The sequence below is a fragment of the Molothrus aeneus genome, chromosome 6 (genome assembly GCF_037042795.1).
Source record: "Molothrus aeneus isolate 106 chromosome 6, BPBGC_Maene_1.0, whole genome shotgun sequence".
Taxonomy (NCBI): domain Eukaryota; kingdom Metazoa; phylum Chordata; class Aves; order Passeriformes; family Icteridae; genus Molothrus; species Molothrus aeneus.
The window spans coordinates 29562070-29984835 of NC_089651.1; the positions used below are offsets into that span (position 1 = coordinate 29562070).

The following is a 422766-nucleotide window of genomic DNA, read 5'->3' on the forward strand; positions in this document are numbered from 1 at the left end:
TTCCCTGTGATGGCAGAGGACAGAAGCAGCCTCTCAGGCCAATGGTGCCTTCAGCAGCAGCTGGCACTAACTGAACCCATGGCTTTTGTGTAGGCTTGAGAGCCAGGAACACATCCTGATCACAGCACAGCCAGTGATGCTTTTAGTGGCCTTGAGCAAGTCATACATTCTCTAAGTCTGTAAGGTGAGTAAACAGTTCTGTGGTTTGCAGTCATGTTGTGAATACTTCAAAAGTGCTTTGAAGACAGAGAAAGCTGAGCAGCTGTAATACACATTGATATTCCCACTGTTTAGATTGCTACCTGTTCTCCTAACATTCTGAACAGTGAGCCCAGCTATTTGTAACTCTTACATCATTTCCAAGTGAATTACTGGAGTAAGTACTTACTGTACTATTGCTTTGTAATCAAGCCACTGAGTGGGCTTATCATTCTCTTAAAAAAAGGAAGTGAACATTTCACAGTGTTTTGGGCTGTGGACACTCCTGTGCTTGGCCATTGGTTCCTCCCAACTGATGAGATGGTGAGGTGAATTAGGAACGCACATGTGGCCTACACTTCTTCAGTACCATGTATGTTGTTCAGAGGCTTTTATTATTAGGTCACTTAAATTAACCTAAACAAAAGACAGGTTTTTCTTAAGTTCAGAGTTAAGTATGGCCCCACATATAGAAAGAACAGCACTTGCTTTTAAAGTCAGTCTTTGAAGAGATGAAAGAAGAAGAATGTTCAATCTCTGCTTCACCAGATTTTTGAAAACCAATGTCATCATTCCTTCAAGTCTTTGGGGAGGTTTCATTTGTCCTTTCTATAGATTTGATGTATTTCTTGAAGTCTCACCAGTAGTGCTGGGTAAAGCAGCATCATGTAAAGTATCTTTCAAGGCAGTGTTCCTCACTCGTATGGGCTGCAGGGCAGGATTGGTTCCTTCCCAAACTAAATTAGTTTGATCCTTTCGATCTGAAACACACAATAAAGACAAGACACCTCAATCACAATATTTCTGAATGAGATTGCAAAGTTGCCATTTCCTCCAGCAAACAACCACTTGGAAACCCATTTAATACACAAAAGAAATCAAGGTAATAAGTTCACTATGAACTAATGGTACAGATCTGTTGAAAATGGATTGACGTGCATGTAATGATCCTCTTTTTTCTGCCTGTCTGGTTGTCCTTCTAGTTACCAGTGTAACTAGATCACTCTCCTTCTCATTCTGGCTGGCAAACTTTCTGATGTGCTGTAGAGCCAAACTTTAGACTGGTCAAGGCCCCTTTACCATTCTTTGCCAGAGCTCTCCAAAGGCCAGCATGTACTTGCTGAGAATACTGTACTTGCTAGGGTACTTGCAACACCCTAATTTTCCAATAAAACTGATTTTTCGTAGCCAGTACCTATGAACAGAGAATGGTATGTGCAGGAAGATGGACATTCTCTACTACAGCTCATGTTTGACAGTTCAAACACATTTTCTAGAGTTAAAGAGAGCACATCTAATAGCAATATGTTTTCTAACTAACAGCAAATTGCCTTGGATTCAGAGAGAATATTATGGCTCCACTTTACATGCTTTATTAATACCTAGGCTGAGATCAGAGCCTGCTCCCAACCAGTATAATCTACTCCTCTTCTAGTCTTAGACCTCTGTCATTGACAGACTGTAAAGTGCTTTGGGATGAACCAGTCTCTTTGTAAAGAAAGGATATTATATGACTGTGATTAGACATTTTATGTAGAAAACAGGCTGTTGTTTGTGAGAGGAAATATTTAAAACCAAAATGAAAGCCTTCCTGAGCAACCTGCAAGGTGACGAACATAAACTGAAGAAACACACACAGTTAGCAGGACCAAAATATCCAAGCTACCAAGCATCAGTCAGATCATGTCATGTCCTCAGGTTTGCTGCTATTAACTGTGTTGTAGGGCATCTCAGGCCTATTCAAATGTGTATTTCTCTTCCAGTCTCTGCAGCTGACCCACTGAGACAAACTCCATCATAGCACAGAGAGCCCTCAGGTGCCTGAAGGACTCTGCAGAACAGCCAGCTCCTACCTGGGATGATTCCTACTGTGCTGTACCAAAGCTTGAAGAAAGTCAATAAACCTGAAAGGAGGAAAGTAAAAGGCAGGATATTTCACAGTAAGAAGCCATGATTAACAGAGGTGATATTGTAGAAAAAACACAAGGCTTATTACACAGGTTGTCAAAGTAAGCTGTGTCTCAGTTTTCCTCTTGCTCTTTAGCCCTATTTTTTTAACTATACCAAAAAGCAACTACACTAGAAAAGAGCTGCTCCTATAGCTGTCCTGGTATAACCATACTGACAATGATGATAACTCTCATTTCCCATATTCCTCAAGGGAAATATGCTACACTGACAAAAGCACCTCTAAGACTGTTTAAAACAGCTTTGGTATTTACTACAAGACACCTAAAGCCCTACCCAACTGTACTTAATGTTAATATAAAGCTGGCTTGACAACCCCAAAAATGTATAGGGAGTCCTTCTGTGAATTTACTGGGAGAGAATAAGTGAAGTTTTCTATACTCCATCTAGCTTTGGGAGACGGCTGACAGGAAATGTATCTGAGAACCGATTTCAATAAAAAGATAGGAAAGAATAAGAAAACTATTCTTTCCAAAGAAACAGATCATAGTGAGCCTGTGAGAAGTCTATATTCTCATCCTATTCAAACAAACAAACAAACAAATAAATCCCCAAGCCCTACTCTCTAAGCAAGGGAACAGAAAATACTACCTGTCTTCAAGGACAATCCAGGCATTCCATAGTCATGATATACTAGGCTTATGAACATTGTCATTCTTAGTGCATAGAAGATAACAAAAAATAGTTTTGTGGTGTCATATTAGCCAACTACATTTCTGAGCTTTAGATAGCCCAGTAAATGTGCATTTTCAATATGCTGTATCTTTTTGCTTACTTGTTTGTTTCTGTTAAACCATGATGTTTAAAACAAATCACAGGAATCTTGGAAGTCTGTTTAACACCACTGCATTTGAACAGTATCACTCAGGAATTCCAGGCCAAATGAGTCTCAGGTTTTGTAAAGTGGATGACCATAGTTTTTAACTACAAGAGTACCATAGCTTTTTTCTAGTTTTCAGTAAGGTCTATTTTCTACCAAACAGAGTTCGTATAGGAAGGTATGTATGATACCACCCATCCATAATCACAAATTATAAAACATAACACAGTTTTGTTTTGTTTTTTTTTTGGAATAACTGCTGGTTACTAACAGGTGCTGAACAGTTCCCATTGATTTTGTTTGGAATAGCAATACCCAGTTGTATCTGCACCTGAAGCAGGCCTATGTGCTACATAAAACTGCTTAGATTTCTACACAGGCTCTGATTTGATCTTTTGTTATCTTCTCCAAGTGATTCAACTTGGAGAAGTGGCCTGATTATATCATTATAAGCAAGGACATGTAACTCTTTCATGGGGCTAGAAGCCATTGCAAAGTTATTTGTACTGAACATATGCAAATCAGCTTCAGTTTGAGGTAGTCTGGGGAAGTCTGGGGGGATTTCCCTGCTTTATGTAATCATTGTTGCTTCTTAGCTTCCTCTATTCACATAGCCAGGAGACATAGGCTTGACACTGCTTGGTAGTTTCTCAAACTCAATTTGAAAGCAAATGTCATGTGCTCAGTAACCTACAGCAGTCCTATGGCTTTCAGTAAATCCTCAGCTGCTGCTGCAGTCACATCTGGAATGAAGGAGGCCTGAAGGAGCAGTAGGGGAATAATGCTACAGACTTCATTTGCTGGCATACTTTGACAATGGTCAGCAGCCAGGAGGATCTGTGTGCTATCCCTCAGCTCTAACTCAGGCCTAGCCAGAGCCCAGATTTCTCAATCCTCAATCCACACAGAGTGAGGCACCTTATATGTGGTGAGTGCTGTCAGCTCACTCTGCAGACTGCGGGGCACTTACGAGGCCCCTGCACACCAGGCTGCAAGCACACAGAACTGGCTGCCCTCACCTCCCCATGTGGAGGTGAGGAACAACACTCACCTTACACCATCTGCTCAGGTGTCTCCAGGCCCACCAAAGATATTCACTGAAATTACAGGCTGGACAGGTAGAAATTTCAAGGCAAGTAAGAGAAACCCTCTATGTCTTAGCAACCCACAGAGAGTTCTGACACCCAGGTAAGCCTGCTCAGGGCTCTGCTGCGTATCACTCCCCACAATGTCTATCATGCTGTACACATTGTGGTGTTATGATTCCAAACTGGAAGATTTATAATTCAGCAACTATTGAGATTCTGAGAAACACACTTACTGAAAACCACTAAGCTAAGGGAAATAGGACAGGTGAAGTAAGCCTGGTGGCACTGTGGAGGAAGGAAATCTCCCTGCAGTGTGCTGATAAGAGAGTGCTTCATATATACAGTGTTCAATCTGGACAATCTGCAACTGGGAAAACACAGGCTAGCTGAAGGAAATTCAACTCTGGGCCCTAGGGACTGAATTGGTCTGTTAAAATGCTTTGTTGGTTTTATTTATCACTGCTTAATTAGGATGCTTGACCAACACACTGGAAAGATAGTAACTGTTAAATATTCAACAAGCTGACCTTTCAGTTACAATATTGCAATTCTGAATAAAGTTCATGGAAAGTTTGTCCTTCCTAGGTACTCCAACAAAGCCAAAGGGAACTAGATTGCGCCAAAAAAATAAAAAAGTAAGAAAAAAGTAGGGCAGTACTGTGGAGACCTGCTTAAAAATCCAAGTCTTGCTATGGGCTCATTGAATGATCTCAGACAAGTTGTTTCCTGCCCTGTGCTTCAATTTTTTCCATCTGTAAAAAGAGTACAACAATGTTGATCTTCCTTGTAAATCGCTGAGATGAATGGCTAAAAAAGCAGTAATATATTATTAATTACTTATTATTTCTGAGGAAGAAAAAGCAAAGAGAAGAAGTCATCAATCTTTCAGGGTTTTCTCAATCCTCAAAAAAAAAAAGCACAACAGAATGTGAATTTCACACAACAGAAACTTTTGGCAAATTACCTTTAAGAAGAAATAGTGGGTACACAATTAAAAGAAAGTTTAAAGTGAGCAGACACTCAGGAAAACACTCCAGATGGTGAAATGAGTTAGGCTGCAGAGCAGGCTCTCACAGGAAGAGATGAAACCCCCATTGTTTGAGACATGTGAAACTGAATTCCTCAAAGCGCTGGTATATACAATACAAGGAATCATTCTACACTGTCTCAAAGCACAGTGGCACTGTGATGACTTGAGAGAACTGCACCTTCCATTTCTTCAATTTTAAGAGAGAAATGACTCTGACTATGGAGAGCTGCAGACTCCTTTATCAATATAGTATCTGAGGAACATCTTCTGAGGAGTAACTACACTGTGTTTTTGCAGGAGATGGATTCATTAACCCTTAACAGATCTTTCACATTCCTAATTCTGATGTCTGAACTTTGTATGTTGAAGAGGGGAAAGAAAGCCCCCCATTCTCTGGGAATTAGTGTGCATCGTACTATTTATTTCCTTTATTACAATCTAAAGAGAAACTGAGTGGCTTGATTTTTACAGGCAGTGGTTTGCAGAAGAAATACCATTATTTTAATGGGAACCAAATGAACAATCATTACATAAATGGCATTATGAGACACGGAACTAATGCTGAAATGTTAAATGCTTGGGTGAAAATCATCATGATGGGAACTGACAGCAGCGTGCTGGAAATTGGGGTCTCTCCACACTCAAGATACTTCTGCAAACATTCCCCAGTGCTGTTAATGCTAGTTCAGCTCCTCTGGAGGTAGCTCTGGAGGGCATCTGACTTCTATTGTTACTGGCTTAAAATCTTAAGGCCATCTCTGAAATTCAAATTCAGAGCTTTGGGCCAGTTTTATTGATAGAACTTGGTTAACTGCTTGGAGCGGGTAGAGCAAGAAAACTTTTTAAAAGGAGCTGGAATTAGAGTTTTAAAATCTTCATTTCCTCTTGGTCTCATACCTGCTGGTAGACAAAAACATGCTGTGAATTGATTCAGTTGGCAGATGAGCACTAGTGATCCTGTTTTACTCTATTCACTTGGGCAGGACAGCCATGGAGTGCTCCTGATCCATTCTCAGCTCCTTGGGCAGGAGAGCTGGTGCCAGGAGCAGCAGGAGGTGCAGCCCAGCATGCCTTGCCTGCTGCCTCCACCATGGAGGGCTGGCACTGCCTGCGCTTCCTCCACCCCGTTCCTGGCCAGAGACTCAGCAATTTCCTCAGGAATGAATCACGAACAAAAAACCAAACAACAGCTATTTAAGAAGGTTTCGTCTCCCTCTGGAACTGTCCCGAGCAGTATCATATTCCTGACAGTTTATTCTTCAAGAATTTAGTCATCTAAGGTTACAGTGACTCATGTGATGAACCTTCTGCCCATTTCCTGGAAAGAGTCTTGCACGGTTCTCTACACCTTGTGCCATTTTCCTTCAGGGTCTCAGTTCTCACTTCATTTTCATATAGTTCAGCTTTTCTTCAATTTTGGGGTGGAGGAAGAAAGCAAAAATTTCTTGAGTGTACTCAAATTTACAATGTAACCAGAAAGCAGTGTGGTGAAAGAAACATCTGGAAAATAAAGATGGATACTGAACCAGAGAATCTCTTTTGGAAGTAGTTGCCTCTTGGGCTGAAATCTGGTTAGAAGGAGCTGCTCTATAAAGTGCTGTGTGGTCCAATATGATCATGAATTTACCAGGGCTGTACCCTGTAAAATATTTGAGGGCTCTCTCAGATCATTGCTTGGGTAGGTGTGACTCACCCAGGGCAAATGCCACTGATGACAAGCACCCTGACACAAAATATTGAATGAATTGTGCTGGATGGGTACCAAAGTAACCATTTTACATACTTGGGCCAATCTGAAAGAAACTTCTGTGCAGAAAACAACTGCTTCCTTTCCCTAATGGAAGTTCAAAAGCTGCTCACAAAGAGCTTGAAGGATACTTCAGCAAACTCTGATCTAAGTGGGGTTGTGCTATGCCTACAGCAGACAGCTGCCTGGACATCAGCGATGCCCAGACCATCCCTTATAACCCATACAGAAGTGATACAGCTGCATGTTTATATTACAGCTAAAGCAGGGAGTGGGGGTTTAGTGTTCCTGATAAAATATCCAGAAACATGTGAGAGTCTGAGCACATCAACTTAATTTCCAAAGTGTGAAACAGCTCAACAGCAGTGCCAGTGCACAGGACAGATCAACTCCTTCTACACCTAAGGGGACAGAGAAAGCATTCTGACTTACACTAACTTGCAGCAGAGATAGTTAAGGAATTTGCAGATCTGTCTGACAGGCCCAACATGTCCAGTGTTCTTACAGGATGATTTCAGTGGTCAGTTATACCAGTGTAGCTGGCACGTGTACTGGTGTGTGTGTGTACGTATATGTATGATTGTGTGTATATATATACACACACACACTTCAGTACATATACACTGACATGCATCAGAAGTCTGTTCCCTCTAAAGGGATATAGTGCCAGGCCAAAGTTGGCCTGACATTCTTCTTTTTTTTTAAAAAAGTAAACTTCTACAAGCCCTGATTCCAACAGAAATGTTTCCATGATTTATTTTAAGAAGAGAACATTCCCCTGCAGTGCTCACCGCAACCCAAACATTGCAGCACTGTTCAAGAGCATGAGAATCAGAGAGGAAACTTAAGAATCTATTTTCACTGCTTCAGAAGAGAAATAAAAAGAGCAAACAAACAGGAAAAGCAGTGAAAAATAAATTTTATTTTAGTGGTGGCTGTAGTGTTATCTGCAATATAGCTAAGGAGAGTAGACTTGAAGCATGCAGGCATTTCTATTGATTTCTGCAAGACATGACTAAATGTGTGATGGGCACTTGTGGGAGCCATCTACATTGTAAAAAAGAGATTTTTTTTTCTTGGGTTCACCCTTCCTTCTCCTCACACCTTACCTTTCACATCTGAGAAACTGAACAGTAGACTAGAAGAAATTGCCTCACTGTTTTCAAATTTAGAAAATAATTCAAAGCATGGGCAAGCTATGCAGAGAACAAATTCCTCATTGGTGGGAGAGCACTTAGATCTTGAAAGTAATGGGAAGAGTCCTTCCTCTAAATATCTGGAGCCCTCTATTGTACAGAAAGAGGCACCAGCCCTCAGTGCTACTGTTTGTTTCTTTGCTCAAATTTGCAACAACCAGCAAGACTTAGAAGGAAAAGAAGGGGCATATGTTAAGAGAAAGAACAAATGAGCAAACACAAGTTCCTGGCATAACTACTGGCTGCAAGCACACATGCCTGCAGACATGCACACACAGCACACAGTGCCTCAGTCTGAAAGATCTGTGTACTGAAGACAGAGAAAAAAGTGAGTGAAGCCTGCTCAAAAGGAACCATAAAGACTGATCTTGTGGCAGATTAGTGATTTCACCAGAAAGTTTTTGGAAGCCGTAAACAGGAAATGGTTAAGTAAAAGCAGGTGGAGCATGCTGATTGCAGGAAAAACGCAGGAAATTGCTGAGTGTCTGAATGGATGCAAAAAACCTGCTCTTTTGCTCAGATCTTGGCACTCACTGTAGGCCCATCCCACCTTCTCCTGGTCCTCCCGCTCTACCTTTATCTTCCCAAGCTACAGTCTCAAAGGCTGCAAACAACTTTTGCTTGAGTAATCTGCTCTTCTTGAAATTTGAAACCAGTTCAGGAGAGTTGGGAGGTTCTGCTTGGAAGGCAAGAAACAAGAAGGACTCACCTAGTTCAACAAGAATGAGTCAGAAGTACCCAGCAGTACCCACTGCCTGCCAGGAGTTTCAGGTCTGAGGAGCCTGAACAGCATCTCTGGCTACTGCCCCAAGTGCTGAATTCCCAAGTGTATTTAGTAGAAGAGTCAATCAGAGAAACATTACTCCTCTGGCCCCTTCCATTCAAGAGGGCTCCCAAAGCCCTAAGCTGTAGGGATCATTCTCCATCTCCATTGAATCACAGTCCCTTCTGGGAGAGAGCACTGCAGCTGTTTAATAGCTCACAGCAACAGCACACAAGCAGATGGAAAAGAAAGTGAAATATGCAAGAGGCATTTTTTCCACTTTCCTTCTAACCTTTCCTCTCTCCTCCTCGTCCACAGCCATTTGTGCCAATTCCAGACTACTCCACATGTGTCACCAGCCTGCAGAGGCTTGGCTCTGGAGATAGGGGTCTGCTTGCCAATTGCAGCCTTCCCAGTGCTTTCAGACCCAAGGGTCAAGTTCCTGCTGCCACACTCTCATCCCTGGCTGTGCTGCCAGATGTGCTGCAGGATGAAGTGCAGACATGCTGGTAAGAAACAATTCTGCTTTCTTCTAGAAGAGAAGGATGCTGATATAAAATTGCTTAACATACACAAGACAGTCTTGCCTTCAAAGTATACTAAAAGTCACTTTAATGCTGTGAGAAAAGTGAAGAAGTACATGGATTAGTTTGAATCATTTTGACCTTGTCTACATCTTAAGTATTGGATGGTAAAGCTCTGTTGGCAAACTCTCACTTAGATATTTCTCCTCCTCTCCTACACATACATTAAAAAAAAAAAAAATGTTTCTTCTTATATTCTGAGCAAAGAATGGCAAATGAGCAACCACGGAGTTACAACTGCACAAACAAAAAGATTTTTCTGGCAGAGAAATCTTGCAAGAAAATCCTGCTCTTTTTTGACATTGTTATTTTGGCAAAATTTACAGGTGTTACTGGGAGTTCAAGCTTTTACTGCCTTTTCTGTATCTTTTAAAACAGAGAGTTATTCTACACAACCTAACACTTTCAAAGTTCAAACTATTAAATCCTAGTCTAGACAGGACCTTTGGGAGTAAGGTTTAAACTCACCCTGAGCAATCTCCCATATCCCACACTTCTGCCCAGGCCAAACCTTGCTGGGAATGTCCTCAGAACAGTTGTGATCAGAGACCAGCACTCCATACTGCTGCCCCCATGGGAGGAAAGAGGTGGCACTGCCAAGGAAAAGTTGGTATGACACCTTCTGCAAGTGCCACCACACTTGTTTAGGTTGCCATGGGACAGAAGTGGACAGAGACGATGTGTGCTATCAGCTTCAGGTCAACTTCAGGTAGTTAAACCTGGACACTGACTTCCAGGAGAAAAGAGTCTGTGATTCATACAAATCTAAGAAAGGGAGAGAAAATAATTGGAATGGGCCGAAAAAAATATAAACAGGTACCTCTTTCCTGCTCTTTTCACAGTTTCAGCTTTCCTGCATCCTTACTCACATTTTTTTGCACTTAAGTTGTTGAGAAAATTAGCAGGAATGCGGTTCCTGGTATAATTACAGTTTGCTGAGAAAATCACAGCCCACAGCAGTGATTCCTTTAGTGCTAGAGACAGATGTTGCTGAAGTTTAATCACAGGCTTCCCACTAACCAGCCCTGAGTCTAATCTGTCATCAGCTGAGAGGCCGCTGGCTCCCACCATGTGTGTGAACCCCAGCTGCTGAGCTGGATCCTCTCCCCTCATGCAGAGCCAGGCAGTGCCAGAAGGAGGGCATGTTTCCATTCACTCCCTGCCCTCAGTTACAGAGATACCACAACTTCAATGTGCTGCTTATCTCTCCTCCAGGCCTAGTATCAAAGCCTTGCTGGAAAGGGCTCAAGTGGTTGTTTTCAACTTACAGTGTGTGGTGACTGCAATTCAAAAATACAATTTGAGATAAGTTGAAGGAGAGGCTTAGTAAGAATGGCCTGTAGCTAATTTGTCCTTCCAAAATGTGTGGTATTTTCTGCCTCCTAAGAGGACAAGGCTGCGCTCAGTGATGGGTCACATAACCCGTTAATAACAACAAGACCCAAAAGTGGATGAGTGCTGATGAGTGCAGAAATAGGAGGAAGAGAGCAAAGCAGAACTGGGCATATTGAAAAAGGTCAGGAAAGGGCATACATGCAAGAGGGGATTGAACAAATCTCTCCTACGTGTTACAGGCAGATGACATTGCCACTAAATGTTTTGTATCTGACATCCAAAGAGCACTGGGCCACTAAGAGCACCCGGCCATATCTTTGAGCTTCTATATTGAGGTGAAAGAATCTCAAAAATCAACAGATCCCATCAGTTCAGAAGTGCCCCTGTGCAGGCAAAACTCACTGTGGTACTGGATTAACATCTATAGATTGGATTCTGGTCGTGGAAGGAAACTGGCTGAAGGAGTCTATTTCAAAGGCACATTACTGCAGCATACAGAACCAGAGAGAACTGGGAAAGTCCTTAGGCTGGTAAGGACTTCCAGCATCTGTAAAGTTAACAAGTGCCCTGAAGTAACAGCGGAGATGGTAGGTGGGGAGGCATAGATTAAACAACTGTGTTTTGCATAAGGAGCTCTTAAGCAAGGCATAGGGGAACTGAGTTGGTCATCATTTCTGGTCAGAAGCAAAAGCATATTAAACAAGCTGACTTTCTGAAACAGCCTGTGGCCAACTCAATTTCTTTGTGTTTAGCTTTTTCTGAATCTGCACACGGTAGCTGGGCACACACTATAATAATTCTCACCAGATCTCTGCAGTAAAGGTGTGCAGGGCAGCACCTCAGCCACTGACAGATCGAGGGAAACAAAGTGTAGCATGATGTGTCAGAGAGGGGGAAGAAGTGACTCATATGGGAAGAAAAACAAAGCAAAGATGAACATGGAGCATAAGAGAAGTGGCAGACTGTTGGCTGTAAATCAGTTTTCTTGCACTCAGAAGGGTGGGTATTATGGTGAGAGAAGCTGTACTTGACAGTAATGGAAGTTCAAGGAAGTTTGATTAAGATTAAATGTCAGTGACATGCCAACTCAGAAAAGAGGCCTTAAGACTAAAATCAAAGACCGGAAGTGACTAAGTAGGTCAGAAGCTGTGGGTAGTGAGCTGCACAGATTAAGTGGGACTTGGAGCAACTGAGTTAGCTCTGCTGAGTGATAACAACACAATGTCACCAAGTTTAACAGATCTGACTCTGAGATCACCTTCAAGGCCTTGATAGCAAATCAGAGATTGCTGAGTCCTAGCTGTATCTACATCAGAGCAAATGCTGTATCTGTTTTAACAAGAGATCTGTTTTACAGTCACTTTTTGACCCTGCCAAGCTTCCTGTAAATAGAGTGCTGTTTTGTCTGTACGGGATTTCTTCTTGAGGAGCTGGGAAAAATGAACTGACTAATAGAAACCGTGAGACCAAGAAGGGCTGCTACTGCAGGTTGAAAAGACAGATGCAATGGAGAAACTTCTTTCAACTCCTCAATTCAGCAAGTCTTTGATTCGAGAGCTTTGTTCTCATCCAGGGCAGCCAGAAGAGAACAGTCACCTTGTATTTTTGTACCTGATGAGAAAACTCCAGATTGTGTGTGTGCATTGGGAAAATTCAATGTGTGTCTATTCCAACTTCAAAGAGGCTTTCAGTGCTCTTTGAGATGTAGGGTGTGAGGAAGGGTGAGAACTGCTAATGCTAGCCCCATCCTCATTAAATCTTTGCCCTCTCTGGAGCAAGCATGCAAGTGGAGAGAATAGATGATATGCATGAGCAACTGAGCATCTGTGATCTCATGACCTTTGACTGTTGTATTATGGGAAATGTATTCTCTGGTTGCTATGCTTTTCTAATTCATTTGTATTTTCCTTCAGTGACTCCCTTGTATTTTCTTTGGTGCTCCTGCGTAACGGTTTCAAGGAACCACAGATATCTCCAAGTTAAGCATGCATACAATGGCTTTAATTAAATGTTTGTGGGTATCCCACAGTAAAGCAGGGGAAAGGGAAAGCAAACAGTTCTGTACTTACTTGTACCTATCCCTTCTGAGCCCTGCCTTGGGTGGAAGCATCAGCACTATTGCCATTAAAGCCTATTTCTAAGCTATTGTGAAGTGAAGGGCATCAGGTCCTGCTGCTCTGCATGCAAGCACTTCAGGCATTTCACTCTCATAAAAAAGCTACAGGTCACCTGTGAAAGGTACAATGCTAAGATATTTTACACTAGGCTAAAGGAAATAAAAAATAAACTAAGGGAGGCACTTCTTTGCTCCACTTACAAAAATTGAAGACTAAGATTAAAAATATCCTTAACCATTCCTTAAAATACACTAAGATGCTATTGGAAGAGTAGCATAAAAGCAAAGATTTTGGTCTTCTTTGATATTCTGATATTAATATTTTCTGTTCTCTGTGCCATTAGCACAATCTCACTCTTGACGCCACCCTCTAGAATGAAATAATTATAATTATTGTTATTGTTATTATTTTATATGGGAATCTTCACTTCTTTTATAAGCAGTTAGCTACATTTTTCTTATGTATAGAAGAAATCTGTGAAGAAATTTATTTCCATTTCAGGCATTTAAAATAAATATACATGAGGCAAATGAAATTTGGAAGGGAAACTTTCATCACGCAAAGATGGAGGAATACGAGAAATAAGAGACGGGATACAAAGGTTATTGGTTAGTTCTTTGAGTCAAATACAACCGAATTCACAGCACATTAAGTGTTTAGAGGAAGAATCTTTCTCTCGTATGATATGGAATAGTCAGCAGTATCTGCAAAGATAACTAAGAGGTCTAACACTAACAATTATTGCTAATATTTAGCACTAGTATAAAGTACTAGTCTGGAGCTTTTCAATGACTGACGTCACTATTAGTTCACAGTTGATACAAACTAATGTAAAACTGCTTTAACAGAGCTGTACATATTTTATTGCAAATCCATCCACCCTTTTTAGTGGCTCTCGGAGACAACATACATCAGAAAATTCAAGAATAATTGCAAGGGTAGAGAGAAAAAATAAAGACCAGTTTGATGGAGAATAAAGAACCCATGCTTCTAACACTGATTTTGGTTATTTCCCCACACTGAGACCAAAGGCATTGCCAGTTTTTGCAGTCTGACATGCTGGATTTGGGCAGAAGTTGAGCAGAGCAGGGGCTGGGTTAGGTTTGCTGGAGCTAGAGCAGGAGTGACTTTTTAGGAGGGAACAGAAAGCACGGGTTGTTTCCCTCACGTAGCAAGGCACAAACAACAACAGGGTTATCTGAGAAGATTGAGAACTGCTGACATTAGAAACAGGAACTGGCATCTGCAAAGTTGAGTAGGAGTGGGATGAAAGCAGTCTGACAAAGCAAAGGAGGAAATGAGAAGGCCAGGGAAGATCTAAAATTGTGAGCAGCTAACAAATGCTGACAAATACTTGTTTCCTCAAGGGTATGATCCTGAGCACATTCAGGCCAACTTGAAGATTCCTACCAGGATTTTTGAGTTACTCTAAGTGAAGATTTCTACTCTTTGCCTCTCTCTTTAGCTGTAGTCTGTTTCCACTGCATCTTCAGAAAACGCCTCTCAAAAATACACCTAATTTTGATGACGGCTGACAGTAAAAAAGGTTTATTCTGAAAGTTGTGTGAAGAAAGATCTACACTTCCCCCTCCTTCACTTCTGCCATGTCAGTCTGATGCCCGTATTCCAGTCTGTCAGTTTGGATGGCCAGTGACCTATAGCAAGGATGCAGGGCAGTGGTGCACAGAAGGAACACAGCCTGGCCTTTTTTGGGTTTCCATTCTGATAATGGAGGGGTTTGATTTTTGTTGTTTGGTATTCTGAATTATTTACTCAAGCTGTCCTGAGCACTCTACTTACTCTATGTAAAACAAGACCTGGCAGATTCTCAGGTTTATTAGCTCCACTGCTCCATCAGCTTAATTTTTATTCATTGCCTTAGACTTTTCTGTATGCCACATATTTTTTGCTTAGTACTGTTTATATCCCACCTGTCAGTCTTCACTGTTGCTTCTCTGTTTCCTACTACATCACAGCTGTGAAACTCTCACATCAAAACCCAAGTTGCTCTTTTGTTTTCCATCCTATCAGGTACTCCAAGGACTACTTCTGCCCTTCTCCTCTAGTAGTAACAGCTTATCTACATCACCAAGGCTAAGGCCAGGAAAATCGATGCCTGATTTTCTCCCAGGGCTGAATTTTTATGGACAGTAATTAGTTACTGTTTTCACCACACAGGTCCCAAAAATACCCACACTAATTAAGGTCCATAGGGATATTGGTGCAGTAATCTTGGGCAATCATAAGTACATTTAGGCTTCTCTAGTTCTTCAGGTTTCATTTCCTTTTAGAATGTTGTATCTACGTTAATTCACCAAATATGTTAAAAACTTGAAGTTAAAGGCCAAAGTTCAGTGCAATCCTTCTGCTCTGTTACCTAAGCAGTGCAGTTTACTGACAAATGCTCCCCCAAGTTATTTGTGATAAGGAGAGGGAATTGAAAGAGAAGAAAATAGTGACTGGTGATTTCTTTACAAATTCTTTTTATTAGCTTGTTCTAAAAGTAGTTTGGTTCCCCTCAACACACAGAAAAATTCCTATTCCTGACATGAAAGCAGTTGCAAATGATTTAGCAGAGCTTTCTGTACACTATGAATGCAGTGCTCACACTACCTGTCACCCCATCAACACTCCAAACAGACTGAGAAAGAAGAAGAAAGGTTGCAAAATGAGTATAAATACTCTGCATGGAGCCAGTAAGGCAGCAAAGTCACAATGGTGAAAAGGAGAATGTCAAAAGTTAATCCCAGGTGTAATACCTCAGAAGTCAGATGCACGTTGTGAGAGGTGCTATTCAGTTAATATTTATGTTTTGTTTTCACTCTGTGAACTTTAAGGCAGACCTTAGCCAGTGAAAGCTGAATTCTCTGTAGATGCTTTGCACTACTCTTGTTTTGTTTCCAAGTTTCCTATTCAATAGCACATTTTTTCCCTTGTTTTCAAATGCTTGCTGGAGTCTTAAGACATTTTAAACCTAACAATAAAACACCTGCATTTTATTAAGACTTGAGACTTAAGTTCCACCTCCCTCAGTTTTACTGAAATGTTTCCATTAGACAGGTTAACCCTTTCCTAGTCAGTTTTGCTGTCAAAATGAAGCTACGTGTCTGCTACATACAGCCAAATTCCACACTCCTATACTGTATTTGGAGGAAAAGAAAACCAGCCCTGAGACACACCCAGAGAGCTCCATCCTGTGCTGACTGGCAAAAGGTGCAGAACCACAGCTGCAGAGGCACAACAGCCCTGGAATGACATGTCTGCTGGTAAAACTTAAAACTGAAATGTTCTTACCAACCATTTTTGTTTCAAGAAATTTTTGAATTGTGTCATAGAAACTTCATTCAGCTAAATGGGAGAACTTACTATTGTCTGTATCCCTTCCCTTTTGTCATTCCAATGTCTTAAATGAGAAACAGAGCAGCACTCTACAGTGATTTTTGTGCCTGTATGTCCAATAATGTTATTATTCCTATATTCAATTAGAAAAATGGCAGCACGTGAAGTAATTGCCCAAATTCATGCAGCAGTTTAGCAAAAGAGCTGATAAATTCAATTGTCAATGCACTAAACAACTGTGTTGTTACCCAATTAATTTAATTTTCTGATAAGCAGTTATTTCTAAGTCCACACACATCACAAAGCACTGCAGTGCAAAGAGCAACAGCTGCTGGCTATTTTACCAAATATGATTAGTTCTCTGAAGGCAGGAGAGAGAGTAACTTAATGCAACTAGACAGGGACTGAGGATCTGTACATCACAAGTTCTGATTCCATTTCTGTTGCTATTTACGTGTTTATGGGCATGTAACTTAAGTTCTTTATGACTCAGCTTCCCATCTATGCAAGAGGGAGAGTGATTCTTCACAGCCAGCAGGTGAATCAAGAGGTCATAGACTTCTGAGATGATTCTGAGTCAGTCATTCATCTTAGGGCTTAAGTGGCACACCTATACAAGGCTAATTGGACTAATATGCATCAGACCTGCAGATGGAGATCACAGATTCAGAGGTTTGGAGATACTCAAATACCATGGCTATACAGCCATACAAATTCCTAGGATAACCAGGTAAGTAAAGAGAAAATTAGTTGCTACCCTGTATATTTACCAGTATATTTAATTGGTGGTTATTATTTACACTGTCTGAGGTATTAGATACTGTTCTGATTTATACCAATACATCTCTGCAATACTGATACAGGAAATATTATCACATACCCTGGCAGTCATAAAGAAAAAAGTACAAAGTTTGTGCTGACCTTGTAAACAAATAATTTCCACTCATTCATACCTACCAGTACATGATTTCAACTCTGTGTAGGTATCAGTAATCATTGGAAATGGCCTTTATCCCCATGGCAGAGATAGTTGTAGGACATAAGCCTATTGCTATTGCATATAATGTCATATGATGTGGGGATCCAGCAGACTGGCACACGCAGCAGTGAAAGTCATGTGGTGTGAGAGTAGCAAACAGCCCCTACACCCTCATGCCAGCTCTGACCACAGACCAGGAGTGCACACTTGTGTTCCCACTGAGGAGCACACCTTGCCTTGCCTGCTATTAGGGAAGACAAAGGCTGAGCATAATTTATAAAGATAATCTAGCACGGAATTTTTCACATTTGAGATATGACCCATAAGATTTTTACTTTTCCATTCAGTGTAAACATGCATAAATAATCATTCTGAATTGATTTTAAATGTAAACAGCCTTTCAAAGTCTCTTTTTAACCAAATTGGTGTAAATCTCACATTTGTTTGAGTTTACACCCTTTAACTAGCATTAGGAAGCTGTGATTTATATTGCTGTGTAAATCACATCTGCTCATAAGCTGTGGTTTGAAAACATTGCACATCTGGGGTATCAAATGTGTGCAAATTAGAGAATTATATGACATTACCAGGCACTTGCATGCAAATGTAAGCAATGTAAGCTTCATTTTTTGTGTAGCATTTGAAGTCATGTTATTACATAGTGTAAACTACAATCATCTACTCTCTACTTAGACAGCAATCCAAACAGAGATTCGTAATCCCTTTGCAATCATGTTCACAGAGCCATATACTCAGGTACCCTGTCAAGAATGTAAGTTACAAACTGTTATGTGCCCTGAAGCATGCTTATGGCCCTTCTTTATAGGTGGCCTGGTCACCATACTCATTACTTTTGAATAAATTAAGAGCAGGTTTTCATATTTTGTAGTTGTGCTTGTTGATAAAAGAATCAGCAATCTGAGAAAACAGAGGTTTTCCAGCTTTACTTCCATCATGTATCTGTGACTTCTTTTAGAAGTCAGTACCAGATTGATCACAGCCAGCACTTTCTAATCCAGGATCTGGAGGCAGGGGTGGGGAGCTGGTATAATCAATCTCTTTCAACACTGTGAAGGGGGTTGTCCCCTGTGCTGTATTTTTCTTCCTCTGAGTATCTCAAAAGACAGCATCAGCAAGACTTTCCTCCTTCTATTTCATAGAATTGCTCCTATTTTCACGTCTTTTTATGTAAGTACTTTTAAAATTTAGTAATAGCAATGTTCTGCTTTAAATGACAAGTTGATTTCTTTTCAGTCTTGACTGCATTTTTCTTTAGACAAATACTTGTACAGAATTTTCATCAGAGGACCTAACATTACTTATAAGCACCATTAATGAAGCCCAACAAAACAATTATGCAAAAGCTGTTATCGTCTTTATGTTTCATAGTAAATTATAGATAAATGAATACATGACTCAGTCAAGGTCGTACTGTGAATCAATGATAGCAGTTGGAAATGTAGCCCAGGAACTTTGACATCCACACTTCTGCTGAAACTACGTGCCCTGAAAACACCAGGACTCTCTCAGACCCATTGTGCCCTACCAACATTTCTCTCATATCACTGAAGCCTTTTTAGGCTATGAAAATCTAAGAAAAGGAAAAAAAGAATGGAAATCAGTGTCTGATAGTACATTGTTCTCCCCTCTGAAACTAAAAGACTTTTTCTTGGTTTATTTTTTTCTTGCAGTAGATATTGGCAGGCTGAAAGTTGAAATGAAATAGGAAAAAATAACAAGCATATTTTGAGTGATTACTCAACTGAGGTCCTTTGTGACAGGAAATGCAGCTGCGTGACTAATGGGCCTGACTTTCTCTTGGCTTCCTTCCCCCTTCAAAGATCTTGTTTATTGCCCTGGCCAATTTTTTTTTTTAATTGCTAGAAGCTAGAATTTTCCAGGAAAAAAAAAAATCCTTGCAAGGGGCAAAGGCAGTAAATCTTAAAAAGATCAAGGGCTGCAGAGCTCTCCCTCATCTACTCCTTTTAGCCTTCCAGGCTCTTGAGTCACGTCATATCTTCCCCGTTCTGCTCTGAACATGTGTCTAGCAGATCTTTCTGCTTTGCTGAGGGGAGGGAGTATGTGAATCACATTTATAGCATTTAACCCTGGAATTCATAAAGGAAGGACTAATTCCATTAAGGAAACCAGGGGCCTCCTTAGCCTTTTGCATGTTGTCTTTTTTATTATTTTTCCTCGCTCTCTCCTTAGCAGTTGTGTGCCCATACCCCACAATGACATGGCTGTTATGTGTGAGCTATTGAGACTTGACACAGCACAGCCCCATTAGTAAGGGGCCATGGAGTTTTAAATGCTGTTTGCATTTGGCCTGCTTTGTAAGTCTGCTTTGTTGAGTTTTCTGGGTAACAGCAGATAGGCCAGGACCTGAACCTCCCCTGAACTGGAAGAGGAACTGTGCATCCAAGCTCCATGGCAGGTCCTTAACCCTATAACTCAGTGCAAAGAAGCCCTGAGTTCCCTCTCAGTACTGGAGGGTGTTGGTTGGATAGAGTGTCTATGGGAGCAGGGTCCTGCCATCCTTTGGAGATGCCCAGCCTGAAGAGCAGTGGTGCTGAGCCCTGTGTGGGGGCACAGTGGGCTGACTGAGCTCTCTGAGCTGTGAAGTGCTCCCACAGTCTCGATAAAGCCAACATGGCAATTAGTGGCCTGAGGGTGGGCACTGGGGCAGGAGCAGCTGCAGTGCCAGCACCAGCCCTGCCACAGAGGCAACAGGTACAGCTTCAGACTAGTAGTGGTGGGTTTAGTCCTGCAAGGAGGTTAAAACTCAACCAGACAGGTAAACAATAGCCTCAAAGAACATGATCTACAAGAAATGGGAGCCATTCTTTAGACTTCTCTTAAGAACCATTTCTTTGGAAAGCTGGAGTATCAAGTCACTGAAGGAGAGTTTGAAGGCTACTCTGTAATCTGCAATGCTGGCAAGGTTTCCTGTGCCTGTAGCAGAGGCTAAAAAAGGAGGTGTATATTCATTACCATAAACTGCACAGAGGAACCATCAGAATATGGGTATGCTAAAAAAAGAGATGGAACCTTTGCTTATGAACAGACCTAAAAGAATTGAATACATGTGTACAGAGAGATCATTTTCCACTACCTAGAAGAGGAAAAATCTCTGGGGAAGTAGCTGATGCCAAATATTTTCCTATGCTTCATGTGTCAGCAGGGTCTGGCAGAATCCCTTAAAAAACAGAGCATGCATTTTGTGCAAATTGAGAATCACAATTCTAGTGATTTAGATTGCTTCACCAAACTAGAGACATTTCTCCAAAAATACAGCAGATGTTTGATGATATACCAAGTTTTCAGCACTTAAACAGATCAGATAATGTTAAGATCAGCAGAAAAAATCTAACAATAACACAGTAAAAATCAGATCTTCAGATCTGTCCTGAAAAAAAACTTCAACTGGGTTAGACAGAAAAAAAGTTAATTTCTCACAACTGCTCTAAAATCCTGGCCAAGCTATACAGCAAAGTTACAGAGGAGCTAGACTGGGTGCAGAAGTGGTGGTCACCAGGATTGCTGGAATGGGAGATGTGTGTGTAATCTGGCTGCATGACCTGAGAACACCGAGGCACTGCTGCAAAAATACTGGCAGCAGACATTGACTACAAAGTTTAACAATTCCAGAGACTGAAGGATAATGGGGAAGCAGCCCTGAGGTATCTTAAAACTACAGGAGACAGAGCCATCCCCAAAAATGAACTAGCCTAATCCTCTTGCAGCTATATGGTCAAAACTGGAGATCACTAATTTCTGTGCAATGAATGCTAACAAAAGCTGAGTGTCAGTACATTCTGATAAAAAAAGAGAAGGATTTGGCACTTGTTCGTGAATGTAAAAAGTTTCCTGTCCTCTCTTTTTGTCTTTTATGAGAAGACTGTTTTAGAAAACTGACCATAACCCACTTACTGCAATTGCCAAAATGGCCTGGCAAAGCCCCCTCTCCTCATGCATACATGGATTTATTTGCTTCAGTTATAAATTTATGATTTACAGATTGGGAGGGATTTGGTAGGTTCAAAACTAATCCCTTGAGCATTTGATGAAAAAACAATGATGCAAAGTCCAGAGGTAGACTTTGTATGTGATGATTTGCTTAAAAATTTTTGCTTGTGATGGTGATAAGACCCAGTGAAAGCATATGAGCCTATCACTGAGAATATTCTCAGCTTTGTTGCTGACTTTGGGTGGAGTATGACTACTGTATCCTGGCTAGGAAAAATTATATAACCTCTCTTGATGCTTATTTTTACTTCCCTGAGGTAATCTTACTACAAGGTAGTACAACTAAACAGGCAGCACAGTATATCAAGCTTATCACTACACATCCTGTACCTGCTAAGGTAAACTAGATCTGACAGTGTAGCAGGAATAAGTGTGAGATATCTTCAGCAGAATAAGATTTAGCTCTACCACTCTAGTTCTATTACTCTTAATCAATGAGCTAGTAGGAAGTAGTGCCAAAAAAAATTTGTTACTTCGCAAAAGAATGTGGAATTAGGCTGTGATCTGATTTTGGGTCTATTATATCAACGTGTCAAGGTGGAACATATGAAGTCAGTCAACCACTGACATTTTGCTTGACAAAAAAACCCCGAAACAAAAATGCATACTATTTTCACTCCTGCAGTCTTTCAATTCCCTGACACCCTCAAGGGTGTCATCAAAATGATGGAGGTCTTGAAGAAGAGTAAAGTAACAGCCAAGGCACAAAAAACTTAGAATAACGTAACTTGCCTCCCTGAGGACTGTAGCTATGCTATTCCAGTATCAGAGACGTAAGAACAACTGCCCAGCCCTCAGGATTCACCGAGCACAGTCTATGTGAAGTTGGTTGTAACTACTTGCAGTTGCATATCAGCACAACTTGTCTGGATTTTGTCTTGGAAAATTCAGTGACTTTAGGACTTATGACACTAACAACTGCCCCTTCCAGTCTGAGAATCTGACTGAGGTGCTACAAAGTTCTTGTTTTATTATGAACAGCTGGATGAAACCAGATGCGTAATAAAGCAAATTCTTCATAGCCAGCCTAAGCACTGGATGTGCAATGACAACTGCATTTCAGCCCAGAGGTCGCTGCATTTGAGCCATAGGGAAATAATCAATTTATAAACAAACTTCTCAAGCACTTTGAGATGAAAACACTACACAGAATCAATTTAATTCACTCTTCTTATGTGACAAACTCATGTTATTCATGTTATTGTTTTCCTGGTTTTGCTACGCCAATCACACTGCAATTCCAAATGTCATCACTCTGTGCTGGAACAGCAGTCTGACACATTCAAAAAAACTTGCAGAATAAAAAAACTTGTGATGGAAATTGCTCCCGTGTGTGCAGCCTGCGCATACTCAGAAAGTGTTCATGTTCCATTTCTTTGTCTAGTTAACAAGAGGTATATGAGTATGGTTTTGAATTCCAAGCGCACTTTACCCACTAGGAGCCTGTCTTAGGCACTGTGTTCTGGAGCATGACAGTTGCCTTGCATTCAGGCTCCTGGCTGCCTTCATTTTCTGCTCTGATGCTCTCCTGACCCTGGAAAATCTCATCTCATCAGCAGAAACAACCAAACTGTATCTCAACAGTTTCAAATTATGAGACAGTTTGTAGATTTTCTCTCCCCTTTTGTTGAATCCTGCAAAAACAACTAAAAGGAGTGTGTTACCCAGGCGATCAAAAGGACTGGACTGCCTTTGACCTGGGGAGTATTACTGAAACTGGACGTCAGATGAAGTCTAAATTAGGCATCTGCTAACTACCGTAGCTTCACCCAAAATGTAACTTGTTACACAATGGCCACATGGCCTCCTGTGCCTTTGTTTCTTCACCTGTTACATGCAAACAGAAACACTCAGTGGTGTAGCAAGGAGTATTTAGAGTTCATTTGGCATTCCTGAAGACTTTGGAGATTCTTAGACAGTGCATACGAACGGAAGCCAGGTGATACTGTATCTTTCTCTTGGTGACACCCCCATGCTGTTGATAACGTGCTCTCACATTCCTGAGTTAAGCTTGCTTGAGGGATTTGATTTCACTTGGGCTTAAAATCTTTGTTTGATTCCTCAGAGAGGATGCTGGAATACACGGTAAAGCACAGCAAATCTCACATGTCCAGAAACTTCATTCTCAAACCCCTGCTAACCACTTCCACCTGACCTTCCCCACCTTTTTGAATATACTCAGCCAAGGATAGTGAGAACAATTTAATGCATGCATGGTTTGCACACCTTGCAACCCTGTGCATTTTGAAGGTCAGACAGAGCATTCTCTGCCACAGCAAACGATTTTGTGTAGATGAGAAGATTTGCTTTATACAAAAAACCCACTACTATATGCCTATGTGTGCAGAATTTCTAGCTCTTGATAGTGAAGCATAGTTACAAGTCTGGATACACATTTTGCTTCAGGAACTGAGTTCTATGTCTGTGTGCTTTCAAGAGGTCTTGTAAGTACAACATCATCTTTGTTTTTCCATCTTTAAAACTGGGATTATAATATTCTCCTATAATAGAGGGGGTTAGAAATGTTCATTTCTAGAACTTTTAACAAATGTTAAATATCAGTTGTTTTGATCCTATTCCATTACAAAGAAGCCCTGCAATTCTTCCATCCTCTCCTGTTAAAAAGATTGTCTTCTCTTTCAGCCTTTAAATTATTTAATTAAATTGTACAGGCTAGTTGTATGAGCCAACCTCTTTTATATAACTCCTTTTTGTTGTAACAGAGTGGAGGAAGATGTGCATTTAGGCAGCAAGTAACTATTTTGTGAGTAAAAGTGAGGGACATGCTGACAAAAGGTTTCCATAAATAACTCTTTCCCCTCTGTGCTCTCGTGGCAGCTCTGTCTGTGATAGCTCCTCTTTGACAGTGTGTCTAGCACAGAACAACTCACAATCAAAAAGTATCAGCAGGTGTGAAAAGCACACCCACACAAGTGTCAGGTCCTCAAGCATAATCCATGTAGCTGTTGAATTTCCCACTTTGCAGCAATGATTCAGCTTGGTGACGGCAATGTGAATGCTAGGAGAAGAATGACAGTGATATCAATATTTACAACAGCAGCTCATTAACAATGACATTAATGAGCATTTGCATTGAGGTGGCATGCTTCAGGTCTAGTCAGTGGTTTTCCATAAGGATCTCAGTGCTGGAGCACCTCCTACACAGGGCAGAGAACTGGGGGCTGGAGGTTGGGGCTATTCCTTATGGAGTGGGGGCTCACAATGAGGGCAATGTACACCCAGCAGTGCCCAGGAGCTGAGGGCAGCTGGGGAGCCCCACTGGCTGCTGTACAAGCACTGGGGTCACAGCTTGCCTGGAGGCATGGGCTTGTCCTGCCAGCGCTGTCCTTCATCTGTCCCCCTGAAAGTCACGCTCAGCCACACATTACAGCACAGCTCGGAGAGACAGCGGCTCCCTTCAACACATGCTCACACATAGCTAATGCAACTGGAATTATTGCAGCAGTTTGGGAAAGGGAAAATCTATAATGCCAGGCTGGATAAAACATTTAGACACTGTTAGCTTGATGTGGGCAGAACTCCTGCCAGATGAAGCATTTGCACCTGGAAATCCACGAGGCAGAGGCCTGGCACTGGAGCATCTGTGTTGCCCCCAGTGAGGCAGCAGCTCACTCACACGTACTCCGACTCCCAGGAGGCTGGGGCCCAGGGCTCCTCAAGGAGGTCAGTTTTTATATAGTAAAGCAAACAGTTGAGCTAATCAAGAAATTTTTTTTCTTTTCTTTTCTGAGGCTCTTGGCATCCAGCCCTGTTACTTGCAATCTTTAATTTGTACTGTGGCTTCCTTTTCCCTGCTGCCTTCTCACTCAGTCCAATTTTCCCACACACTTATTTCCTAACTCTACCTCTATCAAGGTCTTCATTTAGTTTGGACCCAAATTTATCTGAATCCTACACAAAGTTGATGTTACCTCCTCATTTATTCCTTCAAATGACTGTCACCAGAAATTCATAAGCCTGAAAAGTTTATGAAAAAAAAAAAAAGCTATTTTCTGTGTTGTTACTTATAAAGTAACTTTATTCATAGATAGATTCATTGATAGAAATTAATTGTGGATCAATTTAGGCCTTCTTTTTGGTTATACAGCTGCCTGAGTCTTAAAATTGGGGTTTTTAAAGTATCTGTGTATGTCTGTTGTACGGGTGGGTTGAAATTTACATACGCACCTCACACACTGGCCATGAAAAAGTCTCTTATCATAGAGCTTCCACTATAAGGGAGCAGATTCTGATGAAACAAAGTCACATTTTGGCAGATTCTCCCTCCCACTTCCATAATACTATGAAAAGAATGAAAGAGAGAAATGCATTTTTTTCTGTTTAGCACAGCAACACGGTCCAGAACATGTGTCATTTGTGTAGAGAAACTGCTGAAGGTGACATCAGTGCAAATAAACATCTCAAGTAAAACCATAGCAAAATCCCAGTAAAAATATACAGCCATCTAGTTCTTGATTGTCAACATGGCAGAAGCTAGCTTGCTCAACAGCTGATGAGAGATGTAGAAACATGAATAAGTGGCCCACCTGATCACTAGGTTCTACCTCATTTAATCACCTTTATATGGTCTTTTCTGAAAAGCTGCACAGAACCCAAGGTGTTCCTTCAGTCTGCACACACTCTAGGAGCTGCAAAGAGCACCATGTTGTAACAAATGCACAGCCTCCACCACACATTAGATCCAGCTGATCTCATATCATTTGAGGTAAATACTTCTCCTTCCCCCTGTGGTCATTTTCAAACCCATTTCTACAGACCTCCTCTGCCTCTGGAGCCCAAGTTGGCAGGACAGTACTTTCCAAGTCATGATGCAAGCTGCAAACAGCTGACAAAGCCCAATGCACATTCCCCATATTTTCACCGTAATTGTTCCTCTCAGCCACTTCCACACCAGCACAGAAGGGTTTTTAATGAATTGCAGTGAAGAAGAAGCTAAAACCACTGTGAGACACTGAACTAGCAGGCAGTGGATGGGCTGTGTGTCCATCTTCTCAAGGCAGTGGATCACAGGCCAGGGCCAGCAGACAGGACACAACAGCCATCATTACTCATTGGCATCCCCAATGAAGTAATGATGAAGTCCCCTAGGCTGAGCAGAGCGATAGATTAGAAAGCAGATGCTGCCAAGTTGTGCACTGTGCACAGTCTGTGAGGCAGTTTGCTCAATGCTTCTCATTAATTTCAGAATCCACTACTGAAGAAAACGCTTTATAAGGTGGGACATGTTTTAAAAGAACAGTTGGTGCAGATTTAACTTGTATAAAGCTGCACAGTTCTATTAAATACCAAGGGGTGTTGCTGATTTATACCAGCTGAGAAGCTGGCCAATATGCTTTTGAAGCCATCAACTCTCCCACTAGTAATTGCCAGTAGAAACACTGGGAAATACAAGAAGAAATGAAAAAATGGAGCACATTTATGTGAAAAACCTTCGATGCAAAACAAATGTCTGCTCACTGCACAAAAGCTGAAATAATACCGTTGTTATTGGAACTGTGCTACAATAAAACAAGCTGGATGAGTCAACCAGCAGTGCATCTAATCTCCACTGGCTGCCTTTCTGGTCTCCAAGCTCTTCATCTATTTTTATCTCTGCTTTCTTCAATACGATTTTTGGTTTGCAAGCAATAAATCTGCAGCTCTTGGGTCCCCTGTGTACACTCTTTTTCGGCAGGCCACTCAGCATTTAGGATTTTACCCAGACCATTTCAGTTATAAGAGCACAGAACATGGAGGCTACAATTCAGATTCAAAAGATACCACGGTGAGCACAGCAGAGGCATGGGGCATCACAAAAGTTTTCTGCATTGAAGGAAGCACGCACCAAGCAGGGCCATCTGAGAAGTTTTGGGATGGACTTGCTTCCACACTTGATAAAACACACAGACTGGGGCAGTGCTTTATTCAAGCTCCACGACGCAGCATAGGGCACATGGAGAGCACGAGATATGCCCAATGCAACAGCCAGGGGAAGAGTTAACAACACTAAAATAGGGGAAGAGTTAACAACACTAAAATAGCACTGGCAATCAGTGTTTGCTGCTGAGCCTATACAAAGAAAATGTCATTCCCTCTTTTTCCACGGATGGGTGAAACTTTTAGTGAAGCCATTTGCACTTGGTCTACCTTAGGACCCTATACATTACCTATTACAGAGTGTAGTGTTTGGAAGCTGAGAAAAGGATTACCCTGATTTCAAAATCATTGGGCAGGTGATGGGAACTGTGTTCATGAAGTGAGACTACTGTTTTTTGTTGGTTGGGTGTGGTAGCCCTTTGTTGAGAAAAGTGTAGGTGAAATTTTGGAATCGAAATATTCCTGTTTCATTTTTCTTTGGCAACCACATTATGATCCTGGAAAGAGAGCAATTATTTTTCTAATTTTTCTCTGTTCTCTTTAATGGTTTCATTACAAAGACATACAGCTAGTCACCTTGAGCTCATACATGCTGGGAAACATCTGTTAATTGAATATTAAGATAGCCAGAGTGTTATAATGGATAGAAACTACTGGGATATGATGGTAGCCCAAAGCCTTCCCTTTCATTCCAAGAGTACGTGCTTCAGGGAGCAAGGGAGAAGAGTATATGAATTTAATTTCAGACATTCACGTTTTAGGTGGCCCCGAGGGATGTACCCATTTCCTATATAAGGTTTGGTCTGTTTGCAATTAAGCTCTCTTCTTTGCATATTTCCGGAGAGATTAAAAATAGCAATATCAGCTTATTCTTGGACTTCTGGAAATAAACACAGCCATTGCTTCCAGGACTTTTAAAGCACTGATCAGACTCATAGATCTTGAAGACCAAATTTGTCTGTGATTTTTTTTATGCTGGATAAACGAGCAATTCCAAAGATAAGAGAAAAGGTAGGAGCACATTTCTAGAACTGGAGACCTTTTAAAACAACTTGACTTTTGCAGCCTTAATTTTTAAACAAAGCTTAATGTTGATGAAGAGTTAAGTTGAATACTCTTTTTACAGAAAGCTCAAGACTGGTTCAAACCTCTCCCACCATTCTCACAACCAATAGATCAAATCCAGAGCTGAGAGGCTTGTTCAGCTCCAATTACAGTTTTCCTCTTATTCTTTTTCTGTTGGGATTACCATCATCAATCCATTTAATCCAAAATGTAAAGCTGTTTTTTGTGATGCAGTCATCCATTTTCAAGGACCTTTACAGAAACAACTCATTTATAATGGTGCCTAAATTGCTATCAGATGGGATTGATTCCCATACATCCCTAACAGCCTGAGGTTGGACACATGATAGTGATTCTGCAACTGATAATTTCTTCCCTGCTGTTTAGGCTTCTCATTTGCAGAAATTACCTGGAACAGGGGCCATTTTCCAAAGAAGTGCCTGACCACCATGTTGCAAATTTAAGTCTCCTGGTAGTGTTTTTGTTTATCTTTTGCAGACTGCTTAGAAGCCAGTGGCCCCTGATGGAACCATGGACAATGGGATTAAAATCACAGATATAGTGGTTTTAACAGTAGTTATTCACACCCTTGTGTGCTGACAACAAAACAAGGATTCAACCAAATTCAACCAAAATTATTTGTTATGTTTCCTTAAGTCCAGAAAACACTTAGGACTACATTCAACTCAGTAGTGGAAATAACTCCCACTGTCTTTCTAGGAATATGTTAATTTCTTCTTGATTTTAACTTTACAACCAGACTGAATTAAAGACTCAGATCAGCATTGAACTCTTAATCTTGAAAATTCAAGCATGCCATACATGCACCTAATAATCATAATCTCTAATTCTAGTTGTGTTTGAGCTTCCTTATCCAAATAATCTGATTACTTCCCTACAATCGAATTTTTAGTGACTTTTAGTGCTTCTTACATTGTGAACACACAAGGGTGAAAACCAGTGAGAAAGTCTGTGATTCTGCAACAGTAAAATCTGACCTAAACTGTGGTTGCATCAACTCTGTCTCTGATAGCTCTTGATTACAGTCCTTCATCTCCTTTCTTGTGCTCCACTGGTGCTCATCCAGCCTTGCAAAAAATTGGTCCAGGGGATGTGAAAACTTACCTTTTTGCAGTGTTAACTTTCATCCAGTTTAGCTCCCTGAACTATGCTATTCTAGGGTCAGATACAAACTATTGCTTGTATTGAGGAAACACTGCAGCATGGCTGGGCAATAACAGCCCTGATTTAGGTTAGCTGGAATGGATGCGGAATTGTACTTTAACTACTCTGTGGGCAGCATTGTTGAAAACATATGAAGCAACTTAACAAAAAGCTGCTTGCAGCAGTTCATTAAAGATTTGATTTCCAAAGCAGAATTTCCAGATCAGTAGTCAGTACAAGTCATTGCGAAATTCAGGGGATATTTACAGAGCATCAGGTAAGGGTCTGACTGATGAAAGACTTGACAGTCTGACAGGGTAAATTGCATGGAGATTCTGGTGGATATTTAGGCCTAGAAACAAGGACTAGGCACCAGTAGATTCAGGAGAGTGTGTGGAATGGGTACCAGCTGATAGAGCACAAGGACTGGACAAACAAGTATAGTGCAGCCTGGGACTAGGGTACATGAGTAGCAAAGCTGAGAACTCCAGATTGTAAGAGCAAGACTAGCTAAGGCTGAGCCAAACTGGTAGAACTACATTGAGGATGCTGCACAGAGCCTGTCCACGCAATGCCTGGCTCTTACATGCTGTCTAGGCCCTCATTTTCCAAGTGCTGCATTGTCCCAACAAAAATGAAGAATGATATTGAAATTGATGATTCAGGAGGGAAAGAAGATTACAGCACAAAATAGCCATGTGAACAAGGAACACATTTACTGTTGAGTAGTACATACTTTGGAAAAATCCACACGGCCTTAGTAGAGGGAAGGAAATAGACATAGTTAAGCAAGATACTAATGAAGTGGCCCACTCCACCAGGCTGCACTTTGTTCCTCTGCTGTGCAGTGGCACGGGAAGGACTGGTGGCCCATTCCATGCCTCCTGTGATGGCAGAAGGGCTCTTCCCTACCACACTCGAGTTCTAGGGCTCTACAAAGAGCAGCACTCAATACCACAATCCTTACAGACACAAGCAGCCTTGAAGAATTCAACAGGACTATTCATGAGAATTGATTATAAGGGGTCATGTTGCAAAATGAGCCCCTTATTTTGGTAAAGAGAAGCACAGCAATAAGTCCTATTGCTGTTCTAGCAACATAAACACTATACCTGAGGACCTAATAAAGGTTCTGCTGTGTGACAAGAGTCCCAAACAGACCTTACAAAATAATATGGACTTCTGCAAAAGCAGGACAAAATGTGTAAAGTTTTAAAAAAATATTCTTCAAAATGAAAGCCCTCTTGATTCACTTTGGCTCCCAGTAGCATTAAGGACATAAGATTTTTTTGGTACCATGGCCTGTAAAGAGTCAAATCTCAGCTCCTAAATGTGCTTCTGCATATTTCCAGGACATTTATGGTGGGAAAAAAACATTCCAAACAACAGAATAACCTTCTGTCCATCAAGCAAGATTTCACAACAATTACAGTACCAGGCGCAGAGAACTCTGCCTGTCTGGCCCACAGCCACACCGCGGGCGGCAAACTTTCTAACTCTCACAAACTAATTAGGCTCAGGTCAGGTATGTGACTGAGAGAAATCCAGGGAGAGTGGAGGGTGAAGCAGGAAGCAGTGCTGATGATTCAACCAGGGATCATCTTGAGAACAATTTTAAAGTTGTTTCTTCAGAAATATGTTTTGGACATGAAAGGAAAGTGATTTTATTTCTAAGAGTACTTAGAAAAGGGAAAACTTTCTGGTACAAAAATGAAAGTGAGGACTCTTTTAGTAAGTAAAGAAGCAATGTATAAATTAGTCAAAAATTTTATAGTGACAGTTTATGGTGTCTAATAGTGGAGTGGGACAGGTGACAAGAAGGCAAAACCACTTTCAGTTGCTATTATCAGCTCTCAAGATGACTTCTTTCTAGTAAGAAACTAGAGCTGCAAAGGAAATAATTTTGAAATTCCAGCAAAGCTTTCTCCACACATAAAGACAGCACAGGAGTGACTCCAATATCTCCACATGCAATCAGATGAATGAAAAAGACTCACTGCTGGGTTTTGTATTAGATTCTGCAAATCTTTAGTAGTAGACATAACCTAGGGCTATGGAGGTCTGCTTTGTGCCATTCTACACTGTGAGGAGGGGCTGACATTTAACACCTTTCTCCCAAAGCCATAAAAATACTATCTAAAGTTCACAGCAGCTACAAGCAATATGAGTACTGTTCCATCCAAACCCTGTATCTGGCTCCTCAAAAAGGCTGCTGCCAAGTTAAAGCAGTGCAATGCCAAAGTACTCTCATATTCCCTATTTCTTAACATCTTAAAATCACAGCTTTGTGGGAATTCCCTAGGTCAAGTGTAGGGCATTATGTTTACAGCAGAGTGACTAGAGAAGAGTCTGTGGTCAGTGTTATACAGGTCATCCTTGGTTCTGTAGAGTGTCTTTTCAATAATGTAATCCTACTATCAGTAGATGCAAAAAATGTCCAAGTAAACAACCTTCTATCTGGATAGTGCTTATCAGCTTTCAGGCCCAGTTTTTAGCTGTCTGTGCCTGTTTGCTGCATGACACGTAGCTGTAATGACTGGTGAAAGCAGCAACAGAAGCAACACGGCAGAGCTGTGGTGGTGAGAGATGGATGTGAACTTCAGAGGATCAGGTATGTCTTACTCCACGTGTGGATCTTTCAGATATGTCAGTATAAGCATGGAGGATCTTCTACTACTGTGTTTGCATTGAGCATCAGAAAGAACCCTTTCACTGGGTGAGCAGTACAGTGCTGGAATGGGTTACCCAGAGAAGTTGTGCAATCCCTATCCTTGCATGGTTTCATGACTTGGCTAGACAAAATCACAGCTGACCTGTTAAGTGCTGGCAACAGTTCTGCTTTTATCAGGATGTTGGAATAGAAACCTCCAGAAGTCCCTCCTTAACCTACATTTCTATGATGCTATATCTCTGGATCCCAGAGCTGAGCTGACAAACCATGTTTTGAAAGGACTTGTAGGGTGAGATGCCATGGCTGGTAACATCTACCAAGCTGGAGCGGTTGGAATGGTTTATGTGGAACAAACCAAGTGTCTGAGTGGAGGCCTCCCACACCTACATGTAAAGCCTCCTCTTGAGCAGAGACTGAATGGCAGAGATATTGTGAAATACTGCTTATGAGGTGGCAGTAATTACAGAATGGTGATGCTGCTCAATTTCCTTATGCAATCAAGGCTTCAGCCAAGAAAAGTTGTTAGTCTCCTGCAGCATTCTTGCGCTACTCTTTTCCAGCAGTGGTGAGAGGGCAGTTGTGTTCATGTTTGTTCACTGGCATGCTGAGGTGTTGCTCAAGGAGGGTAGGTTTATGGCTGAGTTACAGGCTGGCATCTACCTCAACTTTTATTTCCTGCTTTCAAGACAATTATATTTAGCTGCTTCTGACACTAAAGAGACCAGAAGAATTTGTACTCTTCCACTACCCAGGAAGACAGATCCCAGACTGGACTGGCTGCAGGAACATGCTAGAGTCATAGAAAAGCTGATAATTCAGGGTGGACATTTCTATGCAGGCTGGCAGACGTAGTAGAAATATGCACAGAACAGACAAAATCCTTTCTGCAAAAACACCGTTTGCACAGTTCTGCCACACTTCATTCATCCATAGCTCTTTGCTGGTTTGTTCCTGGCACACACATTTTCTTCCCCCCAGTTCAGAACCAGCTCACCCACTGCTACAATACACTTATCTCTGCCATCCCTTTAATCCCTCTGATAATCTCTGTACATTCCCCGCTTTTAGCACAGAGATGATGGAACCCAAGAAGTGCATATACTAGTTGGACATAGGGAGAACCAGGAGTATGCTGGCCCCAGGTGACAACTTCTCCATCAGCAAATACAAGTTGAGATATCTCTGAACAAATTATGTTCTTTAAAAACTGCCAGGAGAAGAGCTGAACTCACAGTGAACAAATGGAGCTTGATCTAAGAATCACAGCATATCACCTGGAGCTACCAATGTGCTAAAGAAATTATTTTCCTTGAAAAAAGCCCTAACCACAGTTTATGTCAGTGTGACATGTACTGATGTTGACTTCCAAATGACTACAAATAATATTTCAGAGATTATTTTCTCTTGTATATTAGCTTGAACAAATATTGAGCAGCTGAGAAAGAGTCTGAATCTTAATACGAGACCTTACACAAGCACAGAAAAATACTTAAAGAATGAGATAATTTTGAAAAATGCTGTGATGTTTTTAACAGGGGCTGTTTCTCAGGAACTTTGGTTGATACAATCCTAACACCAGGACTACCAGTGAGTTCTGGGACCTTCATGAAACATGAACGAACTTCATCACCCTTTAAGCTGGCAGGATGCTTGAGAGTATTTAGAACAGTAGATCTTGGGATCTGGTATACACAATAATTATATTTATCTCCAATATGTTTGATAGTCATAAACATATTAATCTCACTTTTCTTGATAGAAAAACTTAAATATATTTAGGAGGTCCAAACAATGAAACTATGACAGCAGTTAAATCATAGCCACACAAAACAGCAGGATGTATGCTGAAAAGGCTTCTTCAGTCCAAGTCAAGAGAGAGTAAAAGCTTTTTACAACCTACAAATACAAATAAAGATCTTTATCTACTTCTTAATAATGACATAGGGATAAACTCTGTTCACTCTTGCATATATATATGTAAGAAACCTTCTCTCCATACAGCTCCTATGCAAGGGCCTAGCTTCAGTTACAGTCTTTTACATCCCTGTTCTGCTTCCTCCAAAATTGTCCATTCCATATTAATGCCTGCCTGCCTGCCAAATCACATTAATTCCATAGCTGTATCCCTGTCATAAGCCATTAGTTCCACAATCTTGCTACACATAATACATACATTCCACATTCTTTTCCTTAATATGCAAATCTTTCCAACCATGGTCTCCTTTGTTTTGGTGCCTCTCAACCCACCAGAATATGCAGGAGGGCTCACAAACTGATCCTTTGGGATATACTCAAACACAACCAATATGTTATTTGTGATTCATGTGTAACAACAGGAGAGGTTTTGAGGTTCCCTCCCAAGCCTTCAATTCCTTAACTATTGCCCAGATTCCTGATGCCTTTCATCTGCACCATGTGGTTTGCACTGGTAATTATGAATTTCCTTTCAAGGCTGCTAAGATCTAAATTTGTTTGCAGTAAGAAAGTTTTACAATGGCTCAAAGTAGTATTTTGAGTCAACAATGAGGCTTAGGTGAACAGCCACATTACTATCACCATCTCCTGCTGTCAGAATCTCCTCAGGACCTTACAGGACTCATGGCTGTGCATTGTATTCAATCAGTTAGAAATACTTGTTTTAGGAAGAGTATCTCCTTGTTTTCATGTAAGTTGTCAGTCCTAACAAATCTTGCCTTTATTTTGTCCAAATTGATTGCTGTCAAAATCTGCAGCAGGAACCTACTAAACAGTCATCTGAACATTTTAATTGGTCAAAAATATGGCAGAATAGATAGAGTGACATTGTGCCCCAACAAAATTCAGGATGTTTCACTTGCCTCAACAAATTCTCTTATATGATAAGGATGTGGTATTCAAGACCTATATTTTGTTTCATTGACACAGCTGTAGTAAATAGAGCTGGCAAAGTGCATGATAAAACTGTGAAGTTCTGGACACTATTAACAGTACAATTTAAGCCTTGGGGTGTGAAGCCAGATTTTGCCATTCATTCAGTATAATGTACGACACAATTCTTCCCACAATTTTTCCTATTCTCCCAATTGCATTGGCTGGCACCATCTTTTTCTGAGCAGGGAGATGGCTGAGGAACAGCTGGGAACTTGGTCTTACCAGTCAGATTTATCACTATTCTTAATATGCACTGCAATGGTGACGTGTGCTTTACATATGCTTAGACTGCATGGCTGAAAGCTCATGTTATATCAAGCTGTGGATGATTTTACAGCTGGCTCTGCTGCTTGAGCAGTGGGAGCAGCTCTTGTGCATTTCTGAAAGGCAAACTACAGCCAAGTGGCTGGAGTTATAATTCTCCAGCCTGATCTCTCCCATCCCAACTATCGTGACTCCCTCGTGCCCCGACATTCTTTGCTGCTTTGTTTATGCTGCAGAAAACATCTGTGAGGGTATACGGCCAAGGTGAAAGATCTTGGCAAACAGTTATTTTTCATAGCTCAGCTTAAAGGGAAAACATGAAGACTGCCCCTCCTTCTCAGAGAAGAGGAAGGGTGGGGTTGAAAAATGAGATCCGACTGCAGCCAGGCCAAACAGCAGACTTGCTGTCCCACTAGCCCCTTTAAAGGAAATGAGAATTGTTTTTTCAGTAGAATGAACTATGCTGCGGAAGAGGAAAGGTTTAACTGAAATAAACTGGATTAACTTTTAGAGTAACCAATTAGATAAACATATCAGGAAAACCTTCAAAATGTTGGGATGTGTTAGGCTAAGCATAATATTTCCAGAAAATGCATAAATCATACTTCAGAGGTCGTTTAAAACCAGGCTGACACAACAATAAAAATCTGTAGTAGAGAACACCCCTACACTACTAGGAGATGGACTCAATTTCACTGCAGATCTTTTTCAATGTTTAACTTCTATGACTCCTTATAGAATTGGGGCCCTGTAAAGGGAAGGAGAAAAAACATTGGCTTATTACCTTTGTTGATTAACAGATCAATTTTCTCAAGCATTAAGGTACTTTATAGACCTACAAAGTATAAACTGTAGGTAGAGAATTGCAGATTTCCCTGACAAGGTGTAGTTTATCACTGACATTCTGCAGTGGAGCAGAGATGACAGCACATGCCACTTGCATCTGCCTTTCTCAGGCTGGCTTTGGAAGATCGGGAAGGAGAGATGAAAATTCTTGCTGGGAAGTGAAGGACTTGCCGGATGACAAGGACATTACAGATTTGTTTTAAGGATCTGTAAACAGGCAGGCACCATTTCATTTCTCCCTGAATTGCAGCCACTTCTAGGTGAAACAGCAAAACTGATTACAAAACCCAGGGACGCTTAGGATAGGAGGTGAGGGATGGTGCACCATTGCTGAAGAGGAAATTGGAACAAAAAGTCAGGAATCATTCAGAAGCACTGTGCTGCAATGATAAAAGAAAAGGTCTGCCTCTGGAACTTAAGGCCTGCTCTGTCCCCAGTCACACTCAGGACATTCCCCTCTCTCGCCATGAAGTCGGTCACTGCTCACATACCAGGAAGCTCAGCTACTGCCAGATGCACCCACTGGGACATAGCAGCTACACAACCTCTGGGATAGAAACAAACAAAGCTCTCTCAGAGCTTGGAGCAGAAAGAGGAGACAGGCTGATCCATCGGGATCCATCTATGATCTGTCAGGAGCAGTTGCACAGCTGACCAGCGAGAGAGGGCACTGCTGGTGGGGACATGCAGCCATGCAAGCAACCACTGCCTCCTCCACCCACCTCTCCCCTCTGTCTGTCCCTCATCCAGATCTACATAGGCTCCAAATTAATTTTACTACCTGGAATGCTGTTAACACAGTCAAATTATGAAAGAAAACCTCATCGTGAGAGAAGGCAAAAATCAGCTCCCTTCTCTGTCTCACAGCTGTCCCCTCCTCCTCACCATGTGTTCCTGAAACCTGGGGCTGTTCCAAGCACTAAATGCACTGGAAAGCGTATCCTTGGGCCAGCTGTGATCTGATCATGGCACATTGGCTGCGGGTGAATCAGAAACCAACTGATAGGCCCAGGAACAATGCAGCCCCTTGTTAGGCTCTGAGAACAGCCACTGCCTTCAGCCTCTTCCTGCCAGTCTTCAGCAGAGCAGGATGCCAGGACAGCTTCTGTAACATGTCCTGCATGATCCTTTCCCACCAACCCTGTGCTGAACTGCAGCTATTTTCTGGTTTGAACGGCACGCTCCTTGTGTTGTGAGAGACTCTGGGTGGGGACTGGTGCAGCCTCTTTGGAAGTGGGTGCACAGCAAGTGTCAGGTTGACACTAATATTTATGTGCAAGCTGCCACGGGGCAGCCCCAGCAGCAGCACCTGGGACTGTGGTTCCTCTGGAATCCCAAGGGCTGGAAACCTCCAGGGCAGCTGCTTCTCATCGCCCTCATAGAGTACTCACTGGATTGCAGAGATCCCAGGAACCAGATTTTATCTGGCCTCACAACTTTGCTGATGTTTTGTAGGCTTTGTATGTTTATGACACTAAGTAAGCATTATGGAAATGAAGCAATGGCGCAGAGCCAGAGCCCTCTGTTTTTCCCAGCCCTTCTCACAGCTAGGCTGTTGCAATTCTCAGGAGCAGATGCTGTAGGACGGGGGTTAGTGGTGGGACAGGGCTCAGGCAATATTCTGAGGGGGAACAGAGTGCTGTCTGGAGGGAGACTAAGCCATGGCCAACACAGATTTGAGGCAGTTTACACAAGATTGCAGAGAAATTTAACCCTGGTGCATTAACAAGTCTCACATCTAATAGTTCTTTGCATTTGTATTGAATTACTGTGCCAAAGCACCAACCAGGATTGCCCAATGTTGGCGGTACAGCCCCATCTTCAGGGTAAGTATGCTTTGCCAATCAATTCCCTCTGCAATTTTGATTAGACATAATAATTTCATTGCATCCTGCCCTAAACACTTGCCATGTTGTACCACAGCTGCATTTCAATAGCGCACAAAGGATCCAAATACATTGGTTCTAGCAAATTTCAGTGTAAATATGGATCTGAAATTGGGATCCTTCCAATTAAAAAATACTGCACTGGTGCAATACATTACTAATTGTTGATAAATGAAAACTATAGATTTGTTCTGTGTCTTTTGCTTTATAACTGCTTTATAAGCTAGGAATACTACATACCCTATATGGGAACTACTTACCATAACCAAAACAGTCACTTGCCCGGTGGGAAGCTCTTATGAGCCTACCAGCACCAGCTCACAAAAGAAATAGAGCAGAAAGTTAATTTTCCTGAAAACTAGTGTTGACTTGGATAGCTGTAATAAGTTTCTAATCACATCCAAACTGATTCTACAGCTGTGGCTCAAATTTGTATATACTTTCCCACTCTGCTCACTTTTGCTGTGAAACTGCATTTTGGGCCAAAACACCCCTGAATCTGGTCCTGATATTCCAGTGTACTACAGCTGCACCAGAAGTGAAATTTGCCTGGCTAGATCAGACATAAATAATTGAAATGCACAGTAAGATGTGTACAGAGATTAAATCTTTTAAGAAATATGTAAGTCAGCAAGAACCATATCTTGTGCCATCACAACAATGAATATGGGGTACAGCAACTGAATATAAAGCCAGCAAAAATTTAATGTGAGTAAACTTTACTAAACCTAAATCTGTATTCTACAAAGAAAACAATCAGAATTTTCTTGATATGTTGAACTCAATAAATTTGCTTTGAATAGATGTCTGTGAGTGTGACAGAGAGAGAATTAGTCTGGAATGCTATAAGGATGTCAGCCAAGCTCCCAGCATCTGGAAAGCAGAAAGTAGAACTATATTTAGTGCACAATGACTTGCAATAATCTGGGGAGGGAGCAGAGAGGAACAAGAAAGAACAAGAGAAAAGAAAAAAACTTAAGATGGCAGTTTTGGACAATTAAATTAATTATAAAGAAAAAAGAACAATGAGGCTGGGAGACGGATAAATGAAACCCTGGGGTACATGTTATTATAAGAGCTTCTACAAGCAGAAATGTTGTATAGAGTTAGCAGACATATTTATAAACATGCTATAGATAATGCATACTTCAGTATAAATACCACCTCTAAGAATTTCTGGCACAGAACAGTTAGGGCACTGACCTCTGCTGTACATTCATTTCCTTTATGTGGCTGAAATGGCCTAAATATATTCCTTAGTTAGGCATGGGAAACTTTTTCCATATGGTAACTGCATCTGCAAGAGTACTCCACAGTGTAACTGTACTCGGTTATGAATGGGTTCTGACCTCTCTGCAAAGCATGTAGAGGTTACTGTGTGCTCCCCTACACCTACTTGTGAGCAGAACAAGCACCAAGCAAAAGGCAACCTTTCACTGCTGCAGTACATTCAAAATAAAAATGGTGTAACACTTCCTAAGTTCCTTATTGCTCTAACAAAAACAAGGTACTGAACAGTCACATTCCCCTTCTATCACTTAGTTTTTGTTTTATCCTTCACTTGACTTAAACATTCCATTCACTAATGCTTCAGTGTCACTCATTTCCTGGCATTTTCTCAGACCTGAGATGCCAGGATTCCAGAGCCTCCACCTTCAGCACTTTAAAGGACATCTCAAAAAATAAACATAAACTATAAATAAACGTAAATAAAGTTAAAACTGAGGCACACATCTCAGGCACGGTGATGCTGTTTAAAGGACAACTAAGATGAAAGAAAACAGTATTACTGACAAAACAGTAAAAAGATTATTATATTCATAAACAAAGAAGTTTTTTCTGGTGTTTAAACTAATCTAGTTTACAGCTTCTAGGAAGCAATGCGCTGCCAAAAGATGATGTGTGGCTAAGAGAGGGACACCAAAAGTGTTGAGCAGAAAAGAGAGCAGAAAGTGTTACCTGTGCACAGGTAGCAATTTCCTAAGCTTGGTGAAAGACAGCAAGAGATCTGGGGCCTGTGAGCTGGGAGGAGAAGCTGGGTCTTGCCTGCAGTGCCAGGCAATGAGCAGAATATTGCCTTTGAAGCACAGACCAGAGCAACAGACGTGTTGAGAAGAAGCAAGGAGTGCTTCTGTGATTTGTCTGCTTTAGCTATCAGTCTGTACTTCACTTGTATTTACAAATAACAGCCAAAAAAAGAGAAAAGGACCTCTTTCTGTAGCGGGCAGTTTAGGAGAAAGTAAAAAACCAGCAGCCATTTTCCATCTGGCTTCAAGATCAGTTAACATTTGTAGGGACCTGTATAGCCTCTTATTTGTAAACTTCAAGTTGTGTCTCTCTCTAAATTAATGCTCTCATGTGCCTTGTGTACAGGTTACAGGCTGCTTTTGAGATGTAGTCTTGCTGGCTCTCCATGTATTAGACAGCTGTATTACTTATATGTCCTACTGTGCTGTCCCTAAGGATGAAAGGAGAGACCTTGTTCCTCTTTGTACTAAACAGGTAGTTTCCAGATAGACTCTGCTAATTAATACACCAGCATTTGTGATACATGTGCATATGAACTGGAGCTAGACCAAACCTACCAGAGAAACTGTAGAGCTGTAACTGAGGTACCTATTCTGCAGTGTCTCACATGCAGTTCACCAGTCATACAATATACATGCATAATTTAAAACAATGAACAATTTTTCAACACACTACAAGGGATTACACCAGCACTGTATCTCTTTTTAGACCCACAGATATCCAGCAACAGAAAGGATGGGCAGTAGGTACCTTTACTACCTTGGCAGCAGAGTGGAAACAGAGCAATATAAGAGACTCACAAATCAAGGAGAGAAGGATGCCAAATAAAAGGAGGTAAGGATTGAGATAACTACAGAGAACCTGTAGCAATGCCCATAATACTGTCTGCAAGGGCAATGTCAGACACAGTAATGTAAATGATTGTATGGTCCTTCAGCTGATATAGGAACTGGGGAAATAAGGACACTTAACTGGACACTGGAGACACTGGAGCACAGCTCTGTGATGGAATCTGACTTGTCCTACTGGGTGAGATCATAGTGCCTAAGGAAAAAGACAAGAAAGCACTGCTGCTCTCATCAGACATGGCATGGAGCTTTTTCTCACACTCCCCTCAAGCAGGCCACTCACACATGTCCTGTTTTCAAGGAAAAACATATGTTTGAAATACTATAAATGAAAGCTGCTAAAGAAAACTGCTATTACGAATGAGTAGATTTTGATATTTGATTTTTGATTGTTTTACATTCTTTGGGATCTGAGATCCCATTTGAACCAGAACTGCTGTCTGCAAACACTCTGCTGAAGTCAGCATAAGATGAGGATTTACTGTAATCACTACAGCACTGGGCAGTGAGCTAGGCTCATTCCTGAACAGTTTCCTAAGAGATGTTAACAGCCTCAGCTGGGTGCTCTTTGTAGTTCTGGCAGAGGTCAGCTCTGTCTCTAAGCACAAATCAAAAAAGTAAATCTAGTCTAAACAATTCTCTGTACTGTTCCAGAAGCAATTAAAGGCACTTTGCTTTGTGTATTTTCCCCAGGTGTGAGCAGACACTTCCCACAGACAGTTTGCAAAGCAAAAGCTCAAAAAGCATAAACTCTTTGCAGAGGAAAAGGCAAAAAACCCCTCCTGCTTTACCCTCCAGTTCAGTAAGTCTGAACTGGACAAAACAGTGCAGGATTAGATTATGCAGGCACTGCCTATGACCTGTACTTGGAGAAAAGTAATGGCAAAACAACTCCAGTTCAACTCTTCTAACTCCATCAGGCTCTTTAGCAAGGTTAATACCAATAGATTAGGTATTCACTTCTTAATTTGGTATTCTTAAACTAGGAATGAAAATGTAATGTGGTCTGTCAGCATGTCACTGTCATTCATGACAGAGATACTGGCACTCATAAAGCTAAAAACATCACTCATCCATGAGTTTTATAAAATCAGCAATGATGTGAAAAATGTAGAAACAAGTGAGTAGAAGGTAAACTTTCACACATTTTAAATTACTAATTATAAATATTTTAATTATTATAAAATCATGCACTTTGTTAAAGTGCATTTGGCTGTTTCTTTGTTCAGGATTCTAAAAAAAATGGAACAATAAATAAATTACTAATAAGTATTCATATAACACTAGGTAGACTCACTATACCTAAAAACTCCCACTGGTTTTGCTAAAAGGCAGGATCAGCAGTCCTAGGAATTCAACACATTGTCTACAAATCTCCTGTGTATTATCACGGGCATATTGTTAGTTTTTCAAAACAGAAATCTACCCCAGCATCATGATAGAAGGGATGAAACATGAGTAGTTCATGGAGTCAATATTTTTACATTTGTTCTGTTATATTCCTTTTTTAAAAATCATAATTGACACATTCATGCATGGTGTACCTCTCCAGCCTTGATGCAACTCCCTCCACAGCTTTTATTCATGGCTGTGGCAGTGAATAAAAGAAACAAACTAATTTAGGGGTAGTTTGATTAGACAAAAACCATCTAAAGCCCTGATGTTCCCAGATGTGGCTCACATCATGATCACACAGATAGATGAATGATCACAGCTTACACAGCAAAGTGCACAGGCAGACGAGCAGGCAAGGCAGCAGTTACTGTAATGGTAAAGCACCATGGAAATGTAACCTGACATCCTGGCCTTAGCCTGTGGCTACAAACTTCATCCCCACTTATCCTGGCATAAGCACCTTCTAACTGCAGAACATTCCCTGAAACCAACTCCCAAAGCATGCATTTATGGTACTGACAGTGACTGGCAGAAAGCAGGAGTGGGGTGCCCTTACTCTGGCATAGCTAACACTGTCTGCAGGACAGGAAGCAAACCCGTTGGTTTGTATTGTTAGGGGATGCCAGTAGCATGTGCTGGCACCAGATGGGATTTTGCTGCAGCCTTACAGATTTCTGCTTCTGGTTTGTGAGCAGTGCCAAACACTGCTTGTCCCAGTCTGCCCTTGAATGGAAACCTTTTCACCAGTGGCTCATCTCCACCCATTGCTAATTTTCACCAGCAGCAGCCAGAGGGTTTCCTAATATGCAGAAGATGCAGATGCATAAAAAAAGGACAGTACTTTTATACTTGCAGAGATAGCATATTTTTTTACTGTTATTTCATGCTGCTGATCACCACCAGCCTGAAAGAGTCCAGCTTCATGAAGGGAAAGACAACAACTGGCAGCAGAAAGGAGAAACACCTGTTGTTGTTTCAAGAGGTTTGCATGAATCACTTCACCTTCTCAGTAAATTCTAAAATAAAAATCTGTCTCAGTGGTTTTGCATCGGAAGAAGCAAGACATAGCTAGGGGCCTGGACTTGGTGAGGCTGCAGAGGAGGTTATATATAACTGTAGGTTATATGCAGAGAGCTGAAGATACCAATCTAGAATTTTAAAAAGCAAACTAAAACAAATTGCTTTTAAAAAGCAAACCAAAACTTTTTCCCCCTATCTGTGTCCCCTAGAACATCTAGAACATCAGGTAACTCCCACCTCCATTGTCAGGCAGGTGATTTTTCCATTTATCATTAGATTACCTTTATTTAGCATGGGAAACTAAGTGCACCCATTAAGTTTTATGCAAACAATCTGCTCTGGGCTGTCTGGAACTTGAAAGAAAGGTGTCACTCTGGGTGATATAAAAGGAATTTCTGGCACATGAATTCAGACAGCATTCAGATTCTATAAAACAATCCATGCTGCAGCCCAAATTCGACCCTGTGGATTATACCAGTGAAGAAGAGGGTCCCTAGACTTCAATGATAGCATAATGTCAGATTCTGGATCTATGTGGAACTGGCATGAGATCTGTAATAACAGAAATTATTCAATTGCTTTTACTACAGTAAAAATGGCTTCTCCACTCTCTCTGATTGTGGGTTAGAAGAGAAACTAGGGCACACAAAGACAAGCTATTTGCAGACATTTGCCCCTGAGGTGACAAGCCCCAAAGTATTAATCCAGCAGAAGACAAAGCATACTTAGATTTATTTCAAATTGTTTTCTTACATACAATTACAAGGGAGGGAATGAGCAGCTGTCTGTTCTCATCAACGAAACCCTAAGTGGGAAGAGTTCTTTAATGGCTAGCTGACTGTCCTAAGGCCATTTTATACTTTCACATGGCTTAATAGACCAGAGAATTAGAATTGCTGGGTTTTATTCAGGCAACAAATACTAAGTATTTTGGCTTCATTAACAGTATCCTTTTGAAGTTGTGAAAAGATGTTTATGTACTTATGTACTGATTTCTGTCCAGAATCCCAGCTGAAATGAAAGTCATGAAGGATTATGTTAGTCTTCAGCTGCTATCATAAAATCATTGCAGAACACTGTTTAATTAAGCCCAATTTTCAATTGCATTTTAAAACACATCCTGACCTCGCCTCTCTTCACTAAACTTGAGGTGATACAGCAGTTCTATGTGGGATTACCAAAATTATCCAAATATGTGCAGGCCAGACTCAAGGTGCTTTGGTTATGAGATTCAGGACCAAAAGCACAGGCAGGAGCTACTCCTTTGTTGTGAAATAGCAGGAGCGGAGCTGTGAGGAGGAAGTTTGCAGTGTACCTGGGATGTTACGGCTGCCTGGAGCTGGCACTCCCAGTGTTTCACTTTTCTGCCCACCAGACATGTCTAAATATCTTGAGAAAACAAGAAACAAAACAATAGGTGACTGTAGTGTGAGTTATAAAAGTGTGGCTTCCCTGTTGGAACCTGACTGCTGCTCTTAAACTGCCCCAGCTGTGCTTTCACAGTCCAGGATGTCAGCGCAACTTCTTCATTGAATCACTGCCTTGTGCTCCCTCTCAGGCCATCTACAGCACCCTTTTATAGACTGTATTGTAAGACTGGGCCAGGTTTCTGAGCCAGAAGGTCAGCACTACTGCCTCTGTACTCCAGAAAGATAGTTTTGCTATGATACTATACCAGCAAAAAAACCCAACAAATCAACCCAAGATGAAATGCATGTGTTTTGTTCCTAGCAGGAGCAGGTAGAGCAGACATTAGAACTACTCACTGACACATCCTGAGGGACTCTCTGGTAGAGCAAAAAGTTTTCTAAATATACGACAGACTGTGTGCCTCTACAAGCTGATTCAGAGGCAAGGGCCAAATTAGGCTTGGCTGAAACTACATGGATTTCAGGCAGCTCCCCTAAAATTAATGTGTCCCTACAACAAGTGCAGTTTGTCTTTCTCTACCAGGAGCCCTCATCTGTCTAAGTCATTCCAAGCTAATAATGGACTTCACTTACTCTGTGTTTTGATTTTTTGAGAAGAAGAAAAGAGATACCATGCAACCATCTTAAGTAGTTCTCTTTTGTAACTGCAGTCAATTCTTAAAATGCTGGTATGCTGTCCTCTTGCCAACTAAAACAGCACAATCTTTCCTTCCCTCCTCTTGTTTCCAGTGACAGAAGAGAAAATCATAAGCCAGGTCTTCTCTAGACTGTGTCTCAGTAGGTGTCAGCTATCTGAAAAGGCATGCTCTTCCCTTCGTGTCAGTGCAGCGTTCCCCTGGTTTCTACTCATCTTGGCTTTGGAATAGAAGAGTACTTTTCATCAGGTTCAAATCTACTTAAAAACAGATACAAAAGGAAAAAGAAAATATATATTCTTTGCTGATTTATCTATGAGTACTGGAGAGCAGTTGTATCACTGATGTTTTGGAGAAGGATCAGATACCTTCATGGTCAAACAGAACCATCCAACATATGGCAGTAGATGAAGGCTGCTTTTTGCCTCCCATATTCACTCTGAATCCTTCTAAATCACCCCTGCCAACACAATACAACCCTTGAAGATCATTAACAATCCTCAGAAGAGCAAATTCTCACTTATGTATATAATAGGTTAGGTTGCACCAAACAGGTATGAAGAGTTCCCTGGGGGAAGACACCTGCAGAGTCTGTTCCTTGACCTTCAGCTCCACTGCTCCTACAGATGAATGATGTTTGATTCAGCACTGCATTAGCAGTGCATATGCAAAGTATGTCTGAATAAAACATCAGCTCTTCTGAAAAAGATCAGTCTTATAGTTTCATTTGTCAGATGATGCTTCCTTCCAATTTTGATCAAATGGAAAGTACTCCTGGTTAAAATAAAAAATGATGGAATACATTCCCCAAGTGTATTTTCTTAATGAAAATACATATCTTGGAGAGCAAAACATTTAAACACATATTGTTGTTGGAAGCATTTTTTCTTGTAAACATTAAACATTGTAAACAAACATTAAAAACACATTAAAATACTCTATTAATGAGCTGAAGTCCCCTTAGCAGGGTCTGGAGCACACTGTATGTAACTCACATGTCACTGGTAAAACTCTTATTTTTTCTGACTGCAGTGTATATTTCAGGTAAATGTAAACAGAATCAGTGTAAAATTTACATCTAAATTTCTCTCTGATTTCCCAAACAAACAGAGACAGGACTTCCCAAGGGAATATACACATATGGACTTCCCCACAAGCACAAGAAGATATTTAAAGATTCTTTAAAGAGAAATAAAAAGGAAGAAGCAGATGAGGAATTTCTAGTCTATGTCAGGTAAAATGTTTGCATGCTACGGAAGGAAAAAGTATGCTATTGATCCCAGTATAGTAGCTTTCCTCACATCCTTCAAGCTCATCTGCTCAGTGTTTCAGACGCTCCTGCTATCCTTGGAGATACAGGGGCTGACTTTCCAGCAAAGTGGAGAAAAGCCACTTGAAATCTTTTTCTTCCTGACTGCAGTACAGTCATACTGTCAAAGAAAACAAATCTTCACACAGTACATCTCCCAAGCATATATTTTACACTGGAAAGAAGTAAAGGATCTTTTAACTTTAAATAGTGCAGTGGAATTTTTCTTCTGCAGGCTCTTTGTTGGGATGTACTTTGTTGGAGCACTGAGGTGCTATTTCATTACATGTACATATTAGGATATTTTAATTCATTTGCTCTTCTTCCAATCCACAGCTCATTTTCAACCAGTTCAGAAAAGATCTGCTCTTGGTATTCGGAGAAAAGACAAGAGAGAGCTTGTGAGCTGTGCTCACATTATACAATGATTGACTTAAGTGGGAACTCATGGGACTGAAGGATTTGGCCCAAATATGCAGTAGCTCACAAGAAAATCCAAGATGTTAGGTGCCAGAAGATTTGGAATGCGAGATGTGTAGTTACTAGAGCATCTGCCAGTGTGGCAGGTAAAGTCTGAAAGCAAAGAGGAGGTGGTAGTTTGGAAGGAAGCAGATGACACTGCATTATCAGTACAGTACTAGACAGTCACAGCTGGATTTCATCAGGATTACACCTTCCTATGAATGGCAACAAGAAGTTGTTTACAGACACAGCCAAATCAGAGAGGGAAGTAAAACCCATATGATATCCAACCTGCCTGAGAGTAAATGGGACCTGTACTCTTGCTGTGGGAAAGCAGAGTCCTCACTAGGAGTAAAAAGAGAACTTCTACATGTAGTGATAACCCCTTGCTCAGCTCAAATCACCTTGAGTCCAGAATCCCTCTTGACCTTCCTGGTTGCTCTGGCTCTGCATTCATTTCTGAACTCCTTACTCTTGAGTTAAGGCCCCAATGTATTTTGTGAGTGAGCACATATATTTAATCTCTCCCAAATGTTCCATCTCAAAGTAATGGCATAATACCTGGCTCATTCTTTCAGCTCCACCAAACAATAACTGCCAGGAAAACAGCTTAATTCAGCCATTCCTAAAGAAATACAGTTAAGTCTTTAACACACAGCCTTCTTTTTACTTGGGCTGCTGCTTTTTTGGTGCAGTTCTTTGTAGATTCCCTTGGTTAACGCCAGCTGAATTCCTCCTCCAGATAGCAACTTGCTTCTTGTAGAAACAAATATATTTACATTTGGAGAATTTTACAGCTGGAGCATTTCCTAATTCCATCCACTTCTGACATTACCTTTTTTCCTGACAGCCTGCACAGGCACCACCTGAAGGCAAGATGTCTTAGCTTTGTCTCTCAAAAATTCGACTTTCTGTGATCTCTTCCAGTCAATGTTAAAGTTGGAAAAGCCAAATAACTCTCTCTCTGTGCTAAATTGGTGGAAATTTCCATACAAGCACACTTAAAATGGACTTAGAAACCAAAGGACAGTAAATGACAGTTTGTACCTCCCTGCTAGATGTGCTAGAGCACCGCTATGGAAACAGCTCAGTGGGCACTATGTACATGCAAGGGCTTTGAAGCAGGGGGCTCAGGAGAAGCAGTTAGTGACCCATAAAGATGTGGAAAGAGGGAGGAAAAGGTCGGAAAAATCCTGAAAATAAAGAATCTAGTGCACAAAGGAAAAGATTTCTCTAGTGCCAATCCCTCTTGGACCTTTTGCTCATTCAGCTGTGGTGAACTGACCAAGACCCAGTGGATGGCTACGTGCTGCCCAAGGACTGTCTCTGCAATGTGACAGCAAAGAGGCCACAACAAGGAAAAAAAGCAGAAATATCTTGGAAGTATCATAAAAGGCTAACTAATTTGCTCTCATATACAGAGTTTCCACCAGACTCTGGGGGAACATTTAAAAAGCCCAATGGTATTTCCTCCGTCTTTAAAAGGGACCTGTACACTGTTCATAGTCCCTGATACAGACTTAAAAGGGAGACACTCACTGTCTGGTCACTCACTGCCCAATGGAACAGGGTCTTTTTTGTGAACTTTCCTGGGGCACTGTATGGCACTCCTGTATGTGACAGGAGATAGCATGCAACATGAGAGCCAACAGTTTACTGAATAAGACTGGACCGTACAACAAGTGGATTCAATTTCTGACTCTGGTACAGACTTTTATAAGAGAAGATTTCACCAAGAGACCCCTTCAATGCTTTCATATATTCCTTCTGAGTAAGATTACAATAACACCCTCTCACCATATAATAACACTTTACCATAGAGATACTCATTCCTATTTGTACTCAATCCTGTACTAGGGAAGCAAACATGGCAAATACAAGAATGTTTGCATCTGCACAGCCTAAGCAGACATCACAAGCCCCCTGAAGAATTCTGATATGCAATCCATTACACAATTATACAATTGCTTTAGTGGCAAATAATTGCCTTGCAAGCCTTCTGCAGAGTTGTAAACCTTACTTTCAGTGATCTCAGCTTTTGTAGATTTTAAGTGATTAAGCAAAAGTGTTACAATGCACCTTCAAGTGGCCATTAACAAATAAGTTTTGCTTTAGAAAGGGTTTCTTACTGAGTCGAACATGTAATATTTGCATGTGAAATGAAGAAATTTTAATTAAAACAGGTTTGTTTATTTTAGAACACACTAGAGCCATCCACTGCACAGCTGAGTTTCCAGCACACCAGTACTGGATGCCAAGCTAAAACATCACCTTTCTAACTAAAATGTAAGTAAAAATCTTAGGAAAAAGCATCCTTACAAAGCATGAGGAGATGAAGCCCTGGCTTAATACATCATCTAATGTAAGAGGCTGTGATGTGTGCTGCAGTGTTAACATCCTTCCAGGGAAGTTCTTTAATTCCAAATCAAGAAGGAACATCACCATCTCTTGAGTCATCAGCATTACTTCCTGCCTTTCTGTGTGCATGTTCATAGGAAATCTTTCATCTAATGTTTTTCAAAGCCAAATCCCACTTGGCTAGCAAGCTCAGGCAAGATCCAGCCAAAAACAGTATAGGCACAACAAGTTTCAACAAAAATATTTGTTGCAAGAACACTCTTTGATTCATTTGCTCTTCCTTGGCTGAACCTTGACTACACCCATCCTGATGCACATTTGTGGAGTGCCGTTGCCATGTCAGAGGATCCAAGTTCAATTTCTGCATACCCTAGTGATTTCTTCTGGCTTTGAACACTATCCAGGTGGCTGCACAAGGGGCTGCAGAAATTACAGGGAGATGGCAGAGTTGGTGAGAATATTTGCCTGAGAAGCAAAGAAAGGGGAGATACCCACATTCTACCAGCCTGTCCCCATCCAATCTGCCCACAATATGCTGTTGTAAAGAGTTTGCAGTGAAGCTGGGGATCTGGCACTAACATAGTGTGGAATAGTCATCAGATATTTAAAACAGAACTGAGAGAACAAAGAAGGGCTTTGTAACGCAAGGCAGCACTGAAAACCCTGAACCTCTGCCAGCCGGCTTGCATGGAGTGTTTGCTAATGCACACAGTGGAGTGCATTCCTCGCATTTGATTACATGACAGTTTTATATACCAGGTATATGCAGAGAGTTTTTCTTAACTCTTTAAGTCCCTCCTCATTTATGAATCCTAAAGGGACTCATAGAGCTTTCACTTCTGCTGTCTTGTACATGCATACAACTTCAGCCATGAAAGGCTGAGTATGTGCTGTGGGCAACTGCTTGTCAATGTGTAAGCACACTTATTTCTGTTGCTATAAACAATAGAAGTTATTAAGCATGAAAGAATTAGAAAACTCATTCTTGCCTTACTCATCCTATAGTCTTCTGCATCTCCCTTGATTTAAGCAGTGAATATAAAGAGGCTTGTTTAAAGGATCCATTGCCTCTCCCTGCTGTAAAATGGAGGATGCAGAGACTGCTATTAAAGCTCCCCCTTGTTAGACCAGGGAGAAGGGAGCCAGGAACACATGGCTGGCTACATCCTACCATATACCATATTACATGGAGTCTACCATAAAATGAGGATCACTGTATGTGCTCTACTTGGTGAAGTTCTTGGAGAGCTATGGCTAAAATGTGTTGCCTGTAACTAGGCAATGTTCCATGCATTCAGGCATAAGAACCTCTAATTCGTATGACATGAGGAATACAGATAGAGTAAAGGACCAAGACCTAAACTGCAGGGCTTGGATGCTTAGTGCTAAGTGGTTGAGAAGGGCAAAGTATTCTTACTTTTCTGTTCTGCTAATGCACAAAGTAAATTTTTTAGACATAATTTTAATAATACACAATTGTATTTTCAGAAGATCTGCTGTGGTGTCTTTCATAAACTTTAAGCTGTAGAACTATTAAGTTATAAAGTTAGAAGGTTAACATCTGTTAATTAAGTTAAAAGAAAAAGAGAGGCACTGGAAGGGATATTTGTGGTTAAACACCCATACTGTTGCCTGTATTTTAATGTTAGTAGCTCATAAACCAACATCTAATTAAACCCATTTAACCAGAAATTATTTTTTCTGCTTAGTCACCCAGGGAAACAATCAAGAGACGAAAGTTAAAGCATCTTGACCAATATTTGGGTGTCAGATTTATTACTCATGAAATTTCTACTCCCATACTCCAACTACTTAAAAGAGCAGAATTTGCCTTGTAGGTAGAGAGGAAGTGCTTGGTGTCTGGAATTAGATGGGCAGAGAGAAAGGAAGGCAAAAGAAGGTGAAGGTTATTGCAATGGTGGGGAAAGTGTACAATGACAGATAAGGCTGGGGCAAGATGAGGGAGAATTAGGCCAGAATAAAGGCAAACTAAGCTACTGACCTAAATCTCCTTAAGTCATTTAAAGGTTCTTATCATAGTGGGAATGATTCCAAAATAGATCCCAAAACAGATGGGTGTAAATAAAGGACTGAGGAGAACAGTGATGGGGGTACTACATTTTGTACTCATGAGCAGACAGACTCTTGCTGGAATATTTATATGTGCTTGAATTTGTAAAGAAAAGGGAGAATAATTTCCCAAATCAAAAATTGCATGATTAGATGCCACAAGCACAGAGACAGGAAATATATCCTGTTTCCAAACTATAGGCATTTTCACTGAAGAGTGACAGTAAAATTGCCACATTGGCAGAACTAACGTACAAAAGAAAAGCACTTTTCGAAATTTCCACTTATACACTGATAGGTCTTTAAAACTATTATTAGCAGTGAGATCCTTCTTAGGACAGTAGTCGAAAATGTTACATTTTTAGGGGTAAAAGAGAACTGGAAGCATCACGGAGGTTCTTACGGGAAAGTCAAGGTTTCATAAAGTGTACTGGAGATGATACATTCAGACAAATAGCTGCATCCTATTTCTGAAACAGGACTGTTTCTGTGTTATTCATAATTACTTTTTCCTACTGTTAGATTGTGCAACTTGGAAATAATGTGACACTTCTGAAAGAGAAATATTTTTTAATATGGAAATCTATTTTTTACTACCAGGAAAAAGGTGGAAAGTACTCAGATAACAGCATTTCTCAGTAATCTTTAGCTGTAATGATCACAAAATTCTGCTGCCTCTCTTTAACATTTAGCTGCATGTGAATGTAAAAGACCAAGACTCATCTCACATTCCTTCTCCTCCCAAAGGGTCATGATACACTAACACATTTCTGCAACCACAGAGGCCCACATGGCTCAGTTATCTTTCCCATACCATAAGACATGTATAAATGTGTGAGAGACGGCACCCTTGGATGCCAGGAGAGCATTTATGAACCTAGCTACATATTGCCTTCACTTTACAACAGATAGCACCGTATCCCAGGCATCTGAATTCCTCAGCTCAGAAAAAAAATGAGCCAAAGAAAAACCCTGCTGCTTAGTCAACAACAGAAAAACAGAGGTGATGCTGCCAGAAGAGGTGAAATTTGGCCACACCAACAATTATCACCCTGTGTTCAAAGAACAGACTTCTGTCACAGTGGCACAGGGCATCAAGATCTCCTGATGTAGGATATGGAAACAGCCATGATAGTCAAAAAAAGCTGGTCTACACAGTGACTTAAGGAATGTGGCCCTGTTCTTGTTAAGGTTGTGGACGTGTCAGATGTACAACGCTGAGGACCGGAATCACAGTGTGATGTGCACTTTTATGGCCTCAAGCTTCACTTTCAGTAGTGAAGCTTGCATTTGGGATGGTTTGAAGTTTGCATTTGGGATGATTTGAAGAGTTTTGATTTCACTTGCTATGCAGCATCTTGGTTCACAAGCCACCTCTCTTGGGACAAGTGACCTGTTCAGTTTAAGGCCTTCAGATATTTTCAGGGAGATAATTACAAGAAATTTGACATGTAAAGGGGATGAATCTTCAAAACTTCCTCAGGAGAAGAGCTAACAGTGGCCATAAATTTCAGTAGCTTCAGCAAACTCCTTTGCAACCCTCTACACTGCTTTTTAAACAATAATAATGTGGAAAACATAGAACTGTACCGTTATCACAAAGGAGAAACCAGAAATTCAAATGAAAAATCAAGCAGATTATTAAAACAGTGTGTTTTATATTGAGTCCAGAAAGAGAGACAGAACAGAGAAAAATCACCCTTGTGTTACATAATGTTACTTTATCAAGTTCACAGAGTATTAATACAGGAATATAATGATTTCTCAAACATATTCTACAGTTAAATATTAAATCTCAAGACCCATCCTGTGCATGGCTGCAATTAACATATACAGCCCTCCTATATAATAGCCTTGCTGTAACATCACATGTGGCTTACACAACACTGAATCCTGCCAAAACATCCCTGGTTATGCATCAATAAAGTCACGAATGCACAGCTCTGGGAATGGTGTTGGTTATGTTCTACATGAGAATCAGTAGAGGGAACAAATAACACTGTGGCTTTTTGAGTTCTACGAAATAATGGAAATGGCATCTTTCTTTCCTCCTCTCAGTGGAGTAATGGAACAGTAGATAAACTGTGGAAAACCACAGCTAAATATTTAAAACCCACAAGGAAAAAATCCTTTGAACAAATCAAGCTATTTCACTTACAGACTGGGAAGAAAAGAAAGACAGAAGTTTTGTTATTGCTATTTCTATTTTTAAATACATATGAGATGCTCAAATACTATTTTGATAGGGGCTACATAAGCACCAAAAGAAAGAAGGACAGGATTTTTTTCCATGATGTTCTTATATGTTTATAGTGGTGATCCAAACTTCAGCCTTTAGCAGCACCTTTTCCAATCAAGACATCTGGAAATGTCTCAAAACCATTTCAAAACTCAATGGAAATACTGCAATATAAAACATGACCTTCAGGCCATCTGGAGCTATGATGGGCATTTGGAATTTTCAGGGATTTCCTCCAAAATGATGACGTTCAATATCTGCTCCTTGCCCATCGTCACACAGTTGATGTTTTTCATTTAAAGAATGCTCAAAGGCTGACAAAAAAAGTTACTTAGAAGTTTTGAAGCATGTTTGAATTCACTAAGTAATTATATTTTTTAATATTATGTACCTCATTTTTTCCAATTTGAGAAGATTTTACTGTTAAAAGACATTTACTTATCTAAGAAGATTATTAAGAAGCTAATGAGTACTTTAAAAATATTTAAAGAAGACACGAGAAAAATTGTGATTTGAAACAAAAATAAAAAGGACAATGAGAAGCATTCAGGGAAGGAATTGAAGGTTATCTCTACATAACAGGACAGAAACTGGCAACATAGTATATACACAAAACCTGAATCCTATTCTTCATTATGCTTTGAAGTAAAACCCCCACAGGTGCAGTGCATCTATAGTGAGAATGAGTACTTTAGTGTCTCTGTTGATTTCATGATGATCAAACCAATTGCATAAGAAATTTAGTGTCCCTCTCCTAAGAGGAAAAAAATGTATTTCTCAGAGTTCCCAGGAGTTAACATGATAATCTAAATCACACAAAAAAAAAGGTATTTAAAAAAACCCTGAGAAAGAAGTAAAGATAATCAAGTCAGACATAAATGAAGAAAAATTCCCTCAGTTCAGTGCCTGTGAGGACTAGACAGGTTGTCTTCATGCCTCAATGACAAGTCTATTAACCACTGAGCGTATACTCAGGTTTGCAGCTGAAAAATCACAACATCTTTCCTAAACATTAATTCATTTACATTTCACAGTCCACCAATAAGATTTAACCAGTACATTCTCCAGAAAAGCTTGCATTCCTGACTACCCCCAGTCACACCTCACTACAAATGCCTCAGTGGTGAGGCAAGACAATTGAAGTCTTCATCTGTTTTGGATCCAACCTACTGTCTAGAACATAAGTTAAATTTCTGTAAAACACAAAGAAGAGGAATCTAAAAAAACAAAAAAAACAAACTAAGGATAGGATATTATTAAGGTACTTGCTCCTGCATCTGAAAGCGGCTTTGCTCAGAAATTAAATTTGAGACAGTTCCACTACTTTGCATTTAAATATCTTTCACTGTAAGGTCTTTTTTACTTACTTAGCTAACTGAGCTTTTAAACAACACTGTGGATTGTATCACTGATCCTGTTTCATGCCCAGATATGTTCAGACAGAATGTACAATGAGTTAGCTGATTTTTTGGGGTTTATATAAAAAACCACAGAGATATGCTGGGATGAGGATTCAGGAGCCCTGCCTCCCACCCTGGCACCACTGTGTGCACCACTAGCCAGCCACCATTCAGGGCTCAGTGCTAGCTTAGCTTGTCTGGCCCTGTAATAATGAAAGGAAGAAAGGATTTTTCACTAGGAATTTGGAGTATTTTCTCATTATAACCAACCAGCATGACCAGAAAAAAGACTCCTGATGCAATCTGTAGGCCTAGTTCTCACTCCCCCGCTGGCAGAGCCTGAAAGACTGCTGGGGTCACAAGCCCACTCCTCCGGGAGTGGGGAGGGAGAATGGGCTAAAACCAGATCCTGTCCGTCAGGTCTTGTATCCTGCCTTCAGCACTGCCCAGAGCTTCACGATTCAGGGAAAAGCAAACAAACAAACAAAAAATCCCCCCTGCTTCCCCCTTCCAGCACCCGTGGCCTGTGGTGCAGTAACCAAGGAAGCAGCTCGTCCCATTGCTGGCAGCCAGCCCTTCAAGAGATGAGGACTGGGCAAGGATAAATTCCAGCTAAAATCCCAACTCCAGTCTTGCTCTTCAGACAAAAACTAGAAAATAGGGCAGGATGGGCAGAATTTGGTATTGTAAGGGCCCTCATGGCTGAAAACAAGGGCAGCTGAGCAAGCTCTTGGGGGGAAATAGTGGCCTGGGGGAGGTCAGTGCACAGAGGGATAACCATGCTTCTCCAATGGCACTTCAGCAGTGTGCCCAGGGTGCTGATTTCTGCCCACCACAAAAGCAAGTCATTGGAGGGGGATTTTCTTCTTTCCTCTCTCAGAGTCACCCTCAGAGACACTACAGCAGCACTGAGGGGCCTTGTCCTGGAGAAGGCACAGCAGGAGTAATCCCACAGGTCGAGAGGCAAGGGCAGAGGCTGGAGGGCAGGGAAGGTCAGCACTAGGCAGGCACGATGCGGAGCTGCCGAGGCAGGCAGAAGGTCTGTTCCTGGCTCCTCCAAGCCCGGCTGCCAGAAACTTAAGATGCACTTTGGGAGACGCAGGGACAAGGCCCATGGTAACCTGCAGCAACAGACAGCTGATGGCGTCTGTCCTGGGAGCGGGAGCAGGGGGAGGGAAGGGCTCCGCACTTTGTCCCCGCTGCTGTGACCGTGTTGTTCTGCTTGCAACAGCCTCAATGTGCTCATGGTTTCTTATGCAATGAGAATGAGTGCCCAGAGAGGCAGAGGAGGTGCCAGCTGACGCAGTGCAAGGGAGGTGAGAACGCTGTCAAGGTTTTGCTCCCCGCAAAGCGTGGGTGCACCTTTTCCAATACAGATGAAAGAAACAATGCAATGCCACAACACAAATTTGCACCACGCCATGGGAAGTCCTCAGCTATGTGCTCTGCTATGGACTTCCTTGGGTTAACACCTCTTTCACACATAGTCACAAGTCAGAGTGAATCTTCTGCTGTTGGTGGTGTCACAGCCCTGTACAACAGTAACAAGAGACAACCAGACCCACTGTGTGACTCCAGGTCTCAAGTCTTGCTGTTCTTGTACAGGGATAAAGACCACCATGCTTGTCCATCCACTGAGGCTGAAGGTGCACTTCTCACTCCTGAGGCTTGTTGTAACCCTGAGAAGGTGCTGGGGGAACTAGTGGGGTCCGAGTGGTTTGTACCACCACATACACAAACCAAGGCCTCAGACAGAAATAATCTATATAATGCTTCCAACTCCAGTCCAACATGTGGAACTTTCTCCTCTCTGTCACTAGATTTTCACTTTCCTTTTCACTGAAACACAAATAACTGGAATTTAATTTTCCCTCATGGAATTTTCTGATTACATGAGGTTGTGCAGGATAAGCACCTACTAGATCCATTCTCCCTCTCCTCTGCCACCTATTCCTTCCATCAGGCCCATTCTTTGGCCTTGTCATCACCCTATCATACAATCTGCTTTTCACAATCTTGGGAGACTTTGGTCACAGTGAGACTTGAGGCCTTCCTAACAGCTTCTACACAAGCCCATCATTGCTAGTAAGTGAGCACAAGACAGTGGAGGCAGGCAGCATTTTTGCTGAAAGCCATGTTGGATCTGCCTACTAAGAGAGGCCAGGCAGACAATAACACAAGCTTCTTGTACCAGATCATGCAGTAGTCTGTTTCCTGCAAAAGTCAACTCATTCAGAAGAAAGCAAAATAATTTAGTGTACCTAGCCAGGTGCAAAGCAGAGTGGACAGAAATATGTCTCTCTTTCATTCCCTGACAGGGCAGCCAAAGAAACATTGTTACATTGAGATTTTTTTTCTGCCTGCTTTTACCCCCCATATGATTTCATTTATCTTACCATGGTTTCTGGCTAGTAGCAGAAACAAGAAATTAATTTAAATATGTTTGAATCTGGAACCAAACTTTCTTAGAAAACAGGAATGTTTTGGTTTGTGTGTGTTTTGATTTAACCCATTATTTTGCTGCATTAATCCAATTAGAAATCTGAATGCACCTGACACAAAAGTTAAAGCTCTGAATCTGTTGCTTCATCTTGAGCAGAAACAAAATAAAAATAAGGATAGGGGAATTAAAAAGGAAATTGACAGAACACTTTCCCAATGGCAACTGATAAATTTCACAAAAATGTGCTACCTGCAGATACAGAATATCACCTTTCCACTTGAGATACTACAGGTCCTGGTTATCAGAGTGCTGATTTTCAGGGTGCTAAGCTGGGACTTAACAACTTCATTCCAAATACTGCCAAGCACACTGGGATTTTCCCTTATAATTTTTATCATCCAAAGAGAGAGAAATTCTCTTTCTTCCTGAAATAAACTCATTGCCTCTGGTAAGGAAGGCCAAAGAAGCAAGCTGGCTGTAGAGGATTCAGAGGCTGCACAGACTGAAAGGAAAAACCATAAAGCACTATCTTTTCCTCCAAACGGGCACAGGCACTGCTTTTTTTGGGCATGGGTGACTTAGGATATGAAGCTCTTTGTTGGCACATATTTAATCACCATGTTTTTTACTAACTTCTCTGCATGACAAGTTTTTTTTGTTGAAATGAGGTCACTATGTTTTACCTTTTCCTCCCATGGTAGGACTGTTTGCTGTGTCAATTTGCGCAGCTTAGAAAAATATATGCACATCCTCTGAGCTGCATCCTGGCACTGTAAAGCAAAGCAAGTTTTGGTTTCCTTCACTTGGCAGTAGTGGAAGCTGGGAGCCTTTGGGTGCACAGATTGCCCTCCACTGTGCATGCACCTCTCCCCGGTCACAGGGGATATTGGGCAACTTTGGCCTTGAAAGTACAGGGTAATGAGGTGCCTCGCCAGGACCAACCTCTCAGGAGCCATCCCACACTGGGGAGTAAGAGGGAACCTGGCTTGTCTCTCCTGTGCAATTTCAGGGAGAGGCTCTGGCCCTCTGCCTCTTAGCAGCACCACATGACAATCCACTGCCCTTGTCATTTCTGTCATTCCTGCCACCCTCCATGGAGGAGTTTTGCACAGGTGCTCCAAGCTGCACTTATTGACCTCCTCTATCTTTCCAGTTGTCCTCATCCTCTGCACAAGTAACTCGACCCTTTCAACAGCAGTTCAAGTAAAACTAAGAATTTCAGGAGAGGGTGGACACTGTTGATATGCACCCAGCCCAAAACATATCTGCCAAAGTCTAGAGCCATGAGCCAGCTGGCCTGGGCAGGGTGGAGAGGGAAGGAGTCCTGGGCAGTCCAGTCCACTGCCCAAATTTGATTCAGGAAAAAAGCCTTTAATGTGACAACACACACAGGACAGCACTTCCCAGTTCTACGCAACCAAAGTCCCTGGACAGCTTTGATCAGTATGCTGTCTGGAATGTGTAAGGTTCAGTATATAATGACTTCAGTCACTCAGCCTCCCAAGTCAGCCCTGGAAGAAAGGAGCAAACAAATACAGCCATTTTCTCCTTTCCCCAGTTTGAACTTGCAACAATTTATGGCCTTCCCCAAAGATGGGCTGCTCTCTTGTCCCTGACCTTTGCTGTAAACTCCAGCATTGTCATTACCTCCATCAGAGCCTTCTGAGTTGGTCCTATTGCCCTATGAGCCTGGCACTGGCTAAGGACACACCAGACAGCACCCTGTTTACATGCAGGCTCTGTTTACATGGCAGAGACCCAACAACTCATCAACCTCCTTAGAAGCCATGAGAAGATATGGGAAGCAAGCAGAACAATGTTTGTTCTGACCCTTAACCACTCCGGCTCCACAACAGCAACATGGTGAAGACATTTGATAAAAAAGTAGATTTCAATTAAGTAACTCTTGTCCTTGCCAAACACTAATCTCAGTCCCTTTGGAAGGCTCTCTCTGGAGTCCATAGACTTACCCAGACAAGTAGGGTGTTCCACAGCTGAGCACTCTCTGTGCCTTGTCCTTGTGCTCTCCAGTCCCTTGCTTTTTGGGAATTAGAGCCTGGGGAGGTCAGAAGCCCCAGTCACATCAAATGAAGCTTTAGGGCAGACAGCCCTAAATTATTAATGCCTTTAAATACTAAGTGTACTCGGGAACCAATTCAGCCTCCAGCACACAGGCTGTGCACCAACATGGCTCCAAAGGGGTCACAGGAAAAAACCTCACTAAGGATTGTGAAGCAGCAGTTCTGTTTGCATTGACACATTTGTCTCTCCCTTGGACAGAGGATACACACAGTCATGAATCACCCTATTTGTATGCATTGTCCGCTCTTCTCTTGCTAATTTCAGCCACTCCTTGTCCCTGGGAGACACACAGCAGTCCTAACCAAAGTTCCATTTTATTTACATCCAAGAAGGTAGTCTTGCAAGCTGCAAGATGGCCTTTCAGTTATATGGCAAGAGAATCATACCTCCACATCTACAATTTTTCTTGATTCTGTCACTGGAAAGATTGCAATTCACTAATGTATCTCTGCCATGCACAATTTGGTATTTCTCTTTAATCACATCCTTTAAAACTAACTTTATTGACAATTTACTTCTGTAAACTTCCATTTTGTTTTTGATTTAGTTTAATCCCTCTATGACATCCTACCTCTGGCTCCTCACTACTACCACAACTAGCCTGCAGATAAAAACTCTGACTTGGATGTCGTGTTTATTAACAGATTGCTGTTTTCACGCAGATTTAATTTTCAAGAGGAACTGAGGCTGATTTTTGCTCCTGTTTCAACATTTGGCAAATGCATGAGATTCCACATGTTGTAGGAAACAGGAAGAAAGCTTCAACTGTTTAGAATGTACATGCACAAACAACACAATCAAAGTACATGCTCCTCCTGTTTACCTCCTCCACACCTCAATATTTCTGTTCTCTTTCTCTGCCCTTCTGGGAATGTATCTCTTTCACTTCTGCTCGTCTCTCTCCCACACCCACAGGCATACACTGATTTGTTATTGCTAGGTCACTTGTGATTAATGCTCTGGATACACTAGTTTATTGCAGGGTTGTCCTGGCTTCATAGGTTGTTTGCTGTTTTGTTATTATAGTGCTGAAGCCTCATTCTTGCAGTTTGCTGCCTTTCACACACACACCACCACAACATATTTAGTTTGAAATGGCCAACACAAAAATTTACTCGGGGTTTGCAAACACTTTGAAAGGGAATAAGCGAAAAGGGGGTTACAGGTCCTGGAAATGCAGCCTCCCTGCCCTACCTGACTTCTCTGAATGTTTGCCATTTTTTCTGTGGTACTGGAATAAAAAGCTTCAAGTGCCACAAAAGCTGCATGACTGTTTGCTTTGCTTGGCTGCAGAAACTCAGGCACAGCATATTCATCTGGGAAGCTGCTAGTTGGGGCTGGGGGAAATCGCTGGTCCCCTTTGGCTATAGAGACTTTGAAATAGCTTTAACAAGTTGCATTTGGCTTTCTGAGTGACAGGCAACACAAACAACTGAAAACCTCTAAAAATTATTATGGACGTATTTACTTAACAAATACAAGAGCAAGCCCCTCCTCCTGAAACGTGTTTCAGCCCCTTCCAAAAAACGGGGGATTTCAAAAGCAAAGCTCACAGCAGACAGAATTTCCGTTCTATTTTGAAAAGTTCTGTGTATACCTACTGCATTCCTCTTCTTCCTCCTCCCACCAAAAAAAAAAAAAAAAAAGTCAAACTTCTGGGCATAGCTTAAAAGCCACAAAACCTCCTCCATGTGTGTATTCTCCAGCTCCACTGCAGATACTTGGAATTACATAAAACTGGGCAGTTAGTGATTCTGGCACCTGAAAAATGACAAAGTTCAGGGTCTGAGGAGGGCGTGGGCCAAGCTGAAGTTTTCCAGAGAGCTGTACCAGATGGAGCAGAGAAAAAAATGCTTCTCTTTCGGCTCAGGAAGGAGAGTTAAAAGCTCTGAACCTTAAACAAATTTCAGGGAATTTCTCCATTCCCTGTGATCACTGATATTGGTAGTGCTGGTTATCAAGGATGATTTGGACCTTAAAAAGCAATGAATGCCTTTGTGCACGTGGCAATGCAATGCCTTTTACAGTGACACAGCAGAGAATGATGTGCTCCAGTTACCCCCCAGACCTGTGTGAGCCTTCTCCCTTATGAACCAGCATGTTTCCATTTCCAACTGGATGGCTGATGCATAAAGATGAAATTGAAGTGCATCACGTAATAAACTGGACTAGCTACCAAATGTGCTCCAAGTCAGCACACGTACACTAGAATATGGTTTTGTGTTAGAACATCTATTTGCTGGGATGATGGTAAATTTAACTGTTATATTTAAATTATAATAACTCCTCAGATTTGAACTTAAAACTATCCAGGTAGGAAGAGTCACACTTCTTATCTAAGTGCTAAATAGTGTGTTAGTTAGCACATGTTGTAAGATGTTGGAATTTTTCAGTGTAAGTAGTCCCAACTGTGTTTTAAAACACCCTGGCTACTCGGGTTTAATTTTCTACCTCCGGACAGGGTTTAAAAACATGCTTTCAACTGTGACCAGCTGTGATCACACTAAGGGCAAAATAGCCTTTAACCATGTGTTAGTCAACAAAGAGTGGGATATTGTGTCCAGCTCACTGCATACACTGCAAGAAAGACATTTGCAAGCTGAAGTGAAGTCCAGTGAGGGGACCCTAAAATGGTTAGGGGCTGGCATATAAGAAAGGCTGGGAGAGCTCAAATTCTTCAGCCTAGAGAGGGCTAAGGCAGGAGAAAGAAACTTAAGAAAACAAAGTATTTGAATTTTATAATTTTAAGGAAAATGCTGCTTAACAAGCAAAATTTAGATGCTTTTCAGAAGATAATTTGTCCACTAGGAATTGGAATAACTCACTTCACATGGAATGGAAACCAGTCATTTGATTTTTGATTCTTTTTTCTTATATGGAAACCAGCCCAAATGACTTGGAGAGGAGACCATGTATATAACACATTACCAAGTACTACAAGGAACTGATTCATATAGTATTAACAATGGAAATTTGTTTTAAAGACTGAATTTTCTGCTTGGTGTCATCAGTTCTCAGTGAAATAGACATGGCAAGGTCGAATTTTATTACCTATTAACTATGAACACAAAGGACAAACTTCTCCAACTCAGCAGGGAATCAGTCAGCTAACTAAATAAAGTAACTACTTATGTACAATGTGGTCTTGGTAAAGTCACTCCAAAGCTTACCACTGGAGATTATGGTTCTGCAGCAGTTGAAATTAAAATAACAGTTGGCTTATGTGGTACAGCTCTGGGTATGCATTCCCATTCCTCCCTTACACCCAACACTACACCTTTTACCAAGCTGTTTCCCTGATCTAGGTCAACATAAAGCTCACCTAACAAAAATTAACATGGTCTTAGGTACCAAACAGGATCATAATAATAGCTAAAGCTACAGGCAAGAAACAATATTTAATTTCAATTTCCCATTTCATTTTAGACAGCTACAATTTTCCTCAGATTTGGGAGTTGTGGGGATTGTGAAGTTTTGGAAGATTCAATAAAGTGATTGTTCTTATATGCAAAATAAAACTTCAACATGCTTTCTCTGTTACTGCCAGTTCACATTCCTTAGGAAGAAGTTGAAGTGAAATTTTATGAAATTCAGTGAATCTTTGCTGGAAGATGTTTTCCTTATAATGAAAATATAGGCATGTCATAACAATACTTTGAATGGAATACAGAAAGCATTTCAGCTATTTTTATAGTCTTAGAGAACATTATGTAATTTGTTACTTAGATGCCATTAAGCTAAAAAAAGAAGAAGGAAAAAAAAAAGACATACCAAATAAAAAATATTAAAAACTCCTCTTTCCCCCCTCTTGTAGGATCCGGGGCTCTGACCCTGCTAAGACCTTCAGTCTGGCAAGTAACTATTGCAAGTTCCAGCCGCACCAAAGCTTTCGCCCTCTATGCTGGAGTCCCTTTGCAGACTACAGTGATCCGTACAAGCCAATTTTTTTGCTCTCTGTCTGGGATCTGGCAATGGCCCCCTGCAACTTAACCGCTCTCCCCACCAGCCTTTTCTCCAGGCTGTGTGTTGACCTGGCAAATGCTTCTAGCTGTAAGGAGATGAAAAGAAGGTAAGGAAAAAATGGGAAAAAAAGTGCAAGCCCTGCAGATGAAAGTCTGAGGCAGTGTTTTCCTTTCCAAAGTGCTGCTACATTCCCATAAGCTTGTGGTTTCCTGCATTCTGTTAGAGGGCTTTTTTTCTTTTTCCTTTTTTTTAAATCCTTCTGGTGATATCTGAAGAGGGAAAATGTCCAGCACTAACAGGAGGCCTTTTGTTCTATTCGTTTCTAAGTGGACTTTAACCCAGTTACTAGAGACTGAGTCACTGTAGAAACAAACAAAATAAAAGCTCTCTGTTTTGTCCCTCTGGACAGGTCAGGGACATGTTAAATTCTGTTCTCCCTTTCCTACTTTTTGGAAGCAGTACCAGACCTGGCATTGCATTGCAAAAATAATGAACATAGCTTATGGCTGTTCTTTTTTATATGTCCTGGCAACCCCTACAGAGCTGATATTCCAATAAAGCTAGCATTTCATTAACAAAATAAACACACAAAGGGCATATCTTTGGGTAATAAGATGAAATTAAACAAGAGAAAGGCTGGTTACCAGGAACTGGTAAGATATGAGTAAATATGACACATATAGGTGCATATCTGAGCTATTTTGGCACCTTGTCAGATCTCAAATTTTTAATGAATCACAGCAAATAACTGCTTGTTTCTGAATATGACTGTGAGATTCACTCACTTTAAGGCTGAGTTTTAGGCTGAATCTGAGGGCTGAATTTCAGTCATTTGTTGCAGTTCTGATTGCTATGACAAGTTATATCCTGTCCCCATACATCAATTTTAGGGTAAATCATTATCTGTTTAGATTCCAACCACCTAAATTAAAATATCTAAAAGAAAAGCATCCTGTGGCTTACTGATCTCTGGAGGCTCTGGAAAATCTTTGCACAAGAGGATTGCTCCTCCTCTTTTCCCCTTCTCTCATCAGCCCAGCTTTCCCTGAATTTTTTTTTTTAACTCTTTAGTGTCCCCTTATTTATGAGCTCTCAGCTCTGGCAAAACACCTGCCTGTTGTGGCTGGCAAGTGCAGAAGCTGCCCATAAGCTTGCTTTCACCCCTCTTTTGTGCCCTTGCTATAGCTGGTTACACAGTTGCTCATCTAAAACTACTGTTTTTTTCCAACAGCCCTCTTCCTGGTCCAGTTTGGTTTTAAGGTAGGGAAGTTTTATACTGGGAAGAAGTTAGTAGGAGGAAGAAATACTAGCAGGAAGTACTTAGTAGCAGTAGAAATATGTTTTTCAGATGGGCAGTGGGTTGTCATGCAAAGCTAGGACAGAGAGAAACTGCAGCACTTAAGAGAGAGGATTTTGTACAAGAACATGACCATGCAGTGCTGCATGGAGAACCAAACACAGGTAAAACCAAGACTGTTCTGGGCCATGGGTGTGAGTCAGTAGTTTCATATGTGGCTGGTATTGTAGTGGGCATGGGAGGACAGGGAGCACAAGGCCAAAGGACTGTACTGATGCCAGAGCTGGGGTGCAGAGTCGGGACTGAGCTCAGTACTGTGCCAGGCCTCCTGCTGCTCCCTTTTCCCTCCTCTATTTCCCAGCAAAACTGTCATCTTACAGTCACAGCACTCTACCTGGCACAAATGGCATCTGTTCCCATACCTGCTCAGATCTGTGTGGAAATACTGCCCTAGGTGCTGAGGTTTGCTGGAGATGTACTTTGGTCATGTCTCCTTCTCCCGGTTTAATTTCTTGTGCCAGTTTTGATGTTCCTCAACTCTGAAACACTCCAGAAATGGTTGGTGAACCTCTTATGCTGTGCCAGAAGAGAGCTTCTTTTAGCTTTTCACTCTTATTAAAAGAGTAAAATGCAAAGCAAATGAAAATTGAATTATGAACTGTTACACTATTGACTTCTTAACACGCTGCATTCTGTCTGCAGGAACCTGGAAATCTACACAAGCAAGAGCCCACAAAAGCTCCATGATCATGGTGCTACTTAGTATCATTATTCTTACCTAACTTATCCTTAAATATATTTTGAAACAGCCATAAGAGACCAGAATATGGTCCAGGTTTAGCACAAATTGGGAGTGTAGGTTGCTGCATTACTCCTTCCTTGTTAGAGTACCAGCAAGGGAAAAACAGACAGACTCTTCCTTTACTTTTTTTTCTTCCTCCTACACTATCAGCATTTCACTGGGATGGTCCTCACATCACTTGGGCTGATAGAAAAAATGCAAAAGAAATTCCATCCCAACTAGAGATCTGGATGGGTTTCAGAGCTTGTCAAGAGCAAGTAAAGTAGCAAAACATTCTGAAGTTCACATAGCAGATTCTTTGGAACAGTTTCCAGGCAAATTTATGTTCATTTCTTGGCTGAATACTACTTGAAACAGAACTTAAAATGGTGAACATGGGGAGAAATTTGTGATCAGCAGAAGTAAAACATCTGTTTTATCAGAGACAACTGAACTCCAGATGTTGTCAAAATCACATAATTCTAGAACTGCCAGTCTCTTTGTGGGTTGCTCTGAGAAAGGTCATGTCACTGAACTCTTGGTGACTGAATGGCTTTTGTCCTGGAAAATTCACTCCCAGATGTGCACGGCATGCTGGAGTTTGATGCAATTTGCTTTGTTAACTTAGGCAGAGGGAAGAAAGATATCACAAGGAGATACCCTACTTTATGAGAGTAAGCTGGTCTCAAAGATCCTGCATGACTTGTGCTTGTTTTCCTTCCCATTGAAACCTGTTGGACATGCTCACGGCCATGGGATGTTGCTTCAAGCTGTCAGTAAGATAATCAAATACTTCTACCTTAGCCTGTTTGGTTCACAGGAATGGTACTCTTGAATATAGGTCCAGGTTAGAAATCAGAGTAAATGCTGACACTGTCTTTATGTTTCTCTGGAGGACATCATGCTGAGAGAACTACTGACCTAGGTTGGTGTTAGAACATTATTCCATGCAGGCAAATAGCATAGACAGATGGAAAACATTTGAATCTCTTTTCAGTACAGAGTTCTTTCCCAGTTCTGGGCAGGAACAATGGGGCTCCTCAGCTGTTCTTTTGCCTCTTAAACTCTGAGTCCGATGCCAGTAAAATGCTGACCATCAATGTTAGAAGCACTGTAATGCTCTCATCACGTGTCATCTGTTTCCCTTCTCTGTTTCACACATAGAGGCTGTAGGCTGTGTTTGTGCATGTGACAGAGGGAGGAGAAATAATGACACATGATGCAGGGGTTACACTGAGACTGTGAATCTGCTTCAGAACACTCGGCGGGGCATGAACGAGTGCAGAGGGTTTGTATGACATGGAGGCACACGACTATGCACACCACCAGGCAGCTCTGTGAAGATACCAGAGGAGCTGATTTTCTTTGTAAGAGCTGTTCTCCCTGCCATATTTTTATTTTTTTGGTCACAACTCTGCTATTACTTTTGCAACATGATAAGATTCTCAGTGAAACCTCTTTTATAGTGTCAAGATACTATAGATACTAGAAAAGCCTAAGAATTTTCTGATGTAGAGACAAAATGCACAGCAGTGACATGCAGCACATTATATATAAATTGATCAGAAAATGTGTTCAAGCAATAGAAGAATATAACTTGCATCCATCTGTCATTCAAGATGGGATGCACAAAAGAGTCTGTCACTTAATTCAGTAGGGTGATCAGTGGGTCTGCCTGGGAACCTACTTATTTACAAAAGGACACATTATGGCTTTAGAGCTTGTTGGAGTGAAGCAGGCTTAAATGTGAGTGTGCATATGAATTGTTCCATTTTATAACTTGTAAATTCCTCTTTCTGATGTTCGCCACCCTCCAGTGACCTTTTGCTCAGAAATTAACCTAATCCTCAGAGAAACTGAGCTTCCCTGATTCATCACTATCACAACAGCTGTTTTCTACCTATTTGTCCTGAGCACAAAACTTTAGTTACCCTTTTATTTTTATAACTACTGAAGTCAGTTTATGATAAGCTTTACCAGTTGCTTACAGCAGGTTACACTGCTTACATTTAGTAGCTAGTACAGTCAGGTATGAGGTCTAAAAAGATTTTGCATCAACAAACAAAATAATAAAAAAGTGCACAAAGCAATTTGAGCTGAAGACTGAATTTCTGCTAAGACCTTTGACAGTAAATTCTTTGGTTTCCAGCTAATGAGACAGACTTTCAGCTTCTTGCTGGCTTTATTCTCGCGTGATCTGAAGGCATTTGGATAGTGCATTTTAAACCAATTGGTTGTTTTCTCAGAGTCCACACAGAGGTCGGGGAGAAAGGAGAGTATCTTTCTTGCTAATGTTAGCCAGACAATAGCAGCTTAACTGTAAAGCCCCCTAAAAGAGAATAAGCCTATTGTGTCCCCAGTGTGTTTCCCACATTTCAAAGGCCACTAAGTAGCACCAGCATCTTTGCCTCTGGGTTACTGAGAAGACAGACTCCTATACTTATTAAATGATGTCTTTCCCTAATGATTTGAAACAAAAAAGGCACGTACATACAAAACCAGAAATGTACACATTTAAGGCTTCTCCTGCCATAAGGTCAAACACATGAAAAGACACAAAAAAGAGTTTGGCCCCAAGATATCAGAGTAGATCCACTTGCCCATCTCTCCCACACTGGCCCTTACTCTGTTTTTTGCTGCGAGAGCCCCCGATTCCTGCACAATTAAGCACGGCACCAATGGCATTTCTGCTGCTGCTCCTTCCACTTGGCTTCACTGCTGAGAAAGGAGCTTGTTCAGCAGGGAGGCGGGCACTGCTGCCTGAATAGTCTCTGAAACATTCATTATCTCCTGCCTAATTACATGGCCGGCATAGTGGTGGTGTTGTGGGAACATTGCATCACATTAATCAGCAAGGGGATGTGCCAAGATGAAAGGGTCCCCTTGTGTCTGCTCTCTGCTGTGGAAAATGGGCAGGAGGGTGGGGGAAGGAGCAGAGTATTTATCAAGTGGCAAGTAGGGAAGGCACAGCGGGTGCACCCCAGCTTGGCCTGGCCAGGCCGCCATCTTCCCAGGTCAGTGCTTTTGTGGCAAATACACCTTTTGTGTTCATGCATGTTGATGGATCGATAGCTCCAGAGGCTAAAATCCTTCACCACAGCACAAGTATGAGCAAGAACTGTAAGGCAACACACCATTTAGTTGCACCAAGAGGGAGTGGGAGCTGGTCCTCCATAGCCTGTCCTGCCCTTAGCCCACTCTGATTAGAAATAGGATCACCTATTTGAACAGGCTCAGATCCAGCTGTAACAAGGCTTCACAGAAAGTCACTGTCCCTCAAAACACTCTCCAAACACATTTATCTCCAACAGTCTCCAAGTCAAATGTTAAATAGTAGCTGTGATGGGGCTCCTGAATTAAAGTCAAGCTGGTACACAAAAGCAAAAATTTCATTTCCCAAAGCCTGCTGGTGAGAACCCCAGTTCACCCACATAGTATAAAATTTAAATGGACTCTTGAAATCTGAGAAGAGATCTCATTTCCTCCTATCTTTGTCCCACTTGCAGGACATTTGAAAGGCTTTGTAAGGCTTTGCATAGATGCTCCTCTGTGTGTTGGGGCTGGGGGAAGGGTTGAGGCATCCACACTGTGGTTGTTTGGCACCCTGCAAAATACCGGGTCAGACTAGAATACAAAATGACAGTCCTTGGCTGAGCTGCTCATTGCTGTGAGATGGAATAGCAGCGCTCTAGAGAGAATGAGGAAAGGTGATGGAAAAATGAAGACATTACAAATGCAGTTCTTTACATTCGTTAACCTCTCCCATTCATTTTTGATTCGATCACTTCACATCAACCCTCTTTAAATCCTCCAAGGACAGGCAGCAGCTCATGCTCTACGCTCTTCCCATTTGGCTTCCTGCAGGCCTTCTGCCCATCACAGCTTTTCTGCACTTGAACTGTGCTTCAGGTTGAATCCAACTGCTTGGAATGGAAGCGTCTTGCCACCAAACCCCATTGTTTTTGTAATGCATCTGGCTTATTAATGCAGGCTATTAAAGCCACTTTGGAAGCAGATTTACTGAGACACAGATAAGTTTATCTGCCACAAAGTAGGTGTGAATGCCAGTTACTCCTGCAGTGACGGTTGCCAAGTCCTCCCACTGGTATCCCATGCTGTTTTGGCGACAACTGAGGCAGCCTGCTTATCTGTGCGCCACCTGTTGTGCTGGAGTCACCCTGACCCAGTGCCACCTTTCTATTCAAATACCGTTGCCTAGTCAGGTGGTGTTCTTGGGTTTCAGCACACAGAGGGCATCGCTTATGTAATGCCGGACAGGCCTATACTAACAGATTTGACTTCATTGCCCTCTGGTGAGAGGAGTACATACAACAGGGGCCTATCTTTTTTTTTTTGTTAGGGAGAACAAATGGGACCTGCCTTGGTTACAAGTGACAATCAACTAAGGAAGGGAAAACTTCCAGTTATCTTGTCACGTATAACATAAACTGAGTTTATGGAGCAGGAGGGAATAATTAATATAGCTCAGCTCCAGGTATCATCTCTCTGTCTGTGGCTTTTAATGATTACAGCATTACTCTGATTTCCCTCTGCTTCCCGATCCTTGAGCACAAGAAAAATTACTATCCACTGTCATACTTTAAATCCAGCATGGAGACTGCATGATCAAGGAGCTCACTTAGTCCCAATGCCACAATTCCTGTTTCACTCTGGTTTCAGTGCTGGAGAGCCTCAGTAGCTAAGAGCATCTCAGCATAGTTTTCACATTTGCCAGGTTTGAACAGAATCCCTCCTCTGCCATTTGGACACAACATCTTTTAAACAAATTAAATTAGTGTATGTGCACTTTCTAGATCCTCTCTGGTGTTAAGTCTTTGTTTGACCACCCTGCTTTGAACACAAGAGTCTTGTGTTAATTAATCTTTCCCTTAAGTTAATTAACTTAATCTTTTCCTCAAGTCACCAGGACAGTTGTGCTCTAGCCATCTCCTTCCCAACTGAGACACAGAAATTCTGTAAGATGGAGAACATTTTTCCAGGCCCACACTTATTAAAGATTGATAAAAACCATGGGACTGGAATTCCAGCCTCAAGACAAAGCACAGTTTTATCCCCAGTGGTATTAAGACTACTATCTGAACAACAACTAGCTGTCCTTTCATCTTACATTTGCCTGACAAAAGTGAGATACTAAACTTTGATCACTGCAATGTATCTTGGGCTAAAACTGGCCAGTTTACATTGGAGGAAAAAAGCTTGAGAGATAACATAGTGAAAAACTCTGGTCTCTAATCCAACAGACAGATAAAAAGACAGAAGCAGGGGGAAGAAATCCTATGACATGATACAAGGAAGATAATGACAGAGAAATGTGTCAGACTTTATAATTACTGTAAATGAGGTTAATCTAAGGGCAACTAATCCTGTGGGAGAATATGGTGGCTTTGTGATCAAGTCCTTTTCTGAAATACAAGAGTTTTCTGCAGTCCTCAATCCTAATGCCTCTCCCCTTCTGGGACACCCACTGTCCCCCAGCACAGAAGCATCTCCTTTTCTCATGGAGCCACCCAGCAGTGTGCAGTTGTCATGCCTACCCACAAAGGCAGTGGTTTACTGGCAACTTGCACCCCAAGCAAGCAACAGGTTTGCCTCCTGCTTGCATTAGCTCCTGACTGCAAAGGCACGAGCTTGTGTGTGCACTGCAGTTTGATTTGAAATCTGCTTTGTGTTTTACCACCACTGCCAGTTATTCCAGGACTTGAGTCAAACCACTGGGAAGACCAAATGCAGATGCAGCAGATGAAGAGTTCTAGAAGAGACCTAGAACAAAAGCCAGTTCAGTTTCCATCTCCTCCTGTTTTTCATGTTCCCCACTCACTGCCATATTTATGGTGGCTACGCAGGACATTCCTACAGCAACACTGTGCAAATCAGTGTTCCTACCAGTTTTGGGAATGTAACTTTGAAACCACTCTTTTTTCTAGAACAGAAAGGTGATGGTACAAAACAACCATGGGAATTGCTTGTTTCGACACAAAACTTCATTGCTTCTGAAGAGGAAAATTAACATCACAAACATTCCCCCTTCCAGCAGAGAGAAGAAAAATGGGGCAATTGGCTGCTCCACACAAAGCTGTCCAGCCCTGAAATGGAAGTCTGTCCAAAGGCCTATAGGCCGCTGGGGCACATCTGCAAAGCCCACAACAAATTCCAACCACAGTTAAGTTCTGTTTCACAGTTTCACCCCCACTCTTCATGTGACAGCTTTCTTTACAATCCCACAGTACCTCTTTCTCACCTGGAAATATAATCTCTGGCTGTTTTTTTTCTTGTCTTGGTCTCTGGTTTCCAATGGACTGTTAACTGAGAACTCTTTTCTCCCTTGTATCTATGTTCCTGTTAACCCTGCTTTACATATTCTATGACAAAAAGTAAAATCAAACTTCAACTGCATGAAAAAAGGACTCAAGCAATTTGATGGTTACTGCATCATTTGTGCCTCTCACTGGTGCCAAAGGTGATTGGAATTTTAATAATTCAATAATAGATATGTGAGTTTATTTGATTCAGTATTTGGCTGTACCATGTTTCTAAAATACTCTGCAGCTTAAAAATTTAAAGATCACATGATATGCTTCTTTAGGGGAAATGAAACAACTTTTAAAGTATGATGCTCATTGCAGGTATAATTATAAATTTTTAACACTTTGCTGCAAGTTCCATTTAAAGGAAGCTTTTATCCAACAGCTCTGTGCTGATTTTTAAGTAATTCCCCTCCCTCCACATGCCCACACTAACACCAACAGGGCTTACAAGGAAATCCCAACAGTCAGACTGTTATTCAGTGTATTTCTGCATTTCTAAGGCTCATCGACCTTTCTTTTGTCAGATAAAAGCTTCCCATCTCTTTAAGCCCTTCATTCTTGCAATAGTCCCACAGAAAAGTTGACATCCTTGGCAAGGAGAGTGAAAAGCAGACTGTCCGCCCTTGCCAATAGGCCAGGCTGGAGTTGTTTTAGCCTGTTTAATTCTCTCCCCTATTTATATGCTAATGTTCTGGTATCAGCAGAAAGTATAAACAGTGTTGTTTACAGCTCCCTATAGTCTGTGAGCACCAAGCTGCCAGGAGAATACTGTGTACTGGGCAAAGAGATATATTTATTGAAATTAAAATGGCCACTTCTAAGAGCATGAGAAACAAAACTGTAAAAATGCAGTGTCAGCCAACAATATAACATACAAAACAGGACTGGCAAAAAGCCATTATCCAGGGAGTCAGCCATAGGCTCTGGGGAGCTAAGAGTTTTCATATTTAACAGGAAGAGATCTGGGGAGACCTTCAGCACAGAGACCTCTGAGAAAAGAGAGCATCAAGTTCCTTGGCAAGGCAGCTTACATGCTCCATTTGCTATTATTGCAGATTTTTGTTAGTGGATAGTGTTAGCTCAAAGCTTGGCTCATAAGTCTCCTGGATCCTGAAGTGAATTAAACTCCTAAGGAAAACAGCATGGTCTAAACGAGCAGGCACAGGAATTCTTGAGTTGATCTTGTCTCTTCAGTTTGTGGTGATTCTTCACTAGTAGAGCACTAGATCTTAACAGTAACAGCAAAACCAGGCAGCAGTAAGGTTGTATAAAAAGATGTTTGTGCAATGTCAAGCTTTCTGAACATTAGGGCACAGAGCTAATGTCTTCTTTACATTAGTCAACAAAATGTTGACAATTGCAATGGCACTCCCCGTTCAAATCCAGGGAATCCCTGTTCCCATTAACAATGCTTTATCTTTCATTAAATAAATATTTTAATGCTTTAAAAAAATCCTTGTTTACCATAATGCCTGCTGTATGCAATTCTCACACAAATGCAATTACTGGATGTTATAAATGATCAAATCGGAAACCAAATTTATAAGAAAATTTAGCAATGATTTATTAGATCGTTAACAAAATAGAAGTTCGAGAAAAACCACCACAGCCAAGGCAGCGTCAACCCTGCGTATCCGACCGACAAAGTGTCAGCGTGCTCCATGCAGCGAGCTTATATACAGTTTATTCTGCCTGAGGCAGAAATGACCGAATGTTCCTTTGTGTCCCTTCACATGTAGAACTGGGGCCATACATGTGCAGGAATAGACAGAAGTGAGTCCAGATGTCTAGATGGTTGTCTGAACGCTTCGGAAGAGCCTGCATTCACATGTAGCAGGGTGGAGCCCAGTGCTTGAGTATGGTAGATGCAATCTTCCCAGGTGCAGGTCCTTGTGAGTGGCCCTGACATTCCAGGGAATTCAGCAATCATGGCGGGAAGGTTTCATTCATACGTTAACCAGCTTGATATTATCTACACGTGGTCTGGGAACTAACTGAATAAAAATAAGACTCTGCTCCCAGCCGGGTGGTCAAAGACATAGCTTGGATTCTACAATATTTTATACATAAATAGCATGAATTATCTCTACCATATACTACACTGGAAAAAGATGCCAAACTGGTTGACCTCACAATCCTTATTGTATGGTTTTCTATTGGAAGTCAGAAAAAGATGGGGCAATTTAACTCTTATTCTCCTCCTGTATATGTTTCAGTTCTCACCACATGACATTCAGCACTCTACTTTCAGGAGGAACAATGCAGGGTACTTCAGTGAGGGCTTGTGTGAGCCCAGGCCACATGGGCCAGCTGGGGCACATCCAGTGTGTGCACTGACAGCACTGCACTCTGCTCTCTTCTGAGTGGGACTCCAGGGGCTGACAACCAGTCCTGCTTGTCTCCGTGATCCAAAGCCACATCACATCCACCAATACCACTGACTCTCTTGCTGGACAGTCTCAGACAAGGTACCAAGACAGGACTGAGTCTTTTTTTAGCACTCACAGTCCGACAAAACCAGTGCAGAGGCACCTAGGTAGGACAACATGTGACTGCTTGGCTGATACTCGAGCAGTATACATATACTGCAAATAATAGGAAGTCCTCTACTCAATAACTTTATATCAGCACCACTAGATTGCTGAAAGGGTAAAATGCAAAGAGAACAACTTGCAATGGCATTGTGCCTTGTCAGAGCAGCACAATCACAGAAAGAGTTTGAGGTGGTGAACAATGAGAGTATTACACTGGAAAAGATGTGCTTTTCTTCCAGTGGGAATTCAGTTGCTAAGTGCATCAAGAGGATTTACAGCAACTCTTTGCTGTAATAACTAAACATAGGCCTGCATGAAAATCCCACATTTGGCTGTGGCACACTGGCTAAACTACTCTGTCTCTTTCTAGTTGTGTGTTCCCAAAGAAGGAAACAGTTCATTTCTGCTACTATAGTACATCTGAAATTAAGTAGTAGTCTGCCAAATTTTCCAACGCAGAAAATTTCTCTGTCTTCTGAGTTGAAGTAATCTCCATGTGGTCTTGCATATATTACTTACATCACCCTTAATCTTAATCTAGACAGTCTTGAGCTTTGAAGTTTTGCCGTCCAATGGTAAAGGGTTAAGATTACCCAGACTGCATCAGGTGCCCTGCACACATTACACTGTGTATTTTGCAGGATTACAAGTACTTATCAACAGTGCAAATAAACCAGCTCAATGCTTTTATTCTACTCAAGACTGTCTGACATGTGTTCATTTCTAATAACTGGCAGCTAAACTGCTAAACCAGGTAGGGAAGATTGAGGGCTTGTTGGAGCCATTTCAAGCTCCAGCAGCAGTTTCTAAATTACTTATTATTAGTTACTGTTCACTAAGTACTGGCAGTAAGAGACAAATACAGCCAGCAAGGGGTTAACTTTTAAGTAAAAGGCATATTGATTAAAACCACAGTATGAACTGTGAGAGACATCTTAAATCTGAAGCCATGAGTTAGGATTGTAGTGTTTGTATTTTTGGCATTTGTGTCTGAAAGATAAGGAAAAGGCACATACGTGTTTTTAAGAGTAGTTGGGTGTTTTGGTCAAAGAGAAGGCTGACACATTTAAAACTAGGTAGAGGGAACTATAGATGTACTTCTTAGAGATACATCTACAGAAGTAATAATAAAGAAGAGGCTAGAATGTAGTCTTACATAATTCATTGCTGCTTGGACAAGGGCCAGGAGGGAAGAATGGAAAAAACAGTCCATAAAGATGCCAGTAGTTTCTAAGCAGAAACATCTGTTGAGGTCTTAAAAACGGTCAGGCCTGCAGCAAGCTCAGCAACAGGAAAGTCTGCAGTTGATCACTCCTACCCTCGTCAGTCCCATGAGCTCCCACCCCTGGGACTGGATCGGAGCTTGGAAGATAGCTGACACCATGAATCAAACACGGCTCCTTTCTTAAAGGGGAAAAGGGGAGGAACAGAGAACCAGGATGGGCATCTGGGGAAAACAAATTATTATTTGGAATGGAAGTATTCAGGAAGAGTTACAAAAGAGTAAGGGAACATGCAAAGGGAGACCCATAGGCTTATGCACTCTGTCCCATGGGGTGCTCATACACTGAATTTCCATTGCTCTGTCCAGTCTAATTTTAAATGTCTCAAGCAAAAGGCCTTGCTTCCCTTGGGAGGCTATTGCAAAATCTCACAAATCATCTTTGCCTTTTACATGATTGCCTCTTCCTTTGCAATAGTTCATTTAACTTTGTTTTCTCTTGATATTTAACAGTACCCCTAGACATACCAGTTCCAAACAGCAATTTCTACTTCCAGAAAGCATTTGTCCCCCGTCGCTGTCTTCTCTCAAGAAAGAAGTTATCTTAAAAACATCTCTGGAGATTGTATTTTGTTCATCTCTGGAGGATCTGCATCTGCCAACAGGAAGGGAGCATGGTTCTGCTGGATCTTACAAGGATCAATCATTGGGAGCCTCAACAGCTATATTACAGGAGATGTATACATTGGCAAAAGTTCTTATAAAAAGTAGGGTTTGGAGCATTCTCTTTTCCATCTCTAATAATTTCAGGTGCCAATTTTGACTAATTGCCCATGTTAAAACTTCTTACAGAATGTGAACATTTATTGACCCAGAAGGCCAAATTTCAATCAATGACTAAAAAAGTTTTAACTAGTGTTCCTTAGGTGGAGGTTCTGTTTTTGCTGCAAATGCAAAACTCCAGCAGCCTGCCATTTCCATGGGAGTGGGCAGTAACCAAGCAGTGAATTTCTGAGTTTGCAAAGGATTCTACTTTAGAGTTAGCGGTGGCTGAAATACCATGCAACCTATACTTCATAACTCAAAAAAGGTTAGTGTTTGAGTGCTTGGTACTTTGGAAGTATTTACCCTGCACTTTTGAAAATCTAAGCAAAATTATTTTTCCCCATTAAACTAATTACTAACATTTTCCTCGAATAGTTGTTCTATACAAATTTAGACTGATGGATCAACATATGGCCTACACAGGAAGTCTTGCTGTGAAATTACTCATGCAGTCCTCAACCAGCACCTCCATAACAATAACAGAAGTGAGCAGAGTAGTGGTTTAAGTGTTCAGGTGGTCAAAAACAAACTCTGCAGTTCTCAGTATTCATCAGTTTTCAGATTTTGACCTGCTCTAGACCTGCACTCCAAAATACTGCAGTGTGATTTTCTTCCTGGTGCAGAAGTTCCCAAGTTCTCACCACTGAACATCAAAGAAAGCATGCTGCTCAAGGAATCTCTTCCAGCCTACCTGGAACAGCTTTGAACAAGAAACTGTGGTGCTGTCTAAAGCTCCAAGGATCCATTTATCAGTTTGTAAGATATTCTCCACCTTCATACTTCCTTTCTAGCTATATCCATAAAGATTGTATCGGGGAGGACTTTGTGACAGTGAACTTGCTCATGTTTCTAGTTGTGAAGTCAGCTGGATAACTTAGTGTTAATGGTGGGACAAACAACGTTGCTAGAAGCAGTGGTATTACACAGTTTTTCATGTCATGCAGCTCAAAATTACTGATCAAAAGTCCTTATCAGCAGGTCAGCTTTCCTTTCAGGTGTGGAGCAAAGTTGTCACACTGCATGTGAGGCACTGGATCACTTCAAAGACTGAGAAACAAAAAGGCTTAGAAAGCATCTTGCATCCCACTATTGCTCCTGCAGATTTCTAGCCAGTCTCAACCAGCTGCCTACATGCAATCTGGTCTCTTGAAGCCCCAATTCCCTGCAGGTCCTCTGGCAGCACACAAGAAGGGACTGGTCTCCAACAATGCGGGAGTAACGGGAACTTTTAACTCAATGTTAAGCCTCTTAAAAAATGAGCTGAGGTTCCTCTGAGATTTTATTAAATCTGCCAGCCTGTGAAATACTGCCCATTGGATCAAAGACACAATACACCCTTTCTTAGCTTGTGTTGAGCTCTTCATGGATCTCCAAAGGGCAGTAGGGCTGTAATGTCTCGTTAGGTCAGTCATTAAATACAAGGAACTGAAAAATTCACCAGAGACCAAGAGTTAGGATGGGACTCTGCCATCCCTTCAGGAGCACAACATCTGACCCTTTTAATTCATTTTCCCTCCCTTCTTCCCCAGTACACTGGGAACTACTCACTGTTGATGATGTATAAAACCCTGCCACGACAACTACTAAAAAGGGCAGCTCCATGCTGGCATTGATCCTGCCTTCATCTCACTGCATTCTTTGTCTAAGAGAACAGAGGCAGGATTAGAAGGCGGTTTAGAGTGCAACCAGGCAGTAAGATTAATAACTGCTCTTAGTTTCATTCATGATCAATTGAGTGTATGTGAATCTGCAGAGGACCTTCTCCAAACAATCAGTAGGGATGGTGGTGGCAGTCATAGAACCAGAAATCCAAAGCAAATTTCAGTGACACAGCATTTCTTTAGTGAAAAATTATATGTTTTGCTGTCTCTTGATCAGCAAATACTGCTCTGCTTGTGTAGGTCTGCTAGTACTCACCCCCAAATCCATTATGCACACTGTCTTACTCCCCAGAAAGTCCACTGACTCCAGTGGGCACACAGACAAGTCTGTGAGGGAAAGTTTGCTATCAGGAGTGCTTTCAGCCACACATTTGAAATGTCAGCTACTCTTTAAACAAATCAAACACCTTGAAGCCTAAAGGATAAAATGTTTGACCTAATTTATCCCAACTTATCTCCCACAAGTTATACAGATAAATCACATGGTCTGGCTCCTTTTTCTTGAAGGGTTAGCACTTTCTTTATGTGAGTTCTTGCATGTGTGAATACAAGATATGGCATGCACAGAGGTCAGAGAGGTGACCATCAAATGCGGTCCCTAATGACCAGCATGTTGGTAAGACCTGACTGGTCAAAATTCATAACTGCTAGTGCAAAAGCAAAAATTGCAGTCACATATGAATGAAAGGTGGCCATCTTTTACATTTATTATGCAATTCTGGTAACATTACTAAGGAAAGTATTTTTGTAGCACTTTGGTCACTTGCTAAGACATGCAGTATATGGAGTGACTCCAGATAATGAGTGCATGCATGGCTTTGGGACACCACTCTGGTGGGAGCAAAGCCCTGTGGGTTTGATTTCAGAGTACAGAACATCTGATGTTTTTTTTTTTCCCAGAGATGCCCCTATTTTCAATCTGTACATCACTTTTTAATCTAGAAAATATCAAAACAGAGAGGACCAAGCTACACAAAGGAGTGCCTATATCCACAACTGAAATGGAGCTGGGGGCAGCAGTTAGCCACATGGACAGCACTGCACAACAGCTTAGGAAAAAACATGACAAATAAGTTTGCCTTTCTAATGGCCAACAATGCTTTGCAGGCATGTCTGTACAGACCTGGAATGCTTGGAGCCAGCTTTCAAAAATGTGGTAGTGTCTAGGCATTTTGCTTTGCCTGACAAAGGAAAGGAAGGAGGGCACATGGTACATGGTAGTTTTGCCCTTACTAGACTCCCTAACACAACCTATATGTCCTGCAGGGCCAAAATTCTTACTTCAAATAACAGAATGTTACCTGAAAGGTCATCCCACAGTATGCACACAGCAGCTGGCTGCATTCCCAAGCATTTAGAAATTTGCCATCCTTATTTAATTGAAACAGTAGGAGAATTTATGGAAGCCGAAATTAATCCCCCTAACTGATAACTGAAAGATTAACTTCTGGAAGGAATGCCTTGAGATTTTCAGAGACCACATATGATCAGGACATTGGCTTAATATATCAACTATCCACACTGTACTGACTAAAACAGGGTTGTTGGTAGAAAAAAAGAAGAAAATGAAAAGGAAAGAAAAATAGGCCACTGCCATCTGAAATATGGTATGGTATGGTCACTGCAGCAGCCCCATAAAATCTGTCTGCCCAAGGAATTTCTTATTGATTAACACTTCGTACTGGCATCAGTGAGAAAGAGTTCAGGCAAAGTAAAGCTGCTCCAGCATGTTTTAAAACAAAGCAAAACAAAAAAAAATCCCACATTCCTCCCCAAAGGCTCTTGTTTTCACTAGGCCAAGTGCCACCGACTTCTGCAGACCTCAATCAAGATCATTAACTGTCAAACTTGGACTATATGGGACCACCATATGACACTTGTATTCACTCTGTACAGTAATTTTAAATTTTGTTTCCAATTCATGCTAACCTCTTACTTCCCCAGAAGCATTCATGAAACATAAACACTGGCTTTGAAGGAAGAGTTTACATCCAATGTGATAAACTGGAGCAGGGGGTGAGTGAATCTCAAAATGAGCAGTGCAGTGAGGCTCTGCTTCTGCAGGTCCCCCTGTCCAATCTACAGGTCCAAGATAGCTCTTGGGCTTTGTAAGTTTGTAACTTTGAAATGTTGCTTTTTCATGACAGAACTGTATTACTCCATTGAATTATTTAGAATTAGATCTTGATAAATGATGCCTCTTTGACAGTTTTAGCCTAGAATTGAGCATGGAAACATCCTTGTTTGCTCATATGAAAGGACTTAGGAATGAGGCACACAAGCCACAGCAGTAAGGAGAACGTGGAGCAAGCAGTAAACATCAGTCTTCAATGCTGTCATACCAACATTAAACTCACTTAAAAAAACAGTTGAGAGAGACAGATGGTAAGATATCTAAGAATGCTGATACTTCTGAGAAGGGGAGCAAGACATGGGTCATTTGTAAAAATAGCAGAAACCCTGTCTGTAACTTCAGCAACGTTCAATTTCTGTGTTTAAAAGAGTCCTCTGAGGCTGCAGCTTTCACGCACATACCCCAGCTTTCACAGGGAGCATGGGAAAATAAGCTCATTGTGTCAGAAGGCCTTGAAAGGGAAAGGAGGTTTGCAGCAGGATGGGAGGAGGGGAAGAGCCAGAGCACAGCTTGAAAACGCATGGAGAGAAATCGAAAACAAACATGTACCTACCCCCAGCATGCACACGCACACACATGCAAGCTAAACTCTGACTGAACTCTGAAATCGGAGACCAAGCTGCTTTGGAAGCCGCTGCTAACTTTTCTACTTCTCTCTTTTTTTTTTTTGTTTGCTTCATTTTTGGGTTTTCTTTGGTTTGGGGGTGGAGTTTTGTTTTTCACTTTTCTAAGGAGGAAAAGAAAATCATCAAACTGTGTGTATGTGTGTGTGTGTGACCTGGGTAGCTCAGGAAGAGCCAGTTGTCAAAAGCCCCCTCCAGCATCTATCTTTCTTGTTCCTGGTGAGGATTTTATAAATATTTGTGAGGTTGCATGGGGTGGGGGGGATAGCTGGGGGGAGTGGAGGCTGCAGGAAGGAGGCTAGATAACTTTTGGGCCCACACGGCACAGAAGTTTTGAAAGCCTGCTTTTCATTAGCATTGCCTAGCAACCAACTCATCTGCTGCAAATCTCATCACACCCCTGCAAAGCATCCACGGCATGCTAATCTTCTCATTTAATAGAAAAGCTGCTGTAATCTTTCTTCCTTTTCCTTTCTAAAAAAACAGACTATAATAAAAATAATAACGTTAAAAAAAATTCTGTCCCTGTTCCTCCTGCTGCCCTGCACATCCCCCCCCCCCCCCCCCCCCACCCCACCCCAGTGCTTTTGTTGATCCAACACTTTGCCGAGTTCCCATGGATGACCTACATGTGTGTGTTCTGGCTGATAAGTCCCAGCTGCAAAGGCAAGCTTGGGTCGGTTTTTGCTTTCTGTGTTGTGTGTGCTGGAAAGGGAGGGCAGCGAGGGGGAGGATTTTTCTGGCTGGGATCTGAGAGAGGAAGCAGGCAGGCAAGGCTACAGCACTCAGAGTCCAAACGGGTCCAAATGGCTTAAATGAAATCTCTGGCTTCAGATACTGTAACCGGAGCCTCCCCAGCAGACAGGGAAGAACTGGTTTGTTCTGGTGTGTGCGTGCACAAATCCAAGTTCTCCCCATATCCGCAGAAGAGCGAGTCTTGCTTTGTTGCTGATGAATTCCATGTCCAGCCAGCTGCAAACAAGCCGTGCTCTGGAATCTCCCTGGGCTTTGCCTGTCCTTTCACTCTGAAAATATCGTGCCTAAGGGTAGGGGAAGTGGTTTGGACAAAATAAGACTTGACCTGAGCATCTGCCCAGAACTGAAACCAAACGTCTGTCTCCCTGAATTTTTGGCTTTTCACAAAGCTCAGATAATTTCTCTTGCCACCTGCCCATCTTCAAGCATGTCTGTGCTTTATGGTTCCACACAGAAACACTAATTTATCATGAAACAGACCATGATGCATGCAGCCTCTGAGCTGCTGAGAAGCAGGAACCTGAAAACCTGCAGACAAGCACATTCTCAAATATCCAGCCCCATTTTTACAGACACTGAGCAAGATGTGTGCCACCTTTCTCTTTGCACTTTCCTCCTTTCCCTCTTTCCAGTCTCTGTATTTCATCTACCTTATTTGTACTTCTAAATGCTCCTGAGGAAGTCTTGTCCTCCCCACTCAAAAAGTAGTCAACTCCTCCAGAGTGCAACCCTGGGGCCATTTCACATTCTGCTTAACAATCTATCCTCTTTCCTGGTCCTCTAACTGTGAACCTTGAACATAATATACCTCACTTCTACCCCCATGTGATGACTGAGAGCAGACTCCTTCACAAAAATGTTTCCTCTTCTCCTCTACAGCATACTGCTGGAAGCGTTCCCACTAGAGAGGTGTTATAAAGATGAATGCAAGATCACAAGGCCCTAAAGCAAGTTAAGTCACTCTGGCCAATAATGTTATCATACCTAAGGAAATGACAATGTGGCCATTGTGTAATGGATCAGGCAGAGATAAGATACTACGAATTTCTTAAGAAACCCATGCTAAAACTAGAGCAACACGAGGCCTGGAAAGCAGTAAATCTTATGTAAAGTTGGAAAGGATACCACGATTGTGGAAGATACTTCAATGTCACCCTGCTTTGCATTTTTAAGCAACACATGGTGAACAATAATTTTCAGGCCTACTCTTGCAAAGTCCTAAAGGATGGACGGGCCCAGCGTACCTGAAGGAATGGCTGTAAGGCCAGTGGTCAGGACAGCAAGAAAGTTCAAGCAATCTCAGCTTCAAATTCTGGCAACCATTCCAAAGTTTCATAGAGCAGAGTGCCCACAAGCCGATGAAATGAGACTGTTCATGAAACATTTACTGCACTTGACTGGGAAGAATTGCCAGCTTTTGAAAAACACATCCACCTCCTCTCTCCTATCTTATAAACAACTCCAGTGCTACCAGCTTCAGCACTCTGTGCTGCAAGCACTTCCAGAGTCATCAATCAGGTTAAAACCCTTTCCCCGATGCACACACTGGGCTTGAAACCATTATGGGCTGGCTCTGCTCCCACAGCCAGCTGGAGACAGAGATGCTTCAAATGCATTCAACGGGAAAGGAAATAAAACTCCCACATTTGCTGGCTTTTAATTAAAAAAAATCTCAAGCCTCATTGGTTCTCAGGAAAACATAGAGTTGGGTCGTGTTAAAAGTGATAGTATGGAAATAAAATTAGTATTTTAACAAATTTCATTCCCTGTGTTAGTAAGACCTTTAACAAAAAGGCTGTTCACCATAAAAAATATGGTGAACTTTTTGGTCACTGGAAGGCAGGTACTTTGGACTCAAAAGAAGATTACTAAAAGAAGCTATGAATTGCCTCCTTTTTGGGGTTTATACCTATCTCTTCACAGACCTGCATTTCATTGAAATCAATTCTAGGCCATTCCAGGCATAGTGAGCTCTGTTAGGCTGGATAAGAAGTAACAGATAGCAAAGCAATAGCACCAGATGGCAGAAGGAAGCAAGTGAGGAACTGAATGCCACTTACCCACATGGCAGATCATTTGCTGTGAATTACCACCACTGTTATGATGGAAAAAGATAGATTCTTGTGAGTGGAAAATGAACTGGAGTGAACTGGAATGGAGACAAGATTCCCTGGTTCGTGTGCAAATGCTGATTATAATAATTTTTCTGTAGTGTCCCAGAGAGTAGAAATTAAATATGTGACAAGTCTCACATAGGCCTCTCTTGTCCTTGGTAAACTTATACACACATTTCAAATACCCTAGCCTAACTAGCATTCTCATTATCAGAATGAGCTGAGAAGCCAAAAATTGAATGAACATCCTTTAGGTCCCCAGATGATGAGGAAGGACTTAAAGGTTGGGGTTTTTTGATCAACCTAAAGGTAAAGAAACATAATTTCTGTTTGTTAACAAGCCTCTCACTGAATTCAAGTCTATGTATCTATGATACTCACAGCCCCTGCTGGAGAAAAAATTCTTAATCAAAGAGCAGCAGCAAGTTATCTGGAATGATCCACTCTTGGGAAAGACTCAGGCCTAAGCAAATAGTAGATAAGCATCAACCTTTTTTTTAAATTTCCTTTTAAAAAAATTAGCAAGCTGTAACAGCTTTTTTCTAAGATATACTCTTGTTTTAGAGCAGTCATGTTCTTACAGCATTAATAAAATGACAGCTCCCAATGAACAGTGCATAGAAGACTTACAGTATTGGACAAGGCTGAGACATGCTGGCTTTTCATGGTGTTCTGCAGTTCAAAGTGAGGAAAGTTTGTCACTTTGGCAGAATATAAGCTGAGGGAAAGAAAAATGTGTGAAGGCCGTTAAATAAGGTTACACAGGTGCTGCTACTTCAGACTGTGGAAAAAAATAAATTATAATACATGTGAAAGAAAATAGTCTCTCTAACATTTGAGTCTTCTTACTGCAGGGTTAAAACCACAAGTCTGCTTTAGGAGTGCTGCCCTCCTTTAACTCGCCAAACATCACACTGACATTCTTTAGTGACTTGTGGTTTGGAGAGACAGCCATACGTAAAACTGAGATCTACACACTTCTTAGAACTAGAAACTATTTAAGTATGTTCTATGTTCTGTTAAACTTTGAGATGCAATCAAGCCAAAGACAATTTTACATGCTAATAGAATTCCATCTCATGATAAATGTTATAGTCTCTTAAAACAATTTTATCATTTAGGCCACTCCTTACCCCTCACAAATCAAGAGAGTTTCCAGTTTTGGGGAGGAAATGAGAAAGGCTTAAATGCTGTCAATGTCAAAACAGAGCATTTTCAGAACAGCCAGAGTTTTGAAACAAGTTCTGTGATAGCTAGAAATAGGTCAAACTCAAAATACATTCACAAGAACTCCAAAAGTTTAAAGAAACTTAGGAAAAGAACGTAAAAAAGACGTCCTTACCATGAACTCATTTGTGCTGAAGAAATAGATAAAATGTTACCACAGAGATCATGTAAAGTTAAGTTGATATTTAGATAGAATTCTTGCCTTGAAGTTCAGCAAAAGTGCCCCTTGCTCTGGACAGAACTACTGAATTGCTTTCTTCAGAGCATTGATAAATGAAATGCCCTAATGTTTTCACAGAATAGACATCAATGTTTGGATTTTTTGCCATAGATATCATTTTGCTCCAAAATTTACTGAGTTTCAGTTGTATTAGACATCAAATCCTAGAGCGAAAATATAATGGTTTAGTGTTGTCGAACACGTATTAATTTAAAATGTCAAATTGTATTCCATTAGAGAAAAATGCTGGTATTTCTAGGGTTCAGGTAGCTTTAGACCTAAGGTGTATACTATTAACTGCATGCACAAATGGGAACCACACTGTTCTTTCTAAAGGTAAGAGGGAAATGAAGCAAATATCTTGTCAGCCAATTGCTATGAAACAGTGAAATACAGCAAGATTCAAAAACCTGAGTATATATTTAAGGTCTGGAGAGTTCTTTTAAGCTATACCTTCCTTCATGGATCTCCTCTGATGCCACACCAATTTTAAACCTCATTGTGGCTGTTACTTCCACAGTCTTCTGCTTCAACAGATTCCCAGCTCATCACTGCCATGATCTACTGCTCGCTGCTTTCCATTCAGGTTCCTTCAAGATGCCCAGATGTGTACTGTGAAACTGGGGACACATCTTAATATCCTGTGTCCTAATACTGCCTTACAGTGACACAACAACTCTTAAAGGTTAGAAAAAGGAATTTCAAAAGAAAATGGACTCATGCCTAGAATATGACCATTTGGGGTAGATTTTAATGTGAAAATAAAACCCCTTCCCTTTTTTTCTCCTAATATCCCATTTATCCATCAATAATGTACAATTCATGGCCAAAAATGGAGGCTATAGATCTTCCTAGAAAAGAAAAATTAGTTTAATCACTTGTAAAACAACCATTTTCTTCATAACAATACAAACTTTTGGAAGAAGCTTTCTATCAAAATCACTCAGAAACAAGTCCCTTATATTAGCCTTCTTGGCACAAATGTTATGGTAAATTGTAATTAGATGAAATTTTTATAAAGGAAGGTCTAAGACAACTGCAACAATCCCAGGGTGACTAGCTCTGCCTGCCCATCAACAATAAGGTGACAGCAATTCCAAATGTCTACATGACCAAACACATTCAAAAGTGAGCTTAAACTCCTTAACAGATCACTTAGGATACATTGATACACCCAGATGCTTCCTGCTCCCTAGATAACAGGGGCAATTCCATGCCTATCTCTGCATTAGTCTTAACCCGTGTACTTCCTTTGGAAGTCACTGCCTGGGCTTTCATGTGTCTGCAACTTCCTTGTAGATGCTTTCTGGTATTGCAGGTATAGTGGTGCATGCTTCTGTGCTCACAAACACATCCTTATCACCCTCCTTTGCCAGAGATTACTCAATAGGTACATAGTGAAATAGAAAACATAGTGAAAACAAACCAGGATTGCACGATCAAAGTTTTTTATTCTGTTCTTCCTGCAAATTAGTGTTGTTCAAAAATAAAAAGCCCAAAGAATGATGGGATCTAACTAAAACAAACGTGAGGGATGAGCACCAGCACAAGCTTCCCACTGTCTGATGCTGCATGGTCACTCAGACAGAGGAAGACTAAGGACAGGAACAATGTATTGCCTCTGACCATTCACTCTGGGACTTCTCTGCTAATATCAGTGACAAAGGTCTCAGGTGGTTTCCCCTAGTTAACCTCATGTTGGACCCCTGATCTTTATCAGAAAGGAGAGATGAGAAGACGGAATATAGGTCTAGGTCCCATCCTGGATGTGTTGCTGCTCTGCAGGTCCTGTATGTCAACATGGAGCAAGGATCCCTTAGGGAGGGAATCAAGGTGATCAATTGCTGTCTGCTGGGAGGGAAAAGAAGCAGACTATAGCAATGAGAATTCTATCCCCTGCTCTTGCTAGAGACTTCTTCTGAAAGGCAAATGCACTCAAACTGTTAGTTTACTGTTAGAGACAAAGTAAGCCCAATCTTACAGAGCAAAATATTTGACCTGAGTCTGGAGACTCACACTGTCCTACTGAAACTGAACTTTTCATGATGTTAAAAAGCCTATTTAGCAATTAATGTAGGACTCTCTTTTCAGTGGTTTTAAGAATTCATACTAGTACATTTTTATGGAAGGTCCTGGCATGAAGAATTGCATTTGTAAGTCAGGTGTGAAACACAGGCCACCAAATTCAGAAACTGGAAACAGCACTAGCCAGTGCTGTCTTATGTAACAGGAAAGCTTAGAGGAACTGATGAACGATTATCTAAAGATGCCATTCCATGGCACCTTCAACCAGTCTCAGCTGAGTGGCCTAAAAAAATCCCCCTGGATTGTTTTTCAGCTAGTTTAAGCCAGTTTGTACAAGTATTCAGGTCAGGAAAGCACCAGAGCCAGAGCAAGAGAAAGAGAGGAAGCTGGGAGCTGAATGAGTAGAAGCACAGCAGACTGAGCAGTTTAAACTGCTATGGAGCTAAACCATGGAACTCTGTTCCACTTTTCAGTCGCTGCTGAATGTAGCACATGAGCTCCTACATGTTCATTCTTAATGCTAAAGCACTTTTTCAGATATTTATAAAAGACCTTCTCTGATTATCACAGAGTTAACTGGACCCTGCAGCACTTCCACTGAAGGCAGTGGAAAGAAAACAGGCTGCTTTCAGTCAACAATGGCAAACCAAGCGAGGAGTGAAACTGAAAAGCAGCTGTGCAAAGATATTCTACAATTAGAATTACAGACAGTAAAGAAACCCTGAAGAGAAATGGCAAGTGAAGCCCCTTTGGATTTTGAACTGAAACCTGCTCTCTTGAATATTCTACACTGCTAACTGGAAAATGGGAACGATTTACAGTCGTACAGTACAGACAAATCTCCTGATGTCTGACAGCTTGAATGCAGCAGGTAGAAGTGGCACAGTAACGGATAGAAGTCAATGCTCCTTCACTCGTAAATTAAATCAGCTGTGAAGTCTTTAGTAAAGGGTAAAGTGTGAATAAGCTGGTTGAAGGGACCCCTAGCTTGTGTGGAAATTAGCTGATGGGGAGATGCTCACTCTGTGTACAGCTGTCCTAGTCTGAGAGACTGCTGCCCTCCAGCTGCCTCTATCTGCCACCCTGCTCAGGGCTGCCATCTCCCAGCAGAGCCACTGGTGTGAGCACCTCCAGGCAGGGTTTGTCACATCAATTTAAATGAGTGGTTTGAGCCAGTACACCTTTACCCTACACCCCAAAACTTACTGGGGAGCGTACACACAAGCCCTGTCCATGGCTGATCAGTTGGCAGTGGCCAAGAGAGGACTGTGGTAAGTAACTGATCTCAGCAACGCCTTCCAGCTGCGTCCGGAGGAAGGGGGCTGTCCATGGGTTTTGACTTCACTCTTGTTTACATAGGGAAATTACACTGCTTTAAGTAAATGCACAGTTTATATCCAATTTACCTAAACTATTGCAAACCCTTGTGTAAGCACTTAGTGAAATGCAGCTTAAATAGAGGAGGAACCTGGGTGTGGTACAAGTTCCAGTAAACCTATTAAACTTATTTAAATTAAACCAGTGGGAACTCCATGTGTTAACAAATCTTTTGCAACTCCATAAGGGCAAATTCTCCCATTATGTCAATATCCATGCAGGAGTAAACATGTAAGCAGTCAGACTAAATCACTTCAGAATTTGGCTCTGCACTCAGTCCAGATGAGGTTTTAGATTGTAACCAATCCCAAGCACCAAATCACAGCATGTCTTGTATTCCTTTACTATCACTCTCAGGGCAAACACATTACCTGAAATGCTGGGAATATGAAATTTTCCATTCTCATGATCCCTGTACCTGTTTTCCTCAGGCTCAGGCTTTGTAAAGAAATGAGAAAGAGCCATGGTCTCCCAATACATCAAAGACTAGAGGCCTTGTAAATCTTAATATCCTGCCTGCTCCAAAGAATGCAGCAGAGCTGGGTTTGGTTATGGGGGAGGAGAAAGGAAGTGCTCATAGGCCTGAATGCAACCAGCACATACAGTAGGTCTAATTCTTGTCCTATCAGCCTTGACGCAATGTGTCCTTTTCCTTCAGCTATTTTAGATAAACAGGAAAGGAAAAGAAAAAAAAAATCAGTGTTGGAAAAAATACAAGTCAGTTTAGAAAGAAAACGCTATTGTCAAATGTTCTAATGGCAATTTCAAACAATAGTGAGTACAGTATGTCATATGAAAAACAGGGCTATTGCTATGATAGTCAATCATACCAGAAACAGAAAAATAGACTTAAAAAAAAATGGTGCTACAGTAAGAATAGCTACTGATTTGGATCATTAAGCATTTCAGCTTATGAGTAACAAAGCCTGAAAAGTGGTAATATTCTTACACCCATTTTTCTGACAGGGCAGGCCCTTTACAGACAGTTAAAGTGGTTTGTTGTGGTTTGCAAATAATCCCTGAGTGTACCTAGGCTACTGCCTAGCAAAACCATGAATAGCACTACCATCCTCTAACCATTAAACTGTTCCAAGAAGTATTCTTTCACTAATGCCTTAGTACACAAAAACAGGTGAAAACTGGTTACACAGTAGTAATCTGTTTTGGCACTCAATACTACTTCCAGAAGCCAAGTCAACTTTCTGGTATAAATGTGGGACCATTAATACCTCTGAAAGGGCTCAGTCTAGAACTGAAGACTATACAACATACTTGCACAATAATTTTTGTACCTCTGGTGCAGAAATCCCTAATGAAAATAGACATAGGTTATGACAACAGAGCCTTTCACTTGGTAAATTTTGTATTTATAAATTTTGTTTATAAAGACATTGGACCTACTAAGCAAAATCATTGCAGATGGGCACAGCTTCATGTCAATCAGTGTAAACTCAGTGACATGATGAAAAAATTTAATTCAATCAGTTTAATCTGTTATCAGCGGGTTTTTATCATTTGCATCATGGACATGAGGGGAACTGATGAGGCACATTCATCTATTCAGTTAATTTAACAGATCTCTTATACCATGCACTATGATGCACTTGCCACCATTACAGCACATGGGAATACAGAAATTTGGAAACTGGTTATCTTCAAACATTTTGCACATGCTAACTAATTATTCCATGCATTTTCACAAAGCAGTTCAATAGTGCTAATTACTAGCTGGAACTGCTCACCAGTGTTAGCCATTTTCCCTCAACAAGTCCAGACCTGAGCAAACATTAGAACTGAGCTCCTAGTTTCCAACACCTTCTACCCATTAGACTGTGCTGCTTACTCACATTCTGAAGGAGTTGGCTGGGAGAAAGAATTGATGGCTATTTTAATCTCAGTTACCCATAAAAAACCCTTTTATTCAGTGAATGGGCTGTGTGGAATGGGCTTCTATCACGGTTCTTAGAGAATGTCTGTTCATAACACACCCTGGTTAAAATTGCTCTTAGAGAGTCTCTAGAAGTGTTATGGATGACTGGCTAATGCTGACAATACTCTCCTTTGACCCCATTCTAGTTCTTCTGTGGAAGGGACTGTTACATACTATTAAAGCTAAAAGAAGAAAGATGCTCTGAATGACATTTCTGGAGGATGCAGAGTTGCTGATGCAGGGCATGCCCTGGTCAGGCAGCATGGTCCCAGCTCTCCCCTCATTCGGTTCCTGCACTCCTTGTGATGCTGTACATGACTCAGTCATGCTCTGCCACTGCCTGGGGTTGTTTAGTTCATCCATCTGTTCAAAAGTCAGGAGTCAATCAACACTTTCACCTTCTTCATGCTCTACTATAATACAACTTTGGCTGGAATTCCTGACTCTCCCCATATATCAGGGCATGATAGTTGACTTTTTCTACTTTCTGCCTCCTATTGACATTTTCTCTTGTACTTCTTGCTCTGCTTCTTCTTTCTTTTCTTTCTTTCCTTAAACCCAGTTGACAAGACTGCCTTTTTAGGCTGTACCCTTTGACTGCAGGAGTAGTGAACTGCATTCCTAAGAAGCAGCCTCAAGCCCTAAAATGCAGGTTGAGTAAGTTAGCACTTCTGTGAACCAAGTATTCTCTTTTTATAATATTTTGAAAAGAGAACTTGTTCACAAAAGAACAAAACACCAGAAAGGTTTATAACTCCTAACAGAAACCATCTGCTTGAACATAAAGCTGAAGAAAGTATTGGTATTTTCAATTCAGGCTCAGGAGAGCTGGGAAAAAGAACACTCGTCTCCAGGCTGTTACTCAGACTTGTCTTTCTGTTAATGAAACAGTATTTGCAAGACAAATGTTACCATATTCCTAAAAAAACAAACAAAAAAATACTTTCAGAAAACCCCAGCATACTCTTTTATGAAGCTGAACATTTCCCTGTCACACTCCAGAGAAAAAGAACATGCTGCAGCTCCACACGAAATACTGCATATGCCGTTATAAATCAGAGGGAAGAGAAACAAAGAGCTTAATCTGTAGCTATTCTTTATTATGAATTTTTAACTGAAGTTAAAATTAAAATATCCAGCACTGATGTTCTACAAAACAAAAACCCAAAAAAACTCAAGCCTGTGAATTTTGACCATTATGGGAATTTTTGCTTCTCCCCTCTTGAAAATAACATGACCCATGGCCTATTTTTCAAGCCAGATTTCAATCCTCTCTAGCCAGCTGTCAGGAAACCACAGAAGGTGCTTGAAAGAGCACAAAAATGGCTGGTTCTAATCTGAAGGGAAAAAAAAAAGTTGAGGAACAAGGCAGCTACTTGTGGCAGAATGTTATTTTTTCTTCAGTCTCTGCCTGCATATTTTCCCAACATGTGTACTCTGTTACCCCATCACTTCCATCTTTTCCTTGGGTAAATATCTCTGCTTTGGAATAAAAGAAGGCCCAGGGGTGCCACTTGCAAGGACTGCACTCGCCTTGATATGTTGTTTTTGAACTGAACACATACAACGGACACATTTCAAACTTGGACCTTTGCCATCATACATGTTGCTTTTAGTTTAACCTTCTCAGATGATGGGGGGAGGCTGGGGGTAAGGAAGAGGCTGTGAGCAGGGTCACACACTCTTTCCTTTACCAGATGTGGGATCTCATGGGAGCCAGGGGTAATAGCCCACACAAACCTCTCTAAGCACACAACATAATGGAGAGAGAGAGAAATGCAAACTGACCCTCTCCAAGTGCCAATTCTTTGCAAAATCAAATACAGTGGGTGACTAGGCCAGATTTTGCCATCCAGCTGTTTAGATAACAAAAGGGTAGTGTGATTAATAATTTATTTTTAAAAAGAAATATCTGTGTACAAGTTCTATGTGAGTAAGAGAATCACCTAAAATGAGATTTCTCCCCATTTTCACCCTGTAAACTGCATGCCCTATTAAATGACTGTGTTTCATGTATGTGATTTAACATGACATTTAGAACCCAACAGATGGACTGAACTAGATTAGAATCTGTTCTGGAGAAGAATTAGATAAGAATTGGGACCTAGGATATTCTGGATTAAACCAGCTCAAAGACTACCCTACACTCAAATACTAACCCAGTTAAGGACACTGGGAAAGACACTTTTCACCACCATTCTCATGCATCAAATGACAACAGGCAGGGCAAGGACAAGAGCTGACAATGGGCTCACTCTGTTACATGTCAGGTAAGTCATGCCAGGTTACTTCCAAGGGGCATGTGAATGAAGCCTGAAGCCCTGAAAGCTGCCACGTGTACTAAGCAACTTGGAGATGGGAAGAGCTGCCAGTGGGGATGAGGGTAGTGCTGAAGCAAAGCTCATTTGGGAACAAAATAAAGTATTGAGTAGTTCCTGGAGGTGCTAGGAAGGTCAGAAAGAGTTAAGAATTCTCTGCCCTACACAGTATTGAGTCCAGCTCTGCAAAGTATTCTTGAATATGTATTTTACATGCATGTACTCATTTAATTTGATAATACACCCAACTTAATTTGGTCACAAACCTGCAACAGGTCACCTGAAGAATCATGCTTAAATGTTTGGTCTGTACAAATCCTCTCTCCCTCCCTGATCTCTCTGATTATCCTAATCTGATCCTGTCTTCATCTTCCAAAAATAATACATCTAGTAAGGTCTTACTTCCCCATCATTACATTGTAACTTCTTTCCCAGAACTTCCCTTTTTAATGAACTCTTTTCTCCTTGATGTCTCTTACATACTTCACCAAACCAATGCGTAATTTCCCTCCCTCCTTACTCACTTACCATGGGGCTATCCTGTCTTCAGCTCTGCAGCTCTGAGGCGTAACCAACCGCTCATACAGAGCACAGATAAATCAGAAACCTTATGGCTGCACACATGGGTACCTTCCCCCTTCTCCTGGCAAGTCCCACTCAAAGAACCATTTCTCTCTCTAAACCAGCAAGTAATTTGCCAGCATGCAAATGAAAAGATTGGGCAGATGATATTTAATTTTGTATTTACATCTTAGGGGTGTGCTTTCATAGCCTTCATATTAGATATCTGTAACTTTGATAGCCACTACAAATCCTTGAAAACTACGTGGGCACATGGTAATTCTCATGTCACACATCCTTTTCCAAAAAGTGCACCTTGTCTAGAGTACAAGCAGTAACACATAATCAAGTGAGAAGGTGTTGTAAGAGAAATGCTATAAATGGGCATACACTGGAGCAATCGCTAGAATGTGATATGTGTACGGAGATTGAGCCAGTCTCTTGAACAGTCCGGAGATGAGAGGAATTAAAATCATCTTTATAATTTGCTTTTTAAAATGTAGTGTGATTTAGTGGACATATTATAAATCTAGTTTTTGTGTATCAAAACAGAAGTAAAAATAGAAAACCCAGTCACTGTTCAGTTGTTTGAGAAATCATTGTTTTTCTTGCTGCTCTGTCAAAAAAATACAGCAATCAAAATAGTCTGTAACTGGGAATCTATCAGGCTCTACAACATTTTACAGCCCAGAACCTTGGAAGTCCAAAATGGCTCCACAACAAACAATATTTTCCAGAAGTTGTGGATTTTTTTATGTATACCCAACCTATCTGTAAAAACTCCAAGAGAGTTTATCAATACAATAAACTTAAAATTTCTTTAGCTTCTTTACTGACCAAATGAACTAACTACATAATTTAAGTTTGTGTCAGGTTCTCATCTGCTAACGTGCGAACAACTGTGGAGCAAAACACAGCAGTACCTGTAGGAGCCAAGCAGTGTTACACAGTGGCAAAAAACATATGAAGAAATCTACTAACTTTACAGGAGAATTTAGGTAAAGGAACATTAAATACTCTTTGGCATGGAAGGGCTAATGGGGTTTTCACCTGCAATGTATGTGCCATGTTGCCAGTGATATAGAAGCCAGCTGTGTGCTGTGACAAATGGCTTTTCTCAGTCCAGTGAAGCAGAAGTCTTCTGTCCCACTGCATACTCTTGGGAAAAGAAAGTAGTTGCTATGGAAAGGTGCAGAAAGCTGCCCAGAGCATGGGCAATTCAATCAGTATATCTGGCACAGCTAGCATCCTCTGGCACACACTGGACAGCTTATCAGGTGAAATGACAGCAGGCCTGAAACTCCATTTCAGATGCTGGGCTGCTCAGCCCAGACGTGGGGTAGCAGTCCTCACCAGGCTAACTCTGCAGTGGAAAACAATCTAAAAGGATATGTAAGAAGTGAAAAGGTGTAAGAACTGCCAAATCACTAAACCTCGTAACATGATACTAGCAATGGTATGTGCAAGAAAATAGAGCAACACTACAGACATAAAAAAAAGTGTTGTCATGACCTGGTAACTTCAGATAAAATTCTGCTGCTGGGTGCCCTGTAAAGAAAGAGGGGGCTCAGACACGCAACTCTTCACTAGCTCCTTTCTCACTTTTACAGTTTTGACTTGAGTAACATCACCCTGTGAAGTGGCAGAACTCTAGAGCCACCTAATGAAACTCTGAAATCCACCGCTGCTTAATGGGGGGCCAAGATTTCAAGACGTTAATGGTAAAATAATTCCCAGTAGGTCTCCTAAGAAAATCTTAATGTGTCTGTACTGAGTGGTATTTTCACACTGTTCCCTTCCTCTCTCCTTTGCCTGAATAAAGAGCTCAGAGGAGGAAAAAAAATACCTATGAATACCGATGCGCAGGGAGCCCTCGTAAATTCACTTCCCGTCAGTCCAACAAATGAGCTCCCCCTGGGAAGTCATGAGAGAGGGCCTTCTCACAACAGCTTGATTATCAAAAGTTTGTTCTCTCATGAAATACTCTAAGCTCACAGGGACAAGTATTGTAATAATATGAAAGTATCATAATAGCTTGAGCAGTGTAAATTACTTTTGTAACCTGGGACATGTGGGGCACATTTCCGGCAGGTTGGTTCCCAGTGATGCTGTTTGCCTCTCGGTATCACTGGAGAATTACCCCAAGCATGAAAGATTCATGTGCTGTAAAAATTCTATTTCAGAATAGAAATGCAATTCTCCATATATCAGATTTCAGGCAGTCACTGCATCCATCATAATTTTAGCAAGCTGGCTTTATCACTCCTTGTTCTCCTCAGAAATATAATGCATATTACCTGCTACACTCCTATGCAGCATTTCAAAAATTTTTTACAGATAAGCTGCTCATTGATTTTGTTCTTCAAGTCTAGAGTACTTGAGTACTGATGGCATTTCTGTCAGTTTCCAGATTTGCCTTTCACAGTTCTATGTCTTGGATCTTTTCCATTTTTGCAGTTTTCAGATCCATCCATGTTTTGCAGCTATCTGGGTGTGAAGGCATCCTACATAATAATCTGAGGATAATAATCCCCTGCTTTTGCACTGCTGTACACAAAGATACCCTCACCTTTATCCTTCTCCTAACCCTAAAAAAGAGACTGCTTTTACAACCATGTTTCATTTCAGTTGTATCCGTAAAACCCCAAAGCCTGAGAAACCAGAACAAACTAGAATAAATCAAGCAGTGCTCTTACCACTTAGACCCGCCCTGCAACCCTTTCCAATCAGGGAATCTAAAATTACCATATTTACAGCATCTGCAGCAGAGCCAAGTACAAAACAAGATGAATAGCTGTGACGCACAAGGCAGAGTGTGGAAGTATGCAGCTGGGCCTGCAAACAATATAGGCACTCGGAGCTGGAGTCCATCTAATGCTTTTCACAGAGCAGAGTGACTAAAAGGGGAAGGAGGGGGAGGGAGGAGAAGAGAAATTCCAGGAAGATGAGTGAAAACACAGCAGAAATCCCAGGCTGCTTCACTAATGGGTAATTGAAATGACTCACAAAAGATCTAGTAGGGAATTCAATTAATTAGGGACGTGACTGGGCAGAGAGGAGGAGGGAAAGAAAAGAATGCTGGTGATACAAGAAAATCACTCCTCTCCATTCACTTAGGAAAGGCCTGGAAGAAAACCTCAAGGAAAGAAAAAGCCAAGTTTTTCAAGACAGGGTCTCTACCCCTTCTTATGCACAGAAAATGACAAATAAGCACACTCCTATTGCTTGTCCTCCTTCCCCCAGACTCCTAATGAAAAGGAAGAAAAAAGAATAAAATTTGATATATTAAATACATCAAGGTAAGAAGAAACTATGAGGACAAGACAGAGGGACGATGCAGAATAGATCAATTGCAGTGCTGCTAATAGCACTCCCCTTGTCATAACGCCACTTCTTATTCCATGTGACAATGAGGGGAGGGAGATAGGAAGCAGTAGCAAGATGAGTGAATTAAAAATAGGTGGGGATGTTTGAAGGAAAAAATATAATGCAGGAAAGGGAGAGTAGTAGGAAGAGGGGCATGCAAGAGGACTGGAATTGACAAGAGCAGGAGAGAAAAATAGAAAAAGAGTGGATGGAGGCAAGGTGAAGGGAAATGGCAAAGGTCGCAGGTGAGAGAAGCATCAGGGGGAAAACCTGAAAAGGAGGAGAAGAGCAGATGTAGGAATGGTCAGGGAAAGAATGATAAGTTTCATAATCAGTCAGCAGTTAGGACTTGCTGTGATAGGTACTCAAGAACATCCATGTTGATGCAGAGACCATTTACTGACAAATACTGCTTCTGACCAAACCTCAGAGACTAAATTTACACTAGTGCTAGTTTAGAAATCTTCAAGAAAGTGTGATCTAAACTTTCCAGGCCCACAACTGGTCATTCCTGGTAGTGGAACAACAGGGAGAGATACAATGAGCAGGGGCAAGTGCTCATTCATGGGATGGAAAGTGGGATCTGCAGTCTTTCATAATAAAGTTACCACAGCTTGAAACATAGCTCTTGTTAATTCTGACTCGGAGCTGTTATTGCCAGGCTGGCTGTTCAATAGCTTTACAAAGGAAACTCAGGGTCATTGTTTACCTTCGTGAATCATGAAGAGAGCTAACAAAAAGTACTTCTTATGCCCTATCGGGTTCAGCACTGAATGCCCTCTGAAGGCTTAGATATGCTCTCACGCTCAAGGATCAAGATACTATCGCTGTGAAAGGTTGGCAAAGTTTGCAATATGCTGCATGTTTGGGCAATTAGCTGAGGATTTCTGTTCCCAGGGCTGTCAATCTGACATCTTAGCAAGAAAACATATAAATCAAACCATATACCTCTGCCAGTGAACTGACCATTAACGTCAGCTTCACTATCAAATAACCTTCAGAAAAGCAAAAGATTTTTCATAAGCTTTTTATTTTCTGTGAGAGAGAAAAGAAGATACAACACTGGCCAAGAAAACACTTTCTAGGCAGTTAAGACATACTGAACCAGAAGGAAAAATATACTATTTTGAAAACAAGAACCAGTATGAATGATATTAGTATCTTTATACCACTGTAAATACACTAATGTCTAGACACAGAGTTTGTACTACTGCAACTAAATCCAGGCTTTCACAATGTTTTAAGTTACATTAATGCAAAAATGACTATGCAGAAATTCCCAGCTGATTCTGAATTGACCTTCCAACATGACACTAAGGAGTATTATGCTGCTGCAGGAATCGTCTTTCAGAAGAGGTATAAAGTGGAAATATTCCAGTGGGCTGATCTAAAAAAATAACCCCTAGAAATTTTGCAAAGACATAATTGTTGGTGTTCTGGACAAATGTAAACATACTTCAACCAGCTGGGCTGGCATTTCTATGGAAAAGGACTACAAACTGCGGGCATGCAGTGACTAGGTGTCTATGCAACAATGTGATTGCTATACAAGAATTACAATACAGTTATAAAATGTCAGTAAAGTCAGTCAGCCCCAAAAACAAATTCAGGCTGGGCAGCCAGAGCACTACTTGACACAGTACTTTTTCCGGCTTCAAAGCTGCATTCTTTCCAATTCTGTAACATGTCTGATGAAACAGAGCAATGTGCTCTGAAGGTCCTCAGTTTATAACCAGAGCACCTTCAAAATTTATCAGAGCCTCGATTTCACTGCCAATATAATTTTGTCTTTTTACTGTCTTCATCAAGTTAAATTCATGAGAACTGCAGGCTTGGTCAACACATATCTCAAAGCTATCTAGATTCTGTTAAGCCAGACTGACACATTTTGTCCAGACCCTCCTCTCCTTCTCTTCAAAACACTCAATAGAAAATAAAAAAATCCCCTCTTTTGTACAGAATTAAAATAATTAAAATAAATTATTTTTATCTCTCTAATTAAGTATCATCCTGTACTTAATCATTTGACAGCACCAAAGAATGATTTTTCTGTATTCCACAATGTCATCCCTCCTCCCTGAATCTATTCAAAGCCTCTTGTACATATTTAATCACTCCTAGCCAGGCCTAGCTAATGAAATGCAGGGCCTTGCCCTGACCTGACCTTGCTATTTCTATTTTGGCTCAGCACATCCTCTGCTAGTCGGGTAAAAAAAAAAAGAAGTTGTTTCTTTCTCTTGGTCTTAAGGGTCCTGTTACTGGCAGGGGGTATGGTCAAGGACACTGCTGAAAACAGAACAAATGACTGTGAACACTGCTTTGCAAAACTACTGCAAATCAAAAATGGACCACAGCAACATAATGTGTGAAGTTTTTTTTCCGTCTTTTTCTTTGGTTGGCAAACACTGGTGGGCACTGTTCATCTACTGGGAATAGCTTATGACTAGATAACACTGTAAGAAAAATGGACTGCTCAAATTGTTTGCAGCAGTCATAAAGCACTGTAATTTGTTTTGGGCACTTACTGCAACTAAATATGTTGTTCTTGGTTTTCCCTCTTTGTCCTTCCTATTTGCCAATATGGCAATTAAAAAATATTTTTTTCATTTCTGAGAGTTTGTAAAGAAGTGTGATCCTATTTATGAGCACTTAGGAATCCTGGATGTTAAGTTATCCCTTTTGTCACATGATGTTGGTTGCAGGAATTTATCAACATGCTAACAGAAGTCAGAAATGTATCCAGTGTAAAACAGGACAACATTTACATGTGATCCATTGTGGAATTTTTAAGCTGCTCTTTGTTTTCAAGTGGTTTGCGAATTTGTTGACCATTAGTTTTGGTGCTCAGTTTGACACGGGGAGTCGCTGGATGAACCATAAACCATATTTGAAGTCAGCAAGGGCAAGGGCCATAGCTTTATTCTTTGTGAGTACATACTGCCTTATGTTGTGGAGCTTTGGATGCTGAATAGGGGTCACAGATGCTATCAAAAAACAACCAGTAACAGCATAAGGACCTTCAGGTACTGGACTGTCAGAAAAATCAGGCTGAGCGGTTCAATCCACCATTGTTCCTCAATTACCTCTCAAGTGAGGCATGCCAGAGAAAATGGTGCTGAATAGGATGAAAATGCCTTAACTAGCTGCCCCAAACTAATGCCCTACATCCCATGGAGTACTGGGAGCCTTAAAAGCTGCCTAAGGACCACGGGTGCAGACCATATTTCTAACGGCCAAAGTCAGTTTAACACATCCCTATTAGTCCTTCTGCATGTGCTGGAACAAACCTAAGAAGAGTTAGACTGGCACTTAAAAGCCCAGTCTTTTCTCAGCTCAACTAAAAACAAACACATTCAAGTTGCAACCTTCAGATGAATAGAAGCAGTAGGACATTAGACATTGCTTGAAGGAAGAAATGAGAAAATCATGTTTGCAATCACTAACATCAAACAATACAGTTGTGTCATTTTCCTTCTAATACTGTTTATCAGGTTGTTTTTTAGTCTGGTTTTCTACACAGACAACACTTTTGCAGTCACACTCTGTACACCACTAGCTTTTATCCCAGAACGTTTTTAACGAAGTCTGACAAAGGATAGGCGTTCTCAAACATAAGTGAGATTACAGAAATTCAGTGAAAAGTGATGAACGAGTAGAAGAGAGAGTGCCTGTAAATATCCCTGGTTGGCTTATTAAGTTACCCATTACTGGATTCCATGAAATCCACAAAGAGGACTTCTGAGTACCGACCACAGGGAAGACTTGTAGATACAGTCAACAAACCACAAGGTATAGATCTGTACCAAGCCACATTTTATTAGCTTTTCCTACACTCATACGTTTGCCACAGTTTACAAAAAGCCAAAGTTGCTTATTTCATAGGAAAAAGAGGAAACATACAGCTTTGTTGGGATTCTGCTATTAGTCTTTTTGATTACTGCAATGCAGCACCTGTATCTGTCCTGAAACAAGTAGCTTTACTTCATTGTGCCACATGGTTTGATACTGGAGCCAAATTGCTCTGACTGTGAATGGTTAACAGAAGACATGGCCCTGTCTCTCTTTCCATGTCCTCCATCTCTCTTTCACCCAGCCTTACCTGATTCCCTTGCACTAGTGCCCATTTTAGTCCACAAGAATCAGTTCAGGCAGCAAAGGTGGCAAAAGGCTAACCCACAAGTACAAAGCAAACGGATTACCTAGCTCCCATAGACAACTCTCTGAGGGGTTTGATGAGTACCAGAAGTGATACAGAAGTTCGCCTTGGTTTGGACATCTGTTGATGACCAGGAGATGAGAGATCAGCATTACTACAACCTGAAGCCTGGCTGTGGTCTTAGGTGGGTGGTCACAGTCAAACATTTGTATCTGGTGACCCTCACTCAGAATTGTTCCCTTAGGAAGACACACCACTCAGAGCCACTCCGAGTGAGAAACAAACCTCTGTGAAACTGAAGGCAGAGGCAGCATTCAGGCACTTTTCTTCCCTCTTCAAGCCAGATTCTGACCCACCTTGAGCCCCAGCCCCACTGCAGTTGTACAAGACAGAGCCAAACACCGTTGTGTAGAGAGCGAGCACATTCACAGTGACTGTGTGCGTCTTTGGTTTCTTCGTGTTACAGTCTTCTGCAGGCATTTTGTTGTAATTTTATACTACAGACATCAAGAGCATTGAGGGCTCCCTTGCTTATGCTGATCCTGATGGCTGGCAGAGCTGGAGAATGCTACCTTGGGGTGCTCCTTCCCTCGGAGATCTGGCGGGATGTTGCAGTTAAGCCACATCCCCACAGCTTAAACCACAGAATGTAAAAACAGCTGTGAAATCCAACTGTCTGAGCTGCCTTGGTGTTTGGCTGGCCTCTGTGGGGCCAAATTTTTTTTGACTCAAAGTAAAAATATGATTTAGCATAATTCACGAGACTAGGCAAAAACATTTTTGGGAGGTTTGTTCCAACCTACTTGTAACAAACAAATTTGGGCAACCACCTATACATGCCAGAAAAAATGTTTATCCAGCTTAGCTAAAATGGAGCAAAATAGATTTGCTGGCAGAATGGACAAAGCTTTAGGCTTTTTTTAATGTCCCTTCCTAATTTCAGTTTTCCATTCCCCACCCTTTGGAGTTTCTTAAATGATTCTTTCTCCTCAATGGCTCTTCAGTTTGGGCACTGTCCTTTAATTTTTTCAGCGTTATGATTATTTTCTTTCCTTTTAGCTTTCTTTTGCATTTGTTTTCTTTCTGTCCTTTCTCATGGAAACATATTAAAAAAACCTCCTATCTCTAACCTTTTCTTTGACAAACTATTTTTCCCTGGCCAAAGATATATTCTTTGATATCCCTTGATTAAACTTCCAATGTATTAAATGATTGGGAAATAGGAATCTTAACAGTTGCCTAAGACCACTATTCCAAAGAAGAGAAGGAATTTTTTGCTTACATGTGTAAATAATGCAGGTATTTATATATAGATATATATATTTTAATACTCTTGCCAGTTCCTCAGAAACTAGCACAGAGAAGATATGTGTAAGGAAAAATGGACTAAAGGAGGACTTTTGAGCAAGATAAATTCAGAAAGAGGGGAAATTAGACAAATTCAATGGCTTAATATGGAAAATTAGAGTCTATGATTTCCAGGCACACCGGTCTTCTTTCTGAAACTACAAACGTCATATATTTCCCATGGAATGGACCTCAAAACTCCTATTATTTTTAGCATTAACTGCTTGAACCATTTATAAGATGGCTCACAGTCCCAAAAATCAACAGGAAAATTCTCAGCATTCCAGTTAGAACTGTCTTAAATTTTATTTGAATTTTTTAAATTGAAAGTCAGACTGAATCTCCCACTGTTCACAGCAAGTACCAGATAGTTTTGTGTGCATTCCCAAGGCTACTCAGACTAACCTATAAAGGCCTGAGTGTTTTCTGCTGGATATGTTTCCTAAAATTTGTCTCACTGTCTCCAGAGACTTGAAATCACAGTGGTAACCAGTTATCTTGGGGATGACAAGAAGCAATTCTGCACGGGCAGTTATTCAAGAGAGCCTCCCCAGTGGATTCTTCTGAGAGTTCCTATCTTCATGTTTCAGTAAGAGCCTCCAACTACTGCTTCAGACTCACTTTTTGGAATATATGAGCACTTGAAATTAGTTCATGCTAAACTTTTCAAGAGCTGACTTTATCCTTTTTTAATTGAAAGCATCTCACTAAAAAATGATTGCCCATGATGAGAATGCAAAAGACTTGGGATGGATATGACAAGCAACACTGAGTGTTCAAATGATACTTAAAATCTCAAAATACAACGCTGCACAGAAAAAAGAGAAACTCTCCTTAGGCAGCCTTTAAGAATACTTCCCAGTCCCATCAGGACTGGCTCCTGAATACAAAATATGTGCACACACCGTGCTTGTAACCTGTCAGTGTTTATGATTACTCACCACAGGCTTAGAAAACACAATGAAAAGCCAAACAACCTTTTCATTCTCTACAACCTTTTCATTCTCATGATCAATTGATCAACAGTTCAAGGAAGAAGACTTGGTTTCATTCTGATTTTTAGGAGTCCCACTGGAATCACTGACAGCATCCTCAGCAATGGCAACGGTATTGTTGGACATGTATCCATAGCGGCTCTTGGCAGGTTCAGACAAGAAACAGGAAGACTGATATCACTTTGTTGCTGCATGTTACTGTGAGATCCAAGTCCTTGCTGGGTCAGAAATCACATGGTGTATTAAGGGCTTAAGATTAATTATGGAGATTTAGACTCTTGTTTTGACCATAAGCCATGAATGGAAATAGGCTCCAAAAAAAAAAAAGTTTGATGATTCTGGGTCATGGAGTAATAGAACTTCTTAGTCAAGGAAAAAACAATTAATTAATTTCAGTGGTAGATGTACTTTTAGCATCCTTGTCAAGTAAGTGGCATCATTACCCTGTTTTGGGAATCTGACAAAAAAGGACAATATCAGGTATTTTATATTAGAGGAGAATCTTTGCAGGGGTCTCTGTAATTCCATTCATGTTGACAACTTCTACATTAATAAGCAGGGATAATCTGGCCCATTAAAGAATGGAATGATATAACTCTCTTAGGTTGGTTAGCAGTCCTTCTTTCCTCTTTCTGATGTAGCCCAGATCTTAATGTAAACTGACTGTCAGGTGAGAACTCTGGCATCCATTACCAATACCTGAAAACTTCAACATGTTTTCATCTCTGTATAGCCAATACAAACATTTTTTTTTCCACTGGGGATAAAAAGTAGTAAATACAAAAGTAATATCCAAACCAATCCCCAGCCTTCAGAAAACTACACAACATGCAGATGACCTCCTATACTCAGGTAATATCTTCTAGTTGCTAGATGAGGAGAGATTTCATATGTAGGGATGTCATTTTAACATCAAATACATTCCAATTCCCTTATCTAATCTAACAAGCCATTTAACAGTTTATCTATCAGAACAAGTCTTTGAATCAGTTTTGTGCCATGGGAGTAAAAAATGCCTAACATTTAAATAACCATCTTTTTTCACAAAGGTGAACTTGATCGGTAATAAAGATTGTTTCCAATCAATGATCTTCAAAAGATCTTTTCCATTTCTTTCCAGATGACTATACAAAACATCACAGTACATAAAATCCCTTGGTCTAATCCACTGCCACTTCTTTTCCTCTTTGTCATTATTTCTTAAGCTTTATGAAGTACATTCGTAAATGTTTTGTGCCTAGAGAAGGCATGCTCTTGCTTTCATATGGAAACTGTAAGCACTGTCATCCCTCCACTGCCAGAAGACACACATGCACACAGCTGGCACATTCTTCTAATCACAAAAGCAAAGAGAAAAAATCCCAGCTGCAATATTAATCGCAAATATATTCTGGTTCGTGTCTGGTTACACTCAGGTGAACACTGATAAGTCATGTGTGAGGTTCTCATGCATAGCTCTGGCACTGCAACACCAATCCTAACGTGCCTCCAGGCTCTTTAACATTGCCATACAGCTCAGTCCTGAATGGCTTCTTGCTGATACACTTCTCTTCCAGTGGAGATTTATTAGAGTTGGCCATAGTTGGTCTTTGCTTTTTATAGAAAAATAAATATATGGGCTTCATCTTCCCTCAGAATCTGATACTTCAGATAGGCTGGTAGGCCAAATTCTGTAGCAACGCTTCCTCCAAATGACAATTTTCAGACATCATTCCTGAATGTTTACAGAGTACATGATGAAAAAGTCTGTCCTAGTTAAGCTTATTCATGTGTCTTTCCAAATGCTTAACAACTGTTCCAACAATGTATATAAAAAATCAAATTAAAGGACCATGTTAAAAAACGCTGTCTATATCGTGCAAATGTGTCCCATATTGAAGTAGAGAGCTCTATAAGCATCATCTAGGCCATCTTAGGTCATACATAACCTGCATGATCTTTGGCTGATCTGTATTGCATTTGTAATGGGAAAATTGCTGTGGAAGGAACCCTGGTGCCATTTTTCAAGAGCAGACAAGGTTTGCCCTAAATGCAATAATGCTGAGGCAAATTCCATTGCTTTCCGTTCCAGCAATCTTAGTACAGCAGTTCTTCACTACCTGCTACACTCAGTGTTTATGGAAAGTCTCTGAACACGTTGAGGAAGGAGATGTGCCACCTTCCCCCAGCACCTGTCTCCGAGTGCGCGGCATTCCTGGTCCAGAATCCAGCCCTGGGACTGGCAGGCCATGGCGTTCCCAGCAGGGGTCACAGCTCACTCACTCACTGTGTGCCTGCTCACATAAAGCTGCTGAGCTCCTGAGAACACTGAGAGAATGGTGTGGAATCTTTGCACCGCCACCAAAGCATCAGATCTTCAGAATGCAATGTGATATGCAAAACCACTGCTTAACATAAACAGTGGGGATGGAAAAGCATTGCCAGATATATTGAAATATGAAATGCTAACTTTCCTAGCTTGGGAAAATTCATTCATCACTACAAAGGCATTGCTTTGTAGCATGGTTCAACAGCAGAGAAGGATGCCTATAGAATTATCTATAGGTAGTAGGAATTTTACAGGTTTTTTTGTATAAAAAAGTAATTTTTTAAACATATCAGGTTCAAGTCTAATGTGCAACCTATGAATGTCTAATCAGTTTTGCTTTCTTCCTCTTCTCACTTTCAAATTCTGGTCTCCTGGACAACCACACAGCAACAGAAGAAATTTCCAGTCGTTCAGGCCATTTTTGCAATTACTTAAGTTGGTTTAAATGACATTATGGTAACATTATCACATATAACAGTCAGCTGCAGGGAAAAAGCTTTGGCCTAAATGATCAATACTCTTTCAAAAGGAATGATGGAGATTGCTGCTTTTAAATGTCATCACTATACAGACCTGTTTTAACTTTCTCCTCCCTGGCCTGAGAGGGACTACATGAGATAAAGGGGCAGGGCTCAGCAGAGCTGTGCTGTGAGATCTCATACTTCCTCTAGGGTAATTAGGCTGCATCATGTCCTCTAACTCAGTACCTGTGTTCAGAGCTTACAAGGGAAATGCACAAAGCAAGAAACAGACAGCAGTGGGAATGCTATGCTATGCAACTTTTACAATACACATTAATGATTTTAAAGGAAGCAGCTGCCTTTCCACAAGCCACCATGGGCCAAAATAAGCTGCCCATCCCAATGTGAGCAACCAAAGTCAGGCACTTTGCCTCTGTTCCAGGCCCCTGTAACATGAGCAGTCTAAGAGGGGATGGGGCACCACGCTGGATGCTGCACTCAAAATGCCTGTCCTCTCCTTCTGGCACAGAGAGTACCACTGTTCCTTTTTAAAAATCCCCTACTCTTAGCAAGGTTTGTTTTTCTAACTAGTTCCCAGAAATCTCTTGGGCGTTCCAAGCCCAGAAAAGTAATTACTGCATTACTTTGGCCACAGACATAATATCAACCTTGTTAGACTTGGCCTGTGGAGAGAGCCAAACACCTGCTGCTGCAACATTTATTTGATAAGCTTCATGGTTCACTAACATAAACCTGATCCTGCTGACCTGCAGGAGGATGAAAAGGAGTCAGGGGGAAAGGGTGGAGCAGGTAGGCAATCTCACGGCCCTCTGGCCCAGCAGCTTACAGCCCTCTCCTCTCAGCAAGCTCTCATTTCTCTTTGCTTTCTTGTTTCCTGGTGAGAGCTTCAGAGAATTGGTTTTCCCCCTGCAGTTATGCAGGCAGATGTGGATAGGGCTAGGATTCCCATGCCTTATGACGGATTAACTGACAAGTGTGGGATCAATACGGGAATTGTTCTAGCTCTGGCTGCATCTGTAGGCTTCCAAAGCAGACAGAATAGCTGCACACACTCTCCTTGGCATGGTGGTGTGTGCACTGAAAGGCTGGCTTAATACCAAAGTCCACTAGTTATCAGCAAGGAGAGAGGGAAAGAAGGGCTGCAAATCAGGCAAATCAGTAGATAAAAGGTTGGGGAGGAAATCTGATACAGAAATAGAAAATTGATTTTTATTCTTCAAATGACATAGTTGTCTAGTCTAGTATAAAAAAAAAGAAAAAAAAAGAAATGGGAGTGGGGAGGGAAATAAATAAGGTTTTATCCCAAACAGAACCATCTCTTCCAGCTGATAGTGCCAAGCAATATCTGAGGAAAAAAACACATGCCAGAGTACTTAGCAGGAAGAAGAAAATAACCTTCCCAATTAAGGTGCTCAATATCAGGAAAGAAACTTATTCTCGTCTGCTTCTCAGTCTCATCTTTTTCTAGGCAGAGGAAGTACAAAACAGACAATCTAGAACCAGAAAAGGACATTTCCATGTATTTGCTAGCTGTCACTTACAGGGAAATGTTTGACCTCAGGACAGTATGTTTTCTAGCGAAATTTGTTTATCATTCTTTACCTGAATGACACCTCTGTCAGTGTATGTTGATAGTTTATCTTGGAGATATACAGTGTGATTCACCCTCTTGGGAGACAGTGGGAAGCAGATGAATCACTGTGGATTACATCAGAGCCAGACCAAACTTTTACATGAAACTTGGCAAAAATCTGAAGACTAATCCTCTGAACAAACATGAAGTTGTCTACATGACCATCCTCTATCTTATTTCACCTTCTTCTACTGGCTCAGAACTTCAGGAAATTTATTTCCTGATGGATAAAAAAACCTGCAAAAATTCAAGTTATATGTCACAAGACGTTTTCTGGATAGATCCAACCCAAATCAAAGCAAAAACTTCAAAAGAAAATTTCTTTTGTGGAACCTCAAGCACAGTTTTACAGTTATGTGAAATTCAGGAAACGAATGATAAACAAGGTTTTGGACTAGCATCAATATTCTACTTTTGTATTCACCCTTCAGAGGGTGAAGGTACAGGACATACAGCATCAAAGTAAAATGCTAAGTAGACCCAGAAAACCAGCATGACTGGATTCTCAAAGCTCTACTCAAAACAGTCAACTGTTCTCCAATTTCTGCTTTTATTGACTAGACTCTTTCTCTCTGAACAGTATGAGAAAGATGTTTTACAACTAGTAATTCAGGAAAATAAACAAATAACCTGATACTATTGGAATACTTTTGTGGAAAGCGCTGCACGAAGGAAGACAGAAAGTGTAAGGGAATTTGACCTACACTGGGAAGTCGATATTGCTTGGAAGTCTGAGTGTACCAAAGATCTACAAAGTAAGCGCTGCCCAGCATGAAAATCTTGAAAGCAATGTACAATATACCCAGTTAATGGAAAATGCACCAGACTAAGCCGTCTTAGTTTTGTTAAAAGCTGATGATGACCAAAGCAAATAACTTCATTTTTCCTCCACCATTATGCTTTAGGCTGTATGGCAATGTTCCCCAGCACTCTAAAAGGAAAATGAAAGAGCTCCAAATGCATTGTTCACCTACAGGCACAACTGATAAGGAAGAACTCATGGCCTGTTCTTCAATAGCTGCTAGAGAAACTAGCAGCAAAACTCCGAAGCCAAGAATAATTTTATTTCTTGGAGCTCTCTAAACAATAAAGCCATCTCATTTCAGAAACTATTAAAAAGCAACTCAGGCAAAGTATGGCAATAACTATAAATATCCTCCAAATGGAATTTCTGTAAAACCCCTATCATATTACAGGATGCATATGTATATTATTCTGCCTTTTATTCTTAAGTGCAATTTCAGACTGTGAGCACATGTACACCTTTATAGCAGCTTCTGCCCATAACTTCCTCAGATTACCACAGATATCCCCAAAGAATATCTTTTCATGGTAAAATACTGGCAGACTGTTACACTAGTAGGAATAGTTTTAAGGAAAGTTGAACAGTTTGACAGCAGCCAGGGTGAACTACTCCTGGTTATCTGAGAAGTGGAAACCAAGGAGCTTGACCTGACACATCAGCAGAGTACTCTGAAACCACACTAAGTTTGGAGCACAGAGGGCAGATGAGAAACACCGACAGCCACACAGCTCACACAGAGCATCCCCAAGAAAGCTCTTGCTTTCTTGCTCTATGCTTACAATGAACACTGCGGCCAAAAGGAACCAAAATCATTCAGCAACTTCTTAAAATAAACCTTCCCAGTGGGCCCTTCTTCCTGTCCTGTAGCAGCCACCAGAGCAGAGGAGTGAAACTTGGTCTGAGTCACATAAGTGACGTGTGCTGCTCTGCACAAGAGCTCTGGGTACCTGGGCATGTGTGGCTGCCCACGCGCTTGTGCTGCCAGCTACAGGACCATGAGAAGAACATGAAAGCAGGATGTCTCTCTCTCTTTCTCCATTTTCTTCCTCTATGCAGAAAACTTTATGCAGTTGAAAACTAAAAAAAAAAATTGAGATTTTTCCTCTCTACAGGTAAAATGTGAGCAAATATTGCAGGCCCTTAACAGGACACAGGTGACTAGAGCTCAGTCTGGTAATAACACATCACTTCTGCTGTGCCAGATCCCTAGGAACCTCCAGGATCAACACCTTACCAACTACACCATTTTGTACGACAGCAAAGGATCTAATTGGACAGAGTCAGAGTAGAATATCAAGATAAAACCTTTTTCCTGGTAACTGAATATTGTACTCTCAATTTTTTTCTCTCTTTCTCAAAAGTGCATTTCTAGCTTTACAGTTGTGATGACAACTTTTATGTTCAGAACCAAGAGTAAGTAATATAAGTAGGTCAAGTCTGCAAACACACTAAAATAGGTTTCTCAAAATTATGTCATAGCATGATGCCTTGAAATGACTGAACCCCATCCTTCTCATAAGTTTTTTGTTTGAACTATCTGGTTTCTTCAGGCTGGAATCAATGAAAGAAAAAGACTGTCTTTTTATTATGTCTTGGGTTAAAACCCATTGAAACTGGTTGCTCTAGCACTGCATTTCCTTTCAAGCTAAATAAAGCTACAGTTAAATACTGCTTTGTTTAGTAATTACTAAAAACAAAAGACTACAAAAAAGACACAGGCTGTGCAGGGTCTGGATCTCACAAGACAAAGGGAATCATGGGAACAGATGCCACAAATGTGGAGATTAGGGCAATGAGAAATGCAGCTCTGCTTCTAAAAGTGCTGGGGATGAATATGGTATCTTTGTCAACAGAGGAAGCATATCCTAGCATGTGAAGCTTACAGTAAGCCAATGTTACTCACACAATTTTTACTGTATTGAACTACTATAATTGTTTCTTTGGTAATTTGCTAGCTGTGGAATAGCAAAAGCATAAAACTGTTTATTTTACTTTTTGTTTTTGTTGGGGGGTGTGTGTATGTGTGTTTGTGTGTAAAGAATACCAAAAACAGGTTTCTTCTTACAAAGGTAATCCAAAATCATCCAAAACTAAGTTTACTCTCTCAGAATACTATTAGGTTACTTTAAGCCATAAAATAAATCTCTGGCCTAGATGGTTAATTACTTCCAGTTATTTCTGAATAAAGTTTTAACGACTTCTGTTGGAGTCATCCATATCTAACAGGTTGGGGTGAGGGGAGAAAGTGATCTGTCTGAGCATTAGACAAATAACAGACTAACTGACAGAATAAAAGCAGAAGAACAAAACAAAGTAACCAAAAAGGACAGCAAACCAATTTGCTTCCAGCAGCATTTGAGGAAGGCCAAGGGAAAAAGTGAAACACCTAACAGTATCCAAAAGCCTTCAGGTCACTTTATTTCAGCTATATCATGCCTTAAGTTTTGGTAAGAAGAAATACAGGCAGGAAATTCTAAGAAGATTTCCAGTACATCAACTGAAACTTGATTTATCCTTAAAAAACCCAGTCTAATTTCTGAAAGCTTTGCAGCAGCTCTGGCCAGTTTTCAGAGCACTGTGGCACACAGGAGGTGAACTGGGTGCTGATGGAAGAGGTACAGCATGTGCTTGGGAGAAGGAAGAATCCCATGGAAAGACCATGTCCTGCTCAACATAGTTTGCAGATGACCTGTTATAAATGTGAGAATATATTTTTCAAGCAAAGTAAAAGGGATTCTCTCTATATTTAAACCTTTGCTTGAACTGACTCATAAAGCAGGAAAGCCATGAAAATGCAGAATTCACTTTGGAAAAACTTGCCCAGATAAGGATATATAAGGCTTCCTGGACAACTACACAATAACTGGATTATATGTATACAGAATGAAACACTGTAGAAATGGAGTGTCCTTCACATAACGCTGAACATTTCAGCATCTCTGTAAATTAGAAGATTGAAAACAGGACATGGTGAAATTCTTTTGTCCATTATTACACAAAACCAGCAAGAATTAGCAGTTGAAGCCAGATATCCCCAGATCTTAATCTTAAAACTGTATTTGCTTTGATGTTACTCATTCCTAGGACACATTAATAGAGCAGTGAACAACTGGTGCTGGTTGTCATGGCTTATTAGGCAGTGATAGATTTGGGCCATGCTTTTACTCATTTCCCATAACAAATATTTGCACATGGGACTGAAGCACTGAGAAGCCATACATGCACAGCTATTGTCTCAAGTCAACCCTTCCTTCCAAGGCCCAGTTCCACTCCCTCCATTAATCTCGCTATTTGCCTTCTAGTTTTGTTTAGATTACAAGTTATTGTCACTAAATACATGAAAACTGTAACCAAAGACAGTCTGGGCCTAACATAATTAATCAAGTAATTTCCAGCTAATGGTTTACTGTTTGCTTCACTTCTCCACCCACTGTCTGGCTTTTTTAGGGCAAAGACATAACTTCTTGCATGTTGCTAGAGGACTAAACACAGTAATGGGACTAAGAATGCAATAAAAAAGATTTAATGTCAGAGGGGATGAATAGAATCAATGAGTATTTTCCCTTTAGCAGAGAACAGTACATTGCTACTTCAGTGGCAAAGGCTCCTATGCCCAGAAGAAGCTCAGAACTGCCTTCTGTGAGTGCCAGGCCAGTGGAAGCACTTTTGGCCTGACTTGCATGTGTCTGCAATTCTGATTCTTCAATGAGACAATTCACTGTCTGTTTCTGGGGACAGAATGAATGGAGGAGTTAGATCAATTATCTGAGAGTCTTCAGGATACACTCTGACAGATGATGAAAGGACTCTAATATGTAATTGAAATACCCTGTACCAAAATACTCACATTAAACTTTGGCTGATTACACACAGGTCTGAGCTATCTCGGACCTTCAGAACAGGAATTGAGTCGTTTATCAGTGAAAGCCAAACTTCTAAAAAGCTGGCTGCCCACTACAGAGCCTTTGTGTTGGGTAAATTAGCTTCAGGAAGAGAATCAAAATGAATTAAAACCACATGGAGATCCTCTCCCTTTACCCCCCTTTTCCCCTTTCCTCTTGCTATATGAATCCCCTCACCAGGAGACAGAGGCCAGTTCAGTATAATTTAGTCCAGTGTTTTTGTTTCCTAAAGTCTCAGTCTTGGGCTGAGTCCATTAATAGGCTGCAGCTGATTTTAATCTAGATGAACTCAAGACTTCTCTCTTCTTTGGTTTAAAAAAGATTACAAATTGTGTGTTATATAAATAGAGGGAAAAGGGAAAAAAAACCAGAATAAGTAAAAAAATCTGCTCTCCATTAGCTGACCTGCTGAACAAGACTGTGATTCAAATAAAGATGAGAAATGAGAGATGTGGGGAGAAAAATACACAACTAAAAGCTCTAGTGATACTGCACCCAGACACAGTGGTAAGAGGAGATGCAGTAATGTCTGATAGCTACCATTACCATTGTAACAGCACAGAAGAGATATTAATGGGACTCCAAAAGCAACAAACCAGATGCCTCAAAGACTGTTCCGATAGTTTGCAGCAACTCCTCCCTATTAAACATAAAATCACTTTGATTAGCAATTATGACCTCTTTGTATCTCAAGTCTCTCTGCTAGCTAGGGTGGAATAAGTTGGTCTCAGACCAGCTCCTTGTAGATACTTTAGAGTGTGAAAGAATGCCATGATACTCACATGGACTGATTCAAGTGGGGTTTCAAATAGAGGTGCTGACACTAGAGAGAGTTGTCTCATATCGGTGCTGACAATTTTGGGTGGGAAGGGGCTGGGCTTTTTTTTTTTTTTTAATGCCAGCTTGAATGCTCTGTCTGACTAATGCCACTCTGGAACTCTACACACTGGATGGCTCAAGACTGCATGAATCCATGATTTTTAAAAGAATTGCTATAGGCTACAAATACGACACTCATTTTATTGGTGCTCAATCTCAGTGCTGATGTGTTCAAAGTCTCCATTTAGAAGACTCTCATGAACAGCTCATAGACAACTGCTCCATTTGAAAATGGCCACTGCAGCTGAGCAGCAAAGCCAAATATCAAGGCACAATGAACAGCACTGGAGTAGAATGTAACTACTCAGAGTACCCTACAGACAGGTGGCTCCTGGTGGAGAGCAACAGGATGGCTACCATTTGGAAAAACAAGAGTTACAGAACTCTCTGTAACAGGCTTCTATTATTTAACTTCTGTTATATAAAAAACTGCATTCATTCCATAAGAAAAAGCAAATGTTTCTTATAGCCTATGAGCAAGTGAGCTGTACTTGCAAAAAAAAGGTCCCAAAGAAGCTGGAGTCTCAATGTCATTATGATAACTTAACAATCTCAAAATAGCATTTGATTCCACAGGTTCCATTTCAGAAGTCCAGAAATGTTTTTCTCTGCTTGTTAATGCTCTCCTTTTTGGGTATTGCACACATCTGTTTAACACAAAGAGAGTTTACAAAGAGAGTATAAAGTAAAAATCACAGTTTTGCCATAAGAGGGAAACAAAACAGAAGTAGTAAAAGTGTTAGTAAATCAATAATTAATAGTAAATATGCAGAGAAATAGATATCCAGGTGACACCAGTAAGGGGAATCACATACTTCTATCAGATTTACCTGAATACAACCCCTACTAATAAGTTTTAATTGCAATGATTAACATGCCTGGATTAAACCCAGTAATATTTCATTCCTTGCTAATGGGGCAAATGTAACTTGGAAGGAGTCTGTATGCAATCACTGGAGGTTTTATTTGTATAACTTTTCTGGAGGTTGACTATGACTATATTTGATAGCATGTGGGTGGCTGTGGGACAGGCAGACAGCTGGGTGAAAAACTATGACAAAAGAAATCTTGTCCCATTTCCTGCCTCTGCTTCATTCACTAATGAGCACTGCTCTGGGTCATTCTCAAGATTTCTTCATCTGTTGTTGTCTGGTCTGCAAAGGGGCACCCCGGCAGTGGAGCTGTTGTCAGCTTGTCTTGAGAGTTTATTCTGCTGCCTCTCACCCTTGCAGCTGTGTGGGATTTTAAGTGCCTGGCTGTAAACAACTCCATAATTTGTGCTTCTTTTTGGATGACTTGAAGGCCAGTCTAAGGCCAGATGTGTTTGCTGGTGTAATCTGTTTCTCATTTATTCTGATAAATGCATATCTCAACAACTAATAATAAAGTGAAATCAGGATTTATCTTTAGTTGTCTCCTTCAGTTTGATTTCTATTGGAAAGAAAATGTTAATAAAACATAGCTAAGTCCTCAGTCTCTCTTTTCTTCCTGGAGTTCTTGAAATGTTCACTGAACATATCCCTACAAATAAACAACCAGGCTGGTGAATCTGATGCCATTAGATTCCTGCTGAAGCAACCAATATCCCTTTTGCTAGCTTGTGGAAACAAAACTATCTTGCTTCTTTAAAAAACAGAGAAGCAAACTAACACGGTGTCATCTATTTTCACTAACAGGGTGTCATCTATTCTTGTTTCTTTTGTCAGACCAGTTCACTTGATTTCATCCCAGTAACAGATTTACTCTTTTTAACAGGATTGTTTTGTAAAAGGCTTCTACTTGTGCACAGGTAGGATTCAACCTTCTCCTACAGCAAACTGTTCTGTTACCAAGTCTAGTCCATTGATGAGGAAATTTATTAGAGGATGCATGTAAGGACTGCACCTCTCTCCTCATGTCTAGGATTCAGTAAGGCTCTATGCAAGGAAAAGGAAGAAGTCACACCAAATTTCATTGTATCAAAGTGCTGTCTTTTAATTTGTGTTCTAAAATGGTATTGCATTACCCTTCCCCTTCCAAACAGGTATAAAGGTGAGGCAGTAGGAAGGGGAACCCTAGCCCCTAATGCTAGGCAGCAAAGGCAGCCTTGGGCTAAGGCAGGTTCCAAGGAAAAAGCTGTGGAGGAAGCCACATTGTGGCAGTTTTGGGTTCCCCTCGGGATGCCTTTTGGAGCTGCAGTGTGCCTGGAGCTCTGGGCTTTGTGGTTTTCAAAACCCTAACCCTAGGTGTAACCCTAGGCAGTAAAGGCAGCCTTGGGCTAAGGCTGGTTCCAAGGAAAAAACTGTGGAGGAAGCCATGCAACAGCTTAGCCTATCCCCGGCCACTAATGACCTGCAAGACATGTATTGTAGTGCAATTTATATAGTGCAATTTATATATATAGTGCAAATATATAGTGCAATTTAGCAGTTGCACTGCTGCAGTGCAACACAGAACTCTTCTGGTCATGATCCTCCTCTTCTTTCCAGTTAGATCATGGCCTTATCCCCTGCCATCCCTCATATCTATTATAATGGGACCCTTACTCTTAATTAAAACCACTGCTTAAGTGTGTCAAAGATATTGCTCCAACAGAAAGCAATTCCATCAGGCATGGCTTTGATAGAAGGCTTCCAATCCTCTTGTATCTGCTACATGGGTTTTACATCCTCTGCACGTTGAAATTATTAGATATGGATGGTCATAAAAACAGTTTATGTAAAGAAAGTCATAGGGTTGTCCTTTACCCAGGAAGACTTTCAGATAAATGCTCTAGTTTCATCCCAAAGGAGATTTTGCCAACCCCTCTAGCTCTAAGAGGGAGAGGAAACACTTTCCACAGTGCTAGGCAGTTCTAATTATAGATGCACCAAACCAGCACTTACTTTTATTGAAGATAATTGTTCCCTGACAATACTCAGAGGCTCATCTATTGTCTTCAGCCACACTAATGAATGTTAGTTACTCACTCAGCATTGCTAGTTCTGTTCAGAAAAGGGTTCACAAAAAACCTAAGTAAATTCTATTTCTTCCATGCCTCTTCAGATTTATTTTAACACCCAAGTACAAAAACTGTAACTGTATACATAAGCCACCATGACTGGCCTAACTGAAGACAACTGTTTAAACTGGCAAAGACACAATTTATTCTATTAAAACCACTCATGATGATATGTGAGAAGGAAAGAAGTCCTTTTAGCTTTTAAGAAACAAATAATTTCTAGGGATAGTAATTAGGAAAACAAACACAAAACATTTGTATTTGTAAACTGAGTATACTTGCTGTGGCCCGACTAAAATGTGCTAAATATAATCTTGGAATTTTTTTCTTCAAAAAACCTCCACACTTCAAGATGCTAGTAACATAAGAAAACTAAGAACAGGCAGAATTATTCCCCCACTGGCCCATCTGGATTTTCAGCATTTTACTGAGCTTTCCTATCTATTACGTGAAATAAAAACAAACCTGTTTTCAGAAGGCTACTTTGGTGAGTGGTTTGAATTAATTTCATTTCTTAATTTAATTTCTCAGGACATTCAGAGCTTTTTTTCTATTTTCTGTGTTGAACTTAGTGGGTTTTCAGAGCCACAATAACAACAATGCAATATGGTATCTATTTCTTCCTGTATCTAGCATGGTTTTACACACAAACCAATCATACCTCAAATATCTAATTTGAGGCCCTCATTCTCCTGCCTTTAATGGTATATAGTTGACTTACTATGACACCTTAAAGAACATTTCTTACACTTGACCCTCTCAGTAGTTTCATGGGATTCTCCCTATTCTCTTTGCATTCTTACCAGATGCTTTTTTCACTATGACAAATCACCAAGCCCCTCAGATCACTTACATTAAACAAAAGAAGGCTATTTTATCTAGGTAATGTTCTTTCTCTGTCTACAGTAATGTTGGTAGAACTTGCACAAAACATACTGTTGTGAGAAGAATTAGATTTCAGATTTATGGAAACCGACTCTAACATAAATGTGTGGAAGTGTCATTTTGTACATCAATGCAAGGATACACCTTGAATGGGAGACAAAGCTGATATATATTTGTGGGCTGCTTTTATTGTCTGTCCAGAAATTTCAAAGCATCATACATAAGGAGTGAACTCTGGATATCAGAATCAAAATATGCACCTACATTTTTCAAACATCCCAGCACCACAGCATTGCCTCTAATGGGATGCAAATCTGTTTCTCCAGTGTCTCTTGGAATGCAGAGGTAGTACATGGACCAGACAAAGACAGAGTAGAACTAACACACAGCAAGCTAATCAGAATTTCATGATTGCAGGGATATCTTTAAATTGTAACCTGAGGTTAGCTGATGACACAGTCATTGCCTGAATCATCTGAAAATCTGAAACAATGGCTCTGAGCATGGTAAACTTTATCACTAATCTGACGGTGTGTCATCCTCCTGACTTGAAAGATGGGGAGAGGGACGGCAGGAATTCTGCCACTTCAGCAGACAAATCTATGGGCAGAGCAGGAACAGAAAAGTACAGTAAACATCTGACTCAGTCTCTAGCAGACACATTCAGCAACATGACTGAACTTTACTCTCAGGACACTGGGTGCCTGTCACATTCAATAAGGAAATGGCATCTCTTACTGCTCCTGTGGTGAGCAACAAGGCAGAGGAAGAATCACATGGCAGAGAAGCAGCAAAGCAGAAGTACCGGGGTTCAAACCCAAGTTTTAAAAACCTCACGTGATCTAAATAAATACTAGCACTGCCATACCTGATTTGGGGCCGTCACGAAAGGGAAGCCTAGAGAAACAGAGTGTCCGCCCTTAACCTCCTGAACTATCAATTTTCCTCATCTAATACTGCAGAAAGGTTATGCTGCAGTGCCCTGCGCTTCCTCGCATTTAAAGTTAGGGTAGCCAAGGGCAACAAAGACTCCTTCCTCTCCAGCTTGATAGCAGAGCTCTTCCTTCCTTTTGTTCACATGAAGAACAAACACTGAGTTGAACAATAACAGTGGATGCTTCATTATGATGCTCTCTTGGGCACCCAGCCCTGGTTAGCATTATCTTACCCCTTGGTTTTGTTTTAAAGGAAACTGTGAATGGTCTTTTCAATTGCTGGTGTTTCAAGATCAACATTACCTCTACTTCCTCTGTTTTCAAGTTTCCTTATTTTACCAACAATACGTGGCACTATGAAAAAAAAAAAAAAATAAAGACACCCAAGGAACTGAGAAAGCTTCCAGTCTGAGGCAAGCAGTAACAGAAGGCCACTTAAACAAGCTTTCCCTGTAAATTAATGCCACACTGTTGGCTGCAGCCTTCAGTGAGCCAGCTTTCTTACCCCTTCAGCCTGAAGAGGCCTTGAATTTGCAAATTCAGTTTATGTATTAAGATTTCATGTACCCTTAAATGATAGAGCCATGTCCTTTCTGAGCCCAGGCAGCCGGGACCAGCTTGAGAGAGACCTTATTCCCTTTGAGCTCAAATGTGACAGTGGAATTTAGTTCATTCTACATCAGAGTAATCAGGGCTTGCTCTGACTTTTATACGTCACTTACAAACCTTTCCTAGGGCACAACAAATGTGGTAGTACATGACCAGACAAAGCCAGAGTAGAACTAACACACAGCAAATGAAAATCGAACTGTGACTCAGGTGGCTGCCCATCTTTGGTACTGCTAGCCAAATTGGACCACTTGGATAAAAAAACCTGTTTCTCGAGGAAAGCAAAGTATCCTGGATGAATAAAAGTTCATCTAAGTTCTGTTGAACTTGAATAAAGTTCTATCTGGTGTTACTCAGCTGGAAGGACTGCAGGGATGAAGCAAGGCAACAGAATTGTACGGGAAGGAAGGCTGAAAGGCAAAGAAGAAACAACATACCTTTGAGCTCTGGTGTGCTCTGTGTGAGGCCCTGCCTCTGTATCCAACATGAAGGTGGCCAGGATCACATAACAGAAATATCAAAGTTATGCTTTCACCATCCTGATTTAGTGCTTTTGGCTTTTACTACTGCATTCAAATACATTGGCTTGATTTTCAAAGGTAATGAGCACCTCCAGGTCCCACTGCCTTTGGTGACAGCTGCAGCTCTAAAAATCAGTTTAAGATAGTTTGCATATTGAGAAGAACTGAAGGAAAATAAAAGGCCTATTGTGTATATATGAAGAGTTAAAACACTACTGATTGGTGGTCTGTGAGTCCCTTCCCTTTTCAAATGAATTTCACTTCATGTTTTATTTGGTTTTCCTGTTGATGCATCCTGCACCCTCCAGTGCTAAGCTGGTGGGATCCCACATACTTTTCCTGGCATGTGGTGTTTAAAATAAGAGACCTCAGCAATCGGATATCCTCAGCATTTCCAGCTATTGAACAAAATCATGAGTGCTGTGATCCAATTTCAGAGCAGAAGAGGAAAGATATAGAGTAATATTCTCCCTGTGCTGGTATGGGGCAGACAAAAGAAAACTAAGCAAACAGGATGTTCTGCTCCTCTGTGGACTTCAGCAAATGCCACAGCAGACAGGATATGGTCTAGCTCACAGCTAGGACTCACAGCTGCAGTGTATGTGCCTGGCTGCCCAATACCTTGTTTGGGTAATTCACTCACAGCACAAATGTAGCATGAAGGAAAGTAAAAGATGTGGTGTGCATTTCCCACCTGTCGTGTCTCAAGGCTACAGTCCTTCATCAAGCATATGCAGTCTAAAGGAGGAATGTGGTATTTATATATGCTATTAAGAAATTATCTCATCCCATCCCTAAATTCACTCAGAACATCTTCACCAGTGCAACACTTGGTGCTCACCTTTGGATTTCAGCCTGCTTATTCACTGAACAGCAAGGCATATCTCAGCTGAGGTCTCCACAACAGCACACAGCACTCAGTTCAAACTACTCAGGCTCTAATATTCCCCAGCATTTTCTAGAAACATCACTCCTCACATCTCAGCTAATGTTTCTGTAGTTGAAAAACTAGGACATTTACATGAAAATGAGATTCAGTGGACAATAAAGTAAAATCTTTTCAACAACATCTTTTGTTGAACTGTTAATTGCAGCATCATTTGCCTTTGCTTCCTCTTCACCCCTGCAGGCTTGTGCTGCCTTGCCTATGTGCTGAGCCCTAAGGCAGACCCTCTAAGGTTACTCAGGTGGCAAACCAAGGCACAGCCTGGGCTGGAACACCACACTCTAGCAAAATGCTGGCTAACCTTGTTGCTTCTTTTATCTCTATAATGCTTATTTAACTCTATCTGGCCCTGAAATTTAATCTCAGAAGTTTTTCAGGGGTCTTCATGGAACTGAATGACAAATGACCAGGTTTGGTTTTATTACAACATAAACATGAGAAGCAGTGCTAAAGTTCAAAGGAACATTGCAGAAAATACTTTACAGTAACAGCCCAACATTAGGAATTTTAGGGAACGACTGTAATGAGAAAAAGCATTTGAAGTAAACCACTGTTTGCTGAGAGGGTTTATCACATGTGCCTGTTTCTAAGAAAGTGCTATATATTCCTATTCCATGTTATCAAGATAGATTTAAGATTATATGAGAAGATAATTTAAATCTGTGACAGGGCAAGTCAACACATCAGATGCAGAGATACATGAAGTTGTTCAGGGTGTGTTAATTCTCAAAACATAGAGGAAGTTTCAAAGAAAAACAGCACTGGGGTCAAAGCAGTGGAAGCCCTATTTGTTAAGTGTTATCCCTGTGCTAGTAAGCCTCTCCTCAGGCAAAGTTTCCTAGTTTTGATGAAGTGCTATTCAAGTGTGCTTGCTCACTCAGAATTGCACTCTGGAGACTTCCAGAGTTTAGACTGCGCGTAACTTTTGGATCTCCTCAGCAGAGGCAACAATAAAGTGTCCAATTTCTCTTTGGAAAACAGGCTGTACACTTCGGGATTTTACAAGACTTTAGTAATACATAAATTCCTATAGCTAAATAAAAGTTGCGTGTATTACCAAGGGTAAGTATTTTGGGTCATAGTCCTCTCTTTATTGCTAACTATATTTTCATAAGATCAAATGACACAGTGATGGCTTCACCAAACATGTTAGTGGTGAAGCCAGTACAGACATAACCTTTGAGGATAGCAAAAGAAATTTAGTTGTGCCTACATGAGAGAAGAAAAAATCACTGAGACTTAAATGTCTTTTACCTTCATAAGCTGCACACAAAAGCATGAGCCTTTACTCTGGCTGGAAAACAAGTTTTTGAACAGACATTTATTTAGCTTCCTATTCATGAATGTGTTCGCTTAAGAACATTAAGTCCATTTTAGGTACATTTGACCTTATTTTACAAATCTGTAGCTTGAAATATGTGACATCTACATTAAATCCAGGCAATTACTAGTAAAGTCTTAGTCTTCCTTGACAATGTTCAATTCCCAGAACAATATATTGTCACAAATCACAGACACTACCTCTAATCAACAAACAATTACACTCCTTATGTTAAAAGCCTTTTGGAAAAAAGGCCATTTGCTTTAGCACTATGCTGAAAACCCAGGGGAGCAGCCCACTTTGATCAGGAATTCATTACAGAGAGCCTGGTAAGGAGAAGATTTCTCTGAAGTGAGATCATTTTGTCCCAGGAAGCCTATGCCAGCCTTGAAAAGAGGGGAACAGACTTACACTCTTCAGTTAATTGTTTTAACAACACTGGATTAAAAGAAATTAGTTTTGATTAACACTTGTATAAATGAGAACAGATTTGGCACACTGCTTGCACTAAAACTTTTTTTTGTGTTACATTTAGTAGAACTTCAGACAAATTAAATGCTGGCACTCCAGTTGCAATGTAGTAAAGCACTTAGGAACATGTTTGGCTTTAAGTGCAAGACAGCAGTATCTTCAGTATCTTTACATGAACCTTTAGAAATAAGCAGGTAATTCAAAACATTGTGCTAAACTGGATTTATCCAGCATAATATCCTCACACAAGTTAAGCTCACAGGAACAAACATGGCCAGAAACTCTATCAATCTACTGCCTATGTACTATGCCACTATGTGAAAGGTCATGTTTGCAGAGAGAAACATTTAATTTTATTGAAATTACAGTTTATTTGGTTTCTACTGGCTCTAAACCCAAGATGCCTCTAGTCTTCCTTCACCATTAAAATGTTTTCCTTCCATTTCTCATCATAAACATTTTTAGTTGGTTTTGCATCTGTGCTCTGTTTCTTTGTCCTCCTTCATTTGACAGCCATGGAGTTTGGCAACTCCAGCAAGGCTTTGGCAGTGCTGCTGCAGAGCAGTAGAGCAATTCTCACAAACCCATCTAATGACGACACCCTCACCCAAGCAAACAGGTTTAGTAACCCACTCCTCAAAATGCCATGAATTGCCTGAACAAAAGGACATTTTCATTGATGTCAGCTATATCTGTGTGGGTGACGTTGCTGGCATTGGGATGATGGCAGTCTTATTTTTTCTCATTCCTTAGTCCCAGGATGGACTTAACCTACGAATTGATAGTGCTTCTTTGCTCTCATTATTACAAACCTGTTAGAAATAGCATGAGACTTTCAGCGTCCTGTGGGGAATACAGCAAAAACGGTTCCACCCCACAGAGATCCTAACAATGATCAGTTCATCTTTATCCCTCCAATAGGCCTGGAAATCACCAGTGGCACTGCAAATCTTTTACCATCTCAATAGCAATGCACAACTCTATTCCCATTAATCTGTCTTCCACCCATTCACACATCAAGAACAACCCTGCTTCATTTTACAGATTATATCCATGTTGCTCCAGACAAAGGTCACTTTATAGTTACAGTTCTTCAATTGAATAAAAGCTTTTGATGCAGTAAATCATTGTCTTTCACTGTTCAAACCCACACAATACAATACAAATAATGCTGCCCTTTCTTTCAGAATTCCTTTTCTACCTCACTACTTGTTTCTTTACAAAATAAAATGAGGCACTTTTCACTTGCTTCAGCCATAGAAATTAGTTCTAGCACTTTGGAGACAGTTTGCCATGCTGCACTACAAACCCAGACCCTATGCTATTTAGAGATCAAAATGAGCCTCTTTCATTACCTTAGTGACAAATGAAACATAATGTACCAAGGTTTCCCTAGATTTAGCTGTTACTAGATCTTTTCCCTACCGCGAAACTTAAGACACTCTCTTCCAAGTGCCACATTCTTTTGTTTCTACATACAATAAGTTACCTGCCTCAATAGGACATTACATGTAAGGTGAGCACATTTGTGTTCAGACAGGTTGCGTGCAGTGAAAAAGAGGGCAGCAGAAAGGGTGGATTAATAAACTAATTATTCAGTCCTGTGGCAAAAACCCTTAAACTCTTCCCTTTAGCAATACAAGGTATTTGGGAGCCAGTCAGCAGGAGACACGAAATTTTGAGGTTAAATTTATAGACAGTTATACCTTTCAAAAAGGAAGAGTAAAACATAGCAAGAGAAATCATTATGCCAAGTACACTCATGAAAAATGGCAACCATTTAACAGCAACACTGCTTTTTGTAGCACTGAAGGTCCTTACAAGAACTGAAGCCAAAAGCTGAAGGCAGACAAATTCTAATCTGAACTACAGAACAAGGGTTTTGCATCAAGGTAGCTAAAACTTGAAAATACCATCAATGAAAACTAGGAACTCACATTTCTTTATGTCTGCAAGTAATAGTGATTACTTTTCTAGAAGAAATTATTCAGTGCAACAAAGTTATCAGGTACCTGAAGGAAACATGTATCATATATGGGAGGTCAGTTTGGATGAACTGATAATTCTATCCATCTTTAAACCCTATGAAACTGAAAATATATCATTACTCAAAAGCACATACTAGCTCACTAATAGCATTTGCCTAATGTTTTCAGTGCTTCTGAGTTTTTCCATGAAGTGCAATGGTAATCACTTAGTTAAAGCATTGAGTCCCAACAGACTCTTCAGCTGGCAAAGAGCCACCGTGTCCCCGACTCCTTTCACAGCAGCCTCCTCTTGGTAACAGAAGGCATTTGCTTAAGTGAGATGGAATGAGATTTCCACAAACAGCTGAGCTGTTGGTAGGTAACAGCTAGGCTTGTTGCCTACTTGTATTTATACCCCAGAACACTGCTCCTTCTAAAGCTAGACTTGGATGATCATCCACAGCATACAGCTTCAAATCAGTTTCATTCAGCCTTTTTCACATATGTGTGCACAAAGCTAAGCAGCACCTTCTAGTTCAGCTGGCCTAACCCAGGATGCACTTCATTCAATTTCAATGAAACTGCAATTAGGCAAGAGCAGCTAAAAATTTCTTCTGTCATACCAGAACAGAATTACCAGCTAGCAATTTCCAATCAAAACAGAAATTATATCATAGCCAAGGAGAAAAATAATCTTACAACTTGCACTCCTAATCAAGTAGATCTGGAGCTCTTTTAATTTTATTCTTCTTTTTAACGGTATTACTTCACTCACTGCAACTGGTTGAAACAGGGAAGTTGCTGTTCAACTGGTATTGAAACAGGGAAGCGACAGCAAGTTCCTAGAACAGCAAACACAAGCTGACAGTAAAACTTCCTATATTTTGCAGTGCTTGATCCAGGTTTCTGCCTTTTTGTCTAAGATCTCTACAAAATAAAAATTGGCTGTCAGACTGGATTCTGCACTCACAACTCAGGTTCATCAAAGTATGACACTGGCAGAACATAACATGACACTGCATTGCAACATAAAGGCAACTGAGGGTACTTTTGGGGTTCCAGTCCACTCCTGCTATAGCACAGAGCAATTTGAAGCAATGAAGGGAGGAGGCTGAAGACTTTTCTTTGCTAATTTTCTGACTGTCCAATCTTGCCTTTTAATCATCACATTTCATTTCTCTAGTCTGAAAGTGGAAATAAAAGAGTGAGTGCATAAATGGATTCTCTTCATCCCTGAATGTTTCAGGTTTATAAAAGCAAAGAAGTTTTCTCCAAGGGACCCTTGGGCAGCCTGGAGATCTCCTCTGAGAATAAAAGAGAAGCAGTTCTGCCTTCACAAGGGTCTCCTCCAAAAATTTCTGTGCTTGCACTGAGGCCATGAGATGCAAAGGTACCAGGGAAACAGAGCAGCAATTTACGTTGACAAAGAGGATTTTGATACACTCCTCCAAATGGGGCAGCATTACCATCTTAATAGCCTTTTGCTCTCAGCCCTCTTCCTGAGGACGCTGGAGATTTTTGCAAATGGAGAACAGTTCCGCTTCCCATTTTAACTGCAACAATAGCAGAAGGGCTCCTTAAACTGCATCAAATAGCAGTCTGTGAAATCCCTAACTAGCCACACTGCCTCTCCTGCCGTTTTATTATCCTCCAGCCCACAGAACAAAGCAGGGGGGAGCTCCTCCTATTTTTTTTAGCCTATTCCACACATCCTAATCCCTCAGAGGTGGCAATGGAAATTGCTTGTGGAACTGTTAAATCACACTTTCACTTTGTCTTTCATTCCCCATTCACCCTCGCTAATCAGGGAGCTTCCAGCTACATTTTCCGATATCAATTTGTTTATGGCCTATTGGTTAATGGTCCCAGGATGGGACCCCCTGAGTAAAAAGAAAGAATCCTGGGCACTTCAGCCAGCTGCTGCTTCTCACCAGTTCCCACATCTACCCACTTGTTCCCATCAGGCACCCTCAATGTGCTCACCTCCTGACACCAAGGGAATCAAAGTACAAAGCCTGCATGGCAGAGTTGCCTTTGGGAGCGGGCTGGGGCACAGATCCCACTGGTTAATGCTCTGTGGCGTCCCTCCAGCAGCCACAGGCTGGCCCGTGGCTAGGTGCCTGACTGGCATCTTACCTTGCATCCAGCTTCCCTTTGCAAAGAAGCACCAAGCACAACTCTCAGAAAAACTCTAGCATGTTTTGAACAAGGCAGCCTGGTGCCACTTTCTGCGTCTTATCCAAACCAGACATTTCCTGGTGATTTGCTCACTTCCTGTTTCCACAGATATAATGATCACTGAAATGTGGGATGAGGCCATGCAATATTTACTTTTACAAATTTGTGAGATGGTTCATGTGTAAGTCCTTACAAGTCTCTGTAAAAGAGTCTGGGGCGCATTATTAGGGGAACCATACCCTTCTTTGCTACCCATCTTGGAGAAAAATATCTAAAATAGAAACATAATTATGTAGTCAGAAAGTAATAAAAGGCTCACACAGAGAAGATATTCTTGTTGCCTTTCAAAATGCACACAGAATGCCTGATATGAATACATCAATTACTTAAAGAAATCCAAACTGGTGTTTTATCTGTTTGTAGAAAAATGGCAAATGATGTTTTAAATGTACTGCCCAGAAACACAAGGGTGTAGGGAAAAGAGCAATTGCCACACTTTTAATGCAGTGCTGTTCTCCTATCAGAGTGCTCTTCCATCATGATGTGTAACCAGGCCTATTTGTTCTTTAAAGGTATGGTTCAGCCCTGGGAAAGCTATACTCATGGCTCACAGAAAAGAGCTGAAAAAATTAAGATTGACTCTGTACAAATTCTCTCTGTTTCTGAAATAGGAAAACTTTCTTTCCCAAAGTTTCATTACATTAGTGCCTGAGGACAGAGCAGGAAATTGTCTGCCTTTTAAAATAATGACCAGAAACATCTATGTAACTCAAGATATCCAAGACAGAAAAGTAGCTTATCATCTGCCCTATACTGAAACAAAACACATCAAGACCAACTCTTGCAAGTACTCTCCATTTAAACTAATAAAAATTGTTTCTAGTTCCTGTAGACTTTTAGAATTACTGGTACCAAATAAAGCAGATCAAGTGCCCAAAATGCTATCTAAACATACACTGAAAATAGTATCCAAAGGCTTAGGAAATGCTGAATAGACACCTCCCCCCTCATTACAATTACATAGCTGTATCAAATGGAAGCAAAAATGCACCATAAAACATTTTAATTTCGTTTGTTTTCTGACATTTTGCATTACCTGAGATGTAAGCATATAGAGTCACTAGGAAATATAAATATGTCATTAGTCTGGTACAGCCTGTTTGAATGTGAGAAATGTGCAATCAGAACTGTTCATATCCCTTAAAATGCCCATAGTGCCTCATGAGATCAGTGATTCTCCATCACTGGAAACTGAGAACCAGCTATACTCACTTGTCTTATTGCCCTGGCTGCATATCATAGTGTCCTCCCTGTACAGAAAGTGACAGGCACTGATAGTTTTATTCAGTCTGTTAAACTGATGCAGTGATAAGGAGCCAGGCTGCATATCAAAAGACATCAACTCAACAAAATTGATCTATGAAGGTTTGTCAAAAAGTAAGGATGTTTGTTGGGATAAATGGGAAAAGAAGGGAAGAGTTGTACTTCTCTCTTTGCTGTGTCTAGAAGTACATGATTCAGGACACAGCCACAAGGAATCCTAGTTCCCTGTCAGCATGGTATTAATATCCAGCTTTTCAGCATAACACTTCATATCCTAGAGAACCTGAGGATAATTTAAGACCATTGGGCATTAGCATTACAATGATCACAAAAATAGAAAACAAATATTAATTTTCTTACTGATGCCAAACCATTTGCTAAAGAAAAAACATTCATTAACACAGGCTATTAATGATAGATAGGTGTGTTTCTCCTGAAGAAACCTATTCCATCGGGCCCCATGTTACCCAAACCATTCCACTTTACCTTGGAGAAAAACAAGGAGCCCTGGTTAATAATTTCAGGGCCCATTTCTAGATCCATGGAAAAATGCAAGAACCAATTTAGGGTAATCAAGAAAAAACAGTGAATTCAGCAGAACATCCCCTTGTTAACCAAAATGCTTAAATGTGTGGGGTTTTAATTTGGTATAAAGAGCACAAATTTCAAAAATAGTTGTTATCTACATTCAGTCTGCTTAAAATACTAATTGAAAAGGCAAAACAACCAATGCTCTGGTCTTACCCTGAAGAATCAAGCCTGATTTCTCAATGGTGTAGAAAAAAGTGGAGAATGGAGCAACAGGGGATTTAGCAACCAGGAGCTGCAAAGCAAATACATGATGTAAGTATGCATCTTTATAACATACTGATGAAAGCTCAAATCTCCAAAAGCATCTCACCAGATTTAACTTCCAGAAGTAGTAAAGCACACTTCAGATATAACATGTAGTTATTGATCCAGCCCAATCACTTCTAAGTAGTTGAGATTTTCTCATACCCATATATAGATCATGCTGCAATTTTAAAAGGATTTGCAGGTCCTTAAACGCCTTTAAAAATGCCATTACAGCAGTACCTTTTGCTTGTCTTACTGGCATCCTGTTAAGCTTAACCATTCCTGCTGTTCAGGCTTTTGCACTCAAAGACAATTTTGAACAAAACTGCTATTGCCATATACAGGGAATTTTTAATTGCCATTAGCCATTCCACAGATATGCCCCCTTGGCTTCTCCAAGAACTCCACCCACTGTCTTTACCCTGCCCCTGGAAGCAGCATGTCCACTCATGTGTCATCACACTGGGGATGGTAACATGCCATTGCACGTATCTGGATGTCCTCTTCTGCAAAAAGGGTAATGACCATGTCAAGCTTTATTCAAGGATCTTGTCCTTGAAATATCAAAATAGGAAACGGAATTCCCTCAGGGTGGGTGTACAGTGCAATTAAATTTAGCTTGGTACTAGGGTGACACCAGAAATAAACCAAGATCCCTGGCTCCACTATGGTAGGATTGTCCTCTATGGAAGACGAGCCTGCAGCAGAACTGCAGAGACAGAAATGGGCAGAGTAGGGAATGTGGGACCTGCAGGTGGCAAACTCACATAAATGTGCCCAAGCTCTATTGCTTGCCTGTTTGATTTTTGCTCATTGACAAGGACTGTTCCTTCACAGCTTACCTAAAATAACCCTCATGCCGTCACCAGCATGAAAGTGGCATTTTTACAACATTAAACCAGGATATGATACTGTGAATACTTTGTGAATAATCCGAGTAGGAAACCTGCTGTAGTAGCACTTTCCCCTCTTCCATATTAATTACCATTCTCTCTGGGATTATCTTCTGGAGAAAAGGGCAGCAAGTCACATCCCACATGCCTGATGCACTCTAACAAAACCTGTATTCTCTTGCCTGTCATTATTACAGAATCACAGAATAAGCTGAGCTGGAAGGGATGCACAAGGTTCATCAAATCCAACTCCTCGCTCTGCACAGGACCATGAGTCACACCATGTACGTGAAGGCATTTTCCTAAACGCCTCTTGAACAGGTTTGACGCTGTGACCACAGCCCTGGGGAGCCTGTTCCAGTGCCCAAACACCCTCTGCATGAAGAGCATTATTCCAATAGCTAACCTAAAACTCCCCTGACACAACTTCAGGCCATTTCCTCAGGTCCTGTCACTGGTTACCACAGAGACAGCAGGAGGAAGACTGCCAGGAAGAAAGTAGAGTGAAGAGGAGTTGCCTCCAGGTGCTTCACACACTCCCTCAGCTCTGAAAATGCAAGGGAGAGGATGGGGTAGAAAAAACAGTGCAAACACTCAGGTAGAGTCTTCCACAACAGTTGGCTGTTTAATTGGAAAGGCCTGAAGTGAACAGTTACAATTCTGACATCTAAGGTCAAATTGTTGGCATTCCATGCACTACTATGCACATAAGTACTAACCTAAGTATGTATGTGCACTAGGCACAGTTATACATGCACATGGATAGACATTCAAATAACTCTATGTACATTCTGTTATTGCATTTTTATTCAGTTACAGTATATGCATAGCTATGTATAGCAATGAAAAACTATAATAAATCACTTCCTTTCAGCAGCACATCACAGGGCCCCTCTGAAAGGTGGCTGCTGCACAGCTACATCTGAGGCTCCAAATTAGCTTCCTTTCCAGTGAAATGGAAACAGCTCAGAATATTCAAAGGTATTGCTTTATTTTGAATGTTTGCCCACTGAGAAAAAGAGCCTTTTAAGTACAATTGCACATTTCACAAGCAGAAAGAGTACAGAGAATTCATTTTTATAACATCAAACTATAGTATTTAACATAACATTAAAAAAAAAGTAAATATGTATTTAGACTTGTTTTTCAAGCAAAATCAAAAAACTGTAAAAGTTCATTGCAAATTATCCTCTAGCAGAGCAGTCAACAGAGAGTAGGTTCTTATATGTATACAACGAACTTATAAAGCATGGAAGAAAATACATATCAAAAAAAGAAAATTATGTTTGGAAGGCCAGGAAATGGAAGTATAAATCAAGGATTACCAAAAATCAGCTGATGTTGACTCTGGAAAGATTATTAACAATAGCCAAAAGTAAATAAAAGTTGCATTTATAATGAAATTACATTGGGATAGTAATTATATATATTTCTAGATATCAGTGAAAAAAAAATTCTCAAGTAGGACAGTACTAAAAAAGAAGAAAAGGCAGGTAATGTGAATTTATCCATATCACATCGATACAGGAATAACAACTGAGTGGAATGAAAGTTCCAGGAATTTAGCATGTTCAGCAGAAGTAGATAATCTCTATCAGGAAACTATTCTAAGAAACAGCATGTGAATTCAGGCCTGATAGCTAGTATTTGTCACTTTCCTATCAACTTGAAGATGATACAACATAACTGAGAAGCAGCAAACTTAGTACCAATAAAAGAAGAGGAAAAAAATATAAGCTAGTGAGTTGATGCCTGCAACCTGATAGTACTATGCAGGGCTTCACAAGATATTTTGAAGTGAGGAACAACACAACTTGGACGCAGGACTCAAATGCATAATAAGGAAATTTGCTGATGATACTAAATTGTGAAGAGCTGTTGACTCACTCAGAGACAGGAAGGTCCTGCAGAGAAACCTTGAAAATTTAGGGGACTGGGCAATCACCAAGTTTAACAATGGGAAGTGCTGGGTTCTGCACCCAGGATGGGGAAACACTGGATATAAGGACAGACTGGGGAATGAGAGTCTGGAGAGCAGTGCCACAGAAAGGGACCTGGGGGTCCTGGTCTGTGGCAAGCTGAACAGAGGCAGCAGTGCCCTGGCAGCCAGGAGGGCCACCTGTGTCCTGGGGGGCATCAGGCACAGCATCACAGCCAGGCAAGGGAGGGGACTGTCCTCTCTGCTCTGAGCTGGGGCAGTGCTGGGGGCAGTTTTGGGTGCCACAGTCTAAGAAGCATACAAAGGTATAAGAGAGTGTCCAAAGGAGGGCTACAACGATTGTGAAGCATCTTAGGCAAATACGTATGAGGAGCAGCTGAGGTCACTTGGTCTGTTCAGCCTGGAGAAGAGGAGACTGAGGGGGGACTTCATTGCAGCCTACAACTTCCTCATGAGGGGAAGAGGAGGGGCAGGCACCAATCTCTTTGCTCTGGTGACCAGTGACAGGATGGAATGGCTGAAGTTATGTCAGAAGAGGTTTAGGTCGGATATCATAAAAAAATTCTTCACCTGGAGGGAGGCTGGGCATTGGAAGAGGCTCCCCAGGGAAGTGGTCCCAGCACCAGCCTGACAGAGCATTTGGGCAACACTCCCAGGCACATGGTGTGATCCTTGGGCTGTCCTGTGCAGGGCCAGGAGCTGGACTCTGTGATCCTTACAAGTTCCTTCCAACTCAGAATATTCTATGATTCCATGAACTAAAGTCTTGGAAAACGGGGTAAAAGAAAACATGGCTGTCATGCCAGACATAGATGACATCCTTTTTCAAAGAAGGATATCATCTATGTCTGGCATGACATAGATGACATGCCAGACATAGATGACATGCTTACTTTAGAAGCCTGATATAAATTTGAACTCATCTCTTCAGATCTCTGTAAAGCTTTTAACACTGCTAAATGGGAACTGGTAATGAAAAAAACAAGGATAAGACAGAAGCTGTAAGACAAAGGTGGAAACAGCTATTGGAAAGAAGACACTTCCTGGGTGTACCTGAGATATTAGTATCTCACTTAGATTGACCCATAAGGTGATGTAGTCAAGACAGTGACAGACCCAGTTGTATGGGGCACCACCACATATACCTGGTAAAACCAGGGACACCTGTGTGTTTCTGCACAAGATACCAGCAAGGTTTAATCTGGGAGACTGTGTACCCTACAGGTGACTTATGAACCCAGACTGCAAGAGAGGGGCTATATGCTGCTGAGGAGACTGGAGTGCTCACCTGAGACAGCACTAGAAAAACATTAGCTCAGTGATTCTGGCAAAAATGAAGGCTGACAGTGTCTGTGTGTGTAAGTGAATGGGAAAAGGGGAAATGAGAGAATGAAGCAGGAAGAAAGAGAAGAGCTTCTCAAACTGACAACACTGGCAGAAGAACAGATTTGCAGCCATAAAGACATTTTGGCTGGAAATTTAAAAGATCATAACTACCAATAAAATGAGACTCTGGAAGAGCCTTCAACTCAAAGAAGAAAAGCTAAAAAGTTAATCTTTGCTTTTAGGATTCAGATTAAAATATTTATGAAAGGGATATGAAGCAGTGCCTTGGGAGCACTTCATGACCTCTTAAGTCTCTTCAACTCCTATGGGCTTCCTACAGCATCAAAGCCCTGCCAACCCATGTTTTATGCTGATAGAACTGACAGAGTTGGAACAATGCATGCTAACAATGACCTTTGATGGCTGACATGCAACTAAGGATTTTGTGGTGAATAAACCAAGAAAAAGTTGATAGTTTTCAAATACAGAATCTGTAATTTAAAGGCTTCTCATCTAAATCTTCTAGTGAGCATCTGCTTCTCTCCATAAGATTCCTAACAGCCACCTGAGGATGTGGAGAATACATGGGATCTTCCAGAATTCAGAAGTAGGCAGCACAGGCAGACCAGGAATTTATAAAACTCACATATATTCAAGTATATGTCTTGTTTCAATTCTCAATCACTCCTGCCTGAAAACTGGGGAGAGTACAGAGAGATGTATTATCTGAACCTGGATCTGAATTCAGAATTATTTCATAACAAGCTGAAACACAGATCTCTTTCCACAATCTTACTTTATAAAACTTAAGATCATGAACCAAAATTTTCAGTCCAACATAGAAGATTTCCTTGGTTCCTTTTTTACTTCAGGAAAATAAAGGAAAATAGAACTCCACTAATATTCCTGATGTATGTAAAGCAATTTATTGCACTCTTTCCTAGCCAGGTAAGTGAAAGACACACTTTAGTGCTTCAGTGATAAGCACTATTTAATCATTAAATCACAATTTATTAATGGAATTTGATTCCAATTAATTTTGGAATCAAAACCAAATCCAGGCCCCACCATTTTTTTTCCTATTAACACTTCAGTGCAGTTGAAGTTGCACCAAAAGTAGTACACATTTTGAGATAAGTAAACAGTAATGGTTAGTAATAGGCTAAAGAAATTAACAGGCATTTTGATTACAAAAATAATTTTTTAAACAGTGAAATTAATAGAAAACAGACATAAAAAATGATGAAACAATACTGAGTCTTTCTAATTCATCCTATGATACTTCCGAAATGCTCTCCATGAGCTGCCCATGAGCTTCTGGAATGGAATGTAAAATCCATCAGCAGTTATTATGCTGCTGTCCCTCTAAAGTGCAAATGATGGAGATCAATGAGGGAAGTAAAAATGAAGGCTATTTCAAGTTTTGCCAAGTCCAACCTCTATAAAATGGTCAAATCGTAGTTTCCTTTCTTTTCTTTCTAGCATCACATTTCCCTGTCAAGAGGTTTGTAATAAATATTTATTATTTGACAACAATGTAGAATAAATATTAAATGACTGAAAAATCATTTCTGCCATAAGGCATGCTAAGAGCACAAAGGTACTATGTAAGAGGAAATATATCACCTTGATGAAAAGTGAATAGAAATTGGATAGATGCCATTAGATTAGATAAAGGAAGATAAATGTGAGACAAGCAGAGCAGTTGAAAGAGAATTGATGATGACAGCAGAACTATTGTACATTAATGTTTGCTTTAGTTAGGGAAAGCATTTTTAATAATACATTTTATTATTTATAAGCTTTATGGAAGAGATGAATCAAAGAATTGATTGCAGAAGCCCAGCAGAAAACAGTAATTATTGGAACAACGCCTCCTGTCAATAGCAAGGGAAGTGATGAATTGGAAAAGGTATTGGATGAACTTTCAGAAGGCTTCTGACAACCAGAAATCAAGGCAATGTTCTGCCAAAAAAAAGAGTAAAGATGATGAAGGGGACAGAGTCTTATATCAAATTAGTTATCAAAATGCCAGGATGATAAACAACCAAACAGTGAAATAACAACATGATTTTGACTGAGCTATCAGCTCTCATGTGACTGAAAAATTATGCTTTTATAATGGAAAACTACTGATTTTAACAAAATGAATGGACCAAGATATTTCAATGAAATACTTCAGAAAATCATCTGTATTAACATTAAATGCATCATTTCCATTTAGACTGGAAAGACAACTACTTTTGTTCCTATTTTTTTTATGGAAACTATTACAAGAAATTGGTTTTTAGCAATGACTGAGGAACACAAATAAAACAATTTGAAACCTCCTTTAAAGTATGTCAGTTTCTTATCAATGGACAGATTCTTCTCTTTTTATTTTATTCTATGTCAAGCTTTTTCTTACACTGTCTTTTCTCCTTGACTCATATTATTCTTGTCTATTGTACTGACAAAATGCATATAATGTGCACTAGGGACTGAATGAAAAGCAAATCCACATTTACAGTCAATAAATATTTTAGAATTCAGGTCTACTGACTGAATACCAGAGACCTGTGAAAGGAGTCTGGCTCTCATGACTCTTGTGGCCCTTACAGAAACAATGCTGGCTCACTGGGACATTTTGCTAATTCATGTTGCTGTGCAATTGCAGTGAACAAGCTTTGCTAAGAGCTGGTGCATTTCGGGAGAACTCTTCGCTAACACCACATTCAGTTGAAAGAGCATGAGAATTGAGAAGGAAGCCTACACCACTGACAGGGTCACTGAGCAGTGAGAATACTATCTCTCAAGGTCTCAAGGTTTGATTAGACTCATGTACTAATAAAATCAGTGCTAAGCTAAACAAATCTTTCCCATGATTGTGCCAAATTGACTGGGTGGACAATCTTCACGCCAGAATTTCCCCTCTTATTGTAGATCAGAAGGGCTGTTTTTTCAGCTGCAATAGAGCCCAGGAAAAAGCCAGGAAGGAAAACAACAAAGTTGATTTTGCATCAGATATCCCAGCAGACCTCATAACGGTTTTTTCTGCCCTCCCTTCTGCTACTTCTCAGGCCCAGTGTGCCGGAATTTGATATATTCTAGAAATGAAAGCAGCAGTCCTTATTCTGCAGATCATTTAGTTTTGAGTGGGAGCTGCAACTCAGTTCCCAGGGCCAGCTCTGTTTCTCAGTCCCACAGCTCACACTGCCTCCAGCCCACTGGAAAGGTACCCAAGGAGAGAACCAAGAGTTCCCTAAAGGGCACCAACACTGTGGTGGCATTAAGTCTTCACAGAGTTGTTCCCCACTCCCTCTTTACACTGAAGCATCCCTTTAGGGCAGTGGGATGGCTTTTTACAACACAAGAGAAAAAATGGTTGTGTTTCCTACCAAGTTTCCTTACTAAACACCAATGCTCATGGACCTCGGAGCTCTCTGAGGCTTCAGTCTCACCACGGGTTTTGATTTGACTGGGGAGATAACTGCCCCTTGCTGCAGAAACAGAGAGTGACCCTAACACCTTTCTAGTATTATGGTGGAAAAAAAGTAGATTCAGTCACCTGCAATCATTTACTAAGCTCACGAGATACACCTATAAACAAACAACTGATCTCTGATAGCAAATGATTCTTCGGACAACAACATTTTGTGCTTATATGGTGCCTAATCTACAGACTTTAAAAAGGCCTTAGAAGGGTGGGGAAAAAATTACCCTGTTATGCACTTGGGTAAATTGAAGCTCATAAATTAAATACAGTCCTAAAGATTTTACAGCTGATATCAGTACCAAAATCTGAATAACGTCATTAAATCCTATTGCCTTCATAAGCAAATCACTGTAGAGTTTGACTTTATCAGGACCTCATGTTTTCCTACAGAAACAATTATCCCCTGCTTTGTATCTTCCTTCAAACCCCACCACCAGGAAAGGCTCTCCATGCACAAATTTTCCTCTTTCAAGCAGAAGAAAGCTCAGCCACTCCAGCTGTACTGTGTGCACCCATACACTTGTCAGTAAGAAAGGCTACAGGCTGGGCATTTATTGGGAATAAGGAGGTAAACCAGGCAGGCTGAGGAAAAAGAGATATATGCCATCATTCTTCAGTCCTCCCAAATACACATGTACTCTCCCTGTTAAAAAAAAAAAAAAGAAAAAAGAAAGGGTGGATTGAAACAGGGCATGCTTAAGATGTCCTGAGCACTAGAGAGGGAACTATGAGAAGTGGGGCTACAAACATGCCCCAGTGCTGGGAGTACATGGGGATGTGGAGTCCCTACTGCTTTCATAAATGCAAAAAAAAAAGAAAAAAAAGAAGGAAAAGAAAGAAAAATAAAAAATAAAAATTTAAAAACCAATTATCATTTGGATTAAAATTATTTCTTAGGAAACTGTAATTTAATTTGTGCCATACATAGCACCTGAGAGATGTGGTTCTCTGAAGTCCAGCTGTTTGAAAAAGCTTTCATCAAGGCTAGGTTAAAGGGCCACAACTCAATAAAATTCTTTATAGAGCAGTTTAAATGGATTGCATCTCCTCTTTCCCCACAAGAAAATCCCACCTAGAGGAAACTGTTTAGGAGCGAGTTTCCTTTTTAGTACTTTATGGAAAAGCAACAATGGCAGCTAGAGATGGTTTATGAGAGGCATTCCAGAAACCCAAACCAATTAGTGGAGAAAAGTAGGCAAGCAGAGTTTGTGTACATCCTAAAAATGTCCATTAGCACACATCTGGAAAAAACAGCAGAGTGAATGGGCTCAAAAGGCAACTGACCATCCTGCTGTCGTCTCAATCCCTCAAAATGCAGCAGCACATCTATTTATTTTCTTTTAATTCAAGGCATACAAATTTTATATATTAAGAACATTGCTAAGAGTGCAAAGCCAAGAATTCCCTGTTTAACATCTTGAGAAAAAATGAGGGAGGGAGAAATGCAGATGCACTTAAGACATTTTTACAGGGAAAACAGCAACCATAGGTGCTGATTTGAGTAAGAAAATTAATGAAGAGAAAGTCTTCAAAAGCTCAAGGGCAAACGTGTAATGGGTTCAGCATGGGAGAAATAATTCAAAGAAATCTCTATCTTGAAATATCAGCATTGCAGTTATATTAACAAATGTAAATTACTATCAAGGAGATCAAACTTTCTCAGCCAAATTTCAACAGATTACCTTTAATTATAAGAGTGTAGCTAGTGCTAGTATGAAGCAGAGCTTTTGAAATATTTAAAATAAATCTCTAGAAATTATGAAGTTATGTAAGAATAGCCAAATTTCAGATAAATCACTTCTTGTCTTTTTGTTTCATCCTAGCAATAATTTCTAGGATACGATCATATATTCTTTTTTGTAAGCCTAGGCAGACCACCTTTCTCTCAGTGCTCCACTCTCAGAAGATGTCAATGAATAAAAATTCTACACCTCTGTATTTCTTATTGAAATTATTTGGGCTGCTTACATACCTAAGTTCTAGCTTAAATTTATGTTAAGCATATGTTCCTAACTCAACTACTAATAGTTTTATTATTTATGTTAGACATTAATCTTAAAGAAGTACCAGGAATCCTGGGACATCATGGTCTTGCCCATGGTAACACAAATATGTGATAACTTGAAACAAAAGAGAGGATTACTTATCCAGTGTGAAGACTAGAAATGCAAGTGAAAAATAAGCATTTTATGGTACCTTTTACTTGCCTCTTCTGAATCAGCAGAATCTCAGGCAGACCTGGCTTGGTAATGTTCTGGCTGTACATTCTATTATCCTAAGAGTACATGACAGTAGCCCGTGACTGTGCTTGCACTTTGTGCAACCACAAATTCTTCCCCAAGCACAGGTCAATTGAGTTGCTTAGGTGGCAGAGAGGTGGACAGATGGTTGAAAAGCTGACCTACAGAGACACCATGCAAAGAAGCTGAGGTGCTGAGATTGTACTTTTCAACACCAGACAGGACATTCAGGAGGTCGTACTAGTGTCTGAGCTCCAAACCCTCAACGTCTTAGTGATGGCAGCAGATACTCTCAGTGGCTGTGGACAAAACAGGACATTTTACAACAGAAAGAAAGCTCTCAGAGCAGTTTGTTAGTGTAGTTCTTCCTATAGTAATGAAAAACAGTCACAGGCAATGACTCCAATAAAAATAAACCATCATTGCATGCACATGTGGCTGGGCTTACTCCCACAGGAGACATTCAATACTTGCAAAGGAAAGAAATGGAAAGAAAACAAACAAAAGAAGGAGATAGAAATGAAAACCAAGAATCTTTTAAGAATAGAGGAGAAACAGAGAGGACAAGTCTAGGAAATAGGACACTGCAAATCTCAAGCCTGCTATACCTGGCTGGCTTCAGGTGTTCCTTATAAAAAGCAATATATGTACAAAGCACTTATTCACAGTGCACAATGTCAGGAACTGCAAATCAGGATTCATGAGTATTCTTCCTGACTTTGCCACTGCTTTTTGAGCAACTATGTGAAAATCATATATGGACATAAGACATCTGTAGCAACTTTACTGCACTAATTTTCTGCCAGGTAGGCACAGCTCCAGACGTACCCTACATTCCTGTACCCAGAGGCTACAATCCAGAAGGCTCAATAAGCAACAGTTCTGCTGTCTCTTTTCAGTGGGGTCCCCTCCTCCCCCTCTCATAAAACCAGAACAAAGGCATGTGTTTTGGCTGAGCCTGTCCAGGCAGTTGCTAGCAATGGATGACCAGTCTGCAAATTGTTTCAGCTCTTGTGGTGTGCCAAACATTGGATTTCAAGTGAGAGAGGTCAGCATGAAATATGTAGTGCCATTTAGGCATGGTTTTAGCATCAGGCACTATAATGAGGAGCTCTGAGTATCCTTGGACTGAGTAAACATAACTTCAGTGGAAGAAAACCACTGTACCAAAACCTCAAATGAGTATCAAAGACAAACACAGACAACAAAACCAAAAATTTCCAAGGTGAACTGCCCTGATGTGCTCCAGAGCAACCACTGTCCTGAATGCAATAGGCCAAATCTAACAAAATGCTGCTTTTCCTTAGCTGTCCTTTCCCAGACTGCCAGCACATTCCTGAGCCCTTATACCCAGAGAGCCTTTTCTTGCCTGATGTACCTAACAATACCTTCAGTGGCAGGGAACTGCATTACCCAGGCAAACAGCAAGTTTTAATTGGAAAAGAAAATGAAATCCCAAATGTGTATTCAAATGGTGTCTGAACTGCAGCAGCACAGCCAGGGAACTGCACAAAACCAGGCTGCCTCCAGTTTATTTGCTGAAGTCAGACTTCTGGTGAAACTTCCACTGGGTGAAATACAGGGAGGGTATGCAGGGTAGTCAGCTTCCTTCAGCTCATGAAACACCAGATTCTGCAAAATTCCTCTCCCCAGAAGCATTTTCTGTCTCCCTGCCACATGCCTTGTTCCCTAGTTTGTAAAATGGATTTTGTCACCTTTTCTGTTTCTGAGTGTCTCCTAATTTTCCCAGTGGAGAGTCCTCTATAGGCCAAGGAAACTTCACAAGAACTTGGCCATAATGATTGCCTATGCTATAATATTTCTGAGGCTCAAAGCCCTGATAATTGTCCAGTATGAAGGCTTGTAGCTTTTACTAAGCAGGAAAGCAGCCAGCCAGCAAGAGTGTCCTGCTTACCACAGTAAAACAATGCCAAGAAAAGGGATCTGAGGGTGGTGCTGTGGCTGGATAAAGTAGTTGGGCAACATAAACACAGACTCCTATGGGAATTCTCTTATGTGGCAACTTGTGGTCACTCACAAGATTTACAGAACACCAGGAGTGAGAAGAACAGAAAATAGTTTATGTAGCTTTTCAGAGCCTTGTGTACTGTTCCATTTCACTCCAGTTCTGCAAGTAAGGAAAAAGCTGACGGATCCAATACTTATTTACAACACATACTGGAACAGTGCTTTATCCCAGAGATCTTGTGTCCCAAATTGTGGAGGACTCCTAAGGGAATACCAGGACAATAGCACCAGGGCAGCTCTTTTCAGAATGCATGGCTGCTTCCACCCAGCCTGCAGCCATGGCTGGAAGCTCTGGGGCCAGCGGGGAGCACAGCTTGGAAGCCCAGGAGCTGCATGTTCACACAGAGATGCCACTGGCTCCTCTGCCCATGCCACTGCACAGAGCAAATCACTTGGTTTAATTCAGCAGCACAACATGAGGAATGTACATTAAGTGTGTAATGAGCATATAAATTGCCATCATGATTTATCACTTTTATTATTCTTTAAATATCTATAATAATTTTAGCAACATGCTTATCTTCTACAGATAAAAAGTATCTGCTGTAAATTGAACTTCAATGCCTGTTTCTAATGTGTCTGAAATCTTTATTTAAACATTCCTTCTTTAACTTTCTTTTGGTTTTCTAAATGATGAAAAACACCAACATTATTATTTATAAATTGAAAGAAAATGAATCCATTACAAAATAGCTTCAGAAGCGGGCTCTTCCTATTCTCCACTCATAGGCTTTGAACATCAATAAAAACAAGTGTCCTTCCTCGAGGTAAAGGCATAATCCTAAAATCCCAGACCTGGGCCAAAAAGCTTGGGATTCAACCAAGTAAAAGTCCTAGATCAAAGCATAAATATTTTTTACCCACACTAGTGGCTGCAAAATGCCTTTGACATGAAACAAACAAAAGCCCTTTCCAACTCTTTTGTGTGCTCACTTAGTTCCATTCCTAAAAGCAAAGTCCCTGGAGACAAGCTAATGCAATACTGCTAATTTCACGTGTGAGACACAGCAATTTGATGTTATGCAAAGCCTCAGCAGAGTGTATTTTAGAGCCCACTGGGCATCACACAACAAGGACAAGAAAAAAAGTCATACTAACAGACCTGTGAGCTAATATATACAGATGCAATATGTGTGCTTTTGGAGTTCTGTCACGTTCTACCGATCTTAGAAAAAAGGTGACAGAGTTAATTTAAAATTTAATTTCAATCTTTCTACAAGACTCAGATTTTCTCCAGCAAGAATGTTATTGGGAGAGAATTTACTAATGAATTGGAAATCATTGGCCTTATAAGCATCGTCTATATTGCTGAATGTACAATTGCTGAACAAAATTCTTGAAAAACTTTTCTCTAACAAACATGAACTGTTCTAGAAGGCTTTGTTTACATTTCTACAGGGCAGTGGATATCCAAGAAGCCCATCAGTCAAAGGCAAACATTCTTGTTCCAGTGCATGGCACAGATGCACTAAAGACTGGTCAGCCCTTTAAGACCTCAAATATGGCTTTATAACTCATCCGCTCTGAAATTTTTGATGACAACAATTTTTGATGCCATAAACAATGATCAGTAAGTTAAAAATATCTTTTTATGTTTGGAGAAGAAACAGAAGCAAAGATCATGTGTAATGATCATTCTTTTCACAGAATTACTGGGAGCAGCATTTATAGCTCTTCAATATTCTCTTGCATGGGGATTATGCTTAAGAAATTCAGACTTTAGGGATCCTAACTACATGTGAACTTTAGAAAAGTTTAGTTATATTCAAAGGACAAAAATATAGCCATCACTAAGAAAATGCAAAACTGTAGGGGGGGAAAAAAAACCCCTCAACCTCTTCTTTCCTGCAGTGGGACCCATATGGCAACCTTTAGTACATGTCTTACAGTGAGCTGTTTACCTTTCTTTCATATATTTAATACCAATTAAGTATATCTGGTATTATCTTAGTAAGATTAGTAAGAAACTCTTTGATTTTTTGTGCTTCTTTACACTTCTCTTTTTTCAGCTTGCTCAGTTATTTCAAATGAGATGTCCATTATAAGATCACAAGCAAGAAGCAAGGCAAAAACATATGAAAAAAGGAGAAAAAAGTAGTTTCCTCTTGTTTCTGATATGAAATGTACCATGACCAGTTGTAAATATTAACACAATTTAAGAGAGGATTAGGTGATTTTTTTATCTGTAGCTTGAGATGACTCTGGGTACAGAGTTTTGTATTACTGTTTGATAGATAAATAAAGACTGATGCTAAAAGAAACAAGTTCAGTGATGTACACTGAAGAACAAACATATCACTTGGACCAGAACCACCAATGTGCTGAAATAAATGTCAGTTCTGGCTCAGGCATGATAAGGTTTTATTGGCTCAGACTCCAAACCAAACCTTCCTGACCATTGTCAGCTCTGCACAAGGCCAGCTCAAGTGTCCTGAAGTCCATAACTTCCACTTCAACGCCGTGCAGTATGTAAACACCCTGAACTGCAGAAGATATCTGCACAGACAAATTAAACCAAATGGCAGAAAAAAATTTGACTGATTGTTCACTCAGGACTAGTGCAAGAACTTCTGCCAGAGATTCCAGACTCACCGGTAGGAAATGACTGATAAGAGAGACCATGAACCATCACTGTTACGCAAATGTGAAAGGGCCTTGCAAACCCAAGATAAATCTAATGAGCTCTTTCCAGTGCAGAACTTCAGCAGTGACTCACACACCACACTGCAACCTAAGTTTATCACTTTCTTTGATGGGACAGGGGGATTTATTGATAAGTGACCTCACTAGTCATTTCCAAGTTGGTGTTGCTCCAATATGAGTACTCAAGGAAGAAGTAATTCATTAACTGAGCTGTGCTTTATAATACTTCTAACCAGTGTTGGAAAAGTTGAAGCTACCCATCAATCACAGTCTGTCAGAAACACTGAACTTCAACACTGATTGAGGAATTTATGGCTTTCTGTTAATATGCAGCCAAAGGACATATCTCTCCTGAATCAAAGTATCTGTGAGAGCTGGAAGCAGGATGGCTCAGGTAGCTATTTATAATGCCTTTTACCTTTTAGTCCCAAGTATCTTCCGGTGTTTCCACCATATGGGTAAAATACACTACCACCCGCTGCACACTTCCTTTCCATTCCTGATTGAGCAGATGTCCCAAAATCCCATGGTATTTTTCCAACAATTACAACAATCAGTCCAAAGGAAGGTAATATTTTGAAAATTATCTATTTTATTACCTTCTTCTTGCATTAGGACGGGTAGGTATGATAAAGTTGGCAAGGCAGCTCCCATTAAGTCTGCAACACTGGAGATAACCAGAACCCCCTGTGTTTTAAAGTGCAGTCCATCTCAGGCAGCGGTATGTCAAAATGGGTTTTACTCCTTCAAGTGGGTCAGTAGCCTGCATTTGGTTCCTAAGCAGTTAAGGTTTTATTCTTTTTCAGACTGTTTTTACATCACAGCTAAAGGCACAGGAATTATAGAGATCAAAGATTAAAAGGTCTACGTAGAGCAAACTCCTCTAGATTAATTGAACCTACCCAAGGTAGATATACTGATAAAACTGAGCTGAAAACCCCATTGTTCTCTCTGCAGTAGATTTAAAAATCACTCACTGGCTGCCATTCTCCTGTGTTGTCAATCTAGAACAGTTCAACGACTTTAGATTCCTAAAACAAGCATAAAATTCAAGTTCAGAGTACAGTATCCTAGATATACAAACTCCTGACATGATTCTCCCTTAATATGCTTAGAGAATCATAAAAATTGCAATGCTGAAGATGAGAATCATGTCTGATCCCTACCTTTTCACACACGATGCCGTGCACTTTGCCCACTGAAGTCAATATATCAAAGCTTGTCTGGTTTTAAAGCTTTACCTAAGGTCTACTTTTTTTACCAGTGAGAGCTCAATAAATATATTAAATAAATAAATAAATAAATATATGTCAATAAATATATTCTCTCTAGCACAGACCTTGGCTGGGAAGAAAGTAGATGGAGAAGAAAGCAGAAAGAAGCTTCAACAAACATTTCCAGGCCATATACAGTATTCCAGAGATGTCCCCTGTGCCTTTCCACAAGGATACAAACACTTTTGCCTGATACAAACACCTTGTTTAATCTATTCTAGGATAACCCACACCCTTTTCTTGGTTACATTACAGTGTTGAATTAGTCTTTCTGTGCTAAACTAAACCACTCCAGTACATTAGCTTCACTTTGACCTTGTCTGCTCCTTAAGTAACACAGAAACTCATTTGTAATGCCCAATATTATTTTGCAAATTATTTCTATTAGCAATCTTATATTCCACTATATTTTCATTACTTGAGATTGTCCAGTTCACTCACAATGATTTTTTGATATTTTTCACTATTAAGAATGTCTTTAAGTATAGCATATTACAAGAAAGACTCAGCAGAACTTTTCTGAATAAATAACGCTTAAAGTTGAGTTAGGCGTTGCTTCCCTCTGTTTTCAAATTTAAAAAGAAAAAAAAATTAAAAAAGCAAAAAGGAGAATCTGGTAGAAGATAGGAGGCAATGGGATTTGCCACGTCATTCCAAGGATAAACAGCTTTGGTCTTTAACACTCTTTAGGAGTGATGACATTTCAGTTATTGATGAGAGAATCTGCCCTAGGTTAATTCTTCTCTGTTTTGAGGAAAAAACTCACACAGAAGTCAAATCAAAATCAGGAAAGTGATTCTGTATAAACAGGATGGGAATTTGTATCCATTCCCTCTGTGCAAAGGGACTTAAGCTTACAAACAGAACATTCTTCAGACAATTCAGACCAGAGCCTAAAAGTCCCATCTGGTTCCTTCTCTCTCCCATTTTTATGCTGTTTTACTTAACTGTAAGTACACTGTTTGTAAAGGGTGTTGGATTAATAGCATCAGAGACAGAAGCTCTCTTTTGTGTTCAGAACAGATTTTGTTACAGTAATCTTACTCCTCCCATCCTGACCTTTAAGTGGCTCCCAATAAAGAACAGAAGGTATAGCCCCAATTTCTGAAAATTTCTATCTGATTAACATGAAGGTGCACAGTTATCAGTTAGACCAAGGCAAAAGGCCATATCCTCAGTTACAGAACTGAGAAAATAGGTAAAAATTAAAACAACAGCATCTCTGTGACTAAGTAGGTCTCATCAATGGAAACAATTCTATTTTCTATGATGGGTTTGAAAGAGGGGAAAAAAAGGTATTGATAATACTAGAAATTTTGCATTAAACACTACTGGAGATAAGAGGCCAGACAAGCATTTTAATAATCTAAAAATTTAGGTGCTGGCTACTGTCTTCGTTGGGTACTTGCAGTTTAGAACACTTTTGATGTCTGCAAAGGGGAGAGACAGAGGAATGTGAGTGACTTCTAGAGCTGAGGCTTAGAAAAATCACCTCTGGTATCAACAGAAACTGGAAACAAGGAATTAGAGAAAAATTCTGCCATAAAGCTCCAGTCACAGTCCCAGTTTCATTAACCTTTGCTTATGAAGAAAAGTTTATGGCATGCTGAGGAGAGAGATTCAAGACTGAACTCAGTGACCACACTGAACACCAGTTCAGCAGGCGAGTTAATCCACTGAGCAAGCTCGACCAGGAAGCAGGAGTACCTTCACTATACAGTACCAGGAGATACAAAGACTTGCAAGTGCCTGAAACAAAGGCAATAAATGTTAAGCAAGATCAAGCTTATTGGCACTCAATGGCAGTGAAGAGGTTCCAGCTCTGCTCCCAGCTGCAAAAGCTCAGTCAGTTATGATTCAGTTTCCTTGGTTATGAGCACCTGGCAAGGGCACTGCAGAGATTGGTCTGCAAATGCTTTTGCACAGTAATTTGAAAATATGACATAATAGGAGATGGTTAACTTGGAACTGTGTAGGTTAGCAGCAACCAAGAAGCAGCCTCTTCTGAGAGTGGGCTGGTCTGTCAGTCAAAGATACCCACCAGAAAGAGCCCACCTCTGCCACCAGCCTCAGCAGGAAGACCTCAGTGTAACTTAATGACTGAGTTTGCCTCTCTGCCTCAGAGATGTCCCTGCTTCTCTGTTTAGGATGCTTTGAACTACAGGTGAGTGAGTTTGAAGCTTGTACAGCTCTGACAGCAGAATAATCCTCATTAAGAAAACTTGCAGTAGTTATTAAAGAAATAACAGAGAAGAGAACAAGATTAACTATTTCAAGGTTTCTTCTGGTCTTTTCTATTTGATATAGAGCCTTTTGATTTCTATTTAGATTCCTAGATAATAAATTGATTAGTGTTTTATAAGCACCTGAGTAAGTGAATTCTTGTTCAAGAATGATGGAAACATTTCTCTCTGAAAGTGTCCTGTTAAACAGGAGAGGGCCATACATCCAGAACCCAGACCCATTTAACGCAGACAGGGCTCCGGTGATGGCTAGATTGTGTGACCACTCCCCAGAAGTTCATTAAGAAGGAGGGTTGCTGCAAAGAGAGACATGAACAAACACTCAGGTCAGCCAAGTAAGTCACCTGGTGAGTCTGAGCTCCAAACACTTGCTAATGAACCCTCGCTGTTTTTCTGGCATCCTTTCATCTGGCACTTTGCTGGATTAAGTCAGTATCGTGCTATGTTGATAACCATCTGTTTATGCTACAGTTGTGCCTTGTGTCCAGTTTCATACTGTTCTCATGCTGTTCAAGATTATACTGCTGCTTATGCTTGTATTTGATCTATGGATAAGCAAAACACTTCTGTCATAAGGGTTATCAGTCAACAGCACTTTAATCAGAAAAAACCCCATAAGCTTATTTATGTATTTTTAAGGATGTGGTTTGTAAACATGCATGTAAACTTAAAGCCATAACAATATTGTGTCCTGATTCAAAATATTCAATTAACAGTTGACGCACAAGTCTCTGAAGTAAACTGTGCATCCTAGGAAAAAAAAATTTCTTTATATAGAAGGGTTTGCAGAATTTGAATATGTGCTTCTGCAGTCTTTTCACAGCTATTTTTTCAAAAGAAACAGAAGGAAGAGCTGTAAAAATTATTCTCACCACCTGAAAAAAAATCTACTTTTCTGTAAAATTTCCTATTATTTTTTTCCTTGCATGACTCCACACTATCACTTTTACCCTAAAAAGAAGTATAAAAAAATCTCTTTGTGTTTTTACAGAATTGACTTTCCATATGATAAGCATATTATATAAGAAGACGGCTCAGAACAGATACACACTTTACAACACTTCCAAGAGCCATCTCCTGGTGAAGTTATAGCCCAATATTTGTACATTTTTAAAGAAATGCTTTAATAACATGATAAAAAATGTAAGGTAAATAATTGCAAATCTCATAAATGTAAAACATAATCCTGACTCCCCTTTGCTCTTTTCCAGCCCTTCCCCTCACGCAGCAAGTAACCAGGGTTACTTCACCACAGTCACTTTGGAATGCTTATTCAGGGCTTAGTCATATGATAGTAAGCAGAGCAAGATGAAACAGCTGGTCTGTAACCAAGGACACAACAAAAGTTATGTCTGGCATTAGTCTGAACGAGATAAGGGGGTTTTGTTCTGTTTTGTTTTATTGAGAATGAGTCACCATACACTTATGCATTTGAAACACTTTACCTGCACACTTTACCATTTTACCAGGAAAATTCCTGCCCAACAGCTCACTTAGCACAGCTTGAAAGCTTCAGCCCATATCTCAATCCTAAAACCAGTTTTTCTCCAGATATTCAGCCCCTGATCTGGAAGACATGGATGGGGAGCAGAATGAAGACCCCATAACCCAAGGGGTAATGCCCAGTGACCTGCTTTGCCACCTAGACACACACAGAGGTCTCCAGGGCCAGGTGGGATCCACCCAAGGGTCCCGAGGGAGCTGTTGGAAGAGCTCACTGAGCCACTGCCCATCTGCTGTCACCTGCAGCCCTGGTCACCCAGGGAGGTCCCAGGTGACGGGAACCTGGCAAAGGGGGCACCATCTACAAGGGCCAGAGGGGGACCTGGGAAATACAGGCCTGTCATACTGACCTTGGTGCTGGGGCAGCTCATGGAGCAGACCATCCTGAGCACCATCACACAACACATGCAGGACAACCAGGGAACCAGGCCCAGACAGCATGGGTTTGTGAAAGGCAGGTCCTGCTTGACCAACCTGATCTCTTTCTATGACAAGTGACCTGCTCAGTGGATGAAGTCATATCTGTGGATGTCACTACCTAGACTTTAGCAGAGCTTTTGATGCAGTTCCCCACATGGAGCATTCTCATGGAGAAATTGGCTTGTCATGGTACAGGTGGGTGTACTGGTTGCTAGGTGAAACACAACACTGTCTGGCTGGCCAGGCCCAGAGAGTGGCAGTGCATGGTGCTACATCCAGTTGGTGACCAGCCACCAGTGGTGCTCCCCAGGGCTGTATTAGGGCCAGACCTATTTAATGTCTTCATCAATTGTCTGGACAAGAGGATAAAGTGCACCACCAATCAATTTGCAGGCAACAGCAAGTTGGGCAGGTGTGACAGTGTTCACAGGGGTTTTCAGGATGAGGGAAGAGACATAGATCTGACTCCATATTTCAGAAGGCTTGATTTATTATTTTATGATATATATATTCCATTATAACTATAGTAAAAGAAATAGAAGGAAAGGTTTCCTCTCAGAAGGCTAGCTAAGCTAAGAATAGAATGGAACGAATAACAAAGGTCTGTGGCTCGGACAGAGAGTCCAAACTAACTGGGCTGTGGTTGGCCATTAATTGTAAGCATCCAAGATGGGCCAATCACAGATGCACCTGTTGCATTCCACAGCCACAGATAACCATTGTTTACATTTTGTTCCTGGAGCCTCTCAGCTTCTCAGGAAGAAAAAATCCTAAGAAAGGATTTTTACAAAAAGATGTCTGCGACAGGCAGGAGTGTTGATCTACTGGAGGGTAGGAATGCTCTGCGGAGGGACCTGGACAGGCTGGATTTATGGGACAGTTATATGGCATTCAATAAGGTGAAGTGCTGGGTTCTGCACTTGCATCACAACAACCCCAGGCAATGCTACAAGGCTGGGGGAAGAGTGGCTGGGGGTGTTGGTTGACAACTAGCTGAACATGATCCAGCAGTCCTGGTGGCCAAGAAGGCCAGTGGCATCCTGGACTGCATCAGGAACTGTGTGGCCAGCAGGACCAGGGCAGTGATCGTCCCCCTGTACTCGGCACTGGTAAGGCTACACCACAAATCCTGTGTCCTGTTCTGGGCTCCTCCCTACAAGAAGGACATTGAGGTGCTGGACCAGGTACGGAGAAGGGCAACAGGGCTGGTGAAGGGTCTGGAGCTGATGAGGGGCGTGTGAAGGAGCTGGACTTGTTCAGCCTGGAGAAAAGAGGATTCAGAGCTCATTGCTCTCTACAACTCCTGAAAGGAGGTTGTAGGTGGATGGAAGTCGGTCTCTTCTCCCAGGTAACGTGACAGAACAAGAGGAAGTGGCCTCAGGTTGTGCCAAGGGAGGCTTAGATTGGGTATTGGAAAAAATGTTTTCACAGAAAGAGTTGTCAAGCATGGGGACAGGCTGCTCAGGGAAGTGATGGAGTTTCCATCCCTGAAGGTATTTAAAAGACACGTAGATGTGGCACTTGGGGACATGGTATAGTCATGGACTTGGCAGTGCTGGGTTAATGGTTGAACTCCATGATCTTAAAGATTCCAACCTGTATGATTCTGTGATTCTAAATGCTCTTTCTTGAAAATACCACAGGAAAGCACTGGGTTGCTATAACGCTTCTATATGCATTTTTCCTCTGAGAATTTCAAAACATGTTACAGAGATTAACACAATACTACAAGTCTCACGAATCCCTTGAAAATTATAAAATAAACCAGGCCCATAGAAGCTGCCATACCAGATCTGGGCACTGTCTCATTTAATCCAGCATCCTGCCTCCAACTGACAAGAACAAAATGTTAAATATAGCATGGCAATGTATTTAACCCTACCAAAGACAGCTGAGAACACATGAAAAACAGTAACCTTAAAGCCTGCTGACTCCAGTTCAGGAAGGAAGGATAATTATATACATAGGGGTAACTGAGGAGTCTGATAGTTTCTAGCGCAGCCCCGTTGGTTTTGGCCCAAACTCAGAGTCTGCATGTTTATGTATGCATTTCAGGAAAATAAATGTCATGGTTAGCTACTTTAAAGAGTGCTTAGGGAGAACAAAGTATCAGGATCCATAAAGATAATTCCCTTCATGAAGGTATTTGTGTGAAACAATTAACTTTTCCCATGTTCTCACATGTTCTTATGCCACTGTACTGCTGTTGAAGCTATGCAGCTCAGTCCCACCTCAGTAGCTAAAAGACTCCTGCTGTTGTCCATGCTTGTGGGTTTTGGTGACATAAATGAATTTAAATGCAGACTGGAAATTTCTTTTGGCCCTCCCCCAGTGGTGCTGCTTCTGTCCTGGAGGAAACAAAAACCAGAACCCTGGCTTCTAGAAGGAAGCAAAAGAGCAAAGTTCATCTGTTTGTTCAGAAAGCTGTTCCTCTCCTAGCAATAAAGCAAACCTAACTAATTTTCAGGCAGGCAGGACATCCCAGAAATTTCATTACTTTGCTGAACTGGCTGCTGTCTTATTAATGCTCACCAGACATAGGAAGGGTGGGGTGGAAAAAGGGATAGTTGGCTGGAAAATATCTACTGGACAAACAAAATAAATTTTTTACTTAATAGATAAAAAAATCCCAACCAAGTGGGAATTCTATGTTCAGTTTCCTAAGGTTTGTTACATACTTGCTCTGCCACCTGCTGCCCTGGCATTCCCCAAGGTTTCAGGAACAGGGACTGTGTCCATGAGTTTTCCCAGAAACAAATACTGCATGACTAAGAACAAGCATCTAGCAGCCCAGTGGGCTGTCCAGGAGATACCACAGCTCTGGAAAACAGCTTGCTTGAATCCTCCTGAACAATCACAGTATCACTCTGTGTTTTGAAGGACACCACCCTTGGCCCAGTGCTTCTCAAGAGGTGCTTTTTCTCTTGATGGGTGGCATTCTGCAGCAAGGATTGGCACGCTAGCTCTACTACCTTGGAAGTCAGATGTAATGAGGGAAAGTCTCTCAGACTGTCACCACCGCTCCAGCTCCTCCAGGGAAAGAAAGAGAGAATGTAGATGCAGAAAGAGAACGTTCTGGAGATCAAGTGACTGACTAAAGGATGAATTTTATCTTTTGAAAAAATGAATTGGATCCACTGTGGAAGGAAAAGGGACATGTATGTGTGGTGGAAGCAAGGTCAGATGACAGGGGAAGAATACAGAAATGCTATTGGCCATGGTAGGGGGAAAATTTGTGTGGTCAAAGGTCAATTGGAGATTAAGCAGACCAGAATTGTGGGGGAAAATACAAAGAGTTTTTTTCAAGTACATTAATGGCAAAAGGCAGCATAGAAATAACATCATCCCATTACAGGATGAGGATTGACAACCTCCCAAACAAGGACACAGACAAGGTACAGGTGTTTAAATGCATTCTTTGCCTCCATCTTCAACATGGATGATGAGCCATAAGGGCCTCTATTCCTGAGCCAGAGGACCATGACTGCGATCATTCCCAGCTGACCCTGAAATTGTGTGGGATCTGCTGCTTCAGCTGGATCCCTACAAATCTATGGGGCCTGATGGTACTCATTTGAGGAGCTAGCTGATGTCATCACAAAGCCTATCTCAATGATTTTCAGCAGTCTTGGGAATCCTGAGAGGTCCCACCTGAGAGGAAGTTGGCAAACATTATCCTGATTTTCAAGAAGGCCAAGAAGGAAGACCTCAGAAACTACAGGCCTGGCAATCTCAATTCAGTGCCTGGTAAAATAATGGAAAAGATTATTCTGGGAAGTGCTGAAAGACACCTGGAAGACAATGCAGTCATTGATCACAGCCAGCATGGCTCCATAAGGGGAAAGTCCTGCTTGTTGAACCTGATTTCCTTCTACAACAGGGTATCCTACCTAAAAAACCTAGGAAAGCCAGCAGATGTAATCCTCTTCGACTTCTGCAAAGCTTTCAGTATCCTTTTGGACAAATTGTCCAGGCCACAGATGGATAAATACATCACACACTGGGTGAGCAGCTGGCTGTAGTGAGCTGCAGTGAGTGGAGTGACATCAGAGTAGGGACCAGTCACTAGTGGGGTTCTGCAGGGCTCCATCCTCAGCCCTGTGTTCTTCAACATCTTCATTAATGACTGGGACACAGGATTCAAAGGGATACTACGTGAGTTTGCCAATGGCACTAAATTGTGAGGAGCTGTTGAGTCCCTCAGAAGCACGGAGGCCCTGCAGAGACACCTCATCAAATTAGAGATGGGCAATCACCAGCTATATGAAGTTTCTATGATTCTATGGAAACACAGCTCATTCCTTATACAGTATTGATTCTGTAAGGTTACAAATGTGGAAAAGCAGGAAGTGCTGCTTTTCACCCTAATCTCCAGACCAACTGTGTGCATTCAGTAATTCCTTGGGGCAAAATTTCACTTTAAAACCAAGATAATTGCAAGGTTTTTGTTTTGGTTTTTTTTTTGGTTTTTTTTTTGTTTTGTTTGTTTGTTTTGTTGGTTTTGTTTGTTTTTTGTTTGATTGTTGGTTTTTTGTGGTTTTTTTTTTAAGTATGAGAATTTGTAAATGTGATTGCTGACTTGGTAATTTTTGAATCTTCCTGTTAAGCTTCCTTAAAAAGTGCTGGCTTTCAAAGCACTGATATCTAATACCTCCTGGCAGAACCACTTCATGATGACTGAAATGGCATCTCAAGAACTGAGGCACCTTTATTCACAGTTCATTTCTGAAAGTGGGTTTAAAGCAATTATAAAGGAGCATATGTGTGTAAAATGATAGTAATTTGATCAATACAGTGCTGCCATAGGTAGGGTAACTCCAGATGCCTTCCTCTAACTGGAAACTGCAAGTCTAGCTGAAATATTTCTATGAGTTTCAGAAACAAGAATTGATCTGGAAAAAGGACACAGATATCAGCAACAGGAAAATACCTACAGGACATCATGGACATATCCCATTTCAGTCACGGACTTCACAGGCACATCACTATTTATATCACACTTCTGTTTCAAATTACTTTGGTTTTAATAATATATATTAACATTTACTTTAGGATTTTTTTTTTCACTGTAGCTTTAGTTCCTTTGCTTAATTAAAACAGAATGAGCACATAGCTTCACTTGTAAGCAAGGTGGTGTACCTGATAAATCCAGTAAGGAAGAGAGGAAAACTCTATTAAGCAGACCATAATTTCAAAGGCTTAAACAATTTTTCATACATTTGTGATCTATTCCTTCTCAAAAAAAAAAATCAGGAAAAACTACATGTAATATTTGAATGTTCTTTAGGAAAGCTGTCTCCCTTTTTCCACTACCAGAGGAATGTTCTTAATCTGTTTTAGCTGACTTTGTGCATCATGAAGTAGCACAGAGCCCAGTTTCTGCCCTTTACCCTCTGCCAACTCCACCTCTCATGTAACTCTGAAGTGATCCAGGAAATTTATGAACAGCTTTGTGTTTTGCAAACTTACTATTTCTGTAGAAAAGGAGAACTCATTACAGACCAGAATATGAAACAGTACATAAGAAAATTTCTAAGACCAGCAGCAGTAAGAGTATATTTCTATGCATAGCCTTCAGAAGTGAGTACAGAAGATGCCTTTTCTACCTGCATTTGACACACTTAACCTTCTACTTCAAAGTCCAGAGGACTACTGCTTCGAAGTAGTCAAAGTGGCCATGACTACTGAAGAAACAGGAGTGCTATCATTACAATTTTACTTCTAATAAATAATTCTCTAATTAAACCAGATGGCTTCCTCTCCTCTGGCTCTAAAGACTGCAATTTAAAACTGAGAAACTCTGTGTTGTGACAGTAAACCCAGGAGCACCAACCTGAACACACATGGGTAGTAATGGTATAGGAGTAAGATGGTACAAATATCACGTAGCAATTTTTCTGACAGCTCTCTACTTTAACTGGCAGGAAATCAATAACATTAAGACTGAGGGTCACAGCCTTTGGAAAGAGTTACATCAATGCAAAAACAGAACAGACAAAGCCAAAAGAGATTATAACCACAGATATCCCAAGGGACAGATGAAATCATGCATTATGATGTTTTTAAAAACAAAAAAAAAGTCATTCCCTCAATCATACCCCAAATGTCTGGTCTCTCAGTTTCTCAGTTTTTTAAATTTAGAGGTGAAGATTGCAGTGAAAGATGCTGCTACATTTCACTTAAAGGCATAAAGTCTCTCAGTGAAAAGGGTGACTATTCTCCTACTTGCAGGCATACTTCTGGGAAATTGGTACCATACTTACTGCTCAAAGTTAAGCTTGCTGGTGCAGGCAGCAAGCTTCTACTCATAAACAGCAGTCATAGAAAAGAGAGTGCTCTGTGTCCTAACAGTCACAGCTGAAATTGGGCACAAAGAGTGGACAGATGACAGCAAAGCAATCATGGCAGTGAAATGACTAGGTTCCTCCTGTCCTAAAATTCCTGTGCAAGAAAGCACTTTAAGGATTACCTTTCATCTCCATGATGTAGATGCTTTAAAGGCTCAAGAAACTTGTACATCTGTACCAACTGTGACTCATAAAGGCCCATCCTAATACATGGAGGCACTGGAATGCTGGTCATCCCTTAAAAACAAAGGACACTGACCGACCTCCACCCCAAATAAGCGACTGGGCTCTCGACTGCCAAGTTCTGGTTATGTAGCATTACCAGAGAGGCTGAAGGACACAGCCCATGTGACCAAGCACTGCTGGTGTAGCTTTATTTAAATTCTCTTTGCTGTTAAGTTCTCACCTGTCTTGTTGGCAAGTCATGGTACTGTAGTATGAGCCTGGTGTTGACGTTGTGACTCCATGTGTTGCCAAGGGCTGCTGTCACATAACCAGAATCCCTCTTCCCACTCACAGAAGATCCTGAAGATAAACATGATAAAAACTGTATCAGGACTGTGGCACAGAAAACAGCATTGAAACTTCATCAGACATCTCAGATTATTCCCTAAGCTAGGTAATTACCAATAGCACTTAAGAGATAGCACTGTTGCATTAATTTCCTAACTTTCTGATGTTTTTATACAACTGTAGTGTGTGTTCTCCGTCAACGATAAGCGCCAAGAATTAGGGAGATGTTGCTGATGTAACTGTACCCCCCTGCACCCCTGTTCAGAGCTGGAAGCCACCATTCCACACCACCAAGAAGCAATTCATGCATCCCTGCTTGTGGGCTCCTCACTGCAAAGGGCCCAGACCTTCTAGAAGTAGCTAATGTTGGCATAAAACAACCACAAAATTCACACCCAAACTTCCCTCGAGTCATGTATCTGTTATTATGTAACAGAAGTAGTAACATATTGCTGTTGCAATCCTGAGCCAGGCATTTAAATGGTTAAATGTCTGGAACCTGCTGCTATTATGCTATGGAGATATCGCTCCTCAGCAATTCCAAATTCTGCATTCCTTCAGGCCTAAAAACCTGTCCCAAAGTGAACAGAAATGTGTAAGGTTTGTGGCAGGACAAGCTAATTGCTGTAATTTATTTTATTTTCTTATACAGGAGAAAGCACACTGTACCATACTGTGTCAGCCCCTCTCTGAAGAGGGCAAATCCTCTTCTGTGAACTTATTAAAATTTATGACTTTGGTGCAAAGCAGTCAGCAAACCTGGAGAAAATTTACAGCAAAGACTTTTTGCATGGTGAAAGGGAATGCCTCACTGGAAAGGTTTCCATTTTATAAGGGATCCTCCTGTGAACTGATGCATGAGGCAGATATAGAGGTACAAGAAGTGAAGCAAACAGGAGGAAGCAGTGCCAGCTTTGCAAAGAAGTTCAAGGACAGTGACAACATGTGCTGCATTCCTTCTTCTTGCTCTAAACACAAAAAGATAGTAAATGTCTCAGAGGAAGGAAAGAGGATATGTTAAGAAAACAGATTTATGTTGATACATGGCCTTAAAAAAACTTTGGACTTATCTTTTCTGTTATTTCAACCACTACTTAGACATTATTGAACTGGACAAAGGAAGTGGATAAATAACACTGCTCAGTGAGAGTAATTTTTTTTCCAGCGTGCATTGCCTTCCAAACCATGATGTTTTCATCCTTAGAGATGGGAGTATCACACCAACATTGGCCCAAGAAGAAAACAGGCTTATAAGACTGGTCTCTGCTCAGAGGTCCCCGAACTCTCCAAGCTGAACCACGGCAGAGTGGTGTGGAGTGCTTATCCATGCTGTGGGGTAGATGCTTCCACAGCACCTACAATGTGCAGTCAGCTGATAAGCAGCAGTTCCAGTGTCTCCAGTGGGCTTAAAGTCAGTTCTTACTCCAGTCACTGCTGGCATCATGGTTTCTGTTCAGGACACAGGTGATACAGGGAGTGCAGGGATTAGGGAAAGTAAGAAAACAGAGCTGACATACAGATGAGAGAAAGGTGACATCTCAGTATATGCATGCAGTAAGGGAGTGGGTGTCCAGAAGCACAGAAATGGGATCCTAGCAAGGGGAAGCGAAGGCGAATGTTAGAAGGCTGGAAGATGTCTGAACAACTCCCTGCTTTCTGTATCAGGTCCAGCTCTAGTAAAATGGGTGATTTCAATTCCTGTAAACACTCCTCCTTCCTCACACACACAAAAAATAGCATGAAACTAATCTTCAAAGCAGTCAGGCCAAGGACTGTATGAGATGCCTGTTCCACTGTCTCCTGAGAAAGTGAACTTTTCAGAGCACTAGCAGACACCAGCAGACACCGTATCTGTTCTGGACTGCAAACACAGAGGAGGAACTGGCTGCTTCACTCTCACTGAACAGCTGTCACAAGTGAAAATAAAGCTGCTTGAGGTCTGAGTCAAATGCAAAGTAAATGCCTCTCCACAACCAGGGGAAAAACAAAGAAGAAAGGGTGATTCTTCAACTGTGGCCTGCAGTGCTGCTTCCAAGCAGAAGAGGCTTGCACTGGGCTCCAATGGCCAGGAAGGAATTGTCTGTAGAACTGGGCCACAACACTTGGCCCTACTTATACATGAGAACTAGATTAATTTTGTTTGCCTATCAATGCAATCAAAACAAACTTTCTATAAGTAACTTCCCTGTCACTGAGAGAAATGACCCATTTAGGCAGTATGGGGAAAGTGGTTTTATTTCACCTTCCATTTTTCACTGGAGGGAACAGAAGGATTAAATCTATTCAGCTCAATAGTGCTTCTGGAACTATTCTATTATGCCCAACCAGCACATTGCAAATACAGAGCTGGTCTCAAAGACCTTCTTGTCCTCTGCCTATAACGTGGTACATTTTAGAGACTAAATCCTCATGTAACCAAGTCCCAGTTGTTGCAAGTATGTTGGAAGGCGATTTAGTCATAAAGGCACTTCAGTTCCATTAGTTTCTTATCAGAGGAAAATTTGGATAACTAGACCAGTATCTTGAATCAAATGAAACAAATGTCCTAAAACAGTCTTTTTTAATGCAAGAAGTCTGTGCAGGCAAAATGTGACCACAGTCTTGATTAAAAAACCCCAACATGTTCCTTGTTGGTATAACTGCACAGAACAATTAGTTCCACCTTGTCCACATTCTCACATATTGATTTCTTTTTCTTCCCAGATGGACGTATCATTGCCTGGCAGGTTCATCCCCAACACTGGGCCTTTTGCAATGTCTATCAATTGGTAATTTGAAAATATTTTCTCCTCAAATGTTAAAAATGGATTGATGAACTAAATGACAGTGAAATAACAAAATAGTGAAGAAACAAGTTCCCAAATCTTTCAAATCTTAACATCAAACCATCCTGATAAAAGCCTGGCCAATCAAAAAGAAGGAAAAAAATCTCTCTGAAAGCACAAAGAAAATACTTATAAAGAATTAAACTACTGAGCTCAACAAAAACAGCATTCCATGCAATAAGAATGAAAGTACTTTGCCTCTCACTCAGGCTGTGCAGCTTTCCGGTTCACTGGCAGAGCTCAAAGACCACTACTTGTCACCTGCATTGCATTTATTTTTGTCTGTATTTTTGGTGCAGATCTCTAACAATGTGACCAGAAGAAAAAGAAGAAAAAATCCCCTTCAACCCCTAATCTATTTTTCCATCGTCACCTCTTCAGAAAGTACAAGTATAAAAATACGCAATGGTGGAAAAACCCATCTCACAATAAAAAACAACCCACAGGACAAACTCATCTGTGAAGTAACTAACCACAGCACTCTTCAATCTCCCACTGATGCCTTCTGCCCTTTTCAGCCTTTCTGAAGTTGAAAGGTGATTCTGATTCTCTTACCCTACAGTGGTGACTGTCTCACTCTCTGCACTGCTCAGCTAAGGTATGTCTCAAAGCACACTACTGACTTCATACAGCCTTTTATTATTTAGGACACATGGCAGGAAAAACAGTTGCTGCTGTAAGAAATCAAGCTTGGCCACAACACTAGCCATGGGAAAATGCTAACTTTTAAAATGCTTATGCTCTCCCTTTTATTATGAGAGGGAATCTGGCAGTTTTACTTCTAAAACATCCTAGTTCTAAATCTTTACAAACTACACTCTGTCCCCCTCCCCCAGATTATTCTATATTACTTCAAATTTCAATTAAGTAGAAATATTTTATCTGGAAGTTGGAGTTGTTCAGTAATCAGTGACATGTAATTTAGTTTTCCTTTTTTTTCATAGCACAGTCATCAAAATATACTTAGCAAACAAAGCAATTAAGTGTAAACACCTACTAATCCCCAGTTTAGAAAAAACCCAAATGTGTTATGTGCTGACTTGAGATTACACTAAACAGGCTGCTCAATTCAGCCATCGTCATCATCACGAGACCAAAAACCGCCACTTATAGACTCCAGGTGCAAAGTTCTGATGGAGTCAGCAGTGAATGCAATAGAAAGGGAATGAGCTCACTTCTCATTTTGGAGAACAGAATTCATTTATCTCATATGCTCCAAACAGGTGAGTTTTCACACTTTTTTGTTTATCATATTTATGTCTTTATGTGTACACACACTCTGGGTCTGGGTGATTTTAATGGTTAATGATGGTTAATCTGATATTAGATCAAGAATAAGGTCCTTTTTGCTGTTTTTTTTCCCAGTCATTCATTATTTCCATTGCAACAATGCCTAGAGCTCTCATCTTCAAGATGCAAACCACTAGACAAATAGAGAACAAAAAGATTGCTCCTGACCTAAAGATCTTCTTATCATGAGAATTGCAGGTTACAAGTCTCTTAGCTGCTGATGATTATTCCCTACTTACAAAGAATCTTCCCTAAGGGATGAGGGAAAATGTACTAAAATATGTGAAAGGCCAGAATAACTGTGTATAAATAAGGACTTTGAGTATTCTTCATGAAACATTAGAAGCTTTTTCAAATAAGTAATGTTGACGTTTATTCTACCCCCAAAAAATCAGCAGGGACCTTCATACAGCTCAAAATTTAGGAAGGGTCCATCAGAGAACTGGAGAGATGTTGGTTTACTTTTAATCCCACACCAGCATGCCTACTGTTACCAGTATGGTTTGCACCAGAAGATCTCATTCCTTCATTGAACTCATTGGTGAGCTCATGTCAATTCTCTTCTGAGTTGAGAAAGAGAGACACACATATGCTAGAACTAAGACTCCTGCCTGATAACCTAAAAAAGGAATTGACATTAAGAAATAAAAAATCCAGCTGGTCTGATTTCTTGCCAGACAACCTACCAGCCATGAGCAAAACAATCAGGTCTCAGGAGGTCTGTGGAGGTGGGAAGACAGCTGGTGGTTTACAGCACCTGAAACAGGGCCCAAATCAGGGAATTGTGGAATTGAGAGCCTTGGGAACAGATATTTCTTTTTACTGGTGAAAATGTTCTGCCTCTGTTGCTTGACACCACATCAAAAAGTGGTGAGTTTCCACCTCTCTCTCATTGCTGCAGTGCTACTGCAAATGACAGAACAAGCAGTGATTTGCTAGGAGGGATGGTGGAGCACAAGTAGAAGAAAGCAGTTAAGTCAATTTCTTTCTGTAACCAAGGATAATTTTTTTACCCCGCAGCTAAACCTCCTTCCCCTAACAGCAGTCTTTGAGAAATTCCTTCATTTTCTAAAATATAAAATTATGCTATAATTTACACTACTCTCTCAGTATCCAGAGATCTTTCCCACATTGCTCATCATTAAAACTTAAAGCAGCTTTTTTTTTTGAACCTCTCCTATGCAGTCACTTCTTCCTGTCCCTCCAAGACTAGCCAATAAAATCACAAACCATTGAACTAAGGGAAGGAAAAAAAAAACCCAAACAACCCAGACTGGCATTTTGCCTGCCTGCACATATAAAAGATACATAGGTTGAAAAACAAAGCTTGCCCAATCATGGCATCTGGCAATGCTGGGGCCCTGTGATCAAGAAAATGCTTTTAATTATCACCTCACCAATCGTGCTACAAGTTATTGCTGTAATTTTTTTGCTTAAGTTCCCTTAGGGAATTAAACAGATCATGATATTAATCAGAAGGTATGTAGGAGGGAGGGGGCAGAATGCTAGAATTACATGTATGTAGGTCCCTTAAGGCTTGAATAAAGAAATGAGATTTAGAATCCCACTGTCAGAGCAACTGAAGCCTTGCATGCTGCAAGCCTCAACCCTCTGACCTACACAGCCATGGCATTATCATATCTGATTTTCCCAGGATGGTTCATCTCAGCTGCTAAACTTCATCACTCTCTGCTAGTGTTTACCCATCATCTGGATTTTCCACTTCCCAACTTTCCAGACTAGAATTGAATAAGCCTGCTGTCACACTCACCCCTCTGTAACAGCCTGAAGCCTAGATGGCTGAATCCCAGAAAGGCAGAACAAAAGCTAATACAGCTGGGGGAGGAGAGTGAGATACAGCTCTGAAACTGCAGTGAGTTTCAGAATGCAGCTCACAGCAGTATGGTTGTGTTAAGATGCCATGGTCTGAGAGGCAGATTATTCTCACAGTCAACATTTTTTTCCCCATAAAATATGTCTTGGTAAAGAAACATTGTCATGGCAATTTAGCTCTCATACCCAGGAAACTGTCAGAGTGCAGGCAAAAGCAGCAGCACTCCGGTCTGCAAATGAACCTTAAATTCAGAGTCAGGGTGCAGCAGGGCGATGGGAGTAGGAGTGGGAGTCCAGTTTCTGTTGCAACACGAGTTCTCCAGCAAAGTGGCCAATAAAAGCACCAATTAGCACTAATTTACCCAGGGTGTTTCTGACACGGCTGCCCATCTCCCCATCTCCCGAGGAGTGAGCTGATACTGTGTGCCCACATGGCAGACAGAAAAGGACAGTGGGTGTATACAAGCTAGTTTTCAATAGCACTGACCCCTTCCTTGGTGAATATATTCTGCTAAGAAGCCACAGGGAGCATTGTGCTGCTACAGCCGGGTCACTGCCAGCACCTGAGTTGGCTCAATGAACACCAGTGCTGACAGTCAGCCTACACTGGGGTGGATTTTTGCAATATACTCAGCATAAAATGTCAAAATTAATAACAATTTCTGATCACAGCCTAGTAACATGGCTTTGAACTAGTGAATAAAGTATATGTCCTTTTTACTCCTGAGCGCAGGAGAATTTTAGCAGTATCTTTTACTTTTAGTAGTATCTTTCCAAATAATTTACAAATTTAATGACAGCTTCTCTATACAGCGAGTTGAAACATGCAATAACTAAAACTCCACAGTGGGGCTGTAAACCACAAGGACTATGTTTAAAAAGCAGTATTAAATAGTACTTCAGGTTAAGATTGGAATTCAAACTGAGCAAACTGCTTTACTTTGCATGATGACCAGCATAATTTCTTTGAAAATTTAGCTCCAGCATTCTTAACTCTGGTCCCATACATTAGAGTTGCAAGAATTCCCTCTAGGTGTAAATAAAAACAACAATCTTAGAGCTGTAAAGCTTGGATCATAAGCCAGAGCTATCAAAACTGAAATTCCAGAAGGAAGCAATCCTCCTTCAGCCTGCAACACGGAAACAGAGGTCAGCCAAACATTTGGGGGCTAGAGATGACTGTTTGCAAATTACAGCTGTTCACATCTGGAGTTCAGATTTGGCCAAATGTTTAATACTGTCAATCACAAAAGCTGAACTGGAAGAATGTTTTGGTTGTATGACTAAGAACGTAAAAGTTAGAAAATATTAAATGCAAAAAACCTCTATGTGCAATTTCAACTCTGCCTTTCAAACACAACAATGGGTTCAATTATTTCTCACAATGGGTATCATCACGGTAGACTGTGGCATTTCTTAACTGGTATTTAACCACAAGTCTGCACTTGCCAATATAGACTTTTCTGGCTGTATCTATTGCTCAGCACAGAGTGGTTCCTGACACAAGATGAAGGATGCAACCTCCTCTCTGACAAAGTTATCTTCTGGGCTGGCCCATCAAACCTTACATATAGACCTAGCAGATGCATCTGAGTACTCAGAGCACCTTCAAAACACAACTTGGAGTAGCTTCTGAACATAAATTAATTGGGCATCTTTAATTTTTTAAAATTGCACAGCCAATATACCCATGGATAGAAAATGTGATCCCTCTTACTGTAAGATGTATGACAAAACATTTTAGTACATGCAGACACCACAGGGCTCACTGTTCAGACTCATCTCCAAAGCTGAAAATACATATATATTTATGTATTTAGACACAGACACACACACACACACACAGCGGCAGTATGAAACATGCAGGATGTTAAAATGACTGATGATTACAGGAGTCTGGCTTCACTGCCAGGAGTTTCCCAGCTAGTCAGTCCCTCTCTGCACAGCACAGTCACCCATCCTGAAGCAGAGGAGGTGCAGGTTTTTTTTCTTCATCTCACTCTCAAAAAGGAATGACTTAGTTTATCTGAATTAAGCAAGTAAATTCAATTTTGGACAACAACCAAGACTGGAAAATTTCATCCTGATAAGCTTTTCTGACTGATGACAGAGGGTTAGAAGGGAAACAGTTATACACCCTTAACTATAGGAGGTTCCTTCCGCTCCTGCTGTAATGCAAAATATTCAAAGATGTGCCAAATTTTCACGGTAGCCTGCATCAGGCAGCGACAAGACACCAAAGTGCTCTGCGGAGATTAATGCATAAATCCAAAATGATCTTTTGACTGCAGTGACTCTTCTCTCCTGAGATGTATTACACTTTTTAAAGTCAGTGAAAAATAAAAAAATTGCAAAATATCACTTTTACTCCTTGGACTAAAAAATGGTTGAATCCTCCAGAGGCCAGTCAGGGCCAGAAACAATTTTTTTTCCCAGATTTGGGGGGGCAGGAGGAGGGCAAAGGGAAAGGGAGAGAGCAAAGAGTGGTTAGTTTCAAATAGCAACATTGTCCAAAAGGGTGAAAGGGAACAGATGGCCATGGAGAATGCAGCCTCAAAGCCCTAAAGAAAAGGGCTATTTTGACAGATCTCTCTGTTTCCTATTCAAGCATGAACACTCTGGCATGGAGAGTTAAGACGATACAAGGAACAACCTCTGTTCCCAGCAACTGACTATGGGCAACTGGCCTCTGAAGCGCTCTGAGAAAAACAACACGAGACGGACAGACAAACAGATATGGCAGCAAGCCCAGATCCCAGCCACCAGGAAAGGGAAAAAAATCCAACCAAAAACAAAAACCAAAAAAACCCCCAAACATCAGAAAGGCTAGAAACAGCTGCTTTTTCCTGGCTCCAGAGCAGAGCATTAGAAAGAGCCTGTCCAGCCTTTCTCATCTTCCTTTTTGGTAAAAACTTCTCAAAGAGGTCACCCTCAAGCTGTTGGTCTTTGCCCTAAGGGGAGGTGAAAAAGAGGACAGGCCAGAGCTCAAGTCTGGCTCAATGAAACCTGCTTCCTTTAATCACAAAGACCTCCCTCCAGCAAACTATGAAGAACTCTAAACATAAAAATACATCATTAATGCTGGATTTTTGCATGCAAAAAGGCTGAGAAATTAAAAATTGTGGCTCTCAGAGTATCTGTAATCTGTTTGCATAGAATACAGAAGAAAAGCCATTATATGTGAGGGCAGGGAAAATTGTATCTGCTGTGGGAAACACTGCTAATGTGTGTCCTGGCTTTTCTATTAATCTTATCAAAAGAGTGCACCAACAGCTGTTTCATTCGCCAGCTCTGGATATGTGCTATCACACAGAGATTTCAGTTTTGAAGGACAGCTTCACACCTACACCCAAAATTTAAAGAGGAACATGAGCCATTAACTGTAACCAGACACCACTGTTTCCAAAGTCCATAGAAGAAGGGACGAATCTCAGTTTGTGATTTTCTCTCATATTTCCTGTATTATTTTCATGCTCAAGGCAGAGCTTGAGGCACTGCCTGTTTCCCAGCCAGAGCTTGCCTATGGGCAGAACACTGAGTGATACCTTCCTTTTTCACTGGAGTGGGGACCAGAGCAACAGCAGTTTCACCCTACAGTTGCAAGGAGGGAAAGAGGGGGTATATGGTATAAATATTAACTATCTTCACAATCCTTCCCTGAGGCAGGGAAGTGGCTATCATCTCAATTTTAATATCCTCCTTTTTAAAAATCATTGAAGGAAAAAGATAGTAATGGACTGTGGGTGTTCACATGCCAGAACTCCAAATGAAGAAATGCAAATGCTACATACTGATCCTATCTGTGCCTTTGTTCCCTCATCTGTGAAATAACATTTGTTTACTTTAGTCAGTAAGTAGTAAAAGTGTAGAAAAATAGACAGCAGGAACAAACCACCTTAACATCCTTAGCAAGCCAATCATTATTAAAGCCATAATTTTCTACAATATAAATAAATATTTTGTGAGGTTATGTTGGTTTCACAAAGGATAGCCAATGCAGTCATTACTAGTTGTAATCATTAATTAGTAACTAAATAGATAGGATCTGACTAGTGGAAGTAGTCACACAATAAATAAAATACCTTATTTTAGTTTAAATCAGATAAATTCTGTTTCTTTTCTTCTTAACCATGAGCTTCCTAAGACTGAGTAACTGCTCCAGGCTACACTTATTAAGGGAAACTCAAATGTGGATTATTGGCTTAGTATTAAGAAATATTTAACTTGTGGATTCAACTTTCTTCCCCATGTTTCCTTGAGTAAAGCCAGACTAGTCCCCCATGGTTTGCATTCTGCTTTACTTTCAATATATGAGTCCTTCTGTTCACTGCACAAGTAACCAATAATGCTCACAAACAATTCTGTCCTTCCACAAACCTTCACGTTGCAGGACAGGTGGTCCCTCGGTATATTCCCACACATTCCAAATATTTTAAGGGTTCCACATCTGTTGTCTAAAACATTTTTAGTTCCCTGCAAGAACAGTAGGAGATGAAAACAAGAACTTATATATAACATAGCAACTGACCTTGTATACCACATGAGCTCTCTGTCATTTCAACAAGATTATAAATTTCAAAAAAGAGCTCAATCTTAATTCGTTATACTATACAGCTATCTTGCAGAGAAGATAACTTGAGAATTAATTTATGACAGCTGTAATAGCCCAGACAATAAAACTGAATCTAGAGATGACCTTTTTTCCCCCCAACAAGAATCTGTTGATCTACAGGGGATTTTTAAAAATTAAACAGTTAAGGTGAATCACACATTTTCTCACTACACAAACCCCTCTATCTACTTAAAAAATTCATGAAAACATCTCCCATGTACGTATAAGCAATCTTGGTGGGAGTTTTATAGGAGTTTAGTGTTGGCCTACTGCAGGTATGGAAATACTAGATGCTTTTTTTTTCCCCCTACAAGAATGAATCTAATCAATGTACTATAAAAATGTATGGCTGCAAGTATTCCTTTTCACTTAACAGAACCACTGGTCAAGATTTGAAGTGAGGAAATTCAAAGCACAAATTGCATCTTAACCAACAGGCTACTCATAGAAGGCAGAAAATAACTGCCTGGGCTGTGCTTGGGAGAGGTGGCAAGGGCTGGAATTTCTGCTCTTGCTCAAAGTGCTGTGAAATGGCAGCAGCACCAGCAGCTGGGAACCTGGTCTGCATCTTGGGCAGAAGCTGGCACATCTGGCTGAACGAGCACTGCAGCTCCACTGGGCACCAGCTTGTTACAGACTGTAACAGGAGACTGGCCCCTGCTGCATGGCCAATGTCATTTCCAACAAGGTAGTGACATTCCTTCAAGTACTTTGCCAGCACAAACCACACCCATCAGTTAGGAAAGCTAATATCTCATCATAGGAGATATTAGCAGTACAAATATGATCTCCACAACCATGCAACAGAAACAAGTGCACAGTCTTTTGTTGCTGCTGTTTTATTTCTTTCAATTAAAAAGAAACCTTCTAGCCTGAGCTACACTGAAATGTTATAGGAGATCCCTGTGTGACAGACCCCCAGGCATGCCTCAGGGCAAAGGATGCCACTGTGCAACCACGTTCAAATACTAGAACATCTACAGGGTAGGTGTCTAAGAACTTCCCATGGAGCCAGGACTGAAACTTAGGAATTTAACCAAACTTGCCCCAGTTAGTTTTGGAAGAGATAAAATGATGCTGGGTATGAATAAGGGTATAGACACCCTCACCAAAACCACAACTGGATATTTAGTAACTGGATCAGAACCACGAAGAGGAGGATTTTAGGGGTTTTTGTAAAAACAAGAAACTCAGACTCACTTATCATAAACTCCACACAGGCTCCGACATGCTCTTACCACAGCAAGAGCTGGAAAGACAAGATAAAAGGAAGAGGGACAACCATGCTGAGGATCATCACTGGGTACTACAGCAGAAGCCAGAGAGATGAGAACTGTGGGAGGTCCACTTAACTTCTAAATCCTACCTTTTGAAAAACATTTTTGAACAGAGATGTTTGTAGGGGGATACAGTATGGGTAAATGAAGGTGGCATAGAATGTAATCTTATTCCCCCAACAACTTGCAGCTGGACCAATTAATAAAGATTAGGAGCAGGCCTGATCTTAACAGGCCACACCTGTAGCCAATAAGAACAAGTGGTATAAAAGAGTGGATTGTGGGGGGATCAGAGCTAGATTACCACAAGGACCAGGAAGAGTCAGTCAGCTTAGAGGAGCTGCCTTCGAGAAACATCAAGAAGGTACGAAGCTCTGGCGACACGGAATCCTTGCACTATAATGATAATAGAACTCTTGCCATATAAGACAACAGATGTTAGCATGCTTAACTCTGCAAAACAAGAGGCTGCCAATGGCTGAAAGACCACTGAGAAATTAGAGTAAACTTGCATTTAAAAGGTGCTGTGTTCATGTAAACGAACGACGATAACAAAGATTTGCAGGAAGTCACACCATCCTAGCCTGGAAATAAACAGTCCTATTAGACACATAAAAATAGTACCATATGCCATGTGATAAAAACAATACCCTGGATTTTTCCTTTCACCAAAGAATGGCTACTTGGCAGATGACTATGCCAGTAGCACACTGCAAGGACTGTTCCCTAAGTTGTGACACATTTCTATCCTTTCTATACTACTGTTGCTCTGAACTTCTGAATTAGGGGTGACTTGCTAAGCTGCGCATCCAGTGATATGAGGCATGTGTCTGTTTTCCAGCATAATCTAATTGCCAGAAAGTAAGGCAGCTTCAGTCATTGACCAATTAGGTAATTCCAGGCATTTCTACTTCATACCCTTAATCCATCCTCTCCAAAAAGCAGCACTGTGATTTCACTATACGTCCTGGAATTAATGAAGCCAACTGACTTCTGCTTCTAGAAAACAACAGTGTGGGCAAATTCATTCTGCCTGATGTGACAAAAGAGATGTACAATGGGAAGACCATCTATTCCACATAGCAAAACCAAGTAACTGCTGTTTTACCCTCTGTTCTGGAGCTGCCTATCCTATCTTAGGCACAAACTCCATGATTTGATTACATTACACTTTGAAACAATTCAAATTTCTTCACACTTAGGCTAGGAGTATGTAAAACAAGTAACTTGAGTGCTGTGATGGAATACAATCCCTGGGGAATGCCACATGTGTTTCTCAAGCAGAACTTGTACCACGAAGCCTTTGAATTTGAAAAGTAAATGAACAAGAACAATAATTAAAATGCAAATGAACAAGAACTGTAATTAAAAAGTAGAATAATTATGAGATGAACTTCGTTACTAAGTAATGACATGATTAAAGATAATATACATGTTATACATAAGAAAGGACTAAATACAGACTAAGTAGTGTGTTAGTGAATGTGGTTAAACAACTTGACCTTGTGAAGTCAACTTTGAATGTTGCCCTTACATAAGCTGTCATGGACTGGTTGTCCATTTTGTGACCATTTTGATTCATCTTGGGTGTAGCCCTGGTTTGGCTCTTATGCTGCCCAAGGTGTATCCATTGAGGCCTTTTAATAAATACCTACTTTATTCTTTAATTCCATCTAGCCTCTCTTCTAGGTCAGCCTTCACAAGGCATCAACAGGGTTTGGGGAAGTGAAAAAATCTATTTATTATCTGCACATTTTCAAGACAGGAGAAAAGGACAAAAGCATATGTAGAATTGCTCTTTGAGGATGCTGCATGACAAAATACAACCAGCTTGCCATCAAGGCACAGGAAACCTGTCATAGTGAACTGTGACACTGGATTTTCTTAGAAGAAGGCAGGCATTCTTTTCTGAAGTCCAGTGCCCACAGCCATCTTATAGATGCTGGATGGATGCAAGTTAGTGACAGTTTAGGGAGCCTAGTTTGCTATCACTCAACAAATGACATGTAGAGTGTGCTCTACATATTCACTTGCCAAATACATTACATATTCAATAATTATAATAAGATACTTCATTTAATTATCATGCTATAATCATGATAAAAAGAAAACTGTTTAGAAGGTAGTAGTTAGGAAAGTGCCTTGTGGATACTGTTGATCATCACAACACTCTATAACTTCATCTACTGTCAAAGGGGGTGCACATGATGTGAGGCATATTGCATGTCACTATCTACTTAGGCAAAGGTTTCAGCCAGAAATAAGTAATGTCTAGATATTTGGTACCTACTGGAGCCATTCTTGAAACTCTTATATGTTGGTTCTAACAAATGTGCCTTAGTTCTTCCAGCAAAGTAATTCCTGGAAGAGGTTTACGATTGCTCAAACTAGGTAAGCAAACTAGACTGTTCTTCCCTAACTTCTAACTTTTGTTTTTCAGTAAGGAAAACTAATCCTCGAAATAATTTGTAAAAAAATCCTGCATGAAAATGAATCATATGAAATTAAACAAGTGGTTCTGTAAAAGAGTAATAGGATTTCCATGATTTATTTTGGAACAACATACGGGTATAAATGTTGCTCTTGCTAGTATCAACTTAGGTAAAATAAAGTTTATAGGATGTGGTCAGTTCAAAACTGCTCTCCTACTATCATCATGTAGATCTGAAGTCAGTCAACAATATCAAGCTACTTTGGAAACAGAAGGATTTGATAAGAGGTTCACCTTTATTATATACATATCTCCAACTTCGTTGTTAAAATGACAGCTTATGCACAAAAGTCAGAAAATGGAAGTGTTCTCCTGTAGTTGCTCACTTTAAAAACGTGCAGTGCTTGGATTCAAAGCCTTGTTACTAACTGCTGACTTGTATTACAGCTTTCTAATTTCCCCCTCTGGATAGGCACATGCACTCGGCTGCTTCTGCAGGCAGTAGGATTTGCAAGAATACCTTTGGTGGCAAATTTGGGCCTAATTTTATACCTGTAGTTTCCAGCCTTTGCTGGTGAACAGAAATGTATCAACAGCTTGCAGCCATGGCTAGCCTACATTCATGCCCACTGAATCAAATTAACAGCTTGCATATTCTACACTCCAATGCTGACTATGCCAGCAATATTTCCTAACCAGAGCTAGTAAAAAAAATAACCCTAAACCCTGATATTTAAAATCAATCTGTTAAAGAATAAATGCTTTCTGAAAACTTGTACATGCCAATAAATCTTCTGATGTAGACACAGGCCATGCTGATAGCTGATACCTGCCAAGCAGATTTCCTGCTGAACTTTGCTGCTGTCCAGCCCGCTCTCTGGCAGCCTGCCCAAACAACAGCTTTGGACCAAGGAACTAGGACTTCCAAGGAAACAGTTTAGCCAGTGTAAGAATAGGGGAAGGCATCCACATTCACAACTTTTTCAAAAAATATGTTGCAACTCTGAGTAGACACTTAAATACTTGCCTTTCCAATTAAAAGTATTTTCTGAAAACTCAGGAATTTTTGCACAACAAGGAATATCATTTACCAGCCACTCCTATTACAAAGAACAACAGTCTTAATCCTTTACTGGAAAGCAGATCAACTGCCTTTCAATTGCCTTTCCCTTTTCCCTCCCTTCACTCCACTATGAAATTTTCATTCTTACCTGGAGTCGTACTGCAATCTAGGTGACCTGGCCAGTCTCCTACTCTAAGACTACTACTGCTCTCCTACTCTACTCCTACTCCAACATCTGGTCATTGCTGGCTGGGACAGTGCTCAAACACTGTTCAGACTATAACCAAATGACTTTCAAGAAGGAAGAGGCAATTTGCAAGACCAATTTACATTATCAAAGGTCTGACAGAAATTGGGCAACAGGGATTCATCTCTGATAAATTATCAACCCTTACCTTTAGTTATATGCAGACATAATGTACCCCTAGAGTACCTGAGAAAGAACTGGTAATTACTACTGATCAACTGGTACCTACTTCCATGATACTTAACCCTGAATGTGGACTTATTTTGTACATGATATATGGGGGCAGCTATGGCTCAAACACATTTGCTGCTATTCAAAGGTCACAGTGGCAGAAATAGCATAAAGCTTGGAAAGATATGCCCAAATTCATAGATACTAATAAACTTTACCACTTTTCCTGGTATGTCCCTAGTCAACGTTAATATAATCCTTCTTTTAAAGGCAAGCCCTGCCAAAGAAAAACAAATTACTTGGCTAGGCTTGCATGATCAGGTTTCTGAATTTAGCCAAGACATGTTATATCCTATCTCTTGTAAGAAGTGCCACAGGAATTTCAGTAAGTTCAAACAGTAAAAATAACAGACTTGTGCTTCATGTGAAATATAGTGTTTCAGCAAAAAGAGTGCCTCTTTATGTCACTCCAGGTGACTGTCTCAATGCTAATCTAGCAGAAAATAGGATGCTTACTGAACAACCAGCATTCTTATTCTCTGCCCAACAAAAGCTGATCGTGATCGTTTCAGCCCTGTCCTACTTTATTTACAAGACCCAGCAAGATAAGAGCTAGAGGCAGCACAGTCATTTGTCAGTTAACACTCACAGCTGACTACAGCAAGAACTCATTCATGAAAAATTGAAATTAGTCATTCTCGATTGGCTTCTCTAGCCTTTCTCTTTAGATGCAGTGACTTATTTAAGCAATAATCATGGCAACTCTGGTGAAATTACAGAAGGTACAGAAACAATTTTCAAACACCAGTAACATTTAACTATATTGATATGCTCTTCAGAGGCATTACTGTGGGGCTAAACCTACAACGATAATTTTTTTTTTGCTTTGAGTTCATTAGTGGCAGTCTCTTCACAGAATGAAGACTGGAACTGAAAGCCATAGTCAGCGCCAGGAGGCTGCTGTCAGTGCAACACACCCCAGCTTTAGTTTTCCCCTTAACAACCAACATAGAGCAGTAGTGATGAGTTTGGCTAACAGAGCTGGGTGGTACCTTGTCAGCTCAAACAGAGACAGAAGAGTAAATAAGGCAGCGTAAAGGAATTTGCCACACCATATGTGTCTTGTCATATCCAAGGCAAAATGCATGTAGTATATGAATCAATTTGGAATATAATATTAAAAACTAAGATATGTATTGGCTGCAAAACACCCAAATTGTTTCTCATTCTAGCCGTTATCCTGTCTGAGCTTTTTCCCCTAGAGAAAAACACCCATGGAAAAAAGAAAGAAAACAAAGAGGCAGAGTGTTTGAAGCACTACCCTCGTGCTCTTGGGCCATCATTTCATTGCCTACAACTTCAAGCTCACCACCTTCAGGAACAGGCAAGGAGAAATGAACTCAGGTTCACTTACTGCACAGAACTCTGCAGTGAAATACATATGCAGAAACTTACCCATTCTCTTGTAAAACTGAGTGTTTTCCTAGCCAAACACAGCAACATATCAAACTCAGAACACATCAAACAGTGCTAATATTTATATCAGTGTTGATAATGACTTCAGAATGGAAGAATTCAGCTCCTTTCCATCCTAAATTTGGTGTTGGTTTTAAAACCATGTACATAAATTAGGTTATATTTTTCAATGGAAAATACCAAGTCTTGTTTGCTCCCACAACACAGCACTGGTATTTCCATTAGTGTTCTTGAATCTTAGTAATTATTTTCTAAAAACAATCAGCCAAAAAACTATGTTTCTCTGTAAATGTGTTCATGTTTTACTGCTTTAAACATTAAGGTTTTTTCCAAATCAATGTTTTTCACAGCTCCATCTTGAATCTCATCTGTAAGCAGATAAATATTTCAGATTTTATGTACTCTGACTCAAACTTTATTTAAGAAAAAGAATGATAAACATAAAGCAAATCTGACCATATTTGCTGGAACAGTCAGTCCATGCATAAAGCTCCTTTACACTCTCTATAGCACACAAGTCACTTCTTTTAATTGCTGTACTTGAGGCTGTAATTCAATACCTGCATAGCAGCTCCACAACTACTGTTTAGCAGCTTGGGCTAAGAAGTGAATCAAATTGTATTCAACAACTCATACCTACCAACCAGGAGAAACACAGAATATATATATATATATATATATGTGCAGAATAATGCAATGACCTCTCTCCCAAAGGTGACTCATTACATTGAGTACCTATCCTAAAAGTTAGGAAAAACTTTGTTATAGCAAGACATTTATACCAATACAGAGTGATTATTAGACATCTGCTATAACAGTCAGAAAGTTGAAGGGTTTGGGGGGGTGAGTTAGGTTTGGTTTGTTCTTTCTGGATTTTTCTTTAGTTTGACTTTTTTCAATTTTTTTTTATTAAGTGTGTAACTACAATGCAGGCACTTGTCCTACATTGCTGCTGTTTCTGGATTTCTCTTTTAAAGTCACACATGCAAAACCATCCTGGAAAACCTAAACCAAAGTTCTTTCGAAAAGTAGTTTCATCCAAATAGAACCATACCAAATAAAGCCATAAAATCAGAGACTGTTCTAAGTACACTGTAATGAGCCCTCAGATTAACTGAGTTTTCAATTAATTTTAAACACAAATAAATTCTGTGTACCTTTTGGATTTTCTGGCAACCACATCACACAGTCTTGGCTATTACCCATAAGGGAGTTCTGCCACACAGAATTGATGGAATTAACATGCTGCTTTTCTTTTGCTAGCATGAGTTCTTAAATTATTTTAAAGGTTTTTGTATCTCAGTTCTGCTTTCCATATTAAAGCTGGAGTATCTAGCAGCATGGCTCAATGAGGAGGACATGCACCATTTCAGCATTGGCTCAGAAGAATGCATTGCTTGGGATGCACAAGTTCTCCATTTGAGCAAACCCCAAAATAAGTAACACTGAAATAAATATTTATCAACTCAGCTATAACTATTTCCCTTTCATACTGGACAGTACAGGACTATAGACAGAATGGTAATCACTTGACTCTTCATTCTTTTTATATTCTCATTTAATTGATTAAAATCACATCAAGCACACATGTGTGGGACTTGTGAAGTCCCGCCTGCTCCAGTACAGTAAGGAAATCTGGTGCATGTGTTAACCTTCCCAGCAGAACATTACATCCCACTCTCTCTGCAAGATAAAGATTTATATTTCTTTCAAAAATTATGATTTAGATTCTTAAGTAGCTGATTCCCTGAAGTAAAGAAACTACAGTCTCCAGGGATCTGAAGCATGACTCTGAATTTTCTGACATTTGTAGCAGTATCTTTCCTTTTTCCCCCCCCCGCTTCTGCATTTCTCCCACTCCCACCCAGGACAAGTCTACTTTTTTATAGCTTCAGTGAGATTGCACAACAAAGTAACACTTCTCAGCATCTACTTGTGCCCTCTACTTTGTCCTGTTAAACTCCTAATAAATTGTCTTCACTATTATGCAACAGCACAAGTTCTCTATGACATGGAAAGTAATAATGTGGTGGATGCTCCCCTTAAAAGATTTTATCAGTGATGCAGTTTCCTAGCACAAAACTGCTTCACACATCTTGGGGGGGGGGAAGAGGGGGAGGGTGGGGTGCAAGGGGAGATAAATTGTCTGAGGTCAGCACCAAACCTTGCCTCATCTCCCAAGGGTGATGAATCACGCACCCTGCTCAGAATAAACACGTCCTCATCGAAGGGGACTGTTGGATGGATTAAATGGAAAACACCCTAAGAGGAGAATTTTGTTTGTCTGTAGATGCCACTCCAATGCATAAAGAGAAAAGAGAAATTAAGTTGCTGTCCCAAGCGTATCTCAGGCTGTCTCACTAAAAGCACGTTCGTTTTTCCCCCTTTGCAATCCAGTTTTGAAAGTATTCAGATTACCATTTACTTTGCACTGTGAACATCTCATTGCTCTCCAAGGTATTAGCTAATAGCCAGTTACTACCTAGGAATGAGTATTTTGCACAATAATCCTCTTACTTCACTTTTGGATGGCTTAAGGAAGAAGATACGCCAGTGGGAAGGGAAGGGAGGACAGAGAACAAAAATCAGAGTGGGGAGCCAAAACTGAAACAGGGTCAGTGGCAGGAAATGGAGCAGGGTGGGGATGGCTGAGCCTGTGACAGCAGGCAATGGTTAACTGGCTGGAGCTGGGAGAGCATCATGAGAAGCAGACAGGGCAGCAATGAACATACTGCACTCCAGGTCAGGTGAGGCAGCCATGGGAAAGAGTTTCTAGTGCTAGTAAAACAGTGTATTTTAAATATGTGAAAATTTGACTCAGATTGAATAAGAGTATTGCAAGAAATGAACCAAGTACTGATCTACAAGGTATCACAGCTCTTCCCTGTCATCTGCTCAAAGTCCAGAGGTCTCTCAGGTGAGACTGCATAACTTATAGACAGCTCTAAGCAACTTCAATGGTTTCCTTATGCTAGCAAGTCAACTGAAAAGCACAATAGGTACAGACTCCACAGGACTCTCTTTCAAGGCTCCTTGAACCTACACAGAACAAAGATATGTTTATGTACTGCACCTGTACTCCTAGAACCACACTAATTTTTAAAAAGTTTCTGATAGTTTTTTATTACACTGTGTTGATCGTATTCTGTAAAATCCATTGTGGAGGTTTTTGTAGTCTTCCTTTATCAGCTCAGAATTCTTTACGAGGATATTTTCATGCTTTATAAGGGCTGTGGAGATGCACTGGAAACATTGTCTCTAAACACCTCTTCATATTCTCAGAAATACCTCTTCATACTCACAGGAGATCCTCAAGTGTTAAGACTTTTCCCCACTTCTCCTTAAAAGCAAACAATAACCTGTCTTCTCATACAGAATGCACAAGACTTGCTGGGTCTTTGCATTGAAAAATAGATAGTATAGCCACAGCAATTTGAAATGCTTATTAGCTGAGCTCTGTAAGTCCAGCCAGTAATGAATTTAAAATAATTGTGGTTTCTTGCCCTTTTTTCCCCACTTCTCTTTACTTCTGTTAGAGAGGCATGTGTTTTGTGTTTACAGGCAGTTTAATTAATTCACAGTTTAATTAATTCCAAAGCTAGTGAAATAACTAGATCCTTGCCGTGGCAGCATCACTCAATGAAGCGACTGTATTTCCATCATATGTAAACAAGTGCATTTAGTGTTGTTCTTCTGCTCAGGCAAGCAAAAAGCTTAGGTGACATATTCCAAAAGACAATACCTGTTGCAGGAAGTTATGCAGCAGCAGTTAAGCAGAAGAAAGGGACATATCTACAGTTAGCATGGTGAAATTAGACAAGTTACAATTCCATTACTGTGGCATCTTCCTTGTGAGTCCAGAGAAGATGAAAATATGAATGTTTGAAGAACTCAGAAAAATGTTATTTGTCTTAAGAGATACCACCTCTTCTCCAGATCAAAAATTCAACTGTTGCACATCATCTACCAAAACTGATGACATACAAACACATTTATCCTTAATGCTGCATGCTAATTTCATGTATCCATCAGTCTTCTGCACCTGTCTGAGAGTACCTAATGACGGACACTCATTTTTGTGAGACAGCAGGAAGACACACTTTTTCCAAAGACTGTCCATTTCTTCCTTTACAACGAAATTTAACCTGTATTTTCCCCTAGAATTCCCAGTATCTCAGAGACCAAACTGTGTATTACTGTGGAGTGTCTGCCTTTTGCCAAAGTAATGCATTGGACACTAAAATCAACTAAACATTGTTCTGGAGGCAATTTAACACTTGCTCTATCTCATGTATTTGAAAGTGGTTGCAAAAAAGTGGTTCATTTTCATCTGGATAGTGATAGAAAAGGGGTTTGCATACTGACCCCTCAGCTGTCCAGCTTATAAATGCCAAGTAATCTCTAAAAGTCCAGTTGCCTGGCTTGAAATCATCTGACTTACTGTTTCATCTCACATTTTTGAGAAATTGGTTTCAAACTTTGCTCAAAATTGTTCAGAATCAGATTCAGTGAAAGTATAAGATGTAGTATAAGATACTTGTTGTGGAGAAAAGCACGTAGTAGTGCGTAGCTGAAATCTGAGTCTGTCAGTTTTGCACAACTGTTTCTTGATGTACTTCAACGTCTTTCCCAGGCTATGCTGTGTTAAACAGACAGCCTGAGTAAGCTAAGGAAAGAGAGGCCAGGTCTCAAGGTTAAGCAGAAGTTCACACCAGGACCATTACAACATCCAGGGATGCTGGGGGGAAACATGAAGCTGAATGATGTTAAGTAGTCAAGAACCACAACAGCCAAACAGACAAGTGAAAAAAAGAACTTTCTTTCAGCCTTGGCTGAAGTAACACTGTACATGAAACACACAAAGTCTTAACAGACCTGGACTACCAAAGCCATTTCCTAAAATAAGCCTGCCCTGAATTTGAACAGGGCCTCACAGACAGTCCTTTGAATAAACTGTAGCAAGAAGCTGTCCGGGCTAAGCAAAGCGATGGCGAGTAGGAAAAACTTCATGACCAGCATGAACCTACCCTCCTAGTCCAAGAACACAAGGCTTAAACAAGGGACAACCAGTGGAGCATAAACTTTTTGCTGCACAGAAGGCAGCTAAAAAATTCCTGTTTCATGTAGCAGAAAAGTTCTCCAGACTGAGGAGTGTGATTTTAAAGGATCAGGCAGAAGACATAGTATCTCAGACTAGAAGGACCACTGCTCCAAACCCCAGCTCCTTAAAATTTCATCATATTGTTTGTTCCCTATTCTTTTCTATTCATTATAGCAGGAAAATAGAGAAGAAAAAGGCCTCAAATTGCCCCTCTGCTTGCAGATTCTGTGATGTCCATGGCTTTGCCAGGGGGGTTGTTCTCACAGAGCTCTTGTGACATGCTCCCAAGTCAGCAGCCATGCCCAAGCACAGCAGCAGGCAGTGCTTGTGTTCAGCATAGGGGAGCTAAAGACAGCTGCCCCCTCCTTTCCTTGCTTGCTGAGTTTGGTCTTTCTGACAACTGATGTTGACCAGATGGGCCCTAGATTTTAAAAGCTATGTGAAAAGAAGAAGGGATGTCTCCTGATGTGCTTGCACTGAACAGAAAACACACCTCAGGATGTCACATGCCAAGAGTTGTCCATTCAAAAAACAAAACAAAAAATCCTGGTTGCTTTATATCAGTGGAAGCTGCAGAGTAGCTCACACTGGAACTGTGCACGCACACAAACACACAACAGGCCTCACAGTGCAAACCAAGGGGCTTATTAGAGATGAAAGAAGGCCTCACATCATCCCTTGTAAGGGACCATTGTCTCCCTTTCTGCTACAGTGGTCTGTGAAGCTGTGGGAAACAAATGACCTCCGAGCCACGGCGCTGTGTGCAACTGCAAAAGAAAAGGAAGGGGGAGAGGGTGGGGGTTCCATGGGAGGGCCAGCATCCTCACTCTCCAGTCTTTCAACAACATCCCCACCATGCCATCCCAGTGTACAGCATGGAGGTGTTTCACATGCCTCCACGCAGCTCCTACTGCAGCCCAGTCAGCAATAAAATGAAATCTCAGCAGAGAGAGCAAGACACCCTTCCCCACCCAGCACAAGGGGTTTTCCATCTGCCTGCCTGGTTGGTTACTCCAGCTTAATGGTTGAAGGTATGCTTCAGACCTTCTGCTTTTCATTTGTTATTTTTCATACCATTAGTAAGGAACAAAAAAAATCCTGCTTCACTTAGAGAAAGGGTAGATAGGACAGGAACAAACAAAAGAGAAAAAAAAAACCAAGTAAATGAAGCACTGGGAAAAAGGGATAGAAAATATTAATGTAGAAGACGAATTTCTACAGCTAATGCTTATCCCATGTACTTTACTGAGTTTTTGGTTATGAGAGATGCTGGGAGATGCAAAGGTGAGTTATACAGTACAGAAGCACATGCACTCCCCATACTACTCTGTATACAAACCACATTCATTTATTCTTTCTGGTCTCTTCATTTTTTGCTTGCTCCTCATAATCTCCCTTCCAGTTATTTGATCAGTCTTTAGTCTTTTACGCCTGAACAGAACACCATCCTCTGTTATATTCAACTCTGTTCCAAAGAACAAGACTATTATTTTTGATCAGGCTAAATTCTACCAAGATGTGAAGTCCAGCACCTTTGGAAAGTCCATTGGTCCAGGAATCTAAGTTTCTCCTAACTCAGTTTTCCACTCAGCATCTGATTCAAGCTTTCTGCCTTGATATTTGGATATCAGTCAACACTACAGGAGTAATCATTGCTCTGCAGAACCAAAAGTCAGACCAGGCTGCCAGAGTTAGAGGATGCTCCTGGCTGCACCATGGAGGAAACTATCTGTTGGAGAAAGAGAGAATAGCATGGATATAACTCTGTTCAGAACTATAGACAACATTCAACTTAGCTTTTACTGAATTTCTTCAAAACCTCTAACCACTACACCAGAAAGTTCCTGCAGTAAACCACCTTTGAAATAACCATCTTCTTTACAGGCTGAAAAAGAGTATTATCACTAACCTTATTTCTGTATTTAAAGATTTAGGAGATGCTCAGACACTTGGGTAGTGCATGGAGAAAACTGCATACACAAGGGGTTTCTTTCATAGACAACTCTAAAATACATGATATTTGTAATTAAAAAGTATACAGCTGCTTTACTAACAGCAACACACTTAAAAAATATTAATGTACTTTTCTGTGAAAAATTCTCTTTGGCTATTTTGTTTAATACAACTCAAGCTGAAGACAGGCTTTTAAGCCCAGCACTACACTGTCTGACTTGCAAAGGCATTCAGGAAATACTCAGGGCTAAACAAAACTGTTCTTGATTATTTTAAATTCATAAAACCAGCTCTGTATAAGGTTCTGAATCCCTTTTTAGTTAATAGAAATACCCCTACAGCTGGAACCCGGACTACAGCTCTAGCCACCTCTCTTTCCAATGTCAACAAAATTTTCCGCTTCTGTCACAAGATTTTGACAGTTCTTACAACATCAATGAATCAAGTCTTGTGGTCTCTTTAGAAAAGCTGCATTATCCACAGTGGACATAAAAGAGGAATCAGCAGAAAGACAACTTTGGGGTAGTTACAACCCACAGGTTACACTGCAGAGGGAAAAACAGAGATGGGAGAGAAGTGCTGCCCTTTTAGCAGGCCAACAGCTATACACATTCAAACCACAAAACTTGAATTAAAAGTAGTAAAATGTATCCAGGACACAGAGTCATGTAACAAGGAAAGTGAAAAGCTGGAAGAGTCCTCAACAGCCCTAGCTCACAATCCATCAGGGGAGAGCAGAATCCACAGAGCAGCACAGATTTGTACTGACATTTGTTATTCCCCAGAACAGGATTATGCACTGTACAATGTAATTTTGTAAAAACACCCACTTTCAAACTTTGCTTAAGTCCTTCAGGAAGTTGATGGTAAAGCCATACAGAAGCCAGGTCTCCAGATGTCTAGTCCTGCAACTTCAGAATACTTCCGAAAAAACTTGTGTACATTTGAAAGCAATGTCTATACATAATAAATGCATAAGTGTCACTACATACATGGACTCTATCTGAGAGTTAGGAACCTAACCACAGTACAGAGGTATGAGTTAGCAGCTGAGAAATGGGAAGTTAAACCTCTGTAATAAAAATGGGCTTTACATACTGCTTTTCATGTTCCCTATTCTTGGCAAACAACAATTAGACAAATGGTTTTCACTATCCATTCAGAATGAAAGGAAAAAAAATCAAATCAACAGAAAGTAGTGAACTAGTAAACAGGATTAAACACAGTCTTTAGTAGTCTCAGATAGGGAATTGTCTAATGCTTTCTATTTATCTTGCTGATGGTCATTTCAATAAGCACCTACACAAAACAAAGTTAATTAAAATGATTATGCAATCTATGGAATAATATTTGCTAAGCACAGTAGCTACACAATGACATGGGAAAGACAGTCCACAACCTTCAGATTAACTAGTGCCAAAGAACACTAAAACAGATTAAATATAAATATTGAAACCCAGGAGACCACATCCCTGAGTACAGTTATGCACTACTTATGTACTCTGCAGGTAGAAAAACATGATCATAAAAATCAACAAAACCAGTCTAAGGAGAATCATTTAAGTGAAGTGGGGCCAGCATAAGGTCCCCAATAATGTCTTCCTCTTTCCCCAGCCCAAAGCAAACAAAGTCATGACAAAATGGAAAATAGGCAGTGTTGACTGATTCTGTAAGATTTTTCTTTTTAATTGTATTTTCAAGTCTCCTAAAACAGACTAAGTCGATGGATCAGCTTGCACCAAAAATAATCAGGGCAGAGTGAAGGTGAGCTAAATACATACACATTATATCCAACAATTACTAACATGCATCTCAATAATTTCCCAAAGAAAATATCCCCAGATAGCTATTAGGTTGTTTAAAATTCTGTCCTACAGCAGAAGCACCAATCTGGCTCTCATTTTTGTGTTCCAGGAAACAGCTGTTTGTGTTTACAGTTACCAGCAAACAATTCAGCTTTTTAATCAAACAAGAGCTGCTTGGGTGCCTTTGCCCATGGCTATGGGAATCAAATCACTCTGGAAAACAGATCTTTTACAACATTACGAAGAGGCCCTCAGCGGATGTAGGGGATTTGAGAGGCATACTTTTGGAGGAAACCAGATTTATAGTTTGCAGCATTCTCCATCCTGGGTCAATGTACTGAGCTCAGTAACAAACTTTAAACTCAAAATGGCCCAGGGGTCAGTTTTCTTTATTCTTGTCTCTCCAAATTACGTTCTGTCTCATGTGCCAACATCCTCTACACTGCATATGCAGAAACATAATAAAATATTAGTTCAACTCTACTATAAAACAAAGTTGGGCAATCCAGAGAGGATGATGTAGTTTTTCTAGCAATAGACTACATTTTTCCAGTATGAACACTTGTATGATAGCACTTTCTTAGAGGTTGAAGAGAACATATGAGCTCCCCTCCATATTTCACTTCAGCTTTGTAGCAACTTTTCCCTAATGTTGGCCTGCTTGGAGCTGTTCCTCACAACTACAAGGCATGTACATATGCAGTACATGCAATTGTTAGTTAGTCACAAAACAAGACCAGTTCCTCATTTCTCTAGAAGTGAGTTAAACACAAACATATCAGTGGTGTGCCTCATAAGGAGCCAAAATGAAATGTATGCTGACCAAGATTTCTGTTTCTTGCACTGCTGTGTATATCAGCCTTTGAAGGAGAAGCAGGTGAGTTTAAATGCTGCAGCTCTAGACTTGGAAAGGCAAAAAAGGTGTATCTTAGTGAGAAGCAACTACCAAGTTCCTCCTCCTGATCACTGCCTAGCAGCATGCTCACCCTCTTGTATTTTGTAACAGAAACCTCTGAGCCAGCTCAGCTTCTTTTCTTCACAGAAAGAAATACTTATGATACACTGTGCAATCTTCGCCATTCCTGTCCACAAAGCTTCCCTAAAAATGGCTATGTAATCTATGAAAACAGAATTCTGTTTCTCCTCTTCTAGAAAAAGCCAGACTTTCAAGGATCTAATACATGAGAAAAACCCACTAGAAGTGATACAGCATCAGGCACTGGAGGCTTTAGTTGACTTGAAAGGAGCACAGCCTTTTCTCTTGAAGCCAGGTAACACGAGGTAGTTTAGTTAATGAAGTCTTCCTCATTCCACCAGGAATTCAGGGGCAAAATTGAAGACTTATGTCTTTAAAAAATTTAGATAGTCTCAGAGGCACTTTGCTAAACAAAACACTAGTGAAGGCCACAAAGGGAACGTAAACAAATTCACACTGGTCTACAGACTGATGGAGGGAGGACATCAATGCAACAAACAAACAAATTGTATGACCAGGAGCAGCTGGGTGCCAGACTCAAAGATTCCCTATGATTGTTGCACTAACAGGAATAGAGATTCTCCATGTTCTGTCATTGCAAGTGGTGCTGCAGATATTAAGAATCACTAAAACTTTGTTCCCCACAAGGTTACTAGATCACTGCTAAAAGACTCAGCAAGTGGCAACCTGGAGACATTGTGTTTTCATTTGATATGGCATCTGCTTCCTCTGGGATTCCCTAGCCAAGGTACTGCATAATCCTTTACAATAAAGCAACACTGTTCAGGCAATTCCCAAGACAGCAGCTAAAGGAAAAAATAATAACCCTTAGCAAAAAAATACACAAACAACTATCTACAATATAAAAGAAAATCCACTTTGATACAAACTAAACAGGAAACTGAAGTGTCTTGAGTTTAAATGAGGGGAAGTTGCAAATGAGTTCTGGCTCTCTAGAGAACAAAAGCATTTCAACCTGATGGCCACTAACAGCAAAATATCTTTTTTATTCTATCTCCTCAAAACCTCAAGTCCATGATCCTATCGAGTGAGCATGACAGAAGATTAATTCCCTCTTCATTACCTTCTTGGGTCTTTTGCCTTGAACACGAGTTCAAAATTGCACACAGCACCCTTATACAACAAGCAGTCCCTGGGTTTCATAACCTAGGTTATCCTTCCCAGGCAAATGCAGTTTATTACATGGAGGAACGCCAAAAGCTAAGTGTGTAAGTTTATACAGACATACCACACTATTTGTATTGGATTGATTAAAAACCCAGCAAATGAAAACAATAAAGAAAAGAATCTAAGAACAGAGCATTCTTTATATATTTGTAATTTTGGTTTCTAAATAGACACACTTTCACAAGTTGAATATGTAATTATTTTCAAAAGTTACAAATGAGCAGCAATGAGTAAGACAATTGGATAAAACATTCCAGCTGAACTTTATGTGCAACTTAGATTTAATTTCAAATACCTGCCTTTCATGAAGTTTTCAAATTTCTCTTACAGGAAAACATCACAGTGATACTGATGTCTATATTTTGTATAACTCAACTCATAAAGGTGCAATATACAACTTAAATAATTAAAATAACCCCTCTTCTGTTGAAGTGAATGTTGTAATTGTTATTGATGTAGAATGAGGAATGCACAACAACACTTCCTGATCAGGTCCCAGTACATTCAACACTGAATTTTGCTGCCTGCAGCTGCCCCAGCTAGAGCCACACTAACTTTGTGAGCAGCTCCCTCTTTCTCCTGTGGACATTCAGGTGAAAGTTAGGTCAGAGTCCTCCAAGGTGAAAGAGAACCCCACACCAAACCCAAATGTGTAGTAAAAAAGGAGCATTTAGTAAAGAACCCACAGCCATATCTGTCAGTTAAAAATCAGTTCCCTATTATCAGCGGTAATCCCCAACTTAGCACTGATTGGAAATTGGTAGATTTCTTTTACCCTATCATTCTGACAAAAAAGCTTCCCATGCACATAAAACCCTTCATGTGTATAACCCCCTCCTTCCATACTGTACTTCATCTACAGAATACAGGACCAGATTTTACATGCTCTACTCACAGGTAATCTCTCTGAATGAATCAAGAAACTTCTGACCTCTAGTTGGGAAAGTTGAAACTGAAGCACCTTAAAACCAGTGCAAACTCATAAAACTTCCATTATTATTCAAGTACTGATTATTCATAATAAGCTAAAACTGCTGGTCAGAGAGAGAGGAAGGAACAGGTAAAGATGAAAGATGAATGCACTGATTCTTGGCTCCCAGACACAAAACTCATCAAGCTATGGTCTGAAGTGATGAAAAAATGGTAATTCATAGCTAAAATAAGCCAGTGTTATACTGTTACATGATCATTCTCTTGCCCAAACATGGAAGAAAGAAAAATTTCAGATTAGTGATGTGCCTCCAGCTTTCAGTGCTATCTGTGGCCACTTCTCAAGAGCAGTGTACAGCTTGTCCTCTGCTTAGGGCTATTCTTGAAGCTGTAATTATGCAAAAGAACTCGATGCTAGGTCTGGAATTACAAAACCCACAACCCATGTTTTCTCCAAGGCTGTCCAGCACAAGAGCCTAACTTAGAAACCTCAACCTACATTGGCTATCATCACACTTGAACTTTAAAAAGAGCCTCCATAAAGTGAAGTCAGAGGCACCTCTGCGCATCATTGATCATCAGCACACTGATATTGGCTACATTCTAAAATTCTGCCAGTTCTGGCTCCAACATGGAACTGCTTGTATTTCCTTATTCTGGTAATATCAGCATGCAATTTGTTGGACAGATTCTGTAATCCACAGATGAAGGTACTTGTAGGTTTTGATTTTATCCAGCATTAACAGCCCCTAATAGCCTAGTTCAGCATAGACATAACAAATGGAAATGGCTTTAAATTATCCTTCCCTTGAGATGTAATTTCATAAGAGAACAAACTCTATATGCACAAAGAGAGATTTCCAATGTAAACATGTGGTGGAAGCGAAAAGCTTCAGTTAGATTTAGGGCAAAGCAAGGGATTAAATTTCAAAGACACCCATTTCTTTCCAGTTCACAATATATATATTCTTTTCTGCTGACTTTTCTGCCCTTTGAGCTCAAAAGATCATGTCTATTAAAGAAATCACTTTTTAACTTTTTGAGACCTTACTGAGCTTTGTCTCCTTTTTCCCCTCACACAACAACTCTGGCTGGAATAGAGAATCTACAGTTGTTATAAGGGGTAAATCATAAGCAGAACCAGAATCATTATCAGCATCTGTCTGTAAGCATTTTAAATTATCCTTTTTTCAGAAGTTGGGCTCTAGAATTTTAACTAACTTATTAGCTAAATTGAATTTCTTAAACCATGAGGAAAAAAGGAAGAGGTGTGTAATAACTCCAGTATTGAAGATTCTTCAGGTTTTTTTCTTTCTCAGGATTAATGTAATATAAGCCCTAGTTTTATGTTTGATAAGATGCCAAGCAGAGTCAGATAGAAAAGTGCTTTACAGAGAGAAATCCAGTGCTAATGCTAGAAAAAACTGTATTTATGAACATAGTATTTTTTCCCCTCTGACCTCTTATTCCTCTGACAAAAATACCTATGAAGACATTATATGCTAACCATTACTATTTGAAAGTTTGACCTCATCACCTCTCATAAAAACACAAGGCCAGATTTCCATGCAACAGAAAACTTCCAGTCATTTTGCACCGGTATTGACTTATTTCAAAACTTTAGATCCCTAAAGGTTAGTTACTTTTGTTGGTTTGTCTTTTCTTCAAAGACACTTTTTAGACATTGCTAACATTCAGTGCTGAAAGAGCACCCTAAAAGAATGCACTCATTATCTATTTGAAGATAATGCTGTGGTGTTTTTTGTGATTGGACACACTGAATCTGTTACAATCATAGAGAACAAAGTTTCTTTCCATCATCTGAGATCTGTGGTTTCAGACAATTGTGTTTAAATAGAAAAATCCATATTTAAATAGTCCCTGCAATTAACAAATTTAAGGATACAAAATTAAACAAAAAGCAGGGGGGGAAAAAGGATGAAAATGGCAAATCTGGGCAGAACAGAGGGGTGTTTATACAAGCCAGCATTTGTATGCAAGCTTTACACACTGTAAAGTGGCAGCAGGGTCATTATTACCAACGTTTACAATCCAAGAGAACAAAAGAACCCCCTGCATGTACAATGGACTAATTTTGTTAGTGACAAAGGTTTGTATGGGATGCAGCTTTTTACCTCTCTTAGTTGAAGAGTTTTGTACTGATGTAATTCTAGCTTTGTCATTAGTCCTGATACTGCACAGGGTAGTAAAAACAGACCTAATCATAGCAGAATGTTCCTTTAGAAGTTTTATTTTGATTGGCCGATCATTTAATATTATTTCTTTTTTAAAGAGAAGGCTTCATACAATAAGGGAAATTATCTGCTCTCCTTGTATTCCTTAGGGTACACAAGTCACTCCTTCAGCAAAATTTTTACCACATAAAATTTACTACCCACCACAACCTTGATTTTTTACTGTGTTGTGTTGTTGTGTTCTAGGAGGACACTGTTCCTGATATTTAATCCATAGAAACAAATTTCAAAGTTACCTTTTTTTTTTTTTTTTTTTGAGAACCAGGGCCTAGGAAGTTTTTTATGATCTCAACAAAGTTAAATGTCTTTAATGCTAGAATTGCAAATATCACAAGAGGCAAGATGTGAAGTGTATGATGTGTTCAGCTAAAGAATTGATAATGCCTGAAATTTCCTAATTGACAACACTTATGCATGCAAATTTTTTTACATATATTCTCTCAGAATTATGACTAGTGTCTCCATCTTCAAATCCCATCCTGGACAAATGCACCTGAAGCTACTGGTGCTTAGCTTTTGGCTCTAAAGGCCATTTTGGGGTTTTTTGTGGTTTAGTTGGGTGTTTAGTTGTTGTTGTTTTAAATCAATGAGTGGTTGACCACAGACTGCTCTGCAATTTCCCAAAGTATTTCACTATTACATGGAAAAAGATTTGATAATCATAATAACTCCAAAAAAAAAACCCAAAACCAAAAACATAAAAGGAATGACCATTCATCCAAATTGCCCCAACAGATCAATTGGAAAAGACTTCTTTTGCAGACTTCTGTGTGGTTATCAATTAATCTATCTACATGTATATACACATGCACAGGCACGTAGATATCTATCTCTTCTATTATATACGAAACCAGCTTTGTGTTTATTTAGGAGAGGTTGGTGGAAGGTGAAAGTCACAGCTGGTTCAGACACTCATCTTCTGAAGAATACATATATTCTGAAAGGAAACTACATATTAGAATTTGATACTCCTGTCTTTTGAAGAAGCCTAGCTTGAGCAAGTATGGAAATGGGATTTTAAATATTTTTAGATCAGCCAAAGCAGCTAAATAAAAGGGCTTTACAAATTCAAGCTGAGAGTCTCCTTCAATTTTACTGAATAACTTCCCTAATTTTTTTTTTCATTCTTCAACAGCCCCAGAACAAAGAATCATATTTGGAGAAACTATCTCTACTAAGCATTTTCTCTGAAAGAATATTAATATATCATTCTATGCTGCATGGCTTTATCCACTGCAACTTCACCTCCTTGACTTCCTGAAAAGATCCCTCAGATCAAAGATGATGATTAATTTCTATATGGAATTGTTTACAGCAGGATCAGGTATAAACAAAGGTGAAATAATAATAATAGAACCACACAGCACTTGCATTGCAATCTGTAACCCAGTCAAGCTAGTAATTGAGCATTTTAAACTATCCTTACAGACATGGAGGAGACCACTGCATGCATTGGGAAATAATTCAGCAATTTCAGTAACAATTGTGAAGATGAGCGTGGAGTGCAGCAACCAAATAGAACAGAAAGATCCATTATCCTTTAAGTTGGAACTCAGTCAAAAGGAAGTTGAAACCACCACTTCACCATGAGATACTCAGGAGAGACAGTTATTTCTGAGGAAGTGAAGTTGCACAAAAGTTCTGACAGATAGCAGGAAGCCAATAGAAAAATGAGATGCTAATTCACAGTAAGACACAAGTGACAACCTCCGTTTGCTGACTCTCCTGCTTTCTTGCCAGATGTAGCAAGAACATGCCATTTGCAAGACAGATAATGTTTTTCTGAATGCACAAAAATCACAAAGCAAGGTCACTTTTAATCTAAATCCCATTTCCAAACAGAGGGCTTGGGAATGTTGGGAAAGAAGTGCTGAGAAAGAAGTACCCAGTTCCTCCTGAGTGGACAGAGGAGAACTCCTAAATCTCTTCTCATTTGTGACCCTTCAATTCCTCCTACTGAGTAGGCTTGATCTGGAGTATGAAGTATAAGTATGAAGTACTTATTGGGAAAAGAAACTTATTGGGAAAAGAAAAAAGAACAACCTACAGTACCATAAGGCTTGATAAATAAGAAACTTGCCTCCCCCAAAGTCTTCATTCACAGAACATTTTAAAGGTTACAATATCGTAGCTGGTATTCAATTTAGATCCAGCAAGTAAAAAAAACTCAAGCAGAAAGCAGGTCTTATACAAGTCAGAATGTTTAAGCACTTGTGCAGAGACTATAAAGACTAAGTTGTCCTTTCTCAGTAAACTGTTTGAAGCAGCTTCAAAAATTTCCAGTCCCTTTTAGTACCTTCCATTAGGCATCATCTCATTAAGCTAAACACATGAAATTTGGTCACCCAAAGGAAAGACAAATCCAGAGGGTCTCTCCTGTGGTTTATTCTTGCCATATTTTAATTTATGGACTTCAGGGCTTCATTGGAAATTTTCTCTTCTGTAAATAGACTTAGCTAAAGTTTTTATGAGCCATGGATTGCCAAGTGAGATCCTGAGTACTTCTTCAGCTAAAAAACCAGGATTCAAGGCTCATTCTGTTACTTTCAATGGTTCCATGGTAAAAACATTTCTTGTCCTAAATTGACATAATATGGGAGAACACACTGATTTCTGTCAGATACCTCCAAATTCCATCAAATGTCTTCATCAAGAAACCAACCTAACGTTCTACTTTCAAACAACCAGAACCAAGTCCTAAATGGATACTTCAAAGAATTGGCCAATTTGTGAAATGTATCACAACACATTCATCTATAGGTATAAAGCAGAGTTTACCTGTTCTGAGAGAAGTTGGAACATTTGGGTTGCGTTCTTTCACTAGAAGGCCTTCACCTAGACCTAATGCTCTCAACCTTAAACTGGGAAAGTACAGTCTTTTGAGTACATACTGCTCAAGTTGCTTCCACTTTACAGTGTAGTTTACTCTACAGTCCACTGAGAGAACTTGGCCTACATAGGCATTTTTATAAACCAACATTCCTGGCATCAACATATCTTCAAACTATCCTCTGCCCATAACATAGTGAAGTAACTGGATATTACTTTACTATGTTAAAAACTAATCTCTTTTTTTTTCTTTTTTTTTTTCTCCTGAATATCAACTTCCAGGCTTCCAACCCAGTCCTGGTGTTCCTAGGCTGCCAGCTGACCATACTAGGGCACTGGGGACTCACACACTGGTAAATATTTCAAGAGCCATGGCTACAACAGCTGTTTTCATCATCACTGCTTATATTGTCAAGATATTTACAGTGACAATAATTTCTGCAAAGAAAAAAATCTTGAGTCATCTGTAGGGAAACCCAGACTATGCATTCTTTGTCCTCCTGCTGCTCTAACTGATCAGGTTCTTGAGACTGATGAGGGATGCTGGGCCATGCTCACTATTCACAAAATATCTCCTGACATATTTTAACATAGTTCTGTAATATGTAATGTGAGAGAAAAGAATAAAATCCCACTTTATATAAGTGGCTAATCTCACTGGGACCAGTTTCTGCACTGGATCATCACTTTTCACAGCAATAATCTACATCTGCCTATAGAGAAAACTACACAGAAGCAGACAGCAAAGGTAAACTCATTAATAGCTGTGGAAGTCATTGATGGCCTCAGTACAATTTAGAAATCCCACTTGGTTAGAGGCAGGTATTATTTTGGACATACTTTTAATGCCTATAGATCACAAATTAACAGCTTTTATAATGACAGTGACAGCAATCAACCACTTGAATATTCCCCTTAAAACAGAGCACACATCTACATATCTTGCAAACCTTACCACACATCTTGCAGATCTGACCTGTGGTTTTCATCTGAGCCCTCTGCATCCAGCACACTGGCAAACATACAGAGCTTCCTGAGCCATCCAGCATCTCAGTGAATCATTGTTTGTTTTGTAAATATTACTGGCCACAGCTCAAAGGAACTTTTCTATGCTTTTGATCTCCACTACAAATGCAAAGGACTGAGAAGCATGTGGCCAGGAAAAGCTGCATCCATCAAGAGGCTATGAAAACTTCTGCCTGGAGAGTCAGTAAAAAAGGAAGGTAAGCTCTTCCACAACAACTATTTATACAAAAGTACTACTTTATATATTCATAAACTGTAATTTTCATCCATCCATCCATCCTTTCTCAGAAACCCAGAAATTCCATGAGTGCATGTTTCAAAAGAACACATGGTTTGTGCCCCTCACCAAGCTCACATGTCACTACATGCAGAAACTAACATTATACACAGATGCTATCAGTGAGAAAGAATAAGTTACTTCTTAGGCATAATGCCTAGAAAATTGAAAGAAAAGTTTTCCATGAAAATATTCTATAAAAACTTCTAGAAAAACATATAAATACTGTTAGTGAAGTGCAAAGTTATAAGTATCCACTTTACTACATGCCTTAGGATGATTTCAGATCTTCATTTCTTCCACAGATGCATTTCTTTGCCAGGTTCTGACAAAACTGTTCAGAAACTGAATGATTACACTGCAAAATAATGTTATACCTTCATCTATAAAACATAGAAAATAAACTGCATTCAGCTGGTCTTTCATTTTCCAGTCTCATTTTCCCTTCCCCTTTCATGGCTGCACACAGAGCCAGCAGAGTTTCCTGTGAGCATCCACCCTTGTCTAAACCTCAAGAAGATGGGTTGAGGACTCTTTCTATACAGATGTTCCATGTGGTCTTAAATCTATCAATAACTTGCATATCAGCTTCAAGCTTCACAGGTGAGCTGCTCCAAAGTTGTCACCCACAGTGTTAAGAAGCTGTACCTTTCTAAGGCTGAAGTTTTACCACTTGTTACAGTCACTGCACACTCATACACATTTGCCAACCCAGGCTAGAAAACTGAACTGCCAAATAACAATTCCAAGTGTAACTACCACTGTAGTCTCACATTGTCACCAGACTGCTAAAGCCTTTTATGGAGAAGACTTCTCCAACATGGACTGGTTTTTGTGGTCTCCCACAGTATCTCCATACCCTGCCTAAACTCTGAGAATCAAAACTGAACACAAATTCCAGCAGAATTCTACCAGTCTTGGGTACAGAAACAAAGAGCATTCCTCCTTTCTATTTGGAAATCCTGTTAAAGCATATCAGGATCCCATCAAGGGGCTCTTGGACAGAGGTGATTAAAAAGACAGTTTCTGCTGAGGAAGTTTCAACTACTTTCCCACCCTGGGATAATCTCTGGATCATGGTTTAAGGCTGTTTCTTATGCTGTATGCACAAACTTGCATTTTTCCCTTGATTCACATTGCCTTTACTTGGCTACAGTAGAACTACACAGGATGATAGCTAATCTTGAAAAAGGAGCTAAAAACCAGACAAGGAGAGAAACTGAATAACCCATTAAATCCTAAACATGTCCTATAAAAGTTGTGTGCTAGTATGCTGTGAGTTAAAAAGGGGAAAGTCTTCTGTCCCATTGTCCAGCTTGGAAATTTCCTGGGAAACCATCACATTGAGGAATGGATCTGGCACCATTCCACAGAATTAAATTCAAAACTGAAAATTAATCTTCAAAATATTTACTAGTTGTTGCTGGTATTCAGAAGGAAAGTGTCCTTTCATTCTAGCATCCCAGCATTCTTGTATGCACTATTACTTCAAATAATTTGGACATTTTGGGGAGCATGGACACTTATGTTGTTAATCAGTTTCAGTCATATGCATTTACAGTTGTCTTCAGTACAGATTGAAACTTTTAGGGCAACAGATTGTATCTTGAAATGAAAACAGTCAAGAGGAGTGTAATACATGGACCTACCCTGTTCCCCTAGGGTCCATCAGATATTTATCTGTAAAGCCCAAGGGCCAAAGGCCAAACTTTAAGAACTATGTTACATTATCTTTTATTTGTTTCATTTTGCAACATTTGTTGCACAAGTATGAAAGTATAAACAGAATGATACTTCCTTATCAGTGACCTGTCTCCTCCAAGATTTATCCAGCAGCCAGAAGTAGGTTCCCCAGCACCATCACTGACTGACTTCACAGATACTGGATTACCCTATCAGTAGGCCTTCTGGGAGAACAGTCTGGACAGGGAGCAAAAGCCTTTGCTTACATACACATTGCTTCTTCACTAACAAGGAAATAACTAATGTAAGTATCAAGATTGCTTGCTACAAACACACCCATGCACACACACACACACATATGCATCATACACAGGGCCTTAAGCCTAGAACCACAGAGAACCTGCTGGTGGAAACTGTTAGTAAGAGATGCTCAGAAAATCAGGTCTATCTGCCAGCTTATGGCTGCAACTTCTCCAAGCTTTTTGTGCCCAAGTGCTTAAAGTTCAAAAAACTGTGGTTTACTGACTTTAGACTGTAGTTACTTAGAATTTCTGACTCAGTCTTTGGCTGAGTGAAGTACAGGTCTACATGGAGTGAAATACAGGTCTTACTGTTGGGTCATTAGTTTGGCCTAAGTCAACAAACTGACAGGCTGTAGAAGAAATCTTTCACTTTTAGGTCCCTGGTTTGCATCCAATACAATAGCCAGTAGTAGCTGAATGTCATAACCATCATGTTTACTGTCTGTTGCAAATTAATTTGCCAACTTACCAGTTTCACTGCATGCTGCAGGATCTACATTGTCAATGACCTTCACAACAACTTTAGACATTCAGCAAAGGACTAAATGAGAGCCTGAGCTTCCATGCTGAGTGATGGAATGTGGAGCCTCCAGAACAAAGCTGAAATACACTGATAAGCCAGTAGAACAGCTTGTGTCACCACTGCTTGGGTTCAACAGTCCCAGGACCAGAGGAAAGAGACTATGGTTTGCAGAGAGCTCAGTTTAGTGCCTTACAGTAATACTAAAATCTATTAAAAAGTACAGTCTGGTTTTAGCAAATATTTTCCTAACTACAGATGTAAGTAGAAGGCACAGCTGTTTCTGTCAATACTCTGAAAGCACCAAAACTCTTCATCTAACCTATATTAGGTACTAGGAAAACGTTAATGTTGACCATGAGGTGTGATTTAAAAGAGTCTCTTTAAACACACCTTGGTTACATCTAGTTAGTTACAGTAAGTTCAGCGCTGATGTTACGCCCAGTTACTTTTTCAAGGAATGTCAACATTTGAGGGCTGTAACTTACTGGCAGTTTAGTGTTATCCTGGGATTAATATGAGAAGAAGGAAGTGGGCTGTGAGTTACAAGGGGATGTGTACTGCAAGAAATTTGGCAGGCCAGAGTTCTCATTAAGCCAGAATTAGGGATGTCCTAGGTCTGTATGTATGCTATTAATCACTATCTGGGGCTTACTAACACAAGTAGTTTTTCCATTAAAAAATTCATTTTTCAAGACGAAAAGAATTATCCTATCTGCAGAGTTGAGATTTGGGGAAAAAAACCCCCAAAATTTCTTCAAGTTCTCGTAAATACATTCTAAACTCAGACAGAAGGCTTCAGAAGAGAAAATATTTTTCTACTCCTGCCTTCAAGCAGCACTATTCCATCTCAAAATTTATTATGTATTTACTAACCTGAGTTGACAGAAAAGATAATCTTCAAACCATCAGCACATTTAATAGCAGCATAGTAAATAGATTTATAACTAGGAACTAGCTATTAGGAGAATTAAGATCCCTGTCTTTTGAAGGAATCCCAGTTAATAGATCCAGTACATATCGGAGATTCATCAAAATGTGTAACCTTGTGTATAAATTGATAAATAGGTATAACAAACATAGTACAACAAAGAAGAGCATATATAGAAAATTACAGTAATAAAGAAAAGTACAGAACAGACTAAAATGCAGCATCATAAGCTTCAAGAATATTTCCGGCTGGAAGGGACCTCAGGCCTCTCATCCCACCTCCAGTATCTGGGACAGCTACCTCAGACCAGCTCACTCAGGCCTTTACCCATCCAGATTTTGAAAACCACTGATGAAACTGCTCTATGCAGTCTGTAGTGTTCAGAGTGTAAAGGGAAAGAAAAAAACAGGCAGTCCAGAAAATGCAGAAGGAAACACAAAAGAACCTCAAAGTGACTGTCACAGAAAGGAAAAAAAGGGTAAGGGAAGAAAGTACAGTTATTTCAAAAATAAGAAAACAAGTACAGGAAAACATTTTTAGTACTTTAATTTATCCAGAAGCCTAATGTGAAGGGTCTGATTCTTTAATCATTGATTTAATAAAATAAAACAACAATCCAAAACAAAACAGAAAATCTTTATGCCCTTTAAGCCACCTCAGCATAGACTCCAGAACCTGAGATACCTCAAATCACCAGCTGCTTTCAAACAGGTAGGCTGCAGCAATCCTGCTGAGCTGTGTTTGACACATATCTGCCAAAACTTTGAGGATAAACAATGAATGACACTATTTTGTATGTTGAACTTTGTAGTTCCATCAGCTACAAAGCTGATTGCGAGCCCTCCAACTAAACACATCCACTACATGGTTCTTTTAATGTTTCCCATGTCAAGGAACTGGGAAATTGCAGGAAAGCATGGCAGGGCCATTTTTAGGGCTGGTGAATTGAGAGATTTAGATAAACATTTTAAGTTTTGTTTCCTTACCTATTTGTTCTGTTATCACAATTCTGACCGCAGAACCTTCAAGCACAGGACAGCTTTAATGTTCTTGGAAAGGGGGAAGAGGAAGAATGCTTGCTATCAACTCTGCTGCCACTACATGGTCAAGCCAGATGAAGACAAAAATGGAAGAATAAAATTATCACCATTTGGTTTATTAACTGATAGTAACAAGGCACACAGGGCTATTACAGCTCAGAAACTGAAGGCAAAAGGCCCTGGCTGGAAGAGTTTATACTGATCACAATCAGTCCAGGCATCACAGGATTCTATGAGACTAAAAGGTAAAAAATATTTTCTCTTCAGACCCTGCTACCTTTTCTTACTGACATGACTTGCTATCACTAAGTCTTGATGTCTTGATTTAATGTTTGAAAGACCTGTGTGTTGTCAACCAGAGTGTGACTGCCTCAAAAATTGAATCAATATGGAACTGTGTCCCTGGAGATGGAGAGGAGACTGGAAAGGCAGCAGAGGCAGCCAATGAGGCAAATAAGAGGCCTTCTCCTGAGGTTAACTATGAGGGAGTGCATGTCATGTAATGTTTTGATGACCACCATGCTCGCTCCACAACAGACAGTACAGTGAGATAACATTAAAATCTAAAACGTCCTCTTGTTAAGGTTCAGACAATGGTACCAAAGGTAGCAAGATTATTTTAGCATTCAAAATAAGTAATCAGGTGATGACAGGAAGCCACATCTGAGCATCTGAACTAAGAACACCCCAGAGACCTTCAAGTGCCCATGACGCAGTCTTTTCCAACTGAGTGTAAATAGGACATGTCACTTCACCCAACACCCTGGACCACAATGTTTTGAAGGTAGCAAAGGAGGAAACCACACTGCAAAGAGGAAGCAACAAAACCAGTTTTAAAAAGCTTGCAGGCTTAAACCGACTGTATCATAACCAGAAACAGCTATTAAATTCTGAAGTAATAACACATATTAGCAATTAAACTGCTGGAACTGGACAGCAATTTCTCAAACATTTTCAATGGCACCATTGAGTATAGGAACTGTTCATGACTATATGCAAGGCAACCACTGGCAAGGTATTGTTTATCAGAGCAATGAGAATATGGCACACCACTACCACAGGTACCTGTGGAAAATGCAAGACAAACACCACATAATTTCATATGGAACTAACAAGTGGGGCCAACCAGGAAACAGTTTTATTTTTGTTTTATTCTTCTACTGATTTAGCAAAAGTAAAACATTGCAAAACAACATATTTTTAATTTGAAGCATGCAAGAATGGTGAGAGAGAGAAAAAAAGGAAACATCCAGACAATAACCCAGATGTTCTTTTCTGTAACATGTCTCTAGTTACGATCAAGGACCTCAGCCTTGTCTTCTTTTTGGGTTCAAGATTTTTATTTACCAGCAAAAACACATTTCCACAGAACATGCTACTTCTGATAAAACACATTTTTGTTTTCATTCATATCACAGTTGTCACAAAAATTTTCAGCACAACCAAAATAAGTACTTTATCATGTTGAGAAAATCCACTGTTTTACAGACATGGAAAGCAATCATTACTTATTTGTTTAAAATGCTTTTGACTCAAAATTATGCTGCTTTTGACTCAAAATTATGCTATACCAAAATGCAGGTGACCTTCTATCACCTTAAAAAAAACCTCCAAATCCTGGGCTCAAGCTATAATAAAGTCAAAGTTGCTCTATATTGCATGGGCACATATTACATACCAATGAACTTGCCTTCAATTACTATTCAGCCTACAGGACACAAATACCATGTTAAAACAAGGGAGGAAAACAAAGTATCCCTAAGGAAAATCCACAGCTCATTCAAATAAGTTTTCCAAGTCCTTTGCACTGTCATTATGGCACTAAGGTGATATAATCTCCTTTCACCCATAGGATCTTCTCGTCCAGGCACTTCATTTTAACAGAAGGCAGTGTAGATATCTCAGGATATATCTACACTGTGTGTGGTAAATGCTAGAAAGATTATGCTGTGCTGACCTCTGCCTCTGTGACTCATCTGCTGCTGGAACCCTCTGGATCCCAACAGCTCATTTTGTGCTAGCTCACATGACCATCACAGCGCTGACTAAGAAGCAGATGCACCCTCAGGAAAAGCAGAACTGGACAGTTTTGGATGGTAAGCCAAGACAAGGAATTGGCCAAAAGCCATTAAGGACTTGACATGCTGATTCCATGCTGCTCAGAGTTACCTCATACTAACCTGGAGGAAAATAATGTCACCCACCAGCTTTTGCTTGTTTGTATGATTTTGGTGCACAGTCGAAAGAACAAACTAAAGGCTCTATGAGGTTTTTGGCATTTTTAGCTGAACCCATTGTGAACTTTTCCTCTTGAGATTCAGATTCGGTCACTGACAGGCACTTTATTAGCTTGAAGGCACTAAAGTTTGTCCTAAACTTCATTCCTACCAAACATTAACAAGAAAAGATTTACAGACTTCTAAAGCTCAAAAAACCCCTGCAGGCCCATTTTCTTAGTCACTCAACCTTCAGTGGGTAGCAGTTTTCAGTGAGTAGCATAACTCTCAAACATGACAGGCCTAGTTTCAAGTCTTAAAACATCAACATTATCAGTCTGAAGTTAAAACAGAGGGGGCAGCAAGGAAAAAGTAAGTTGGGTGGTATTTATGAAAAATCATTCAGCAGCAGATGCTGATGATGACTGAACCCAGGAATTTGGTACTTAAAGGCAAAAGTTTACTGCCACTGAGATGTGACTGTAGGCCAAAGGGAGACAAAATGTCATATTTCATAGCATAAACAACAGTAAATGAAAGACATAGCAAGTCAGGCTTCAGCACAAATGAAGCTGTCAAATCCCATCAGCTAGGATTTGAACTGTTACCTTGCTGAAATGCCTACTGTTGTTTCTTGTGATCAAGTATTACCTGAGCTCAGTAACCACAAGTCAGACTACAGGCATTAACAGCTTATTATTAAACCTTCCTACTGATCTTTGGAAGTGGTCTGTATTGCCTGACTCACACAAAAACACACAAGAGAAAACACTTCATATTTTTGTTTAAGAAGCAAATCCCCATTAGCGAATAACTTGGCACAGCAGTGTCAGACAACCAAAAGAGTTGGTGTGGATCCCCCTCTAACTACCCCGTGAATGCATCATTGTTCTGTTCCAAACTTGCCTGCTCTGATTCCCTGTGAGAATGTCCCTATTCTGGCTGCAGCCTGATGACCTGCAATTGGCTTAGATTCTTCTGCCTTCGGGATAGCTTTGAGCACTCCCAGACAGCATGGTGCTAGCTAGCACCAAAATCGCTGGTTTAATTTCTTATAAAAGTTCTCTAGTTGATGCACATCAAAACCACCCCACATAATGAACAACCATGCAGTAAGCAAAGATCAATGAGGACTTGTTTCGAAATCTCAGTGAAAAGCCCGCTGCAGATGCAGACTGGAAGAAAGTTGAGGTACAAAATGAATCTTACTGGAGGAGTTGGTTGAAAATGGGAGTTTTCATGCTTTCAGTTTACTTGAAAAAATATAGGACCTCCCACACAGTATACATTCCCAGAACATCTTAGACCCAAAATCTTCAAACACTTGACATAGAATTCTGTATTCAGATTGCTTATAATAAATTTTAATTATACACCATCCTGCATAATTTACAGTTCTTCATTAGACCCAAATTACAAAATCCAGCCTTCTGTTTTGCTAAGCAAAATGAATAAACAATGAAATTCGACAAGTCAAAAATATAGTATTTAAAAAAAAATAAAATTGAAAGATAAGCAAGGGAAGAAAAAACTGAACGGAATCAGATATTCTAACAACTCTAGAATTTATTTATTTTGCGTGCAAGACATCAAGTTTTTTTCCCCATTCCTTCAAAGCTACAGAAGCATAGCTGTTGAAGCCTGAAATTGTAGTTCCATACCCTTTTGCTTTCAAATTAAACAAATGATCTCAGTTTTTGGAGCAGTTTTTGACTCCAGGGAAACTATGCCATTAAGAGAGTGCCAGAAACACATCTAATTGATGCATGTCCCAAGAACAGCTCAAAAGAGGGTAGACACACCACATATAGATTTCAAGGAAATTACTGAAAAGCCACAGAGCTTCAACAGAATGTGATATGTGAAACATAGCATATGAAAGACTCACTATCAAAAGGGTAAATTCAGTTCAGGAGATATTAATCTGATTACCTAAGAGGTATTATGAATTGGATATGCTCCTTTGTGCACCAAATCCAACCTAGACAGATGGAAGAGACTTTTATGCTCCATTTTCTGATGTGTAATTAGTGTTTAAGGGACGATCAAGTTACAGAGGCCAAGTTTCAAACAATTTTTTTTTACAGTACATGTACAGTGACCAGTAACAACAGATTTTTTGACCATTTCCTTGAGTGGCTTACACAGTCCACAACTTGACTTTGCTGTTCTCATTTTCAGTATCATGCTTTGTCTGCACCCACCTGACAGAAAATCAGTCCAGCAACATCCTTAAACAAATCACTTCACATAGAGCTCTGAAACTAGACTTGTGCAGACTGAATTCTGGGCTAATTTTATGCAATGCAGGTTTTAATCCAAATGATAGGCAGTTTTAATATTTTTCTGCACCATAACCTCCTCTTTCCTTCTTGCCATCATTGGCAATTTTCAGGATCTGTTGACAAAACTGTAAGTAAAAATAAATCACCTGTTGCAGGCTCCTCCCCTTGTTGGATTTACGGAACAATGCCACTGTCAAACTTCCATGCCTATAAATTAACAAGTCACTGGCCCTGAACTATCAGATAGCTATTAAAATGTTACTGTTTTCCATTATGGTAATGAATGCTTTCAAAAGAACAAATTTGAAATCTATTTTTGATTTTGTTTATAAACTCCATTTAAAATTGCGTCAGAAGGCGGCGTAAAAATCAGTTGTCTAATTAGGACATCTGTAACATGTCATTTTATGCTAAAAAGTCTGTCTGCATGGCTTATCAAGCCCTTAGCCTTGCAAGCTACACCAGCCATCACACAAGGCTACCTTCTGTTTATTTCTCCATCAGCATCCTACATCCATAAGATTGTGCTCATATACACAGGTATATGAATAACAGAATTAGTTTTACAAAATAGAGGGGAAGGCTTAGCCCATCTCCACTAATACTGCCCTATATAGCTTTTAATTACTTTTAACAAAACATTTAAATATTTCAGCAGGGAGAGACGGACATCAATCCCTTCGTTAAGGCAAGGAGCACTCAGGGAGAATGGTTTTGGAAAGGGTGGCTTGTGGCAGAAGTGGCAGCTGGTACCCATCCAGCAGCCGTGGCCGCGCCACGAGGGCGCCGGGGCTCACTGCCAGCCAACTGACAGGGAAGCAAGAGGGAGAGGCCAGTTCATGGAGAAAGACTGCGGCAGCGTGGGAGGACTATGACCTTTTGATCCCTGAGATGTTCCTGATGTACCAAAGTGACATGTCAGCTCTAATAAGCTGCACTCTCAGACTAGTGGCAGGGGCCTACAAATTACTGTGAGATCTGAAGGCATTTGTTGTGATGATCTTGGCCTGGATGGGGCATATCAGTGCTCGCCCAGCAGGGCTATCTGATAGTCTGCCCCAACAATTCCCAACGCCAGGGTTGTAACCTCCAGCAGGGTCACAGCCACACAGAGTGGGGTCGCAAGCCTGACAGAGATGTGATTGTTTGTGTTAGTCTTTGGGGTCGCAAGCTTGGCTGGGGTGAGTTCACCACCAAAAACAGAAGCACAAACCCAAACCATTTGGGAACAGCTGGCCTAACAGATTTTGTGCTCAAAAACAACTTCCGGATATTCAGCTAAAACATGCCCAAACTTCTGCCTTGCATATCCATGTGCCAGCCTGAAACAAGGACTCCCCTGCCAGGTATCAGACTGGCTCAAATTAGTCCCTAAGAATCATGGCTGCATACCCAGTAGTAACATCTGGTTTGCTTTCTTTGTGACAAATTTTCCATTGTTAACAGTGCAGCTATTCATACTTGAGACATTGTCTTTTCTACCCTTCCTGGTGCTAGTTAGGCATCAGCTCATGCAGGAATATTCTGTAGGTTGCCTGAGGGACTGGAGCAACAGCAGGACATTTTAGGACAGCAGAAATTAGTAAAAACATAGTTTTCCTTTAAGCTCTGGGCATTTTCTCTTTCTACCATTTCTTTACCCATCTTCCTGTACTGCACGGTGACCACTTGGGTTGCTCTCCTCTGAAGGCTTCTTTTTTATTTTTTAATGTAACTGATACTATGAGAAGACTAGTAGAATCCAGACTAGATTAATCTTGTTCATGTGAAGCATACAAAATCTGCTCATGCTCTCTATTTTAATTAAATCAAGAAATAATGCACCAACCATATACTGTCTTTTATTGTTGCGTTGTTTGGGTTTCAATGTAATATTTTAGTAGCAGACTGTCACTGGGAATTTCATTCATATGACAGAGCACCCAGCTTCAACCTCCAAAAGAGGCTAACAGGTTTTAAACTTCCATCATTTAAGACAATAAATTATTATTGCAATAATAAAGCAGGAAATAGACACAAATTAAGCAGAAACACCAATGTGCTCTTTTTACGATTAAGGGGAATCATCAATCATAGAAACCGCCTGAGATTAACAAGGAGCCACTTTTTTCAAACATCCTGCAGTAAACCCAGAGGAAACCCAGCTGGAACTGCTACTAGAATATAGGCATGAAACTCTAAAATTATCCTCTGTCCCCTCACCCTCACCTTCCCTTTTGGTGTAGCATTTGCACCTTGGATCACTCTTAACTGCTTCAAGTTCTGCAGGTGAGCCATATGTTTCATGTAATGCCAAATGTAATTCCCATAGTGATGTTTTCCTGTGTATCAAAATCCTTCTAGTCCCTTTCAGCTCCATCAGAAGAAAGATCCAATGATGGCACTATAAAACTCCAGAAGAAATGGGACTGAATGCTACAGATTGCTGAATATTTTGTCCCCAGCTTCTGTTCAGATTTAAGGATAACCCACAGTGAGTTAAAACAGAATTTAATTGGTCATTGTGCATGGGGGCAAGTGGTATTTAGTTTTTCTTACCCTTGAATTAATTTTTTACAATGTAATTTGAAGGATAAGGTCAACCAACACTGAGGTGCAACGTGTAGGGCCACAGAAGGAATTCGAACCAAGCCAGGCCTTATGTTTCTGACTTAAACCACTGATTTGCAGGACCACAGTAAAAAGTTCTGTATTCACCCACACTGAAATATGAATTAATCTTACTTTTAAACATTTTATGGCATAAGGAAATGATCAACTGTAAATTCTTACAGTACTTTACACCTACATGCCATCAACTGAAATTCAGTGACTGACCCATGCATGATCTCAAGCTTAATGCAGTTACAGGAACACAGGAGTAAGCTGAGGTGTGCACAAGGATTTATTCAGTGCTTTGCACTGGAAGGTGTAGTACATACCCAGTTGCACTTTTTCTCAGTGGAGGTAAGATACATAGCAGCTGAGAGGCAGCAACTTCTAACCACTCAACTATGACTGTGATCACTTCTCAGTTATTGTGCTTCTCATTATATAGATGAATGATTTCCAGCAAACGTACCTGAAGGGTTTTTGGATTACAAATTGTTGATTAATGATTCTAAGTCTCATCACGTCTTCAGAAAGATACCACAATAAAGCAGTAAAACTTTGTACGATCTCATTGTGGCAATTAGGATGTTTTCAACCTTTCTGTAGTCTAGATCAAGTAATTATGCATATGTCATTTAAGCTGGAACTTCCATAGACACATACAGTCTCTGTGACACTGTTTTACTGAGAGATTTATCTTTTGATTTAAAAGCCGTTAAAATTTGGCTGGATGTTATTATGTCACTACTTCCCACTTGGTGAAATATAGCATCAAAATTAGTACAGGCGAACATGGCAACCGTTATCGTGAAATCTAACTGCTCCACACCACCACAACCCTGCCTCCTGCAGAAACAAGCAGGGTATCATTTCCCCTAATGGTTAATATCATTCCTTCCAGGCCCTGCAATGATGGTGCACTTCCTTGTGCCGCTCTGTACAACCAGAGGGACTCTTTTCCTTCCACTAAAGCACAAGAGTGCAAACTCCACTACTGTTAAGAGCACACACTTACAAGAAATGTGAATACAGAGCAAACACAAGAATGAAATCCTATTTTGAGAAGGCTTGTTTTCCCTACTACATGTATTAATGAGTTCTATCAAGGTTGCTCCTCTTTTTGGTGCCCCCTGTTTACCTATCCTGAAGTGGATGCACTACATTGGCTTCCAGCAGGTTAAGGAACGTGAGCTCCTCACCTTCGAGAGTACATACAGCTAACAATGTTTTTAATGAAAACTGAAGTAGTGACTCAAAGACAGAACAGACTGAGGGAATGAAAAAGCTTGCCGCAGAATTGTTAGCTGGTGAAGAGTATTACAGAGTCTCTGCTGGTACAGATTCTTAAAATGCAGCTGAGACATGAAATCCAGCAACAAAATAAAGAATTAAAAAGAAACAACTCCAGCTGTTTCATTATTGAGCTCACATGCACTAGAACCAGTGACTTAAGCAACTCTATCACCTCTGACACTGAAGTCAGAGATGCCCAAGGCTCAGACCTGGAGGCAAAATCCTGTGGCTCACTGAGCTCTCTGGCCCCATCATGTAAGAGTTCCTGATATGGGCCCTAAATGCCAATCAAACCTTCAGGTGAGAATAGCAATTAATATCAAAGCAAACACAGATGCAAATCTCACTATGCTTCCCTGTATCATCAAGACTGTAGCAAAATCATGCAGCAAAAGCTACACTGTAGCACTTCCTTATCTCCATAAACCAAGAAGAGAACTGTATTAGAGAATCACAAAATCACAGAAGGGGTAAGGCTGCAAGGGACCACAGTGGGTCATCTGGTCCAACCTCCCTACTCAAGCAGAGTCATGCTAGAGCACACTGCAGAGGATTGCATCCAGATGCTTCTTAAATATCTCCAGCGAGGGAGACTCCATAATATCTCTGGGCAATTTGTTCCAGTGCATGCTCACTCACACAGTAAAGTTTTTCCTCATGTTCACGTGCAACTTTCTATGAATCAGTTTTTGCCCATTGTCTCTTGTCCTACTGCTTGACACCACCAAAAAGAGTCTGAGTGCATCCTCTTGGTACTCTCCCTTCAGGTGTTCATATACACTGATATGATCCCATCTTTACAGGAATGTGCTTTAATTTTTAGGGTTCACACCCACACACTAGTCTCAGTTGGGAAATTTACTCTTCAGTATGCATAGACATGGCCTAATTTACAGAGCATTCAGCTAAAATACTAAAGGCCAAAAACATGCCAAACTCCTATAATATTTTCCAATGCATTTAAATACATATCATTCTGGAGAACTTCACCAGGACATGAAGTATTCTGCATTAGCTTTAAAACTACACAAAGGAAGTATTTCAGAAACTTATTTAACAGCGACTTGATTCATAAACTCATGGTTCCTGAAAAACAGGGATGAATATACTTTTTTATTTTAATTAAGTCATCTATGGGTCCAACCCTAACCATTAAGTATATACATAAATCAACAAATAAACAAATCTAAACCAACCAACAGCCTCTGATCTCTGGGGGCTGCTCAGTTCACTTGATAATTCTTCAGTTTTTTCACTCCATTTGGCACCAGGACTGACAAAAGGAGATTTGAAGGGAGCGAAGTAATAAACTATAGAACTGATCTTACTGAGGTGAAGAGAAGGACAATTCATTATTTTCCCCATAGAAATATTGATATATTAAGGAAAATAATAATACTTGAAATATTAAGGAAAAAAAGTTGCAGAAGAAAAAGAAAGCCCCAAAAGGTATATAAAAAAAGGTAAACTGAGTCTGGAAGAATAAAACCATTTAACCAAAATATGTTAAGAGATCAAGGGCAAAGCAAGGAAGAGAAGCTGAAGATTCCAGCTTCAAACCTTCCACTTCTAAGTAAAAGTAGGAAAATCCTGTGGGTGGGAGATGTTATGGTAGCTTAGTGTTCTCCAGTTTCTACAACACAAAAGCCTACTTCTGCTGAACAGCTTAAAAGAATTCAAGATCAGAGCAACCAAGATGAAAAGGTCAGACTAAACTCATTGCTCACATTGTGCACTAAAAATATACAATGCTATGACAAACCACTTGATGAACACAAATGGCAGAAGACTGAACACTGGCCTCCCCAGATCTAGTGCAAGTTTACAGACAATTTTAAACACAAAATAATTCTGACTTTTTCAAACAAATATTTGAAAGTACTAGCTGAGACTGAAGAAGCCCAAGACAGCATTCCTTTTTTTTTTGCTTGACACTTTGTGCAGGGTGGGAGGAGGATACTGTTCTTGCTCATACCAACACACCCCTGAATTTTTTCCACAAAAGATGGAGTTTGGCTTTGATGTCTGCCAGAGGAAGTTAGAGCTTGCAGCTGGCAAATACATTAATAGCATAGGCACTGGTGGATTAGAAGGAACCTCAAGCAGGTCATCTTGTCTTATCTCTTTGCAGCACACAAATGAAACACAAATTCCCCCATCCACCTAGTGCTAAAATACACAGGCTTAGAATTAGTTTCTAAAGACTCATTATATTAGGTAAAATTTAGTCATGTGAACTTCACAAAAATAGCAAAAATAGCACAGTCACAGACAACTTGTTTTAAAAGACCTATCGCCAGTCATACAAAATATTTCTACCATTCATGAAGCCTAATGCAGCTTGAACCTTTTTTTTAATAAGATATTACTTTAATTGGGTAAGATCTATTTTTTATATTTAAATGATAAATCATTAGTTCTTAGGCTACTCCTGGGCTTGTCTGACCATCCCAGCCATGTAAAATAACTTTAGGCTTCTCCAAGTTGTCTTTGACTAAAGAACTAAACAGAGGCTATTCCACAAAGCAAGAATGGAAGTGAAACAGCAACATCCACCATCATCCTCCAGACTATCCCCACTGGTGACAGAGTTTGAGAGATGGCTATGTAAAAATAGTAGAGTAAAAACTGAGTTTGGTTCCTAGGGAAGAAGTGACAGAAGAGACATCCTCAGATGTCTGAGGATTTAAGAGCTAGAGAAAAATATTATTGCTCCTAACTCCTTCAGTTGATAATCTGACAACTATGTAAAGGCCAAATGAATGCAAGGACTCAGACTATAAGTAGAGAAACTTTGGCATTGTATTTATCACTTTATTTGTGGCAAACTATAATTTATTTTTTTTTGGCTATCTGGAAGCAGAAGTATGCACAGGTCTGGGAATTTAGCTGGACATAACCATTTCCTATAAGAAATACCAACAAACAGTTCATGAATTCTTACACTGCTACATAAGTAATGGGATTTTACAGCCAGCACTGCTTTTATAAATCCATTAAAGTTCTCATAAAAATCTAACGTATTTTTAGGACACAAGTTTTCATGCACTAGATTACAGCTTTACAGATGACAAACTCTGAGCCTGAAACAGCTTGACAATGTCCTTTCAGCCTGCTCATCAGATTAACTTTCTGTCACACATCAGATGAACAGCTTCCTTGGTTTCTTGCCTAATCTAACACATAACCCAAGCAATTCCCAAGCACGATCAGAAGCAAAAAAAGAGGACACTATAACATTCCACTTCTTCCTAATAGCACATTTAGTTTGAAATTTTCATCTAAGAAAGATTACCCTTTTAGCAAACCATTTATAGTGAAGGGACTCTGATTTCAGATAGGATTAAAACATATTAGACATATACAAACCAAGCAGTCTGAGTTGCTTACAGGACTAATAATGTGTTATGGGTCCTTTCACATCTAGGTCACTGGTTCAAATTCAGCTTTAGTTGGTGATGAGTGACATGGAACAATGAGGTAAGAACCCAGTCACAAATCTGGCCTCTTATCCTTGACTCTGCAACATATACTCTGTGCACTTGGGCTACTCACCTAACTACTCTTTCCTGTAAATTCTACAACTGTAAAAGAACAGTAAGTATTATTACTATCTTACTAACTCTAGAAGACAAATTAATTTAGGATTCTGAAAGTACAAAAAATTATCAGAAGTTTATTGCTACTTTCAGGCTGTTCAAGACCTAACATCCAAATACATTAAGTGGGAACTTTCTCAGGACAGCTCAACACCATGATGTTAAAAAAACCCACCAAAACACACTGGCCACACCTATGTCTTTTGATAGGAAGGCAAACATGGAAATCATATGTTGAATGAGCCTGAAATTTCACAGATAGACAGTAGGGGTTAAAAGGGATGAAAATGGAAATCCAGAAGCACCATTTTACAAACAGTAAAGATATAGGGAGAAAAGCCTGTGGCATGGAGATGCACTGTGTTCTTCCATTACACAACACAGGAAGTAAATGCCATATCAATGTTAATCAAGAAAGGAGGGAAAGAAGAGAAAGAAAGGAGTTTATCAGCCCTATATCCCTTGATAAAACTTGAATTTCCAAAGGAGCCTGCACTGTTGATGTCTGTACTATTCTTGTCCTGTGGCAAAACAAACATGTCCATTTTCAACAAGCATGATGCTGACACATTTTGCTACTTCAGATCCTTAATTAAAAATAAGGAATGAGAACGACAAAGGAATAAAACACAGAGCACCAATATATTTTAACTCATTCTTAAGCTAAAAGGTGAAAAGCAGTGGTGGTAGTTTAGGCATAACATGATAGATTCATGAAAAACCTGTAACTGCTAGAAAAATTATTATGCCATCTCTTGACTAGCCCTGATTCTAGAATATTCTGGAACTATGGCTCATACACAGCACCGAGAATCTTTTATATGTGCTGGGAAATTCAGAAACATTTCAACTATTCCGTGTGTTTTTCCTCAGTATCTTCAAATATTTTAGCCACAGGACAAAAATATGTTTTACTGAAAACATATTTTTTTATTATTCCCACATCAGAGTCAGCTGTGCTTTCTTTCCAGAGGAAGCTCATCCACAGCAATTCTAAAGGGCAAGGAGAAGCACGAGCACTGTGATCAAGACAATTTAATAAGACAAGGCACAACAACTTTGTGCCAAGAAGGAAATTATAAAGGTGAAAAATTATGCCTTTATCTTCCAAATCTAGTTACCAAATTTCAAATCTTTCTGCCAGAGGTAGGGAGCAGTATTTGAGACATGTACTTCAGAGATACTTTGGCAATGGGTGGAACCAATAAAAGCCACAAGCACAATTCTAAAGCTATTTAATGGGCCGTGATTTTCCAGACTCCTATTGACAAAATTATGAAGTAAGCTTATAAATCGGTGTTAAGGCATTGCACTGAAGTTACTTGCTACTCCCTGACATTCCGTTTAAATCTACCTTCAACCTCTTTCCCTTGTCCACTGAAATGAGTTGCAGAAATAATGTCAGTTTTAACCACTGCTTAGTTATTTTTGCCACTGACCTGTACTTGTGTAAGTAAGACACATAAGACAACGGGGTGTGATGAACCAGAACACAGAGAAGCTGATCAGAACCATCAGAAAGTGCAGCAAGGAGACAAAGAGGGGAAATACCCATGTTATGTGAAGTGGAAAGTCTACATGCAATTATCATGCCTTTGCAAGAAGAGCGTTGCTGTGCATCATACATTTGGATCTATGCATGAACTGAATGCTAAATTTTTCTCCATCTGCCCCTCACAAGGGTACTCTGACTATTCTTTGCAAGTGGGGAAAACCAAAATTAAAATATTACTTTGTAAACCTTGATTCAGAATTATCTTTTCTTTTTAGCACGCTACGTCCTCACTATTACTCAAAAAAGTGCTTTTCTCTAATTCTGCTCAGAAAACAAGCACGAAGATGTGAAGTAATATATGGCTTCACAAAAATCCCCATATTACATTCACACAACAGAGAGATGCAGTCTGAGGCAGTGTACTTGAAAACCAAACAAGTGTAATTCAAGGAACAGGACTGAGGATCTGCTTTCCTTCCTTTGTGAGCAGTTGTTTTTCCTTGGAATCTATGATAACCATTAGATAATATGAAATTTGCAGACCAGCCTGTGTATTTCCTCTTGTAGCAGCTTTAGAAGACTGACAAAATAATGCTTTAAATGCATGTGAGTGACAGTACAATGCTGAGAAACTGACATGGCTCAAAAATACATTCACAGCCTTTAGAAAGTATCTGATCCTTTTTAGCAACTCTACATGCTTTCTTTTTAATTATAAATGGATTTTCAGAGAAACTGGAAAATAATTTTGTTTCAAGACTGTGTTAGGTTAGACTTGATAAATTGACTCACTTAGCCCCCTATATTTCAACAGAAGACTGCAAGTTACAGCGTGGATTTGTGGCCGTGTAGAGTTTCAGTTCTGATAGAAGGGATTCCTTACCTTCAGACAGGGACACATCATCAGCTGGAGACACCAGGTCTGCCCGGAGCCCAGGGCCACTGCTCAGCGCTGTGGTAATCTGATTCGTCAAGATAACCTGCAAACAGACAAGGAGAGGGGGATGGGAAATGAATTGTTATAGCTACTGGAAGGTAGAGAGAAGCCCAGGACTGGAATCCTCCAGGCATAGCATCGAGATGACCCTCTATATTCTGATCTTTAGCAAATTTAACACTCAGAACGTTTTGAACTACCTGCAGAAACTGAAAGAGTCAATTGCAAAAAGTGGAGGAAAAGGGATATTGTTAAAGAGATTAAATACTGAACAACAGTATGTTGATACATACAGGCACCTTAAATGAAACTACTGCTCTGAAGAGCTTCATCTTTTGCTCATATTCCATGAACATTTTGATGCTCCTTACAAAAACCCACCATTTTCTTCATAGTCAAATAGAAAATCTATTTTCCAAGTAATTTCCGCACAATTTACATACTTTCTTCCTTTGGCTGAAACACAGTGCCATGGAGGAAGGTGTGGTAGGGGTACACTCCCATTGATCTGAAGCACAAAAGCACTAAATGTTACAAGGCTATCTTTACAAAAGGGGATTTTTTTTAGTGCTTTTCAGGATCACAAGATTCTGATAAACAAAACTATAGTGCCCACTGTGCTCTCCTCTGACAGCATGAGCAATAGTCATTCCTACAAGAGATGAACAATTTCTTGCACCTTTGAATGCATACTGGTTTTTAGCAACAGAAAACATTAAGCAAACGGTGCAAACACCACAGAGAGAAGAACATAGCTACAGCCACAGTTCTCTTGCAATGCTTTGGATCTCTAAGCAGTTGCACTTTTTGCAATAACAGTTGGTCTCCACTTTGCTGACTGACAAACTTCAAAAATTATTTTTTTTTTAAAGAACCAAAATGATTCTTCTCCTTGCACTGAGAGCAGACAAACTCCAAACTCTCTTACAAATTAATGGCCTGTCTTCAGATGTATTTGACACAGGAGAAAGGCAGAAAGGAATCCTACACAATACTTGGTTGAATGTAGCTTCACTGGAATTTACTGGAATAAATTAACAGATTGCCATTGCTAAAAGGAAGAAGAATTTCTCTGCCATTCCCTCCACTACTTGTCCCTCCCTCTGATCATGGCTTCTTCCTGCTTTGTAACTCTTTCAGCAGTAAGATACGACACACTGTCCCCTTTCTTTTCCCGTTGTGAGACCCCACACAAGCTGTGTCAGACCAACGAGCTGTGACTGCAGTGGTGGTGCTGCAGGGTATTGTGTCCTCTTCAGGCAGCATGACACAAGGTGCCAGCAGTGTGATGGAGAACGTGACCTTTACAGGACTCTACCTCCCTGCTCATGCCAGCCCACCCAGCTCTGTAATGCAAACAGGCATGATGGTGCCTGAGAGCTTTATGGATTGTATCAACAGCACTAAATTGAGCATGTAAGTAAATCTTCGCTTACCCAACAGGAGTTCAAGACCTTCAGAACTCCATAGTGATGCCCCTCATGCTCATCTGCTATTGACTACAAACTCTGAACGAACTTGAGCTAGCTGTGATCACTCTGCACAGCTTAGCCACAAAGGATCCACCTTAATCCCAAAGGATGCACCTTTTGGGACTGGGCATTTATGATCACTGCAGTGAACATGAACATGGTAGAAAACAGCCTTGCTTGGTCCTACACCTTGGCTAAGGTACCACTTGCAATAGTCCTAACAGCAAACACACGAGAAACACATTACACCCCTCTGCTGTTTTCCCCAGAGCTGCTGTGTGCACCTACAAGCACCCAAAAGCAGACAGCAAAGGGTCTGGTACACATACCTCCTTGCTGCCACTGATGGCTGACTTGTTCAGAAGAATACATGTTAGGATAATTCAATTCATTAACAAAGGGGGAAAAAAAAGTCACTTTTCCTTTTTTTTTGCTAGGATACTTATCTTCCATTTTAGTGAGCTAGTTCATCCTTGTGATAGGATGTGCATCAAAACCAGTTCAAGGCAAATGAAAGGAGTAGGCAGCCAGGAGTCAGTAGGGATAAGAAAGGATGTGAGACCTTTCCTTCTTGAAACCATTCTCACTTTGTTTCCACTGTGTCACAAAAGCCATAGACTCACATATCCATAGTACCCAGTGCTAGAAAATGTGCTGAAACAGAGCACACTAACAAACTTATACTCACACGTACTGGTGAGGTATGAAGTTTTCATTGGCACACTTTGCAATGATCACATAAATAACAAGTATCAAGCTCTCTAAGTGATTCAGTCACCTCAGACTCGTGCCAAGATAATCATTGTGCTGTGCCATCACGTATTTTATTATTTATGCATCACATTTTAAAGAAATGTTACCATGATTAAGGAACGTTTTTAATAGAAAAAAATACCTAAGTACACTATATTTCATATTGCTTTCCTTCAAAGGAAACTAACTTTGAAGGCTTCCAAAAAATCAAAAGAAAAATGAACAAGAAGAATAATGCAACTGGTTTTTTTTTTATCTTCCAGATTCCTCCTTAACCAGGAACTCCACAGCACTACTAGCTGTTAAGACTGAAAGTCTTCTTCACCTTTTATGTTTAACTCAAGCAATGCTTCTGAACCTAGACTTCAATTTCTGATGTGTCCTTCAGTAATTATTCAGTACTAATATCCTAGATTCCCTGCTATACTGTTTAAAAAAGTCATTTTAGAAAAGCAGAGTCCTACCCAAGTAAATGTTCCTCTCTGACTTGCTCTGAGGATGGAAATTAAGCATATTCTGAGTTCTATGACTTCACTGACAGTTACACATTTGCTTAAATATATATCTAAATACTATCTTGAATAAGCACACTTCCTCTGAGATGAAGCCATATGCATAATGCTTATTTTGGAATTAATGGAAAATTATTCCCCATTTCTCCAAGCCTGCAGAACAACACAGACGCAGTTCTCCCATAAGACAAGTCCAGCCACAAGACAAGGCTGTAGCTAAGCACTAGATTTGGCATCAAATTCCCTGTCACACTTCTGCAGCCTCAATTACTGCAAAATTCTTTCATCGGGTACAGGTATTCCTATTATCATATATATATATATATATATATATATATATATATATATATGTATATGTATGTATTTTCATTTATCTTTGTGCAGCTCCCTTAATACAGTTTGAACCTCACTTTGAGAGTGTGCAGAGTACTCCAAACTCTCACTAAATCAAACATGCTGTGGGTCACTAACAAAAGGAAAGAGCTGGTCCTTTGCTACAGTTATAAAAAGAAAGCCACTCAGATTCAGCAAGCTCCTCAGAATAGATACATCTATCTTCAAAACTTCAACCATATGCCATTACTGGAAAGTGCTAAGTTTTAGTTTTCCATGAGTAAAACTTTGGTCATGAATACTTTGGCAGTTAAAGTGCCATTCAAACAAGACCATACATTTTCAGCAGTCACCAGTCCTTACAGGCATTCAACCTGAAGCCTTCAGTACTGGTATCACATGACCCCAGTGGCACATTTAAAAACTTGATTAATTTTTCCCCAAATTCTCCTTCATGAACCTGAAAGACATGCTTACATTCCATTCTGCCATCCTTTGAAATGGTTTGACGTATTCAGAGAGCTGCAAATAGGTGTTTGAGGGAATGGTTAAACTTGTGGGTGATACGGAGAGAACACCCAGAAAGACAAAGGAGATCTGGTGCCAAACAGCTCTGTGAGTTCTGGTGAGGAATCACATTTGTGCATGGACAGCATCAGCTGAGTCTCACACATTGCTTCATACATGGGTGCACAGGACATCATGCTGGTTCTTATGTTAATGATGCTGTTTCTTACAAACCACCAAAAAGAAGGACTGGGTTGGTCTGATAGGTGCCACACTTGAGAGGAACTACCTGCTAAAAACTATCTGCTTGGAAACAAGCTGGGCTTCCTAGAGAGTCCAAGCAGACTTACTAGAGAGCGCTTTGCATTGAACTAGCAATAGCACTTCAACTCTTCATTGTAGATCTGCCATTAATTTAACCTGTTTAGCACAGGAGACATGCCAGATCCTCAGACTAAGTAGGTAAGGAAAATTTGCCTCTGTTGGGGTCCCTTTGGACAAATACTGGACAGCTTACCAGCCAAGCACAGCTTCCTTTCAAGAGGTTCAAAGCCAGTCATATGTTTATTAACTTCCAGCAGAACACTCAACAGTGAGAATATTGCTACATGGTATTTTGATGTTATCATACTGAAATACACAGTATTTTAAAAGATATTATATTTAAAAACACCTAGTATTTTAAGAGGAGCTCCTATTTCCAATATCAACGAAAGAGACAAAATATTGCCACTAAGACTTGCAAAAAGCCATCATACCTCTACATACACAACTGTGTCCTTACATGTGCAGCAGGTAAGGAAGCTTTGCTATTGCTTTTCTGTTCCTACTTCGTAATGAACAAAGGGTGTAGGTCTTATTTAGTCAGCAACTGTGCCTGAATGAAAAACACTCTCCACTGCTAAAAGAGGGAAAAAAAGAGTCAGCTAGACAGCTCAGTAACACTAGAAACATGCTTCAGTGCAGTCTCCCATGGAGTTCAACAAACCACTGCCTTTAACTTTCAGCCCATTCCCTTGCCATAGGTTAAGAGAGCTATTTAACAAGTGAAAATTTACAGTCCTCAGCCTTCCAATTCTGACAGAATTACCAACTCTTTGGAAATTCACTCGGATTCAGATTTCAAAATCCTTTCTGGGAAAAAATCTACTACTTAAAATACCACACAAATGATGGACTACACAATTTCCCAATCTTTTACTTCAATTCTTACTGCAGCATAGCTATCTCAGATTGTAAAATAACCCCATATAACAATTAGAAGTGTCATGACAGCAAGAAGTATTAGAAAACCCAGAGATAAACACAATAAGACAGCAGGAACACTTTTTCAACTTCCTAATTTTAGACATGTTAGAAAAACCCAACTTCCTCCTCTGATTACTTTCTCACTTTTTATAGGAGCCAATACCTGGAAAAAAATGGACACAAGGATTTCTCAAGGAAAACAGCACTCGGGTTCCAGATAGATCATTGTTACTTCTAAGATTTAATCTAAAAGTCAACAACAGTGTTAATGTCCCATTGAAATCTTCATATGTTGTTGTGAAAACAGAGCCACCATCCACTGATGTGATTTCAGTAGATGCTAGTTTTTTTGGAAGCATATTAGAAAAGTAAAAAAAAACTTACTTTTTGTGCCTAAACTCACAACTTTCCCATTTATTTGGAATAGCAAAGTTCCTGCATATGCAGAAAATCCCTGCAGGTCCTGGGAGAGAGTTGGCCTAAGAACTTCACAACAGAAGAATAAGCAAACTATATTTTGTTTGGTTATTTATACAGTACAATTTTTCAAGTACTCCTCCTGCCCATCCTAGACCACACTGAAATTACAAAACCTGACTTTGTCATCCTTGTAAATCCAGTTGAGTAAATAAGCTGTTTTCTGTAAACTTGTGGTCTCAGCCTCCTTGTTAGTTTATTGCAAAATTAAAGGGAGCTCAGAACAGAACTATCAATCAGTAACCAGTAAAGGTAGAAAGTCTTCTGGAATGTACCAAAAGGCAAAAAACCACACTATTTCATGAAATGGCTGTTTGTTAAAAGAACGAAGCAGAAATCCCTGTTTCGCATGCAACACTATTTAGGAAAGTTCTTATTAAAGGCTTCCTATTGAGCTGGGAGAGCAAGCACAAGAACACTTGCAATAATCTCACATTACTCCACCCTTATTAGCCTATGAATTTTGTGGTTTTCACTGTGCCCAAGAAACGTCACTAGAGAGCACCAAGTACGAGTGACGAGTCACTGGGGCTGGGATGATGACCCTGCATGCTGGAGGAGAAGGAAAGGAAGTTTTACTGATCCCCAGCCAATCTGTCTTCCCATCCCTGAGAAGGCACCTCCCTCCCTTTCTCTGAAGGGCACAGCTTTGCATGAGGTATTCAAGTAATGGCTCAAAACAATAAAGGACACTGCACCAAGCAATACCACAAAGTCAGATGGAGCTGACAGCAAGCCTGAAAACAGCAAAAGGGAACAGTGAGAAAAATAGGGTGAAAAATCATGATTCAAACAACTGTGAGAGCAACAGCCTTCTCCTTGAAAACCTGTTAAAGATCCTCAAGACTGCCGTCAGTTGGCTCAAGGAAGAATCCAAAATTACCACTATCTGTGACAGTAACAGGGTACTTGCGGACTTAATCTAAGCTACTGAATTAGCTTTTTCTTCAACTTCTGTTTCTTTGGGGAGATTTTCTTCAGCCTCAATGTCCGTTTGACACAAAAGCCATCAAAAGTTGTGCAAGACCTCAGCAGAACTTCGACTTAACACTCACAATGAATAAAACATGCTTAAAACTCAGCTCTTTTGGTGAAATCACAGAGTTACAAACAGAAAAAAGAAAGGTCTGAATGCAATACCGAGAGTTCCTAACCAAAACACGAGTTTTCAAGAGAGAATGTCAAGTGCCCACAGCTACAGCAGCACTTGAAGCCAGTTACTGCTCCACACAGCCTCACCTCACAGGAAACTGGCTTTTAGTGAGAAAAGCCTCTACACAGTCAGACAGCTCCGGGCTCCAGGACCAAATTAAATATTTATATCACAACTATAAAAATGACAAGAGATTAAATATATATATATCTTCATTCTTAGAAAATGCAAAATATTTTGGCTCACACAAACCAAATACAAAAGAAAACCCAACAGTTTATCATCTCAAATCCAAGCAGATCACCACACCCACCCAATACTTATCCCACTAAGTGTCTTGTATTCCTGAGCTGAGCAGCCACCAGCCCCAGCAGCTCAGGTTTCTGTGGGAAGAATATCAATAATGTCAAATACTGTATAAAGCCCAGACATCACAAATAAAAAACCTTCTAATACATGAAATTCCCATATGCAAAGTCAAACACCACTCCTGGTGTTTAATCAAGGCCTAACTAGGATACTCAAAAGTATTGTTACAAGTTTTACTAAAATGGTTGTAGCCCAAAGCTGCTTCACTGCAGGCATGAGCAATACACAAATGCCCACATTTAACAACTGTTGCTAATCCAAATCAGCTGAAAGATGAAGTACCCATACAGCCATCTTGCCTATAACATGACAGAGGAACAGGCTGGTAACAGGCTGGAGGGAAGCAGGCAGATATTTTCAGACACAGCATAGCAGCTACCCTGACTGAAGGCAAAGCCAAGAGCTGTTAGAATTCACATCTCAACCAATGTTACCAGAATTTGGCATAATTCCCTGAATAACAGATATATACACATAAACCACTGGAAGCCTATTGAGAACCACTTCCTAATCCCACATGCAATGTACACTCCTACAAGTGCTGGCCTTGCCTCAGAGGAATTTCAACTGCACCTATTTTCATCAGAATCCAAGGGGAAAAAAAATAAAAGCAATTGAACAGCACAGAAACAAGAAAGCATAATTCTCTGGAAGGCTCACTTACACCTTTTAAAAGGTTAGAGATCTGTTTATCAGGACACATTGTTAGTTAGCTGCAACCTTATTAGAGCTCTTAGGAGAGAGAGAACTTGCAGCTCTTGTTTTGCCAAGGTATCACTACCCAAACTTCTCCTCTTTCATCCCTCAGTGAGACAATTCATAGCAGCAGAGATGATTTTATAGTTACTGGATTTCATGGGGTATAAATAGGACTTGGAAGAAGCCAAGGTATCTTTCAGACACTTGTCACTGTATTTACATCACACTTATTCTGCTTTGCATAGGAAAAGTACAAAGTTATGCAATTCTATTCCATAAGCCTTTTGAAGAAGTGTCTATTCACATCTCTGCCAGCTGCTTAAAAAGCATCACAATGAATTAAAACTTCCACCAGAAAAAAAAAAAAGAAACAAAGCAAAACAAAAGCATGTTGTTCTCAGGCAGCTACAGGCCTTCAAGTTGAAATAGCTACCACCCAGCAACAGCCTGAGGTCTTTAGCCTTTCCTACTCTGTGAACGAGGAATGCAGCCAACACAAACGTAATGCTCAAAATCTCCACCAGAGCACCCTTGTGCTGTGCTGCCCAGGAGAGGGGCTTGTGTGCCTGCCCCGGAGAAGGGCTTGTGTGCCTGCAAGGCCTTCACATCCAGCAGCCTGCACAGACCTGTTTGCAGAGATGTGCATCCCCCAAGAGGGATGGCCACCCGCCTTCATGTCCCGGCAGGGGCCCAGAGCTCCCTGCTCAGTTTCCAGCTGATCTTCCTCTCCTCCACCCTCCCCTCCAGCCCCTGCTTAATGATGGCTTTCTGAATTGAGCTTTCTCATGTGTCTAGCTAGAGATGGCAGTAAGAGACTGCTCTGACACTGGCTGAGAAAACACAAAGTACCTCTCAAGAAATCACTGTAATCCACAGGCAAGTTTTACATTCAAACCTGCTGCACTCTAAAAGCACCACTGCTTAAAAGGGAGTTTTCTGATGAATGCCAAATTGTCTTGCAACAGAATAAATAAAATTATGAACTCACAGTTCACTCTTAGACTCTTTGCTGTTCTCTGCAACAGCACTTTTGGTTGGTTGAATTTGTTCAGTTTTGAAGGATGGGGAAGAAACTGGGTTGCCTGGAACACCAGCAAAGTCGTACAGAATTTCAGTTCTGCACTGGCATGTTCCAGATTGAGAGCAGAGACATCTCCTACACTTTCATAAGACTGCAAGGAAGTAAAAATTTATGCTCACTGTTTTCCCAAAGAAAAACCTAGTTAGGTTTATTGGCACTTGTCATTGGCAGAAGAAAACAGACTGAAGGCTCTTTCCTTTCACTTGCTGTGTTCAGACCTTCTGCCATGCATCTATCCTCCTTCATCCAGTACTTCAAATTTACCTAGACCTACACAAATTCTTTGACATTAAACCTCACTATCTTCTGGTGGAATAAATGTATTGTTGCCCCTATTGTATAGACAGATGCACAGACACTAAGCAAACTGACGAAAGGTAGCATGAATGTTTACTACCATTCCTAAACCCTAATTTTAAGAACAGAGTTAAAAGTTGGAAAAGGTCATACTCCCCCAAGCACTCTAGAACATCTCAGACTATCTAGTAGGTAGCTAGCAAATTATATATTTATAATTCTTTCCATATTTGGGGTTTATTTTAATTAGTTTTTTTTATACCTGTCTATACTTAGCTTAGCTTACTCCTAACAACTCAATAGGAATATGAAGTAACTGGAAAAGTACCTATTATTCATTACTAAACTAATGAAATACTCCTAACAAGGTCTACTTAGGGCTCATGGCCCATTTCAAGTTGATAATTAGCACACCAGCATTTTAATTTCATTTTATGTTTTGACAAGCCCATCAGAAAGACCATTTATACCAACATACACATGCAGGTCTTGAGAGATATAGCATATAAAGCACAACTTCATGTCATTAATTCCATTAATTCCTCAGATCCTTTCCAATTAGTTCCTTCAAGCCTTCAAGGCAGGGCTCACAGGAGACTCACTGAATCTTGGATACAAACTGAAACAGCTCAATGGCCTACTGTAATTTACAGCTTTGCTGAACAGTTTTAAAAACACTTTCCCTAGCTCCACCTTATTCCACAACATGACTCTATGCCAACATTCTTAAAAGGAGGACAGTGTTAGTTTAGACCTCTGCTTGATATCTTGTGGAAGCAGCAGGAAGTACTTCCAGGATGTGCTAGAATATTTGTTTCCCTTGTCCATTCATTAAACTTTACGTGCAGGTAACTACTACCGCAATCACATGGCTTATTTTTTTTAATACACAACATACTTTATCAGTACCACAGAAACAGAGCAAATCTTTTCTAGCCTATGGTTATGTTAGAGAACACAGAATGTTTTACACCACACCTTTTGGAAAACTTCTCTTACTGTGCTATGGCCTTTCACTGAACACATTTCAAGACCCAGGATTTTTATACTTGTCTAATGGCTATGCTTAGATAATCATGTAGGCTTTATTTCAGTGTATGTAATGGTCAGTAGGTTTGAAGTACAGAGTAACAGGGAATTTGGATACATAACTCCATCCTCCCATTTGCCCAAGCTATTTGACAGGTCTGTAGAGTATTAAGGCAGTAACTGATACTGCACAGAAGCCTGACAATCAATATATTGATAATTTTTACAAAACAAACTAGACACTGACTGTCGCAGCATACACACAGTACATGCTGCAGTCCAGAGGGCCACAATACACAGAGTATCACATACACAGAGTGTCACCATACAACTGCAGAAAGCTTCAACCCACACACAGTAAGAGCATACCACAGCAGAAGGTTTCAGGTGCCTGCTCATACACAGCAACATCACATCACTTCAGAAGGCTGCAAGCATCAGCCCCTCTTGTTCTTTAGCCCAGCCTTTTACACCCCTCATGTTGGTGCATTGGACCTGTGTGCCCTTTACTGATGGTGCAGTACACCTGGGCACTCTGTGTCTTACTACCTCCAGTGCTGCTCACCTGGCCCACACAGCTGTAGCCCATTGGGGATGAGGCTCAGCCACAGCCCCACTCCCAGATACCACAAACTGTGTGCCTACAGCTGACACCAGCATTTAGTGCAGCTGATTTAGTGAATGCTGTGCTCCTGCTGATATTAAAGTTCAGTTATCAACCTCTATGGCTGTAATGGCTCTAAAAAAGTGAAGTCAAAGAAGAAATAAAATACCCAGATGCTGAAACAAACAGCCTCTCAAGTTGCTATCAGTTTCCCTTCCTTCTGAGTCAGTGCTCAGAAAGGTATGAAAGAACAGGTGAGAATGAATTACATGTATTAAAAGTTGTAGATATGTATTAACATTTCATTTTAGACATTTTCATAGACTGAATTGCATTTACACCTTTAGAGCCTAACCTACAGTTTAGCCAATAATCTTTCTCTGCCAGAAATATTTGTAGTATTACAAAATTATCAGTAGCCCCAGCCTCCCTTAAAATACAACAATACAAATCACATCAGTCTGAGTACTGGGTAGTACTTTTCTTCTGTACCAGTGACTATTTTCATAATCAAAATATTTTAGTCCAAGTGGACTGAAAGTCAAAGTTTTACCACCTAGCTTTTTGAGCTTTCTAATATATCAACATACCTCTAAAATGCAGTGCAATATTTTTATGCAAAAGAAGATTACTTGGGTATATTTCATCAGTCTCCTAAACCTGCAGACTTAGACAGTTAAGAGCATTAACCTTTGACATTTTTCCTCTTATAATATTCAATCTAAACTAAGATATTCTGAAGAAAATCTAAAAAAATAAATAAATGCAACCTATACAAAAGGCACAGTGGTGGACTGTGTTACAAAGTTTAATTAGCACCCTTTGAAGACTGCTATAGCATTTTAGGAAGCCTTGTTACACAGTAGTAAGATTATCCTAGGTGCTTCTTCCACAAAAACACATTCAAAAAAAAAGCTAGTAGTTATAGATAAATGAGACAGGAAGAAAACATGCCCAAACACGTACATGTATAATTGTTTTCCAAACATGTCAGATCTGGTATCACTTAGAGGAAAGAAGAGGAGAGGGGACATAAATCATCCAAGTTTCTTCTCGTCAATATTCGGGGGGAAAAATAAAATTTTGTGGCATAAAACATTCTGGAATTTCAGTGGCATTGTCTTTGCCTCTGTAACCTATTTTTTTTCTAAATCTTTTCACTAGGAAATATAGTTAGTCTGTATTTCTCCAATAAAATTGCCCTTTTTATCACATTTTAAATTTCTATTGAGCTACCCAACTTACTTGGAGTGTATTTTCTTGGAAGCATGAATAATTAGAAACCTTTTTGACAGTTAGGACTCAAGATGGAAAATGAACTCTGAAAAATGCAAGGAATCATTTTTGTGCTGCGACTGCAGCATGACACACACCCTCTTTGGCTTGCTAATCACTGAGTATAGGTCTGCTGCTTCCAGTGGAAATGACACTGGGTCTACCAGTATCACTGTTTTGTTTTGTTGGCACCTCACTTTTTATGTAAATATTTGTAAACACTTAATAAAACAAACCCAAATATCTTTATTCAGCTATTTGGGTACTTTAGAATATTTACAGCTGTTACTAGAACAACAGAAATTTTAGTTAATGTCAGGTGAATATAAACAGGCTGTGGCACCTTCAGTGATCTTAAACTCTCAGAAAACCTTGGGAATGGTACAGGATTTCAGCTTTTGCACAAACTGAAATTATCTGTTCTTTAGGAATAAACTTAAGTAGGTAATTTTTGCACCTCATTCAAACAACCCAAGTGCAACAAAAATTTGCTGTCCATCCTACAAACTACACATACAGGCATCAGAGAAAAGCAGCTGGTGCTTTCTGGACAGCCAACTGAAATTTCGCAGCAGCTCTAGATGAATTGTTCACTGCAGCTAGGAATTTTTAAATATAATTTTTTCAACTTGTTCATAAAATTCACAGGCTCATGCATTTTCCTTGGACTCCATAGGAACTGCTTCATCTAAAGCCTTTCTTAAAAAAACCACATCAGAGTCTCCATTGTAGAGTTGCACAAAAAATTGCAAAGATAGTAATGCTAAAAATTAATTACATTTAATTTAGAGAAGGACTTAAGGACTTAATTTAATTTAGAGAAGGACTTAAGAGGAGCAAATTTTGCTTTAGTCAATAGATTCTGTTGCCCCAGTAGGTTTTCTGCAGCCCCATGACTGGAACAGCTTCTTCCAGTGAGGAGTGAGATACTTGGACAAACACATAGGAAACCTGGCCTAGATTAGAAATGCATTTCTGGATAGGACTGAAGTGTATGAGCAAACATAGTGGGAAATCAGGAACAAAAAGACCAACAAGATGTTTGCAGTCAGGCAGGAAGTGCATCTTCAGATGCACTGGATGTGGGTCCTGAGGTAGCAGCTACAGATGCTGAGACACTGGGATTGGTACTGACAGCAGAATAGTAGGTCAGTGACTTTCTCAGGAAAGGATAGGATGTACTTGCAGATTCTCTAAAACAAAGATTCAAGTAATTCAATGCAAGATACTTGAACTTGAAAGCAAGGTGCAGTACCAGAGCAGAGCGTGTGACAGATTAAATCTAATTGCTCAATTATATCTGAATCTCAGTGAAAATTTTTTCATGTTTAGCTGGATACTAATTTACAAAATACCTAGTGTGGTGTGGAGATGTATAGCTTCTGGGACAGAAGGGCATTTATGGCATACACCCCTTCAGTTACGCTGTCTGATTCCTGCCATCATCCAAATGTATCAACAAGGAAATTGTTTTCAGTAGTAGTGCTACCAATTCAATAAAGTTATTTTTTCATTGGCTATTCCTTAAGTCTAATTAAAGATATCTATAGCTTGTTTTGCAGTAAATTTCTCCTCAAAAAGTTACTTATTGTTTTCTATTTAAAACAATCCCTATCTGCTGTTACCAAGCCTTAAAATTCCCTGCATGAAAGGAACATCAAGTAATGGATAGATTATACTCCAGCTCCCTCTTAGACTGATCTCCTCCTCCAGAACATTAGATACCCACTGTAGAAAGTAGCCTGACGAGGTAAATTCTCATTTTGAATTTTATTAATATTACTCAGGGTTTTTTCCAGACTATGTAAGATTTATTGCAAGTCTAGTTTTATTGATCCTGAAGGAGTTACACCAAAGTGAAACACGATCAGAGATTTGTCTCTGTCCAGCTTCATCCTTTTGTGCATAAATACATTCACAGAGAAACAATCAGTTCAGACTTTTTCTCTTCTTATTAACTCTTCACCTCGATTAATATTCAAGCGAGAACAGGAGGGAGCAGAAGTCCAATCGCATGTTCTCTAATCCTGGTTCTGAGGCTAAGTAGCTGCAACTGCTTACAGATACAATAAATTCTTTGTGCCCTGTTTTCAAAGCAGGCCTAATGCCTACCCCATAAGAGTATTGTGGGATTCAGTATTTTGTTTTCCTAATGCTTTGAACTCACTGCATGAAGTGTGATTAAATCACAGTGCAGCACCACAAACCACCCTGTGTTCCCAGGGTCTTCCAATGTATAGCTGGGCAACCTCTAAATACAATTTAGCAGTAATAGTTGACCTCTGTAGGTTCTATGCATGGTCTTGTAACAAAAAGTCTTAAAACTTCCCTCCAGAAAACCCACTGGCTTTTTTGTTTTCCTTTCGGCATTTTTGGCTGGGTGGGGGGAGGAGTTGATGTGGTTTTTTAAAATCCTTTGCCTCTGCTTGAGTTGTGAGTGAAAGCATCACTGGTTTGCACTGCAAGTTTGGGAAGGATAAATCTGAAAAATTCCTCATGGCTCAACTTCTGGTATGTTGTACAACATTCTGTAAAGTATTAGCACTGTATTTAAAACAGACGGAAAGTAACAAATAGATGCCAGATTATTATTTAGATGTTAGCTATGATCTGTGTTCTTGGAAACAAGTTTTGGTCTCTCTTGAGCTTACTGAGGGTGTTTTAAAGAGCTGTTTAATAGAGCAGGGAGTACTGAATAGTTCCAGAACAGTAAAGACAACAAAATAACAGCAATGCAGAATAGCTTCAAATCAGCCCTGTACAAATTTATTTTCTGAACGGGATATCTCAGATCATCCCTGTGCCAGTAAAAGGCAAATAAATAGTTATTTTTTAGGGTGTTACAAGATCAACAAGTACAGAGTTTGGACTACTTTTAAAACATGAGGCTCAATAAGAAGCTGTATATATCAGAGTAAGCAGCAAAAAAAAAAAAAATTCTGTTCCTCTCTGCGAAAGCACAGAATAAAACACACACACAGAAAAAGATCATGTCAGTGCTGAAATAAAATACTCCACCTCAGATGTAAAAGCTGACTTTTTAACAGATTGGAAAAAACATCAGTGATTACCTAAATTTCAGTCCAAACTCAATCTCAACAGCCAAGAAAGAATTGTTGCTGAGGAAACTGCAGCCTGCAACAGCTCACCGAGAGCTGTGTCCACACTGAAGTTTCCGAGAGAAAGGGGAAGAGGCACAAAAAATTAAAGAGAAGGTATGATTTACAGAAAACAAATAAAAACTTCCTCCAGGAATGAACACTTCCTGGAATACCAGCAGCAAATATAAATGGGAGAAACAGGATTGGCACACCTAGAACGTGGTGGGACACAGAGTCTTGAAAATTGCTGCTTTGGACATAAAGTGCCTGCTTTGAGTTTCACACACTTCAAAGAATGAGGCCATAAATAGAAAAGCCATTCTCACCAAGCAAGAAAGCCGCCCACTCTGCAGTACAGACTGAGAACTGCTCTTGCAATGAGCATCACAAGAAACACTCACCATTCATTTTGCCACAGTTTCTATCCTGATTACAAATAGCAAGAGCCAGCCTCAAGAATAAATGCAGACCCACTGCAAACCAACACATCTAAATGCTTCTCAAGTTGATAAAAATGACCAATGCCTAAATGGGTCACAGTAGCCCAAATTCCACAGATTACTACTAAACTACAAGCTCTGTGAAACATTTTTCTGAAATTCTGTGTGGATAGCATCAGATTTAGGTGATTAAAGGATAATCTAGATACAGATAGTTGCCAACTCACCTTGCCAATGTGCAAGGTGGGGTGGGGGGGACCAGAAAACCAGGAAGACATTTCATACAAATGAACAAGGTCAAACAATGCCTGTTCTTCATTTTCCTTAAAACTTGAAGTACTTCGAGGATAGAAAGGAAGAGTTAATAATGCATTGTATAGGACTGTATTCTTATTTGCATTCTGGTTTGTGCCATTAGCAAATTCTCTCCATTCTTAGAGATTAAAAGTTTTTCATAAGCTCCCATAACATTAAAACAGCTACTGTAACAGGAGTGCATGAAACACCTCAGATAACCATTACTGTGGGATTCATAGTGAAATCTTGAGAACTCATAACACAAAGTAGAAAAAAGCTAACTAACAGCTCTGTCTGAACTACAAATCTAGTTTAGTAAGAAGTCTAGCCACAACACACTTCAATTCTGAAGCCTACAACCATAATTTGATAACATACACGTGTACACACAGCATGCACATGTTCTTTGCCCTGGATCATGTCAGAGGCTTGTCCAGGCATAATCACTCCCTTCCCAATTCCTCTGTCCCAGGTCAAACCAGAACTCAAAAAATCCCCTGCCTTGCATGGTGACATTGTAGGCTGGAGAAGGGCAATGCCACTCAGCTCTGTGTGCTAGCACAACAATTCCTTCCATCTCCTCTCTCAAACCAGGGACACAGCATTCAAACATAGGCAGAAGAATGCAGCAGAGTTATGCTTCCCCAGTAATTGAAGTATTTTGCTAAGCCTGCCACTCTGCTTCCCTGTACAGCTGCTTTCTTTGCCAGCATCTCAAACTGGCTGTGCAAAAGATGGGAAAGTATAAATTGAGGCAGAAGCCACCTTCAGACTGAATAAGTACTCAACAGTATGAACACTGTAATACACCCTATATATTCACACAAGCAGTTACTCAAACCATATCTCCATACATCAGCCACACAACAAACAGACTTATGTGGCAATGCTTCCCAAAACAAAAAGCCCAAACACAATAAAAAAGTGCCCTTGTATGAGATTTTTCAAGAGACTCTCAAAACACTACAAAGAGATCCTGAATCTGAAAAAAAGACACTTTAACGTTTTTCAGTTGACCAAGGAAAACAGTGGACATGGGGCTGAACAGAGAGGAAGCAATATTATCTGAGGCCATCAATGGGCCAACAAATCACCCTTAATAGGCAAGAAGCAAGAATATGTTTTATACAGTATATAAAAGCAAATCTGACATGTCTAGGACATTGAACATGCACTATGAAGTCAGGCACACAGTGTACTTCTTTGTAAGTCAGCAGCCAAGACATCCTGCATGTCCCAATTTTTCTCTTTTCCTTGAAGTTAAGAGGTTTCAAGTCAGGAAAAAAACAGAAGACTCAGATAAATCACATCCTTGCAAAAATTTTGCACATCTCCACTCTCAACTTTATTTTACTTGCCTAAGCCTGGACACTGGAGATACTTGAACAAGCTGATATGCAAAATTAGAAAGCTTTTCTAATTTGCACAAGTATTTCTGTTGGATCAAACCAAGTTTAAGTTAAGTTAAGTACTTCCAGGAAAACCATGGATCAGGAAATTGTAATAAATGCTCCAAGAGCTATAATCCAAAAGGGATGTATTCGTCTTCCTTCTCCTTCTCCCAGCTGAACATCATGGTTTTGCATGCACACATTCCTGCATCTATCTTTTGGACCCTTATGGACTTTGTTTCCCATCACCCATTCTTTTGACTTCACTTTTTTCAGAAATATTATTGAAACAAAGACAAAACACTTTAGAACACTCAACCAGGATTGGAAGAATTCTTGTAATTACAATTGAGAAGTCAGTAAAGCATTTGCAGATCTCTCTAAACCAGACAAAGCCTACCTCCCTTCAGAAATATAAGGACAGTTTTTCTGCTTTGAAAGAGAAAGTTGTGAAGTTCACTAAAAGCAGCAGAAGACTGTAAGGGAAGTGTCTAATAATTTAATCTAAAAAATTTAATCTAAAATTTCTTCTCAGTTCATTGGAGATAGTATAAAATGTTGGGCCCAGAATGAGTTAATACTGCAGAATTCACACATATTTCTAGAAAACAAAACATCAAAAGGAAGAGAGAAAAGAACTAAAGAACAATCTGAACAAGTATTCCTACTCAAGGCAGCACTTAAGCATGTACTCAATTTAAGGTATATACTTAAAACACTAATTAAAATATGTTTAAGAGCTTTCCTGAGTTGATATCAAAGAATTCAATCAGACATTGATGCAAAAATCTGGCAGTATTTGTAGCATTGTATTTAATACTGGAATGCAAAAAAGTAATTTAAAGACAAATTGCTGTATGAGGCAGAGGCTGTGTGTTCTTGCAAGTGTAAGTTGCAGCCAGCCTGGCTACTACACTCTAGAATTGTAGTCATAAGAATTATAACTTCAAAGGAAAAAAACATTATAGCAGAACTGGAAGATGGACAGAGATCACAGAAACAAGGTGTTTTCAAGAAAGTCTCACCAAGTAAATTCTTGAAATATGCACTTTTAAAAATACATCTACATTTACCATACCACTATTAAGAGCTTAATGGAAATGGTGTCAAATTAGAGGATGTAGCAACAGAACAAGATTTAGACAAGCTTTTATGCTTAAAAAAAAGGGCTATGGAACAGAAATCAGTATCTGGGTGCAGAGGAGGAAGTAGATTTTGAGTAGATCACAATAATACTGCACTGAACAAAGAGCAGATAACGTACTATATTTTGAATCTTCCTGAAGAGAAACTCAAGCCATGAAAATATAATGAGGTTACACAGAGTTATAATTCTCCTCCATACTTCAGGAGAAGGAGAATGAGCATAAAAGTTGACTCCAGTAACACCAAAACTCCTACTAACAATTAAGACAAGGAAGTCTATTAAGATTATTGCTTTTACTTGCTTCATTTACAAAACTGTAATCAGTGGTCAGCACTGAGCATTTCAGAGATACCTGGCATTACGAGGAAATATCACAAACAATCTGACAGCAGTATCCCCAAAACTGAAAACTTCAGATGCTAGCCTAGCAATGATAAATTCAGAAAAGAGAGATGAAGTTAAAAGCATTTCAGCTCCAAAGTTATTTTAAAAACCTGCAGTTTTTACAGAAGGACAACTTCTCAGAAAACACAGACAGCCCTAATAATAGGGAGGGGAAAGATTTAAACATCATTTTTCATAAACAAGTAGACCGTAGAAAATGAATATTCAGACTAATCCAGCTGATTGAGAGGAAAATAAACTACAACAGTCAATACATAAGAATAAAGTCTAGGGAGCTGTGATGAACTGAAAAAGCAAATCAATGAAGACATAAAATCAAACAAACTCCTGAAGTATGTCTAAAGCAAGTAGACAAAGAATCTGCTGGCAAGAAAAAAGAAAAAGGGGATAAGGCTCACTTAAAGAAGTAATATGGTTGTGTCAAAGTTTGCAACGAAAAATTGCACACAAATACTTATCCTGATCCCACAGCTATTTTCAAGTTACTAAGATGAGGTATTTCCAAGAATCAGGGGATCAAAAAAGATACTAAAGCAAAATGCATCAACAGGGTAGCCTGGGGGGGGGGGGGGGGGGGGGGGAAGTGGCAAAGCCCACATTCAAGTAGATGAACTCCTTAAAATTCCACTGTAAAACAAAAGCATCACAATACACATAAAGACACCCAAGTTTCTCTTCTCACTCCATACAGGCACCATATTCTTGCCCATTTGTACACTTATGCTCCATACCATTACTTTTTTCACAACACAAAATAAAATTCTCTTGTAAGCATTGGCATAAAGCCCCCACCTGCATCTCCCTTGTTCTCAGGCCTTCCTGGATCTCCACAAACTCACCATTTGATGCACCAAATGTGCAATGTGAGGTCATTTGGGCTGAGATACCTGGGAGTTGTTTTCCTTCTCCTTCAGAATGTTGATTGGTATAATGTATTATTACAGGAGAACATGTCACATTTCAATACATGCACTGTATAATAAAGAACATTTATGTAAGTTTGTGATATCTCTGTTTTGAGGCTTTGCCATCTGTGTGTAGGCCATTTTCAGCCATTGAAGATAATATCAAATGCAATCTGAATAGAATTTTTTTTCATAAAACCATTTTAGACGTGTTTTTAAAATAAGAAAACATACTATTGGCACAACTACTGCTCCTGTGCTCCCTTGGAGACATCTTTATTGGCACCCATTATGGGAAAAAGCCCCACAACTCTAATCTCTATGACTTCTAGTATCTTTTCTACACAGAACAACCACTATATGAGACTGTATTTTCACGTATGTTTACATATGTTTTAAATGGAGTAAGATGAGACTGAAATGAGAAGCTACTCTGCCCTCTCCTGTATCTCATTTCCCTCCCTGAACTGCTGCCATTCCATGCAGGAAGGCATTTCTGTGGACTTACACTGAACAGGCCTAAACTGATGCAGTTGCCCAGGCTGGATGGAAGGAGAAGGGGATGGCTCCTTTCAGTCACCATGCTGTGTTACTGTGTGCACAGAACATTTGTAGAATTATAGGATAGAGTCTACTCTAATGCAGGGGTTACATCAGGGCCAAAAATAAGAGAATAATATTCCATCACTGCTATGATTTCATACCTTCAAAGGAGAACAAAAATCATAACTGCCTTTATGTTAGGCTCTTTTTCACTGCTACAATGTGGGAAAACACCATTTCATTACAACCTTGTTTCTAGTCCTGATAGTTCTCAAAAGTTTAGACCAGCCAGCTATGACTGAAGAACTGGCTACAGTCCAATGTATACCTCAAACTATCATCCTGCTTGAGAAAGGTGAAGGAAGCCGTTACCTAATAGGCTGCCTATTTGTCCTATTTATTTTAAATGGTATTGTCTGGAGGTGTTCAGCATTTTGAACACTGGAACTTTTTCCCAGGGAGATGCAGATGAGAAAGCCAAGGAGCTGCTAAACAGACCATGAGATATTAAATGCAATTCACAGCTGCACCCTCCCCGTTCTCCAACCCACAAGATACATATTTCACATAGTCTTTAGGCTTTGATTGTTGAACAATGCTGGTCAAGATTTACTAGTAATTTCCAGGCAGCTTATTTCTTCAAAGATTACAGCAAAACTGCTGATCAGAACAATGCATTTCATGGTAGTATGTGTTTATAGATGCTTTTCTCTAAAAGGAAAGGATTATATCTACGTAATATTTACACAGACTATTTCTGCCGGAAATAGCATTTGCTGCACTTTAGCTGGTGACTAACACACTGTCCATTCTGCAACAGCAAGGCACCACTTACAATCTCTTCAGAAACTTTCTGTTTAATAAGCATTTAACTATTCTATAGAAAAAAAAAGCAAACAATCACATTAAAAACTGGAGAAAACCTTGTAGCACACAATTTGATGTGTTTGGGAATTGCCTGTTGCATTCTGTTAAGACAGCTATTTAGAAGAGCAATTGGTCACATCTCACATAGGGGCATCTGTTTTTCCTCTCTAAGTTCATTGAAAGAAAGTTGAGCATGCCAAGAAATCAACTTCTAGTGAAGTTATTCTGCCACCTGCTGTTGCATTTATGGACATACTAGATATTTACATCTGAATATTTTCAATTAAAAAAATAATTAAAAAGGAGATATTTCCTCACTGGGGAAAAACTGATTATTAATTATAAACCATTAATATAGTAGACTTTTTTCTTCTTTTTGATTTCTCAAGAATGTGATCCAAAATATGCTTATCACCAGGACTGAGGGGGTCAGGGGTTAGGAGGAGAGCCTTGAACAAGGGAAAAGCCTGTGGTTTAAAAAAGAAAAACAACAAACCAAACGACACAAAAAAACCAAACATATGGAAGGAAAGAATTCTAAAACCCCATAAAACGAAGTATTTTCATGAGTGTCATAAAATTCACACAGGAATAATTGTCTAAAAGCCTTCTAGTCTGAAAACTGCAATCCTAAACACTGCTGGATTACTGTATCAAATCAAAGAACAGGTTAAATGAAATACTGAAATTCTCCAGTTTACACTCACTGTCTAAGTGGGGGAGAAACTAGAGCAAGTGGTATAGAGAAGGCAACTCCTCTTACACCTTCAGTTCTATCAGTAATACAGCTGATGGTTTAGCAAACTTGACAAAGTCCTGGTCCAAAAAAGTAAGTGACAAGAAGGTGGCCATCCCAGCCACCAGCACCCACCACTTACTTTTGGGATATCAACAAGTGCCATCCCCTCATATCTGGCCACGTACAACGCCCTTCAACAGAACTAGAGGGGCTACATCATAGGCTGTCCTTATGTTGCCTATTGCTTTGCACGTGCTGAAATACTTGTCCACAGTGCAGGCAGGTAGCTGTAGTATAGGAAGAGTTTGGGGAAAGGATGGAAAAAAGATGGGACACCCAAAAGAACTGCAGAGGGAGGTCAGGGAAAGCAGAGTTACATGCTGAAAGATTATCTACTGACTTAAAGAATGCCTTTGGATTTTCAATTATTGTAATTAATGAAAGCTAAAACTCTAGATGTAACCTAAACTGCAGGACAAAAAACCAAAAACAAAACAAACAAACAAAAAAAAAAGCCTTGACCAGAGAAAGAAACTCTGAGTCCACAAAACAAATATCCATGCAACGCATCCCTATTCTGTCCCACAAAGGGTTCCTTACAGTAATGGGACAAGAGAGTTGCCTCTCATCCAAAAGACTAGACTAAACTTGCTTAGCTCATGAGACCAGAGGGGGAACAAGCAGGGTAAGCAGGGTTAACCACTCATTGTATTAAACATATCTACTTGGTCTACTTTTCATTTGGAGCACTACTAAAAGCTTGCTCTGCTTTGGCAGATGCCCACTGCCATTTGGGCAATGAATATTCAGCTGTTCCTTTAGGCTCTTCATCCCTTTGATATCCTATGGCCTGTTATGAATTAGACAGGAGTACAACCCCTCTTTTGCAAGCAGTACCTGCAAGGCAGCCTCACACTCTTTGAAATGAAGCCTCCCAGCAATTTTTGGTTTGGCCCCATGTCAAGTACAGGAATTAATTCTCCAGACAACAGCTCTGCATTCCACTGCTACTTCTTCTCAGGGAAGTGCTCCAGCAGCCCCCAAATGAAAGAGCAGCTCACCTGCTGCAGGGAGCCCCATACAGCTGTGCTCATTCCACTGGGGTGGGAAAGGGGGTAAGGACTTGTTGGCCAAGTTAGATGAGCTTGATGAAGGCTGACCTAGACCAGAGGCTAGATGGAGTTAAAGAATAAATGGATGCACCTTGGGCAGCATAAGAGCCCAGCCAGGGCTACACCCAAGATGAACCAAAATGGTCACAAAATGGACAACCAGTCACGAGGTTTCTCACTTTTACAAGTTCTGGTCCATTTGCACATTAGAGTTAATTGTCCAATTACAGCTTTAGGTTATGAAGTCCCATCCTTCTTGTTTTTCTCTCTTCATTCTGCACTTATTTATGGTCTTCAGCCTGAGATTTGGATCATTTGTCCTTGGTTCCCACCTAGAGAAGGAATTGTTTTGTCTGCCTACTCTGAGAATAGAGTAGGTAATGAAGCTCAGAACTACACACTAAGGCAGCATAGAATCCAAAAAACATAAAACCTGAGGCATCAAGCTCAGCAGTGGTTTTGTCTCTTGCTTACCTGATTACAAATAGATTTGTCTCATTGCTCAGCCCAGTGAGCAGAGTTGCAACATTATTGATATTATTAATTAATGAAACTGCTTTTCATTTACAAGTGAAATTCTATTTCTAATTTGCATATCATGGGAAGGAGACTTTAACCAGACCTTGATGTATTTCTATAAACCCATCTCCATGTGTAAATAATTTATATGTGTTAAGCATTATTAGCTCTATTTTTTGAAGCAGAATGGAAAAAGAGACTAAGACCTAAGCAACAAAAAGCCTGTAGCAGATCTAGTTCCTAATACAGATCTTGGTTTGTCTTTGCCTTGTAATGAACACTAAATAAACCTGCAAAATAGCACATTCATGCATAAAAATCAAGTTTTTTTAAAAAGTGTTTTTACTAGCTCTGGTTTCAGAGTTGTTTTCTGTACTAAAATGGAAGGTCATCCTGTACAAACTCAACTCAGTATTTTTTTCTGCTCCTGAATTTTGTTATCCTTTGCTGCATGTGTATATGCAGTTGTTACATTAAGGATTTATGCAGACGTGTCTCGGTCCCTCTGCGAGCCTCTCAGGAGCCCTGGGCCAGTCCCCGAGTCGGCAGAGACCGGGGGGCAGCCCCAACACGGCCGACAGCGGGGAGACACTCTCTGTGTGTGCCCCGAGGGTGCTGAGGGCACCTGGGCTGGGGGGAGACACTCTCTGTGTGTGCCCCGAGGGTGCTGAGGGCACCTGGGCTGGGGGGAGACACTCTCTGTGTGTGCCCCGAGGGTGCTGAGGGCACCTGGGCTGACAGCAGGGAGACACTCTCTGTGCCCCGAGGGTGCTGAGGGCACCTGGGCTGGGTGCCTTTGCAGCACAAGAGACACCAGAGACATGGGTAGAAGACAAAGGGCCGACTCTTAGCAGGGGTTAATCCAAAGTTTTTTTCTAAGAGTCCCAAAGGAGCTCCTGCACCTCAGGGGGCCTCCTGCCGAGAGCCCCGGGAGATGTGCCAAGGTCACATTTAAAGGGAGGTGGAAACCCAAAGTAGATAACATTTTACCAACCAATGAGTGACCCTAAGGGATGGATGCTGGGGGATCGACATTTAGGACAGCGTATGGGGCAAGGCTTGGGGGGCTGACTCCCGGCCTCTGGCTAATCACTCGATGACCTAGACCGAAACTTCTGGATGGAGGGATGGGAGGCTGAGTGATTGACAGAGAGCCAGGGTAGGGGTTTGGGGATGATCTCATCCCGGGAGAGGGATTACACAGGTAAAGGGAGGGAGGTACAGTCTGGGATAAACCATTTAGGAAAAATATGGGAATGCAAAACAAAACTACTTCAAAGTATTACAAAGTATAAAAATGCACTACAACACAGATGGTTTACTTTTTACAGTAAGACAATTCGCTTGTTTGGGCCATAGATGGAAGCCAACTAGCATTTCTTCCAGCTATTGCATTCTAACATGATGAATTCCATTTTTCCCCCCATAAGGTATTTTCCCATAGGAATTTCCATAAGGAATGTTATTCCTTGCAGTGCCCTGTTCATATAATTCTTGTCCCTTTCAACAAGGTAGATAATTAAGCACTTTTCCCCTAAAGCCAGATTATCTATTGATGAAACAAGATGTACTAACAAGGCCACACCCTATGATTAGATTAATTTGTTCTCTGACCCCTTTAATCACACTTGAGACTTCAGTTTTGTAAGGAAACACACCTGGACAGTGCACAAAAAGAGAGGGCAAGCAGATGACATCACAAGCTGTATCGTGGCTGGACTGCACATCATCCCTCCAGCGACCTAAAATATTTATATTCTTGCATTTAATATTACAGAAGTTACACATGACAGACTCTTATCAGAGCAAAGACATTTTTGACACAGCCCTCACCTCATTCAATGTTAATAAATGACCACCAGAAGAAAGACAAAATCCAATCCAACTGTCCATTACTGAGTTAAATAAAATAATCCATATCACAGCCATACCAGGAAGAAAATCATGATTCTTCCACCTTCCCTTTGATTTCGCTTCAAACTCCAGAAGAAATGCTTCTCTTAAGATCCATTAGTTCATTAATTCTTCCATATATACACTAAGAGATACTAATGAAGATGGAGCAGCAGAAGTGCTGTTGTCCAGCGCAATAAAAACTATCAAAGACCATAGAGAATCTACTGAATAATTTCTCATACACTGAAAAACTGCATTATGCTCTATCAACTATCATACATTGTCAAGAAATTATTTATACTGGTGCTGAACTTCTGCATTGCTGTGACTGAGTCATTAAACTACAATACAGTGTAATGCATATGAAACGAAAAGCAAAAGTCCTTCTGTCAAGTCAAATCTGAAGATTATTTTAGGGAAGAAAAGAGGGATGCTCTTTCAGGATTTATTTGGAACACTTAGGTCTCTATGCAAAGAACACTGGGTACCTTGGTGGGCACAAGATGTTGAAACCATGGGTTTGCATCTCATCCATCACATATCTCATCCATTACCCTTTCCAGCAGTAATCTTTTACTCCAGGACCTGGGCTCAGACCTGTCTCAAAGAGAAGAACACTTCTAACCAGAAACTGCCAGCAACAGCCCCCAAGTACAGGTTTGTTACCCACACACCCACCCTTCACAGGGCAGCAGTTGCCCATCCAATTACTGTCCAGACTCAACCTTGCTTCATTTGCAAATTGTGACAAAAATCACAGCCTGAGGTGGTGTAGCTACATAACCTGGACATTATGCATCTTTCATTAAAGAAAGTGTAAATGCAGTAACCTATTAATAAATACACATTGCAGGGCCTGAAAAATGTGAAAACAAACATTTCATAACACGTACAAAAAGGCTTTCCAATTAATATTCTGTTTTGAATAGTGGCCTCCTCACATCAAACCCGAATGTTACCTCCTATTTGCATACGCCATCCTCCAATCCACCCCAAACAAACTAAGGAGGCGTACTAGCCCTTGCCGCTTCAATTCTCGACTCCACTACTACACACATCAAAACTACGGTCAATAACCTTCCGCCCCCTATCAAATCCTATTCTGAACCCTAGTCGCCAACATCCTCATCCTGACCTGAGTGGGCAGCCAGCCAGTAGAACACCCATTCATCATCATTGGCCAACTACCCTCATTCACATACTTCACAATTATCCTAGTTTTATTCCCCCTTGCGGCCGCCCTAGAAAATAAACTACTCAAACTTTAATTAACTCTAATAGTTTATAAAAACATTGGTCTTGTAAGCCAAAGACTGAAGACTAAATCCCTTCTTAGAGTTACCCCATCAACCACCTCAGGAAGAAAAGACTCAAACCCTCCTCTCCAACTCCCAAAGCTGGCATTTTCAACCAAACTGCTTCCTGACCCTCCCACTAAACAGCTCGAATCGCTCCCCGAGACAACCCCCGCACAAGCTCCAACACCACAAATAAAGTTAACAGCAACCCTCCCCCCCCAATTAAAAGCAACCCCACCCCCTCTGAGTACAACACAGCCACTCCACTAAAATCCAACCGAACCAACAACGAACCCCCACTATTCACTGTCCCCTCCTCTGCCAACAACCCCAACACTCCCCCCATAACAAGCCCCACCACCACAACCAACCCCATCCCAAGACCATAACCAACAACACCTCAACTACCCCAAGCCTCTGGATAAGGATCCACCACCAATGACAGCGAATAAAAAAACACTATCAACATTCCGCCTAAATAAACCATAACAAGCACCAAAGAGACAAAAGAACCCCCTAAACTTACTAATCAACCACACCCTGCAACCACCGCTACAACTAGCCGCAACACCCCGTAATAAGGGGAAGGGTTAGATGCAACCGCCAACCCCCCTAGAATGAAACACATCCCTAAAAACAAAACAAATTCTATCATAAATTCCCACTCGGCCTCTCTCTGAGATCTATGGCCTGAAAAGCCGTCGTTACAAAATTTAACTACAGGAACACCTAACTACATCAGTCATTCCCACCCCCCCCCCCTTCCCCCCCCAGCATGTTTTCTTCTTGCTTTCAGGGTATGTATAGTAATGCATCACACTCTCTGCCCATCAGACTGCCCATGAAATTTAGGATAATCCACATTACACGTCATGCTCTCCCACCAAAAACCCAAATATTATCTCCAAAATGGACCTCATTCAGGCAACACATGCACCAGGCACATTCTTGTTTCAGGTGCCATATAGCCCAAGTGTTCCTACCCACAGCCAAGCCACAAGCATTACCCAAAGACCCAGGACCTTATCTACTGTACACAACACCCAACCTAGTAAACGAGGAATGTCCCAGTACACCTTTGAATTCCCCTAGTCTACAGGATACGCCCACCTCCTAGGGCCACAGTAACCCCTGGCAACAGTCTGCCAACATCTCAGCCCAGCATGCTTAGATACTTCTGGCAGTGTTTCCATTCCTCTACACATCAACAACAAGCCAGCTTATCCAGCTTACCTGATACATAGTGCAATGCAGCCAGGACCTCAAGCTATTTCCTTGAGATTAAGTCAAGACATGAAAATGATTAACCAAAATGAAGAGGTTTAAAAGTTGCAAGAAAATTGCCATAAGTAAAATCTCTGTAAAGCAAGGATTGCACCATTTGTAAAGCTAGGGCTTTCCAAAGACTGATAATACTGAAGTGCTTTGCTATTTCTCTCTTGACATTGTGGTAAGAACAGTAGACAGACAGACAATGGCTATTTATCTCTGATGCTACATTCAGCCCAAGAGATCTACAGGGCACAGCTCTGTGACCTTTTGTAGATGAACACAATCCTGCTGTGCCTGTGGTCCAAGCAGAATAGAAAACATGTTGGTGCAATGCCAAGACCAAGCTAACACACAGCACATCCCATCAGGCTTCAAAGCAAGCTACATCTACCTGCAGCCCTAGATACTGACATGGTGTGGAGGAAAATATCAGGAAAATGCTGTAAATGAGACACATTTACATTTGCTGCTATAGAGAGGCACCTTGCACCAGACTCTCCTGCCCAGCTAAAAAGACAATATAAGCAGCTAGGGAAGGTGCTGGTATTTGACTCCTGTGCCTGCTGGAGCCTCAAGGTAATTAAAGCACAGACATAGCCAGTATCAGAACAAAAAGGATGCTAGTCATCATTCTAGTGCTCACCCATGCAAATCACATGGTATTCTAAGTATGAATGCTCTAAGAGAGATGTGGCACTCAAATGATGATAGATTTTACACTTAGTTCCTGTGTCTTAAACTGCAAAGGTGCTATGGAGCATTGCATTATTTAAAGGGAAGAGAAAAAGACAAAGTCAACAGTTTTGAGGACTGACACTCAGCTACTCTTCTGTGAAAACGTGTATGAAACAAAGAAGCACACTTAGGCACAAGTAAAGAAAACTCAAAAGAATTTGCTTCCCTCAAAAAACCATTCTCTTTGATACAAATAAGTTTGATACAAATAATAAGTTTGCAGTGCTCAGAACTCTTACTTAATATTCCCCCTCATTCTATCTTTTACATATTTATCTATTTTTAAATATACATTTTAAAGTTAAAAACCATTTTAATATGTATAAACACGCTTAAAATTTATATAGGGAATTTCTCCACTTCTAGACAAAATGTATTGTTTCCAAATGTTGCCACTGTTATAGTCTTAGACAACAAGAGCTTCACCACAGAGATTATTTACAGCAGGGACAGGGCAAAATATTTTTTTTTCCATTCTACCTTATCACAGAGCTGCTAAACTACCTCTGGCCAAATTCTTCCTCTGTAAACATTAAATCCTCAGTTGCTGAATAAATGATGGTGTTCGTAACTTTTGCCAAATATGTGCAACAAATTTCACACACATGAAAGAACAACTAGATGACTGTAATTTCTGGGCACCTATCACCTGGCAATAACCAGAGGAGTATAGTTTACTATGTTTTGGCTGAGTGAACAGTCACTGATAAGACTCCTAATTTAAACTTGGGAAAATGAAATGTTTTTCTTGCTTACTCTTTGTTTCCTCCTTGCGTCCTTCCAATTAAGCTAGAGTTACAGTAGTCCTGTTTACTGAGCAAATATCCTTTCAATTACATTTGAAATGGCCAGAGATCATCACCTTAACAAAATCCAAAATACTACCTCCTAAAGACATTACAGGATCAACCCTTCACAGCCTCACAAAAGGTGGAGAAACCCAGACTCAAAAGCAGATTAGGAATATCAATTTATTCCAGGAGTATGGAACAACCACCCATAACACTGGACACTGTGATCACACCTAAAGAGATACTCAGTGACTTTATGAGGTCACCTACTAACAGGAAAAAATCAGTGGTGATCATTTACTTAAACTGGGCCTTAAATCTTTCTCTTTAATAGATGACCCTGATGAAAGAGTCTGCTTACAGACTTCAAGAAAAGCTGAATTTATAATGTAGAAGCTCCTGGCATTTTCATCACCTCAAATTACACAGTGATTTCGAGCACTGTAGAGGACCTAGAAGGATGAATTCTGACCTGTTTTATTGACTCTGACTTCCCCTACAAGCTCCTGACACAGAATCAACAGTGAGAACATTCCCTTCTTCCAAGATGACCTTAAATTCAGCAAAGCACAATCCCATCTCCTCTCCTCGTTAATGCTTGGATCCAAGTACATACATACACGACTTATATCCTGTATTTGGGATACACACATACATGACTTATATCCTGTATTTGGGAGAGCAGGGTGATTGATATGAGGCCCTGTAGACCCTTTCAAATTTTTCTCTATGAACACACACAAGACACATAGGAGAAGTTGCAAGGTGTCCTGTGTATCTTGCAACCTCTGTTTAGTTTCATGCAATCCTTCCTGACACAAATGAAAGCCAGCTTTAGATCAAGTTAGATGATCTTAGCAAAGGCAACACTTGCAAGAAGCAGCAGCCAGCCGACAGTCTGATGTCACTTTTTACTGGGGGTTCCTTCCCCCAAAGCAAAGCATGGGATTGCTTTCAAGCTTGGCTGGATTCAACACCAATTACAGGTTCATTAACTGCAACAGTGCTCTCAACTAATTAAAGGCAACTTCTACTGTAACTATTCCTGTCAGGCAAAGATATTCCAAATTTTATCTGCATTTTAAACAGCTCCAGAGGACATCACTCACATTCATTCTGTGTAGAAATAATGATGAGACTAGCACAGCAACTATAATTATCAAATGGCCTTTTTGTAGGGCAAGTTAGACCAGGGAAAAATCCCACATGAATGTGTCACACACTCCACACCTCCTCCTTTGGAAACATGTCCAAGCTTTGCTTTCAAGTTCATAACACTCTACATTATCACTAGGATACAGACATCTCCATAGTGTTAGAAACTGTGAAGCTGCCACAGGTAAGGAAAAGGGACACACTGTTCTTTACAAAGAGCCTCCAGACAAAAATCTCAGGTCACTGTGAACTTATCACACACTGCTCTTTCCTTCCATTCTTCCAACAAATTAAAATCCTTCATTTACAACAGTTAAGACAACTGTAATAGTAAAAGAAATGATTATTTGAAATAATTTCAGAATTTCCTTTCTTTTCATCTATTTTTGGCAAGCATCAGGAAATTAGAAAGACATACTCAACTCTCCCCTAAGAAATGCGAACTGCAAAAATCAGGGTGACTGAAATGTGTAAGGTTTATAATGCACCAGGCCTGTGTTAACTCTGCTTCTCTATATTTTCCAGATGCAAAGCAAAAATACTAAGGTCTTACCAGAGAACATGATTTAAAGAGACCTAAAGTATAAATTTTAACCATATGTTAAGAGTGACTGAATTCAAAATGTGAGTCTTCTTGCATCAGCATTATCACCTACTGAAATGATCTTATCCAGCAAGATTTCAGCCCTACTTTATGCATTTTGTTCACCTTGGACAGAAGTTGTACTTTGATGAATTTGTATGCATTTGTAGTCAATTCACATTCATAAATTATCACTAACGAAGTGACATGTGTGGCAAACTCTCAAAATGCATTACTTAAACCCTCATTTTTCAATAAATTTCTTGTACAGCAACAGAAATATGTCCCTTCACTGGAGGCCTGAAAAGGTTTTTTTTGGGCATTTTTATTTGCTAGAACTCAGCCTGGGACAACATTATATGTAACATTATAATACAGTGTTCCTTTAGGAAAGAGATGATTAACCAAAACTAACACCGTATTTATGCAAACTCAGATAAGGACAATAAAATCTCATACCTCAGAATATAAACAGTTCCACAGTTGTCATGGGAGTATTTGTCTACTCACCCCTTGACTGCAAGGACAGGGTGAGTAAGGCAAGAGAGGAGGTGGTGCCTTATTCTGAGCTAAACAGAATAAATAAGACAGATCTGCTGTATTAAATCTTATGTTCCTTAGCCTTTGCCATCTGGCAAGTGATCCATGGCTCATGTGAAATGAGTGGGTGGTCATGGTCTGGTTTGTACTAGACATTTCTTGGGATCACAGAAAAAGAAAACAAAACACTGCAATTGGCACCAAGCACTGCTCTTGTTAGTGGCTTTCTGCAGGCGAAGGACCAAACAAAACTGAAGACTAAACCTCGCCCTCCTACAGAACTGGTCACAATTTCAAAAGTCAATAAAAGCAAGTTTGTATAAGAGAGAGGGAAATTTTGCAATGCCTCTGAGTCTGTCATTCCGTTAGAGGTAAAGAAAGAAGAGATTTCAGCCCTTGGGATAATCAGTGACTTTACCATCCCCATTCTGATAATTCACGCTCCTGTGAATATCAGCTCTGAAGCCTCAAAGGACACATGAAATTTATAGCACTGATTTCTTTTTCTGAGTAGATATGATCCTAAAATCTTAAACTGACATTATATATAGTTATTAGCAGAAAAAATAATTCATCTTAGCATAACAGTTTAACAGAGGGGGAGTGAACAACTACATGCAGGACCCAAGCTAGGACACTGCTGCGAGCCTTACATTAGTTCTAATAAGAGCTGTGAAAAGTGAAAGGGTTTTTTTATAAAACTTAATAGATGAACTACAATGCTTAACAGCAGGTTTGCTACATTGAGGAATTACGTTTCAAAGGTTACCCCACTGGAAAAAAAGCCAAACACTACAGCATATACATTGTTTCACATTTAATATATGCAGATTTTCAAGCACAAACATCTTTAAAGGAAGCCATAAGGTGAAGGCAGACTTGCTTTCCCCTAACAACCTGGAATGTTTTCATTCTGAACTCTAAGTTAAAAATAGGTTCAGGACTGGATATCAGTCATAGAATATCTTGAGCTGGAAGGAACTCAGAAGGATCATCAAAGTCCAATTCTTGGAACTACAAAGGACACCCCAACAATCACACCTTGTGCCCAAGAGAATTGTCCAAACACTTCTTGAACTCTGTCAGGTTTGGTGCTGTGACCACTTCCCTGGGGAGCCTGTTCCAGTGTCCAACCTCTAGGTTGGTTCCAGTGTCACTCTCTAGGTGAAGAGTCTTCTCCTAAACCTCTCCTGACACAGCTTCAGGCCATTCCCTCAGGTCCTGTCACTGGTGACCAGAGAGGAGAGATCAGCATCTGCTCTGATGCTTCCCCTTGTGAGGATGCTAAAGGCCACAATGAGGTCTCCCCTCAATCTCCTCCAGGCTGAACAGACCAAGTGATCTCAGCCACTCCTTACATGGCTTTCACTCCAGACCCTTCAACATCCTCATGGCCCTTCTTTGCACACTCTGTAATTGCTTAATGTCTTTTTTTATATTGTGGTGCCCAAAACTGCCCCCAGCACTCGAGGTGAGGCCACCCCAGAGCAGAGCAGAGGGGACAATCCCCTCCCTTGCCTGGCTGCGATGCTGTGCCTGATGCACCCCAGGACAGGGTTGGCTCTCCTGGCTGCCAGGGCACTGCTGACTCATTTTAATTTGTCACCAAGCAGGACCCCCTAGGTACATTTTCACGGTGCCACCCATATTCTTTTATTTCAAGGAACACACATTTAGCATAGAGTCATACCATGAAATGGCACCTTTAGATATTTTTAATTCCATATACCAACTCACTGAGCAATTTTAAATCATATTTCAGCTGTGGCTGAACAACAAAAGCAAACCTAACCCTTGTTTGCACAAATAGCATCAAAACAATTACACAAAGGCAAGCTGAATAGTACTCTGTTTCCCATTTCAGGGAACATATATTAAAATAACATTTATTTACTTAGTCTTAATAATTTGCTCAGTATCTTATAATTTTGCAATAAAGAATTTAGACAAATAATTGAGTTCTCCATTGCTTTCCTTTCATAAACCAAAATTTACACAGGAACACTAAGTATCCAGACAAAAATGCCAATCTAACTAAATCTATATGATACTAATAAAAGAAAGAAAACTCATCAGAGTATCAGTCTGTTAAGGTCACATATTCAAAAGCAGCAGGTTTTCTTTTGCATCTATTAATTCCGAAGGAGAGGTGAAAAATATATTGCTAATGTCCTGAGAGATAATATATTTGTCTGATTTCAATAAAGAAAAAATAGCATCCACATCTGCACTGGTTGGGTTTTTTTTTCTGCTTGCACAAATAGTTTCTAGTTTCTCCAAATCTCACTGGGCAAGATTAGAAGATTTAATGACTGATCAGTCAGCCATGAGCCTAAACATTTTAAAAAGCAACTTATACAGGAATGGTACACAACTCAGTTTGTTATGACACATACAGCTTTTCTGAAGTCATCAGACTTAGCTACTATAACATTTTAAACCAGTGGACAAAGCAACATAGACATCATAAAACCTGGCAGGGTTCTGAAGAACAGGGGAAAAAAACCCCCACCAAAACAACCCAGAAAACCTCACTAAAAACAAAACCCCAGCAAGATCAAGCTGTTGAATCTCTGCCAATACACACATCCAGCAGTGCTCTGTGAAGGAAGGGGAGAGGAAGGTCACTGAACTCTTCTCTGCTGACTGCCCTGTTCTGTGGGTCTTGCCCTTAAAGCATATGTGCATGAATTAAGGATGGGTATTTCTCAATTTTAACAAACCACACATGTTATCTGTGGTTGTTACAAACAGGGTAAGTCCAGGGTAATCATTGTCACCAGATGGAAAGAGAGAGCACTTTTAAAAACTATTTTGGTATCTGAAGTAGTAGTTAAGGAAACGTCTTTGGATTAAAACACACAGCATGCCAAGAGCTGTTATACTGATATCTTAATTTCTAAAAGTCTTTCATTCCAAAAAAGTAAATTATACAACCTAATTCCATAGGCTTCATGTGGGCTGGATTTCTACTAACATTTTACAAGAGTGTAATGTGATGCTGATGGCAAATGGAAGATCAACAGCACTATTCTCTTGAAGGCAGAGAAAACATAAGCACCTTGTGAAGAGAGAGAATGGCACTGATTTTTCCAGTAAAGGTGTTCAATGAAAGACATTATGGAATTACAACCTAAAATAAATAGATATTTTGTATTTTTTAACACCTGGATGTTAAAAGATGACTCTTGAGGGCAAACATAAGTTCTATAATGTCACTGAAGTATAGCAACACCTGATGTAAGAAGAAAGCTGCTTTTCAAGAACATGCATGTTTCCCAACTGCTATCACAAATCGCCAAAAGCCATATATTTTACAGCAAGGACAATATAAGTAAAGAAAATTCAGCAACTTTAACAACAATCTGTGTAAAAAAACCCTTAAAATAAAAACTTTAACCATAGCAGCTAGTCTGGGCCTTGGCTTCATCTTTCTTCATAAAAACTGACTTTAAACCATGTAGTACTCTCTAGAATTCTATGCCAAGATCTGTTGTCCCACTATAGTTTCCTACTAACTATTTCTGTGAAGACTGCTCCTCTAAACAGTGTCCCAGCCCCATTCGCTCTCTCCCGGATTATTTGGCAAATTCATAACCTGATACCCAGCAATGCTGGCACTTCAGAATAACTGTAGCACAAAGGAAACTGCCTTCAAACAGAGAGCACACCCAGTCCCAGGTATTCTGAAAAGGATAGTGACAACTTGTCAGGAAAAAGTTCTAAAAGAAAGAAAAAGTTTTAATGACTGAAGAGATGGATGAAAGACTTTTCAGAAGTAATTATAGAGCTTCTTTAAATAACAAAGCCTAGGAGGAAGGACAATAGACAGTAAAAGAGTGTAAAGAACCAAAATTATCAACAGAGAAATTATTATTCTTCTACAATGAACTGTACTTTGGAGATTTATTTTATCATTTATATTTACCTCAGAAAAAACTGCCCAAAAGCAACTGAGCAAAGTTTACCAGCTGGCTTTTATGAAAAAATAAACAATAAAACAACAAATGCCTCATGGTAACAGAGCATCAAGGTGAGGAAAATAACTGACAAAAAATATACAGTGGAGAGAGACCAGCAGATATTTAGGGCACTGGACAATTTCTATCTACTATGGAAGGACAGAGGATTAAGTTAATTCTGCCAGAATTTGAGTCTTGGGAGTGGTTTAGAGCAATGTGAGTGGTTCCAGAGAAACAGGATTGAAAATGTAATGCATATAGTGCTATACTGGGCATGCTGACATACTCTTCTCAACAGCTTCTCAAAGCTAATCACATCACATTATACAAATGCTTGATTGGAATTTGGAAACCAATAGGGAGAAAAATACTTCGTAGCAATTGAAATGTTTTCCTTGTCACTTTTTAATCGCACTTTCTGGGAGACACAAAAAAAAAAATTGATGGTCAATTCTAGATTTTAGATCTTTCTATTTTGAAGGGAAAGTTTTTCTAAGCATCTAGTTCACATAGACGATGACATCCTGTCTACTTAACATATTAAGACTGTAGCTCAACACCAACCTCAGGTGGGCCTATCAGTTTCCTAGGAAGTGTCTGCATTTTCCTGCATTTTCCAGCTACAGAAACTCTTAAAACCAACTGCTATCAGAACTGCCAAATCCAAAAAAATTACTGAAAACAACCAGGAAAAATTTGGAAAAGATCACCCGTATAGCAATACTTCAGTCCATATCCATCTTGTAACACAATATAGGATTAGATACAATTTTTACATAACTGCTTGTGTTATACATAAATGTAGCAAGAACACTGAACTAAATCAAACACTGTATTCAAATCTAACACAAAACCAGAATGAGACAATGTGGTTTGTTCAGGCTGCTGCTAATGCCCTGTGGATCTCAGTCAATCCCAATCCAGCAGCAGGTACTGATCCCTGTGCATGGCCCAGAAGGCAGATGTCTATCCCAGAAGCTTATTACAAGCATCTGCTTACATTAGCTGGATTCAAACCTACAATTCCCACTTCAAAATGAAAATGTTCTCCGAATCAAAATATGGCTTAGAAATGTAATCCAGACTCTCTATATACCCTTCTGTCCCTCTCTGGCCTCTACTCTTCTTGAACACACACACCAGCTTATATGCGAATGTTAATTACAAAAATGTCCATTTGCACAGAATACCAGTCTGAGCAGGATCTAGGGCTGTTATTTCAAGACAGCACTCCAATGATTACAACCAGACTCTTCACTCTTCCCTCTCAGGTCCCCTTATGTCTGCAGTAGATCTTGCTCCCACCACACTGACCCTTCCAGCAGCCCAGTGCCCAGATCCATGCACCACCGGTATCATTTGTGTTATCTTAGTGCCCATAAACTCTATTCACAAATCAAGACTGTGCTGCACATCCTACGTTGTACAACTCAAACGAACAGAGGGACAACACACTGGACACGCCTGTCCTGCTTCAAAAGGCCTTCAGTGAGCACTCAGCAGAGAGCTCCAATGCAACTCTGCCTACTGCATGCTGTGCACAAGTAAGTAATTTCTCTTCACAGCTGGGTCAGAGCAATGGTTTATCTAATCCAGCACCCTGTCCCTGATAGTGGCAGCAGGCAAGCACATGATACTTTAGAAGGTGGCTGAGCTACTCCTCTTAAATGCCCTTTCTAGCTACAGTCATGAACCTAGGGATGTTGGAGGGCACCTCTAGCTATTCCCTTTAGAATCTGTTAATGACATGTGTTTCTGAATATGCTTGACCTCACTTGCACCAATGGATATCTGGATAGCATTTTCTTTAGGTTTTTTTTTTCATTTTCAATAATGGACAGAAAAATCTTATTTTAAGTTTTTCTGTCACTCACTTCTGGAATCAGTATAAACATGCTTTTCAGTCATCAGTTACACAAGTCTTACATCTGCCACACTTACGTCTACTTAGGTACACACATTATGTTACAGAAAAACTACATAAATGCAGCTCAAGCAATCAGCCATCCATTCCTATGTAAAAAAAATTACCCCTTCCATGTGGATAAGGACCAAAATATGTGGAAGGTAAAGCTCAAATTCACCTCAGCTAAGCAGTTCAGTAAACTGCATAGGCTTGGGAGCTGTCCCTTCCCAGAATTCCTTTGGAGTAACAGGGAAAGAGATGCAAGAGAACATTATTTCTTGGAGGAAACAGAGATATCTGGGACTACTGTGTAGTCATGGGAAGTCTGAAAAAAAATCATGTGCCACACAGACCCAATATAATATCCTGATTAATTCACTCTCTCCCCCTTTGAACTTGACAAACACATCAGGGCCTACAACAAAAAGGTACTTGTTGATGTTTACACTGCTCAAAGCTCAATAGCATTGCTCATTTTCTTAGACTAATCTATCAGTTTCATGGACAAGGAAACTGCACAAAATAAATAATTAAAAACAGCTAGAAGATGATTACTGCTTTGTAACTCCAACCCAGAAGCTTGAAACTTGAGCAGAATTCAATTTATTCGCTTTAATGAATTCTTTCTGCCGTGCAGCTGATTTCACACATTTCCTCCTGTTCTCATTATTAAAAAGGAAAAGCAGCTAGTATAAACATCAAAGAGTGGCATTATTGCAATGTGTGACACCGGGGTGTTTTCCAAAGCTCCAGGTTAAAAATGACCAGTGAACTTGGTGATCCCTTGGCAGGATGGGCATACAGAACAAGGTGATGCACTAGCTTCCTGAAAGGTATTACATACATGTGATGACTTTTAGGAAGCTGGGGCTCAGTGACACAGCACGACAACAACAGCAGGAGAGAAATACCACACACCCACACCACCCTTCATGGGAGTACAGCTCTGCTCCTGCTACAGAGATGAAAACATCACCTCATAATATTTTTTCCTTAATTTTCTACCCCTTTGAAACCCTACCTACACAGGCACATGTTTCATAAATTCACTCAACTCAGTATTAATCCATGCTACTTCTAACAATAATGATGTTTCACCTTTACTTTTGGTATAGTATAGATTGCATCGAGGCTTGCAGTCTCCCAAAAACAACAAACACCAGCAAGTTCTGCCACAAAAATAGCTGTGAACTGTTCTACTACTCATTTTACTCATCCACTTCCTCCCAGGTCAAAACTGATAACGTAGTAATCAGTAATATGACGTGGTCCTGGATTACACAAGATTGACAAAAGTAGAAACACTTTTTAAACATTTATTCTTACATTAACCACCCCACCCCCCCCCCCAAATACAATACAATACTGTAAAGTAGTGTCTTAAAGTAATGTTTTCCTATGCCAGAACCACAGACAACTCCAGTGGTCAACAGTTCAGACCTTTAATTCCTGCCAGAACATTTAATTCAACTCTATCAAGCAAAAGAAAGTAGCTTTAACTGCAGGACAAATTTCCTAGGAGATTCAATTCAATTAAATCAATTTCTACATCAAAGTTCCATGACTTGTATCTGCCATTTCTAAGGATGAACAAAGCAAAATGTAAATGAAGAAAGAGCCCTTCTAGCTCCAGAGCTGAGCAAAACCAGCGGCTCCAAAGGCCTCACACGTGCACACAGCTCTGGAGCAGGCTCCTCAGCAAGCTCTCAGCCTGAGGGCCCTAAAGTACAAATATCCAGGTGTTGCAGGTACCACCCTGAGTTAATCACAGCTGTGCCCATCTGCACCCACATATCTGATCACTGTCATGCATGTGACCCAAGCCCACTTGAAACCCTTTGTGAGATGAGGTCAGGCTCCCTACAGGACGAGGTCGGTTCCTCTAGATGCCCTCTCAGCCACACTTGCTGCAGGAGGATGTCCCAGAACCTCAGGCTAGAGTGGAGCAGGTTATGAATCTGCAGCTAAAAGGAAGTCCCAGCCATAAGCCTGTGGTGCATGTTTCAAAGTGACTGCGTGGCACCGTGCGCGCTCACGCTGACAGACACGGCTGACAGGGCAGCACGCGGCTCTGCCCAGTGATGGCCGAGCTCAGCAGAGGCCATTCCAGCTCTAATTTACCTTCTGTACACAAGACATGCTGTACAGCTGGAAAACCAGTGATGCTGCAAGTGTGGGGAAGCCCCATGCCATTCCTTGTGCGAAAATCAATCTACAGTCCACAGCCTAAAACATCATCTAGTCAGCAGCACACAGCATTCATCTGCTGCTCCAGTGTTCTCAGGGTCGCACAGCCAAAGACTGGGGTTACACAATCAAGATAACTTTTCTATTCCACCCTACTGTCAGATGCTTGCAACTTTTCATCTAGGGAAAAAAAAAATTTACAAAATCAGTATTTTCTTAGCTACACCCTTGGAAGTCTTGCTCTGCACTTAAGAGAAACTAAACAAGGAAACGTCAGTCACCATTCTCACTGGCATGAGACTGAGGGTTTCCGTCATACCCTAGGCCACATCCAACAAAACGGACAAAACGAGCAGAATTAGAATAACTATCATTTACTACTTCACCAGCTGTACACAGAGAAGCCTCCAGGAAAAAACAGCCTGTTTTTCTACAAATAAAGCACCATCTTCTCTGCAGTATGTTTTCCAGTATACCAACCTAGTTGTTTTTAAAAGTTCCAAATACGGGAACTTTTGCCAGCTCCAAGGAAAATTTACCACATCCTTTCACTAGTACTTGGATCTTCAGCCAGTTACAGTCACACATACTTACTGAACTGAGCCAGTAAGTCTTATGCTACATATGCTTCATCGAATACAACTTATTTCTAGACCTAATGCCATAAATCCATTTGAAAAGTGTTCAGTTGGAAAAAAATATTAGAAGAAAATTATTTCCATATGCAAGCATCTTTCTAAGGATCTCAATGTCAGTCTTCATTAACTTCAAATAAAAATGGAAATCAGGAGATATTAAGGTAGTCATATGTCTTGTTACAGAAAGTAGGAAACCTGCAGATGGACTGACCACTGCTATTTTTTAAGACTACACAGAAAACAGGGCAAAACCAGGAACAAGGTCAAGCCTGCACAGTACCCTTATCCACAGATTACACTGGGGATTTTCAAACTCAAAGGTGGCAAAGTTTCAAGGGGCCACTTTCTCTATGATATATCAAGTGGGAAACAAAGGAAAGGGAAATGGAACACCATGTGGAAAATCTCAAAGAACTATTCAATTAAGCTGAATCTGGAGGAAGTGGTAAATAGCATGAAAATATTTCCAAAGAAGATCAAGTGAATCATCAACAATTTAAGCAAAACTTTTTCTATAAAAGCATCACATTGGTATTGGTTTTATGCTTGGAAATGCTTCCCAGAACAAAGAGATTTTGTCACTGGCCTTTCTTCCCTTAGTGGAATCCTCTTGAAGAGGAAATGAGAAAGAAGACATGAAAGTATACACAGAAGTGAAACATCTGCCCTTCTTTTTGTTCTCACCAGTTTAGAAAAAATATAAGAAAATAAATAGGCAGTTTTTTCTTTCAGAAGTCCTAATGTGGAAGACTTTTGAATCAACAAACCTTACAGCTGTGCACAATGAACTGGATTTTAAGGACTAACAATAAAAAAATTGTGAATCACTTTTGAAGTCGCAGTTGAGACAACATTCTGCTTTTGTCCATACTTAAACAGTCTTAGTGCTAAAAAAAAAAAAAAAAAGAAAAAAAAAGGAAGTTTTACTTCATTAAAGGTTTGCTGACTTTGCCCCTCTCTGCGAAGGCTGACGTGTACCTAGGCTGATCCTCCTTCCCACCCAGAAATCACGGATGCAGTGGAAGTCAGAACATCTCTTCAAGCATAAAACTTAATTTCAAAGTTCTCAGTCTTTACCACAAGTCTCCCAGCTGCAGTAAAGCCACAAGCGTTTTACCAGATCTAGATACAGTGAAAACAACTCAATGGATATAAATATCATCACACATTTGCAGACACTGGGCAGAACCCACAAATCTTTCTTTCTGGACAGCAGCCAGTGGGAGTTTCAGAGCCGGTAAGGCTTTGCAAAAGGAAACAATTTAGCCTCCTATAACAAATGTGCTGTCCCTAAAGAACAGTGTCATGGAAATCGGAGCACATAGAAACAGGATTTTAAAAAATAATGTGCTACAGTCCTAACCAGCTTTCCAAACAATCCTTTAAATGTAATGTTATAGTGAGAAGTTATATAAAATGTAGAGAATTATTCCTCTCTTCACATCATTAAGTAAAGTCAGTGTACTTCTCAGAATCTAAAAGCTACTTCTTGGAAAAGATGGCTTGTCCCCTCTTGAGCCTTGCTATATCTTAAAACAATTGTTTCTACCAGAAAACCAAAGGGGTAAGTGACAAGAGAAGGTTCCATCATTTTTTTCCCTTATGGTTCCTGCCTAACACACCCAATTTACAAATCCATGTGTCAGGAGGCCTTTTTACCACTATCAGGCAGTAAATTTTACATGGAGTCACATCTCTGACATCATACCAGTAACGAAACAATTTTTCACTTGAAAATGAAACATTAATTCATGAAAGAGAAATAGCTTGAATGTACTGTTTTCTTAAAGGTGTCCTTGTCCCCCTGAACCAACCTACAGAAAACCTTAATTCTCCATATCTGACTTCCAAAATTATAGGTAAATGAATATCATTTTTAGTCAAATTTCTGGCCAAACCAGCACTTTAAACACACCCCTTCCCATGAAAAGAAAAGCAGAGGGGAGAAAAAGAAAAAAGGAATTGATGCTGTTAGTTGAGTTAATTGGTTCTAATGAAGTTCCTATCCATGTTGCAGTCATATGTATCAGATAAAATTTTACTTATCTATTTCCCACATTGTCATTGGCTGAAGAGGTTCAGTCTGGCACATACATTCACTGAACAAGCTGAAGGGGTGTTACAAACAAGAAAGAACAAACTGAAGTACCACCCACCTCATGTATTTCCATACTGAACAGTTAGTAGTGGACAAGCAAAGACATCAAATCCATTAACTGGCTTGTCATGCTTATCCACCACTGACATTTACAGGCACAAGTCTGTGAGCTGTCATTCTTCTCCTACAACACCAATGGACCGAATTTCACAGTCCTGAGGAGTACTTTGCATGCCAAATAGTTACATTGCACAGAAGCTCATGGAGAGTACCCACAGTTAGTTTTAATGCTTGAATAAGAGGGGCAGAATCAGACTCTAAGCTAAAAATTAATAGAAAAAAACAATCTCCTGTGAACATCTGTTTAATTGTGCAGTTTGAAGCAAGGCTGAGACCAATCCTCTAGATAAAGGTAGACTTTGCTGTTTTCTACTTCAACTTCTATCTTATGGAACAACTTCAAATAACTCAAATAATAAATGAATAGCCTATAAATATTGTTTTAACTTTCCCCTCTGTAACACAACACCTGCTTTTGGTTCTGTTCACACTTCCATTCATGCATGAAGTGTATGTACAAAGAGGGTTATTGTGTCATTGAGTAAATGAGCACTGAAATCAAACCAAAACTAAACACCCCCAATACTACAGTTTTCTGTTCCCTGTGCAAAGGCAATGAGTTCTTTCTAGCTAATTCTACACGTGCATCTTAGTACTGAATTGCAAAATAATAGTTATTTGCAAACCATTACTTCCCCCAGTATGAAAACTCTACCACTTAAAGGCAAGAAACACTGAACACATGGACTGCATTAAAGGGATCTGCTATTTGAGAAGCCAAACAGAATTTCACTTGTCGGCACGCTCCACCTCTCTGCTCCCAGTGCTCTCTTAATTAACAGACTAAATGTACAGGACAATGTTCTTAAATGTTAATGACAATGAACACCTTCCAAAAAGCACAAGACAGGTCTTTTATTTACAAACATAAAGCTTTTATCTTTACCATCTCCAACACTGAAGGCTGTGTTTGATTTGGTTATGGAAGGCCCAATGAGAACTTATAATCTGTGTTACTGCACTTCAATGCAGATTTCCTTCCCAGAAATACCCACTCAACACTGCAAATGTATTATGCTAATGGACTGGGACAGAGGGCATTAGGCACTTCTGCACCAGCACTGTACCACAGTCTTGCCTGGCTGACACTGTGGTCTCTTTGGGCCCTGCTGAGTGAAAAAGTATGTTTATAAAGTGGTAACTTCTATCCTGATGTGTTCCCACTTCTCTCTATTGTTCCTTATTGTCCATTTATTGTGAAAGTGGCAGGGCCATGAGAGCCACGGTATGGCTACAGCTCTTGCGGCAATTTGTTTTATAATTTCAGGCTTAGGAATGTCTGTGCTGGTTTCAGTTGGTTTAGAGTTTATTTTCTTCACAGTGGCTAGTACAGAACTATGTTTTGGATTTGTGCTGAACAGAGAGTTAATAACATAGAGATGTTTTTGTTATTGCTGAGCAGGGCTTACACAGAGCCAAGACCTTTTCTGCTTTTTTACAGCCACACTGGCAAGGAAGCTGGGGGTGCATGGGAGGCTTGGAGGTGACACAGCCAGGGCAGGTGACCCCAGCTGACCAAAGGGACACTCCAAACCATGTGACATCATGCTCAGTGTATAATGTTGGGGGAAGAAGGAAGAAGGGGGGACATTTGGAGCGATGGTGTTTGTCTTCCTATTCACCATTCCAGGTGATGGGACCCTGCTCTTCTGGGGATGGCTGAACACCTGCTGGCCCGTGGGAAGCACTGAATTCATTCCTTGTTTTGCTTTGCTGGTGTGCACAGCTTTTGCTTTCCCTTATTAAACTCTCTTTATCTCAACCCAGGAGTTTTCTGGCTTTTATCCTTCTGATTCTCTCCCTGATCCCACTGGTGGGGGAGTGAGCCAAGGCTGCTTGGGCCTTGGCTGCTGGCTGGGGTTAAACCATGACATTGTCTTACACAGAAGTATGTATAAAGAGTATTTCCTACACATCTGCTAATACAAAGAGTATTACTCCCAAACACATTATGTCTAAAGAAAACCCCACCCATCTTACATACAGAACACAGTAAGACACAAGAAACAGGGGTTGGTAACAGCATTCAGTAGCTTACTGACACTAACATCATTTAATACTCAGATATCACAAGGATAAAAAAAGTGTAAGCATAAAGCAGGAGAGCATATTAAGGTAGCTGTTGCACATGACAGAAGCAACTTGTTGATGCAGCTCCAATGGCAACTGCTATCGTATTTGATCTCCATTATTTTCTAAATTAAAGGCTTCATGTTTATTCCTCTAAACTACAAGCATGATAAAACCATAGTTTTACTGCCATATTTAACACAGTACAGAGCTACTCAGCTAACATATTCATGATACACTACAATGTACTATTTCACTAGACCTTAACACTGCCTGTTAGACTGTATCTTAGAGGTCCTGGATACATTTTGGATTGAGGTCACTGAGTGAGTGACAGTGTAAGTAAGGGAGAGTAGAGGACACCCCCATTACAAGAAAACATAAGCTCAGGAAAGCTACCTAAAGAAAAAAAAAACCAACCTGTTCAAGAAGCTGTTACTCCCTTTCAAAGACAACAAAACCTGTAGAAGAAAGCAAAGAGATGGAAGCAACTAAGGAGGTACTTTTCTTAAGCTCTTCTTTGCTGGCAAAACAGAAAGCAAAACTAATAAAACCTAAATATACATTCTTTGCAAATTCAAAACAGCCTAAGTAGGATTATTGCAACTCACAAGTACCAGGAGAAACCAGCTCTCCTTTCTGCTTTTAAAAGGAAAAAAGTTCCTCTTCATACTCTAACCGGTAACAGTAAGGGAAGGTGTTAACTTTTTCAGCAATAAGTTTTGTAATTGCACAACTTATGGTTTTGGTTCTAAATGCAAGAAATATCAGTCAGGAAAACTTCTTTGCTTCCAAAATCTCTTCTCTGACATATTACTGCCAGAAACTGTGCTGGTTTTCTCAGACAGACTGCATCATGCTCACAATAATTTGAGTAAGTATGAAAAGCACTGCTCTCATATTTCTTGAAGGCTCACTTTAATACCTTTCTTTAATTCAAATACATTGTTAGTGTTTTTCCAATAACTGCAGCCTAATCCTCTTAACATTATACACAATATCTTTTTCCTTTTTTTCTTTTTTTCGTCTGCCTACCACCATAAAAACATCTCCATGATTAATACCACAATCAAGCTCCTTCTACGTGCCACAGGAGAAAAGCAACATGGTCACCTGATCAAGATTAGACAGATTACACACATGAAAGTAGTTAGAGTGGTTAATCTGCTACTACACCTACAGTTACTGGGTGTAGCTGTGCCCTTTCTAACCATGTCAAGGTGATGTTGTACTGATTTAGCCAGGACACATGAAAAGACAAACAGTTTCTGGGAGTGAAACCTACCTCAGTCTATTTAGACCATGTGAGTTCTCAACAGTGATTCAGAGCAGGAGAAGCCTGAGGTCACTCCACAGCCAGATGTGATGACTTAGGACTAAAATATTTTAACTCCCTGTGAGTTGGGTTGCTTTTGTTTTGAAGCAGTGCCTCTGGCAAGCAGAAAGCAGCAATTTATTTAGTGTAATAGAAAAGAATTTTATTTCTAACCATAACGGACCTTTTTCTTCGAGAGACTGTTACTCAGAAAAAAATGCATATCACAGGTGATTCAATTGGACCTGGAATAGTAATAAAGGCAATACTATCAAAGAAGCTCAACTTCTGGAGGTTTAAGGTATTTTTACTTACTATTTCAATTAAAGGACATCATTTGCCATTTACTTATTCAGATATCAGATGTCTCTATACAGATATCTCTAAAAATTGATCTGCATAAAAGCAATTTTTGTTTCTAAGAGACATGCAAGACACTAAACTGCAAGAGAGGCTCCTACATTGACCATCCCACTACGTGCTTATCTAAACCAGACATAGAAAGCTGATATGGGAGTAGAAAGCAATAGAAAAAGCAATACAGTTTGCAATCAATCTTAAACCAATGTTTTCATTTCTTGTATTCTATGAATATCAGGTGAGCACTGCCCATTAAGCTATATAAATGAAATATTAAGCACAGGCATCCAGTGACACACACTGACTCCAGAATCAGATACACACAAAATATTAATAATTCTTACATAGAAAATACTAGAAAACAGCAATACTGAAGGGTTATGAGAAATTCACAAAATTCTGATGCACAGCTTTATCCCATTTTAACATGACTAATTTTTATTAAAATCTGTATTCAGAGATACAAACAGTTTTTCTATTAAAAAAAGGAAGATTTTTCTCAGCATTGCATTTCCTCATATTGTTTCTTTTCTTCTAGTACTGCTAGCAAATATTACATGCACTGCTGAACAGCTGTATTTTGTATTTCAGCAATCCTGAGAGAAAAAAAAGTAAGTGCTCTCCAAGTGTGCTTTGGTTTCCTCATGATGTAATGGCCTATAGACTGACTTAATAATTTTCAGAGTAATATGTTGAGTCAATCTTTACTATTTTAAACAAACATAAATCCATAGAAATGGTCATGAAACAAAGCTGAAGCCAATGCACTGCATATTTACAGTCACAAACTATCACAAACATCACAGCACAGTTTGGGGCAGAAATTAAAATGCTACAAACACATGAAATTCTGAGAAAATGTAGCAGGCAATGTCACTGAGACATGGATGAAACACAATCAACACCCACACTCATGGGAAATGTTACATTTGCCAAGTGCAGAATTTGGACACAGAATAATTACAGCATTTAGGGAAACATGAGTTTTTAATTAAAAAAGCAATTGAAAATAATTACTTTTCAGATGTGAAAGAAGAGTTTTTAGTGAAAGTCTTTTTTTCCATCCTAACAACTGAAATACTGGATTTCTGTTAGCTGTCTTTAAATTTCTGATCTGCTGGAGCAAAGCAGAGGTAGGCCACAAATATAAGAGAGCTGCAGCACCTCTCATGAAGAGAGGCTGAGAGAGTTGGAGTTGTTCAGCCTGGAAAAGGGAAGGCTCCAGGGAGACCTTGCAGCACCTTCCAGTACCTAAAAGGGGACTACAAGAGAGCTGGAAAGAGACTTTTTATGAGAGCATGTAGCGACAGGACTAGGGGGGATGGCTTTAAACTGGGAAAGGGGAGGTTTAGACTGAATGTAAGGAAGAACTCTTTACTGTGAGGGTGGTGAGGCACTGGAACAGGCTGCCCAGGGAAAGCGTGGATGCCCCATCCCTGGAAGTGTCCAAGGCCAGGCTGGATGGGGCTCTGAGCAACCTGCTCCACAGGAAGGTGTCCCTGCCCATGGCAGGGCTGCTATTAACAAGATAACCTTCAAGGTCCCTTGTAACCCAGGTCTGCAAAGTTCACTTCTCCTTTTCCTGTGTCCAGTATGCCCAAAATCTGATGTCAAGTGACTGTCCACATCAAATGGGAAAATAAAACATGAGAGCCTGAGCTGCACATTACAGATTAAGATGTGGCTTGTTCAACACTTTGCAGTTCCTCTGTGTGTCCACATCATCATGCTAAAACATTCTTTAACAGAAAGCTTACGGCAGACCTAAGTAAAACTGGGTGTACAGCATTTTGTCTGCCAGAATATTTTATATATTATAGGCAGTAAATGGCAAAAATACAGTCAAATATACCAGTTTTACACGTATGCTTTTAATACTTCCAAGTTTAATATATACTTCCAGCAATTTAGGACCTTCTCATTTATCAAAGACCCCCAGAGGCTCAGGCAATGCTTCCACAGATGCATCCCTGTACAGCAATGACAGCCTGAGCAGCTCACACCAGTACTGCTTCTGCAGCACCACATGTCAAGCTGGGACACCCCTCAGAATTTAAACTAACCCCACCTCTTCTCCTTTCTATACAGCCTTTTAAGATTCATTTATGTTTCTTGACCTAGCCCACAGGTGGCCCCTGAGAGAGCTGCATCAACCAAACTGAACCCACAAGAGGAGAAATGCATCACAGAAGTGGCCCTTTAGATGACACCAGTAAGTCCTGGGTGAAGACACCACAAAGATTGCAACAGTCCTTTTGGCATTTTTGGATGGGAATGATCAGTGTCAGGGCAGTTACATAATGCTTCTGTTTCAGCAGCAAAGCAGGCTTAAAAAATCACCAGCCTTACTTACCTTCAGCTACTCTTTATTGTCTCATGCCAAGTTTTTTCAGAAAGTTATTTTCAGCCTTGATTATTTCAGCAAACTATTTTACTGCATGACACCACAAATCCTTAGGCTGGCATTGAAGGGGCTGTGAAGCATAGCACAGAGAGGGGAGCTAATATCCAGCTTTTTAATTAGCTCCACAACAAATACCAGAGCTACCTGTAGTTATTAATATTTTAGGTTACTGCTACAAGTCATCCAAATTCTCTGTCTGAAAAATGCCAGCAATAATGAAATTAAAATAGTATTATGCAAGATACCAAAAAGATACCATCTGGAAGATTATGCTTTTCGAAACAGGATAGGACTTCTAGACTGCAGTTTCAGTGAGTCCACTAAACTCACACAGGATAATGAAATCTCAAAAAAGCATTTTTGATAGCAGCATCAACAGGCACATCAGGAATCAATTTCAACTTTCAGGGCTCGCCAAATGCTGGAGATCTTCTTCCCATGATTCCCTACTCAAATGTTTCCACTTGTTCACATTAACTTCTCTGTTCACTGAACCCTGCACTAAGCCATTTCAGCATGCTAACCCTACAGAAAATTAACCACTTGTTTTACTGCGTGTAATTTCTTCTTGTGCTAGTGCATACAATGGCCCAGCAGAAGCCCAGATAAGCACTGATGCCAGTGCAAAGGGGAGAAGTTAAGAAAACTGTCCAGGAAATTTTTTTTTCTAGGTACAGTGAACACAGAAGCTACAGAAAAGTATGTCAGAGGAGCAGAGCATGGGGTGAAAGGACTACTACATCATTCCCCTTTGCTCTTGGAACTGCAGCCTAGGTACAACTGAGTTCTCTTGAAAGATTTTTATGGGAAATTTAAGTGAAGGATTTCACTGCACATGCAGCAGTAGATAATGAGAACTTGACTGTCAAGTCAATTTGGACTGCTTCAACACAGATCCAAATCCTGCTTCCAATATAGTCTCCAAGGCAAAACAGGCACCAAAAATACATATATATATATATAATATTCCACTTCAAAATATTTTTAAAATCACAAAGATCAAGCCTCATTCCCACATGATTAAGTATCCCTCAATAGCTGTGAATCGCTTCCTTTTATTAGTTGTCAAGCATTGCTTTGTTAAGCAAGCACCAATGTATTTCAAAGCACTGTGTGTACACAAAAAAAGACAAAGCAAGAGGCCCTAGTTTTAAGTCACCTTGGAAAAGACTGTTTTTAATCAGGTTTAAAATAACTGAGAATTTGTGCATTCAAGATGATGGCTTTCACCATTTTCTGTCAGGGAGCACAACACTTTAATAGCCAGGTTTGTTGTTCTTGTGGTTATTTGCCCTGACATGTCAGTATTGGCAAGGGGAGATACCAGTTACCTTTCTGCAGGGCTCAGCACACATTACACAAAGAGCAGAGCAATTCACCCAGTCCTCCTCACCCTGCTGAGGGTAAGAAGGTTATCAGTCTGGAAGACAGGATTATGGGTTTCTCAAGCAGGCTCTTAGCAAGAAACACTACACAAAACCTGTTTATTATGTTTCTAAGGCACTAGCATTACCAGAGAAAAGAAGAGGAGAAAAGAAGAGAGGAGAAAAGAAGAGAGAAGCCCTCCTCTGCATCCACGCCTTATGATTTAATTCTGCACTTGTTCTGATTCATAACAACCTGATAAAATGCCAAAAAGAATTTCCTCAGAAGTGAGCAAACAAGGGACAATAAATGCATGACAAAGAGGTACAAACAAGCCATGGGAGTTAATTTTTGCCAAGGCTAAGTGCCTAATTTCTCTTTCACAATACTGGTCTGGCTGCCTGTGAACACACCCAGGTGAGCTTAAAGGTTCAAACACTGCTGAAAAGGAAATTACACAATACGAAAAGAATCCAGGAGGCATCCAGGAGGTCTCAAATCTCCCAAGCCCTTTGTCTTAGCCTGAGGCCAGCTCTGTGCAAGGGTAGGTGTATTTATAACTCCATTCACCCACCTTTCTGAGAGCAGATAGCTACAAATAGGAAGGTTTAATGTACAAATCCAGCCCAACTTATAGAGTGCCAGGCATGGTTTAGAAGAGGCTGAGAGAGAAGCAAGCAAGGCAGGAAGAAAGAAAAAGTTTCTTATCTCTGATTCTGAAATAATGACCTGCAGGAAAATATCCCCCAGGAGAATTAATCAATGGCAGCGCAGGAAGTGACCATCTTTGACACTCCCACTTGGTCTCTACCAAAGGATTCAACTTTGTTCCAAAAGAGAACAAAAGGAATGGGTGTTTCAGAGACATCCTTGTGCCCAGAGAAGCAGATCAGCTCACCTGTGTATTGGGAAGTTACTAAATATATAGCATCATCTTATAGCCGTCAAATTTGCAAAACAAGGGCTGCATCCAGATCAGCAGAGCAGCTGGGGCTGATGCATCTGGCCCTCCAGGAACTTCCATGGTCTTTGATGACACAGAATTCCTCTCTAAGTCAAATGCATCCTACAGACTTAGGCTCACTATCTTCCTAACATTTTCTCAATGACTCTGTAGTGCTGATTCCCAAACCATGGTCTGGAATTGGGCAGCATTTGGCAAACAGCATCAAGAAGCACCATGAAGAGCAAATACCAAATTTGTTTCTTTTGGACAGGCTGTATTAAAGTCTGAGAGATCACACAGTTCTTGTGGTAGAAACCACCGCTTCTGCTATTGTTTAATACACATTAAAACAAACTACCACAGGAAGCGATCAACTTCCAGCACACAGTATCTGTGGTTAGTCTTAGTACATTAGCTGTAAGGCTGTCCTAAAACATGCCTGAGTACAAGGCAGGCTACTTTCCTTTACATGCTTTATTGCAATGACAATGCCCATACTGACTCCTAACAACACTGCAGCTGGAGGTGTCAGTCCTCACATGTAGACCAAATTTCTCTTACTCTTTTCCCAGTTGGTCAGGAATCGTGTCTGCAATCTTAGGCACTGTCTGCAACAATGCAGCAAAGCTCCAGCAGATTCTTCCAGCGAGTGTAAATGCAAGGGTGAAATACACAATTGTGTATTGTATAAACTAGTGTCAACCTACTGAAAGGTACTGGAGAAAGAAGGCCATAGCTCAAACTAAAAGCCTGGATCCTTCAGCAGTAACAAATCACCTAAACAGGGAACAGGAAGGAGACTCTAGTGCTTAAGTGACATCCATTACTTTTGCTTGTATTTTTGTAGAAGCTGCTCTGTGTTTGACAGCAAGTGTTTCAGCTTGGCTGCAGACTTTAGGTTATCTTCACCTGATTAGGCCACACCACGGCCAAAAGGAGCAGCCCCTTACTGCCTCTGCCATTTGCATTACCATGTCCTCCTCTGTGTCAGTAGCTGACCACTGATGGGGATGACAAATAACACTATGAAAAGATATTTGCAACAAATGGCAGACTGAAAAATCCTCTCCAGTAAAAGACTTCAAATCCAAAAAACTTGTAAGATCTCTACTTCACCTGATGACCAAAGACAGAAATGATGCCTCAAACTCAAAATCACACTACAGAAAAAGCATTCACGACACATATACTGAACTGGGCAGACTAGGCTATGCCAAGACTACTACTGAAAATTTCAAATCCACAAGCAAGGAGTCATCATGGATAAAAGGGTGCTGGAAATGTCAATACTAATATCAAATTTATATCCAAGTTACTACATTGATCTCCTAAAGCATATTTTGGACCAGTATTGCAAGAATAAAGGTATTTAACAAAGCAGATATAAACTGAGGTTCATCAACAGAGCAAAGAACCCAGGAATGAAACATGGAGAGGTTTTGCACATGTAAATTCTGATATGCTGTCACAATTCAGCCAGAAAAATTTTCCTTGTTAACATTAAATTCCCATACAAAATATTTTGTACTGGCCACTTGTCACTGATACACTGCATATCTTGCTTTTGTTTCATCAATCTAAGTACATTTGAGTAAGTATATCAAAGACTGCTTAAGTGGGCATGACAGCTCAAAAATAATTTCTAAAATTTTTTTGCAATTACTACTACTATAGCTTCTTTTACTGTGTGCTTGTTGAAGAGCCTGGTGTAAAGACTGATTTAAAAAAGCATACAGCACTGACTGATAATAAATTTGGTCCACATCAGTCTAGTTACTGCTTAATGTTTGGATGATGCAGGAAGTTTGGCATTGGACTAGATGATCTCAAGAAGTCCCTTCCAGCCTAAACAACTCTGTATGAAAATGAATGTTGTTTAATGTGAATTCCTCTGCTGCTAGGCAGCAATGTTCCATTCAATCCCCAGCAAACCTAGGAAAAAGAAACTAAACTTGACACATATTTGCTCTGGATTTTAAAAAGAAGCAAAACCCTTGAGAAATTAAAACCTGCTACCTTGCATCATCTAAATTCCAGATTTCAAACAGCATACAGAAGGCAGGACTGAAGACAAATAAATACAGCTGCATACCAAAATCTGACCTGTAAAGCAGTGACAACTCTTGGTTTTCTTGACTGATATCTCTTCATGACCCTTGGTGCCACAGAAATGGGAAAACCCAGGCCACTGACCAGCTAATCTGTGATCTTGCTTCTAGCAATGACCAGCACCTGAACTTTCACTGGTAGGACAGAAAATTCACAGTAACCTCTGGCCTCTTATGTAGCTCTGTATGCACAGACATTGAGTTTGGCAGACTCATGCTCAGTACTTTGCAACCTGCTGGCTGATGAGAGCTGTCACACAGTTACCTTCATTCCTTTCCCAGGACTCACAGTCAAATGAAGAAATAGTCCACTTTCTCTTTTCACCTCTCTTCCCTAACTAGCAAAACACAATATCCTCATTTAAACCAGTCTGCTACAGCTAGTCAATGTAAATAAGGCATTTAAGCAGCAGCCTCCTACAACAATTCCTTATTTAAAAGATTTTACACAATTTTCGTAAAAAATTTTCAGAAGACACTGGTACATGTCTTGAGCATTGTCCTCTCTGCTTGAGATTTGAGGCATAATTTCCTCTCACCAGGATAGACCAATGATATATCCATGTGTTTTTCCAGAACTACCCAACAGCCTTCAGATAAAATCTCACTAGATATTTAAGCCTGATAAGGAAACACTCGTTCATGCATTCTAAACTCAGAAAACATTATTTGGAAAATTTACAGGGCTGGAAGTCCAAAGCAATCTCCTATCAGTTACTCAGGTTTATGAGGCACTGAAGCAGTGCTTCTGCCTGTAGTCACGTTCACAGCTGTCATTAGCATACACTGACTGCTAGTAAGAGAAACAGAAACAGCCCCTGGAACAGGGAAAACAACACATCTACTCAGAACTACTTGTGCAGAGATGTCAATTCAAGTGACAAAAAGAGTATGCATTTCAGTCTTACCTAGTTCATCACAGGTTTGCAAGAGCAAACCAACATATGACAAAAGATGAGAATTTTTTATTAAAATTGCCACCAAAGGGGCGTAAACCCAGGCTTCAGACAGGGCACATTGACCTCTGTCTGACCTAACATAAATTTCAGAGAAGCTTTCTAGTGAAAAACACCAAAGACTTTAAAGGAGTATGTAGATGGCACCTCTACGAGCCAGAAAAACTCAGAGCAGGGTGAAGCACTCTCTTTATTTGCAGTGTGCTTTACAGCAGCCCCCCAACACCACCCACAGACACAAGCTCACACTCAGGGATGCTGGGGCAGAACAGACACAGCAGCAGCAGTGAGAGAGTCAGCTTCCTTCACTCTCTGCACTACAGAAGAGTTACCTGCATGGTAATTGTTGACTTCTATCTAGCACTCTACACTGTGCTGTTAAAGACAATAAAATGCCTGATTTGAAGAGCAAGTGAGCTGATTTGGATATTACATTCTGAGAAGCAGTAGAAATGCTCAGTTTTGCTTTTGCTTTGACATACACATTGAATGATGTGGGCAACTACTGAAGCTATGGTTTCTTTCTATATTCTACATATAGAATCTTGTGAGCTACAATATCCCCAAAATTCCTAGTTAAAAATAACAAAGTCATACTTAAAACACTGATGTATACAAGTATTGTAACTACTAAATCCCTGCATTTAAGTGAAATCCACCATTAAAAAGTGCATATGACATTATTTTCTGTATCTTCTGGCCCAACCATTTTCTAAAACAATTAGAAAATCTTATTTCAGATAATATTTAGGAACCAGAAGGCAATTCTTCTGCATAAAGGGGAGTAGGGGCAAAAATTCAGGACAAGCAATGTCAGTCCTAGTTCCAAATACATTGTCTGGCTGGGAAGCAACTGAAAACATCAAGTCAAAGAATTCCATGTTTTAATTGCTATTCTCCCATGATTTACAGAACCTATTACTTCTTTTTTAGAAAGTGTGACTAGAAAATATAAGGTCAACACAACTTGCTAGTATCCAGGCAGCAAGACCACAGAGCAAAAAAGTAATAACCAGCAGAATTAAAATAGAATTTTTTTGTTTAGTAAGTATGTCAAATACTAAGTCATGGGGGGAAAAAAGTAAATATTTCTGAAAGGAGTGGTAAAACATTATGCAAGAGCTAGAGAGAATGCTAAACATTTGTTAGAAAATATTAACAAAGTATGGTCATATATAAACACCTGTTTAAGAAAATGAAACATGGTTTCATTAAGAAAAGAAATAATTAACTTATTTATCATCATGACAGTTCTTCTCACGTAATGTTGAGCTGTTGATGCTTGGCACTTTTCTTGCTATGTGGATCCTGTTTGAGTCATAACACTCATAACATAGTTTTTTACCTTATGCACAAGTAAAATGTGGAAAATACAAATATCTAAAAACCTACAAAAAGGTGGCAATGTAAAAAAACTGAGCATAGAATAGTTTTTTCAATTGTTTTCAAGCAACTACTATTTTTATGGTTTCTGCCTCAGTTTCTAAATGCTTAAGGCTTGCAATCTTCTGCTGTTTAAAAGTATAGCAAAGATCTGAGATGATTTACAGTAAAGGGTAATGTAAATGTACTGCCAAGAAAAATCCCACAACCATTAAGTTCATTACTTGGCTTATTTAATACTGGGGAAAGGAAATGGCAGTCGCAGACAGTGCTTTACCATCTGTACCATCCATCCTAGGAGCAATTCAGTGGACAACTGTAAGTTATGGATAGGCATCTCCCCTTTTTAGAAGAAACTGACAGCAATCTTAACACCTAAGCTGAAGAATAAAATGTATACAATATCTAGTGGTCAACTTGGTCACAAAAAGTGTAGTAGGAGCTATTCTGGGGCTCTCAAAAAACAATGTATCACTGTATGTTAGGCTGTTCAGACATCTCATTTTACTGTCTGCTTATACAGGAAGGTGAAGCTTTATACATAGCAAGGTGGCAGTGGTGAGGCTTTCACAGGTGTGGTGTCAGTATTTCTATCAACAGAGGCAAAAAAAAGAAAACATACAAATCATGTAAAGGAATTAATTACCCTTGGACGACAAACATCTAAATTATCTTGGAAGTCACAAGTAACCCCATGAAAGCACAGCTTGAAGCTGAGAATGGGCTTTTAAAAAACAAACTAAATTGAAAAAATATTTGAACAGTTCTACATTTCTACAAAACTCTACGAGAAAAGAAAATCAGTTCACTCATTTAATTAGATGGAAAATATACCTCGGAAAAACCCCATGTTTTGCAAATCATGAAAATTACAGTGCTATTTCCCTTGCAACTAACATACCATCACTGATTTCTGATGTGAAAGACTGTAAAACTGTTAGGTGGTGGAAAGAACAGTAAATTCTGGGTATTTCAGGATTTAAACAGAACTATTTCTGGTTTTATTAAGCATATCAAAATCATGGTTCAACCTCAGCAGTAGGCTTGTGCTTTTAGGAAAAACTTTGTTAAATCAGTAAAAGTTTATATTTCTTGGCACACAGGCACCATCCTAACAAGTCTCTTTAAAAGCAACTATCTCAGTGGAGGTACTGTTTACTGTACTTCTGGTTGTTAGGGGTTACCAAAAAGGTCCTGGTTTTCCATGACATCAGCTGCATTCCACCAGAAATGTGTGCCCAGGAGTCTTAGTAATGACTGTAGCCTCCAACAGTTAAAACCTTGGCCAAAATCCTCCACACCTGCAGACCAGCTGAGTAAAATGAAAAAAAAAACCACAAAGAATTTAACTGGAATTTTTCTGACTTAGCTCCTAGTAAAGAGAAATTATTATTTTTGAAAGATGTTTGGACCAAATTTTGAGTATCTGCTAATTGTTGCTTGTTCAATTAATTTCTTGGCTCAAGGCCTCAACTCAGTCTGTCAGAAGTGTAACACATTCCACACCAAATCTAACAGGTCAAAGCATGCTCAAATTTTTTCAAAATTAGTATGTCTTATCTGCCTTACATATCTCTCATCTGCTTCTTTTTCTAAAATGCTGCTGATAATATGCCATTGAAATACCATGAAAAGCCAACTATTTGTGAAACATACAGATCCTCTAGTCTTGGGTAAAATCCCATGAAGACAGGAAGATCTCAAGAGCAGGCAATACACTGAATGAAAACAAGCACAGAGCTACACTGTGAACACTGAGGACAAGCCAGAACACCACAGCAGTGGCAGAGATCATCCTCTCTGTGGACAGCACTGAATGTGTAGGTGTGTAAATGACAACCATGGCCACATTGAGCAAAGCGTGTCTACCAACAGCAAAGTAGTTTTGGACTCTTTTGAGTTCTGTGTATGCTACAGAACAATTAGCTGTCTGACTAGTGGGCAGCCCCCAGAATCTACTCAAGTGAGCCTGCCCCTGCAGCTCACCCAGCTACACAAAGCTTGCTGTGTAAACCCAACACAGCCACACAACCCTGTTATATGACCAGCAGCATCCAAGTGGGCTTATTGAACCTCGGGCCCAAAATAAAAAAACATCATAATGATACAAGATTGAAGACAACAAAATAGAACTAAGGATTTAGACTCGCATTTTCATGAATATCATGTTATCACATCACTAGGGCAGGCAATTCCTAGTGCAAGGAAAAGAGCCAGTAGCAGAATAAAAGGTGTGGGAATGTTTGCATTTTAACATGTACCAGTTCCTGACACTACTTCACACATGGCTATTCCATGTTCTTATTAAGCATCACCACAACTGAGAAAACTGTTTTACAAGGTAACTTAAAATATCATTATTTTGTAATCAGTAGGGAAAGAATTTGAAATCAATCAGCTCAGCTCTGTTCACATTTTAGACCAGTTTCCTTTATTGAATTTTCTTTGCTGATAAAAGCCTACTGCAATTAGTAACACACAAAGCACAGAAAAAAAATCTCAAGTGCCCATACTATATTTCCTGTAGAGCCAAATATTAATTTTGAGGGGGGAAAGGCCCTATTGACAAAATTATTTATAAAAGACACTGGTAGGCTAAAGAATTGTGCCAAAAATTGCTATGTACTTAATATAAACCAGTGTTCTTCAGGCAGAAATTATTCTATCATTGACAACACATTCACCTGTTACGTTTCCCTGATTTTGGTTTTCAGTCAGCATATGCTTTAAACAAAGTCTACTGTTTCCATCTTTGTTTCCTTAAATGTTTTTTTTAAAGAAGTCCAGTCTTTACTATTGAAAATTGCTATCATCCTCATTTTATATTATTGCATATCGTTGTGTCTGCAAAACCTTAGGTGGAGCTGCACTTATTTCCTGAAGGAAGTAGGCTCACTCCAACCAAAATACTATGAATGTGCAAACGGTAAATGGTTCCAATTTTGCCAGTTAGCACATCAGAAAGAAGAACAATTACACTTAAGAGCTTTCATCTTGCCCTTGCACTTTAGGTGTGCCAGACCCACTTTAATAGAAAGCAAGTTGTTCTCTAGTAGCTCAGAAAGAATTTGTGACAATTCTTAAGAGGACTGGCTTTGTCTTCACCTTAACTACTTTGACAATTAAGGATAAAAGCTGCTTTAACTACATAAACAGGAGGTTTAGAGATGTCATCAATCCATTGTCTTTTGGCCAGTTCCACCCTTGCACTGCTCAAAATTTAACTGATCTCTGCAGGTGCCTCTGAGGGAAGGAAAAATCACAAAGCACCCCCCACAAAGGTGTGCTCCAGGTTCCCAGACCACTACACACAGATCTTTGCACCACAGCCCTCAGGGATGAGAAAGCTATTTGTGCCATGAATTACCAGCAAATTTAGATTTGCTATGCTGAAGGAAACAGCACCAATGATTAAACACACAGCCTTTTGCAAGACCGTGTGTGGGAGACAAATGAAAAACGATTATCATTGTGTACAAACACTTCCATGAACGTCTGGCAGAAACAAAAGCGTTGTCACTGTTTGTGTTAAATTCCAGGGATATTTGACCTCAGCTTATCTCAAGGTCTTGTGAAGCTTTAACTGTACAGTGGATATTTGATGTTAGATCCCACAGGCTTATGCAATGCTGCTCTGCTCGCTCAAATGGCAGCTTTTCTGCCTCCACCAACTGGCTGCATAGCACATTTTAAAAAAAGACCCACAAAGCCTTTGCCACAAATCTGCATGCCAATGACCTAAAACGTCCTGCAAGACCAAGGCAGCTCCCAAGCTGGCCTTTTCCTGCACTCACAGGGCTCAGGCTTGATGCACAGGAAAAGGCAGAGAAGAATGAGTTTTTATACACATAAAGCAGGGCTGCGGAATAACACATCAGTCACATGATGAGGCAGATATGGACTACTGAGAGAGAAACTAAGACCTGAGGCTTTTTGAACAAGTCATTCTATAATTAGGATAGGATACAATTTAACAAAACTCAGAGGAACTCCTGAGCATTGATGGATGATATCTATGGTCAGTCATCCATTTAGAAAGTATACTTATACGGTGAACTGTGATGTTAATTCAGTCACTATTTTATATGTCAGGTAAGGAAAACTTTCTGGCAGAAAAATGACAGATAACATACATGAAGGCCTGTATATTTATTACTGAGTTTAAAGAAGCCAAGATCAGTTTGCACAGACAGTGTTGTTATTACTTTTTTAATTAAACAGGGAAAAATTCTGGTGTGTAACAACCTACCAATATTCAGATCTTAGTGCTTAGGACTCTCAGACCCTATCACAGTACACAAAGAAACTACTGTATGAGCCATAAAGTATATAATTAGTTACTTCCCTATGTTTTTTCACACTTCAGTATGTAAGCTCCATCATTTCTGCTTCACCTCTGAAATGCAACTGTACCTGAGAAAGTAATTCTTTAAGGAATTTAATGTAAACATTGTAAAATGAAAGAACTCTTACTCTTCTGTTGTTCCTCATACTACCAACTTACGTAGGTGGATAAAAGAGGTACATTTCGTGAAAGCACAAATTTTTAGGTCTGGAAAACAAACACGACCATGAATATCTGCTGAGAGTCTAGCAGCAATGAGATTCTCATTCACTACTTCTTTCAGAAACATATCCTCAACACAGTATCTAAGACTATATTAATAACTACACTTATATTGCAGTATCTCTTCAATGACAATTTTGACTAGCTGGTCATCTCCTCTGCTGTAAGCTCAGAAACCAACAATTCAGACTGTATCTGCTTTATTTTGCTTATTGTATGTATTTAGAGAGTTACAAATTTGTTTTAAACTGGAACTAGTTTGCACATACTTCAGACCTTCCACCAGATGATTTATTCACCATATACGCTCACCAAAGTATTCTATCCTTTGTCTGAAACAGAGGAGAGTGACAGGAAGCTAAAAGAAAAATACTGTCTGAATACCTCAATCCCTACCTACTGCATTATTCATTACTGGTTTTGGTGCCTCAGCTACCAGAATGCTGAAACCAAAACCACTTAATCTGACAAAAAACATTAACCACTGCAGTACCTTTTAAGCATTACTGTACACACACAGACAGGGCACCATTCTGTTGCCTAGATAATGGGAAACAACACTTATGTCAAAGCTTCAACAAGGATGAATTGCTGACAACAGATAAATGAAAAGATCTATCATCTAACCAAAAATTTCCACAAGGGTTGTCCATTCTTTTAGAAATAATGATAAATAACCATGCAGGAAAACAAAGAAAATATTCTTGGGTTCACAGAGACCACTTCAATTAGACCACTGACAGCAGTCTATTTATCACTATGGACAGCAATTTTTCCTCTATGGAGCACAAGCAAAAGCCATATACTTTACATGCACTTTTTGATAAAATTACCTGTACTCAAAGCCCACCCTCAGCACAACTGAAACAATCTGCATAATAGAGTAGATCTCAGTATTGGTTACCACTATCTTGTTGCACTAATTGATAATGAAATAAGACATATGAACCAAAATGTAGAAGTTCGTTTACCAATATTTGAGTATTTCTGATTTCAGATTTTAACTCTCCTTCAAATGTCCAAGCCTGTTCACTTAAAAGGGAATCACCCTTTCCCCCTTAGTCTGAGGAAACTCAAATTTGAATCAGATTCCAGATCCAATTTTGACAAATTCGACCTTGTAGATGAAGTAACACAAGAAATGTGACTTCACCTTTGCGATCTTCTCCCTTTTTCTCCCCTCCTCTGCACTCCAGGTTGCACACTAATTGGCTCCAAACCAACAACATTTTTTGGAGATTGGGCTAAGTATTCAGAAATTCAGAACAACTTCCCAGATCACAATAACTCCATGCATTATTTCTTTTGCAGCCATACAGAATAAATGTTGATTCATTTTGAATTTAATATTTATAGACATCTTTCATCATACATTACTGGTCTCAAGATCAGAAAGAAAATAAGCACACTAATGTGAGAGGGAAAAGTAGAGGGGACTTAAGCCAAACTAAAGCTGAGGTAGTGCCTCTCCATGCAGTTACGACAGAAGCTGTCAAGCCCAGCTGAACAAACAACTAACAGACAGAAATTCTGAATAGCAGCAGCAGCAGCTTATTTTGAAGTATAACACATTCATTTCAATCCCCATGGAAAAAGTAATCACCAATTGGCTTGAAACAGCACCAAGACTAGTTCAGCAGAACCATTTCCTTCAACAAACACACAGCTTGCTCTCAAGCACAGGAGGATAGAATGGCACACAGTTCGTTTGCTTTTGCTCTGCTCTCTCCACCTTCAAATATTTGTGTTTGGGATAATGTTGACCAGTGGGACATATGTTCCTGTGCCTCAAATTCTGTTGAGCTGAAACTGTGTTCTTATCTTGTTCTACTTCCCTAAAGAGAAATTAATTATACAGAAGGTAAAAGTAAGAAGAGGAACTTTTGTTTCTGCCATGCCTTTCATGTCCAATGACCTGAAAACACACAGCACATCTGGAATATAACACAGCAGCTCTTCTGCAGCTCACAGTAACAGCACACAACAAACTGGGTTAAAAAGTAAATTATTATAGCTGTATGCAACTTCTTCTTACTCCATCCTATAGTTATGGTAATTCAAGGTTCAGCCTCTGGCTATTTTTCCGCATTCATTGCTTCACTCCTGACTTACTTCTGACCCAGATGTTATGAAAATCCCATTCTTAAATCCTGCCAGAAGTCATAAATCTCAGAGTTGAAGCAATAAAAGCTTTGCAGTGGTTTAGAACAATACTAAAAAAAGCAGAAATGGGTCACAAGAATAAGTAAAACAAAGTAGAATTAAGGAAAATCAGGCAAGAGAAGAGTGAATTCAGAATGGTCCTAGAAATACAAGTTACTGAGTTACTGATGTACTGAGTATAATTTTTAAAGTGAACATGGATAGAAGTAGGAAAGTAACAGACTAAGAGCAACTGAATTCCAGTTATAAAATTACTGAAAGGGAAGATCACACACTCAGCTAGAAGAAGGGCCTAAAAATCACACCAAAACCTGTCATGAATTCTGTAGTATAAACAACCATGACAGCTGACAAGGAAAAACTGTTATCATGTTCTGCTATTAAAAAGCCAAAACTACAACATAATACCCTCAAAGGGCAAGCTTGAGGAAAAGAGCACATGAAGCCTAGAAATGGCCAGCAGGTAATTACTTATTATATCCATTTTTCCTTGACACTTGAAAGAAAAGATACAAAGAAAACACTTTTTGAAGGTTCCCTGGCAGACAAAATGCTTGCAAATCACTTTCTGAAACACAAGTCATTGCATGGTTGAAGTCAAACTGGACAACAATATGGGTCTTTTCAGGAGTTATGCATAACTGAGTATTAGTCTGAATCATATTTTGTGGTAGCAGATCTTACATCTTTCAGAAACACATGCTTCTGGATGGGAATAAACCCCTTTAGGAACAAAAGATATTATAGAATCTCTTATGGGAAAAAGCATCTGAAGGCAAACGAGAGAGCTACACCACATTGAGGAGCAGAGGATTCTCCAGCCATCAGATCAGTTCTGCAGCCCTGGACTTCAGATCAAGAATTACAGAGATTAACTCTTTTCTAGCTGTTTGGTTTCCCAGAGTCATTCAGGTCTTTTGGAGACATCACATCAGCACATCTGTGATGCCAGGGAGGAGCCAGGTCAAGATGTCAAGGATTTCAACATTGAACTGAGTCTGAGCTGTGCTACAAGATCCAGGAACAATTTCAGATTCAAGATGAAACAGAACAGGACAGACATAACAGCTTCCAACCTGGAGAGAGCAGTTAAATTCAAAAGGGAAGATACCACAGGAGCACAAAAAGGACAGTGGAAAGAGTACAGCGTTGAAGGATATGAGTACATAATAAAAGAAGCTAGAACAAGCCCCAGAAAAAAAAAAAGGAAAAAATGCCAAAACCTCATGAAGATAGTCCATAACAGTAACATTTAATCCGCATGCCATTTAAATCTACTGAAGAAAGTACATTTTTAAGTTAACACAAAGACTGAATGCTTAAAATTCCTCAAATTGTAACTTCCTTGTATTATAAGCTCTAAAATTATTTCTTTTTACCAGCTAAGAAATGACCACTGTGCTTTCCATTGCATCCTTCCTTCCAAGTGAAACAAATTTTGCAAGCTCATATCACAGTTGGCTATCCTTTCAGCATGGCAAGGAGGAGAAAAATTAAAACAAAATTAAAAGAGGCAAACGAGTAATAGGCTGCTATTAATGCCAAGCAAGTGCTAAACACAGAAGAGTGGAAAATAATTTGGATTCTTTAAATGCAATTTTACTTTTACACTTCAGAAGAAACAGTAAAAGGAACAATGCTTGTTACCAAATGATAAAGTAATGTACAGAGTCTTTATCAAATTGAGAAAGAAAACTACACCACACAATGTATCAAAGAACAAATCAAATGCCAATTGAAAAAATCTCTTTCTATTTCCTTACAGGTTGTCAAATCTGTCTATTAAATGGCTTGGAAGACATTGTGTCCCAACAAACAGAGCAGAAATCACTAACATTAACTCAGCACAGTAGTGCTTGTCCTGAGAAACAAACTGAGGTCACTCCTCTCTCTTTTTACAAAATCCCATGAAATCTTTGGTTTGTACCCAAATTCTCCCCAGGGAACATCACAGCTTAACTTCAGCTGCATAAACAACAGTCCTTCTTCCAAATAATCTAAAAGCAAATAAACTGTGCCTTTTAAGTATTAGTGATCTATAAAAATACTGTCAGTAATTAAAAATATAATGTGGTTTTCAGTACTCAGGCTAAACTCTAAGCTGGGAATTATTTCTAAGCTATTTGATGATAAAATGAGTTGTCCACAATTGGGAAAAGATCTCCTTTATAGGATGGGCCCACTCCAACAGGGTACACAGCAATGAATGGGAGCAGAATTAGCTTTCACAGTAGTGCACTACACTGTTCACAAGTCAGATATAGCTGTGGAAGCATAGGTCAGTATTGGACTAGGACAAAGACAAATCCTGTCTTTTGGAAAAAGGAAAGTGGTTTAACCCCTGTTAAACCTGTTACACCTCAGTTGCTGATTTAACAGATCAGGTGATGCAAGTGCTCCCATTTGCTTCAGGGCAACCTCCCATGTAAGCCAGCCCAGAAGACTTTCTGATGAATGGCCCAAAGAGTATTTATGCAATCTGTTTGCCAGCTTGATAACAACAAGCAATACCAACAAGCAACACCAGGGTAATTTCTTGCACTGTTACAGCTAAACATGCAGCAAGCCTGCCCATGGCATGAAGACCTCACAGAAATAAAAGGAAGATAAGGGAAACCCAGTGACTCAGGAAAGCTAAAATTCTTCACTGGATGTGATCTGGGTAACAGCAGCTTACGTACAAATCTTCTCAACAACAATTTCAAAAAGCATAAAAACAGGAGATCTAGGGTCCTTTCCAATTCAATGCCTCAGAAAAGCAGGCAAATGGAGAGCTCTTCTTGGACCATGTAAAGGAGCAGCAGCCAGGGGAATCTGCGGCTCTGAATCACCTCTAAGCATTAACGTACAACTGCCCCAACCATGTAGAAATCCAATCTGCTTCTATGAAGTGTTTTTGGTGTTTAGTTCATTAAACTTCAGTATCCATTCTTGTACAGCGTCCTGAAAGCTCTAAAGTAAAAAGATGATGCAAGACCTCTAGCAAAACCAGTCCAGTTTCCCTTCTCGACACTTCTCAGTAGGACAAAAAGTTGAGTTGACATTGTGCAATCTATGCAAACTGAACAAACCTGAATGCTACATGACAAAACCATCTTTTTCCCCACCTGGGGTGGTGGGGGGCGGGGGGGTGTTGTATATCTCCCAAAAGTGTAATATTACTTCATATTAAGCTAAGGAAGACTCAGGGCTTAAGATGCTCTTCTTTAGTTATTTATCCACTGCTCCCATGATTTTTCAAGATTCAACAAAGCTTCATAACAAATTTAAAAAGCAACTCATTTTATCTCATCTACTACCCGAAGCATGTACAAATAGTTATCTAGGGACTTCTTTTTTAAACAGCAGCAGAAAAATTGAATATATAAGGTATGAAAAAGACTACAGCAGACAGAGCAGTATCTGTGGGTATTTCTGTCTTCTGAACATTTTTTTTTTCCCCTGTTAAACTGGACTCAAGAATCCCTTTTCCTAAATTCATGGCCTGAAAAAATACTCCTGTGCCCATCCATACCCTAGCTTACTTTCTTGTTTTCTGGCTTCAAAAGTTTGTTAAGCCTATCTCTATGTTTAAGTCCAGTCATGAACCATCTCATGCTTTAAAGCCCTCTGTTCATATAAATATTTTCTATAGAACAGTGTATGACATGCCAGCTCTGGACACAAGGCTGAAATATTCCTAAACTCCAGTCTCAGTCCTCACAGCACTGTAGTGAAATCACTCCAGTCCACCACCACCTTCTTTGACAACTCTGGAAGTTAGGCAGTATCAACTTTAAAATTGTCTAACACTGCCAACACCAAATAATCTCCATTAGCGACCAGTGTCTACTCACCCACACAAATATTTTCATTATCTTTTAAACCGAATCAGCACTGAAGAATTAATCTATGCAAACAGAGACATCATCTTAAGTCTCAAACAAGAGCAGCAACATCAGCTATATCCTGGTAAAAACTCAAGTGTGACAAAGCCTTTTACAAGAAAAACCAGCTGCTTTAGTTCTATTAGGCAGCTACATAGTACATATGGTTTTCCAGGTTTTCCGCTTTACCTATCCTGATCACTTAAACTATATTTTCATTGAAAATGTAAAAAAATCCCAATCTTCAGGCTTCTATTTCATGGAACAAATATAAGAACTTTTTGTCACGTGATAAGAACAACCAATCTTTTAAAGAACTGTTCTCCTGGCTGACATTTTGATTTTTGAAGGTAGAATCTCACACTCCATTTGTTACACATGCTGATACCAAAGAACAGTTTTGGAGGCCTTGGTCTATGCTCAGATAAAATTGAAAACTCTATTGGAACTTAGGTGATCTGAAAAGCAGACTGCAATATCTCACTGCACATGAGTAAAAGGATTTGACAAGGAGCAAGACTGCTTTATTCTGTTTTATAAAAATCTATATAAACAAAGAGTCATTGACAATGAGTCATCTACACCGAGTTTACAGTCTAATCAGAAACAAAACATAATAAATGAGCATAACAGAATATGCAGCAAGACAAAAACATAGGATAAAGTATGTTGACATGATTACATGCATATTTCCTTGAATTGTGCAGAGATTTTACTCACGGAGGTGCTGCAATAGCCAATGAGCTGACAAAAATATTGTCAGCATTTTTATTGACTGACTTGATCATCATATACTTCTCTCAGCAGCAAAATCCTGATGAACTGCAATAAAGTCACAAGAAACTGTATCCTCCTCCACAGGAGCTGTCCTGTCACATCTTAGCTAAACAAACTTAATGAATTTTCCACCTTTGTCATAATGCAAGTGTTTCTATTAAGCATCACAGATAAACTTATCTGCTTGGTATTAGAGCACACAGTTTGGTGGTTATAAAAATAATTCTGCCTGCTCAACAGACCCTGGTAATTTTCCTCTTGAGGGTAACAGCTGCAGAACGTTCTGCAATGTATTCATTAAAATCCCAATGCAACGAGTGTTCTTTCAGGTCAGACAGGCTGCTCCTGCTTTTCAGCTAACCTACCATGAAATATGCATCAGCCTTCAAAAGGAGAAACCGCTGCAGATGACGAAAGGCTCAAACAAACATCCATTGACGATAAACTTCAGTCAGAAGGTTGAAAACTCCAGTATTAGTTTGTCACTAATGGACTGTCATAAGACTGGATTCTGTACTTGAAAGACTGAGCCTAAGTTGCCAGGTTTTTCTGTACAGACTTCATGGAGGTTACAGATTGACGTTGCTCTGCTCAGCCACACAAGGCCATAAATGGCTGAAGAATTCAGCTCTCAAGAAGTGGCCAAGGTATTTAATTTGCAACATGTCACTGACTTAAAAGACTTGGGGGTTTTGACCTGAATCACTTTTGAAAATTGTAAGTAGGCCATGAGCATCCAATTACCTTGTGAAATCTGCAGCTATCCCTTTTGGTATTTTTCCATAGCATGTAGGGAGTCTTCCATCCAAGTATGCATTCTGCCTCCACCCAACTGCCTTGGCTCTAACCTTTCAACTAAAACCATTTTGTTTTACTTTTGAAATCTGTCCTTTGCTGAAGGCTTCCAAAAATGGCTACAAAGTTACATAAGAGTCCATTATAATCTGCATATTTTGATTTGCAGCACATTGGGAGTTGTCTTGGGCTGACTGGGATTGGAAAGGTAAAATGTAGTACTGATTAAAGTCTTAGAACCTTTTCCCACCACCAAAGTTCGCATGTTTTTATGGAAACTTTATCCTGTTGGTATACATACACTCATCACAGAAAGCCATCTGCATGCTCTTCAGTTCCTCAGTTTGACGGGCACAATCCCCCCCATCAAATTTCTAATCATTAACTCTCCACCCCCTCCCTGAATGATGTTCAAAGGCAGTTTGTAAAGAAGAACAGGCATGGCATTGCTCCCAGACACAAACCACTGCTGTTCTCTTGCAGTACAACAGCTGTTACTAAAACATATAAATAAATAAATCCCCAAGTGAAATATTTGTCAACGCAGAATTAAACCTGTTTTTGCTGAAATAAACTAGATTTCAGAATGATTATGTCTACAATAGATAATCAGTCTTTTAGGCAGGAAAGCATGAGTATGAGAAAGATCTGTGATTGACTTGTCTGACTCAAGATGGGATCACTTATCTTACTTGGCTGGAGATGTTGATCAGAGAAATAGTTATAACTTGTTTAATATGAAATACATTACAGAAGAACTCTAAGACTTAAGTGAAGAAAAGACAATTGGGAGTCCTTTAAGACTCATTGTAACAATTCCAGCTATAAAATATGAAAAAATGGAGCAATTCCCAAAAAGGAGCTTTGTATAATGTGGAACCAGTCAGTTTAAATTCTGTGAAAAGTGGTTTTGCTTTTTTTTTTTTTTTTTCATTTAAACATTCAAGTTTCAAACATGACACATTTTTCTGTGTTAACAGGCATAAGTTAGGATTGCTTGACAAGGTAATGAAAGGGCTAACTTAAGCTATACCTCCTTTTTCCCCCCACTCATTAGCTTACTATATGCATTAGTATATGCATCTTGTAAGCTCCAGCAAAAAAAGAGACAGAGGCAGATTCAGTTGCCAAGAGCCCCAGTCATATTATTAATGCATATACTACTTATGGTCATTATTCATCAACCTCACTCAAGGTTGCTCAAGTATCAATTATATGCTTCCTATCAATGTGGTGGCCCATGTGCTCCCTATCCTCATGCCATTGCTCCTGGCTTTCTTCAAAGTCCTGCATTCACACCATGCAGCAGCACAGCAGTTAAAGATGGCACTAGAAGATTTATTATCTCTTTAATTGATTAATTCATCAATATTCTGCAATTCTGAAGATACATTACAGGATACCAAGAAGAAAAAGAGACACACAATCATTCATCAGCCATTTTTCCAAAGCTGATCCAAAGCTGTGCTTTTTCTTTTCCTGGACTGTTTGCTGCCCAAAGGAATGGCATCTTTACTTTTTCTAGAAAACAGATTCTTTTTGCACTGGAGAGGTTGGAGAGAAAATTGAGTAACAGCAGTTCTTTAGCATCACCTCACAAGTACTTCAACTTGTAACTCTGAAAACAAACATCTGATACTTTCCTTTCAAATATCCAAACCACAAAGTTTTCCTCCAGGTATCAAAGAAACAGATTTCAACCATACCATGTGCAGGAATTCAGACTGGAGTGGTGGACTGAGAGGACACAAACGCTGGGAGTTTTTTTCAGTTAAAACACAAACAAATGCTGAAAGGTATTTAAGAACCTAAATAAAAATTCAGCAAAAACAAACGCATCAAAATAATTACATACTACAGGATAATGCCTTAACATCAGTAGCTCTTGAATCAGTTGTCAGCTTTTGAAAAATATCACCCCTATGATAATCAAATACTTCTAAATGGAAGGTAAAGTTCAATTTTAGAATGGAAGCCCAGATTGTCAGTGTACCTCAGCTTTCATCTGCAGAGCCTGTACATTTTGTATTTCTACAGAGCAACCAGTTATAGTTCTAATTTTCAGTTTTGACCCAGGGTTTCTGGCTTTAGCAATTAAGGACCTAGGCTATACAGTTCTTTTACAAAAATCACAGCCTATTAAAACTCTTTAAATTGTTTTCTATATATCAGATATATGTGACCTTTCAATAAGAAATCACAGGGAAGTTACTGAATGTATCCTGAACTTCAGTAAACTCCCTTTTTACTTCAGGGAACTGACCTCTCTAGAAACCTCTGATCCATCCTATGCAAAAGTCTGGCAGGAATTAATAGCTGAGCTCTTAAATATTCAGCAGAGCCAAGTGCACATACATATGTTTCTGTGTTCAGTCTACTACTTTCAACCTTTCCATCTATTTACTGAACCTTCTTTTCCTGTTTTATTTACTTAGGCTCCAAAGACACATGGTAAATATTTCACAGGGCAACCAGATATGGCAACTTCACCAAGCTCAGCAATGATGGAAAAAACTGTAAAGCTGCTGCTCCTGCTCCTCTGTTCTGTTTTCTTTTAATGGAGTGCAGCTGAAATGCAGCTGGAAAACATCTGTCAGCTTCAATTTCCCAAATCTGCACTAAAATAACTACAGCTTGATCATATGATAATTACCTCTGAATTAGTGCCCTGGATTTGAGACATTACACACAACGAGAAATTAGCCAAGAGCCTGAGGATGACAAACACAAGGCTGAAAAGCTTGGGGTTTTGGACATACTCCTCTTCAATATTTGTTAGTTCAGTGCATTTTTCTATTAGGTAAACATCTGAGGAACAACATTAATGCTTTGCTCTTCCTCAGTGTTTTTGAAATCCTGTCCTCAAAAAAAAGCCTCTACAAATACCAGAACACTCCACTGTGCAGTAGGTATGTACATGAAAAGTGATCATCTGAAGCTAAAGGGAACCTTAGCCTTCATACTGCAAAGCAATCAAATTCAGTTTCTATTGGTTGGTTGTTTCATCTTTAGAAACTACAGGTTTTTTCAAGTAATTTATTAACAGAAAGCAGCTAACTGCCCTCCATTTTTCTACGTAATAAACTGCCTTGATGCAAAGCATAATAAATGTTTTAGACAAATATAAAGATTTACTTTAAAATACTTTACGAAATAAAACAGTGTAGTCTTTCTGCTCAGAGATATGGGTTTATCAACTAGGCTCAGGAGATCAAAAAATTTATCTGAGTAGATTGTTTCACAGAAGATTAATTTGGTCAATACATACAAGCTGACTATTGCAAAAGTGTACCTGCACTTTCCTCAAAAGGAGGAAGCAAGATCTGCAACTCACTCTGACTTGAACATTTCTTCCCATTCTTTGTAATCTTTTCCTGTAACCATGTCATCTAGCATTACTTGCCACAACTTTACAACATATAAACATGACTAACTCCAGAAATCAGAGGCAAGAAAAAAAATACACCAAAAAATATGCTCTTTGCTGACCCACTCTGACCATGACATCCACTAAACATCCCCAGCAAGTAATTTTTAGATTTTAAATATAATGAAGCACAGCAGAAATGAAGTGACAATAACAAGTTCTACAGATTAATATAAATCACCACTTCATAAATATTTACAAAAATAATTTTGAAATAATATTTTGAAATAAACAACATTTTTGGCAGATTTAAGATCTCGGCAGAATTAATTTCCCATTGATATGCAAAAATGCAATAGAAGCTAGATGACTTCATAGCAAATGCATTATTGTATTACAAATGACACTTAGCTATTTATATCATAGCTATTGAATTTTTAAGAGGACACCAGTGTCTCCCATTTTACCCAAGATTAAAAACTAACTCAAAGAAAGCATTTTGCACATGGTCCCTTATCATGTAAACAAAAATTCTGGGGGAATGCTCAAGGACATGAGTTACTATAGTTTTCACATGGCAGTCAGCCCTTATTCAAATAACCAATACACTGAGGTACCTTTTTTAAGCATCAGAATACTTAAAAGATCATTACACTAATCCTGAATATGCCTCCTTTTAAAACACGTGAGGTTACGAAGAAAGAAAAAAAAAAACTCTTATGGAGTTTGAGGGATGCATTGTTTACAAAAATGGGTTTTTAACATAGAAAACCAAATATATTTGGGTTCTGTTCTTTTCAATGACACTGCTGTTTTCAATTAAATTATTTTCCATTGTAAAAAGAAGTTATTTCAAATACCTACATCTAACTTCAACGGTTTCTCTTTAACCTTCATATCCACTGATGTTACTCCACAGTGTCAAAACAAATTTCTTGATTAAGCATCACACTTGTTTCTGCCCAGCATAACACCAGACTTATTAATGCCAGCCTCCAGCCAGCTCTTCTCCAACAGCTGTGCTGCACTTCATTGTTATGCAACTGAAAATAATTCCAAGTCTTCCCTGTGAGAATGATTGCAAAGAACTAATTTTCTCTGGCTTTAGAGTCAAGATTTAATGCAAGTATGTCAAGCAATAATCTGAAACCAGCCACCTTTTTCACACCCATCTCCCAAGTGAAAACTAAAAAAGCAAAAAGCAAGCTTAAAAAAAGAGAGGTAATTTACAGCAGCAGTTTAAACTGACAATGAAGAACAAAGGCCAGAGGAGAAACTTAAGAGTAGAAGGCAAAAAGGATTTTTTGCAGAAAGCAAGAAGTGCCTAGAAGCAAACAGTACAATAAAGAAAAAATTGTTACCCTAACACCTTTCGTACATTTTCCAAGAAATACAAAAGCAAAGCCCATTCATAAACATGGACCAGGACTGCAAGGCTCTGGCAGAAGAAAAACGGGATTTTGTGTGGGGTTTCTCTATGCATACATGGCATGAAGCTCTTCAGTGAACAGGTTTATGACTTGGAAATCTCATTAACAAGTAACTCCAACAAAATTTTGAAATCCACCACAAAAGCAGTGCAAGCAAGAGTAAAGCCAAAAAATGGACTAGTAAGAGTGAACTGAATTTGTTTCCTATATGCTTGGACAAAACACAAACCCAAGTGGCAAAACCATACCCAGTTAAAAGGAGTTTGACAGAGTGTAAGAGGAATTTCAATGTCTGCCTGAGCTGATGAAGAACTCTGCAACTCACATGACCAAGCAAATTTACAAAAAAAATCCCATACCTTTATACAAATTTTTAACAGCTTAAAAGACTGGAAGATGTCAGAAACTAAGATTATTGACCTGAAGCTCTGCAAGGTATATGTTTTCGTAGATCTAATCCTGAATGTGACCTTTAGTTTGCTTTGAGAGGTCCATTCTTTAGACCCCAATAAACATTATTGTTCTTTGAGGATTATCTGACAAAAGCAGCAAACAGTCATGATACTACATTTTGCATAAAGCAAGAACTTTTATTCTTAGAGTTAAAGAAGAAATTTTTGTATAAGACACAAACTATCACTGGTAATTGCACAGGCTGATAGCAGAGTCAGGCCAGCAGAGAAGCCAAAACTTCCCCTGGGAGATGTGTGTGTTTTATGAACACTCTGCAGAGTCCACCTTTACATCAGGGCATGTATCGCCGAAAAATCAGGGAGTCAGGAGTCACCATCTGATCTGTCTAGGTTTAGTACTGAGACAAATATATTCTGGTTCAGTTTAGAATAAAGCGTGGGAAAAGTTAAGCCCTACTCTTTTTCCATGCCTTAACTTTAAGTCTTGATCAATATGTGGTAAACGTTTCTTCCTTGAAGGAAAACATAAATGAAATAAAAATGCAAAGCTCTAATAATACAGTACAAAACAACACAGTTCCAGATACAGCCCTTCCAAGTTCCTTTTACTTGAGTAATTCCATAAAAGCTAAAAAAGATAAGTAGGCCTTAATTCATTTGTTTTGATGTTCTCTCTCTCAATTCATATGAATCAATATAAAACCCAACAATATTTATTAAGCAGGAAGTTGAAAAGCAAACAGGATCACCAGAGACAGTAAAACAATGCTGCAGGAAGAGCTCTAGTTTACTTGTTCTAAATGCACAACTCACACTTTTTTGATATATTGTTATGACACATACATTGTGTGCAACAGCAGGACTCAGAAACGTGGACCAAGTTTAAAATTCACATCTCTGAGGGCACCTCTTCCATGCCTGATGAGCATCACAGAACTCCACTTCTTATCATAAAAATGGCAGTTTCCCACATTTACACAGCTGTTTAATTCATAAAGCAGACCTGACATGTTTTTGAACACTATTCCGAAGTTTTCTTGACTTCTGTGTTCTAAGTAAATAACTTTTTCTACAGGCATCAAAAGACATGATTAAAAGTCACGGCAATTTTCTTAACAAACATATTCCAAGAGCTATTGCTTCCCATTACTCAAGGCTAAGGGCCAGACATGTAGTTCCATTATAAGCACCCTACAGAAACATATAAAAACACTCACAAAAATGCATTTGTTTATATGGCAAAGAGATATGAATGCAAGAATGCTTGTCATAGAAACTACCATAATATTATTAGAGTTTATTCAACCTGCAAGAATTTTATCAAATCTTAAATCATGTTCCCTTCCTTCTTTCCTCCCCACATGCATCAATGGACTCTTGTGTTATGGTTTGCAAATATTTAAAGTGGTGTGTCAAGTCCTGCTGCAGAAGCCTGATGGTCATGCTATGTTATGAATAACAGACTGAAAAGCAGGGAAAACAGTTCCTAAATCAAATTACAACTCTTGGGGATAAACACATTTCCAAATGATGTAATTATAACAATATGTCACACTCTGCTGAAGACCTCATATAACATTAAAATAAAGAATGATTGGGTAGGAAATATAAGCAAAGGATGACATAATATTGGTCTGTGCCAGTTTCTGCCTGTTTTCAATCAGGCCAGACATCAGAGAGTAACTTGGGAGGGGGGGGAAAAAGCCTCACTAACAATCAAGGGAATTTCTGTTAAAGTCGGAGGCCTGTGTACCAAGATCACATTTGACCTTGTAATATAAATAAAGTAACCTTAATGAAGTGTGTACAGAGCCTGGGAAAGACAAGCCCCCCTTGCCTACCCCCTCATACTGAGTCCCAAATAAACACACCAATATGACTTAAGACATGCTTGCAGAAAAGTTTATTATTTTATTTTCACCTCTGTATATATCCCATGCCAGTAACAACTGATGCATCACAAGCTCTTAATTTAGTCCCTTTTAGACATAAGAGGAACTTGGATGGTTGATCCTAAACATGCCTGCACCAAATAACTCATAAATGAGCTGACAGAAAACACATCTCAAACTCAGTTAAATGCTTTGTGTGCACAAGTGAAACAAGTCCTATCTGGTTCAGACCTGAATCCTTGCTATGGTAGTAAATCACATTATCAGCCTATAAAGTGAAGTCACTTGATTCTATCAAAACTGAATAAACTCCATTGTGGCTTTGCTATAATCCCCTTATGAGAACTGTGTGCATCATTATTTACCCAACTGTTATGTGGGTGGAAACAGGAGACATTCACCTCTGGCAAATGTGTGCAACTTCTCTCAAGTCAATACAGTTGCACCTGCTTAGACCAGCAATGAAGCTCATCTCTGACGACAGAGATACTATCTAGAGGTAAAACAGTTCCTGTTTTGTCTGAAAAATTAAATACTTCCAAACATGTCAAGTTACTTGCAAATGCTGCCCATAAAGGAAGGAGGAAAAACATTTGGAAGTATTAATTCCATAATTAATGGAGCTTCTGGAGCTGGAAATCTTGAGGAGATTCACACCCTCCCCTGCACTCCCTTTCTGCTAGGAATCTTCCATGACAGTTCTGGAGCCTGACATGCCATGGTTCTTGCTTGCACAACAACAGTGTCTTTATTGGGAGCCCAGAAAAGCTCAGTGCTGAAGAGAACTGCCAGAGAAAAAGGAGGCAGCTCTCTGCCTATGTAGTGGCATCTTTCCAGGTGCCTTGAGGGAAGACAGAAGGAAAATAACTGCTGACTAGAAAAGAAAGAGGGAAAGGGAGGGAAAGCAACGACAAACCAGCCAAGCACATTTCCTCTGCCAGACATCCTTACAGATTCAGCCATTCACACACACCTCTTCCCTCAAACTCCCTTCTTCATCTCTATCACTCTCAGCCTCATTAAAAAACCCTTTTTCTCTAACAAGCCTGAAGTTTCTCCCAAATCTGGCCATTCTCATATACCCAAAAAAAAAAAAAAAAAACCAAACCAAAAAACAACACAAAAACCCAAACCCAAGAAAACCATAAAAGTCGCCCCACCTTATGCCATTACCTACTTAACTACTCTGACCACACTTGCTGCATATTTCCTCTTCCTTTCACATGTCTGAGTTATTTTTCATAGTACAGACTTCAAAACACCTTGCACGCTTGGGAACACCATGATGTAATTATGTATTTTAAGGATGACTACAACCAGGATTATAAAGACATCATAAAACCAAGTTTCCCTTGAGTGAAATTCCTGCCTTCCAACCAGTTTATCAAAGGAATATGGTTCAAAGCTCTCACTGTTGACTAATAAAGACAGCTGATCTACCAGAACTTCCATTCATACAGAAATAGAAGCTGCCCTTTAAATAGGACCTGGCAAGAAATACTGGAATTTCTACGCTTTCTGATCTTAAAAATGCCAACTAAAAATTGAGTGAACTCATTCAGCTGACATCATTGGTTTGTATTTCTGGTACTTGTCTCAATTTTAATGGAACACATACCCCAGTTTTAATGAACTGGCTGTCCAGTGATGGACCAGGTAGTCTGAAAGCCTTGCCCAGCTCATTCTGATTTGACACAGGTTGGTTGAGTGCCAGCAGCATGAAACAGCACCCAGTGAAATCTTCATGTAACATTTTCTGAAGTACATGATAAACTTTTACTATTTTATATGATCAATTACAACAGCCATGAGGACAAACCACTTTCCCTATGTAAGCAATGCTGCATCTGCAGAGAAATACAGCTAACCAAAACATGCAATTCCCAATTATTATGGGGGCCAGGTACACAAAGATTTTGTTTAACTAGTTGCTGATATTGAAGCACAGACTTTTGGAGACAACCACTCACTGAAACTTTGCCAAGATTGCATTCATCCTCCTCCTCTATACAACATATAAAAACACTGATCTCTTCCTTGTGGTGACCAGCAACAGGACCCAAGGGAGTGGCATGAAGCTGAGTTAGGGAAGGTTTAGGCTGGATGTCAGAAATACACTCTTCACCCAGAGGGTGGCTGGGCACTGGAACAGGCTCCCCAGAGTTACAGCACTAAATGTGACACAGTTCAAATAGCGTTTGGGCAATGCTCTCAGACACAGGGTGTGACTCCTGGGGTGTCCCGTGCAGGGCCAGGAGCTGGACTTGATGATCCTTGTGGGTCCTTTCCAACACAGCTTATTCTGCGATTCTGTAATACATCTAATAAATAAAATACCTACAATAAATACAGTGAATACAAATTCACTGCATCCTATGAAATTAGGCCTAAGCACCAAAATAAGTGCCTGAAGATTAGTGACTGACAGAGCAGTCAAGTAACTTCACCTGGTCCTTCAGCCTCCGGAAATTTCCTACAGTCAAGTGAACGCTGCTACAAAATTAACAATAAACAGACTATAAATTTATGTGCTTTGTTGCATTTTCTATACTATATCTAGTTAGCATTCACAAAAAGTAGTGAAATTTACTTATAGTTGTTTTCAACATCAGCCAAGTACTTCTTTTTCAGCACTTTAAACCAAACAACACTACCTTTAATTCCATAAAATTTTTCATGCCAATGCATCACAAAGCTCTTTGTTCATTTACAAAGCTGTTTGTTTACAAGGAGTTCTTCCCTATACTTTAGGACACAGAGTTTCATATTACACCTAATTAGGCTGAAAAGAAAATCCTGTACAAAGCACCAAGGTTTTAAACACTTGATTCAACATAAATTGCCAGTATTTCCTTTGTTATTATTCCTTTATATCCTCTTAAATGGTGAATATGATGTGTCACACATGCCATAGAAGTAGACAGAAACATGTCGAAAAATTTTGCTTGTATTACTTAGAGAGGAGTACTTCATGTTACACAGTGGCAATAAATCTTCAAAAGCTACAAACTGGCCTCTCTATGTGAATTTCTACAACCTAAATATAATGACACCCCCCCCCATCTCCAAGTTTTACTTAACACCACTTCCTTTTTCATTTTGCTTAAAGCCTCTGGCCCAAAAAATAAACTCAAAGTAACTGAATGACACAATTCCAGCTAACAGTTCTAATTTGTTCTAAGAAACCCAGATTTTGAAAAGCAGTTCAATGTCAAGGTATTTTGTCACTCGAGTCAATTGAAGTAGCTAATTCTCCTGATTTTGTGAGTGAATTAAGTCATTTGGTATCCATCTGGCATGCACATGCGTAAAAGACCTGGTAAAAGGAACAGTGAAGTTTCTAAAACAGAATAAAACTTCTTTTGAGTTCCATGAAATGCAGTTGATCCAAACTAACTGCTCTTCCTCTCTATTAATATTCTAAGTGAAATGTTGTAGTGCCTCACTCTACATTAATTTAATCATCTTTTGAAAGAAATAGGCTTTTCTCCATATATAAAAAATCTACAAGCTCAAAAACTGTGTTTCTGACTTGTGACTTATAGTCCAGGTATCTCCCCTGCAAAGGACAATTCATTTATGTTTCATTCCTTCAGGTGCTTGTTGAATAAGCTGTCATACTTGGATTAAATGAGTTCTTCTCATTCGTTTGGCAGCTAATAATGCAGGAAACCAAAAACTCTTCCAGTCTTCCAGTTGATTGAGTTCCCTCAATGGGAGAGCTGGCATTGACTCACACATCTCCATTTAAGTGGAACAATAACAGTATCAGGTTACCTTCTAACAATAGCTCCAGTGTTATTTGGCATTGCTGTCAAATGTCTCAAGATGAAGACAAACATGCAAATTCACGGAGATCTCCCAAGAATGTTTTCCCATTCAGAAAAAAAAAATAAAATTCCAAGAATGATAACAATAACAATGGGGGGGGGGGTGGTTTGTTATTCCTCAGAAATAAAGGATTCTTATAAACACTCCTACCTTTAGAATTAGTACCACTCACATAAGAATTGAGTGTTCTCAACAGTACTATTTCATAATTGAGGATACAAAACCTAGAGGGAAATAAATGTCAATGACACTTGAACAATGACTAAACTACAAGGAAGACATAACTTGAGAATCTCAAGTTTTCAGAGCCTTGCCACTGCATAGACTGTTCTAGGGATCTGGAACACATCAACTACTGCAGGGTGTTCTTGTCTTCTGATGCTGAAGAGGAAGTTGAAGGGAGAAGCACAGTGTCAGTGACATGGGAAGATGATTTCCGAGCATCACAATCACCTACCGGATCAAGGCCTAAGAAAGCTGCAGTATCACACACTGAGGAAACAAACAAAAAACCCCAAAAAAGGCCTTGGCAACATAAGGGCAACTGAAAACCACCCTCCCCATGAATCCTTTTCTTCCTCTGAATTCAACTCATTTTGACTGCAAGATCTGGACTTAGATGGAAAACAGATATTGTCTTTTGTTAAGTTATGATGAATTCTTCAAAACCACTGAAAGAGGCAAACAAAATCATTATTTCTGTATTATTTCATTTTACCTTACTGATGTGTACAAAGTTCCTCACAACTGTCAGTATTTATATTTGTCTCTTCACATCTAAAAGCTTTCTGAAATTTTATTAGATTTTTCACTCCTTAGCAATTGTTACTCAGCATTGCTCCATTTCCTTCAAGCAAGTTAGAATGATTTATAATAATATACCAACAAAGGAGGTAGGAAACAAGTAAGGATAAACAAAGCTGTTAGAAGCATGTTCAAAATCTGTTTTTTAACTCATGCTGACCCCCATTTCAGACACAGTCAAGATCTAGGAATGCTTATTAAGACCAACAGCAACAAGCTTAGCTCAAAAATGAATACATAACAGGACAGGCTGCTTACAGCACAGTTCATTGCCCCTCCCATACCTATATGCTACACATATGTTGAAGAAAACAGAATCTCCTTTAGCCAAATAACATGCTTCCAGGTTGAGAAACATCAGCCAAAAGCATAGTCTTTGAGCAAATACTAGCAGCATGGCCTGTTGTAAAAAATCAGTAACTAAAACACATTGGCTCAGATATAGCTCAGCCACACAAATGTGGCTTCCAATACAGTGTGTTATCCACACACTACTAGTCAGCAGACGTTTCAAACAGTTGCCATTTCAACCAGAAAAACAATCATGGACGGATGTTTGTTATTTTAAACTCCTATCAGGCATCCCAAGCTACAAAAAGGGAACAACTGGTATTTTTTATATTTATGTAATTTGCTAATCTGGCTGTTACTCCAGAAACGGGTAATTTATCAAGATAGTCCAAAAGAAAAGAAAAAATAAAGCATAAGGAGCAAACTTCCAGCAATTTACTAACACTGTAAAGGTGCTCAAACATATTTGTTCCATCAAGAGGCTGTTTGAAGCCTTGTTAATTGCTTTATCTGCTAATCTCCAAGGATGACGTTTGAAGTGTTCAATGCAAGGAAGGACGTCTGGTAAAAATAGGTAGTGGCACGCACAGGAAGGTGCTCACATTCAAGCCAGCCATTATAAATACAGAAGGCTAAAACAAAACACATGAAAATACTAAATAGGGATCCTCCTTCTCCCTCAGCCTCCCCCAAACCTAAGAGGAACAACCTTTTCCAAAAAGGTGCTGATGAGTTATAAAAGATGAGCACGATGTGAAGAGCATGCTTTGAGACACATCAAAGGTACAAGCAACACTTCCAGGCAGTGAACACTTGAGGATTTCTTGTCCTCACTTCCAGACTCTCCTGATACAGGGAGAGAAGGAAAGCAGCACTGAAGCAAATTAAAACAGAGTTGGGTTGCAAAGTTTATAAAAGCCAAACCAAGGAATATAACAATAACAAAAAAAAAAAACAAAACAAAAAAAAAAAAACCAAAAAAAGAAAAAAAAAAACAACTGGTAGCTAAATGATTTAAAAGCAAAAATGATATAAAGTACCCAAAATATTCCAATCCATAAACTTCAAAGGTCATCACTGAAGAGAAATACAAGAACAAAAGTGACACTAACATCTCTTCTCCCATTTTCATAGTTTATTAAGGAATAACAAAAAGCCAGATGCCATTAGTCAAATGGTTATTGGTTTTAGTTGCCCCCATGACTCCTAGTGCTGCACACACAGAGCAGCCAAGGCTCAACTCTGAGGAAATTAAGGCATATCAGACACAGGAAAAAATTTGTATTAGAGAAAAATTCAAAAGTATCAGCAAGCAAACAGTTTATTGACATAACTGACAGACACAGATGCAGTAACATCAGAACACTCGCAAAACATATGAGAAAGAAGAAAGAAAACTGGGAATTTTGGGTATGGAAAAGTCTTTTTCCAGCTGCAGTACTTTGGATCCAAAAGGGTCTGAGACAATAAAGCAAATACTCATTTTTCTTCACAATTAATCCAGAGTTCAAATGAAATGCAGAGTTGAAATGGCACTTTGCAGTTCTTTTACAACTTACTTTCTTTAGAGAGGGTAGCAAACTTACAGTTTTTAAGTAGACAGGTATAATCCCTATTTCACAGCAGGACCATGCTGTGACCTGTCTATACTAAGAACTAAGTCTAGGACAAAGGCAGGAATAGATTTCTGACCTTGTGATTTCCTAATCTTAGCTGTATTGACACAAAGCAGAGGTAGCTTTGTGGTGACAGTCTAGTACCTGTGAAATCTCCACAAAACTGTTGTTCTGAGACAATTATCTGAACCTGCCTCTTATCAAAGATTCAAGAAACTGACACAGATTTCACAGGGTGTTTGTGGGACATGTATAGGCAGGAAACACGAACAGTCTTAAAGAGAAGCTTTAGCAAACTACAATCCACAGTTTCTCCAACAAAAAGCAAGGAAGAATCATGCCTAACTGGTATCAACAAGATAGCCACTGCAGGAAGATAGCACTGCTGACATGCACAATTAACACGGCAGTGCTCCTTGTTGGTCGTGTTCTGTGGCACTTGGGCAAACCTGTTCCTTCTGTGCGCTCTTTAAAAAAAGCTTTTGCTGGAAGTCAGACACAAAGGTTTATTTCATATGCTTCTGTTGATAATCACATAAAAACCCCTGTTAAGTTTAAATACTCATCCTTAAAGATTATTTACCATGCCTTGTCATTGGTGTGAGTGCTTACTGAGAATCACGTAATTGAAGTATGGACACCCTCTATACTTGGACATACAAGAAAACCAGTACTGGGATAATGAAAAGACAGGGCCTGAGCAGCAAGGCTACAATCCAGTAAAATACAGACATAGCACTTGAACTATAAAGGTGGAGGAATATGTTAAAATCCTATTTAAGACAGTCAACAAAGGCATTTTTGCAACTTTAAAATAAAAATATGTAACTTCTTTTCTGTCCACAGACAGTTCGAAGGTCAGTAAAAGGCAGAAAGGCAGACCCTCTTGATACTTTTGTATCCTGCCTTTGAATAACAAGGGAAAAAAAAATTAAAAAAAAAGACTAAGCCTTGTCAGCATGAGCTCCAGTCCTCTTCTGGCACACTGTGCAAAGGCAAACAACAGCACTGGGAATACCTGTTATTTAAATGCACTAAGGAACCGCAAACCTCTGAGGCCTTCTGCACTTTTTACTTCCAGTTCATACTTAAGGATAAATGCAATGTACCCAACAGTATATTGTAAAGGAGTCTTAATACATGTATTTTTTTCTGAAAACATAAAAAGTCTGTGCTGCAGATGATTAAAGAATTCTGGATTGCCTAAGGAGAGAGGCAGCATATACTTTGGTACAATAACAGCACATGTAGCAGAACTCTGCTATTGATCCCAGTCCAGGAAGAACTGGAGTGTGAATGACTCTGCTGGGACCAGTGCCCCTACACATACATTGTGTTTCTGTTGCAACACAACATCCACAGTATCTCTGGCTGAAACAACTGAATTAATTACATCGAATGAATACTAGTAAATGAGAAATATAAAACTTACATATATACATATATGTATGTAAATACATAAAGTATATAAATACTTCGAAAGTAAAAGTATTTATAAATACTTTTTTTATAAAAGTATTTTTATTTTTCCTGTTTACCATCACAACTTCCAAAAAGTCAAAGTTGCTCATCATGCCAGTACAAAGTCAGTATTCCCAGTGTACATAGTAATTAATTTTTAGTAGGACTGAAATATTCTCTAGTCATTACTCTTCTCAGGTAGCCCCACCTCTCTGAAGATACTCATTATTTTACAGACAGACATTCTGAAAGCTACACCAATTTAAAGCAGTCAGATGATAGGGTGCAGTAAGAGGAGCCCAGCTGAGTTGATATGAGAGATCAACTGCTGCAGGAAAGAGGTCCCATACTCCCTACTCCTCTTGGCATTCCCCTTTCCAGCCACACATTCCTGACGCTTCCTTGTACAAGCTATGATTCATGCAATCCCTTCAGTAAGCCAACTCACTGGCAGAAGCTAATTTATCCAGAACGAGCCTTCTGCAAGCTGATAACTTAAATCAATTTACTAAGGGATCAGATGAACATCAGAACAAGCAAAGGAGGAAAAAGATGAAGGACTGCTCCCAGCAGCAACAAAATGCTAAGTCTGCTTGGCTGTCCTCAAACCTGATCTTGAATCTCTCAGGAATACCACAGAGCAAAAGGGAACTTTCATAATGAGTTAAGTTATCAATGTATTTTGTTGCCTAAAAGGATCCCACCCTATATTGGAACTCAGCTAGAGATTCTTGCAGCAACTCGGTTCAGTCAGTGTTAGAAGAATGCCACATATTTGCAATCTGCTATTCTTGCACATGTTAAGCAGTAAATTTTTTTCCTACAAGTAGCACTAGTGAAGATGGTAGAACTTTTCAGAACATGGTATCGTTTTACAGAAAGGTATTAGAATCTGGTTGCATTACAAAATGTGAATTCAATAATGATCTCTCTCTGATACAACTGCTATTTAGTGTTTTCTACATAAGACACAGAACTGTGGAGTCATAACGTCACACAGAGAATGCACAGGACACAGAAGAGCTGCTTGGTAATTTACTGGCAAAAATGTAGCCATTGAGTGCCCTTTTTCTTGCAGTGTCTGTAATTCAATTATGATGAATTTGTCTTCAAGATAAATTAATCATTGTTCATCATGACTCATGCTACCTCACCACTTAGTTTGGTTAACAACACATTATTTAAATTAATTCCCTGATTTGCTGCATACTTTCATCAACACTACTTTTCCCATGAGAAATTGATTTGCCTCTCTACATGTACCTTATGAACAATTTGGTAAGAAGTAATTCTTGCCAAGTAACGTTTATGCTTATGTATGCAAACACATAACTCCCATTAATTAAAAAAAAGTTATCAATGATGTAGTAAGATTTGAAAGTCTTTTGCATGCTCTTATTTAATATCGGGGAAACTTAAAAAAAATACAAAAAGGTGTACTGTTATTTAGAGAGAGAATTTGTATCATTATTCCTACTCTAATGAACTTAAGATTATTCAAGAATAATATCCTCACTAACATCATTATCTTTTCTTAGTTTTGTTATATGAAAAATGCTATCTTAATTTTTGGGAGGGGGGGAATTCACGTAACATAAAAACATGAATTCTGCCTTTCTGTAAGGCAGATCTCTGAACAGAAGTGTAAAAATGGTCTCCCCAAAACTTCAAAGTAACTGGATAGAATTTACAAGCTAGGAGTCCCTTTCTGAAGTCCACATATTGCTCCTCCCACCAGGGGGTTCAACCAGCATCTTAGCCCTGCTGACCGTACAAAGTGCCACCAGAGGGTTTTGCAAGCACATGCATCAAAGCAAATTACTAAGGACTCAGGGAAACAACTTTTAGTTTAAGCTTCTAAAAGGTTCATTTCCAACATAAGCAAAGACACTCGAAGTAACACCTGCTGCTTTTGAGTAACTCCAGCATGCTTTTCACACTGGAAGGCCAGGGGTAGGAGCCACAGGCTAATTCATTACATATAAAACACTTTAGCCCTCCATAGTTCATAAATTACATGCATACAGTTTGAAAAGAGTACACTATTCTTCAGTAGAGACAGCATTATCAGTAACATCAGTACTCCAAGAATAACAGATTTGAGTTCATAAGACAATTCAAAGCAACCAAAAGGGGGTAATCTGCAGACAAAATGCCAGTCCATTCTTTCATAAAGATAAAGAAATTATCAGGAAAAACAAACACTAAAATTTCTGGATCAATGGGATCTTCAGTTATATAAAAAAAGAAAACATCACCACCACACAAAAACACCCTGAACAAAAAAAGAACCAACAAAAAACATTCATGCACATGCAGTGCCTCAAGTAAAGTAATCCTTTGAGTTAGGAGAACATCAAACTACTGTTTATTTAATCTAGAGACCGTTCTCAAAGCAGGACTCAAGTCAACAATGTCAAAACTTCCATCTAGTTACAGGAATGTACAGCCATTCCCCACACACTCGCCACAGTCTGCCTTCTTAAATAAGCATTACTTGATTCAGCAAAGGAGCTCAGCTCCTCTTCTGCAGCAGCCCTGTGAAATGCTGTACAATGAAGTACAAGCTGCAACAGAGATCTGAAAATTCAAGTCCTCAACTTTTCGTGGTCTTCTGCAAATGCATCTTAATTAGATGCAACACCAACACAAACCAACTGCATGCTGATGGCAGGAAGTGTGGAACTATGTCTCAGGTTTTACCTAGGTACTTTTTGATTTACTATGTGATACTAGGCAAGTCACTTCCCATTATTTATTTATAAGTTACATCTAATTATCTAGGAAGCCTAATTAGCTCATTTGGAAAGTGATTTGAAATGCACAGATGAAAGATAGTGTGTATTTCTCAACTCTTGTCATCTGTGCTAATAAAATACCTATTTCACAATAATTAGCTCTAACTTTATTTTTGATAGCTACTGCCTCATCCCTAGAAATTCCAGCTCTGGAAGTCACAAATACAAAGACTCATTGGGATGCAATGCTAACAAAGTGGTAGGTGAAATATCTAGAGATAAGGTTAATATTCTAAAGGCCTTTGTGCAATCCCTCAGCATGCAAAGAAACTTTCTTCCAGTTGGGTTTCCCTCAAATGAAAACCAAGAGATTTATTTTTAAACTCTCATCTGTATCACAGTAAGCATTTCCAGCACAGGTCTGTGTCTGTCTGGAAAAAATCCCAAAAACTGGCATAGGAAACTAAATCTAATCTTAAGACTGATTAAAATGTTCTAGAAAGCTTTAGTAAATGTGTCTTATTACCTCATGTAGAAGACCTACATTCACTTTTGGAAAATTTGTCAAACATTAATAGGACCCTCAGAAGAGGCAAAAAGCTTGACTTTGGGGCAGGGTGAAATGGGCTGAAGTAAAATGGGGACAGAGTAAGTAGTTCTGAAGCACTTTGGGGGTCACACCTCCAGCCCCAGGGAGGGATCCCAACAGCCCACAAACAGGAGAGAGGCTCATTAAACCCCACTACTCTTTCCAACCAAATCTAGTCTCCTGTCCCTACAATAGCTGACATGGGATCTTTCAGACAAAACCCGAAGAAATTATGTGGGAAACAGTTATGGAGTAATCAATTCAGTATGTGAATCTCTGCTTAAAGAAATCAAAGAATACATGTCCTAAAACACATATACCCATCTGTTAAGGTTTTCTACATTCTAATCCTGACTATTTTTAATGAAGAATTTTTTCCTTCTCTGTATGAACTGGGATTTCCAGACAAGCCCAAATTTCAAAGTTCATTTTGACGATAAGCATTCTGCAGCCCAAGGCACCTCATCTTGTCTATATGTACCCACTTTAACATAATGTTAATTGAAAATCAGCCTTATTCTACCATTCTACATACCACTGGAATTAAGAAATTTAAATATAAAAGTAAGTAGGGTCAGTCTACTTGGCAGGGGTTTTTTTTAAAGCCAAATTATTTTCAAACACAGACAACATTTTAAACAACACAAAACACACTATTTTAAGTAAGAAATTGATGCAACTTTTAATACATCATAACTAAGAAAAAACCACACGGTTTACAATTTCCTCTACAAGAGTCCTATCTCAATACTTCATTCACTCCTTCAGGCAAATGAAAAGAAAAAAATCTTCCTTCAATTTACTCTAGTTCCTTGCTGCTGCTGGTAAATATATCTGCTGTCATCTTCCTGGAAGATGATCTCCCACAGAATCAGGGAGGTGGCTGCTGCTGCTGCTAACAGGACTCCAAAGTAACAGAGAGATCTGGCTCCATCAGCATGTGAATGAGGTGAGCAGGGAAATCTGTGACTGACTTGATTGCACAAGCAACCACAAACACAGTCAAACCAGCTCGCCGTCTTTGGATCTTTCCTCTCTGTACTTGTCCATGCTTCTGTTACTTATGATTCCCACCACGTTGCACATAGATGAGAAAGAAAATTAGATTATTTTTTGTTGTTGGATACAACCCAAGTGGAAAATACATCATTTTCTCCTCCCCTGCTAGACTCCATGTTTCTCATTCCCTCATTTCAGCTGCATTCCTGTTTTCTCATCAAGTCACAGGGTACAGAAAATGCTGCTGCTGTTTAAATTGTTGGGCCTCAGAGTATAATAAAATCAATTTTGGCTCAGAAAACGTATGGCAAGATAAGTATTATTGTTCCTTTTCAACAAAACAAAACTCCTATGAACAGCTTATCTAAAAAAATCACTGCACACACACCTGACCACTACAGCATAGCTCTGCTTGATGTATTTCTCATCAGTGATGGGTGATCAGTATTTCTTTGCAACACAGGTATTAAGTATATTTTATTCTCTGAATTTCTCATAAGATGTGGTAGAAATCAATGAACAAAGAAAATTAAATATGGCGATCTCCATGAAATCTTCTGTACAGAATGGACACAGACATGCTTCTGACACAGAGTGAGGACAGGGGTGCTTAAGTGAATTTGAAAACTTTGGTGCACTTCTGGGACCCTATCTGGTGTGCCTGCACACTATCAGCTAGCTACATTCTCTTTCTGTCCTGTCCACAAGATTCAGCTTCTGCACCCAATTCATCACAACCTTCAAATATCAGCAGCCTATCCCAAATTTACTGAAGTGATGAAAATTCAATATACTCCCACTTTTAAACTGACCATAAATAGGAGAAATAAGGAGTTGGAAATACATCTGACATTCAATAGTGACTATACCTGAGTCTTTCAAGTTATGTAATAAAGTCATGAATAAATGGTGTGTAACTAACTGGGCAGAGGAAACAAGAGGACACTTGGTGCCTCTTACCTTCAGGAGCCAGGAACACAGTATGTAACACAGAGTATAGAGCTCATTCTTACATCTCACTAGCAATTAGGTATTACCAGCTCTACTGTCACTATAACACGATGCTCAGCTACCCAAGTGGTCAGGGAAATAACAAGGCCATCAGATTATTCCATGTCCCTTATTGCCACACAACCCTACTAGGAAGAGGTGCACCTTTTATTTTTTTTCTCTCTTTCATGCTGTAGCATATGCCTGAAGGGGACAAACTAATAGAGACATACAAAAATATCTGGATGCTTTTGTATCTGCTACCTTAACAATATCTATCATCAAAGAGCATTTTCAAGGAAAAACTTCTGCCTTGCCATTCTATCAGGCACTTGAGATCCTAGCCAAAGGGCAAAAATAGAATACAGTGCTTCTATGTGATGGGCATGACATATGTGAGTAAGGTTTAGCCATACAGTACATGAACAATCATGAAACAGGTTGCTGGTGATTCTGCATTGTTTCCTTTGTGACAATTGCACCCTTTTGCCTGGGCCAAACACACGAGAGCATATCATTCTTCCCTGCTGCAATACCAAACAAAAGTATTCTGCTTTGCTGCACTTTTAATTACTAGCGCTACTGGGAATAAACACTTATATTACAATCACCAAATAGATAATGGTTAACTAATTACACCACGTAATTTTGCAAACTTTAAAATACTTTTCAAGAAAGTTTTTCCTTGTTTTCTCTTACTAAAATATAACTGTTTTTTAAGAGTATACTTCTCTGCAACTGAAAAAAAATGGGAGAATATCGTTATCTATCTGTTTCTGCATTTATATTCAGGCATTTAAAAGGCAATTCCCTGCAGAGCACTTCCCTGACATATAAACTACACTTTAGTTATTATTTCACTAATTTAACATCAGCTACAGTTAAAATATAAACAGCTCACTGCGTTCAAAACAGGTGGCACTGTTGTGACAAGTGGACTGAGTGGAAGATGACCAATTAAGTTTTCTAATTTTTAAAATGATTTTTCAACAGCTTTGTTCCTCTGTTGTGATTTCAAGCTGCCCTGTCTCTGGCAGGGTACCCTGTCTCAGCTGGGCATTACCGCCACCAAAACGGTTTGCAGTATCAGCAGTCCCTTGTCTGTTTCTTCACAATGGCATTTCTACACTGTGACTTAGAATGGCAAAGGCAGATGTTAAAACAAACTCGCAGAGCAAATGCAAGCTTGTGACAACAGCCTTCCTATGGCTCCCAAAGACACCAGAGGCAGCAGTGGCCAGGAAGGGCTGAAAGACACACAGAGTCCCAGCAAACCACACTGCTCGGGCTGCTCAGCTGGCTGAAAACATATGTAAAGGCTACTGAGGCAAGGTAAACACATGGCAGAAATTGAATTGACTGGAAGGGCTGCATTAAAATAAGCAGCAATGCAGTTTGAGAAATTAGCCTCATCGTACTCTGCAGTTTCCAAATATCCTTCAGTATTATGAAACATTAATATTATACTTAAAATATTAATGCACAAGAACACTCATCAAGACATCACGTCTAGTCTCCAACTCTCAGAGCTGCAAAAAAGTACAGTACTTTCCTCTGGCTAATCAAAGGACATTTAAAAATCACTACTCTAGGCAGACATTTATTAATATATTTTAGAATGCAAAGCCCAAGACTAGCCCCAAATATGCTTGGGATTCTACATTTCCCAGATTGAAGCATGAAAGACTCCTCACTGTTGTTCCCACACATACCAGTATTCATTCAGATATTTAGGTTTAAACACGAGAGACGTGCAGAAATTTAAACACCTGCAGAAGCATTTCCTGGATCTAAGTCTAAAGGAGAAAAGTGGGGTTTTATTTTTGGCTATTTTCAAGACCTCACCTTGCAATGTTCATACTGGACTGAGTTATACTTCTTCCATGTGCAAACAAGGGAATACAATCAATCTATAATAGAGGTACACCATGCCACTTAATTAGGCTCTAAAGTGCTTTGACTTCTTCAGATTCAAAAGATGCTAGATAAGAGAGAAATAGCATTATTGCTGTTTTCATTTCTCTAGCAGACTTTAGTAGCAAATATTTCTTTCATCCTCATGCCCTGTATAAACTAGAGACATCTTAGCAAGGACCATATATAGCTACACTTCGGGCTCTGGAGATGCTAAAATACTTAGCCAGTACAAACAGATTTCATTGTATAAGAACTGCTTTTTTCTTTTAAAAATCAATGCTATTGGCAGATGTGCTAAGCTAGAACAATCTAGAGCATGCTTAAATTCTCTTTCATACCTTAATTTGGAAAGTTAGATTAGCACCTTCTGGAATTAATAAATATTAAATCATATTTGTTGATTTCACTAATAGTCTGAATGATGGCCAATATTGACCAAATTTGGTCTATTTTAAAACTGGGAAAAAAAAAAAAAGGAAAAAACCCCGAAAAAAAACTACCAAACCATAAAAAAACCAAACAACTGTTTTTTACCAAGTGTCCAAACAGTATTTTAATACTCTATGTTCACACATTTGATTCAGCTTTCTAGATGAAGATTAAAGCATAAAGTACTTCTTTCTCTAGTTAAGCTTGCCCAACCTTGCTGTAAAGCCAGCAGCTGAAAGAGCAAAGCCCAATGCACAACCAGGATGTCCACCTCCACCTTATTCTTACACTCTGACATTCAGGTGACTCAGGCTGGAACTGCTGCCCACATGCAGGAATCAGCATGGGCTGCAAGTACAGCCTTCATATGTGGTCCTTTCTTCCTCAAGAAAAAGACAGCAGGATACAAATTTTCTCAAAGATTTAGTCCATGAACTACCAGCTGGAACACATAAATGTATAAATGCAAGTGTTTCAAGAAAAAAAATCACACCTCAAAATAACAAGAAAAAGATGACAAGGAAAAAAGTTAAATGTTTCATAACGATAAGCATATAGTAAAAAACATGACTGAGTTTTGAACCACTGTGAATAAAAACAAGATGTAATCATGTTCTATACTTACATCAAAAGGAGTCTTTCTACATTTGATCAATGTTCCTGCACTAATCACAAAGGCTTCACTTATTCCTCAGGTTTTTCCCCTGAAGCATAAAAATCAGGTCTTCGAACAGAACTCATAGTGTTTTCCCAAAGGTTCTAGAGCCAGAACATGCTTTTCTACACCCAGAGTATTTTCCTCATTCATTTGCAATAGGTTAAGAATTTTGAGGACCCGTTGAATGCTCTCTCATGGTTACAGGTACATAGAGTTTTTCATCACCTTCTGACACTGGTCATCTACTTTCACCATATTTGTAGGAACTTTTTTTTCAAATCTTCTGACAAATCTGGCTGAAACTGGCCAGAAGTTCAAAGGTAATTTTGCATGCCTATTCAGGAGCACATGCATGTGATCCATTATCTTTGGCTACAGGTATAAACTATGAAGGTTGGCAAATGTAACTCTTGAAAATCAAAAAAATATCAAAAATAGAGAAAACTTTTCCACCCATTCCAATGCTTACCTATATTTTTTCACCCTCAGATAGTCGAGATACAATTTTCAGTTCATTTCCCATCATTCTGTTCACAAAAAAAAGTACACAGCAATACTAAATGGGATAGATCAATGTGCTGAATAATTCCTAGAGTCAGGTTTCAGCAGCTAGTCATGAAATCAAACCCATTTTGCACACAGACCTCTGTCTACAGGAGTCTCTCTTATGTGGTTGGGTTCTTTCATGTCTTGTTCTCTTTTTCTGCTCAGTAATGGTAGAAAGAGAGCAGGTCCATTCCAATTCTCAAGATCTTGTGCTCATTGCTAAGCCAGTGTATTCAAAATGCTTTGATAACATTTGCAAGCCTAAAGAGATTGACTTCACTGCTCAGAGCCTACCTGTGTTTGCAGGTATTAATTTGAAGACTATAGAAAATTCATTCTAGGCTTTTGGTCACGGGAAATGTGCCAAAAGATTACACATCTCCAAAAGCCTAAGTTCCCATCAGCTGCAGGGTGTGAATACACATCCAGAGACCTCTGCCTGCCATTCAGAACAGATCTCAAAGCTCCATCAGGCATTCTCCATATTCATAGATATGAAAGAATTGCTGCACATTGCCAACTTAGCTTTTGTTACAGTTTAAAAAAAAATTAAAAAACAATCAAAATACTAGAGCAGTTAATCCCTGGAAGGCCTTGTGATCACATTCCTTGACATGTTTGATAAATATGGAAATAGTGAAAATGTTTGGACTTGCCAAACTTGCAGTCTCTTTAAAGCATTTCTTGGCCCCAACATGCACAGACTGCTGACTTGGCACACCCAGAGGACTTTTGCTCACCTTCCTCAACAGACCCACACTGATAAGTCTGAGTTTCCCCAAGAGCAGAATGAAGTCATGCTTATTAAAATGTTTACTAAATTCATAGAAGTAGAGCAGTGCTCTCGTGAAAATTGGTATGTCAGAGCAAATCTCCATAGGCCCATGTATGTAACTATAGACGATAAAAAATTAAACCGGAATTTGAATTACTCTCATTCTTTAAAAACAGACTGGAGTATAATGCCTTTAAGGTTTTACGGAACACTGACCTCTAAAGAATATAACCTGCTTATGCATACTAATGAAGGAGATAGAGTAACAAGACTGAATAAAATTTAACTCACAGTTATCATTTTTACCCTAGTGTATAATTCACTAGCCACGGGTTTAAACAACAAAAAACATGTCCAAGTAACTTAGATCACTACATATAATTTAATTTGCATAAACAGGCATGGATATATTTATGAGATTTAAGAATATCAAAGCATATTCTACAGTACCTTTTACCTTGCCACACCAATTTACTTTTTTACACTAAGCACAGTATATTGTTTCAGCCATAGGAATAAAAGAGCATAATATAAAAAGGAGTGGGGGAAAAGACTAATGCCTACATACTACTGACTACTAATTATTTTGAAAAAAAGAAGAAACAATCAGCCATAGATTATTGCAAGTTGTGCTCACTAAGCTATTTTCCAAGGGAGGTGTCAAGATGGTTGATTGTGTCTGCCTAGCTTTCAGCTGTTCTATTGGAAAACCAAAACATTTTTTGACACTTATAAATTAGGTGTTTTTAAAAAGTATATGGCACATTCACAAGCACTTCAAAATGGAAAACTATTTCCATCACACAAGGTAATGTTAAAGGATTATGCACAGTCAAATCACTTCTCCAGTGAATGTCTGAGAAATAAATTTTTAAGAAACTGAATTTGCACAGCTGTATGTGTTGTCTCACTTACAAAATAAGAAAAAACACTCTGCACCTTCATCCTAGAACCTAGATATCTGCCAATCATTATAGCCAAGACTGTGAGAGTAAAAAATTTGTAATATAATAACATATTTTCAGTCTGAATTATATCCTTAGACAAGTGGTAGTGAGGTAAGAAACCAGCCAAACTATTTAAGCCATCCTCTCAAGGTATGTCAAACACTAACATTCAGCCTTGCTGTCCTAGGAGTACAAATTTCCTCCTTATTCAGCCTATTTGGATTAAAACTTTAAATGCTGTAATAAAAAATATTTTATCTTAAGCATTAATGCAGTTATGCCAATTATTAACTAATGATATTGGCACAAAGTTTTGTATTGAAAGGATGGTTTATAGTAGAAAAGTTGAAAACAGCAAGAACTTGCTAGGAGATAAAAAAACTAGACCATAGCCCAGTCTGGTTTACAGATTATAAAAAAGTCAGCACTGCATTTTGCATAATTTTCCACGATTACTGACACTTATTTTAGGACTTTAGCTTAAGTAATCACCTACAGTTTAAGCAGGTTGCACAGATAAAACTAAAACCAGGGTAAATAGAAAATTTGCCCAGCAGTTAGTCCCAGGTGGTGCATAAATCCAATGCAAGTACAGTGTATTCCATCTTACTGGGGTGAAAGGAGGAGAACTTTGAATTCAGAAAGAAAAACTTGGTTATATTAAATTCCTAGAAGTACATTCTAGTTATGAATCAGATGTCAGTGAATCTGATTATACTATTAACTTGAATACTAAGAAAAAGATACGTGAACAAATATTCAGCAATGCACCAGCAGGGCTCAGGAAAATGCAAACACAAAAAGCTCAGAGAAGAGAGCAAACATTGAATACCAGCATGGTTAAGTAAAATAAACACAGAAAGTACAAACACAGAAGGAATAAAGAGGAAAGTTTAAAAAGCAAGGACAAAAAATCCCCACCAAGGCACACTCAATATAAATATAGAAAGCATCCACAAATCAAGCAAAGATACAGGATACCATAAAAGAAGATCATATTTCACATTTACATTACAAAAGGCAGAATTATACATGATTACATACATATTTCATTTAAAATGAGAAAGAAGAAACCCTTTTCATGCATACACTTCACAATTCAGTGTATCAAGTATTTATGAATGGCCTATGTGCAAATAAAAAATAAGCACATATCTAAGTGAAAAATAGAACTAAAAGAAAATTAAGAAGAAAAATACAGAACATGGAAAGACACAGATGAGCTCAAAAGACCTCAAGATAATTGATTTTGAGACTGAGCTATAGACATCACCAAAGAAAAACTTTTGCCATAAAAAACCCAAAAACTTTAGCCTTCACTTTACACATATTACAATACTTGTCACAAGCAGAGATACACAAGGGAGCATCAACTGATTCGTTGCCTTTTTTTGAGATACAGTTTTGAAAGAGTTTTTTTCTTGAGGACACAGACAAGGTGACTGCAAGAGGATAGTCCCTTCAAAGCCTACCAAAATCAGTCTAATCGCTTGCAAGAACTGAGCAAATCCAAATGCATATGGCAGTTCTGAAGCAGTATAAAATCTCTGCTTTACCTCCTCGTACAAGACTCTCTACAACCTGAATGCTAATTCTGCAAGTGAAAAACTCTACCACAGAGCAAACTTATGAAGACTGACAAAGGGAATAGAGCACAAAATTTGAAGGATTTGAAGCTTTTACTAACATGCAGAGTGTTAACCTTGTGTTTTCTGGTGAATGTTTTCTCTAAAGGCTTCAAATGAAGAACTGAAAGCTGTTTTGATATGAAGTTATGAGACTGAGTTACAATCTGAAATGTTTCTTAGAAGAGCAATTAGACTGGCCGGAAAAAATAGATGTAAGTAAAAAATACAGCACTGTAAATGAGGCTCAAAATACACAAATGTCTTTTTCTTAATTTTCTCTATAAGTAACTTCAAAGCACAAACAGACCATAAACACCATCAAGGAGCAGAGCACAGTCTTGAACACTGTCCCCAAGGAAACAAGTAGCTGTATCTAGAAGCACATCTAGTGAATTCAAAACCCTACAGATTGATGGATGGCACAGAGTACAGTTGTATGATTCACATTTCTAAAAATGAGATTGGTTGGTTTAAAAATTGCAACTGTTCAGAAGAAATAATGTTATAAATTATCAAATTACAATAGCTCATTACAATGAGCACAAACAAGATTAAGAGCAAGATGAAAAGTAACAGTAAAAAGAAGTCATGAATGGTATCTGAAATTATTAACTGGTATTAAGACCGTAGTTATTTTCAAGTAGAAAAACTAAAAGCTGTAATCTTTGGTAAAGACTCCACTGCGGAGCAAAATGCACATGATCAAAAGTAATATCACCTCATTCATATTCCAAATTATAAAAGGAAGATGCTAAGGAAGAGACACAGTTTAGCAATTAGCTGTAGAAACTTGAGACGGTATCTGAAAAAATGCCTAAGAACAGAAAGAGACAGCTAGAAGCAAAAAACCAACATCAATGAAATTAAACACCCCTCCAAAAACGTAAACAAACAAAAAACCAAACCAAAACATGAAAAACCAAACCCAAGTTTAAGTAAAGTCATAAAATTAATGATGTTTTACTAGCTAGCAGATTTCCAGACCTTAATTTCATTAACAAGTCAGTAACAAATAGAAGAGCCTTCTTTCACAGGACTAACACACATTTCAACCTTCTCCAGTTTGTAAAGTTAAAATCTTTCAATTCCCTAATTGCCTAATACAACAAGGTCACCAAAATAAAAGATCCACATATCTTGTCCTACCCTATTACCCCCTGAGGATCTAAAATGATAGCAAATACAATATTGAGAATGTCATAAACAAAGTAATTAGAACTCCCTTTGGTGGCCTGGTAATTTCAGACTTGGTTAGGACAGACAATATAGAAACAGAACATAGGTGCACAAAGAGGAAAAATATGCACATTTTCCCTTTGCTGTAGTACAGAACATTAAGCTTTTCTTCAGTTTGAACAAAAAATGATCTTTGATTGCTTGGCATTTCTTCTCTGGACCAATGAGATAGGGAGAGGCCAAGGAGTGCAACTTATTAAGGGGCACAGAGAAAGACTGTGTACAAGTGACCTCCTGATGTGATAAAGCAGACTGGAGAAGAGGAGTCAATTAATTGCTGGATATTCTGCAAAAACAGACTGTTAGATCCACAGGATCAAAATTAACTGCTCCAGCAAGTACTTAGGATTGATGGACAAAAGGCAGCACATCCCAGCATCTTCAGTCTTGGCTGGACTTTCCTCTATGTAGCTCACACTTCTGCAGTGCAAAGATGATCAAATAGATCTAACAACATAATGCTACACTCATAGGTAAAGAAGAATACAGATGGTACATGATTCCACTTCCTGTGACACTGCACTGATTGGTTTTATTGTGAAGTCTATTTATACAGCTGATTATAAATTCCTAGTGTGCTTTGATTAATGCAATAGCAGCTGGACTACTTCCTTTCTCTTAGCACTTAGCTGCATTCTTGATTAGCGAGTGGCATATGAAAGCTTGTGAAACAAGTACAGGAAGATCAAACAAAAGCAATGATTTCCTCTTAGACCACTACATTACATTAAACCTGCCAACACTAGACCAGTTAGTCTCTGACCTGCAGCAGTTGGGAGTAGCCAGATTCCAGATGGTCCTAGAAAGCTGCTTTTGTATGGTCCTTGTCTTATTTGTACCTAACATGGAAAGAAAAAAAATCAGAGCAAGCTGTTTGGGCAACTCTGTGATAGATTACATTTCCAAATAGAGCACATTTCCAGTCATCCCGTGTGTATATGATGTGTACAAGATCTCTAATATCTATCTCTACAGGACTATCATCACGACTGAAAGTCAAATCCACTTCCACTACACTAAAACATGTATATACGGTCTGCACGCCACTGGCATCTCAAGACAACAAACCACTACAAAATACTCTATCACATCTATCCTGGATCCTCAGCTTTCCAAAGAAAGGGGAAAGGAGAGAGGATTCAAGCTCTAAAGTTTATGTGTGCATGCCATAGTATGTAAGATTTGCAGTGCTAACCAGAAGAGCAAGCACAGGCAGAAGTCAGCATACACCTGACTCAATATATTTTTATTTTCAAACCTGGCAGATTGGTGAAGTTCTAGATATGGTTCAGAATTATCCAAAATGTGTACATGTGTCCCCTTTTATACTGCAAAACAATTCAGAGCTAAAAACTTGAGGTGTTCTCCCCAAAATAGTGTTTTTAAACCTGAAGCAAGTACAGAAGTTAAGCGGCAACTGCATTTGGCCTTGGCTAATTCAGGTACCAATACATGTAGTGAAGGATATATCAGGATAAGTTCAGGATAAATCAAAATATGTAGACAAATTCAGTAATAAATTTAAGTTTACAGGCACATAACTGCAGTCCTACTGCCCTCAATAGTGTCTTGATATTTTTAAACACAGTTTTATATTCATTTTCACATGGGTTATAGTAAGATGACTAATATTTATGCATTATTCTGATTTATTTCAGTTCATGGTCTAGATGCAAATAGCTGACTTTCAGGTGAACAACTCAGTATTTCTTAACCAGCAGCCAGAATACCTCTAAGTCTGGAAGCTCTTTTCATGGTTTATCCAACAGTGCTCTCTAATATTTAATTTTTCTCTGTTAAAATCTGTTATGCAACAAACAAAATTTGCAACAGCTACATTGCTCTCCACTTAACAAACAAACATGCAAAAAACAAAATAAGCCTTCTTGCTATCTAAAGTAACTGTCTTGGGAAAAATGCAAAATATGTGTACATGTATACTGAAAAATATTAGACAAAATCACAAGTAGAAAAAGAAATAACACGTTCCTTGTGAAGCACACTTCACGTAATACACACTGAATAACAAAAATTCCATCCATAATTCACAAGAAAGAATATTTATGTAAGAAGTACATTTGTTTGACATTTAACTCTAAGTTTTATTACCTTGGCTCCATCATAGGCTTGTTCCTTATATGTATGGACATAGTTACTTAATTACTACCACATACTTCAGTAAATTCTTGACAGTATGAAATTTTTTCAGCTTCTAAACATAAATCTATATAGAATATAGAAGCTGCAATTTTTTCAGCTTCTATATTCTATATATAAAGAACTAGAAACTGCAATCAATAAATATTTTGTTTCCATTTGGACCACTGTACTTCAGCAGAAATTCTTCCTGCAGGCTGATTTATGAGTTCAAATCATCAATTACTATAGTTGAATGTACTCACTTATGAGCATTGCAAACACACTTGAGGACATTAAAGCAGATTAAAGCTACTACAGCAATTCAAGGAAGTATTATGTATTTGTATTTTAACCAAAACACAAATAGACAGATGACTGCAGACACTTATGCAAGAGTGAAAAAGTTGGTCTTGTTTTAAACATTGCATATGACAATATCACTTCATATTGCATTTGGTCTCACTGCTAATTTGAGATCAAAATCTTCTGACATTCCCAACTATTTCATCAATACTGGGTCTGCCACTGACTCACTTAAGTAATCTTTGAATCAGTACTTAATGCTTCCCATGCTTTAATTACCTATCTATATATCAATTTTTTAATATGTCAAACAGATTTTTAAAGGAACATTCATTTGCAATGTGCTTGGAGACTGTAAGATGAAACACCTTAAACTTTCAAACTTTAAGTCTTGCTTGGTCAGGACTTATATGGTATTCCTGTCAAAATGAGTTACAAATATAATCCCTAAACTTCACTAAACTCTGTGAGGAACAAAAATTAGGTACCAGAGTCGTGTAATTTGCATTACCTTTTAGTGCTATCTCAGCAGATGTTGCAAACAAACTTTGCTGTGGCCACACAAGGATCTGAAAGCTTGCTAGAAAAGAATGTGGTGTGCAACAGCTAAGAGTATCTCCAGGTGTCTGCATAGACATGTTTGTTTACAGAAAATCAAGCTATTCAAAACAATTGCTAAAACATATAGCTTTTAGAACCTTCAGTGTCAACACTTCATAAGAAACTTTGTATTATTCTTGGCAAGAAGCTGTGGAAACTAGTAAAAAAATAACCAAGATACCTTTGTATGTAAGTGAACTGCAATTTTTCACAGAACAGTTTCTCTTGTAAATTTGTCTGCACCTAGTTTAATCAACAAAATTTGCAGCTGTTAACAGGTTGTGCTTCCATGCTACATATGTTATAAGTACATTTCTTTAGACAGAAGCCTGTTTAGAGTCCAACTGCTTTAATTGGACTTGGTACCAAAAAAAAAAGCGTAAATAATAAAGCTAACCATCAAAAGAAGTACAATAAAGAGCAGGTTACAGGAAAACTGCTTTCCTCTGACTTACGAATGTGTAAGCACAAGGGCAGTGGAGGCTATTTAGCTTTGCTTACATACACATCTCAGGAGAAATACTTCCCCTCATTTAGTGCCAACGGTGGATGGTGTACAATTAAGATACTTTGAGCAAACTTGAGGTAATTACTGTAATATTACCAGAGTACACTGCATAGTCATAGTATATAAAACATCTTCATAAAGGCTGGTATTTCAGCAAGGTGCTACTGATTATTTTAGAGGCTAAACTTTGTTATTTGAATTTCTCATTGCTTGCAATCTCTACCCCATCTTTCAAAAACAGGAAGGGAAGCAAACTTGCCTGTAAAAATTTCTTAACTTCTTAAGAAGGTACACCTGTTTGAGGCCTGAATCATTCATCCAATTAGTTCCACCTCGTTGTTTCAGACTAATTAGATAGAGGGTGGGTGCATGGGAGTGTACTTTGGGTTACTGTTTGATTTCTACATTACATTCATTATTAAATTTACTGTCCATTGCTTATTTTAAAGCAAAAGTAAGTTGTTCATCAGACATACTCAGACTTCAAATGCCCTACCACTGAGAATTTTGCACATTGGTGATACTTGTTCCTTGGCTGTGCTCTATCTATCTTACTCAAGCTTACTGACAACTAGGTAAATTTTAATTTCTGTAAGAACACAATTTCCTTCGAGCTAAGTCCAAACCTTCATTCATAGCTTGGCAATAATCATCAGAACTGTTCCAATCTAATCCTCTTTAGTTCAGATTTTGTAGTGCCTTACACCTGTAAGGATAAAAGAAGTGAAAGGCCGTAGAGATTAGATTTATCTCTATTATGGCCTTTCCTCATCAGAAACTCAGCAATTTACAAACAAAACATATCCCAACAACTAAAGATCCCCAAGTGTACTAGCCTCATGCTCTGCCCATGCTTGATTGGCATAGTCCATTAAAGGAGGGATAAACCTTGAGGACAAATGTTGATATTAAACTGACCACATGACTTGTTGTGAAAATGAAGCCTCTGTTGGCTTTGAGCAGTCATTGCTCAAGACAAGGAAATCTAAATTCTTCTTATGACATGACCAAAACAAATCCTCAAGGAGAGAAGGACATTTGTATAAGAAACAACTGGAGATTTTAAAAACAAAGGGGAGAAATAGAACAGGTTTTCGATTGTTAACCAAACAAATTAGAGCACACTGCAAAAAGTCATGAATTAGAATCTTGAATTAAGAATGTTAAGATAAGCTAGGGAGTGTGAAGGACTGGCTGCCCTTAGGTAACTTATGCAAATAAAAGAAGATAAGGACCATGAACACTGTCTAGATGAGAAAAGTCTCCATGCTTAAATTGTTGATGGACAGGTTTACTCAGAACCAGGTGATATACACACACAATCAGCTACATAATTTATAATTTACAAGAGTCTCAGTGCTGTTACCGTCACACTGTATTATCAATGTGCCAAGAAAGGAGGAGGTCGTTTGGAGAGTCCACTTAAAATGCAAGGTCTTCTTTTAAATACAGCCATTGTTTTTAAAAGTATTTTCATCACCAAGCAACTTTGTTAAAAGTAACACTTTTATTTTCAGAAAAGACATCAGCAAAAGTCAAGAGGATTGTTTTTGCAACACTAGTAGCATGGTCTATCTTTAAATATGTCAAAGAACTGTCAGGAAACTTTGGACAGAATGATCCATCAACTCATCCTGTTCAGATAAAGTTAAAATAGTTTCCATCAGAAAACTACCAGCTTCTCTGATATATCATTTCTCTTCTTCCACCTCTTCTGGAGAAATAAAAATTATAGAGGCTTTTCTGCTAGAAACTAAAAGCTAGTAAACAAATGCTTCTCCCTGCCCCTTATTTCAAAATTATCCTGTTACAGTGGCACACACAGAGCAATGTTCTATAGCAGTCATATGGATATCACCATGAAAATGTAAAGCTCATCATTCTCACATGAGTATTCAGGTAAGAGTCCTACCCTCCTGGGCTTCTATTCACACCAGTGAGACTTGGGGATGCACAAAACTCCTGACAACACATTAATTTTAGTACCATGGAGCAGCTGCTCTCAGAGCAACCAAGTTTGAAAACCTTGAGAATAATCTTGGCTTATAGACTGATTTCTAGGACAAATTCACTACTAAGTGCCCTCTCTATCATCCAGTGTTGTCCTTACAGAAAAGTTTTGCTTTTCGGCTCCTTCTTTATCTTTTGGACCTTCTCTCGGCCTCGCTGCACAAAAACTACCTGCCCAGTACTTGCAGTCATTCAGTTATATGGAGATTAGGCAAAGAGGGAAAAAACCAAAGAACCAAAAAAAAGGCATGTGTTTTCCTCATTCTACCCAATTTTTTATTCTGAATCAAGCACAGTTGCTTCATAGTGATGTTGAGAAAGGAAGGCCTTTTATAGTAGTATTAAATTTTACAAATGCTTTGCAGAGGTAATTCTTCACTCCAGGTTTGCATATGCTCATTTAACAAAACAATTACTTTTAAAATCCATTCCTTGGAAGAAGAAACAAGTTTACATGTCTGAGAAAGAAAGTCCTTATTTCCCTTTTGGTGTCAGTTTAAGCTAGCTGAGGTATCTCTAGAGTACACTAGCAAGATGTAACAAGATTGGTGCTTGATGATGCACTTCTTCCAAAATGCCAGTGCTGAGGGTTTCCAAGCTACCTTTTCAAAACCTATGCTAAACTATTACATTAGAGAAGCAAGGCGCTACAGGGAGATCAAATAATCAAATTATATCTGCACATTTGCTTTTTCTGCAGATCAAGGCAGAATGTCCCAAAACATCTGCACTGCTCCCAACCTGAGACAAGTAGACACAGCACAACATCACCAATAAAAGAACTTCCCACAAGATGATCTCCTGGAGTACAGAAGTAATCTTAATCTCTGCTGCACTATTTTGTAAATGACTTTAGCATACAGCAAGAACAACAATTGTAGTAACAGATATTTGTCTTCTGCTTACAGCTTTAAAGGACATCACAGATGTGCTGAGCTTATTCAAACTATGGAGCCAGCAGTTTTGAAACAATGCTACAAATGCTACACAGGTACTAGACACAATAGCCACACCATTAGGTGCTGCAAATGAAAAAAGAGATATTAAAGAGAACCAGAAAGGACAGGTCTTCATGTTAGTTGCAAGTTCAACAGGGATAGAGTACAGTTGTGTTTGACTTTTGGGTTTTTTTTTTTTAAAGGCAGCAACCACAAATTTGTCAATACAAAGATGTTAAGAGTTGAGCCAGTGACAGCTTAACCTCTCTGACACCATTTATTTAATTATTTTCTTTATTGTAATTCTTTCAGCTTTAAAACAGCTTGAACTTGGGGAACTCCTATTTTCTGTCATTTCACAACTCATAATCTGCCTGGCTATTCCAGTTAGAATAAAATGGTAGAAAAGTGAGCAACAGTAAACCACTACACTGTGCACTTAAAACTCTCAAAGTGAAGAGCTGGAAAGCAGAGACAATTCACATAAAAACAGAGAGTAGGAGATAATTTGCTGGTAATGGCACAGAACTGTAAGTTAATACATCTGGGTGCCATTCCATACATTAAATGTGAATAACATCATGCGCTTTGCAGAAGTGAAAGGAGGTTTTATTCATCAGCCTTTATAAAGCATTTTGAGATCCCAAGATAAACTATTTTGACAAGACAGAAATTACTGCATGTTATTTTATTTTGCAAATTATTTTACAGAGCAAAACAACAGTTTAATAAAAACACAGTCTCACGTTCTCTCAAAGCCTCTGAAAACTGGCAAGTATTTTCAAATAGCCATATTAAAAGTCAGATTACAAAAAAAACCCAAAAAACAACAGGAGTAGACACAGAAACGTAAAGATACAAGATACATAAATGTAAGGGTCAAGATACATAAATTATACTTTACAAAAGCAAAACACATACTTCAGGTGGTCCACTAACATAACTCAGATGCCTATAGGAAGTCAACTTTGTTTCAGCTAATCAACAAGTCTTTCTCTCCATGAAAGCAGAAAATAATCCATGGCATGAGTGCCAACCACAAAGAAACTAGTCTGAAATTTACCCAAAATAGTGTAACAACTCAGCACTCAAATAGCAAAATGTCGCAGCATATGTCACAGTTGAGACTACCACAATACACAGAGTGTCACCATACAACTACAGAAAGCTTCAAGCATTTACCCAAACAGAGTAACACCATACCTCATCAGAAGACTTCAAGCATCCACCCTTCTCATGCATTAGCCCAACCTTTTATACCCCTCATGGTTCACGCATTGCACCTGTGTGCTCTCTGTTCCCTTTGATGATTGGTCAGTGCACCTCAGCCCTCCAGGTCTCATCACCTTCAGTGCTGCTCACCTGCTTTTCACAGCTGTAGCCCACTGGGGATGAGGCTTGGCCCCAGCCCCACTCCCAATTACCACAAACTGTGTGCCACAGCAAAACACATTGGTCTTTCTACCTATCACATCAAATTAATGGTCTAGAAGCCAATCCCTCTCCATTTCACCCTTTTGACTTTGGCAGGAGAATCCTGTCCCAATACCCTTCCCTCCAAAGTCCCACACAGATAAAATTTAAAGCTTAACAGTACAGTAATACTAATAAAATATCAAATTATATCAAATACCGTATCTCAGCCTGACTAATCTTAGATCTCATTATTTTCACACACTACTAGCAAGTAGGTGAGGTATCCTTCCTAACATCCCAGTAGAGTCACTTGAAGCTTCAGTATATCTACTATCTCTTCAGTATGTTTACTATTGCTTGGATGCTGACTGAGCAGTGATGAGTGACTGCCTTTGCATCACTTTTTATTCTTTTTTCTCCTGCTTTCCCTTATTAAACTCTCTTCATCTCAACCCATGCAATTTTCTTGGTTTTGCTCCTCCAGCTCTCTCCCCCATCCGAGGGGAAGGAAGCAAGCAATTGGTGGGTGTATAGCTGCTGGGCTGGGTCAACTCACTAGAGAACATCATCAAGAAAAGGCACAGAAAGACATTTTATTGGTAAATCAGTGTCTGAGGAATATCCCATTTTGACTTCAATTGCTTTTATAAAACTAAAAACAAATCTTTCTGATATTTTTGAAAGCACTGAATAATTACTCATATACAAAGACATCTGCACTCACTGTATCGCTTCCAAGCTTGACTCAAAGCTGGTTCAAGATATTTCATGAATGGAAATATCAAACAATTGCACACCAGGTCCTCAAGAACCTGAAGTTCACAGGACAGAAGTTCTTGTGTACAGAGAATGTAAACACAGGTATCATGCAAAGAAAGTCTAAAACCAATCACTGGCTTATAAATGGTGGTTGGTTTAGGAGAATCTAGGAAGGAAAATTAAAGGTTTAGGAGAATCTAGGAAGGAATTCAAATGCCTTGCTGATAGCTGTTTCAAACAGGTATGTGTATGTACTCATGCGAAGAAAATAACAGATAGAAATAAATAGAAAAGGAAGTTCCAGAAAATGTCTAAAACTTCCAAAGAAAGAATTTTTGAGAAAAGGATTGACTGATAGTAACTCTGAAATATTAGCAAAGAAATTGTCTGTCTGATTCTGCTCACACTCAGGCAGGAAAAAATTGGTCTATGACTTACAAATAAGCAGCTGAACATTGAAAAAATGTGTCTCAGTTTCTCCTCACATGGCTATCACCTGCAAGAACCCATGGGTTTGGCTAGAACAATTATATTTTCCTCTGTAAATTTAAACACATCCCAACTCTGTTTTACAAGGATTTAATCTACTCTCAGACAACATCAAGCAGCGCTACTTATCTGTGACCTAGAAATTGCTCCTCAAAACAATATTATTAATACTATCAGCCTTGAGCTTCTGCAGGGATTTGGAATCTAGGGAGAAGACATAGGTGCAATTCAGAATAGGAAACAACACAGTGTGATAGATGAAGACCTAGCCTAAGACAGTCACCCAAGCTTTCAGATCCATTACAATGGGCCAGTATCCAAAAGGTGAGATATACACAGATTAACCAGTTTCTTGGGGAATGAACATTGTCCTTCTGAGTCCTTTCTGACTATCAGACAAATAGCATCTATCACCTTTTCATTACATAAATAACCAAACATCAACATTTAATTAAGAAGCCAAAATACTTCCTGAGTACGAAGTACTATTTTGAAGACCTCCCATAACTCCCCCTTTATTAAAAATACAACATATATCAAACAAGCTCCATTTCATTGACAATAAGGCTGTGAAACACAAGCTTACAATGGTCCAGGAAATACAGAGTCATAAAGATGCAGTTTCACCCCAAGTCACTATTTTTGGAACCTAATTTTTCTTTCCAGACACAGAAATTGGGTGGTGCCAGTGGTTCCATTTCCCTCTTGGTTTCCATCCAGTAAAAAAACCAAGAAATAAACACACTTAAGAGCATGAAAGCACACAACTTTAAACTGTCCACAAAAAACAAGAAATGGCCAAAAAGATAAAGGGGAACAATACACCACACTGCACTGTATTCTTCAAAGGAAGAAGACAAGAACTTAGCTGTAAGGTGGTTTTAACTTAACCAGCTACAGGTATTTCAATCCATACTTAATGCTCCCCCTGGCTACCTGATGCATTTGAAAGCCATCACAACGTCATTCACAAACAAGCAATTTATTCCCACAAGTGCTGAGATTTGGTTTCAGACCAGTATATCCAAATGGTATATGCATTACAAGCGAGAAGAAGGAGGTTTCCTCATTAGGTCTTAGGAAGAAATTCTTTACTGTGAGGTTGGTGAGACACTGGAACAGGTTGCCCACATAGGTCGTGGATGCCCCATCCCTGAAGTGTCCAAGGCCAGGTTGTATGGGGCTTTGAGCAACCTGATCAAGTGGAAGGTGTTCCTGCTCTTGGCAGGGTGGTTGGAACAAGATGACCTTTCAAAGTCATGTTTCTATCATTCTGCTCAACCACCACCATCTGTACACAACCAGGCAGAAAAAAGAGAGCCTACACTCAGGTCTGGATATTTGGCACCACTACTCAATGGGTTGTATGTCTTTTTCTACTCCAAATTATTGTCCCTGTCACACACGCCCCTGTGAGAAGCTTTAAGATAGCCACCACCTAATCTGAAATTAGACATTAAAGAATTTTTTAAAAATAAACTGAAAGCATTTTCTGGAAGCCTCCATAATGTAACCTTGGAAAGATGCAAGGAAGCCCAGGCAGCCATGTTACAGATGTTCAGGATACTGCCAGTTTTCCAACTTCGTGCGTGGGCAGGGGAGGGGGGTACTGGGGAAAGTACCTTAAAAGGAACACACACACACAACACAGTAGAAAACATGGCTGTCTTAATTCACACTCATGCCACTGCAGCCTGGTTCAAAAAGCTTTTGCTGAGTGATTACCAGAGCCCTCTCTTCACTCACTGTACCTGTGACAAGCCAAGATTGGGATGCTAATTATTCAGCCATTTACAAGAAAAACAAAACAGAACATGCCTTCAGCAAAGAAGTGAAGCTCCAGGTGAATGAAGCCTTGCTTAAGAGGAGATTTGCTTCATAGAAATTCCATTTCTGTATTTGAGACATCTGAGCATATAATTAAGGATATATTCAAGGTGGAAAATGCCTAAAGGGAAGTCTGCTATCAGAGCTGGGATCTTTCCCATCCACCTTATCTGTGGTGACAGCAGTGAAGAGCATATTCACTGATGCCTGCTGATAACTAGATACAGTAATATTTACTTCGGAAGATATCCATGAGCTACCAGGCAATGAGACCCCAGGCAGCTATCCCATCTACATAAATATATTATCACTGGATTTATTCCTCAAAGCCATAGAGATCAGCAGGGCAAGACACAGTGTATATTGCAGAGGACCTCCTTAAAGGGAAGCCCTGGCCTTAAATTTTCTCCTGGCTTTTACTGTGAACAGTATTTTATTCCATGATTTTGTTGGCACTAAACATCTCAGAGAAGTATTTCCCATACTCTTGTGAAATTAGGAAATGTATTAAGCAGGGCCATTTCACAGATTAAGAACTTGCAGACTTCTTCCTTGGATGTTAAATTATCCAACATGTTGGGGGATCCAAGAGTCTCATCATTTCCTGAAACAACCTTATACTTGTGAGGTAATACTTGAATCCCAGTGATCTTGAAACACAGTTTTAGGACAAAGAATATCTTTCAGGCAGGCTGCTAGCATGAAAGAGAATAAGCTGTATTGGACCAAGTCAGCATATATCTATGTAACCTTTTGCAGGCAGATGACAAGGATGTGTCCTTAACAGAGGCCTGTTCTATCAGCCACCCTAAGCTGATCACAACACAGCACCATGCCCAAGCTAACAAATGCTCCTAAGTTACTTGAAAGACAAATGCATCAAAACTGTTTCCTGACAGTGATCATCATTTTGACTGCACCTTTTTAACAGGAGGTGAAGAGGTGACCAAAATGTATTTACCTCAGAGAAACAGCTTCTGATGGAATGAGCAACAGAATATATTTTAAATTAGTATTTAATACGATTGCAGTGTAGTTTTTGGAAAGTGACGCCTAAGATGCACATATGGGCCACAAAAGCCAGACATTTGTCCATTCAATGTTTCAGGTTTAAGTGTATCAAATAATTCAAGCAAGAAACAAAGCTTTTTTATTTTTTAATTATTTTTCCTTTCTTGGAGCCCTTGGAGTCTCCTTGGTAAAGATTTTGACAACTGTCCTTATTTTTCTCAGAAGAGCTGATGTAAGAAATTACCATGAATTTTTATACACATATTCTAAACAACTGCAAGGAGCTTTGAGTTCAAGACTAATGAAATAATCACTTTATAAGTAGAGAATATTCAAAAGCACCACTACTTACTGCCTAAGGAAGGGGACCAAAGACTACATCAGAACCAGAAACTCCCAGCTATCAAGCACTGGAACAGGCTGCTTAGGGAACCCCTTGAGTCACCATCCCTGAAGGAATTGGAAAGACATGTAACTGGGACTTGGTTTAGTGGTGGGCTTGGCTGTGTTAATGGCTGGATTCAATGACATTAAGGGTCATTCCAGCCTCAATGATTCTAGGATTAATACAGAAGAAACAATAATCTGACAATATATTTTGTGTGCATGTGCGATTTTCCAGGGGAAAAAAAAGCCCTGCTTAGTGTGATATGCAGCTCAAAAATATAAAATTACATAACTCTTAAAAGTTAATCAAAACTGTGAGCTATGAGAACTCTATATAGGAATGTATTTCCCTGTGTTCACTTCCAAAACAGCAGTTAATTCTTTTACATGTACTGAGATGTTGAACCCTGCAAAGATAGTAAGTCTGCTAAACTCTTTGTCTATAGAAAATAGAAACATCTCCCATATCCTTCTGGTTTTGCCAAACTGGCTACAAGCTTAAATCTGCAGAACTGTAGGGATCAAACTAAATGAACTGCTCATTATTTAATACCTGTATTGCTCTGAGACTCTCTGACACTTTCTGCTTTCTAAGCTATAGGCTTAGAGCCAGTCCTGCAATCTCACTAGGGGAAAAAATTTCTGGAATAAATCATTTCATATGGCAATATTCCTCACTAAGACAATAAAATACAGCTATTTCCTCTGGGGACTTCTTTGTGATCATGGAAAAAGTGCACATCTGTAAGGGTTTAATACTACATACACTTCATTTACATGAAGGCTTTTTAACAAAGATACTTTTAAGTTTGCCTACTGGACTGTAACATTTTTCTTTTACCAGGGCACTATCATCTACCTATCTATAAATCTTGTTGAATAACTACAAAAAATACAGTTCTGGCATGGATGAGGTTTTACAGCAATGAAAAAGGATGAGAGTAACTTCAGAACCATTAATTTGATGTACTGCTGGTCAGTAAGGCCAAAAAACAAATGTATTTACATTCCTACGCCAGCCATAACAAATAGAAACATATTTTATTACATTTCTTACCAAAGAAACTGGAAACCTGCTTTGTTAAAAATACCCAGTTACAGGTATTTGTTTACTAAAAACATAACAACAAAACAAAGCAAGTTTTCCAGAAAACACAAAGTTAAGGTAGGCAACTTCTCTGTCACAACAAAGAGTGTTAAGAAATATCTCCCTTTCGATGGACATGAAGCTGGTAACTGACAGAAAAAATTAGCACCCAAACTAGTTCATGTACACCACAGTGCTAAATCACAGCGCAGCAGCAGGCCAAGCAATATGCAGCCCTTTTTTAATGTCATATCTGAGAAAAGCAAGCATTTATCTCCCATACACAACATTAACTTGGTTATAAATTGATTCCTTGAGAAGTTTCTTTAAAATTCAGGAGTTATCCTTAAGAACTGCAGCCAGACTTTCATTTTAGATATTTATTTACTTATTTTTGTATATTACGATTGGTTGCCAATGGCATCATGACCATTTCAACTCTATCCACACCACATACATTCCCTCTCACTCCTTTCAGTGAGAGGCTTAGGCCAGTATTACAGACAAAAGGTAACTGTCCAGAAGGATGCTACAATTGAACTGGGGGCTGGGGGGCAGAATGGAGTAGAGGGGGAGGTAGGAAAAAGTAACACTAAAAGATTTCTGACAGTGCAGGATGAAAGAACATGAGCATCTTGGGTCCCCTAAAGATATTTGCTACCAGAACTTCAATTTTCCTTCTGTGGAAACAAATTCAAGGAAAGAAAAACTAGACGCAAACAAATGGTGCTGAAAGCAGTGAAGACAAAAGTGAAAAGACTTTATATAAGAAAACAACTTGAAAAAACAAAATTTAAGAATTGTGAGTGAAAGCAAGCCAGTTAAGGTGAAAGTATACTTGAAGCAAACAAATACAAATCTTAGAGTAGTTCCTAACTTCTTAATACTGAATAATAAATTAGAGACATAATAGTTAATAGAACTTAGAGATATTTGGAACAACAATGAAATTTTGTACAGGAGTAGTTAGTCTTCAAAATTTCCCTTAAAAGATAATGACTTGGTGTAAGAGATTGACTTATAAGCTTCTTTAATATTGCTACATTTAAGAAGTGAGATTCTGCCCTATATACCTTTCAGCAGATGTGAATTTTGCTCTTTATTATATCTTATGCACAAGTACTTTACACAAAAGTATAGCTAAGTAAGTGAGCTGCTATTAACGTCTGAAAACTAAGTATTTCTCAAATTATATTACTTCCCAGCTATGCTAATGACATTATTTTGAGAAATAAAACTACAGGTATTTATTTAGTATATAATTTCAGATTCTTTTGTAAGAATACACATTTTCAACAGAATAGAAAGTAGTCAAGTAATATCTTAGATTACCTTAATGCACAATAAAGAAATAAAGACAGCAAATAAAATAGCAGAGGTAGAAACACTTCCCTCATTTGATGGAAACTTAGAGGACCAGATTCTGGTAAGAAAGAGAAGTCAGTCTCTCCCTGCCACATGGACCTGATGCTACATGTTAATTTTTCTCTAGCACTACTTGACAATGACATAACTTTTTAGTTTTGTTTATTCCTCTACAGGCTGAAAACAGACTACAAACTGGAGAACTATGCTCAGCTTCTAAATTATAACTGGGATGCCTGGCAGGATCCTTCATCTATCTAACTAGCTTTATGGATGCATTTACTCTGCATTCATTTTCATCCCTCTAATTTAATCCAAGGCATTCACCAATTTACTTTAGTTCACATGCCTATGCATATTGAGCACAGATAAATCAAAACCAGAGGGACCTCCTGCCTAACCAGCATCTCTATAAATCCCCTGAAATATATTTAACACAGTATGCAGTTTTCATCTGTATGAAACAAGATGATAACAGTCGGCAAGGTGGGAACTTGAAGCTAAATTCATAGTTTTTAAAGACAGCTCATATTCTGTCTGTAATTGTCTGCAGAATTTTGCATGCAAGAGTCATGAGAAAAACCTTAGCACCACAGTGAAGCAGTGTGTGCTGTAGAGATCTGTTTATCCCCAGCCATCAAAGACTAAGCTACAGTTCCTATTAACACTGATCCACCTGTTTCATTAACACATCAGGCCAATGGTATCTCCAAATAAAAATAAGACAAACTTCAGAGTCAAGGAAATACCCTTCCTTAACAGAGGTCCATACAACTGCTGTTACATATTGCACAGTGTAGACACAATAAATGCCCAAGTGTGACCGTGTTCACAGGGGTTCTTGGATGAGGGAAGAGACGAGAATGTTGACTCCATGTTCAGAAGGCTTGATTTATTATTTTATGGTATATATATATTACATTATAACTATACTAAAAAGAAATAGAAAAGGAAAAGGTTCCCTCAGCAGGCTAGCAAAGAATAGAAAAGAAAAGAATGATAACAAAGGCAGCTCTCTCGGACTCTGTCTGAGATAGCTCGGTCCTTGATTGGCCATTAATTATAAACATCCAAGATGGGCCAGTCACAGGTGGACCTGTTGCATTCCACAGCAGCAGATAACCCTTGTTTACATTCAGTCTCTGAGGCCTCTTAGCTTCTCAGAAGGAAAAATCCTAAAGAAAGGATTTTTAGTGAAAAGATGTCTGCAACACCCAAGGGCTAGCAGTGCTGCACAGCACCACACAATCACTTTGTTGCTTCAAGTCCTAAACAAGCCCAACAGATTCTGTGCAGTTGGTAAATTCTCCATTGCAGGAGAAGTGTGTGTATGCACCTGGACAAGCAAAACTTGCTTTAAAAGTAAATTCTAGCAAACTAAGCATGGGGTAAACTACTGACACCATTCTTCTGGTCTTCCCATCCTACTTCATCACTTGCCTGGTCCACTTTAACGTCTCCACATTACAAAAAACTAAAACAAATTCACATTCCTAATTCTCCACTAGGTACCTTATTCTAGTTTTACTTAGGCTCTGACAGGAAAGCACTACCCTAATGTCTTTCATAAAATATATGCAGCACATACAGAAGGATGAAAGGAAACAGCCACTCATCACCAACTGTGGAGTTTAAAACAAGGAAAAGTATCTGAACTGGCAAAACTCAGCACAGTCCCTTCATAACAGAAGGGCTCTCTATGCTGTTCTAGCTGACAGGCTTTGGGGTTTTTTACAGGAAAAAGAAACACTTTGAAAAAATTATTCTCAGCCATAATTAGAACAGATGGAAAAGAAGTCACACTTGGGACTTACTCACAGTAAGTAATGTCAGACTTGAACCTAAGGTGCTGAGAGGTCACAAACTTGTTCCTTTTACAGTCTCAAGACTGATGTGCACCTTGTAACCAGACTAACCACAATAGATTTTAGAGTTTAAAAACAGCCTTCCATTACTTGAGCATTTATAAAATATAGCAATGACAGCTGAATATATGTTTGTTGCAATAAATAAAAAGCCTCAAACAGATAATGACCAAGCAATATTGAAATTAAAAGAACAATAACTACAAACTATGCTTTAGGGTCAAGTTATCAGGTGCTGCCATTTTAGCAAAGGAAGATGAATATTTTTAACAGTCAAATGAATAGTTAAAGGATCTGGTATCATCTACAGGAAAACTTTAATCTTGCCCTTTTGCTTTATTGCTAAAAGGAAATTACATTGCCCTGTAACTTCAGGGCAGATCACTATACTTAAACAACAGCACAACAGTAATTTTATTTCTGACTCTCCTATCTTTAAATAAACTAAGAGCCACACATTTATCTTGTATGTAGTTTTTCTCCCCATACCTACAATCTTACAGTTATTTTGTATTTAATAAAAGAAACAACAATCATCTATGAGGGCCATCTATCAAAAAGAACAATATTTTAAAGAGATAAAACATTAATGGTAAGCATCCAAACACACATTTTAAAGAGACTGTTTCCTTGCACAGTGAGCACTGCAACCTTTTTGCAATTTACACAGCCAAGAAAGCTTTGTTAACGGAAATCTTGTTGGACAGACCACTGTTTCACTTGAGTATTATTCTCTGTGAAATACATCCTGCTGCTTGAAATTCCCAAACTCACAACACCCATTAGTCAAACATAGCAAAGCGCCACTTAAGCATTCAGGAAACCAGTGATGTTTACTTTGAGGTTCACCTTCAAATGAATAAAGAACCCATATACCATTTATACTGGTTATCTTTGTTATGAAACATTTTCAGGTTTAGCCCACTGGGCATGTTGAAATGATAAATCATGTTTGGCTGTATAAAAAAAACTCACTCAGATTCAAATGCCCACAGGGAAAATAGCATCTACCTAAAACAGCACCACATTTTAGCCATTCCTTTAGGTTTTAAACCTAGGCTGATTCTGCTTTAATATCTGCAAATTCCACATCTTTGACAAGTAAATACACACACCCCCTTTGTTTCCCACTCCTTTATTTATTCTTCTCAAACCTTCCACTCAGCCAGTCTGTCTTGAGTATGAAACACTAAGGGCACTTGACAAAATACTAAAATATCTGCTTTGCAATGAAAAAAGTGGCAGGGTGAGGGGAAATGTGTAATGCTATTTTGTTGTTGTTCTTAAATCTTCCATTTGTGTTTGCATTTCAAAACAAGAATATATGATACTAAAAAAAAAATTTAAAGCATTCCCATTGTCTTTCTTTCCTTCTCCATTTATCAGCTGACATCCAACTAGATTTACAAGGAAAATGTTGTTATTCCATTAAATGCTACAGAGGAATGACCTCTGTAGCATCTGCATCTCTCTGCCTCAAGTTTCAAATACTTAGACTCCGTAGAACCACAGTTTCAATCTGTGTCAGGATGCAAATGAAAGCAAGTAGAGTTTACCATATGAAGATCTTTCAGATGAGGCTTAAAAAACTTACTTTCGTCTACTGATTGAACAACAATCTCACAGCATTTCTAATGAGATCAGCAGATGTGCCCAAATCATTGGTGATATTTTTGTGTGCACTATTTGACTGCTGTCTCACCTTAGAGATCTGACTGCACTACTGTAACTGGGCAGTATGTGCATAAGCTGGCCCATATATGTGCAGTTAGGATCAAATTTGTGCAGAAAATCCACTTACTTTTACCACTTAGCATTTCTATGCAGTTTACTGAGAAAGGCTGGCACACCCATAAACAGCTTTTATTTGAATGATAAGATATAAGGCAAGGCACAGTAGAAACTCCTTGCACCATGACAAACTGGGAGGACTGCCAGTCTTCATCCTGTCTTAAACCAGACCCCTTTCAATTCTTGGGCATTCACATATGACTGGACACTCAACACTCACACTAGCATTTGTATTTCAAATTACCAGAGACACTGAAAAAGCCTGAGCCAAGCAAGATTTTTTACTTCCTTCCAAGCCATCCAACAACCTGCAGGACTGAAATTCTTTAAAAGCAATAGCAAAGCATCACTTGTAGTACTATGTAGGGATTATGAGATTCCTTTAGCAAGCAAACAGTCTAAAATAGTCTATGATAAACAGTTATTTCCATATGCAAGATGGGTAGATACAATTTTACACTTATCTTGGAATTTTCAAATATGATTTTATTTGATTTGGAGCCACATCCAACAATTCCACCTAAGTGTCAGCTGTTGGGAGCCACTATCATAAGAACAGCTTCAATGTGAATGACAAACCCCTCTTTAAGCAGTTAGGAGTAATCAGAACTGTTACAATAAATGCATTTGTTACATCACAACAGTTTAGTGGCATATTCAATGTGGCCTAGCATATATGAAAAATACAATAGGGTATGCAATCTAAAAACAGCCAAGACATTACTCTTGCTAGTTATCACCTATTTCATTGCTGCTCTTCAAAATCTCAAGAAAGATCAGTTTTACAGGAAACTGTCCTAACTATAACAAGAAAAAATATCTCTCAAAGGAAGTTCCCACCACCTGAACCAAAGACAAGGAGCATATAAAGGTAATACTATTTAAGGTGCATACTCATATTTTTTCAGTACTGACTATCTGGTTGTCTCAACTTGTTTCTTAAGTTCTGTTTGCTTGCTTAAAGGCTATAAAGACTTGCAGTTTCATTGTTTAAAGGAGAAAAATTTACCTGATATATTTCAACATACTCTGCTATACCATGGAGTCACCTGAGACTTGAACTGGTTTGGCTTTTCATAGTCATTATCAAAGGTAAGATGTATAACACCACAGAGTAAATACAGCATTATGAAAGCTAGATTCCACCACACTTGAGAAGAAATCCTGCACAACTCCTATCTATTTCATTCATGCAAAATGCAACAGATGCAACTAGATAACCAAACTAAAGAAACTCACAAAAGGTATTTTTGGAATGCTGCTTGTAAAATAAACAGCAGCTAGCTAAAATTCACCAATAAGGCAAAGCACTAAAAGAGGTCTCCTTCCATCCACCTACTAGCAACACCAGTGGCCACAAAGCAGCTGCATTGGGGATTCTCAAGGATGGAACAAAACAGGAAACACAAATCAGGAAACAGGCAAAATGAAAAGCTAGCAGGAAGACATATTGTGGTAGGAATTTAAAAAATAGGTAGCTGTATCATTGATCAGGCAAATTATCATGGAAAAATCAGAAGCACAATCTCCTTCACTTGAAGGAAAAAAAAAAAAAGAAAATAATGATTGGTTGCCAAATAGAGATCACAAGTACAGCATGCATGCATAAGCATTTTTGTGCACTGAACTGTATCAGAAGCTCCAGAAGTTTTCTGTTTGTTTATAAAATATAAAAGGGCACATATCCACTCAGAGACAAGAAAAGCTTAATGGCAACATAGCTTAGATGAATTCTAAAATATCCCACTTCTAGAAGCAAAGTTCAAATCTTGGTAATGTCAATATAAAGTTTTATTTTTCTAAAGCAGATAGACCAGGCTCCTATACCTTTTTCCATATTTGCCCAGCAGCTTTTTGGCAGAAAATTTTTTTGGATAAGACTTCAAAAACTTAGTCTTATTTGGTTTATGTTAATGTTTTCATTACTTTTCTTCAAGAAATGATGGTTGGCTTGATGCCTCTGACTTTAAATTGCCATTTTTTTCTTTCTAAAGCTTGTAGTTTCTTTCCATCAAAGAGGACCTGCACAACAAGACTATACTAATAAAAACCTGGTGGAAGAAGAAAGACTATTAATCAGTAATACAATCAGAGTAGACTTCTGGCATACTTCAACATCCAAGTTGCAGATACAATGCGAAAAATGTACATGCCAAGTCTCTTGTGCTTAATCACAAAAACAGCATGATGATAAACTGAGGCATAGAACATGTTCACATAGGAAAAGGGAATTTAGATGCCAAGGTAGGAGTAAAAAAAAAAAGATTTTTCAAATAAGTACTAAAATTGGCTAGTTCATCCACCAAGGCAGAGAAGTGCAGGAAGCTGTTGGCAACAGCAAAAAGACAGCTCTTCCAATAAATCAGAAGTCACATGGAAAGAGTGGGACTAATTCACAGTGAAGGAAATAATCTGTGAAGATGCCTGAGGCAGATTTCTAAAACAATTCTCAACTACATCCTAAAATGAACGTGAAGTTAGCGAAGATACTGGAGGATAAAGAAAGTGATTGGGAGAGAAGAGGGAAGAATGGAGGAAAAGAGAGGATGGGAGAGATGGAAAGACTCCCAGTGGAAAATAGGAAGTAGGAGTGACAGTCAAACCCTTTCCCAACAAAATAAAAACCAGAAAGCATAAACCATATTCTACATTGGTTTACAGGCTGAGAAGGAGAGGAATTAAGCCATATACTGTGGCAGGTTGTTGATTCAAATCTTAAAATTTAAATCGAGTTACTAGATCAAAGGAAGACTAATTAAAACAAAAATCAAGTACAGGGTGTGCAATTCCTCTCCTTAATTACTCCAACCATAAACCTCAGGGCTTCACTAAGTACTTCACATTAGCTCACTTCTTCCACAGCTGAGCTGTTCCAAAGGCAGCAGCAAAGGGATGGTTGCCTGGAATTAAAATGAAACGCCTCTAAGTTCCAGTATAGTCTTTGTAAGTGGATGTGGGTTTTCTCCAACCAGCAAAGCAAAAAGGCACCTCCTGCTGGGAAGACTCAATCAAAGAAGAAAAAGCTGGCTTCTTGGAAGGAAAAAAATATGACTAGCTGCTAAAAGGATTTTACTTTCTAGCCTTAATGGAACATCCTGAATCAGGGACAGATGCAGCTACATCATCAGAGGACTTGTCCTAATCGTGGAATGAAGACTAGCTAGTAGACAGCTACAATAATTTACACCCTCAAATAAAATTCCCTACACTTTCCTATTTGTATGTTTCTCTCCAGCACACAGCCCCAAAACCTGTCTGAAAGAGCAGTACAGGGAGATGAAACCCACTGGCAAATACTCAAGGCAGAATAAGCCAAGATGTAAGCTCCTTGCAAAGTCACACTGTTCAAACTCAGTGCCAGGTAACATCTACTTAACATCTACTTTTTTACAAATGTAGTGACAAATCACATCTACATTGGTAGAGCATACATAATTGTCTATACCAAGTGCACTCAGGTCCTTGCCCAAAAGCAATCACACGGAGGTGGGAATAACCCAGACTGTTTTCCCCAGTATGTTTTTAACACGCATTACAGGAGCTTTATCTACTTCTACAATACATAAAAATTTTGACTGGGCAGGGCCAGCCTGATTGGCAGCTCATCTGGTGTTGACTAAATAGGCTTATGTTAAATGTGTATCCCAGTGCTTGAAAGTCACACCAAATGTGCTAACTGAGGCCTTGGCTAAATGTGTATCCCAGTGCTTCCAAGTCACACCACCAACTGCTCTTAGTGTAGTCTTTAACAACCCATGACATCATTGCATCTTTCAGAGTGTGGTGTAGCATAGAGAGTGTGTTATATCCCCTCCCAGCTGTGCTCTGTGGCCCAAGTGTCTATGAAGTGGTTTTGGGGCTCATTATCTGATTCAATTCTTTCTGGAGTACCATGTTGCCCTAACGCTTTTTTTTCAAGGCCCAGGATAGTACCCCATGTGGTGGCATGGGACACAATATACATTCCTAGCCATTCTGTGGTTGCTTCCACCATTGTCAGCACATGCTCTGACAGGTTTGGGAGAGTGTGATAAAATCAATCTGCCAGACATCCCCATATTTACATTTCAGCCAAGATAAAACCAGAGAGGCTTTACCCACTTGGCCTGTATTCCCAAGCAATCCAACTCCAAGAAACCACAGGGTCAGAGTACCAGGGGCTGCTACAAGCCCCACACTATCCATGGGCTGCAAGCTTGATCACAGGGACCTGGGTCCCAGGAGAGCATCACCAGGGAGGGGCTACTCTGCACACCACATGTCCCATGCCCCACCACAGGGCAGGGATTTGGCACTGGGCTCACAGAGACATGGCATGGTGCAGCTTCTGGAAGCCTTGGAAGTAACACTGGGATCTCCTTGTATTTTAAAAACATCAGTTAAATAAAATAAAAGATAAAGTTAGAACACGGTCCTCTAGTAAATAAACATCTATTTTTGGCTTTCAAACACTTTTATTAACCCTAAAACCTGGAATTGGCAGAGCGATAAAACAACATAGGAATACAATACAAATGATGCTCATTTCTAGGTCAAGTCTGAGAGCATTTTCATTAAAATAAGTATTATAAGACCATCAGCAGAAAGGCCAAAGAATGAATCATGGACTAAATCTGACTGAACCTTCTTAACTCAGCAATAAACTTTAGTGCTGAATCATAGTGACAGGATATTATTGGAGAAGTCCATACTGAACTCCAATTCTGAAGACTGGCAGTCCATTACCTAATGCTACTACTGAAAATATTGAAAATCAACAAATGACAAACAGTACTGTCTAAAAGTACATCACCAAACACAGCATAAGGTAACTACTTTGGAATACCCTAAATCAAATGTTTACATTTTGATTAGCAGAACTACCAACATATTCTTAGCTTTGGTTATCAAACTTAGCCACAGTAAGGAACATGGTATCCAAACTGTTCTGATAACATGACAATATTGTTAGACATCCCCTTCATTAGCAGATTTTTATCTTTCACCTGCTATCAGAGGTCACATCACAAATGTTCTGTGGGAGTAAGCGAGACTAGAAATAAATAAATAAAGAAAGAACTTCTATTAGAGAACAAGCTGTAAACAACATATTATGAAACCAAACACTGGCAACATGTTTGAAAGGAATCTAGCACTATATATTTATGATTCATATTGATTATGATTCCTGTCCAGTATTTTTTTTAAAACTTCAACAGACTCAAGGACTTGGAGATGGCCTGCTTGTACTGAAAAAGAATTTATGCATGTTTTCCTTTTTTTCCAAGGAGTATTTAACTGACAGAAAAACTTTGAAACTGTTCTTTCATGAACTGTGCCTATTGCTACAAACAGCAAACTCTATAACTGAGTTCGGCTTTCTTTCCTACACCATAAAATTAGTAACTCAAGTGCCATCTACTGTGTCTGCACTCAAGTGAAATGGAACACAGTGCCAAAAACATCATACAGAAATAACACATCAATTTTATGCCAAATTTGATATATATCTTCAAGCATTGTCTTCCATGCAGATTAACATACACACTATCCTCAGAAGACTAGACAGTCAGTTTTGTGGTATGAAAGTCAAGTTAATATAATGGTCTAAAGCAGATCTTCATATTTTCAATTACATTAAAAACAGAAGAAAGAAAAAAACCCACAAAGAATTAGCCTGGTTTTCCTCTCATCTTGATTACGCTCTTAAAACTTCCTGTTTTCTTTCACAAGATCAAGGAACTCAGATATGGGGGGAAGAAAAAACTAACAGCAAACACCAGAAAAACAGCATTTGTCCAGAGTCCCCAGATAACTGTCACAAAAACAACACTGCATTTTACACTGTTGAAAGCCCTGCTACACAAGGGCTTTCAATAGAAAACACACGGTATCTCAAAAATCCCTGGATTATTAAATATTTTCTTTTAAGTGTACTGCTTTATTAGGGGGAAATTCCAGCACTTCTCTTGAAAAAAAAGCTTCCTATAGAAGGAAGACACAAGTAAAATATTACAGGAAAAAATACAGCTTGGAGTTATTCACACAGCACACAGCTTTAACTGTCTCATACAATGTCCTTTATTTCATGATGTACAGAATTGTGCATCAAAATTGCTTTGCTTCAGCAAAAGCAATACTCAAGGCAGGTGTCCTTGCAACATTGCAATAAAGTTTGCTGGTGGATTCCTCTCAGCTTTCAGCTGCATCCTTTTTCATCACATTCTATTAAAAGAGGGCTCATGGAAACTCACTCCTTTTTCTCCCCAAGTCCCTCAGCATGCAAAGAAAGTTAAGATTTGGGGCTAGAATTACCCCCACGTGTATTATCAACTGCAGAGCATGGGAGCAGCTCTGCTGGGATGTTATGGGGAGATGGCAGGTTGGGAGGAGTAGCAAATCCTGATCTTATACTTGCTTATTCTGCTGTAATTGCAGACATGTGGGAAGCAAACAAAATAAGGTCAGGGCTTCAGAGCTATAACCTCCTTCTGCAAACACAGCTCCCTTCATTTGTAGTAGATGGAAGAAACAAATATAAAAAGACTTTCCTCTAATGTTACTCTTTCCAGAAGAGCTCCCTCTCCAGCTTCACTGGCACATAGAGAGAAATGATACACAATCCTTTAAAAACAAAATAGCCACTCGATCACTGTCACCACAGGGAACCACAAACACCAAGTTTAGGTGCCCAATGGAATCCAGCCCCAGAATGGATGAGAGGCTGCATTCAAATGCCATCTGTGCTCCAGCATTCCTTTAAATATCAACTTTTTTTAAGTTCAAACATATACATGGTTATCAAGTAACAGGGAAAATTCATCCAGACTAATAAAATATGAAAGGTTGCCTCTTACTTATTGGTTCCAAAATAAACACGAAAATCAGCATGTGTGATTAAACTTTGCTTCCAAACTAAACACTGTGTCATGCACACAATTCAGGGTTTAAAATACCACAAATATTCTGAAGGGGTCACAAGGTACATAAAGGCAAACATAAGACCATTTTAAAGCAGGAAATTTGGCAGAGAGGTACAAAGGGAGTGGTTGGGGGGAGGGGGTTGAAGGCTTGCTGTTCTGCAAGAAAAGAAGTACAATATGGTGCACACCTGGTTCTCCTTCAGCCCTGATTACCACTGTAACTGGAAGCACACACAGCTAGAAGGAGGGCCCTGCACAGATCTCAAAACCAAATTATTCTAATGTACTCCAATGGCTGTTTGTCAAAGCACCATGCTATGAATACTCAAGTGTTCAGTCTGAGCTGACAACAGCCCTTTTCCCTATCAGCTGTGTTTTGGATTTCACACTCATTGCCAGAGGGTTCACAGCTGGGAATTACATACAGGTCATGTGAAAACCTCTTTCTTTATAACAGTTCTGTTCTCAAGTCTTATCCTGCAATAGAGGGCAATATCTGAGAACATATTCCAGCTGCCTCATCTTCAACTGGATTCACCTTACAAAGATAAACTATGTACAAGAGAACAGCCAAGGCTATGTCAGTTCCCCTTTGCCCACTCCCCAAACTGCAGACCCCTTGCCTAAAGCACTGCACATTCTTCCATTTTCAGGCTCCTGCATAGTTCCAACAGGGTGACCCAAGCCTGATGAAAAAACTGTTGTAATTCTAGGTATGATTTTTCTCTGGCAGCATATATCCTCCCTGATCTGTACAACTTCAGTATTTCAGGGAGAATCTTTTCATGATTCAGCCAACATGGCTCAATTTTGATTTCCAAGCCATTAGCTTTCTCTTCTCGGAACTTGTGAGTATCACAGTCAGTTTGCAACCACAAAGGCTGGAAAGAACAGAGAATGATAGAGTTCATTCTACATTCAGGGAGAAAAGGATACACTCACCTCAATATCTGAACTTCTCACTTCTGCCAAGCAACAGGCAGAAAGCCAACACAACTTTGTAAAGAGAAATTCCTCTCCCTTTTGGTGATGAAAAGGCACCACCTAGTGGATGTCGCTCTGTGTGAAAGGCTTCACCAACTGGCAGAAAAGATTCCGCCAGTATAGCCAATCCCCAATTCTGTCAATGGGCCCATCAAAGATATGTATAATGAAAAAATCACTACTGAATAACAAATACCAGAGCATGTTTCAGCTAACAAAACACTCTGCCCAAATCAAGTGGTAATTAAAGCATCGTTGTGTTCAATCTCGAAGTGAATACTGAAGTTCGCCAGCTAAATCAACTATGCAAAATCTTAACAAGGGAAAGAATTTAACTTACAACATAAGAAAATAAGCTTCTTTACAACCCCACCTGTATTTATTATTCTCCAGCAAGCACTTATTAGACACTTATTGCAAGAATCTAAATTAACAATGTATTTGATCATAGAAATAGTACCAGTTTTTCATAAGCAATAGACAAATGGCAGTCACAGTCAAAAGCAAATTTAATTAGACCCTGTGCAAAATACCCACTCAATACCTCAGTCTGAAATAAACCACCCAAAATCACTGTAGGACAGTACATCCTAGTAGGAATATCAGTATTTATTTCAGTCATTGTGCAAACAAGATTTGCCACTAAGAATTCTGCATCCACAGGCCTGTTCATTAAAGGTTCTTTTTCCTGTGCATATCAAACTTGAGCCAGGGGAGATACCAGACAACACAGCTAAGAATATAATCCAAACAACTTCTAGCTACTAGAATAAATGCTTTCCTATCAAAAGGCAATAAACATCTTCTGAAAAGCAATTGATAGAAGACAAAGCTAAAGACAATGGGCTGGTGCAACACAAAATGAGTATCAGAATGCAATACCTATATATTTGGTATTCTGAAAATACAGAAAATAAAAACTGCCTATGATTCATCTTTTAAAAGGTTGTTGGTTCCTTTCTACATTATATTCTACCACCATTGCCATAGCATTTCTGCAATTTACATAGAATGAGCAAACAAAAAATCCATACTAATAAAAAAATCCTCTAGCAGTTCTTGAAAATGCTTCTATGATTAGCATTTAATGTACATGCTAGTATTTCAATGTCCAAAAATCTGAAGAAAAAATGGATTGCAATGACTTCTAGAACAGGGAATTAATTCTATCCAAGTTTTGGTAACTCAAAAGCCAGTACCTACAGTTTCAGTATAATTAAAGAACTTTGTTGAAATTATTTCTTACAAATGATCTGCCATACATATATTTTATCAGTATAGAAAACACACCTGAGAAGAACAAGCACATTTAAGCTTAGTTTTAACCCACACAGCTGAAAAACACATCTGTTGTCTAATTAGTGCTCTAACTGAAGTGAGAGGAACAAATAAACCACAGCACAACATCCAATAGCACCAAAAATCCCCTGTACTGTTCCTGCTAAACACTTGTGCATCAGCACCACAAATGGAAGGAACCTAAATAGGTCAGGTTTTACATTCTAGAAGGACTCAAAAGACTAGAGAAATACTTACAAAAATAAAAAATGGGCAGGGAGAGATGGATTCAAGAGAGCAGAAGCTGATACAAGGATAACTAAGTTAAAAAAAAGACAGCTTAGCAACACAGCTGTTCCTTTCAAAAGGGTGTAGGAACTATAGCAGAATAAAAGTGAATAAGTCAAAAAGAAAGGATATTGCATCCTGTCACCCTGGTGAAAAGTTATTCAGGAAAAAAAATTAAATACCTCATAAGATAAAGTGCATATTTATTTGTGTATGATTATATATTTATGCATACAAAAAAGTCCACAGCATTGTCAGAAAATCATGAGTGTTATTTCACCGTCAACCATATATGTAAAATATTAGTGAGTCTAAATCTGATGAGTACAGCCTGAATTTTTCAGCCACACACATTTTTATCCTAACTGGCCAGGACAATGTGGTTGTGCTTATTTCAGAAAACTAAAAAATCCAAGAAATTCAACCATGACTAAACAGGCACTGTAAACCAACAGCTGTTTTAAAGCATATGGGTAACATCTCTTCAGCCTTGAACAGATAAAGTGAAGAATGTAAAGAAGGGAGTGGAAAACAGAAGACTAGCAAGAAAATCACACAAAGGGGTTTAACTTGAATTTAGGCTGCCACTTTCTTCACCATTTCCAAGAAACTTTCACTCTTTATTGAAATTAAATTTAATTTTGAGAATTGTATAACAAGGTGGTAGATATAAAGGTGTCTGTAGACACCTAAATTAGAGGGGCTAAGAGGAAGGATAAACAATAAAAGACATTCACCTTCAAAACAGGAGAGGTACATACTGAAGGAAAGGAAAAAGAAAACCTTTAGGAGAAGGACAGATGTTCTCAGCTGCTTTATACAATAGATGAAGCTCCATGGTGATGACAGCAAAAACTCAAGAGAAATATCAATGTCAGTTCTCACTTCCAACTGCTTTAAAATTTGTTGCAGGAAGATGGAGGAGGGTCAGCTTTCTGCTTCCATTTCAGTATCATCAAAAACTGTAAGCTGCTTGCTCTCCAACATAACTTTAAAGTATTTGTATTTAACAAAAACTCTGCTGTCTCTATTCTTCTGATAAAACTTCCATATGCCTACACTGGGAGAGTGGATCCAAAAAGGAATTTATTATTACCAAATGATTAAGCATATCCGTAGTGTGCACTTTACTAGATCACTCACATTCAAAGGGATATAAATAACCACAAGCATTTAGTGTCTTACAGTGTATTAAAAGCCTGCAATTTAAACATAAACAAAATTTCCAGATTAAATGTCAGAGCAAAAGTAGGAAAGCTTAATGTCTCTGCTCAGCAGTAACTCCACAGAGTCTAAACTAGACAATGCAATTTTTACAGGCAGAAATACTCTTCTTTACTAGACCAGCTGACAGGCAGGTTTCCCCAGGCTCCCCTTTTCCTGACTGCATCAATTGAGCTAATTAAAAAACCCCAAACTTTAACACCTATCAGTATTTCTTCACTTTACCTCATCAGTTACAACTCTGAATTGGGAAGGAGATTTATTGAAGCTGAGAAAAAATCTGGAGTAGTAGAAATACTCTGAGGTCACAAATTTTGTTAGTACATGAATTATTGAAAAATTCTAGCATTGATAAAAAATATTTTAACACTATAACTCCATCTATAGTTCCTGAAAGAAGCACATGACAGTAATTAAGTTTGTGTGTATTTTTTAGATTTCAGGAATACAACCTAAATGACGTTTACCACTGATACCACAGCATGATGAACCAGGCCTCTTTGTCTGATACCACAGAAGTTTCATCTTCCTTGAGTTTCTCTGCACATTTAGCAAAATTTATGAACCAAATCTAAATTATATTTTGCTTAAAAAAGAAGCCAATTACTTATATCATTCCTTACACAACAGAATCTTAAATGTCAGTTATTGAGCTGCTAGAAAGAAGGCAGTTTGCTATGCCACGACAGCCAATGTTGTCTATCCTTCGGATGAACTGGGGTAAAGTGACTGCTCATTCTTAATGATCAGAATTTCTTTGGACATGATCAGTATTTGAGGAACACCACAGTTACAAAAATCCAAACTTATGCAATACAAATAATACAGTTCGGTTTAATAGCATCAGTTGCAGTGTTTGAATGACATAAATAGGCTTTGGGCATGGCTACAAACTCTTAGGTTTTCTGCTCCAAACTCCAGAAGGCTCTACAAGCATATCAGGGCTAGGTTCACATTTTTAAGCAGTATCCACCACCCAGGCTGCCTTGCTGATTCCAAACAAGTTGGTGAAATGTACAGAGTTCCAGCAGTTTACTGCACTCCAGTACCAGCAAATTAAATTGTGTGATTGCTATACAGACTCTCATTTCCTGGCTATTCACAGATCTCCTGTGCTTAGTATCTCCTTGCATTTGGAGGGCTCTATGAAAAAAAGGCAGTAGCTAAGTCATTGTACCAATACTCCATGACATAATCACCAGTATGCAGAAGACTCAGCTGCAGTGACTCAGAAGAAAGAGTGCAGGCTTCTGCACAGATTGTTCGGCCTTGACAGGAAAAACACACAACTATTATTCCTAGTCAATTATTCCTTCAGAAGGAATGATTGCAAAGCCAAGTGCAAAACAGCAGTGCCTTAGGGCAAATAGAGCTCAAAGTAAAAATGAGCATTAAAATAATTGAAAAGAAGACATTCTTTCAAAGTAATCCTATTGATGAACACTCCAAAACCAGAAAAAAACCAAGCAAACAAAACATGAAGGCCACTGAAACACAACCCTAATAACAGACCAGTCTACTACCACTTAATGGCTGGTAATAAGTGGCCCTTGGCAGGAAAATAACTTGAAGGCTTTGGGAATTAATGGACACCTAACTTGTTGGGTTGTATTTTAACAGCCAGCATCTTAGACTGGCAAGAGATCCAGTCAGAGGTGAATGATTGGACCGAATCATTATGCAGGTGGCACAGTCATGTATGCATAATGCAATTTTTTCCCTACCACCTTTTTTAAAAATATGACAAATATTTCATTCTATCCTATCAGCAAAAATTATGTTATTCTAGGAGACAAGAAGAAAATTCTTTTAAATTTATGCAAGTATTATTACTCTATAATTGAAAAAACTACACATTTATGCTGACAGATTTTACCTGGCACTAAAAAATGAAAAAATCTATTATGATTCACAAATTGTGGTACTTGGAATTCGACAGCACTGAAATTTTAAAAAAAGCACATGCACACAGAGAGGACCACACAAATACTTCTGGAACTCTGCATGTCCAAGTAACTAGTTTGTAACTATTTTGCTTTAGCAATAATTTGAATTGTTATTCTCCAGTAACTGTTCAGTATCAAGCACAAAGTACTTTGGCAATCTACATACATGCTACTTTCTACATCAATTGCTATCTTTGCTGCAAACAGATTAATTTTCATCCACCTTTTAATAGAGGATGTCAAAAAGCCCCACACATACTACCCATAGCCCCATTTTTTTCAAATCAGACCTCACTACAGGGTCTATCTTCAGAGCAGATCAGCAGCTAAAATTTGCGCAAAATATTCTAAAAATAGAATGACAAGATACAGGACTACAACAACTACATACAGAACCTCTCATGAGATGAAACAAGCCACTATTACTTGAAATAACTGCTGCAACCAACGTAGTCCAAACAAAAGAACAAAAAAAGTACCACATGCCAAGTAACTTAAATCAAGATCATAGACTTTCACCTGAACTTGAACTTACAGTCTTGGACAATTTAATAAGTTCTCAGTAAAATTTCCTCTTACTAGCAGACAAAGGACAGGAGCTGGAGATAACTACATTATACAGACTCTTAAAGCAGCAGCTGCAAAATCTTGGGTAATAGTTCAGCCATAGCACACTGACAGATGGATATGGAACTATTAATAATGAAGGAATGCAAGCATGTTCTGAACCGTACCAGCTATTCTGTGGCTTGTTAGACATATCATTCTGAATTTCAGCACAGGAAGAAATACTGTGGTTTGAAAATCTACTATTCAGCATAATTTCTGACCTCAGCTATAATTCATTATGCATGGATATATTACAACTCCAAATAGAGCATATTATGATGCATTTTAAAACCAGAATGCACAGATTAAAACCAGGACACTGACCTAATAGTGCACAAAAGCCTTAAGCAGCGTAAGGATAGGTTGCATACAACCAGGCATCACCTTTAGTCAAAGTACAAAGCATTACAATAATGGTATGTTATACAGGCCTTCCTAGAACAGTTCCAAGTTTAAAGAACATTTCAAGCTTTTTCTTTGCTCATTCTGATTAATAATCCCTCTAGCATTTTTACTCATGCTATCCTTTTTACTGAAAATGCAGTTTTACATTCAAAATCTGTGCTGCTGCCAGAAACCACACACTCCTGCCCCTCCTTTCTGCCTACATTAGTGCCTGTTCAGCTGAATGATTGCCCACTACATTTTTTACCCTGGTTTGCTTTTTCAGCTGGTTTACATCCTTGTCCAGGTTCATAAGCAAGCACAAACCAGTTACAAATGTGACAGTGAAATTAATTACAAGGCAGGTAGGAAAGAAAGAATCCCTGCCACTTGTTGACCACCTCTTGGATTACTCACACTTTCTGTAAGCAGGCAATTAAACTACTACCCATGTGTCACTTGTGATTTGCACAGGTAATTTTTTCAGCTTGCAGTTTTTACCCGGTGTCTTGTTTACTAGGGACAACTTCAGAATGGCAGCTGCAGATCAGTGGATTGCCACATTGCTAGTGGTGGCTCTTCTGTGACTCCCTTAAGCCAATCGAGAAAGGAGATACAGTGGTAAGTTCCAATCCCAAACAGGATCTCTACAGTAACTATTTCCTTTCCTGTTGTCAATCTGCTCCTTGAAAATATGACAAGCTTCACAAAGTGTTCCAGCAGCCTCTTTGTTTCTTGCAGCTCCATGTTAGCAGTATCACAGAAGCAGAATAAAACACATTTGCTCTAACACACAGTGCTCTAGCTCTGTGCACATGCTGTGTACCCAAGGCCCCCTCAGAAACTTTGTACTCACTGCCCAGGTATGACTGTTTCCATTACAGTTCCAGAAAGAGCTGTGACAGAGCTCTTCCATGCAAACACAGGAAGTTATACAAGCCCAAAACACGCCAGCCTTAGATGACACAAAAATTTAAGACTTAGAGAAAGACACATCACCCTATACTGAACTTCAGCTACCCATCTGTAAGTCACTAGTATTGTTCATAAGCTTTACAGGAAAATAACTTCAGTTTGCTATGTCAAAGACTGCCAATATCTGAAGCCATTTTGCTTAAATTAATGTTCTTGAGAAGCAAAGTACCTAGAGCACCAGCAGCCTTAAGCAAGCCCCCTTCCTCCCTATGGGAGATCTTTATATAAAGTTACACAAAGTAGCTAAGCAGTAAACACTTCTAAAGCAATTTTTCTCTCAAGAACTAAGTTTTCAGATGCATGAAGGAAAACCAGTTCATGTATTAGAACTAATCTTACTGATCAGGACATAATTAAAAATGTAATACCAAAGACTGCCAAGAATCCAGTCAAGACCTTGGATATTCTTGAAGAGAAAAGCACTCTGTGCCTAGGTCAAAAGTGGGAGATATGATAAATACAAAAGTAACGTATGGAAAATACTGGAATCTAGAGACAAAGAAAGTTATTTTAATGCTAGGTTGGGCAATATAGCTTATCCAAATTGGAGTATCAAATGTTAGGACTATTGAGTTGGAAAGAAATACTGTCATTATTAAAATTCAGATGTAGTCTCAACAAAAAAAACTAGTGCCTCATTCATTCCTGTCTAATCAAAACTTTGCAGAAAACTGTTCAGTCCTATTCAAGAAAAACCTTGAAATCTCATTTTGTTTACTAACTATATACAGCAGAAATGCTAGACTCTCAAATGAGATATAGCTAAGCATTTTGAAGAGAGGCAACATGACAGTTTTGATGAGGCTGCTGAAATCCATGTAGACTCTCAAAGGAATCTGTATTAGAAATGGCTCTCCCTCTGTTTTATACTATATGTCTGCCAAAAGAATTAAAAGACTATTAAAATTATGGGTTTTCTACTTTAAATAGAAAACTGGGGTGAAAAAAATCAACACATATAGCTGAAATTTCATAGAACAATGATATAAAACATGCTTGTTCTCAATAAAGAAGATGAAGTCTTCTTACATAAAGTCAAAATGAAGTTTCTCAGGAGACCTTATGTTAGAGCTCGTAGATTCCAATTCCAAGCAAAACAGAGTGAGGAAACCAGAGCAATACAAAGAACTCTTCTAATGCATAAGAGCTTCAACAGCAGAAGAAAAAGTGCATACTGAAAAGCTTGCCCTTCAAATGTAGATACTTCTATTTTCAAGGCAGCACAGGATCCTCAACCATCTAGCTGCAATAGTTTAGTCTGGCTTTTATTACATGTGGAAAGAAGGAAACTTTGCAGACTGCAAAAGGCAGGTTCTGCAGTTAACAGTAGCAAGCAGACTGCATCATCATGGAGCTTCCAGACCAAACCTGATCAAAAAGCAGCCCCAGCAGCACACCTAGTTCCACATGACTGCAATGTTCTCACAAAGCAATCCTGTAGACACAAAGAGGAAATTGGTACCATCATTTCTATTACCCCCAGTTTCCAAGAAAGTAAAATTTTACTTTTGATCTCTGGGCACATTTGTATTATAAGAGACATATGCATTGCCCAATCTTAATTTTGTTTCATCCCCATCCCTTTATGCCTCAGGGGGGCTGGTACAATATTACTTAGGAGTAACAATTGCAGAGCTGGTCCTCATTATTCCCAGAAGTCCTGGGGCTGAGTAACCAAAAAGCAAACTAACACTAGAGAATATGGAAATCAAATCACTAATTTGTGTATACTGAGCTCATACATGAGCTCAAGATTCAACAAGGAGCTCAAGAGCCATCAAGATTTTTCTAACAACTTGCAATCTGGTCAACTATTCTTTGCATTGCTATCCTGTCTAAAGACTAGAATCCCTTTTAGCTATAAATTAAGCTATAAATCATGCAAATCCAGAAATATTCCTAGAGAACTTACAGTTTAAATAAAATCAGAGGACAAGAAAGAAGTACAAGAAAAAATTCAAAAAGCACTGAATACTCAAAACCTAAGTATTTCTTTGCAGAGTCACAAGTAGACCATTGGCCCAAAGGTCCAGGCAGTTTTTCATATAATCAAAACAGTACATCTTGTCAAACCCTAAACTCCCAAGACAAGGCATAAAAGCCCATCAGTACAATTAACTGTTGTTTTTTACAGCACATACAAAATAACACTGTGATAGGGCAGGGGAAAAAACAAAACAAAAACATCGCAAACAAAAAATCACAGCATTTTTATATAAATACTGTATTTTTATTTTAGCAGTAGAACATTATATATAGGTATGTTACTAAAACTAGAAAACTATAACCTAGATTAATCTATGCAAAGTTTATTGTAAATGACACATAGCAGTTATCAGTGTTTAAAGGTCTCTCACTGAATAAAATGGTACAGTCTGCATGAAGTCTGGTTCCACCCAATAGTTACACAAAGAATCTGTAACAGATTAGAAAGAAGAATCATTTTTCTTGCAAAAACAGGTTAGCAGGGAGGAGACTGCAAGTAAACCATGAGATCAGAATTCAAAATCTTGGCAAGTCAGGAAAAATAACATTAGAAGGAGCAACTAGCTAAGCAGCAAAGTCAGCAGATGCAGATTCAAGATTTTAATAATTGGTAAGTAAACAGCATCAGGTTGTTGCAAAGAAAGCAAACTGTGTTATGATGCATAAACACGAGGATGTCCTGCAAGGCATGAGAAGAAATCCTTCTCCATACCTAAACTGTGCTTGAGATTCATCTGGAATATTGTCCACTTCTGGGCACCTCACTTACAAGATTATGTCAATCAGCTGAAGGTAACCCAGAGAAGTGTAACAACAATGAGGGTTAGAAAATCAAAGAAATTGTTTATTTACTTTGGAAGAAGTCTTTCAGAAATTCAAATCAAGGCAGATATCAGAGAAAGTGCCTGCCCTACTTTATAGCAAATATTGTGCATAATCATATAGCAGATAAAAAAAAAAAACTGGCAGTAAAATCTGATTCCTTTCAACTCCCTCTCCTATATGTTAATTCTGGTGTGCTCCTTCTACATAATTTCATATGTGCAATTGTGCAGAATGATAGCTTTTGGCAAAGTCACTTGCACTGTAAAATGGAAAAAGCAATGAAGGGAATACTTTAAAAGAAAAAACAAACTGTATTCAAGTATCATATAACTTTAAACTACCTCCTTTGCTCTACTTCACCACCACATGAAAACAGGAAACATTGCTCTAGCATTTCTAATTCCTTTTCCTCAGCAGTAATAAACATTTTATGGTATAGATGGTCAAAAAGGAACAGTGTCAGGCCATAAACTGCATAAACATATATTCTCCAGACACATTTAAAAAAGAACACAAATGGCAGCAGTACTGAAGGTAGTTATAATTACATTTTAACCAGCCATTTTAAACTAAAAGCTGTGCACCTTCTGAGGATAATTTAGAACAACCATGAGAAGACAAAGCCATCTACCTTTACCACTCTAACAACATTTAACAGTTAAATTTACCCCCTTTTACCAAAATTGGTTTTTGCTCAATATTGTAGAGTGGAGGAATAATTGAAGCATAAACAGTCTGCCAAAAAAAAACTGAGTTTATGAAGTTTCAGCAAGGGCAAAGAAAGAAGGTTGTTCTGTAAGTTCCCATTAACCATCTTGGTTTCCCAAGTAAGCAACAACAAAAATTAAAATTCATGCCAAATCACACTTTACAAATAATACTGCTCACATAAATGTGAAATTCTGACATTTACTTTTTAAGTAGGTATTTGTAAAAAAATAAAGGCTAACATTATAATACTTAATTAAAAAATCCAAAGCTATGGACTCAGTTCTGGACATGAAAGTACTTCTAAGTATAACATGGTAAGAAATCTTAAAATCATAGAATGGTTTGGATTGGAAGGTACCTTAAAGATCATCTAGTTCCAACTCCTCTGCCATGGGCAGGGAACCTTCTGCTAGATAAGGCTGCGCATCCAACCTGGCCTTGAAAACTTCCAGGGATGGTACATTGCAACTCCTCTGAGCAACCTGTTCCAGTGCCTCACCACACTCATTTCACAACTTATTTGTTACTTAAACAGATAAAGCACTCTGAACAAGGTTAGGTGCTCCTCTTTAAACAAAAAAAGATTATGTTTAAAACCAAAAGTTCTGATACAGCTCACACACATGCAATTTTCTAATGCTGTTCAGTTCACCATTTAATGAGGATATGAACACCAACATGAATTTTGGTGCAGGGGAAGTGAAACATCTTGAAAAGAACAAGAATTGGTTTTTTTTAGAAGAAAGTTAGTTTTGGAAGTAATGGAAGTAATATGGCTAGTTAAATTCTGGAAACTCAGTTCCAAAATATTTTCTTCTGATAACATTAACTCATTTAATTTCCCACTTAACATTTAACTTCATTAAAGAAACACATGATTCCATGTGGTGTAACTTATAAGAGATTTCTCTTTCTAGAAAACTTCAAAGTGGAACCAATTCTCTAAGTTTTACAAGTAAAGTTTCTTTTATTCTAGTTTTAAATAATCTGTAAAGATAATTCAATTACAGTTTCTGTAACACTGGTATTAAACAATTTTTAATAGCTAAGAATAAAAAACTAAATTTGCATTTCAGCAGCTTTACAGTCCCAATATAGACAAAACAACCTGAAAGTCTAATGCATCTCCATAATTTGGGAAAGTCATCATACAGCACTGCTACATGATGTAACAACAAATCAACTATGTACTTTTACCAAACTCTATACATATTTAATTCAAGAGGAACTAGCATCTAAACAACTTTTCTTCAGGAATCTTTTATTTTGGAATCTGTTTTGCGTTCCATAAACTAATATTTTCAAATATCAGAACAGCAATAGCTAAAGTGCAGAGGAGGTGGCAAGCAACCATCTATGTGGGAACAGAATAAAAAGAAGCAAGAATAAGGCCAATTGATTATAAACAAGTATTAACATATATAAACAAAAAGAAAACTAACAGCTTGAATATTCCCTTTGCCAACAGAAGCACTTCAGTTTTGAGACACTTTACTGCAGGAAGATGAGACAATTCAAGTTAACAAAAGACAGCAGAAAAGGCACTGCAGATGTCAAGTAATTTCTCCATATGAAGTGATTTTGAGACAAAAAAACCTTACTCATCCTAAAAGCAAATATACACTTAGCTAAACATCTGGCTTTCCAAAGTAAATGAAAATGTTGGGTATAAGTTTAAGGAGCATAGCGATTGTGAAGTACTGAAATTAAAACCTAGGAGATCAGTGTGAAAAGAAAATTGACTGTTAACAGATCTGTTGTCATAAATATTAAGTGTAGTTTTAGTTTTTAAATGGAGCATGTCGATTCTAAATGGGGAAAAATATTACCTGTGGAACTTGTGGGCTTCTTGAACTACTGTTAATTTATTTAGCATAGAAAACAAAAACATTGGAGAATAATTACATAAGGTTTGTCTTTCATTTGCTCTAGAAAACCACACATGAGAGATTAAAGTCTCTCATCCTAAGTTACTTCATATTTTCAGAAAGAATAAATAAAAAAAGAACAGACCATACTATTATACATTTGCTGGTAACAATAACCAATATATTGATCATAAATAACAAAGGTTCGCTTCAGTGATCTAAGAACATAAGCCAGACAAAAGCATAAAGGACAGCAAATGTTGTAATTTGATTAGCCTGGGCGTTTTACAAAGCAAATTTCATCATCCATCTCAATTTGACATTTAAAAGAATGCTTAAAGCAGTTTGGTTTTGCAACTGCTGCCTCTGGAGTACTTTTTCACAGAGATGTTGAGCCAGCTTCCCTTATTTTCTGAAGTATTAATGACTAGAAAATAAGAGTCTATGAACAACAAATTTTAAAAGGTAAAATATTTAAATCTCAACAGTAATTCTTGTCATATTGGGTTTTAGTTTTCGCTCATTACTGAAAATGAGACATCTCTCAACTAGCACAAACACAGTATTTGTTGAAAGTAATTCAATCTACTAATAATATACAGTTTCCTGTGAATATGGAAGGGAAGAAAGAAAATCCAAAGCATATTTTACTTTCTTTTTCAGAAGGCTAAAGAAATCAGAAAGCTACACTGGAAGCATATAGGACTTATTACTGTTGCTTAATTATGTAATCTGGTGGACAGCGTCCACACACATTCTAAGAGAAGACATTCAGATCCAAATGCTCTCAACTACAAGGTGCTCTATTAACATATAAAGGTAACAAATTTTTCATATAGATTTCCATATTCACTGGATTTCAAAAAGAAAGGGGATTTTGTTTCATTGGTAATCAAGCTGCCCTTCTCAGTTTCCAGGAATTGCTTTTGATCTGACTGGCTAGCTCCAACCAAACCTGGGAGAAAAAAAGTATGTTTTGGTTACAATTCTGTGCAGGAAAGGGAAAAAGGGACACTGCTACATAGTGCCCCATGGAGGCAAAAGCTTCAGAGACTGTTCAGTCATCAGTAGGGCTTGCCAGGTCCCCTGTCAATTGGCCATAAGTGAACTAAACATTGTGCTGCCTCTTGCCCTGGCATCACAGCAAATGCCTAGAATGAACCTGGGCTTACTGCTAAGTTACATGGAAAAAATGATCTAAAAAGTCTATCAGGCATCATACTTCACTTTTTGAGAAACAACTTAAGCTTTACTAATGTCCAAAATTTTTTTTTAAAAAGGCAACTTTGCTTTTCTTTGTACTTTACAAACAACAACAAAAAGAAACACAAAAAACCTCCAACAACAAAAAATTAGGTCAAGCAAAAAGTGGCAATCACAAACCATGTTCACTAGCTTCCCTCAGTGGTTAAGATGGTAAAATTCAATTAATATGCTTATTATTTTTTCTCATCTCAAAACATGGATTAAGTTTTCATTTACTACAACTGTTTTAAATTTTACACTGAGGATGGCAACTGCTACTTTCCAAGGAGCATCTATATATTGTCCCATACTCAGTACAAGATCCTTATTAGTAATGACCCTATCTTCACAATATCCTCTCACTGAACAGTTCTGCCCCATTTTACAACCTGAAAATAGAAGTGCAGAGAAGTTAATGAACAACCACCATCTGAACAACCACCATCAGTTTTGGTATAATCAATATCAACTTTTTTTCCAAATAGAGCTACCTAGCTTTGAAACAGCTCCCCTTGAATTTGGTAAAAACTATGACCCCTAACCACTTCTGTACATCCAACTCAATAACCTGACACCACAAACACATAATTATAAACAGTTAGAGAGTTTATAATGCCAACAAAAATAACTGCATTAAAATCCTTTTAACTCTGGCATAACATGGTAGCACAGGGTTTCCACAAACTTTACCCTATTTGAACCCGTTTCCCTTTTAGGAAATGGGGGAGGAATGCCCACTTAAATATACTCATGATAAGCAGCTATTTATGTTTAGTAATGCATTCCAATGATTAATTAGTCCACTAAGAACACACCTCTTATTTGAAGTCTGACCTTGCTTAATTCAGCTTCCAACCACAGAACTGTGGTACACCTGTGTCAGCCAAAGAGAGCTTCTATCAAATACCCCTTCACTGAGTAGGTGCATATTGACTAATGAAGAAGCCCTTAACATTTCCTTAGCTAAGCTAAACAAAGTAAGCACCTTATGTCTTCTTCACTTAGACTGCTCTCCCCCATTCATTTTCAAGGCTGTTCTCTGGAAGCTGCTTTTTCATCACCCTCTCTGCACTGTCAACATCAGATGTACTGCTCCAATAAGAGTTATGGCTGATGTCTCCTCATTTCCAATTCCCTTGTTCTACTACTCACAGTTTTTCACCAGACCCTTAGCTACAGCCAAAAGGATTGATTTCAAGTTCAAATCCTATCAGCTTCAGATTCAATCTTCCTAATTGTTGCCCAATTTAGCATTTAGTTGCACTGATTGTGCCATGAAGAGTTATATTCATGTGTCCAATTTATTAGTGATCTAAATCACTTTGCAACCTTATTAATGACCTTAATCCCAAATTTATATTTATTATTTTCTAGGTAAGTAAAAACATCTGAAATAAATGCCAACAGAGTTATTTACAGTGAGAACCTCAGATACTCTGTAAGGGAAGTTATTGGAACACATGGAACAGCAGACTGATTTTGCAGTATGCACCAACACTTGCAGATGCACAACACACTCCAGCCTGAAATGTCAGAGATTCAAATCCAGCTCAGCTTCATCATTTCAGTGAAAGTGGAGGGCAGGGCAGGGGCTATCTAAAGGAGAAGAAAATGGAAAAATAGAGAAAAAGAGTATTTTCTCATAAAACTTCTCCCCTTTCTCAAATGACTGCATAATATTTTATCAAAATATCAGAGTGCACACTATTACACACAATTCTTTCCGGGCTTTATAAACAGTCACTATCAACTTTACTGGTGCACTGACTGGGATGCTATCTTTTGTACATGAACTTTAAAGGCACTTAGGCAGGGGTTAATCTTCTCTGCCAGAAGTCTTTAGAAGTCGCATGCAGAAGGAAATCCATTCCTCTGAAGTTACATCAGCCAGTTCCACACTTCCTATTTCTGATGTGATAGTTTCTGTGACCTCAGAGGCATCAGAGTGAACAAGGTCCCACCAGCCTTACTCACATTCTTACCCAGCTTCTCTCTTACACTGGAGTGATGAGTAGGTTATCTATACCAGGAAATACTTTAAAGAGTTGAGTTTCAATGATATCTTTTGAAATTACCCTTTGTGGAACACAAAATCAACACAGAGACAAATACATATACACAGTTTACATCTTCTAAAGCACTTTACAATCAGGTCTACCAAGTCTTTGCACTGAGTGTCCATGTCTTCCTTTGCATTTTATGGGCAAGTCTACAGACAAGGATTTGCTGACCTGTTACCTTCCCTTCTGCAGGAATTAGCATACATTACCAGATACAAAAGGAATTCACACTGTTCCAGAGCATAAGCCTTTTTGAGATTCTATGAACTTAAGTAAAAGATACAGAGGCAGAAAAAAAACTTCACCTACCTAGAGCATGCATTAGGTAGAGTGTCAACACAGTACAAAGGAACCATTAGGACAGACAATATTAAATGGCAAGAAAATGTAGGATTTAAGGAAAAAAAAAAAACAAAACTAAAAAGAAGCACAGAGACAGCTGGAGACTTAATATTTTCTTATTTCAGATTCCAAATTAACAAAAAATTAAAATAATTTCTTAGAAATTTTAAAAAACAAACAAACAAAAACCCACAGAAGAAACACACCAAGCAGAACCATTACTATTCTTCTATTTCCCAACTATATTCCACCTGGTACTTGCTTAAAGATTCCTGCAAGAATCATTGTCTGGTTTCTTCTTCCTGTCATTCTCCTTCTTCTCTATTACTTGATACTGTAAGGCAAAAACTTAGAAAAGGAGGAAGAACTTACTGGTATTGAGAACTCCTCTGCCAAATACTTCAACACTGATGCTCCTCTAGTCAAAAAGTTACTTCTCTCTGCCAGATTGCCCTGGAGTTTTGTATCAAACTCCTTTCTGACAACTGAAGCAACAGAGTCAATTATTACAAGTTTAACCTTCTTCAAAATAATTTCTTCTTCCAAAGACATAATCCTAAAAAAAAAAAAGTCACTTATAGCATTATTTACACCAAAAAAATTTATAACACTAATATGTTTAAAATAAAGATTCATTTAGTAAGCTTAAAGTCAGCCCCTCTTTTTTCATCCCCACACACCACCTCCATTGACATCTGCATGTAATGAAGAGATTTGGAAAGGAATCTGAGGCTCAGTGGGCACAAGGCAGGACCTCTCTACAAGAGAGTTTTGGAAGACCTCTGCTAGCAACAATATGCTGTAGAACCCCTGAATGGCAGACAGCAAGTAAAGTGGGCATTGAAACTGTGCCTCGCTGTGCTCTTCCAGCACTTTAAGGGGATTAATAAGTAAGAGGGAGAGTGACTTTTTACATGGGCAGATAGTGATAGGACACGGGGAAATGGCTTAAAACCAAAAGAAGAGATTTAGATTAGAATTCAGGAAGAAATACTTTACTCAGTGGGTAGTGAGGCACTGGCACAGGTGCCCAGAGAAGCTATGGATGCCCCATTCCTGAAAACGTTTGATGCCAAGTTGGATGGGGCCCTGAACAACCTGACCAAGTGGGTGCTATCCCTGCCTATGATGGGAGGTTTGGAACTGGATGACCTTTAAACTCTCTTCCAACCCAAGCCATTCCATGTTTCTTTAATATGCTACTAGCTGTTCTGTGATAAAGCTGTATTAGGGGGCAAAACTATTCTGATAATAATTCTCCCACTAACATAAAACATACCACATGATGATAAAATATAACTCCATTAATTTTCATTGCAATATATGTTCACAAATTAATATAACATAACAACATGACAATACAACACTGCACTCAGGCTGGTGACTGCTAAACAACTTCTCCCTCTTTCTGCTGGAGGAATCCCCATCTTCCTGGAAGTAAACTGCTTTGGAAGAACAAACTTCAATTTCATGGAAAACGTATCTCTTCTACTATGGTCTATCCACAACCCAAGAGAATACCTGTCTCATGAACATTCCCCTTTAAAGGCTTACAAGAATCAGATCACATAGAAATTGTCTATCGCAAATTAAAAATCATCAAGTGGATTAGTCACATGCTATGAAATGATAAGAGCAACGTCAATCTTTCTGTAACAATGTTACTTTGTTGGAGACCATGCTGGTATCCACATGAAAAGGTCTCAAATTAATTATTCTTCATAAAACTTTGATACAAAAAAAAATGTTTTCGACAATCCAGTCAAAATTGTCTTTTACTGAACTCTGGAAAAGAATACCTCTTCAGCACACTGCAACAGGTCAGCTCTCGGTACAGGTGGATGCTACGGGTCATGCAGAGCAGCTTTTCATCTGAGTCATAATAAGTAGGGAACCTGTTTGCTGCTATCTCAATCAACCTATTAAAAAAAAAAAAAAAAACAACAAAAACCAGAAGGCATAATACTGCAAAAAAGAATACTACAAGCTAATAAGGCATCAAGTATCCAGAAAGCAAACACAGCAAAGTTCTGAGCCATAAGCAGATACCAACTAAGACTGGAAATCTCTTTAAAAGGAAAAGCATACTGTATCAGCCAGAGTGAAACAGTGGAAATCAGAACAGTTAGATTCTCCTTCCAGTGATGCTGAGTCAGTGGTACACTAGGGAAAGATATCACGTGTCTGTATGCAAAGAAAGGGCATGTCTCCTCTAGAAGGGAAGTTTACTTACTAAGTTCTTCAAGTTTTTTACCAGAGATTCCACTTAATGACCAATCATTTTCCTATTCTAATTATTTTACATAAATATTAATTTCATTTAAATAAAACTACTCTCCAACTCTAACAATCTTCCTTTTCACCTTTATCTTGCAGTGAAATCATAGATTGGGCTTTGTGTCACCAAAGAAATCTAACAAGCTGGTAAGAAAGAGAAGATCCATTAGACAGAAAATTTTTTCCACAAAAAACATTTTAATTTTTAGTAACAAAAAATACTTAATTGTTTAAATTTTAAGCAGACATATCCCACCAGCTATAGCTTGAGAAGAGTGGCATCTAGTGGATTATACTTGTGGGCACAACTTACTTGCTATCTCTCTTTAAACTTAGGCTCCTTTCATTAAAACACAAAGTTAAAAAGATTTTAGGGAAAACAAATTTAAAATCAGTTTAGAAAAAGAGCTCAGGAGATTTTGAGGCAACATCCTGTTCAACGTAGTGCCAGCTATGAAATCAGAACAAGTTACTTGAGTCTTTATTTCAAAAGCCTTCAAGGATGGAGGCAGCATCACCTTTCTGGGCAAAGCTTTTTCACCACAAAGGCAGTTAGGAATTGTAAAGCTTCTCCAAATACCAGCCCAGAAATGAAGCTCAATGTATGCCTGCTGTGTCCCAGCACACACTCCTGTGCCATCTCCTTCAGGCCTCCTCACTGGCAAGTGAAGGCTACTGTTATATTGGCCCAATGCCTTCTCTCCACTCAACTGAGCAAGTCCTTGGTCTCTCCACAAATGGCAAATGCTCCAGCTCCCAACCACCTTGGGAAAAGGGGATATGCACCTCCCTGGCCCTGATGGTTCAGCTCCTTAGAGGATGCAACACAGAAAGTATAAGATATAGTCAGTCTGCTGAAATTGTGTTTATCGTTTGCGACTGAGCAATACTAAATATGATTTAATACATAAATATTCTCATCCTTAATAATATTATTTTTGCCATGTTTCCTTTCTACATCCTATTCTATTTTCAGCAGTCTCAGTTTCATCTGCATCTGCTTTCCTTTTCTTTAGCACTCATTTCTAAGTGACAAGTCTTAACTCACTCTTTAGGTCCTATCTTTTTTCATTATTTACATTTCAGGGACCTGAAATAAAACTTAAGTGGTGTGTAAGGAGGAAGCACAGTACTTTACAGAACCATTGCTTGAAGCTTTTTTTCTTTGATATGCTTCAAACTTCTGTGACATTAACTTGACAAAAAGCAGGGTTTGAAGTCCCACCTTCTAATCCATGATAACTTGCAATGAATAATCAATGGAAATGCATTTACCTTAATACTCCAGAATCATGCCATGGCTATAGCTACTAGATCATCTGAAATATATAAATTATTTCACTGAACCTCTTTCTGCCCATTTTTCTACACTAACAAGGATGAGACTACTGTACTTCTTGTCCTTCCCCAGACCCTTAATAACTTTTGAACTTGCTCATTCCAAACAACAGGGACCAAGGAATTGAAATCTCAAAAAGATCAAAGCCACAAACTTTAGCAAACTTTCGTAACTAAGTAAAATAAATTAGAGCTACATTTAATGAAACACTGCAGGATTATTTCAACAGTTAATCAGACAGTTAACATGGGAAGAGCAGCAACCAACACGCGTAACTCAAGCAATCCAGCACAGCACATCCATTCAGCACTTGAGCACACCAACATGCACAGCCAAGCCATTTGGGTTGCATGGGCCAAGCAGGACATATGAGAAGAACCAGATATGTTACAGAGATAAGGTATTACAGTACTGCATAGCTGCTAGGGATACAGGAGATGCAAGATTACTGCAGAAGGGAATCAGAAATGCAGGAGGGTATTGAACAGAAATAGGATGGAAATCTGAAGGAAAACTGGCAACACCAGTCCCACTGTTCACTGGAAAACCTCCACTGCCTTTGTAGCCAAAATTGTAGCTCTGCCTTTACATCCTCTAATTAACATCCTGTTAACTCCACAAATCAAACTGCAAAGCAAGATTTCAGGTACTAATAAAACCATTTAAAAATTAAAGATCATGCCATCCACCTTGTCATACCAGAACTGGAATCTGCAACCTCATACAAATTAGGAAGGTGAACAAACCATTTTATTAAATTAATTTCATTGTCTGTGGAATAACTGCATAAACCAGAGGAATGTTTAATAATTACCAGCAGTATTTTAAAATGCACAATTATTGCTCAGAAAATATTTGAAGGTTCCAGGATAAAAGGTGCTAAGAAGTTGTGTGTATTTTAGAATTTTGCACCTTACCTTTCAGCACTGAATGCAGACTCTGTGTCGATATATATAACAGCCCCATCCAGTCCTCCCATGCTTACAGGAAGCGTAGCCAGAACACTTAACATAATACAAAACTGTGTTTTGCCACAACCTGGTGGGCTAGTTATCTGGAAGGAAAAGATTAGCAACATAACATTCATTTCACCATACTTCTACTTTTATCTAAGTCCCATCAGCCTGTGTTCCCCCAATTCTGCTCTTTCAGTAACCAAAGGAGACAACAGCCATGAAAAGACAGAACATAGCCCACAAAGACCAATTTGCAATTACTCTTGGATCTGTACCTTGCAGACAAATTCATCCCCTGAAGAATAAAAAAAAGCTTTTCAGACAGAGCATTATGCTTGTACTTTCTTTGACATCATTATTACCTTTCAAATTTGAGGTCCCCTACTTTCCCCCTCACCTCACAAGATCTTCCCTAGAGACACCTAGCTCTCTTCCATCTGTCCCTCTGCTACCTTCTAAAACAGAGCAGAATTAAAAGATTCACAGTTGACATTCACATGTCATCAATGGCTTTTAGAGCTGAAAACTAAGTCCAGAGCTATTGAGCTCACAGACATAAACATCTCCTTAGAAATCATCATTAACTTGGTAAAACCAGGTCTCTCCTAGAAACACAAGGCTAATTGCTTATATCCTATAAAGAATGAATGTTCAACATGAACCACATATATACATTAGACAGATTTTATCTGCCCTAGAGACTACACTCTGCCCTATGCAGTGTGTGTTTTTTCATTGATGTTAACTCCCTATTACCATATTTCAACACCAACACCATTCAATGATCCAGACCAGATCCCCAAAGCTTCCACCTGTGCTCACTAAAAGCCCCTGTGGTGAAGCAGCATTCAAAGAGAGCACGCTCAGCTTGTATGAAAAGGTTCCAGTATGATTTTTGAGGAGAAAAAGGATCCAAAGAACACATCGTTTGATGAGATCACCAGTTTCTGAGAGCAATATTTTTCTACTAGAGATGGCAGTCTGCTGTACTTGATCCACTGCAGATCTTCCAGAGATTGTGTCTGAATGCTGGGTTCTGTGTTCAGATAATTGCAAGTTCATTACTACTACAGGGGGTCTTTAAATACAATATCACATTGTCACTGCTTCTGGGAAGGGAGTTGGTTGATGAAATCATAAATACGCGGAGGGCCAAAAACCAGCAAAAATAAAGTGACTCTAGGCAGTGGAAACAGAGTAATGGGTTCATTCTTATGCTAGTAGCAACAAACTAATAATGCAAGGTGTAAAAGCAAGCCTCTCCAGGTAAGCTGAACTGTAAAACAAAGCATGCTGTCTCAAAACACCGAGTACTGCCAGAACATAGGCCTAAACACAGAGCTATTGTTTTAAATTTAAAAACAACATTTACAACAGACAGACACTCAAAATCAAACTGATTTTTGAGACTACTTGCATGACAGTTTGGTTTCAAGCACAAATACTTTCACCAGAATACAGTATTGCTATGGTTTTGTTTTAAGCAGTAGCACCATGACTTGAAGCACAGAAAACATACAAGGAAACACTGAAGGATCATGGTAGCTACAGTTAAAAGTTGGTTAAAATCCCTTTAATCACCTTTGTCTTTTCACAAGGCCTGAAAGTCAAGCTATATCAACCGATCTACTTGAAGCTTTAATACAAGAGAAGCATTAAATGATTTTTGTTTAGAAGGACACACTGCATTTGGTGAATTCCAGATCAGGAATCAGTAATTTATGCAATTATCTGTTCCCCAGGCAGTGCGCTTAAATTACAAACTATCATATCAGCAATATCTGCTACAATTTAATGTGAACCCAAAGCATATATAAAAAGTACAGAGGCAATACACATCCCTCAGACTGTGATTGCCAATTAATCTCACCAGTTGTTTCTTGTTAAAAAGAGGACTTGAAATGAATGAGGGGAGGGCATCAATCCAGTTTGTGAAATTAAAAGGTTTGGACAACTGTGATGATACTTCATAAAAACATTTGTAGTTTCAGCCTTGCCTGGGAGGTGCACTGGACCCAACATCCATTTCAGTGGCTGACACAGAAGCCAATTCAGCAGAGATGCTATAAAAATGTCCGAAGTTATGAGCATCATATCCGAGAAAATGAGGGAACCTTGCAGCACAAGGGAAGCAAGCCAATGGAGCAAGAAAGCATTTGTATTCCCAAAACCAACAATACTTAATCTGCATTCCTTTAAAGGGCCTTAAAACAGGCTTTCAAATAATCCACAGTGAAGAATTTTACAAAACTACATTTTATTGTAGTTACCCCTGGTTCAGCAAGTGTTTAGAACAACAGAATTCTACTTGCAATTCCTCTAATAAATTTAAATTCAATGTCTGCAAAAAATTTGTTTGGTTTATTTTAGTCCACATTTGCTCTGAAAAAAAATCACCCAGATGGAAACATGAAAAACATGAAGACAACAACAGTTTTTTAAAATGTATTTTATTAGGCAGAGATAAATTATTTTTCAGTAAGTTATATACTGTTTTCTCTGGCACATCTGTAGGGTTTGAATGAAAACACAAGGAGCTAAATCTTCATCTATCAGAAGATTAAACTCTTCAATATTCAAAAAAGGAACTATTTTAATTCTTCTCATAAAACTTGGAAAAAAGCTCTGACCACAGAATTTCAGCTATGATTTAGTCTTCAATTTAAAACCTAATAGTGGCTTGGAAAAAAAATGGTCTGAGACAGTGTAAAGCAAATCAAATCCCTCTGGCACTCGAAAAGAAAGGAGATTTGGTTATAGAAGATACCACCAAAAGTCTTAATCCCTCTGATCAAGTACTCAAATTCCAAGTTTCCAGCCACCCTCACTGCTGGGTAAAGTAACAGAAAGACAATAATTTAGCCCTAGCAGTCAGGAAGTAAATGCTGCGTTCAGCATACTTTTGAAGAGAACTTCTGTCAGACTTGAAATATCTGTCTAATTCAAAAATACCAAAAGACAATCTACTTGTCTGTTATGCTCCAGTGAATTGTGAAAAAGGAAATTAAAATTGTTAAATCCTAAAATCACTCAAATCCAAAAATAAAAAACAAACCTGAAAATGTTCACAAGATGCAGTAGAGCATAAAAGCAGCAGAAGTACAGCATCAAACCAGCTGCAGGAGTAAACTGATAGCTTTCTACTAAAATTTCATCTAGCAATCCTAATGAACATTCAGTGCTGCCAACCTTTTAAACTACTTTAGATCAAGACTCTTGCAAAAAAGCTTTTTAAAATCCCTTGAACCAGGCTTCAAAAGAAAAGATCAGTTTCTGTATGGTTAATGGTTATCTGCCTTTTCATTTGCTGAAAAATCCCTAATAGGTGCCCTAATTGCTTACCACACTTAGTAGCTAAAAGGCAAATAAAAAGCAATACACTATTTTATTTTTTCTTGGACACATCTAATCTTTTGAGTTATTCATCACATTTCTGGACCTTACCTAGTTATCTCTATATTATTTCTGACTAAATAGTTATATATCAGTCACCTACCAAGCCCAAGGTGCAGGTGGAAGGGCTTGCAGTTCTGGTCTCATCCACTACATGTCTTGTACAGATGTCAACATTTCCCTCCCTTGGTGAGATCTCCCACTGTAGAGAACTGCACCAGGCAGGTTGTTTCATTTTTAACCAAAATATCATAGAATACAAAAATCACATTCAGAAGCTTTTTCTAGAAGAAAACTTAAAGTGCAGTATTTCCTTTCCTGGTGCCGTGCATTCCATGCATGGTGCATATTCCATTGTCTACAAAAAGAAATACTCAGAATCTTTACAAACTAATCTTTAAAAACCCTCATTATATAAGAGATTCTAGAGCAGAAGCTGTTTAGTTTCAACTTAGTCTTGCTTTAACTCTAGTATGTTGTAAATCACTGTTAGAAATGACTTACAAAATCAATCAGGAATCAAAATCAATCTAGCTTGGTTACAGGATGCGAAGAAAATGTATTTTCTTCATAGTAAGATTTTCATAACTTCTCATTTTTATTCCTCTACTGTGACAATTTGCCACGGGAGACAAAGAAAAGCACTGGGCAAGACCTGTTTTCATCCACACATTTTTGTGTATTTTGTGTTTGAAGCACCTGACACAAGATGGTCCAACCTATCTGTGACTTTCAATTTCTAGGCAGAATGCTCAACTAAAGTAAAATATATTAAACAAATTACCTCTGTGAGGGATCCACAAGGCACTCCACCATGCAGGACTCTATCCAAACTATGAAGTGTGGTGGATAAAAAGGCTGAAGAAGGATTGACAGACTTTCTTAGTTTCATTTCATAAGCCTACAAAAGGAGGGAAAATAGCAAAAGAAAACAAGCAAAGCAGAAAATGCTTTTTTTAATGGAAATAGGAAAATTCTATTTGCTTTTAACAACCTGATATGACTTAACATTCAACAATGAGCGAAGTACTGTTATATTCAGCTATAGTCTGCCCTTAGCTCATCACCCTTCCTTGTATTTATATTCTATTTATAGCTCAGAGAGTAAATTTAAGTCTTTTTTCTCTCCCTTACCACAATATTAAATAATAAGCCCTTAATCATGATGAGACAAAAACTGTCTCTGCTCCCATTCAACAAGGTTTGTTTTCAACCTGTAAAATTCCCTGATCAGTGTTCATTAACAATTTACTAGCTTAAGTGCATGCAGTAAAAGTCATACTAATTCTTCTATAACTAATTTTATTGCAGCACATTAGTGAATTTAAAGTCTCACAGAATTACTTCTATAATTACTATGCCAATTACACATTTGGACATGGATTATTTTTGCAAGGAATAAAAAGGGGGCTGCATTGACTGAGGTCAGAACTGTCTGTATCCTCTCTGTTTTAAAATACATCTTTTCATATGAATTCAAAAAAGAAAAGAAAATGCTGCCACTGTGTTGCAGCCAACATGTTTCCTTCTTGCACCCTCCCCAGTTAGGCTACTGTAGCCTAAGACACACAACTTGTTTACTCGGGTGGGAAAAGCTCTTAAGTTATTTTCAGGATCACTTCAATTCTTGGCATCACTTTTATATCTAAACCAAATTTATACCAAAATTCTTATTATTTGCTTGTAGTAAAAAAAAAAATTATTTTCTTCACTGCAGGATACATATTGCTATAAGCAATTGCTATAAGCAATTTTTACATGCTGGATTGGCAGCGAGTATGACTTATTTCCCTGCTGCAAGCCTGAACAATCTCATGGGGCTATAATACCTAATAAATGTAACTGTATCAACCTAAAGTGCATCAAAAACCTACATTTAAAAACAAAAACATTTTGTCATTGTGAAGTAAAACTGAGACAAGTCTCCCAGCTAAAAAGATGAGCGACAATGTTCAGCTTTTCCAGATATTGTATCAAAAGCAGTACCAACACAAGCACACTTACTGTCTGCATTTTGGGAGCACAAGCTCGGCTGACTTTACAGAGAAGCTTCTGCACCTCATAGTAGCTCTGTCCTGTCACTTTCATTAGCTCCAAGAGGGAAAGACATAAGAAGTCCTGAAAGAGTACAGAGCAATTCAGAGAGCTCAACCTAGAAAACCAGCCTGGGGACTAAATTGATGCAATCTGTCCAAAATTAGTACATATTCCACAGGTTTAGCAACTCTCCCTTCAGATACTTTTACACATTGCTAAGGTCCCCTCTCAGTTCTCTCTCCTGGAGGCTGAACAGGCCCAGCTCCCTCAGCCTTTCCTTATAGATGTTTCAATCCCCTTGTCATCTTCAAAGCCCTTCACTGGACCAGCTCCAGGAGCTACATCTCTGTCCTGAGGAGCCCAGAACTGGACACAGGCCTCCAGGTGAGGTTCACCAGGGCTGAGCAGAGGGGCAGGATCCCCTCCCTTGACCAGCTGGCCATGCTCTTCCTAATGCAGCTCAGGATCCCATTGGCCTTCGTGGCCTCAAGGACACACTGCTGGCTCAGGGACAGTTTGCTGTCCACCAGGACCTCCAGTCCTTCTCCACAGAGCTGCTTCTGCAACTTCCCTACCTCCACAGGGACAGTAAGTACATAGAAGTTTAAATGTTTTAGTTAGGCATCCATGATTTTAAAGCTCTATTTTTACAAGGCAGCAGGCCTGATTGAGTCTGAAATGCTCCCTACTTTGTAAAAAGTAAAGCTCCCAGTTTAATTAAACTGCCAAAAAGTGAACACAACATGCATTAAAACAACAGTCACACACAAACAAACAAAAAAAACACAAAGAAAACCACCAACCTACAAAAAACCCACTTCCAAAAAAGCTGCCACCAATCCCCAAAAGACCAACCCCTCACAAACAAAATAACTCTTTCACCTGACAGGTGGTGATCTGATAGCGACTCAGCCTTTCACACATTTCCTGAGACAACTGTGCTCTTCTTAGTTTCTTAGCAGCCATGCTTCCCAATCTACAGAGCAGACAGAAAAATGTTTGAAAGATGATTTGAGTATGATTGTGTGGACAATTCCACTAACTCCCTGCTAAAGATCATATGATGTAATGTGATATAGATTTCCCATATAAGTCTGTGTCACACTTAATTATATTACCAGTCTGAATACAGTTTTTTTTAATTACATCTCATATTTGACCGTGCATGAGAACATTCCAGTAAAAACAGCAATGTCTATAGGACAAATGTTGCTCAGACATAAGCTAGAAATTAGACAGTCATGAGCTGAACAAGAACTCCTCATGCTATATGGCACTGGCAAGAAAGAATTAACTTTGGATGTCTGAATTTGAATTGTAGAGCAATCTCAGTAACCATTCGACCCTAGAATATACACTGCTGGAATACAACACTCAATTTTGGTGAGCCAGTAACATTGAATTCTATTGCACAAAATGCTGTCCAGGCCAGTACAATCCAAAGCACACACATATGTATGACTGACCATGTCGCTGTTTCACACGTATTATTTAGGCAACATTCCCAGTATTAATTCATACAGACATTCAGGCAAAACAAAGGTTTTTATAACATAAAACAAAGTGAAGTAAGAGCAAATATCGCACATGTTTGCCATAACACGAAACTGCTACAACTTTGCAGATGCACAGGCCTCCACATCTCTACAAGGTGGAAACTTTATTGCCCCATCTACAAAATTCTCCCTCAACAGGAAGGACCCCCAGACTTTTAGGTTCCCTCCGCCGCATCAGCCTGGGACACGAGGATGCGCCTGCAGCCGGAGACCCAGCCCGGCCCCCTAGGCCCCCGGCAGCGACAACCGCGGACACCACAGAGCCCGCTCCCGCCGCAAACCAGCCTCACCCCGCGCCTGGGGGTGTCCCGCAGCAAAGCCGTCCCAGCCTGGGGCTCTCAGCCGAGCCGAGCCGAGCCGAGCCGAGCCGAGCCGAGCCGAGCCGGGCCGGGCCGGGCCGGGCCGGGTCAGCGCCGCTGCGGGAGCGGATCTACGCTCCCGGCAACTTTTCAAAGGCCCCCGCGGCGGGGGCCAGGGGGCGGGGCCGCCGGGCAAGGCCTGCGCTCGCCATTGGCTGCGCGCGAGGCATGCCGGGAGTGGTAGTTCCCGGGAGCGCGCGCCTGTGATGGCGGCGGGTAGTGTCCCTCTGCCCCCGCTCAGGCAGGAGGCTGCTCTCCTTTGCGGAGACTGAGGGCACAGGGGGGTGTTCAGTGTTCCTTCTGCCCGTGAACGTGAGCGGCCTCCCGGAGATGGGAGCCTTGCACGGCGCTCTTGTACTATAATGTAGGAATTCCTTCCGTCACTGCACAAAAGCGTCTAAGAACCCGAGAGCCTGCAGCATGGAGTGCACCATGCACGAGGTCACTTGTTAGTAAAGAATATTGGAATGACGTCCTTGTCTTCATATTTAGGGCTCACAGACACCTGGTCTGCTGCCAGTTGTGAGAGAAATGCCCCATTATGTGAATCATGGAATCAATTAGGTTGGAAAGGAGCTCTGGGGTCATGGAGTCCAACCTGTGACAGAACACCACCTTGTCACACCCTGGCTCTGAGTGCCACATCCAGTCTTTCCTTAAACAACTGCAGGGACAGTGACTCCACCACCTCCCTGGGCAGCCCATTCCAATGCCCAATCACTCTTTCAGTGAAGAATTTCTTCCTAACATCCAACCTAAACCTGTCCTCTATGTCCTCATATCCTGTTGGTTACCTGGGAGAGGAGGGCACACCCCACCTGGCTACAGCCTCTTTTCAGGTAGCTGTGGAGAGTGATAAGGCCCCAGCCTCCTTTTCGCCAGGCTAAACAACCCCAGCTCCCTCAGCTGCTCCTCATTGAACTCTAGAACCTTCACCAGCTTTGTTGCTCTTCTCTGGACACCCTCCCATACTTCCTGAATTGAGGGGTTCAGAACTGAACCCAGTTCTCAAGATATGGGTTCACCAATGCCAAATACTGGAGAAGAATAATTTCCCTATTCCTGCTGGTCACACTGTTCCAAATGTAGGGAATTTCTGAATGTAATAGGGAGAAGCAGTCATCAAATGTGACTGGCATGGATGTCTATGGGGTGTGCTTTCCAACTCACTCTAGGTTATACTAGAAAGTATTGAACGTAGTACTATAAGTTATCTGCATAATCCTTACAGTACTAAAAAATAACCCAACTGAAGAAAAAATTGATCAAACTACCTTCTGAGAAACTGAACACTAACTGAGAAATTGAGCACTGCGAACTGCACGGCTGGGCTTTTGTCTATTCTGATAAACAAATGCCACAGCAAAGCTGCAAAGTACAGAACACTTCAGCCACTCTTCCAAAAGACTGAACAGCAGAAGCAGCAAGAAGCTATCTCAAAATGCCAACAACCCTAGTGTCAAAAAGGTTCAGGGAATTCACGTTTCTTTCCTACCTTGAAGGGAGCTTGCATGCTCAGAGAAGTCCAGAGGATTTAAGAAACTGGGCAGGGAGTAAGCAGCCCATACAAAAGCACCTCAGAGCTGTAGTGAAAAGGTAGCTGAATAGGGAGAGATGGCATGGAGGAAGAGCTCCTCCTAGTGTAGTCAGCCTTTAAAAGTTGACTTGAAAGCCGTGAATCACATTTGAGAAAAGGTGTCTAAAGAAAGGGAAAAGATGTCTGTGGCTGCAGTTTAGTTTCAATGTAAAAAGAAGGACATGACCACAGTATAACTTGTCATGAACTACAGTTTCCTCCTCAGCACAGGGGTAGCAGAAGCCCTGCCTTCCCAGCAGAGGAAAGGGGAGCATTGCCTTGATGACTTTTCTTTCCTCCCACAAACGCATCAGGGCTTTCCCTTCACCTGCAGGCCAACAGGCTTCCTCTTCACTTTCTACACAAACAAAATACCTTTATTAAACCAGACAACTGTTTTGGAACATTGAGCAAGGGAAGAAAATCTTACCAGCCAAGTACTTTAGAAAATTTGTGAGCAAAATCAATATAGCCAGGTGCCTCTCCTGCAAGTTCTTTGAGTCTCATTTCTCAGAAGTGTCATGACTGCTCCCCAGTCTGCTTCTCAGATATGCAGATACACCTTTAAACCTGCTGTCAAATAATTGTGCAACATCTTCCCCATGTTAGGGAGAGAACATTCAGAGGATAACCAGAGATGTGTTCACATATGCTTAGTCACCGTCAACGTTCTCAAGCAGCAACACAGCAGGCACATCACAGCTTCCATATGTTTGACTAGGACAGTAGTCACTGGGGAATCAGGACACTCTGCAAACTGCTCTGCTCTGTGACCTTGGTCAAGCCCCTTGACAACAGGGTGTCTGTTTTCCATCTTGGCTTTGGTTTTGCCCATTTAGTCTGCAAACAGAGGAAGTAGTTCCAGTCCAATAGACTCATGTGTCGGGCATGATACAGCAGAGAACTGTGCTAGTCTAAGCCTTTCGCTGCTTCTGGAACTTAAAATAATAAAGGATAAATAAAGCTAAGAGATGATTACTTTATAAGAACTGAGTTTCACATTAACATAAGAAGGTCATTTAAACTGGCAACACTGGAGGAAGAGTCACGGAAGGGCAGAAGTATAACAGCAACAACAAACGAGATCTCACAGAATCAAAAGGATCTAACATCAAGCACACCAATTAAAATTAAAAAGGAAATGGTGATTAGCTGTCTAAGGGGCAAACAGAAAGGGATAGAGTCTGATTTGAAGATGAAATACTTATCAGTTCTTACCCAAATAAATACTCAGTAGTTAATAATTCTGCAAGTCCCTAGAATTTAAAAGATAATGGTAAAATGTTTCCTTTCTGGAACAGATTCCACAGAAAAGTTTCTTCCTCAAACCCAAGACAGTCTTTTGTGAGCATTTTCAGATAATAATTTACATTCTGGGACGTTTCAGATGATTCACATTATTGCTAACACAGTGTCAGCTCACTGATACTGACTACAATCCTCAGGTATATTACTATTTTCCAGCTATCAATTCTTTCCTTAAAATTAGCAGTGTTCCCCTGCTCCTGTGAAAATGTGTCCCCAAAGGAGTCTACTCCAGCAGAATACAGCAACAATTCTGACTCACAAGGGTAATCCAGATATTCAGAGCAATTCCCCACCTTATGCTTGCTGACTAGTGTCTAATTAGTCTAATATATTCTTATTCCTTGGGGTTACCTACTTGATGCCTACCACATTCTTTAATAGAAAGAAATGACCTGTGAGCTCTGGAGACTGTAAAACACTTATAGAACAGCACATGCTTTCCTGGGATTAAGGTCCCAAGAGGTTGCTCAATAACAGCACACAAAGGAACCTCCAATGAATTATTCTGTCTGTGTCTGTCTCCCCAAAGGAACTCGAGATTTATTTCCAATCCTTTGAGGTTTCCCCATCTCAAAAAAAAAAGAAATTCAAAAGATCTCATAAGGAGGCCTGCACCCTGGTTGAAAACACTTTATTTTTCATGCTGTCCCCACCAGCACAGCTTTAGTAAAGCTACTTCAACTTGAGATTTTGCCAGATGCATCTGCTCCAGGGATGGGCTGGAGCAAAGGAATCTGCCATTCTGTTTTTTCTAGAAGCTGCTCAGCACTGTTGCCATTGGCTATAATAAATTAAGAAAAACAGAGCTGTGAAAAAGTAACCCATCTTTTCATTTTGTCTTATTCTTCCCACTATGTCCCAGTCATCTCAACCATCTGTGGACCAGATAAATGCTTCTCCCCGAGCAATTAACCTTTTTCCTCCTGCTCAGGAAGGATTAAACCCAACTAATAATGAATCCTCCTCAGGTATTAGTACAGATCTGTCTGATGACACACCTTTACACCCAGGAAAAAGATTTTTTTCCTCAGGACAGGCAGAAGGCATCTCTCTGTTTTCTGCCTATTCACACATGCTGCTGTGAATTCAGAATTATCCATAACCTCCAAAACTATTTCAGAAATATTCAATAGCAATGTTTGCAATGCAGCTCCCTTTTTTTGAAAGGGAGCATCTGTACCTCCTACCCTTTTTACAAAAAAGCAGACTGGCCACATTCAATGCTATTGCAGCAGAAGGGCAGCCCCACCTTCATGTTACAGCTTTGAAAAACTCATCTGCATTTGCTTTCTGCCCAAACTACAACAAACAAATTGAGAGACTTCAGGGATTATTCCACTTTTAGCCTGTACTCATCTAAGAAGATTACCCACCAAGATCAGCTTCCTACTTGATTTAGCTTTTTCTGGTTAAAGGGACAGGAGAAGTCATTCAAGTCTTTGGAGTTTTTATATTTCCCTGTTAAGTTTCTGTTAGATGAGAAGGCCATAAACTGATACAGCAGCTCCATAATAGTCTATGTGAAGTTGCTGTTACAGAGCAGATCTTTGCCTGTACATGCTGAACCAAATTTACCCTACATAAAACAAACCTGACATCCTCCTGCCTTTCAGCACCCTGTGCCTTACCAGCACCCCTGAGATGGTGAGATAGACAAAGAAGTGACAGATATCACAGCAGGGGCCTTTAGGAGCATTGTGATCCTTCACAGCACCCAGCCTCTATTGAGAAGCTGCAATTAGACTAGAAAAATCAAAGTAGTGATTTTTCACAGTGACCAGTAGTGAAAGTGCACTGTGTATCCCTTGTCATCACACTCAGAGTCAGACACCATGAAATTAGCATGATGGTGCCTGGTTTTAGCAATTAGGGTAGGACATCTGTTGCTTTCAGGTACAGCCCTCGCTCCATCTGTAGAGTTCTTCAGTGGAGAAAAGAGACAACAGGAACCAGTGGACTTGACTGAGAGATGAGCTTTTTTGCTCAGACACCAGGAGAGAAGAATAGATCTCAGACACTCATCTCTGTGCAGTTGCCAGAAATGGGGGAAAATGAGTCTTCACTTTGTGATGTTACAGATTGATTGCTCTGATAACCCAGCAGCTGATGTCAACCCAGTATTATTATTTCAAACAACAAACACAAAAACCAGAAAGCAAACAAAGCCTGGAACACATCATTCCTTTAATTGTTTCGGTCTGGGGCCTTTGGCTTTTGCATGGTTTTCATTCTACTTATTTTTAAAGCAATGAATGAGATCCCTATGGCTGGAACTACAAAGGAAACTGCTCCAGACATCCTCACCATTCTCCCCTAGAAGATGCTTTTGAAGTGTTTCCAAAGGTGGCCAAGTGGCCTGGAAGACAGAACACACCACCAATCCTGGACAGAGAAAGCAGAAGAATGTCTCCACTGCCACAGTATTTGTGCTTGGCAGTTTTCTGCCTGCCTGTGAAAGAATGAGACATCTTCACACTCTGCAATTGGATGTTACTCATGCTCACACACACCTACAAGGAGCTCAGCAGTCTCAAACAAGATCAAAACAGAGACCCAGTGTCCTGTGTCTTAGCAGTGTCAGAGAACAGATGGAAGACATCTCTCAGTGGATAATTAAAGAAGATTTAACCACAGAGGAAAGAAGAGATCAGGTTAATTCTGTGGTGATTATTTTTTTACCTTGAAGCATGGCACTTCAATAATTTATGCAAATATCACCCCAGTACTCCAACACCGCAAATTCAATTACTATAAAGACTACCCAGGCAAGCATGTTTGTCACTCAGTGTTTGGGTACAATGCTATAGCTGAGATCACATCATCCTCACCCTGCACTGACTGCCCATGACAAATTGATTTTTCAGAGGCATAGCTATTTTTTAAATAAATCACTGCAGCAAATTGTATTAAATTAACTATGCAGCAAATTAAGCCTATACTTAATTGAAGTAAAATAGGACATTTGTACAGCAAGAAGCTGAATGCATGATTAGCTGTTTTACTGAGCCAGGGTCCTATTAATTGTCTAATACCCGAACTTTTGTTTTAGTAGTCTTTAGGATAGAGGCTTATAAATCTGCATGAAGCATCAGAGTCCAATCCAGTTCAAGCACTAAAGAATATTATCCTGGACCTCAGTTTTCACACCAAAGAGGGAAAGGGTATGAAATGAGAACACTCTCAGCCTTGCAAAATAAAATGCACCATAAGGAAAGGTGCCACTGAGCTGACAGAAGATGGAGACATCCTGCATTCATCACTGACTTTCATCAGCTGTGCTGTCATGGCATCAGTAAGGACAGGTGTATCCTGGGCTGTGTGACCCAACAGCCATATGGTACCAAAATTCAAGTGGCTCTCATTCAGCTTCCACTGGGAGCTGTGTGTTTCCCTGACCTCACAGTGGGAACTCGCCAAGTCACATACAAAGGCCAAATGATTTTTTAAAGTCTCTGATTTGAGCTGGCTTTATTTTAGGGCTTTCAGCATGAAATACCTTCCTCCCCAGGGGTGCACAGCTGACATACTTCTAACTGGAGCCATCTGAAGAGAATCGGGAGAGAAATATCCCAGAGTGGTAAAACTTGAGTCACTTTAAATCTATAGTCACTTTTCAAATATCTAGGCTTGAATGATAAGATCAGGAATATAGACAAATCATCACAGCTGGGGAATAGGAAAATGAGCAAGATGACTTGTTTGTCTTAACTCTCAGTGTTATGTTCAAAATATTTCAGTTTTTAAATATATCACCCGACTTCCTTCTTACATTGGTGAGGATTCAGAATGAGGTCAGTGAAGTGAATAAAGTTACAGTAAATCAGGCTAAGAACAGAAGCAGAGGTTTGGTATTAAAAACACGGACCATAAACACACAGTTTTGATTGTTTCTTTCTCTCTGCCTTTAATCTCACTGGGACAAAAAGAAGCCAAGAGGATGAATGAATGTCAGATGTGAAGAAAATCTTTTGAGCTTTCAATTTCCAATTATAAACCAGGACTATAATAGTAAAAAGCAGCAGAGGTCAGAAATGAGATAGAGTGGGAAAAAAAGCAGCATTCACCCTCTTATTCCAGAGATAATGGTTTCAATCTGCTGTGTATGAAAAGAGACACTGGGAGAGAAAATCCAGAAAGAGCAGAAAGTTTTACAGGGCAAGAGAAGGATACTTTTAATTGTACTAGACCTATGTATGGTTTGCTATGAGGTTTTGTAGGTGTAATTCTGCCATCCTACACCACAGTCTTGTACCTAAACCACAGAGAGAGTGTCCAGGCCCTGCTTGGCATCTGGGAAGAGTCAGAAGATGAAGAACAATTCTGGAGCCATCCAGAAACCAAGATTTCTGTGTCCATCCCAGCATACCCGAGAAGGGCAGATGTTTGGTTTCTGTTAGATTAAACTTTTGGCTGGAGATTAAACTTTGCTGTGGGTTAGCTGCTATTCCTTACTGGATAGTTTGCCTTTCTATCTGCCAAGAATGCCTAGAGTAACACACTGGCTTTTTTTGTGCACTCTGTCAACAATTGAAATAAACACATAATATCAAAAACTATGTATTTTAAATGAAAAGAAAAAAAAAGGTTGGTCTGGGCAGGAATTCTCACAGTCTTTCCTCCCCACTGCTAATTTCCTCTGCTTACAAGAGCCTCCATTCCTCCTTCTGCCTGTTCAAAACTTGAAGAAAAAAGGAAATTGATGACACCAATTCAGCCACGAAAGTGTGGATATTGAGGGAATCCAGGAAGAGCAAGACTTTCTTCTGTACTCCAAGGTGGGAAGACTGATGACTTGGTAAAGTGAAATTTATTATCTACATTCCACCTCAGATACACTTCCTGACATTTATCATTTCTCACACCATTAACCTCTGTGCATGAGGGTAGGGGGAACATAGTGGGGCAGTTCATGTTTTTAGGCCAGCAGCACTGCAACGCCACACTGATGCCCTATACGGCTCTGCAGGTTTTGGAGGGCACTTGCTAAAACCAGTTCCTTTCTCTTGTGCAGATTTCAGTACTTGAAGTAAATCCTGGTTTCCTTGGTTAATGTTCTTTCTTTACTAAAACATGGACATTTGAAGCAGCTTTGTCTGAGGCAGGATTCCCTTTGGTTCTTATCCAGTGCTAATGATTTCCCCATTCAGTGAGCATAAAACATTCCCTCTTCGATTTAGTGGCATTTTACACAGAGCCTGCAAGCATGAGACACAAAATAACAAAGAAATTAGTCCAGACTAAGGATACTACCCTTTCCTTTTTTTCAGGGAGCAGCTGTAGGAAGGCCCATGTCTGTGCTGGTGCATGCTTTTGTCTTGCAAGCAACTGGGCTGCACAGGCACTCCTTGTTGGGAGTGTCCAGCTCCAGCATCTGCCAGAACCTGCCTAAGTACCACCTGCCTGTGCTGGGCCAGGCTGGTCCCAGAGACTACTGAGCACCCTGGCTATGAGCTTGCACCCTGGAGTGCCTGTATCTGCAATTGAGTTGTACTGTAACAACAATTGAGTTGTTACAGATATTTCAGGACTGGATTTTAGAGGGGCTGGTGTCAAGGTTTGGATTGCTAAATCTCATGTCACTTCTTATTCTAGTAGAGCTTCCTCAGTCTTAATCCTTCCATGTACAAAGCAGATAAATTAACAGTCATGCAGGATTGGGAGTAGGAGGAGGGAGCTTCTTTGTAAAACCTCATTAAAACATCTCTGTCTTGTCAGTGTATACAGTGAGAACCCCATGAGGGCTTTCATTGCATCTTTGGACATAATTGTCTCCCTTGCATGGTCTTCTGAGCCAGCCAGCTAATGATTTCCTTGGCCAAGATATCTGCATTTCAAAAACACCATACTGTGACAAAGTGCCCATTTCTGCCCACCTTTACAGAAGCAGACACTTTTCCCACACAGAAATAACCTTTTAACAGTTCAATGAGTAACTGCTGCTCCTCTGCTCAGGCTCAGCCCCAATACTTGGTCTGCAAGGTGGAGCAGCAATGGGGATATTTGATCAATGCTATTGTTATAATAAAAGCTGTCCCTGACAGAGCTGTAGGTAAAATATCTCTTGGGAGCAGCATTTCCTGCTGAGTACATATAGAAGGCTTGGCAGAATGCCCTGTGCTTTTCAGATATTTTTTGCTGGTAAAAGAAAAATTCTCCTGCAGGGCTGTAGAGCCAACCCCCTAAAGCCCTTGACCCTGACTGTGTAATCTCCCTGGAGACTCAATGCACATGAAGAAACATAATCTTCTTGAAGCATCTGCTGTCTGTATTGTGTTAAACTATGACCGGGATGCAACTGTCAAATCTCCAGCTCACTCCTTGCAGAATCCTTTACAGGGCAATAAAAAAAGCAATCTCTCTCTATTGCTTTAAGGAGGGGTATTTTATCGTGGCTGCAACCCGAGAGGTTTCTGTATCCAGCTTTGTGTTCCAGGAAGGTAACAGCACACAACAGATGGGGAACAGAGCCGTTTCGCGAGGTCACGCTCACAGCATCACGTGCAAATCCTCTGCCCACTGGGACCTCGTGGCGCATGAGCTGTGCTGGGGAAGCCAGGAAGAGCTTTCCTGCTTGCCCAGTGACAATTGGCAAGGAGGCCTGGGAGGACAGTCCTGACAAATGGATCAGTCTGACAGATCAGCTTTCCTGCTGGGCCTGAAAGGGAAGGAGAAATGTTTCTTTTCATAGAAGACTCAGAGAAAAGGGGTGTCTCCTGTTTTTTAGATTTCTTTATATATTTTTCTGAGCCAGTTAAGGACTTGGTCTCTGCTCTGAAGACATAGGTGTAGGGAGCAGAAAAAGAGTGCTTTAAATATAGAACTAGCAAGGAAAGAACAATCAATATGGCTTGCCAGTGATACTCAGATCTGCTCTTGTTTCAGTTTGCTGTATTTTTTTTCAACACTGTAAACTCATCTCCTTGACATCTGCCCTGCCCTTGCTCTCAGTCTCAGTCTTCCCTTCCCCCACTTCTCCCTTTAATGCTGGTGTCCTCATTTCCCCTTTTGTACATATGACCCTTTCACTATGTAGGGATTAGTATCTCACTCATAAATATGTGAAATAGATACACAGCTGATTTAATTTGCTGGGTTTCCTAGGGCTAGCGAGACAGACTGGCATGAGGAGAAGGGTATTTTCTAGCAGGTCAGCTGAAGAAAACATCTTGGGTGCAGGATGACTGATGTGAAACACCAGCACCAGTCCAGGAGGGAGAGAGAAGGTAGTAAAACATAAAGGCTGGGCAAATATGGAAGAGCAGAAGACAAAATCAAAGATGTCTCTGCTTCTCCCATTTGTTATGTATCTTCCAGGGAGAAAACTGGGGGACATGAGAAGAAAAATGGGGCCAGAAATCCACCCTGACTGCAGTGGTTCGAGTTGTTGGTAACTCATTCAGGAAGAGATGCCAGAGGAGCCAAGAATAATGCTGGTCTAGTGAGATGGTGGCAAGCTAGGAGGCAGACAGAGGTCTGGGACATGGGGAGGAAATGGCAGTAAAAGCTGTGTAACTGGATGGGGGTGCCCAGATTGGGGACACAGCTGATCTGAACAGGGATTCCTGAGGAGGGGGAGAGTGGCTGTGAGGAGGTGACAACAAAGAGCTGGAGATAACAATGATGTGAAGCCTCAGCCAAGAAAAAATTGTCAAGTGGCAAGGATTAAGTCACCAGATACAAAACAGTAAATAGAGATGAACACTATAGCCCTAACAGGCAATAAGACCTTGCCAGGAGGCAGCTAGTGAGGCAGAGAGGAAGGACAGGATGGGCAATGGAAGATAAAGCAGAGAAATAAGGTTTAATGAACCATACATGACAGCAGTCAAGGCCAGGCTTACTGCTGGCTTTGCCAGCAGCCGTAAGGTTGCAGGCAGCCTTGCTGTAACACCACAAGCTTCATGCTGGGTGCATGCCCAGAGGTCAGTGGCCAGGAGAACTGCAGCCTGTGCTGTTGTTTGGAGATGTTTGTGCTACTTTCAGCAGTCATGCAGCACAAAGCCCTACCATAAGCAAACTGCTGGGGGCCATGCTGCCCTTACTGCAAGATCAAAGGACAGCTGAGCTTTGTCATCACACTTGTCAACCAAAGTATCATTATCATTACCATGCTAACTCCAATCAGGCCCTGCTGAAGAGCCAGTTCACCATCATTAAAAAGCTGTTTTGCTAGAGAATGCCAGCATCTGGCTAAGGTGGACACCTGTGTGTCACCTGAAGAGGAGTTGCACTGAGGTTTCTAGTGTGCCACAAGCCATGCTCCACTCTGGTGTTGCTGACATGCTCAAATCTTTATCAGGGATTTGCCTTCCTGGATGGAAATCCGCTTTCCTAGATGGAAAGTGTCAACAGAGGTACCTCTTGGACATTTTGGTTACGCCCTTTCATTGGTGGAACAGAGCTGGGATGTTTACTGTTATCCTTGAAAATTTCAAGGAACTTTTTTTAATGCTTACTCTCTCTGATAACTTAGCACTTATAGATCCAGTTAGGGACATGCTTACATCAATGTGACAACAAAGGCACAAGGCCTGGCCTGGACAATTTGCAATGTGACTGAGATTGGAGACAGCAGACAGATCCAGTGGCCAAAAGATGGAGCAGCAGAATAGGATGTCTAGGATCAACATTGCAGCCTGGGTGGGAGTACTTTTGGTTGATGCCTTAGCTGAGAAACAGAAGTGGATGGGATGGGTTTGACTCAGCAGGATCCACAGTGCTCTCCTGAGCAATAGTAGAGTGCATACAGACTAGAAGTCAAACCCTACCAAAGGAACTAGAAGGTCCCCAAGTGATAACTCCCCTTTTTATAAAGATGATAGTATGGTATATAAAGAGGATAGTATGGTATGTTTTCCTTAATCTGATTTAAACACCATATGTTAAACATGTTTGAAAAACCTAGGCCTAACTTCCCTCTCTGAGCTGACTGCTCATCAATTAGGTCTTTCATCCACTGATACATGTAACTGAGGCCATACCAAAGCACACAGACATACAGCTTGCAAGGTCAAGAACATCCAACTTAGATTTTAACCTTCTTCATATGTATATGGGCTTTATTTTGGCTATTCTCTGGATTTCATCTGCTCAAGAAAGTGGCAGTGAGTGGGCAGCAAAACAGGGGATGGCTCTTTTTTGCTGGTAGAAGCTACAATGCATGTAAGCCATCAGCTATGTTTGTGCATCTAAACACACTCACTATATGTATACACATTTATATGAAGGATGAGGTGAAATTATGAATTAGTCTACATTCAGTGAAACTCACAGAGATTGACCAGAGAAGCTTTTTGCTGAATTTAGCCATGAAAACCTATTGTGTACCATTGTGAGAAAGGTAGAGCAAACACACTGAACAGTAATTTCATACTTCCTGCTGTACTTGTGCCTGAAGGCAACTGTGTAAAATGTTTTCTGCTTTTCAAAGCACTGACAACTGCAGCAGTTGGGGGCTTCAATGGAAGGTACAGCACATGAGCAAATATTTAACACAGCATTTTTGTTCAACTGCCAAAGGTGGGGTTCAGACTTGGGGTAGGGGAGCTTGGGTACCTCTCACTGCAGCATGGGCTTACAGTGGAGATAAAGGATGGAAAAGGACGGGATACCCCAAAGGAGCTGCTGGAGAAAGAGAAGTAGTAGAAAGAGCTGCTGTGGTATCAGATGAGTGGTCTGACAACAGAAACAGCATCACAGCTAAGCTCTGCAGTAACTGCAACACGAGCTGATAGAGCAGATGGTCACCTCAGTTTAGCCTTTAACACAGCTTGTTGCCCCTAGCAATATTTACCCAAAAGTCCTCTACTGATGGAGATGGGATTATGTAGCAGACAGAGGGAATCAGTCCTATTTTATACAAGATACTGGGCTGCCTATCAGCTCTGACAGTCCCTTCATGTCCTGGCTTTGACTTGGGCAGACAAAGCAATGTCATGATATGCACAACCATTTCTGGGACAGCTTCATATGGTGGAAACCAGGTAGCACTTCCCCAGTTTCCCAACTTTGTCGGAATATTATTACCTCACTCCACAAATCTGGAAACTTGATTGAGAGGTAGTGTTAAACTCCCTTTTCTCTTTCTGAAATGACCTTTTGGGAACTGTCAGGACATTTTCATCAGCTCTTGATCAGTGCTATTTGGGGTTAATTCTGAACCATTTCAGTAATTCTTCAGAAGCAAGAATTATTTCATCAGTTTGTGAAAACTATTTCAAAGATCCTTCAGTGAAATGTGAAAATACTTTTATTCTCATTCTCAAAATACTAAGGTAAAGAACCACACTGAAATAGCAATATAGAAATGTTGCAAAGGTGATTAACTACAGTGGAAAGCAACATTCTTCACTGGAAAGTGTCCCATATTTGAAATGGGACATCTCTAAGCATATGAATATCTCACCTATTTAATGAATATTGTCTCAACTGCATGTTTATGTATTTTTATTAAAGAGAAAATTGCTTGTACTTCCTCCTCTTTCTTCTGCATTATAGCATTAAAGCAAGATCACATGCCAAACAACAGTATAAACAAACAGCATCACCAGATACTTAAGGGTCTTTAGCTCCTAAATTGACTAAAGCATAAATACAAACTGACGTCAAACATTTGGGATTACCATTTTAAAATTGCTATTTTCTGAGGAACTAATGAAGGCCATTCATATCAGAAAATTCAGTGCCTACAGTAGGAGGAGTGAGCTGCCCAGACTCCAGAGTAAGGAGTCAAAGAAATGGTCTGCATCTCTTAGAATAAAAACTACCAATTTGCTTTAGACCTATGAGAAGTACCAGATACAGAGAATAGAAAGAGATTCTTTCAACCTAACTGTTGAAGGTTTGGGAGTGTCACCATCAGTCCTTGCTCCACCACCATTATCAGCAGTGTTTTTATCACCCCCCCTACTCATCACAGTCCTTGTATGACGGAAGCCTATCCTGGCTGCGGACTGGAGCTGCACAGCACACCCCATGTAATGCAGAGTGCAGTTGTGTGATGATACTGACCTGCTCCAGAGCTATAAAAAGTCACCTTCACATTTGGTCTTCAGGGTCTTAATTAAACAGCTGAAATCTTAAACAAGTAAGAGCACAAATAAGATAAGCAGCAGTGATGAAGCTTATATAGGATCTCTTTCTCCCTCTTAAGCATGGAATTAAGAGTACATTTTATAAGGCAAAATGAATTCCTGAGTAGGCGTTGCTACTATTTCAGGTCCTGAAGTGGTATAGCCAAATGGCAGCACACTGTGAGGTGTGTCTATTCTGCTTCTCAACATGATTAACTCAGCAGGATGGAGAACAGCACTATACGGCTCTTAAGACCTATATTGGTTTAGTGAGCATTAGCTTGCACATCCCAAGGTGACATATTTTTCCACAAAGTTTTAAGTTGGGAATCACCTAGAGAGAAAGAGGACTAGAGATTTTGAACACTCCTTCTAGTTCAGAGTAAGTTCAAACAATCATATACTTTGGGGCAAGCAAACATTTGTGTTTCCACAAGTAGGGAAGATTGCAGTGGGAAAGCACAACTTTGTATTTGAAGATGTGGTGCCTTTGGACACAAACGAACCAGTGCATCCCCAGCACCTTTTCCTTCCACATCTGTGCTGGTTGCCCAGGGACCAAAAGCAGAGCAGGTTCTGGGGGCACTACCTGCTTCTGTAACTTCCCCTCTTGTTCACAAAGGTTTGACCCATGGTCAAACCCTTGATGGAGCAAAACCTTGCCATCCTAGAAGATAATAAGCTACTACACATGGTACAAATTCACTATGAGGTCTATGGAAGCCTTGGTTGTGTTGAGCCTGAAGTTCAGAGCCCTACAGCTCTTAAAATCAAAGTTGCTGTTCCCAATCGGAGACAGACCTGTGTTAGCATAAAACCTTGAGTGGTACCAAGGCCCCTGAGCAGCTGCAGAGCTTGCTCCATTCTCTGGGACAGAAGGTGGAAGGAAGGGAATGTCCCTTCCTCAGCAGCTGGCTCAGGACACTCCAGGAGAAGTAAGAGAAGACAGGTTCAAAAGGAGGCCATTTTCCAAACAAGGACAATGCTCATCTGTTCTCACCAGCTCTGTGACCCAAAGTGGTCTTTAGGTGCCAAAGCAGCTGGGTAAGGTGACACACATTACTAACAGCTCCTGGTTTGGTAAGAGGCCACATAAGAAGAAAAATTTCCTTCTACAACAGGGGATGGACAGAGGGATTTGGTAGCTGCCAGTGTGCAGGAAGGAAGGGGAAAAGAGTATTCTCCCCCTCAGGTGGTTCAGCTGCACTTTGCAGGCAGAAGTGGATGAAAAGAGGTCAGGCCTGCAAGCCTCCCCCTTGAATACAGGGCAGATTGCATGTAATCAGGGCCTCAGATAAATTAAAATAGAAAAACATTTGGTTTCAGTTCACATCTTGGTCGTGGCTCATGTTTTATTTACAGAAAGGGCAGAAGTTTCCATGAGTGAAGAAATCCCCTTTCTTTCTCGACAGGTTTTAGAAAACCAGTCAGCAGCAGAGCTATGCTAACCTCAGGACTTCAGTCACCTGCTTCCTAATTCTCAAAGCAGCTAAAGCCTTGCAGTCTTTTTTTACCTTTTATAGTCACAGGACTACTCAAGCAAAATCTTGATTGGATTATTCTGCTTTAATTACAAAACGCACTCCGACCAAAGGCGCAATAGTACCTGGTACGTATGTACACATTTCTCTCAATTATAAGACAAAATACCAAAATGCCATCTGGTCCTGCTGTAGATCAAACATTCCCCTCTGGCAAGATCTTTGGAGTATGAACAGATACCACAGTAATGCTTGAACTGCCTCTTGTGTGTTGGACATCAGACTCTGTATTTATTTATCACACACTTTGAGATCCTCTAGGGTGGACTGTACATGAGACAAGTAAGAGAGAGATGCAAAACTGGAACATTGGGGACTCCATATCCCACCACCCCCTGGAAAAGAAAGGCAAAGATCAGGGTCACTTTCTCTTTGCTGCAGTTAGGACAAGGTAGATAAATCACAAGGGTTTTTTTATTGCTGGTGAACTCAAAACAGGCAACTTTAATCTACTGAGGAAGATACACATACAAACAAATGTTAGGCCTTGTGCGTTTTTTTTTTTTTTTTCTTCTTAATGTAAATGTCTCTTCAACTTCAGTCCAGCTCCCTTCAGTCCAGCTCCCAAGCTCTCACTGAGCTGCCACTGAGATCCTGGTAACGTGCTCTGGGCAGTTCTGCAAGATGTTATAAGAAGCATCACATGTATTAAAAAGGGAGATTTTGCAGAAAAGACAAAGCTTTGACAGCAGCCACATTGCTCAGAAAGGAGAAGTCTGGCTAATCCTGCTGCATTAGGTATGTGGTATTATACATAATTAAATTATTTAAGAATTTTCCAGGTCCTTTTCTGTTTCTGGTGTGCAAGCTGCAAGTAAAGTGCACTTCTGGGTATAAATTACCACTCTATGAAGATGCAGTAGCTGGGTGGTACACATCAGACACCAGTGGAAAGCAGACTACAACAGCTGTTTCAATGACACAGGCAGTAAGAACAATGCCCTAGGATACTAGATGCTGCTGGGAAACCCTTCCATATTTTGAGCAGTTAAATATTACATCACTCAGCAAAATACAAATAAAATATCATTTATATGGGACCTTCTTAAGTACAGACAATAACAGACACAACTGCTATTGCACACCAGGTTAGCTCTGCAGACAGCCAGTCCTCCACACCATATTGCCAACTCCTTTTAACCTTTCCAAAGAGTTTTGTAACAGCTAAGGAGAAAGCAGGGATCCTAAGGATCTTTCTATAAAGCTGAGGGTTTGACATGATGTGGGGGTGGTGTAGGAGGCAGCACAACACCACATTTAAGCTATGCTGCAAGAGGACAACCCAGCTTTAGACACTGCATTTGATGATCATGACATAACCAGGGCCAAAATGGTGTGATCCCAACTCTCATCTGCATCTTGCAATTCTTGTTTTGCTCCAGCAGAGCTCATCTACATTATCCCCCACACAAAACTCCTTTTTTTCCCTCCATGTACAGTTTCAGGTGACTATTTTGTCCGGGTCTGTACTCCCAAGACCAACAAGGCTGATAAACTACATATTGTTCCTCTGATTTCATAACACTGGCATCACAGCATCAAAAGAACTATCTGTTCAGTGTTTGTTCTCTTTTAATTTAATGAACTGTAAAAAGGGAACTCTAAATACCCACCTAAGTATTCTCAGTGATTTGGGATACATTGTATATCCAGGGCATATTCGATTAACTCCTTGCCATCACAGTTTTCATGTGTCCATTGCCAGCAATGGATGCCATATGAAAAACGGAAGGGAAGGAATAAAATAATTGCTCCCTGTGTAATAACAAAGAAGGATTAACACTGCCCTGTAACAGCAGAACCAAGAAACAATTCTACTCACAGGGCCAGCAGTGGTTTTCCTCGCAGGAGTGGCTGCACCAGGGCAAAAGCAGGTTCATAGCTGAGCACCCTCTACCAAAACAAGGGACTTACACTGAAATGGCCCAACTATTTCCAAAAGAGTGGAATCCTACAACAGATTTGCATTTCAAGACAAATTATCCCTGGTACAGTTCTGCTGACTGTGGTGGAAGAACAAAGAAAAATTAATCTGGCCTTATGGGACAACTCTGGCAAACCTTCCCCATAAATCAGTTCAGGAGTGAGACATGTGACTGCTGGAAGCTCTCTGTATCTTGCTAACTTCAAAGGCCAAGACTTGACAGAGGGAAATCCAAACTTGTGGCTGCCACTATCAAACACCTTTCCTGCACCATAGGTGTCCTTGTTCTCTGTAAGTGCTCCCAACAGCACTTAAATTTCAAACTGTCTCTGGTGCAGGTAGGTCTACAGTGAAGCCACAGCAGTTCCTCCTACTCCACCTCTATACTGCTGCTCTCACACCCTAACTCAAAGCCTTATTCAGGCAGAGAGCATGAAGAAGTGCATGCTTTTCAGAGACAGGTGTTTTGTTTTTTGTTGTTTTTGTTGTTGTTTGCCAGTGGTAAAGGAACATGGCAGTCAGTGACAGAGGACCAAATCCTGGGTTAGCCACATGAAAGTTTTGACCTTCAAATACAATGAGCTGCAGCCAGATAAGTCATCAACATCACCAGAAACAGAGGAATCCCTGGAAAGGAAGGCAGAAAAGTCTTGTGGGCTATATAGTCTCTACAAGGTTTGCATGGCTGAGATGGGAGCTGGAATCTGCAGCAAGATCTGCTTTGGGGGAACAAAGGAGATGGGAAGACTTACACTATTTCTTGTGCCTTTTGCCAAGATTCAGATAGCACAGATTATGGTAAAATTCACTTGGCAAAAAAGGCCTTTTTAGAAAAAAAAGTAAGAAAAAAAAAGATAATATTTCTATTGAGTATCAGAAGTATCAGGACTGAGATTTCAAAAAGTACAATATCCATATAAGTTCAGCAAGATGTCCAGCACCAGATTATTTCATGGTGCAACAAAGAACCTGGGGAGAGGCCAGTGGGACCTGGTGAGGGGAACACCATCTACCTCCCCAGCAGACTGCCAGTCTTAGGTACTTCTCAACAGCAGATGGATTTTGCTTGTTCCTGCAGCATCTCAGGTCCCACGGGAGGTATTGGTTGCAAGCAAGCACCTGAATATTGCCTAATGGAGTAAGCCAATCACTAACTCAGCTGGCATGTCCATGCCCATCCACTGATTAGGTGGGGTTTTTTAGGATGCATTTCTGCCGTAGCATTTCTTTTTTCTTCTTTCTCCACTTTAAAGTGTAAGCAAAAGGACTGCTTTCATCAGTAATAAGTTAAAATCAGAAACGACCTAACTAACAAGTAACTGATATTGGTCCTTGGAGCCCAAAGAGTAAAATCCATAGAAAATCTATTGGTTCCAATTTTTCTGGTATATCCCATGCACACCCCCATTAGAAAAATGGGGTTATGAATCTTATACAGCAAGGAGCAGTACCTCAGAGCCAGAGCTGGCTGTCAGTGGTAGAGATCTGGGCTCTCTCAGATTGCTAAGTATGGCTCTAAGTGGCTGCTCAATCTGTCTTCACGTGGCCATTGGCCAAGGCAACAGGCGTGGTGGGGGCCCCAGGCTCAGCAGTCTCATCAAATCGTAAGCGCAGGGTGTTTCTGATCACCAGCTGCTCCATGATGAAAGAAGCACAAAACCATGGGATGGCATACTCCAGGGTGATCAGGCCCATGAAGTCAAAATCAAACTGGGAATAGTCCCATGGGCAGGCATTGAACTGGCGTAGGATGAGGCCAGTGGTGAACTCCCAGAGGTATGTCCACAGTGTGTAAATGAAGCAGCGCACTAAAATGTTACACTTGTCTTTGAGATACAGATACATCTTCTCCACAATGAGGATGGAGGTGCCATAGATGAAGAGTGCCCACACACTGGTGACACCGGGGAACTTCCAGTTGAAGTTGACCACAAACTCCCAGGCAGCTGTGAACATCACCTCACAGAAATAGCCGTGGATAGCATAGAGGTACCATCGTGAGAAAGCGGTCAGAGGTTCTGCCGCAGCCATTCTTCTGCACTGACCCCAGCAGCACTCTGAAAGGAAGAGGGAGAGAGAGGGAGAGAGGAGTCAACGAGGATGTCACAAGTCCTTGTCCCCCAGATGGCAGCACACAAATTTGTAACAATGGATAAATCTGAGAAAGAGTGACTCTCATTTTCACCACAGCAGATTTTAAGTCCTGGGGAAAGGTGGCATCTTACAGGGCTCCATGACTCAGGATGAGCCTGAACAACATATACTGCTCTGCCCAAAAAAGGGAACACTGCTGGTATTACATTGGCGATAAGGAGGGAGTTGATAAGTACAAGGGCTTTGCCAGGAGCAAGGTTGCCAAAGAATTTACTGGTTGCAAGTCAGCAGAAAAATATAGTCATCCACAAGGAGTACACATCGCCTGTTTACTCTTTTCAAGAAACAGCAGTATACCTTACTTTTCTGATTCTACTGTGGAATAGATTAATTAAACACAGCATTGTAAAACTGGGCCTTTCCAGCTTTTGCTTACAGTCTCGATACCCAAAATGTTTACTGTAGTCTAAAACTGAGCTTTGATGGGAGCTACAGCAAGGGAACTGGAGGAGAAAATTCAAAGGACAGACACCATACCTTGCATTCATTATCCAGCTGAACTTTTATTTTGCCTGTTGAAGAACTCATCCATATTATGGCTAGCATTTGTAAAATAATTTTCTTATGGCGTCAGACTTCCTGATACCAAGTCAAAAAATACAAAAGAGCCACTGAAATCCATTCATATTTGGCTTCAGGACAGCAAAGCACAAAGGAGGAGAATAAAAAGGAACAGCTGAGCCTAGAGAGGGGTAGTTACTCATGATCAATAGGAAATGAGAACAAACTCTAATTGTCTATAAAGAAAGAAACTGGTGAAGAGTTTTTGAAAAGGCATAATTTCTTATCACTGAGCTGTTTCATCACAATTAGCTTTTACACTTTCTGTAGAGATTCACAAGTCTGCCATGCTACAGTCAATTACATGAGGTGATTATAAGCATAATTTTACTGAAGCTTTGCAGATTTAAACCACAGGATGAATTTGACCTTTTTCCTTCTTAGAAATTTACTCTTTCAAGTTGAGTTTCTCTGGACTCTTTACCAAGCACTATTTAACTTGCTCTGCACTTTTCAGTTCTGTGGCACAATGTGCTAGGGAAAGGACCACACTAACTTGATGTACAGTCACTCCATGCCATCTGGAAAGAGGCTGTTCCTGCCCTGCCCTGTAAACAGAGTGCTTCTCTGAACAAAGTATTAGCAAGCAACTGACATTATGATAGGAGATAAGAGAAACTTCTCTAAGGAAAACCAGAACTATAATAACAAACATGAAGAAGATATGCACAGGGGAATACTGAAAGTGAAAAGGACAGAGCTGTATCCATGATCCGTTCACACCTCTCTTAACCAGACACACAAACAACCAAAGCCTTGACAGTTCATATGATTTGGGTGCTTGAACAAAAACCCATTTACTAATGGCAGAATCCATTTTACACAGGACACTGAGCCATCATTACATGCTACAGAGAAAGGTCAACAGCACATAGTGAGCTTATAGGTGAAAGAATAAAGAATCACTAGAGATTGCCTCATGTCTCCTAACAATTCAATCCCAAGAAACCCTGCAAGACAGCAGGGAGGTGGCATATGAGGTGGCATATGAGAAATATGCAGGAGATGTATATCCACACAATCTATAAGAAACTGATGTGTAAGGGCACTGCAAACCCAGGAGAGTTTGTCAATGTAATGTTACTTGGTTAGTTTGCCAACACACTTGATAAGCTTAGGACTCTGAATCCTCATATCATTACTCCATTCTGACATCATTTCAAGAACAAGTCAAAAATCAGAGATACAGAAGTCAGGGAAAGCAGTAAGAAGGTGTCATGATTTAAACCCAGCTAGCAACTAAGTACCAGACAGCCACTTGCTCGCTGCTCTCCAGTGGGATGGGAAGAAGAACGGGGGGGGGGAGGGGGGAGTAAAACTCATGAGTTAAAGTGAGTTTAATAATTGAAACAAAGTAAAATGTAATAATAATGTAATTAGCTCAGTAATTAGCTCAGGTTAGAGCATGATGCTAATAATGCCAGGGTTCTGGGTTGGATCCCTGTATGGGCCATTCACTTAAGAGCTGGATGCTTGTGGGTCCCTTCCACCTCAGAATATTCTGTGATGTTTCTGTAATATGTAATGTCATTATCCAGAGAAGAAAACTATTGTAAAGATTTTACTAAGTTGCCAAGGGATTGTTGCTCTCTCTTCTGAGCCTAACTTCCTTCTTACAATATGCTTGCAAGAGTCCTCATAGACTTCCGGCTGATTAGGAGCAAGGAAGACAGGGCAGATGCCAATCTGTGGTAGCCCAAACATAACTGGTTCCACTGCCCGAGGCACTAAGCAAATCCACAAATCACAGCTCCTCCTGTAAAATATTTCATCCAAAATGTAACAAAAAGGACATAAAGGGAAGTGAGACATAAAGGGAATGGAGGATACATTTAGGGGGGCTATCACAAGCCACAGTACATCACTGCACAAGCTGGGGACCGTACAATTTAATGGTTACAAGTCACTTGAGCATTTACAGAACAATTAAAACTGCAGCTTTTCCTAAGCATTGTATTTCCCAGCCACACCAAATTATTTGGTGCTGGTAAGCAATATTGCACAAGAAGGTCTCAAGAGGGACATAAAGGAGAAAAGTGTTGTTTTCTTGGGCAGCAATTCATGATAAAAGAATCAAGCTGAAGAGCATGAGATTAGTGGAAGAAGCATTCAAACAGAAGGCCAAGACTGGATTCAGTAAGAAATGCAGATTTGTGAAAAGCCTTAAGTAGATAATTGAACTTGGTGATGCAAAACTTTTAATGGAGTGACAGTAATACTGACCAAAAGGCTCTGAGCATATGGGAGCTATTCAGTCTCCTTAGGAAAACAAATGACATTCATCACTGAGGCACTTACAATGGGATGGGCAACAGCTTCCTGAAAATCAGAAACACAGCTGCCAGCTATGCAATTGCCTCAGCAGAGAGCAAACAATGCATGGAGACTGCTCATGGATGACCATGTTTGCATTGAGGCTGCTCGCACTGTGCCGTTTGGGGGAAAATAGGGAGCTTCTACATTCAAAGTTTTGAAAATGCTTTCCATCAGCAGCAAATTATATTTCAAATAGTTAAAACAGAAATAGTTCCTCTAATAGAAAGTTATTAGGAAGCCTGAGCTAGGCCAGCGCAAAATCTTTCCTTCTTTCTCTAGCAGGACCTTCTTTTCCAGCTTGCTGAGAAAAAAAAAAAGAAGGAAAATCTGTGGAAACTACACATGGACCTCCAAGGAAAACTCAGTCCTTTCCCTGACTGCTCTGCCTGTGCATAACTCTGCTGGCAATGAAGGGGCCAACCAAGAACCCACTTCACCTACAGGAAACAAGCACAGACCTAGCAGGGGAAAGTATATAAAGGACTGGGTTTCTCTATAGAAATCTGGTTGCAGCAACAAGTTCACTGAGGACACAAAGCTGAGAGGAGTGGCCAATATCTCCTAGTGCTGCACAGCCCTTCAGAAGGATGACAGGTTGGAGAGATGAGCAGAGAAGAACTGCCTGAAATTCAAGACAAATGCAGGGTCCTGCACCTGGGGAAGAGTAACTCCATGTAAGGACAAGAGAAAATGGGCAGAAACAGAGGCATGAAGTTCCACCTGAATATGAGGAAGAATTTCTCTACTCCGTGAGTGATCAAGCATTGGACAGATTGATCAGAGAGGTTGTGGAATCTCCCTCACTGGAGATATTCAAGAACTGTCTGGATGCAATGCTGTGCCATGTGCTCTAGGATGACCCTGCTTGAGCAGGGAGGTTGGACCAGATGACCTGCTACGGTCCCTCCCAACCTGTCCCAACATTCTATGATCAGGGCAGGACTTTGACTTATGGCTACAAGAAAGCATCAAGATTACACTTTAATATTTTATAATTTCAGCTCTGAAATGGATATTAATAATCACCTAGGTTGAGGTAAGATACAGATAAAGCTGATGCACCAGGCCAAGTAAGGAGAAAGGACTTACAGACTGCCCCACTTCACGTGAGACCCCTCAAGAGGAGCACTTCCATATTCACATTCAGCCTTGCAGGTGATGCAGCTTTGGCAGGCAAGAGGGAAGGGATCAGAAGATGGACTGATGGTAGACCAAGGAATAATGGTAGATTTGTCTCACACAAGCACTGCAGGGGAGACCTCAGTGGATGTCATATTCATGCCTGATTAAGTTCTTGAGCACCGCCTGGCTCATTTTTTTTTTCAAAGCTCTCCTTTGCAGTGGCTTCCTGCCCATTTCTCTGCTACCAAGCCAAATTGTGCTTTAAAAAAGGTCTCTTACAGATTGTCTTTATTCCCTTTAATCCAGCCAAATTATTTAGATGCTCTGGTTGAGTGTAATGAGACCCCCTCAAGAAACTCTGAATTAACTCTGAAGTGCTAATAAAAGAAAAACACAAACAAAAACCTCCATGAGACAATTCCCCTAATGAATTCTGAGTCTATGAATTCTGTCAGCTAATTGATCCACTGCAGGTAAACTTGAACTATTGCAGCATGTTTCATACTCATAATGCCTAGTTATTTCTGCAAGTTAAAAAGCTACAGCACAGTATTATTTTACAAATTAATATTTACTAATATTTAGTTCTATAACATGCATGTTTCATATTTCTAAGGAATGCCTTAGGGATCGATAACCCTATGTTATATATGATAATTACTCTTAAATTTGAAAAAGTGCTAAGGAGACACACACAGAGTAGGATACTTTAGTCTCTACAAATGACAGGACCACAAGTAGTGGGCCAAGCTGAAGTAAAGGGTACTTTCCTCTCCCTGTCCATGAGCTGTACTGCTAATGTCCTCCTTCCTCAGATCCTTACTACCCAAACAGTACTTATGTAAAAATTAATGTTTCTCGTTACTTTTTAATTCCTTTCATTGGCACATCATTGTAGCTAGTCTGTTCTTTCTTCAGATTGGGAGAATCAGATGTACATCTGCTTTTCTGCTTTAGCAAGGATTACAGTAGATACGAGAACATGTTGGTGAAACTTGACGTGCATTTTTGGACAATACCTGTTTAACTGTAATTCTTATTTTGCATTTTCCCTGTGAGTAAACACCTAACAAGCATACCTTTGCAACCATGGACAACATCGAATGAATTTGCTGCAAATCTGGCTTCAACATTTTCACAGAGGTATCACACATTAAGAAGTGAAGATTTACAGAACAGTAGATGTGTACAGAACACTATGTACTAAATTTGGCCCCAAGACATTAGTTCATCAGTGTTTAAAGATTTATACAGCAAAGTCTTAGTGGTACTTATGTGCTGAAGTCATAACTCTGAGGAGATATTCATTCTTCAGGTAACTGAGAGCCTCAATTAACTGTGGCTCAGAAAATAGGATTTCAACTGTACTGAAGTGTGGAAGAGCTCCAGCAGATCGATTAATCAAGCCCTGCAATGAAGCTAAAAGCATGCCACAGATGTCTCCAAATACAGACTTCTCAGTGCTTTCAAAAAGGATCTGGAGCCTTTGGATTTTGGTCAGTTCTGAGTCATCTGTTTTTGCTGCTTTTTTCCATCAGGATGAACATTGTCTCCCTTCCACACATTGCGGGGTAAGAAAGCACAGTCTATTTCTTATCTGTGTTTTCCCCTCATTTTTGTCTCTAGCTCCTTTCCCATAGAAGGCACATCATTTCCCTGCCACTCCTTGTTTTCTTGTTCCTTTGCCCAGTTCACTTTGTACCTGCTGGCAGCCTCTGATCCCTATCTTTCAAATCTGGTCCAAAGGGAATTGGGATACAGTAAAAAACCATGACGCCAAAAGGAGATTAAATGAATCCAATTACCAGCCTAACCCAAAGGGATGGGGAAGTGCAGTTCTTAGTGGTAATGCCTGTGTGTGGGCTGCCCAGAAGGTAACATTTCACAACAGAAAGGAGAAAGGTAGGGATTTCTTAGGAAGGAGTGTAGAGGGAAGTTGACTTCTCAGAGGACAAAGAGAAAATATGAAGACATTGTTTAAAGAATAGCTTTCTGACTAAGGTGATCTCGTGAATTCCTGTAGAAGTGCAGCAAGTGCAGACTTTCCATGTCCTGCCGCACACATAGCAGGAAATGTTACATTACATGAACACACCTTAGCCCACAGTGACCACTCCAATTTGAGAACAGATTAAGGCAGTAGCTCTTTACTTACAGAGACCAATAGAAATGTTTTCTTTGTACCTGACAGAAGTTAAGACCCCCAAGAGTAATGCAAGTAGCAGACTTGAAAGTTACTATGAAAAATTACTGAATCCAAACTTGACATTTACAAGTATTGAGCCCAAATCTCCCCAGCATCTCCTTCAGGCAAGGTCATGTTCTTCTCCAAGCCTGTTGCTGTCAGGCTCTTGTGCATTACCTGTTACCATTCCCTGTTTGGAAAAGCTGCCCCGAGTTCCCAACATTTGCTGATACTACTTCTCAAAAGTAGTTCTCAAAAACACCCAGCAAGAGCCCAGGTGCCCCTGATGTGGCCCCAGTACAAAGCAGAGACTTGGATTCCAGGACTCTCCTGTAGGAGCAGGTAGAGCTTCCCATTAAAACTGAGGAGGGGGGAGCCAGCATTATGGGAAGTCTGTCCTCAAGGAGATGGCATGCTCAGGGAGCACAATCGGCTCTGAAAATCTTTATCAGCCATCCTTCAGTTTTGGGTGCTTAGTTGCCGGATTCACAGTTATCTTAACCTGGACAGTCGACTTCTTTCTCTGCAGTGAGAGCAGACCTGAGTTCCTAGAACCCAGTTTTCAAAAAGTGACACAGGTTCACACACTGTGACTTCAGGCCCAGGTCTGAGCACTTCGGAGCTCCTGATGGGCAACTGCCTGACTCGTAAGCTCCTCCAAGCTGGGCCCCTTCACATCAAACCGTGCATTCAAGTACAGTGCCAGGGAGATGGGTCATAAGGATGTCTCGTGAATCCTCAGACTAGACCTGATGCCACCTTGGTTCTTTTCCTACGGTTTCTGAGTTTCTTATTGCCTCTCTCCCATATCACAGAACACTAGACTGTTCTCTAGTTTGGACTGGACCAGAGATATCCACTTTAAAGAAGGCAAATCAACCTGCTATATCTACATAAATTTGAATTCTATCTACAGCTGTATAGATATATAAAGATATAGAGACACCTGCATATATTGTCCTATTTTATTTGCTGATTTGTCCTCTTTTCCCCTCTACTTGAAGAGGATGGATCTTTTTCCTTAAAACTGCCTCTTCTGACTGTGTGCACTTTTGTGCTAAGGTGAGCTTTTACAAACAATACACCACTATTGGATACTATTGGATTTATTGTACCTTCAACCTAGCAATCATTTATCACAGCTTCACAGATCCTCTCTGAAAATAGATCCATTTAATATTATGTTTATACCCTTCTTCCACATTTCCTGTTGTGACTGCAGTGTGTCCAAATGACTATGTCCTACTGAACAGTCTCCACAATAAAACCAACAGATTCATTGCTGAATACTGGAAAGAATTTTCAATCTGTATCTATTAGTCAACCTAAGTGTAACACTTTGGGTTCCTTAAGACAGAAAAGTCTGAATGTATGTGCAAAGGGCTGCTTCAGAATATTCTAAATGCCTGAAGTCTAGGAATTTACCTTTCACAGTACAGCAAGCCCAGATCATGAAATAAAGCAATACCATAGCTTCAGACTGCTTTACAGATGTATCAGTTTATGGTTGAGATCCAACTCACACCCCTTTTCTGAGATCCAGTCTACATATTCAGCCTTCTGAAAAATTCTAAACATTTCTTGCTAATAGCAGCTAACATGTATCTGATTCAGGATTCATGGAATGTAACTGCATTGTGTTACTACCACCAACACCTTAACACCTGAAAAAGGAATTAAGTGTCCACCTTAGAAAAGAAAATCCTTATGAACTGCTAACTCTAATCCTAAACTCAGCAAGGATGTAAAAATACTACTCACCTCTTCACTCAACTGTCAGTCAGCACAGAAGACATTTTCCATTCTCAGCTGCAGAAAGATGGTACAGGTGCAAAAGGTCAAAGCACAATGATAACAGGGGACTTGAATTTGAGTCCACACACACAGCTACTGTAGTAGAAGACAGAGCAATTTTCTTGCTTGTGTATTTGTATTTATTCAGTTTTACATGCTTCAGAAAAGAAAATTTTCCAAAACACACACAGCTCTTTGTACATATTAATTTAATTCCCAGTGACTGACAATACATTCTCATAATTGAAACATAGGCACTAACTGGCCAAGATCCTTGGCCATCCCAGAAGAGAGACAAGATAACAATGTATTCTTTTAGTTGCCTCTGGAAGATGCTCTTTCCAGAATAGAAAACTCATGTTGATGCATAATGCAGAAAGTTCATGTTCTCACTATCAGACTTCTCTTTCCTTTACAAAAGCACTGATGTTTCTCTGGACAATCCAGACAGTACCTTTCACTGACCCTGAATTCCCTTTACAAAAGTATTTGTGATGGTCATGCAGGTGACTTAGGAACACATGAAGACACAAGTGTGAAGAAGGAGGAGTTGGTGGCCCAGTGTCTCCATCCAGCAGGGGTTGTGATGCACAATCTTTCCCCACTGCAGGCTCCACAAGAAAATGTTCATGGCAGGAAGGATAAGCTACTGCAGATCCAGACTATGTTTTCAGTAACTTTGATTTTACTGCTTTGGTCAGATCAGAGACAGAAACATGATACTCAACTTCAAACAGCTTCAAGCCCAAAGATGGCTTGAATATCTGTAATTTACTGGCCCACTTCCATCTCCCTCTCAGTATCAGCTGACTCAGAAAAACCTATCACCTCTCCTTAGAAAAGGGAATATTGAGCTGAACAGACTTCACCTGGTTTCCAGAAGAGGCTTATTTTTGAAGTCTCATGGCAGCCTAGTAGCTGAATGCTATGAAACACAGGATACCCTCAGCTGAAACACTTAAAGAGCCATTTACACCAGATGGGAGCATGTAAAAGGAAATGGTAAGACCACAACTTCCCAGCCATGAGGTTCAGTTCATTCTTAACACCTCCTATACTTAGTTTCTCTTTTTGCCAAGGACTGAGCTTCCATTAATTTCTGTCAGCTTGTCGGAGGACATTTATTGCACTCTGCACCTGGTTGGAAAGACTCATTTTCCCCATAGGGCATGTCAAGTACAACCAGAAAAGAAAACAACTATGGCTGTGTCATTCTCTGCAGCATGGAGGCAAACCTGCCATCCTGGAGTCTCATCCACAGTAGAGGCTTTTCAATGGATGGATAATTTAACTGGCTTCCTTCCACTGAACTATAACCTAAGGCTTTACCTAGCTAACATGTAATTGTGCTTTTGCATTTAGACAGGGGAGACAAGAATAAGAGAATCTCAGAATAGTTTGGGTTGGGAGGGACCCCAAAGATCAATCCAGTTCCAACCAGCCTGCCATGGGCAGGGACACCTTCCTCTGGACTAGGTTGCTCAGGGCCCCATCCAACCTGGCCTTGAATGCTTCGAGGGATGGAGCATCCACAAATTCTCTGGGAAACCGGTTCCAGTGCCTCACCAGCCCTCACAGTAAAAAAGTTCTTCCTAATATCCAGTCTTAACTTACTCTCTTTCAATTTAAAGCCATCACTCCTTGGCCTATCACTAAATGCCTTTGTAAAAGTTCCCTGTCCCACTCTCTTGTAGCCCTCTTTAGGTACTACAAGGTGCTGTAAGGTTTCCCTCTCAGAAACTCCTGTTGCCCGGGCTGAACACCCCGGCTGTCTTTGTCTGCACAGGATAGGTGCTTCTGCCCTCTAATCAACTTGGTGGTCTTCCCTGGACTCATTCCAACAGGTTGATGTCCTTCCTGTGCTGGGACCCCAGAGCTGGATACAGCACTCCAAGCAGAGTCTTAGGAGGGCAGAGGGTCCCAGCACAGACCCCTGAGGAACACCATTTGTTCCTTGACGTCCATTGGGACTCTGAGCTATTTGACCACTACCCTTTGGATGCAACAGTCCAAACAATTCCTTATCCACTGAACAAATCCATGTCTTGCCAATTTAGAGATAAAGATGTTGTGGGGAGACCATGTCAAAGGCTTTACAGAAGTCCAAACAAATTACACTTGCACCCTTCCACTGATGGAGTCACTCCATCACAGAAAGCCACTGGGTTGATCAGCCAGAACTTGCCCTTGGTGAAGCTGAGCTGGCTGTCCTGAATCACACAAGCATGTCCTTCCCCATTAATGACTGGCCACAGAATTCCCAAACTGGCAGAGCTTTCCCAGGGTCACACTATTTTCTGCCCAGATCTTCATTTGTGGTGCCCTTAATACCCAACCTATGTTTTCAGCTTTCATTCTACCATCTCAAGAAAAGTTTAAAGATAACAACCAAACAACTGGTTGTTATTTTAGGAGGCACTGCTATTTAGCAGTTGTTATTTAAGCAGTGAGGAACTGATACCTCCTTTGAGCAGACACTGAGCTCTCACTGACCAAAATGCACTTCTGACAGTAACTTGTTTGTTCACCTCCAGTAATCTGCATTACACCATTACTGCACCAGGATACCATTCTAACAAATTAATTATTTGCATGATATGGTTTTACAAAATTTTGGATTTTGTATAAACATTTCATACACACATGCATAGAGAGGTGCAAATTAATGAATGAATTTCAGGCACTTAACAAAGGTACCTTACAAGCTTTGTTTCCCTACAGGTTCCCATTTGTAGTTACTAGAGCCTGTGAAGGCAGCTAGAGATGGGCACATTCTGAAGACAAAAGTGGAGTTTGATCGTTGCTGATGCTATCTTTCCTACATCTTTCCAGCACCTACTAAGAGGTGCTTAAAGCATATACAACACTGATTTATTCACCTCTGTGAAATACTTTAGGTTATATAGGGTAATTTCAGGTCTTATCAAACAAGATTTTTTTTCTTTATCTTGCTTTCCATTCTGGGCAACAATAGGCACGTCATGCCTCTGGGCAAAATGCCAGTTTAACAAAGATGCCATTTCTCATCTGTGTGTTGGGAACTGACTTGTATTAAGACTAGAAAAGAATTCCTCAGTTTTAAGTAAAATGGTTTGATACTGCTCACACTGGCTACCAAAAATAACCCTCTTCTAAAGTCCCAAATCTTAAATTCTTTTTAAACCATCTTTAAAATCTGGAGCATCAGGTGGCCCATAGCAAATAGAAGCAGAGAGGCACCATATGTTTTCTTGTCCATGTTTATGTAAGATGCTTAGGAGTTGTCATTTTCATGCCTGTATTTTGCATCCACTATTGGCAGTCCTGGAGACACACTGGTCAGCTATCCATTCTTTTTTATCCATTCCTGCAGCATATCAGGACTTCTATGACAATCACTAGATATTAAGCAATACACTCTTGGTAGAAGGAGAAAGAATGTAAGTTTTTGTCTCCTGCTAAAACAACATAAATATCATTCCATAATATAACTAGTCTTGATACATGCAACAACAAACCCATCACATTACACATAGACCAAACAGCACTATCTGCACAACAGTTCATAGCAATGTCAAGGTGTTCGAAGTATTAACATTTTCAAGTGTGCTTGCTTTGCATAGGCTCGTACAAACTTAGAAGCCAGATTACACTGCAGCTAAGCAACTTGCTTCACTTATCTTCACTGTCTCTGACAGTTCCCACATCTGTAAAGATATGCAAACTTAAATATTATATATGCAAAGTGAACTTTTAAATAAATGTGCCTCAGCCAAGGCAGTGCTGCATGCATGGCACACAGTGTATGTCTGTGCCTAAAAAGAAATGGAGGGTGACTTTTCACATCCCATGCTGATAGTACGTTTCTTGGGTATTTCCTATATCTAAGTCATTCTTCTGAATCACCTGCATTTAGATACTCTGCAGCACAGTACAAGATGCAAAGTTTTGCACTGCACTCACAACATTGACAGATCTTCCTTCCTTCTCCTGCTGAGTTTACAATGACCAGTATATAAAGGAATAAGGAGCATCTTCTTATGCATGGAAGCAGCCCCCATTTAGCAGCCTTCTCTCACATTTTCCCTAGTACAGCCACAGCACGTAAAAAGTTCCAGAAGTCTGGCTAAGAGCAGACCGGACATCAGAAGATGCTGACAAAAAGTGAAGCTCTTCTACAGAGCTGCATAAAGGCTCAGCAGTCAAAAAGCAGGGAATCTTAGAGATCTGCTCCAACTTTCATCCTGGGAGTACTAAAACTAAAATATCCACTAGACTACAGTAGCTCTCCCAAAGCAATTCTAAAAGGCATTGAGACTGATAGATAATACAAAGAATAAAAATTTTCAGTTCCCCCAAAGTTGCTAGGTGGAACTTAAAGACTAACTAGCAAGAAAAGATGAAAGAATGTAAAAGTATGCATACAGGATGATAAATGTAGCTGGAACCAGTGGATAAATAAAAATTAGGAATATACATGGGGTTTTGGCAAGTTATGTAACAAGAAGGAACATGCATGCCAAAAGAAAAGTTCAAGGAATGGTCATATTGGGGCACTCAGTAACTACAACCAGAGATCCCTTTAGATGACCCTCCAGGATCATAAAAGATCTTCCAGTTGGAGGCAGAGGAATGCAAATTAGTTCTAGGGTAAGTGATGTTTATGTATTAGTTAGGAAGTAATTGTAATGAATGTATAATCATGACAGAATAAATATCCTGCGGTAAAGTTTCATGACACACATTCAATTAGGGGAGATATCCTCCTAAAGTGTCCAGCACTGTAGTAAAGAATGCCTGCTTTCTAATATTTCAAATTGTGTTAGAAAGTTTACTTTCTGTCGGATTTTGGTATCACTGTAACAAGGAAGTGAAGCAAGTAGAAGACAAGACTCAGATGGAGAAGCAAAAGGACTTTCCTAAGACAGTGCCAAGGTGGCTACATAAATGGGGTTGTTGAGCAGCTGTGCTGCCTCATGAAGAAATATGCAAACTGATGCAAGTCTTGTAATGAACTATGCTGGCCCTGAGAGGCACAAGGGGCAAATAGTGCAGTGAACTAACACAGAACTGATGAAACCTCTGCTTTATTACTAGGTTTGCCATGATCTGCAATGTGACCTTGGACATGTCACTCCACCTCTCAGTGCTTCTGACTGCCATCTGGCTGATTAGGCTAAACTGTTTGGTGTAAAGGCTGCATCTAATTATAGATTGGGCTGTCAGGTAGCACAAATAGTTACCTATACTGACAAAAGTCATCAGAAAAACTGAAATACAAAGAGCAAACTGCATCCAGTCACTTGCAGAAGTACCAAATTAAGGTGCAGTCAAAAAAGCTGCACAACTAGGCTTCTCTTACCACCAGTCTCATTTGCTCAGTCATCTGTGTCACATGGATTCCCAAGTTTACCAAAATATTTCTTTCAGGTACCCTGAAGGTGCATCTTTAAGTCAGATACAAGCATTTGTATTTAACAGCATATTCAATAAGCTTCTTTGTACAGGACTTCAGAGTGAGTAATTAAAGGAAACATTTCTGCAGTAGAGTTTCTCATTAGCAACCTAATTAGCCTTCTGAAAATAATTAACATTCCTTTCTATAAAGGGAAGAGACGACCCATTACATCCCTTAGACAAGCAAAACAAATGCTGAAGGTAAGGAAGATTTGTTCAGGGAGACAGCAAGAAAGCATTCAGCAGCAGTACAAGTAAAAAAGAAAAAGATGAGGCACAAATGCCTGTGAACCACGAAGACTGGACAATGCAAGTGTGTGTGCAACACTAGTATGTGTATAACTGCCTGATGTGTGCATGCAACATTCGCATCGAGCATTTTCCTTCCCCTGCCTTTAGGACCTACTGGTAATCTCATCACTGAGATGCTGAAAAATTCCACCTCCAACGTGTTTTGAAAGCCAGAATTAATCATCCATTCACAGTCAGAAACAGCTCTCTCCACAGGCAAAAATTCCCCAAGGATCATGTATTTTGACTATTAAAACACTCCCAAAATGCCCATTAAAATAAAGCATGATGTAATGTCATATACAGGGACAAGTGAATTGATGTCTATAAAGTTCACCTGTCAGGTTTCACAGGGTGATGTTTGACCAGTTATCATGCCCCAAAAGAGTTACACACACATTTCCCGACCAGTGCATGTTTGATATCAGTGTGGCTGGAGAGTCACAGGCACCAGTGTTGTGGGATGTGTGCGTATATACCTATGACAGAAAGCAAAGGACAGAGGTCAGTATATCCCTGCCTGGCGCAGCAAGAACTGTGGTATCAATATAGTTGAATGCAGAACAACAGATAAAGGAGAAATGAGCTGAGCTTCTAAACATCCACATATTCAGGTAACACAGCAAATGAAAAATTCATGAAAATGTAGCTGCATTTTCAGCCAGTTCCATGTTGGATACATACTTACATTTCCCTGGCAGGAAAGCTGAACACTCATAGCTTTCAAGTGTGATTGCAGTGAGGGCAAAGCTCAGCTGCACAAAAGCTTCCATAGCTACATCACTATGGAAACCACAAATCCATTGCAAGCTCTGTTTGTCTACTTCTTTCACTGATGAAAAACAAACAAAGAAAAGGTATGCTTCCAGTTTGTCGCCTTTTTACTTCGGTCAAGACCATAGGACGGCAAACACATTTTACCTTCTACAGAAGCAACCCTTTCTTCCCTGACAGCTCTCTTTGTGAAACCGACTCAGTCTCTCAACCCAGCAGGGCAGTCATTCCCCTCAGCATGCTTCCACCACTTTTTTTAGTGAGGACTCTTCAAATGCGGTCTGGGATTTTATCTTAGCCTCCCGAGTTTCCCTCAGCATCTGGACTAGAACAACTCCAAAGGTGACTCACTCTAGGGCATATCCAGCTGGCTGACATAACGAGAAGCTGAAAACTGCTCTGAACACAAGCTACGGTGTCTTGTTTTGACAGAAGTAATATTTCCTTCCTTTCCAAGAAACTCTTTGGGAACATTTGAAGTGCTCTCAAAATGCAGTAGGGCACATTACAAGATAGCTGTAAATGCAAAGGTTGAACTTCTGTTTTAAGAAGATCATAATTTCTACAGCTGTTGCTAGTTACAGGTAGCTTTTCCCACACTAAAAATCAGAATACATCTCATCAAAAGCCTAATAGTTAAGAGCAACTCTGAGAGATGCAGAAGAAAAATGGGGGAAAATGCTAAAGAATCTGTAATATGGCATGGACAGTGCAGCCTGGGCATGCAAAATGGCTAGAAAGAATCTTCATGCCAACCAGTGGGAAGGAAAAGCAAAAAAATAGTTAAAACCCCTCTTCAACTAAGTATGTGCATTCTGTGCTGAAGAACAGCCTCTGAACAAACCTTCAGCAACACCTTCTCTCACAGTGGGCACCTCTTACCTGAGCCCACAGCAGCTCATGGAAGAGATAGAGGAGAATTGAGCCTCTGCAGCTCTGTAAATCTTTGAATGCCTCTCAAATTCAACTGCCAGCTGACAACCATTACATAGACAAATGCCTACTAGTAAATTAGTTGAGAAAAACTATGTGTTACAGATGTTCCCAAACAGCCATTAAAATACACTCATCTTCACTAGAGCACTCTGCATGAACAGAGAAATCCTGCCTGTGCTCAAGGAACTTTTAACAGAGAATACTTAGGCTTCTCAGCAAGACGGAGCTAGGAACAAACGGACATAGTCTAAATTTTCTTACAAAAACCAAAGCAATGCTACACAAAAGATGTGGCTCTCTCACCTCCCTTTTGCAAAAGGGGACAGAGCAGCCAAGGCTTCCATCTTGCTCCTAACTCATTGCCCTCACCTCAGAGACAATTCCAAGCTGGCATTACCAGATGTGTTCCAAGTCCATTGGTGTTACAAGTATTCCTACCAACAGCCCATGGAATGATAAGAGGTTACTTTTGTGCCCTCAAGGATGTGACAACAATGCCCACGCCAGCTTAATGAAGGACAAGCTCAAGAGTGGTGATGACAGTACGCAGGGTCTTGTCCCCATGGCTTTGAAAGCAGATCTGTCTGCATCTCCAACAGACAGCATCCTGAACAGCCTGAGTAGATGGAACCTACAGGAGGCATTGGAGGAATGAATAATTCATAGTCTTGTTCTGCTGCCAATGCATCTATGCTTTCTTGTGCCCATGCGGTGCTCGGTTTTTGTTTTAACAGTAATAGGAGACTTCTGCACTACATTTGATGGTTCTTGAGGCCAGCAAGAAGTAGCATTTGCTCTACTCACAGCAATAGTACCACACACCAGAGCACTTGCCCGACACAGCTTTCTTCAGAAATACTCATGGCTGCATCACTGACATAACAGCTGGACTCATACAAAGCTCATTCCATCACCAGCTGCCTTCTCAGGAAGCTGCTGACACTTCCTTTGTTATAACATTGTAGCACTGGTCTGGACTTTGCCACTCAAAAGATGACACTTGGTGACCAACTGAAGCCCTGTAGTCAGCTACACAATGGGTAGCACAATCACAGCTGGAGCTCTAGGCAGGAGCTGACCCTGCTTATCCACACTGTTAGCACTGCCACAATTAAGTCTTCTGCTTTCCTTCAGCAGCTGACTGGGTCTGTTTCCCAGTCTCAGAGAGGATCAGGGGTCTATCAACAAGAATACCCAGAAGAGTGGGACAACAGAAAAGCCCAACACAGGATCTCCTGGGCACTACAACTAGGAGAGGGTAATGAGACAACTGAGACAGGACAGACTGAGGGATGACCATGCTACATGTATCTGAAGTTTATACATGCAGCATGCAGATATTCAAAGTGAGTTCCCAGCTAGAAATAAAGTACTGTGAACAACCTACCCAGGAAAGCTGATCCACAATACGCAAAACAATATTGTAGCCTGAACTATGCCACATACTGCTAACACAAAGAGCCTGTCAAAAATGCTGCAGGGTCTGGAAATTGTTCTGGTCCCACAATGTCCACCCCACTAACCAGAATCAATATTAAGTTTTGCTCTGGGATATAAATCATCCTTCCAAATTGATAGCATTTTACATGTACTACGTCGAAGTGTAACTGATTGCCACAGCATACAGGAGAGTGGCAAGATGAGGCTAAGAAGATTAGTAGAGTAACACACTGGTGAATCAGGTGCAGAGACTGCAGTGCTTGTTAGGGCCAGGAATAGACTCCTCATCATCCAACTCACACCTGTGCTTTCACAGGAGAGAGCAACCCTCTGTTCTTTACCTACTGCTCTGGTTTAGCTCAGAGAAACTGCTCCACTGTCCTGATTGTTTTAACTGCCTAAGTCTATCAGAGTGTGAGGTTTTAAAGAGACAATAATACTGAAAAGTTTGGCTGTATAAATTACAAGCAATCAGAATGATGTGACTCACAGCAGACAGAAATCAAAGGTGATGTGTGCAAATGGCAATCTTACACCTCCAGAAAACAACTTGGGGTTTAAACCAATAGAAATAACTTTGCACTCTACATATTTAAATTTCAAAGGTCCCATCTACAATGCAGTCAGCTCTGTACTCAGACAACTGCTCTGTTTTTCTGGTCTACAAGTGCAGTCCCGCCACTTTTAGCCTCCAGACCTTACCTTTTCCGGGGAGGGATCCTGGAGCTCTCCCACTCTTTGGCTAGCTCCTAATTCACAACATCCGCAGGTAGACTAGGCTGCTTCCAGCAAGTCCAAGGGGTTTCAGATGCCAGTGGTTTTCAGCCCAGGTGTGTGTGACCAACAGTTAACACAGCAACCAGACAGCCTTCCTAAACCAAAGAAGTACATTTTAATCTTAATGCAGCACAGTGCAAGAGAGGTTTTAAACACAGAACGAGCCATGTGTATGGATAGCTTAGCTCCAGTACATTGGGCCCTGGAAGACCTGACTTCTTCAGAGCCCCCACACAGCACCTGCCCCTTCCCCAGGGTAGCACCCTGACAGCTGCCTCTCCTTGGGTGAGGCTGAGCCTTTCTGCTCTCCACTGTCCTTCTGGATGTCAGCCACAGCAAACACACAGAGCAACTGCATTAGAGTCAGTGACCAAAGGTTCACTGCTACCGTTTCAGCCAAGGTCTCAGTTAACCCTTGGAGGGCCTGCCAGAAATTGCTTTACTTCTATTTTCCCCATCAATGTCTCAATTTTTGAAGCAAGCTTCACTGCTGACACCTCTCCACCCCCATCCTAGCTCTCCTAATATTGCCTCCTTATCTTCCCAGATCTCCTCTCATCCTCGCTTCTCCAATCATCACACTTTTCTTCTCCCTTCCCCATTCAGGACAGAGTTGCACTTCATGTAAACAGGCCCTTCCCAGTGCCACCCACCCAGCACCCTAACCTGTTCCTAACCTGTTGCCAGAGGGGCACTGGCACTGGCCTCTCTGCTCCAGTGATCTGACTGCCTTTCACCTCCATGTTGGGCTCAAGCAGCACAGCTGCATGGTCCAAGCCAGTGGAACCCATGAGCTGGGGCTCTCCTCTTCAAATGCTGACATTTGGGATGCCACATTCCTGATTTTCACAGAAGTCATGCCTCGAGGTGACAGCTTCAACACACAAGTATCCAACACCTTATTTACATCAGCCTCACAGATCTTACAATCCAAGGGTTTGTCTATACATAGCATTTTTCTGGATTAATTGCATATGAAGAAGTTAAAGCAAGGACATTTATGTGTCAGACTGTATAACAAATGAGTTCTTCATATTATCCTAATGAAGCTCAGCATTTCTGTGCACCAAAATCCAAGAGGAATTCGAGAGACATGTTTTCCTTAATAAACAAAACAAACATACGCTGTTTTTATTTAGATGACACAACTGCAAAACCACTCCAATTAAAAATGCAGATTAAATAACTAATCCTCCCCCCAAAAAATCTTCCCAATGAGATTAATGTAGCAATGAATAGCATAAACCCACTAATTAAATCAATGTAATATGGGTATTATTGAGACACATCCAGAACCTTCTGCCTATGCCCTGAAGCTTGCATCTACTTTGGAGTCTCTCTTATAATGAGAAATAGTTGCTATTTTACCAGCTACATATTTATATATCAGACTGGGAAATAACTTTTTTGTTGTCTAGCTCTGGTATAAATTGTTGCTGCATCAATGTTCCTAAAAATTATTTGCACAGAATCCATTTTCCTTATATGAATTTTGCCACTGTTGGATATTTGCCACATATTTCTACTGAACTATTTATTAGACATATACAAACAAAATTTCAAAAGGCATTTCACTAGAATCACAAAAACACTGAGAATGCTTTTTACATAGTCAGATGCACTTGTCTATAATTTTAAATGTAAAAGACTGAGGAACAAAATCATACAAAATAAGCAACTGCAACACACTTCCAACTCCTTAAATGCAGAAACATGAATACTACAAAAGGCTTCAAGTCAACCTAACTTTAGAACAACACAGTCCTTCTCAGTCCATCCCTTTCCCTGGCACCAGCACTCAGGCCACCCATGGGGCTTCACCTGGAGCCAGACCAAGGAACTTATCAGCCCTCTGAATGCTACTCCATGCTACCTAAAGCTTGCTAAGTTTTCAGCTGTATCATTATCTCAAGATTTGGCTCACAGCACCCAGCCTAGCAGGAAGAAGCTCCCTTTTCACAAAATACTGCATGACTTTGAACTCAGAGTGCTGGAGAAACCATACCTTTGGTTACAAATGTATCTACACTTGAAAAAAAACACTCATTGAAAAAAACCTCCATTAGTAAAGACTATGTCATAAAACACGTGAGCAGAGCAGTAGAGCTGAAGATTTGATCTTAAGGCTCACATGATTAATACAAAGCTTAAACTGTTCAGAAAAGGTGATTTGTTTTTTGTTTGGTATATAAATTGACTTTCTGTGTCAAAATACTAATGATTCAAAATGTGTAGTGTTTGTAGTAAGGGAAAATCAAACAAAAAACCAGACAGAATAGTGTGAACATGCACTTGCATATACAAAAATAGTTAAAAACTAAAATCGTAGACTTCCCAAAACAGCACTTCCTGCTCTGGCTGCTCCTCTGACACAAACATTCCTGGTGTCAGCAGGTTGGAGACTATACACGAGCATAATCTAGCAGAACTGCTCATCAAGTGAGAATACAAAGAAAAGCAAACAAAAAAGAAAGCAAATTCCTGACTGGAAAGTGATTAGTTGAGCGTTCCTTCAACTGTCTCTTTTAGTATTTACATCCCTTCGTTATTTCTACAATTCTCTACAAAGAGAGCTAAGGCCCATGCAACTAACCGGTGAAAAGTTGTGCAACAGAAAAATCAAGTCACAACATTGCTCTGTGACTTATCTGGGATTCTCCTGAGAAGAAAGTGCCAAATTTGGAAACAGAAAGTGAGTCTGTGTCTTCTCAGAAACTCCCCCTGTTTTGGCAGGACTTACACAGAGGATGATGCAGATTTCCCTTTTAACTGAAGTCCCACCATGTCTCTTGATGAGGACTTCTGAACCTCTTCCTACACTGGACTGAAATACTGCAGAGGGACATGTAGGACACCGTCCCTCATCTCCTGAAATGCAAATGCCTTTTGCTCCTTCTGGAACAACAGAAATGTAATTGGAAAACCTACTCCGTAAAGCAACAACTTGCACTTACCCAAGGAAAACAAGTGATTTCAAGGTTATGAGCATCCTTTCCCAGATATATCTAGGTGGGTGCCCTATCTCTACTGAAAACTTCTGTCAAAGCCCTGAGAAGCACATTAGACCTCTGGAGTTTCAGATTTCTTCTAAAAGCCATGCCACCACCCAACAGCTGAAGAGGCTTGGCCAGATGCCTGCATCCCCACACAACTACAGTCTCTGCAAATGCTTCTGTGGCTATTTATTGCCAAAACCAAAAATGCATTTAAATAACTTCCAAAAGTCTTTATTTTTTGCTGTTGTTATCTTGCAATATCTTTGAAAAATAAATTAAACTCAGGTTTCGAACAAACACACAACTGAATTCCCTCATGCTGTCTTCCATTATTAGACTATCACTTTTTCCTCTGTGTACACTCATCCCTTCTTATGTTCCTTCCATTCTGCTTCTGCTAAGGCAATAGAAATGAACCAGCTGGATTTACATTAATATTTTCATGAATTACCCTGGCTCTCAATATTTTTGAGCCAAGGGGCCACCATGAGTGTTTTGATACTTATCACAACTTGCCATGCATTTCTGTCATCTACCTTTTAACATAAATCTCTCACCCTTTTTCTGAATTTTCACGGTCCCCAAGGATGAGCTCTGACCTACTTGTTGTAAGCTGTTGAACCATCAAACACTCACAGACCCACTGCAGGGAATGGTTATTTACTCGTATATGCTCACATATAATTCATTATCTTTGAGAGCTCATCTAACTTCCTTGTTGATTTTGTTGATTTCAGGTTTGGTGAACGCTTTTCTCTAAAACTGGGGTCAAATCTGACCTCACAATGTGGCAGATTAAGCAGCTAAGGAGTTAAAAAGGAGCAACTCTTACAAAACTCCACCTACACTTTCTTTATGAAGAAGTACAGCACCCATGTTATATCATGAAAGCACACTCACTGGCGTTTTGGTAATTGAAGGCAGGGTACTGTTGCCTGGCAACTTATCTGATTACCATTTTTTCAAGTATCACATGCACACTTCGATATGTTGCATAATAATGTCTCACTTTTATGCAGCCTAACCCAATGGGAAAAAAAAAGAGGGGGATGGGGGCAGGAAAGCTACAAAAATTCATGTCTTTCTTTTCTGGAAAAAAAGTACAAGATAGTAGCTCAAAAGCAGGTTGAAACATTAGTATTCCTGAATTTTATTCCTGCTTTTCCTGGCTTGCTGAATGTGCTTATACAAGCATTTTACTTTATCTACTTGTCTGCAAAATGACACTAATAATACCAGCCTCACAGAGACACACTGAAAATTCATTAAGAACTGAGAGATTCTCAAATGAAAGATGCAGTGGAAGTGCTGGTGTTTGCACTTACAGCTTTTTAGTACTCCAAACGTTGCTAAGCCATGGTCCTTAAGCATAGCAAATGTTCATCATTGTCATGACATTGTCCAGTCCTTGTTTCTCAAACCAAGGAAACTATATTTCTGGCATCAGAATGGGACATTTTCCCACTTTCTATGTCTGATATGTAGCTGGGGAAAGAAAAAATAGAACAAAAAACCTACTCCCACTGCCCCACACACAAGGCAGCATACCCCAACTTGGAGTAACTATCTAAGAGAAGGACATGGATTCTAGAAGTTGACCTTTTGCACATCCACAATTTATAAGGCAACATAATATGACATAATGAATTGCCTTCTTTCTATATGCACCTTAGTATTCCACTGCACAGGAAATGGCTTAGCTACCCCGGGCACTCCTAATACCATGCTAACCTCTATCAGCTCAAGTGGCTGAGGCTGATGGTTTGGAAAGTATCTCATCTCCATGGTAAAGTATTAAGCAGCAAAGGAAAACCAAAAGCAACAGCAGCCAAGCTCAATATTGCTAAGGAATCATTACATTACCTTCACAGCAGCTTTTCTCTCCGTAGTTAGACATTCAAGCATTTTTATAAAATGTATCCTACATTTATAAAATGTATCCTGAAGCTCCTGTACAAGTCCACTTCCAATTAAAAGCTTAATTGTGAGGTATGTCTTAGAAAGAACTGCTGGATCAAAATAAATAAAATCACATGGTATCTACTGTACCACTAGGGGAAACTATACACAGCTTAAAAACAACAGAAATTACAAAAGTAAATAACTCTTCTTCTAGAACTTACTAGAAGCATCCTTACCATAAGCCTCTGCTGACACAAAATACAAAGAAAACACGTGACTCAAAGTGTCCCATGGGTTAAGCAAGTCTGGCTTTGCTAGGTCAGTTAGCAGGAGAGGAAACAGCCAAATCCACTGCTACCATCAGGAACACTGTCGCAAGCAGAGAGGAATGACTACCTAGAGCTCTGCATAGACACAGCCGTAGCCTAGATTTCTCAGTCCAGATTAGGCTGGTGGAGCCAAATTATTTAGATCATGATCTGTGCATACATTCTGGATGAAAGGAATAAAAACAAAACAGACTCCCCATCCCCAGAAGGCACTTGGCAGTACATACAGCACTATGCTAGAGCTACCCATACTAAAGACAGAGCTCCCCCCCTCCAGAAGTACTTCATCATACTCCCAGCAGAATCATGAAAACAGGACAGAGAGGTGCTCCACAGAAGTTCTTCATAAAGACTACATCCAATAAATGGCACACCTGAGAGCAAAGATCCAGCAAGGAAGAAGTGAAACAGCAGCTTCACCACGCTATGCTATCAACACTCACCTAGTGACTACTAATGCTTGTATCTTATGCAATGAAAGCAAGACAGCATTTGTAGTAGGGAAGATTCCTTCAGTCATTTAATCCAGCTTTGACACAAGCATGTGAGGGCGGGGGAGTTTCAAAATAAGGTTGTGGTGAGCACTGACACCAACAAAAATCCAGAACAAAAGAAAGGGTAACATAAAACACTTCCCTCTTCTATGCAATGATTAGACACCTCTGACCTAGTAACTGATAGGTATGCTCATTCAGATATGCCTACAAACAAATCTCTAAAGCAGTCTAGCTTTTATTTCGCCTCTGAGGACATGTTAACGAGCAGCATGCACCTGCAAAGCCTTTTACACTCATTTTAGCTGGACTGTAAGGTGCATAAGCTCTGGCTCACAGCAGACATTATTGGGTGTATCATTTACAGCCAGGAATGTAGTGCTTTGACTAACCAGAAAGAGAGCGTTGTTCTGAATTGGCACAGATGTTGGTATCTGCTCCTGCAGAGCCAAAGCCTTTGCCCAGTCTGGCTTTCTTTCAAGACTTCTTGTGGTCGCCTGCACAGCCACCTTACCGAGGAACTCAGGAACCATCTGGATACTCCTGCCTCACATATCATAAGAGAAATGTGAAAAGCAGACCAGATCATTTCTGACATAGACAGCTATCAGCCCTCTGCTCCCTCACCCAGTCTGTACTGAGCCTGCAAAGCTAAAGCAAGCAGCATGGTCAGGTGAGAAAGCCACCAGAGAATACTGAAACACATACAGAAAGCAGATCTGAGAAGGGATCATTTACAAACCTTACCAAGCAAGCCACAAGCAGGTAATACCTTTTATGTTGGAAAACATTAGCTAACTAGATGATGAAACGTCTTTCAAAAGAAGCAAGGAAATATACCATACTTTACCTTTCACATCAAGCAAATTTTGTTCTGAAACAGAACTCCCACTTGAATTGTTCAATTTCATTTCTTTCACTCCAGAAAACAACTCAGGAACACCACTGGACACCACCTCATCTGCAGCTACACAGGAACACGCAGGATAGAAGTGACCGCATATAAGTTTGCTCAGGTGCCACTTCCCCATCTGCAGGGCGTGGCTCTGGCACCTGAAAGCTTAACAAGGTACTGCAACTGCTATGGAGGTAGGAAGTGCTTCCCACAAAAGGATGGTAAGGAGTGGGAATAAAGGCTTTTCCTACCTCCTGCTGGTAAACAATTTCTTTAAGTAACTGACCCATTTTCTAGAGAATAATTAGCCCTAAGGAATGAAGCACTGCTGCCCTTTAATTAGCATGTTGTTACCTCTCCTCTTACCATATAATAGCATGCTGTCTGAGACTGAAAAAAGAAACAAATCAACACAACAACTTAATTTCATTTTCTTAAACATGGTATTTGTTGAAGGCAATCCAGAAACAAAGAATCCTAAGGTACAATTTGCAACAATAAAATTTTCCATTGCTTCTATGATTTCACCATCAGAACAAGGTCTCCTCCACACCACCACTCTTTAAGCCTCCCCAATATATTTTCTCCTTTTTAAGAGCTTTTTTATTATGCTTTCCAGTCATCTTCCATGAGGAAAAATTTCTTTCCGTTGTCAGACAGCTTAACAGAAAGGACTCTTTTGCCTAAAACATAGTCAAATTTCCTGCAGATAATTTTATTAAAATTTCATTAAGTTTCTTGCAACATAGGTCAACAACTTGGATAAGGACAGAAGTTCTTTAGTCTAAGGAGACTAGAGGTGCATACCATGAACAAGAAGCACAAGAAAGCACACCACAGCCAGTGAGGTAACTCCAAAACTTGCAAAGAAGGACTCTTCAAACAAGTCTCACAGAGATGATGCTTAGTGACCGATTCCATGCTGCAGAAAAAGGAGCTGCTTGGCCCCAGACTCTGTGACAAGTATGATTCTGAGGATACAAACAAGACTTGCCATCAAAGCATGTGATGATAGCAAAAAGCTGGGGGTTCCCCCCCTCCTCTCTCCCCACCCTCCACAGGAAGAGTGCACAGTCTCCTCTCCTCCCCCTCATTCCCCCTCCACACCTTCTTCCTGGCATGATCAGTCCCCAACTGCAGCTCATTTCTAACACTTTGGAGAGTAAAACTTAAATTCAAGTAAAACTTGTAGGTAAAACTTTAATTCATCTGACTAATTATGCCATGAGAAGAAACACCCCTCCTGGACACAATGCAGCACCTGCCAGCAGCCCTGAAACACCTGATCCAAGAACAGTTACTGCCTTAACCAAGCAGACAGGTATTAAAAGCATATTTACAATGCCAGAAAACAACTCCTCTCCCCATTTCTTGACATGTGGGAATAAGTAGATCTCAAATTACAAGGCCAAAGGGTTCCCTACATCTTCACGCCCTAGAACATCTCCAAGATGCTGAATAAAGTATAGATTGTAAAAAGATATCTTAAAAGACTCCACATGCTATCGAGTTCATAACCTTATCCAAAAACCTCCTCCTGCCTTACACTCTAAGCTAGAAACCTGCATCTCCCTTCAAGGTTAAATTTGCCTTTCACTGTTTGGCACCACATGTTATGACATTGCCAGCAAAACTGCAGAGTCCCCACTACCAGGTACTATTTCCATTCAGATGCAGAGATCTAGGTTGCTCTCAACCTACACACCTGTGCTATCCATACCTCCTGGTCTAGACCCCTTTACCACTGCTGTAAACTACTACGGGATCTTGCCATAAGAATTCCAAGGTTTGAACTCTCCAAGGAAGCAGCTTGTTTTCTGCCTCCACCATCAGCCTTCAGTAGAGTGGGCACAGCAATACTGACCAAGGCTACAGACATGCTGCCAGAGCCTCAGCAAGAAGTTATGCGGTAGCAAGCAGTACTGCCTCAACTTCTGCTTGCCCCTCCATTTCCTTTCCACCAGACTATACTACATGCTTTTTCAGTATTCCCCTAATCAGAGGATCTCAGAATGTTTCACTTTGAATCAGCTGCTTCTAGCACTTTTGCTGAGCTTTGTTTAGAAAGCTGCTGTAGCTACTAGTTAACCAAAGGATTTGGAGTTAAGTCTTGTTTCAATTTGACAAAGACCTGTGAAATGCCATTTTCCCCTACCTCAGTTTCCTGTTCTATAATCTGGAGACACCCATGTTCTTCAGTGGCAGCCTGAACAGAGAAGTATGAAATTCTCAGATATACATACCGAGAGCATATATTCTCTGGGAGAAAATACCTACTTTCAGATTTAATGAAAAATCTTAACTTATCCACAGTAGTAAGCTGCTGTTACTTAACACGGGAAAACTGATATTTCTCTGTGGAAGAAGTCATACCTTTTCACTGGGACAAGGTGCTGGGATTCAAAGAGGACCTTCAGGATGTGTATGGACACAAGAGTATCTTACAGATTTCCTAAATAACTTTCCTCAGTGCTGGCTGAAAGTGCCTACAGGCATTTTGGACTCCATGTCAATAAGTCTTTATTTTCTTTTCTGTTTCCTAATAACTTACAGTTATTTTTGTTTTAATTACTTCCTATTTACCACCAAACAGTAGCTAGCCCTATCTCTAACTGATGCTGTACATATATTAATGCAATTTTGCCCCTGGAAAACACAGACTGGAGCTCTTTGGGCAATCTGTTCTTCTTGCAAATCCCCAATGCACAGTCACAGATGTGTTACCACCTTGCCTGTGAAAAAAACCAGCTCCTGCAGAGTCCGCATTTTTCCTCAGAAATAAGAGAAAACAGGAAAACATGTGAAATAAACAATGCCAGAGAACAATACAAAGTATTTCATGTAACAGAGTTTTTCTGCATCTGTTGTGTAATTATGACGCTTAACAAGTTTGTACATCCCCGGTAATTTTGGACCAGCAATGTGAAATGATCTCTAGAAGTCCCAGTGTAACGGTCAGCTTAAGATGAACACGACAGGGCAGCCTCCCCAGCATCCCTGATCCTAAGCATCCTAAGAACAATTTGCAAAACCCTAGAGTAAATGAGTGAATGGGGAGCAGAAGGAATCAGATTTTCCATTTTGCAAAAATTCAGCTATTCTGAATATTTTTCCATTCCAAAAATGGAACAAGAGTAAACATCTTGAGACCAATTTAATTTTTTTTTAATAGAAAAGAAAAAACTCATTTTCAGCTGACTGTAGTACCTGTATCCCTGACCTCTGGCTTTACACACAGGAGTAATTCACAAGGTTGCAGAAAAGTCACTGAACGGACCAGAGCCAGTTCCCACCTCCCAGTTCAGCTCTGCAAACGCTGGGCTCATTCAGAGCCATTTCCCCTTGCCTGGAATAAAGTTTTACAGAAATCAATACAAAAAGATGTTTCAAGACATTCCTTTTCGTGGGGAAGGAAAAAAAAAAAAAGGCATTGTCCAGCGAAAAACAGCTCCGATTTCAACAACCCCTTCACCCTGCTTTCCCTGAGCCCCGGAAACTTCGCAGGCGGGGTCGGGAGCTCCCGAGCAAAACCCCCTCGACGCGCACCGCGCTGCCGCCCCGAGGAGCTGCGAGGGGCGGCGGGGCCCGGCCCGCGGGGCTGCGCCGCTCCCCGGGAGGGGGCGACACACCGGTGCCCGGTGGCCCCGCGGGGCCCGCCGCTGGCGGGGAAGCTGCCGCTCGGCCGCCCGCCTTTGTCTCGCCCCAGCCGGCACCCGCCCGGCGGGGACGGCACGGCCCTCCCGCCGCCAGAAAGCGAAACCAACGGCACCGGGCGCCATCCCCGCCCTCCGCCCCGGGCAGCGCATCCCCCGCGCCGCTTGGCTGCGGGGAGGCCGCCGCGGGCCGCGCGCACCCCGTGAGGGCAGCGGCCGCGGGCAGCTCCCGGCGCCGCCGCTCGGCCCCCCGCCCGGCCGTGGCTCGTGTCCTCACCGGTGTCCATGGGTGCCCCGCGGGCGGCGGGAGGTGAAGTGTGCCAGTGACACTCGCCCGTAGTATGGATGCGGTTTCAATCTGCACATGCTCGCTCCCGACAGCCAGCCTGCCCCGCCACCTTCCCTTAACTCTTTCCGCACTGCCTCGCACCGCCTCCCCCGCCCCGCGGCGCCGGCCCCGCGTCCTCCTGCCGGCCTGCAGCCGCTTCCCTCGGCCCGCAAGCGGGGGGCCGGCCTGGCAAGCCCTCCCGGGGCCATCGCGGGGCACAGAGCCTGAAGGCGGCGAGGTAGCCCCAAGGGAGGGACCTGCGTCCCCTGGAGAACCGGACCCTGCCGGTGCGGGCCGGTGTGTGCTCAGGTGAGTGTCGGGAACACCCTGCCCTTCCCAAACGCCTGGAGTGTTGGCTCCGGCCGGGAACACGAAGTGGCACAGTGCGCCTTGGCTGGTGAGCCTGCAGTACGAGTCCTTCATATTTACTCCTCCAAAGAAATCCGTAACAAAAACAAATAAACACTCATACCCCATCAGCTGAGGGATGTAACCCCCATGCGCCTTTGTTGGATCTGGACGCTGACAGGACATCCCTGCAGTGCAGGAAATCAAACACAGCTATCAAAGGAAGTATTTGTCTGCAGCTTCGGTATTACAATAGGGAAACACAATCTCTGAAAAAAATGGTTTTTTCCACCCGGAATGATCTCCAGATTCAGAAAATTGCCCGAGGAAGAATAGTAAGAAAATAAATTTCAAGCACAGGTAGTAAAAATAAATTAAAATCCTTTCTCTGGCTACCTTAACTCTTTGGCAGCACAAGAACACAGAAAAAAGGTGCCCTTCTTTGGAATGAGAAATCGGGAGAGTGCAGTCCTGAACCAGGGTTCAAGCAAACAAATGCCCTCTCCGTACCTTTGGCTTCCCTCTGAAAGAAGGGAGGTGGAGGTAACTGGCAGCTCTTTGCGGTTAGGGGTAGCTGGGTAGTGCCTCTGAATGCCTTATAGTCTTCAGACAAAAGTGAGCAAGGTTTTTCCTTCTGTCCATCTCCACAGAGAGACAGTAACATATTCTGGAGTAAAATGGTAACCTGAAGTGACACAAATGCAGAAATGGCAATTGATCTTGAACCCAGAGATGTGTCTTTAACCAGCACCCTGCTTTTCCTAATGGGTTACTGACTTAGGGCTCTTGTCTGATCTTCCCAGGCCTCTGATACAGTCCACATTTTCCTTCTCACAGGCACAAGGACTCCTACCTTCTGTAGTATCAGAAATGATGAGCTAATGCTTTTAGCAGAATAAGGATATTTTTATGACCTCTGTTTAATGACTCAGCATTTCTGGTTTCAATAATAAATAGTCCCAATAATGAGGCAACATCGGATCTGTGCAGGCCCCAAATCAATTTTGATGAAGGATTCTCAAGATGTCTGGCAGCAGTGGCTCTGTTAAAGGCAGGTGCTCTCTGGAGAGGCGGCTCCCTCGGCCCCAGAGCGGCAGGGCCAGCAGACGCTGCGCACACCGGCGGCGCCGCGGCCGTGCATTGATGGATCTGCGTAACGCGGAGTGCCCGGGCTGCTGCCCCGCGTTCCCTCTGCTCGCCCGGGGAGCTCTGTGTACAAACCTCTCTAGCTGCTCCGAGGATGCCACAATGCAGCAAACCAGCCTGTCACCGAGTCACCTGATTGCACAATCTCACTGTGAGAGCTTGAGATGCAGAGAGATGGAGCGTTTTAAAGGGGAAATGGAGAATAACGCACAGCTAGTCCTGCCTCAGCAACCGAGCTGTGCAAGCTAGGGCAGCGCTGCTTATGTCGGTGACCTCAAGCTGGAAAAAAAACCCCACAATTGCTTTGTATAAATTTCAACAGAGCTGAGAAGGAAAATGGTAAAATAGCTAAGACATCTTTGATGTTCTAAAGAGCACCTTAAAATACCATATCCAATTAGGCAGTTGGAGAAGACAGCAGCCTGAAGCAGTGCTTATGTATTTATTGTGAAATAGCATCCTTTAGAAAGCACCGAGGACCATGCTACAGATATAGTCAAGAGAGCATGAGAGAGATAATTTCACAGTATGAGACAGCATGAATGTTTCACAGCATGAGAGGAGAGAATGCCTTACAAGGAGCAGAGAAAAGGTCAAAGACAGAGGAAGAAGTGAGCTGAGAGATACTCACCTATAAGAAGGAGTTATCAACATCCAAAGATGGATCGTAAAAAATGAGAAGTACATGTAGTGAATACATAAATCTGTATTCTCCTGTCTAGTCACATCATGTAGAGAGAGGAAGGAGGAGGTAAGGCTAAAGGAGAGGGCTCCCAGATGAGAAGAAAGGAAGGAGGAGGCAGTGAAGCAGGGTGAGGGGAGTGAAGACACTGTGTGTACTGTGTTGAGGGGAAAGGCAGGAGGGAGAAATGTCAGAGTGAGCACCTGATGGTGGTGCTGTATACCTGGGAGCTTGTTCAGCTCTTCCTAGCTGCATTAGCTGGTCCAGAAGAGCTGTTATTATTCTATTCAGCCTTGTTTCTTTCAGCTTGAGCTAGTAAAGGAAGAGAGAAAAAGAATGAAGTTGAGATTATAATACAGTGAAAGTGGGAGTAGGATGAAGACTGGGGACAAAGGCAGACAATTTCTAGAACTGCCCTTTTGTCAGGTGTTCACAAGGAAGCTTGAGCTCCCCAAGGCCTCGTGCCAGGAGTGAGCACCATTCTCTGCAGAGCAGCCAGGCTGGGATGCTCTGTGTACACAGGAAGCTGGGTCCAAGATGAAAAGAGTTTGTGGTGACATAAGTGTTCTCTGGCTCTCTGCAGCCACTTGTAAACAGGCACAGGGAATGCTGCTGATCTTCATGTGTGTGTTGTCTTTTTCTGAAATAGCACAGATCATATATAATACCTGATCTAGTTCCTGTATGTGTGCCCAAAACCAGTTCAGATGTTTCTGCACCAGCCTGTCTGGTTCTGGAAGGGTTTCTTCATTTGGGTCTAGCATAACATGTGGCTGTATGGAAGCATCTTAGAAAGTGGCATAATCATATTTGTTGCAGTATCTGGACATGATAAGGAGTGCAGTGCAGCAATACCCAAGCTGGTTCCTCATCCATTCTGTGACAGGCAGAGCTTAATCCCTCACTTAAATTTTATTTGTGTGTTTTATTTGTGGCACATTGTTACACTGAAGAAAAAAAATTACTTATGTCTTCAGGAACACTTTAATGTGGTTATTACACTGGTATCTGAGTACATCACAAGTACCACTGCCACTGTAGTCATTCCCAGTGAGGTAACATCTTGCTCTGCACACTGGGCTTTGAAGTTCAGACGTGTTTCAGTTTAAAAGAACTCTAAATTTGAGATTCATAGCATCTCTCTTTCCCCAAAGAATTTAGTTTTATGTGGCTCCTTATATTTAAATTACAGTTTAATCCAGTGGGTGTTCATCCCTTCTGTATATCCAGTCCTGGTCTTGAAAAAGATGCACCTGGAAATTAGTCTTACTGGTTTAGTCCAAGTGGCTTGTCTGATATTGCTTCAGAACTACTGAGTAATGGGACCCATATTTGCAGAGCAGGGTTTAAGGCCGGGTTTATTAAGTCATGTTTGGCCTAATTTCTTGATTCACTTTAAACATGCTAACGGGTTCTGCAGCAAATTAAATGAGAATCTCAACTTATAACACTCCCCATTCTCTACACAGCCCAGCCAGTGCTTTGAAGGAAACATCTGTCATGAAAAACTTCATCACAATTGTTTAAAACCTGTCCAGATCCAGTCAGGGTTTTTCCCTCCCTGGGGAAGTTTGGCTTTTTCTGTCCTGTTTTCCTGAGGAGGTCCCACAATTGGAAATTGGGAATTTCATCTCCCTGAGTGTCTAGAATAAAGAGTAGATGTTCTGTGTTTATTTAATAACCCCCCCATGGATCTACATCCAAAACATGGGCTTCTCTGACAGGAAACTGAGGAACAAAGAGTCACATTTAGGCCTGCAAGGAAATTAAAGAAGGAACTATTTTTATTTTTTTTTTGCCTGAAGGGGCCCCAAGCACTGTGGTGACAAATGTTATTCAAATACCTGAAGTAGGAAATGGATTTTGAAGAATACACAAGTCATGTACTGTCTCACATCAGCTTGCATAGGTCTTCATGCAATACCATAGAAATTGCTTTCTTTGTCTCTTTTTCCTTATGGTGCAGGTAGAAAAAATATAAGCCATGGATTTGCTGAGCTTTTTGAAGAAAACATGAAGGAAATTTTCGAACATTGTTCCTTCAAGCTGGAGGAGACTCCCTGGAATGATGGCTCCTCTCTTTCTTTTGCTTGTGTCACGGCCTTGGGTTTTTTCTATGGTTCAGACACTAGCCCCATATTCATCACTCCTGAGAAAGTAGTTGACTCATAAAGGGATAGAGGCAGAAGTTGCATCCATGAAGGGTCTTAACTTATCTCTGCACAAAATTGAAGCCACTTAAACATTTGTTCTTCTAATGGTGCCTCTGCCAGTCTCTGTAGTATGGTGCAGTCCTTGGGATCAGCTTCAAAATGTTGAAGGCTAGACAGCAATCCCCAAGGAAGCCAGAGCTGTTTTTGAAAACTCTAGGCTTTCTCTCTGTGACTGCTGAAATAATTTCCTTACTTAGAGCATTTTTCTTTCCTTTAGATATAGATAATAATAGTAAAGCTTACATTAGTATTTATTTTTTCTTTCCTTCAAAGCATTTTTCTCTAACAGATACCTGCCATGCCTTTTGGCTTGGTAAGAGCTTGGCCCTGAAACTAAACACTGCAAATAGGACATTTTTACTCCTAAGAGATGTGACCAAAGTGCCAGGCAGCAAAGCATTTCCCTATTTAGGAAAGCTCTCTCCATGGGTGTTCCTATTCAAGGTATCAATGGAAAAAAATGTTAGTAAGACATTATTTCATAGGGACTGTCAAAGCTTGTGAGTTTCCTCTGGGATGTTCAGGGATCATCTCTTTGGACTGACAGAAAAATTTCTCAGCAGAGAACTAGTGTCCTCCACTAGCTTCTGCCACCTTTGCCTTCATGTGGGTTAGATGCCAGACAGGTCCTTTGGAACACAGCAGCCTGAGGTCTGTAGAACAAGCAGCAGACAAGATTTACCTGAGGTGTGACTGATGTCTGACTAAGTTAGCCTGTGTTTGCTTGAATTTTTAATGACAATAACTAAAAAGAATCCTTCATGGTTTCTATTCTAGATTCAAGGGCAGAAGAAAAGCAAATCTTATAAACATGGAAATTACAGAACCTGAAGGGTTTGGCAGCAATCCTGTTCTCTCTTATTTTGCCAGGTTCAGCAAAATGCAAACATAGGTTTGGGGAGAGGCAAACCACTTTACAAACCTGAGCATGTCCAGTCCAACTTGATCCAATAATCTGTTTTGGGGAGATGTGTTTCCCATTAAAAATAGCAGGAAACTGGAGGCTTGGAGGCTTGGGTTGTACTCACAGATGTGCTTCAGGCCTTCCCAATGCCCTCAAATTCACCTCTCTGTTTTTCCCCTGCTGTAAAAGAGGGAACACATTTCCTTTGCTAGAAGGCTTTGAGACAAGCCAATGGAGAACAGGGAAAGTGAAGTGTTACATTTGAAGAGTTTCTAGAATGGCAAACAGCCTGATGCACTTCATTGATGTCTTGTAACTCTGAGCTAGCTAAGGAGACAGAGAAGAGGCATTGCACATGTTTTACCTAAAATGCTTTTGAGTGTCAGCGCCAGAGATGGGATAATTGTAATAAATAATTATTTTTCATAAAGTGTCTCTGTTACATATTATACTGCAAAATATAACGGAGACACTAAATATTTTTGGAACAGTAGTTTTTATTTATACGATGCGACATGTGCAAAGTGCTCTGATCAACAGTAAAATGACAAGTCTCTGCTCCAAGTCACTTACAATGCATTTCTCAAACATCAGTCAAGTAGTGATAATAAACTAGGGATTAGAAGGGTATGGATAGGGTGAAGTGATGGAAAAGGCAAGGATTACAGTTTAAAAACAAAGATAAATGAAGATGATTGAGAGAAATTACATAATAGGAATGAAACTGAAAAAGTGTTCCTCTGAGATTTGAAATGATGCGGCAAGTGGATTTGTCAAAGGAGTACATAAAATGATTCAGAGATAAAAATCATGGTTTGACTCTCTACTTTTATGTTTCAAATATCCACAATGAGCTGCCCAAGAACATTCCACAGGCCAGGAGCTTTTAGAACAACAAAAACTTCTGAAATAAGGCCAGGTTACTTAATTATCATAGATGCATGTCACAGCCAAGGACATTTCTAGACAGAGGAACAAAGAAAGAGAAAGGAAGTCACCCAGCAAATTGTATTTCCTTTGATTATGATAATCCACCTGATAAAGGGACACTATACTGGAATATCTAAAGAGAGAAAGTCAGTAATGGACTTTTACAGTCCTCCAGTTTCCATCATCAGTTATCTTGGCAACCTAAATTCATCTTGTTATCATTAAATTGTAGCACTTAAAGGTTCAAACAGAGAGGAAGTTGCACATTTATCTACCGCTTCTTGACATAATCATAATAATAAATAAATATATCTTTCTTCTACAACGTAATGTATCTCAGGGATTATTATCACCTAGAATGACCTCTTAGCTATCATAGACCATTAATTTTCATGGATATATTCCAGTATTAAAAGCTACAACTCATTCTTGACAACTTGCAGTTGGCTGTAGGCTGATAAAAAATGCCTAATTTTCATGAAGACATAAGGAGATGAAGAATTCACCACATGAGCTTGTTCTAGTGGTTAATCATTTTCTGTGTCTCATTCTTCATTTGAATTTGTCTGGCTTAATAGCTCCTCCACTCAGTCCTCAGTACAACCTAGTCTGCTCAGAGCCCTTTCCTGCCAGTATTTTATGCCTCCAACAGTACCAATTCATTAATCAAGCCATAAATCAAATCATCTCCTTTTCAGTAAGTCAGACAGGTTGAGCACTGAAAGGTTTCTACAATAAGGCATTTTCTTTAGATTCTGAATAATTACCAAGCTTCCCTTGCACCTTCCCCAGCTTTTCAGCAACCTTTGAAAATAAATATCCTGCATATGATTAGTCTAATGAGTGCCACAAAGGGAAAAACAGCAACCTGGTACTGGTACTCACTATTCCCATGTTTATGCATTTGAGGATTGATTTCACCCTTTTTGCCACAGTATCTCACTGGAGTAAAACTGCTCCATACTCTGATGATCCTGATCCTTTTCAGAGTGCTGTTTTTTCCAGGGTAGAGTTTCTGATTACACATCTTCTAATCTCCTATCTGGTTCCCACATGCATAATTTTGCATTTGGCTGTAGTAAAAGGCTTTTTGCTGGAATATGAAGATGATCCTTCCTGCCCTATATAAATGCTTTCCCCTCATCATTGCCATTCCACCAGGCTTCCCAATATGTGCATATTTTATCAGCAGTGAGTTTCTATTTACTTCTAGGGCAATGATAGAAATACTGAATAGAACTGAACTTAAAACTCATCCTAATGCTACTTCCATGGCTTTTGCAAAGTGACATGGCTTTATTTTTTACTATGTCCAGCAGACAAACTTGGTTGGACTATTTTCCTTGTGCTTCAACCATCCTGTGTCCTGTGTATTTCTCATAGAATGAGAGTGATCTAGTGTTGCTCCTGATCCTGATTCAGTGACAAAATAATTAAAGGAATAAAATCAAGCAGGATTCACAACCCATACATGTATTCACTCTTGTCCAGTCAGGACTTTCTGTGGGTTACCATGTTCTGTCTTCATAGAACTGCAGAAGGTAGGGCTAGGAAGAACTTTGAGAGCATCTCTAGTCATCTTCTTGCTTATGGCAAGGGTGCTTAAATTATTCTTGCCTTTTTTTTTAAATTTACTTTTTAATCAAGATTATTGTGATGCTGGAAAATACATCTCTTTATTTTCTTGTTGTTTGTCAAAGAATTCTTTATCAGTTAATATTTTTTTCCACAAACTGCTGTTAGCCTTGCTAGTGCACATCTACTGTGATTATTGATTTTACCATTAAAAAAAAAATAGAACAGACACTCCTTTAGTGTTCTGCTACTTCCTTGCTGTTAGAGGATTTATGAAATATCAGCATCAGCAGGCTAGAGATCAGTTAAATAAGCTCTATTAGTATGCCCATGTAAACCATCCACACCTGCTGATTTTAAAATATTTACCTCCAGTACATACTTTACATTCTTTCTGGTCACTAACAGAGGGGAAAATTTTTCATCAGCCCATGTGATACAAGTGCATCATCTTTCTTCTTTCCAAATGCAGAACAGAAATATGTCTGGAATATTTGCCTTTTCTGCAACTTTATCATTTCCTCATCTGCATCGAGCAGCAGCATGTACCCTTGTTAAGGCTTCTATAGTTCTTAATATACTCTAAAATAATTTTATTTTCTTAAGGCCTGCCAGCCAATGATTTTCCTCTGTTGTCTTTTTAATTTGTCTATTTTTATGTGATGTAACTTCCAATTTATATTGATTGCTAAATATTTCCCATTTTATCTATTTGCTTTGTAGGCTTTTTATTTTCTAACTATGCCTTCACTTTATACATTGATCCAGGATGGCATTTTAAATAATATTGTTCTCTATTATGCCTACAAAATTGGGGCTTTTTTAAAATCCAGTGGCTCTTACACAGTTTTCAGTTGTCTGCCATATTTTTCTGTCTGAGTTTCTCTTCATCAGCTTTAATGTGTTTTGTCCTATTCTCTACTCTGATTCAGTGGTCTCTGAGAGACTCTTCTTCTCCAATGGTATCTTTTGTTTTGTTATTATTTATTGCATTAAGCCATTATGCATGAAAGCACCTGTGGGTCTGAGTTACTAATAATTCTAAAATTCCGGGAGGTTGTACCTAAAACAGAGCATACACTCTCTTTCTCATACTAGTTTTTACTTTTTCATTGGAAACAAAATAAACCACATAATTTTACTGTATAAATTATTGCAGCCATTTTCAGAATGCTGGTTCAATTAATTTTCTTCATAGCAATGAATACAGGAATGACTTTAGAATTAACATAAATTAATATTATTCTTAACAATCAATATTTGAGGTATACAACAGTTTCACTAGCAAAAGAGTTCTCTTGCAGTCTCCACTGAATACGGTCGCTGATATTTCACTGTTACCTTATTTTTGTTATGTCACTTTCAGAATATTTTTCCCATTTAACCAGATAGCCTCAGGCCTAAAGAAGTTTGAAGTTCATCACAGAGGACTGAAGACTATCCAGAAGCCTGAACAAGCAGTCTCCTAATCTCATTGTGTATTTCACCTGCCATATACATGCATATGATGAAGAACACATTAAAGTGATGCACAGGGAGGTTAGTGCACTATTTTAAAAAGTAACTCCTTCCTTCCTCTGTTTTCAGATCTTGTTACTGTCCTGGTTGCAGCCCCACAGTAAACACATAAGCACAACAAATGTCAGTGGGTTAGGCAGGGTGAGACCTAAATGGTCCCAAATCTTTTTGATGACTAAGAAGAGTCAGATGAAAAAGACTGTCTCTCTACAGATATGCTAAATAAATAACTACTTCATTAAATATTCATCTATATCTTACACAGCAAAGTTCCCCATCAATAGGTATTGCCCCAACATAAATTGCATAGGGATTGTCATAATATTGTCTAAAGAGTAAATCTTCATTTTGGAAAATTATTAAGAAGAATTTTTGGTAAATAATTTAATGAAATTAAGTAAATACATAATCCTGTAGAATGTTTAGTTCATGATTTGTCCAAAAGAAATTAGATTTTTCTGTTATATTGTAATTTACAATTATTGAATATTTTACACTGACTATTAATGCCTGCTTAATGATATTCAGTCCAGAGATCTATAGAAGAGACCAGAAATTATGTTCCAGGTACCAAATAATCCCTGTCATCCTGCAAAGCTCACAGTTATAATTAGTAAAACTGGTGCTGATCATTAGAAATCTACTTCAGAAATATAAGCACAGAACCAATCAAGTGAGCTGAATGTGAGCAGAGGTCCTGCTGAACCTTTGAGGTCTGCTGTAAAAGTCATCTGCACAATTAGTTGTCACTCTTTATCTATGGACAGATTCAGAACAGTACAGCTGCAATTCGCTGCTTATTCAGTCATGAGAACTGGACACTTCTGCATGATGATGCACTCCATCCTAAGGAGACTAATCAAGTTTCCCTATCCTCACTGATGATAGATGGAGCCACATGAGTAGTTCAGGTTTATTTCTTGACTCCTGGGTAGCTGAAGTCAGGCAAAATAATCACAGACTGATGGTCAAACTAGATACATTCGGTTTTATAACATCCTGACAAACTACACGAGACAGATCCTAAAATGGTCAATGAGAGTCAGAAGGAAGCCCAGCTTAGGCTCTGATTCATAAGTAAGACTCGCTTTCATAATTTGACCTCTATCACACCTATGCCACCAAATGCTTTCAAAAGTTTCTTTTTCGTAATTGACTTTGCAAATGGGAACTAAATGACCTCTTTTATATTATTCCAAAGCAAAAATACAAGCTAATAGAAGGGGAATTTGAGAGTAAAAGTGTGAGGACTGAATTTCACTTCTTCAGAAAAAAAAATATCCATAGTTGCTTTTTGGTTCAAAGCCATTTTAAATTTTCTTGTAACATTGGGCATGCTATTAAGGAGAAGGATTCTATTATACTTTAACACTGCCAAATATGATATCAGTTTATAAAATCCATTTGGAGTCAGCTGCATTTTCAGTAGGCTTTTTTCTAAAGGGATGTCTATCCTAATCCAAGCAATTAAGGGTTCTTTATTAGCCCATCTCAGAGGTACAGACTTCACCATCAATTGATGTTCTTCTCAACTCCCGCAATAAGACCAGAGGACAAAGAAAAAGTACATCTTCCCCAAATAAGCTGTTTCTCTAGCACAATCCCATGCATGAGCCAACACAGTACAGTACAATACAGTACAACTGTATTGTACTGACTAGAAAACATTTATGTACTCATAATTCTGTGAACATTTAGCTGTTACTTACTTGCAAACATCACTGCCCCATGAGTAAAACTTGGATAAACTAGGAAATCCCAAACCCCACTTTGAGAGTCAGACTGTGGTGTTGCTTGCTTTTCCCTTACACTTCACCAGGTCTCTACGCCCCTAGCCCAATTTTTACAGTTCCTGTATTCTCATTGCCATTGCTCCACGATCAGGATAAGGAAAAAAGACCAAAGCTCATTACCAGGTGGGCATCTCAGCAGTCAACACTTTCTGGCACAGCAACCTCACTAGACTTGTGCTAATTATCTTTTTTTAGGGCATTTTTGGCATAGCAGAACACTGTTTTCTGGAATTCCCAAGAAGCTGTGCTTAGACTACCTTAGAAACATCTAAAACTGATGTGTACATGATGAGTAAAAAGATACAGGTAGACAAGTCAATGTCCAAGCTGCCCCCTCCTGCTGACAGCAGGCCTGTAACCCCATCCTGTGTCCCTTTGTCACCACCAATGAATATCAAACACTGTGACACCCAACTCCTTTCTTTCCGAGAGAGAGTTAAAAATGGTGCTGCCATGTTCCCTGAGGCTGGCAGATAGTCATATGAAAATTAGAGCAACTGGATACACCCTGCAATGTGCACAAGCAAATCAGGCATTCCCAGGGAACACTACAACCATTAACCCTATAGTTCACTATTTGTGTTGCTCTCCTCCCACCTGCTGGATGACAGAAGGAGAGAAAATTATCTGCAGAATTTGTTTTTTTAAGTGTCTGAGCAGTTCTCTGTGGTTCTTGTCCATGCTGATATCTGGGTATTCAAAGGTAATAATTTTTTTAAGTACATGTTACCAGTCTGAGTAACAAATACAAACTCTGTCACTGACAGGAACTAATACAGATTTCTCCATGACACTTAATAATTTCCAACAATCTTATCTGGAAGCAACCTCTACCATCTAGCCCTTATTCAGACTCCATATCTGGCTAAGCACATGGTCTTTTAGCTCTGTCATCTTAGGAAAACAGAACAGTTCTGCAGAGCTGTCTGCATCTCCATGGAGCAGGAGGTCAGGGGATGTAATGATGTATGCTTCATAGGGGCACCCACTGATTTTGAAAAACCAAAACATGCTGGAATTACCTCAACAAATTTCAGTCCCTGACTCCAGGGCTTTAGAGGCACTGGGAGCTGAAAAATGAAGCTTTGCTGGATATTATATTACAGGATCAAGGATCCAATTTACAGTGACTCAGACTTGTGGTCTTAGGTTTATCTCAACAAAGCTTTTTGAGGAAAGGTTTTATGCCAGGTTACTTTATACTTACCTGCAGTTGTTGGAGTGTGTCATATGACAGTGGAGTTTTTCCTTTAAAATAGGCACCAAAGCCATTTCAATAAGGGGTTCTTTTGTTCACTTCAAAAGACAAAAAGATTTCTTTTAAAGAATGTGAACACATGGGTTGTGCAACTTCACAATATATAGAAAATTACACAAAAATATATAGCCACAAAATATTGGAATTCAAAGCAAATAGACCTGCTTCAGGTCATCATACAGTCTTCATTTTTGTGAGTAATGTTGTCATTAGGAGTAAGTTTGTGAGATGGAAATTAGGTCAAAGTTTCAAGGCTAGTAAGTGAAACAGATTGTAACAAGCTTTCTTGAAAGGCTGAAAAAAAAACGGCTTTGCCTTGTCATTCTATGTATCCTGAGACTGCTCCAGGAAAGAAACTTGAATCCAGGGTCTATGCTGTAAGGTAAGGAAAGTATTTGTAATAGCATAAAAAGGGACCAAGTGCAAACCCACATGTTTGGATGATCATCATTAGTCAATGGCATTTATGGTGGGCAGAGCTGCATGTGTCATCTGGTATTTTTTTTATTCTAGTGACGTACATGAGTCTTGATGCTTTGTGCAAGTGATTCTCCAGGCTATGTTTGGTTTAATTTCTTGAGTGTCACTTTTACTCATACAGAGTGGCTCAGGTTTAACATATAAGGCTACTTTCCACTGGAAAGAAAAAGAAAAAGAAAAAGAAAAAGAAAAAGAAAAAGAAAAAGAAAAAGAAAAAGAAAAAGAAAAAGAAAAAGAAAAAGAAAGAAAAAGAAAAAGAAAAAGAAAGAGAAAAAGAAAAAGAAAAAGTCTTGAACTGCATTGGGCCTTGATATGAAATGCTCCCCTCCTCTGTAGCTCCAGAACAGAAGGAGCTTGGTATTGTTAAACAGTAGCTAATTAGGATGGGATTTCACCGTTGCTAAGAGCTAAGTCTTTGGTATGCAGAGCCAAACAGCAAGGGCAAAGTGTAACTATTTAAGGCTGAAGTTTGCTATTTAAAGGAAAGTGTTCATCCTTGCCCAAATGTTTGTTGCAGTCAGGAAAGTGTTTCTGTTCTAATGACAAGATGATGGGCTGTCACGATCCCATCCAGTCAGTCCAGATCAAATGTACTCAGGATATAAGCCAAGAGATTTTTTTTTCCAACCTGCCAACACCAAAAGCACCATCTGTGATTGATTTTGTGATAATGGTGTAAGCAGCTACTGGAAATTCAGGACACTTCCCAGAGATTTTGGTCTCTCTTATGCGCACATGGCTACAATTCACAGACTATGTTTTATTGCAGCAGGCTTACCTTAAACATAAATCTAAGCCCAGATAGAGCACTGTGGACACTGATTTCAGACAAGATTATGGAAATCTGGAGTCAGTACCTTGCATTACTGTATGGCCACACACTGTTTTGCAGAGGGAATGTAAAGCAGTTCAGGCTCTGAAACTCTCCTAGATATAAAAGCAAAAGCAACCCCTCCCTGCAGTAATGGTGGCATTACTTTGGCTCATTAGAAGAATGACATTGTAATTTTGATCCAGCACAAAAATGTTTTGTTAAAATTCTTAATTTATGAAAGGTTTAATATATGGCTTTCAATTTCTGTGATGTCTTCAGAGAAGCAAAATAATCTTGGGGCAAATATAAATAGTAATGACTTATGTCAATTTGCTCTTATGTGGAAAAAATCAAGGCTGAGAGGAGACAAGTGGTTTCTACCGAAAAAACAGGCTTGAATTTTGACCTGTTTTAAGAGTGGGAGGTGGGTCCAATTTTAATGAATATTACAGAAAAAAGTCTTAAGGGCTTTGCAGATTTGGGAAAATAGAGAAAAGAGAAAATAGTTCTTTGAATTAATGGCTGAACTGAACATAGCTAATTTATGCAATCATTGACTTAGGAACACTTTTCCCTTCTCCCTTACACAGTCTCATATGTTTATCTAGCAAAACAATCCAATGCTTATGTGCTTTTTAGGAATAATTACCCAAGTGCCCACTGAGTCAGGATTATATGTTAGCATGTGCATCCAATGTCTTGGAGACATGGTTTGGGCTAAGTCTTAAAACCCCTCCAACAGAAGCCCTTAACAAATTATGGCCATTCATACTCCCTTTCTCCACAGACCCCCTAATGTTCCCTAGAAACAGCCTGGGTGTTTGACTGATCCAAGGTTTCTACTTATTCCAGATGAAGAAAGACCCCGATGAGTTTTAATTAGCAGAGGTTGCGTTTATGTCTGTCAGAGGGCGATGCCTCACTTTCCCGCTGGGAAGTCTGTTTCCCTGGTAAGGCAGAAACCAGCCAAAGGCGTCGCCCACTCTCAGGACGCGGTCTCGGAGGGTCCCCCCTCGGTGGCCCCGACCCTGGAGCCAACCCCGCCGTGCGGAGCGCCGCCCGCCGCGCCGCCTCCCGCCACCAGGCGGCGCCAGAGCACAGCGCAGCGCGCGGGCCCGCTGGGCGCGGCATTGCCGGAGGAGGCACAAGCACAGAGCTCATTGGCGGTATGTGCTATAGCAGATACTAGTGGAAAGACAGTTCTGACAGAAAGGAAACCCAAAAAGGGAAAAGTTGAACACCCCCAGTCCCCCCAAATTTAGATACCCAAAGCAAACCCTCGTATGTGGGACAGGGGTGGAGTGCCCATACCTGCCTCGAGAGGTACCTCTTGTGCAGCCAGCAAGACGTGCCAAAGTCTATGGCCCCCATTAACCCTCTTGGTAGCCCTCTGGATGAACTTCCTATACTTCTTGTCCTCTTTCTCCTTCTGGTCCAGAAAAAAATTCCCAGAATTTCATTCATCTGCTGTGAATGAAACTAACTCTGTGACACAAAATGCAAATCCCCCTCCTTCTCCTGTTCCTTGACTAGAGTT

General features: G+C 39.9%; 2 protein-coding genes across 5 annotated transcripts; both read right to left on the reverse strand.

Moving 5' to 3' along the window:
• Positions 1-572: 572 nt before the first annotated feature.
• Positions 573-397010, reverse strand: RAD51B (RAD51 paralog B). Its single transcript, XM_066552056.1, has 11 exons — positions 396897-397010; positions 358732-358825; positions 357817-357930; positions 356597-356713; positions 352381-352517; positions 349647-349766; positions 348220-348403; positions 209584-209680; positions 155073-155191; positions 128243-128321; positions 573-959 (listed from the first exon to the last, which is right to left on the reverse strand). Exons 2-11 carry the CDS (start codon positions 358813-358815, stop codon positions 808-810), a joined length of 1203 nt encoding a protein of 400 aa, XP_066408153.1. The 5' UTR covers positions 358816-358825; positions 396897-397010; the 3' UTR covers positions 573-807.
• On the reverse strand, positions 375466-407562 carry TMEM229B (transmembrane protein 229B). 4 transcript variants are annotated; one of them, XM_066552061.1, is made up of 3 exons: positions 396897-397009; positions 387285-387332; positions 375466-379242 (listed from the first exon to the last, which is right to left on the reverse strand). In XM_066552061.1, exon 3 carries the CDS (start codon positions 379214-379216, stop codon positions 378713-378715), a length of 504 nt encoding a protein of 167 aa, XP_066408158.1. In that variant the 5' UTR covers positions 379217-379242; positions 387285-387332; positions 396897-397009; the 3' UTR covers positions 375466-378712. The 4 variants fall into 4 exon arrangements, with proteins under 4 accessions (XP_066408158.1, XP_066408154.1, XP_066408157.1 ...); XM_066552057.1 differs by lacking the exons at positions 387285-387332; positions 396897-397009 and adding an exon at positions 407518-407562; XM_066552060.1 differs by lacking the exon at positions 387285-387332.
• Between the last annotated feature and the right edge of the window lie 15204 nt (positions 407563-422766).

Coding starts and splice junctions, on each gene's coding strand:
- RAD51B (XM_066552056.1), bottom strand. CDS start 358,815: ATGGCTGCTAAGAAACTAAGAAGAGCACAGTTGTCTCAGGAAATGTGT. Junction 352,518..356,596: donor CTTGTGGATCCCTCACAGAG/GTAATTTGTTTA, acceptor TTTTCCTTCCAG/ATAACTAGCCCACCAGGTTG. Junction 960..128,242: donor ATCAGGCTTGATTCTTCAGG/GTAAGACCAGAG, acceptor TGTGTGTTTCAG/ATCGAAAGGATCAAACTAAT.